This window comes from Kogia breviceps, chromosome 7 (genome assembly GCF_026419965.1).
Source record: "Kogia breviceps isolate mKogBre1 chromosome 7, mKogBre1 haplotype 1, whole genome shotgun sequence".
NCBI lineage: Eukaryota > Metazoa > Chordata > Mammalia > Artiodactyla > Physeteridae > Kogia > Kogia breviceps.
Genome location: NC_081316.1, coordinates 38,165,327 through 38,645,122, shown reverse-complemented (window position 1 = coordinate 38,645,122; position 479,796 = coordinate 38,165,327). Strand labels below are relative to the sequence as shown.

Here is a 479,796-nt window from a genome sequence, read left to right as displayed (position 1 = left end):
TGGACCCTCCTCAGTGAGGGTCCGACTCATCCCCAGGTGGGTGGACAGCCCACCCCTCTGAGGGCCCTAGGGTGTTTAATGATACCTTCAGCTTGCAAGGGCAGACCCTGGCTTTACAATGTGCCTCTTCTCCACGAACATAGCAGAGTTGGTCTCTGGAGGGGCCTGAGTGTGAGTTTTGTGGCTCAGCCAGTTCCCAGCTTTCTACTTCATGGGACTGTCCAGCAAGAGAGCAAGAGTCAGTGGAAAATGCAGGCCCTGTGCGTGTGCAGCCGCCTCTGAGCATTTCTCAGAGCCTTGTCTCTGAACCAGAGTATCCTTCCTAAAGCCAGCCCAGGGCCCCCTCCACACCCCACCCTGTAGCCCTCCGACCCTACATACCACTTTGTGCTGCTGGGTCCAAAGGGCATGAACATGAGGTTGTTCAGACGCCAGCACTGCCCCGTATGTCTGGAGATGTGTGGCTGCCCTGGTACCCCTAGGATTGGGGTTGGGGCCCTGTGCCAGGATGGCCCCCAGCTGTTCTTGCAGCCTCTTTGTTCCTGTATCTGTGTTCTGTTTATATATCCAATAAACCACAGGAAGACATCAGACCTCTGAGCATCTCTGCAGGTGTCAGGTTTGCTTTGAATCTGAAGGAATTTCAGCTGAGAAGACAAAATCCTATTTTATGTCCGTGGAGGTCACCCTGACTTCTCTTGCCTCACCCGTGCCCAGCACTGTGCACCGTTCAGAAAAGGTCCTCTACGGGCATCTGCTGGTTGGAATTGAACTGATAGGAGGCTGGCTCCTGTAGGAGGGGTGGGGAGAAGGGAGAGGACTGTGGGAGCTGGAAAGCTGGCACCCAGGTGAGGGGCCTGAGGAGTGGTCTGAGCTCTCTGGGGCCAGGGACAGATGCCTCTCACACAAGATGTGGATGGGTCAGGCCCTGAGAGTACACTTCATGTTGGCCTCTCAACATTTCTGTATTTATTTCCCTGTTCTCTCATAGAGCTCCGTAAGCTTTGCAGCTACTGTTGACTATATTAAGGTTAGGGAGAATCCAGGGATTGGGTTGTTAGTGATGCTTCAACTTTAGAGTACTGTTGGCACATCTAAGGGGCAAATGGGAGAATGCTTTCCTGGGTTGTCCCATTTGGGAAGGAATAGGAGAGGGGCAGCCTGAGGAAGCACCCGCCAATAAGAGGGGGATACTCCGAGGGCCTGGTTCAATGTTTGGATGCAAGGGCTCCACTCACCCTGGAGGGGTAGAGTATTTCCCATGAAGCTAACATTTGGAAAGCTTAGTTTTTATTTCACAAATATGTGTCTCCCCTCATGGTATATCTGTCTGCTAACATGAGCCCTGGGACTTTTCCTAATGAAAAGAAAGCTTTATAGCCTCTTAAGAAACACAGTTCTAGGGCTTCCCTGGTGGCGCAGTGGTTGAGAGTCCGCCTGCCGATGCAGGGGACGCGGGTTCGTGCCCCGGTCCGGGAAGATCCCACATGCCGCGGAGCGGCTGGGCCCGTGAGCCATGGCCACTGAGCCTGCGCATCCGGAGCCTGTGCTCCGCAACGGGAGAGGCCACAGCAGTGAGAGGCCCGCGTACCACAAAAAAAAAAAAAAAAAAAAAAAGAAACACAGTTCTAGATAAGCAGTGGATCAAACAATAAATCAGAGTAGAAATTAGATAATATTATGATCCTCACAATTATGAAATTACAACACATTAAACTTGTGAGATGTAGCTAAAGAAGTACTTAGAGGGACACTTATAGCCTTAAATGCATACTTTATACTTCTTGGTTTCCTATCATTATAGCCAGAGATGGGGTGGGGCAAAGCTTCTCCATCACTGAGGATAATTAAAGGCTTGTAATCAGTCACTTTCTCAGCACAACACACTCCCTAAGTCACCTATCAATAGCTTTCAGAGAGAGTTTTGAACCCTGAGTTCAACAGAACATGACTTTAAACCAGCATTTAAAACCAGCCTGATTTAAAATACTAATTCTATCATACAGCAAGATGTTTAGATTAAGACAAAGGTGGCTCTTTAGTCATTGCTGAAACCCCAGTGTTCCTGGCTGTTCATCCCTCACCTCACTACTACTCCCATCTCTTTACATTCACGTATAAGCAGGCAGACTTTGAACAGGACCACTCCTTGTTAGCTGTTGTGTAAACAGGCAGAGGGCACCAGCTCAAGCCAGCCAGTCTCAGCCTAAATATCTTCCTGCTGCCTTAGTTGGAAAGGTGGCCTCAGACTTTCAGAGGCCTGTTCTTCATAGCCTATCTATAACTGGTGACCCAGCTTTGCTGACTTGGCCCTCTTGGCTCCAGTTGGCAGCAGTTTCCAGGCTTCCTGCTCCACCCTCACTATATACTCACAGGTGGCCACAGATTCTGATGATCACACCAACTGCTGGAATCACAGTGTTTGTAGGTTTCCAACCCCCACCCAGGAACCCCCTCCTGCCTGCTTCTCCTGGAAGTCAACCTCACACATCAACCCTTTGGCTAAAACTCCCAGTCCTGTTCCCCTAGCTTCCTCCTGAGGAACCACATCTTATGGGCTAAGACACTAGTGAAAGAGTAACAAAAAGCAAATCACCAACCAGCATGCTACCCTGCTCTGCACTGATGGAAAATAGGAGAGGATGAGGATTTTAAACCTAAATCAGTGTTGCCCAATTGCCCTCAAAAAGCCAGTACCCATAGTGTTGATATGAGTGTTCATTGATACAGTGTTGATTTACATTAAAAATACATACACCCTTTGACTAAGCCATCCTGTTTCTAGGCAGCTGTGGTAGGCTGAACTACAGACCTCCAAAAATGTCCACATATTCGTACCAGGAACCTCTGAATATGTCCCTTACATGGTAAAAGGGACTTTGCAGATGTGATTAAGTTCAGGATCTTGCGGTGGGAAGATGATCCTGGATTATCCAGGTGGGCCCAATGTAATCACAGGAGTATTTGTGAGAGTGAGGCAGGAGGATCAGCATCAGTGAGAGGAAATGTGATGACAGAAGCTGAGGCTGAAGTTTGTGGTAATTTGTTACAGCAACAGGAAGCTAATAGGGCATCTAAAGAAATAATTCGTACAGAGGCATGTGCCGGGATGTTTATTGCAGCATTGTCTTAAGTTAAAAAATATTGGTGGGACTTTCCTCGTGGCGCAGTGGTTAAGACTCCATGCTCCCAATGCAGAGGACCCGGGTTCGATCCCTGGTCAGGGAACTAGGTCCCACATGCATACCACAACTAAGAGTTTGCATGCCACAACTAAGGAGCCTGCCTGCCACAACTAAGACCTGGTGCAACCAAATAAAAGTAAATAAATAAATATTTTTTAAAAAAATATATATATATATAGGTAACAACTTTAAATGCCTATCAGTAGGGAATGATTAAATAACCTGGTACAGCCACATCATAGACTATTATATAGCCCTTTTGTAAACTGATACAGTGGGCTCTCCAGGATATGTTATATGAAGAAAGGAAATTGTGGGTCAGTTCCCATAGAATGACCTGCTTCCTTTATGCTTCTATGTGGGGACACACACACACACACACACACACACACACACCCATTATATCCCTCTCATTCTGTTGAATGGTTTTCAGGACTGAGGAGGCCCTTCTTCCTGGCTGTTTGGGCTGGCTGGTTCAATGGCAGCATTGGTCTTGGAACAGCCTGTTTGGTTATGAGGGTCCCAAAAGCTGTCGCTGTGTACAGAAGGATGAAGTGACCACCCCAGAATAGACTCAAGGCATATCTATAGCATCTTCCCCATCCTTTGTTTCCTACCCACTCTCTGCACATGACTTAAAGCTTGAGGGAACCTGGAGGCCACACACCAGACAGGTAAGGAAACAGAAGCCTAGGACCCAGCCGCCCAGAAAGCTGGTAGCCGAGCTGGGCGGCTGCCCAGTCTGCAGCCCCCTGTGACGTATTTGCCAACACGAGGGGTTTTGAGCCCCAGAACTATCCCATTTTCCTTGCTTCAGGCTCAAGTTCCCGCCCTGATTTTCTGGGCTTAATCCTCTTCCTGTGGAAATCAATAAGGACATTGTGATGGAATGATTCACGTTCAAGGTCAGGCCGGAGCAAATTGGAGGCGACATGCTGATTTTACTGCCCTCACTTAGAGGAGAGCCAATCCTGCTCACAGACCCCTTAACCCTTTCTTCGCCACTCCCATCACCGTGTCAGCGCCTGCCCCGCCCCAGCTTCAGCCTTCTCCTCCAGGCCTAGGTCTTCGGGGTCTGTTTGTCCATGTGTGGCCCTGCATTTTACATCTCCCCAAGGCTCTGACCCCACAGGCCTTGGAGCATCACGCACTTGTGGTGGTTTGGGGAAGGCAGATGGCAATCACAGTACTGAATCAAACAGGAACAACTTCAAGGTGAAGGTTAAATGCTGCCTGTGTAAGTTCACTGGCCATGTCCTGCCCCAGGAAATCTCCTCAAAGCAGAGTGTCTCCTCCTTCCAATCTTCTTTTCAGAGTTCCAGTTCCCCTGTTCCCTGATTTCTTGGGTTGTTCAACGTGGGGTGATGGAGGAGCAGGAGGACCAAATTCCTTCTTTCTTTCTTTTCTTTTCTTTTTTTTTTTTTTTTTAATGCACAGCAACTCAGATCTTTTCTGTGGCTGAAACATGATAATTTATTTCTCCCGCCTATTATTAAAAAAGAAAAGTAGGCGTTCCTGAGTAGCTGGAACCTTGCATCCAAAATGATTCAGACACCCTGGCTCCTCTGTCTGGAGGGTCCATCATCTTCAGCACCAGCCTTCCAAAAGTGCCATGCTCCTCTGCAGCGAGCCAGCTCCTGAGAAGTGCAGGAAGCATGCACTGCAGGTTTGGGGGAGCAGGACTGAAAGTGGCCGGCTCTCTTCCACTTGCATCCCACTGGCCAGAACTCATGTACATGGCCACACCTAACTGCAAGGGACGCTGGGAAATGTAGTCCAGCTGTGTGCCTGGGAAGAAGAGGAGATGGTTCTGGTGGACAACGTCTTCTCGGTGAGGATGCAGAGATAGTGTGGACAAAGCTAAGGAGTTTGGCTGAGAAAACAGAAGAGAGATAGGGCATGAGGTCAAGGGAAGGTTTGTTTGTTTGCTGGTTTGAGGAAGGCAGTGACTTGACCATATGTCCTGGGAGGAGCCAGTGGAGAGAGAAGTAGAGTTTTGCTAGGAGAGAGATCAAGGGTCTCAGAGATCCCATGGCTGGCATGAGGAGGGACAGTGATGGATAAAGGTGCCTCTGGCTGGATAGACCCTGCCCTAGATCTCTATTTATCTCTGTCTCCCCAGTGTCTAACACAGGGCACTGAAAACTGAGAATGAACATGCCTTTATTTTTTTTAACTAAAAAAAAATTTTTAGAACATGCCTTTAAGCGTGAAAGCGAGGGGGCCCGGGAAGCAAGCAGTTAAAGGGTATGGGGTGGGCAGAGTGGGGGGCCAGGTGCCCCCCACATACCGTGGCAGTGCCAGTTAATCCCCTGCAGCAGGCAGGAAGCCTGCACAGCTGACTTTCCCAAGCTGGAACTGTACCCCAACCCGGCCCTTTGCCCAGAGGTCCTGGCAACCCAGTGACTGGGGTGGGGTTGTGGGGGAAGATGGGTGGGCAACATGGAGGGTAACTGGTCCAGCCCCTGCACCCCTGGAGAACTTGTTCTCCAGAGCCGAGCATTCTCTAGGCTTGCTGCTCAGCCCTCACTCACCATGAAGCCCCATCTCCCTCTGGGCCAGTGTCGTCCCCAGGCAGCTCAAACCCAAACTCAGTCCCTGTTCCTCCTGCACTGTGTCTGTTCCTGCCTCTGCATGGCCTGTGGCCTGTGCCTCAGCTGGAATGTCCTTTTCCTCCCTCTCCCTAGGCAGTTCTTGCCTACATTGGCAAATTTCAAGCTTCAGTCCCTCATTGTGAAGAGGGGTGACAGGTTCTGCATCTTAGGGTTGGCATGAGGGTAAAATGAGATCATGGGTGGGAATGGGCTGGCCAACTGCAGAGGCTGTGGCTGTGTGTGAGGCTGCCTGGCTGAGCCAGCTGTGCCCAGGACAGGAGAAAAGAAGGGGCCAAGAGTCCAACCCAACCCCAACCTACCCTTCATGCAGGGGCTCTGGGGTTCACTGCTAAGCCTTTGCCTCTGCTGGGCCCCAGACCACTGTGCATCCAGCCTCCATTCTACCTGAACCCGACCACCATTTCCAGATTGTTGGAGCTGAAGACAGAGCAGGATGCAGTGAAGAGCCTGGATTATGGGCTCAGGCTCTGTCTCTGAACAGCTGTGTGATTTATTCTCTCCAAATCTCAGTTTCCTCGTCACTAAAATGGGAGACTCTGGCAAAGTGATGGTGAAAATGTTTATCGATAAAGCCCCTGGCCTATAGTAGATGTTTAATGAGTGGAGCTACTATTACCACTATGGACAGAACCTTAAAGATGATCTTCAAATTCCACATTTTCAGGAGCAGGAAATAGATCCTAGAGAGACAGTGACCTACCCAAGCACTCACTGCAAAGTGAACAACAGTGGAGGAAGCACCAGACTCCAAACCCAGTGCTCCTTTCATTGCATCCTCCAGGGAATCTTCCCTGAGCTCCAATCCAGGCTGGGCCTCACTACCCTGAATTCATGGTCTCCACTGTCTGAATCACCTGCTGGGCCTTCCACAAGATTTGTCTCCTTCTGAGACAGGACCTGAGCCTCTTACCCCTGCTCTAGCCTCCCCAGCAGTATCTGTCACAAGGCTGGGTCCTCTGCGAGGTGTTCAGGTCCAACCAGGGACATTCCTGGGACTTGGCTGAGCTGGGTGACATCAATTCCCAGGATGGAGGAGAGAGAGAAGTAAGAGAGGGAAGGGTTAAAGGCTTGGCAGCTGGGGAGGGCAGCCTGCAGACGGCCCAGCCCAGCACTGGGAGGCCTGCACCATTCCATTCCTTTGCAGATCAGTTACACCCAGCTGTCTCCCTCCCCACCGCCAGTGCCCCTCGGATTAGGCGGGAAAGGATCCCCGGCCTGCAGCCTGCACACGGCCCATGGGGAACAGCGCCTGCAGCCCACGCCTCTGCGACAGCTGCTGAGTGTCAGGCAAGAACATAGATCAGCAGGATCCTGGCCGAGGTGCACCCAGCCCGGGCCCTGCCCCCAACATGTGCAGGAGGGGCCGCCTGAGGAGGAAGGGGGTCTGTAAGGGATTTGGGAGGTACAGGGAAGGGACTGCTCCCAAAAATATCTCCTCTAACCATATGTCACTGTGCCTCAAATTCCACCATTAGACATCTTAGAAACTTTGGGTCTTCCAAAGACACCAGTTAAAAATTACATTCCATGGAGTAGCTGGCATTCTTATGCACTGCTTGATGGAAATATCTTGATAAATTTTATGAAAATTTTATCAGACAAAGTATGAAGTCCTTCAAACATGTCTATTCCTTTGTCTCAGTGTTTCCACTGAGGACTTTATCTTAAAGAAGAATTTAACTTAAATAGTTTATAATGTGGAAAAAATATTGTGGGCTATAGTTTCGAGATTTTAAAAGCCATATGAAATGTCAAAGAAAAGTTTTAAACTAGAAAATTCTGTACCTGTATTGAAAAACAGGAAACAATTCCATCGATAGTCCAGATATATGAAATTTCTGGAAGCTATGAAGCAAATGGGGGAGAGCACAGTGTATAGGTTGGACAGACTGTCTGGGTTCCAATCATGGTTGCTTCACTTACTAGTTCTGTGACTTTGGCAAGTTACTGAACCTCTCTGAACTTCAGTTTCCTCAACTGTAAAATTGGAATAATAATTATAATAGTTGTGAGGATTATGCAAAGTTTAAAAGAGTTCATATGTAGGGGACATCTTTGTGATCCTTTCATAAGAAGAACCAGCATCACCCAATGAATGAATGGTTGTGGTATGACTCTCCCCACCTCCCACCTACATGGTTGCTGAGGAACCCCACAGGGTACCAAATCTAATTAATCTTGACTTTTATTATAAATATTATCAGTCAATTAAAACTCAATGGCTATTTGAAAATGATGGATGACCCCCAAATAGTGTCCAAGTTGAGATGGCAGTGGAAATTTCCCTCAATGAAATACCATTAATTCGAGAAACAGGAAGAACATGAATATTATTCTCATTAACATTCCCAGGATGATTCATATCAGGATATTTAAGTGTCCATAAAATAGGAGGTTTATATGTAAAAGCATAGTCAAAAAACGAAAGAGAGTTTTTAGAAATTGAAAACGTACATGACCTCATAACAGAGTACTCTGTAAATTGCAGACTTACCCTGCAATTAAAAGCAACTAGAAAATTGGACAAAATACATGAAATATGTGTCTTCAGACATCAGACAACAGGCAGTGCAGGGCTGGGACCCCCAAAGCAAGGGAAACAAATTAAGTGAGTCTTACTAAAAATCTCCAGCTATCTGCCTGAAGGCATTTTCTGGAACAAAGTGCAGATAGGCGGAAGCCCAGAAGAGCATGGTGGTCTCACTGAGTTGAGGAGACAGAGATCAAATTCAGAAAGTCTGAAGCAACTGGAATTTGTGCGGCAGACTACCAAAGCAGAGGGAACTATGTAGAGAAAGAGCTCCAGAAAACTGCATAGATTACATCTGTTGCCGAATACTAAGTGCACAGGTGTAGGGTGGACATTCATGATGCTGGGCAAAGAGCTAATGAGTAATTGTCAACTGAGCAGTTCCTGGAGCTTACACAGGTCTGGGAGACATTCAAGTGCTTACCAGTCAGAGCGGAGAGACCTCACTGAACATCAGCACAGTTAATTGAGTCTCCAGAAAAGGTCATACCTTAGAAATAGGACTGGATAAATAGAAATAGGAGGGCTTCCCTGGTGGCGCAGTGGTTGAGAATCCGCCTGCCGATGCAGGAGACACGGGTTCGTGCCCTGGTCCAGGAAGATCCCACATGCCGCGGAGCGGCTGGGCCCGTGAGCCATGGCCGCTGAGCCTGTGCGTCCGGAGCCTGTGCTCCGCAACGGGAGAGGCCACAACAGTGAGAGGCCCGCGTACCGCAAAAAAAAAAAAAAAAAAAAAAAAAAAAAAAAAAAAAATAGAAATAGGAATAGGTAAACACTAACCCTAGGATAAATCCTATCCTAAACCTACCCTAATTAAGCTTTGAAACAAACCTCAAATTGACCATGCTGTTATACAACTAACTTAACTATAAGACCCAACATTACGATAGCCAGGACATGGAAGCAACCTAAGTGTCCATCAACAGATGAATGGTAAAAGAAGATGTGGCACATATATACAATGGAATATTACTCAGCCATAAAAAGAAATGAAACTGAGTTATTTGTAATGAGGTGGATAGACCTGGAGTCTGTCATACAGAGTGAAGTAAGTCAGAAGGATAAAAACAAATACCGTATGCTAACACATATATATGGAATCTAAGAAAAAAATGTCATGAAGAGATTAGTGGTAGGATGGGAATAAAACACAGACCTACTAGAGCATGGACTTGAGGATATGGGGAGGGGGAAGGGTATGCTGTGACTAAGTGAGAGAGTGGCAGGGACATATACACACTACCAAATGTAAATTAGATAGCTAGTGGGAAGCTGCAGCATAGCACAGGGAGTTCACCTCTGTGCTTTGTGACCACCTAGAGGGGTGGGATAGGGAGGGTGGGAGGGAGGGTGACACAAGAGGGAAGAGTTATGGGAACATATGTATATGTATAACTGATTCACTTTGTTGTAAAGGAGAAACTAACACACTATTGTAAAACAGTTATACTCAAATAAAGATGTTAAAAAAAAAAGAATATAACTTAAAACCTTAAAAAAAAAAAAAGACCCAACAAAGTCTAAGTATTCTTTAGAATACTGGGGTTTTTTTTAGAAAAAACCCAGATACTCAACAACATAATAATGTCTAGAATTCAATAAAAAAATTACTAGGCATGCAAAGAGGCTGGAAAAATTTGACTCATGACAATGAGAACAATCAGTCCAATGGAAACAGACATAGAAATGACAAAGATGATGATAATAGCAGAAAAGGACTTAAAAATAGCTATTATAAATATGCTCAAGAAGCAGAGAAAAATATGAACATAGTGAGGAAAGAAATGGAAGATATAAATAAAGAAAATGGAACTTCTAGAGGTGAAAACACAAAATTTTTAATGAAAATGGGATTACGAATAGATTAGAGACTTCAGAAGAAAAGATCAGTGAATTTGAAGACATAATAAGAGAAACTAACCTAGCCTGAATTACAGGCTGAAAAAAATGAATAGCACCTCAGTGACCTATAAAATAATATGAAGAGATTTTTAAAATCCATGTAATTTAAGGCCCAGAAGGAGAGAAGAAGGGAAAGAAAAAAGTTATCTTAAGAAATTGGGCTTCCCTGGTGGTGCAGTGGTTGAGAGTCCGCCTGCTGATGCAGGGGACACGTGTTCGTGCCCCGGTTCAGGAAGAATCCCACACGCCGCGGAGCAGTTGGGCCTGTGAGCCATGGCCGCTGAGCCTACGTGTCCAGAGCCTGTGCTCCGCAACGGGAGAGGCCACAACAGTGAGAGGCCCGCGTACCACAAAAAAAAAAAAAAGAAATAATGGCTGAGTCCAGAGTATATAGAGAACTCCTACAACTCAACAGCTAAAAAGCAAACAACACAATTTTTAAAAGGACAAAGGACTTGAACAGACATTTCTCCAAAGACTATATCCAAGTGTCTAATTAGCACAAGAGAAGATGCTCACCATCAATAATCATTAGGGAAATGAGACTCAAAAGCACAATGAGACACAACGTCACACTCATCAGTGTAGCTACTATTCAAAAAAAGTAACAAGTGTTGGTGAGGATGCAGAGAAACTTGAACACTTGTGCACTACTGGTGGGCATGTAAAATTGTACAGCCACTATGGAAAACAAAGTTTTCCCTTAAAATTGAAAATGGAATTAACATATGATCCAGAAGTTCCACTTCTGGGTACATATTTAAAAGATTTGATAGTAGGGACACAAACAGATATTTGTACACTCATATTTACAGCAGTTTTATTCACAATAACCAAAACACAGAATCAACCCAATTGTCCATTGATGGATGAATGGATAAACACTCAATGTTCATACATACAATGGAATATTATTCAGCCTCAAAAGGGAAGAAAAGTCTAACACTTGCTAAGGATGAGCCTTGAAGGCATTATGCTAAATGAAATAAGCCAGTCACAAAAGGACAAATACTGTATGATTCCACTTACATGGTATTTAGAGTAGCTTAGCTTTGTGGTTAGGCAATGAATTGGACAGAAGTTATGCTTAAACACCTAAAAATCAGGACTTCTCTGGTGGCACAATGGTTAAGAATCTGCCTGCCAATGCAGGGGACATGGGTTTAAGCCCTCCCCAGGAAGATTTCACATGCCGTGGAGCAACTAAGCCTGTGCCCCACAACTACTGAAGTCTGTGCGCCTAGAGCCCATGCTCCACAACAAAAGAAGCCACTGCAATGACTAGCCCGCGCACTGCAACAAAGAGTAGCCCCCACTCGCCACAACTAGAGAAAGCCCACACGCAGCAATGAAGATGCCACGCAGCCAAAAATAAATAAATAAATTTATATAAAAACAAATAAACAAACAAAAATACCTCAAAATCCACAAGGCCCTGTACTCTGCTTATCAACCTATGTGTGGATTGACAAGTGCACTCAAATTTTCAGTCATGGTACTGACATAAGGATAACACATAGATCAATGGAATAGAATTGAAAGCCCAGAAATAAACCCATACATTTATGGTCATTTAATTTTTGACAAGGGTGCCAAGACAATTCAACGAAGAAAGAATAATCTTTTCAACAAATGGTGCTGGAACAACTCATGCAAAGAGTGAAGTTGGACTCATTCCTTACACTATACACAAAGATTAACTCCAAATGGATTATAGAACTAAATTTAAGAGGTAAAACAATAAAACTCTTAGAAGAAAATATAGGAGTAAATTTCCATGACCTTGGGTTAAATAAAGCATTCTTAGATGTGACATAAAAAGCTCAAGAGACAAAAGAAAAACAGATACTTTGAATTTCATCAAAATGAAAATTTTATGCTTCAAAAGACAACATCAAAAAAGTAAACAAACAAACAAAACTTCACAGATGGGAGAAAATATTTGCCAACTTTTTGTCTGATAAGGGACTTGTATCCATAATAAATAAAGAACTCTTACAAATCAACAGTAAACAACATAAACAGCAACAACAAAATCCAGAAAATGCAGTTTTTAAAATGGGCAGAAAATTTGAATAGACGTTTCTCCGAAGAATATGTATAAATGTTCAATAAGCACATGAAAACTTGGTCATTAGCCATCAGGGAAATGCAAATAAAATGCATAATGAGATACCACTTTGCATCCACTAGAAAAGCTATGATCAAAAAGTCTTATTGCTCTTATAACAGGTGTTGGAGAGGATGTGAACAAACTGAAATCCTCATACATTGCTAGCAGGAATGTAAAATGATGCAGCCATCTTGAAAAACAGTCTAGTAGTTTCTCAAAATTTTAATCATATGGTTTCTATATGACCCAGCAATTCCACACCTAGGTATAAACCCAAATGAACTGAAAATATACGTCACGCAGAAAATGTTCAACAGTGTTCACGGCAGCATTATACTTAATAGTGAAAAAGTGGAAGCAACCCAAATGTCCATCATCTGATGAATGAATAAATATAATTTTGCACAGCGGAATATTATTCAGTCATAAAAATAAATGCCATACCGATAAATGCTACAACATGGATGAACTTTGAAAATAGTATGCTAAGTGAAAGAAGTCAGTCACAGAAGACCATGTACTGTAATTCTATTTATATGACTTGTCCATATACACAAATCTATAGAAAGTAGATTTGAGGTTTCTTAGGGCTGGAGGGTGTTGAGGGACATGAAGAGTGACTGCTAATGTATACAAGGCTTTTTGGGGGGTGATGAAAATGTTCTACAATTGATTATGGTGATCGTTGCACAACTCTGTGAAGGAAATAAAAGAACATTTATTGATACACTTTAAAGGGGTGAATTGTATGGTATGTGAATTATATCTAGATAAAGCTGATATATATATATTCAGATACATAAGCAATGATTGTCAGACCAGATAAGAAAAGCAAGAACTAATTATATGCTGACTCCAAGAGGCAACTTTTAGATTCAAAAAGGCAAATAATTTGAAAGAAAAGAATGGAAATTTGTATATTCTGCAAATGGTAACCATGATAGAGTTGGAAAGGCTATATTAACATCAGACAAAATAGACTTTAAGAAAATAAATATTCTTGGAGAAAAGAAGAATGTTTCATAAAGATAAAATGCTGAATACATCAGGAAGATACAACAATTATACATGTAGAAGCATTTTACAACAGATGCCTAAAATACAGGAACAAAACCTGACATAACTGAAAGGAGAAATAGACAATTCAATAAATATAGTTTAAAATGTTAATATCCTTCCCTCAGAAATTGATAGAAAAATTAGACAGAAAATCAGCAATAAGAGCACTTGAACAACACTGTCAACCAACTTGACCTAAATGATGTATATAGATCATTCCATGAACAATGGTGAAATAAACAATTTTCAAGATCAAATGGGCCATTCCCCAGGAAAGACTATATGTTATATTATTAAATGAACCTCAATAAATTTAAAAGGAATGTAGTCATACAGATGATTTCCCCAGTCACCATGGAATCATGTCAGAAATAATCAAAGAAAAAAATCTGGGAAATCTCAAAACACATGGAAATTAAACAACGTACTTCTAAATAAACAAACGAAAAATCTCAAGTGAAACTGAAAATATCTTGAATAGAATGAAAATGAAAACAAAATATATTTTTAAATTATGGGATGCAATTAAAGTAATCCTTAGAGGAAAATGTATAGTTTTAAACATATATTAGAAAGAAAGCTTCAAAGTCAATAATCTGAGATTTTACCTCCAGAGGCCATAAAATGAAGCCTAAATCAAACTCCAAGTAAGCAGAAGGATATTAGTAATAAAAACCAGAGCAGAAACCAATGAAATAGAAAAAAGAAAAACAATGGCAAAAGCAAATAAAGCCAGAAATTAATTCTTTGATGAGATCAACAAAACTGATGAACTTTAGCCAAATTGACCAAGAACAGAAGAGAGGAGACACAAATTACCAAAATCAGGAATAAATGAAAGCAGGAACATCACAATAGATGCTACAGAATTATAAAGGAGTATTATGAATAACTTTATGCCAACAAATTAGAAAAGTTAAATAAAGTTTAAAAAATTCGGGACTTCCCTGGTGGCGCAGTGGTTGGGAGTCCACCTGCCAATGCAGGGGACACGGGTTTGAGCCCTGGTCCAGGAAGATCCCACATGCCGCGGAGCACCTAAGCCCCTGCACCACAACTACTGAGTTTGCACTCTAGAGCCTGTGAGCCACAACTACTGAGTCAGCATGCCACAGCTACTGAAGCCTGTGCACCTACAGCCCATGCTCCACAACAAAGAAAAGCCATCTCAATGAGAAGTCCACGCACCACAACGAAGAGTAGCCCCCACTCGCCGCAACTAGAGAAATCCCACATGCAACAACAAAGACCCAATGCAGCCAAAAATAAATAAATAAATTTACTGGGGAAAAAAAAAAAAGGTTAAGCACAGACGATCCTTGATCAGTTTGCTTGATCCAGAACATTTGTTCTTTCCCTTCCATCCAAACTCCCCAACCCACAGTTTATGCACATTTCAATGCCTCAGCGATCTACCAACACCCTTGACATACAGTCTACATCACTAGCCAGCACACGTGTGTACACCTACCCACATACACATGCAAAAAAAGCTGCCTCACACAACGCTACACTTCTTGCAGGCAACACCTTCTGGTATGTTAAAATCCATTAGATTTTGAAAAATTCTCATTGCATCCACTTGACAGACTTCTAATTGGTAGTAACTTGTAGTCTGAAAAACACCACCAGAGCCAGAATGAAAGCACGTCAATTTATCTGCACCAACTTTTTAAAGTTCAAGTTACCCTTCAGGAACTGACCTGGGTTTTCAGGTTGCTTTACATACTCAGGAGAAGGAAGAGGTTTTAGACAAACATACACAAGTTGAAAAAAGGCAGCCCTAATCCCTCAGAGTGGATTGACAGATTCCCGCCACTGTCCAGAGGCCTGAGGTTCAGGGCCAGAACGCTGAGCCATCCATGGAAGTTTGTAGCAGCTCCTGAGTTTTGATTTCAAAACCAACCATGTGTTTGATTCCAAAATAATTCACTCCAGGGAGATCAAATTCACTGAAAGTTGCCTTCCTGCAGGACTTGGTTTTAGACGTCATTTAGGGACAATGAGGAGGAAAAGGAAGTGTGTGGATCCAACTGCAGGAGCAAACATCAAAAAACAACAATTCTGTGAGTGGAAGGAGAAGGGATGCCTGAGTACAAGCCTCCATGTGAGAGGGTTTCAGATGAAGCCAGGGGTGTGGGGAACAGGGGCTGAGCACAAAGGTTAAGTAACCTAGACTAGGGGTGCAAAGAGCAGACCTGGATCTGAGGATGCACAGAGCCAGGGCATGTTATGACTTTAAGGGGAGATACTGTTCAACATATTAACTATTCTCCTTTCCGTCCATGGTCCTATCTTCCATCCTAAGGCTCCTCGGGGAATTTGATTAAATTAAACACACAGACAACATGATAACAGATGGTGACCAATAAGAAAAAAAATTAAGCATATACTTCCATAGGACCCAGAAATTCCACCTCTAGGTAGATACAGAAGAAAAATGGAAATTTGTGTACCCTAAAGACTTGTAGGTACAAGGTCATAGCAGCATTATGCATAATGACCCCACACTGGAAACAACACAAATGTCTATTAACAGGTGAATTAATAAACTAATGGCATGCACATACAATGGACTACTACTCAAGAATTAAAAAAAGAAATGAACTATTAATACATACAACAACACAGATGAACCTCAAAAACACAGTGCTAAGTGTGAAATGCCAACTACAAAGTACTACATATTGTGATTCCATTTATATGAAAAGACAAAAATATAGAGACAGAAATCAGATCAGTGTTACCTGATTCTTGGGACGAGAGTGGAATTGATCATAAATGGACAGGAGGAAACTTTTAAAGTAATGGAATTATTCTGAAACTGATTGTAGTGATGGTTACAGAACTGTATAAACTGCATCATACTTAATACTGAAAGACTAGATGCTTTCTTCCTAAATTTGAGAACAAAGGAAAGGTATCTGTTCTCACCACTTCTATTCAGACTTGCACTGGAAGTTCTATCCACTGAAGTAATGCAAGAAAAAGAAATAAAAGATAGAAACAAACTCACAGAGAGAACAAATTAGTGGTTAGCAGTGGGGAGAGAGATGGGAGGGAGAGGAAATACAGAGGTGAGTATAAAAGAAAAAAGGGTTATTATGGGATTATATTAAATCATGTGTGTGAAACTTTTGAAAATTGTAAAGCACTATAGAATTTAAAGAATCATTCAAAAAATTTTTTAAGATTAAAAATAAAAATATAGGGCTTCCCTGGTGGCGCAGTGGTTGAGAGTCCGCCTGCCGATGCAGGGGACACGGGTTCGTGCCCTGGTCTGGGAGGATCCCACATGCCGCGGAGCAACTGGGCCCGTGGGCCATGGCCGCTGGGCCTGCGCGTCCGGAGCCTGTGCTCCGCGACGGGAGAGGCCGCGACAGTGAGAGGCCCGCGTACCGCAAAAAAATAAAAAATAAAAAAATAAAAAATAAAAAAAAAATATAATTTAAGAAAATTTTAAAAGAAATAAAAGTTATACAGATTGGAAAGGAAAAAATAAAACTGTCTCTATTTAGAGATGACATAATTGTCTCCGCAGAGAATCCCAAAGAATCAACCAAGAAGTGATAGAACGAATAAGTGAGTTTAGCAAATTGTAGGATGCAAGGTCAACATATAAGGAATTTGAAATTACAATTTAAAACAAGTACTGCATCAGCTGGGACCAGCATAGACTGAGTGGCTTAAATAACAGAAATTTATTTTCTCATGGTTCTGGAAGTTGGGAAGCCCAAGATCAAGGTGCAGGATGATTTGGTTCTCGATTCTCCTGCATTGTTACTAATCTTTGTCCTGGGCAACCACTGAAGGTTGATGGAGAAGAGCCTGCCATTGAGTATGAACCACCCTTTTGTTTGCAGCTCCCACAATTTCTATACTTCCACATTAACCCACATTTGGCCTTTAACAGTTTTAAAATTTTATCTCCTGAAATAAGTCAGACAGAGAAGGCCAAATACTATATAATCTTACTTAGGTACATAGATGTAGAGAACATATGGGCAGTTGCCAGGGGTGGGGGGATGGGGATGGGGGAAATGAGTGAAGGGAGTGGAAAGGTACAAATTTTCCAGTTATAAAATAAAGGGCTTCCCTGGTGGCGCAGTGGTTGAGAATCCGCCTGCCGATGCAGGGGTCACGGGTTCGTGCCCCGGTCTGGGAAGATCCCACATGCTGCGGAGCGGCTGGGCCCGTGAGCCATGGCCGCTGAGCCTGCGCGTCCGGAGCCTGTGCTCTGCAATGGGAGAGGCCACAACAGTGAGAGGTCCGTGTACCACACACACACAAAAATAATAAAAATAAATATAATGGGGACTATAGTTAATAATACTGTATTATTTGAAAGTGGCTAAGAGTAAATCTTAAAAGTTCTCATCACAAGAAAAAAAATCTTTTGCAACTATATATGGTGACAGATATTAACAAGACCTACTATGGTGATCATTTCACAATATATACAAATATTGAATCGTTAGGTTGTACACCTGAAACTTATATAATGTTATATGTCAATCATACCTCAATAAAAAATAAAATCATTTCGGAGCTTCCCTGGTGGTGCAGTGGTTAAGAATCCGCCTGCCAGTGCTAGCGGACACAGGTTTGAGCCCTGGTCCGTGAAGATCCCACGCTCAGCGGAGTAACTAAGCCCGTGCGCCACAACTACTGAAGCCCACGCACCTAGAGCCCGTGCTCCACAAGAGAAGCCACTGCAATGAGAAGCGCCGCTCACCGCAACAAAGAGTAGCCCCGGCTCGCCGCAACCAGATAAAAGCCCACGCGCAGCAACGAAGACCCAATGCAGCCATAAATAAATAAATAAAATTTATTTAAAAAATTAAAAATAAAATTATTTGATGTATCAAAAAAATAAAAATTTATCTCTATTCTTTTTACCTCTTTCTCTGGCACCTAGATCTCTTATTCTCATACTCTACCATAGGTAAGCAAATGCTCACTACCTGCCTCTGCTTGGAGACCCCTGTCTTTCCTTAGATTTCAGACTTCTTCGTTACCCTGAAACTTCCACTCTGGATGGGTTATTAGTTATCTACTGCTACATAACAAATTATCCCCTAAATGAAGCAGCTTAAAGCAATGCACAATTATTATCTCATGTTTCCATGTCTCAGGAATATGAGAGTGGCTTAATGGGGTTGTTCTGGTTCAGGGTCTCTTGTGAGGTTGCCGTCAAGCTGTCAGCCAGGGCTATAGACAGCTCAAGACTTGAATAGAGCTGAAGAACTTTTCCCAGCTCATGCCTGCGGTTGTCAGCAGGCCTCAGTTCATTGCTGGCTGTTGGTCAGAGACTTCAGTCCCCTGCTACGTGGGTCTTTCCATAGGGCTGCTCACAGCATGGCAGCTCACTTCCTGCAGAGCAGGTGATGAGAGAGAAAGAGAGGGAATGAGAGGGAGAGAAAGAGAGAACCCAAGACAGAAAACTGTATTCTTTTATAACCTAGTCTTGGAAGTGTCATATCATCACTTCTGCAGCATTTTATGGCTTACACAGACTGACCCTGGTACAATATGGAAGGCAATTACTGTAAATACCAGGAGTAGGGGGTCACTGGGGGCCATCTCGAAAGGTGGCCACTACAGACAGGTTCAAGAAATATGGTTTTGTAGTTTATGCAGCTTTTTCTTTTTGTTGGTGCGGGAACAGTGAGTGCCTCTCTTTCCAGCTTTCTACATCCCAGGCAAAAGCAGAAGCCTTGAGTCTCTCTATATTTAAACTAATATCTTATGCTTTTCACCTCTTTGTCTTATTGCTCTGTATTTTGGGAGAATTCCTTGGCACTATTTTTCAGTTCACTGATTCTGTCTTGGGTATGTCCACCAGGCTTTCCATTATTTTTCTCCCACCAATCAGGTTGCTATTTCCAAGAAAAAAAATACCTGAGTGGTTTTTTAAAAAAATCTATTTGAATGTACTACATAGGCTCACTTATGCAGGTTCTTGGTAACTGCTGGTGGTCCAGGGATGGGCATATGACCCGAAGTTGCTCAATTAGACTTACAAAAAAGACTTACCTTCTACAGTTGAGGAGAGATTATTTTCCTCTTTCCCATTAAATTAAATAAAGGGGTAAAAATTCCTCTTTTCTGCTGGCAGCTACCTCATAACTAGGAGACAACCATCTCATGATATGGAGTAAAGCAAAGCTGAGAGTCAGAAAGACCCTGAGTCCTTGATGACATGGTTGAGCTGCTGAACCAACCAATCGTGAGGCCCACTTGATCTCTGAACTTCTTGTTAGTGAGTTACTAGATGCTCTTATTGTTTGATACAGTCTGAGCTGGGTTTTCCTGTAACCAGATCCATCCTGTACCCATATAATCAGTCTTCCATTACTGAGTGAATCCCTACTTCATGCAAACATAAAGAGACAGACTCACACACGCAAGAACCTAATAAGAATGGGCTCCCATTTATGTAACTTGGTGCTGCCACTGTGGAAAACGGTATGGAGTTTCCTTAAAAATCTAAAGATAGAGTTGCCATATCATCCAGCAATCCCACTCCTGGGCATATATCCAGAGAAAACTCTAATTTGAAAAGATACATGCACCCCAATGTTCATAGCAGGACTATTTACAATATCCAAGACACGGAAACAACCTAAATGTCCATCAACAGATGAATGGGTAAAGAAGATGTGGTACATATGTACAGTGGAATATTACTTGGCCATAAAAAAGAACGAAATAATGCCATTTGCAGCAACATGGACAGATCTAGAGATTACCATACTAAGTCAGAAATAAAAGACAAATATCATATGCTATCACTTATATGTGGAATCTAAAATATGATACAAATGAACTTATTTACAAAACAGAAACAGACTCACGGACATAGAAAACGAACTTATGGTTACCAAAGAGGAAAGTGGGGGGATAAATTAGGAGGTTGGGATTAGCAGATTCACACTACTATATATAAAATAAACAAGGTCCTACTGTATAGCACAGAGAACTATATTCAATATCCTGTAATAAACCATAATGGAAAAGAATATATCTATATATATCTATATATATATGAGTTACTTTGCTGTACACAAGAAACTAATACACCAGTGTTCATCAACTACACTTCAATTAAAAAAATAAAAAGAATAGACTCCCATTAACCTTGCCTTTTATCCTTAGTCAGTTATCCTCCCCTCACTCCCCACCCCTCCTTACAAACTGGTCCTTGTCTTTGTCTCTCACCCACTCCTCATCTCCAGTCTGTGGAACTCAGAGCTGTCATGAAACACCTTCAGGACCACACTGGCACCCACTGACTATGAAGCCAATTCAGCCCTTGACTTATGAAAGTAAAGCATCTTTGATGTCTGTTGTAGGGCTCCACACAAGGCAGACTCATAAGCGAGAGCTTCACTGCCTGTTCTCATCCTGGCCCTGTGTGATCTCTCTCCTCTCTCTGGGCCCTCGCATTCCTCTACATACAGCAATGGGGCTGGACCACATGTCTCAAGGTCTCTCCCAGCTCTGACATTCTAGGATTTCTGCGCTCTGAGATATGTTAAACTCTATCTATCCTGGTTAGCCCAGTACCCCATTTTGCATTTGGCACACAGCCATTCAGCGCTGGTCTTTTGCACTGTATGACAAACATGTAGGGAGGAAGAGAGAAGACCAGGTTCCCAAAGCCCCTGGCTCATGGTCCTGGAAGCCCCTGACTTCAGGCAGCTGATAACAGGGCAGACTCTGCCAGGATTCACTTCCTGACGTCAAGAGGGTTGTCCCTAGTCTATAGAGACACCCAGGAGAGGAATAGATGTGCCAGGAAATGATTTCCAGGGACGTGAGATGAGAAAAGGAAAGACTGTGGTGATGGATGGACACTTGGGAGATGGGAAGGAGGGGCTTAGAGATCGCAAGGGGTCAGAGCTGATCACTCAAGAGATCTCTGTTCTCTCCCCATCACCTGGGAGCTCTGTTGGCCCATTTCCTCCCCCAGCCCCTCCCCAGCAGCTACATCAGCATCCCCTCCCTCCCCGTACTGATCCTTGCTCCAATTTCAAAGCTTTCTCCAGCCCCAGCTGGGTTGGGAGACCGAGGAAGGGAGAAGGCATAATTTTTAGTCCTGTTTTGGGGAGGGGATATAAAGAAGGGGCTGGGTGGAAGAGGGAAAAGAAGTGGAGCCTTTTGAAGTGAAAGCCGGGCCAAGCTCATCAGAGATTAATGTAGGAAAAGCCCCGCTCATCTGATAGGGCCCAGATGGTGGGCAGACTTGCCGAGCTCGCTGACAGATCCTGATGGTCCACAGCCTGCCCCCTCCTTCTCACCCTCATCTTGGAGAAAGAGATGCAGGCTCACCCCCTCAGGAACCGTGGGGCTACCCCAGGGCTGGCTCCAGACCAACTGGGCAGCCAGAGCTCTACCTAGTGGCTCTTCATTCCAACTGCCCATACACAAGGGCACACGCATGACCACAGACACCTCGCACACAGAAAGGGGAAGAGAACAGACATCTGACCCAGGCTCTGTCCTCCATGGGAAGCCTGGCCCAGAGGAGAAAGGTCCCAAAGAAGACTCTGCCCTTGTTCTCTAGCTGGAAGTTGGTGGAAAGAAGGTTGTGACCACCATCCCAGCTTCAAACCCTCCCTCCATCTGCTCCCAGGCCCAGTCGCTGCCCTGCCTCTTTCCTTCTCTTTCTAGCCAAGCTCCTCTCCATTCTTGGTACCGCACTTCCTCACTCCCCACTAGCTCAGCTCCTTGCTGTCTGGATTCCACTCTCCCCATCCCATGGAAACTAGTCTGTTCTGACCACTTCACTGCTAAATTAAAGGGACACGTCACGTCTCAGTCCTCAACGGTCTGGACCTCTCAACATTGTAAGACAAATTGGCAGCTCCCTCCTTCTCAAGCTTCCCTCTCCTTCCAGAGGAGCTCTCTTAGTTTCCTGACTGTCCCTTGTCTGTCTTCTTCATTGACTTTTCTCCTTTTGCCTTTCCAGTGCCTTCCTTTCCCTTCCGTTAGATGTGGGGGCTCCTCCTGGCACTGTTCTCAGTTCCCTTCTCTCAAGACACTCTCTCTGACACGTCTTCTCCTCCAAAGCCGTTAAACAACTTTCTTGGCCTTCTCCAAACCCTCTTTCAAAAACGACACTGGATGGTCACTCTATTGCTATTGTATTGGACCCCTGCCCCTACCCCCATTCATGGGATGCAGCTGACACCACTTACCCTGGCATTCAAGGCCCTACATATTTGCCTCTAGTTTACTGTCCTGATTGATATCTTACCTCTCTTGCATACCTGTTATGCAATTCCCATGCACCCTACAATCCAGCCACAGGGATGTACTGCTCCCACGATGTGTTGGCTCACACTGCTTGAAATTACTTTCCAGCTTTTCATCTGGAAAACTCAGATGCCACCTCCTCCAGGAAGACTTCCCTATTTTCCCAAGAAAAATGACTCTCTGCTAGGAGCTCTCACGGCATCTTTCACATGCCCCTAATGCAATATTTACTTTAGTTTCTATTTCACCTCTTAGATTTCTCCTTCCTTGGCTAAACTGTTAGCTCCTTGAGAGCAGAAATAATGTTTGTGTCATCTTCATATAGCCATTCTGTAGCCCAGGGCTTAATGGGTGATGAAAAACTATTTGATATTTGACTAAATGATTCTATATCAGGTATTGTGGCTGCCTTCTTGAAACCAAGTCAACATTAGATTTCACTGTGCTGAATGTATGATCCTGAGGACCAGTATGGCTGCCCCCGGATAGAGCATAGGCAGAGCAATTATTTCCAAACTGGGTGTTTTCACTGGCATAAGCAATACTATGGTGAACATCTTGGTTCATAAAGCTATTTCTGTATTTTGGATTCTTTCCTTGGAACAACTAAGAACATCATTCAGACTACCCAAGTTTCTCTGGGAAAGGATAGGCCCCAAGAGTGGGGTAAGCCTTCTTTGCAGGTCCTCTGCAAAAATACCCTGGAATGTACCACCAGCCAGGAATCACTGGTATCATGCCTCATTAAAAAGTTACATTCCTGTCCTGCCCCTAGGTTCTTCAGAACCATTTTTTTTCTCTTTCTGACTTACTTCACTCTGTATGACAGTCTCTAGGTCCATCCACCTCATTACAAATAACTCAATTTCGTTTCTTTTTGTGGCTGAGTAATATTCCTTTGTATATATCTGCCACATCTTCTTTATCCATTCATCTGTTGATGGACACTTAGGTTGCTTCCATGTCCTGGCTATTGTAAATAGTGCTGCAATGAACATTGGGGTACATGACTCTTTTTGAATTATGGTTTTCTCAGGGTATATGCCCAGCAGTGGGATTACTGGGTCATATGGTAGTTCTAATTTTAGTTTTTAAAGGAACCTCCATACTTTTCTCTGTAGTGGCTGTACCAACTTACATTCCCACCAACAGTGCAAGAGGGTTCCCTTTTCTCCACACCCTCTCCAGCATTTATTGTTTGTAGATTTTTGATGCAGATGTAGAGAAGGGACTTGAGGACATGGGGAGGGGGAAGGGTAAGCTGGGACGAAGTGAGAGAGTGGCATGGACATATATACACTACCAAACGTAAAATAGCTAGCTAGTGGGAAGCAGTCACATAGCACAGGGAGATCAGCTCGGTGCTTTGTGTCCACCTAGAGGGGTGGGATAAGGAGGGTGGGTGGGAGGGAGACACAAGAGGGAGGAGATATGGGGATATATGTATATGTATAGCTGATTCACTTTGTCATACAGAAGAAACTAACACACAATTGTGAAGCAATTATACCCCAATAAAGATATATTTTTTTAAAGTTACAGAATATGAGTGCCAAGGAGACTTGGAGACATGATGGAATGATTCCATGGCACTGTGGGTGAGAATGTATGGCTCAGGGAAGAAGAGCAGCTCCTCCAAGATTGTTCAAGTGCTTGATAGACTGGGCCATGCCTGAGACCAAGGGTTTCCTGACTACCACACCTTGCTCTTGCATCTCATGCATTCTTTGGAATAGCAGGCCATTAACAAGTGCCCAAGGGAAGGTTAGAGATGGTCTCAAGAAAGAGTAGAGGCTCTGGGGAAAGCAGAAGCCTTGAGGATAGGAAGCAAGTGGCTCCCCCTAGGAGGCAGACCTCCAAAACCTTTTCCATTCCCCTGACCTCACAAGGATGTTAACTAGGGGCTTCCCCAGGGAGACAGGAATAGCAGAGGGGAAAGTGGTGGGAACTGAGACACTTCAAGGATGCAGTGGAATCACCCTGTCCTTCTGTTCATCATTCTTCAGATAATAGATAGTAATAATAACAACAATAATAAACATTGTCTAAGCCTCTTAATTCTGAGCCACGATGTTATTCTTATCTTCATTTCACACATTTGAAAACACAAAGAAGTCAGCCAGCTTGTTCTAAGCCACATGACAAGGACTCAAATGCAGATCTGCCAGACTACAAAGTCTACAGGATTAAGTCCAATGACAGAAGTTTCCCAACTTCCAGCCAGTCTCAAGCCAGGTATCTGCTGAGCAGCTCTGGAAGGCGGGAGTCCTGAGGGCAGACCCTCCACCTCACAAAGAGTTGTTGCGAATAATAAAATAGATATATATGAGCAGACACACATATATATGGAGAGCTGATTTATGACAAAGACGCCACTGCAGTGCAACAGGAAAATAATGATATTTTCAATAAATGGTGCTGGGTCATTTGGATCTCCACAGAGAAAAAAGAAAATAAAGTTGAATCCCTGCCCCCCACCTCATACTATACACAAAAATCAACTCTATTTGGATTACAAATCTGAATGTGAAATGTAAAACACCAAAGCTTTTAGAATAAAATATAGAACATTTTTGTGACTTTGGGATAGGCAAACGTTTCTCAAATAGAACATAAGGAGCACTGACCAAAAAGGGAAAATGTTTTGATAAATTAGACCCTATCAGGATTAAGAATGTCTGTTTATCAAAAGATGCTATTAAGAGAGTGAAAAAGTTACACATCAAGAGAATGAGAAGACAAGTCACAGACTGGGAGAAAATATTTGCAAAATACATATCTGATAAAGGACTGTTACCAAAATATACATAGAACGCTTGAAATTCAACAATAAGAAAATGAACAATTCAATTTAAAAATAGGTAAAAGTTCTGAACAGACACCTCACTAAAAAGATATAGAGATGGCAAATAAGCATATGAAAAGATGCTCAACATCATATGTCATTAGGGAATTGCAAATTATAACAACAGTGATATACCACTGTATAACATTAGAATGCCCATAGTCCGAAACACTGACAATACCAAATAATGGTGAGGATGTGGAACAACAGGAACTCTCATTCATTGCTGGTGGGAATGCAAAATGGTACAAACACTTCGGAAGACAGTTTGGCAGTTTCTTATAAAACTAAATGTATTCTTACTATACAATCCAGCAATCACACTTCTTGGTATTCCTCCAAATGTGTTGAAAACTTATGTCCACACCAAAAAACTGCACATGGATGTTTATAGCAACTTTATTCATTTGCCAAAACATGGAAGTAACCAAGACGTCTTTCAATAGGTGAGTGGATAAGTAAGCTATGGGATATCCAGATAATGGAATATTATTCAGCATTGAAAAAGAAATGAGCTACCAAGCCATGAAAAGACATGGAAGAAACTTAAATACATGTTACTAAGAGAAAGAAGCCAATCTCAAAAGGCCACATACAACATGGCATTCTGGAAAAGGCAAAACTATAGAGACAGTAAAAAGATCAGTGGTTGCCAGGGGTTGAGGGGAGGGAGAAATGCAGAGCACAGAGGATTTTTAGGGCTGTGAAACTATTCTGTATGATACTATGAATATATGTCATTATACATTTTTCCAAACCCATAGAATTTACAACACCAAGAGTGAACCCTAATGTAAACTATGGGTTTTAGATGATAATGATGTGCCAGTGTAGGTTCATTGATTACAACATATGTGCCACTATGGTGCAGGATGTTCATAGCGGGGAGTCTGCTCATGTGTGGGAGCAGAGGGTTTTAGGAACTTCCTGTACTTTCCACTCAATTTTGCTGAGAACCTAAAACTGCTCTAAAAAAAAAAAGTCTTAAAAAAAAAGGCAACACAGACTGAGAGAAGATATTGCAACACATATATCCAAGAAAGCACTCATGTACAAAATCTTACAAATCAGTAAGAGGAAAAAAAAGACAAAGTAATTTTTTTAAAAAGCACAAAAGACTTGAATAAGCACTTCTCAAAAAAATTACTTCCAAGTGGCCAATAAATGTATGAAATGGTGCTCAGCTCCACTAGTCATCAGGAAAATGCAAATTAAACCCATCACACAATACCACACTCATTCCATTGCATGGCTAAAAGGAAAAAGACAGAAAATAAGATTTGGTAAGGATGTGAAAGCCAGGACTCTGTGAACTGCTAATGGGAATGTAAATTGGTAGAATCGGTTTGGAAAATTGATTTGCAATATGTATCAAAGACAAACATATGCGTACCCTAAGACCCAGCAATCCCACTCCTTAGTATACACTTAGCAGAAATGCTTATGTATATTCACCCAAAGATAAAGCAGAATGTTCATAACGGCACCATTCATAACAGACAAAAATTGAAACCACCAAAAATGTCTACCAACAATAGAACAGGTAAATAAATTGTGAGATACGCACACCACGGAATACAGCAATGAGAATAAACAAATTAACCTACACACAGCAACAAAAATAAATCTTGCAAACATAATATTGAATGAAAGAAGCCAGAAATAAAAGTATACTGTATAGTACCATTCAGATCAAGTTCAAGTCCAGGCAAAACTCTTTGCAGTGATGGAACATTTCTGTATCCAGACTGTGGCGGTGATTACATATATGTGATAAAATTTTATAGAAGTATACACCAAAAAAATGTGTACATAAAAACTAGTGAAAGCTGAATAAGATCTGTAGCTAAGTTACCATTATTGTACTGATGTCAATTTCCTGGTTTTGTTAATGTGCTACGGTTCTGTGATATATTATTGGGGGAAGCTAAGTAAAGGGTATGCAGGAACTCTCTGCACTACTTTTGCAACTTCTTAGGAGTCTAAGATTATTTAAATTAATCAACTGTGCTAGAAGTCAGGATAGTAGTTCCCCTTGGGAGAGTCACAGTGACTGGGAGGGGACACTAGGAGGTTTCTGCAGTGTTGTGATTTCTCAATTTGTTTCTGTTTCTCAATTTGAGGACTAAGTATACAAGTGTGTTCATTTTGTGAAAGTTCATCAAGCTGTACACTTATGTGTATTTTTGTCTATGTATATTATACTTCAATAAAAATGGGTTTTTTAAAAGAAAAAGAAGTAACGATATGCTCATAAGAGCTTGGCCCAGTGCCCAATGTACTATAAAGGCTCAGGAATAGCATTTCTCTATGTCTGTGACTGTCTCCTGCCTTACTCTTCAGTCAGGTTCTATCCTGTGTTGTCCCCATGGCCCAGGTGAGCACATTTCATAAAGGAGGGGCCTTTACCCATAGACTCCAAGAGTAGGAATTCCAGGCAGATATTGGGGAATAACAAGACCTTCTGGCAGGAAAAATAGACCCCAGGGCAAAGTCTCATGTGCCTCCACGCAGGACTGAGCACAATAAAAAAGGTTTATTGTAAATACTAGGCACGTAACTTTACTAACGACCAATAATTGGTTAAAACAAAAATACGTCTTATGAAAAAAGAACCCTGAAAATGTAAAACAAATCTTGACAATATAACAATCAAACAATATTCTGTTGCTGTGAAGAACTTTATACAAATTACAAAGGGTATGCTCTGATTTTGCAGTGCCTCTGGGTGGGAGAGGGTTCAGCTATTTGAGCCTTTTTGATAAGCTGTGCTATACTCACAAATGATGCTGCTTCCCATAGTTGTTTAAAGGGTCTCAATTATTTTTAATTTGGAGAAGGAACATTCTGCCAAAGTGAAAAGGGATAGAAATTGTTCAAACTGCAGAATACATTTCAGAAAAGCAGGCACTTGGGCTATAGCATTTCATAGTTAACCGTCCCAGCAAATTCAGTCTTAATTTTTTGCTGGTTTAGCATTTAATGAAGCAGCATTGATAATACCTCTGAAGGATCACTTGAGAAGTCCTTTTACATTGTTAGTGTGTCTGCCACACTGGATTTTTCACCCATTTTTAGTGGGTTTGGAGTAAGACATGCAAACAAAGCTGTACTTTGCCTCTGAAATATTGGGTCTCGATAGGCAGTTAGTGTATCAATTACAGGATGAAAAATGATGAACTATAATCCTTTCCTCTAAAGAATGTGCAGATCAGAGAACCATCATATGCTCTGGAGCAGATGACACAAAAATGTTTAAAGTATTATCCTTTCAACCAAGAGAGTTTTACAATGTGGGAAACATGATTTAAAACAGTTGGGTTTTGCATAGGCTTTAAGACAATGCCTCTGGCCACTGTACACTTTGGTAACTGGATTACAGTTTATGCATTACAGTTCAGATATGCAAGAAAATATACTTTTCTTTATTGTTCTCTAAATATTTTTTTATCTTGCTTCAAAGTCTCCAAACAAAATGCTGGTGGGGGAAAAACTGTACTCCAACTCTTCAACAGGTACTCAACCGTTAAAATAGCCTGTACCTAAGTTCTCTCTGCAATAGTTTACTCAGTCCTTCAAGGCACTCCCCACTCACGCCTCCCTCTCTGCTCCCTGAGTGCTACAGGGACACCCAGAGGAAGAGAGATCTCTGGTCTGGCTTCTGCTCACTTGGGGAAACGGGAGCTCAATCCACCTGGTTTCTGGACATGAGCCTCATCCATAGGAGTCTAAAGCTGGAGATCTCGCAGTCTATGCTCTCAGCACAGGCAAATCACTCAGTGATTGTCTTCTGGGAGATGGTCCTCTCACCCTGCTCTTGGGGTCCTGCTCCAGCTGCTGCCTGGACCTCCAGCTTTCGGCTGCTACCTTCAGCCTCTTGTCGTGGGGGTCCTTGTGCCTCCACGCAATGGGGGCGTCCTTGTGTCTCCACGCCATGGCCGCCGACTTGCAATTCTCAGCCACCTTCTCTGTTTGCCATAGTCGTGCATAGGCTTTTGGATCTCTTCCATAGCACATAAAGACCCCTTCAGGCTACCAGTCTAGACACCTCTTGCAGCAAGAGGGTGAGGCTGGAAGAAAGTACAACAGTGGCATGAATGCCTGCAGCATTTCCTGAACTAGGTGGCAGATGAGTATTTCCTATGGGGTGTCTTTCATCTTCCCTCTCCTCTGTATCCCTGGGCTAAGGCAGCACCCTGATCTTATGGCATCTTTTTCTAGCAACTGAAGGGCTCTCAGCATCCCCTTCCTGTCTGACAGTGCTGCTCTTACGTCATCTTCTCCTTTCCCACTCCAGCCCCACAGCATGAAGGCTGATGGTGGAAATGCTGTAGAGCACAAGCCCAAACAACTTAGAATAGAAAAATATATCAGGAGGTGTTTTAAAATATGTATATATATGTATATATATCCCTGACAAATGATTCTGACAGATTTCCATATACTTTCAGCTAACAAGCAGCCAAGTCACAACAACTACTATCAGCAACTACTGACATAGCAGTCTATCCTTGTCGATGTTCACACAAGCTTCCAGATTTTTCTGGCAGATGGTAGGCGATGACCAGTTTACTTAGGGTCTCCCAATATCCTGACCAGATATATGTATGTTATTTTCTCATATGAAAATAATTGCATAGGACAACCTAATCCTAAGATTTTAGAGTAATAAATGTATGTGCAACATTCTTTGACTAAGTCTGAATTCCAAAAGCTGAATTTGACCAATACAGCAATTTCCTGTACCTTTATTTTTTTTAACTCATGGGTGTTTTTATTTTTATCAGTACTGTACAATGCATTTTTGTTCTTGTAACTGCTTAGCCAAGTAAAGACAAGGAGAATGGTTATTAAGTGTTAATGGGCAATTGGAAGAAAATCATGTTAATGGAAAAGTGCAAAGATACACTTTAAAACATCTTAGTGGGCTTCCCTGGTGGCGCAGTGGTTGAGAATCTGCCTGCCAATGCAGGGGACACAGGTTCGTACCCCGGTCCGGGAAGATCCCACATGCCGCGGAGCGGCTGGGCCCGTGAGCCATGGCCGCTGAGCCTGCGCGTCCGGAGCCTGTGCTCCGCAATGGCAGAGACCACAACAGTGAGAGGCCCGCGTGCCACAAAAAATAATAATAATTAAAAAAATAATAAAACACTTTAGATCTTTCTTCCTCTGTTGTTATAATTGTTGCACATCATGATACTGTAGTTGTGTGTTTGAATCCAGATCCTTTATCCTGTATTTGAATCCTATGTAAATATGCATTTCTTCCTTTGCTAATGCTTTTCTGTTATTTTAAAAATGCTTTAGCGTATTTAATAGCCACAATTAATATGCTTGCCACATCTGATTCACATGGTTCTCTCAGAGCACTGGTCTTAATGCAACGTTCTTCTACCTCCTCCTCTCCCTCCTGGACCTCTAGCTCACACATGAAGCCTCTGCCTGCTCCTCAGGAGGGACAGGCCCAGGTAAGACCAGCCACTGGGGTTGTCCTCACCCAGGAAGATAAGAACTGCATCCTTGAGATCACTGACCATCACCCGGTTCTGCACACTAGCTGATCTTTGGACTAAATCCTTAGCCACTCGAGGACAGGACTGGGTCTTTATTATTTTGCAAGTTCTGTTCCCTCTAAATACTCAATAGGAGAAGCTAAAACTTATTGGGAACTTATGTGCCAAATACTTTACATTCATTATTTCATTTAATCCTCACAGCATGTGGGTAGTATGTACTACAATTACCCCTATTTTATATGAGGAAAGTGAGGCTCAGGAAAGTTAAGTAACCCATTTGAAATCACACAGCCAGCAAAGAATAAAGCTGTATTTGAACCCATCTAACTGTAGTGCTCTTAGCTATTAAAGTTGGGGCATACAAAAGTTAAATAGCTGGTTTACAGTCATAAAGCTAATAAGTGTCTGGGCTGGGATTCAAATCCAGATCTCATCCATCTCCAACTTTTGTTCTTCACCCTACAGGACAGGGAGCAAGCATATTTAAGGTAGGCTTATTAGAGTAGCATAAATGCAGAAGGTCACAGAAGGAATTAGCCTTTAAGTAGAAACTGTTTCAGAAGGTGTGTGAGAGCAGAGTCATTTCCACTGACTGGATGGTGGGACTTACCAACCAGAGAAAGTGATCTTGGGTGAGCACATGGTGGACTCGACCAATGAAAGCTGCATATTGTGAGGAGTGGGCAGTGGATCTGGCCAATCAGTAACTTCGAAAAGGGCACTGGCTAGACCTACATCTCTGAGATGGGAACTCGCTCCTTGGAGAGGTAATTTGACTAACAAATGGCGAAAGGCCACTCTGGGCTCTGACTGGCGCCAGGGTTCCAGGAAACAGGTCTGAAGCCATTCCCATGCCAGCAGTAACTGCCAGCGCGCCTTTGCTCATAGATTAGCCATGAGGTCAACCATTTCAGTGACTCACCTCGTGAAAATGAGGGGGCAGTGTCAAGCCTTACTGTTTCTCTGTAAGCATTTAAATTGATTTTTACAGCTGGTTAAATTCTCCCCTTTGTTTCTATACAGAGACTTAGGATGTGGCTAGATATTAGCTCCAAAGATATTACCAGGTAAAAGAGTCCCCCACTCCATGCAAGATCCAGCCTCTGTGACCAGTGAAACTGGCTCACTGAAACTGTGGCCATGCAGTGACCCAGCTGAGACAGCCCCACTGGTGACAGTCTGGGGAAGCCACCACCAAAGACTGAGGTACAGTCCTAACTAGAGACAGGGACAGCCCCATCCTGAAACACGCTACTGAGTGAAGACCCCACCCATGGCCACAAATTCAAGAGATCACATGTCTCTGCCAGCTCCCATAAACCAGGTGATGCCTCCCATTTAGACAGAAACTTCAGGAGCGATGGTTTTTTACATATGCAGAATCTCCAGGGAAGTAAAGGAGATCCTGGCTGCTGTGTCCCTCAAAGTTTATTTTCTGTTCAAAGTTCTCTGTCACCATGTGTCCCCCCACCCCCCCACACACACACCCGCCGAGGTACTTCTCCCAATTCACAGCAGCCTTCCAGGCACCACACCTGGTTGGTCTGGGTCACCCTGAAAGCAGAGCAAACAAGGCAAGGATTTGATGGAGGTGGTCTACTCAGAAGGCGACCCCAGGAAGCAGACGTGTGGAGTAGGAAGAGTGAAACAGGGAAATAGGAAAAGCCAAGATGAGGGTGTGTTTCCTTGAGGTTTGTAGGCATAGAGGGCTCGAGTCCACTGGAACATCCCAGAAATGTGCAGATGCCTCCTGGAAGTGTCCACCAGATGGATAATAGCTGGAGTCTTTGTCTTCCCCCCTCACTGATTGGAAATTGTTCCTGGGGAAGTTAGCTCCCTTATCCTTCTGGGCAGCATTTGCAGGCTGTGAGCAAGCTTGTGTGGTGTAGGAGAAACCCTGAATCAGAATCGGAAAGACTCTGGCTCTGCTTGCGAGAGGACATTGAGAATGAGTCTGAGCTCGCATAGGTCTGTCCTCTTCGGCTGTGGCTGAAATCAGAGGTGGGCCCGGCGCTTGTGGTATGACTGCAGCCTTGCTGAGCGATTTCATGAACTGTGAGGGAGAGTGACAGGGAAATAAACTCAAAAGGAACAAGAAATGTGAACCAATTTACTTCATCCAAACTTCATAAGTATGTAGTATTTCACACTTCTACCCAAAAGGCATTGGAGAAAAACATACTTACTTCTGAATCCTACAAATTTGGGTTCAAATCCTGGTTCTGCCACTTAGTAAATTAGTGACCTTAGGCATGCCACCTGACTGCTCTGAGCCTCAGTTTTCTGCAAATGTATAATAGGGATAAAAATACTTACCTTATAAAACAGTAGTGTGCAAAGCCCTTGGGACATAGTAAGCCCTTTCTCAACATATGGCAACTCTCACCAAAGGGCTGGCATATTTTCCACACCCTCAGCCATCTCCGAGCCCCAGGCTGTCTCTGAGACAAGGTGGCTGTTTCACCTCCTCTAGGTAAGAGCTGCCTGATATCCTGGCGCTTTGAGGGCCAAGACCAGATAGCTATATGGCCTCTGCTGTCCCCACCCTCAGAACCTTAACAGAATCACTTCTTATCCTAGAGATTTGGTTCAAATCATTTAGGAAGTACAAGGGAAGCAGGTCTGAGTGAGATGTGTAAAATCTGGGTATTAAAAATTGGAAATTATGGGAAAGATCAGTCTGTAGAAAACTATCTTGACTTTTCTCTCAACTACTAAAGAAAAAGTGCAAGCTTTCCTTTATAAAATGTTCTGTTTCATAGTCTAGGTTTCCATACCTTTGGATGAACATAATAAGCAAACTCAGATTCCAGAGGTGAGTGTTCTTATGTGTCCAGTCCAGCCATCTGTGTTCCTCAATTGCGCTAAAAAGTGCTATGTCTATAAAATACATTTAAAAAATGTATTTATTGCCCTTGTTTCAATTATTCCCATATTTTTATTCCTGTTACTCCTCAAATTCCCAACTTCAAATGACCTGAAATTGGACTTCTTTAATCTGGATTTAAAGGATCATGTGCTTTGGTTCAAATGCTTCCGTCCCCTGATCTCCTCTACTTGTTGTCTGGTGTTGGACAGGAGCCCCCATATCAGACCCCATCACCCAGACAATAGGTCTGCAGAAGAACTTCTCCAGGAGGATCCGGGGAAAGAGCCTGGGCTAGGAGCAAAGAGATCAGAGGTCTAGTGCAAGCTCTGCTGTGAACAGGCTGTGTGACCTTGGGCAGGTGCCTCACATCTCTGGGTCCCCATTTTCCTGTTCTGTAAGGTTAGGTACTTAGACAGGAGGTGCTCTGAGAATCAGTGGATATGATCCTTGTGGGCCTAGGCAGAGGTCCCTGGATAGATGGGATTTTCTGAGCCCTGCCATGGCGTCCCTGGCTTGGCTAGGGGCTCCCGCAGGGCAGGATCACATTGCCCCAGATTCCAGGACTGGCTGCAGCACAGACCCAGGATCGGGTGACAGATCTATCCAGCCTGGACTGGTTCAATCTCTCAGCTACAGCTACAACCATGGGGGCTGGAAAACCAGAGCTAATGCAAGCCAGCTGGAGGCCAGGACAAGATTGATGAAGGACAGGGAGAGGATTTGGCCAGGGGGTTGGGGGACTAGAGCATAATTAGTCCTGCCTGCTTCCCAGAGGCCCTCAAGCCAAGTAAACCTCATTAACTGGGAACCCCCAGTGGGGAATTCCTGCTCATGATCCAGAGAAGGAAGGGCTTGTTAGGAGTTAATTAGTAGTAGAGTGCCAATCGGGAAAAGTGTTTAAACTATTAAATGACTAAGCACCTGTTTACTTACAAACAACTGATATGTCAATTATTCAACCATCAAAGCAGGTCCCCTAAGATAGTGATTACCAACCTCGGGTGATCCTCAAGGTCACCCAGGAACCTTGTTAAACATCCATCTCCAAAACAGTGATCCTGATTGGTCGGCCAAGGGTGAGAACCACTGCCCTAAGCTATCCAGTAGCCCAGGATCTCTTGGCCCAACCTCAGTGGCTACTTGTATCAGCAAGCAATAAGTGATACCAGAAACAACAACTACTACTGCTACTGCTCTTTCTGTAATTTATTTAACATTTACTAGACACCAAGAATAATGCTTGGCTTTTAGAATAGATGATCTCTTTCAATCCTGATAATAGCCATTTGTGGTAGGTGTTGTTTTCTCTTGACTACAGAAGAGAAGTAAATTGAATTCAAAGAGGGGGATACTTGGGACTTCCCTGGTGGTCCAGTGGCTAAGGCTCCACACTCCCAATGCAGGGGGCCCGGGTTCGATCCCTGGTCAGGGAACTAGACCCCACATGTGGCAACTAAGAGCCTGTGTTACACAACTAAAGAGTTTGCATGCCACAACTACAGATCCTGCATGCTGCAATGAATACCCTGTGTGCTTCAACTAAGACCTGGTGCAGCCAAATAAATATTTTTTTTATAAAAGAGGGGGAAACTTACTAGAAGTAATGTTAAGTGGCAGAAATTATATTTGATCCCAGATATTTTAATTCTAGACCCCAACTCTTTACTTCTTTAATGATCCCCAAAGCTTTTCCTGTCCTTTGGCTGACTAAGACAATACTCGGTTAGGCTTTTAAAAATAGTCATAGGGCTATTCCAGATATTGTACATTATACAGATGGGAAAACCAGGTCCCCAAAAGGAGACACTAACTGATTCTAAGAGTCCAGGTTTATGGCTTTCATGCCTGGGCCATTTTCCATTAGAAAGGGCTATCACCTGGAATTACAGACTAGAAGGAAGGAAAGAGGTCAGTCTTCAGTGCTAAATGTCAATATGTGTGCCCAGGTATTCAAGATGTAGACTGATTTAGTTAAGAGCACTGGATTCTAATCACAGGCACACCACTGACCCCAAGTGTGACCTGGATCAAGGCACTGAACTTCTGTGGGTCTCAGTTTCCCCAGCTGTCAAATGGGAATGCTGCTAACTGCTGTGCCTTCTGCCTTGTAAGGAACAAGTGAGTGGATGATGAGTGAGGGAAAAGAGACTTCTCTCTTTGTAAGGGATTGCTCCAACTGATGTGGGGGTGGTCTTAACTTTAGGGAGCTTCTCACACAATTATGTGGCAACTTAGGGCTTGATAAGATGGTCTTTTAGGCCCCAGAGCCAATCTTTCCCTTCCTGGGTTGCAGGAAGCTAAAGAAAACACTTCCTAATTTTCTCCAGAAAGCTGGCAAGATGGTTGACAAGATGGCCCCCTTCGACTTCCTGTGTAACTCCTAGATTTGACTTTATTGGTCAGGCCGACCTTGCAGCCCTACCCCTCACACCAAGGGCAGCTTCTTCCAGAGCCAACCTCACCTAGGGGCCCCATCCAGATGCCCGCCTAGTTCCCTTCCGGCCCTGGCGGAGACATGAGCCTCCCCCGCCTCCTGCTCACTCCTCGCTCCTCGGCCGCCAGCCCAGCAGCTGTTGCCTCAGATCAGTGTGGACCATCTAATCCCCTCTCCAGAGCCCTGGCCCCCTCCTCAGGCAGTAAATTAAGGAGGATGTAAGAACAGAGGGCACCAGCGTCAGCAGAGCGGCATCCGAAACATCCTCCACCACCCTGTGCCTGAGTCACAGGGCCCTGAACTGGCCCCCTCTCTGCCTGGCTTGAGGGCGGAGGTGGCAGGGAGAACCAGGCCTAAGGCAAGAGGGAAGCAGGAACCCAGAGCCAGGAAAGGGTGCGGGGCTCATAGAGAAGAACCAGGCTGGGCTCCTAGAGGTGTTCTAGCTCAACCACCTTCCCTGTCACCCTGTGTGAGACCCCAAATCCATACACCAGAGTGATAGGGCATGGAGCCCACACATCAGCTTCTCTGTAATGCCCTGACTCCCTAATCCCATCTCTTTCACATGCCACACTCATGACTGTCAGTGTCTCCTTCCCTAAAATGGACAGAGAATAGTCAGCTGACAAGAATAGGGAACACCTCACTCCGGGACCCGCCCCAAATCCATTTGTGGAGGGGCTGTGGAGGAAGTGGTATTTTGAGGAGCTATACTCGCCTCCTGCCCCTGAGAGTGTGATCTAGAGAACCAACCTTAAAATTCTATTACTCTCTGACTTAAAAACACCATCTAAGACTCTCTACGCATATGATGTATTGAAGTTCACAGCAAGACTTTCCTGGTCTGACCCTGATCTACCAAAAACTGAAAATGGAGGAAGAGGGAGAAAGATGGCCAGATAAAAACTGGTGTGGCATCTACTGGTACGACCTAGAAAGAAGAGCTACCCGGCTTTTCAGAGATGCATCGTGGGAGGAGGGGCTGGTGGATATCGCAATGGCTTTCAAAGTAGAGATCAGAGTTGGGCGATGAATCCCATGAGCTTGAGATTTTAAGTCAGCAAAGTCAATACCATCTTTTAGACTTCACGGAGGCATAGTGGGATGAGGACTCACCCCTCAGAAACCAGATGGAAATATTTCATGTGCACAAAGAAAATGGGTCTGTTCAGAGAGAAGGACAAACAATCCTATGTGTCAAAAGCATGAATGTTTGTGTTTCAGTCTCACTTTAAATACCATGCATATGCTGATGGCTATCAAATTTCTACCTTCAGACGAGATTTCTCAACTAAACTCTAAACTTCTATCAGCCTGCTTGATATCATCACTTGGATACCCAATAGAGCTCTCAAACTTAACCTATTCAAAACTGAACTCCTGATCTTCTCCCACAACCTTGCTCTACATATAACCTTTCCCATCTCAGCTTGTGGCAGCTCCATCATTCACGTTGCTCAGGCAAAACCCTGACACTATCTTTGAATCTTCTCTGTATCTCCTCTCCATTCCCACATCCAATCTGTTATGCGATCTTATTGGCTCTACTTTCAAATACTATATCAGAAGGCTGACTACTTCTTACTCTCTCCACTGCTACCACTGCACACCAAGCTACGATCATGTCTCACCACAGAAGTCTTATGCAAGACCTCTTGTTTCTAACCTCCACCCCCTCCCACTGCACCCCCCCATCTGTTCTGAGCACAACAGCTAGAGGAGTCCTTTGTAACATGCAAGTTAGTTCTTTATAATTCTTCATAATTCATAATTCTTCTGCTCAAAATTCTTCAAGGCTCCCCAATTCACTGAATCTAATATCCAAGGTCCTGGCAATGCCCACAAGGCTCTACATAAACTCGATCCATCAGCAGCACTTGGCCCTCATCTCCTGCTCCTCTTCCTCCTTCTCTGCTCCAGGTACACTGACCTCCTTGTTGTTTCTCAAACCTGATAGACATGCTTTTGCCCGCATGCTGTAACTAAGACCCGGCACAGCCAAATGTCTATAATCTAGCCAGAGAGCTTTAGGGGACATTCCTCTCCCCATTGATTTCATTGATTCATTCACGAATGGGCCAAGTTCTATTCTCGGCACTTGGGATACAGCAGTGAACAAAATACAGCTCTTGTGGGGGTTACCTTTTAGCTGTGAGAGATGGTCAACAAGCATAAAAGTAATAAATAGTGGATTATATACTCAAGTGTGTTACTGTTATACATATATATTTTTTTAAAGTTGATTGTGGTAAGGGAAATCAGGCAGCTGGAAGAGAGAAACTTCAATTGCAATTGAAAGATAATCATTGCAGACCTTGTTGAAAAGGTGAGATTTGAGCAAAGATTTGAAGGCAGTGAGGAGTGAGGAAGGTAGATACCTGGCCAGAGAATGTACCAAGCAGTGAGAAAAATTACGAAGATGGTTCTAAGGCAAAAGCATGTCTATCAGGTTTGAGAAACAACAAGGAGGTCAGTGTACCTGGAGCAGAGGAGGAGGAGGAGCAGGAGATGAGGGCCAAGTGCTGATGGATCGAGTTTATGTAGAGCCTTGTGGGCATTGCCAGGACCTTGGATATTAGTTTCAGTGAATTGGAGAGCCTTGAAGAATTTTGAGCAGAAGAATTATGAAGAATTATAAAGTACTAACTTGCATGTTATAAAGGCATATTCAAATGTGTCCCAGGGCTGGCCCAGAGGTCCATTTAAGCAGTGATGAGGTCTTCATTCATCTGGATGTCCTGCTACGAGGGACTTATGGCTAAAAGGCAGGCCTTGAGGAGCTTTCAACACAGCTATAATTATGGCTGATCCAACAGAAATGGGCAAAATCTGGAAATAACTTACTCCCAATATTCCTCAGGTTTACTCCATGTCTGCTGCCCTGTTGTAATGGGATAACTGTCTTGGTTCTTGATTTAGTCCCACCCCTTAACTTTGGATGTCTATCCTCCCACCCAGGGCAGTCCAGGCCCACCTTATAAGAACGCCATTTATTGACTCTTTTGCCACTCAACTCAAATGGCTTATTTTGTTTTCAACTTTTTCCCCATTTCCATTTTTGCCATCTGGGTTTGAGAAAGCACCTTTATTAGATTTCTACTGCTGTATAACAAATTACCCCAAACTCAGTGGCTTTAAACAATACTTACTCAAAATCAGTTGTCATTAGGGGAGTGCAAATTAAAACCAGAGTAAGACAACACTTCATCCCCACTAGGATGGTTTTAATAAAAATTAGATGTAACAGTCGTTGGTGGGGATGTGGAGAAACTGGAACCCTCATACACAGCTGGTGGGAGTATAAACATGTGCAGTTACTTTGGGAAACAGTCTGGCAGTTCCTCAGAAAGTTAAACATAGACTTATTATATGACCCAGCAATTCTGCTCCTAGGTATATACCCCAAGAGAAATGTAAACATAAATCCACATAAAAACCTGTTCACGAATGTTTGGAGCAGCTTTCTTCATAATAGCCAAAAAGTAGAAACAACCCAAATGTCCATCAACAGTTGAATGGAAAAATATAATGTGTTATATCTATACAATGGACTATTACTCATCCATAAAAAGGAGTGAATTGCTGATATATACTACAGTTTGGATGAACCTTGGAAATATTATGCTAAGCAAAAAGAGCCAGACACAAAAGGCTACATATTACATGATCCCATTTATATGAAATGTTCAGAATAGGCAAATGCATATATACAGAAAATGGATTAGTATTTTCCAGGGTCTGGAGGAAGTGAGGAACAGGGAATGACTCCTTAACAGGCTTTGTTTGGGGGAGGTGGTTAAAATCTTCTGGAATTAGATAGTGATGATGGTTGCACACTTTGTGAATATACTATAAACCACTGAATTGTATGCTTAAAAAATACCCATTAATTAGTTCACAGTTCTGTAGGTCAGATGTCTGGAGGGACTGAGCTGGGCTCTAAATCTCAAGGGCTTACAAGACTGAAATGAAGGTGTCAGTAGGAGGGTGGCATGAGACATATTCTAAGAACCTGAAACACATTCGATTGTTGGCAGAGTCTAGTCCTTGTGATTATAGGGCTGGAGTTCCCGTTCCCTGCTGTCTCTCAGCACGTGTAGGCCACCTGCATCCCTTCTCATGTGGCCTCATCTATCTCCAAACTAGCAAATCATATAAAATCAGTGCACCGAGTCCTTCTTATGCTTCAAATCTCTCTGATTTCCAAGGGTGTGAGAGTTCTTTGCTGTTAATGACTCATGTGAGTAGATTAGACCCCCTCAGATAATCACCCCGTTTTAAGGTCAACTGTGCCACATAGCATAATACAATCAGGGGAGTGGTATCACATTCACAGATTCCAGGGATTAAGATGTGGCATCTCGGGAGCCATTCCTAGAAATTCTGCCATGACAGCACCTGATAACTATTTGGGGTGGACTTGCTGACAGTTTGATCTCCCAGAGGAGCAAGCATTCCTGAGCACCTGTTCCATTCCGATGCTGAGAGTTCCATGAGTGACCCTCCTGTCTCCCTGGTCCCTAGCCCAGTCCTAGCACAGGATGTGTGCTCCACGGATACTCATCAAGTGTTTGCTGAACTGTCCCTACCCTATGGTAGGTCTCTGTTCAGTTGAGAAGACAGAATCATACACACACGGGAAAGTTTCAGGAGCTGATTGATCATTGTGACAGGAGAGTACGAGTGCTAGGAGCACACAGGAGGTCATTTCTTTGAAACTAGTTTTTGTGGGTTTTTTGTGGGTTTTTTTTTTTGAGGTACTTAGCCCTCTCACTGCTGTGGCCTCTCCCGTTGCGGAGCACAGGCTCCCGTGGCTCACAGACCCAGCCGCTCCGCGGCATGTGGGATCTTCCCGGACTGGGGCACGAACCCGTGTCCCCTGCATCGGCAGGTGGACTCCCAACCACTGAGCCACCAGGGAAGCCCTGAAACTAGTTTTGACCTGTTAGATGAATAAAAGAGATAGGAACCCTGAAAGAAGGTAACCAAGTCACCTTAGAACTTATGATAACCATAGAGATTAGCTGCATGAGATAAATGCCAAGCATATACCCCTTTTTGGAAGACAAATTATAGAAAGTGGGAGAGAAGACAGACTCCCAAGAGCAGATGTGTTATTCAAAGGTAACATTTTTTTTAAGTTTAATTGCAAATGACTCCCATGAAAAAGAAAAGTGTGGGAGGTGGGAGAGGGGGTAGGGTAGTATCCAAAGAGAACAATATAGAATAATAGTACCTCTGCAGAGCGTCTCCTGGTGACTGCACTCATTCTTTCAGCAAATATCTACTGAGGGCACAGTGATAGGTGGAATAATACAGGGAAAAACCATGCTGGGAAATGTGGTAGGCAGCCCTTAAGATGGCGCCCAATGATCCCTGCCTCCTGGTTTAATATAATCCCTTCCCTTTGAGTATGAATATCAGCAGAAGTAATGGTGGTTACTTCCCAGATCAGGTTATAAAAAGTTGCGTCTTTTTTGGCGGGTGCATTCTCTGTCTCTTTCTCTCTCTCGGCTCACTTGCTCTGAGAGAAGCCAGCTGCCAGTTGCAAGTTGCCCCATGGAGAGACCCTTGTGGCAAGGAACTGACATCTCCAGCCAACAGCTAGCCAAGGATCTGAGGTCTGCCAACAGCCACATGAGTGAGCTGGACACAGATCCTCCCCTAGTCTTGCTGCAAGATAACGGCAGCCCCAGCCAACACTTTAGTTACAGCCTGTGAGAAACCCTGAGCTAAGCTGCTGCTAGATTCCTGACACACAGAAACGGCAGGATAATAAAAGTTTATAGTTTTAAGCTGCTAAGTTTGGGGATACTTTGTTATGCAGCAATAAATAACTAATACAGGAAGGTTTATACCGTAGGTGACAGTACTTTATAATACTTATGATAAAGAATATAAATAAAGAATATACCCTGGGGGCTTCCCTGGTGGCACAGTGATTGAGAGTCCACCTGCCGATGCAGGGGACATGGGTTCGTGCCCCAGTCCGGGAGGATTCCACATGCCGCGGAGCGGCTAGGCCCGTGAGCCATGGCCGCTGAGCCTGCACGTCCGGAGCCTGTGATCTGCAATGGGAGAGGCCACAACAATGAGAGGCCCGCGTACCGCAAAAAAAAAAAAAAAAAAAAAAAAAAAAAAAAAAAAAAAAAAGAATATACCCTGAATCAGAGGCAGGACACACACCTGAGGATAAACCAAAGAGAGGGCTCCAGAAGAGGGAGTCAGGAAGGTAGAGGACCCATACAGAGTGAGACTTGGGAAAATGCTAAATGTAGAAAACAGGATTTCTAAGAGTTTTGTTTAGAAGCAGAACAAAGAAGGCTTCCTGTTGGGGCTGAGGGTGGTGGAAAAGCAGGAAAACCCCTCCACCTTCATCCTGTATCCGTTGCCTCCACTGGGGACATGAGCCTCATTCATTCATTGCTCAAATGTTGCCAAGGGCAGACTTAGGTCTGGCTGGAGCAGACTGAAGAAGGAGATGCTGAAGAGGTTTGTTCTAGAACTCAGAGCTCTGCCAAGGGCAGTCTTCTCTTTAGGCCCCCAAGAAATCCCACTCTGAGGGCCCAAGAGGGTGTGAAGTGAGATTGTTGAGGTGCTATTGGTGGCCCTCTGGGAGATCTGGAGGATGGAAGGGGTTGTATTGTTGGACGGGGCAGACATTGTCCTCATTTCCAGAAAGAAGGAGGAGGATGCATACATAGACACACAGACTAGGGATCCTGACCCAGAAAGAGGGTCTAGAATAGATTCTGAAGAGATGATGTATGAGCCCCAGTCCCCAGCCCAGCGTTTCCTAAACAACTTGGGTCTAGCCTCATGTGCTTTCTTAGTTTTTAAACAGCAAAGAATGAGCAATCATACCTGACCGGGATCGAGGGAAGGCTATGAAAATGACATATCCTGATTTCATCTGCCAGTTGACAGCTCCTCATAATGTGGAAAGTGGAATAAAAATACGTTTAGGGAGATTTTGAACAGTTATGGCCAGAAATTACTGATTAAAGGAAAATTATCAACTAGAGTGTCCCAGGAGCCTTTCAGCCCCCACTTTATATTAATATTAACAGTTAACATGTATTGTGGACTTACATTGTACTAGAAACCGTTCTAACTACTTTCCATGGATAGTTTCATCTGATTCTCAAAACAATCCTATAAGATGGATATTTATTATAATCAGTTCCATTGAACAGATGAGGAACCTGAGATCCAGGGAAGTTAAGTCAGTTGACAAAGTCACCCAGTTGGTACATCACAGGGCTGGCAACCCAGACTTAATGCCTTCGCCTTTATCACATGGCCCTATTGCCACAGAGAAGGCAATACATATTGTCCCACCTGGGGAGAAGCACCTTGGCTCAGCTTGCATGAGTATGAAGCAGGCTCAGACGGGCGCATGCATGCCTGCACCCCCCTGTGTGTCTGTGTGTGCAGTGTGAATCTGCATATGCCTGCTATTTGTGGGCCTGCTTGCTCTGGGCCAGTAGGTTGTTGGGAAAACCTGAAGGGAAGGGGGCAGGGCACTGCAGCCCTGATCGCACAGTGCCCAGGGTGCTGGGAAGCAGCGGGAAGTTGGTCAGTGGGTCAGGCAGCCGGTCACCCGAGCAGGAGGGTGACAGGTGGGCAGGGCTGTCAGGGGTGACCAGCCGGCTCTCACCTGCCCGGGCTGTCCGTCAGCATCAGTGCTGGCAGTGCCTGAAGCCAGGACCCCCAGCAGGCCAGTCCCAGATGCGCACCCTTCCAGGGGGCATCCCAAGGTGACAGAGACCCCCCACAGACAGTCTCAAGCCCTGGCCAAGACCTAGGCGCCCAGATTCCACCTTGTTCTTTCTTAACCACCTCCACACCAGAGGCTAAAAAGCTGCCTTGGCCGACTCAGACCCTGAGAGTTAAGTGATGGGATGAGACGTGGCGGGGACACATGGCCAGTGGGTGCCCTCCCACGTTCATCTGTCTTCAACATTCACACGATGGGAAGTCCATGACCTTGCTAATGTGATGGGAGAGGAAAAGACAAAAGGGTCCTCAGAGGTCATCTGAATCACACCTCTTTACTTTTCAGACGAGTAAAACTGAGGTGCAAAGAGGCCATGGAATCCCTCCAAAGGTCCTGGGATCCATCCCAGGGTTTAGCAAGAGTCAGAAGACTGGAACTGAAGTTTGGCTGCCCTGGGGGGAGATGACTTCTGCCTGGGAATAGTAGGAGCAGCTGGAGGCTGGAAATACGTGTGGTGGGGGAAGGGGGGACCCTGGAACTTTTCAAATCCTTGTAGGGGAGGGGGCCCGAGCTCTGGCCAGCAGAGAGACGGACAGAGCTAGTAAAGGCAAGAGGTGTAGATTGAAGAGGTTGGAGCCCAAGTCATGAGCCAGGCGGAGGGGTGGGCATGGCTGCCTCTGGGGCAGGGTGGGACACTGCAGGTCCTGCACTGGAGAGGCTGGGATGCGGGGTGGGCTCTAACCAGCCTGAGGACTCAGATGGAGGCTGATGGGCCAACCGCGGGAGGATCTGGGGGCGGGGCAGTGCGGGGCTAGGAGGTGCACGGAGTGGGAGCCCAAGGTCAGCGGCGGCGGAAGGCCTGCGAAGTTTGCGCAAGGCTGGGGAGGTGCGAAAGGGGTGGAGGGTGGGGAGGGGCCCCGAGGAGGGCCGGGGCTGCGGTGATGGGCGGCGCGTGGCCGGCCGCCCCCAGCTGTGGCGTTGCTCAGGCCCGGCTTAGCGGGCCAGGGCCAGGGATTAGGGGCAGTGGCCGCACCTGGCGGGGCGGCCGCAGGGCTAATGCTGTGTGACCGCGCGGCCCCGCCCGACAACTGGCTCCCTCCCGCCGAGAAGGGCTGTGGACTCTTTAGCCCGCGACGGCATGTGGGCATGTGCGAGGGGGTGTGCGGGCTGTGGGCGGAGTGCGCACGTGTGCCGCTGGGGGCCCTGGGCTGTCGCTGATGGCCACCGGCTGCGCGGGTCTGAGAGGGTCTCTGGAGTGAGGCTGCCGAGGGGCAGTGTCTTGAAGGTATCCCGCCGTGTGTCGGGGCTTTGAGGGTCAGGTGGGGGCCACTTGACTGTGTGCCACTGTGAGCAATTGCCACCTTGTGAGGGTGTCACTGGGGCTCTGACTGGGGGTGTCTCTCTGATATGACAGTCACTATTATCACCTTAGCTTGGCTGTGTGTCACTGTCCAGGACCTTAAGGCTACTGTGAGATTGAGAGTCTCTGAACAGACTCTATGGGATGCCTCCATTCTGACTGTGCCTTTAATATCAGGAAGAACGCCCACCTTCTCGGGAGCTGGCTGCCCAAGTCCCCTCTGCAGATGTAGACTATGGTGAACGACCCCCTCCCTCAAGCTGTCTATTTCCCCATAGCAGTGTCTCAGCCATGTATCCTGTACAGCCCCAAATCTCTGGTGCTGAGTGGGGCTCCCTAAACTCAGGTCTGCCCCCTCAAACCCATCCCGAACTCAGGCCTAGCTCAGGGCCCCCAGATTTGCTTTAACGTGCACATTTTCTACCCAAATAACCAGATCTGGACAAAGTTAGAATTGGAAATTCTTCTTATCTAATACCATAGATAAGCCTCTGGGCCCTTGCACCTGCGGTTCCCTCTGCCTGGAAGGAGGCCTCTCCCTTTCCTAAAGCTCAGGAGCCACCTCCACCGAGAAGCCTTCCCTGTAGAACCCCCAGCCCAGCCCACTCTTCTCTCTCCTTGCAGAACCTTGGGTCACACCTGGCTTAGGCTATTCCAATATCATCTGCATCTCCTGGAGTTAGGAGCTCCCTGAGAACAGGCAGGTCTGGACACATGGTAAGTGACAGAGAAGTGTCACTGGGCGGAGGCACTGGGCAGGCAGAGCCAGGGACCCTGCCCCTGCCCACCAACACCTAGACAGACCCTGCTAGGGACTCCATTTCTAACAGGCAGGAGAGTCTGGCTCACTCCTCCACATACACTCATGTCCTCTCTCTTTCCAGGGAGGCACCAAGCTGCCAGGAGCAGCCCTACTCCCACCCCAGCAGTCCTGGGCTGGGCTGAGCTGTCCTCATCTGCCCTCCTGGCCCTTCCCTGCCTAGGGAAGCCAGGACCCACAGCAGGTGCCTGGACAGACTTGGGCCTGGAGAGAAGGGCTGGGCGCAGCGGGCCAGCCTCTGGCCAAGAACAGACTCATAGAGAAACAAGTGCCACAATCTTCCTCTTCCTCCTTCTCCCTGCCCCCTCCTTAGTATTGTTAATAATAACAGTTACCATTTCCTGCTTATTGTCTGCTTTACACAGTGTCTGACGCTGTAGGTATACTATTTAATCCTAAATCAACCCCGAAAGGTGGGTGTTACCATCCCCATCTTTCTGACCACACAGTAGTGATTCGGAGAGGTCATATGCCCTTTCCAAATTCACCTCACTAGTCAGAGGCAGAGCCGGCATCCCCACCCAGATCTTTCCATGACCTTGACCCCCAGTGCTGACCCCGGCTGCTGCTCTCCTCACCGTGGGTGGTGACTATGTTAGACCTCTGCCCTTCCACAGTAGGGTGAGACCTGTGGGAGGGCTCCCTCTCGATTGCCCCGGTGGAGGTGTCAAGGAATGCTAGCGGGATGATGTTGCCTTGGCTGTTAGCACAGCAAGTGCTAGGCATCAAGTCCCAGCTCTATTTTACTTGCTCTATGACCTTGGGACACTAATCTTTCTGTTTCCTCAACTATAAAACGGGAGAGATAATCGTATGGTGGTGTTAGGAGATGGAGTTAATGCAGGAAAAGTTCCTGTCATATAGTAGGCAGTATATGTGTTAGATATTACCACTAGACTAGAATGAGCTCTCTCCCATTCTCTGCTGTACCCCCAGCACTTAGCCTGGCCTGTAGTAGGTCCTTCCATTTCCTCATCTGTAAAACATGGCTAAGATATCCAACTTCCAGGATTAAGGGGTTAAATGTAAAACACCTGGCCAGAGGCTGGCATTGGTAGTGGCACCAGCAGTGCTGTGGGTAAGTTGATGGGCCAGGGGGAGTTTTCCTGGACACCCCATCTTTGCTTTTTTTTTTTCACTGAAGTATAGTTGATTTAAAATGTTGTGTTAGTTTCTAGTGTACAGTAAAGTGATTCCTATATATATGTATTCTTTTTTAGATACTTTTCCGTTATAGGTTTACAAGCTATTGAATATAGGTCCCTGTGCTATACAGTAGGACCTTGTTGTTTACTATTTTATATGAAGTAGAGTAGACACCCCATCTTTGTATCCAGGGCAGGGGCTGCAACCAGCACAGTCCCCGGCCACATACTCTTCAGGTCCCAGTACAGAGGCCGACAGAGCTTCACTCTGACGGTGCCTCCAACACCATGTGGAGAAACCCCCATACCAATGGCTACCCTGGGGCCAAAATGCCCCTCCTCACCCCTTCCTGGGTCTTCCCCCAAGGAACTGGCAGCTTAGGGCTTTGGGAATGGAGTCAGGTGGATGGGAAGACACTCAGGAGATCATCCCAAACTTCTTTAGGAGCAGAATCCTACCTTCAGATATGTAAAGCAGATGGAAGTGCCATTTTGTGGTTATAAGTTAATTTTATTAGTTCAAATGCATAATTCTTAATACTATAAAGAACACTATTTTTCTCTATCAGCTACAACAGAGCCTGGTACGTAGTAGGCACTCAATAAATAATTGTTGACTGAATGGATAGTTAATTGGTGAAAAAAATGAGCTTATTTTGATGAGTACAAATATGTGAAATGGGGGGAAGGGTTATGAGGACAGTTGGAGAATCCTACTGGCCTGAAATGCTAATCCAGCATTTGTAGTAACTCTGTAGCACTGCTGAATGGCCCAGGACTCCACAGAGCACTGTTTGAAAACAACTTGTCTACACCAGCCCTCCTTTTGGCGAATGAGGACACTAAGGCCAGAGGGTCAGTAGCAGAGCTGGGCTAGAGCCCAGGTCTCCTGAATCCCCATCCCAGGGTTCCCTTTCAGCCTCTCAAGCCCTCGACATGATGCCTTCTGGGGCCATGATGCAACACGGTCCTTGCTGTTCATTTCGCCCTGTGTGCCAGTGGCCCACCATCCTTTTCCAGGCATTTCCCACCAGCCTCTGCCCGGGCCTGAGCCAGGAGGGAGCCAGGCCCTTCCCAATGACTTCAGTCCAGGCTCTCTTCCTAATGTGTGTCATCCGGGGAAGGAAGGCCCATTGCCCAAGACCCTTCTTGGAACCCTAAGTGGCAGGTATTCCCAATGGGTGCCAGATTAGGGTGGGTGAGGAGTGGGGGGGTGAGTACAGACACTGAGGGCCTGGGCAGGGGGAGCATCCAGAAGCGCCCCAGATCATGGGCCCCAAAGCAGTTGGGGGCATTTATGGGCCTTCCTCTAAACTTCTGAGAGGGTAACTTTATCTTGCTTCTTTCGGCCAAGTATCCTCCTCCAGCAGCTGGTCACAAAGCTGGTTAATCTCCCAGAGTGCTCAGCTTAAAACCCATGACTCACAGCACAGCCAGTTTGGGGGAGGGGGAAGCCGCCTCCAAAACGTGGCGCCCAGGGTCAGCTGTTCCGGGGGCCTTCTCGGGTTTCTCCAACTCAGGCCTGATATTTGGGGCCTTGTCTTCCCTCCCGGAGTCCTGTTCCTCACTGACCCCTCGATTCGAGCCATGAGAGGTTGGGGCCTTGGGAGGAGGGCCAGCCCCATGCCTTGGCTTTGGCCATGACCTCAGGCTGTCCCCAGGAATGACTAGCAAGCATTGGCCTCCAAGGGAAGGCCGAGGTTTCAAGTGTAACTCTGGGAGCGAGGAGAGGAAGCCGTACAATTGGGGGTATAGACCTGGAAAAATTCCCTTCAACCATGAAACCCTCGCTGCAGAGCTGCTGTTCCTTGTCAGAGTGTGACATGAAACCTGTGGGGAATGGCTGAAATGGGCTCGCAAAAAGTAACACAAATGTCAAATGGCCTCTAACTTGAGCAGAATAAATTCAAGATCTTTAAGGGAGAAAAAGTGAAGTAGTTAAGACTATTGGCCTCGGAGTTGTAAAGACTCGGCTTCAAGTCCCAATTCTGCTACTTGCTAGCTGAATGGCTGCTCTGAGCCTCAGTTCCCTCATCTATAAAATAGGCTGAGTGATAGCAACTAACTTTGGTGAGTTAATGTGAGAATCAGATGAGATTCTGTTTTGTCTACTTAGTAGGTGGGAGCTGTGAATATTATTATTGATATCATCATCATCATCATTATTGCTCAGAAGGCAGGAGAATCCATTTATATTTGTCAGGGACTTGTGTCCCTGGAGTACTAGGGAAGCTAACGGTTTGAAAGGCTTTCAGTGACTCCTCTCATTTGATGGGAGTCTATTCAGATGAACAGAATGCTGCAAATGATGAGCGAATGCCTGCCAACCAGTGACATTGCATAGTTACGACTGAAGACCAAACTTGATAACAGCCATAGCAGGTACATGATGGAGGGGCCCACTGGTAGCTCTACTGAGCAAAACATAAATCTTGTGTTACCCTTGCTGCTGTGTCTCCACAATCCTCCATATCTTCTAGTCTATCTGACAAGTCCCAGAAATAGCCTAAGATTCCGGGCTCTTATAAGTTCCAATCATGGGCCAGGCAGGCCTATAGTAAACACACGTATGACCACATCTGATCTTTGTGGGGAAGGCACACTATTGTCCCCAGGTGGTAGACTGATTACATTAATGGACCCAATTCTTCACTCCTCTTATGTCCATGCCCATGGTCATGTGACTTTGCAGCTCTTAACATCAAGAGGCATATTTCTCCATCCCTTAGTTCTTGGTTCAATCAGGTAATAACTTGTCATGGCCCCAAGGGATATTAAAGTACATGACTCAAGCAGAGGTTGGAAAACTTGCTGTGTGCTTCTGCTTGCACTTTTGTCCCACTTCTGTCACTGTGAAAACATGCCCAAGCTAGCCTGCTGGATGATGAGAGACCTGTGGAAGAACTGAGTTGCCCCAGTCACCCCAGTCAAGGCCGGCCTGGAACAGCTAAGATCCAGTCAGCCACAACAGGTGACTGACCCAGCTGAACCCAGAACAGCCCAATCTAAATAGCCAAACTGCAGATTCATAAACTAAATAGATGCTTATCATTTGAAGCCACTGAGCTGTGAGGTGAATCATTACATATAAGCATTATCATGGGAATAGGTAACAGATACACACCTTTTTCGAAAAATAGACTTTATTTTTTAAAGCAGTTTTAGGTTCACAGCAAAATTGAGTGGAAAGCACAGAGAGTTCCCGTCTGCACACTGTCCCCCCAACACATACAATCTCCCCCACTATCAACATCCTGCACAGAGTGGTACATTTGTTACCACCAATGAACCTACATTGACACATCATAATCACTCAAAGGCCATAGTTTACATTAGGGTTCACTCTTGGAGTCTTACATTCTATGGGTTTAGACAAATGTATAATGGCATGTATCTACCATTATAATTTCAAACAGAATGATCTTACTGCTTTAAAAACCCTGTTCTCTGCCTATTCATCTCTCCCTTCCCCATAACCCCTGGCAACCATTGATGTTTTTAGTGTCTCCATAATTTTGCCTCTTCTAGGATATCATACAGTTGGAATCACATAGTCTGTAGCTTTTTCAGATTGGCTTCTTTCCCTTAGCAATATGCACTTAAGTTTCCTCCATGTCTTTTCATGGCTTGATAGCTCATTTCTTCTTCGCGCTGAATAATAATACTTCATTGTCTGGATGTACCACAGTTTATCCATTCACCTGCTGAAGGACACCTTTGTTGCTTTCTAGTTTGGGTACACCATTTTTTAGGTGTGGAAACTGAAGCACAAAGTGGTTAAGTAGTCTGTCCAAAAACACACATTCATAAGTGGCAGGTCTGGGATTCAAATTTAGGTTTTTTTCCAGAAATCATAAGTTTTCTATTGTTCTGTCGGAGTGTCCCTTAATAACTTTGCCCTTTTAGAGCTCTCTGCCTTTGCCTATTCTGGTCCTTCAGCTTGGAATGCTCTTTCTTCCCTCTCTGTTCAGCTATGTTTAACTCAGAGTCCATCTCTCTGAGACCTTCCTCACACCCCTCCTCCCCAATCCAGCTGAAGTATTCATTAGTTCTTCTCTAGGTCTCCACTTTGGGTTGTTTGCAGTGAAAATGCTATGGAAGTTCTCACTGAGGCACATTCCAGAGTGAGATCCTAAACTAAGATGCAAGCATTTCTAACTAGGAGGCTGAGAACCAGTCATCTTAGGGCACTGAGGGTTTGAGGGAGGATTTCCTTTGGGGAGAGCTTTTGGGACCATGAAGATTCCCCCATGGGGTAGAATGGGGGTACACTTTCCTTTTTACCTCAAGTCAAGAAAGAGGGGCTTTAAGGAGACCACATGGGGATCTTAACATGTCTCCCCTGCAGTTGGGGGATATAGTAGGCTGACATCTGAGTCGTGCATACAAAGCCTAAAGAGGGATAAGATGGCTCAAATGGCCTGGACTTGCACAGTCAAAGGCTGCCTTCCCAGAAGTGTCTGGGCAAGGATTCCTGTGGACTATATGTGGGCCACATAAAAAAGAACCGTTATGGGGTGCCTTAGAACTTGCCCTAGAGACCACCTGGAGAGCAGTGGGGCCTCAGCAGAAGAAAACTGGAGTTAGACCACTGAGATCCTAGAGGAGCGAGAGATCGGTGGAACAGAAATGCAGGTGAGAGGTTCCCAGCAGTGAGGGTAGGAAGGGTCTCCAAAGGACTTGTGAAAGCATCCAAGATGGAAAGAGGGAGTTTTAAAAACATCTTTTAAGCCTGGAGAGCACTTCTACCGGAATATTGTAATAGTATGAGTGAAAGAAGAACAGCCCTGGGAATTCCCTGGCTGTCCAGCGGTTAGGACCCCACGCTTCCACTGCTGTGGGCCCGGGTTCCATTGCTGGTCAGGGACCTAAGATCCCACAAGCCATGTGGTGCGGCCAAAAAAAAAAAAACAACAAAAAACAAACAATGTCCCTGCCCCTCTTGTCTCCTCTTCCTCCAGTAGCTGGTCTCATTGACTGAGGATCTCCCACCCACAGGACACCCAAGCAGGAGGCCAGGGGAGAAAACCTCCACTTAAGTCACTTTTCAGAGTTTTGATCATTTCATGAGACTGGACATTGTAATCTCTGAATTGATATTGTATTTATGTTAGTTTTCTATTGATGCCTAACATAATTACCACACACTTAGCAGCTTAACACAATGCCACACAACATCCTGCAGGGAGTGGTACATTTATTATATCATTGAGCCTACATTGACACATCATAATTACCCAAAGGCCATAGTTTATGTTAGGGTTCACTCTTGGTGTCTTGGTGTCATTAGCTCAGAGTTCTACAGTCAGGGGTCTGGCGTGGCATGGCTGGGTTCTCTGTTCAGGGTCTCATGAGGTTGAAGTTAAAGTGTCAGCAGGCTGAGTTCTCATCTGGAGGCTGTGGGGGAAAATCCACGTCCAAGCTCACTCAAGTTGTTGGCAGAATCCAGTTTCTTATGGTTTTATGACTCGGGTCCCTGTGTGCTTGCTAGCTGTTGGCTGGGTGCGGGGAAGGGAGTCATTCTCAGCTCCTAAAATTCTCTCTTAGGTCCTTTCTACATGGCCAACTCCATCTTCAAGCCAACAACGGCCTGTCAAGTCCTCCTCATGCTTTGAATGCCTGACTTCTTCTTTTGCCAAAAGCTGGAGAAAACTCTGTGCATTTAAAGGGCTCGTGTGATTAGGTCAAGACTACCCAAATAATCTCCCAATCTTAAGGTCAACTGTGCCATGTAACATAACCTATTCATGAGGGTAAAATAATCAAATTCACAGATTAGTAAGCATGTGTTCGTGGCAGGGGAGCAGGGGGCGTCTTGAGGGACATCTTAGATTCTTCCACCGCATCGCAACCTAAAATGACAGTAGGACTTTTTATTACTTTAAACAGACCAGAGAAGTCACGAGACTGCCCCAGTTTTCATCCAGGAACAGGAAAAGAGCTATCATGCCAGAGAGCAGGTATAAAGGGATTGTGGAAGACCCTTCTCCCACAAAAAAATGTCTCCTGATGACCTGCCACCCATCATTCTCATTTAGTGTGAGGATTGCCGTTGTCCCCTCCAGCTGGCACTAATTTCATTCTGCCCTCGGGGATCAGGAAGTATTTCCCCATGGGCCTTCCTCCCTCGAACATTAAGAGACTTAAAGGAAAAGACCAAGACTTGTTCAATTTTACATCTTCCAGAGCTGGACACTGCATAAAAATGCATGGCTTGTTGAAAGAATGCATGAGTGAGCTAAGTACACAGGAACCATCTGCAACAAGTGATAAAACTGTCCCTCTTCCCGAGAGCCATTAGTGGTAAGTGTCATCAGAGAACTGCCCTTGGGAAACATTTTTAACAGAATTACAACTGGATCCTACACATTTGCTGAGAGTCCCTCCCTATTAGGCTATTAAGTCTCCATCCTCATGTAGGACAAAAAAGAAGGTGACAGAAGAGGGGGCAGGCAGGGCAGACCCCCTTCACTTCTTCCTCTCTTACTTGGGCATGGCTATTAAATGACAGCTATAACTCTTCTAGAAGTCTGTGTGTGAGAGACCCCAGCTTAAATACTGGCAATGCACAGAGACTGAGGGGTGTTGGATCTCTCTAACATTCAGTAGATGGGCCCCACCGCTGAGTTGTGGACAGATGAGACCTTAAACACAGCACTGTTTATTGAGCCCTTACTATGTTCCCAGCTTTGGATCCACTTTTCATGCAAGCTCTTAATATCCACACCAGCACTTTGACAAATGTAAGTTAACATCTCCACTTTTCATATGTGGAGAGTGAGGCTCAGAGAGATGAAGGAACTTGCCAAAGTCACACAGTCAGTGGCAGAGTCAAGAGTACAACCTAGGCAACTTGACTCCCAGAGCATACAGGCTTAACCATATCACTTTCAATGCTTCTCTTCCTGTGGCTCTTACTTTTCGTCTTCTCTAAAGGTTACCCCCAGAATCTCTGCCTCCCTCTCAGGGGCACACCATCTGTTAGCCTGGGGGAGAGTCACCAACCTCGTGGCCACCACTGCAGAATGAAGACAACTATCCTTGCTTACCTAGCAGCAGATACCTTAGTTCAACAAATATTTCTTATCTTCTTTGTTTATGTCCACATAATTTCCTGGGAGTATCTCAGCCACCACACTTACCATGTGCGTTATACATTTTATTTTTCACAACCCATGTCATTTCCAGATACGTATAGTAGATATGCATATTAATTAGGATGTAGGTTAAGCTGCAGTAACAATAAAGACACCTAAAAAGGCAGTTTATTTCTTTCTTACATAAAATTCCAGGGAGGTGGCCAAAGACTTGTATGGCAGCTTAACAATAGTAGGGACCCAAGTTCTTTGTATCTTGTTGCTCTGTGATCTTTAATAAACAATTTCCATCACATGATCTAAAATGGTTATATTAGTTTCCTATTGCTGCTGAAATAAATTACCACAAACTTTGTGGTTTAAAACAACATATTCTCATTATCTTACAAGAGCCCTGAGTCTTACAGGGCTAAGATCAAGATGTTGGCAGAGTGGCATTCTTTCTGAAGGCTCTAGAGGAGAATTCTTTCCTTGCTTTTTCAGATTCTAGAAGCTACCTGTATTCCTTGGCTCATGGCCACATCACTCTGACCTCTGCTTCTGTAATCACAATTTTCTTCTCTGACTCTGACTCTCATGCCTCCCTGTTTTCCTTTATGGACTCTTGTAATTACATTGGGCTCACCTAGGTAATCCAGGATAATCTCCCCATCAAGATCTTTAAATTAATCACATCTGCAAAGTCCTTTTTGCCATGTAATCCACAGGTTCTGGGGATTAGACCATGGACATCTTTGGCTGCCATTTATTCCGTCTAACACAGATGACTACTCCAGCTCCTGCTGTTCACACGTATTCCAACCAATGGGGAGGAGGAAAGGAGAAGACACATCATAAACAAGAAGTTGCTTGCAAATTACTTCCATTCATACCCCATGGGCCAGAACTTATTCACATGGACACAGATAGCTGCAAGGGAATCTGGAAAATGTAGTCTTCTGCTACTTGGTCATGTTTCAGGCTAAAAATTATATTAGTGTACAAAACCACAATGACAACAAAACAAAGAAACAAAACACACCATAGGGATGCAATCAGAAAACTCCAGACTGTAGAAAACTCTGCAGGACAAGCAACCCAGTTTGTTTTGTTGTTTGGTTGTTTTATTTTGCTTTTTTTGTGTTGTTTTGTTTTGGTTTGGTTTGGTTTTTGTGGGTGCACCGCACGGCTTGTGGGATCTTAGCTCCTGGACCAGGGATTAAACCCAGGCCATGGCAGTGAAAAGTGCCAAGTCCTAACCACTGGACCGCCAGGGAATTCCCTAAACAATCCAGTTTTTGTTTTTGTTTTTTAATAAATAAATTGCAGAGGAAAAAATATATGGAGGAGAAATGTTTAGACTTACAGGGGCTTAAAAGATTAACCAATCACAGGGCTTCCCTGGTGGAGCAGTGGTTAAGAATCTGCCTGCCAATGCAGGGTACACGGGTTCAAGCCCTGGTCTGGGAAGATCCCACATGGTGCAGAGCAACTAAGCCCGTGAGCCACAACTACTGAGCCTGTGTGTCTGGAGCCTGTGCTCCGCAACAGGAGAGGCCGTGACAGTGAGAGGCCTGCGCACTGCGATGAAGAGTGGCCTCTGCTCACCGCAACTGGAGAAAGCCCTCGCACAGAAACGAAGACCCAACACAGCCAAAAATAAATAAATAAAGTTATAAAATGAAAAGGCTTGCCACAGACGGAGAAAATATTTTGTAATAATATATCTGATAAAAGTCTTGTTATCCAGAACAGATAAATAACACTTTGAACTTAAAAAAAAAAGATTGACCAATCACACTGTGTAGGCCCAATTTGGGTCAAGATTCCAACAAACAAGCAAATAAAAACATATCTGAGATCATTGGAAGTTTGATTACTGTTTGGATATTTGATGGTAGAAAGGAATTACTATCAAATTTTTTTGGTAGGCTGTTGGTATTGTGCTTATGGCAACAAAAGTTCTGATCTTTTAGAAATATATAATCAAATATATACGAGTAAAATGATATGTCTGAAATTTATTCCAAGATAACAGAAGGGGAGGAAGGGGACAGTGTGTAAACAGGTCAGGTTCGGACATAGGTTAATTGTTGTTGGAGCTGGTAACCAGGCTCATTATGTTACTGTGTCTATTTCTCTGTTTGAAATTATTCATAATTTTAAAAAAATTGAAATAAAAGCTTTGGCTGGAAAGGAGAGAAGAGGCAGGGGAGGCGCCGAATGGACAGGGATCATATTTGATGGGCCCAGCAAGACCCCGAGACCAGATGTCTCTTTCTCTCCATGATCTCCCCACCTCCCCTGTCTCTCCCTAGTTCCGGGACAGCCACGCTGAGACCCCATTACCAAATAGCTAAGGAGGAACAGTGAGACCCAAGACTCCTGAGGCCGGTGGGTCGGAGGTCAGATGTCAGGGCAAAGGTGGCCACCTCTTGACCACAGAGAAAGCAAATCAGCGCCAGCCTCTGGTGACCCCGAGTGCCTGCGTCCACCACGTGGAGGTGTCCCTGCTTCAAGGGCATGAACAGGGACAGATTCATCCTTATCCATTCAGAGAATTCTGCATATAAAGGGGCCACGAGAAGCCATCAAATCCATTCCAAGAGCTTCCAAGAACTGGCCAGATATGCAGAGCTAAGAGACCAGAGTTCCCATCCCAGAACCTCCACAGCTAAGCATATGTGAGCCCTGGACAAGGTGCTTAGCACCCTGGGCTTTAGATTTCTACACTCTACGGCAGGGATGAGTGTGGTCGCTAGTGGTGGGGTGGGGCAGGACACTGGCCACTGAGATGGAAGCTCTGCTGGGCCGCAGCCTTCTCTGGGGATATGCCTTCCTCAGAGCTGCCTCCTCGGGCATCTCCCATTCCCCAACCCAGCCCGCACCAGCCTCTCTGCATCTGTCATCAGTCTGCTCTGCTCCCCCTGGACCAGGCTTTGTTTGGGGGCGACTGGCAGGCTGCCCGTGTGCGCAGGGGAGGCGGTGACGCCCACTGCCGCAGACAGTCCTTCACGGGCTGCACAGTTACCCACACTTCCAGCATCCCTGGACCGGCCGTGGCCCCCAGCTCCAGAAGGTTCAGAGCTCAGAATAACCAGGCCAGGCCCCACACTGCCCCATCCTCATCCTACCCACTGCTTACTCGTAGTTTCCATCCAAAAGGAGAGCACGCCAGGCAGGAATAATTCCGAAGCCCCTACCAAGCACCATGAGACAGGCACCGCTCAAGGACACCACGTACCTTGGCATATTGATCCCTTACAATCCTTTGCGATTGGCGCTCGGACTAGTCACATTTTACAGCTGGGATAGGTAAGACCCAGAGAGCGGAAGTGACTTACCCAAGGGAAGTGAGGGGCGGAGCCAGCATTTGAGTCCTGGTCAATCTGACCCCAAGTCCAGTGGAAACACTGGGAACACAGCCCTGGGCACCGGTGACCCAGTCTCCGTGTCAGACAAGAGCAGCACCATATTCCCCAAGGCCAAGTTCAGACCAGGCGTGACAGAGGTTGTGCCGCATCTTCAGGAGAAGCCGGAGACTGTGACATTCATGGTTCCCCAGCGCTCCTTGGAGTGCGGACCTCCAAGTTAACTGCCTTTCCAGCCTGAGGAACAGGCTTCTGCAACCATGCCGAGCCCCAGCCTCACCCAGGTTTCCCTTTCACTTACCCCGGCCCTGTGCTGGGCCAGGTGGACAGGTCAAAGGACAGGCCTCTGCCCTCCATGCCAAGAAGGGGGGACCAAGAGGGAGGCAGGGAGGCCAGGGACCCCCAGCAAGACCCCTTCCTGAATGGGAATAGAGCCAGGAGTACAATGCTTCTGTCCTTGTGTTCAGAAAGTGAGCCCCAGGAAGGGGCGTGGAAGGATTCCGGGCGGGCCGCACAGCAGTGGGCAGCCAGTGCGGTGAACACCCTGGTCTTTGGGCTCCAGTCCAGCCTCTCTCTGCTGTACAAGGTCACTGTCCTCCCCCTGTACTCCCTTCTCATACCACCTTCTAACCTTGACTTAATCCGATGTCTTGCCTGGGAAACTAGTGGGCTTCACCTCAGACCTCAGGGCCTGTTTACCCCTCTGGGAGGATCTGAGGCCACAGATCCCAAATGACCAGAGGAACCCCAGATAGTATCAGCTGCACGGGGACATCCTCTGGCATGTTGACACACTTCCGGGCCTTTGCTCGGGCTGTTCTCTAAGCCTGGAATGCCTTTCACTCCAGTTCTCCCACTGGGCAATTCTGCTCATCCTCCAACACCCCAAGAAGAAGGATCCCATCACATCCTCCTTGTGGAAGTCTTCACAGGTATCCACAGGAGAGTTTGCTGTTCCCTCTGGGTGTTTTGATGATTCATTCATGGGTTTTCCTCTCCCCACTAGATGGAACTCCCAGAGGCCAGACTCCCTGTCTGAATCTGCCTTAGATCCTTCTGCAGTGCCTAGCTTGGATGCTATGGAACACTTGAGGAATGGAGGGAGGGTAGGCCTGTTGGGGCACATGAGCCATAAATCACTTTCCCAAACCACAGGGGAAGCAGCAATCTAGGAGGGCTTCATGGAGGAGGCAGAACAGGAGGTAGGACAGAAGCAGATGACAGATGTCGTGAGCAGCCTGGCTACCAATCATGAGGCTCTTTGCCTTCTGTCTCTCTGCCAGAAAACCCCTGTCCTGGGTGCCACTGGCCAGGGGTGGGAAGGTTTTGGGGAGAGAAGCAGGCCTCCCTAAGGCATACAACCTCCCTTCAGAGGCGTGTGGATGGGGCAGCTGCCGGGGGGAGCAGCTGGTGTCTGTCCCTGGAGCCCAACGGCTGTGTGTGTCTTAATCCCAGTTCCTTGGAGCCCCCCAGGCTGGCAGGTGGGCTGATTAGGCAGAAAGGAGGCAACAGGAGAGGGGTGGGGAGCTGAGGCCCCTCCCCAGGCCCCACAGCTGCCCACTGGATCCTGCCACATGCGCCGTACCCATCACCATCACTAGCTCTCCCTCAGCCCAGAGCTGCTTCTCCTTCAGCCCTTACAGGGAGGCCTGACCTCTAGGCAGGAAGATTCAGCTTTCAAACTAGAAACTGTAAGAAAAAGATGGATGCCACAGCCAATATGCCCCCTTAGTATCTTTTTTCTGGGTGCAGCAGGGGACATCCAGGCACATACGTGGAGGCGAGTGCTCATACTGGGATGAAGGTATAGATGTACCTGACCCAGAATATGAGCAGTGTGGCACACAGGAGTGTCCCGTAAGGTTGGCGTGCATGGTGTGTAAGGTACACACGTGTGTGAGGTATACATGGAGCAGTGAGAAGTATCCATATACGAGGTACATGTACATCGTATATGATGTGTAATGGGTATGGGGAGGACATGTTGTGAGAAGCGTGCACAGTGTGGAAGATAGGTCCTGTGTATGAGGTATACAGATATGTGAGGTGTCCATGGAGTGTGAGGTGTCCATGGAGTGTGAGAGGTCCATGGGGTGTGAAGGACACACAGTGTGACAGAGGTCCTTGGTGTGTGAGGGGTACCCACAGGCACATGGAGGGATGGGAGTGAGGGCAAACGCTCCTTCCAAGGAGATGTGCCTTTCTGGCCCCGCACACTGGACCATTGGTACAAGCACCTGCAGGCTGTCATAGGCAGAGGAGACAGAGGACATCTGGATTTTCACAAATCCTTACGTGAACAGAGCGGAGGCCGACTTGGAGAGGCCCTCTCCTCCTGCTGCATCCATGCCATCTTAGCTCAAGGACAACATGCTCTTTGAGGAGGCACCACACTTTGGTAATATTATTTCTTGTGTCTGACTTAAATCCCTCATGCTGCAAGTTAAACTTGCGGTTTTTAAAAAAAAAATTTTTTTTAGAGTTTGTTCAGTGGAGGTGGTGAACTCTTCTTTCATGAAGTTCTCCTCCCCACAACAGCCTAATGCCCTTGGGCTGGAAGAATAATTGGCACCTTCCTGAACCCTGCCTTCCATAGCACCTCTAGTCATTAAGCTATTGGCACCTTATCTGTGCAGTTTAGTAAACCAGAGCGAGTTTGTACTTCAGACTCTAGGAATCTGGGTCCACAGAGACCTCTGAGGCAGAGAAAGGCTTTGATTACATAAAGGATAAGCTTGAAGGGGAGAGACTGGATGAATGAAGTCCTCAGGTCTTTCCAGAAGCCAGGCATCAGTGGTTTTTAAAGTGGGCCTCGGCCAAACAGTTTGGGGTACTGCTAATTTCCCTCGCCTGGCTTGTCAGGGCCTGGAGAGGAACCTGGAGGTGGGAGGTTTGCCTAGAGACCGAGGTGTGCGTGCAGTGAGGTGCACATGGCACCTGAGTGAGGGGCCGAGCAGGGGGAAAAGCTGTGCACCCTGTGAGGGTCTCCCTTCCCGTGATGCCGAGCTCCCCCCGGCACCTCCCATGCTCCCTGCCCGCCCCCTGAGCACACAATGTACTGTACACACGTTTCTGTGTGCATGAAGCATTGCATCCTTACCTCACCCTGTGCTCACAGGTCACCCATCCAAGCCATCCTCCAGCCCCGTCTCACGTCACCCCCATGCCCTCAGCCAGCCCACGCAGCGCTGGACATTCAGACCAAGGGCTCCTAGGACAGCAGGAGCCACACCCGTCTCATCCCCCTTAGGATCCTCTGGTCCTGGTGGAGGCTGTTGTCCCAGGCAAGGTGTTCAATGATGATCTGTCCTCTCTACCAGGAGCGTTCTTCCCCAGATGCGCACGTGACTGGCTCCCAAGCCTCTTTTACCTCTTTGCTCAAATGTCACTGTGTCAACCTGCCCACTCTCTTTAATTCTGCCCTGGTGCCCCAATTCCACTCACCCCGCTCTGCTTTTAATATCACGCTGCCTCCTAACGTACTCCATAATTTACTTGTTAGTATGTTTATTGTTTACTGTCAGTCTTACCTGTTAGAATGTCAGCTCCACAAGGGCAGGGAACGTTGACTGTTTTGTTTTCTGCGATATTTCCGGCACCTGGCGCAGAACATGAGCTGCATAAATATTTGCTGAATGAGTGAACGAATCATAGGACTGGGCACGCGTCCCCACAGCGCACACACCACCCCACGCAGCCCACAGGCGCAGGGGTACGTGTGCCATTTGTTGTCTCCCTGTCCCCTTCCTCCTCCACGTGGACCCCTTTTCTCCAGCTCCCAGATCATCCACTAGACTCCCAAGCCCTGCTTGTATGTGGGAGGCTGCGGAGTACCCCAAAGTGGGAAGTATGGCCACTGTGGAGAATCTCTGGGACCCTGGCCCTGAATCTAGGACCGCGTCAATTATCTTCCTGACCAACCCAGACTGGCCCCAGGGCAGGACCCATATCCAGCTGGCAGGCAGTTTCCCAAGGAGCAAGGGTGGTAGAGACAGAAGCGGGTGTTCGAGGTGGATCCAGAGGCAGGAAGGGAAAATCTGGAGACAGAGAGGGGACCCGGGGTTGGCCCTGCCCCACCTGGCCTGCTCCTGTTTTCACCCTCTGGCCCATCCCCAAGCTAGATATGTAGCCTGTGCCAACTGCGGGGGGAAGAGACCACAAGTCCAGCCTGGGCAAGGGCAGGGTGCTTGAAGACCGGGGCAGGTGCAGGCTGGATTGGGTTTCCAGAGGCTATGTATATATATATATATATATAAAGGCTGCCGGGAGCCCTGGGGCCGGCCGTTCCCCGAGGGTGCAAATCTGTGGGGCCCAAGCAGGCCTGCATTCCTGCCCAGAGGCCAGCTCTCCATTTATAGCCCCAGGCAGGCAGGCCAAGGGAACCGAGGAGGGAGGACTGGAAAGGGTGGAGAGAGAAGGGAGCCCTCCCTCCCTCCCTGCTGCCAGAGGAGCCCGTCATTGAGAAGATGAGAACCAAAGCCCGGGGTGAGGTGTGCCCTGCCCCAGATTACCCAGCCAGCCCCTCTTCTCAGCTTTGAGATGGAAGGAGAGGTGCTGGGGGACGCCCCACCGTAGGTCCTTCAGTCCATTGCCATTGGCCTTTCCCAAGACAGGTCCAACACCTGTGACTCTGAGGGACATCCTCGACTACACTCTGCAATATAAGAGCTTGGACTCTTTCTGCTTCCAAAATTCACGTCCTTTTCCCTCCCTGCCCCCAAGCCAGCGCTAGGACTAAATGGTCCCAGGTCCAGGGGTGGACACACTTCTCTCTGATCTTTTGGCAACAGGAATGGATGCTGGTGTTGGCCAATCTTTCCCAAAAGAGGTGGTGGCACGATCAAGAGAGTGACCCCAGGCAAGCATGGGGCCCAGCCCTGGCGAAGTCTGTAAAGGTCCCCGAGTTCAGTGATTCCCAAACTCTTCAAGCAGCAGAAGCCTTGCAGCAAACAAAATCTCACTTGGAAGCATAATATAAAAGTGGCCTCGTATGACCAGAGTGTGTATGTATTTTAAAATCATGCTTCCTAATTACCAAAGAAGATAAAGCTACAAATCAAGTTAAAGACTGTCAAAGCAGTTTAGATTTCTAAGCCACACGTGATAAAATATTAAATGTGTTTGGTAAGTTCGAACATATAACATTTACTTATTGTAAAGGCACCTTGATGAAAGCCCTGAGGTGGTTTTTATGAATGCAAAACACACAAAGCAAAGTTGTAATCATTTAAGTCTCAGAATCTGATATACTTCTGTGTTTTCTTTGCTTGCTCGGGTTTGAGAAGAATCCAGATTTGCATGGATAAGCGGCTTGAAAAGCTTACCTGGAAATCTCAGGGTACTCTTCAGTTAAAGAGTTTGATTGATTGATTCATCCAAGAAATATTTATTGAGTGCCTACTATGTGCCAGGCATTCTGCTGAGACTTGAACAAGGGGGAAGAAATATTTGTGTCAAACTGAATTAGTAATATAACAACTATTCACATTCCTCACTGTGAATGTAAGTCAAAGGAAAAGACTCAAGGTTATAATAAGCACCAAATCTTTCTATAGTATGCTATGACAATATTGCAGCAGGCCATGTGTATTTGATCAATATAAAAGATCATGCTCCAGGCAGATGGGCCTGAGTCTTGCCTGGGAAGAGCAAATGTGACCCAGCATGTATGTCTAATCATGTATGCGACTATCCAGTTTAGAAAAAATACAACCATCCTCATTAATGACACTTTTCAAGAAGTTCAAATATATACAAACTAATAAAGAAGATAATTAAGGAGTGATTGTGCTAAGAAGGAAATGAGCAGGGTGATGTGACCCAGCTACTGTAGAGAGGATGGTCAGAGTCATCTCAAGGAGGCAAGTTTGAGCTGAGACCTGATATATGAAAAGCAGCCAGTCTTGGGAAGAACCTGGCAGAAAGCAGCAAGTTAAAGGCACTGAGGCAGGATTGTACTCAGAGTGTCGGAAGACAGGAAAGGAAACCAGGCTAGCATGGAATGATCAAAGGGGACCTTGGTTCCAGAAGCAGTTGTAGAGATGGAAGCTGCTGTGTAGTGAATGGATTCTACTGGGACAAGAGTGAAAGTGAGGAGAGGAACTAGGAGGCTATGGTGGGCTTCCAGGCCAGCAATGCGGCAGTGTAGTCCAGGATGCTGACAGTGCAGATGGAGAGACTCGAGAGATGTCTTAGAGGCTGAGTGGTCAGGCCTTCCACGTGCGCAGACCTCCCCTTTGGAACTCCAGCCTCATAAATCCCCTGCCTACTTGACCTCTCCACCTGGATGTTGAAAATGCATTTCAACTTTTGTGCCAACGTGGACTCTGGGTCTGCCATCCACAAACCCGCTCTTCCCCAGCTCCATTCTTCGAGGAGTCATCCCTAATTCCTCTTTTGTCTCTTGCCTACATCCAATCACAAATAAATCTTGTGGGTTCCATTTTCAAAACATATCTGGAATCCAATCACTTTTCACCATGTCCACTGCTGCCGCCCAGATCTAAGCCACCATCACCACTCACTTGGATTATTTCAATAGCCTCCTAATTGGTCTCCCCACTGTGTCCTTGCTCTCCATAACCAGCATGTGCCTGTTAAAATGTAAGTCAGATGGTGACATTCTTCTCTTCTCTTCAGGCCCCCTGGTGGCTTTCCATCTCAGAATACAAATCCTTTGCTCCCTTTCTGACCTCATCTCTTACCACTCTCCCACTTAATCATTCTGCTCCAGACATACCAGCCTCCTTGCTGCACTTTAAAGCTGACAAACAGTCCTGCCCCAGGACCTTTGCATGTGCTCTTTCCTCTATCTGACTACAGATATCTGCTTCTGCCCTCCCTTCATTCTGGTCTCTGCTCAAATGGAATCAGGCTAGAGAGGTCTTCCCTGACCACTCCACATAATGGAATAATCTTCATCACTTTGTTTCCTTGCCTTACTTTCGTTTCCTTCATATAACTTATAAGCTCCTGACATCATATACTTCCTTGCTTATTTGTTTATTAGCTGTCACTTTACCCTACAAAGTAGGCACCATGAGAGCAGGGTCTTGGTGTTGTTCGCTGCTGTATCCCCAACACCTAGACCAGTATCTAGCACATAGTGGACACTCCATGATATGTGTTGATGAATAAATGAGGATGGTGTTATGGAGGGGTGAACACTTCCTAAAGGGAGACCTTCAGCACTACCACAAGTGGCAGAGAAGTGAAGATGACAGGGCTCCAAAAGAGAAGGGAAGGAATGACTCCACAGGGCCCAGAGAGCCAGTTAGGACAGCTTTCAGAAGTTAGTGGGAAAGGGACAAAGGTCATTCTTGCTTATACCTGTGGGCTCCAGGAGGAGAGACCCCAGTAGGGTTGTCTGGTCCAAGGGAAATCTCTAGCCTGAATGCTGAGAGGAAGGTGTAGACGGCAGTTTCAGGAAGAGGCTGAGCCACCCTATGGGAGTGGGGAGGGGGCCCACCCCAGGGCTTGTGGGGGAGCCAGAGTCCCATGGGTGGCTGCCTCCTCCTTCAATTCCCAGTCTCTCCAGTAGGTCTGCTGGGGAGAAATGCAGCTGTGGACTTCACAGGAGCCCAGCCCTAAGACTACACGGGCTCCTGTCAGGGCTCAGGGCCCCAGCCAACAGCTGAGAAGGCCGCAGCAACAGAAGCAAGCCCTCTTGTTGGAATAACTGTGCACCTCGGACTGAGGGCTTCCGCATCTTTGGTCTCTTTAGATTCTCACCACCACCGTAATCACTCACAGAAGTCCCTAACCCCCAGGCTGCGGATCGGCACCGGTTGGTGGCCTATTAGGACCGGGGCCACACAGCAGGAGATGAGTGGCCAGCTAGCGAGCCAAGCTTCATCTGCTGCTCCCCATCACTCCCTATCGCTCGAATTACTGCCTGACCCCGCCCACCCTGCCACTCCTTGGAAAAATTGTCTTCCACGAAACTGGTCCCTGGTGCCAAAAATGTTGGGGGACCTCTTCTCTAAGAGATCACTATGAATATCCTCAAATTTACCAAGTGGGAAAACTGAGGTTCAGAAGGAGATGTGACTTCCACAAAAACACACGGGAAACTGTGGGGTTAAACTCATTGGTCTGCAAACTCCACTATCAAAGACTCCACCCTGAAGTGGGGTTCTCAGGCCTTCTAGGCGTTGGAGGCTTTTGCGCAATGGACTTCCCCAGCGCAGCACTACGCGCCAGGTGGAGGCAAGCCCCAAGCAGACGGACTTTTCTTCCCAGCTGAAGAGACATCTCGGCCTAGACCCGCACTGGACACCCCGCTGAGGAAGCGCGCAGGTTGAATTGCGCAAGAGTTGGCTTCCCTCCCTCCAGGCTGGGACAGGACCTGAGTTTGGAGAGATTGGCACGAAGCTTTAGCAGCGATCATGGACTCCTATAAAGATGCAGCTGGGTTTCCAAGCTACCAGAGATGGGCTGGGCCCGCGACCCTCTGACTAACTCCGGGGGCAGAAACTGGCCAAGTGACACGACCGCCACGTTCAGTCTCAGGTTTCCCCACTTGGACTCTCTGAGTCTTGTTCCTCGCTTCTCTGCCTCTGACTTTCTAGCGTTCTGCTCTCTGAATGTCTCAGCCTCTTGGGTTTACCGCTCACCATCTCACTATCTCAGCTCTGAGTGTGTCTCTGCCTTACTGCCATGTGTCCCTTTGCAAATCTCTCCCGATCTGATTTCTTTCCCTATCCTGTTCCTTGGTCCCCCACAAATCAGCGGACTGAGGGGACCCCAAAGTCAGCTCAACGGTGAGCGCGCGGCCAGTGTTTCCCGCGGACACACGAGGAGGCCAGTGTTGGAGACATTTGGAGAGTGTGCCCGGGAGTCAAGTGCTGCCGAGTTGGGCTGCCAGTCTCTGCCTTCCTCTCCGCCTGGGGAGGGGCCGGAGTGCGCGCGCGGAAGCGTCAAGGGGTAGGGGGCTGGCCAGTCTCTGGCCCCTACTGCCACCCAGGGGATCCCAAGCTCCTCCCCGCTCTATTCCTATTGGCCTCGGGAGCCCCCGCCCCTAGCCGCCGGCTGGGGCTCGGGGGCCCTTAGGCTACTACGGGATAAATAGCCCCGGGAGCCTGGTTGAAGGTAGGGGTGGGGAAGTCCCAGGGCGCTGCGCCGCCCTCCTCGCCGTCTGTCGGTCAGGCGGGACAGGACAGGGCAGGGTGGGGGACAGCTGGGTGTGCATTCAGACCCTCAGTACTTTGCTATCGCACTGCCGGTGCTCCGGAGCCGCAGAAAGTTTCTGGCAACCCCTGCCTCCGGGATTGGGCAAAGCCAGGACTGCGCCGCCCCCCGCCGGGATATGGAGCTGCTTTCGCCTCCGATCCGCGACGTAGACTTGACGGGGCCCGACGGCTCTCTCTGCAACTTTGCAACAGCGGACGACTTCTATGATGACCCGTGTTTCGACTCCCCGGACCTGCGCTTCTTCGAGGACCTGGATCCGCGCCTCGTGCACGTGGGCGCGCTCCTGAAGCCCGAGGAACACTCGCACTTCCCTGCGGCAGCGCACCCGGTGCCGGGCGCGCGCGAGGATGAGCATGTGCGCGCGCCCAGTGGGCACCACCAGGCGGGCCGCTGCCTACTGTGGGCCTGCAAGGCGTGCAAACGCAAGACCACTAACGCGGACCGCCGCAAGGCCGCTACCATGCGCGAGCGGCGCCGCCTGAGCAAAGTCAACGAGGCCTTCGAGACGCTCAAGCGCTGCACGTCTAGCAACCCAAACCAGCGGCTGCCCAAGGTGGAGATCCTGCGCAACGCCATCCGCTACATCGAAGGTCTGCAGGCGCTGCTTCGCGACCAGGACGCCGCGCCCCCTGGTGCTGCCGCTGCCTTTTACGCGCCTGGCCCTTTGCCCCCAGGCCGCGGCGGCGAGCACTACAGCGGCGACTCGGACGCGTCCAGTCCGCGCTCCAATTGCTCCGACGGCATGGTAAGGCCAGGACGCTGGGCTAGAGAAGTGAGCGCGGCTCTTGGTATATCAGGAATGTGTATCCGAGGGCGGGGAGCGGACCCTCTGGTGTGATGGTTGGGCGGGGAACCTTCCCGGGAGTGGACCCCCGGTGCCCCAGGCAGCTGTCACTGGGGTGGCCTACTGCTTTGGGGGTGCACGGGACGGATGCGATCCACCGGATTGGGGGCGCTATTAGAACACTGCTGGGCCGACACGAAGATCGTGTCGTTTTCCCCGCTTATCCCATGCAGATTTGTGCTCCTAGGTGACTGTCTGCCCTCTATTTGGCCCGGCATGCTGCAGACAGCTCCTGCCCACCCTTACTCCCCAACCCGGCCAGATCCGGGCCCGGAACTCTCGTGGCTGAGACTTAGGGAGTTGGAGAGGGGGCGGCTGCAGGGTGTGAGGCTCCGGCCCCGCGCGATTCCGGGGACTGACTCGGTAGCCCTTGCCGTTTGCAGATGGACTACAGCGGCCCCCCGAGCGGTGCCCGGCGGCGGAACTGCTACGAAGGCACCTACTACAGCGAGGCGCCCAACGGTGCGTATTCGCGCCTCCTTCCCACATTCCCTTTTGAGCTGTCCTGGCTTCTCTTTACCTAGGACCTCCTCGCCTCCATCCTGGTAGATGGTACAGGGAATGAAATACTAAGCATGTACTTCCCTCCTTTGTCACCCTAAAATTTCGCGGGATCCTCCCGAATCTGGCCGGTCCTCAGTTTCCTGTCTGCCCAAAAGCACTGAGCCCAGAGGTGGGAGACTTGTCTGCGGCTCCACCTCTGCATACTAATCTACCCCTCCCCGCGCAGAACCCCGGCCCGGGAAGAGTGCTGCGGTGTCGAGCCTCGACTGCCTGTCCAGCATCGTGGAGCGCATCTCCACCGAGAGCCCCGCCGCGCCCGCTCTTCTGCTGGCCGACGCGCCGCCGGCGTCGTCTCCAGGCCCGCAAGAGGCGGCCGCCGGGAGCGAGGTCGAGCGCGGCAGCCCCACCCCTTCCCCCGACGCCGTCCCTCAGTGCCCAGCGGGCGCGAACCCCAACCCGATCTACCAGGTGCTCTGAGGGGTTGGGCGGCCACTTCGGGGGGTGCCGCTGCCCTCGGGCCCGAGGGATGGTGCCCTTAGGGTCCCTCGCGCCCAAAGGATTGAGCTTAAATGCCAACTCCCCTCCCAACAGCGCTTTAGAAGCGACCCCTCCGGAGGTATGAGAGGCGGGGGAACTGATGTGTGTTTCTGCACCCCAGGGCAAGGACATGGTCCTTTTTTGCCAGGCAGCACCCTTCCCTGAGACCCGCTGCGATGGCCTTTTGATGTTACTCCGTGGGCCAGAGCTGACCCCTGAAGGCCCAGGCCCTTCCTCTTCCTCGCCCCCTCCCCCATGGGGGGTGGGACCCACGCAGACCTAAGCCCCGCCCCCTGACACCCGGATGCTTAAAGGAGCGTAGCCTCTCTTTTCGGGAGCCCTTGGGACGTCGGTTCTTTCCCGTCGCTCCTTGCTGTAAAGGTAACCGCTCCCACCCCCTCCCCCGGTTCAGGACCACTTTTTGTAATACTTTTGTAATCTATTCCTGTAAATAAGAGTTGCTTTGCCAGAGCAGGAGCCCCTAGGGCTGTATTTATCTCTGAGGCATGGTGTGCGGTGCGACAGGGACTTTGTATGTTTATACGGCAGGCGGGCGAGCCGCGGGCGCTCGCTCAGGTGTTCGAAATAAAGACGCTAATTTATACCGCGGTGGCTCCGGCTTTCGCTAGGGTTGGGGGCAGGATTTTGAAGGGGGGTGAAATCCGCAAACTGGGCCACCTGTACCGCAGCGACCCCTGTAGGCCTCAGACGGATTGCAAGGAAGAAGTTGGGGGAGGGAGGGGTGCGTATGTTTCCGTTATGTGAAGAGGTTCTTCTGACCATGACGTACATCACCACACATAGGTCATCTCGTTGTCAGAATGGATATTAGAACGATCGGAGTAGTTAATAAAAGATCCATGCCTGTCCCACCACCCAGAAATTCTGATTTAAATTATCTGCCGCAGATACCCCCGGCCAGGAATTAGTATTTTCCAAAAGCTCCCCAGGTGATTCTGAAGTGCGTACATGGTTGAGAATCATGCCCCTGCATACACACAGAGTGAAGCCAGGTACGGTGTCCGGAAGGATCACTGGAAAGTCATGTCCCCCAGATGTGACTCGGAATCCTCATGGGTAGAGGATGTGATAAGGTGCTCACAACATTATGAGGAAAAACTGAATGAGTGTGAAGCAGCACTGTAAGCTGTATGGTACTTGCAGGCTCTCAGTGATAGGTGTAATCACAAGGGGATGCATAGAAGGCCAGACAGGCACAGACGTGACTACTGTAAGTAACCCAGCACTTAGAGCATCCTGGCATTGTCGGATCTCATAAGAAGACAGGAGCCCAGAGCCTGCAAGGAGAGGGGCACGTGCAAACCTGCATCATCACAGATGGCATCAGTGTTCTTATCAAGCGATAAACACTGAGGGGAGAGGAGGGGCCATTGATTTAGCCAGGGGGCTGGGGAAGGCTTCCTGGAAGAGGTGCCATTTGAACTGTGTCTTGAGAAACAAAAGAAGACAACACATCCACAATGCCCGTAGATCCCCCCCCCCACACACAGGGGACACACACACACACACACACACACACACACACACACACACACACACAGAGGTACCTCTGGGAGGGTACCCCTGGATGGACGGCCTGGCAAAAGTTCTGCCCAACCCCACCCCCTAATTCACATACACTTGTCACCAGGACCTCAATTCCCCTTACATCCCACTCCTACAGATCCTTTTCTTCCTGAAAACCCTAGAGGCCCACTTTCAAGGGCTCTTCTTAACAAGGAGGGGCGGGTGTGGAGAGGGCCTGGGGAATGCACGCAAGACATAATGGCAGAAGCCAGAGCAGAGGATCTGCTCTCTGCTCTGGGAGAGGCTTTGCTCTCCCCACTGCAGGGTCCCTGGGGAGCCACCCAGGGCTGCTCTGTTCCTAATGATCCTCTGCTTTTCTCCTAGCTGCTTCCCCAGATGTGCCTTGGGGTTCTTTACACTCCCTTGAGACCGTTTGGGGCTCATTCATGAATTCATTCATTCAACAGATGCCAGGTCCCATGCTGGGTGAAAACAGAGACCGGTGGACACAATTCCTGACCTTGGGAAGCACCTAGACATTTGGGGAGACTGGATCTTTCAGCAGCTGGTTACACCACGATGAATTAAGTGCTATAATGGGGATGTATGTGGCAGAGGAACGCGGTAGGAACAGAAGGTATAGACAGCAAGCAGCCCCTAATAAGAGTCTTGAAGGAATAGGTAAGGAAAGAGGAGCCAAATAAGGATGCTCCAAGCTGAGGAAATAGCAAAAGGGCAAAGACCCAGAGGTGACAGAAAGCAAACTGTGCTTCATGGGGCCAAAAATGCTCACAGGAAGGGGCCAGAGGTGAGATGGGGAAAAGGCAGAGGCAGGGCCACATTGGACCTTATTTGGGCTTTATCCCAAAGGCAGTAGGGAGCCATAGAGGACTCTAACCAAGGAAAGGGTACAAACGTATCTGTATTTTAGAAAGGCCAGTCTGGACTGGCAGAATGGATAGGAGGGAAGAAGACTTGAGACAGGAAGACTTGTCAGGAAGCCACCAGGGTTGCTCAGAGGAGACATGACATGGCCTGAACTGGAGTTGTGACTGGGGATGGGAGAGAAAGCACAGGAGTAGATACAGTTGTGCCAGATAAAGTGTAGGTGTTGACAGTTCAATGGAGAACCTTGAGGGCACAGTCCCTACCCACATACAGCTTAAAATCCACTGGGGAAATAGCCATTAGACAAAGAATCAAGTGAATAAATACATTTGTAGACGTTATACATGATGAGAAACTCCATAAGGAAAAGTAAATGGCGCAGTGAGAGATGATAATGACGTATGAGACGGTAGTCAGGCAAAGGGAGGAGGAGGCAGAGCTTCTGTACTGAGGGAACCAACCACATATAAGAAGGCCCCAGCAGCCCATAGGGTTACTATAGCCTATAGGGAGCTACTGTGCATTAGAAAAAGGTGTCCCTTCTTTCCCAAGGACACTGCTCTGCACCAGGGTTCATGGCTAGGCAAACAGAGAGCAGGCTGGACTTCAGCCTCCACCCACCTCCTTGGTCAGGTATGCTTTTTCAGTGAACAACCTCCAGAACTGTTCACAGAGTCTTGTGCATGGAGGCCCTAAGGAAGGGAGAGAAAAGGAGGGGCCAAGGATGACTTCAGGCTCTGGTTTACTTCAGAGTGGACGATGGTGCTGTTATAAAGATGGAGACCTCTGGAGAAGAAGAGGTCACGGGGACAGACTTAGTGCAGGACAGAAACCCAATTTTAAAAGGTTAAACCCCACAGGGGGTATGTTGGAAGGACACAGGGCAGTTCGCATAAGGGAGCAGCGCTGCAACACCACAGCACCCATGGGCCTCGAGAGCCGGGATTGGAGCCCCTCTTGCTGTTCGACACATCCCCCTTCTTGCCCCTTCTTGCCTTCCCTCCCTCCTAGTCCATATTGGTTTTCTCCAGCAACTCAGGGGATTACCTCAGATCTCACTGCTTAACTCCATTTAGAAAATTTCCAGGGAAGAGCTCTAACTGGACCAGCTTAGATCATGAGGCAGGATTTGAACCCAGGCAGTGAGGCTCCAGAGACTGCACTCTCAGCTGCCCGGCACTGTAGCTTCTGCAGCGGAAGGAAGGAGGGAGGAAGGAGAGAGTATCAGAAGGGAGGAGACCAGCTAGAGCTTGGATCACCCCATGGATGATGGGATTTGAGGTCCCCTCCTGGCTTGGGCAGGGGGAGGACATCTAGCTGAACCCCATTTGCAGTGTAGATGAAACATCCCTGCTCTTGGGGCCATTTTCACCTGGGCTGGGTCTGAGGAGACACCGGGCCATGCTCTCCATAGAGACATATGCACGTCTGTACACGCACATGCTCATACAACAGCACACATGTCCCCAGAGCATACCACCAGAGGCTGGTGTACCTTGATGCCCAGGAAGTTTAAGCTTCAAGTCCTTGTCCCTTGAATGAACTTCTTCTAAGGCACTGGGAAAAGCCCTAGAAATATGTTCACATGGTCTAGTTTCTTTTCAGATTTTCCAAAGTAAAATATTTTAGCCAACTGGTTATGACCATTGTCTCTATTCTGACCTCCCCCCTGTGTTGGGTAGCATATATGGGCATGTTGGGGTCCCGTCGAAAGGTATACATCTTGTTTGGGTTTAGTGTAATATATTTTAAATCAATGAAATATAAAACAGAAGTAATGACAATGAACAGTGAAATAAATTACAATGATTCTGACATTGAGAAGACAGTTGTACCCCCAACATCTATTTAGATCATACCAAAAAGCAGTTTATTAAAAGAAAGTGATAACTTTTTAATGGAATTATTGAAAAGCCTCTTGCGTTGTTTGATAATCTAATGAACAAAGAAGAGTGAATTATATGAACATATTGGAAAGCGATTTAAATTTTTTGCTGGTCTAACGCAAAATACTGACATCAACAAAGACAGAATAAAATTCATAATATGCTACTATAATAAGACCTTAGCATAACAATCTTTTTAAATGAACCCTGCCAATTTAAAAGCATTTAAATTTAGTCACCGCATAGGAAAACTCAGTATACCTTGAACTCTTACAGTCCACAGATGAAAGAAACTTGATGGAGTTTCTGCCAAATTTGACAATCCTAAAAGTGTACATTTTAGGCACAATTTCCAATAGACGTTTCCAATAGAGTGGTGAGCCCGAAAGAAAATCCCCTAACTTATCAGTGATATCAAACAAGTTTTGATCAACCATGTTGGAAGGAGAGACTGAACTAGCTCTCAATTCTCTGTACAGAGAATGATATTATAGAATCACATTGAAGAGGCACTTAAAGAATATACAGCCTGATGCAAGTGGAAAGGAGTAGGCAAGACTGAAAAAGGCAAGAAAAAAGAGCAAGATGCAATAATGCATACTATCAAGGCAGAAAGTATGAGGAAGAAGATAAAGACAAAAATGGTGATGGTGCTAATGATGGGAAGAACAATTTGGTTCTAGCTCAGTTTTTTCTCATCTATAAAACACTTAAATCCTCTGCACACAACTCACTAGTACTAAGGGGAAAAAATGTGCGGCTGTCTAATAGTCACTTTTATACAGTACAGGGTCATTTTTGTATAGTTAACTTTTAAATTTTTTTTAGACAACATTTAACAGTGAGTTTTAATTCATATAGAACTTTCCCAGTAACAGGGGGCAGTAAGTCCCCGATGATGTCAGTGGCCACATAACTCCTGGGATCTAGGCCTGGCTGTGCCCCTAACCAACTCTGAGACCTTGGGAATGTGATTTAACCCTTTTGGACTTGGGCTCTCTCTCTGTGTAATGAATTAGTGAATTTAAAAGGTATGTCCCAGTTCTAAAATTCTTTAGTAACTCAAAGCATTTCAAAGAAAAAGATAACAAAATAGGTCTTTTACAGATAAGGGAGCTGGAACCATGACAGATGTTTCTTAGCATAAGCAAATTATTTATAGCCCTCTGGTTTATTGATCCTTCTTTAACTTTTCCCAATTAAAAAAAATTGAGATATAATTTACATACCATAAAACTTACACTTTTAAAGTGTCCAATTCGGTGGTTTGTATTATATTCACAACTTTGTGCAACCATCACCACTATCAAATTCCAGAACATTACTCCCAAAAGAAATCCATACCCCTTAGCAGTCACTCCCCACTCTCTTTTCTCCCCCCAGCCCAAGGCAACAACTCAGCTATTTTCTGTCCCTATGGATTTGCCTATTCTGGACATTTCATATGAATGGAATCACACACTATGTGGCCTTTTGTGTATGGCCTCCTTCACTTAGCATGTTTTCAAGGTTCATCCATGCTGTAGCATGTATCAGTACTTCATTCCTTTTTATAGCTGAATTATATTCTACTGCATGGATACATTATATTTTGTTTATCCATTCACAGGTGATAGATATTTGGCTTGTCTCCATTTTCTTAGCTATTATGGATAATGCTGCTATGAACATTCACGTACAACTTTTCATGTAAATATATGGTTTTAATCCTCTTGGGTATATACCGAAAAGTGAAATTGTTGGGTATATCATAACTCTATGTTTAAATTTTTGAGGAACTGCCAAAGTCTTCCCCAAAGCAGCTGCACCATTTTACATTTCCATCAGCAATGTATGAGGGTTCCAATTTCTTTGCATCCTCAACAGCACTGTTGTTTGTCTTTTTAATCTAGCAATCCTAGTGGGTGTGAAGTGTACCTCATTGTGGTTTTCATTTGCATTTCCCTAACGACTAATGATGTTAGCATTTTTTCATGTGCTTATTGACCATTTGTACATCTTCTTTGGAGAAATTTCTATTCAAATCCTATGTCCATTTTATAATGAGGTTATTTGTCTTTTTATTGTTGAGTTATAAGAGTTCTTTATATATTCTAGATACTAGACAGATATATGGTCTGCAAATATTTTCTCTCATCCTGTGGGTTGTCTTTTTACTTTCTTGATATTGTCCTTTAAAGCACAGAAGTCTTTTGTGGTTGCTGTAGTCCAATTTATCTATATTTTTCTTTTGCTGCTTGTGTTTTTGGCATCATATCCAAGAAACCATGACCTAATCCAAGGAAGCATTTTATAGTTTTAGTGCCTACATTTGGGTATTTGACCCAGTTTTAGCTGATTTTTCTATATGGTGTGAAGAAGGGATCCAACTTCATTCTTTTGCATGTGGATATCCAGTTGTCCCAGCACTATTTGTTGAAAAGACTATTCTTTCCCTCATTGAACTGTCTTGGCACCCTTGGCAAAAACTAATTGACACTAAAGGTATGGGTTTATTTCTGGACTCTCAATTCTATTCCATTGATTTGTGTGTCTACCCTTATTCCAGTAGCACACAGTCTGTTTACTGTAGATTTGTAGTAAGTTTTGAATGGGGAAGTGTGAGTCCTCCAGCTTTGTTCTTCTTCAAGATTGTTTTGGCTACTCTGGGTCCTGTGCATTTCATGAATGTACCTTTAAGTGGCCCTGTCCCGGTGGTATTTTCAGTAGCCACAAACCTTGCCTGATATAACATGGGAGCTGTAAAGTGGCATGGAAATTTAATGCAGGTTCATGTTGGTGCACAGAAAAAACAGCTATAGGGGAAGATGATGGTTTTTTCATTTTCAGTCATATTCGATACAGCTTTAATAAAATGAATGTGGTTTTGTTAACTGAACATCATTCTGTAATTGCAAAAAAAAGTTGCAACTGTTTTTGTTGGCATTATGAATGCTTCCAAATAAATATAACTTATTTAAAAGTATTATGTAGGTGTGTCAAGCAGTTAATAACAATATTAAGCTATTTTTTCTGGATTTTTAAACATTTTTAGTATTTGTCAGCTTTCTAAAATTTACATTTGGTCCTGATTTCAAAGCCTAAATAAATATTCACTTTTGTACCCAACATTCTGTTCTTTTTTTTTTTTAATGTGACCCCTCCCCCAAATGTCTAAACTTCAGGCCTCATAGAACATGGACCGAGCACTGCACACTGCCAACCAGGCTCACCTACAGGCTGACTCAGGCACGAGGGCCCACCAGGAGCACACACAGGAGACCCCACAAGGCTCCTATAAAGGAGTCACAGAGGGAGGAAGACGCTTGGGGCAGCCACACATCTCCGGCTGCTTCCGGGAGAACTCAGTGTTCCCTACCTGGTCTTGCCAGGGACACTCGCAGTACTGCCCACGCCCACCTGTCCTTCTTACACATATGCACGCCTGACCATCCTTGTGCATCCGTCACCACAGCCATCATCGTTCCCTGCTCCCCACCTCCCTCCTACAGCCAGCAGCGAGAGGTGAGGTGTTGAGGCCCATTTTCCCCAAAGTCAAGCCCAGGGAGGGCTGACGCTTTGCCCCTGGGGCCGTACTGCCCCTCTGAGGGACCAACGCTGCTGGGAATGGCAGGAGCCCATGAGGGAGACATGGGGTGAAGGCTGGTCACAGAGGGTTTGGGGGCGGTGGGCAGTCCGAGGGGAGGGGGAAGAGAGAAGGAGAGGAAGTTAAATGAGAGACACTATCGCACTGAATCCTCACAAAATATTATTCCCTTTACATAGATGGGGGAACAGAAGCTTAAAGAGGGAAAGTGACAAGTTTACACAGCTAGTAAACAGCAAAATGAGATTTGCACCCAAATCTCTCAACCAGAGGACATTTTACTCCCCAGGCGACCTTTGGCAGTGTCCATAGACCCTTTTGATAGTCACGAATGGGGAAGGGGTGCTACTGACATCTAGTGGGCAATGGCCAGGGATGCTGGTAAACATCCTACAGTGCACAGGACAGCTCCACAACAAAGGATTATCTGGTCCAAAATGTGCAGAGATTGACAAACTCTGCACTTCCCCGGAGTATTCTTTACCTTGGCCCCTTTCTAGACTTCCCCTGGCCTAAGAGATCTGGGATCCACTTGCTCAGGGGTCACAGGAAGGAACAAAAGGAACAACTGTACACCCCATTCTCAGCTTAGGTACCAGGGTGAGTGCTCAAGCTATAGATCTGACAGCCACAGTCACCAGTTTCCCACTATGGCACTTCTAGTTTCACTCTCCCTTGTCCATTGGAGAGAGGAGCTCTGATCTGTGGAAAAGATAGCCTGCGGGTTGTACTGTTTATTATCACTCCAAAGCTGGCACTGTGCCCTGGTTAGGTTAGCTTCCAGATGTGGCCACAAGATGGCACCCTAACCCACCAGGAATGTGAAGGCTCTGGGCCTGGGAGAGAGCATATGGCATGGGCCAACCTGGACCAAGGCCTGGGGGTTGGACTTAAGCCAGTTCCAGAGCCTTGCAGGACCAGATCTAAGGCCTGCAAATGCCAGGGGAGAACATAGGCCAAACTTGGCTTCAGGACTCCCTTCACCTTTTTCTTGTCTACACCCAGCCCCAGCTCGTCCTCCAGCCCCTCTCATTAGCCCCCTCCTCTAGCCTGAACAAGAGAAATTACAGAGCTGAGGTGTTATGCTATAGGGCTTATTATTTTTCATATCCATCAATAAAGAAACTGACGTATAGAGAAATTGAATAACTTGTCCAAGGTCATAGCTTGTCAATGGTGGAGCTAGGATTTGAATACAGGTACCTTGGTTCCAGAGTTTTTGCTCTTGACCACTGAATAACACCACCCCACTGGTAGTTCACTGCACCCTGCACTGCTCCCTGGCCCTCAACAGCCAGTGATCCCAAAGAGTCTCTGGCACGGGACCACAGCTTTCCTCTGCAAGGGAGGGGGCAAATGGCTGTGAATAAGGAGGCCTGCTCACAAGTGGAAAGAGGTGAAGTTCTCAGCTGGGCTGAGGGTCTGTGGTTACTGGTTGTTGGTAAGAAGCTAAGGCTCAGTTCAGCGATTCTCCCTCCCTACCCCGTTTCTTTGGGGCTTTCCCCCCCTCTTTTTTTCTATGTTGCCTTCTTTATTTTTCTAGGCTTTCTGCAAATGCCAGCCTTCTTACGGTGTGAAGGGGAAGTGAGAGAAGGGACTTTTGTGTCCCTGCTTAGGATGGAGAAGGGGGAGATCCTTTGAGGCCTGGGGTGTCATCAAGGATGAAGGTGAGAATCCTAAAGTGGGACAGCATGGAGCACCTCATGGGCAGCTACCCTCTCCCACCTGGAAGGCTCCTCTCTCTGAGCCTTCTCTGCTTGCCTCATAGGGGATTTTAGGTGCGATAGATACACTTTCACACTCCCCCTCCCTCCAACCCTGGCCTGCCTCTTTTACTATCCCTTCAGGGCCAGGCCTGACCAAGGCTCCTAATAACCCAACTTTACCCCTTCTAGGAGCCCTTGGCCTCTCTCTGCCTCTTCCTCTGCTTCTCCCCACCATCTGGGGCATGCTTCAGTTCCCCATTATGGCTCACCATGGGGTAGTGGCCTGAGTGGGCCCTGCACTGACTCCCCGAGAAACCCTGGGTAAGTCTCTCTTTGACTCAGCCTGGGTTAAGGGCTCCAGACTCCTATGGCCTCTGACACTAGGATGCTAGGATCCTAGCCTCTCTCCTGGCCTTTCTCAAATCATCCAGCCCTTAATGAGGAGCTAGTGTACGCTGGGCACTCTGGAAGAAGCAAGCAAGAAGGAGCCTTGGAGGAGCTGATAGTCCTTTTTTACTGGGAAATGAAATAAGCTATAGTGAAGGTTAGGGAGCCATGCTCTGATCCATGTGGTCCTGCAGGAGAGGGAAGAGGTGGAACCCTGGGACCCTATGGTTGGCAGAATTGCAGAAGGCTTCCTGGGGGAGAAGAGGGACCAGACAACTGGCTGGAAGGAAGGGAAGGTTTGGCGAGGCCTCTGTCTTGTCTCTCCGCATCTTGATTTCTCCCAGCTCTGTGTGTGTGTGTGTGTGTGTGTGTGTGTGTGTGTGTGTGTGTGTCCATCTTTCTGTGTCCATCTTTTTCTGTCCCTTCTGGGGACTCTGTTTCTCTGTTTTATCACCTCCTTGGGTTGAGGCAGAACTTTCTGAGAGCACTGTGTCCTGGGAATCTGAATTTGAGCCAAGCTGAGCTGCACTGGGTCTGGCTTCGTCATGGATAGGGAACAGGGCTCACAGTGGTCAGGGTGAGAGGGACACTGAAATGCACTCTCATCCCTGTATTACTCTGAAATAATTGTATTGAAGGGGAAGAAGCTCCCATTTATAAGAACACAGATCAATCTCTGGAGTGAGGAGGTGCCATCCTGGCTCCAGACTCCAGCTCTCTCTGCCTCTGCCCATCTCTGCCCCTGTTTCTGCCATAACTCTACCTCTCTGTCTTTCCCCTTGTCCTTCTCCCACCCCTCATCTCTTGCTCTGCCCCTTGCCCCTCTCCAAACCTCTCCATTCCTCCAAACCTTTGCCCCAGCACACACAGACTTCGCTGGACCAAGTGAGGAGAGAGATGTCTGCCACACAGCTTCATCCCCAGGCCCACAACCAGGTCTGTGGGTCAGTGTCGAGGGACAGCTGTCCGCGCAGTTAGCAAGTGCCAACAGGTAAATAAGAGCCTCATGTCTTCTTAATTAAATAGCCCTTTGCACAGGCAGCCTTGTGTTCGATTGGGCTGGGCTGGATCAATAAGTCTCTTTCCAAGTGCAGCCACCCCTGGAGCTGGGCCTGACCTCCCCAGCCTTGCCCAGACCCACCTGCCACTTCCCTGACTGCCCGGAGCCCCTGGAGGGCAGGGTCTCTTGTGCCCCTGTGCCTGGGACAGAGCCTGGGACAAGTAAGGAGTGAAGGGATTGCTCGATTGAGTAAACTGAGGCACTGCCAGCAAACGTGGTCCAGGAAGCCTCGGAGGCCCAAACTGCAACTCTCACCCCAGGATCAACTGTGAAGCCAGGAATCACCCGCAGGGGGCTGCTCCTATCCAGCCCCCAGACACAGCATCAGCTTCCCATCCATGGCAGCTGAAGCCCTACGGAGAAAGGGGGGCTGTCAATGTTCCCGACCACTAGAGGCAGTTGCTTCTTCTGACCTCTAAGGACAGAGTGCCCTTTTCACAAGGGATCCTCACCTAAGGATCCTGGGTTAGTGTGGGAGGATCAGTGAGCTGGGGTCAGGATGGCAGAGCGTGTGGCACTCATGGGACATCAGGGTCAGCCTGGAGTTAAGAAGGGCCCAGGGTCAAAAAAGTGTCGAAAGGGGTTAATAGGGGTCCAAGATTATTGGGTTTTTAGTAGAAGGCTTAGAGGACAACACAACCTAGTACAGGTGTGTGCTGTGTATAGGGGAGCGCGGGGTGTGTTATTTTGGAATCCAAGCAAGAGGGTACCTATGGAAGCTCCGGGTTCCCTGCAAGGGTCGGTACTGAACAGCTGCTTGGAGCGGTCAATACTGGTCCGGGTCGAGGTTTCTCTGATAGCGGTCAGGGGTGTCTTGTTTCACTAGGGAATCAGACAGTCCCTAGTTTGGAAAGACAGGGGCGGGTACCGACGCCCTTCTCACCTCAGTCTGACCCTGGGGCGCGGGTTGAGACGTCTCCCGGAGCCCCCGCCCACTGAGTGGCGCTCCCCGGGGGCGGAGCGTTGGCGGGTCCCCCGGAGCCTCAGGATCGGTGCCGGGCTGGCGCCCCCAGTGCCGGGGTTGAGGGAGGCCGGGCTCCGCGCGGGGCTGGGAGGGGGGCGCGGAATCAGGGCTTTTTAGGACCCAGAGCGGCGCCTCCCTCCGGGGGCGAGTGCGGCTGCGCGCGCCGTGTGCCAGTGTCCGGAGAGCGGCGGGCTGGACGCGGACCGCGCGAGCGAGCAAGCGAGCCAGCTAGCCAAGCAGCAGCCCCGGCAGCAGCGGCGTCGCGGCGGCGGAGGCCGCTCCGCGCTTCGCCTCCCCGGCCTCACCAGCCTTGCCTCGCCGCGCCCGGACCCGCCACCCCCGCCTCCCCGGTCCGACCGCCGCGGCCCCCTCGCCTCGGCCGGCACAGCCAACAACCTGCCTCAAGCAGGGCGCAGAGGCACCGGGGTCAGTGCCCGTCGGCCCCGCAGACGGAGCCCAGCCCGGAGAACCCTTTCCGGCCCCGCGGAGCTCCGCAACAGTCTCGGAGCTGTCCCTTCAGCACCGCCGCCGGAGCCGAGGCGGAGCGCAGCCCAGCGGAGAGCCCCAGGTCCAGCCGGAGCGCACCGAGCGCAGCGCTCCGCAGCAGCAGCACGGAGCAGCAACCCTGGTGCCCCTGCCCAGGGGGCCCGCCATCTCCTCCGAGAGGCGGGGAGAAGGAGCGAGGAGGGCGGGCGGGCGGGCGCGCCCGCCGCCGGGGGGGAGCAGGCAGCCAGGCAAGGAGAGGGAGGGGGCCGGAGTCCGCCCTGCGCAGCCGGGCCACGCAGGGAGGAAGGCAGCGGGCATCCATCTCCCCAACGCCGAGAGCGCGCTGCGGCGACCACCTCACGGCAGAGCGCGAATTTCCAGATTCCCTCTCCTCCCCTCCCTTCCCCCTTCCAGGGGCTGGTCTTTGACCGGCCCTGGAAGCAGCTGACCTTCCCCCCAAAAGCTTTGTGTCGATTTCTCCATTTTCCCGCTGAGATGGGGACGGGAGCCCGGCCCCCCCACCCTCTTTTTCCTCCTCCTGGGGCTCGCCGCTGAGCGCCGCCGCCCCCTTCCTCCCTTCCTCCTCCCTCTCTCCCTCCCTTCTTTCCTCCTCTGCCTCCTCCGCAGCCGGACCAGCTCCCTCCCACATCTGGCGCCTAGAGACCCTGGGGATCCCGCGCACACGCCCTTGGACCAGCACCCGACAGAAAGCGCCCTGAGGGGCTTGAGTCGCTCTGGGGGTAGCCAGAGCCGCGGTCCTCTGTCCCCCCGACGGCTGGGGGGAGGGGGGAGGAGGTCGCGCGCCCCCCTCCCCGGCGCCAACTCCCCCTGGCGGCCGCTCCCATGGGTGTCGCTGGGCCGCGCCATGCCTAAGGAGGCGCCGCGATGGGCCAAGGGGACGAAAGCGAGCGCATCGTGATCAACGTGGGCGGCACGCGCCACCAGACGTACCGCTCGACGCTGCGCACGCTGCCCGGCACGCGGCTCGCCTGGCTGGCAGAGCCCGACGCCCACAGCCACTTCGACTATGACCCGCGCGCCGACGAGTTCTTTTTCGACCGCCACCCGGGCGTCTTCGCGCACATCCTGAACTACTACCGCACTGGCAAACTGCACTGCCCTGCCGACGTGTGCGGGCCACTCTACGAGGAGGAGCTGGCCTTCTGGGGCATCGACGAGACCGACGTGGAGCCCTGCTGCTGGATGACATACCGCCAGCACCGCGACGCCGAGGAGGCGCTGGACAGCTTCGGCGGCGCGCCCCTGGACAACAGCGCCGACGACGCGGACGCCGACGGCCCCGGCGACTCAGGCGACGGCGAGGACGAGTTGGAGATGACCAAGCGCCTGGCACTCAGCGACTCCCCGGACGGCCGGACCGGCGGCTTCTGGCGCCGCTGGCAGCCGCGCATCTGGGCGCTCTTCGAGGACCCCTACTCATCCCGCTACGCGCGGGTAAGTGACAACTTACCCATCTGAAGAGCCGGGTGGGGAAGTCAGGGTCCTCTGCCTCCCGAGGGCAGGGGGGATTCGAAAACTGGTGCCTAGGGAGTCAGAACTGAAAGGGGGGGTGTTTGTGCGTGTGTGTACGTGACAGAGTGACTCTCCTGAAGGGTGACTAGCTTTGTACATATGTAAAGTCTGTGCCTGTATTCCAAATTTAATGTGTATGGGTGAGTATGAATGGGTGTGTTTGTGTGTATGAGTAGATTGTGTGTGTATATTTATGTAAGTGTGGTGGTGTATATTTGGGTGGGTAAGGTATGTAGTGGGAATGAGTGAGCATGTGTGTATGTTTGAGTGTGCAGGAGTGCCTGTGTGTGCATATTTGCGTCTCTGCAGGTGTACAGGGTGAAAGTGTGAACTGTCCTTTAGATTTTGGTGTGGGGAGGGAAGATGGAGCCCTTCCTCTCTCCCAGGTAAGGGCCACCTGGAACCAGCCAGGGCCCACAGAAGAGGGCTTGAGACCTGGTCTGCTGCCTGAGAGAGACCACCCCTCCCCAGGGAGCAGCTTCAGGCCATGAGGAGATGGTCAAGGGGGAACCTTTATGGCTAATTAATTGGTAGATAGTTGAGGAGGGAGATGTGATTCCTTCTGAGACCTGCTTCTGGGAACAGAGCCTGCCCTTCTGCCTTGTCAAAAGGAGAGGATGCTTGAGGGGGCCACTGGGCTTCTGCCTATGCTTCCTCTCGGACGTGTCGGGGCAGAGAAGGGGTCTACAGGGGGGGGGATCTGCGAGGACAAGGTTTGTGAGAGGTGGGTGTGTCTTCATCAGCCACTCCCCTTTAGTGACAGCAGCTTGTTGCCAGGGAGAAAGGGCACCCTGCTGCCGACCTTGGCCCCTCAGATGGCCTCTCTGACCACTTTCCTCAACTATAAAATGGGAGAGGGGGTCTGGTAAATTCTAAGGGTCCTTGCTGCTTTAACTGAACCCCAAAGGGAGACACCAGTAGCAGCCACCTACCCTGGAAGACACGTCTTGCTTTTGCTGGGCTCTGTCCTCAGAGGCCTGAACCAACCCTGTGGCATGAGGGGAGGGGTCAGAGTTGGGAATTTAAAGCAGAGCCTCTCCCCCATGTGTGAGCTACCCACTAACCCCCTACCAGTCCAAACACTGCCTCTGCTGCCCCGCTCTCCTTTACTGCTCCACATCCCTTGCCTCCTGCCCTCTGGAGCCCAGGGATGGAGGTTCGGGCAGGGGAGGGGGCAGGAGTGTCTGCCCAACTGACTCCAGTGGGGAAAGGGGACTGGAGGGTGGGCGCTGAAGTGTCCATGGCAGAGAAAGGCTGTGTGTAGGCACAGGCCTGGTGGATGTGTTACTAAGATAAAACACTCAACGTTTTAGCACCTGAGGGAGGGGGCAGCAGGTCTTATATATTAAATCTTAGCTCAGATGTGCGTGTGTATGTGTGTTTGGGGGAGCACAGTAGTAGGGAGAGAGTTAAACCCCCTGTTTTGAGGACCCTGCCCAAGGTCACTCGGGGAGTTAGAGGCCAAGCAGTATTGGAACCCAAATCTCCTGGGACCCCATCCTCCACCGAGCTGGCCCCCACCTCCCTGCCATCTCCAGAGTGGACTGAGATGCTTGGAGGTCTCCCCTCCCCTCCCCTCTCCTGACAGAGGCCACCAGAGCCAGGGGATTATGTAACTGGAGGCTATGGCTGAGCTGTGGGGAGGGGCAGGAGGAAGGGGACTGGGAGGTTGAACTGGCACATGTGGGGCGGGGGGTATGCGGGGCAGCGGCCTGGGTTAGAGCAGCTGCCCATTCAGCCTGCATTTGACCTCGGACAGCATCTCACCACAACCACCACCCCTTTGGCCCCAGAAGCAGAGTAGGCCCAACTTCCATAGGGTCCTCTCAGCTTTCGGGTTCCCCAGCAAGAGGCTGGGTCCCCCAACCCCTCTCCTTGGGCTCAGCTTTAGGGCTCTGGCCTGTGCCCCTGAGCTTCAGGATAGGCAGGGGTCACGTGGGGCACGTTCCAGCCCTCTGCCCTGTCCATCTCCTCCCACTGGCCATTCCTCTGCTTTGGGGTGGCCATCACCCCATGCAGATAAATGGGTTGGATAAATGGGGTCTTGTTGGTGTACAAAACCTTACAGAATAGTCCTGGCTCTCTCCAGTGTCCACTGAAGAGCAGATTCTGAGGGAGAAGCTGGGCAGTAGGTAGGGGGGTGGAGGTGGGTTAGAAGGTAATCGTCCCACAGCCTATCTGTGGCACCTTCCTTCCCCCATAGGCACACAGGGTGGTTCTAGCTCCCTTAGGTGACAGACGAGGACACTGGGGCCTGCCCAAGGGCACGCAGGAACTGAGGGCAGAACCTGGATTAGAACCCAGGCTTCCCGCTGCACGCCTGGCTGGCCTAGCTGCATTGCGCTGCCTGTCTGCAGCGCATCTGCGCAGAGCCCAGCCGGCTGCCCGCCCGCCCTGCCCCCTCCATCTCTGCTCCACCACTGCTGTCACCTTTGTTTACCCCTCCCCACGCGGGCCCCAAGCCGCCTCAGATTTGTGGGTGGGGATTTAAATGTTTATTCTGGATTCAAGACCAGAATCCTGTGTGTGACACTGTAATGTGCATGAAAGAAAAGCTGTATCTGTGAGAATCTGTGTAAGAGAGATTCTGTGTGGGTGTGAGAGGTTCTTCATGCGTGTGAGAAAGACCATATGAGTGAGACTCTGGAAGTGTGTGTGTCTGTGTGTGTGTGTGTTGAGACTGTGAGAGAGATTCTGTGAGTCTCTGTATTAGAGAAATTCTATGTGAATGTGAGAGAGACACATTCCGTGTGTTTTGAGAGATGGACTTCGTGTGTGAGAATGAGACTGCGTGGGAGAGAGTGCGTATATGAGAGAGAGAGACTGTATGTGTAAGAGAGATGCTGTGTGTGTTTGTGTGAGAGGGAGAGGGGGAGATTCTTGGGGTGTGTAAGAGACTTGAGGTGAGTGTATTTCTGTGTGTGGCAGGCATGACACTGTGAGGCCTTGCGTGTGAGGCTGTGTGCACGAACCCATCTGTGTGTGAGCCTGTGTGGGGTGAGGGCCCGAAGTGTGACAGAGACCGTGTGTAGTGAGGGGTGTGTGAGACGGAAGCTGTGTGTGAGAACCTGGTGTCAGTGGGGCTGTGTGTGCTCGTATGTGAGAGAGGCCCTGCATCGCCTGGGTGTGTGTGCCTTGAGGAAGATGAAACTCCAGACCAGCCTCCTGCCCGCTGCCTCCATCTCCTGGGACCCCTTGAGCTGCCTTAGTGAGCGGTTTTGCCCCCCATTCCCCATCCTCAGTGGAAATACTCCTCTAGCTCAGGCCAGTTGTTGCTGCACAGGCCAGGCAGTGAGGCCACCCCTCTGCAGGCCTTAGCAGTGGCCCTGGGAGATAGGGGCTACTTGGCTGGGGTGGAAGGTCCCATCTGAGCTCTTTGGGAGTGACGGTACTAGCTGGAGCAGCGGGTTCCCTGGCCCCTCTCTCCTAGGGTTTCCTGGGCCCCCAGCCCAAGGGGGTAAGGGGTGAGGAGGTGAGCCGGGACAGGGTAGCCCAGCTTGTCTTCTGGGGTGAGGGGTGTTGTCCCAGACACAGAAGCAAAGGATGATGATGACACTTTGCAGTAAGGGCTGAAGGGACTTCCTGGGACTATGAGGGTGAGAACTACGCCAGGGGAGGTAGCACTGGGACAAGTTTTGAGGGGCAAGTAGGAATTAGCCAGGTGATGGTAGGGGAAGGCAGTGCTAGCATGCAAAGCTGTGGAGGTATGGGAGCAGGCAGGGCTGTGCTGGGGCAGCCCTGGCTTGAAACCTGCCCTCCTGTCTTCCCCGGGGACCAGCACAGGTCTGAGGCTCTTGGCTTTTATCTATGATTTTCATGTTGTCATCAGGAACATTGTTGTGTCAGGTCGCACATCACCAATGGCAGTCCCTGCGCTGCAGGCCAGAGAGTATCGTGTGTGTGTGTGTGTGTGTGTGTGTGTGTGTGTGTGTTGATATCTGTCCCCCAAAGTCCCTTGACTTTCTAATGACAAAGAAGAGCCAATGGCTGCACGCTTGGGAAGCCCCACCTCCATCTACCCCATTGCTCAGCTCTCCTCTGATGCCAGGTCTCTGTCTCTCTGCCTTGTCCTCACCTTTTGGGGACCTGATGTAGTCCTCTTCCTCCTCAAATCCCTGGGAAGGAATCTCACCTGGAAGCTGGGATGCAGAGCCCAGCCAGAGACTTCCGGTCCTCCCTTGGGTCCCAGCTGACACTGGGCTCTTGGCTTGGCTTGGCGTACAGAGGGAGTGGGGACAGAGATGCTATCAGGGACTTTCCTAAGCATCTTGTCCCCCACCTCAGAGCCCACTCCCCCAGGTCAGGGCCCCACTTTGAGTCATGGTAACATGTGAAGGAGACCCATGAGCAGTGGAGAAGGGCTGGGTGTGTCCCCTCCTGCCACCCCAAGTGCTCCTCACCACAGTGTGTCCCCCATTCAGTGTTTTTCTCCTTCCCACGATGCTTTTACAGGTGTCCTCGTGTCTTTGAATGGTACTCCAGCCCCCCACCAGCTCCCCTCCCAGTAATGAAAATCACAAACCAAGTGTCTTCTAGTCAGAATCTTTCAGCCTCTTCGCCTCTAAAATGGGCATAATTATAGAACCTGTTCCAGAGGGTTGATGGAAAGAGTAACTGAGTTATCTGCATCTTGGTGGAGAGCCCCAAGCCACAGGGCCTGGCATGCAGTAAGTGTTCAATAAATGTTGGCTGCTGTTATTACTCCTATTGGTTGGATTATCCTTTTACTTCATGACTCTCTCTAGACTCCATCCTTTGCCCTCTGTCTCCATGTCCACTATCCTGGTTCCAGCCTGTGGAACCTGGAACCTGGTTCTATCCTGTGTCCCTCAGTCCCACCTCTCCTGCAGCTTCCTGACTGCTATCCCACCTCCAGCCCCTGGCCCTTCCATTTCATCCTCCACTTGGCAACCTCAGAGGCCTCTTCAACTCACACTCTGTCAGCTCACCTCCTTGCCTGCTTAAAACCCTTTGGTACTTCCCCGGCCCATAATGTGGCCCTCAGGCCCTGCCTGCCTCTCTAGGCTCCTCTGGCCTGGCTCTCTCCATCACTCACTGAGCTTCAGTCATCCTGGCCTTAGTTCAGTTTCTTGCACATGCCAGGTCTCCCAGCCTCAGGGCCTTTGCATATGCTGTGCCCTTTGGAGCACTCTTTCCTCCTGATTTGCCACTCTTTATCCTTGACATCCCACCTCAAACATCAGTTCCCTGGCAATGCCTTCCTGGATCCCACAGGCTGGGTCCAGAACCAGAGTCCTTCCCTTCAGAGAAGCGATCTAGTTTGTAATAAAATGTTCATTAGCAGCCTTGCTTGATTCCAGTGTGTCTCCCACTCCAGAGTCTAAGCTTTTTACATACTCAGTATAATAGGAGGTATTATTATGACACATGAGGAAGTTGAGGCCCATCCACCTCAACTGGATGAGGAGTGCTTTATCCAAGGTCACATGTGAACACGATACTTGGGGACTGGTTCAGAAACCCATGTCTCTAACTCCTGGCTCCGTGGCTGGGAACCCCATCCACCTTATGAAACCTCAGGGAGTGTCTGGAGTGTGGCACTCCGGGGGCAGGAGTCTGTGCTCCCTAACTCTGGGCGTTCTGGCATCTGCCAGAGCTTTGGAGGAGATTGGCTTGAGCCTTCCAGGGAGGGAGGTGTGTTTCCTCAGAGGTGGGAGAGGGGGGCTGGTGGGGGCTCGTTCCAGGGCCCGCTGCCTGGACCAGGGATCTCGGGGCCTCCCAAGACAGCTGAATATAGTTATACGGCTATTCTGAGCAGTCTTATGACCAGTGTATTTGCTCTGGACCAAAAGGTCAAGCCGCTGTCTCCCATCAGCCCCCGGGCCAGCCTGGCCACACCCCTGGCCTGAGTGTCCCATCCCTGGGTGCAGGCTCCAGGGAAAGGGGGGCCTGAGAGGCTCCAGGGACAGTTAGATGCCTGGTCCTAGTTCAGGGGAACCACTTGTGTGGGAGGGACCACCTTTCACATGCATGGAACTGTTGGGTACTCCAGGCCACCTCTATCCACTGCCCTCATCTGGTGGCGGCAGAACAGCCTCAGAGTGGGGAAGACACTTGCCTAAGACCACATAGCCCATCGGCGAGGCTCGAGCTCACACCCCAAGCCTCTTGGCCCAGGGCCTGGCCGTTTGCATTTCTTTTGGCTCTCAGTTTTAAAAGAATATCACATCCTACCTGGGCACACTGTTCTCCTTACTTACACCTCTGATTTCGTACCCTGAGCGAGGGATACTCTGCAGTTACCCACCCTCCCACCTCCCTTCCCCACTCCCCTCCCAGGGCCCCCAGTACAGCTGGTCAAGACCTCCCTGAGCCAGTCAACCCGGACTTGGTCCAAATCCTGTTATCATCCCCAAAGCAGGATTTTCCAGAAGCCCCTTCCTTTCTTGAGTCACAATACTAATGGCCGCTGTTTACTAAAGCACTTACTATGTGTCAGACAGCCTTAAGGGTTTGATGTACCTGTTCTCATTTAATTCTCATACAAACTCCCATGAAACTGTATCATTATTATCACACCAGTGCCACAGATGAGGCTGCTGAGAGGCTCAGAGAGGTTAAGTAACGTTTCCAGGGTCACTTAGCTCACGAGTGGTGGAATAGCATTCAACTGTGGGTCTGCCTGACCCTGGAGTTCTGTCCATAACCACTAGTCAGTACTGCCTCCTGTCACTGTTCCAGGGATGCTGGGGTCTGTGGCTTCCTGTGGCTCAGACTCGGGTTTCCTTCTGGGTCCTGTCCTCCCTCACCAAACACTCTTTCCCAAAAACCTGTCTGGGAATCCTGCTCAGAGAGTTCTGGCCCCTGAACCATGGCAGGTGAGGGTCCAGCCTGGTGGGGTAAGAGGGTGATCCGGTAGCCCCCAAGCAGAGGGTTTTCAGAAGGGGCCTCTACTGCCCCCACCAGCTGTGCAGGCCTTGGGGCTCCATATGCCCTGCAGGCAAACAGCAGGGGGCTTGAGAGGATCAGAAGTCAGCATGCACGAGGTGGCTCCTCCTCGGCTCGGCATTCAAGGCCTTCTGCTCTGGAAGCTGGCCGTGCATCCCGCCGCTCCCTTCTGCCAGGCTGCCCCCCGGCCTCCTCATCTTCAGCCCTCAGTCCAACCCAGGTTTTTGCTCATCCATTCCCTCTCTCAGTGTCCTTTCTAGTTTTTGCCTAACATGAAAGCCCATCCCCCGAGGTCCCTAATGCTTAGCCTGGCTGCTTCTGCCCTCACTGACCTCCTTTGGGAGTGAGGGGTCTGGGTTGGACAGGAAGTCCCCAGGCTTGCATGATTCCAGCTGGAGGTCAGTGGGTCAGCTCTAGGGGCCTGTGGCTTGGGACAGGCAGGCCCACAGGCTTAGCACCCACCCAGGGACATGGAGAGATGAGGCCACAGACAAGACCCCAGTTGTAGGTATCAGGCAACTACACCAAAGCAAGATCTGTACCCAGGCCATTAAGACAACCAGGCTTCCGTAGGCAAGTTCCATCACCCCTTCAGGCTGCAGTTTCTCTCCCTGTGAAAGACAGAGGACCTTCTAAATGACCACCACGTCCCTTCTCCAGTCTGACACGCCAGGAGTTTAAGAATTCCAGGCTTCAGCTTCCTGGAGGCACTGTGGGAGCCAGGTTAGTCCTTCCCGATTTCTCCTTCCACATCCTCGGCCCAGCTCTCCTCTCCAGGGCACATGCGAGCTCTCCTGGTACTAAGCGGGCAGGCGCCCAGGGATGGGGGTCTCAAGCTTCCTCCTACATTCATTCAGGCTCCCTCAGCCTGCTCTCATTCCTTCATTTAAGGCATAGTAATCCCGTCCTGCCAGGGGTTGCCACGGACGCGGGGCCCCTGTGAGCCATCAGGCATGTAGACTCATCCAGCCCTCTCGTGGCACAGCCCTGGGGGTACCACCTCTTTACAGTGTGCTTGCTCAGGCCCAGAGGGTGGCACCTGCCGTGCTCTTCTCCAGTCCCTTCTCTTGGCTGACTGCCCTCCGGGAGCTGCAGAAAGGTGCACTCAGAGACGAGAGGCTATGCCAGGCGGTAGGGGCTGGAGCAGAGTGCAGGGTCTAACTCCACTGGTGTAGGGGCGCTGCAGTAGGGGGCCGGTGAGCTGCTGCTGTGCTGGATGGGCCAGGGCTGGGGTAGGGGTGTTCATAATAGTTGCTGTGGGGGCTGCAGGGGTGTTTGCTGGAGGACTCCCACCCATGGGTGACTTTCAGTTTACCTCGGATGCTTCAAAAGGTCAGGCTCCTGGGCTCTGTCCCTGGAGAATTTGACTCTTAGATCTGGGAGGAGGTGGTCAGGGTGCTTACTCCACTCTCCGGAGAAGCTGATACTCAGAGAGGGAAGACTTGCCGTGGGGTCTGGGACGTGGGGGCTTTTGCTACTCAGTGTGGTCCTCTGACCAACTGTATCCACATCACCTGGGCATTTGTTAGAAATGAAGAGTTTCAGGCTCCAGCCCCGCCCCGCCCGAGATCTACTGATTCAGAATCTGCATTTTAACAAGATCCCCAGATGAATCATATGCACATCAGATTCTGAGAAGTGCTGAGGCAGGAAACAGTTCCCAGTGGAGGGGAAGTGTCAGGACACAGAGAGGCCTGGATGGGCACGTGCGGGCTGACAGAGCTTCACGGGCGATTCTGATCTTTCCTCGTGCCCAAGACATTGACATCAGGGCGATGTGCCTGGGGGGTGAGGCCCCAGATCAGTAAACGACAGCCGCATCCGTCTGGGTGCTCAGACCAAAAACCTCGACACCATCCTTGATTCCGCTCTTTTTCTCACGCATCAGCAAATCCTGTAGTCTCTGTGTTGAAAGCCTAGCCAGAACCCGGCCTCATCACATCACCTCCACTGCTACCTTCCTGGCTGAAGCCACCATCTTCTCTCCCCTGGATTACTGTGAACTGTCCCCCGTGCTTCTGCCCTCGCCTACGCCTTCTGCACAGGGTAGCCAGGGCCCTCCTGGTAAAACACTCGTCAGATCTGGCCACTGCTGTGCTCTGCTCGTTCTGGCTTCTGGTCTCACTGGGGGAGAAGCCCCGGTCCCTACGAGGGTTATAAGGCTCCACATGAGCTGCCCGCACCCCACCTCCCCCTCTGCTCTCCTGCCGCTGTCCTACTCAGCTCGTTCTGGCCTCCTTGGTTTTCCGCCAGCACAGTGCTTATGCTTCTGCCTCAGGACCTGTCCTCTTGCCCTGCTTTCCACCTGGAGCCTCTCCCCTCACTATTTACTCCCTCGCCTCCTTCAGACCTGGACTCAGATGTCATCCTCTCGGATTGCACCCTTGCATTCCCTTCCCCCATTTTGTGCTTTCCCGTTTTCTCCTTGGCATTTAACACCATCGAACGATATTCCACTCATTTACCTTGCTTGTTGTCTATTTCCCTCACTAGAATATAAGCTCCAAGAGGGCAGGGATTTTTGTCTCTTTTACCCATTGTTCCGTGCTTGGCACCTAGAACAGGGCCTGGTACATAGTGGATGCTAAATATGTGATCATTGAGAGAATGGATAAGGAGGCCAGAGTTCAAGACCTAGGTCAGACATTGGCATTACGCCTTTGAGCCTATTACTGGCAGATCCTACCCTTCTTTGTCTCTCCTGGGAACACAGTTCCTCCATTCCCCCAAGCCTGGAGCAGTGATGGAGAGGCAGAGGCCGAGACAGTGATAGGAGAGCTGGAGTGCTCCAATCAGGACGTGGGGGGCAAACCGCAGTCAGGGCAGTGTCCCACTTGCCGCTGTCACCACCCAGGGCCAGGTGAGGCTCTTCACATCCTGGCCCTTCCATCTCTCCAAACTCCTGCTTCACTCTGCATCGGCCCAACCACTACCCACAACCAGAGCTCAGAGGCTGAGAGACTATTTTCGAAAACCAGGACGCACAGCTCCTAGGATGGTGACGTTGCAGGGACACCGAGTTCCCAGGTCCACTTGGTCCAGCCTAATGCCCACATCTGACTTCCCTTGGGACTCGGTTTCTCCTGAAGGCCAGCCAGGTTCTTTTCCTCCCTCTCCCTATCCCTCCCCAACTCCTTCTCCGTCCACCTCCTTCCCTCCCCTTTCCCCTCTCGTTATTCCCTTTCCTCTGTCAGCTGTGTTTGTGGGAAGTTCTAGGCGTTAGTTAGTGGTTTTCAATACAGACCCTTCCCCTCGAAGGCCTAGGATGCTTTTTGTCCCAAATCCCCCTGCTTAAAGCCTCAGTCATGTGCTCAGTAGAAAGTGCATGAGCTTCAGCTTCAGGGCTGGTCCCCACTTCCTGGCTACCTGATGTTGGCAACATGCCCTGGGGCCCCATTATCTCCTAAGAGTATGGCCTCGAGCCAGGAGGCCTGCATTCGAATCCCGGCCCCACTTCCACTTCCCAGCTGTGTGACCTTGGACAAGTTCCCTAACCTGTCTGTGCCTCAAGAGAGGGATATTAATAGCACCTGACTCACAGGGAAGTTGGGAGGATTGAATGTGTTAAGCACTTAGCCCAGAACCCGAAACATAATAAGTGCTTAATTATCGTGGGTTCCATTATTGTCTTTTTAACAGCGCTTGGCTTTAGAAGATCCAAACCCTCACCTGTTCACCACCTGCTTCCTTTTTTCAGCAACTGACTCTCCCTTCAAATACCTCTCTAGGGATCCCCTCACCTACTTGGCCCCGGGGGCCACTTCTTCCAGAATCTGTCTCCCAGGGACCAGATTTCAGTGGTCATCCTGGAAGGCAGGCCTGGATTCTCTCTTGGTCCTGCCATGAGCCTGCTGTGTGTCATGGGCGGGTCATAGCCCTCTTCAGAGGGCTCAGTCACCCCATCTGTTTTCTTGGGCCACTCGTCCCTGCTCTGCCTCCCTCCTCAGGTGTCGGGGGGAATGAGAGGGATGGATGATGGAACTTCCGCCTGTGGGGGGAGGGGGAGGGAGGGCCATTGACAGATGCTGACAAGTGTGCCAGTGTGGTGGGGCTGTGGGCAGGAGCCATGCATCACAGCTCAGGGCGTTGAAACGTCTCCTCTTTCTAGGGGATGCTCAGGCACAGGGAGAAGTGGCAGTGGGGGCCAGGCAGACCCCAGGAGCCTGGGGGCTAAGGCCTGGGGCTCCTCTTGGTGCCACTGGACAGTACCCGTTCTGAGGCTGGGCTGCCCCCAGGCCGACGCCAGGCTGGGTGGGGATAAGCTAATATTAGCTGGGGCAGCCCCACACAGCTGAGCTCAGGGGGCCTCAGGAGCCAGCCTCACTGGGCCCAGGCTCTGATGCTGCTTCGGACCAGGCCACAGCAGCCAGAGGAAGCTCACTCAAGCCTGTGCAGGGCTTCGGATGCCCCTTCCACCCTGGCTCAACCCAGACCCTTCCCCTGCCAGCCTGGCAATCCTATTCCTGCTCTACTTTGGCTCCTGCCTGTGAACCCCTGGCCCACTGCCTGTGATGCACCCTCCCACCACTTCCTTCCTTCCCCATCCAGAGTGCAGGAAGGGGCTGCTCTCCCTATACCCTTACTATACACATAAAGACAGTCTATGTAGTTCCCCTGTCAGGGGCTGCTGTTAGCACTCATTCATTCATTCCACAAATATTTATTGAGCACCTACTTACGAGGTTGCTGGCACTGCTCTAGAAGCTGGGAGTAGAGCAAAGAATGAAACAGTCAAAAATCCCTGCCCTCAAGAAACTTACATTCTCCCTGCGTGAGAATAAAAAGAAACAAACGGAGACATGGACTATATCCTGTGTCAGATGGTGAGGAGTGCTTTGGAGATATAAAATGGAGGGAAGACACAGGAAGTGCTGGAGGTGGCAACTTAACTCGTGTGGCAGGGAAAGCCTCCCTGAGCAGGTGACATTTCAGCAAAAACTCGCAGGCAGAGAGGGAAGGAGACATGTGACATCTGGGGAGCAGGGCGAAAGGGACACGCAAAAGTCCTGAGTGGGTGTGTGCCTGGGGCTCAAGTACAGAGGGAGGCCAGTGTCCTGGGCTGGGCTCAGAGAGCCAGGCGACAGTGGGAGGTCAGAAAGAGCAGAGCTCCCCACAGCCCCCCTGGGCCCCTGACAGTGGGTACCGCCTGTGTGTGCCCTCCCAGCGCGCAGCCACGCTCACGCCTGCACTGCCGTCCCCTCCCCTCTCATGGCCACAGGGGCTGCAGTCTGGACCTCCAGGGAGCCGGGCCTCAGGGAAGGGCTCCTGCCTCACCACAATCCAGGGCCTCCGTCCTCCTCTCCCTAAAGGCCGGCTGTGCCCAGGGGGAGACGCCGGGGCCACACAGGGCTGCCACCAGGCTGGGGTGAGCTGCTCTCTGATGGGGTGTGGGGCTGGAGGGAGACTGGTGAGGGAGCCAGCGGTGAGGGGCCCTTCCAGGCAAAGGTCCTGTCGGCAGTTTCCGGTGGCAGAGCCCTCGCTCTGGGTGCGTTGAGAGACATGCTTAGTGTGGTGGTGATGCGCCAGACTGGAGCCAGACTGCGGGGCTCTGACTGCCAGGGTCCAAACCTGGCTCCGCCGGCCGTGAGCTCTGTGACCTCGTAGGCCTCGGCCACCTCGGCTGTAAAGGGTGCTCTGCAGACGCTGGCCTCACCCGCCCAGGGGGTTCTGAGAACAGGGACCTGACGTCTCTCCGAAGAGGCCAGTTGTCGTAATGGTGGGTGGAGGCCTCGGTGGTCCCCCGGGGCCCTTCTCTGCCCACGCAGGTGGTAGAGCGGGGAAGTGGGACTCCCTTGGGCCTTGTCACCAGGGCAGGACTGAACGCATGTCAGACCAAGCCTCCCGCCAGGGCCACCATCTTAGCACTTAATGTTTCATGCTCAACCTCAGGGGCTCTCTGTGCAGCTGAGAGGAACACAGTCACCCGCTGGGTCACCTGGAGGCAGCCAGTGCCCTGGGCCGAGGGTGGGGCTCTTGGAAGCGCCTGTGGCTGCCATCTGCTAAGGGCCAGCCCTGGGGCAGTGTGTTTCTCCTCGTGTTGCCATGGATTCTCCTAACTGGGCCCCTGACCAGCCCACACCCCTGGAACACGGCCCTTGTCCTTCTGGGCCTTAGTCCCCTCATCTCCAACGTGTACATAAGGGCATCACCTGCTTCTGAAGGATCCTGGGAGAATCCACTCAGACCAGATGCAGAAGGGTAGTTTGTGAGAGAGAAAATATGGTTCAGCACAAGGCTGTATGTGGGAGAGGAGACCAGATCCCAAGGGCAGGGGGGAGCGTGAGGAGGGGACAGGGTAGAGGCGAGAGCACAGGCCTTGGCCAGGCCAGGGTTTTGGCGTCCCCTGCCTCAGGGTGGGCTCGGGCAGGTGGCATCTGGCTGAGCCATTTCCTCCTGTGAAATGGGGAAGAGTCCCAGAGGGGCAGAGCCCCCAGCCCAGAGCCTAGCACATGGGAGGCACTTACCAGGTGTTGGAGCTGACTGCCTGGGGCACACCGAACCTGGTCCTGGGTTCAGATTCCCCAGGGGAGCTGGTATAAGGAGGCCCTGGCTGAGCCACAGAGACAGGGAGGCAGGCCGTGGAAGCCTCGTCTGGTAGCCCCATAACGTCGGCGGCACGAGCTGCTGTCACCAGTGATATATTTAGTGGCACAAAGATCAGAAATGCCAGGTGCTGGCTTCCCTTCTAGGTGGCAGGAATCGTGTCTCCCGAGGCCTGGGGGTCACCAAGAAGATATATTTTCCCTGACTGGCCGTCTGGGGATGTGAGTAAACGCCTCGGAGTAAGAAATCGCTTGTGGTTTGTACTGACTTGATGAGTCTTTCCGCTTTCATGGCTCTTCGCAGACCCTGTTGTGCTAGCCTAGGAAATCCCATCCATCCTGTCTTTCCAGACCGCCCACGCTTGGCCTCCAGGCACACCACCCGTTCCCCCAGGACGCCCTAGTTCCCCTGCCTCCTGCCTTGGCTTATTCTGTTCGCTCTCCCAAGAATGCCCTTTCTTCCACCTCTGCATAGCTAAGATGGATGCATCCTTCAAGGTCAGCTTGGAAAAGGCTTCCTGTCTGGAGCCTTTCCTGATTCCCCTCCTGAACAGCCTGCTCTCCCAGAGAACTTTTCCTGCCCTTGACCCAGCTACCCTATTGGGGGGGTGACATGTCTCCCCAACTCAGCTGCAGCTTCTTAGAGGACAAGGACCACCTTAAGAAATGATAGCGCCTGTTACATAATATGGAATCAATAAAACTTTGCTAAAACAATGTACCTCACAACAGCCCTGTGAGGTAAAAGGATTAGATATTATCCCTGTTTTATTGAGGAAGGGAAACATGGCCAGGTCTTCTTGGGGAAATTAAGAAGGTAAACTAGAGCAGTGCTCGTGTTCCTTCCTGTGTTCTTATGTTTAGGTTCCATGGTCAAAGAAAGGTAGTTGGACGGACAGATGGGTGATGGACAAGTGGATGAAAGAGTGGATAAAAAGATGGGTGCGTGGATGGATACGGATGAATGGATCGGAGGAAGGAGGTATGGAGGGATACCCAGCTGGGTGGGTAGCTTGGCGGATGGGTGAACAAGTGGATGGATGTGAGGGTAGATGGATAAATTTCTAGTCTCTTGGCTTCAAGGCAGGAGAGGAAGTCCTACCTCTCACTAAATGAAAACATCCTAGAGGATGGGGTTTGGAAGCTGAGGACCTCAGGCTGGAAGGCAGGATGGAGCCACCCAGCCCATGTGTGGGTTTGCTGGATGTGAGGATGGTTTGTGGAGTGAGGGAGCTGAGAGCTGGGGGCAGGGGCTGACCTGAGGGACTGGCTCAATCTCAAAGGTGAGAGGCTCTGATGGAGCAGACCCAGGACAGGCTGGAAAGAAGTTACAGGCAGAGCCATGTGACAGGGAGGACCTCAGGGCCTGGAGTTTTCCAGACTCCCTGCGGCCACTGGAGGGCAGGCCGTGAGTGGGGGATTGGCCTCTGAACCCCAGGCCGCACTGAGCATAGCTGTGATTTCAGTCTGTTCTGGGGTGGGGAGGCCACCGTTCCTCCTCAGGTCCCCAGCCTTGGCAAGCGAGGCCCCCTGATGGCTCTGGCAGGACGTGCTCAGCCCCTTGGCTGAGGAGGGGCCCCTCCTGAGGCCCTGGATGGCCCTTGCTCAGGTATACTGAGGTCCACGATCACCCAACTGCTTTTTTGCATCAATTCCCAAACTCTAGACGTGAGCTCCAAGACTTTCATTCTAATTGCCTAGCAAGGGCCAGGCAAAGGCCCACAGACACAAGGGGCCAAGAGTTGAGCTTGGCAGCCTAGTGGCTTAGATGCAGCTAGCTGGGAGCAGACTCTTCCAGCCGGAGCTAAGGCTCTCCCTTTGCACAAGGCACAGTGCTGAGCGCTCCAGGACCCCTCCCCAAGCCCCGCTCTAGTGTTCCCCAGCACCTGGCTGCACCCCACCCCCACCCTCATGCACGTGTGTGTGCGCGCGCACACACACACACACACACACGCACGCGCACACACACACACACACTGGCCCCCGGCCACACACACACACAACACACACTGGCCCCCGGCCACACACACACACAACACACACACACACTGGCTCCCGGGCGCACACACACACACACACACACACACGCACACACACACACACACACTGGCCCCCGGCGATCTCCCTGGGAAACCAGGTCCTGATGAGAGTGCCTGGTGTGCTGCTAACGACTCATTACAGTCACAGCTGCAGCTAAGTATAGCTCCAATACACACAAGACCAAGACAACAATGGAGGGAGAGTCTATCCATAAAACAGCTCTGCATGCAAACACACAAACATCTGCACACGCATACTCCCCACACTTATGCACTTATGGCCTTGGACATTCATGAACCCAAAATTGCACCAACACAAAGTTTCATTCATTCACTCAGGCATTCATTCACTCAGCGTTTGTTGAGGGGCCAGGAGAGTGGTTAAGAGCGTATGTTCTGGAGTCACACAAAGCTGGGTTTCGATTTCTAACTCTGTCACCTCCCAAGTGTGTGAACATGGGCAACTTCCTAAGCCTCTGCGAGCCGCAGTTTCCTTCTTTGTGGCATTTGGATGGTAACCGCAGTAAGGACCCCAGAGGTGGTGCAGGAGTCAATGAGACAGAGTGTGTGAGAGTGCTTAGAATGAGTCTGGTTCAGGACGCGCACACAGTAGGTGTCTTTACCCTCACTATTGAATTCCTACTATGTGCCTAGCTCTGTGCTGGGAGCTTTATTTAAAGCTGTGATTTCCAGAGGTGGCTGTGAAAAGTGAAGCCTGGTGTATAATAGGCACGCAGTGAATGTTTGATGATTGAATGCATGAACGAATGAGTGAAAGCTGCGTCCAAGGCTGGCGTTGGAGCTTCCTTCCCTCAGGAGGAATCTACCCTCACTGGTCTCTTATCTAGGCTATGTCTCTGGTAGGATCGAGATGTTCTTGGGGGTAACACAGGGACCCTAGAAGAGGAGCTGGAGGGTGTCTGAGCCACCTCTCGCTTTGCAGATGGGGAAATGGCAGCACAGTGGGAGCAGGCAGCAGGCATCATCCAGGCCAAACATTCTGCAGTCAGTGGCCGGGGCCCAGAGCTGCCACCCTGAGCCAGCCTAGCACAGTAGCCCAGCACAGTGAATGGTACCTGGTCCAGCCACAGCCCCTGAGTCCCTGAGCCTGCTCAGGCCACAGGCCCCGTCCTGGCTTGGGCAGACACAGGAGTCACGCAGCCCCAGTCAGAACCCTGGCTGGGCTGTCGGGCAGGCTGGGGCTTCTGGGCTGGCACGAGACAGGGCTCCATCTGCCTGCCAGAGAAGGGGCTGGAATTCCATCCAGCCTGGGTAGGAAACAGGCTTCGGGACTTGAAGGCACTGTCACTGTTCCCGTCCTTTGAATAGGCCGGCAGCTAAACTGCCTGGGCCCTCTCCTCCCATCGCACTGCCTCAAAAAGAAAGTGACATTTCCTGGTGCTTTTTAAAGCCTGGGCTGGCTGGGCCAGGCCTGGGAGTAGGGTGGGGAGGGGGCGGGCAGCGCTGGGAGTCACACAGCCAGAGTGTCTCCTCACCTTGAGTGATCGCAAGGCGCTGGGAATAGACATGGCCTCATCTCCTCACCACGTGCCCCAGATTCCAGATTCTGCACTCCAGGGCCCGCATGCGGGTTTTGAATTCCACATTCCCACGCCAGTTCTGTCCCCTAGGCAGGACTCAGGCTGTTGAATTGCACAGCGAGAGCCTTCAGCTGGCAGCCTGCTGGGAGGGGAGCCTATGTCTGGCCCTCTCTGAAAAGGAACTTCGTGCCCTTGTGCCCACGGTCCTCATTCACATTCATGGCCGGGGGAGATGCAGCTTGTCAGTGGGGTGCCGACTGACAAGAGATGCACGTGATCGTGCCTGCTGCCTGTGTAGATATGAGTCTGCTGTCAATGTGTGTACCCACTGCCAGTGTAGACCTGGATCTGCGCTCAGTCATTGCCCATTGCCAGGGTAACACACCACCTCTGTGAGGAAGGAGCCGATGAGAACACAGCTGAATGCTTAGCGACTGCGTCTGTGGCCAGGTTAGTCATAGATGCATGGATAGAGATTATCCTTTTCCCAGGGTGGCCACAGATCTGCTGTAAGTGTGGCCAGTGCTGGTGTAAACACGGGTCTGAAATCCACAGTGGTGCGCGTCGCAGGGTAGAGGCAGATGCGGTATCAGTGAGTCAGTGCTTGTGTGTACTGCCCGAGCAGGCGAGGGAAAGTGGGCATCGGAGGAGGGGTCGCTTCCTAAGGAGGCTGCGCGAATAAACTTTGTGGTACCCATCATGTAGCTGGATGGGTGGAGACAAGCAGACACACAGGATGGACAGCTGTGCTCTTGCTTAGCTGAGCTCCTGGCTCCCGGGGAAGGGGCCCCTCTTCCCCTACTTGTGGTGGGGGGCGGGGTATGGCTGAGGGAGAAGGCGGGGCCGGTCCTGTTCCTCAGATCCAGCCACCTCATTGACCTTACGTGCTAAGGGCGGAGAGAGACGAACAACAGAGATGAAAATAAGCAAATTGGATGGTGTGACGTGCCAGCGTCGTCCAACTGGATACTTAGAATGGGTGAATGTTACTGTATAGATTGTATATAAAAGGTATATGTATATTGTATATAAGTTATACCTCCGTAAAGCTGGGGAAAAGTTAGTGTTCGAAGATGGTATGTGCCTAACGGGGGAAAGCAGAGGAAGGAAAATCCAGTTGGTGCGGGGCACTGGCTGAGATTTTAGAAGGGTCGGGGTGGGCCTCGTGAGACGGCGAGGGAATGAGCCATGAGGATGCGGGGAAGGGGGCTCTGAGCCGAGGGAACAGGCGGTGGGAGGGCCCTAAGGCGGGCGTGCGTCTGGCGTGTTTAAGGATCATGTCTGAGGAGGCGGTGTGGCTGGAACATGCGAAGGGGGACAGTGATAGGAGAGGAGCTAGGAGGGGAATGGAGGACCTGATCACGTGGGGACCTGCAGGGCGTTGCGAGGACCTTGGCTTTTCCTCTGAGAGAAATGGGGACCCAGTGCAGGGTTTGGAGGAGAGAAATGGCACGATCAGATTTACATTTTGAAAGGATCACCTGGCTGCTGTGTTGAAAACAGTCCTAGAGCACCAGGAATATTGGAAGCCGAGAGACCAGTTAAGATGCTCTTAGTGTAATCTAGGGGGAGCTGATGATGCCTGGGACGGGGTGGTAATAGTGGTGCTGGGAAGTGGTCAGATTCTGGATTTATTTCAATCTGAGCCAAGAGGATTTCCTTATAATTAACTGTGAGGTGTGACAGAAAGAGCAGTGTCAAGGATGACTCCAGAGTTTTTGGCAAGAATGTCTGGGAGGATAAGGTTGCCATCTCATGCGATGGAGAAAGCTGCCGGCGGTGGAGGTGACACAGGCGCTCAGTTGACGTGCTGACAGGCGGCTAGTAGACCTCCACCACAGAGATGCAAGGGAGCTGGATGCTGGAGTCCTGAGTTCAGGAGAAGTGCTGGGCTGCAGATAAATATTTGGGGGTGTACAGTCAATGGTGTTTCAATAGGCGATGGTATTTAAGCCTTCAGACTGGGTAAATCGATAAAGGAATGAGTATAGATGGAGAAGAGGTCCAAGGACTGCACTTTGGGGCACCCCAAGAGTTAGAGGCTGGGGACAAGATGGCACAGGACATCAAGAAGGAACAGCCAGTGAGGTAGGAGGAAAATCAAGAGACTGCAGAGCCCTAGAAAGTGTAACAAAAAGGAGGGAGTGATCAGCTGTCTCAGATACTGCTGATGGTCAAGGAACATGAGGACTGGGAATTTTTCCCATTCTTTCTGCCTAGAATGCTCTTCTTTGCACCCTGCATTTCCCTAGTGATTTTTACCCATCTTTCCAACCTCCGTACACTTGTCACTTCCTCGTGGGAGCCACTCCAAACCCAAGACTAGTTAAAGGCCCATCGAATGCTGTGTGCATTCCCCTCAAAGCCCTCGTCCCCTCATACAGGTACGTATTTGCTTATCTGGTTATCTGATAAATGTCACTCTCCCCTGCTAGGAGCTGTGGCTGTTTTTGCTCATTCTGTACCCAGTGCCCAGCACGGGCCTGGGAAAAGGCATAAATCTTTGTTGGAGGGAGCACAGGTGGGCAGTTAGCTGTGGTCCCACCTGGGTTGTATCCACTGCCCTCCCTGATCTCTTCTTCTTGGGGTCATATTTTTATTCCTCTCCCCCCAACACACACACACACACACACACACACACACACACACATACATATAAACACACACACACACACACACACACACCCTATGGGGAGTCGGGACCCTTGACTTGATGCTAAAACATAAGTGGACACTGGGGGGAAATTTCCCAGTGGATTCCTAGTGGACACTTCAAGGAGCTTGGAGCCTCAGTTTTCTCATCTGCCAAATGGGGGCAATCAAGGCTGTCTGGCCGATGGCGCAGCTGGTGTGTGTGTGTGTGTGTGTGTGTGTGTGTGTGTGTGTGTGTGTGTGTGTGTGGATATGAAAGAGATTTATAAGTGGAAGCCCTGGAGTGTGCTGGTTTTAGAGTCAGAGAGACCTGGTTTCAAATTCTGCTTATCACTTCTGAACAGTGTGGGGTTTGGTATTTTTTTGCACACGTCTTAACCACTCTGAACCTCAGTTTTCTCATCTGCAAAGTGGAGTTAATGACACTTCCCTTGGGGAGGTTTTAAAGATAAATGAGATCATGTTTGCAACAATCGTCATTAGTACTTTATAGCAGAGGTCAGTGAGGCTCAACAGAGCCAAATATTCCCACTACTGAGGTGGTTGTGAGCATTGAAAAGGTCAAATTGTGCCGTCCATGTGGCCACGCACAGTGAGTGCTTAAAAAAACCAGGCTCTGAAACAGCCGGGGGAGCTGGCCCAAGAAAAGGAGTGTGGATGGAAGCTGGCGGAAGCCTGGTGCACAGGAGGGATGGCTCAAGGTGGGTCCTGAGGCCCATTTGCAGGTGTGGGCAGGGCCATCAGAGGGAGAAAGGGGAGCAGGTGTGTCCTGGTGACCCCAGAACTCGGGTCACTGGGAGAAAGAGGCAGGGAGGTTGACTTAAACATGAAAGAAATGCATGTCTGGAGTGCTGTCCAAGGACAGAATGTGGCCTCGGGAGCTCCCCATCGCTGGTGGTCACCAGCAGAGACATCTGCTCAGGGTTACTCCAGAGGAGATGATTGAACTGCCCCTATAGGGAGTGCCTTCCTACTCACTTCCTCATCTGGGAGTCTCAGCTGCGTATTTCTTATTCCAATCTGTGGCACAAAGATGTTTGAGGCCCATGAGATACACATACAACAGAATCCTTAGAAATAAAGAAGAAAATAAAAGAAAAAATAAGACTCGTATAATGAAGAGAAGAAATAGTGATACCCCAAACCCAGGTAAAAAATTGGTCTGGAACTGAGCATTAAATTTAACTGAGCTCCCTAGCAGTCAGAGCAAAAGAGGAAATATGAAGCGTTCCATAAGCCATCATTTACCAATAGAAAAGTAGACAAGCATGTCAGGAAGCAGCTGACACAGTTCGAAGTCTAAACTAGAAGAGGAATTTCCTGTGTGGAATACTGGTATTTCTCCAAGTTTCAGATGCTAATGGGAGAGGGTGTTCACTATCTATTTTCCAGAAGGGACTCTCAGGTCACAGGAGTGGGTGGGAAGTTGGTTCCTGATGGCCCCTCCTGGGACCCTGACACCCAGCCTTCCTGGCCTGTGGGACCGCGGGGGGGTGCTGGGACAGCACAGCCCCACTCTCCACAAGGCACCCAGCCTCGTGGCTGGCTAAAGTCGAAACGAAGCTGGAGCAGCCGTGTCCATCGCACGGGGCACAGCCGAGCCGACTTGCACTGTGGACATCCTGCCTGGTTGCCTAAGGGGCCTGGGGGAGGCCTGAAATGCAGGGCTTTGAAGTAGGACCGATCCTGCCACTGAGAACCTCTGAGACCTTGGGCAAGACTCTTCTCTTCTCTAAACCTCAGACTCATTGTCTGAAAAGCAGTGGTAACAGCAGAACTTACCTCCCTGGGCTGCTGTGAAGTTTAAATGAGACGATGCACAGAGAGCCCAGGAAGCAGGGCTGCTCGAGACCAGGCAGCTGCTGTTATCAGCCTCCCTCTTGTCACCGGAGTTAGGCCGGAGAGCCCGGAGATCATCGCGTGACCTTGGGTGTCCTTTCCCGTCAAGCCTCATTTCCTCCCAGCCCGAAGGCTGGGGCTCACGTGGAACACCCCATGGAAGTGGGCATGTTACGTCACCCTTGCCCTGAGCAGCGTGGCCCTCACCAGCTGGAGGCCGCAGTGCGGGGTCTGGGACACAACCCCACCTTGGGCTGCGGCTCCAGGAAACAGGCTCTGCGGGCTGTGCTGTTGGCTCTCACGCGGCTGTCATTTGCTCCTGGTTTGCTGTTTGCAGGCAAGTGGAGCAAGTGGAGCAGCAACAGGAGCAGAAAAAATTAAGGGAAAACCCCCTAAAGTTAGACACATTTCTCCCTTTAGCTGTTGCTGCTGCCCCTGCAGTCACTCTCCCACCCCCAACGGTTTGGGTGGAAAAAAACCCAAAATGCTGTGTTTGGATTTTTGTGGAGGGAAGCCTTGGCCCAGCTCCTGGAATACCAGCGAGCAAAGGAGCTGGCAGTCTTGGGGTTTCCTCCTGCCCTAGACTTCCACCCTGGATCTGGGGAAGCCCTAGACACCTGGCCTTTTCCCTAGGCCCTTCAATAGTGCCTTACTTCCTGGAATGTGTTATTATTCTCATTATTGTCCACATTTTAAGAATGATGGGATTGAGTCTCCAGAAAGTGACTTGCCTGCAGTCACACCGCCAGTGGCAGAGCTGGGGTCTGAGCTCAGGTCTCTGAAGTCAAGCCCAGGACTCTTCTCCTTCTGCCTTGCCGCCCGCTTCCCAGCCCCTAAATGCAGTCTCAGGCTGATGAGGTCCGTTATGTGTCAGAGCTGCCAGGCAGTTGGGTCTTATCTGGCCTCATGGATCCCACGTGCCAGGATGGGGCTGGCGGCATCAGAACGACAGAGGACACAAATTAAAGGTAAATGTCTGGTCCCACCCACCACTCTGGGTGCGGCCAAGGGCTCTGCATCTGCATCTCCACTCCGCGGTGCTCCCCCAGCACACTGGCCTCTGCCTGTTCTTGCCTCCTTCGTGCCCCACCAAACTCCCCCAGGGACGGCCTCTTACTCCCTGCTTTCCCTTCCACCCTTCCAGGGCGTTGGATTAGGTCCCTGCCATGTTATCCTTGTTGTTAAATGCAGAGACTTCTCCTCTGACCCTATCGCACTGGGTCCCTCAGGGGCCATCCCTCGGGAAACAACCCTCCCCTTGTCCTCAGGGGCCAGGACTGGCCCTCGGAGGGGCAGACTGGTCACCGTGCTGCTCGGCTAGGCCTGCACAGAAGCGTGGGCTCAGCCTCACTCGTGCCACATGGCTGAGCATGGGCATGGTTGCTCTGTGAAGGACAGTCGTGTTCTTTTGTGACGCAGGGGCACGTCCGCCTCAGTCTCCCGGGTGCCTCCAGCTCAGTGGTTCCGTGACTATAAGATTCTTGGCTTTTTTACATCTGAGGTGCTCTGATGTGGAAGGTGCTGTTGTGACGGGAGAGGGCCGGGTGGGAGGGCCCACTGAGGAGAGAGGTGGCCACTTTGTAGGGACGGAAGCAACGCGTTCAAGCCCCTCCTTCTTACTTTCTGTGTGTTGTTTCATCCCATCATCACAACCAGCCAGGAGGCAGGGAATGTGATCCACCCCTTCCCTGTCCAGGAATGAAGGCTCAGAAAGGGGAGATGTCCAAGGTCACCAGCTGAGCTGGGCCCCAAACTCAGGCTGGTCTGACCTCAAGGTCCAGCCATTTCTGCTCCAGCTGCTGCCTCCTTTGACAGACGGACTTGTGCTGCTTTTGACCCAGGATCTAGAAGGCAGGAGGGACCTGGAGAGCAGAGAGGCCTGGGAGCGCGTGTTAAATGAGCAAAGGCTCAGAGGCCATGGTGATGAAAGCCCAGAACTGACGTTTCAGGAGAACCTGACTCTCACCCCTGCTCCACCCTGCGAGCTCCATGACCTTGGGCGGGAGGCTCTGCCTCCATTTCCCCATTCCGGCCACAAGGGGCGGCTTTTGGATAAAAAACCTCTGAGGGCCCCTCTGTCTTGCTGCTCTGGGTTTCTAATGACTGTTTTCCTAAGTCCAAAGTACCATTGATTCAACTATGCCATGAGCTAAATAACAGCATGTTGGGGATATGAGAAGATGTACTATTTTAAGGATGTGTATATTTTATGACATTTTCATTTCCAAAATGTGCCTCTTGGAATGAAAGCAACACAGAACCTCTGCCACCTCAAAAGTTGCCAGCCTAGCTGTTGAGGCAGCCCTTTTTGGATATGACCTGGGTCTGGAATCCAGAGAATGAATTCAGTGAAGTGGGTGGTTGTCCCACTGGAAAAGTCTGGGCTCCCTGAGGCCTGGGCATGGCCTTTCCTGCCCTTGGTTCCCCAACTACCCAGGCTATAGCACCCGGGACTGAGGGGGGTAGGGCAGTGGGATGAGGGGATTCCCATCTGGGCACAGCCCTGCCTCTCTGTGGCCTTCCCTGGGCTGGTGCAGCGGCCTTTAGCCCACCTCCACCCTGTCTACCCTTTTTCTCTCAGTCAGAGACAGTCCCAGGGAAGGGGCACCACCCCCCTCAGCTAGTGTGTGAGGGACCATCTCTGGCAGGGAGAAGGGTCATGGTCTCAACTCAGAGAACACATGTCCAGAGTGCTCAGCCAGACCCTGATTCTCCTAGGAGATGCCCATACACACACGCACACACGCACACGCAGACACACACACACACCCCACCCCATACATGTCCCTATACACACACACATCACACCCAGGCATGTCCTTATACACACACATCACACCCCACGCATGTCCTTATGCACACACACCACACCCCACGCATGTCCTTATGCACACACACCACACCCCACGCATGTCCTTATGCACACACAAACACACTTCTACCACCTATATGAACCACATACATCACACACAGTGACCACATACGTGAGCCTCTGGCACATGCCTAGAGTCAGGAGACATAAACAGGTGACACACCTTCACCATGTACACAGCTACTCCACGTTTACACACCACCTCTCCCCTCCCCCACACTCCCCTCCCAGCACACAGACCTTCTACACGGCATGTTCTCTGCACACACTTTCACACACTCCCGCTCACACCCTCCATACCATGGGAAGCACCTCCCACCTGCTGCTCCCTGAGCTGGGTGCCAAAAGGGGAGGATTAGTGAGAAGGGGAATGGGGTGGAGACCCGGATGCGAGACAGAGTGCTCAGGACCCAGCCAGGACTCTGGGGGTTCATGCGGAGGCATTTATTAACAGACCAAACTGGGACTGGACCCCAAAGACCCCTCCTGCCCCTCCATAAGCAATGATGTGCTCAGCCAGCACAGCATACTCTGGGCATGCCCAGCCCAAGGAAGTCCAGACGAGCCTAATTCAGTTTCCAAACTCAACTCGACTGACAATTTATTTAGGCCAATTGGCCATCCCTCCTGCTCTGCATCACTGACTCTGCATGGATTAACTCAAATGCTGTACACCCCCCGCTGGGCAGACTTAATTAGGCAGAAAAACTGACCTGAAGCCTCTAGGGGCTTGGGGCCTGGACATGAGCCAGGGCTCCCCTGATTAGCCCCATTGCCTACAGCCTCAGCCAGTCTCAGAATCCTCAGAAGGGACCAAGTCCAGCCCTCACTGTACCAATGATGAAACTGAGGCCCAGAGAGGGGAGGTGGCCTGCCAAGGTCACGCAGCGAGTAAGCCACCAGACCAGAACGTTGGTCCCTACACCACATTACAGCCATCGCCTTGCTCCTGGGACGTCAAACTGCAAGAACACAGATCCCCACTGTGAGCCCCTGAACAGTTCCAAAAGACAAGCACAATTTTCTAAAGATGACTGTGGCATAAATAATTTATAATGAAAGTCATAGCACATATTGGTCATTTTAATAGATAGTAAATTGCCTTTCTGATTTATAGTTTCAGGGGTGGGGTTATGACAAAAATAACTTGGTGATTTATAAAATATCTTCTTAAGTCAACAGATCGTTAGTAGGTTTGTCTGACTTTCCAGCCAACAGTCTCACCACCCCGGTTACCATAGAAATGGGATGCTTTGCTCTGTTGCCATGGCCACCTCTTTCTAGAACACAATTGGTGGGTCTCTCACAGTTTGTGATTCAGAAAAAAAAAAAAAAGAAGAAAGAAAGAAAGAAAATCCAGAACTACCAGTTTGGGTTTATGCTGTTTATTATCAGGCTATGTTGCCTGTGTTGTCTTGAAATTTCACAGGGTGGCCTCTGAGGTGTGGCCAGGCTGGCTGACAGTTGGCCTTGGGCTGCTGGGCAAATCTCCCTTTGTGTCCCCCATTAGACTAGAAGCCCAGGAGGGCTGGCCTCCCAGCTGGCCTGGGTCCTGGGTGTGGGTCGCTGCTGCTGTGGTGTGCTGAGGGAAGGGGACGGTGTCCGGCAGGTGGCAGGAAATCAGGAAGCCGGTGGGTGACAGGCAGGTGTAGAGACGGGAGATCCAGGAGCTGGCACTGTCTGGGCAAGGAGACAGGTGAGGGCATCAGGGAAGGCTGAGGCGAGATGGGCTGGGGCTGCCGTCCTGCGGGAGAGACAGACACCGAGTCAGTCCCACCCAGCGGGGGCGAGGTGGGCAGGGGAGGGGCCAGCTGTGTGGCAATGCCTGGAGTCTGGGGTGTTTGTAGGAGGCGCGCGGTGTGGTGACCGTCCGTGTGCTCCGAGTGCATATGCACAGGCTGCGAGGGGGAGGTATGGGGCTGCGTGCCTCGCGGTACAGCGCCTGGGTGCTCACGCTTGGTGGGCAGTGATGTGTTTCAGTACAATCCAGGCGTCCTTGTGTCTTCTGTGCATGTGCGGTCATGTACCACAGGGTAGGTACTTAGGTAACAGGTGAGGCGCGTGCTCCGGGTAGCTGTGCATGTCTGTGGGTGACTGTCCTCAGGGTGACTGGGGTTTGAAGGCAGACAGCTCACAGGGGGTGCAGCCCCCGGCCCTTGACTACAGCCCCTACAGTCCTGAGAGTGACAGCCCAGGGTGACTGCAGAAGCGGCTTCCAAGCCTTGCTACCTGGGCCTGCCAGGCAGAGGTTCCCTCCCTGTCAGGATCAGCTGATCCCAGGAACTCCCCATCCCCGAGCACCCACCCCCTCCCTCTGGCTGAGCTCCCTGAACAAGTTGTGGTCATCTCTCAGCCTGCCCTCTCTAGGTCTTGACAAGAGGTGGGCTAGGTAGGCATGCAGGCTGAGCCATCCAGGGCTGCTGTCGGCATCACCTCCGTGAGCAGAACGGGGCAGCCTCCCCGCCCCTAGGGCTGCCGTTGCCCCAGGTGCTAGCAAGCCCTGGGCGATGAGGCCCAAGACCATTTCAGGTGTGCCTGGGCTCCAGCCCGTGGATCCAAGTACCCTGGCTCTCTCCCTCACTGGGGACAGACATAACCTGCCCTCAGGGAGTTCAGGCTGTGGGTGCCAACCTCCAAGATGGAGCCATCCACATATAATCAGGGCTGGCTCCCCATTGCTCAGAGCTGTGTTGTTAGCCCCCGAGAGCTTTGGTACCTCTGGTGGTGGACAGAGCTTAGATTATGGAGCCAGATCCACTTGCGTTCAAGCCTCAGCTTCATCACTAGCCTTAAACCTTGGTTTAGTCCCTGAACCTCTCTGTATTGGGTTTCCTTTTTGGCACAATGGGGTATGAACACCTGTCTCACCAGATCTGTGGGAGGATTAAAGGCGCACAGTAGGTCCTCAGCCCTGACAGTTTCTCCTCTCTCCTTCCTGGCTCAGCTTCCCTGAGGATGGACAGGTGGGCGCTGGGGACTCACCTGGCTGCGGGCTCTTGCTTTGGCTTTGATGCGCTGGGGCTGACTTGCTAGTCGCTAGGCTTAGGAGATTGTGGCGGTCTGAGCAAGCCGGGGGCACCTTCCTCCACAGCCCTCCTAAGGGCCCACTTGGACCCGGATGTTGCTGGGGCCCTGCCTGTGACAAAGGACCAGGTTCATGGGTTGCAGAGTCCAGGAAGGCACCCAGGAGGCCCAGGCAGGGTAGGAGGCCTGGCTACCACCTCCCCGGCTCCCCTGAGGAAGAAGTCCTGGTGTTTGGCTCTAGGCCTGGCTGCTGCTGCCCACCTCCCCGGCCCCACTCCTTGGTCACTGGGGCCCAGAGAGGAAAGAATCTAGACGGGATGGCCATTGCTGGCTGAGAACCAAGGATTTTGTCTACCCTAATTTTAGGAGACCTGACCTCTTTCTGGGCCTCAGTTTTCCCATCAGAACCTGTCCTGTGAGAGGAGCAAATGGGACGAGAGCTCTGAGGGCCTTTGGGGGCACCTGGGAGGGAGGGAGGGAGAAGGCTCCGGGGACATCAGTGCCCTCTCTGAGCTGTTCCCGTGAGACTCCACAAGCACTAATGAGTACGAGTCAGAGACAGGCTCACTGCCTCCCTGGAGGGGGATTTAGACATTCCTTGTTGGGGGGGGGGTCCCTGCATTTGCTGCCTCCTAAGGGCCCCAGCTGCCAAGAGGGAGTCTCACCGGGAAAGGTGTCCCGGGAGAAGGGCCACTTAGTGGGGCACCGATGGACGGATGGGTTTTTCCACACGGAGATCAGCAGGAACACCCTGGAGGCAGGAACAGCAATGCAAAGACATGGAGATGGGTGTGGGGGGTCAGATATAGCAGACAGGTGCATGTGGCAAGAATGTTGGGTGCAGCAGGGAGGGGACCCTGGGAAGTCGATGAGGCCAGGGCACAGGGAGCCTCATGTGCCAGGCTGAGGAGTCAGGGCTTTTCTCTGTGGGCAGCATGGCCAGGTGGTGGGCAGAGAGCTGGGATTCCAATGGTTGCCCCCTCTGGTAGCTGGGTGGAGGCTGTACTTTACTGGGTGTGGCCGAGATTGAAGCCTACAACATGCTGGCTTTGATGGCAGTGGCCCCATTGAGACAGAGGAGGATAGCTGTGGGATGGTTGGGGAAGCGGATGCCATGGCTGATGGGGCCGGGGGAGGGGCAGTGCCTCCTGCCTTCCACCACTGGCCAGGATCAGGAGCCCAGGGGCACAGCAGACCCTGCCTCTTGGCATCCCGTAGACACTCACAGTGTGTGTCTTCCTCCCCTCTCTCAAAAAGGCCAGAGGAGCAATGTGACCTGCCCCTTGGGAACCTAGGCTGTGAATTCCAAGCTCTAAGATGGGGCCCTCCAGAGGGAATCTAGGGCCAAATACCCAGCCTTTGGGGATGTGTTCTTAGCTCCAAGAGCTTTGACAACTGGTGATGGAAAGAGCGCTGGAGCTGGATAAACCTGGATCAGAGCTGGTGACCTCTTCCAGTTGCTTCCACTTTGCTTTCCTGGTCTACCTCTGTGGTGTCCCAGGTCAGCACTATCTGGATCCTTAAAGAGCTGTTTCTGGAGTCAGAAGACCTGGCTTAAGTCCCTGCCTCACCTTGTCCAAACCCCACCTGCATCACAGGGCTGAGGGGGCTCACCTTTTCAGTCCACTGCATTGTACTTGTCTGTCTGTGTCCTTTACCTTCAGCTGTGCAGGGGCCTCCCTGGGGGTTGGGCTGAGGTCTTAGTCCACTCTCTGTTGGGCATAACCTGGTGCCTGGTGAGGAATGGAAGGGAGAAAGGATGGATGGATGGATGGATGGATGCATAGCGGTCACACTTGATAGTAGTCTAGGACAAAGGTTTTGAAAACTGCACGATGCTTTAAACCAGCAGGAGTATTAGCATGCCATAATGAGTGGCTTGGGCAGATCACTTCCTGTTTCTGGGCCCCAGACTTCCCATCTGTAGCATGTAGTGTCTTGGACCAGATAATCTCTAAAGGCTGCTCTTACTCTGACATTCTAAAATGCTGACTTTGTCTCTTCCCCTTTTCTCTCCCCTTCCCCTAACCCAAAATGTGTCTTGGAAGGTCTACGTAGTTCTTAGTTTCTGGATCTGTGCCAGGTTGGGTGCCAGGTCCCATGGCCATGGTCAGCCCAGACAGGGCCAGCACCAGGTGGGGAGGTGCATCAGTACAAACTAAAGAAATTTCTAGAAGCAGCATGGCTGCCTCTTGTGGCAGATACAGGGTGGGGCCTTGGCACTCCTTGAAGTTTTCTATGAAGGCAGCTCTGGAGAGTGAACTTGCCACCCATTCTAGACTATAGCCCAGAGCTGCCTCCAGGGAGAGGGCCTTGCACTGGCCATGGTCTGTCTTGACAGGCTGGGCGAAGGGGGGCCCAGAGGAGAGGGGAGCAGTGGGCACATGACCGGCTGGGCCCCTGGAGGAGAACCCCTGGCCAGGGAAGTGTTAGTGTTCCAGGGACCTCGACTGGAGGCTGTAAGAAGCGCCCTTGCCTGGAATTCAGTCTCAGCAGGAGGGTTTGAAACTCAGATAGCTGCTTGACTCTCTTTCCTTGGGTACCCATGTCTGCTGGGGGCCAGAGAAGCCCAGGGGGTCATCAGCTGGGGCCACCAAACCAAACCAAAGAGTCTCCTGAACCTTTCTCAAGGGGCTCAGGGCCAGAGCAGGTGCTTCTGGACAGGCTGGGTTATACTGGCCATTTCCTTCTCACCGGGGAGGGGGTCTGAAAGGAGCAAGCGCCCACATATGTTTGGAAAGGCTAGAGCCCCAGCAGCTTCTTCCTCCCTCCCACCCACATCCCTACCCTGGGGTTGGCAGGCAGCGGTAGGAGAGAAGCAGACCCTATGGTTTATGGTGCCTTTGAGGACCCCTGGTCCAATTCTCCTCCTGATACCTGAACCTGCAACACACTATCTCTGACAAATGACCACTTAGCCTCTATTTCAATATCTCCAAGATGGGGAACTCACTTCCAAGATGGTGGTGTGAGTTCCTGGGATGATAGAGAGAAGTGGGTAAAAGAGGTGTCCAAGGCCCTGGGGCAGATATATCTTTTGCAATTCCACATAAGATAGAACATGAAGAGACCCCATGAATGAGGTACAGATCCATGAAAAAGAGAGTGAGTAGGTGAGTAGACTAGCACAGGGACGAAAGAAAGATGGGAGATGTGGCCTCTGAGGGGCCTGCCTCCACCATAGCTCCCCCTTCTCCTTTCTTTGCCAACCTCTGCCTCCGCCACCTAGGTCAGTTTTATTAGTCGGGGTGGGGGGGGGAGCTAAATGCTTTAATAAATCACCTCCAGATCACAGTGTCTTAAGACAGTAGAAGTTTATTTCCCACCCATGTATTTAGTGGATGTCTTTCCCTTCAGGGACCCAGGCTGCTTCCTTCTGGTGGCCCTGCTGGCTTCCTAGGGCTTCAGCATTTGACTGGCAGTTGGGGGAAGAAAGAAGGCATGGAAGGTTGAGCAGGAAGGTTTTGTGAGCCAGGCCTGGCCTTAGTGCACACCCTTTTGTGCACTGTCCGCTGGCCTGAGCGCAGTCACGTGACCCCACCCAGCCCCGAGGGAGGCTGGGAGATATGGTCTAGCCGTGCATCCAGGAGGAAAGGAAAGGCATTTGTGAAAACAGAGCAATCTCTGCCACAACCTCTTAACCCCCGAGCCTCCTAACCCCGTGCTCCGTGCTCTGAAGAGGGAAAGGTGGCCTGTCAGCCTGGCCTATGTCAGGAGGGGCATCCTGCAGGCATCTTCCGCAGCCCAGCCCCTGACTGGACCCAGCCCAGAGGCACCCCGGGTCTCTTTGCTCTGGGGGGAGGGCCTCCCCTCTGACACTGTGTGTTTCTCCTCCACAGTATGTGGCCTTTGCCTCCCTCTTCTTCATCCTGGTCTCCATCACCACCTTCTGCCTGGAGACCCACGAGCGCTTCAACCCCATCGTGAACAAGACAGAGATCGAGAACTTTCGGAATGGCACGCAAGTGCGCTACTACCGGGAAGCGGAGACGGAGGCCTTCCTCACCTACATCGAGGGCGTCTGTGTGGTCTGGTTCACCTTCGAGTTCCTCATGCGTGTGGTCTTCTGCCCCAACAAGGTGGAGTTCATCAAGAACTCGCTCAACATCATTGACTTTGTGGCCATCCTGCCCTTCTACCTGGAGGTGGGCCTGAGCGGCCTGTCCTCTAAAGCGGCCAAGGACGTGCTGGGCTTCCTGCGTGTCGTCCGCTTCGTGCGTATCCTGCGCATCTTCAAGCTGACCCGCCACTTCGTGGGCCTGCGCGTCCTGGGCCACACTCTCCGCGCCAGCACCAATGAGTTCTTACTGCTCATCATCTTCCTGGCTCTGGGCGTCCTGATTTTCGCCACCATGATCTACTATGCCGAGAGGATAGGGGCGCAGCCCAATGACCCCAGTGCCAGTGAGCACACCCACTTTAAGAACATCCCCATTGGCTTCTGGTGGGCTGTGGTCACCATGACGACGCTGGGCTACGGAGACATGTACCCGCAGACGTGGTCCGGCATGTTGGTGGGAGCTCTGTGTGCGCTGGCGGGTGTGCTGACCATCGCCATGCCCGTGCCCGTCATTGTGAACAATTTCGGGATGTATTACTCCTTAGCCATGGCTAAGCAGAAACTACCAAAGAAAAAAAAGAAGCATATTCCGCGGCCACCGCAGCTGGGATCTCCCAATTATTGTAAATCTGTCGTAAACTCTCCACACCACAGTACTCAGAGTGACACATGCCCGCTGGCCCAGGAAGAAATTTTAGAAATTAACAGAGCAGGTAGGAAACCTCTTAGAGGCATGTCGATCTGACCTTTCACCTCCGCCCCCTGTAGCGATGATTCCAGATTCAGTCAGACTGCTTCCTTAGTTCCATGGGTGACCCTGGACCCTGCGCTCAGTCTCAAGGTGTGGAGTCTGGGGGCCCAGGGAGATGCTGGGCAGCCGAATTCACGAGGCAAGAGCCTGCTAGAACCTCACTGGTGGCCCCCGGTAAGGAGGTTAACATGCTGGTCTCGTGGGGTTCTGAAGAGATGACATGGCCCGCGAGGTTGCTGAGGACTCTCTTGGCAGGAGCCCCGGGGGCACTGCTGCTTGGTGGGCAGGAGTGGGGCATGAGTCGCTGACTCAGGCCACTGACCCAGTGTCGGGGCAGGGCGGGGGCGGGTGTGATTCGGAAATGCCAGACAGCTGCTGATTTGGTCTTTACACGGCTCCCTTCAGGCCGTGCGTGTGGCACAGATGGTGCATGGGACCTGGCAGGAGGGTCCCTGCAAAGGCAGCAGCAAGGATTCTCACCCCCACCAGAGCCTGTCTCCATAGCTGAGTAGCATTCCTGTTCTGATGCCGGCTGCCTAGCTCCAGGCGCGTCCTGGGAGACGCCTCTTGCCCTCCGTACGTAACAAGCTTACTTACCCCACAGCATGCGGAACCAACTCATCTTCCACCACCACTCTAGAGTTTAGCGTTTATCTTTAGGAACCTGTTGGAGTGACTCTAGCTTTCACGTTGTCTGTTTGGGTTGATGGTCTAGTGGGAGTTTCCGGTGGCCTTCTGATGGGAGCAGCTGGTGAGCGAAGGACTAGAGGGGGCCACCACCCGGCAGCTTACATGAAAGCGCTACAGACCAGCAAACAACCTCCCACCCAGAGTTCTCCCCGTTTCCGGCGGTAGGGACTGCAGCAGCAATACACGACATCCCAACCAGTGTACGACCACTTTCCCGTGAATTCAGTGGGGGTCAGGGAGGGGGGGAGGGGGGCCATGAAACAATACTAGTCACCGTGGGATATATTCTAATATTCCATGGCTAGTGGTTCGTTATGGGACTATCTCAGTTTTATGAGAACCTGCACATAGCACATAAAGTTGATCATGGGGCTCTGGTCCGAAGATATAAAGCCCATAGTCTACCTCTACCCATGGAATACCATCAACTTATTCTGTGGACACAGGGATTTGAAGGCAATGAACGACCCAGAGAAGAATGACAACACTGAGCTAAGAAGGAGCGCCGGGGCGAGGAGGGCTGAGTCAGTGACAGGTGGCGTTTAGTCTACAGAGGACACCCCTGTGCCCAGGGCAGGCAGGGGGGCTGTAGGCTAGCTCAGCCCTAGAGGAGCAAGTGGCCCCTGGCCTGGGTGGCCTCCCCCAGTGGGTGATTGACTCTTTCTTCCTCGATGGCCCCCACCCCCATCCTACCCCTGATCTGGCTTTCATCCCACAGCTACGCTGCCCAGAGCAGTACCCCCAAGGCCCACTTCTCTGTCTGTGGGAACTTTCCAGCCCCTTCTCCTGGCCCCATATCCCTCCCCACTCCCTGAGATTGCTGTAGGCACCTGAGAGGAACGTGGCTAGTGTTCTGGGCTGGGCCAGGGACTGGGCAGGGGTCTCAGAGGCTGGAACAGGGGGACCTGGCGGGGGTGGGGGGCTGGACTCCCCAGCCAAGGTGTGGCTCCTGCTTAGCAAGCCAGGCATGGGCCGTGGAAGGCTCCTGCCCCACCCTCCTGCTTTGGATTCGCTAGCCCTTCTGTTTGACCTCAGGAGCCACCATCATGGCAAGGAAAATTCCTGGGGCCCTAGGGAAGGGTCTGGGCGGGCCTAGCCCCCCAGCTTCACTCTAGGCCCCAACAGGAAGAGCTGAGCCTGAGTGGTATCACCATGGCGCTCCTTGGCCCTCTGTCACATCCTCCCAACGCTGAATCTTTCAGGATCAGTGCCTCAAATAAGGGTGCCCCAGGCCCACCTGTCAAGGATCCCTCATTCACTCCAGTCAGGCACAAATTCTTCAGTACTCCCAGACAATGCCAGTATTCTCCATGTGCTGAGGGCATGCATGCACGCACACACGTACATACATACGTGCACACACGCCTACACATGCATGCACGTGCACACTCACGTGGAGTGCAGATGTGTGTGTGCTGGCAGGTACACCAGCTAGTCACAGGACACAAGCCCTCTTGCCATGCTGCAGCAGGCCTGTAAAGCCTGGGCACTCCTGTTGGAGGCCCTGGGCCCCATAGCCATGGCAGCCCTGCTCCTGGGAACCTCCTCGCTGTAGCCCCAGGTCTCAGGGATCCAGAGTGTCCTGGCTTGCATGGTCTCTGTGGCTGAGGGGGTACTTGGGGCCCTTCCGAGCTTGCCCTCTGGAGCCCAGATGCACAACTCCACCTACCTTTCTCCCTTCCATCCCCAAACTCTGTCCCGCCCCCTTTCCAAGTTCTCACACTCCTGAGGGTGCTGTCTTGAGATCCCAGACCCCTCTGAGCCTCATCGCTCACCAGAACACTCCTCCCTCTGAAAGCTGGTGTGTGAGACCCAGGTTATCTATCACCAAGAGGGTGTGGGGTTCTTAGGAGGTGTCTCCTCATCCCGGCACCCCTGAGTCCCTTCCCATTTGCCTCCTTTCCTGCTTGCAGCTATGGTCCTAGATGGGCGTGGGGTTTGGATGAGTCGGTGAGTGAGTGTGGGGGAGGCCAGAGGTGAGGAAGGCAAATGGCGGGGGGAGACTGGACCCTACAGCAATGGAGAGGTGAGATGCAGCCCCCCGGGCCTTTCCAATCTCATTCCACACCCAAGGGCAGCCAAGTGGCCTAAGCGAGGGCTGGGCTTCTCCAATTCCACTTTTAGAACCTGGGTTGGGGCCAAGTGCAGCGTGCTGGGCTCTAAGGGCACCCCCTACCTCCAGGGCTAGACCCCTGGGATTCAGGCAAGCCATCCCAGTCATGTCAGCAGCACCCTCCCCTCACCTCCACCTCTTGGTCTCTCCTGAAACCTCAGGTCTGTGTGTCTGTGAGGGATGATCTGGTCTCCTCTGTACCATGGCTGGCATGGCATCAGTGTTCTGGGGATTCGTCTTGGCAGGGGTGTAGGGCCTCACTGGGGGATGCCAGGAGGGCGCCCCTATGGTCAGGGACTGCTTGGGACTGCCAGCCCAGGAGAAGCTGCTCCTCTCCGGGGGGGGTCCCCCCTCCCCCATCTGCAGTCGGAGACCCAGACCACCTCCTCTGGGCAGTTCGGAGTGCTTCCTCTGTCCTGGCATGTGCATTCACGTGTGTCTCGTCCATCCCTGCTCCTGTGATGTGGGTTGGTCCTCTGGGGTGCTGTGTCAGGGGCCGCAGGGTCCCACCATAGGTGAGCAGGGAGGGGGCTGGCACGGGGGATGGGTGGTGGCCAGACCCCCCCTTCCTGTCCATGAGCACATAGAGCAGCAGTGAGGTCCCGAAAAGCCCCTGCCTGGGCCCCCTGGGAGCTACCACTGCAGCCTCTGGGTTCTGCCCTGAGCTGCCGAGTGCAAAGCACCCTGGCCCCAGCCCTCCCCCACTCCCCTCCTGAGCCAGGAGTGGTGTAGCCCCCAGGTCAGGGGAGGTGGCGGGGATTGGGACAACAGTGACCAGGAGGGGTGTGGGCAGGGCCCCTCCAAGCGGGCTGACCGGGTTCCTGCTCAGAGGCAGGGCCAGGGTGGGGCAGCAGGAGCCCTGAGCTGGGTCGGTGTGGCCCCCCCCCGGCGGGCGAAGGGGGAAGGAGCGGAGAAATGAGGGGCTCTGAGGGCCAGGCCTGGGTGTTCTGTTCTTTTCTGTGTTGTTCACGTGCTCTCTCTTTCTCTCTCTCCACTAATCATGTTTCTCTCTCTCTCTCTCCTCGTTTTGTTGCATGACTTGTGCCGGTTCTCGTGATTGTACTCTGCTCGTGTCTCTCACAGACTGTCCCCAGTTAGCCTGGGACTTTTTCCCTGAGCCCCGGGCTGGGCAGTCCCCTCGGGGCTAAACCCGAGGAAATTCCCAGCCACCCCTCCCGCCCCGCCCCAGCCCTGCGTGCGCCCCCCGCGCGCCCGCTGCTGGTGTGAACAGTAAGTACCTCGGCGGTGCCTGGAGACCAGGGCACAGAAGCCAGCGTGCTGGCTCAGGGCCGGACATCGGGTTCTCCTTGCTCCAAAGTTTAAAAAAAAATGACCCTCTCGCGGACGCTCATCTCTCTCAGCCCATTTCAAAGCCTGGAAACCATCTTCGTGAGACGCTGCCCATGCTGCCATTTCATCATCACAGGCCCTCGGGTCTAGTGGGGCCGAGGGGCCCTGGGCCGGGGGAGGCAGGACTCCCAGCCTCTTGGGAGCTGAGGGGCCTGGTGGCCATCTCATCTAAAGGAGGGGGTGGGGGCAGGAGGGTGGGGAGTCTTGGGTGGGCTGGCACCTCTGGCCTTTTCCATGGCTTTCCCAGGTTTGGAGAGCTGGCCCCCGTTGGGTGGTCTCTCTTCCAGCGCCCCTCTGGAGTTGGGAAGGGAGAATGTTCCCAGTTTCTGAGAGCACACCAAACTGCAGATTAGCCAGCAGCCCAGGGAAACTGGCTCCTTCACAGAGAGGGACATAAACACTCCCCCTGCCACCAGCCCCCAGGCTCAGCCCCTTCTCCAAGGCCATGGTTGGGAGAAGAAGCAGGCTCCTCAGGGAGGGAAGTGTGTCCAATTCACATCCACCCAGGGGTCCCTGATGGCTGCCCCCTGGCCGGACCCCTGCAGGAAACCAGCCTCAGCTTTGGGTCCTCTAAATGCTGTGGGAGCCGGCTGCTCCAGGGGCACAGTGCTGTGGGGCAGAGTCAGATGAGGGGTCTCAGGCTCCACCACCTACCTCTGACCCACCCCTGGGCAAGCCCTGCAGGCTGTAGATACCTCCACTGACAGACGACGGCCAGCAGAGAGACAGCAAGTCCTGGCTCCCCTCCCAGACGGAGACACTGCCTGGTAGGACTCGCTGTTTTCCCTTTGAGGAAACTGTGTGCAGGGTACTGTGGGCCCCAACTTCTGCCCCCTCATCTACAACCTCCTCCCTTAAACTTCCCTGCCCTCTCCCCGGAGACCCTTGGGAGGGAACACGGGACCAGCCAGACTGGGAGGCAGAACCGGGCTTGTCTGTGAGCTCACGTGTGTGTCCTCAGACACACCCCAAGTGCTAGGCAGCCCCCAGACCCCAGAGAGGCCCCAGCCCCAGTCACGTGGTATCAGAGTTACCTTGGTAACTGGCCTTTCTGGTTCAGAGTAAATTGGGGAGTGAAGCCCCTGGGATTTGTCAAGAAACGCACTGTACGTGAAATGCTTTGCCATCTTGTACGACAGACTTTTTTTTTAAGTTCCAAAATTATGATGGGATTTTTTTTTTTTTTTTTTTTGGATTTGCTTTACGAATAAACCTGATTGGTCCATTTCTCTTTTGACTGCCTGCCTCTTTGTAGTGACATGATATGTACACGGGCTGTGATCCCGCCCGCGGGCACGCTGAGTGTGTGCACACGGAGAAGGATCACTTCTGCGTGTAGTTATATGATGTGAACAGGGTCATGGAAGAGGGTCAAATCGGGTGGAGACTGTCTCCAGCTTTTTGCCCCTCTTTAGTCTTTCAGGGGGCCTCCCCATGTGGTCACGCCCCCGTGGGGTCTGTCTTCCCTTGAGGCTGTCACCCTAGAGGAAGCATTTGAGGAAACCACAGTGCCCACCCTGGGGACCGAGTCGGCGCCACCTTGGCCAGGAAGAGTCTGCTTTGAGGGCAGAGAGCGTGGGGCAGGCTCAGTCCCCGAGAGTGATGGGCGGGGACAGAGGCCGACGGAGCTCCCTCTGCCAGCTCCAGAGGCTATCACGGTGCTGCTCCTGGACTTGGGAGAGGGAGAGCTCCCTGCTCTGGCCATGCTTCGCCCTCACCAAATGTGCCCCAGACTTCCTCCCAGGTTCCTTCTCAGGCTACCACAGAGGCCAAGACGCGTCTTTCCCACCCAAGTCCATCAGCCACTGTTGTCTTTACACATCCATTTGCTCTGCTTTGTGGGGGATGCTGCCGAAAGGAGACAGAGGAATGGGAGCCCCTCCCAAGTCCTGGCCGCTGTCACTGCCTCATGCCTACATTCCTGTTGCGCCTGTGCAAGCTGACGAGGACTGCCTGGGGCAGGGCGGGGTGGAAGACACTGGCTTGGTCTGTGTGGCAGTCAGAGTGGACTGAGTGACCAGCTTAAGTCTGTGTGGGGATGGAGCAGATTGAGTGGTCATATGGGGTCTGCATGGGGGACCAGGAGACTGTGTGACCGGGCCTAGTCCGTATGGGGGATGGAGCATACAGAGTAACCAGATTGGGTCCATATGGGGGGACTGAGTGATCAGATAGGGTGTGGAGGGGGACAGCGTGAAGCGAGTGACCAGAGGGGATCCAAATGGGGCCTGGAGTAGAGCCGATCGATGGGGTCTGGATGGGGCCAGGGATGCCTGAGCAGCCAGCTTGGATGTGGATGGGAGGCAGCAGGGCTCTGGTTGGCAGCGGAGGGGTCAGAAAAGGCTGCCTCTCTGAATAGGAGTGTTTCTGCGTGTCTGTCTGTCTTCTCCCTGAGCTCTGTGTCTGGCCCTCTACCCATGACCGCATCCACACCATCCTGTCTCATCGGCCCCTCCTTGGACCTGGGGCCCGGCCCCCAGCACTGCGCTTGCTGGACCCATCACCAACTCATCTTTTTGCAAACTTTGAGCAAACCCAGGAACCCTCCTCCCCAGCACTGTGGGCAGCCCAAGGGCTGCCTGAATGAGCCGGGGACCCCCAGCCTTATGCCTCCCTCCATGGCCTGCTTGCTTTTCCATCCTCAGTTACGGGCTGCCCTTTGCCGATGCCCTACTTCTGGCCTGTCCCGCCCCCCCTCCCCCCCAACTAAACAGTTTTCAGTGTCTCAATAGCTTCTGCTTATATGTTTGAAGATTCCAAACTGAATGGGGAGGTGGCGAAGGCCGCGCTGGCGAACGAAGACTGCCCCCACATAGACCAGGCCCTCACTCCCGATGAGGGCCTGCCCTTTACGCGCTCGGGCACCCGCGAGAGATACGGACCCTGCTTCCTCTTATCAACCGGGGAGTACGCGTGCCCACCTGGTGGAGGAGTGAGAAAGGGTATGTAGAGGAGGCTGCCTGGCACCCCTGCAGATGGGTGGGCGGGGCGGCGGGCAAGGGGCGCTGAGGGGCAGGCAGGCACACTGAGGGGGGCAAGGAGCCCCAGGGTCGGCCCCCGGAGCTCTGAGTCCCAATGTTGCAAGTGGCATGGCAGGCTGGTGGAGAGAACCGGAGGTCCAGGCAGCTGTGGGTTGGAATTGAGCTGAGGGGTAGGAAGGGACTTGGGGACAGGCTGGACGACTACAGCCCCCAAGGCAGAGGGATACCCGGGGATGTGGGAAGAGCCTCGACTCCCCCAGGCTGCTCTGGCAGATGGCAGGTCAGACCCCAAAGGCAAAGTGATCTCCCCTGTCCCTTGGTTGAGGAGGGCGACGGGGTGGGCCTGGTCTGACCAGGACCCTGTGGGCTTAGCCAACCAAGATCCATGTTCTGAAAGTGGCATCCTTTAAAGAGAACCCACAGACCAGCGGGAGGGGAGGCATGAAGAGAAAGCTAGCTTCAGGGCTTGGAGGTGAGACCAGTGTCCTTGCAGAGGTAAGGTATGTGCCAGTCAGAATACTGCTAGTGGCAGATAGAGAACTTGCCAAGAGAAGGTGGTTACGGAGGACTCTATGCAACCCCTTCTGTCCCCGGCGCCCGTCAGCCATGGCCCTGGGTGTGGTCAGCGCCCCCTTGTGGTTGGTGAAGGCTGAGTCCCGTGGCGGTCTGCTCAAAGTCTCCTTGGATCGGACCCTTATCTTAGGCTGACCCCCTGGGGAAAAGGCTTCCACTAGAGCTTGAGCATGGGCTGCGGAGAGGCTTGGGGTGGGGGCTCAGTGCACCTTAGCTCCAGGCTCCAGGCATCGGCCAGGGCCTGGAAGGCAGAGGAAGCCATCCTCGGCACGGCAGACTGACTGGGTGGCTCATGCATGTTGGGAAGCAGCTCACAGGCTCACACGGGGTGCATGCTGACCGGGGTGAGCAGTTTGGGCCAGATAGTTGGTTTTTTAGAGCAACAGTTGGTGTAGCCAGTGGCCGTTCACAACTGTTCCAGTATTTGAAATGGTTCAACAATATGCAAGGAGAAAGCATAGAACTCAAAATAAAGGGCAAACCCAGAAGAGGAGAGGCAGCCCACAGGGAGACAGGGGACGTCCTTCTGGTCACTGGTGCTTAGTGTGTTCACCTGACCCAGTCTGGTACCTGCTTCCTTGCCCGGCCTGGAGGTCCCTTGGACCCCAGCGTGGCATACTACCCCCCGCATGGTGCTGCATGGCAGGGGGGCTGCTGGCCCCGGGGGCGGGCCCCATCCTTGGCCTTCCACGGATAGGTCTGATGATCCCCTTCACAACTGGCTTTTTCCCAAGTGCAGGCTCTAGAAAGCCAGGAACTGGGCAGCCCAGGGGGTTGCAGGGGATAGCAGGTAGACCATTCCCAGTGGCTGTGCTCTGCCTGGTAAGGTCTCGTGGGCTGCCTGTCTCCTTCATCTTGAATGTTGGATCAATCTGTGTGGCCTAAAAGAGCAGACAGGAGAGTCTCTTTACTGGGCTTCCAGAAGCCCAGGCTGTGTGGGACAGAAGCAGCCTGTAGTGGCCAGGGAGTCCGGTGGCAACCACTGTCCACAGGTGGTACCCACTCCACAGTCCCACAGAGGCACCAAGGGTGAAGTGCCCCCACCGGCATCCACCCGGCCCCGCTCTCATGGAGTCATGACAGCCGCCGAGGACTTGCTTTTCTCAGGATGATTCCAGGCTGTAAGCCATGTGCAGGATAGAGAAGAGTTAGGAGCTTAACCTGTTCCCCCAGGAGGTAGAGAAAGAGGCGTGCTAGGCTGGCTCACTGCATGGGAGAACCAAGCCAGCTGGAGAAGAATCTGCCTGCCTCTGCATGCGGCTGTTCTGTCTGTCCTCCTCCTTCCGTAAAAACTAAGTACCAAGCGGGATGGGAAAGCCAAGAAGAGAAGCTCAAGTGTTAATTGTATTCTTTACATACAGATCTTTGCAAAGAAAGCCCTGTCATTGCTAAGTATATGCCGACAGAGGCTGTGAGAGTGACTTGACCAGGCGGCTTGGCCCAGGACACTGGTGGCTATTAAGCATCTGGGTGGACCTGCAGCCCCTCCTCACCCTCGGACAGAGTAAATTCACGCCATGCAGGTTTGCCGGACGAGTCCGAGTGGCCCAGGCCTTGTACTAGGACGGACGTAGCTTTTCTACGGCCAAATGGTAACTGACTGTAGAGGATTTGTTTTCCTTCTTTTCATTTTTTAAAAATTTTATTTTATTCGGGGAAGGGGTGGGATGGAAGGGTTCCTTAGCATGACTTGCATGAAGTTCAACAGAAAAACCCAGCAATCCAAACCCACCAATCCCCTGCAACTGTATGATTACCCTAAACCACGACAACAATGAAGAGAAACAAGCAGGAGTCCTCTATTTTCTTTCAAAGCGCTTTCCTTTTATACATGTTGTTGGAGCCAAACTGTAAATGGCATTTGGTAGAATCCTGTACGTTTTTGGGGGGAATGGAGCGGGGGGGCGGGGAGGGGTGGGGATGGGGAACGGATTGCTTCCCTTTTTGTACACGAGATCGAGATGGAGAGTAAAGGTTCCCAAAAGGGCAGTCGGTCAGTCATCGGTCATATTGACCTCACCTTCATAGTTCATGTCTCACGCGGAAACTGAGAACTTGGCTCCAGACAGAATTGTGGAAACACACTGCTGCCTTCTTCCCTCTGTTTGGCATGCTTGCGACCCAGCGGACGTCTCCCCAAGACCCCTGACAGCGGCTAGTCTAGGTTGATTCGATCATCTTAGCGGTGTGTAGATTCAGTGCAACCAACTTTCATAACAAATTGTTCATAGTAGATAATCAACACCTTATGGATTTTCCAAGTGTTCCTTCAGAGCACCAAAAAGATGAGGACCGCGGGAGGGCTGGTCCTCCTCCACCTTTATTAAGGCACAACCCGGCATTGTATGCAATTTAGTACTTCAGAGTAAAAAAAAAACTGCATGCCCAATGTTATGCAAAGCGATTCTAGCATGAAATAAATTTTGTATCATGGTTTCTGTATAGTCTAAAGCAGATTTGTTTTCCTGAAGCAATCGGAGGTTTGCAGAGACACACTGCTGCATCTCGAATAAATATAGTATTTCCCCAACAGAAACAGAGGACAGTAGCTTGGCTTTGGTCTGATTCTAAAATTAGTGGTGGGGTAAGGGGTGGGGAAGGATGATATTTTTGAAAAACACATGCTTGAGTTGAAAAAAAAAAATGCAACATCTCAAGCTCTCACTGCAGCTCGCAACATTTCCTGGAAAGAGAGCAATGCTGCTTTAGTTCAACACCCTCCCCTCCCTGGCCCTGGCCCTCAATAATAAACAGCTGACATTGGAGATGAAGCATGGATTTGGGTTTTTATTGTCTTTGGCAGTGTCGCGATTCAGTTCTGGGCCCCTGGTCAGGCCCTCTGTGGCTGGGCTGGGGTGAGCCTGAGCTCCGGCTCCTCTGATCTCAGGGACCCATCCAAGGTGCTGGCTGTCCTCTCACTGGGGGAAAGCCAGAACCGCCCCCTGCCCCCCAACCTGCAGATCCTGTTGGGTGGGGAGAGGGAGGCAGCTCTCAGAAGGAATCGGTCAAAAAAAGGCCCTAAGACGAGCCCATCCTCTAGGGGGTTCACCAATACGGAAACTTCTCCGTGGATCCATGCCATATTCATGCCTCCTTGAAACTGGTTTTGTTAGAGCTCCCGGCTCCGGCCCCCACCGCTGCCCCTCATGCAGACCATGGTCACCTCCCTCCTAGGGCCATTCTTGAATCTGATGGAGCCAGAGGCAGGGGTCTGACTGGTCCGGGTGCCCTATCCAGCTGAACCCTTGCTGGGCCCAGTCTGGTGGTCACCTCCTCACATACCCCTCCCTCAGCCTGAGGCATCTTGGAAGGGGTGGAGCCCTCTCCTAGGGATGCTGATTTGCTTGGGTTGTTCACTTGGCTTTGGTTCGGGGTAGAGTGGGGGATTGGAGCTCCAATCCTTTCCTATCCATTCGAGAATCTCCGGTGGAAAGTCCCTAATGGTCATGGCACTCCACCTCTGAGAATTTTACAGATAAGGAACTGAGGCCCAGAGGGGAGTGATTTGACCAGGGCCACAAATAAGTGGGGCTCAGTTTCCCCTGGATTTCTGTTCCCTGATGCCTCCCAGTATGGCCAAGACAACGATCATATGGGTGGGTGGGAGGCTGAAGGTGGGTGTCGAATTCTCACCCAATAGTTTCTCACTCCTCTAAGCATTTACCTCGCCAACGTGGGGCGGGGATCAGTGGAGCGGTGAGCATGGCAAGGCCTCTGCCCAGGGGTTCTGCAGCCGAAGAGCTGCCAGATCCACACCATGTATATAACAGCCATTCATAAGCATCAGGATGTAGAAGCCAAGTAGCCTCCGTGGCTGCAGGGAGGGCAGAGTTCCCTCTATTTGAGGTCCACCCTGGAAGAAGTGCCTCTGGTGTACTCAAGTGGCACTTGACACGTGGCCGTTTGGAATACGGGTTTTCAGGGACACAGTAGCTAACGGGGAACAGGGATTAACATACACTGAGCGTCTGCCATGTGCAGGGCCTCTGAGACAAGTGCTCTGATGATGACCCACAGTAATTCAACATGCTCATTTTAGAGGCAAGAGAACAGGCGCAGAGAAGTAAAGTAACTGGATCAAGGCCACACAGCCAATGAATGATGAAGCCAAGATTTTAACCCAGGTGGTCTGACTCCAGAGCTCAGGTGAAGCTGTCTCAAGCTAATTGAGGCCTTGCTGGGGCTGGAGATGGAATTGATTGGAACACCGGTCCTGAATCCCAGGGCCCTCAGGCCATGGGTATGACCGAAGGCCCACTGACACACTGCTCTGAGCCTTCCACGCACACATCTGACCACCTCAATTTTCTGCATAAACACCTGTTGCCCTAAGAATGAAGTCAGAGCTCCTTAAATTGGCTAGCAAGGTCCCCTGGCTCTCCTCTCTCAACTCCCACGTCTCCGTGCTCTGGTCGCTGGGAAATTCGAACGCTGCTGCAGTTATACGTGTGCCCCTTAGGACCTGGAATCCCATCCCATTTCCTGACTCATTCCCTACCTCCCAATTTCGATTTCTCACTAAGTCACTTCACTCAGAAGTGGTGGATGGTGATGGAGGGCTTTACTCTGAGCCCCAGGCCTGGATTCACCGTTCTCAAGCACAGCCTCATCTAATTTTGGCCTGATGGCCCACTGGGACCGAAGGTGGTAGGGTGTCAAGGGAAGCCGGGGTGCCTGCAAGGGGAGACTGTGTGTGGTAGGTTAGGATATAAACATCCTGCTCACACCTGGTACCTGGCCGCCCTTCGACAATCACTGCAGGGGCTGCGGGCCCAAGACCTATGAGCACAGGATGGGGGTCTCACTCCCCTCTCCTTTTTCCTTCCCTTGTTCTCATGGGGTGCGGCAGGGGTGGGGTGAGGGGTATGAAGGCCAATCAACTTAGTCTATAGGGAAAAAAAGTCAGTCTTAGAAATGAGTGGGCATTTTCTCATTAGCTAATCACTGTCAAATGGTTGTACTATCCACAGCATAGTTATCAAACATCTGTAAGAGATGAAAGCAGGGGATGGGTGGGGGTGAGGGGATCACAGAACCCACTCGTTTAGCTTCCTCACCCATGGTGACCCTAATACGCTTATTGGGTACTTTCTCTGTCCCAGGACCTGTCCTTAATGAAGGGATTCCAGAATTGACCAAGACCTGGTCCCTTGCTCTTGAAGAGCTCAGTATCCAGTAGAAATGAGGGGCTTGGACATCTACAAGTCTGAGAATAACGAGTAGGGTTCAAAGGGTCCAGAAAAAAGCCTGGGAGACACTGTCAACAGACCCTCTCCCCGCTGGCGCTTTCAGTTACTCATCAATCTGGCCAGTGAACTGATGCAGAGAAGCCCGTCCGCCACTGTTAGGGAGGGAGAAATGGAGGAACTGGAGGGGACTGGACAGTCTGTGGTGTCATCCAGTGCCAAGAGCCGTTCACTCTTGCATGCATGGATTAGCTGGGTTCCGCAGGCTTCTAAGAAGGGTCTGGCTCAGGTTCCAAGCAAGGCTCCGAGATTTAGGGCTGAGGCACCACCTCACCCTGTTTCAGGCTGGGAAGGAGCCCCGAGACACTTTCTTGTGCCTACAGGGAAGCCTTGCGGGGGGGCATTAGAGTTCAGCAGCAGAGGACTTGGGATTTGGGTTTCTTCCAGCAAGTGGTGAAAGAGGTAGGGGGAGCTCTGCATGGCCGTGCAGTGAGAGTGTGTGCTCCTTGGGAGTGGAAACCCTGTCTGGGAGGTATGGGCCTGAGGACTTACCCACGTGGGGTGGCCTTCCAGTGCAGACCACCCGGTCTGTAGGACAGTGGGTGGTGCCAGTAATGGTGGACTTGCTCCACTCTGGGTCATCTCTGGGCCATCCAATTACTCCATCTCTGAAGGCTTGGTCACCTTCGCAAGACCAGCTCAGAGTGCACAGAGATGTCCTTCCATTCTGGAAGTGCTTTAGAGGCTGTACTGGCCTCTGCTGTTTCTGGGAGGTGGGGGGGACAAAGGGCTTTGCTGGCCAAGGCAGCGATGTTTCTAGGGTACAATACTGGGAGCAGGACTCCACGTACTGGTGTTCAAGGTCAGCCAATGGCCGTGGGTGGTTTCTAGGTGCAGGCCTGGGGAGCTCAGGATGGCCCTAATCCCTAGTCTGCTGAGTCGAACCCCCACTGGTCCCAGGGCCACCCCTTGTCTGCCCCCCTTGTCTGGCTCGAGGTCCTGGATGGGTCACCTCCCAATCAGGACCCTGGGCCAGGAGTGAGGTGTATGGCCTTGAGATGGTCCCTTCCCCTTTTTAGGCCTCTGTTTTCCCACAGGAACAATGAAAACATTGGATAAGATCAGTGGTTTTAAAACTTTCTCAAGGACCCCTTTGTCAAGTGAAATCTTACGTGAAGCCTGATATACAGTGTAGATTGAAATGAGGCTGCTCTGAATAAGGTGGAGGGTGGGGACCCAGACCTCTGTCTACTTGGCCTTCCTTTACCCACAGCCCACAAGGTGGCCACTGAGTTCTCAGGAGAATGCTGTCAGTCTCAGGAGACTGCTAGGGTTCTAGAATGCAGTTTGAAGGCTGCTAGGCTAGAAGGTCATTACAGGTCCTCCAGCTGTGGTGTCCTGGGGTTTCCTAACATCCTCAAGCCCTTGGAGCCTAGTGCTCCCAGATCCAAACGCTCTCCTGAGTCAGAGGGAGGTGGTGTGGGACACGCCACAACCCTGGCTGGCTAGCTGGAGACACTGCCACTCAGTCCTTTGGGGAAAGCCACTTTCTGACGCCCTCTGGCCAAAGGCCTGCCTCCAGTCACAGCAGAGAAAAAGCTGCTATGTCCCCCAGAGCCATAGCTGCCACCCGGGGAAGCCTGAGGCTTGGGGTCTGGCCTGCTCCCCATTTCACGTGAGGGCCCTCCTCCTGCAGAGGCCAGGGCCTGGGGGCAGATGTCAGGGTCTTTCCCTGCAGAACCCCATTCCCATGCTGTGTCTGTCCCTCACCCGAAACTACAGCTTGGCAATTACAGTCACACAGACTAGCTCCAGAGTCCTTCCTGGCTCAGATGAAGACATTGATCTTGGGAGTTTCATTGGTTCTAGATTCCTTTGTTTGTCCGAGGGGTCTCCTCTGCCCGGTCTTTCCAGAAGTTTTATCTCTTCCTCCATTTACTCATCTATACTTCCTCCACCCCCCACCCCCTGTCCAGAGCCTTCTCCCTTGGTCCTAGTCACCAAGACAAGAACTCCTTCCTGTCCAAGTAACCAGCCACCTGATCAGGGTACCTCGATATCTCGGAACCAGCAAACTACATGCTCTGGGTGCTGAGAATGAAACCCCAGGAGAGGCTTGTGGCTGCCCTAAGCATGGCCTCTAGGAACATTTGTGTTGCTGAATCAAAGCCTGCTGGGGCAAAACAACCACTGGGGACAGAGCTGGGCTTTCTGTCCTCACGAGCTAGGGACAGGCTGGAGCCTTCCTCTGCTTCCCATGTCCTTGGGTGAGGACTGAACCCTCATTCTCACATGCTGGGCAGAAAGGATGTCCATTCCTTGAGCCCAGACACTGGGCTCCCATCGTTCCCGTCTGGTCAGCCCACCCAGAGTGCCTCCTGAATCCTTCGCAGGCCAACACCGCAACCTGACAAAGCATTTCTCTGGGGACACTTTGGATGGGTAAAGTTGCTTTATTAAAGGGTCTCTGCCACAAGCCCCCCATTTCTGAACCTGTCAGATTGGCTTTGGGGAGAAGCTTCTGCATGTCTGTCTTTCCAGTTTCTCTCTTGGTCCATGGCTTCTTGAGATCCGGCTTCCTTGGTGACATCTGGGAAAGGATCAGTGACCCTGGGGCACTGGCCCAGGGCAGGGAGGGCTGGCCGCTGGCAGTGGGCCAGGGAGTGGCCGGCTCCGCAGCCCACGCGGAGTCCCAACAATGACCGCAGAGCAGGCACAGGCTTTGGGGCCCAGACGTTGGCTTCGGTGCCGTCCCCGCACATGCCGTGCTCGTTCCAGCCCCAAGAGTAACACGTCCCGCCTGCGAGGGAGAGACGAGACTGCTGTAGACGTGGTTCTGGGGAACAGGGCTGAAATACTCACCCTGGGGGCGCAGGTATCACCGCAAACCCCCAGTTTATGCAGGAAGAAACCAAAGCTCAGTCACACCATCAGCGAGATGGCCCGCTCGCCATCTCTGCTTCCTCCCCTGCCCTCCTAAGTCTGCTCATTTCTTCACTCCCACCAGCCCACAGCGGTTCAGGTCCCAAACCTGGCTCTCCTCCGTGGCCCCTCCCTCAGTGCCACCTCCCACCCCCACACCTGCATCTCTGCCCCCAGCCACACACACACAATCCTAGACCTGCCAATTCTGCCTCCGAAAGTCTCTCAAATCCTTCCACACCTCTCCATCTCCACTGCCATCACCCTGATCCCAAACCCATTTTCTCTCATCTGGGCCACACCAGTAGCCAACTAACTAACTGGGATGCTCACCAGCAACTCTGATCTTCAAAGAGCATCAAAACAATCTCTGAGGATGCAGATCTCACCAGGTCACTCCCCTGCTTCAACCCTTCACTGACTTCCCTCCACCCTTAAAGGCCTTTCCTTGCCTGTGAGGCCCTGAGTGATCTGGCTCCAGACCAGCCTTCTGGGGTCCCCCTGACCAACTCTCCCCACCCCACTGCATGCCAGAACCCCTGCCTTCCTTCAGTCCCTGAAATATGCCCTGTTGGGCCGGCCTTTCTCTCCAAGTCTTGGCTTTGCTGGGCTCCACAACCCCCATCCTCCAGAATCTGTTTAAATCATGCTCAGAGGCCAGATTCCTCGGCACCCGATCAACTTGGATTCTTGTCATTATTGCTCTTGTACTTTCCCTCATAGGCAGCGGAAAGATGGTCTGGGTGGTGATGTGTTTACTATCCCCTCCTCACTAGACTGTCTGCTCTACAGTGAGAGAAGGAACACATATGTTCTGTTCACTGCCCTGTCTCTAGCACAGCGCCTGGTCCCCAGCTGCGGCTCAACAGGGGTTTGCTGACTAGATCAAAGATTGAAGAACTCAGAGTCCTAGGGCCAATCTCCAAGCCAGCATTCGAGCACAGGTCTCTCTGACAGCCTGTGATGCTCCCACCCCATCACAGAACCTCTTCCTAGGTTTTGGACCCTTTCCTGGAGTCTAACTAAACTCGCTCACACTTTTCTGTAGTTGTTTAAAAAAAATTTTTTTTCTGGATATAAAAGTAATAAATCTTCATGGTAAAAAGGGGGGAAAAAAGAAAAATATGGATAGGTGTAAAGAAAAGCAGACTTCTAGAATCTTGCCCACTGCTATGAATATTTTAGGTATCTCTTTCAAACCTTCAATTTGTGAAACTTGTAAATATTTGTGTATATATTGTGTTGTTTTTATGCCTTAATAACACAAGCATTTCTCCATATAACTGGGAATTGTTCAAAAAGTAAATTAAAAATAATTTGTTTGAAATTTTGAAAAAGCTCAATATGCAGAAAAGTACAAAAAATAATTTAACAAAAAGACATATTCTTCAATCACATTCAGAATATTAGTTACCATTTTGCCATATTTGCTTCAACCTTTAAAAAAATAAATCAATTATAAAGATACAGTTTAAGATCCACCTCCCGGGCTTCCCTGGTGGCGCAGTGGTTGAGAGTCCGCCTGCCGATGCAGGGGACATGGGTTCGTGCCCTGGTCCGGGAAGATCCCACATGCCGCAGAGCGGCTAGTCCCGTGAGCCACGGCCGCTGAACCTGCGCGTCCGGAGCCTGTGCTCCGCGACGGGAGAGGCCACAACAGTGAGAGGCCCGCGTACCAGGAAAAAAAAAAAAAAAAAAAAAAGACCCACCTCCCAACCTTGGCCCTTCATCCATTCTATCCTTCCTGGAAGTAACCACTATTTGAAGTTGGTGTACGTTACTTGCATGCTTGTTTTATACTTTCCTACATGTATGTGTCCTTAAATATTATATTAAAATTTTAGTTTGTTTTAAAGATTTACATAAGTAGTGCCATTCAAATATGTATCTTCTGTTATGACTTGCTCTTTATACCATTGTTTTTTAAATCTCTGAGCTGATAGTTACAGATTTCGTTCATTTAACTGTGCATAGTACATATCCCATTATGCATAAATCATATTTTACTCATCCATTTCCCTTCTGATGGACAGTTCTTTAATGATAATAATTGTTGCTACTTTATTACACATTTTATATTACAATATATAATATACCATAATACTTTACAACAATACTATTACTACTGTTGCTACTATAAACAACACTGCAGTGAATATCCCGGAACACGTATCCTTGTACAAATTGGTGTTTGTGCACATTGATCCCTAGAAGTGTGACTGTGGTGGAATCACATGTTTACATTTACCAGGTGTGGCCAAACAGCTCTCCACCATGGCTGTAGTCCCATCATTTATGGTCCCATCAGCAATGGATATGAATTCGTTTCCCTCTATATTTGCCTTTAGACTCTTTCTATTCTGATTAAGTACATGTGATTAATTTGCATTTTCTTGACTACTAGTGAGATGGAGCATGTCTTTATGTTACTAGCCCTAAATTGTTTTTTCTATGAATTGCGTGTTTACATTCTTTGCCTGTTTTGCTCTTTGTTTGCCTTTTTCTTACTCATTTATAAGTGTTCTTTGTATATTCTTTTGTTTATATAATTGTTATAAGCATTGCAAGTGTCTTCTCCCAGGAGTCTGTGGTGTCTCTTCACTTTGTTTATGGTCTCTTTTGTTGTCCAGATTTATGTAAAATGACTGCCTAATTGCCCATTATGGAGATTAAACAATTTCCTTAACCTGTATCCTATTATCAGTTAGATAGGTTGTTTCTAATTTTTCATTATTTTGTGTAACATTTCTATGAACATCTTTGTGCATGAATCTTTGTCTACATCTCTATTTTCTCAAATTAGATTCTTAGAATGGGAATTCCTGGTCAAATGGCATGGACATTTTTGAGATTCCTGAGTATTGCTTGGAGTACTGCCAGAATACTTTTCAGAAAGGCCACTTGAATATAACTACAACAATCTGTGGGACTCTCTGTATCACTCCAGCATTACCAGTATTCATTAGTTATTATAGTATTTAAAAACCTTTTCTAATTGGAAGACAAAAACGGTATCTCATTATTTTTATTTGTACTTTTCTGATTCCCACAGAAATTGAAAAGTAATTCTTATTTTCCTCACATATTTGAATTTCCTCTTTTGTGTATTGTCTGCTTAATACATTTTTCCTGTTTCATATAGAAGAATTTAAGTGCTCAGACCCAAGAGCCAGATGGCCTGGGTTCAATCCCATCTTCTCCATTTATTAGTCGTGACCTTGGGCAAGTTACTTAGCTTCTCTGAGCCTCAGTCCCCTCATCTGTTAAATGGGGATAATAATAGTACCTTTATCATAAACGTTATAAATATTTATTCATTTACAAGGATTAAGTGAGCAAGTATATATAAAATACATAGTATAGTAGTCCACCCTTTTGTGCAGGGGCCATTTTCCAAGACTCCCAGTGGATGCCTGAAACCATGGAGAGTACCAAATTCGATGTATACTGTTTTTTCCTATACTCATGAGCATGTAGCATGTACAATGTGGATGGGCTGGACAAAGGGCTGATTTACATCCTGGGCTGGATGGAGCACAACTGAGCAAGATTTCATTACACTACTTGGAATGGCACACAATTTAAAAGAGTTGTTTATTGCTGGAATTTTCCACTTAATATTGTCTGACCGTGGTTGACAGTGGGGTAACTGAAACCACTGAAAGCAGCACTGCGGATAAGGGGGCACTACTGTACTAAATGAAAATTTGCTGTTGTTGTTCTCAAGAGCCTTATTGTTTTAAAGATTTTTATTTTAAGAATATTAATTCTATGCCATATCTGGCATAACTATTTTTTTCTGTTTGATTTAAAATTTTGTTTTAGGTCTTTTGATGTCAAACAAATTTTATGGTTCTAGGTAGTACAATTTCTTGTTTTTTTATCTTATCATTTCTTCCATAGTTTGTAAGAATTGAAAGCCTATCCCTATCCAGAACAGAAAATATTCTTTTGAGTTTTTTCAATGATCTGAGTTTCTTAAAAAATCTTTATATTTCACTCATTAACCACTGAAAATCTGTTTTGCAGACCACTCTTTCACAGAGGGAGGCTGGCTGGCCCGGGATTACCCTTCTCTTTCCTTTTCCCTGGTAGGAAGGCAATCATTAGCCAAAAGCTTGGGCTTGGGGAAACACAGATGTCTGCCTGTTTGGCCCATGAATGAGGAAATGCACACAGAGAGGATGAACCCCAGGCCACAAGTCCTGCAGTTAAGCAGGAGTTTCAGCCAGGTGGATCTGAGGCACAAGGTGGAGAATGGAACAGGCTCAGTACCTGCAGGCCTAGCTCGGCACCTGGCATGGGCTTTGCGCCCGGCCCTGGTGAGTGGCACCAGCTGACGGTCAGCAGGAATGGGGGTGGGAGGAAGGCAGCGCTGACCTACCAGCAGGACGTGGCACAACGGGCAGCTGGCAGGTCCCTCTCCTCCTGCCAAAGGAAACGCTCTAAGGAAGCCATGTTTGGGGCCGGGGTAGCCCACTGGGTTGAGAAGCCTGGCAAAGGCTCAGATACAGTTTCCCCCAATACTTCCAAAGAAGCTGACTCGAGGTTAGGTGCTTTATATTCTTTATCTCATTTAATTCTAACAACCTTGTGAGGCAGCCGTGTTTTATAGATTATTCTCTTTTTATTATAGTTAGTGAAACTGAGGCTCTAGAACCCTGACAGTGTGGCTCCAGAATCTGTGTTAAACTCTGCATATTCTATACCAGGGCTTGCCAGAGTTATTCTATAAAGGCAAACAGTAAATACTTTAGGTTCGATGGTCTCATTTGGTTTCTGTTGCATATTCTTATTCTTTATTACAAGTCTTTAAAAATCATTCTTAGCTCGCAAAGCCGTACACAGCAGGCCCATAGGTTGTACTCCGTCAGCCCCTGGTATATATATAATACATACTGTGGAATGTGCTACACTGTCCTGGGTCCCACATCACCAAACAGCTGTGTGACAATGGTACATCTGTCCCCAACTACCTCTCAGGGTTGCTAGGAGGAGGCCTGCATGTGCTGATATACATTTAATGCCCTGGCACAGTGCCTGACACATGGTGACAGCTCACACCCACGTATGAAGCAGACCACGGGGAAAGGAGGAAAAGGCAAGGAAGGCCATGCTGGTGGCAAACCTTCCCAGCAGATGGGAAGACCTAGGGTAGAATGACAAGTCAGGGGTTCCCCAACACTTTAAACAAACCTCCTATAGAAAGAAACCAGGCTGCTGAACTCAGAGAATGAAAGATGGGCCATCCTAGTAACAGAAGGACTCACACAGGACATTTTTCAGTTCTGAGCTCCTCCAGATTTTAGAATATCTTTCAAGCACACCCCCTGTCCCCTACCCTCACTTAGGGCCACCTATTCAGGGGCACAGTGAAGATGGAAAGGCCGTCTGCACTCAGCAAGATGCTACTATGCAGGCTGTTCTCATGTTGAGGTGAGAGGAAGGACAGCCCATGATAAGCCTCTTCCTAAGCTAACTGGAATACAGGACACCCAGTTTTCAAAACAGGTGAGTTCATGATGATTCCTGGCATTATAGAGGACTCTCTGCAGTGTGCCTGGCACTAGCCAGGTTCTTGAGGACACTGAGATCCCACCTGATTGATCTAGATCTGTTTTACTGGCCCCGGGGCACATGGCTGAGCCTTGGGTGGAGAGCTCATAGTTACAGAGGGATTCCCTAGCTTCTTCAGAGTTCGGGCCCTTGCTCACGGGGCTCAGTGGAGTGGATGCAGGCTGTGACAAGTGACAAAGCTCCCTTGCTTAAACACAGCCCACCACACTTGCGTCAGCCTAAGAGCCCTGCAGGCAGCGGAACCTCGGGGCTGGCAGGGTCCCCAGCACAGGCTGGACACAGTACCCAAATCTGTTCAGGTCTTGTGGCACCTGCTTGAGCTTCTTGGCAACCTGGGTCCTCACAGGGCCTTATGGTGCTGGGACTGCAGCCCAACTCTAGGAAGGGGGCAGCGTTTCTGCTGGAGGGTCTTGCCTAGGAGGGGCAAACACCTGAGCACGTGTGGCAGAAATTCCTGGTTGTCCCTGAACCACAGAATGGAGACTACATTTCCCAACCTCTGTTGCAGCTGGGCGTGGCCAATGAGATTCGAGCTGAAATGTTCTGTAGTAGCTTATGGGATCCTTCCTTCAAAGACAGATGGCATGTGCCCTTTGCCCCTTCCTCCATCCTGTCACTAGAAATGTGGATGTGATGGCTGGAGCTCTAGCTGCCATTTCTGACCATGAAAATGAGGGCTACAACCTAGGGATGGTGCTTCTCAGTTTCACATAAAAGTTACCTTAATTCTCACAGCAACTCTCTGAGGTGTTCTTAACTCCATTTTACAGATGAGGAAACTAGGCTCAGAGAGGTAAAAGAACTTGTCCATGGTCACATGGCCATCCTAGTCAGGACTAGGATCCAGGACTCCTGAGTCTCAGGCTCCTTCACAAGTTCCAAAATGGTAATAAAGTCACCGAATACTTAGTGTATGCCAGGCCCTGTGATAAGCACTTTATACATATTAATTCACTGAATCCTCACAACAAGACTGTGAGGTGCAGCCTAACACACCAGGGAGGTGGTATGAACTGTGCAAGGTCACATAGCTGGTGAGAAGCAGAGCTGAACTCAAACTCAGGCAGTAGGACTCCAGAACCTCTTCCGTTAATATATACTGTCCTCTCTAGCAAAACCTCTGTTCCTCAGATAATGAAGGAAAGGTAGAGAGTCATGGCGCACCTGTACAGGAACAAGGTCAGTGATGGAAGGCCAGAGCTGTAGCTGGTGAGAGGAGAAGCACTCTGCGGAGGAGCAGAAACCCCTCCGAGCCCCTGTGAGCGCTGGGGCTGAGGCAGAGGCAGCTGCAGCAGACCCTGCCGCACCCCACCCCCGTCCGCATCTGCTGGGGTGGGGAGAGGAGGGTGGGATGGTGCGAAAAGTTAGGCAGCCAATGGTTCACCTTGTCTCTTGCCTGTCAAGGACCTAGGCCTCACAAGGCCTCACAAGGACCTAGGGCATCAGGCAGGGCTGCTCTTCTGCAACACCAAGCAGAGAGAGAGAGAGACAGGAGGGGTGAGGTCTGAGCGTCTCACACAGAGGTAGTCGCTGGATTCGGGCAGGTGGTCAATGCCAGTGTGGACAGAGCTGGCCTTGGAGCTGGGCAAATTTGGAAGAAACTTCTGAGTGTCTAGCTGCCCAAGCTCATGAGTATCCCACCCTTTGGGCAGTAATTGGTGGTCCCTAGGTCCTGCTGTGAGCAAGGAATTCAGGCCTCCTGAAGTGTTTTGGGTCTAGGTGGCAACCTCAGGACAGAAAGAAGAGGTTCAGGTCCTGATCTTCTCTTGCTTGGACAATTACAACAGCTAGTTTCTCCTGAGGTAGCTGGCCTGGTGGGGGAAACCAGGCTGAAACACAGCATGAACTAGGTCTTCCCAGGAACAATTTCCTGTCTCCCCACTACCTACAATGGGCCTCTTATCTGGCTCTCAGGGCAGCCTGTCCCTCTTGGCTGCATCACCCCTCTTTCCTCTGTTCCACCCCCATGGGCTTATTGCTGCTGCTCCCTGAGTTCACCCAGGCCTTTCACACAGTCGTCATTTGGCTCAGATGAGTCCATTTATCTCATCATGTGGACGCCTCTTCTGGCTTGGGTCCTGTATGGACAAAACACCCCGAAGAGGAAAATCTAGTTTCTGCCCTGGGGCTCCCAGGCCACTAGGGTAGACAGCCATGGGAAATGACGATTACAGGGCCCAATGGCATGTGTACGCAAGGAGGCCGGCACAATGGTGTTTACTGTAGCATTGTTTGTAATTGTGAAAGACTGGGGGGAAACCCCTAAATACCCATTAACAGAGGAGTGTGTAAAGAAACTACAGTTTGACCCTACTGTTGAATAATATACAGCTATTGAAAATAATGAGGTAGCACTCTGTGGCCTGACATGGCAAGATATCGCAGACATTTTTAAGAGAAAATAGGCTGCAGAACAATATAGAGAGTATGATTCAATTTATGCAAAGCCCCTATATATTTCTGTATGTATAGATCCTGAAGAATACATCCCAAATGGAGAACAGTCTCTGAGGAAGAGAGGGAGAAATGGGGGAAAGGCAACTGAGATTTTCTTTGTTGTGTGTTCATATATTTAAAAAAGCAATAACACAGGATGATGATCAAAAAAATAACAGTATTTCTAAGGGACAGAGGTAGCATAGAGGAGAGGATGATACACTCTATTGCGGAGAGGAGGCAGGTGTCACTGAAAGTTCCAGGGGTTAATTCTTAGCTGGGTTTTGAAGGATGAATAAGAGTTTACCAGTCTTAAATAGAGGGTACCCACTGACATTTGCCCACTCTGAGCTGCCTTCATTGATCCTGATGGCATCCTGTTTGCTGCAGGAGTGAACTGTGGGCAGGTGTAGGGCTGGGTCCTCCTGGGCTGTTGGAAGGCTATTAATTTCACTTACTCTGAGCTCTTAAGATACTCAGAGCTCCCTTAGCACACACACCACACTCCTCCTGGATCTTGAGGTGTTTCTATTTGTAACTGTGAGCTCGGGGTGGGAGCCAGGTGCTGTGAGCAGGACACGCTCACCAATCAGCCCTCAGGCACATGGTACAGGCAACTCAGGATAGAGCTACTGAGTGGAAGTGAATACATCTGGGCTGTTCCCCTGCCCACAGTCTTTCTGAGCCCCCTGCTCTGTCTGGAGAGCAGCAGGGGAGGAGTCTACACACACGTAATGCTAAGACCAACTCCAGTCCTGTGCCTGGCTGCTTGTCTTTATTCCCTGATTGGTGGCCAGAGCTGCCTCCTGGCCACCAGCCTCAAGAACAGAGAGCTGTGAGTCTCCGTCCCTGGTTACACTGCCCAGAAGAGGGGCAGCTCCTACAACAGAACAGCCTAGAGAATGGCTGTGAGGACAACAGTCCCTTTGGGCCAGTCTGAGGGAAGAGGCACTGTCAGTGCAGGACCCTTTCAATTAGTAGACCATCCATCACTCTCCAGGGCCAATAATGTCCTCAAGGCAGGATCTGAAGTAGCAGGAAGAAGCCATTCCAGAATCAGGAAGTGGGGCTGTTAGCCCCCAGTGTTACTCTGGAGATATTTTGGTATTGCAGCCCAAGTTGCCTCAGGGAAGGCTAAGTAGAAGATGGCTGGCCTGGGGTCCTTTCCAGACAAGGATCCATGATAGCACTGAGAATGAGGTGAGAGGAAGAGATGGAGGATGAGGGCTAAAGGCAAGGAGGCCAGAGAGGAGGTTGTGGCCATCCATTGGGTAAGAAAAGATGAGGGGTTTAGGAAGGTAATGTTTTAAACACAGCCAGAATCTGGCCACTTCTCACCAGCCCATCACCTCACACTGGCACTCCTGCAAGGGCTTCCTACCTGCCCCCTCTGCTGCTTCTGTTGTATTCTCTACACAAAACCTGAGGGATCCTGTTAAAACCTGGCACTAAGTTAACATGGCACTGCTCTGCTCAGAATCCTCCAATGGCTTCTCCTCTGACTCAGATAAACAACAGCCAGCTTCCTCCTGGACCTCATGTCCCATCAAGTTCCACCTTGCTGACATCACCATAGCTACACTGACTTCCTTCCTGTTCTTCAAACAGTACTGGCCTTAGGGCCTTTGCATTTGCTGCTCCTGCAGTCGGAATGCTCTTGCCCTGATATCCACAGGTTCACTCCCTCATGTTGTCACGTATTTGTTCAAATGTCACTTGTCTGAGAGGCCTTCCCTGACAACTCTATATGAAGTAGCAATCTACGCCCCATCCCATCTCTGTCTCCTCACTTGCTTTATTTTTCTTTATATTTTTAAGTGGTTATTTACTATCTCTCTCCTGACCAGAACACAAGCTCTTTGAAAGCAGGACTCTTTGTTTGCTGCTATTTCTCAGCACCTGAAACTGTACTATCAGTTCATTAGTACTAATACCTGGTTTGAATGAATGAACACACAAATGAATGAATGGCTACCAAGAGCACAGAGCTGTCTTGTTCTCTCCCAGAGGCTACAAGAGAGTCCACAGATGTGGGGAGGAGATGCCACGGGCAGGCTGATTTCTGCTCACCATCAGGAAGAACGCCGTAAGGACTGGAAGGCCACCCTGGAGAGTGGCAGGTGGCCTGCGCCAGAGATCCTGAGCCCCCAGCTGGCAAGGGCATTCCTAACAGTTGGCAGATTCTGGGATGAGACAGAGCAAATGTTCTTCTGAGCCTGGCGAATTTGTGCGGCGGTGTGGTGGGTATGGATGTGTATGAGGGAGAGAGAGAGAAGGAAGGTGTAGGCAGAAGAGCAGAAGAGGGGCCCACACACCCAGGTCCTCAGGCTGGCTCCCTCGGACCTGACAGAGGAGCGGCCCGGGTTCAGAGGATTAAAAAAAAAATGGGTTGAATTGATGGGTTTGCCCTCAGAGGTCTCGTTCTGAGGCTGCAAGGCTGGGACTGATCTAGAACTTCTTGTAGCTTAAAAGGTTGTTCAGTTTTCTCAGTAGTTCTCTATCCCTTTACATAAGAGGAAACTGAGGCCCAGACGTGGGGCAGCATCTCACCAAAGGTCCCCCCCCCCACACCTTCCCACTGCTATCTCCCCCTTTGTATCACTGAGGTTTGATGGTTACAACAGCCCAGTGAGGAAGGATCTGGAAGGGAAAGAAAGCTGAGTCTGAGACAGGTTCAGAAACAGCCAAGCTGGGAGAGGCGGAGGCCAGCCCTCCCCACTCCCACCGCAGGAGGAGGAGGCGCTGAGGCTGCTGTGGCTGCGCGGCCGCGGTCACCTGCGGAGAGAGCGTGCTGCGGCACGTTGGCTCCATTGGGTGACTATTCTTAGATCTAGGGAGCTAGGGATGATGGATTTAGAACTTACGAGGTGGAAACGTGTTGGCCTGTTTTATAAACAACTGAACTCCTCCCCACAGACTGTCTTTCTGAATTCTGTGTTCTCTGTCAGAACTGCTAGCTTTCTGGGCTTCTTGGCTGCACTGGGAGAAGGAACAGAAAAGGCAACTCAGACTCTCGAGGGCCTACTATGACCATGTATTGTGCTAAGGGCTCGGCGTGACCCATCTCATTTAACAGAGCAGCCCTGGGAAGGAGGTGTTTTGATCACACTCTATTCATGAAAAAACAGACTCTGGGAGAGGTCCCAGAGGAGGAGCATGACCTGGGATGTGGCTCCAGGGCGAGGCTGTGAACAAGCAGCCCCGAGGTGGAATCTGGTGCAGCCAGCAGGGGTCTGGCTCTGGCGATGGAGCAGTAAGGGCACAGCATGGTGCCTGTGGAGTTTAATCCCTTTAAGTGTTTTGCACATGGTTCTCCTATCCTCTTAGACTTCTTAACTTGGGTGATATATCATCCCTCTGTATAACCTGGTGGCCTGTCTCCATGGCCAGTCAGTGCCCCCTCCTCTTGGTAGGTTCCAAGTTGGCATCATCCCTCTAGAAGTACGTTGCCCAAACTGGCCAAGGGCTCTATCTAGATGCACACCTGGTCCCAGAGGCTGCCTGTATCAGTTTAGCCTGGAGCCACGTTAGCCGTGTTGGAGTCCAAGTCTGCTGACTCTCCCCATAGCCCACGTCCAGCACTAAACTGTTTCTGCAGGAGCTGCTGTACTACATTTCCTTGCAGCCTGGCCTGGGTGCTGGTGTTTGGACCTGACCGGAAATTTCAAGATGCCTGCAACAAATATCTCTGAGGGGCACCAGCAGAGGGGCAAGGGCACAATGCAGCTCTGGGGCCTGGAGCAGCTGGCCTGCTGCCGTTCCTGGAGCCTGGTCACAGCAGAGTCTCTCGACACTGTTCTCCCCACACCTGTTTGGGAACAACCCGTGTGCAAGAGAGGAGGCTGAGAGCTAAAGCAGTAATGGGGGTGGGTGTAAGGAGGTCTGTTCTGGAACCCAGCAGCAGGTCCAGAAGAAACCACATGCAGATTAGGAAGTTAGAGCACGAGTCCACTGAGAAGCCACTGGATGACACAAACCTGAGAAGGAATTCTTCCTGTGCTTTCCAATCACTTCATAAATACCTTCTGAGTGTATGCTCTGGGTTGGCTGCTGTGCCCAATTCAGCCCAATCCACTTGCTACACAGATCCTACACAGTACAAATGCGAGGTTAGGAGGCGGCCACCCATCACACCATGATAGCGCAGGGAGACGAGTGCCCTGGAAAAGGTACGCCCAGAAAGGCAGCGGCTGATTTTTCAAAAGGACCAAACCCCTTTGGGAATACAGTCTGTCTCTTATCTTTTTTTTTTTTTTTTTCTAGACAGTCAACTTTTATTGAACTTCATGCCATTAAAAAAAATTATAGCACAAAATAGGCAAAAAACAAACAAAAAAAAAGGGCTTCCCTGGTGGTGCAGTGGCTGAGAGTCTGCCTGCCGATGCAGGGGACACGGGTTCGTGCCCCGGTCCAGGAAGATCCCACATGCCGCGGAGCGGCTGGGCCCGTGAGCCATGGCCGCTGAGCCTGCGCATCCGGAGCCTGTGCTCCGCGACGGGAGAGGCCACAACAGTGAGAGGCCCGCGTACCGCAAAAAAAAAGGAAACAACTAAGGGATTAATACTTTCAATTTATATTAATGCATTTTTTTTCTTTTAAAAAATGTTACTTTTGAGAGCAGTTTTAGGTTCGCAGAAAAATTAAGCAGAAAGTACAGAAAGTTCCCTGCCCCCACTCATTCACAGCCTCCCCGCTATCAACATCTTCTACTTGAGCAGTACATTTGTAACAATCAGTGAACCTACAGTGACACATCATTATGACCCAAAGCCCATGGTGTACGTTAGGGGTCACTCTTGGTGTTGTACATTCTATGCGTTTGAACAAATGTATAAAGACATGTTATCCATCATAGTTTAATTGCCCTAAAATTCTTCTGTACTCCACCTATTTATCTCTGGTTTTACGTACCAGAGATGAATGAATAAGTGAGTGGATGAACAGTTACAGAGTGCCCGTAAGGTTCAAGCACGGCTCTAGTGGGAGGGGTATAGCAGAGACCAAGGCCCAAGGCTCCTGTCCTCAAGGGGTTTACGTTCTAACGAGGGACCAACAAGCAAGCAGACATACACATCAGCATGTGGCTAGCGATAAGAGTTATGAAGAAACCAAAACAGAGTGATATGATTAGAAGGACAGGTGGTAGGAAGTCCTCTACGGTAAGGTGGCCTCTGAACTGTGACCTGAAAGATGAGGAGGAGCCAGCCATACAATCACCTGGAGGAAGGGCTTTCCAGGCAGAGGAAACGACAAACAGAAAGGCCCGAAGTGGGAAGTTTTGCCGGTTCTAGGAACAGGCAGGAGGCCAGTGGGGTCTGGGGCCAAGAGCCAGGGGAGAGGCAGGCCTCCGCGTGAAGGGAAGGCAGGGCCTTGGGAAGGCTGGAGAGAGGCCAGGAGTGTTTTGTGGGGAGGCTGAGGAGCCACTGGAGGGTTTTAAGCTGTGGGTGATCAGGTCTGACTTACATTTGAAAAGGCCACTTGGTGAAGGACAGAATAGGGGGAGATGGTTCAGGAGGCCTTTGCACTGCAAACGACCAGGCCGGGCAGGACTGGGTGGTGCTTGGAGTGGGCTGGTAGCAGTGGGGACAGAGAAACAACTGGATTTACAATCTATTTTGGAAGTAGGGCATGTAGGACCTGCTAATGGAATTTCACAGGGAGTGAGTGAAAGAAGGGTTCAAGATGGATTCCCTGAGCGATGGGTGGAGAGTTGGCCTGTTTATCAAGGTGAGGAAGCCTGTGGGGGAGGGGTCGGCTTGGGGAGAAAATCAAGAGTTCTGTGTTGGACATTTTAAGATGGAAGTACTCATTAGAGATGAATGAATGACCTGAGTGAGAAGCGGGAAACCGTGGAAATAACAAATGCCAGGAGCTACCAGGTGAGCCGTGGGCAGCTCGGTGCGCTTATGATTCGATGGGGTCAATATATGGTGTCTTTATCATTCTGAATTCCAGTTTGTTTTTGTTTTTGTGCTACGCGGGCCTCTCTCTGTTGTGGCCTCTCCCGTTGCGGAGCACAGGCTGCGGACGCGCAGGCTCAGCGGCCATGGCTCACAGGTCCAGCCGCTCCGCGGCATGTGGTATCTTCCCGGACCGGGGCACGAACCTGTGTCCCCTGCAACGGCAGGCGGACTCTCAACCACTGCGCCACCAGGGAAGCCCTGAATTCCAGTTTCTTGAATGAAGTGCATGACTGGGACGAATGCATACTACATGGGCTAATATATAAATTTCTTTCGTGAATGTCCCTACTTCATAAAAAACACATAACATTTGAAACAAAATTAGCACTTTGGATAATTATAACCCACTGGCCCGAGTTCTCCCACTGGTCCTGTGGGAAGCAGCACTCTTCTCTCAGGCTGGTGAGCGGCCAGGCTGCTGGGCTGGGATACACAGGCGCAGGGCTCCTCCCCTGGGCCGGGGTGTCAGCGGGAGAAGCGGCACTCCCAGAGGATGGAGTGCAGGCACCGGGAATGCTGCAGCCCTGCCACCAGACTCTCTTTGGGATGCCTTCTAACTCCGAGGAGTGTAAGGCCACCCAGACATGGGGGCCTGGAGGTAGCCAGCTCCGACAGATCCTGGCCTGAAAGAAACAAATGCAGCTGGGGAGGCCTGGCAAGCGTCGCTGGGCTCCTTGCCTGTGTGACTGTTCACATCCCCAGCAGGGGCTACTCAGCCTCCTGTGGGCTCGGTCCCAGGTGACAGATTCCCCTCCCAGACAAGGGGGCTGGAGGCTCTAAGGCTGAAGCCAGGAGTGTGTCCCCAGGGTGCAAATCCTCCAGTGGCACCCTAGCTCAGAAGGAAATCCAAAGCTTGGCTCTCAGTCTCTAAAGTTCCACGCCATCTGGTCCCCAGCTCCCTCCCTCCACTGCTGCCACTCTCATCCTCACTCCCTCCTCTCCAGCCACAGCGGCCTCCTTGCTGTTCCTCCAACTGGCCAGGCACGCTTCCAGCATTAGCTTTCACACTGGCCGTTCACTGTGCCTGCAATGCTCCTCCCTAGATATCCACACGGTTCTTTCTCTCCCTCCTTTCATTTGGGTCTTAGTTCAAATGTCACCTTCTCAGAGGGCCTTCCCTGACCACTCAACCCCATCCTTCTACCCCCACACTGCTTTATTTTCCTTCCTAGCATGTCACGTCCCATCATATACCTATTTGTCTGTCTCCCCACTAGAATGGGCAACTCCAAGAGAGCAAAAATTTCATTTTGATCAACGGCCGCATCCCCAGCACTTAGAACAGTTAGAGGAACATAAAAGATGCTCAATGAACATCTGTTCTAGAAATGAATGGATGTCACTTGCCCCGGGAGGAGCTCATTTCCTTGAGGCGAAGCCAAGTCAGAGAGCTGGGTAGCCTGTCCACAGGGGCCACCAATCCAAAGGACCTGCAGTGGGTGAGTTTGGAGGGGGCAGTCGGGACAGCCCATGTTGAAGGCACCTGCGGTGTGCAGGGCACCGGAACCCTAACTGTGGGGGAAGGGAGACATTACAGCTAAAGACTGGACAGACTCCACCTCCAGCTCTAGGGCCAACCATGTCCTCGCACCGTCCATTTCAGCTCTTCGCATGAGCACCAGCACCTACTAGCTGCCTGTGGGCTGACCCTCCCCTTCCTGAGACAAGGAGGAGCCAGCTGGGCAGTATTTACCCCAAGTCCTCACTCACTAGCCAGAGAATTTGAAAGCAACTGCTGCTCAGTAGCTATGGAGCCTGACAGACTTGGACTTGATCTTGCCTCTGTCACGAGAGGTGTGTGTCTGAGCTTTGGTTTCTTCATCTGTAAACAAGGACGATCCTATGTCCTTTACTTTTTCTTTTTTTGAATGAATAGGTAACGTGCATCACATGATACCTGCCCATCACATGATACATGCCCAGATGGCCCTTGCTCCTGTCCACATCTCCGCATCCGCTGCTGGGACGGCCCCATGCCTCTTGCCCAGAATCCATTCCTAGCCCTCCTTGGTCTGCTCTATCTTGCTGCCAGCTGTTGGTAAATTGGGGAGAATCCCCAGTATAGGGGCACATGACAAAAGCATGCCATCCATCCCTCTTCTTTCCTCCCATCCCCCAGACCCCTTGCGTGGAACAAGTAGATAAGATTCACATAAGTTCTAGCTGAGGGTTCAGAGGAGTGTTTGTCTGAGGTGTCCTGACAGGCACAAACCATGAAGCATTGCTATGGAAACTGTTCTGTTATTCTCTGCTATGTGATTTGTTTGCTGGCTCAGCTGCAATTGTGGTACAGGGGGAAGGGCAGCAGATGAGGTACTGAGTATTACTCTCTGCTTCTCTGTGGGTTTTACCTTCCTCAACTCCAAGAAGTAGGCCACTGTTTCTCAACCATGGCCTGATGACCATCTGTACTTGTTAACAGTCAGAGTCCCGGCACCCACCTCAGGCCAACTGTGAGAATCTCCCAGGGAGACTGTGATACACACCAGCGTTTGAGAACCACTGGTGTAGGAGTTCGATTAGCTAAGTTGTTTTCAATTTACCCAGTAGGTAAAATGGATAACACTGGCTGGAGCAGGGGTGAGGGGCTCAGAGCCCCATCAACTCTACCTCCCACTACCCCTAACTGGTTCCATGGAATTCTAGGGCTTCCCAGAGCACAGTTTGAAAACCACCGGGCCAGATGATTTCTAGTGCCTTCCCATACATTCATTCATTCATTCACTCACCAATATTTATTAGGTGCCTTCTGCTGTCTTTATGCCAAGTAGTAGTTTGAAGTATATAGGTCTTCTACTTACTAGATGTGTAATCTTGAGCAAATTACTTAATCTCCCTGGGGCTCAAATTGTTCATTTGCATTGGGAAAATAATACTTGTTTTCCCTACCTCACAGGATTCTTATAATGATCAAATAATCAAATGAGAACATCTATGAAGAAGTGGCTTGTTACCTGGGAGAGACTCTACAGATGTCAACCACTAGCATTAGCAGTACATCTACCTACCTGAAGTCTATAGAACTAAATGAAGTCCTTAGAGGTCTCTATGGATTGTTACTCTCCTACTCTCTGTAGCTAAACTTCCAGAAAATGTTACAGGGTGTAGGGGACCACAGGTCTAAAAGCTCCATTGAAAAAAACAGCAACCTGCCTACAGGGTGATTCTGAGATTTACTAATATCACTCAGTTTGTTATCTTCTAAATAGAACTTTTCTGTATTACCCAAATTTTCTTCAATGAAATTACTTTTATAATAAACAATTAAAAAAACTAACACTATAGGAAATATTGTCTGATATATACAGTTCTTTCAAAAAAACTCTTAAAAAAAAATCTGATGCTTTACAATGAATTCAAATGAGGCACTCAGAGTAAGGGCAAATACCAGGCCGGGTAGGGCTGCAGCGTGGCCCTTTCAGAGGAGCATGGGGCGGCTCTGCCAACAACTCAGCACATGGTCTTGGGTGACTCACCACCTCTCGCAGGGCCTCCGTTTCCACACCTATGAACCGAAGGCAGCAGCTTTACTGATCTCCAAGGACCCTTCCAGCTCTGATGCTTAGTGTTCTAGGACAATGGCACGTACTTTCTGATATACCCAGGCTGTCATTCACAGCACATCTGGACCTGCTGGGGCTGCAGCCTTGCTGAGCTCGAGGTGGCTCAGGGATACCTCACTGGCTGAAAACAACGTTTCTCTCCCCAGTCACTATATTGGAATCTCAGACTTTCCAAAGCACTCTTAGTCCCACTACAAACCTAAAGCAGGAAGTTCAGGGAGTGAGCACGTTGAGGAGAGAGGTGGCTCACATAAGAGCTGCACCCCTTAAGGTGATGGGGCTGTGACCAAAATCAAGGCATTTGAGCCCAAGCCCAGTGTGCCTCACCTTACTGGGATCATCTCCCAGGAAGAACTACAGACCCAGCAAGACTTCATCTGGTGGGAAGACCACCAGAGTTAGGGTCAGAAGATGGGACCATGCCCCTCCTCCAGCCCCTCCTGCCATGTGCTTTCGGACCAGCCACTCCCTGCTACCGATCCTTGGGGTCTCCATCCACAACCTGGGATATTACACCTGACAAACCCAGTGCTATGGTGAGACTCGTGTGAGTGTGAATGGAAACTTATATATTATAAAGCTATACATTAGTTACCAGTAATACCATATATTGTGTCCAAAGATTAAGAGGAAACGACTCCACCTGTCCTTAAAGAAACCCACAGCTCTGGGGAGTATAAGCCCTAGACCACAGGTCTGGTGGGTATGGGACCTGAACAGCAAGTCACTTTACTGTGCGGCTGAGCTACACAGGACAGACTCTCGGCTTGGCCTGGTTCCAGTCCGATGGAGACCAAACATCACCGAAGCTGAAAACATTCAACAGGAGCATACAGCCCATCAAAGTGAACAGTTCTTTATTTTGAGCATTCATGCATTCATCCAGTTAACAAACATCCTTCTAGTATCAATTCCAGAGAGAGTAGTATTTGGGTGCCTCAGCTGTGCAAGGAAGTAAGAGGAGGAATGAGCAAAGATGAATAAGATAGTCCCCATTTTAAGGAATTCCAAGTCTCTTAATTACCAACATTTCCTGAGTTCTTACTATATACCAAGAACTCTGCTGTACTACTTCCATGGTCTCATTTCACACCCATAATACCCCAACAGGGTAGGAACGTTCAAGATTCCTATTTCACCCCTAAAGAAGCTGAGGCTCAGGCTCACTGGAAAACTAAGTGATGCAGCCAGGACTCGAACCAAAGTCAGTCTGTCTCAGATCCTAAGCTCTAACCCCTATGTTCCATGGCCTCCGTATTGCTGGGGAACCTTAGGCAGACACTTTCCTCTCTGGGTTTCAGCTCCCTCTATGGAATGTAGAGGGTCAATGATTCTAGTGGGCATACTGCAAACAACTACAAACCAAGACAGAAAGCAAGAAATGTCCACCTGACGTGAAGTGTGAGGTGTGGAGATCAGTTCCCATACCTCAGGAGAGGAAGCCACAGGACATAATCTGGGTAGAATGAGCCCAAAGGTAGGACTTTTGCCAAATAGGGTTCAAACCAGCAGGTTTCAGAGAGGCATAGCTGACACCTGCCCACCTCCACCAATGTCCATTCTCCCACCAAACTGAACTGCCCATGCGATCTCCACACTCCAGCTACCTCCCCAGTGAGGCCTTTGTCACACTGTCCCCTTATGTTCCCCCATCTCCCCTTATTTTTCTCCTCCAGAACCCCTCCAGGGGTTCTCTTCTGATCCTGTAGCTCTCCCCAGGAGACTATAACAGACATTCAAATTCTATTTCATCAAGAAGCCCTCATATCAATGGAACAGCATTTTCCTGGTCCTTGGTACATGGCTCCCTCTCTTCCCAATTTGCTCCGTCTCTAATGGAGAAAGAGCAGTGGCCCTTCTCCATCTGAATCTTTCACAGCAGCAGATGCCAGTAAGGTTGCCTGGAGAGTCTGGAAATGCCATGTTGCCATGGTAACAGCAGACCAAGGTTTGGGATGCTTTATCCCCAATGAGCTGCCCTGGCAGTGCCACGCCAGGTTGCTGGTGGAATCTTCCTTGAGGAACAACAATAACAACAAAACACCATTAATGGACCGAAAACTGCTCCGCTGGTGCTGAGGTTCAGCTCCTGCAAACACACTTGTGGGCCTCTCCCCCAGGTCCTTAGTTGAGAAGGGGGCCAGGCTCTGGCTCTCTGCACTGTGCCTCGCTCAAGGGGTAATACGGTTTTAACTGGCTCAGCCAACAAAGCAGGCCCTCCCCAACTCCAGCCCCCAAATTACCACTTCTCTTGTTTGATGTCACCAACCAGGGATCTGCTGGCATGGACCCTGGCAATTAGCACAGCATCTACATTTGTTGGAGAATTAAGAGCCACTGATTAGCCTAATTCCACACCATTTACAGGCAGCAAGTGTCAGCCTGAGATTGGCTTTTCCAAATGGTGGCCCAGAGGGAGGCATGATCATGGCTTGAGTTTGAAATGGAGGCAAGGGCCTGGTGGGCCAGACTGTGACCCAGGAGGGGAGGCAGGACCCACTTCTGGGCCAGAGGACATGTCAGCCACTGCTTCCCCTAGACCTGATCGCCTAAGGGACCTGAAGCCCAGCAGAAGGTGTTTCCAAATTGAGGTCATGTCTATTTCCAAGTCAATCCTGACTGGAAAGGGAGCTCCTTTCCCTTTAATAGCATCCCTGCTGACTCCCACTGGGAATGCCCAGCCATAGGACTAGTGAGCCCTAAACTAGGGGCTTCTGGGGCTAGAGGCCTGAGTCAAACTCTAGCTGGCTGGGCAGAACCCTGACATCCTGCCTAGACTCTCCTGCCATCCCACCACCTGAACCTTTATCTGACCCTTTCATCTATCCTCCAAGTTGCTCTCTGGCTGGACACTTGGAATTTGAATGCCTGATAATTACCTTATGATTCCTCTGTCAGACCCCTGGCCCACCTGTTGGAGGACCCCAAATGGGCCCTCCAGGATACTGACATCCCCAGGATCATACAGGTCCCTACACGTTGGATGGCTGATCTCTATCCCCACCTAGCAGGAGCTAACTCCACAGCTGATATGGTTCCCCTGGGTTTCTACCTTCTCCTGCCAGTTTGCTTGTACACAGAATAAAGGGATCCTGAGCACATGGAACTAGCTAACTGAATATGTGCCCAGACTCCATGGAACTTCCAGAACCTCTAAGGAAATATACAGGCATAGAGGCCTGGCTGGACAGGCCTTGGCGACTGAGCTTGCCTCATGCAAACTCTAGCCTGCTTGAAAACAGGGGCTGAACCAGGTCTTTCCAGCCATTCATAAAACATTTATTGAGTTTTATTTGGTAGATGCCATCAGGGGTATAGGATGAACTGTTCGTGGCATCTGCCATCAAGTCTAGGGGATCTGCAGACTTCCTAGCAGAAAAAGAAAGTTAGGGGAGAGAGGAAGAAGGGCATTCCAAGTAGGGAGCACAGTGGGAACAAAGGCCTAGCAGAGGAGGTAGGTGGAGCTTGTAGAGTTAATGATGCTAGTTCAGTTTGCAAGAAGTGTAGAAAGTAGTAGAAGGAAATAAATTTGGAATGATAGGTAGGGTGTGCATCATTGCCAGTGGCTCAGGAAATATAATCCTCAAAATGCCTGACTAAAGACTTGGACTTTATTCAGGAGCCACGCAGAAGCCACTAAAACTTTTGGGCAAGAAAGAAGCAGAATCAGAGCTGTGCTTCAGAAGCAAAATCTGGATAATAATGATCATCACTGTCATTGTCGTCCTGAAAGATAACATTTATGGAGCCCTTAGGCTGTGCCAGGCACTTTTCTGAATGCTTTAGACTGACGGTGGAGGAGGGACTAGGGAGACCTGTTTGGAGACAGGAGGATGCAGAAGAGGGATGGCTGGAGAGAAACAAGGAGGCAGGATCTGTGAAGCTGTGGTTAGGGGCGGGTGCTGAGAGGATCAGACAGCCTTAGCCAGAAGACTGGGAGGATGGAGGTCACCTCTAGGTCTAGGGCGTGTGATTCCTTGAGTCATGTGTCCTGGTAGATTGAGTCTAGAATCTAACCCAAAGACACAGTTGAAATATTCCTCTTGTCACCCTGAGTTCAGAAAAACATTTGGAGAGGAACAGATCATGAACGAAGGGTAGCTTTCCCAGGAAAGCTGGGGACCACACTCTGCCCTGGTCCTGCTGACTGAGACCTGCTGATAGGAGTGAGAAGGAAAAGACCTGGAGAGGGGTGGCCTCTCCTGGCTTTGACCCCATGTCTTCCTGGTGGAGGTCCTTCTGCCACGATATACATCAGACTGGGAAGTCCAGGTAGCGGGGGAGCCCTGGTTTCCGCCTGCCTCATTTGCTTCTCTGTCCTGCAGGTACCACCAGTGCCCCAAGCTCCTGGGGACGAGGGTCCTCAGGTGGAAGGCAAGAGCCGCCTGCTCAGAGATTTCTCTAGTGAGCAGGGCCTCCCGCCTTGCTCTCCAGTCTGCCTGTGTTCATACACCACCCTCCCTTATCTCTCCTGGGCCAGGCCAAATCCTAGCCTAGCCTTCAAGGCTCAGCTCAAGTCCTCCTTCCTCTAGAAAGTCTACAACAATCACTCCTTCACTGAGCACTTAGAATGGAAGTTTCAGAGCTGGAAGGGAATGTAGCGATCATTGGCCCAACCCTCCCAACTGTGCAGAAGAGGAAACTTGGGTCTGGAGAGGGAAGAACTTGCCCAAGAGAAGAGCTACAACTAGATTCCCTGGACAGCCTCCTGTGACCTTCACAGCTCTGGTTTGGTTCACCCGTCCACGTCACAGATTGTGAGATTGTCTGTGGGGACAATGACTTCTGTATCTCTGCCTACTTCTCAGTGCTTAGAACAGAGCCCTGGATTGCAGGGAGCTTGGGAAATAGGATCCTCAGTTAGCCAAAGACTCCTGAAGGCATCAGGTCCAAAGGAGAAGCAAGACACAGGTGAAGAAGGGAAAAAACCCTCCTTCCAGCAATTCTCCACTGTTCTGGGATGCAAGCCAAGCCCAGCCACTGGACTGGGGGTGGGAATAGAGATGATGCATTCAATGGGACTTTTACATCTGAAAGAGATTTCTGCATCCAGTGCCAGTATTCTAGCCCAGAGCTTCCTGGGAAAGCAGCTTCCAGAGGCTGGCAGAAGGGTTCATGCTGAGGTCAGCCTCCAGCCTGGGGCATTGGTGATGGTGGTAGCAGCCAGCAGCTGAGGGAAGATTTTTCCTTTAAAGCCGAGTCTTCAGACTTTTAGAGCAAAAAGAACCCTTCAAGATCACCCAATCCAATACCTGAATTTTTCGAATAGGGAAACTGAGGTCTTGGTAAGGAAAGGGATTTGATCAGGTCATACAATTCATTAGGGTCACAGTCATAGTCCAGGTCTCTTGATCCCAACCCAGGACTCTCTGCAGGGTACCTTTTCTCAGCTGGGTCCTATACAGGTGTAGAAGGAGAGCACCTGATGGAGTTAATGGCCACCAGTAAGTTATATGTTGTTTTTTAAAATGTCAAAACTCAATTACTGAATTACTGACAGACTGGCGATGTGGAGTTTAAAGGAATGTATTGGGTTTGATTAAGCCTCCAGGTGAAAAAGCCGCTTGCTTGAGATTACAGAGCTAGGAAAAAGTGGAACCAAAACTCAAGCACAGAGGTATCTGGTCCCAAAGTCCTTCCTTTTTCCACTGGCTGACGCTGCCACACATGCTGTCTCTGTGCTCGGGACTGAGGAGGAAAGACAGGACAGACGGACAGGTCTGAGGAAGGATTCCATTAGACGGACACTTCCTGGGTGAGCCCCTCTTTGTCCCAGGCCCTGTGCTGGGCACTGGGGACACAGAGAAGAAACGAGATCTAGGAGTGCAGAGACTAGGAGGTGACTTCCAGGGAGATTCTAAACAAGCAGCGACCAAGACTGAAAGAGAAACAAACCCGGTCCTTTAAATTCTGAAGTAAGAATGAGGCTGCTGAACAGGATGGTGTGACAGCATGCTGGCGGGTCCTGCCTGAAGATGCATGTGTCCTCAGCCACAGTCACTGTCATCCTTGCAGTGCCCAGCACGGTGCCTGGCACATGAAGGCACTCAAGGCAGAGTTGCTGAGTCGATGTGTGGATAAAGGAGGCTCCTCCCTGACAGGGAGTCACGAAGCAGCTCCAGGCCTTGCAGAGGGAGGGTCTGTGCTCCCTCCATTTGTAGAAGGGGCAGGAGGCAGCTGGCAGGTCCAGAAATGCTGACACAGAGAGGGACAGAGCTTTCAGCCGCAACCGATTTCTCCATGGCAACAAGCTGACAGAAAACTGCACAGGAGACTGAGAAACCAGTTTTAAAATAAAGACACGAAACACCCTCAGTCTAACATCACACATGCAAAGCAATAGCTCCTGCCTCTCAGCCCCTTAGGAGGGGCAGGCATAATCACTAGAAAAGGTAGCTCCTTCCGACATGCCATCCCCTGCCAAGGGCCCCATGTGTCTCCCCTCCTACTGTAAACCTTCCCAGAGCCGCCAGGCAGAATCTCTCTCACTTTGCAGTACATGGTTCAGGGCATTGCACCAAATCTGACAAGCAAGGGAGGAGGCTCCACCAGGGTCACAGCTGGCCAGGTCCTGCAGCAAACAGGCCATGGCAGCCGGCGTCCTGTGACACCAGAGCAGTGGTGGCTGCAGCCTGGGCGGGGCGTAGGGTGTAGGAGGAAGAGCAGGGCAGAGACCCCCTTTCCTCTTCTGTCTCCTGATGGTCAAATCCTGCTTCATCCTTCAGGGCTCAGCTGTATTTGCCTTCTTCTCCCAGGATGACTTAATCACACACACCTTCTACTGTAAATCCAAAGCCCTCTGTTTACATTTCAAATATAACACTTTTCATTATACTTCTGCTTACAGAAGCAGACAGACAATCTGCTCTGCATTACACTTCTACTTACTTATTCAGCCCCCCAGTAGAGAACCTGGTCCATGATAAAGCCTCAATAAATGTTTTCCAAACTGAATTAACAGCATGAGAAAACATTTTAATTTGAGTAGCTAGAGATCAGCCCTCCTTCAGTTTATGGGAGTCCGCTCAGACTACCATTTCCCTCCAAAGCCTTGGTGCTTTGGGGGCATGAAGGCAGTGTCACCCCCTTTCCTGTGCTGCTGTCCTTCCTGCTGGGCCCCCCCATTAGCTTTCTGCCAACTCCACTGTGTTCCTTCCCTTACAGTTTCATAGACATTACCATATTCAAAAGGGGACCCCAGAACAAGTTGGACTAAGGATCCTGGGTTCATTGCTAGCTTTATGACCTCCTGTCTGTGTGAACTTAGGCAAGTCATTTAACCTCTCTGAACCTTGTCTGCAAAATGGGAACAATCCATTTCCATACCTATGTCCTGCCTACCTTATGAGGCTGGTGTGAGGAACAGAGATTATGAAACGTGAAGATGCTCTGAAAGCCGTAAAGTGGTCTCTGTGCAAAGGTAAGGTGAAGTGTTGCTTCCAACATCTTATGAAAGAGGTAGCTGAGGCCTACACTCAGGAAGTGACTTCCCCACGATTGTACAGAGAGACTGTGGAGGAGCAGAGTCCAGGTCTTCTAATTCTTGGTCCAGAGCTCTTTCCCAACCTTATGCTGCCTTAGAGATCCCACCCAGGCATTCTTCAACTTTGGCAAAAGCAATTCTACATTCCATTAAAATGAGAAGCATTCTGGATTACCTGCGGAGGATAAATCTCTGAAATGGAACAGAGTCCAGCTCTCTACTTCTAGGCAGAATGCCACCTGAAACATTCTAGGCAGGGAGTTAACTCTTAATCCCCCATCAAGCCTTTCTTTCCAGTTTCTCAGTCACTGCTAACTAACCCATGCCAAAAAAGGTCATCATGGCAGCTAACACAGTCTCGCTGTGGCAGAGTCCATGTCTTCTGATGTAACCTCAGAAACTGCAACACTGCACAGATCAGAGAAGCAGATCGGGAACAATTTGGACTGGATACAGAGGAAAACTGGTATGGCTTGGAGTACAGACTTCAGTGGAAAACCACTAAGGTTACAGTAGGGCTTGACTTGAGATGTAAGGTTACTGATTCCCTGGAGTGTGAAGTCAGCAGAAACAGACCTGAGAGAGACAGGAGGGACACACAGGTCCCACTGCTCAGAGTCTAACAGCTTCCAGGCCCACACACCAGAGATGTCACTGAGTGAAGCCTCTTCAGACCTCAGCAATGACTTTGAAAAGGAGGAAGTGTGGGAGAGAAGGAAGGAAATGTCTTTGTCTAGAACCCTAACCCTTTCATGGTGTGATGGTTAATTCTGTGTCACCTTGGCTAGCCCATGGTGACCAGCTGTTTTGTTAAATGCTAGTCTAGATGTTGCTGTAAAGGTATTTTTAAGATGTAATTAACATTCACGATCAGTTGTGGTGGGCTTTGTCCAATCAGTTGAAGGCCTTAAAAGCAGAGACTGAAGTGTCCTGAAGAAGAAAGGATTCTGCCTCAAGGCTGCAACACAGAAACCCTGCCTGTGTTTCCAGCCTTTGAACTCAAGACTGAAGCATCAACTCTTACCTGCATCTCCAGCCTGCTGGTTTGCCCTGAGGATTTCAGATTTGCCAGTCCCCACAATAGAGTGAGACAATTCTTTAAAATATTGCTAACCTTAGACAGACAGGCAGATCGACAGGAAGGTAGACAGATGATAGATATAGTATATCCTATTGGCTCTGTTTCTTTTGAGAACCCTAATACAGGTGGGGTTGGGTATTTTCATCTAATTTACCTTATGTAATCCTCCAAGTGACCCTGAGAGGCAGGTTTTGCTATTCTGAGGTTTGTTCACAGATGAGGAAACCGAGGTTTAGAAAGTCAAGTCACTTGGTAAGGAAGACACCAAAGCCCATGCTTTATCAGTTTTACCATAGGGCCATGAAGAAGTAGAATTTCTCTGAGGAACGCTGGGACAAGAATTCCTCACCAAACAGTGTTGCTGATTTCCTCTGAGTTCTCCTTTTTGGGGGGGGAGGCAGTTAATGACAACAGGAACCAGGGTTATGAACAGGTTTGCTAATCAAGCAGGAAGACTTGCTTTTGCAAAACACTGTGTTAAGGATTTCCATTCTTTCTGGGATCTGTATCTGGACCCAGGACTTGGGTCTGCATGAACATTTGGGGGTCTTATCACTTTTAAACCTGAGCCCCGAGTGTCAGTCCATGAGTGAGTGGTCTTTGCAAGAGATTGCTTCATATGGCTCCTGCAGGGAAGCGGGAAGACTGCTCTCCACTCAAGTGATGAGCTCTAATGGGGCTGCTTTCTCTAACAAAGCACGCAGTCTTCCTCTGCCTCTCGATCTGCCCTTTCTCCCACCCCCAAAAGGTTTCTCACCACCACCGTGTCCCCAGGGAAGGGGGAGCATTCTTCCCCTGAACAACTTTAGCCTGAGGATGGATGAGCCCTCTTTCCTCCATTCCCCTTAATGCAGCTGAGACAGGGTGGGATTTGCAGGAGGAAGTTTACTAAATGCTAGGGGCCCCTGAAAAGGAAATCATCACAGCAATCCAAACACATCTACAGGCAGGCAGGGCTGCCAAGATGAGCCTTATGACTCTTTAATAACTCTCCCCTCTCTCCAAAGGGCTGGGACATATAACTGCTGAAGCCTCTGCTCAGCTTCCAGTCAACTGAACGTGCAGCGGTTTCCACTTGGTCACTATCTGGCTTATTGCCTCAAAGGCGCGGCCTCGCAGGGCAGTACCTCCCAACATGTTAAGGCCCACATCAAAAATGATACTGTTTGACACACTGGATAAATGCAGAAGTGGATGTGCAGTCCGAGGACTGCCTCCTGCTAGCCCAGGCCACCACCCTTAAGTGCTGAGGGCATCGCTGTCCTGACACCCTGGTTGGGAAATCTGTCCTACAGAGTCTTGTCCCACTCGTGGCCTAAGTCAAGAGATCCAGATTCAACTCCACCTCCTGCCTGGGCCAAGCCCTTCATTCCTGGGTCTGGTCTAAGGGTCATGCTTCCTCTTCAGGTAATGAAATGGGCTGGAACGTGGTGACAGGCAAATGATATCACCTTTCAGATGAAATCTCACCCCCCTCAACAGGGAAGTAGCTTTGCACATTATAGACCAAAGAGTCCTTCAAGGACCAGGAAAAGTGCTACTTCCTCCAGGAAGCCTGCCTGGCAGGCACACTGTCTCCTGTGTCTACTGAGGGATCCCTCATTTCCTCTGCTGCTGGAGTTACTGCATCAAAAAAAAAAAAAAAAAAAGAGTTGCCTGCATGTCTACACAGCTGCTAGAGCTTGGGATCACCAACAGCCAGCACTCCAGGGAGATGCAAAAGCTAGTGATGATAGTAACGATAATAACTAACATTTACTGAGACTCTACAAGGTACTAGGCACTGCTCTTAGCACTTTACATGTATTTATTCATTCACCATAGCCCTTAGAGTTAGGTCTTATCATTACACTCATTTATAGACAAGAAAATCAAGGCACAGAGACATTAAATTATTTGCCCCATATTACACAGCCAGTAAGTAGCAGACCTAGGATTCAAACCCAGGCAGTCTGGCTCCATATCACGTAATTCAAACAATAACTCTGTCAGGTTAGTTTTATTAAACCTGCTTTAAAGGTTGAGGAAACCGAGGCTTGAACACTGTGAGCTAAGACCACATAGCTAAAAAGAGGCAAATCAAGTATTCAACCCAAAGGTTGTATCCTTTCTCAAGCCCTTCCTGGTAGGAATTGTGTTACAACCACTCCAGGCTGAATTCAGGGAGGCCAGCTGACCTCATTTGTCCTCTGGGATGAGAACCAGCAATGGATGTCCACTGCCATCAGAAAGGCTCTGCCAGCAGGTCATTTTGAATGGGTGCAGTTTCCAAAGTACTTTTAATATATAATTATGTACATAACCCATATCCCATTAGAGAGACAGAAGGCCGAGGAGAGCCAGCCTCCTGGGACTGTGGGCACACTTTTCTGTTACAGTGCATGGACACTGTGTGGTTGCAGCTTTCTGGGTGTCCACTCAGCCCAGGTGCTGTTCTAGAAATGGTCTCATACGTGAACCCTCTTGTACCCAGGATCGAGTGAGACACAGGAAGCAGTGTCTCCCAGCAGAAGGGCAAAGGCTTAGAGGGTCTCGGAGCTACCATCCCTCTCCTGTGGGGATTTAAGCAAGTTTCTTAATCTCTACGAGTTCCAATTTCCTTATCTGAAACAAAAAAGGAAACAAGAAAAGTCTTCCTTTCAGGGTGGTTACAAGAAAAAAAAATGAAGTATGAAATTTTATAGCAGAGAAAGAAAATATGTTTACTAAGCACCTATAATGTGCTAGGCTCTATATGTATGCATCTCATTTATATTTCATATAAATCCCATAAGAGAAGTATCTCCACTTTACAGACAAGGCAACCGGAACTCAGGGAGGTTAATGCTTGTTCACAGCCACATTGCTAGTAAGTGGCACAGAGGAGCTGTGAATCCAGACTCCCTGGTGTGAGCTTGGAGACTTTATCACTTCACCAAACTCCTCTCCAAAAAGGCACAACAGGCTCCCCAATTCCACCAGGGGAATTGAGCCTTTCCCTGCCAGCCTGGCCCTCTCCTGTAGAGCCAAAGCTGCACAAACCTCCCCAGACTTTGTTTCTGTGAAGTTTCCATAAAATGTATGAACAGAAATTCCATGCTTGGACTTGAGTGATCAAAGAGAAGGCAAAGGGCCCCCCATCTCTTCTCTTAGGTTTCTGGTGGGATTCCTCTCTAGCTCTCAGATCTCATGGGAAGGGGGCAAGGCCATCATGGTAAGGTTCCTGTGGATTGATTCTGGGGAGATGGAGGCTGTTGCTTTGCAGACCCTTAAGTCACCCGTGTCTGGGATGCAGCAGCTGCTGTCATCTGGGAGATGGGTACAGAGATGGTCCCTTGGCAGCACTAGGCCCAGTGGGTTACTCAGCACCATCTGGCCCTGGCCCTCTGCCCCTGCAGGACATACTTCAAAAATTCATGGGTCTGAGAAGTCACAGCTTGGTCCTCGGAGTGACTCTGATGGAGGTGTGTGACCTGGGCCTGGCTCTGTGGAGTCCCAGTAAAACTGCTGTGGTTCTGCCTTGTTCCCTTAGTGCTCTGTCACCCAGCCCTATGGGCTCTGCCTAAAAAGATCCAGATGATGTTTCCTCTTCTCCACCATCATTTTTCCTGTCCTAGGTTAGGCCTGCATCATCACTTACCTGGCATGATAATATTAACTAACAATAATCACTAAGTGCTTCCTATGTGCAGACACCAAACTATGCAGCACTTGAAATATATTTTAAAATTTTTATTATTTTTAAAAAATTATGGTAAAATATGCATGACACAAAGTTTACCATTTTAAACATTTTAAAGTGCACAGTTCAGGGACTTCCCTGGTGGTGCAATGGTTAAGAACCCGCCTGCCAATGCAGGGGACATGGGTTTGATCCCTGGTCCAGGAAGATTCCACGTGCCACAGAGCAACTAAGCCCATGCACCACAACTACTGAGCCTGCATGTTGTAGCTACTGAAGCCCGCGCGCCTAGAGCCCGTGCTCCGCAACAAGAGAAGCCACCGCAATGAGAAGCCCGTGCACCATAACGAAGAGTAGCCCCCGCTCGCACAACCAGAGAAAGCCCACGCACAGCAACGAAGACCCAACACAGCCAAAATAAATACATAAATTTAAAAAATAAAATAAAATAAAGTGCACAGTTCAGTGATATTAAGTACATTCACACTGTTGTGTAACCATCACTGCCATCCATCTTCAGAATGCTTATCTTTTTGTAATGAAACTCTGTACCCATTAAACAATAATTTCCCATTCTTCCTCCTCCTCCTCAGCCCCTGCCAACCACTATTCTACTTTCTGTCTCTATGAGTTTGACTATTCTCAGTACCTCATAAGAATGGAATCATACAGCATTTGTCCTTTTATGTCTGACTTCTTTCACTTAGCATAATGTCTTCAAGGTTCACCCATGTTTTAATATGTATCAGAATTTCCTTTCTTTTTAAAGGCTGAATAATATTCCATGAAATACATTTTCTTATTTAATCCTCCTAATAGTTTCTATGAGGTAGATACTTTTTTTTTTGCGGTACGCGGGCCTCTCACTGCTGTGGTCTCTCCCGTTGCAGAGCACAGGCTCTGGACGCACAGGCTCAGCGGCCATGGCTCACGGGCCCAGCCGCTCTGCAGCACGTGGGATCCTCCCGGACCGGGACACGAACCTGCATCCCCTGCATCAGCAGGAGGACTCTCAACCACTGTGCCACCAGGGAAGCCCATGGTAGATACATTTTTATGTCCATTTTACAGAAAGGAAATTGAGGAACAGTGAGACTAATTAAATGGATCATTCATCTGGTAGCTAGCAGAGCTGGGATTTAGACCCAGGCTGTGTCGCTCCTGAAACCTGTGCTTTCCCACTCTGCTGTGAGCCCCACATCTTCTCCCCAACAGCCCTCTTACTTACAAGCCTCCCAAGCTCCATCCTCCATCAAGGCAGTGATCTAAAAGGCCGATTTAATACTGTTATTCTTTACTTCAAACCCTTCCCTCGTTACCCCTACTTACGGTCATCTTAAACTCTTCGGCATAGCATTCAGGCCTGTCCCTGACCCAGCTCCTTTCTGCTTTTCTGGCCTTTCCCCTCCCCTAATCCCCACCAAAACCAAAGTCCTCACCACCTGGACTCTGTGCCTTTTAACCTGCTGTTCTCTATAACTGTAATGTCCGCTCGTCAAATGAGGCAAACTCCTATTCATCTTTGAAGGCCTAGCCTAAATGTCACCTCCTCCTTCCCAGATTTCTCCAGGCAGTTTGTAGAGCTTTTCTCTCTGCTTCTGTAGAATCTGAACGTAGCTCTGTAATAGCACTAATCACACCTAATCTGATTTGTCAGTTTATAAATCTGTCTCCCACAACTATACCTGTGGTTGCCAACATATTTGAGCATAAGGACTCCTTTTTAATATCAGAGAATTTCAGGATCTTTCCATACACACTGATCAAGACAACATTTAATGACAAAGTCACCATGAATTCAGTAAAGCTTTTTTTTTTTTCACATCTTCATTGGAGTATAATTGCTTTACATGTAACTGCATTTGAGTCACCATGATACCATCTATATATTTGAAAACGATGCTGCATGTAGGTGTAGAGAGGAATCTGGGGACCTTGTTGTATACTCCGGATTCTAAGGTGCCAGAGCCTACAGTTTGGGAACCACTGCTCTGGCCTGGAGAGTGGGTTTTTTTATGAAATGGAAATAACATCCATCAACCCTATTATATTCCAGAGCTGTGCCAGTCACTTTGCATTTTTATCTCCATTAAATCTCAAAAAAAGTCTGTATTTTCCAGATAAGAAAACAGAGGTTGGAAAGGTAAAGGACCTTGTCTGAGGTTACACAGTGAGAGAGGCAGAGTGGGATTTGGTTCTCGATCTTTTTCTACTTTGTCACTGCCTTGGGGCAAGTACCACAGGTATTCATCTCTGAGTGTCCGGTGCCTCACTCATGGACTTGCTTGGAAATGTCTGAGGAACAGATGACTCAAACCCAGAGAGCTCTTCCCTATGTGTTCTCAGGCCCTCCAGCTTGTACCAGAGAGTCTTTGGCCAGACGACCCCAGCCCCCACCGCTGCAGGCAAGCAGAGATGTCCTTCACGCAGGAGAGAACCAGAGAAGGTGCAGGGCAAACTCTAAGATGGAACAGCATGGCCCGCTTCTCCTTTAGGTGCTATTTCCCTTATGTAGTAGGTACCCCTGCCCTGACTCTGGGCTCTGAGTCACTCCCTTCACTACCAGCCCTCTGTCCTCACTCCCCTCCATCCCACACACTACCTGCCCGGCTCCACAGCAACTGCTGTCAGCTAACAGTACCCTCGGACTAGTCCCACTAGATCTTAATGCCTGGTAAAGCTAGGTGTGGTCTTCCTAATGGCCACCTGTGTTTGAAACCAAAGGAGAGATTTCTCAAGACTTCTGGCCAGTCAGGAGGCCATGGGAGGAAAGGAATGGGCTTCAATGTCAGACAACTCCAGGTTTCCATCCCTGGCTCTGCTACCTCCTTTTTGAATGAACTTGGGTAAATCACTTAATTTCTCTGAGCCTTAGTGTCCTCGTGTGGAAAATGAGAATAAAATCTACCCCACAGGGTGAATATACACAGGGCTTACACTGTTGGACTGTGTGGTGGGATGAACAGTGGCCCTCCAAAAGATACGTCCACATCTTAACCCCCAGAACCCCTGAATGTGACTTTATTTGGAAAAAGAGTCTTTACAGGTGTGATTAAGTTAAGGATTTTGCGATGAGAAGACTGTCCTAGATTACAGGCATGGGCCCTAAGTGCCATCCCAAGTGTTCTTTTAAGAGAAAGGCAAAGGGAGGTTTAACACACAGAGAGAAGGGGAGGAAGCAATGTGACCATGGAGACAGAGACTGGAGTGAAGTCAGGGAATGCCAACAGCCACCAGAAGCTGGAGGAAGCAAAGAATGCATTTTTCCCTAGAGTCTTTGCAGATGTACCTAGATTAAGGACCCTGAGGGGAGATCATCCTGGATTACCCAGGTGGGCCCTAAATTCAAAGACAAGTGTCCTTGTAAGGGACAGACGAGGAGACACAGGCACACAGAGAGGGCCATGTGAAGAAGGAGGCAGAGACTGAAGTCTGCATCCACAAGACAAGGAATTCCTGGAGCCACTAGAAGACCGAAGAGGCAAAGGAAGATTCTTTCCTAAAGTCTCCAAACGGAGCCTGGCCCTGCCAATACCTTGTTTTCAGACTTCTGGCCTCCAGACCTGTGAGAGAATACATTTCTGTTGTTGTAAGCCATTCAGACCATGGTACTTTATTACTGCAGCCCTGGTAAATGAATACACATTGCCTATCTCCCTAACATCACATATCATCCCTCGTCTCCTGCTTTCTGTCAGAGCCATACAGACCATGTGCGTGAGAAAGCAAGCTTCAGGGGAGTGAAACTTTGATTTGGTCACTGTTACAACCTTAATGATTAGCATGGTGTCAGGTCCATGGTAGATGCTTAATGCATTTTTTGAATAAATGAATGAATTGCAGTTTTCAGAGGGCAGGAGCTGTCTGTGATTTACTTCTATATCCTCAGCACCCAAAGTCCAGGCCACATGCTCCATATATGTGGAACTTCCTCCCCTCCCATCCATTCCAGCACTAAAGGGGCAACTCTGAAAAAATGGCCGGCAAATCTTACCGGCCTAGAGCCCAGAGATAAGCTTCCAGCCTCCAAAGAGCCCAAGAGCCCTTTCTAGACCTTGTTTCCAAACTACCTCTAAACAGAAGGCTTGGAGAGAACCCATGACTGCAGAATCCTGGGGATGATATTGTTTAAATAAACCGAGACTCAAGTCACCAGCGTCTGGCCTGGGCTGGGCCTCTGGGACCTGAGCCAGCAACATTTCATCATTAGGAGGAAAGGAGATGACAAACTCTTTCCTGAAAGAACCCAGCAGGCAGTCAGAATTACGGGATGTGGTAAATAAAACCATTATTTCCAAATACATATCCTAGGCAGCACTAAATGCATTCTGCATATCACAGGCAAAACTAAATTTAGAACTGGCAGTTTGAGTCATATGCTGATTCCTGAAGAGAAAAACTAAATTCAAGGGGGGAAAAAATGAAGTGAAATATGAAAATAAAAATGCAATCTTAGTCCCTCAGAGCAACCTGTCAAGAGAGGTGAGGGAGAAGTTTCCTGCAGAGAATTGTGACTATAAAGGAAGTTCAGTCGGGTCAGGGCTGGGCCCTGCTGGGTGCCACAGCAGCACCGGCCTCTGAGGAAACCTCTGGAAGACACCCCTGTGTGGACCTGCAGAGGCAGGAGGGGACGCTGCATGCTGAGCCACAAGGTGGGGACACTGTCTCCAAAGCACCGTCACACATTGTCTCACTGAAGCCTTTTCTCAATCCTGCAGTGAAGGCGCTGTCACCCCATCGCACAGTTGAGGAACTGAGCCCAGTGGGGTGAAGTGACTTGCCCAAGTCATACAATGAGTGAGCAGGAAAGCAGGGATTCATTTCAATAACCTTTTAATTTTAGAAGAGTGTTAGATTTACAGAAAAGTTGAAAAAACAGGTAGCTTACAAATACCCCTCCCCCCAGTTGCCCCTATTGTTAACATCTTACATCACTATAGTATATTTGTCATAACTAAGGGACCAGCATTGGTACATTACTATCAACTAAATACTACACTCTGTTTAGATTTCACAAGTTTTTCCCTAATGTCCTTTTTCTGCTCCAGGATACAGATACCACATTACATTTAGTTGTCATGTCTCATTAAGCTCCTCTGGTCTGTTATAGTTCCTCTTGCTTTCCTTGTTTTTGATGATCTTGACAATTTTGAAAAGTACTAGTCAGGTAGTTTGTAGGATGCCCTTCAATTTGGCTTTTTCTGATGTTTTACTCATGGTTAGGCTGGGATTATGGGTTTGGCGGAGGAAGACCACAGAGATGAAGTGCCCTTCTCATCACATCATATCAAAGGTACATAAAATATCAACACAATTTATCACTGATGATGTTAACCTTGATCACCCAGCCAAGGTAACGTTTGCCAGCTTTCTTCACTGTAGTTTCCCTCCTTTCCACCACTCCCCCTTCCATGGTCCAGTCTTTGGAAGCATGTTACTGAGCAGAGCCCAACTGAGGGAATGGGAAGTTAAGTTCCCACTCCTGAAGGGGGGAGCCTCTATATAAATGATTTGGAATTCTTCTGTATGGGAGAGCAGGGATTTAGATCCCAGTGGTAGCTCATAGGCTCTGAGAAGTGGGACTGTTCTTGTGAGTGAGAATCTCATTTCCAGCTTCCTTGTTTCCCAAAGTACTCATGTTTCTCACGCATAGACTACTGGTTATCTACTCAAGACTCATTCTCTCCAAATTTTATTCAGGGCAGCCATGTGCCCGGCTAAAAGACTAATTTCCTAGACTTCATTAGGTTAGGTGTGGCTATGTAACTAGGTTCTGGTCACTGAGTTGCAAGCAGACATGGTTGGGTACCACTTCAGGAAAAGTGTCTTAGTAGGTCCTCTTTTTGTCTTTTTCCCTTCTATGTGTTTCATGCCTGAATGTGGATGTGGCAGCTAGAACTCTAGCAGCCATCTTGAACCATGAGAAAATCTTGATGATGAAAGCCTACACTAAGGAGAGTAAAATAGAGAGAAGGAGATTACTGGAAATAATCCGTGCTACCCATAGAGCTACTATACCAGCCCTGGGCTGAATATCACCAGACTTTTCATACGTGAGTGTGTTAGGCTCCCCGGGCTGCCATAACAAAATACCACAGACTGGGTGGCTTAAAGAACAGAAATTGATTTTCTCACAGTCCTGGAGGATAGAAGTCCAAGATCCAGATCAGGGTTGGGGAGTTACCTGGTGGCCCAGTGGTTAGGATTCTGGGCTTCCACTGCTGTGGCCTGGGTTCAATCCCTGGTCCAGGAACTGAGATCCTGCAAGCCGTGCAGTGTGGCCAAAAAAAGATCAGGGTTGGTTTCTGGTGAGGCCTGTCTTCCTGGCTTGCAGATGGCCTTTCCTCTGTGCCCACATGAAGGGAGAGTGATCTCTGGTGTCTCTTCCTCTTCTATAAGGACACCAGCCCTATCAGATTAAGACTCCAGCCTTATGACTCAATCTTTGTTATCTCCTTTTAGGCCCTATCTCCAAATACAGTCAGATTGGGGGTAAGGGCTTCAACCTATGAATCTTGGGCAGACACAATTAGCTAATAGTGAGAGAAAACTGACTTCTCTTTTTTTAAGCCATTATTATTTCTGGTGTCCCTTGCTAGCATGCACACAAAATTCCTTACTGATAGACCTCCAAAGTCCAAGGAACATTTTCTGAAGCTTCCACCTTGATGACCTTGTGAGCTGAGAGTCCACAGGAGAGTACCAAAGACACCACCCTTTAAGTCATTTTGAATGCTGATTCATTAACATCTTTCATTCATTCAACTGATGAACATTTATTCAGCACCTACCACATGCCAGACACTAGGCTATGTGCTGGGGACACTGCCATAACCAAACATGGTCCTTGACTTCTATGCACTTATAGTCTTTACTGATTTACTTAACCTAAGCTCATCTCTTTCCAAAGGGAATTCCTATAATATAGTGAGTAAAACAGAAATGGAGATTCAAAACCATGAAAAGGAGGAGGATCAAACATGCCAGCCTTGGGAATTTATGTACATGCTGTGTGTGACTCAAGCATTCAAGTTGGCTTTGAGCTTCCTAGGAGCCACGACAAAGTACAGAGTGTCTTGGTCCTGTTTTCTGAAAGGAGAATGAATCCTAGTCATTGATGGAAGTCAGGTGTGTTTTCTTTTCTGCAAAAATTCCAGCCAGGTGACTTGAATGTCCTGGAAAGTACTATTTCCTGACCAAAACCCCAATGACTGCTCTAAATTCCATGAACAATGCATTAGCTCTTAGACACTCATCCAATAAAGCCAGAGAGTTCCATGGTTTACATACATGGTTTCAGTTTCCTATTCTAGAGCAGAGACCTTACTGAAGACCATGAGTGATCACTTTCAGACAGTGCAGAGAACAGGGGTTGGTAAATCCAGAAAGCTCTGAGGCTTGGACATTAGGTGTATGATTTTAATAAGAAGAAATAGCAAGAAGATAGGACCTCATAAAAAGGCCAAGGTAGATGGAAAGATGAAATACCAAAAATGAAGTCAATATGACTCACCCACCCATAGAGTTTCCTTCTTGGTATATCACAACAGGTGGCATCTTACAAGAGAAAGAGTATGGGTTTGAATCCCAGCTCTGTAACTCACTAGCTCTGTAATTTCAGGGGTGTTAACAGCTCAGAGCCTTGGTTTCCTCACATAAAATGAAGCTGACATCTACCTACCGTGGGGATTAAATACCAAAACATACATAATGACTCTGCTACAGTTCAATCATAGTAACAACAGCCTACATATAAAGGCCTTATCTGTGCCAGGCACTGTATTATACACTTGACATGAATAAGCTCATTTAATTTTCACCATGAGGTACATGCTATTGAAGAATTCAAAAACTGTTGGTTTCTCCCTAAAGTTGTGCCAAACCACATCCTTGGATATTTTTGGAAGGAATGTACCAGTCCTTGGAAGGCTTTTTGCAGATCCATTCCATGCAAAGCAGCTGTATTGACATCCATTTTGTAACTATCTGTAATCCCCAAAGTTTGCTGCAACTGACACAGAGCTTTAACTCTTGGGCTCCCCAGTGGGAGTTTGCAAACTCAAAGAAGCCCTTACAGGGACTTCCCTGGTGGCACAGTGGTTAAGAATCCGCCTGCCAGTGCAGGGGACACGGGTTCAAGCCCTGGTCCGGGAGGATCCCACATGCCGCGGAGCAACTAAGCCTGTGCGCCACAACTACTGAGCCTGCGCTCTAGAGCCCGCGAGCCACAACTACTGAGCCCGAGTGCCACAACTACTGAGGCCCACGCACCTAGAGCCCGTGCTCTGCAACAAGAGAAGCCACCCAATGAGAAGCCCGCGAACCACAACGAAGAGTAGCCCCTGCTCACCGCAACTAGAGAAAAGCCCACGCGCAGCAACAAAGACCCAAGGCAGCCAAAAATAAAAATAAATTAATTTAAAAAAAAAAAGAAGCCCTTACCAAACGGCTCTTTCCAAGCCCCATTTATGGTAGGAAGAAAGACACTGAAGAACGTGGAGCATGCTATTAAAAGAAAGTGACCAGGCTGGGAGGATGGGGGAATGGGGAGTTAGTGTTTAATGGGTACAGAGTTTCAGTTTGGGAAGATGAAAAAGTCCTGGAGATGGATGGAGGTGATGGTTGCACAACAACGTGAATCTACTTAATGCCACTGAATTGTACACTTAAAACGGTAAATTTTATTAGGTATATTTTACCACAATAAAAATCGTAATAGTAATACTAATACTACTAAAGTAACCAGAGTGGTAAGGAGTCTAAAAACCATATATGATGGAAAGCACCTGAAAGAACTCGGGTATTCTGCAGGCAAAAGTTTTTGAAAGCCCCTGGTTTTCAGGATAATGATAATATTATCCACTACTTATCAAGCACATCATATATGTAGGCACTTCAGCTATATCATCCTTTATTCTCCAGGCTGGCTCTATAAGGCATTTCTTGCTTAGAGGTATCAAGTGACCAGCCCAGGATCACACAGCTAGAAAGTGGTAGAGATGAGATTTGAACCCAACCAGTTCAATATACCATGTCCTTCTATACAATGCTGCCTCATTCAAATATTGAATAGATACTTGGATCTTAAAATGCTGAGATTTCTTTTAGTCTTAAGATTTTATTATTCTGAATTGGGGTGTGGGGGGTAGGAAGGTCAGATATCCATTTTCTTGAAGGCTCCGTGCACTGTCAGGGCACATAGGTAAACCTGAGCTTACTGATAGGTACCCTACACTCCAGGGATAACCATTCTGATGAGAGGAAACTGGAAGACCTTTGAGATTAGAACCTAAGGCAATACCAGTTGATGCTGCCATGGGCTGCATTGGCCCCATGGATCACAACAAGCTCCCATGGCTGGGGAGGAGACCATCAATCAACAGAACACACAGCAAGCTCCAAATACAGCAAGAGCTACTGAAAGCACTTCTCCCCCACAGTGTAGTCACCAAAGCCCAGAAGAGAAATTTTGAAGAGTAAGAGGAAGGAAAAGGATGACAGAGGAAAGATAAGAGACAGGTGAGAGGGCTCTGAAGGCTACAGCCTCTGTTTAAATCCCAGCCTATTGTTCTACTGGTAAGAGCAGACTTGCATTCACTCTGAAGCTGGAGCACAGTCTCATGACAGCCTGCGATGTCTTCAGGAGTCTCTTGGCATCCCTTCTATTTTTCAGTGACCTCCTTCCTGTCATTTAATCGTCCTTTCTATGGACAAATGGACTTGGGAAATGGTCCTCAAGTATAAGTCAGTATCACAAGCACCCAGTTAACAAAGGTATTATGGCAGAGGCAAAGGAAATGGGTTTTCTATAATGCTGGCTATCGCTCTGAGGCCCCTGGACACTGACTCTGCCTCTTCCCCACTGGACAAAATGTAGACTTGCTGATCCTGAGTTTCTTTCAAAAAGCAGGAGAGCCTTTTGTAGGAGAGATGTTTGTAAACATTCTCTTAAAAGAAAACAGAGAAATTGTTTGAAGTTCTTCAAGAATGATGAGCCAAGCCTTGAGTAAAAAAAAAAGACTTGTTATGCCACAAGAAGTGGCTATTACCTGGATGCAGCAGGACCTACTGCATGGCCAGTGCCATCAGCAGCTACACGCTCCGTTACAGACCCAGGAGCCAGCGAAGGAGTGTTGAGACACCCTGCATCTACTCCTGTCCTCCTCACTCCCAACACATACCTGTATCCTTGAGTTATTAAGTTGGGAACTCAAAATAATCTTACAGATGTGTGTGTGTTCCCACCAACCCACAGACTCTCGTTGCATTTCCACATTCTCCTTCAAGAATTACCTTGTTTCACTGATCCTATTGTACTCACTTGTAAGGTGGGACGCGTCCATACGAGCTACACGGGCTGCCCTGTGTTGGCAGGGGGACCACCTCCTGAGAAGGACTCTTAGCATCATCCTGTGCAGAGCTGTGGCTGACCAGCCTGCCACACGGATCTAGTTGGAGTCGGCTGGGCTCCACTCCACACAGTGCTTGGCTGTCGCCTGCTCACTTTGAGTGGAGGATCCGGCACTTATTTTAGGCCCTTATAAATAATACATTTTGTCATCTTGATTCTTCAAGGCCTTCTTTTAAGCTATTTTTTCCCTCTTTGGGAAAACCACTTTTACACTACGAGACAGAGCTGTTCATAAATCAAGAGGAACTCCAAGTGACCAAAGATTGAATTCCTGAATTCCTGATTTTGGAAGGAGTAAGCAGCCACCAAACCTGATTAGTCAAGGAAGAAGCTGGCCTCGTACAGGAAGAGGATCTTACTTCAAGTATGAAAAAAAATGTTCACAATCTCTCTGATTCCCGTCCTCTGATCCAGGAAGTCCTAGTATCAGATCTTTAAATACCACCTTCAACCCCTACCTTCCTGAGTCCCTACAGGTTGGTATGCTCAGTAAAATGCTAAAGAGTCTCACCATCTGTAAAGTGGAGACAAGGCTACATGCCTGGCATAAAGTTAAAGCTCAGTGTGTGAGCTCTCTGACTCTCCTTGTCTCCTGCAGCTCTCAAGAAGACACACTTGTACCTTGAAAAAATATCATTATTTCCCCTCTTCATTGGTCATGAACTACTCAAGAAGTGTTCTTAATTAATATGGTACAAAGAAGCCCAGCTGTACAGTGGACAGAGCGCTGAACTTGGAATTGGAGAGACCAGGGCTTGAATCCTGGCTTATTATGTGATACTTGTTATGTGATCTTGGGCAAGTTCCTTAATCTCTCTGGACATTAGTATCTTAATCAATAAATGGGGATTACTCACTAACTTCAGAGTATCTTTCAAACTTTAATGTACATATGAGTTGCCAGGGAATCCTGTTAAAATACAGATTCTGATTTAGCAGGCCTCAGGTAGGGCTTGAGGTTCTGCATTTCTTTCTTTTGTTTTTTTTTTTTTAAGTTTTTTATTGGAGCATAGTTGATTTACAATGTTGCGTTAGTTTCAGGTGTACAGCAAAGTGAATTGGTTATACATATACATATATCCACTCTTGTTTAGATTCCTTTCCCACATATGCCATTACAGTGTATTGAGTAGAGTTCCCTGTGCTATACATAGGTCCTTATTAATTACCTATTTTATATATAGTAGTGTGTACATGTCAATCCCAATCTCCCAATTTGTCCCTCCCCGCCCTAACCCCCTGGCAACCATAAGTTTGTTTGAGGTTCTGCTTTTCTACTCAGAGCGGGCCAAGGTCGAGGTTGAGAACTTGGGGATCACCTTTGGAGTAGGAAGGACATGCCTGGTCAGGACACTATAAATTTTGAAGGGCTATCTCAGTCTAGGGTCTGATTCACTACCTATTGTTTTTCTACCTTAAAACACTAAGAAGGCCATTATACAACTCAACTTTGACTATGTATTAATCCTTAATTCTTTACAGATAAGCAAAATAGTAATAATTTATGTAAAATAACAAGGGCTGGGGAAAACCACTTGTCACCAATCCTCTTCCCCCGAAAAAACAGCTAACCAACCAAGCACAACACCTCTCCTATCAGCTAGCTGATGTAAAAGGCAAACAAACAGGGACTTTCCTGGTGGTGCAGTGGATAAGACTCTGCACTCCCAATACAGGGGCCCTGGGTTTGATCCCTCGTCAGGGAACTAGATCCCACATGCATGCCGCAACTTAGAGTTCGCATGCCACAACTAAGGAGCCTGTGTGCTGCAACTAAGGAGCCGGTGAGCTGCAACTAAGGAGCCCGCTTGCCACAACTAAGACCTGGTGCAATCAAAGAAGTAATTTTTTTTTTTAAAGACAAACAGAAGCAAACAAATCTCCAATAGAGCTTTGTTTGGGGGTAACATTTGGCAGTAACAATGTAAACTGCACCCTCTCCAAAAAAAAAGCATTGTTTTAAACCCCAGTGTTTATGACTAAACCTAAGAATTGACTTAGAGTGAAAGCAGGCTTTGGTACAGTGAAGGTGGAAACAACTGGGTCCCTGAGACTGGTTTGATGGGGGAGGAGGGGAGGAAACTGATGAGAGAATTTGATGGAATGAAACAAGGCAGCCAGTGAGTGACAAGGACTATGAAAGGGGCTCTCCTTGGAACAACTGTACCTGTGTTCAAGACAGAGCTTTAGGGGCACCTCACTGGTGACACCGTCCCTGACAGCTGGTTCCTGCTCTTGTCGCCAGAGCAGTAATACCCACCCCTCTACCCACCCTGAAGCCAGTGCTTATCACATCGTATTGAACATTCATTTCCGTATTGATTTCCAACCCCTCGAGGTCAGGGACCATGTCTTATTTATCTCTATACTCTTAGCCTGGCACAGTGCCCTGACACATATTAGGCACTCAGTGAATAATGCTGACTGAATGCATGAAGTGGAGGATATTGAAGAGAAAGCTTAATGACCTTGCTTCAGGTTTTATCTTGCCTGGAAGTATTCATTCATATATTCTCTTGTTTCGTAAGCAGACATGCTCCAGGTGGGAGCACTCAGACCTTTTACCAGTTTTCAGTGTATTTCAGTCTGAGAAATGTTTCAAACTTTCTTGATCCCAAGATTGTAAACTTAGTAATACATGTAATAATTTTATATATATATATATATATAGTAGTTTTATAAATATATGTAAAACTTTTAGCATTTTTCCCCAAGTGTTTTTCTTTTTTCCAAGTAAACTGAATACATAATTTTCCCGTTTTCAAACAAGGAAACTGATGCCCAGAAAAATAATTAAGTGACCTAAGGCAGAGTCTCAATCTTTAAGGTACATAAAAATCACTTGGGACACTTGTCCAAAATACAGATTCCTGGCCCCCACTGAAATTCTGATTCAGTAGGTGTAAGGGGGAGCCCAGGAATCTGCATTTTCATGCTCCCAGGTTCTGAGGCAGGTGGTCTTGGCCCAGGTCCTTCCTCAGGTCAACAGTCAGGAGCTCGGTGTCTGCTGGAGGTCATCTCAGGGCTTTGGTTCTAAACCTAGAGTCATGGGATGGGAGGCAAGTCACATGCACAGCACCTTCACAGGGCCTGGCAGGAAACCTAAAACCGGAGACGCTCAGACGATGATGGCAGCTCCAGTGTCCCATGCGTAAAACCACGAAGCCAGAGTGCTGGCTGGTAAATGGATAACATTGCTGAGGACTCACGACCTGGAAGGCCAAGCTCTGGAAAAGGACCAGGTCCTCTAGGCAAGAGGGACCAAAAAAAAAAAAAAAAAAAAAAAAAAAATTACAAAGAGGGTTAACTTAGAAAATATTGAAGGTGTTTGGTGCATTTATTTTGGATTTATTTCCCTCCCTGTCCACTTTGAGGTAGTTTACCAAATGGAACCAATGGGACAACTCAGTAAAGAACAGCAGCCGAAGCAAGTACAAGTGGACTTCTCCCTTCCATCTGTCTTCCTCACCCTAGCTCCACTGGCTGGATTTTTGTGTTTCTCCCCCATCAGCTCCTTCCTTGTCAGCCCACTAACAAGGCCCTAAAGACCTCAGGTGTTGCCTTTCATCCAAACTTTATACAAAAGTCTCCCAAAGCTCTGCCTGATGCTTGCCTCTCCTTTCCCAGTCTACCTCCAGTAGAAAGCCTCATTATCTTCTCAAGGTGCAGATCTCATCACAGAGGGCAAGACCACTGTATATGAAGCCAGAAGATCTGGATCTGGTGCTGGCCCTGGCTCCAGCTCCATCATTAACTAGTTGTCTGACTTTGGGTTAGTAACTTCCCCTTTGGGGATTCAGTCTTCATGTGTGTGATGGAGGGCTGGACTGGGTCATCTCCAAAGTCCTTTCCAACCCTAGGATTTTATGCACACTTCTGCTTAAAAACTATTAGTGACATCTGATTGCCTACAGAATTAAATATATAATTACCTTACCCTGGAACATCTAAGGAGGCCCTCTATATTCTGGCCCTACTATGGACTAAATGTTTGTGTCCCCCCAAAATTCATTATGTTGAAACTCTAATCCCTGATGTGATGATGTTTGGAGATGGGGTCTTTGGGAGGTGATTAGGTGATGAGGGTAGGGCCCTCATGATGGGATTAGTGCCCTGATAAAAAGAAAGAGAGCTTTCTCTCTCTCTCTGCTCTCTACCATGTGAGGACACAGCAAGAAGGCCATTTGTGAACAAGAAGGAGGGTTTTCACCAAGAACCTGACCATGCTGTCACCCTGATCTTGAACTTCCAGCCTCCAGAACTGTAAGAAATAAATGTTTGTTGTCTAAGTCACTCAGTCTACAGTACCCTGTTATAGCAGCCTAAACTGACTCAGGCCCCAACTTCTTTTTTTTTAAAGCATTATTCTCCTTTATGTTCCTTTTGTTATAGTCAAACTGAAGTATTCCCAGTTTCCTAAACATGCCTGGAAATTTTTTGCTCCCTCAATGCTTTTGTCATTATTTTATCTTAGAAAACCTACTACATCTATTTCAATGTATATGATCCCTACATTTTTTGAGGTCCAAATCCCATGGATCTCTTTTAGGTTTTGCCTTTTTAAAGCCTAAAAGCAAACTCTTTCCCCTCTGACTGAGAGCACTTCATCTGCCCCCTCTCTCAGCTGGTATCACAGTTCCCCCTGGGCCTGGCCCTTGCAGCCTTCTGTCAGCTCCCTGAGGGCAGGGCCTGCATGAGTCTCCTACCACTTAGCACAGGGCCCTGCCCAGAGAAGGTTTTGACAAATGATTGTTGAATGAATGTCAGAAAGCACATGCTCCCATTTTAGTTAGATTTTGAACTTCAGTGGGAGCCAAGGCAGAAAGGGTAACATGGGCAAAAGAAAAAATATGAATTCCTGTTGCAGTGAACAACTTTTTCTTTGAATTGGCCCCAAGGATGTGAGTCATAAAAAGGGGCCACTGAGCTTGGCGGTGCAGTGTACCCATTGCTCATAAAGGCCAATGGCTGAATGCCTGAGGTGATTTTCCCTGCCAACAACAGCTTGTGCTGAGCAGCTTGACTTGGTGGCTGTATGCTAATAACCAGGAGCTCTGGGCAGCCCCTGAGCACATCCTCATGGCCACGGTGGCTCGGTGAATTCTGAGCCCTACGTGGTGTGTTAAGAGGTAGACTTCCTGCCTGTATGATGTACTTGAAGGGGTCTCCTCTTCTGACCTCCCCTAGTCCGGTCCCCGTTGATTCTCAGTCTACCTGGGGTCACAGTCAAGTGTGTATATGTTTTATCTTAATGACTAGACTGTCAGTTTCTGCCTAGAAGGCTCTTGTACATCTTGTGTCTTGTTCATCTTCCTCTCTCCCACACGCCTAGCACAAAGCCCTGCTCATAGCAGATGTCAATAAATGTTTTCTGGATGGATGCTCAAATTTGGATCAAATTGACTCAAATCCCAATTAAAATCCCCAGTCAGGAAGACAAGATTTAATTCATTTTCTTTCCTACAAAAAGGACAATCTTGCTGTTTAATATAACCTAATACATTTTCTTCACAACTCAGAGACAGACGCAGGTTCTGTTTTTAGAAGGCATATCTGAGATGTTGTAAAGTATTGCTTCATTTTGATGCTTTATTCTGATTAAATTTGAAGCATATCAGAAATATGAGTGATGACTTGGCTTGCTCTGAACCATTCTATTCATCATCCTCGAATCGTAGGACAGCAGAATGTGAAGGGCCGTAGGGACCAACCAGGTCATTGTATAGTTAAGAGAAATGAAATTCAAGAGCTGGGATTAGAACCCAGGTTGGATGTTTGGTTGGTTGGTTGGTTGGTTATTTTCTTCTCCTAGTTAATTTACTCAACAAACATCACCAAGCACACACCGTGTGCCAGGTCCTGTGCTGGGTGTCAGGAATATGGAACTGGCAAGGACAATCACAGCCATCATTGAACTCTTAGACTAATGGTTATTTCCTGGTTCCTCAGCCCAGGATATTTTACCTTCTTCAAAGGAGCTACATGGCCTTTTCAAAAGAGCTTCCTGGGGAAAAAGACCAATGTCAGTTGGACAAGGAGGCCTTGCATTTATTAAAATACTGACTGCACTTCCCTACAGGTCAAGTGCATCCATTCAAGGGCTAGTGGACCAGAGTTCCTTGAAAGCCTGGTAATTTGTGCCTCAGCACTGCCCTCTTGGAGTTCATACAACCATGGCCACACTCAGAAATATGTTACTTCAGGCTAGATTGTTATTTCTTCTGTTGGCCCAATAGCCACTCTTCCGTCAACAGCAGGGACGCTGGGTTCTCTCGGACTGTCCTCCAGGTCTTACACAATGTAGGCAATTTATACTTGTGGCTGATGAGATAACTATAAAAGGTAGTTTTTGGTCCTAGAACACTTCTCTTTTTAAACTCCTCCACAGACTCATCTTCTTTCGGGAATGGCAAATAGGCCTCATCCTCTGCCAATTCTGGTTGACTGGAAGTGACTGCCTGGAGAGCTGTGATAAGAACGTTCCTGAGGCTGCATCCAGACGCAGCAGGTATGGGGCAGCTATGTGCTTTCCATTATCTAGACCCCGGTTTTAAGACCTCCATTGGTCCCTGGATGTGTAAAGAATTAAGTCCGATACACTCAATATGGCACACAAGGCACTTTGCAGAGCAGTCAGCAACCTTAAATACCAGCCTGTTCCTCCCCACCATACACTCTAAACCCCAGCCACACTCAGCTGTTTTCTGTTTCTTGAATATACCGCCGTCTTTCAGGATTCTGGCCTTTGCAAATGCTATTCCCTTTTCTGGAATGTTCTTTCTCCTAACCCCTTTGATGCCGGATTTCTCTGTGAGGCCTTCCCTTACTTCCCCTATGAAAAGTCCTCTCCTTCATGTTCCCACATCCCCTTGTTCATCCCTTTGTCATTATCCCGACTCACTGAGATTTGTCTGTTTACATTTCTACCTCCCCCAAGAGAAGGGAGGTGCTAAAGAGCAGAGCCCTATCTTACCACCGGCAGAACACCAGCCACAGATAAGGCACTTGCTATAGGACTGCTGAACGAATGAATTCTTTGAAAAATCTCCCCTTTTCACTCCTCCAAGCTGTCTTTCAGAGATGCAAGGACTAGCCTCTATCTATGGTCTCTCAAACTTGCAGAGGTACATCCTGGTAGTCAGGTCTGTCACCTCTCCAGTCTACCCACTGCCAGATGTCTGTCGTTCCCCTCAACCCCCAGTTTAGGAACTGAAACTAGGGATCACTTTGATTTATGCTAAATAGGTACTGAATAGATTGAGCAGAATGGATTATTTCATCTAATCCTTCACCAAGCCCTGCTGTCCTAACTGCTACATAATCACAAACTGATGTGCTTCTGTCTCCACTGTCATAACCCAGTCCAGGCCACTGTCAACTCTCCTGGGCTATTGTAACAGCCTGCTAACTGGTATCTCTGCTTCCTTGTTCACATTTTACAATCCATTCTCCACTTAGCCACCTCAGCTTTCTTTCAAATCACATCACTCCTCTGCTTAAAACCCTTCAGTGGCTTCCCAAGGATCTAGAAACGCAAACTCTCTGGCCTCCGGGGCCCAACATCCTCCAGCTCCCGACCTTCTCCCTCCTCCCTCCTCCCTCTGGCATGCTGTGTCCCAGTCATCCAGATCTCCATTTCACTCCTAGAACAGCCAAGCCCTTTCCACCCCTGGGTCTTTGTTCTCGCTGCTCCCTCAGCCTGGAATCCTCCTGCCCCAGCTTTTCCTTGAAGATCTCAGCTCAAAATGGCACCTCTTCAAGGAGTCCTTCCCTGACCACCCTACCGAATCACAGTGCACAAAACACCTGCCAGGTACTCTCTGTCCTGCAGCCCAATTAATTTCTTTCATGAAACTTAAAATCTCAAATTATCTTTGCAACTTACTTCACGTTTTTATTCTCTACCTCCTACCCTAGAATGTGAGCTCTGGGAAAGCTGCACGAAGGACAGACCCGCCTGCTTCCTTCACTGCCACACCCAGGGCCTGGCTGAGAGCAGGTGCTAAATAAACATTTATTGAGAGCCAAATAAATACATTTCTGAGGATCCCCAAAGACAGGGCTCCTATTTTTGCCCATGACCTACTGTATATGCTTCTTAAACATTAAATAATAAGCTGTAGAACATGACGCTGGAAGTCAGGAGACCTGGGTTCCAGGTCACTGCCTTGTGCCAGCCCTCATGAAACACAACATAACAACATGAAGGTTTCAGGCAAGATGCCAAAATAAAGAAAATAACCTGTATTTGCCTTAGAGAAAGTCGGGAAAGGGGAGCGTCCTGCGGCTGGAGAGGCCAGGGCAGGCTTTAGGGTTCCAGCACATAGCCCTGGGGCAAATGTCATGGGTGTAGAGCAGCATGCCAGGAAAAGATGGTGTTTCCTGAACTGGCAGAAGACTAAAGAGGCAGTATCTGACAGACAGCTCAGATCAGAGACTTGAAGTGGCCTCTGGGGGGTGGGAAGAGAGTGAGAAAGCTATGAAAGGACTTCAGCATGACCTCAGCTTCTAAATGGATTAAATGGGATGCAATGGAAAGGCCACTAGATTAGGAGTCAGAGGGGGAACTAGAGAAAGGAAGGAAGCATTGATTGAGTTGCCTCATCCATTGAAGGCCCTGTGCTATGCAGTTTACAGACATTCATTCAGTCCTCGTAATCACCCTCCCAGGGAGGTATTAATATCCTTATTTTATAGAGAAACTGAGCCTCAGACAAGTTACTCTAGCTCTCTGAATTTCAGGATGCTTATCTGTAAAACAGATAAGAATAAAACACATCCCTCATGTCTAGTGTGAGAATGCAATGAGGTAAGGTGTAGAGCACCTATCACCATGCTAGATGCTTTGGAAACTTCACTGTTACCACTAATGTTGATAACCATTTATAATACTAATGACTAGTATGTGCAAGGTCACACAGCTCATGAATGTCATAGATGAGGTGCAAATGCTGGATGGTGTTTCACTCTGTCAGGCTGCCCCTTAAAAAGACCAGGATTTGCAAAACAGCTCTGCCAATAATCAGCTGCGTTACGTCAGACAAATTACGGCAAGAGCCATATTCTCTTACTCTGAATAAAGGGGCCAAGAACTCTACCCTACAGAGCCTGCAGGGATGTTGGAGGAGAAAAAAAACCAATGAATATAAATCTGCATTGTATGTGCAGATGGAAACTGTGATGGGCACCCTGAACCGGGACAAGTGTCTTCGGGTTGGCATGATTCACATGTGCTAGATGGTGACAATGAAGCCAGAGCCATGCCTGGGGTACCAAGGATTTTGCAGGCAGCAAATGCCCTTGAGTTGACAGTGACTGTGCTAGCTCCATCCAAAGGCTAGTCCATATCTCGTTAATGCTCCCCTGGAAAATAAAAACAGTGTGAACCTCCTAAGACACCATCAGAAACATGCATCAGGATTTTATCTAACACATTAGGAAAATAACTCCTCACAAAATCAGCTTTAGGAAAGAGCTGGCATGAGAAGGGGACATAGCCAGAATTCTCACAGGGGTCAGATTGCAGCAACATGCCACCCTTGGAAGCTGAAAGGATTTCTCTGTAATGAGGACTGAGTTCTCTGGGGAGACTTAAGCCAGGTGGGCTAACTGCTTGCTAAGCCCATGTCTCCTCAGGCAGAAATAGGACAGTGTGTCCCAGCCCCAGGCTGCCAGAGAGCTGGCACGTGCCCTGCATTGTGCTCTGGGGAGCAACGAATGTTCTCTCTGACCAGAGCGTGCAGACCCAGGCCGTGCGCACACACCAGCGCTGACAGCTGATCCGCTGATTAGGGTCTTCGCAAAGCTTCTCGCTGTCTTATATCCTGGGGTGCTGGCTGCTAGGCTTAACTCATTTGACCCTTGTACACACACTTTGCGAAGTATTATGGACCTCGTTTTGCAGACCAGGAGAAGGAGGTTCAGGCAGCAACTCGCCCAAGTCACACAGTTAGGAGAGGTGGAGCTGGGATTTAGCCAACGGCCTTCTGACTTCAAGGACACTTCCATCCTTGGCCGACTTGCCTAAGGCAGACTTACTTTTCAAGATGAAAAGCAAAGCCAAGAATCAGAGAATCTTAGAGATGCAATTCTCAGTCTACCATCCCACCCTGGGAAGGAGTCTCTCTGTCCCTCCTGACATACGGTCACCCTCTGCAGGAACATCTCCCCTAAACAGGGACTCACCAGCCACTCCAGCTGTACAAAGTTCTTTGTTCCACTGACATAGGGAATGTCAACTTCCCCCAAGTGCCTAAATTGGCATAGTTTTTCCCCTCCTTCGCTGCACTGCATGTTAAATATACTAGAGGATTTTTTTTTAGAGGATTTTTGAAAGGACACTATGCTCCATTTCATGATGGTAATCACTGTCCTGAATTCATGTGGCTCGTGAGTTTAGATTTTCACAAGGCAAATGTTCTTACAGCATGTATCTGTTGCACATGGGTATTCGCAGATCCTATCACATGGTGCCAGGGCTGAATGAGTCACTCCTCCGCTCTCCCCCCTCTGCCCCCCAGTCCCACTTCCTCGGCCATTTCAGATGAAGACACAAAGCCTGCACTGCCACTTCTCACACCGTCACCGGGACACAGAAAGATGCTCTCGGACAACAAATAGGAACACGTGGCCCAGGCGTGGGCGTCGGGGGTTGGAGCTCAGGCTACCCAGCTGTGCACCTTTCAAAGTAAAGAACTGGCATTGATGCAGATCCTGTCTAAGGAGACTCTGCGAAAGAGAGGAAGCCCAGAGACAGATCTGGGAGTCTCAGCTGCCGAGGGAGCCCCTGACAAACCAACTCTCTAAAGTCAAGGACATGGCCCCTTGATAAAAGTCAGCAGTCAGCATCCTGGAGATTTAGCATTCAGAAAAAGGGCAGCATCCTATGTGGTTTCTTTCTGATCACAAGAACAGCAATGCCAGAAAGGTTCTGGGGATGACACTTCCCAAAGAACTAGGGGTCCTTTCTGACTTGGCATTGTGCCTGCCATATTGTAGATAGATATTAATAGAAAACATTTTAATTAATAAATGAATAAAGAAATGAACACACATCAAACACAAATATCTCAATCACAGATTTGGGGAAATAAATGCCTAAGACAGTATGTATCAATATCTGAATTGTTTCCCCTGGGGAAGCTGACTCTCTCCCCAGACTGTTTGTATACCCCTCCCTTGGGCTGAATTCTCTCTTGACACCCCTTTTCAGGATATTCTGGTAAGGAAACAGAACCACGAAGGGTGAGAAGCAAATCATGAGTCCTCAGACCAACTGGACTAAACAAGCCTGACCCCCAGAGAGCCTGGATCTGGGTCAGAGTGCCCAAAGGGATTCCAAGGTTATTGTGTCCTACCATTGGTAGCCCCAGGCATGGATCATCTACATCTGGATGTCTAAAAGGCACCTCAAACAGCAATGTGTTCAAAAGCAGATCAAGATCTTTCTACCCAAATCTGGTCTTATCTTTTTCAGCTTTATTGTTTGTTTGTTTGGTTAAGCTTAGAATGGCAAGGCCATAATTCATTTGTATATCCAGAAACCTGGGAGCTGTCCTTCATACTTCCTCTTTCTTCATAGGTCCATCATCAAGTCCTGCCAATTTTACCTCCTAAATATCTCAAACCCCTTCTCCCTCCTCACCTCTGATGTCACTACTCAGCCCAATCCAGCATTATTTTGGCAGGGGACTAATGCAAAGCTTCCTCTTACCTGGTTTCCCAACAGTGACTTTTGTACCCTCCCACTCATTCTCAACACCACTGCCAAAAAGATCTCTTATAAATACCAAGTTGGTCATATCACTCCCCACATGTGCAACACTCATGTATAATAACCTCTGTTCCAAATCCTTCAATGGTCCCCATGATCATAGAATAAGGAGAAAAAAAATCCTCAGCAAGGCCCTGATCTCGCTCTCCAGTCTCACACTCCTCCCCACTCTCTGTACTAAAGTCACACTGACCTTCTTCACTTCTCTGAAAGCACTAAGCTACCTCTCACCTTAGGGGCCATTACTGGTCCATATGCTTAGGAAGCTTTTCTCTACTTCACTCAGTCGCTCACCTAATAAACTCCTAATGATCCTTCAAATCTCAGCTCAGTGTTACTTCCTCAGTAAAACTATCCCTGATCACCTGAAGTAGGTCAGGACCCCTGTTATATATTTTCATGGCAACCTGTCCCTTTATCTCATAGCATTTATCCTAGTTTGTAATTTTATAATTATTTTAACAATTATCCTAGTGAAAATATTTTAATAGTGTCTGATTCCCTCATGAGACTGTAAGCTCCTTGAAGGCAGAGATCATATCTGTTGTATCATTATTGTATCTCCAGCTTTTAGCACAAGGCCGGACACATAGTAGGTAGTCAATAAAAATACACTAAATGAATAAGTAAAACATAGCTCTTCCCTGAATTTATTCCAACCAATAACACCATGTTCCTTTCCAACACCATTCCTGAGGTTCTCTTGAGTTTGTCTTAGGAATTACTGGGGTTTTTTTTGCCATCTCTCCTCATCCCTCTAGTATCTACTATGATGGCCTACCTTCTACAGATCAAGAGATCATGGCATTGTCACCATCACTGTAATGGGTCATCATCACCACAGTTAACATTGATGGAGGATTTCCTTACCATGTGTTAGGCACTATGTCAAGTACCACACATGTGGTATTCACAAAGTCCTTACAGTACTATGAGGTATACATTACTAATCTTATTTTGCTGATAAAGAAACTGAGACTCAGAGAGGGTTGGCTAGAACATGGTAGGGCCAGGACTTGAACCTCAGTCTAACTCTGAAGTCTACAGTCTTAATGGCAACCTGCTCTCCTGTAAAATGCAGCTAATAATACCTACTCACAGTGATGTCAGCACAGGGAAGATTCAGCACAGGAGGCACTTGATAAAGGGTGGCTGTTGTTGTTACTGTGGTGCTGGAGGCATTGTGGGGAGGGATAACCATTTACCATTTTTCCCAGAGGACAGTGAATCTGGCTGCCCTTTGGGGGATAAAACAGCTGGACTTGGTTTGAAAAAGAGTTTTAAGGGGAGTTCCCTGGAGGTCCAGTGGTTAGGACTTTGCACTTTCACTGCTGAGGGCACGGGTTCAATCCCTAGTCGGGGAACTAACATCCTGCAAGCCGAGGGGCATGGCCAAAAAAAAGACTTTTATGGAAAGCAGCACGCTGTGGCAGTTCCAGCCCAGAGTGTGTGGACAGGGGAGCTGATGTGCTACCAAAACCAACCCAAAGATCTTCAGCCCTGGAAACTAACCCCTCTAAATGAACCTGGGTTTCTCACTGCAAGCCCAGACATCAGGCCTGCATGGGGAACCCAAACCTATAATAGTTCCTTGAATTTCTTTTGCTACTTCTTTTTCTACTTCCCTGTAGCACAGCAATAGAGAGAATACACTGCATTTGGAGTCAGGAGATTCTAAGTCTGAATTCTGATGTGCTCAGGACTGAGCAAGGCCTGGACCTCAGTCAGAGCCTCAGGGTCCCGGGAAGCCAGGGGATGATAAAAGACCATATTTCATCCTCAGTGGCTGGCTTGGGGATGATCCATTCTTCTGAGTCTTCTGAGTTTCTTCCATGTAAAGGAAAAAAGCAACTAAAGTATTTGAGCTCCTACTTAATGTCAAGCATTTTTACATGCATATGCTCATGTAGTAAGTTAATCCTTACAACAATCTTGAGCAACAGGTGCTATTATCCTTATTATACAATCAAGGAATCTGCAGTTTAAAGAGATTAAATGACTTGGAATAAATTACTATACAAGAAGAGGTAGAACTAAGATTCACATCCATTTTTTGTTAGTTTCCAGAATCTGTTTTTTTCATTTTATCATATCAGAAGATATATAATGACTTAGTTTAAAGGAAAAATTATGGAAACTACTTGGATGTGCACAAATGGTAGCGAAGCCACGAAAGCCCATTCGTTCCCTCCTTCTGCTTACTAAGCACTTCCTGTGTGCCAGGCTTTGCACTGGATTCCAGGGATACAGAGGTGGGCAAGATGTGGCCCTGCTCCTGAGAAGTTCACAGTCTAGTGAGGGGAGCTCTCTAGGGAAAAAAAGGATTAGAGAAAATCAGGAAAACTGAGCAAGAAAGAGAAGGCAGAGGATTCTAAAACAGAACCAGTGGGGTTCTTGGAAGATAACTATTCCAAACCTGGCTGCATGACCTGGAGTCACCTGGAGGATTGTTAGAACTAAAAATGTGCAAGTACTCAATTCCCAATTCTACAGATCTGCAATTGGACCCAGTAATCTGTACATTTAACAATCATCTCAAGTGATTCGATAGAACTGGCTCACAGGCCAGGTGAGCAAAACCACACTGATCCAACCCTTTCACTCTGTAGGTATGAGGGCAGAGGGGCAGAAAGGGAAAGTGAGCAGCCCAATGACACACAAGAGTCAATGCTTCAGACTTATGTTGCCACCTCACAGCCAAGTGACTTGAAGTCATCTTTCAAAAATTCAGAATGATTTATTTTAAAGCATGATTTATCCATTTATAAGTGCACATATGGCATATTTTATGTACATGGATTAGGTAATTCTTTGAGGATGATGTTACATGCCTACTGGAAAATTATATTCTACAAAAGTACAGTGTGGAAAATAATACAGATCAATTTAGGAGACTAAAATTATACGTGGATACACAAAATGGATATAGGTTTTCACAATCAAGAACAGTATTCTCATCCTCTGCTCACCTCTGACCTACATTTGACCTACCCTCCTACCTCTGAGCACCTCCAAACTAGGGGATCATTATAGTGCAGAAAACTTTATTAATTAATCAAGTGTTTCAAGGTACTGGTTCCCAGGCTGTAATGGAGAGAAGGGGAAAGCCACAGACAAACAGGCACTTTAGGAGCTGGCTACAGCCTGTTTACCCACAGCATCTTCCCCACCCGGAGTGATGTTCTGGTCACTGAAAAAGCACTGCGCCTCCCACTGCTGACTTCTCTGCTGTGAACACAATCCCCTCGCCCCACTAGATCATCAGAAAGATCCTCTCTTCCTCCCCACTTGAGATTCTTTCCACGGGCTGAATGGAGGACACAGGCAAAGGGCAGAGGTACAGAGGGGCTTTGTGGCACGAGGGGAGGCCGGCCCCTCTGAGGGGCTTCTGTGAGCTCACGGAGCAACTGTTCCCTGGCCACTGCCACCAGCTCCCCTTCCCTTCCAGGTTCACTGTGGTTTACCTGTATCTGCTTGTCTGAGAACTCAGAGCAAACTCTACCTGCTCTGTTTCCACTCCTTCTCGGCCATCTATCTGGAGGTCTTGGTAGAATGAATCCAATTCTGTTCACCTTCTGAGGCTCAGCTACCAGGTTAGCTACCTCTGAGGCAGAGCTAATCCTTCCTCTTCCACTTGCAGGCCGCAGGCTCTGAGGCTGGTAAGGGAGCCCAGAAGCAGGGGTTGGCGATGTAGGTAGGAGGGACTCAGAAAAGCTCAGCATTAGAGAAGCCAGATGTAGAAAGGGTTCCGGGAGGGGGTCATCAGTGTGCTGAGAGAGGAGGCAGCCTCTGGAAGCCTGGAGGTGAGGCTTGGGCTCAGCGGGCACCGGCCACCCTAGTCTGGCTCTGTCACTGGGTAAGTCACGCTCTTCTTTTAGCCTCATTTTTCTCATCTGTAAGTGAAGAAATTGAACTAGCTTATGTCCATGGTTCCCATCTGCTTCTGAAATTCTAGATTTTCTTTTTTTTTCCTTTGGCATTGGCTACAAATGACTAAGATTGACACTATGAGTCAATAATAAATGTTTATAATCCAGAATCATAGATTCTGAAATCTTAGAGCTAGAAGAGATTGAGCAATCCACTTTTCTCTTCCCTACCCATTTGATGATAAGTAAACCGAGGCCCAGAGAGGGACTGTAAGTTCTGTGAGGGCAGGAACTGTCTGTCTTATTCTCTGTGACATGCCCGGCACATTTTTTAAATTATATGTTGAATAAGTGAGTGAACAAATAACCTCCCTCGGAGATTATGCAGCCTGGGGACAGGGGAAATATCCTCACCCCTTGCCAGGAGGGAGGGAGGAGGATAAGGCAGGAGCCTCAGACTGCTTCTGGCCCTGAAGGTATGGTGCTTTCCAGCTGGAGAGCCAGAACAGAGCCAGGAACAAATTCTCAAGGCTGGTGGTGCCAGCAGCCATTGGCCACAAAGTGGGCTTCTGCTAGAGTCCTCCGTGCTGTGCATAATGAATCACGATGTGTCAGTTACTGCATTCTGTTAACAAGCTTGTGTCCGCCTGTGCATCGCCAATGAGTGCCCTGCAATTTGCTACAGGTCTGCAGTTAATATGTGGCAGAGCCAGTGGGACAGAGCATTTTGAGACACTCCAGGCCCAGGGAAATCAGGTGGTTGGTTTGTTTTGGGCAACTACTGTCTTCAATGATTGGGCAGCAGTATGTAGAAACGTACTTTCTCCTCTCTGGGGAAGATGTCTGCGTACCCTTTCCTGTCCTGGAAGGAGTAGGTTGTCTGACTCAGATAAGTCCAGCTGGAGAAAGCCATCTCTACTGCTTTCTCTGAAGTACCAAGCAAAATGGGGCAGAGGTAGAGTGGTAATTAAAAAAAATCACCTCCAGCATGGTTTGATGAACTGGTCATTTGGTCATCAGCTTTGAAGTCTCACACAGGATTCAAAATCCGGCTCCACTACACATGAGCTGTGTGCTCCTGCATAAGCCTCAATTTCCCTGTGACTCAGTTTCCAGATCTGCAAAATGGGGATAATAATATCTACTTTGCAGAGGTATTTGCAAGGATTAAATGAGATAATGCATACCAAACCCAAAATCGTAGCAGGAGCACAATACATGAGCCTCTTATCATGTTTGAGATGTTCCCTGAAGGGATTCTAATTTCTTGAAGAAGACTGGGGCCAGGACCTAGGCAAACCCAGACAAGAACCTCTGTGTCTTTGATGTATGTGTGTTTCCCCCAAGTGGCTCCGCAGTGACAATTATGACTGCAGTCATGTGAGGATGTCGGGTCTGCCTTCTGCACCTCCACACCGGCTGTGTGAGAAGAAGTGAACAAGCCTCCCGGTGAGAGGGGAGGCTGCTCATTTCTCAGGCAGCACCGCTGCAGCCCCTGACCTACTTTCTTACTAAAAATAGCCCCTCTTAGGTCACTGCCGCAAATTGAATTCCACTGCTTCACTGCATCCAGTAAACAGGTGGGTGGGTGTCAGAGCACATTTGGTGAGCAGGAGTCCCCACTTCTGTGGCGCACGGCTGCCCAAGCATGCGAATCCCACACGTCTGCACAGAGGGCAGGGGCTCCAGGGCCCACCCACCCCACCTGGCATATCTGCACACAGCAGGGCTGCACCTGGCCCTGCCGGGATGCCTTCAGTGGGAGGCAGAGAAGGGGCAGTAAGGCAGGTTCTGGTTCCTGCGCTTTGAAGCCTGACAGAACTGAATTCAAATATGAGCTCCACTGCATTCTTGTTACTTGACCTTGGGCAAGACACAACTTTTCTTTGCCTCTGTTTCCTCATCTGTAAAATGGAGATAATGAAACTGATCTTAGAGTATTGTTGTACAGATAAAACAAGCAGTCCTTGGCACAGAACAGATGCTCAATAAATGCAGCTATTACAGCTATTCTCTGTTGTCTGGCCTGTTGCTCCACAATGCCCTCATGGTGAAGCCTCTCATGGTGGGGGTAGCATGGGACAGGAGGCCGCTCCGAGAAGGTGAAAGACTAAGCTGAAAGCACCTTAGAGGTACTTAGGTCAAGGAGTCCCACACATGGCTAAGCATCACAATAACCAAGTGGCTTGTTAACAATACTGATTCAGGTCCTTGCCCTAGACACTGGGATTCGGGAAGCCTGTCTAGGGATGTGGGAATTTGCATTTTAATAAGCTTTCCTGGTGATTCTGATGCACTGCCAGGTTTGAGAACCTTTGAATTAGGCCAGTTACCTCCTTAAAAATAAATGGATGAATGAATTACTGGTGTTTTCTTCCATTATGAGCATAAGCAGGGTCATTACAAAATATGCAGAAAACATGGAAAAACAAAAAGTAAAAGTAAAAAGTGAAAAATAATTCAATCAACACGTACTGAATGCCAATTAAATGCCAGGCCCTCTGCTAAGTACTGGGGATATGGCCCTCAAGAGATGTCCATTTCATGTGTGGAGACAGAAAGACAGAAACAGACACAGAAGACTAACATGATACACAGGTGTTAGAGGCCCCTTATGAAATGTACAGGAACAGAGATGAGGGAACAATTGATTCTTTCTAAGAAGTTGGGGAAATCTATAGTTGGACCAGAGGAGAACATGTGTTCACTTGCTGGACAAGGGAGGGAAGGGCATTTCAGGAGGGATGAACAGGACATATAAAAGCATACAAAGAGAAAGGCATTTGTTAGGAAAATGTCCTAAGGTCACCATAGTAAGGTCATCATATATGGTAAATAGCAGTGGCACAGGGATGCTGGTGTGAATGGCTAGAGCCAGATTGTGAAGAATCCCAGAGGACATCAAGAATGTTGCCTACATTGGGAAGTATGATTTTCCCAGTATTTTTTTTTTTTTTTTTTGCGGTACGCAGGCCTCTCACTGTTGTGGCCTCTCCCGTTGCGGAGCACAGGCTCCGGACATGCAGGCTCAGCGGCCATGGCTTACGGGCTCAGCCGCTCCGCGGCATGTGGGAATCCTCCCGGACCGGGGCACAAACCCGCGTCCCCTGCATTGGCAGGCGGACTCTCAACCACTGCGCCACCAGGGAAGCTCCCCCAGTATTTTTTTTAACATATGCCTTTTTGTTTTCATTTTTATGTGACCAATTTAGTCAAGCAGATGGGCCATAAATTTATCTAATCCCAACTGTTGGACATTTAGGCAACTTCTAATTGTAATAATTATAAAAGACTATGATTGACATCTTTAACCATAAAGCTCTTTCCATATATAAGATCTTTCCTAAGGAGACAGTTTCAGAATATGAATTAAGAAATGAAAGTGAATGGACATCTTCAAGGCTCTTGATAAATAGTTCCAAAGGATTTTCTGAAAGTGGCCCATTTTTACAAACGAGGAGTAAGGCCCAGGGAGCTTACATGTCTCATCCAAGTCACACTGTTGGATGGGGGCAGAACCAAAAGCAATCCTGGAATCTCCTAACTCCTGGTCCAGGGCTCTTTCTTCTACATCATATTGCCTTCCTACAGATCAAGGCTGAGTGCAGTAAGATCTATTTGGCCAATGCCTCTGATCACTTCCAACTAAGGACTTTAGGTTAGCAATGTACATGGGTAAGAGATGAGAGTAATATGTGTATGTTTAATGCACATGTGAAGCTCTATATATGAGCCTTTTTTCCCAATTGTATCATGTATGCTCCCCTTATATTACAGTTTCTGTTCTAGTCAAGCATATCTTACACTGTCTTACCTTCATATCTTTGACCCTACATGAAATGTCTCCTGTTCTCCTATTCAAATTCTATGCATATTTTTATATTTATTTTATATTTATTTATTATTATTATTTTATATTTATTTTTTATTTTTAAAGATAGACCTACATGATCCAAAAAGCATTTCCAAACTATGAGCATTCACTATCAGTAACATCCATTTATGATACTTACTTTATTGCTTTGCAGCACCTCTTGTATTGATGTAAAATTATTTAAGTTTACCTATGAATAAAAATCTGTCTCAGGTTCTGTTACTAGAAAGAGATAAAACAAAAAAACCCCACCCTCCTTAAGCTAATGAGAATATATTTACTTCAGAAAGGTACTTCTAGAGTTTGATGGGCTCAAGACAGGTCAGTCCATTCCCCTGAACCTTCCACATCACAGTAGTGGACATCTTGGTAAAATAGAAAGAGTGCTGGACTAAGAGGAGGAGACAGAATAATAACACTTTCCACATGCTAAGGGCCTATTCTGACCAGGCACAATGCTAGCTGCTTTACGTGCATTATATACTTGGAATAACCTTAAAATAATTTCAGCAAGGGAACTATTATTCTCCCTGTTTTTTTTGTTTTTTTGGTGGTACGTGGGCCTCTCGCTGTTGTGGCCTCTCCCGTTGCGGAGCACAGGCTCCGGACGCACAGGCTCAGGGGTCATGGCTCACGGGCCCAGTCGCTCGGCGGCATGTGGGATCTTCCCGGACCAGGGCACGAACCCGTGTCCCCTGCATTGGCAGGCGGATTCTCAACCACTGTGCCACCAGGGAAGCCCTCCCTGTTTTTACAGACGAGAGATGTTGGGACCTGAGAGATTGAGTAATTTGCTCAAGGTCAATACCATTAGTAAATGTCAAAACTGAGATCTAAACCCAGGTATGTCTGAGTCAAAAACCATTTTTTTTCTGCTTTACTGCCCTACCTTGGCAAATGTCATTTCAGTTCTAGCTCTGCTACTCTTAAGCTATATGATCCCCAATAAGGCATTCATGCTGAGTCCTGTTTCTTACATGTGAGATGGGGATAATTATGTCCCCATCCTGCTCCTCACTCCCAACATACACAAAGGGCTGTTGTCATGATTAAATGATACAATGAGTGTAAGAGACCCAGACAGATGTACAGATTGTTATTAGAGCCCTGAACATCACGACTGGTCATTCTAATGATGACTGGAGACTCTGCCAAGATTCTCTGTCATTTAAGGAGGATTTAATTATGCTCACTAGACAGCCCCTTCTAGCATCAGAAAGTGAATGGCTGCAATGCATTTCAAAATGACCCTCAACAACAACTGAGGCCAAGGGGTTAATACTCTGAGAAAATCCATTAACCAAAACACTGTATCCCTTGAGCACTCTGGGGAATCATGGTCTCCCAGGACATTTTCCTGCTCCATCATTTAGATGTATGTATTTGTATACAAACGTGTGTGTGCACGCACACACGTTTCACCAGCACCCATGTCTAGAGAGAGGGATTCAACAGAAGGGAGGCTGGGCTGGAGCTCTACCACCAGGGGGCCAGTTATAAACTGATTTGGGGTATCTATTCCAGTTTTCCAGAGGCTTCTGGTAAAACATCAGGAGACCTGGTTTAAAGTTCAGATTCTGCTGCTTACTCATTGTATAACCTTGGGCAAGATCCTTGACCTCTCAGCCTCAGTTTCCTTTTACATAAAATAGGGATAATGCCTATCTTAGACAAATGAGTTAACCTCCCTAGGCTGCTGTTTCCTCTGCTGTAAAACTGATGCCACAGTTACTTTGTGTTTTGTGCTTACTGTGTACCTGGCCATGTGCAGAAGCTCTACATGCATTCTTTCACTCATCCTCACAGCCCTGTGGGATGAGTACTATTATCTCCAGTTGACAGATAAGGAGACCTACACTCAGAGGAGTTCAGTAATTTGCCCCAGGCCACACAGTGTTAAGTTGCAGAGTTAGGATTCAAACCCTGTTCTCTTTGCTTTGCTTTGAAACCCTGTGCTCTTAACCACTTACTCCAGCCTACCAGAGGGGTGCTGCAAGGAAGACATGAAATAACATTTGCTATTATTATTATTCTTATGTGCCTCCTGGGTGCCCAGTAGTCTGCATTCCTCTTCTACGTCGCATGAGCGACAGGAGGCTCTCCAGAGCTCTGAGGCTGGCGGGCTCTGTGGGGCATGTGTGCCTCTGGAGAACAAGACCTGCTGGAAAAATATTTACTGCCGCGCTCTAAATTCATGAAGTCAGCCACACTGTGAACACGGGCAGGGGTGATGGATGAAATTCCTCCAAAGTTTTAAGTTGAAGGCCAGTTTGGCGGTGAGAGAACCTAGAGTAAAGATTAGAAGACTGAAGACTAGAGTAAAACACTCGTGTTCAAGCATTTGCACGGATTCCCTTGAAGCTGATGGTAACCAAGGCGACCGTGCTGGATTCCGAGGAGAAAGACAGGATTGCCAAGGCAGGAGAAGCTGGGCAATCCCCTCCTCACCCCGACCCTCCACTGCTTACACAGAAAGGAGGAAGGGACACATGAGGAAGACACCACATTTAAAAAAAATTTTTTTTGTTAGTTATCTATTTATACATATTAGTGTATATGTGTCAATCCCAATCTCCCAATTCATCCCACCACCTCCCCACCACCTTCCCCCCTTGGTGAAGACACCACATTTTTAAACCTTAGGCTGGATGGAACTAAAAATAGAACTGTGATTCAAATGTCTATTACTGAGTCCTCTGCCTTTGCACTCTGGAAACCAGATTGTTTCACCCCTCATTAAATCGACCTCCCCAAGGTGCTCATTCCCACAGCTCAGAGACTCGGGGCAGCAAGAATTACTGAGAGTCTAATGAGCACTTGGTACACACTGGGCCCTTTACACCCATGGTCTCATCTGAGCTGCACAATGACCCTGTGAGGCAGGTATTATCAATCTCATTTTACAGATGTGGAAATTGAGGCCCAGTTGGGCAGTATGACTTGCCCAAGGTCACTTAGCTAGTAGGTGGCAATGCTGGCTCCAGAACCCATGCTCTTTCAAATACATATGCCTGCTATGTTTCAAAGTAAGAAGCTGAGCTTCATTTTAGGCTTAGTGAGTGATGAAAGCAACAATGCTATCCATTTTGCCTTATGGCTCTGGGAAGGACTCAGCAAAGCAGCCATTTGAATGATTCACTCCTGTGACTGACAAGAAGACTTCTCTTGGTTATAGCTTCAACAGCTGCTAAATCTGCTACACCTCCCCGCTCCCTCCAGCTGGCCCAGGGAGGTGAAATTATTTATATAAGAATTTTAGTGGCCTCCTGCCTCAAGGCATGATTATCAGAGACTTATAAATCATAATAAAGGATAAGAGGAGTCAGGGTTAGGGAAGATAACAGGAAAGAGGATATTCTGAAAAGCAAGGCAGTAGGTACCCATGCAACAGAATAACCCCCAAAGTTTACAAAAACACTTTCCGAGCAATTTCTTCATCTGATCCTCAGATGTTAGTACGTCTATTTTATAGATGATGAACCTTAACAAAAGGTTATGGTCTAAGGTCCAAAGTCAGACAGAGGCTGGGACAGGAACCTAAGTGTGTCCTAATCCCCACCCAGTGCTTCCTCCAACCCGCCTGCTCCTTAAAGTTGTGAAGACAGAAATCTGTAAGAACTATTGGAGAAGGAACCCTGTAGTCTTGCTCCCTGAATGACAGGACCAGGGAGGGGAGAGTGGCTGTGTCAGGATCAGAGAGAGGCAGCACAGAATCAGAACATTTTTTCAAATCCCACCTTAGATATCTACCAATTGTATGACCCTGGGCAAGTCACTTCATCTCTCTGCCTTGATTTCCTCATTTCTAAAATGTGGTTCATAATGGTACCCATCTTATATGGTTGTTGTGACAATTAAATAGAAGAAAATAAACCATACATGCCATTGGCACCATACAAGCCATTTGCACCAAGGCAAATCTTGGTGAGCGTTAATTGTCACCATTTTAATCAAAGGTGCCCAGCATACTGCATGGCACATAGAAGGTGCTCAGTGAATGTTCATTCCTTCTTCTTCCTCATGTTCCCATACCTCCCAGTGCACAAAACCCCCATCCATTATCTGCAGACCTGCTCAGAGGAGGTCTCGGATTGGAAATTGGGAAAGCAGAGGGTGCTTCTTCCCAGACAGCATGCCTGGGCTGGACTTATTTTAGGGGGCTGTGAGCTGGCACGTAGTCATTAATCATGCTTTGTATACGTGCTTTCAGATCACTCCCCAGAAATTAGTGACTCCAGCCTGGATTTTCCTCAGGAGACAGAGCTTTCATAGGTATGGGCTCCTCCTGAGGACCTAACCCTCACATAGCATCTTGACCTCTAGGGAGAAAGTCTTGTAAGACAGGCAGGTCCCTGCAAAAGTTGACCAGGAAAGCAGTCTCTGCTCTGGGCTAAGTTACTGCAGCAGCAGGAATAATCACAGAGTGGTTACATTGATGTTACATTATCAAAGGCATCACAACAGCACACCCTATACCAAAGCCACTTAGCAGAAACACTATCCATATATATACATGAAGAAAAAACTACTTAAGTAGATCTGCTTCACTAACCTCTCTTTACAGAAACTCTCTGACCTCTCTAAAGAGCTAAAAGTCTTCATGCTAATCTCCTACCAGGTCGTCCTATTTGGGTGTTCCACAGGCATCTCACACTTGGTTATGTTAAAAAATAAATCCATCACCTTCCCTAAAGCCTACTCATTCCTCTCCACGTATGTCCTGTCTTGGTCAATGGCAACACATCTACCCAGTCTACCAAGCAGAAAACTCGGTACCACCCCGATCCTGCCCGTTCTTCTCCTTCTCTTCTCAACCCTGTTCACCAGGTCACTTAGTCCCAACAAGCTGAGCGTGGCCTTTTAAGTTGCTTCTGACTTTCTACCTCAGCTGCCACTACTTAATTCAGGTCTTCATCACCCTTCCCTTAAGGTAATGTTCTGGTTTCTCTTTGTCTCTCTGCTTCCAGGTTCTCTCTCCTTCAACTTAGCCTTCCTCCCATCCCCAGAATGATTTTCTTAAAATACAAGTTGGACTATGTGATGGTCAGTTTTATATGTCAATCTGTACCGTTATTCAATCAAACACTAATCTAAGTGTTGCTGTGAAGGTATTTTGTAGCTGTGATTAACCTCTATAATCAGTTGATTTTATGGATACGTAAAGGAGACTAATTCTAGGCAATCTGGGTGAGCCTGAGCCAGTCAGTTGAAAGTCCTTAAGAAGAGAACCGGGGTGTCCCTGAGGAAGAAGTTCTGCCTATTGACTGGAGCATCAGCCTGCCCTTCCTGAAGATCTGCCCTGTGGATTTCAGACTTGCCATCTTCCACAGTTGTATATGCAGATTCTGTGCATTAAGTCTCTTAATATATGTCTCCTACTGGGTCTGTTTCTCTGGTTGAACCTGGGCAGAGTGTTTCTGTCTCTGAAACAAAATCTTTATTTTTTTTTTTTTTGCGGTATGCGGGCCTCTCACTGTTGTGGCCTCTCCCATTGCGGAGCACAGGCTCCGGACGCACAGGCCCAGCGGCCATGGCTCACGGGCCCAGCCGCTCCGCGGCATGTGGGATCTTCCCGGACCAGGGCACGAACCCGTGTCTCCTGCATCGGCAGGCGGATTCCCAACCACTGCGCCACCAGGGAAGCCCCAAAATCTTTATTTTGATAGAACCTATTAGACTAGTAAAAATTAGTAGCTGGATCAGCCCGGTTTTGGCAAGGATGTGGAGTTATAGAAATCTTCAAAACTAACAAACCATTGTAAATCAACTATACTCCAATAAAAATTAATTTTTAAAAAAGGGATAATATTTAGCATTGATTAAAAAAAGAAATCTTTATGTACTGCTGGTGTCATGTATCATGTCCTTTACATATATTATCCTACTTAATTGTCATAATAACGCTGCTTTAAGTATTCTCATTCTCTTTATCCACATAGGAAAACTGAGGCTCAGGAAGGTTGTAATCCACTCAAAGTAACACAGCTAGAAAATGCCAGGGCTGAGATCTGAAACCTAGTCAGGCAACTGTCATGGACTTAGTGTCCCCACTAAATCACATTGAATTCATTTGAGAATTATAATAAAACAATATTTATTAAAACTATGATATTCTATCTTGCTTTTTATGCAAAATGATTACTTTTCCTCTCTAATCAGTTATACATTTTACAACATCAGGAAGCCTTTATGAAGCAAGAAGCGGGTGACCAGATTATTATCTTTTTTTATAGTTGTTCAATTAAAGCCCTTGAAGGGCAAGCATATCATTTACTTAAAGTCACACAAAAACCCCAGAAGATTAATAAAAGCATTTGAATAGTCTAAAGGGCCAGATTAAAAAGAAATCTTCCTCAGGGTATGGGAAGTCCTGCATTTAGAAGGTATCACAGTTTCAAATACTCCCTTCTGAGAACACGGCCACAGCCACCTTCCCCGCCACCCCCCACCCCCTCGTCTCACTAGCGCCAGCTGAGCAGGAATCATCGAGGCAGTCAACACCCTCTCTTACATTTATGCCCAATTAAGTGTTACTCTGTTGACTTCAGCTCACATTTCCACCCCTGTTTAGCTCCTGATCTTATCATCCTCTGTGTATAGAAACCCTCCCAGTTTTCTTTATCATAGAAAGTGGAACACTCCTTCTTTGCTTTCACGGGGACAGGCTGAGGCTGGAGCTTTTTGGCAGCCATAAGAGATCCCTTTGCATCTCTTATCAATTTATGGATAATTTGGGAGAATATCACTAATTCTGAATCCACCACTTTGGATACCCAGACCCTTACACTGTAGAGCACCCAGGACAATGTTCTTCTCCTTGAGTTATTTAACCTCTCTGTGCCTTAGTTTCTCTATCTGTGCAACAGGTATAATAACAGTACCTATTTTATGGTTGATGTAAAGAATAAATTAATATTGTGTAAATCTGCATATGGTTCATGGTAAGGACCAATAATGTCAATTATTACTGTTATCATGGTCCCTAAAGATTATTTGAGAGTTGATAATCTCCTCTGTTGGCTTCCTAGGCCCTTATTTCTCCTTACCTTCCCCCCCAAAGCTGAATTATTGAAATCTTTACCTTTTTTTTTTTCTAAGTACAACTGAGTTCATGTAGCATCCCCTGGGAGAGGCTCAAAAGTTAAGAAATGAAAGGAAACAGGTCTAATTTCTGTCTATTACCAGGCTGCATTTGCTAAAAACCTGTGAGCTCCTGCAATAGAGGGAAATGGAGGATATGGTACCTCCCGTGTGGATGTGTAGCAGAAACTACCCAGAAGTGAGCCCAATTAAGGGCTCCTGAGGCTATGGCTGCCAGGTCAGCGTGACAAGGGTGGGGGCCCTGGAGCTCACCTCAGAAGTTGCTGATGCTCTGTCTCCAAAGAGGTGTGGTGGTGCCAGCTAGAGTCAGGACCTGGGGGCTGGCATCCTGGGCTCAGCCTCTAACTTGCTGTGTGACTCTGGGCAAATCATTTCTTCACTTAGGCCTTCAATTCCTCTTCTGTGGGGATTAGGTCATTTTTGAAGTCCCCTCCACCTTCAAATTCTGTGATTCTAGGACCCTATTCCTCTTCTTACACTAGATCAGCTAAAATTCTGCTCCCCTGCCTCAGAAAGGCAGTCCCATAGTAGAAGTCTATAAGCCTTTGGCCATCCATTCCATTTGGCAAAATTAAATTTTTAAAAAGCATCTGTCCAAGAGTCCCTATCATTTTACTTGTGGTTTTTTTTTTTTTTGTCTTCTTGCTATATAATGCCATTTGCTGAAAATTTCTGCAAGTCAGTTTCCAACTGATCACAGTAAATTCTGTTCATATGCAGAATTTATTTAAGAAGCACTGCCTGAATAAAGTGAACAGGTTCAAAAAACTGACAAAACAGAAAGGCCACATAACAGGCTACTGGCATATGCATGCATGCCACACTAGGGCCATACTGCACAGCTTCCTGAGTAAGTCAGCATCTTGGCTGCCACGGGAAGAGGGAGGGACTGGCCTTGGGGTGGAAATGGAGTTGCAACTAGTATGGGGCAGAGTCCGAGCCAAGAAGTCTGATGGGCATTCAGGAGCCACAATGCCTAGTCGTAACAACCAGACATCCAGTGTGCTGAGCCCAAAAGGGCAGCAGCATCTTCCTTGCCTCAAGCTGAAAACCACAAACTTACCAAATGAGTTATCTTACAAAGCCACAAAATCAAACCCACCGCCATCCCTCCAAGATTCCTTTGTTGACCAGCTATTTGCTTCTGAAAACAGATCAGATCAAGTCATTCCTCTGCTTTAAGACCTTTCCTGCTCCTTGTTACCACAGAGGATGAAGTCTTATCTCCTCAGGCTTCAGGCATCCCCACAGCCGTGTTTTGCACTGCTTTGTTCCCCTCCCAATCCCCTCCTTTCCCCCAATTTGCCGTGTCTTCTGCATGCTTTTGTTCACGTTGATCCCATTCCCTGGAATGTCTTTCTCTTCCTCTTGTTCAATCTTTAAGACCCACCTCAAACATCATGTCTTCTCTTAGTATTCCCTAACCCCATGTTAGGGTGAAGGTGTGAGTTTATGAATTTTATGAACAAGACACAGTCTCAGAAAGTGTCAGAGCTGGAAGAGACCTTGAAGATTATCTTACAGATTTCTTTTATTTTATCCATAAAGAAAAGCACGCCCAGAGAAGGAAAGGGCCTGCCCAAGGTGACAGCAGCTAATCTGGTACTCAGGTCCCTTGGCCCAGGACTCTTTCTACTACATGGTGCACCTTCTTAATGAATGACTAAATCTGTGAATAGTCAAATGGGCAAACAGAATGCTGCTGAAGCCTTGCCTAGGGAGAGCATTTTGGAATGAATATCACAGCTGTTCTGCATTTAAGGGCTTAGGTGCACCCGGGAGGAATACGGGATTCCACAGAGACGAGAGGCAACAGGGACAGCCACCGGGTAGGTGGTATTTACGGGTCCTGGTGCAAGCTGAGGCCTGTGGGTGCTAAACTGAGGCAACACTGAGAGTCTGGGCGTTCATAGGGAGATAGCAGGGTGCCACTCAGACTCAGGAAGCTTGCTCCTGTCTAAGGAAGGACAGAGCAGGCTCGTGGGCCTGACTGCTTGGCCATTGTTAAAGCTGCCCCACACTGCACATGGTCCCCTAAGTGCTAGACTCTGAGGATAGACTGGGATACAGGCTGGCCTCTGCCCCTCCAGACAAGTATTGTACTATCAGTTGCTATTGCTTTTTCCTGTCTTCTGAAGAAGTCACGTGCATGCTATAAGCTTAGTATAATAGATGCTGCTTGATATGCTAATTAAGCCAAAGCCTGACCTCTGCAGGGAGCACTTGAAGGGGAAAATGCAGACCTCAGAGCCAGCAGATGTCAGTCTGAATCCAGGGCTTCACCTCTTTGAGTCTCCATTTTCCCATCTAGAAAACCCATCTACTTTCTACCTTGCATGGTGATGACCTAATGAAATGATATATGCAAAATGCTCAGAGTGGCACCCATACTTAGTAGGTACCTACTACTGTCAGTTCTCTTTTACTCTGTAAAAAGGTATTATATTAAAAAAAAAAATCCACTGCTGCAGTCGTCAACTTTTGAGTGTATTCCTAAATAACCCTTAATGGCACCACACTGTCTATATAGTAAAGTCAATGCTACCGGAGACGCTCTTAGCTGACCCTCCGCTGTCTTGCTGGCTGACCACTTGTCTCTCAACCATGATTCACACTTTAAAGCCTTCCTTACCTTTGCTCATGTTGATCTCTCAGCACAGAACGCTCTTTCCCCTTCCTCCGCTCAGAAACCCCCTCTGCCATGAGGATTTCCAAAATTAATCATTCCTTCCTCTTCACTCTTTCTTCTAATTCTTGTCACCCTCTGCTTTGCACTCACTCATCTGTTCATTCAGTATTTATTAAGCACATATCACGTGCCAGGCTTAAGTCTCTTTCCCATTAAATGGGAGTTCCATAAGGTAAGACCATTTGCTGTATTCCTTCTCAGCACCCAGAATGCTACAGGGCACATTATCAGTTACTAGCAAGCTGAAGGGAGGGAATAAGGAAAATACTGTATATAACATTCATTCAGCTTTTAACAAACATACAAAGCACCTACTGCATGCAAGGCAAGTGTAGACAGTGCAGGTCTATTAAGATGTACAACAGAGTTTGTGCACATGAGGACAGTCTTGAGTGATGGAGCAGACTTTAGAACTATTTCCCACATGGGGATTCTAAGGCCTGGAGAGGGAGGGGGCCTGCCCAGGATCATACAGAGAGTTAGTGGCAGACACAGCTGGGAGCAGAGCTCAGCCCTTCCACTGCAGAAGGCTGTCTCTTTCTTGCTCTAACTCTTCGTACTTTTTTACTTTCAGCTCACCTTAGTTAGATTTACCTTTGCAAGGCCCCAAGCTTCTTAAGTATTTGTAAACCGGTGCAGTGGGTCACAATTACAGTTTTTGCTACTGTAAGTAACTCCAAAAGGACGAGAGCATTATACCAAAACATGGTGGTTAATCTCGTGCCCAAAAAGGGTGGCATGAGAGAGTGAGTAATTTAGCAAGTTATGCGAGCCTCCTTGACGGCCTGGCACCCTCACCTGTGGTCTCATGTAGAATGACTACTGTGGAGTGACACAAACATTGCTTCTTTAGGATTAATACTGAAAAACTTTACTGAGAGCTAAGAATGCACTTTTTGTGATGTGAGGCTATGCCCTGAAAACAAATGACTCAATAGAAATGGGACTCAAATGATAACCAATGGTCTGTAAAAATATCTCTGTATTAATGGTGAAACATCTCTCCTGAATGTGAAAGATCTGATCATATTCTGGCCTGGCAAAGAAGAAAATACGGTGTCTCAAGCGGTGTGATAATGGCAACAAGTATATCACCTCCACAGTTGAGAGAAGCAGGACCTGGGACAGAGCACTCAGAACCTAGGGAATGACTTAAAAGATGCTGCTCTGCCTTAGCAGTCCCTCTCCACGTGGCAAACAGCCCGGGAGATCACAACCACTTAGGAAAGCTCATTGAGAACCATCCACAAGCCCTGTCTAAGCAACATGAGCTGGTCGCAAGTGCTGGCCCCAACTCTGCCACTGACTAGCTGGGCAATCTTGGGTTAAGTCATTGCTTCTCTTTATGCCTTAGGGCTACTCTGGTAGTGACAGGACTCAGGAAGGCAGCCAAAAAAAGTGAATTCAATAAATAGTGTTGAGACTTTGAATAGCTATCTGGAAAAATAATGAAGCTGAATCCATACCTGACATTGTATATCAGGATAAATTCCAAATGGATCAAAGATTTACTTGTACAATATAAAATCATAATGTATTAGAAAAAAATATGAGGAAAGTCCTTTATACCCTGGAGTGAGGAGGGATCCTCTAACTCAAAATGCAGAAGCTGGGCTTCCCTGGTGGCGTAGTGGTTGACAGTCCGCCTGCCAATGCAGGGGATGTGGGTTCGTGCCCCGGTCTGGGAGGATCCCGCATGCCACAGAGTGGCTGGGCCTGTGGGCCGTGGCCGCTGAGCCTGCACATCCGGAGCCTGTGCTCCACGGAGGAAGAGGCCACAGCAGTGAGAGGCCTGTGTACTGCAAAAAAAAAAAAAAAATGCAGAAGCCATAAAGGAAAAGACTGGTAAATTTCATCTACGGTGAAAGAAAAAGTTGCATGGTAAAAATAGGACAAAATAAAAACATCAAAAGCAAAAACAAAAAGCAAAAATCTAGGACTAGGAACCAAGATGGTGGAGTAGAAGGATGTGTTCTCACTCCCTCTTGTGAGAACACCAGAATCACAACTAGCTGCTGGACAATCATTGACAGGAAGACACTGGAACTCACCAAAAAAAATACCCCACATCCAAAGACAAGGGAGAAGCCACAATGAGACGGAAGGAGGGGCACAATCACAGTAAAATCAAATCCCATAACTGCTGGGTGGGTGACTCACAGACTGGAGAACACTTATACCACAGAAGTCCACCCAATGGAGTGAAGGTTCTGAGCCCCACGGCAGGCTTCCCAACCTGGGGGCCTGGCAATGGGAGGAGGAATTCCTAGAGAATCAAACCTTGAAGACTACTGGGATTTGATTGCAGGACTTTGACAGGACTGGGGGAAACAGAGGCCCCACTCTTGGAGGGCACACACAAAGTAGCATGTGCATCGGGACCCAGGGGAAGGAGCAGTGACCCCAGAGGAGACTGAACCAGACCTACCTGCTAGTGTTGGAGGGTCTCCTGCAGAGGTGGGGGGTGGCAGTGGCTCACCGTGGGGACAAGGACACTGGCAGCAGAAGTTCTGGGAAGTACTCCTTGGCGTGAGCCCTCCCAGAGTCTGTCATTAGCCCCACCAAAGAGCCCTGGTAGGATCCAGTGTTGGGTTGCCTCAGGCCAAACAACCAACAGGGAGGGAACCCAGCCCCATACATCAGCAGTCAAGCAGATTAAAGTTTTACTGAGCTCTGCCCACCAGAGCAACAGTCAGCTCTACCCACCACCAGTCCCTCCCATCAGGACACTTACACAAGCCTCTTAGACAGCCTCATCCACCAGAGGGAAGACAGCAGAAGCAAGAAGAACTATAATCCTGCAGCCTGTGGAACAATAACCACATTCACAGAAAGACGGACAAGATGAAAAGGCAGAGGGCTATGTATCAGATGAAGGAACAAAATAAAACCCCAGTAAAACAACTAAATGAAGTGGAGATAGGCAACCTTCCAGAAAAAGAATTCAGAATAATGATAGTGAAGATGATCCAGGACCTCAGAAAAAGAATGGAGGCAAAGATCAAGAAGATGCAAGAAATGTTTAACAAAGACCTGGAAGAATTAAAGAACAAATAGAGATGAACAATACAATAACTGAAATGAAAACTATACTACAAGGAGTCAATAGCAGAATAACCGAGGCAGAAGAATGGATAAGTGACCTGGAAGACAGAATGGTGGAGTTCACTGCTGTGGAACAGAATAAAGAAAAAAGAATGAAAAGAAATGAAGACAGCCTAAGAGACCTCTGGGACAACATTAAACACAACAACATTTGCATTATAGGGGTCCCTGAAGGAGAAAAGACAGAAAAAGAACCCGAGAAAATACTTGAAGATATTATATTTGAAAACTTCCCTAACATGGGAAAGGAAATAGCCACCTAAGTCCAGGAAGCACAGTGAGTCCCATACAGAATAAACTCAAGGAGAAACACGCCAAGACACATAGTAATCAAATTGGCAAAAATTAAAGACAAAGAAAAATTATTGAAAGCAGCAAGAGAAAAAGGATGAATAACATACAAGGGAACTCCCATAAGGTTAACAGCTGATTTCTCAGCAGAAACTCTATAATAAGTCAGAAGGGAGTGGCATGATATACTTAAAGTGATGAAAGGGAAGAACCTACAACCAAGATTACTCTACCCAGAAAGGATCTCATTCAGATAGGATGGAGAAATCAAAAGCTTTACAGACAAGCAAAAACTAAGAGAATTCAGCACCACCAAACCAGCTCTACAACAAATGCTAAAGGTACTTCTGTAAGCGGGAAACACAAGAGAAGAAAAGGACCTACAAAAACAAACCCAAAACAATTAAGAAAATGGTAATAGGAACATACATATCGATAATTACCTTAAACGTGAATGGATTAAATGCTCCAACCAAAAGACACAAGCTTCCTGAATGGATACAAAAACAAGACCCATATATATGCTGTCTACAAGAGACCTACCCACTTCAGACCTAGGGACACATAGAGACTGAAAGTGAAGGGATGGAAAAAGATATTCCATGCAATTGGAAATCAAAAGAAAGCTGGAGTAGCAATACTCATATCAGATAAACTAGACTTTAAAATAAAGAATGTTACAAGAGACAAGGAAGGACACTACATAACGATCAAGGGATCAATCCAAGAAGAAGATATAACAATTATAAATATATATGCACCCAACATAGGAGCACCTCAATACATAAGGCAACTGCTAACAGCTATAAAAGAGGAAATCAACAGTAACACAATAATAGTGGGGGACTTTAACACCTCACTAACACCAATGGACAGATCATCCAAATGAAAATAAATAAGGAAACAGAAGTTTTAAATGACACAATAGACCAGATAGATTTAATTGATATTTATAGGACATTCCATCCCAAAACAGCAGATTACACTTTCTTCTCAAGTGTGCATGGAACATTCTCCAGGATAGATCACATCTTGGGTCACAAATCAAGCCTCAGTAAATTTAAGAAAATTGAAATCATATCAGGCATCTTTTCTGACCACAACGCTATGAGATTAGAAATGAATTACAGGGGAAAAAACGTAAAAAACACAAACACATGGAGGCTAAACACTACATTACTAAATAACTAAGAGATCACTGAGGAAATCAAAGAGGAAATCAAAAAATACGTAGGGGCAAGTGGCAATGAAAACAGGACCATCCAAAACCTACGGGATGCAGCAAAAGCAGTTCTAAGAGGGAAGTTTATAGCTATACAAGCCTACCTCAAGAAACAAGAAAAATCTCAAATAAACAATCTAAACTTATACCTAAAGGAACTAGAGAAAGAAGAACAAACAAAACCCAAAGTTAGCAGAAGGAAAGAAATCATAAAGATCAGAGCAGAAATAAATGAAATAGAAACAAAGAAAACAATAGCAAAGATCAATAAAACTAAAAGCTGGTTCTTTGAGAAGATAAACAAAATTGATAAACCATTAGCCAGACTCATCAAGAAAAAGAGGGAGGACTCAAATCAATAAAATTAGAAATGAAAAAGGACAAGTTACAACTGACACCGCAGAAATACAAAGCATCCTAAGAGACTACTACAAGCAACTCTATGCCAACAAAATGGACAACCTGGAAGAAATGGACAAATTCTTAGAAAGGTATAACCTTCCAAGACTGAACCAGGAAGAAATAGAAAATATGAACAGACCAATCACAAGTAATGAAATTGAAACTGTGATGAAAAATCTTCCAACAAACAAAAGTCCAGGACCAGATGGCTTCACATGTGAATTCTATCAAACATTTAGAGAAGAGCTGACACCCATTCTTCTCAAACTCTTCCAAAAAATTGCAGAGGAAGGAACACTCCCAAAGTCATTCTGTGAGGCCACCATCACCCTGATACCAAAACCAGACAAAGATACTACAAAAAAAGAAAACTACAGACCAATATCACTGCTGAATATAGATGCAAAAATCCTCAACAAAATACTAGCAAACAGAATCCAACAGCACATTAAAAGGATCATACACCATGATCAAGTGGGATTTATCCCAGGGATGCAAGGATTCTTCAATATACGCAAATCAATCAATGTGATACAGCATATTAACAAATTGAAGAATAAAAACCATATGATCATCTCAATAGATGCAGAAAAAGCTTTTGACAAAATTCAACACCCATTTATGATAAAAACTCTCTGGAAAGTGGGCACAGAGGGAACCTACCTCAACATAATAAAGGCCATATATGACAAACACACAGCAAACATCATTCTCAATGGTGAAAAACTGAAAGCATTTCCTCTAAGATCAGGAACAAGACAAGGATGTCCACTCTCACCACTATAATTCAACATAGTTTTGGAAGTCCTAGCCACGGGTATCAGAGAAGAAAAAGAAATAAAAGGAATACAAATTGGAAAAGAAGTAGTAAAACTGTCACTGTTTGCAGATGACATGATACTATACATAGAGAATCCTAAAGATGCCACCAGAAAACTACTAGAGCTCATCAATGAAGTTGGTAAAGTTGCAGGATACAAAATTAATGCACAGAAATCTCTTGCATTCCTATACACTAATGATGAAAAATCTGAAAGATAAATTAAGGAAACACTCCTATTTACCATCGCAACAAAAAGAATAAAATACCTAGGAATAAACCTACCTAGGGAGACAAAAGAATTGTATGCAGAAAACTATAAGACACTGATGAAACAAATTAAAGAGGATACCAACAGATGGAGAGATATACCATGTTCTTGGATTGGAAGAATCAATATTGTGAAAATGACTATACTACCCAAAGCAATCTACAGATTCAATGCAATTCCTATCAAATTACCAATGGCATTTTTTACGGAACTAGAACAAAAAAATCTTAAAATTTGTATGGAGACACAAAAGACACCAAATAGCCAAAGCAGTCTTGAGGGAAAAAAAAACGGAGCTGGAGGAATCAGACTCCCTGACTTCAGACTATACTACAAAGCTACAGTAATCAAGACAATATGGTACTGGCACAAAAACAGAAACATAGATCAATGGAACAAAATAGAAAGCCCAGAGATAAACCCACGCACCTATGGTCAACTAATCTATGACAAAGGAGGCAAGGATATACAATGGAGAAAAGACAGCCTCTTCAATAAGTGGTGCTGGGAAAACTGGACAGCTATATGTAAAAGAATGAAATTAGAACAGTCTCTAACACCATACACAAAAATAAACTCAAAATGGATTCCAGACCTAAATTTAAGACCGGACACTATAAAACTTTTAGAGGAAAACATAGGAAGAACACTCTTTGACATAAATCACAGCAAGATCTTTTTTGATCCACCTCCTAGAGTAATGGAAATAAAAACAAAAATAAACAAATGGGACCTAATGAAACTTCAAAGCTTTTGCACAGCAAAGGAAACCATAAACAAGACGAAAAGACAACCCTCAGAATGGGAGAAAATATTTGCAAACGAGTCAACGGACAAAGGATTAATCTCCAAAATATATAAACAGCTCATGCAGCTCAATATTAAAGAAACAAACAAACCAATCCCAAAATGGGCACAAGACCTAAATAGACATTTCTCCAAAGAAGACATAAAGATGGTCAAGAAGCACATGAAAAGCTACTCAACATCACTAATTATTAGAGAAATGCAAATCAAAACTACAATGAGGTATCACCTCACACCAGTTAGAATGGACATCATCAGAAAATCTACAAACAACAAATGCTGGAGACGGTGTGGAGAAAGGGGAACCCTCTTGCACTGTTGGTGGGAATGTAAATTGATACAGCCATTATGGAGAACAGTATGGAGGTTCCTTAGAAAACTAAAAATAGAATTACCGTCTGACCCAGCCATCCCACTACTGGACATATACCCAGAGAAAACCATAATTCAAAAAGACACATGCACCCCAATGTTCATTGAAGCACTATTTATAATAGCCAGGTCATGCAAGCAACCTAAATGCCCATCGACAGATGAATGGATAAAGAAGTTGTGGGATGTATACACAATGGAATATTACTCAGCCATAAAAAGGAACGAAATTGGGTCATTTGTTGAGATGTGGATGGATCTAGAGACTGTCATACAGAGTGAAGTAAGTCAGAAAGAGAAAAACAAATATCATATATTAACATATGTATGTGGAACCTAGAAAAATGGTACAGATGAATTGGTTTGCAGGGCAGAATTTGAGACACAGATACGGGGAACAAATATATGGACACCAAGGGGGGAAAGCTGCGGGTGGTGGTGGTGGTGTGATGAATTTGGAGATTGGGATTGACATGTATACACTGATGTGTATAAAATTGATGACTAATAAGAACCTGTTGTATAAAAAAATAAATAAAATTAAATTTAAAAAATTTAAAAAAACTAATACTAAATTTTCTTTGGGTTATTTGTATGGAAGTATGTTAATATAAATGTTTCAGACATTACATGAAATTCCTAAAAATCTTATATGTTCTGGTATAATGTTGTAAGTCAAAATTCTAGTTATTATTTTAAAATGTATATCTCAGAAGTAACTAAATTTCCTTGTCAATTGCATTATTATGAACTTTCATCAAATCTTTAACCATGGTCATTTTTAAGTCTTTTGTCATTTACAGGCAGTTCTGTGTGTACTCTGATGCTTTTGCAAAAATGTTCCTATAAAAGGGTTTCATCTTCAAGGAATTCATGGAAAAGACTGACAAGTACAGGTTTCTGGTAACTGACTATACTGCTGAACTGAATGAATAAGCATTTTCAGAACTCTAATGGAAAACTGATGAATTCATAAAAGTGCTAACACAATATCAAGATACAAAAATTAATTACATGGGACTGAGTGAACTGATGAGGATGATTATAATTTTTGTGACTTTCTATTTGAATAATTTACAAAAAAGCCAAAATCTAGGCAAATATATGAGCAATTCAAATCACAAACTAAGGCCTAATCTCCCTAATATGTAAAGAGCTCCTAGCAATTTATCAGAAAAAGACCAACACTTCACTTGCATAAAAGGACAAAGAATATTGTGGTAGGCAGAATAATAAGCTCCCAAAGTCCTAATTCTTGGAATCTGTGAATGTAATGTTACATGGTAAAGGAGAACTGAAGTTGCAGATGAAATTAAGTTTGCTAATTAGCTAATCTTAAAATAGGGAGAATATGCTGGGTTATCTGAGTGGGCCCAGTGTGATCTCTAGTGGAAGAGGGAAGCAGGGAAGTCAGGGTCAGAGCGATGTGATGTGAGAAAGACTCGCCAAGCCATTGACACTTTGAAGATGAAAGGGGCCACAAGTCAAGGAATGCAGGTAGCCTCTGGAAGCTGGAAAAGGCAAGAAAATAGACTCTCCCTTTGGCCTCCAGAGAGGAGCACTGCCTGCTCACACCTTGATTTTAGCCCAGTTAAGACCCATTTCAGACTTCTGACCTCAAACTCTAGAATACATTTGTGTTCTTTCAAGCTACTAATTTTGTGGTAATTTGTTACAGTAACAGTGAAGAACAATATAGGTATGGAAAAAGCCTTCATAAAGAAGAAATTACAAATGGCTCTTGAACATATGAAAAAATGCTCAACCTTCATTCATAGTAACTAAAACTAGATAGAGATTAAAAAGGCCACAGTAAAAAGAAGAACAAAGTTGTAGGGCTTACAAGACCAGATATCGGGGTTTATTATGAAGCTACAATAATCAAGATGGTGTGGTATAGCACCCAAATGGAAAAATAAACTAATGGAATAAAAAAGTCCAAAACCAGACTCGACATATAATATAGACTCTTGATTTACAACAAAAGAGCCTTCAAAATTCAATGGGGAAAGGATAAACTTTTCAATAAGTGGTTCTGAAGCAATTTTTTAAAAACTAATTTGAGATGGATTTTAGGTCTAACTGTAAAAATCAAAGAATAAAGCTTTAAGAAGAAAACATAGGGGAATATTTTCACAACCTTGGAATAGGAAAAATGTTTTCAGTAGGGCACAAATACCTCAAACCATTAAAAAAAAAGACTGAGTAACTAGACTTCATTAAAATTAAGAATATCTATCAAAAGATATAATTAAAAGAGCAAAAGAGGGGCTTCCCTGGTGGCGCAGTGGTTGAGAGTCCACCTGCCGATGCAGGGGACACGGGTTCGTGCCCCGGTCTGGGAAGATCCCACATGCCGCGGAGCGGCTGGGCCCGTGAGCCATGGCCGCTGAGCCTGTGCGTCCGGAGCCTGTGCTCCGCAACGGGAGAGGCCACAACAGTGAGAGGCCCGCGTACCACAAAAAAAAAAAAAAAAAAAAAAAAAAAAAAGAGTAAGCGACTGCCTAGGAGGTGTTCACAATACATATAATCCAACAAAGAACTTGAATCCATAAGATAAAGGATCTCTACAAATGCTTTGTGACCACCTAGAGGGGTGGGATAGGGAGGGTGGGAAAGAGGGTGACACAAGAGGGAAGAGATATGGGAACATATGTATATGTATAACTGATTCACTTTGTTGTAAAGGAAAAACTAACACTATTGTAAAACAGTTATACTCCAATAAAGATGTTAAAAAAAAAAAGAAAAACAGACAAAACCCACTTTAAAACAATGGGCAAAGTCTTTGCACTAGACAAAAGAAGCTACCCAAGTGGCCTATAAGCATATGAAAAGGTGCTCCACATCACTGGTTACCGGAGAAATGCAAGTTAAAATCACAGTGAGACTCCATACTACACACTCAGCAGAATGGCCTAAATCAGTAAGATTAGAAATACCTAGCAAGGATATGGCACAATTAGAACTCTCATGTTTCTGGTAAGAGTATAAATTGGTACAACTACTCTGTAAAACTGTTGAGCAGAATCTGTTAATGCTATACATATGACCTAGTAATATAGAAATCCTACTCTTAGTTAGGTACTCAAGAGAAATAAATGTATATGTTCACCAAAAGGCATGTATAAGAATGTTCATAGCAGCTTTATTCACAATCTTCAAACCGGAAACAACTCAAATGCTCCAACAGTTAAATGGATAAATAAGGGGCTTCCCTGGTAGTACAGTGGTTGAGAGTCTGCCTGCCGATGCAGGGGATACGGGTTCGTGCCCCGGTCCGGGAAGATCCCACATGCCGTGGAGCAGCTAGGCCTGCACGTCCGGAGTCTGTGCTCCGCAACGGGAGAGGCCACAACAGTGGCCCGCGTACCACAAAAAAAAAAAAAAAAAAAAAAAAGGATAAATAAGTTGTAGTATATTCATAAGATGAATATTACTGATCAATAAAAAAGAACTACTGCTACATAGAGAATGGATGATTCTTATGGATACAATGTGTTGAACAAAAAAAGCCACACAAAAGAGTTCACACTGTATGACATCGTTTATATGAAGTTCAAGAACAGGCAAGAACTCATCTCTGGAGACAGAAGTCAAAATAGTGGTTACCTCTGGGGATGGGGTACTGACTGAAAAGGAGTATGAGGTAGGCTTCTGGGGTGGGTGCTGGAAATGGTCTGTATCTTGTGCTGGGTGGTGGTTTCTTAAGTATATACATACATAAAAACTCATCAGACTGAACCCTTAAGATTTGTGCACTTGACTCTCTCCCTCTCTCTGTCTCTATCTCTGTCTCTCTCTGTCTCTCTGTCTCTGTCTCTGTCTCTCTCTGTCTCTGTCTCTGTCTCTCTCTCTATATATATATATATATAAATATATATACTGTACTTCAATTTAAAAAGTAAAATAAACCAAAACCACCCTGAGTAGTTTTTCACCTATTAAATTGACAAAAATCCAAAAGTTTCCTAACACACTATTAGGGAGGCTGCAGAAACAGGCACTCTTATACACTGCTGGTGGGAGTGGAAAATGGCATAATTCCTATGGAAGCCAATTTTTGCAGTATCTTGCAAAATAACAAATACACCTGCTCTTTGATACAGTAATTTTATTTCTAGGAATTTATCCTACAGCTACACTCACCCACATATGAAATAACATATATACAAGGTAATTCACTACATCATTACTTGTAATAAGCAAAAGACAGGAAATCACCTCAATGTCCATTAACAGGGCACTGATTAAATAAATCACAGTATATAGGTACACTGGAACATTATGTAGTTGTAACAACAAACTAGAAAGGCTTTTATACTGGTATGGAAAGATCTCCCACATCAATTATTGAAAGGAAAAAAATCAGACACTAAAAAGCATGTAAAGTATACTACAATTTACGTAAAAAGGGGGATAAAAATATTTCTTAGTATTCACTTATATTGCAAAAAGAAACTAAAAAGATACAAAAGAAACTAATAATAGGCATTAGCTGCACATGTGGTAGAAGGGTTTTGGCACTCTGGATAGATGGAAGATAAAGCAGGAGGGAAATTTTTCATTTTAAATCTTTTTGTGCTTTTTAAGTTTTAAATAATGTACATTTATTAATTACTCAAAAATTAAATAAGTAAAAACTTTTTTAAAGAGAAGGGACAACGGAAGGGGAGAGAAGAATCCTAAAAGGGGTGGGAATCTCAGAAGGTAGAGAGGGAAGTGTGATGACAACACAATGTCATCAATGTCACAATTTTATCTGGTTATTATGCCAAGAACTGCTTCATCTGAACCAGATTACATATAATCTACATATACAGAAGAACTTGCCAATATGAAGGGGAACTAAATATTGAAATGAAGAGATGAAATAATCTTATCTGGTGGCCTTAAAAACAGGTCAGACAGGCACAGTCTGTAGGAAGGCAGCAGCAGGCAGAAGACCACACAGGCTCTGGAGATAGAGGCCTGGTTTAAAGACCCGACACACAGGTTCCTCCTGATCAGATGACCTGGCGGGGCAAACTGCTCAGCCTAAGCTTTGGCTTCCCCCATCTAGAAAATGGGGTTAACAACAGTGCATCAGTGTGGTATGAGGATTAAATGGGACAATATAAGTAAAGCATTTACACTCTTCCCATCCTACTGTGCATAGGACCGCAAGTCTGTCCTTGCCTCTAAGCTCTCTACAAGGCCCTGGGTTTGGAGGTATTGCCTCTCAGGGCTATAGCCAGTGTCAGAATGAGTTAGTTCTCGCTATTAAATCCTCACATGACCCCACTTGATGGGTCTCAGGCCATGCAAGGTCAGTTGTTCCGCCACACATATTACAACGGTACAAAGGTTCAACAATTGGAAGTCATCAGTGAAATGAAAAAAAGTAAAAATAAAAGATCCTTGCATAGATTATAGCTCCAATTTGGTAAAAGAGATGCTTCTGCTTGGAGGAGGACACTCAACACTTTGCTGTCAAATATCTAACCCATTAACAATGCCTGTTTAGCAAGCGTGAGTGCTCCAGGAAAAGGCCACCAATAAAATCCCTTCCATGGGTCTGTGTGGAGCGGAAGAAAGGAAATGTGGTCAGCTCTTTTTTCTCTGCAGGAAGGGAAGGCTGAACAACCAACCGCACATCAGGAGAGAAGGCAAACAAATCGCCCATTCAAGCCAAAATAAGCTGCTCCTGGGGGGGAAGCAAAACAGCTGGAGCCAATTCAAGCAGACATGGAAGTGAGGGCCCCGAAGACAGAGCTGGGCCTGGGGAGCCTGCCCCTGGCAGGCAGGGATCTTCTGAGCAAGTGGTGGCCACATGTCCTCATCTCACCTCTGCTGACTTCGCCTATGCCCACGAATGGGAGCCAGCCAGCTTCATCAGATGTGGAGGGAAATCCTGGGTGAAAAGGAAGGAAGGAAGCAAGCAAGCAAATGAACTCATGAACCTGCCAAGTTCACCTGCTGAGCACCTATTCTGTAGCAGGCACTGCGCAGGAAACCGACATACCTATGCCATTTGGAAAAACAATTTTTAGGGGTGGGTACTGTGCTGTTGGTTGTACAGACGAGGAATCAGGTTCACTGAGGAAGAGTGACCTGGCAGCAAACACAGAACAGGTCAAGAGAAACTTCATTGGAAAACTAAGAAAAGAAGCAAACCAAATTGCAAAAGAAGGGGGGAAAAAGAAACCTGGAAGCAATGAAGTATCAAAGTCAAATTATTTTGATTTCCTAAGAAGCCTGAAATGTGGCTGCTGAGGTGCTTCCCTCAGGCTGGAACATGCAGGTCCCGAGTCCCTGCCTGGAACAGCGGATAGCAGAATCCTGACCTGGAGCAAATCTGGGCTGGTACTGTTTGCAGGGCTGTTGGGATTTCCAGATCCCCCAGATCGGGGTACCCAGGCTCCAGTTTACAAATCCGTCTGCAGCTATGCTGAGGTCCTGCCCTGGACCCTGACATTCTAGGTGGGGGAGACACTTCTCTCTCCAGCTTCTGAGACTCCCACCCTGAGCCTCAGCCTTCTTATAGTCATCTTACAATTACTTCCTTAAATTATAGTCTTGACATATAACAACGACACCAACACCAGCTAACATTCACCGAGCCTACTTTTGTGTCAGGCACTGTTAGCACTTTATATAACAACCCTATGAGGTCAATAATATGATCTTCCAGATGAGGCAATCAAGACAGAGAGGTTAAGCCATTTATACAGGGTTACATGGCTCATAAGCGGAGGAGCCAGGATTTGAATCCACGCGATATGATCCCAGTGCCTGTGCTCTTCTTAACCACTCTGCATCCTGCCTTGGCCCCGAGGATATGAGAGAGTCACAGGAGCATTCTTAGAAGTCAGGCACACAGCTCTACCATTTACTGGTACTTATCCCTGGGCAACTTGTTTAACCTCTGAGTCTCAGTTTTCTTCTCTATGAAGTGGGTACAACAAAAACCCTTCGTGGAGTTGTGTCCAGTCTTAGATAGAGTAGGTCCTGAATTATATCCTTTCGCCCATCTCTTTCCCCTCCCTTCCAGTTTGATCTGTCTGCTGTTTATTCATTAGATATTAAGGCCACCTCTACTTTTGAGCAGTTTGGCTTCTCTATATTCTTTTCTAGTCTATTCTACAATCATTTCGTGCCTGTCATGTGTGTGACCCAGCACCAGGCACTGAGGGCCTGCATCTCGGGGATGAGACTGAAGGCAGGGAAATCCACCTAAAGTAGGCAAGGGCAGGAGGGGGAGGGGGGAGCTGGCTGTGAGAGCCAGGCTTTCAGCTGGTAGGAACTCTCTTCCTCCAGCTTGTCCCCCTCTTGCTGGCCTCCTGCCAGGGCTAACAGGAGGCTTCTCATTGCTTCCTGCTACATAGCTTGCACCCTGCAGGGCACCCACTGAGGGCCCCCTCCCCCAGGTATCAGGGAGCCTCTGATCCTGGCTCACATGCAGGCAAGTGGACATGTCCAGAGTCCCGTGACTGGGCCCACCTTTCCTGGCTCTGGAACCATTCATTCAGCAGCTTGTGAGCCAGGCCCCAGGCACTGGGGACAAAACAGAAAATAAGAGGTCTGCCCTCGAGGAGTTCATCAGCATGCCATGCCCTGCTCTCCTACCGCCTCTGCTGCCTTCCTCACTTGGGCAGTAACGCTAGACACACCTTTCCAGAATGTTATCATTTCTCTCTCCCAACCAAGGATTACTTCACTGGAACACTTACACTAACAAGTGATTCTCCCTTCTCCCCACCCAGACCAAGAGAAATGAAAAAGAAACGGAATTATGAATTAATTTCTGACACATCCCCTATACAGTACCAGGTGTTTCACACGCATTATCACCTCTAATCCTCACAACAACAATCCTGCAAGGTGGAATTATCCCCATTACATAGATAAGGGGAAAAAACGGAAGCTCACACAGAGATGGAGCTGGTTTAAACCAAGGCTGTCTGCCTGCAGAGTCTATGCTCTTTCTACAGCCCTAGGCTGCCTGTCGGCTCAGCCTGCCACCCTGCAGGCTCTGGCCTCCTCCTTCAACTGGATTTTGTTCTTTCATGTATTTAGATTCCCTGCAATCTTATTGTTTGTGCCAACCTCTCTCCTAATCCAGTGAAAGCAGCAGCAACATCCTAGGCACCGCCTCTGATTCTTTGATTAGCTTGTCTTAATTACACCCAGGCTGGAGTAGTTCCGGTATAACGTATCTGGTGTTGCAAAGCATGCCGCTTTGCTGTTACATTTTCTCACTCCCTCTCTGACTCCAGAGCTTTTTACTCCCCACCCCCTCTGCTGGCTGTCAGCCTACCTCCTCTGCTGTCCTTGGTTCCGCCTCCTTGCACATCACATTCGGGCCTGCAAAGTAGTGCTTCAAACTGCTGCCACCCCAGGCAGCTGAGTGAGCCAGTCTAGCTTAATTCAGAAAACAGTGCTTGAGTCTCCGCTGAGGGCCAGGCACTGCTCTGGGTGCTGCAAATAAGCAGGAAACAAAAGGAAAACACAGGGGCCTTGCCCCTCAGAAGCTGAGAGAGGCTGGGAGAGGGAAGTACACAGGACAGACATCACCTACTCAAGGCAGATAGTGATGGGGTCTAACAGAGTCCTAAAATGTCGGGACTGGAGAGAACCTTGGTTTCCTGTTTTTACCCCTCCCTATCACAGATGGGAGACCTAAAGCCCCAAGGAGGGGCTTTTTATTTGAACTTTTTATTTGGCAATTATTTGAACTAATGATATCAGAACATAGCAATGAACACTTCTAAAACCCTTACCAGGAGCTAAGTGCTCTTCTAAGCGCTTTACATGTATCAACTCCTTTAACCCTCACAACAACTGCAACAACCCTATGAGGAAGATGCCACTGCCCTCCCCATTTTAAAAATGAGAAAAATGAGGCATGGAGGGCTAAGCACCTTGTCTGTGTGGGGCCCGACTACCTGAGTTCATACAGCTAGTAAGCAGAAGCCTGCACTGGACTCAGGTAGTCGGGCCTACACTGTCTCTTTATTGTACCGACTGAGTCTATGTGTGGAAGTAATAAGAAGGCTTCTTGAAGGAACTACGCACAGGCCTGATTATAAAAACAGTGAACCTTGGTTATTCAGAGTCAATAAGAGGAAGCCTCAATTTATCAGAGGCTTGGGAGTTCCAGAGTGACATGAAACACATGGCAGCGAGGGCAGTGAGCAGAACCCCCCATCTCCAAAGAAAGAGCCAAGCAAGAGGAAAGAACTCGGTGCAAAGGATTTATTCAAGAACCAGGAGCAGCCCAATCCTCTTCCCCTTTTATGTCTGGCTTTCTACACAGGATGCCCCCAGCCTGTAAGATCTTTAATATTCCCAAATGCCACTTCCTGAGGCAGGGAGGCCAGCTCAGGCACCTTTCTGAATATAAATTTTTAGAAAAAGGGCTTCTGGCAAAGCCTTGGTCAACAAAGGCTTCCATTTCCCAGACTCTTCCCCAACATACACACACGCATGCACCCTGGCCTTTGGTTAACCAAGAGTCCTCCAATTCTGCCCATAAGTTTCAGAATAAACACAGTTATGAGTATATTAATTACTTACCAATCACTGCCAGATTATGCTCGGAGCCACAGGAGACCTGTAAAGAGAAAGAAAATAAATTACATTAAACAAAAAATATATTTCAGCCATTATATTTTATGATCAGTTATATTTTAATGATAATAACATCTATTTTTTGGCAAATTTTAGGAAGTAAGTAGAAAGGGGCATCATGTAGAAAAGACTATAGTTACAATACACTCATGACTACATAAAAAGAAAAAGTGAAAAAACAAAAAACCATTGAATGGAAATACACCAAGGTGTTAAAGTATTTGTTTTTAGGCAGAGACCATGAGCGGTATTTTTTAATCCTTTCTTCTTTCTACGTTTTTGTATTTTTCAAACTTTCTATAATGAACATGTGTTACTATAAAAATGGAAATATAAGGGAATACAAATGACAGTTTTGGAAAACTGAGCTAAAAGTCCATCACTCTCATCTGGACTGATAAAATGAGCAAAGAATTCAGTGGAAACAGACTTGCCTGAGGAAAAGTGCTTGACTTTTCCTCATCTGCTCACTCTCCCTTTCACCTTCCAGCCACACAAACCACCTGCCGTTCTCTGAACACAACATGTTCTCCCAACACCTCCAGGCCTTTGCACATGCTGTTTCTATGCCGGGAATGCCCTCTCCTCAACTGCCTACCTAGAAAACTTCTACTCGTCCTTTAAAATTTCAAAGCGTCCAGAGACTCTCTTGCTGTTGCTTCTAGGCAGACTCGAGCACTCCTTGCATTATGTAACTTGTATGTACCCCCACTGCAGCAATCATCTTGTTGTCTTTTACATTTTTTCCTGTCTCCTCACTAGACTGTGTGTGTCTTGAGAACAACGCTGAGACTCGTTCCCCTCTGTATTACACAGATGGACTGTACAAAACTTGGGGCTCAGTTAATACCTGTTAAATGAGAGAATGAATGAAAGAACAAAGTACATAAAGAACAAATACCTAATACATAAAATACCTAATACATAAAAATACCTAATACATAAAAGACAATCTGAATCCTGTGTCTGCACCCAGTGAGAGAGACTTCTTGCCTTTCAGTCTCCGCATGTCCCAAATGCTACCAGAAGGAAGTGATTGGGAATATGAGTATAAATGGCTCCTCAGGTGCTAATTAAAAGGAACTCGAGACTCTGGAGAAGCATCCTGTGACCTCTATCAGGATGCTCACTTTAGTGCCTGGCAACAAAAAGGCTTCAGGTACACATGGACTGTCAATTGGAAGAGCCCTGGAGGTCATCTAGTCCAATCTTTAACACTACAAGGAGAAAACACACTTGGGAAGAGAAAATAACTTGCCTCAGGTGCCAGAAGAAGTGTGTGTCAAAACTAAGACTAGGGTCTCTCTGATTCCCTGATTCTCACACAAGTTCCTTTCTTGGTGCTATAGCTTCTCACTCTTTCCCAGTGAAAAACCACTTGGAAGTGATATTCAAAGGTAATTAGCACAGGCCCCCGACAGTCAAGGTAACAGGCTCAAAAGGCATTTGAGCATTGGAGGCCAAATAACCACTGGTAGGTGAGAAGGGGCAGCAAGGCTTCTGAGGCTTTCTTCTTTGTAAAAGTTATGCGTCCAGGATCTCAGCTTCCACAGGGAAGAGGGTTATCCACATTTAGGTGGATTCCCTGACACTGTCTGGCAAAGAAGTACCTGTATATTTTAACCCCAGTAAATAATTCCAGGGTGACTAGTCTCTGAGCTCCTTTGAGGCAGGCTCTGTATCTATCTGTGGGGTCCCCCCAGGCCTCACCCAGGCCATACACACAGCACAAGTTCATCATATGCTTCCTGGTTATACTGAGGCTGGTTCCCTAGGTTCTGTCATAGGAAGCTACTTAGATTGAAGAACTGGGAAAAAACTCAGATGTCTAACAATAGGAGAGTTCTATGTAAATTATGGTAGAGCCATCTGATGACTTGGAAATTATTATGCAGCCTTGGAAAATGATGTTTACAACAAAGGAAAATACTCGTGATATCCTATGAACTGGAAAACCACATAAAAACTGTATATGTAATATGATCTCAACTCTATAATAAAATATGAATAAAAGACTGGAAGGGGCTATTCCAAAAAGTTAATAGTGATAGTCTCTGGGCTAAGCATAAAGGAGGCATTATGAGTATGGTTTTCCCTTTGACTTTTTCTATGCTCTCTAAATTTTACACACTATTTTTATAATCATAAAAATTATCCATTAAAAATAAGAAAAATAAATATAATGCAGTTCCCATCATAGAGGGGAAAAATACTCTTCCTGGCTATAAAATAAATATACTGTAAAATCTGATATACTCTGAAGTAGTGGGGAAAAAAGATTTGAAGGAAACAAATTATAAGGGTAGCTGCATCATGGTGATGAGATTATAAGATTTTTTTCTTCTATTTTCTATTTTCCAAACATTCTTTAACTGGTGGTAGCAGTAGGGTGGCTGGTGGTGGTGGTGGGAACAATAAGAGCAGGAATTAAAGCCACCATATTGAGGACTCATATGTGCCAGGTGTCATGCCAAGGCTCTTTATAAACACTATCTCATCTTCCTCATCAGGATCATCTTCTCAGGTAGGTTTGACTTTGCTCATTTTAGAGAGAAGAGAACTGAGGTTCATATACATTACATAACTTTCCTAGCTTGCTAAGTGGCACAGCCATAGAACTAAAACCCAGGTTTGCCTATCTCCAAGCTCATGTTCTGTACTGCTAGGTCACGCTACCTTTGTGTTTTAAAAAATAAAGTTATTTCATTTTACAAAATGTAGGCGGAAAGGACCTGCTTCTGACTGCCTGGGCTCACCCTGGGGCTGCGGGCTGCAGAGCTGACCAGCCTTGAAGACCAGGGGCTTCCAGAAACAAGCCACTGACAAACGCCCGCGTCAGGCAGCGTCAGACGCTGCTGTGAATTAATGAGCGAGACAGTGATGAATGGATTTTGTCAAGGCAATGTTGCACTTGAAGCTCAAAGCTCCCCGCTGTTTCTTGCTGTCTGTGCACTGGCACAGAGGTCAGGAGACTGAACACCACAGGCCACAAAATCCCAGCACTACACTCCTTCAACAAGATTGTATCAATGACCATTTGCTGCACATTGCTTCCGTCAGCATCTACTCACTGCTCAGCTTTCTAGAAGACTCTGTTAACAATGGCAGTGTGCCCATGAGAAAGGGATTCAGATCCAGGAAGCCAGGTGAATCCTAGGTCCTCTGCTTTCGGGTTCTGAGACCTTTGGCAAGGTATTTAACCTCTGGAGCCTTCAGCGTTCTCAGGCGTAAAAAGTAGAAAACAGTATTTTCCCATCTGCCTTACAGAATTGCTAGAGGACAAATGAGACAACCCATCCCCTCACAGCCATGGGTCTCACCTTCCTTACATACAACTCTGCACATGTCATGTCCCTATAGAAAACCCTCCACAGGATCCCAGCATTGGAAGGGCAAAGTCTAAAGTACACAGTATGGCTCACAAGGCCCTCAAGTGTAGGCCCCTGTTTACCGCTCTGGCCTCACTTCTTCCCCCTGCTACTCATGAACTCTCAACCCCAAAGAACATATTCCCTTTTTTCTATTCACACTACATTTTCTGTTAGAATATCATGTGATTTCAGGCTTTTATGCATGTTATTCTCCTTGATGTGACTTCCCTTTCTCCCACTGTCCATCTACCAAAATCCTCTAAGATTGCTTAGGTCACCTCCTGGCAACGCCTTCCCTGACTTCTCAAAGCGGAGCCAGCTGTTCCACCGTGGCTTCTCCCACAGTGCCACGCATCATGGCCCTTAGCACACATGAGATGTCTGCTTATGAACTGTGTGTGTTAAGCACCTCTGTCTCTCAGAGATCCAGCAGGGTGCCTGCCCAGTAACATCTCTGCCACACAGCCCAAGTACAGGGCATGAAGAGGCCCAAAGACAACGGCCCAGAGAAGTTAGATGGTCACAAAACAAGTGTGAGTTGTGGTATGGAGACTCCAGGCAAATGGAGACAGGCACTGAGATGCATGGTGAGTGCCGGAAGGGAAGGGCACTAAAAGAATAGAGTGTAGGGATGATGGGGTATCAAAAGTACAGGATTGTTCCAGGAATCCTAGGACAGCAAAGCACAGTGGGCCACCAACAGAGGTCAGTCCTAGGTGACAGTCCCACAGTAGAGAAAGTGTGTTCCGGCTTGCTGGTTGGGGCCTTCAAGATTCAGGGGGCATACCTCCCCAAGGGTGAGGGATGGGGGACAGAGGAGCCTGTGGAAAGTTGTCCTGTCTCAGTGCTGCTCAAATACTAGAGAGGTCTGCTCTGTTCAGGCAACTGAGCCCGAGGAGGCAGAGCTGCAAAAAACAACTTCCAAAGCCCCAATTGCCACAGGGACAAGATCTCCCAGCACCCCTCCTGCTCAGCTAGACTCCATCAGATCTTGTGAAGGGAGCCGCAGCTCCCCTTGGGGCTGGAACCCACTAAATACAGTTGGACAGGGATGAACTGGGGTAAGAATTGACTGGTAGTAGATGCCCAGTAAATATATGCTGAATACATTAATGGGTTAAATGAATGAATAACTAAATGAATAAGCAAAAAGTAGATTAATGTAAAAATATTTGCCAAATGTTAAATGTGAGCACTTCAGTTTCCATCTGTATACTTGTACCATTTCTAAAAACAGCTGACAGGCCCTTATTGAGAGATTATGGCCAGGTACCTGGCTAACTGCTTTGCTTGTATTATTTCATTTAAACTTATACTAAATCTAAATTTCTTTGTTACAACCGCTTTACAAATGAGGCAATTGGGGTTCAGAGAGGTAAGTTAAAATTACCAGTGTGTTACAGCTGGTGGAGGTGCAGAATTCTGTGACCATTCTCATTCAAACTTTGTCCTGTTAACTGTCTAAACCCTTCCTATTCCCATTCAGCATGGAAATACACCGCCACCCAGTTCTTACATCTGGCAACCCCGTGCCAATTATCGAGGGATCTTATGCTGGGAGAGCCCCAGGTTTACTAGGCTCAAACATCTTCCTGGGGCTAGGAGTACCCACCTCTGGATCTATCAAGGGCTGTTCCAGCGCTTTTTCTTGGGGGAAATGGCTGTAAAACGGCAACAAACATCTGTCCTGTGCCTTCGCTGTGGAAGCTATCACCTCTCGGGGAACTCCACCAGGTTGTTCAATTCTGCACACTTTGAACCGGGAAATCAGAGTGGGGCGGGGTGCGACCATGATTCAGGGGAAGAAGCACTGAGATTCCAAGGAGAGGAACCAGGCAGAAGCCAGGACCCGAGGCTTGTCCCCATCACCAACTAGGGACCATCCTCAGCTTCGCCCCAGCGGCGGGGTGGCAGCTCAGGAACCCCCCCACCCCCACCATGGCGCGCAGCAGCCTGAGGAGCCTACTGATTGGTTCCGCCTCACGCCAATGGGCCTGGGCGCCGGCCGATGCTATGGCAACGACGCCCACGTGTGGAGACACGTGACGGTGGAGTGGGGCGTCCATTCTGTTGGGGATTCTGCCGGGTTGCGGGGGCTTCGGCTGCTCAGCTCAGGCTCCCATCCTCACGGCTAGTCTTTGGCAGGCGCCGCCCAGCCCGGGGGGAAAAAGCAGGCTGCGAAGCAGCTCCAGAACGGCAGCCTCTCATCGGCCGGGATTAACAGGGAAGGGAATGGGCTCTTCAGTGCAGCCTTTGCTAAACTCTTCCCTAACCCTGTTGCCATCTGCTTAGAACTCTGGGGAGACAAACCAGAATTTCCAAACCTGTTAGAAAAGCAGGCTGGGAGTCTGGGCATGTTTTACAGCAAAGTGCAGTCCTGTCAGCCAACGGAGCTTTACCCCTAGACTCAGAAATAGCCTCAAAGGAGGTCCTGGTGACAGCAGAGAGGCAGCACAGTTGCTTGCTTCTGGAAGCACCTAGCCTTACAAAGACACCTTTTAACTCCCTTTGTGAGGGCTTCAGCTTTTGACTGAAGCCTAGATGTCAACGGAGGCCAAAGAATGAGACTTCTGGGCCCAGAGGCTCCATCTTGTCCTCCACCTCAAAGTCCAGGGGCAAAGAATCCATTCTCCCTGCAAAGCAATTTTTTTTTTTTGCACATTCTATACGAATATAAGTCTTAAACTAGGTAAGTCACACCGGCTATACACCCAGGTCAGCCTTGATCCAAAGCCTGTGAGCTTAACCACTACAGATACTGCCCCTCTTCTTCTGATACTGGTTCCAGGCTGCCCCAGTCACTAAGGCTAAAACTTTCAAGTGACTAACAGATCTCTGACTCTTTTATCTCCCTCCTACTCTGTCTCAAGATCCTGTTAATTCTGCCTTCTCAATATCTTGATTTTTCAGTTGCTCCCATCTTAGTTCAGTCCTTTTCACTCCAACCTGGATGCTTTTAAGAGCTACCTAAAAGCATAGTTTTTGCATGGTTATTTGCACCATTCTCCCTTTTCCATACCATTCTGAACCTTACCAACTTTACAAGACCCAGTTCAAAACCCACTGCCTTGAGGAAGTCTCCCAGATCATCTCAGCCCCTAAAAGATCTGCCTTCTCTCAAATCGTACCACTTGCCTTGGCTAAAGTTTGCTTTTGTCAGACCTCCTTTGTACTGTTAATAATTTGAGTGTGGCAGTAGGGTATGTCTCCCCAGGCAGTGTTGGGTAGTGGGAAGAGCTCTAAGTATGGAACCAGAAGACCTGGACTTGAGTCCTTGCCCTGCCACTTCCTAGTCATATGACCTTGGGCAAATGTCTTCACCTCTCTGGACTTCAGTTCCCTCATCTTTAAAATGGGATATTAACAAACAAGTGAATCTCATACATCCTAAACCCCTTTAACACCACCCCCCAACTTCCACAGAATAAAATTCACTTTGAGTTTGACCCTGTTCTGCAGATACATTTCTAGAACATATAAAATATATAATTTGGGAACATGTAAAAGGAAACCGTAAGTGTTAGGAACTGGCATAGGTTCACTATGAACAGTTCATTTCCTTTTTCAACAGAGTTACTCTACTGGCTGATAAGGAGAGGACTTGAGAAATGTCTACTGAATTTGAATTTAGTATACACAAACTAAACAGGCACTCCAAATGCTTGCTTTTCCCATAGTGCACTTCTAAGAAAATTCCTTTCCCCTAAGTTGTTATGTTGATACTATGTGCACCTATGGCCTAATTGGTGTGGATGGGCTATGGGTAGATACCTGCGTAAAGCAGGTTAATGCATAGATTGGCCACAGCCTGTGAAGTGGCTTAATGTGGAAATTCTGCCTGAAAAAGGTTGTAGGGTGTGAGTCCTCTAGGTGGTAGCTGGAGCCATAGCTGGAAAATATAGACCCAAGAAATGTTAATAGACAGAGGAGCTACTGGCCGAAGAGTCAGAAGCAGCAAGAACAAACTAAAGAAGAGTAGCTAGGTCACTGGAATGTGAGTTTTCTAGATCCTATTGCTGATGGTGCAAGAAAGTCTAGATTTTTGAGCTGCCTTGTGTTCTAAGTGACCTTCCAGCTGTTCTTTTATAAGGCGTTTGCTTCACCTGTTTCCAGTACTTATGACCATCCTTACAATACTAAAGTAACCTGAGAGTATCTCTGATCCTTACAGACTAAAAGCGTCTAACACAACAACGCATCTGAATTTCAGTAAAGGCAACACCAGTAAGTTACTTATGCCCTTGAGAACAGGATACAACCATGAGAGCTGAACAGCCAACCTCAAAACGGGCAATTAACAGATTCAGGCCAGCCAAACATCCTACAGCATGCTTCTCAAAAAAACTGAACCCTAAAGTATGGAGGTTCCTTAAAAAACTAAAAATAGAACTACCATATGACCCAGCAATCCCACTACTGGGCATATACCCTGAGAAAACCATAATTCAAAAAGAGACATGTACCACAACATTCATTGCAGCACTATTTACAAAAGCCAGGACATGGAAGCAACCTAAATATCCATCGACAGATGAATGGATAAAGAAGATGTGGCACATATATACTATGGAATATTACTCACCCATAAAAAGAAACGAAATTGAGTTATTTGTAGTGAGGAGGATGGACCTAGAGTCTGTCATACAGAGTGAAGTAAGAAAGAGAAAAACAAATACCACATGCTAATGCATATAAATGGAATCTGAAAAAAAAAAATGGTTCTGATGAACCTAGTGGCAGGACAGGAATAAAGAGCAGACGTAGAGAATGGACTTGAGGACACAGTGGGGGGTGAGGGGAGAGGGGAAGCTGGGACGAAGTGAGAGTTGCATGGACATATGTACACTACCAAATGTAAAATAGATAGCTAGTGGGAAGCAGCTGCATAGCACAGGGAGATCAGCTGGGTGCTTTGTGACCATCTAGAGGGGTGGGATAGGGAGGGGGTATGGGGATATATGTATACATACAGCTGATTCACTTTGTTATACAGCAGAAACTAACACACCATTGTAAAGCAATTATGCTCCAATAAAGATGTAAAAAACAAACAACAAAAAAAAAACTCAACCCTTTCCCTAATAGCCAATACAGGCTGAAATTTAAAAAGACTGCCAATACCAAGTGCTGGTGAGGATGTGGAATAACTGGAAATCTCTTACATTGCTGGCAGGAATATAAATTCAACAACTGCACTGAAAAATTGTTTGGCAGTATCTACTATAGGTAAATACATACATATACATATACATACACACACACACCCAAAACAAATGATACTTACTTCCCAAGTACCCATGTACCCAAAATAAACACTTACTTCCATCAAAAGACATGTACAAGAATGTTCACAGCTGCTTTATTCATAATAAATAAAAACATAAAATTACCCAAATACCGATCATCAGTTGAATGAATAAAGTGTAGTATAATCAGAATACTTTACAACAATGGGGAAAAAACCCTACTGCTATTCAAAACATGGATAAATCTTCAAGAAAGTTGTGAACAAAAGAAACCAGACACAGAAGAGTAAATATTGTATGACACTATCTACATGAAGCTCAAAAATAGGCAAACTTATTTCAAATAAATAATATAACTGCTCTGAAGGAGGAGAAAAAAGAACCAATCCTAGTAAATTTTTTTAATAGATCTTTATTGGAGTATAATTGCTTCACAATACTGTGTTAGTTTCTGTTGCACAACAAAGCAAATCAGCCATATGCATACACATATCCCCATATCCCCTCCCTCTTGCGCCTCCCTCTCATCCTCCCTATCCCACCCCTCAAGGTCATCGCAAGGTCACCGAGCCAATCTCCCTGTGCTATGCTGCTGCTTCCCACCAGCCAACTCTTTTATATTCGGTAGTATATAGATGTCGATGCTACTCTCTTGCCCCAGCTTCGCCCTCCCACCCATGTCATCAAGTCCATTCTCTATGTCTACCTCTTTATTCCTGCCCTGCAACTAGGTTCATCAGTACCACTTTTTTTGTTATTTTTTAGATTCCACATATATGCGTTAGCATACGGTATTTGTTTTTCTCTTTCTCACTTCACTCTGTATGACAGACTCTAGGTCCATCCACCTCACTACAAATAACTCAATTTCGTTTCTTTATACAGCTGAGTAATATCCCATTGTATATATGTGCCACATCTTCTTCATCCATTCATCTGTTGATGGACATCTAGGTTGGTTCCATGTCCTGGCTATTATAAATAGTGCTGCAATGAACATTGTGGTACATGTCTCTTTTTGAATTATGGTTTTCTCAGGGTATATACCCAGCAGTGGGATTGCTGGGTCATATGGTAGTTTTATTTTTACTTTTTTAAGAAACCTCCATACTGTTTTCCATAGTGGTTGTATCAGTTTACATTCCCACCAACAGTGTAGGAGGGTTCCCTTTTCACCACACCCTTGCAAGCATTTATTGTTTCTAGCTTTTTTGATAATGGCCATCTGACTGGCGTGAGGTGATACCTCATTGTAGTTTTGATGTGCCTTTCTCTAATAATTAGTGATGTTGAGCATCTTTTCATGTGCCTCTTGGCCATCTGTATGTCTTCCTTGGTTAAATGTCTATTTAGGTCTTCTGCCCATTTTTTAACTGGATTGTTTGTTTTTTTGATATTGAACTCTATGAGCTGTTTGTATATTTTGGAGATTAATCCTTTGTCTGTTGTCCCATTTGCAAATATTTTCTCCCATTCTGAGGGTTGTCTTTTTGTCTTGTTTATGGTTTCCTTTGCTGTGAAAAAACTTTTAAGTTTAACTAAGTCCCATTTGTTTATTTTTGTTTTTATTTCTGTTACTCTAGGAAGTGGGTCAAAAAAGATCTTGCTGTGGTTTATGTCAAAGAGTATTTTTCGTATGTTTTCCTCTAAAAGTTTTATAGTGTCTGGTCTTATACTAAAGATTTAAGTCTTTAATCCATTTGGAGTTTATTTTTGTGTATGGTGTTAGGTAGTGTTCTAATTTCATTCTTTTACATGAACAGCTGTACAGTTTTCCCAGCACCACTTATTGAAGAGGCTGTCTTTTCTCCATTGTATGTTCTTGCCTCCTTTGTCATAAATTAGGTTCCCATACGTGTGTGGGTTTATCTCTGGGCATTCTATCCTGTACCACTGATGTATATTTCTATTTTTGTGCCAGTACCATACTGTCTTGATTACTGTAGCTTTGTGGTATAGTTTGAAGTTGGGGAGCCTGATTCCTCCAACTCCGTTTTTCTTTCTCAAGATTGCTTTGGCTATTCGGGGTCTTTTGTGTCTTCATACAAATTTTAAGATTTTTTGTTCTAGTTCCGTAAAAAATGCCATTGGTAATTTGATAGGAATTGCATTGAATCTGTAGATTGCTTTGGGTAGTATAGTCATTTTCACAATATTGATTCTTCCAATCCAAGAACATGATATATTTCTCCATCTGTTTATGTCATCTTTGATTTCTTTCATCAGTGTTTTATAGTTTTCTGAGTACAAGTCTTTTGCCTCCTTAGGCAGGTTTATTCCTAGGTATCTTACTCGTTTTGTTGCAGTGGTAAATGGGAGTGTTTCCTTAATTTCTCTTTCTGATTTTTCGTTGTTGGTGTATAGGAATGCAGGAGATTTCTGTGCATTAATTTTGTATCCTGCAACCTTACCAAATTCATTGATTAGTTCTAGTAGTTTTCTGGTGGCATCTTTAGGATTTTCTAGTATAGTATCATGTCATCTGCAAAGAGTGCCAATTTTACTTCTTCTTTTCCAATTTGTATTCCTTTTATTTCTTTTTCTTCTCTGATTGCCAAGGCTAGGACTTCCAAAACTATGTTGAATAAGAGTGGCGAGAGTGGACATCCTTGTCATGTTCCTGATCCTAGTGGAAATGCTTTCAGTTTTTCACCATTAAGTATGATGTTCACTGTGGGTTTGTGATATATGGCCTTTATTATGTTGAGATAGGTTCCCTCTATGCCCATTTTCTGGAGAGTTTTTATCATAAATGGGTGTTGAATTTTGTCAAAAGCTTTTTCTGCATCTACTGAGGTGATCATATGGTTTTTATTCCTTGATTTGTTAATGTGGTATATCACACTGATTGATTTGTGTATATTGAAGAATCTTTGCATCCCTGGGATAAATCTCACTTGATCATGGTGTATGATCCTTTTAATGTGCTGTTGCATTTTGTTTGCTAGTATTTTGTTCAGGATTTTTGCATCAATGTTCATCAGTGATATTGGTCTATAATTTTCTTTTTTTATGATGCCTTTTTCTGGTTTTGGTATCAGGGTAATGGTGGCTTCGTAGAATGAATTTGAGAGTGTTTATCCCTCTGCAATTTTTTGGAAGAGTTTGAGAAGGACAGGTGTTAGCTCTTCTTTAAATGTTTGATAGAATTCACCCGTGAAGCCATCTGGTCCTGGACTTTTGTTTGTTGGAAGATTTGTAATTACAGTTTCAATTTCATACTTGTGATACGTCTGTTTATATTTTCTAATTCTCCCTGGTTCAGTCTTGGAAAATTGTACCTTTCCAAGAATTTGTCCATTTCTTCATGGTTGTCCATTTTATTGGCATATAGTTGTTTATACTAGTCTCTTATAATCCTTTGTATTTCTACAGTGTAAGTTGTGATTTCTCCTTTTTCATTTCTAATTTTATTGATTTGCATCCTCTCCCTTTTTTTCTTGATGAGTCTGGCTAAGGGTTTATCAATTGTTGTTTATCTTCTCAAAGAACCAGCTTCTAGTTTTACTGATCTTTGCTATTGTTTTCTTTGTTTCTATTTCATTTATTTCTGCTCTGATCTTTATGATTTCTTTCCTTCTACTGACTTTGGGTTTTCTTTGTTCTTCTTTCTCTAGTTGTTTTAAGTATAGGGTTAGATTGTTTATTTGAGATTTTTCTTGTTTCCTGAGGTGAGGTTGAATTGCTATAAACTTCCCTCTTAAAACTGCTTTTGCTACGTCCCATAGGTTTTGGGTTGTTGTGTTTTTGTTGTCATTTGTTTCTATGTATTTTTAAATCTTCTCCTTTGATTTCTTCAGTGCCCTCTTGGTTATTTAGTAGCGCACTGTTTAGCCTCCATGTATTTGTGTTTTTTACAGTTTTCTTCCTGTAATTGATTTCCAATCTCATAGTGTTGTGGTCAGAAAAGATGCTTGATACAATTTCAGTTTTCTTAAATTTTCCAAGGCTTGATTTCTGACCCAAGATGTGATCTATCATAGAGAATATTCCATGTGCACCTGAGAAGAAAGTGTATTCTGCCACTTTTGCGTGGAATGTTCTATAAATATCTATTAGATCTATCTGGTCAGTTGTGTCATTTAAAGCTTGTGTTTCCTTATTTATTTTCTGTTTGGATGATCTGTTCATTGGTGTAAATGGGGTGTTAAAGTCCCCTACTATTATTGTGTTACTGTCGATTTATCCTTTCATGGTTGTTAGCATTTGCCTTATGTATTGGGGTGCTCCTGTGTTGGGTGCATCAACATTTATAATTGTTATATCTTCCTTTTGGATTGATCCTTTGATCATTATATAGTGTCCCTCCTTATCTCTTGTAAGAGTCTTTATTTTAAAGTCTAGTTTATCTGATATGAGTATTGCTACTCCAGCTTTCTTTTGATTTCCAATTGCATGGAATATCTTTTCCATCCCTTCACTTTCAGTCTGTATGTGTCCCTAGGTCTGAAGTGGGTCTCTTGTAGACAGCATATATATGGGTCTTGTTTTTGTATCCATTCAGCCAGTCTGTGTCTTTTGGTTGGGGCATTTAATCCATTTACATTCAAGGTTATTATTGATATGTATGTTCCTATTACCATTTTCTTAATTGTTTTTGTGGGTCTTTTTCTTCTCTTGTGTTTCCCGCTTAGAGAAGTTTCTTTAGCATTTGTTTTAAAGCTGGTTTGGTGGTGCTGAATTCTCTTAGATTTGTTTGTCTGAAAAGCTTTTGACTTCTCCATCAAATCTGAATGAGATCCTTGCTGGGTAGAGTAATCTTGGTTGTAGATTTTTCTCTTTCATCACTTTAAGTATATCCTGCCACTCCCTTCTGGCCTGCAGAGTTTCCTCTGAAAAATCAGCTGATAACCTTATGGGGAGTCCTTTGTATGTTATTTTTTGTTTTTCCCTTGCTGCTTTTAATATTTTTTCTTTGAATTTAATTTTTGTTAGTTTGATTAATATGTGTCTTGGTGCGTTTTTCCTAGGGTTTATCCTGTATGGGACTCTGTGCTACCTGGACTTGGGTGCCTATTTCCTTTCCCATGTTAGGGAAGTTTTCCAATATAATCTCTTCAAATATTTTCTCAGACCCTTTCTTATTCTCTTCTTCTTCTGGGACCCCTATAATTCGAATGTTGGTGCATTTAGTGTTTTCCCAGAGGTCTCTGAGATTGCCTTGAATTCTTTTCATTCTTTTTTCTTTATTCTGCTCCTTGGCAGTTATTTCCACCATTTTGTCTTCCAGCTCACTTATTCGTTCTTCTGCCTCCATTATTCTGTTATTGATTCCTTCTAGTGTATTTTTCATTTCAGTTATTGTGTTGTTCATCTCTGTTTGTTTGTTCTTTAGTTCTTCTAGATCTTTGTTAAACATTTCTTGTATTTTCTCAATCCGTGCTTCCATTCTATTTCCGGGATTCTGGATCATCTTTACTATCATTACTCTGAATTCTTTTTCAGGCAGATTGCCTATTTCCTCTTCATTTATTTGGTCTTGTAGGTTTTTACCTTGCTCCTTCATCTGTGAGATATTTTTTTGCCTTCTCATTTTTTTTTTTTTTTTGAGTGGGATTGTGTTCCTGTTTTACTGGTTGTTTGGCCTGAGGCTTCCAACACTGGAGTTTATAGGCTATTGGATAGAGCTGGGTCTTGGTGCTGAGATGAGGAACTCTGTGTGACCTCACTCTGATGAATATTCCCTGGGTTCTGAGGTTCTCTGTTAGTCCAGAGGTTTGGACTCAGAGCTCCCACTGCAGGAGCCTCCCCCCGATCCCTGGCTCATGAATCAAGATCCCACAAGCCGTGTGGGGTGGCAAAAAAAAAAAAGGGGGAGAAAAATAACAAAGTAAAAAATAAAATTAGACTGGGAAATGAACAGATATATTAGAAAGAATGTAAAAATAAAAACATAGATGAATCAACAACCGGAAGGTACATCAGTACCAGGATAGTAAAAAAAGAGGAGGGAAAGGAAAAAAAGAAAGAAAAAAAAATGGCAGGGGTTGCGGGGAAGGCCTTGGGCATGGAGAGTAGGGCCTAAGCAAGGGCGAGATTTGGGCGGTGGGCAGGGCCAATGCTCAGGACCCACAGGGCTGGAAAAGGCCCTGGGGGCTGTGGGTGTGTGTGGCTTAGGCTCAAGGAACAAAAGGGGCCCAGGCGTGCCCCCAACCCTGGTCTCAGAGGGCAGGGGATCTCACCTGGGAGCCTAGCAGGCTTCCTGGGCTCAAGTAGGCAGGGCAAATGCTACTTTGCCCCGCAGTCTGGGCAAACGCCAGACTGCTCCTCTGGTCTGGGGTCTGGGAGGGCCCCTCCCACCTGCTTCTCCTATGTCCCTGCCTCCCTCCTATGCCCCCAGGACCAATGATGCTGGTGGGGGAAAGGGCAGGGGAAGGCGGGGCCTTGGAGGGCAGGGGAACAGCCACGGAGTTCAGCAGGCTCCTCGTGCCCAGGTGGGCAGGGCAATCGCCCTCCCCTCCTCTCTCACTCCTCCTACAGGGCCCCTCCCACCTGCCTCTCCTGATCTCCCTGGCCTCAGGGGCACTGATCTTGTCTGGCCTCCACTGCTCCTCCCCCCTCGGTTCCCCTATGTCCTACTGGTTCACTTTGGCGTTCCTCCTGTTTCCTTGGGGGTCAGAGTTCCCCACCAGGGGCCGGCAGACACCCTAGTTGTGGGGAGACGCTAACTCCCCTCTTGCCACACCCCCTAGTAACTTTTAAACACGGTACTTTGACTAAATAAGGTCTGTTTGAAAACAAAAAGAGCTGTTAAAAACATCCTTAACTCTACTTAGTGGATTCATTTTTTTTTCCATAGCAGTATGCATGTATTAATTCTGGAAGTATTTTGTATATATTTTAGGACTGTGCAAATGTGGAAATACATTAATGTTCTTGGGAGCTAGAGTTTTCATTGCAGACAAAGAAAACACAAATATGTAATGAGAGAGGGCAAAGAGGAACCCTGTGGACACAAGAGTTACAATTAAAGGTATCAGTATGAACTCACAGTTTTATACATGCACACACACACAGGCTGAGTTAAATCAGTATGAAATTGCCTAGAAGCAATGACATCCCAGCAGCAATGAGGTCACTTGGTGCACTGATCTTGGCTTTTAAATACTGTTTAACCAAGAAGAATCAGAGCTCCTTGAAGGAATGGCTGATTCCAGGGTTGAGACAGGGAAAGAACAATTTGAGCCTGGAACATCTATTTGGGCCAGGAAGAAAGGAAGTGATTAAAGAATAACAGGGACATGTCAAAAGGACACAGAAGCTTGAAGGATCTCCCACTGGCTAAATCAGGGAAAATTTGGGCATCAAAATGAATAATGACAACAGATTATAACTCACTGAATAAAATTAAAATTCATAAGTACATACTATACTTATGAATAACAGGGGAGCAGGGAAAGCTCTTCATTATAGTACAATGTAAAAAATTATAAATGTAAAAGGAATAATTGGGCAAGAAAATAATTTTGCAATAGTAATAGTGAATTCAGGCAAGAATCATTAATGGATGTTAAAACTACTGGGCAAAAGTATGAAGAGGAACAAGGTATTTACATAGTCACACAGTATCTCTTCACAGATTACTTAATTACAAAGAAAGGAGAAATGGTAGCATTATGGTAGAGAAAGGAGGCAGACACCACCTTAGCCAAGTGATCTAATAGCATCACTGACAATGGGATAAATCGACATCAGTTGCCTGTTCATGTGATGCATTAAAGAAACATCACTTATTTAGTATTTCTGCTGAAAGTGCCTAGGGAAATCTAATCATGAGGAAAAATCAGATAGAACCAAATTGAGGGCCATTATACAAAACAACTGTCCTATTCTCTTAAAAATATCAATGTCATAAGAGATAAGGAAAAGCTCTTCCAAATTAAAGGAACCAAAACGACATGACAATGAAATGCAATATATGATCCTGGATTGAATCCTGGCCTGGATTGAATCAAAGTGAAAAATTGTCATAAAATATATCATTGAGACAACTGGAGAAATTTGAAGATGCTCTGTAGATTAGATAACAGTGTTCTACTAATGTCAAATTTTTAGAAAAGAGAGACAGAGACGCACACAAATGCACACAAATGTGGTAAAACGTTAAAACATGCTGTGTCTGACAGACCTACTAGAGAATGGACTTGAGGATATGGGGAGGGAGAAGGGTAAACTGTGACAAAGTGAGAGAGTGGCATGGACATATATACACTACCAAACGTAAAATAGATAGCTAGTGGGAAGCAGCCGCATAGCACAGGGAGATCAGCTAGGTGGTTTGTGACCACCTAGAGGGGTGGGATAGGGAGGGTGGGAGGGAGGGAGACGCAAGAGGGAAGAGATATGGGAACATATGTATATGTATAACGGATTCACTTTGTTATAAAGCAGAAACTAACACACCATTGTAAAGCAATTATACTCCAATAAAGATGTTAAAAAAACAAATAAACAAAAAAAACATGCTGTGTCTGGGTGAAGGATTTGGAGAGTTCTTTATGTTATTCTTGCAACTTTTCTATAAATTTGAAATTATTTCAAAATAAAAAGTTAAAAAATTTAAATATTCACTTTGTTATACAGAGCAACTAACACAACAATGTAAGGCAATTATACTCCAATAAAGGTGTTTAAAATTTTTTAAATAAACAAAACTAATCTACAGTGAAAGTGTGGAACAGTGGTAATCTTGGGGTGGATGTATCTGAGAAGAGGCATGAGGGAGGCTTGCTGAGGTGCCTAATTTGGGTGATTGCACAGGTATATACAAATGTAAAAGTTCATTGAGTTGAATACTTAAGATCTGCACATATTACTGTGTTTATGTTTTATTTCAACCAAAACAAACAAAAAAGAAAAAGAGAAAAGTAAAGTAAAAAGTATAGCCTTCCTTCCTGAATAATTCAGTCCAAAAGGAAGGAAGGTGACCAAGTAGGGGAGTGGACGATGGGGACCCATGTGAGGCAAGTGGCTCAGCAGGGGTGGCAGCAGCCCAGTGGGGGCTCAGAGCCTGGCTGGACAGCAGTGGTCTGGTGGGGAATGGGATCCTGGGCAAGGAAAGTAGCAGCTGGACTGTGTGTGGGACAGTGGACTGGTCTTATACAGGGGAACTGAGCAAAGAAGTAAAGGTATTGAAGGTAGATGAGAAAATTGAGGCTCATGGAGATTAAGAGCCTGGTCCCAAGTCTGACACTTGTTAAGTCACCTGACCTTGGGCATAAAGACTGCACCTCTGAGCCTTCATTTCTTCACTGTATAACAGGTACACTAATACTTGCATCACAGGATTGCAAAGATTCAGTGAGATCAAGTATGCCAAAGAACCCACCCCAGCTCCTGATACTTAGATGTAGTTCAATAAATGTTCCTTCCATCTCCTGTGATATCCAACTCTTTTTATATTATAAGGCCTCTGGAAAATATGTCTTTATATGAATTTTCATTGTTGTGATTTTAAATATTACGCTTCTCTTCATAAAAGCTCCCCTGCCATTAATGAGGCTATTTGAGATTTCAGCAGGTTCCACAGCTGCCCGGCTCTGTGCAAGCCACTGGTGTCCAAGCACAGGAAGTCTCATATATATGCTCACCTCACATACAATGCAACGAATGCAGCTAAGTGGGCAGGAATGTATGGGTGGATCAGCCTTGAGGTCAGAGACTGAACATAATCTCAGAATACTAAAATTTACAGGCTACATGGGACAAACTGTCACTCAAACCAACGTTCCTTCAGCAAGAAACCCACAGGCAGGCACACAGAAAGAGAACTAAATCTCTTCCTCAGCCCCTACCACACTAAGGGAATCAAAAGTGTCTTACTTCTGGCCTTCACTCTCGCCTGGAATTCTGCAGCAGCTTCGGTGGTTCCCCTCTCTTCCCCAACCTCTCCTTGCTCTGCCAAGATGCTCTTCTGAAAGTACACATGGATTAGTTTGCTCTCTGTCGCCCAAACCCACATTCCTTGTCTGGTATTGGAGATCCTCCATGGTCTGGACCTAGTGTAGTTCTCTAGTCTCTTTCCCCAGTAGAATTATCCACAAATACTTGCATGCCAGACTCATCAGACCACATACACCCATTCTGCCACCCTGCTCCTCATCACACCTCACTCATGCTGTCCCCTCGGTTCAGGGAAACCTTCACCATTCATCCTTGGGAAGGAGGGAGGTGAAGAGAAGGGAAAGGATTTTTAACATCTATGACTGCTAAATCCCATTCTAGGCACTTTATGGGAATTAACTCATCATATCTTTATTTGACACATTCACTGATGAATAGCATGGTTAAATACCTTGACTAAAGGCACATAGCCAGTAAGTAGCCAGGCCACTTCAGAAGTAACTACTCTCTCCTCTGGGCCCTGCTATAGAAATAGTACTTATACCACTTATTATTAAGTGGTTCCTGCGTCTCTCTCTTCCCAGATTACATAGGTCGTAACTTCCTTAAGCATGAAGACTGTGTCTCATTAATCTACTTCCCTAGTGCCTGGCACAATGCCCTGAACATAGTAGGTCCTAATCAGATGTTTGTTGAATTAAAGTCACTCACATCTGTGTACCTCCCACAGTTCATGGCTCAGAATCTGACACACAGAGTAGATACTCAGGAAATGCTAGATGAATGCCACTGGATTTATCTGAATTTCCTCAACTCCTTACCAGGGTCTCGTAAATGCTTTGAGCTCTGTAAGTAATGGTTGAATTCAGAGACTAGATGATTCTTCAGATGTCCAGAATTTGAGTCACTGGATAAACAGAATGGCCTCCCACAACAAGACAGGTAGATCCCACAAGGCCTGAGGAAAAGCCCCTGGGTGATGCCCCAGGGTGGGAACAGTTAGAAAGTGGACCCCTAGTCTGTGGATGGAGACAACACAGCTCCTTCCCCTCTCAGTTCTATCCCCAGCAACAGTAGCAACAAAAACAAGCCTACAGGCTGACTCTGAGCCATTGTGCACAGGTTGCAAGAATCTTTACCTTTGCTTCAGCAGCTACACAGTAGAGCTTGGCTGGGCCATTGCCAGGCGTAGGGCAGGACCACCTGAACGTGGCCCCTCACCAAGAGGCCCTCTGGTGCCCTGGAGCCCCTCACACTAAGAATCAATTTTGCTTTTTTGATTAGAACAAAACAAAACAAAGTCTAGAGGTCCAGATCCTAAGGCTTTATTCTTTCTGGGATTAAAAAGCCAAGGATGCAGATAAGATGTGACAGAGACATCAAAGCTTATCGTAACAAGCGTGTGTAGTATAACAATGAATATGGCACTAAGAGTAACTTGTATCTGCTGCAACTGACTGTGCCATGTGACCCAGCCAGACAGACTTCCTTCCTAGGGGCAGCCCCACTAGTTAAGAGTCTAATGAGTGCTGCCATCCTGTCCCCAGGGGCAGCTTCCTAGAATCTCACTGCCTTCAATCCAGTTCCCAGCTGAGTGACCATCAGAGGTACTCTCTTGATCTACTGATGTGACTCTGCAACTTTTCTGGCTCAAGACAAAGTTGTGGACTGTCAGGTTCTATTCTAGGCTCCATACATAAAATAATTTAAAAATAAAATTTATTAATTTTTTTCAGATTATAAAAGTAGTTCATAGTTATTACGAAAAAAATATAGTAATATAGAGGAAATATATAGAAGAAATATAGAGGAAAATAAAGAACACCTATAATCTCACCACTCACTATTAACACATGGCATGTTTCCTTTCAATCCTTTCCCTAACAATATTTGTCTGTGTGTGAATAAAATATACATAATTTCAGAAACACAGTTAGGGTCATGCTATATATTCTGTTTTATATTATGATTTTGGCACTTAACAAAATGTTATGTTTCCCATGTCATCACTTTCATTAAAAATGTGATTTTTATGGCTTTATAGCATCACAGGAATGTGCCATAATTTCATTATTTCCCTATCCTTAGTTACCTAGATTGCTTTCAGTATTTTGCCATTATAAACTGTGTTGTGACAAACACTGTTGACCAAAAATTTTTGCTTATTTCTGATTATTTCCTTGGGATAAATTTTATAAAAAGTAGAATTATTGGATAAAGGACTTTGAACTTTTTAAATACACTTGTGTAATTCGAGCAGCATATTTTATTAAGGTCATTGCCAAAATAAATCACATCCAGAAAAAAAAAAGAACAAAATTGGAAAAGGGTAACAATATGGAAATAATAATAGTGGCTACCATGTATTGGGTGTATATAATGTGACATGGGAAAGTGATTAAGAGCTTTGCATGCAATAGCTCATTTAATCTCTGAATTAATTCTATAACGTATGCATAGATAAGGAAACCAAGGTTCAGAGAAGTTAACTTGTCCAATATCTCAGTTAGTAGGTGGCATAGGTGAATTTAAATCCAATTATGTGTGATTCCAGAGAGTACACTTACTGCTATACTACAACATGTCATGTAAAAAATAAAAGGAAAAAAAATAAGGGTTTTCAATCTGCGGAAGAGAAAACTTGAATGGTACAAGGGCCATAGGACAGGGAGAAAAGGAATCAGGTTGCAGAATGAGATGGCAAAATGAGGATCAATGGATAGAAATGCTTAAAATGTCAAAGTACAGCTTAAAATCAAAAAGGTCATTCTAAAAATGAAAGTCTACCAAAAGTGGAAGGGCTGTCTCCAGCTGGGCCTAATTGTTTTTTGTTTCTTTTTTTTACTTTATTTACTTATTTTTTTAACATCTTTATTGGAGTATAATTGCTCTATAATGGTGTGTTAGTTTTTGCTGCATAACAAAGTGAATCAGTTATACATATACATATATCCCCATATCTCCTCCCTCTTGTGTCTCCCTCCCACCCTCCTATCCCACCCCTCTAGGTGGTGACAAAGCACCAAGCTGATCTCCCTGTGCTATGTGGCTGCTTCTCACTAGCTATCAATTTTACATTTGGTAGTGTATATATGTCCATGCCACTCTCTCACTTCGTCCCACCTTACCCTTCCCCACGCCCCATGCCCTCAACTCTATTCTCTATGTCTGCGTCTTTATTCCTGTCCTGCCCCTAGGTTCTTCAGAACCTTTTTTTTTTAGATTCCATATATATGTGTTACCATATGGTATTTGTTTTTCTCTTTCTGACTTATTTCACTCTGTATGACAGACTCTAGGTCCCTCCACCTCACTACAAATAACTCAATTTTGTTTCTTTTTATGGCTGAGTAATATTCCATTGTATATATGTGCCACATCTTCTTTATCCATTCATCAGCCGATGGACACTTAGGTTACTTCCATGTCCTGGCTACTGTAAATAGAGCTGCAATGAACATTGTGGTACATGACAGTTTTTGAATTATGGTTTTCTCAGGGTATACACCCAGTAGTGGGATTGCTAGGTTGTATGGTAGTTCTATTTTTAGTTTTTTAAGGAACCTCCATACTGTTCTCCAAAGTGGCTGTATCAATTTACATTCCCACCAACAGTGCAAGAGGGTTCCCTTTTCTCCACACCCTCTCCAGCATTTATTGTTGATAGATTTTTTGATGATGGCCATTCTGACCGGTGTGAGGTGAAACCTCATTGTAGTTTTGATTTGCATTTCTCTAATGATTAGTGATGTTGAGCATCCTTTCATGTGTTTGTTAGCAATCTGTATATCTTCTTTGGAGAAATGTCTACTTAGGTTTTCTGCGCATTTTTGGATTGGGTTGTTTGGTTTTTTGTTATTGACTGCATGAGCTGCTTCTAAATTTTGGAGATTAATCCTCTGTCAGTTGCTTCATTTGCAAATATTTTCTCCCATTCTGAGGGCTGTCTTTTCGTCTTGTTTATGGTTTCCTTTGCTGTGCAAAAGCTTTTAAGTTTCATTAGGTCCCATTTGTTTATTTTTGTTTTTATTTCCATTTCTCTAGGAGGTGGGTCAGAAAGGATCTTGCTGTGATTTATGCCATAGAGTGTTCTGCCTATGTTTTCCTCTAAAAGTTTTACAGTGTCTGACCTTACATCTAGGTCTTTAATCCATTTTTGAGTTTATTTTTGTGTATGGTGTTAGGGAGTGTTCTAATTTCATTCTTTTACATGTAATTAAAGATGATACAAACAGATGAAGAGATATACCATGTTCTTGGATTGGAAGAATCAACATTGTGAAAATGACTATACTACCCAAAGCAATTTACAGATTCAATGCAATCCCTATCAAACTACCACTGGCATTTTTCACAGAACTAGAACAAAAAATTTCACAATTTGTATGGAAACACAAAAGACCCCGAATAGCCAAAGCGATCTTGAGAAAGAAAAACGGAGCTGGAGGAATCAGACTCCCTGACTTCAGACTATACTACAAAGCTACAGTAATCAAGACTGTATGGTACTGGCACAAAAACAGAAATATAGATCAATGGAATAGGATAGAAAGCCCAGAGATAAACCCACACACATATGGTCACCTTATTTTTGATAAAGGAGGCAAGAATATACAATGGAGAAAAGACAGCCTCTTCAATGTGTGGTGCTGGGAAAACTGGACAGCTACATGGGCCTAATTTAATCACACCCTTTGGAAGCAGAGAGTTTTCTCTGGCTGATGGCAGGAGGAGAATTCAGAAAGATTTGAAGCACAAGAAGGACCTGAGGCACCATTGCTGGCTTTGATGGTGGAGAGGTAAGGACAGTAGGGCAGCGACTAATTGCTGAGAACAACCTCAGGCCAACAACCAGTAAGGAAATGGGACCTCAGCCCTGTAGCCACAAAGAACTGATATCTGCCAACAAGCTGAATGAGCTTAGAAGCAGATTTTTCCCTAGAGTCTCTAGATAAGAATCCAGCCCAGCTGATACCTGGATTTTGTGAAATACTGAGAGAAAACCCAGCGGAGCCCACCCAGACTTCTGACTGATAGAACTACGAGCTAATAAAGAGGTGCTGTTTTAAGCCACTAAGTTTGTGGTAATTTGTTACTCAGCAAGAGAAAACTAATACACCAGGTAAATGGATAAAGAAACTGTGGTACAAATGGAATACTATCCATCAATTAAAAAAGGTAAATACATTGATAAACATAACATGGACGAATACCAAAAACATTGTGCTCAATGAAAGAAGCCAGACACAAAAAGTACATACTGTATGATTCCATTAATATGATTCTAGAAAAAACAAATCTAATTTATAATGATAGAAAGGCTGGGGTTTGTGTGGGTGGGTTGACTGGCCCCATCCCCTCCTGTCTGACTTTTCTGCCTCCACCTGTGCCCTCAGCCCAGCACAGAACACACCACTGCACATTCCTTTCTTTCTCTGCCACTTGAACAGGACTGAGAGCCTCATTAATCTCTAATGTGGGTAAACATTCGATCAAAAGCACAATGTGAAACCTTAAAACACACATTCCAAAGGCGAGAAACCAAGTTTTCAAAAAGCTACGCTACATAGATTTCTCTTGTCAAGTTTCTTCTTTCAATATGCCGCACTTATAGAGGGGCCATAGTGGGAGGGCTGAGTATTCACAGTAACTTAACACTACTTTTAAACGTATTTAAAATGAGTAGCAGGCATCAACGGTGACTGAGGAACTCAAGAATCTGGCCCTGCCTTCAAACAAACCAGAGGTCAAATATTTTTGAATGAGTTACTTGTTCTGGCAGCTCTAACATGAAGCTGAAACCCTAACAACCCTCTGCCTCACACAGCAGGAAGGTTGCATGGCAGCGGGGAAAGAGTATGAACTCCTCCATCACAGACTGTCAGGAAGCTACTGCAATAGCCTAGGTGAGAGAGGTCTCACTTCTGGTTCTAGCACCTGTTAGTTCTGTGAACTTGGCCAAGCTTTTAAGACTTTCTAAGCCTCAATTTCCTCATCTGCATAGCTGGAATTATAGCAATAATCTCACAGGATTATCACAAGGATTGAATTCAATTACATGTATTTAGTACCCTGGACAAAGTAGATACACATGCTAGCTCCCTTTCTGCTTTGTGCATTGAAGATCTGATGGCCCAGAGAAACAAAGGGGGAAATGGGAAATTGTTGAAAGATGGGGAAGTACTCTTTTTTTCCCCAGACCACTTTTATCTTTCACTAAATATTTAGGAGAGAAAAACAACTCTTCCAAATTTCCTGAATTTGATGCTCTCCAAATGTGTCAGCCAGGATAATTTTAGGAGCAAACAAAACATTTTTATATTCGTCAACTAACAATGATTTTAGACCTCTAAATGGCGCTTTAAAAACATTGTATATATTTCCATATTAATCAAAATGTTGGTCCTATACTAAAAAATGGCTTTTTCTCCATTTTACAGTTTCATATTTTCCATCAGTAATAATATAATCCAGCTTTATTGAGTGCTATATGCAAAGTACAATGCTAAGAGTCTTTGTTCTTAACACACGCAAAACATCAATCTCAGCATGGATATCACCTGATATATATTTTTTAATTTGACCATTATTTCTGACAAAGTCTACCTACTTATAGCAGCATCCCAACTTTCCCATTTGATATGTGCTAATGTCTTCAACTGTGTTTATTATTAAACTAAAATTTACCATTTATTCCCTAAAAACCTTTTCAGTTTATTGAGTCAATGGTTCAGTGACCCCACCAGGGGGACTGACAGGAAATAACACTTCTGAGCATTCAATGTGTTTCTATAAACTTTCATACAAACATGAACTACAGCTGTGATAATGTCAGTTATAACCACCAGACATTCATCCCACATATATCAGGTATACGTATGTATATGGCGGCACAGGCTGGAGAGATTGGACTTGGGAAATATCCAGTGGCATGGACAGTACATCAGTGATCCAAAGATAAACAGGGTTCACCAGAGGGCTTTATTCATCTGGACTATAAAAGGCAGCCAAAAGTTTGCTTAGTAAAGAGGAAGGACAGAGGGGATGCCGGCAGTAGTGGTGAAGAGCACCGAACACAGATGTGAAACAGGCAACTCACCAGCACCTAAAATTCCATCTGCACAAAACAGAACAAATCCTCTACCACCACCTCAGCCCTTCCCACCCCCAAATCTGCTTTCCCTTCTGACCCTCCTCTATCCTCACAGTCACCTCAGAATCATCTCTGAGTCCTCCTCTCATGCCCCAAGTCCAGCCAATCACCAAGTTCTGTAATTCTGTCTCCAGGTTCTGCTCTCATGTTGCCTCTTTTCTCCATCCCCATTGTCACTGTGCTATTTCAGGCCCTCAGAACAGCTGTACTGGACAATTGCAATAGCTTCTAATTATTTCCTCTCTTTGTTGTTTCCTCTTCTCTCCAATTTATTGGGTGCCCAAGGTAAGCTTTCTAAATCTCAGCTTTGACTAGCAACTCACCAGCTCGAAATGTGCTAATAGCTCCCCTGTGCGTATAGAACAGACCATGAATCTTTTTTTTTTTTTTTTTTTGGTCACGCCGCATGGCTTGTGGGATCTTAGTTCCCTGACCAGGGATTGAACCGGGCCACAGCAGTGAAAGCTCCGAGTCTTAACCACTGGACCGCCAGGGAATTCCCCAGACCATGAATCTTTTAACCAGATATTTAAGTCCATCTATGAACAGGCTACAGTTCAAGTTTGTAGCCTCACATCCCACCATATTGTCCCCTACAAGAACTCTGTGTTCCAACCAAAGTGGACCATTCACTGATGATCTCTGTTGACACCAAGGGCATTTCCCTCTCTGTGCCTCTGTCTACACTGGTCCCTCCTTTCCTGGCCTGGCTTCCTACATCCTTCTGTCAAATACTGCCCATCCTTCACACTCAGTGGAACTCTACCTCCTCCATGAAGTCTCCACTAATCCTCCAGCTAGGAGAAATTTCACCATCCTCAGAATTTCCATAGCACCGTATCTGTAGTTCTCAGGACAACGGGCATCTTTTTCCATGACAGCTGTTTGAGTGCATGCCTTACCCCTCCTGCCAGCCTAGAGACCTTTTAGTTCCTACCTACCACTCCACCTCTAGCACCAGGTCCATGGCATGGCAGAAGAGAACGTGGTTTTTTCCTTGGGGCCTCAGTTTCCACATCTATAAAACGAACATAACCCAACCTAACTCACAGGAATATCAAGAAGATTAAAAAAGGTAATATATGCAAACTATCAACACACAGTAGGTAAATCACCAAATCCCAAACCCCATTCCTCCCTTTCACACAGCAGTACTTGTTGAACCGATAAAACTTTGCATGCTTTATAGTTATTATATTTTTTTCAATGGAGGGATAGAGAGATGGAATACATGAGCAGAGATTCACTAAATATGTAGGAGACGTGAGTAGCCCAGTATGACAGTATGAACAACTCATACTAGAGATGGAAGGTTAGATTATGAAAGAGCTGGAATGTTTGATCTGATAGCTTCAGGGAGTTTTAAATTCAAAAATGGGGCAGTGTTTAGAGTCTACCAGTCTGCATGATGGATGAAGGACAAAGGACCAGGAAATCACTAAGAGGCTGGTATAGTGATCCAGGAAAGAGAGCACAGCTACCTGGCCATGGTAGATGGCAGCCACAAGGGAGCAGACAGGAACAGCTGGCTTTGCAAGGCATGTCCAAGGGAAAAAATGACAGGGTTGGTGAGCACTGACAGACTAAATGACTGGAAAATGCTTATCAAGCCGAGTCACAGAGGACTCCAGGCTCAGGTAATTAGGAGAACAGAAGAACACCCAGAGAACTGAGAGATAGCTGGGAGTTGGGGAGGGCATAAGGTACATGCAGAAAGAACACTAGTTTACTCTTTTGGCTTTAGGTGGAACACAGGCAGAAATGAGGAAGTAGTGCTTGGTGATCCTGGGGGACTGAGAAACCACCTTAGAAACAAACAAAACCCTCCTTTTGTACATGAGGGCCTACAGGGATTCACTGAACAAGAATCATGTGGGACAAAGTGTCCCACAGGCCTACCCCTTGAGCTCTCCGGGGAACAAGGGACAGGGAATGTCTGCCTATCCACCAGACATCACCCGTCTGGGAGGAGGCCACTTCTAGGCTGCCTTTCTTTCCTTACACTGACAAGGCACAGGACTACAAAAAGGGGGTCCCATATTGTTTTACTTGCAAAGAGAAATTCAGAGAGTTGGTGCCTTCTACAAATAGAGAGCTGCCTTACCCAGAGAGGATAAAGTACATTTACAGCCTAAAGTCTAGTCTGGTATTAGGGTCCAGAATTTATGAGCTGGGTGACCATGGCTTAGTCACTTAAACCCTCTTAGTCTCAGGTGATTTATTTGTTAAGTGTAATGACAGTATCTCATGTGACAGAAAGGACCAGAAGATTTCAGGAGGTCTCTCAGGTCTAAGATCTATGATCTAGTACCTAATCTAAATCCTGCAGGTCAGACTCCAATCTCTCTGAACCCCTGGGCTGTGACTCACTGCAGAAGCCCACATTGTACAGAGATGCTGAGAAACCTGGCAAAAGCACAGGTTTAGAGTGGCGGCATAAGTTCCAGCTGTCAGGTCCCAGTCACAAGAAGATACAGTGAGAATATTAAAGCTGGCCCAGGGACAAAAGATAATTAATCTTCAAGGCAATAAAAATATTTAATTCATTCATCTGAGAGAAATGACAAGAAAGAAGATAGATATTTGCTTTTCCCCCTCTCTGTTCTGACAAGGTTGCTCTGGATGGATCATAGAACGTTTAACGAACATTTAATATAAGAGCCTGAGATGCAAACAAGTAAATGATGAGGGGCCTTGGCAGCAAGCAGTGGAAGCTGACATTGCGAAGGCTGCAACCAGGGCAGATGTTTCCAGAGAAGAGGTTTGAGAAGAGAAGCTTATTTGCAGTTGTTCACATGACAAGAGAAGTGAGAAGATGGGGATAGATTTGAGGGACATTGCAGGGGTGAAATCACAGGATTTGATAATTGAATGGATATATAGGAAAGTGAGGAAGAGACACACTGAAGCTGCCTGAGCTTTCTAACCGGCCCCAGAATCAGGGAGTCACCAAAGTAGGCAAGAGGACAGCCATGGAGAGAGAAGAAAAGGGGAATCTCTATGCCCTGTGGATGGTCTTAAAGGACAAAACAACAGCCATCAGCATCGAACAATCCCTCCTCCACCTCATCTTTACAAGCGTTGAAGGCATGACCATAAAGCACCAGAGCAGCCAGCCCATATCTGCTCTATGCCCAGAACAGAGGGGTGGGCATCTAGGGCCAGGGGAGTCCATTCAGGGAAGTGTCAGAGGGAAGAAGAGAAAATGTGAGAAACCCACTGCATTAGACCTTATCCTGGTTGTGTCTCATATCCTTTCTTCCTTAAAGAGGGCTAATGAGGGCTCCAAGAAACAGAAAAGCACTGCTAAGGCTGGAAATGGGAGCACAGGCCACAGCCTACACCAGTGGAGCAGAGAGGGGTCCTCAAGAAGAAGAGCATGGGTTCTCCAAGTTGCCCTCGGCAGCAGCTAACATGAATGGTTGAGAACTAAGGACCACTTTTAAGTGTCCATGACTAAAGAGGCCGTGGCCAGGGGTGGACAAACTCAGGAAAGACCATCCAGAGGGCGGCCCCCCGTCAGGCCAGACTGAGCCTGCCCAGGCATTTCACTGTGACTGCAGCCCTGCCTTTCACTTCCTTTATGTAACCCTGTTGAGGAAGACAGGTGGTTCTTGGCAAACTTCGAATTACAGTCTCTCTCCAGCTTTTCTGTCTCTTCCAACCACTTCTATGAACATTCAGATGATGTTCACTCTAGCGACAAGTCCTAGTATGACCCCAAAATGAGAATATATGGAAATTTCTATGAATGTGTCAGCCTCAGGGTGGAAACCTGCCAAGTATCAAGAAGCATTTCTTCTTTCCTTCCCTCCCTTCCCTCTCTCCCTTTCTTTCAGCAAATACCAATTAGATGTAAGGCCTACTCATTTGCAAATGAATATAACCTTCCAAAGCCAGGAAATTTATTTAGAGGCATTTAAAACCACCTGCTCTGACCTAAAATAAAATAAGATAAAGTAAAATAAAATAAAGGAACCTCTGATGTGAGGAGGACTGGATCTGTTCTGGCCAGCCAACTACCAGGGCCACCAAGGCTGATCTTCGCAGCCAGAATGTCTGATGACTATTCTAATGGGCTTGTTCTTCTGTTCACTCCACTTAGCTCATGTCAGAGACTACTTGACATTTGAATTATCAACTGTCTTCCAAAAAACGTTGGCCTTGAAGTTGGCTTTGAAAGATCCTGCACAAATTATTCATTTGATCAGCAAACTTTGGTGGATTTATGCAAAATTGGTATACATTTCTGCATTTCAATTGTGACATCAGTACTTGATCCAAAGACAGAATTTCTCGTATTGAATTGAGACCATCCAAAACATCCAGGGAAAATTACTAGGGGGACTGTTTTATTCCCACCCTCTGATTTCGCCTCCAAAGGGAAAAGAGATGCTGTACAGAATTCAAATGGTCTAGCAAAAGTTGTCTTTAAAGCAAATTTCAGCAAATTTAAGTATAGTTTATTGAAAACAGTTTTCAGCCAAAATAAGCCGAATTTTCTCACAAAATAACATAAAAGTACAATGGCCTGGATTCCTGCCATGCTCAGCTTTTCTGACTGTGAGAATTTGAGCCCTTGCTCTGAGGCAAGACCCATTCCTACCAAGCATTCTTGGGGAGGCACCAGCACTTCTGAAAAAGCAGTCCTGGCCTGATCTGGCTTGGCCTGAGGAAGCAAAGGAATACGACTATCCAGCAAGGCTCCGAGTGACCTAGAAATCCAATGCCAGCAGGACCCAGGTTCCTTGCCTAATGGGTAATTTACAGGTGGAGATCACTGGGCATCTATGAGTTCACATGATGGGAGTCAAAAGACAATGACAGGAGTGAAACCCAGAAGAAGTAGTGGATGTTCTCAGAGTTCTGTTAGAAATGAGGACAAGTGCATGACTGGGCATAGTGTGGTTTTAAAAGCACTGGGTTGGTCTATCTTCCAGCCCCATCCTCTTGTGCCTTCATTTGCCCATCTACAAAATAAGAAGTCTAGAAGAACAAATCCTTAGGGACCCAGTGAGCTCCTACATGCTGAGATAGATTCTAGCCCCAGATGAGTGGGGAGGTCTCCAGCCTTCACAAGCCAGTTCTGAGGCCAGCATGGCAGAACCCCAGCATTCTCTCCTCAGTTCTTCCTGTGCTGATCCAATTCACTACTCAAAGCCTAGCTCGAATGTAATTGCCTTCAAGAAGTTTCCCCTGAACCTACTAGCGTAATCACTCACTCTTCCCTCTAGGAGACCCAGATTTGTCTTGCTGCTCAGCACTGAGAATTTCAGAGATGAATTCAATAATCTCTGGGCGGGAAAAAGGAAGGGGAAACGGGAGAGAGACAAATGGAAATATTACCAATCCTTTCCTCAGCACTGTGCAGGACTCTCAAACCCAGTCGCAGCCCCCTGACAAAGGAAAGCCAAAAGATTTGTTCCATGGTTTGGAATACCAGTGGCTAATGAAGATTCCATCTGAACCAATCTTTGGCTTTTTTTATTGAGGAAAAGCCATTCCTGAGCTGCCAGGTATAATAGCTTTGCGGTCTGTAGAGTAACAGAAGGCAAAATGGCCAGAGGAGTGATCACCTGCGAAGGAAAGGGTGGGCCTGGGCTGCAGTACAGAGCTTGGGGGGCGGGGTGCTCGGTGGTGCAGGCCCTGGGAGACAGTGCCATGCTGTGGCCACCTGCCGCCTCTGCGTCGCCTTCCGCAGCCGCTGCAGGTACGGGAGGCCTGCTTCCTGACCCAGTTTTCTCCCCAGTCTCTAGCTGTTCGCTAGTGATGCTCCTGGCATGCCAATCAGATACTGCAGCCTGCAATGCAGTTTGCTACAACAAATTCACAGTTCCTAGTAAACTCAGTGGAAAAGTACTGTGTCAAGCAGCCTAATTAAACTGACGTAATTTCCGCAGCCACACACTTTTATCAAATAAGAAAAAAAAAGAAACACTCAAGGAAGAAAGAGGAAAGAAGGAAATAGTGTCTTTCGGATCTTACGAAATCTACTGTGGTTGCGATGCATTTGAAGAATGATTCTGTTCAGTGTCCGTGGAGCCAAGCTGTCCAAGTCTTGGGCCCTGGGTGAGACCTCGGGCTGTGCTGGAAAGAGCACTAGAGCACAAGTCTGGAGGCCCCTCTGCCCCTCACTCACCCTGCGACCTTGGACAAGCTATTGCCAGTCCATTGGGGGTGGGGGGGTACTATCAAACTAGATTTACCATTAAAACAGCCTGTAAGTCTGATTCTCCAGACTGTCAAACTTATGGAAAAAAAGAATCCTGTACTTTTATGGAGCGAGTGAAACAAGAACTGATTCTGGTCCCAGTTCAGCTTCTAGCTAATAGTGACCTTGGGCAAACCACACCACCCCTAGAAACTTCAAAGTCCTCTTCTGCAAAATGAGGATGATCTCCAAGGCCCCTTCTGATGCTAATGCTGTATTCTATTCCATAAAAGATTAAACCCACCGGTACAGCCACCGAAAGGACAGTTTCGAATGTCACCAACCTGGAGCATTTCAATCTGCCCACACTGAGCTTCCTCTTCTCTTAACGGGAATTAGTTACATGTTCTTTCCCATGTTTAAAGATTTTTTTCTTTCTTTCTTTCTTTCTTTTTTTTTTTTTTTTTTTTTTTTGGCTGCACCGCATGGCTTGTGGGATCTTGGTTCCCTGACCGGGGATAGAACCCGGGCCCTCAGCAGTGAAAGCGTGGAGTCCTAACCTCTGGACCTCCAGGGAATTCCCCTAAAGATTTTTCTATTCTAAAAATGCAAGACGGAATCTTGCCTTTTCCTCCTTTAGAGGTAATTCAGCAAATAAAGTTACCTTATATCTCACTCCTCCCCAGGTACACTCTTAGAAGAGACTGGCACTGTCCAGGCAGAGGGGGAATGAAGGTTACCCAGACAGAAACCTGAGGGACACCTCTTGGTTGACCTGAAGTGTCACTCAGGTTTCCAAATGCAAACAGAAGGAATGCCCTGGACATTGACCAGACAGATGATAAAGGCAGGATTAGCCAGAAGGAGAAGGATCTTGCAGGGAGAATGGGGTAATGGAAGGGGGATGTGTAAACAGAGCCAGCTAGGAAACAAACGTCCGGTTTCTCTTCTGACAGCCACAGGGACTGCATGAAGGGGAAGGCAAGACAGACACAGGAAAGGATAAGACAAAAGAGCATGCATCCTCTCAACTGCATGGACAGCTAATCAGCTAGTAGCCCCAGAAATTCTACCTCTTGTATATTCTGAATCCATTTACTTCCCTCCATTATAACCTTAGTTCAAGTTCTCATCAACTCAGGCCTCAATCACTGCCACAGTCTTCTGACTCACCTCTTCTCTCTCTCTCTCCAATCAATCCTTCCCCTGCCACCATAGCGATCTTTCTAAAATAATATGCTAAACAAGTCATTCCTCTACTTAAGAGCTTTCTATGACCCCTCATCACCTCAGGACAAAATAAGAGCCCTGTACAATCTGGTTCCAGGTTACCTCTCTTGCCTCATCCTCACGACCCCTACAATCTCTGCTCCAATGAGGCCAAAGTGCTTTCAGTTCCCTGAACACGAAGCTCTGGGTCTTTACTTAAGTAGGTCTTTCTGGCTGGCACACTGCCCTCCCCACAACTCCCCCAACAACCACCACCACTTGCTCTAAGCCGACTCCAACCCATTCCTTAGGACTCAGCTCCGAATGATCTCTTCCAAGAAAACTTCTCCAACCGCCCCTGCCCCACCCCCGATCTGGATCACATGTCCCTTCTCCTATGCTCCCACAAAAATATTTGTTTATGCCCTTACAAGCATTACCATATTGAAGTGTAAACGCTCCTGACTCCTCATGGTCTCCTCAAGCATGTTTTAACATCTTGGAATCCCCAGTGCCTAAATACAGTGCTTAACATCGGCATTCAGGAAACGGTTGATGAGTGAATGAAAGAATAAGTAAATAAATGCAGGAAACTGAGCCTACCTGATAGGAGGGGGAGCCTTAGTCTATCACGGAAGTAAGACTGACAGGAAGAACCTTGCGAAACATGGGACAAATTAGGAGAAAAAAAAAACCAAGGGTCTAAGGTTCAGACCAAGGGTAAACTTGACAGTGGGAAAAATAAAGGCAGAGACCAGTGGGAGCTCTAGCTAAGGGAGATAGATGGAGTTCCAGAGTCAGCATGGGAAGTCACAGAAGAATCTCAGGGTCTAATAGCAATAAACTTCTTCCTGCTGGATTCTATGGAATTCTTCTAAGACTAAAAAGATAGAGAAGCTGCAGAGAAAGTAATAAATAGTTTAGCTTAGAATCACAGAAAAAGCCTGGAGCTTAAGCCAGAACAAGCCTAAGAGATCAAAGAGAAGATACTGGTAGGAGAAGCCAGGGGGTACAATGGAAAGAGAATAGGGTTTGGAGTTAGGTGGCTCTACCACCTACTAGCTCTGTGACCTTGGGCAAGCCAAGCCTTTTATTTTCTCTAGGAATCTTAGATTTTTCATTGTTAAATGGGAACATAATCCCGATTTCATAGAATTCTTTAAAGGAACATATGAGATATAAGACGCTTTGTAAGTGAAGACAACAATGTAATTGGTCATCTATTATTATCAATGTTGACCACAGCTGAGCTTCTTCTGTCCCAAGGCATCTGGTGCTTATAAGTTGTTCCACATTCCTTGTGAAGGGGAGGAACATGGTGTTGATAAAAAAAAGAATGTACTTCAAGATATGAGGGGCCTAATATGTTACCGTTTCCAGTGGGAGATGCTGCTGGAAAAGGCAATGCTTAATCCAAAAGAATGGTGCTAATGAGGGTGACCCTGTAAGCTAGATAGAGCCCAGCAGGGATGGCACAGAATAATGTGTTATTTTGTGCGAGTAACTGTCACAGTATGGATGTCTTACTGATGATATGGCTACGGCATCATCACACTATGAGACTTACATAAAGGACAAGCCAGTACTACATCTGTAAGCAATGGAGTGTCAGGAGTGAAGGAGCCCAAACCTTAACTTCTTCTGCAATGTGCATAAATGCCATCTAAAGCAGCCCTGACCAGTGGCCTCTTAGCTCCTGCATGAACAAGTCCTAGCCTTTATACTTTACATCTACATGACTTTAGAATAAACTACCTAACCCCATTCTAGGCCCAGTTTTATCAGTAAAATGGATCAACAACTCCTGTCCTAATTAAGTCACAGAACTGTTGTGACATTCCATTGAGATAAAGGGTATGAAAGCTGCTTGCAAACTGTAAAGTCTGTGCATTTCTGAGGGACTGACATTCTGAAACTGACTGTGAATAAGGTCAGCCCTGGCAAAACAGATACAGAGGAGGAAAAAAATATCTGTACTAGCAACTCTTGCTTGCCTGTCCTTTTGAGTAGTATATGACCTTGGGGATGCACCAGCTACTGGCAGCATCTGGCCAAGGGCAGGCAGTACTCTCGGCACAAGCCTGTATCAGCAAACTAGATCCAATCACTGTTCTCTCTCCACCAACCCTGCTTTCCCCAGCCCCCCACACATATGGTGTCCCTGCTTATGCAGATGTCCTGTGCCCCCAGAAACTTCAGTTCTTTGTAGATGAACATTCTGCTATGAGGCTACTGGATATATACCCCCTGGCCCATGGCTCTCAGCCCTTGCTCAAAGCTGTCTCTGGAAGCAGGCTCTCCTCAGTACACCCAGGGCTTAGGAAATTAGCAATTCCAGATACTGTTAGTCATACCCCATGGTGTCCATGGTGCTGGAATTAGAGATGAAGCAAAGACACACACTGCCCCTCAGAAACCAGAAACCTCTGCCTCAAAGGTAGCCCAGCATGGTACTGAGTTCCACATGTAGACCTGCTTCTCTAGATAAAATGGCCTATCATTTCAGGAAGGAGGCCTATCTGCATTATCAATTCATCAGTCATGCATAGGAAAAAACTGGGCTAGGGATGCCAGTGGAGCCTGACTCCCCTGGCTTTATCAAAAGGTACTGATCACTGCAATGCCAGTGATTCCACCAAGAGCCCTCAAAGAAGACCCGCAGTTGGAGGGTGGGCAGGCTTTGCAGCCTAGCTCTACCTCAGCCCTTCTCTCCAACACCAGTGATGCAACCTTAGGCTGAGCCCACATTACATGGACCACGGTACCACCTCCTAACTGGTCTCCCTGTCTGCTTCCAAGCCATCCTCCAAGGGCAGCCAGGGAGAGGTCTGATGACATCACTTCTGTTTAAAAACCATTCACAGGGCTTCCCTGGTAGCGCAGTGGTTGAGAGTCCGCCTGCCAATGCAAGGGACGCGGGTTCATCCCCCGGTCCGGGAAGATCCCACATGCCGCGGAGCAGCTGGGCCCGTGAGCCACGGCCGCTGGGCCTGCGCGTCTGGAGCCTGTGCTCCGCAATGCAAGAGGCCACAACAGTGAGAGGCCCACTACCGCAAAAAAATAAAATAAAAATAAAAAAATAAAAACTATTCACAATTCTCACTGGCTATAAAACCGAATAAAGTTGAAATCTCAAGGCCTAGCATTCAAAGACCTTCTCAAACTGGCCCCAGCCAACCTTTATAATGTTGCTTCAATTATTCCCCTTCATGCTCTTTAGGCTCCAGCCCAAATGAACTACTTCTAATTCCTGAACTCTGCCTGTAATTCTTGTCTCTGCACTTTGTTTATGCTATGTACTCCATCTGGAATGCTTCCTTCTTATCAAAATCCTACCAGATTTTCAAGCCATCTCAAACCCTACCTCCTCCATGAAGCTTTCCCTGATTACACTAGTTCACATTATTTTAGCTACCATTATCTTTACCTAGGGAGCTCTTATAAAATACTGATGCCCAATCATCACTCAGAGATGCCGATTTAATCAGTATGGAGTAGGACCTGGGCAACTGATTTTTTTTTTTTTTTAAGTTCACAAGGTGCTTCTAATGTGCAGGATTTAAAGACCATTGTCCTAGTTAGAAGTGATCTTTCCCTTCACTGAACTGAAGGGAAGTTTTATACAAACATAAATAGCCATAATTTTATATAAATATAAACAGACATAGAATTTTATATAAATATAGACATAATTTCTAGCTTCTTGTGTAGATTTTTTTTTTTTTTTTTTTTTTTGCGGTATGCGGGCCTCTCACTGTTGTGGCCTCTCCCATTGCGGAGCACAGGCTCCGGACGCGCAGGCTCAGCGGCCATGGCTCACGGGCTTAGTTGCTCCGCGGCATGTGGGATCTTCCCGGACCAGGGCACGAACCCGTGTCTCCTGCATCGGCAGGCGGATTCTCAACCACTGCGCCACCAGGGAAGCCCTAGATATTTTATTTTTAAAAGATTTTATTGAGTGTTTATTCTGAGCATGCACTATTCTAGGTACTAGAATATAGCAGTGATCAAAACAAAGCCCCTGCTCTCACGGAGCTTACATTCTTGTAGAGAGACAGATAGGAAACAGATAATATAAGGTCAGGTGATAGATGCTATTAAAAGTAGGGTAAGGGTTTCCCTGGTGGCGCAGTGGTTGAGAGTCCGCCTGCCGATGCAGGGGATACGGGTTTGTGCTCCGGTCTGGGAAGATCCCACATGTCGTGGAGCGGCTGGGCCCGTGAGCCATGGCCGCTGAGCCTGCGCCTCCGGAGCCTGTGCTCCGCGACGGGAGAGGCCACAACAGTGAGAGGCCCGCGTAACACAAAAAAAAAAAGTAGGGTAAGCGGATGGAGAACAAAAGGAGAGGGCCTCTTTTAGAGAGAGTATTTACAGTTTTATTTATGTATATCTTATCTACCTTCAAGACAGCATGTTACCTGACAATGAAACCTGCATCTAATTCATCTTTGTAACACAGCTTTTTGCACAGTGCTTGGCATATAATAGACGCTCAATAAATAAATGATTGTGTGTGCATGAATGAAAGAATGAATGAGTGAATGAGTGAATGGATTTGTGTGGCTTATCTACAGCTACATCACCTGTAGTGTCCAGGGCAGTACTTGAAATACACTAGATGCTCAACAGATATTGGTTGAGTGGGTGATCTGACTGTATTTTGGGACAAGTTATTGTGATGGCACATGTTCCTGGGAATAAGTCATAAGAAGATCACAGAATACCAAGCTGATCCTGAGATCCCTGTGCTAGATTTCCAAATTTTAAAGATAAAGGTGATATCCAGAGAGGTGATTATCTAAATGACCTAAGAACACAGAAGTCAGAGGGAGAGCTGACCTGAGTCCCCACCTCTTCTGACTCTGGGTCCAGTGCTCATTCCATCAAACTGAAACACTTTTCCAGTTAGCATCAGAAAGTTATTCTGAGGGTTGTTACCTCAACTGGCCCAAGAAGTAACTCAGATTAGCATCAAGAGCATTAAAGAAAGTCTCAATTTTCTTTGGTTTCAGAAAAGTCTCTCCTGATTGCTAAAACATGGTGCATTTAACACACAACTTCACCCTTGCTACACCTCACTGCCCCACTCCACCACCCCCATCAAGGCAGACAGACAAGACCCCCCCCAGAGCAGGCAAGGGGTTGGTGAATTTCCAACTATAAATACAACCCTGAACATTTCCCATTTTCCATCCTTAGCTATAGTTCCAATGAAACATGGAACACACAACCCCCGGCTAAATGGGAAAGCCTATGCAAAGAAGCCAGTGGCTGGAAAACCAGAGAAGAGCTTAAGGCCCTGGAGAGGTGAGGGAGACCAGCAGGTGCTAGGGCTGTTGATGCAGTGATGGGGTATGCATGCTCCAAGCAAGTGGTTGGCCAGTTGGCCTTGGTGTGGGCAAGCAAGATCTGGCCTGTAGAGAAGCAAGAACAGTATTTTCTTTTCATCTTTCTTAAAATCCTGTGGAATCACAGAATCCATCTGGATGCAATAGAGACCGATTTTCTAGAAAAACATTCCAAACAAAATGCTTTTCTTCAAGAAAGCCAAATATTATTCAATTGGCATGGGTTTCCTTAGTCTTCTAGTAAATAGAATGCTCTATCACCTGGTCTTTCTGCAACTTTACAGTCCAGGGAGGGTCAAAATGAGGGCTCCCAGGCATCTAGGACTCCCAAAGCGTTTTCTGAAACATCAAACTATTTTTTGACTTAGTGTAACTTTTAGTGTCAAATATATTGTGTTATATTGCTAGAGTATTTCTTTAAAATTGGCAATTTTAATATTGGACATAGATGAAAGAAAAGTAGAGAGCTGATTAACTAGAGAGATTTCCAGGCTTACCTGATTGTAAGAATCACCGGGGGCACTGGGCCTCACCAAATTAAATCACCAGGGTAGAGACCTAGAAATGTGTAATTTTAGCAATCACACCAGATGACTCTTACGAATTGGTTAACATGGAAAACGCCAAGCTAGAATATCACAGTATCCATTTCAGTAGGATTTTTATCAGAATTAAATGGAACTATAAAGTTCTTGGCACAGTGCCTGGCACATAATAAGTGCTCAGAAAGTGCTGCTTGTTGTTGTTATTTAATTATTAATAAGACATTCCAGAGCCTGGTCAGATAATATTGATAGTTACCATATGGACTTCTACAACCAAAAGAGCAGAGAGCACAAGTATCCTGGAGTTCAAAAACTACCATTACTTTCCTCTTTTTTCTTATTAACTTCATCCCTATTATCTCACTAGCACAGTGGTTCTCAGAGCGTGGTAGCTGACCAGCAGTATCAGCAGCACCTTGGAAATTATTAGAAATGAAAATTCTCAGACCCCACCCCAGACCTACTAAATGAATACATCATTAGAGGTGGGGCCCAGAATTCCACTTTAACAAGCTTTCCAGGTGACTTGGAGGCAGGCCATAGCTTGAGAGCCATCACCCTAACCTCCTGCTACTCCAGGCATGGTCCCTGGATCAGCAGCATGGCATATTAGAAACACAGAATCTCAGGCCCCATCCCAGACCTACTAAATCAGATTATGCATTTTAATGAAGTGATTCACATGCACCATACCATCTGAGCAACACTGTCCTACACCACAGGAACTTCAGAGATGCACAAAATAAAAGAGAAATAAATGTACTGTTGTTTTGAGTGTTGTTAAATGGCATTTATAAGTACTTACCAGGCACTGTCCTTTATACAGGTTACCTTGTTCATCCTCATTAAGCCTAGTGGTAGGTATTTTCATTCCTATTTTACAGATTGGAAAATTGAGGCTCAAATCAGTAAAGTAACTTGCTGAAAGTCACATAGCTAAGAAGTGGTAGAGCTGGTCATCTCTGAGTGACCTAAGACTGTGTCCCTTTCTTCACCTCCTGGTGCCTGTGGAAAGTGGTTGACAGTCTGGCTAAGCAGACACTGCTTGCCTGCCAGTACAAATGGAGCATCTTCAAAAAAAGAGGCCGTCCCCAACATAAGAACAAGCAAGCTGCCAAAAGCGTGTGTTTCTAAGTCAGATATTTGGAACTACTGATGGGATTACTCACAGAAACTATTTACGTCACGGCTTCTTCAAGAAAATGCATTCTGAGTTATAGCACCAGATGATAGCAGCTCCCTGAAGGGTCAATACACCTGGGCTCCAGAAACTTGTTAGTACTTCATTCATATCAGCATAAGAGAAAGAACTGCCAAGGCAAATCCCTCCCCAGATGTTATGGCTTGGGAAACATCCATTGACTCTCTTACTCAAAGATTCACTGAGTGCCTCCTCTGGAAAAGATGCTGTGCCAGGTGCTATGGGTGGTAAAAGATGAAAATGATCCATGCCTCAGTGAACTCACAGTCCAGTAAGGAAAATAAGGTACACACACACACACACACACACACACACACACACACACACACGTCCCTACCTATAATCCAAGGTGGAAAGTGGCGAGTGACAAGAGAAGTGCTGTGGAAGGTCAGAGAAGGGAGAGATCACTTAGGACATAAGGATCGGGGAAGACTTCCCAAGGAGGTGCCATGTAAAGCTGAGTCCAAAAGGGTAGGCAGAACATGGATTAAGCAAAACTGCCACTCCTGGCAGATGGAAGAGTGTGAACAAAGGCATGGCGGTGTGAAGGAGAAGGCCGTGTTGTAGAACTACAAGTTATCCTTCGTTGAAGCAATAGGCTCACTTACCTTGGATGTGGAAGATGACGGCACAGAAAGGCAGGTCTGCACCAAAGCAGGGGAGATTTTCAATGCCAGGTTGAGAACTTTACTTTGTACCTATAGAGAGAGGTGCTTCACATTGTTCATCATATTACATAATAAATCGCTTAACTCCAAGTCCTTTATGAAACAAGCTAGGGTAAAAACCAAACATTTCTGAATAGGTATTGTACTTTATTTTCTAGTCTGCTTCCTCTGTTAGACTTTACTCAAATGACTTTGAGTGTAGGTAGATGCTCAAAAGATGCTGAATGTATGAACAAAGGAATGAACAAGTGAGAGCACTACTGAGCAGCTGAGGGGTCATGAGCAGGAGAGAGATGGCTCCATACTGCCTCATGGCCTGGAAAAATTGGGGGTCAGAAGAGGCATGGTGGTGGAGAATCCGAGGCAGCAGATCTAATGGCCAGGAGACTGCTGTGATTGGACAGGTGAGAGGTCACCAGCTAAGTTAAGGACAATGTGAATGAGGAAGTAAGGTATGCAAGAGAAAGACACAGCTACAGGACATAGCAAGTGATTGACAATGGGGGCAAAGAGAAGGCATGTGTCAAAGTCTCACTGAAGTTTGGATCCTGGGTGGCTGGGAGAGTGACAATGCCATTGGGAAAATGGGAAGTCTGATGGAAGAGCAAGGTACTTTACAGACACCTCTTCATTTAATCCTCACAACCCGAGGGAAATTAATGCCATGACTTCTGTCCTCAGCTTCCCTTATTCTCGCCCATACTCTCTCTCTCTGCTTGAGCCACGTTGCTGTTTCTCAAACATGCCAGGCCTGCCCCCACTTGAGAGCCTTTGCACTGGGACATTCTTCACCAGATACCTGCACAGCCACCCCCTCACCAGCTCCACATCTTTGCTCAAATGTCACCACTTCAATGAGGCCTACTGAAGACTGCAACCCACACTTGTCCCTCCAGAATCCCCATTGTCCCCTACCCTCCTCTCTCTCTCTCTCTTTTCTTCTTTTTATTGTACTCATTACCTTCTAAAATATGATCTAATTTTCTTATTCACTATGTCTACAGGTTAATCCCTGACTCCCCTCACTAAAATGTAAATTCCACCAAGACAAGGATTTCTATTTCCCAAATGCCTTGAACAATGGCTGGCACATAACAAGCACTCAATAAATAATTGTTCAATGAATTACCTCCTTTTATAGATGAGGAAACTGAGGCTCAGAGAGGTCATGCAACTCCCCCTAAATAACAGATTTCATTCAGTAGTGGAAGCCTGAATTCAAACACAAATCTAACTCCAACTTCCACTCTGCCAGGCTGAGTCTTGCTTTAGACACAGCTTGGAGGGGGCAATGGTCCATCTGGGAGGCAATAATGAGCAGGCAGTGAGAAATGTGAGATTAGAGCCAATAGCAACCAGGCCCACAAGACAGCAGAGTTGGCCTGGCTGGGGCAAGTCCATGTATGCAGATCCTGAACTGCCTACAGCCTGAGAAACAAGCACTCTGACCAGAGAATCACCAAGAGAACCAATGGCTTCATTTACCAAGTGCAAATTCGAAGAATCAGGCCAGCTTCTCCAGCAAAGCAGCTCCTAATTTTTCCAGCTGTTTAACTTGTCAAATTATAAACTCAGCTTCAGGAGAATGTATTTAACAAAGGGACGTGTTCTGTTTCCCTTTTACCACCCATCTAGTGGATCTGCCCTTGGTTTCATTGCCACTCCGATCCTCCTGCATAATCCATACATCACAGGCTCAATTTACAGCACAGTACATTAACACACTGGAGCTGCTCAAAATAAACGGGGTTGGCAAAGTGTAATTATTTCTGGCAAAAGAGCTGGTTCTGCATTTTGACAATCATCTGATACATTATTGTACTCAATGCTAAACTGTGAAACTGAAAAATTAAAAGAAAGCATTTTTTTTAAAGTTTCAAATGTACTCATTATTAAATTATGAAGCAGGTCATTTATGATGAGTCAGTCCAAAATCAGAAGGATCACAATGAAAGACTGTAGGAAGCTTGATGTCTTCATGTAACCTCTAGCATCCACCATCCAAGGCCACTGTGAAAATTAAATGAGATAGCACAGCTAGCCCAGTGCCTGGGCCAAAACAGGTCCTCAATAAACATCAATTTTCCTCTGTAATTGTTATTGTGATTTTTCCAGCAGCAGAATTTACAAATTACCTCAATATGTTCATTTGTTCATGACTCCATCATCTCCAAAGAGCTCTCAGTCCACTGGGGAAAGGCAAGTAAACAGGTAACTCCCACACAAGGGGATGAGTGCTGAGAAAGAGGGAGGCACAGAGGGCCGCAGAGATGCAGAGAGATACCCCTCACTCCAGACCCCAGGGAGAGCCAAACCTGACTGAGCCAGAAAGAGAACAGAGGTCAGCAGTGTGGGGAAAGGTGAGGAAGGCGGGGAGGTCTGGAAGCAAGAACAAGTACATGACTCGGAGAAACTGCAATTAGAACCAGCCAAGAATGACCAGTAAACAGATGGTATTTAGACCTGCAATGGCCTCTCTTTTTGTGTTAAAGTGACAAAAGGCACTGACTCCTCTGAACAATGGGAAGTGGCTGAGCATGTCTGCCGTAGCCCACCTTCCTTAGTCCAAATTCCCAGTAAAGAGATCTCCAGCCCCAGCCATTGAGCCTCCCATGCTTGCTTGCAAAGGTAAAACATGAGAGATCGCTCCTGAAAAGAGGACTTGACGAAATCTAAGTGACCCAGTGGCCACGTCTGAGAGAGCTGAATCAGCTACACTTGAGGAAACGCAGCGTCCTTGAGAAACAGGGCATATCACTTACACACAGAAAACCACTCCCGTCAGCGAAGGACAAACTGTGAAACATTTAACGTTGGCCTTCAATTATTAAACGAGCCCAAATGAGCTCTGGCAGTTAAGACAGATCACACACACTCACAGAAAGGGCTCTGGCAGGCCAGCCTAAATTGTCTTGGGGTTATTCATCAAGATGCCAACAGAACAGGGTGAGATAGAGGGCTCCCTCAGAGACTGCAGTATCATACCCAGAGCTTTTGGAGAACCCTAGGAAGAGACAGTCATGCCCAGAGCAGGAAGAGAAAGTAAAAAGAACCTGACTCTTTGCGGAAAACGTAGGGGTTTTTTTCCTAGCCCATGCTGACAAAGATCATATTAACAACTTTTTGCTCCTTGGTTGGCACTTTCATACTGGCTAGTTTGGGGCTTCCTGTGTGGTACTTCAAGTTTACTCAATTGTCTCCCCTGGGGGTATTTTTCAGTCCTCTGGGAACAAGCAGCAAGCTGAGGTGAAGCTCAGGACTGACCTGGCTTCAAAGGCTACTCTCTGTTTACCAGCTGCACGACTTCAGTCTCAGTTTCCGCATCGATAAATGTAGACTCAGGTGGTTGTTATGAACTTAACTAACACACATGTTATTACATAATAACCTGGCACAATGCACACAGGAGGGGCTCCTATTTTGCTCCCCACTCTTTTATTCCTTTTCTTTGTGTCCCTAAAAAATTGAATGTTTTCCTCTCTAGACACTGGGTTCACCTCTTTTGTTTTGCATCAAAACAGTTATCCTTTGGAGCCTCTGCTTGATTTGACACTACCTTCCAGTTGGGGGTTACTCTAACAGGGAGAAAGGTGGGTAATGATCCTGGCCGGAGCTAGAGCTCTCACATGTCTCCTTACTCTGACCTCGGACGGTCCACTGCACCTCCAACTGCAGCCGACTCATCTATGAGGTCAGCTTATTTCCCTGCCCATGCAACCTTCTCCCCTCACGTCTGATTCCTGTCTGTTGGTTCAGCTCTGCCACAGGCCCAGGGATCACCCTCCAGACCTAGACAGGCTTCTGCCCCTCACCTGGTTTGGGCTACTGGATCCCAAGCCCCTGGAGAACAGGGGTCACATCTCAGAGCTCTGTGATCTGCAAGAATCCAACACATGGCAGAGGCTAGCCAGAGCTGGTGGGGTGAGAAGGACATGGTGCCAGAGGGCCCAATCCTGGGACATGTTCTTAGAAGTTCTGTCTTGAGGCCAAGAAAAATTTTCCTAGCATGGAAATGCTCCAGGAAGCCTAGGCAATGACAAATGAGCTGAGCACAGGCAATCTCCAGAGACTCCTGGTACTCCAGAAACCATCCCACTCTCACACACATCCTCACACACTTGGATCGGTTTATATGAATGGGGCCTGGACCAGGATGTAGGCAGCACACATTCCAGACTTGATGGAGAGGAAGGCGCTGCGGAAGGACTGATGAGATATAGAAAGTGGAACAAAAGATGACTGAGATGTGGAGTCCTAGTCACAGAGGGAAACAGCTGAACACAGTGCTGGGTGCTGGGGACTCAGAGGTGAGTGTGCACAGTCCCAGTCTGCCCCCCCACCCCCCAAAGCACCCCAAACGCCCTCATCACTGGACTCAGCATCCTGGACTGACAATGACTTACCTGTCTCACCAACTAGACCACAAGTTCCTTGAGGGACGAGATGATGTCATATTGAATGCTGTATCTATGGCATCTAGCATAGTGCCTGGCATGAGCGCCAGGTTTACTAATTACTAGCTCTGGGATCTTGCCAAGTCACTGAAACTCTCTAAGTCGCAATTTCCTAGTCTGTAGAGTGGAGATAATAATAAGCTCTATGCCCAAAGAGGAGGAAAGGAGTGAATGTAAAGCCCTTACTTTAGCCCAATGCCTGATTTATTGGAGTCAGAACCCAACAATGGTTGGGTAGTAACAGTAGCACAAAGCAGACCTTTATATTTATATATTTATTTTATAAAGAGACCCAAGGGTTCAGCCCGATTTGGTAAAACTGCACACAGAGAGGCACATTTCCTTAAAAAAAAAAAAAAAAAGTTTTACATTTAAAAAATGCTACCTGTCGGGAATTCCCTGGCAGTCCAGTGGTTAGGACTCCACACTTCCACTGCAGGGGGCCTGGGTTTGATCCCTGGTGGCGTAACTAACATCCTGCAAGTAGTGCGGCCAAAATAATAAATAAATAAATATGCTACCTGTTTAAGAAGTACCAAAAATCAAATGTACAAGCAAATGCTTGATGAATTTGGGGTAAAAAAAGAGGGGTAGACATTCAAACAAGTGATTACAAAATTATGTCATTAAAAAATATAGCAAGAATACATCTGAATTACTAAGAGGAGAAAGGAGAGAGAAAATTTTGCCTGGGCATATATAGAAAATTTCAGAGAGTAGTAGGTAACACTTGAATTAAAAGCTAAAGAACTGGGACTTTACTGGTGTTGCAGTGGTTAAGAATCCTCCTGCCAATGCAGGGGACATGGGTTCGATGCCTGGTCTGGAAAGATCCCACATGCCACAGAGCAACTAAGCCCGTGAGCCACAACTATTGAGCCTGTGCTCTAGAGCCTGCGAGCCATGGCTCCTGAGCCTGAGCGCCACAACTACTGAAGCCCATGCACCTAGAGCCTGTGCTCCGCAACAAGTGAAGCCACCGCAGTGAGAAGTCCGCACACCACAATGAAGAGTAGCCCCCGCTCGCCGCAACTAGAGAAAGCCTGCGCGCAGCAACAAAGACCCAATGCAGCCAAAAATAAATAAATAAAATAAAATAAATTAATTTTTTTAAAAAAAGCTAAAGAACTAAAATCTGGTGAAAGTACTGGCAGGTGCAAAGGCACAGAGTCAGGAGAGAGAATTTGGTGTGTCCAGGAACTGCTACAAGTCTGGCTACAAGCAGGGTCTGTGTGAAGAAGCAGTGGTAACATACAGGTTGAAGAGATCAGGAAGAGCCAGCAATTCCCTACATGCTCTGCCAAGGAGAACAGACTTCTCCCTGGAGACAGTGAAGAGCCACTGTGGTGTTCTGAGCAGGGAAGGAAGGGCACAGACACTTCCTGTGTGGAAGGTGGGAAAAGGGGGCAAGACTGGGGGTGAACATAGGGCAGTGGGGGGGGCGCTGATATGGGTTGGGGGCAAGGGAACAGATCCAGGTAAAGGGAGGGGGAAATGAAGCAAGCCAGCTCAAGGAGCTAGGTAGAAACTAGTCTCAGAAAAACCGCAACTGGCCCTTGGCAGTCCCCAAGGCTCCTTCATATAACGTGTGGGCCTAGGAGTCCAATCAATCACCTTCTCTCCTCATTTGCTGCCTTACGTTTGTGCAACAACAGAGGAGCATAAATATGGAAAATTCCAGCTGAAAGCTTTGACTCAAGTAAGCAGGCCCAGAGGTCAGAGTCACCACTGAGGACTGGACAAAACCACCTACAACAGGCCTGGGATCAGGGCCAGCACTTTTCTACTCACTTGCAAACTTGGGGCCCAAGTTTCAGGGACAAAACCTTTCAGGTGTACTTTTTTTTTTAAAAAAAAATCTATTTACAGGAACCCAAGGTCCTCCAAGTACTTCAGAGAAATGGCTTGTATCTAGTTTGCTCTTAAAGAAAAAACAATAGCCTCTTTGTCCTACATGTCTGGACGCCAACAGAAAGATGCACTGCAATGACTCACCAAATCTCTAGGGTTCCAGAAATCAGTCTGTCTGTCTGTCTGTCTGTCTCTCAATCTCTCTCTCTCTCTCTGTGATGGAAGTATACTATCGTCCTGTGAAAGGAGCTACATCCTAACGGCCATCTGGAGGGGAGAGGATGGGAGGGAGGGCTCAAGGCCATACACGACCATTCCTGCCACAACAAAATGGTTGCCTGTGCCACTTCCATCCTTGGTTTCAATCTAATTAGACAGAGCTAATGAGTAGGCAGCAATGGTGCTTGGTTCAGCTGTTCCAGACCCAAGTATTTCTTCCTTATTAAAAATAAAGACACCCAAGGGCTCAATTTGGTAAAAATGCATGCAGAGACGCATATTTCCTTGGAATAAAAATGTTTTGCATTAAAAAATGATACCTTTTTAATAAGTACCAAAAATCAAATGTGCAACAGCCAGATCCCTGGCAGTACCTGTGTACATTTTCAGACGTGTCTTCAAAGACAAAACATTAGAAAGAGACTCAGAAGAGCTGAGTTCTAGTGTCAGCTTGGCCATTTACCAGCTGTGTGATCTTGGGCAAAATACGTTAACACCCTGAGCCTCGGCTTCCTCAGTATCAAATGGTATAGTATAATGCTCTGCCTATCTCACAGAGTCTGGGGGAAGAATGTATTTGGAAGTGTTTTGCATACTGTAAAGCACTTTGTCAATACCTACTCAGTCAACACATATTTACTGAGGGCCTAGCAGGCGCCATACATTGCTCCCCCTCGACTGTCACCACCACTACCAACACGGCACCTCTTCCAGCTTAGTCACTGGATGTCAATTTCAAATGCAGCCTGGTCTGTGGCCTCAAGCCATGTACCCGTTCATCCAGCTTTTTCCCCAGTGAAGCATTAGTCACTTGCCTCTATCAGGAGACACCTAATGCCATCTCAACCCTAGGAGATGTTAGTATAGTGATGATGGGGATGGGGGCCTCCTGGCACCTCTGTTACCCCAGAGGGCCTGATCATGAGAAGCTTCCAGCACCTTACTCTCCATAAGCACAGAATGATTCTTACAACCAAAGTAGCCAAAGGTAGGAAGGGTGAGCAAGTAAACAGATGGTAAGCCTCCATGGTTATGTCCTTCTGGTCTCAGAATGCCTGGCTCTGTGTCCTCACCAGGTGACTTTACCTGCAGGCTCAGTCCCAGCCCAACCCTGAGCAGTCAGTTCTGTCCTCAGTAAGGAAAGGTTTTAAGCATCTGAGGTTAGCAGATCTGAAGCAAGCTCAGGGTGCTGCCATTCCTGTTCTGAACTTTTCCTTGGTTTTCAGCACTGGGCATTTTTCCAGAAACCATGCCCTCTCTGCTTTGTACTAGAGGTCCAGCAAGTATGACCCTGAATTGTTTCCTCTATCTGAATCCCCACCTAGTAAACCATTCCACCAACACCAGAGTCCCACCTTGCTATTACTCCAAGAGATTGTTATAATCCAGAATCTACCTGGGAGCCTCCTGAAACCAGAGCTCCTAGGAATTCATCTCCACATCCACCAGTGCACAGCTCAGCATCTGGCATGTTGTAGGCATGCAATAAATACTGAATGAAAAGTTTGCCCACTTGCCTAGATGACTGCAAACTGCCTGTGCCTATGTCCCCTCCCCACTCCCAGGACCTTCTTGATGGACAGAAGTGTGGTTGTTATTGCTATGTTCTCTGGCTGCCATGCTCTTCCCACAGCCCCAGACCCCTGGTGGCATCTCTGGGTCAAACCTACCTACCCCATTCCCAGTATGTCTCCTTTGCCACTGGTTTCTACAAGCCAAAGTTCTAAGCAAGTTCTGAAGCCTGATGGCTGGCTCAGTGTCCTATACCACACTTTTGCTCCTGGAATCTGAGAGTTACCTCAGTCTAAACACTCAGTTTGGGCCATATGGCACCTTCTGGCTCCTGTGTGGAAGGGACTCAAGTTCTGTTCAACAAGCACTGCTGACACCAAGAGTGATGTGAGGGAGGCTCTGTTTAAAATCCTGAGGTTAACACAGAAAATGTCTTACCAATTCCTTCTTTCACTGAGAAAGAAGGAAGGCAGGTGGGTCTAGACTATAACATATTAGATTTTGGCTCTATGAGGTTGCTCTAAACCTGATAATGCAAACAGGAAACATTAATTCTACTTCTTTAATTCTTTATTTCTAGTTCTTTCCAAGTCAGCAGATAAAAAAGTATATACAACACAAAGGGAAAGTGATGACCAGATTTAGTCCTGGTCTCTGCTACTAATTTGCTGTGTGACCTCAGGCAAGCCACTCTCCTTATCTGGGCCTCTACATCCTCCACTTATATGCCTGACTTTCAGCAATTTCCTTAGAGTAAAGGGTAGTTCTCAGCCCACAGCATCAGCATCACCTGGGAGCTTGTTAGAGCTGCAGAGCAGACCTACAGAATCAGAATCTGCATTTAAACAAGATCCCTAAGTGATTTGCATGCACACTGCAGTTTGAGAAACACTGTTCTACAGCTCCTCAGAAAGACCCAGGCTGACCTGGAGCATGACATCTGCAAGAAGCTGGAAGAAGAATGAGTCTGTCACAGGACTTTGCTGAATGTGATTAGAAGCAGCTGGCCAGGAGTAAGGGCTGGGAAGAGATGCTGCAAGATCCTTTTACACTCAGCTGTGATCCATAAAATATCTCTCAAGTACTTAGAGTCTCTAAATTTGAAGTCTTTAGATAAAATGACTTAAAAATAATAATTATGCACAGAAGTCTAACCATGAACCAAGCATAAGTGAATCCAGAGTTCCTTCTGTACTGGCAGGTGGCCAGCAAGCACTGAACAGAGCTCTAAAATCAGCAAAGAGGTCACCTCTGAAACCACAGCACTCCTTCCAGCTCCAACTGTCTCCTGACTTGTCCTCACCTACTGGCAGACTTTAGTCTCAGTTGGAATTCCACAGGTAAGACCATACTCAAAGGAACACTGCCCGAGCCTATAAGCAGGACAGAGGTGGGAGACGGCCACAACCTTTGGGGTCATAGACCCACATGGAGTCAGTCCCATGGAGCAGAAAGAGGAGAGAAGCAAAAACTGGAAGCAGCATAGACTAAACAAACCTTGTTCTTGCTTCCAGATCCAGGCAGAAGACCAACTTCAGGCTTGGTGACCATCCAGCTGAGAAAGTCTCATTCAGCCAACAAGGCTTTGAGACAAGCAGAGAAAACATCCTAAGCCCTAAGTTGTATGTGTCCCTGGGAGGCAGCCTCCCTGTCCATCCCCCATTCCTGCTCCTCTGACATGGGATTCTACTCCACGCTGTAGAATTATTCATCTCTGTTTGCAGAGCTACATCACCCACTATGCAAAGGCTATATCTCAATTGCCTGTTTCCCCAGCAATGGAGGGGACAGGAGGAGGAAGGATGGGAGGGGAGGGGAGGGGAGGGGAGAGGAGGGGAGGCTCAGACTTGATGACTGTACAGGTCATCAGCAAGTTATAAAGGGACTCCTTTCTTGAGGCACCCTCAATGTCACAGTGCCCATTTTTCATCCTAAGTACACGGAAAACATAACTTATAACCCTCAGAGCCCAGCTCCAAAACTCCTCATTGCACCTGCCAAAGGGCCCTCTTCTACCTTATGGTTTCAGGATCACACAATAACTATATACATTGTCCAGGAGGATTTCTGACCACCTGATTTCCCCAATTCTGATAGAAATCTCAAGTGGAGATCTGACTATAAAATTCTCCATAAGCCATTAGCTACAGTTATACTCTGCCTCCAAAAATCAATCTCCAAGACCTCCAAACCCCACACAGAACCTAAAGGAGCAAGGCAATATGACTCCTGATTACCTCCTGATTATCCTTCTTAAATAATCCTACTCTTACTGTGGTGGGGAATGTGGACAAGATTACTCTGTGTACTTACTGAATGGACTCCAGCCAGCCCCATCCTCACTTAGTGAATCATCATTGAGAGCAGACCCCTGGTGGACCTCTAGGAGTCACCTTCTCCTAGGATGCCTTCTCTGACTAGCAATGTTGCATTAAATGCCACCCCAACACTCCCCCCTCATCTTGTATGGCATACTCCTATCTGTCTTACCCAGGCACTGCAAGCTTTGTGAGGACAGGACTGTAAAACTTGTCTCTACATCCATGGTGGTCTAGACATAGGAGTGATTCAACAAATGTTTTATGAGTGAATGAATGAATGGACCAACCAGTGAAAAACAAACAAACAAGGACCAAAGATCATTTCCTCATTTTTGTCATTGTCAGTCAAGACTGTCCTTCAAATTCACTGAGTTAGGCCTACTCCTCAGCCCAAAAGCTAGAACAGAAAGAGAAGACCCAGGAGGTTAAATCTGGAAAAAATTGGGATTCAAATTGGCTTGGAATTTTTTCTGGACCAAGGTATACTAACAAGTAGGCTATTCTCACCTATTTCAGGTTCTGCAATGTTGTGCTACTCCTGCCAGAATTGTTAAGTTGAAATTTTATTCTTTAGAAACAGGATACTGTTTATATTTTAGATATTAAATGCAATGTGAAAGTACCCAGCACACATTCATTGTTTAAATTAACATTTGTTGAACCTCAATCTACAGATTTCTATTTCTCTATGCCATGAACGAGGAATTTGCAAACAGAGTTACAGAACCACTCTGGGCCACCCACTTTTGTGAATATAAAAGCACTTAAGTAAGGCAAGCTGACTTTGGTGGAATAGCCTCTATTTTTCATCCACTTACATAACTCTGCATTGTCAAAGTGCACCAATAACTGGTGCTGTCATCTCTCATGCCCCCAAGAAAAACCTCCTTTGGGGCTCCTTCTACATTTATTTTCAATTGCCAGATCCCCAGAGGAAAAAATCAAATCACTGACGCTATTTCAAACTTCATGCTCAAGGCAGCCACTAAGAGGATAATAGGGCAGCTAGCTTTTGCTCTCTTTGAGGCAGGAAGACACCCCATGGCTGTGAGAGAAAGGCAGAACACGTGTGAGGACATTCAAAATATAGCGAGGAAACCCAAAACAACAGAAAGAGGAGTTGGAGGAACCATTCCACCAAGGTAACTTATCATATAAGAAACAAAATGAGCTTTCAGAACTGCCATTCATTTATTGTTTCATCCATCATGCTTTCACTCAGCAAACATTCACTGGGCACCCATTATATGCTAGGCACTGTGCTAGGCAGGGAGGCAGCATAAGCGGATTTCTTTTTAAAAAACAAATTTATTTATTTGTTTGTTTATTTATTCTTGGCTGCACTGGGTCTTCATTGTGGCACGCAGGCTTTCTCTAGTCGCTGTAAGCGGGGGTTACTCTTCGTTGTGGTGTGCGGGCTTCTCATTACAGTGGCTTCTCTTGTTGCAGAGCACGGGCTCTAGGCGCTCAGGCTTCAGTAATTGTGGCTCGCAGGCCCTAGAGGGCAGGCTCAGCAGTTGCGGCTCAAGGGCTTAGTTGCTCCGCGGCATGTGGGATCTTCCCGGACCAGGGCTCGAACCCGTGTCCCCTGCACTCTGGCAGGAGGATTCTTACCCACTGTGCCACCAGGGAAGTCCCCATAAGCGGATTTCTAGTAAGTAGCAGAATATCAGTCCACAACTGCTCACTATGTTCCTGCCTCACTAACTTTCCTTCAGGTCACTGTGCAAGGTCCTTTCATGCTTCAGCACAGGCCTCAGCTTAAACGTTTCTCCTCCAGGAGGTCTTGCTTGATTTGTACCCTCACCCCACCCAGGACTAGATTAGGCATGTCATAGCATCTCCTTTCTAACATGCTATCTACTCATCATTACTTGGTCTTCCCCAATAGATGGTAAGCTCCACGTGGGCAAGGATTGCCCCTCAAGTGTCTAGCATAGGGGCTGAAATACAACAGAACTCCATAAATATTCCCTAAACAAATAAATGAACTGGGAGTTATGGGTGAACCATTGGCCCTGACAGGGATATTGGGAAAAGTATGCGATTTGGAGCTCAAAAGACTCAAACTTGAACCCCAGTTCCAGCACTCATTAGCTGTGTCACCCTAAGCGAGTCCCATGATCTCTCTGTACCTCAGTTTCCTCATCTATAAAATGAAATAAAACTTCATGAAGATACAGTTAAGATTAAATAATATGTGAGTAAAGTCATTGGCACAAAATAGATGCTTAACAAATAATACTTCCCTACCCCCACCTCCACCTCAACTCTTCTATAGTGAAAAAAGATTTCATAACAGCAAGGCAGAGCCCCAATCCTACAGGAACTTATCCACTTATCGAGACAGGAATCAGGCACAGAGTGACAAGATTGGAACTGGGCAAGTCAGGACAGGGGTAGCAGCAGCCCAGATGACATCTTACTGACTCCCAGGCTGTGAACTTGAGCTTCTTAAATCTACCTGATCAACGTACAACACTGGGCCCAGGACCAAGCCTGCAATTGGAGATCAAATGGCTGTGGCTTTGGGAGAAGGTAGCAGAGACTGAGCTCATTTCTCAGGCCAGGAAATGGCCTTTGAAGCATTCGGAAAAAAGCACACATAACTCTCTTCCCCAAACCTGTTGTCTGTTGGTAATTGGAGGGAACCCAAAAGTCTACAATGGGCTACAGTTACTTTGTTAGACCAGTGAGGGGAAAGCAGTGCAGTGCAATCGGAAGAGCGCTAGTAGGCATAGACTCCGGGCAGGATTCAAGTCCAGACTCTGCCATCTACCAGATGTGTGCTTTGGGGCAAGTCTTTCCCTTATCTAGGCCTCATTTCACCATCTGTAAATGGACAGGACTGGACTAGGGTGATTTCTAAGGGCCCTTTCAGCACTAAAGAGTGAGATTCCAGATGCATGTCTACCATCTGTGACCAGTGGGCAGACGGGGGCTCCTCAATCGCTCACACCACTGACCTGACGTTCTGCTGCACCTTCAATTGCACAGCAGATGAAATGGTCAGAAGGAAAAGCTAATATACTATTTCCTGAGCCTATTTAGTCTCCCGATTCAGCCCTGCATCTGTTCCTTCTGTGCTTGCAATTTACTAGACAGTATCATCACAGGCACTCCCCGTAACAGCTACCATTTGCCACTTGCCTGGGTATTTCAGGTCATTTTTTTTAAAGACTAACGAGTATTATAAAGACTAATCAATAAAATTGCTAAATAAAATTGACCCAGAAAACAATCTTCTCCTTACTTTGTTTCCATCACAAAAGCAATACCTTTAATGAGTTGTTGACCTGCACTGGAAATCAGACTACTATCAGAAGAGACATGGGAGCAAATATATAATGTCTACTTCAAAACAAGTAATGCTGCACAGCATAATGTAATCCATTCATAACCCAGAGCCTTTCTCTTATGGAAACAATACTATAAATGTTGCTCAATACCCCAGACCTGCTGCCTTTCAACAATATCCACCCTCACCCCCAAACACATACCCAACTAAGTACCTTTTTTTTTTTTTTTTTTTTTTTTTTGTGGTATGCGGGCCTCTCACTGCTGTGGCCTCTCCCGTTGCGGAGCACAGGCTCTGGACGCGCAGGCTCAGCGGCCATGGCTCACGGGCCCCGCCGCTCCGCGGCATGTGGGATCCTCCCGGACCGGGGCATGAACCCGTGTCCCCTGCATCGGCAGGCGGATTCTCAATCACTGCGCCACCAGGGAAGCCCCTAAGTACCTTTTAATATATACTAGCCATTCTTCTTAGGGCTGAAGAAACAGTGGTAGAACACAAATTCTGTCCTTGAACAGTCTGAGGCTACAAGTTAAGTGGCCCCAGCTGTGGAGGAAAAAGGGGCAGACAGGAACCAGGTCTATATGCAGGAAAATGATCTCTGCAGGCACTCAGGCCAAAGAATGGATTGCAAAACACTGCCCGATATCCACACCAGAGAGGCCACATAACGTTGGGGCAGTGAGTTTTCAAAGTGTGGTCCCAGGCCAGCAGCATCAATATCACCTGAGGACTTGTTAGAAATCAAATTCTCAGGCTCCATCCCAGACCTACTCAATCAGAAACTCTTGAGTTGGGCCTGGCAGTCTGTTTTAACAAGTCCTCCAGGTGATTACAATGCATGCTTAAATTTGAGAATCACTGCCTTAGAGCATCCCAAATGCTGAATATTGGCAGTAAAAAAAAAATGGTAGAAAACTAAGTTGTCCATTAAACCTAAGAGAAAAACAAGGAAACCAGGTAAGAAATAGGTTTTAAAAAGTATCTTAAGGGTTCGTATTTTGGAAAAAGCATGTTTATTAGAAAAGGAAGGAAGAGACAGAAATGCTGGTTCTGATACAGAAGGGAATGTCTTCGCATATTCAGGAGCTTCTGAGGCATAAGGCCCCAGGCCTTTTCCTGTGCGGTACTTCATTTCCAAATATAAGCCTTTTCTGTCCCTTCAGCTGAGAACTCCTCACTTTAGAGGATGTTCCCATACATTCACTAGCAGGGCTCTCAGCAACCACAAATAAGGTCACTTTTTTTTTTTCTGGACTCATAAGTAGAATGATGAAAAGTAAAAAAGGAAGGAGCAATGAATGTTGTGACGTCACTAAATTTAAAAAAATGAAGGGGGAATTAAAAGAGGGAGAAAGAAATATGTGAGTACGTATGAGAAGGAAATTGTTTAAGGTAGGATTTGCTGAGCTCTGAATAACAAACAAAAGAGGGGCCTAGGACCAGCCCAAGAAGGAGAAAAGAAGTAATGAAAGAATGTTGAGATATATATTTTTTAATTGGAGTATAGTTGATATACAATGTTGTGTTGGTTTTGGGTGTATAGCAAAGTGGTTCAGCTATACAGACATATATATCTATATTTTTAAGATTCTTTTCCCTTATAGGTTATTACAAAATATTGAGTAGAGTTCCCTGTGCTAGGTCCATGTTGGTTATCTATTTTATATATAGCAGTGTGTATATGTTAATCCCAAAGTCGTAATGTGTCCCTTCCCCCTCCACTTCCCCTTTGGTAACCATAAGTTCATTTTCTATGTTTGTGGGCCTACTTCTGTTTTGTGTATAAGTTCATTTGTATCATTTTTTTAGATTCCACATATAAGCAATATCATATAATAATTTGTCTTTGTCTGCCTTACTTCACTTAGTACGATAATCTCTAGGTCTATCCATGTTGCTGCAAACGGCGTTATTTCATTCTTCTTTATGGACGAGTAATAATCCATTGTATAAATATACCATATCTTCTTTATCCATTCATCTGTTGATGGACACTTAGGTTGCTTGCATGTCTTGGCTATCGTAAATAGTGCTGCAATGAACATTGGGGTGCACGTATCTTTTTGAATTATTGTTTTCTCTGGATATATGCCCAGAAGTGGGATTGTAGGATCGTATGGTAAGCCATATTTTTAGTTTTTTAAGGAACCTCCATACTGTTCTCCATAGTGGTTGTACCAATTTACATTCCAACAATGTAAGACAGTTCCTTTTTTCTCCACACCCTCTCCAGCATTTATTATTTGTAGACTTTTTGATGATGGCCATTCTGACTGGTGTGAGGTGATACCTCACTGTACTTTTGATTTGCATTTCTCTAATAATTAGCTATACTAAGCATCTTTTCATGTGCCTTCTTTGGAGAACTGTTCTTGGTCTCTGCCACCAGGTGGTGAAATAAACCCAGCACAGTTTAGTTGTGGTCCAAAAGCTTTTATTTTGATTTGTCTTTTCTTATTTTTATTGCTTTGTGGTGGGAATGGTGATGCAGAGCAACTTGCAGTTGGGTCACTGGGGGAAGGGAGAGCATTATGAGCAATGGATTGCTTTTATGCATGTTAATTCAGTCAGTGAATTAACTCTTAATTAAAGAGTATCATAACATTTTAAAATGTGGAGCAACAATGTAATAAAAAGTGGCCATGATGATAAAGGCTATACTGAGTTATACATTAATATTTTACTGCAACTAAATTTTAAGATAGTATATTTGATTTTAAAATATCTATTTTCCTGGAATGAAACTCAATGTCAAGTTAGATCTAATTTTATGATCCAAACACAATTTTCCTCCAGCACACCACAGAATGTTAAATACTGAGGAAGACAATAATAATGAAAAGTCAGCTGTACTGTAACAGCAAATTTCCTACAGAAATGATCTGAGTTTCTACAGGTCACAAAGGAAAACATATACATGGTTAATCATAAATCCATCTAAAGATAGTTTATTTCTAACATCTTTCATTTTAAATGGAAGCTTAAACAACTCTCTGGGCTTGGAGGGTTGTAAATTTAATGATGTTGTTCCAATTCACTACTAGCTCCCATTGATTTTCTCATTTTAATCTGTATTGATTGATTAATGTCATTTTGTGACATCCAAATGGCAGACTGAGGAACAAAGATGATGTGCATTGAGTTGCACCTCTTATTAGAAAAAGCGCTAAACTGGGAATCAAGAGACCTGGGTTCTGGTATTTGCTTGCTTATACTGGCTGTCACCCGGGGAAAGCCACTTCATCTCTCTGGGCTTCAGCTTCCTCGTATATTAAAGGAAACAATAATCTTTGCCAAAATTCACCAAATTTTTGTGATGAGCAGCTGAGAAAACAAGGAGTTGTTATAGTGAGATAGTACCTAGATTCCCCTAAATTCAAACCAAACAAGCAAACAAACCATCCACTGAAGAATAAACTACTTGGAAAACATTTCAAAATTAGACAAAGAAAAATATGCTGCTTTAAGGATCACAGATATCAAGATAGGCAGGTAGGAAAACTGGAAAATGGTTTTCAGTGTTGTTAGATACTCAGATTTTGGATCATCAAAATAAGTGTCTTTGGAAAAACTGAGTTTGAATAATCCCAAATATGATGTTAGAGTTACCATAGCAACATATGGGACCATTCGGTTGGGGCAATCAATAAGAGGCTCTGCTTTTCCTATGATGACAGCTACAAGAAAGTTTCTACTAAAGGTGGTACCTCTATGCTTATACATACAGTTTCAAAATGCTCACAGAATTAACAAGACTCAAGTGATTTTTAGAATAAATTGAATAATGAAATACACTAGGATTTTTTAAAAGTGTTGAGATCCTTGAATGAAAGGTATTATCTGGGTATTTTTATCACTACTATTCTCCAGCAAGGAATACCAACCAATGAGTCCATATAGACAATTTACTCTGAATGTTTCTTGAGCTGCCATATTAATAAAAGGTAATATAATACATGGTAAATATGTACTCAACAAAACAAGAGCTTTCAACCTCTCTTAATTATTAGTGGATACTCAAACAAGCCAAACCATCCTTCAAACAATTCAGATCACAGAGCTAGACAAATATTAGCTTAGTTGCCTCCCAGCTGGTGCCCAGACAGAGTTCAATCAAGTTACAGAAACAAGAAACCGCCTGTTCCTTGCCCTGTTAAACCCGTATGTCTGATAGCTCTCCTCCAGGTAAGACCCATGGCTTAGACATTAGCTCTACTATTAACTATAAAAATGGTCCACTTCGTCTTGATGGGACTAGTGGTAGGGGAATCTTAATGTAAAAACTCCATAAAGACACTTAATCCTTTGGCAATTCCAAAACAAACAGATCTCTAGGCCTCAGGCTATATGAGATTTGTAGCCCTGGAAGAAAAAGGAACTAGAGACTAAGATGTATTAAGAAACCTCAACCAAATGAGTTTCTAATAAAATCACAGAACCAAAAAAAGTTTATCCTAATTTTATTTTTGTATAACAATAAATAAAATTATTTGCAGAAAGAAAACTCCATCTACAATTCCACCATCTAAACCACACCTTTTTTCATTTATTCAACATCTCCTTCAAATCCATATCTGAGCACAAACAGAATTTTACTCAGATGTATGACTACTTCCCATTTCTCACTTAATCTAGAGAAAGGGTTTTCAAACTGTGTCCTAGAGAGACCTTGTGTTTCTTAGACACACCTCTGGAGCTCCCATGAAGAGCAGGCCTGCTAGCAGGCAGCCAAGTTGTAAGGCCTCTCTTCTCCCGCTCCCCACATTCCTACCCCTATGCCCAATTCATTCAGAATAGTTCCATTTTTATCTGTTTTAGGTTTTGAGATTCTGTATAAAATTTTACTTGAAAATAAAACAAAAAATTGTTCTATTACTACTAAGCATTTAAAAACTAAGGATGCATAGAGTCATGAAATGTTAGAGCTAGAAAGAACCTTACAGATCCACTGATTGTATATAAAGATGCTAAAAGGAGACCCAAAAAGAAGAAAGACTTGCCCAAGCGCAAACAGATGATTAGGAACTAGAATTAGATCCCCGGTCTCCACCCCAAACTAATTTGGGAACTATTCATTCACTCCTACAATAAATATTTATCAAATGTTACTGTGGGCCAGGCACTGATTTAAGCATTGAGAAGTTAAAAGGTACAAAAAAAAAAATCCTGCCCTCAAGGCACTTATAATTTAGTAGAGGAACACAGAAGATAAACAAAACAAATGAGTACAGTATATAGTATATTAGAAGGCAATAAAGTAAAGAAGGAGGAGGCAGGCACCAGGGTGGGAGGTTAGAGGTTGCAACTGGTGCATTTCCTCAGAGACTAGTCATTAGGTCTTTATGTACCTGATAAGAATATGTATGTATGTGCTATAATTCTCGCTAATTCAGGCTCACTAACTCGGAAGAAGAAATAATCTAATGGTAAGTCTATCTGAAATTTTCCAGGACTCTATCTACTTTTTAAAATGGCATACAAAGCAAATAAGTATAATATAACAAGCAGAGTGTTAAAACTCTTTGGTAAAAATGTTAAACAGGAAGATGACGATGTAGGAAGATCCCGAACTCAAATCCTCCCATTGACACACTGAATCCACAGCGATATATGGAACAACTTCCTCTGAAGAAAACCTAAATACTGGCAGAACAACCCCTTCACATTGAGCAAATGAGAGGGAAGATTCATCAAAACAGGTAGGAAAGGCTGAGACACAACCTTGCCATAATTTTCATGCCTGGCACAGCAACCCACAATCAGGAGGGAACTCAAAACCCAGAGCTTCTCCCAGAGGAGCAAAGGGTTTGTGCCCCACATCAAACACCCCAAATTTTAAAACTGGCACCTGAGAGAAGAGCCCCCAAAACATCTAGCTTTGAAGACCAACAAGGATTGCATGGGGCTGTGGTAAATTGAGGAAGGTCTCCTAAAGGGCCTGGGTACAGACTCACCTGCCCCAGGGACTAATGCAGAAGCAGCAATCTGACAAATGCCCACTTTATGTGAATGAGACTCATTCCCTAATTTTAAATGTTGGTCTGAGGGGCAGAGGCCTGCTGGGATACTCTCCAGGGACTGAGGCTATTGGGAGCTCTCTCTCTGCCTTGCTAAAGCCAGTAGGTGCCATCTTTTTTTTTTTTTTTCTTTTTCTTTTTTTTTCCTCAAAATTTTCTTTTTCTCTTTTCCTTTTCTTTTCTTTTTTTTTTCTTTTTTTCTTCGGTGAGTGCCATCTTCACACTCTCCCTCTGCCTTGCCCCAGAGCACCAGTGTCTTAGAGAGGGGAGATTTAACACACCTCTGGTGATGCGGTTTTTATGTTTGGTGACCCAGTTTTTGTGGGGCTTCCCACCCAGGGGAAGCCCTCTGATCACCTGGCTCTGGAGGCTGGGGGTCTTGTGTTCCTGGGTCCCATGGGACTAACAATTGGAGAGACAGTCCTTGGCAGACTACCACTCCCAGGGCACTGCACAGACAGCAAACTGAAACATACCCCCAGACTTTCTGAGAAAGAGGCCTATATGCTTGTCCAGGAACTCTGGTCTGAGGGGCAGGTTTCTGGTTTGGCACCCTTATAGGGGACAACAGAGGGGCTCTCAGGGAATGGAAGCTGAAGAATGCAATTTTTTTTCTTTTTTTTTTTGAGTCCAGTTGCTGTACAATATTATATAAGTTATGGGTATACAATATAATGATTCACAATTTTTAAAGGTTTAACTCCATTTATAGTTATTATAGAATATTGGTGATATTCCCTCTGTTGTACAATATATCACTGTAGCTTAATTTATACCTAATGGTTTGCACCCCTTCATCCTCTACCCCTGTATTTCCCCTCCCTCCTTCCCTCTTCCCACTGGTAACCATTAGTTTGCTGGAGAATGTAGTTTTTTACATTCTCCCTCTGCCTTACCCCAGCTCACCAGCATCTTACAGAAAGGAGCTTATGCCCTTCTCTGGTGCTCTGATTTTTGCAGCTGCTGCCAGGGGACACCTCTATATCACCTGGCTCTGATGACCAGTGAAGCTTATGCTCATGGGCCTCACAAGACTATGACCAATGGAGAAAGAGTTCTGAAATAGCTACCACCCTCAGGGCACTGCAAGAGGCAATGGACCCAGGAGCTCAATCCTTCTGGAAAGAGGCCTATTAGCTTATCAACATAGCTGCAGCCTGAGGGGCAGGCTTCTAAGTAAACACACATCCAAGGCTGACTGTAAAGCTTTCCTGAGAGCTCATAGGATGGGCACTATATCTGCGTTCCCCCTCTGCCTCACTCCACAGTGTCAGCATCTCTCAGAGGGAAGCTCTTAAACATAACTGGTACACCAGGTTTTATGACTGGTGCCCTGATTTTTGCAGCTGCCGCCCAAGGGATACCCTTTAATCGACTTCCTCTGGTGACCAGGTGAGCTTGTGTTCCTGGGTCCCATGGGACTATATCAGAGAGACAGTTCTAGGCAGGCTACCACAGCCAGGGCATTGCACCGACAGCAGATTGAAACACACTCCCAACCTTTCCACTTGCTAGTCCTGGAGCTTCAGCTGCAGAAGCACGTTTCAGGTTTGGCATACATCTAGAGGCTACAGAGGTGCTCTCAGGGAATGTAGGCCAGGGGATACCATCTTTGCACTCACCCTCTGCGTCACTACAGCTCACTGGTATCTCCCAGAAAGGAGCTTGTACACTCATCTGGAACGCCAATTTTTGCAGCTGCTTCCCAGGAGACACCTCCAGATCACTTGCCTCTAGGGGCCAGAGGGGCTTATGTTTGCAGTCCCATGGGACTGTATATATTTGTATTCTTTTTTTTTTTTTTTTTTTGCGGTACATGTGCCTCTCACTGTTGTGGCCTCTCCTGTTGCGGAGCACAGGCTCTGGACGCACAGGCTCAGCGGCTGTGGCTCACGGGCCTAGCCACTCTGCAGCATGTGGGATCTTCCCGGACTGGGGCATGAACCTGTGTCTCCTGAATCAGCAGGCAGATTCTCAACCACTGCGCCACCAGGGAAGCCCTATATTTGTATTCTTTAAAAGCTGTTGCCTGAGGGTCTGATTCAGGTCAATCAGCCTGAATCTAGGTGCTGACTGAGATCCTCCTGTTTGGGACACTGACTGGTCTTGGCACATCCTCAACTACTGGAAACTATTAAAAATAAAATAGGCTGCTTGGAAAATCACAAAGGTTTGATAGACAACCAAGAACTAGGGTAGCATTGAATGATAAGGTTCATCTCCTATACAAGGCCAATCCTTCAAGACTGGGAGAAGTAGCTGTTTCATCTAATGCATAGAAAACAACAAAGACAGTCAAGCAAAATTAGGGAATAGAGGAATATGTTTCAAATACATTATATCTTCACCTCTCTTTTCCTTCTGGGACTCCTATCATGTGAATATTAGTCTTCTTGATGTTGTACTATAAATCCCTTGAGGTATCTTCACTTTTTTTCATTCTTTTTTTTTTCTTGCTGCTCTTACTGGATGAGTTCCTTTGCCCTGTCTCTGAGCTTACTGAAACTTTCTTCTGCTTCATCTAGTTTGCTGCTTAACTACTCCAGTGTATTTTTCATTTCATTTATTGTATCCTTCAGTTCTGTAATTTCTGTTTGAAATTTTCTTATATTTTCTGTCTCTTTGCTGAAGTTCTCACTGTGTTCATTATTCTTCTCCCAAGTTCAGTGAGTGTCTTTATGACCATTACTTTGAGCTCTGTATCAGGTAAGTTACTTATTTCAATGTTATTAAGGTTTTTTTCCCCCTGAGGTTTTATCTTGTTTGTTTGGTTGAAACATATTCCTCTATTCCTCTATACACAGACTGAAAGTGAAGGGATGGAGAAAGATATTCGATGTAAATGGAAACCAAAAGAAAGCTGGGTTAGCTATACTTATATCAGACAAAATAGACTTTAAAACAAAGACTGTAATAAAAGACAAATAAGGGCATTACAGATTGATAAAGGGGTCAATCCAAGAAGAAGATATAACATTTGTAAATATGCATCCAACAAAGGAGCACCCAAATATATAAAGCAAATATTAACAGACCTAAAGGTAGAAATAGATAGCAATACAATAATAGTAGGAAACTTCAATACCTCATTTACAATCAATGGAGAGATCATCCATACAGAAAATCAATAAGCTTTAAATGACACATTAGACCAGATAAACTTAGATATATACAGAACATGCCATCCAAAACCAAAAGAACACACATTCTTCTCAAGTGCACATGGAACATTCTCCAAGACAGATTATATGATAGGCCACAAAACAAGTCTTAACAAATTTAAGAAGACTGAAATCATATCAAACATCTCTTCTGATCACAATGGTATGAAACTAGAAATCAAATACAAGAAGAAAAGTGGAAAAGTCATAAATATGTGGAGACTAAACATGCTACTGAACAACCAATGGGTCAATGAAGAAATCAAATGTGAAATCAAAATCTACCTTGAAACAAACGAAATGAAAATACAACACACCAAAACTTATAGGGAAGCTCATAGCAATTAATGCCTATCTCAAGAAAGAAGAAAAATCTCAAATAAACAATCTAACTTTACACCTCAAGGAACTAGAAAAAGAAGAACAAAGCCCAAAGTTAGCAGAAGGAAGGGAATAACAAAGATCAGAGCAGAAATGAATGAAATAGAGACTTAAAAGACAAAAGAAAAGATCAATGAAACTAAGAACTGGTTCTTTGAAAAGATAAACAAAATTGACAAGCCCTTAGATAGACTCACCAAGAAAAAGAGAGGCCTCAGATAAATAAATCAGAAATGAAAGAGGAGACATTACATCTGATATCACAGAAATATAAAGGATCATAAGAGACTACTACAAATAATTATATGCCAACAAATTGGACAGCCTAGAAGAAATGGATAAATTCCTACATACAACCTTCAAGGACTGAATCATGAAGAAACAGAAAATCTGAACAGACCAATTGTTAGTAAGGAGATTGAACCAGTAATTTTAAAACTCTCTACAAACAGAAGTGCAGCACCAGACACCTTCACTAGTGAATTCTACCAAACATTCTAAGAAGAATTACTCTCAATCCTTCTCAAACGCTTCCAAAAATGGAAAAAGAGGGAACACTTTTCAAACTCATTTTACAAGGCCAGCATTACGCTGATATCAAAATAATACAAGGATACCACAAGAAGAAGAAATTACAAGACAATATCCCTGATGAACATAGATTCAAAAATATACAACAAAATATTAGCAAACTAAATTCAACAATACATTAAAAGGCTCATACACCATGATCAAGTAGGATTTAGTCCAGGGATGCAAGAATCAACATTATACACTATGTTAACAAAATAAAGAATAAAAACCATATAATCATATCAATAGATACAGAAAAAGCATTTGACAAAATTCAACATCCATTTGTGATTAAAAACAAAGTGGGTATGGAGGGAACATACCTCAACATAATAAAGGCAGTATATGACAAGCCCACAGCTAACATCATACTCAACGTTCCTCTAAGATCAGGAACAAAACAAAGATGCCTACTTTCACCACTTTTATTCAACATACTATTGGAAGATTGCCAGAGCAATTAGGCAAGGAAAAGAAATAAATTGCAAAGGAAAAAGTAAAACTATCTGCAGATGACTTGATATAGAAAACCCTAAAGATTCCATCAAAAAAAAAAACCTGTTAGAATAAAATGAATTCAGTAAAGTTGCAGGATACAAAATAAATAGACAAAAATTCACTAATAACAAATTATCAGAAAACAAAATTAAGAAAACAATCTCATTTATGATTGCATCAAAAAGAATAAAATATCTAGGAATAAATTTAGCCAAGGAGGTGAAAGACGTGTACACTGAAAACTGTAAGACACTGACCAAAGAAAACGAAGAAGACACAAATAAATGGAAAGATATTCCTTGCCCATAAACTGAAAGAATAAATATTGTTAAAATGCCTATATTACCCAAAGCAATCTACAGATCCAATGCTATCCCTATGAAAATTCCAAAGGCATTTTTCACAGAAATAGAACAAACAATTCTAAAATTTGTTTGGAAGCACAAAAGACCCCAAATAGCCAAAGCAATCTTGAGAAAGAATAACAAAGCTGGAAGCATCATGTGCCCCGACTTCAAACTATATTACAAAGCTATCATAATTAAATCAGTATGGTATTGGCATAAAAACAGACCTAAATCAATGGAACAGAATAGAGAGCCCGGAAATAAACCCAAACATATATGGTCAATTAATTTATGACAAAGGAGCCAAGAATATACAATGGGGAAAGAACAGTCTTTTCAATATATGGTACTGGGAAAACCAGACAGCCACAAGAAAAAGAATGAAACTGGACCACTATCTTACACTGTACACAAAAACTCCTCAAAATGGATTAAAGACTTGAATGTAAGACCTGAAAACCATATAACTCCTACAGAAAAAAATAGGTGGTAAGCTCCTTGACACTGATCTTGGTGATGATTTTTTGGATTTGACCCCAAAAGCAAAGGTGACAAAAGTGAAAGCATACAAGTGGGACTACATCAAACTAAAAAGCTCTGCACAGCAAAGGACACCATCAACAAAATGAAGAGGCAACCTACTGAATGGGAGAAAATATTTACAAATCATATATTTGATAAGCAGTTAATATCCAGGGGGTTAGGGGAGCCAACTCTCTGCACAGTCAAAAATCTACATATAACTTATAGTTGGCCCTCTATATGTGCGGTTCCTACTTATCTGTGGTTCTGCAGCCATGAATTCAACCAACTGTGTATCATGTAGTACTGTAGTATTAACTGTTGAAAAAAATCCACATATAAGTTGTTCAAGGGTCAACTGTATAAAGAACTTACATAACTTAATATTAAAAATTCAATTAAAAATGGGCAGAGGATCTGAATAGAATTCTTTCTAAAGAAGACAAATGGCCAACAGGTACATAAAAAAGATGCTCAACATCACTAACCATAGGGAAATGCAAATCAGAACTACAATGAAATATCAAAACCACACCTGTTAGAATTTTCAAAAAGACAAAAAATAACAAGTGTTGGAAAGGATGTAGAGGAAAGGGAACCCTTGTGCATTGTTGGTAGGAATGTCATTTGGTACAGCCACTGTGTAAAACAATATGAAGGTTCCTTGAAAATTTTTAAAAATAGAACTACCATATGATCCAGCAATTCCACTTCTGGGTATCCTCCTGAAGAAAAAGTAAACACTAACTCAAAAAGATATATGCATCCCTATGTTCATTGTAGCATTACTTAAAATCACCAACATATGGAAATAACCTAAGTATCTATCAACAGATAAATGGATAAAGAAGATGTGATATATAGACACACACACATGAATATTATTCAGTCTTAAAAAAGAAAGAAATCTTGCCATTTGTGACAACACAGATGCATGGATAAACCTTGAGGGCATTATGATAATTGAAATGTATCAGAGAAAGACAAATACCATATGATCTCATCTATATGTGGAATCTTAAAATTAAACAAATTTTTAAATAATAAAAAAATAACAAACATATATGCAGAGAACAAATTGGTGGCTGCCAAAGGAGAGGGTTAGGGGGGTGGGCAAAATGGGTGAAGGTATACTAACTTCCAGTTATAAAATAAGTAAGTCATGGGGATGTAGTGTCTAGCATGGCAACTACAGTTAATAATACTGTATGGCATATTTGAAAGTTGCTAAGAGAGTAAAACTTAAAAGTTCTCATCACAAGAAAAAAACATTCTGTAACTATGTGTGGTGACAGATGTTAACTAAACTAATTATAATGATGATTTCACAATATATACAAATATCAAATCATTATGTTGTACACCTGAAACTAATATAATGTTGTATGTCAATTATACCTCATTTAAAAATAATAAAAAGTAAAATTAAAATGTTAAATGGTACTTTAGAAGCACACATGAGCAAGATAATAATTGTTGCACTTGGCTCTAGAAGTCAAGAATGTTGCCAAAAAAAGAAAAGAGAGAGAGAGAAGTAAGACCTGGCTGCCAGGCTTATTCTGCTATGTGACATGGGATAAGATGATTAAGTTCTCTGAACCTCAGTTGCCTTACAGTTGCCTTATCTATAAAATAAGGGGGTCAGAGTAAATATTCTCTGAAGTTCCATGCTATCATTCAAATCTCAACACCCTTTAATATGCCAAAAGCATTATATATCTCAGTAATCATATTAGCATTATTATTTGAATCCAAAATAACCCTGATAATAACACATCACATTTATAGAGTTCTTTGCAGGTTTCAGTGTGTTTTCACATGCATTATTCTCATCTGACAAGTAACAGAACAGCATTTTTTTCATGTTCTAATAGGGAAGTCTGGCCCCTCATTCAATCCAAGGTAAAAAAGAGGCTTCCTGCTCTCCAGGGCCTGCACTCTGGTATGGGTGTGGCTCTGAACAAGGAAACAAGCGAGCCCATCACAGAGAGACTTGCAAGTTAGGGGTGTCATTCAATAGGGTTGGGGATGGGAAGAGCATTTTAAAGTCCCTTTAAAATCCTTTCCCCATTTGAGGGGTACAGGAAATTTTCAAAGGAGATGCTTTAGACACTCAGGCATCTACCACTAGAGCAGTGATCAGCATAGGGATCAAGGAATGAAATGCAAACTTTAACAACTCTTGCCTTACTAAATATGTGTCAAGATTGTTGGTGGGAATGTAAATTGGTACAGCTACTATGGAGAACAGGATAGAGGTTCCTTAAAGAACTAAAAACAGAGCTACCATACAATCCAGCAATCCCACTCCTGGGTATATATCCAGAAAAGATGAAAACTCTAACTTGAAAAGATATACGCACCCCAATGTTCATAGTAGCACTATTTACAATAGCCAAGACATGGAAGCCAGCTAAATGTCCATTAACAGATGAATGGATAAAGAAGACGTGGTGTGTGTGTGTGTGTACACACACACACAAACACACACACACACACACACACACACACTGGAATATTACTCAGCCATAGAAAAAGCATGAAATAACGTCATTTGCAGCAACATGGATAGACCTAAAGATTATCATAGTAAGTGAAGTAAGTCAGAAAGAGAAAGACAAATATCACATGATATCACTTATATGTGGAATATTTTTTAAATGATACAAATTAACTTATTTACAAAACAGAAACAGACTCACAGACACAGAAAACAAATTTATGGTTACCAAAGGGGAAAGGTGGCGGGGGGGATAAATTAGGAGCTTGGGATTAACAGATACACAATACTATATATAAAACAGATAAACAACAATTTCCTATTTATAGCACCTTGTAGTATATATTCTACCTTGTAGTAACCTATATTCTACCTTGTAGTAACCTATAAATGGAAAAGAATCTTAAAAATAGTATATATTTATATATAACTGAATCACTCTGCTGTACACCAGAAACTAATACAACTTGTAAATCAACTATACTTCAATTAAAAATAAATAAATAAATAAATTTTTAAAAAATTAAAAGTTCTTTAAAATATCTGTCAAAGAAAACACTCAAGGGCTCCTTCTGTGTGTGTTTTGTGTTTTGCAAAATAACAGTTTTATTGGCAATAAATCTGAGAAATGCTAAATATGTGCGTGTGTGTGTGTGTTCAGAGTCCTTAAAGGACTTCCCTGTGGTGCAGCGGTTAAGAATCCGCCTGCCAGCATAGCACAGGGAGTTCACCTCTGTGCTTTGGACCACCTAGAGGGGTGGGATAGGGAGGGTGGGAGGGAGGGTGACAAAAGAGGGAAGAGTTATGGGAACATATGTATATGTATAACTGATTCACTTTGTTGTAAAGGAGAAACTAACACACTATTGTAAAACAGTTATACTCAAATAAAGATGTTAAAAAAAAAATTAAAAAAAAAAAAAAAAAGAATCCGCCTGCCAATGCAGGGCTCGACACGAGTTCGAGCCCTGGTCTGGGAAGATCCCATATACTGCGGAGCAACTAAGCCCACGAGCCACAACTACTGAGCCCGCATGCCAAAACTACTGAAGCCCATGTGCCTAGAGCCCATGCTCTACAGCAAGAGAAGCCACCGCAATGAGAAGCCCGCACACCACAACAAAGAGTAGCCCCCTCTCGCCACAACTAGAGAAGCCTGCACACAGCAACGAAGACCCAACGCAGCCTAAATAAATAAATAAATAAAAGCACATGTTGTTTAAAAAAAAAGAGTCCTTAAAAATTCTATATCCTTTGTTCAAGAAATCCTATTCCTAGAAATCCTTCTTGAGAAAATAATCAGAGATTTGACCAAATTTTTCAGTTCAAAGCTGTTGATCATAGCATAATTTTCAGTAGCAAAAAACTGGAAACAATCTACACTTCCATAAATAACCACATAAATTGTGGCATATCGAAATAATAAAATGTTATTTTTAATGTTAAATAATTTTTTTAAGAATATTTAACGATATGGGGTAAATGTTCCCAATATAATTGCAGGTGGAAAATCTGTATATAAAGCAAACATAAAATATGCATATCTTGTAGTGTTTTTTGTGGTTTTTTAATACATGTAGAAAAAATGGAAAAATGCATTAGAATGTTACAAGTCATTTTTGCTAAATTTTGAAATTATGGATGATCTCGGTGTTCTATAATTCTGTAATGAGCACACACTATTTTTACAACAAGAAATTTAAAATTACTTAAAAAAAATCCTTGTCCTACCTACCTCCCAGAGTAGTGATAAACACAAATATGAAGGCTGAGCTTTCCAACAGTAAGAACTATCCTAAAATGGAATAGCCAGGGAGAGGGTTCAAGCATTGCCGTGTGACCATACGGCACTTGATTAGGTCAGACTTTCAGAACTTGCGATTCTGGAGCCTTCTGTGAAATCCCTCCACCTTCAGCATGTGTCTTGCATTGTTGGCAGGGCAGAGCTGGGTTGGATTGGTCCCATCCTTCCTGCCTAGTAGTACCCTGATGCTTAGCTGTGCTAAGCATGTGCTTGTATGTGCTATGAGGAGTAAAGCAAGCAGTCAGTGGCCAAGAAAGAGAGACCCTCTAGGGGACCAATCTTAGCAGCCAGTGGCCACTGTGCCCTTACCAGCTTCCAACACCCCAAGTGGTAAAGGTCCTTCTGCCCAGCAAACATGTCGCTAGGACCCCTGTTACTGACTCTCAGATACAGTCCTCATGCTAACTTCCCTGAGGATCTAAACTGGTCCTAAGGCTTTGCTCTGCAGCTGTGGTCCAGATGTGGCATGGAGAAAAGGACAAGTGAGAGTGTCAAATACAACCCTCAGATGTTTTTCGTTTGTCCCACCATTTGTTTGGTCCACCAAGTGTTTTAAAAAACAATATACCTGAGTACTTGTATGGCTTGGTCAAAATACAGAATGCCTCTGCAGGCACCAAAGCTTGTGAAAAATGAGAAAACTAAGACTCAAAGAAGGACAGTGATTTGTTGAAGTCCACGCAGCAAGTTACTGGCTAGAATACCGGGTTACAGGGTCTAAGCCTGGGTGTTCTGACTTCCAGTTCAATGTGTGACATTATAGAATCCCTGACTCTCCAGGGACTCTAGGACCCCTGATACCATGAGGAGCCCCAGACCCTCCCACCTCCTGTGGGTTCAGGATTGCAGGAGACTTTAGTCATTATTTTAAGTTGTCAGTGACTACAACATGGGGATATATGAAGTTCACACTTGGGACTCAGGAGTAATTGACAGTGGGCAAACAGGAAATGACAGCACATGCTAGGAAGGAGGGTATGAGGAGACAGGAGAGGCCTTGCTCCCCCAGGATGGCTGATACAGAACCAAGTTAAACAAAGTGAACAAATAGCATCTTAATGCTAAGGAGATGCATAAACAAAGCTACAATCATCCATACTGCTCCCAGAGGAGACAGGCAGGGATACTCGTGGCTATCAAAAGAGGCTGAATTGATGAAACAGATGAGTGTGAGGGAAAGATGCTCCATTTCACCTTGGTTCCCTGGTCCTCCTTGGCTTGGCTGTAGCCTTGCTCTCATCAGACAGTTAGTTCACTGTGTGGGACAAATGTGATAAACTCTGAATGAGGGAACGTCACATTCTTGACTCCCTCTTTAAGATGGTGCCTCTATTACCTGGGGAAGGGGCAGGAATTTGGTTATGTGCTGTATTCCCCCTACCATTCCATATTTTCATATTCTCAGAAAATAAATGATACAAGAGTAGAAGGTGGGGCAGGGCCTAGAGGAAGAGAGAGTGGCAGGATAAGAAGAAAGAGGAAGGAAGATTAGGGTAGAGGAAAGAAGTGAGGGTAGAAAAGTATATATTCATAGTAAACAAGTTGGATGACAAGGCAGGAAACATAAGGGTTTTTTCTTTCTAACATAAAAGGGACGGTGGACTTCATTACTCTGATTTTTATCCACCCACTGACCTGTCTCCACCTCCCTCCCTAGCCTGTCGGCTTCTAGGGTAATGAAGTATCAAGGTAAATCAGGCAAGAGCATTTGAGTGTGGACAGAAAAATCCACCTCAGCCCCACCTCTTGCACCAGAACACTCTGAACTGCCATGAGTCTCCTCAGCTGGGAGGACTGCTAACAACGGTGAATTAATCTGGGCGTTTCACTGCAGAGAGGCAGAGGTGCTGCCTCCCTACGTGAATACAGCGTGCTGCTGCTGGCTTCCGCTGGATCATCCGGGTTTGCCCAGACATCACAGGCAGCAGGACTCCTGAGGGCCCGGAAAGCCTGGGTGGGGGAGGGGGAGTCAATGAGCCAGCAGGAAGCAAAGACACAAGGTGCATCCCCAAAGTGCAAACACAAGGAAAAGGCCAGCCCCTGGGTCAAATTCATAGCTCAGTGGCGCCCTGTCCATCTGGCAGCAGATGGCTGTTCTATTCTAGACTCAGTCATTCCCCTTGAGAAAACCTCTTTGGTAATGATGTTCTCAGTCCCTTTCTCAATTTGCACTTAGTGCTTAGACATCATCAGGACATGCGACCAAGAACAATGCCACAAAGATTCTCAGCAATATTTGGAAAGGAGAAGGAACACAGTTGTTTGCTCATTTTATTTTTAATTAAAGGTGTTAACTGCAGAGGAAAGAGACCTAGGAAAACCTTTCTAATAACGCAGACAGTACACCCTCCAGCCGGGCCGCTCCTTCCCTCTTCCAGTCTAGCAAAGAAGAGGAAAGCAGAATGGGGTCTAGCAAATCAACTGAGTCCATTCTAGTAGGCTCCACACTGAAGCTGGAAGACTTTTCAGACCAAAAAGAGGAGTCAGAGGAAAACTGAGCCACCTCGCACCCTTGGCACTCTTCTCAATGTACTAATATCCCAGAAAGCTAACAAGGCCACCTGGGATAGTGGAAGAGACTGGGAATCTGGGTGGCAGGCCCAGCTCTGCCACTGACCTGTTGTGCAGCCTTGAGCCAGGTGCTTATCTTCTCTGAGTTCTAGTGTCCCCATCTGTAAGACAGAGACAACAATATGTACCTAATTGAATATATATTATTGATTTTAGTTTTGTCTGTTAGAATTTCATATTTATGGAATCATGCAGGATGTAGTCGTTGGATAAGGCTTCTTTCACTCAGAACATTTTTGAGATTTCATCCATGTTGTTGGATGTATCACTTTGCTCCTTCTGAATTGCATGAATATACTACATTTCTTTATCCATTCTCCTACTGTTGGATGCTTGGACTGGTCCCAGTTTGGGGACATAGTGAATAAAGATTCTACTTTCAGTCTATTATTCTAACTACTCTAGATACCTCATATAAGTGGAATCGCACACTATTTACCTTTTTGTGATTGGCTTATTTCACTTAGCATAATATCCTCAAGGTTCATCCTTGCTGTAGCACGTGTCAAGATTTCCTTTCTTCTTCAGGCTCAGTAATAATTCCATTGTATGGATATACCACATTTTGCTCATCCACTCATCTGTCAATGAACACTTGGGTGGCTTCCACCTTTTGGCTATTGTAAATAATGCTGCTATGAACATTCTTCAAGATCCCGCTTCCAATTCTTTTGACTACATATCCATACGTGGAATTGATGGATTATATAGCAGTTTTATTTTTCATATTTTGAGGAACCACCATACTGTTTTCCTCAGCAGCTGCACCATTTTACATTTCCATGAACCATGCCCGAGGGTTCCAATTTCTCTACATCCTAGCCAACACTTGTTATTTTCCTTTTCTTTTTTTTTTTTTTTCCATAGTAGCTATCCTAATGGGTATGAGGTAGTATCTCATTGTGGTTTTAATTTCCATTTCCCTAATGATTAGTGACGTTGAGCATCTTTTCATATGCTATTGGCCATTTGTATATCATCTTTGAAGACATGCCTATTCAAGTTCTTTTGTTCATTTCTAAATCAAGTTATTTTTATTTTTGTTGTTGACATACTGCTGTTTTATAGCAAATCTTCAAGTTAGGTGTGTGAATCCTCCAACTTTTCTTCCTTTTCAAGACTACTTTGGACATTCAAGGTCCTTTACATTTCCATATAAATGTTAGAATTAGCTTGTCGATGTCTACCAGAAGAAAAGCCTCTCAGGATTTTGATTGGGATTGCTTTAAATCTATAAGTCAACTTGGGGAGGACTGACAACACTGAGTCTTTCAATCCATGAATGTGATTTATCTTTCCATCTATTTGGGTCTTCTTTAACTTCTCACAGCACTGTTTTACAGTTTTTATGTACAGTCTTCAGATTTTTTTGTTAAGTTTATACCTAAATATTTTATTATGCTTTGTAACATAATTGTAAGATAATTTTTTAAGATCTTCCAATTTTTTGTTGTTGCTGTATAAAAAATATAATCAATTTCTGACTGTTAACTGTACTCTGTTAAATTCACTTCTTGGTTCTATCTACAGTTACCTTATAGATTCCTTAAGATTTTCTATGTCAACAATTATGTCATCTGTGAATAAAAACAGGTTTATTCCTTTCTCATTTTTAAGCCTATTATTGCTTTTTCTTACTTTATGGAACTCACTAGGAACCTCCTTCCAGTATAATGTTGAATAAAAACGGTGACAGAGGGCACACTTGCCTTAGTCTGATCTTAAAAGGAACACTTTCAATTTTTCACTATTAATTATGACATTTGCTTTCTATAAATGCCCTTTATTAGATTGCAGAAGTTCCCTTCTATTTCTAATTTGCCAGAATTAGAGTTATTTTCACAAATGGATGTTAACATTTTTTCCAACTTTATTGAGGTATAATTGAAAAATAAAAATTGTATGTATTTAAGATGTGCAATGGAATTTGATCTACGTATACACTGTAAACGATTACTACAATCAAGCTAATTAGCACATCTATCACTTCACATAATTACTGTGTGTGTGTGTTAAGAGCACTTAAGATATACTACTCTCTTAGCAAATCGCAAGTATACAATATGGTATTATTAACTATACTTACCATACTATACGTTAATCTCCAGAACTTATTCATCCCATATAACTGAACCCTTTGACCAACATCTTCCCATTTCTCCCACCCAGCAACTACCATTCTACTCTGGGTTTTTTTTTGGATGCCATCTATATCTATCTATCTATCTATCTATCTATCTATTTATATATATATATATACACCTACTTTCACTTCTGATACTGGTATTTTGTGATCTCTTTCTCTTTTTTCTTGATCAGTCCAGCTAGATACTTGTTGATATTTTCAAAGAATTGTTTTGAGTTTATTATTTTTCTCTATTTTTTGTGTTTCCTATTTCATTAATTCCTGCTCCTATCTTTATTGTTTCCTTCATTCAACTTATTTGGGGCTTACTTTTCTTTTTCCACCTTCTAAAGGTGGAATCTTAAGTCACTGAATCTAGTGCTTTCAAATATATGCACTTAAGTGTGTAAATTTCCCTAAAAGCACTGCTTTATCTGCATCCCACAAATTTTCATCATTATTCAGCCAATAAAATGGACAACCTAGAAGAAATGGACAAATTCTTAGAAATATACAATCTCCCAAGACTGAATCAGGAAGAAATAGAAAATATGAGCAGGTCAATTACCAGTAATAAAATCGAATCAGGAATAAAAAACCTCCCAACAAGCAAAAGTCCAGGACCAGACAACTTCACAGGTGAATTCTACCAAACCTATCTTCTTAAACTATTCCCCAAAATTGCAGAAGAAGGAACACTTCCAAACTCATTCTACAAGGCCATCATCACCCTGATACCAAAACCAGACAAAGACACCACACAAAAAAGAAAATTACAGGCCAGTATCACTGATGAACACAGATGCAAAATCCTCAACAAAATATTAACAAACTGAATTCAACAACACATTAAAAGGATCATACATCATGATCAAGTGGGGTCACAAGGATGGTTCAATATCTGCAAATCAATGTGATATATACTATTAACACATTGAAGAATAAAAATCATAAGATCATCTCAATAGATGCAGAAAAAGCTTTTGACGAAATTCAGCATGAAGTCTTAAAATCTTTTTATTTTGAAATGAATTCAAGCAGAGAAAAGTTGCAATACTATATAAAGAAAACTCATATTCCCAAATATTAACATTTTACCATCTTTGCTCTATATTTCCTTTCCTCTCTTTCTCCATTTTTTTTTCTGAACTATCTCTGAGCCAGTTACCAAACTGATGCCCTACCACTCCAAAATGTGTTAGTGTATTTGTCACCAAAACCATCAACACTCTCTACATAACAATTCAACCATCAAAACTAAAAAATTGGGACTTCCCTGGCGGTCCAGTGGTTGGGACTCCAAGCTTCCAATGCAGCGGGAGCAGGTTCGATCCCTGGTCAGGGAACGAAGATCCCACAAACCATGTGGCATGGCCAAAACCAAAAAACAAAAACAAACTAAAAAATTAACACTGGTATGTGAGTACCAACACAACTTCAGACTCCATTGAGATTTCACCAATTGTTCCATTACTGTCCTGTGCAACAAAAGGATCCAGTTCACAATTGTATGTCTCATTTAGTTGCCACACCTCTTTAGAATCTTTCAATTTGGAACAGTTCCTCAGTCTGTCTCTGACTTTCAGGACCTTGACACTTGGGAAGAATGGGTCTGCTTTGGGTCACTCTCCACTTCCTTCAGGTGGTTATTTTTTTACATTTTATCTGAATTTACAGTTGCTTTCTGTGGGGTTTGGTCCAAAAGAATTACTCCACCATTACCAGAAATGGAATCAAGATGGGATTCAATCCTCTTCTGACCACAGATGACACATGGAAAAGCTGACTCTCTGTTTGACTAGCATGACAGTTCTCACATCTACAAAATAGGAACAGCTCCAATATGCAGCCTCATAGCATTTCATATAATTTTTCCAAATACCTATTTTATTATTATAAATAAGATGATGCCTATATGGAGTTAAAAATCAAATAGTACAGAAAAATAGCAAATGAAAAGAAAAAGTCCCCCACCTAACATTAAAAGAATTATCTCTAATGAGCAGAATCTCTCCATACTTGGCCCACCAGTGATACAAAAACTAAAGAAAACTCTGACTGAGAATCAGAAGACCTAAGTTTCCAATTCTGGTTCTACTGCTCCAAAACTGGCTTTAGGTAAGTCACCTATTCATGCAAAAAGTGTTTACTTAGCTCCTGGTAGCATATTTAACCCTCTGTACCTCAGTTTCCTTATTTGTGAAATGCATATAACACTATCCATTTTTTCCATGTCTCACAGGCAAGAAAAAAATGATGTAATATTGTATGTTTGGGTATGCTGAAAGTTGAAAGCATAATACAAATGTAATAATATATCAAGTGTTAGACCTCTGGAAAAATCAACATGAAAATCATAAGACTTAGTTGGAATATAGGAGACAATTAAAGATGAGATGTGAATGGAAGAATCTATATTCTATTTGGTTTTATATTATTATACTATCTATATCTACACTGTCCAATACAGTAGCTACTAGCCACATGTGGGTATTTAAAGTTGAATTCATTAAAATAAAATAAAATTAAAAATCAATTCCTCTGTCACAGTAACCACATTTCAAGTGCAGGTCAGCTGTGGTTACCAGCTACTGTATTGGACCAAAACAGACCATTTCTATCATCATATAAAGTTTTACTGGAGAGTACCGATCCATACTATTTTATATAATGTTTACTCTTAACTGCCTGATATTAATGTTGTTACTGCATTAATTAATTAATTAATTAATGCATAGCAACTAGCCTGCCACTATGAAACAAAACAAACAAAAAAATCTTAAAGCTAAAAAGAAATCCAGATAGGGAAGAGTTCTAACTAAACCAGAATGTTAGTGGCCTTAGAGCTTTGGAAGAACACTTGGAATTGCTTGTCATTACACAGATTAGAAAGCTGAGGCCCAGGAAGCAGTCTCTGACCCCAGGTCCCACAGAGAGTTAACATTCGAGTTTGAAATGGAATCTTGGTATTTCACAGCATAGGCTTTGCAGTAGGATCTGGATTTTAATCACAACTCTGTCACTTACTAGCCATGTGGCCTTGGACAAGTGACCACCCCCAAGCCTCACTCTCCTCATCTAAAAACTGAGGAATAATAATCCCAATGCTGCTCGGTTGTCACAAGGATTAAAGGGACGATGTCTAGAGACATCGTCTAGCAGAGACCCTGGCACGCCACTGGGACTTGGTGGATGCTACCCGCTATCATTATTAGCTAAGACACTGCTCTTTCCACTACACCGCAAACTCTGATCGGGAAGGCTTCGGCCACCACACGCATCATCATCATGGAGCTGGTGAGTAAAGGAAAGAACGGGGAAATTATGCAGCTTGGCAAAATGTGCCAGGGGAGCAGAATGATAAATGCATTGTACAGCAGTAACTATGGAACTGCTCCCACAAGTCCCCAAGCAGTAGCAGAAATTTCACCTTGAGGGGTACAAAGGGAAATCTACCATTTTCTTGCCTCTGTGCTCTTCCCCTTAAATAGGCATCTGAGGAATGGAGCACTGCAGACTGAGAAATATGTTTATATTTCTATGACCCTCAAGCTGAGACAACTGGAGGAGTCAGCGTTCTGTTTCCATTCCTCTCCTTCCAGAACGAATATATCACAACTCTGTCAGCAACCTACAGCTATCCCCACCGCCGGCAGACCTCTCCAAGCCTGCTTCTGAGTAGGTGGAGCTCAAATCCCCGAGGCTTCTTCAAGCGCCTGCTGTGTGACCTAGTCCCTTGCCTCCTGCCCTTCAGGGTATGACATTCCACCCAAATCCTAAAATACAGTGCCCACTCTCCAGCACCATATGCTATCCTCTGGAAGACCACCACACACAAGGTGCTCAGATGCTAGAGCAAAATCAAATAGTAACAGGTAAGGAGAGGTTTCCATTCAATTCTGCAACAAATCTCAACCACCTGCTTTCTGACAGGCACTGTGCCATGCACAAAAGATACAACCGCAACCAAGACATGGTACCTTTCCTCAAGTAGTTTATATTTGAAATGGCAACTGGAGTTGTCCAAAGTAGAATCAACTAGGTAAGCTCTAATCTGAGCCTTGTAAAGTGGTACAACTTGGATTTGCAGGTAAGGGGGCTGGGACTGAGATACTATGAAACACATCCTTGTTGCCACTATGAATGGAAACAGAAGCCCAAGAAAGGACCATGAGGAACTAAAATATCATTTCTCAACTCTTCAAAGGCATACTTCACTATCCGAGCTTTAAAGTGGGAGTTTCTGGGGAAGGAAAGCCATTCACCTCCCCTAGTCTGTGCCCAGACACCAAAGAGGGGAGAAGGAACTGTTATAGGCTCTACCTCTTCGGGCACCATCTGGATGTCTAGGAGGGGGTGGTGAGCACCATTCTCAGTCACCTCTTTGCCCTCCAGCCTGAACAACCACCATCCAGTCACCTGGATGTCCATTAGTCCAGGACACTGCCACTGTGTTAGCTCTGCCACTCCCTAGTTGTGTCCTCAGACAAGTTACTTCCCCAAGTTTTGGTTTCCTCGTCTACAAAATGGGGATGTGCACTGCTTCATGGAAATGAGGTAAGAATTGAAAGTAATGTTTATACAGTGCACAATGTGTGGTACATAGTCAATGTTCAACAAATAGGAGCTATCATTATTATTATTTCTTAAAAATCCTAATGTTCCCCATCAGGTCTTTCTTAATTGCCAACCTCTGTGCTCACACCCAAGCCTGCCAATACCATCACCAGGTTTATCATCTCAGAAGGAACCAGCCTCTTCCCATAGATCCTTCAGAAGACTGAAAAGCCTTGATCTTCTCACCCACCAAACTCAGTCTCCCCCAGCCTTTAAATTTCAGCTCCTCTAAGAAGCTCTGCCAAAGACTCAAGAAACCTGGCCAACAACTCTTTTCCCTGACACTGCCCCAAGATCTCTCTGCTCCCAAGTCCTCAGCTCTTACCTGTAGGAGATTTATACCATCAGTCACATCCCATTCAGAAAGCTGTAGGACTCTAGATGTCCTCCCTGTTGTCACTTTCCAAGTCCACAGCTCAAATGCACTGACAGGTAATAATGGATAAAGAGGAACACAAGAATCATGGAAATGATTCATACCAAACTCCAGCTCTTTAATAACTGACAACAATTTGCAAAGAGCTACAAGAAATGGAAGTTTCCTGAAAACCCACAGAAGACTGGATATGACAGAGAAGTCAACCAACTTAACTTACATTTGTTTGTTGCTTCATGGTTATAAAATGTGTTCGTATTCATAATCATTTTGACAACAACTTGCAGAGGCAGGCCTAGTAAGCAGTATCATATCTGACAGTTGTAAAATCAGAGGTTCAGAGAAGTAAAGCAGTTTGTACAAGAATCAAACGACAATGTAAAGTCACTTGATTCTCCCAAGTCCTTCTTCTATTGGTTGCTCCTTCACACAGACTCTATCATCAAATGATGTGCATGCTCCAGGTTAGTAAAAAAAAAAAAAAAAAAACTTACACAAAAAGGATCACATGGAAATAAAACTACAGAGGAGATACTCAAGAATGACTAAATTATTGTTCTAAAGTGAGGAACTTTCCTCACTCAATCCTGGTAGTGCTGGCTACAACAACACATACATTTTGTTCAGCAACCATGAGCAGCTGCCCCCAGCCAGTTCAGTCTCCTCAAGTGGCCCATGGAAGGTCCTCATGGCAGCTACAAGCAGCCTCCCAGCACCTATTAGTGGCTCCCACTCTGCCTCCTGCTTTCCTTTCTCCTTACATTTCTGGCCCCTCTGAAAAGCCAGAAGCTTTACTGTTGATTGATTGTTGTAGCAGCTGCTATTTTCACACCTCTGATTCCTTCCATTTCTGCTACCCACAGCCAGTACCCCCCCATCTTGGATGACACCAGGCATCCAGTAAAAACAGCTCTCATCCAATGAGCAATCTGCAGATGCAGGCAGTGGCCACCAGCACTGACAGTGTTCCCACAGAGAGAACCACTACATCACAGAAGGGAATTACACAATCATACAAAGACCAACTTCTTCCTTCTAGTCATAATTTGGTGGTCCCACTACCAAACGGCCTGAGGTCTTCGGGTTCTGAAGGCTACATGCCAAAAGCATGGCCTGGTTTGCTTCCTCGGAAGTGACAAGAGCAATGTTTTCTCTTTATCTACCTCGTGGGGCACCTACCAGCCAAGGCCTCAGCGGCTCAGGACACTGTAGGCCAAGAATAGGCTGGAACTAGATGGGATTAACTTTGGGGAAGAGGGGTGACTACAGGCTTGGTTCCTAAGGCAGCCATTCAATATAACGTACCCAAAGGGCTCTGGCAGAGAGAGGCTTGATTCAGGCCCTTGCCAATATCAAAGAAGGCCTCCAAGCAGGAAGCTCTGAGCAGCAATAACCCTTGGAATCAAACGCTTGGTACTCTACTGGGAATTCAGAACAAGGTCCTGAACAGTGACCAGGGGTCCAGAACACAGAGTCCAGGCCCCGGGCAATGAGACTGGCAAAATCCAGGCTCTGCTCAGGGTAGGGTTCCTGTGCTAGTGGAACTGGCAGAGAAGTCCAGCTGTCTGGACGGGGTCAGTGTGGGAGGGAGAAGGCATTTAAGAAAGGCAAAAGGAAGGCCAGGGATCATCACAGCCAAGGAGCCAGGCCTCCAGCAGCCCACCAAATGCCAGATCTGGAATCTCAAGAGGTCTCAGGGACAAGGGAGGTTGAGGAAAGGTGGAAAAGGGCTTCAGGGACAGCAGTCCAACAAGAGTCAAGGAAGGTGGGTAAAAGCACCAAGAAAAGAAAAGAAAAGAAAAACTGAGAAAAGAAAGAAGAGGCAGGTCTGTTAGACTGAATGGCAGGAATACTGAGATGAATATAAGACATCGTCCTTGTAATCCATTGTTGGGGGAGGGGGAGAAGTAGTTGTCCAAGCAGCCAAGGGCAAAGGAAAGCAGAAGAACCAGAAGAATCAAAGACCCAGAAGTATCAAACAACATGATGATTTTGTTGGTTTGACACAGATGTATTGCAAGGTGCAAGGGAGAGACTGGTAGAAGGGGAGGCTGGATATTGACAGGGGAGGTATCAAGAAGAGCTTTTTATGACAAACCAGAGATTATAGACATCATCCTAGATGGGAGGCCCAAAAGTAAAGGTATACATTCAGCCCTATAATAATTATTTGCTGAGCACCTACTGTGCGCTGGGCACTAATTAAGGTGGTGGAGACAGTGGTGAACAAGGCCTACAGTCACACTCTAATAACTGCATTCTTTGCACAACTAGCTGTGGAGATTAGGGATTGTATGTTTCTCCTACCTCTTGAGGGCAGAGGTTGGGTCTTATTCTCCTCTATTTCCAGAAGGCTCAGCTAAGTTTCTTCCATATAGCACATTTCCAATAAGTGTTTATTGTGGGAATAAATGCTTCCTGTATTTTTCTTTTTTTTAAATTGAAGTATAGTTGATTTACAATGTTGTTAATTACTGCTTACAGCAAAGTGACTCAGTTATACATATATACATTCTCTTTCATATTCTTTTCCATTATGGTTTATCATAGGGTATTGAATATAGTTCCTTTGCTATACAGTAGGACCTTGTTGTTTATCAATCCTATACATTCCAGTTTGCATCTGCTAATCCCAAACTCCCAATCCATCCCTCTCCCACCTCCCTCCATATTTTCTTAAAATCTTTTTTTAAAAATAAGAGCATAACATGATCAGATTTATATTTTAGTACATCATTTTGGCAGCTGGGTGGGGGCAGCTAGAAGGTGCACAAACTAGAGACAAAGGGGTTCTCAAGTAAGGGGTGGTCACTGTCACTAGGCAATAGATAATGGGGGTCCAAGCTAGAGGAACAGTGGTGGAGATGGAGGTAGTTTTAGGGCCCTGGCCAATCAATTCACTTACAGCTCACTCAGCCTTCACAGACCTCGTATTTCTCTCATCAAACCACTGCAGCCTCCTCTGAAGCCTCGTTGGCTTCTGTTTTCACTCTAAACCTTGGCATGATTTACTTTCACCCTGGGACAGCCCTGTTTTCAAGGTCAAAGCCAACAAAAGACAGCTGGTCAGCTCCAGGGTGACCCCGGGCACGGCCTGGGGCAGTCGTAATGCTGCAGAGCATGGTGGTGACACACGAGGTCACTGGAGTTTAAATCAGCGCTGATGAATTTCCTCTGCGGCTGAGAGGAAGCACCAGAAACATCCTTGCTGTTGATGCTGATGGCTACCTCAAAAGACAGGAATTCACCCTCCCCGGCCCTGCATGGAGATTGGCTATGGGTTACCAAGCAGCTGGCCTCCGATATTTTCACTGGTTCCAATTCTAAGAAGTATTTACCACAAAATCCAGGACAGTTCTTTGTAGCTCCTAAGATCTCAAGTGATTAAGACAGAAGAGCAGCTCTGATTCAGACTTATAATAAAACCTGTGTCTGAAGCATAGAGTGGCTCACTTGTTATGAACCCAACAGTAACTCTTCTGTACAGCACTTTAGAGTTTATAAAAGCCCTTATGTAGCTTATTTGCATCTTTCAATAGCTCTGTGGGCAACGTAAAGCAGATATTATTACTCCCATTTTGTAGATGAGAAAACTAAGGCTTGGAGAGGTTTTGACTGGCCCAAAGTCATATGAGTTGTCGGTGACAGAGCAGAAATTCCAACCCTGGTCTCACTCCACATTCAAGCCTCTGTCCATCACACCTCCAACTCCAGCAAGTGCTAGGGTTTACCACAGTCATGAGTTAATGTCTCTGTCCCAGTCCTCATTGATGCCAGTCCTTTCCTTGCTGCTTTTCCTCATAAGACAATGACCCAGAATATGAATCTGGAGAGTGCTACCAGGTCTCCGTCAGACCCAACTACCACGCAGTGATAGCCAAAGCCAGGGCCCAGGGCCACATTCTGATCAGAACTGTCCAGAGAGGAAGCTGTTGGTGCACAGGGCTAGCTATGAGAGGAAGGAGGGCTCTGAGAGCCAGATTCAAGTCCCTGTTCTGCCATGTAGTGTATAACCTTAAGCTCATGACAGCTTTCTCTTTGAACCTCCATAGAATAAGGGCAGCAACATCTGCTCTACCCACCACTCAGGGATTAGAGTCAGTAATGGAATATTTCTTCTCCCGTTTCCAGGCAGTTACCAGACTGTGCTAGATGCACCCACTACAGAGTAAAGCAAACTAGTCCCTCCACGGAGGCCTCCCTGCACTAACCTCAACACGCAGGCAGACAATTTGTCTTTCAATCTAAGCAGGACGACTTAAGCCACCCAACAGGAGCTCTCACACTGTTTCAGCACACTTCTACTGATCATTTACTTTGTACCAAGACTGGCCCTAATTATACGAAGAAAAATAAGACAGTGTGGGCCTTCAAAAGACTCTAGGTTTGATTTAGAGATGGACCTGTTAATAAGTACTGTATTACTAATAAACACGGTATTTCAGCATCGGGCAGCAACTTTGTCTTTTCGTTGTGAATTCCTGGCACACTGTACAGTGCTGCCCACAGTAGGATGCAGTAAACATTTACTGAATAAATAAATAAAACTAACATAAAACATGACGACAAAGGGTACACACACTTCAGTGAAAGAATTGCTCTTCTCCATCTGGAAACTTCCATCTTCCCATATCCCCTTTTCTCTTTACTCCTGTCCTGAAAGAAAAAGTAGTCTTCCTTCTTGTCAGAACTAACCCCTTCACGGTGATTTCCCTCCTCTCCCTCATCTCCTTGGAGGTCTTGCTCCAGCCATCCTGCCTCCCTCTTGTATCTGTCCTCAGAAGCTTTCTCTCTCTCTTTCCCTCTCTCTAATCCTTGCTTTCAGCCTTCTGACCCACCTCAGGTTCCCTGAGCTTACAAAACTAACTTCAACCAAACTCTCCTTTCGGGTTCCTGAGCTCGTCCTCATCCTCCTTTGACCATCAAATCTCTCGATTCTGTTGTTTGCACCTGCAGCCTGTATTTCTCCTCACCCTTTCACTGGCCCCATGTCCTTCGAAGCTGCTCTCAGAAGTGTCACCACCCCTCCCTATCACCAAGGCCAGTGGTCTTGTCTCCGTCTCCAAGCTCTCTGACAGATTTCACTCCCTGCTGAAATCCCCTTGGCTTCTGTGACACTGCAGTTCCTGGCTTGCTTTCTCCCTCTCTTGTCAATACTCAGTCTCTATCTGGCTGCTCTTCCTCTGCTTTCCTCTCAATGCAAGCTCTTGCCAAGGCTGCCTTGTTACTTCACATTAGCTCCCTTGAGAACTAATTTAACGTCAAAGCTTCCAACTCAGGAAAGCTTTCCAGTCACCACCTCCACCCCAACCCCCCTGAGCCCAACCCTGCAGAGTCCAACAGAACCATAGGGACTAAAACTGCAAGAAAGAAAAGGTCCCCAAGGATAGGGGAAGGGATGGGATCAACATAGTTTCAATGTCAGACTCTCTCACAGCCTCTGTCACATTCTGCTTGTCCTGCAATGAACTTATCTTAGTTCTGCCACCAGCTCACAAGCTCCTAAGACAGGATCTGTCCCACTCTTCTCTGCTCCCCCCATTCGGCGAATGTAGTGCTCGGACAGACGGGCACACATAAGCATTTACCAGACAAAAGAAGAAAAAGCAAAGATGAATATGCGTGAAAGCACTTGGTAAATTGGAAAGCACTAAAGGACTAGAAGCCTCACCATCAACAGACTTCGTAAGAAACTTCCGGGTTGTTCGAGCACATTACAGGGTCGGTGCCTATCCTCTGGCTCTGCATGACATTTGATGCCCAAATGCCTGAGAACATGGAAATGCCTATTCCGGAACTGGCCTGGGATTGAGAGGCACAGACTGCAGCGACAGAGAGAGAGAAGAGGAGCTGTAAAGGGCCTCACCCTCTGAGACCACCTCCTTCTCATGTGCTCAGTCAGTAAACATCCACTAAGCACCTATGAGGTGCCGGGAGCTATTCCAGACACTGGGAGCACAGCTTTGAACAAGATGACAAGGGCCCGTGCCCTCCTGGATATTATATTTCAGTGAGAAGAGATGATAAATACAAATAAAAGAAAACAGCAGGTAGTAAATAAATGCTTCTGTATCAGATGCTTTACCATCTCTTTCAAACAAAACAGTCCTGGCTGGTAGCTCTTTCTCTCTCCTGAGGGTTCACACGGACAAATCCAGTCCCCTGCTTTGAGGTTTGTTTTGTGTTTTTCTCCCCGTAAGGTCAGCAGCTACAGCACAGATGTGTTAGCTTCTCTAATCTCCAGCAAAACCGTGTTTGGATGAACACTGCCACCCCATTTGGGGAGGCCTTTGAAACCGCTACACCTGGAAGGTTTGGGCAACCTGGCCGCCATGGTCTCAGAGACCTCCTGCCCCTCTGAGAAGAGCGATGATGCTGCGGATTACTTACCAGAGAGCTACTTGGGGATGCTTTTTCAGGTTGTGTTCAATTCTGACAGAGCCCTCCGGACTCAGCTGATTGCTGGTGGTAGATTTCTGTGTTATTTAGGGCACCGAAGTCCCACAGTCTTGACACAAACTTAAAATTAGAAATGCATTAAATATAGGAAAGGAGGAAGGTCATTCAGGAAAGGCAGCCTTCCGAGGAAGCTGCAGGACAAAGACACCCTGGAAACTTCCAGGTTCATTAATGTGTTTTACACAGCATTCCAGTGGTATTTCTCCTTCAGAAATAACACTGTGGAAAGCGTAGGGGACTGGCTCAAACCTCAGCTAACACAGCCGAGTGAGTGACTCTGCAAACTAAAAATAGCTTCTTTCCCACTCATTCTGACAGATTTCACTTAGACCCTGTGCACAGGCTGATTCTCCAACAAACAGTTTTAGTCCTGCAGCAAAATGAGGGCTGGTGGCATTTGGGCTTGACAATTACCCAATCCCTGGTTCGACTCTTGTTTATTTCCACGTTTCCTGCTGCTGCTCCAATGGCTGTGTGTGTGCACACGTGCACCTGTGCACTGAGCTCCCTGGATGGGATTTGGTGCTCCTCAACCAAACGTGGGCAGAATTCAAACCAGTAACATGACTCAGGACCATGGCTTCAGACTGAGCCCAGAGCAAGGTTCTCAGAAACACCGGGAAGGCTCTTTGTCTCAGGTCTTCTCCTAATTCCCAGCTAGCCTCTCTGGGCCTCAGTTTCCTCAATTATAAAATGAGGGTAATCATTCCTATTCTGGCCTATTTCACAGCATCACACTGGGATCAAAAGAGATAACGTATGCAAGAGTTATTTTCCTTTAGACATACTCCTATCAGAAAGATGGATGGCAGTGATGGGGCAGGTGAAACAGGTAGCCAGACTACAAAACTAGGCTGGACCACTGGAAGGGACAGGCATCCCGACTGTACCAGGAGCTAAAAGCAGATCCAGATTCACAGTCTTAGTTCGTGTTGTCCCCTCTGCCTGGAATGTCCTTCTCCCTTTGCTAAACTCCTACTCATTTTTAAGAACCCAGTCCAAACACTTCTTTTTGTTAGTGTCTTCAGAATAAATTGTTCCACCTTCACTGCTCCCTTAGCCTTTCATACACATCTCTAACATCACTTTTCACTCTACAGGGTAAGGAATTTATTTACGGACATGGAAGTTCTTTGAGGGCAAAGACTATTCTTTATCTTTGTATCCACTTCCCCACCCACCGCCACTGTGTGGTCAAAGCAAGTATATGGTAAGTGTCAACCAATGATCACTTGGGTTGACAAGGAATGGACAAGAGCCCAAAGCCAAGAAGGGGTAAACCCAGGAGACACGCACACAGGTGGGACAGCACGCACAGAGCCAGTGGAGGGGGTGGCGGGTGGGGAATCCAGGAAGGTAGAGTCACCAAGGTCTGCCTGTTCCCGGCAATAAGGTCACAACCACAGGGACAGGAGTCAAAGCCAAACTGCAAGTCCTGGGAGGGCCAGGTGGGAGCATCATACTAAGTCCCAGTGACCTAAGATGGAACAGGAAGCCCAGGGGACAAGGAACAAGGGCAGAGAACAGAGCCAAGGCCAAGAGGCAGAGCAAGTCTCAAGCAGTACTGAAGTCTGGAACTTCTAGATTAGTTAACATTCCCAGGTCTGCCAAAGTTGAGCCAGCAGCTTGGGGTTGAGTGATCTTGGCTATGACACCAAGGGACTCTAGAGGCAGGAGTCATTACAAATTTAAGTAGTGATCGTTTCCATAAAATGAGAATCAGAGATGGAAGGGACTCTTAGATCTATGAGAAATTTTAAAGGAATCGCCTGGTCTAACAACCTCAACCTATGTATCGGGGAGCTAAGGGTAAGGAGGAAAGGGGCTTGCCCAAGTTCACCCAGTCAGGGCAGAACCATGGCTAGAAGCCAGGCCTTCTGACCCCCAATCCAGACCTTGTCCCCCAGAGGCTGTTGACCTTCAGTCGAGCAGGCCTCCTGATGGTCCCACTAACACACCAGATACCCTGCTGTAGCTGCTTCAGAATCTTGGGGGAGCCCCACTGTACCCACTAAGTGAGTACAGGCACTTCTTCCTGTGAAGTGCAGGCTTCCACCTTTGAGTGGACTTCAGAGCCAATGTTCCACAGGAAATAGGCAGGGAGCAGCCCCACCAGGAGCTTGGAAAGCAAAAAGCTGCTGGTGTGTATGTTTGCTGTCAGGGAGCAAACAAACAGTGCGTTCACACGCACCCTGCCCTGACATGCACATGGGGCTAATCTGAACCACGGTGCTCTCCCTGGAATTTTCCAAGAGGGGCTAGAGAGGGCCAGTACCTAAGGCAAAGCTGACAGTGCATGAAACACACAATCTTCAGTCTTCAGCATTCTAAGAACATTGAACAAAGGCCCGTCTGGTTTAAAATCTCAGTCTTTCTCAGGCTAGAGATGAGACATGGCTCAGAAGAAAAGAACTGAGACTCTCAGGGAATCAGAGACCCTGACTCCCAGAACTTTCCTGCAGGTGAGGGTACATATGCACTGTTACTTCATCCACACAGAAAGTATGTGAGCTTCAAGTTCCTCAAGTCCAAGCCCCAGCCCCCTGTTTACCTACTATGTGATCCAAGGCCAGTGACTTACCCATTAGTCTCCTTATTCTTAAAGCAGTGATTATAACACCTGTGCCCAAGTTTATTGTGAAAAGGAAAGGATATATGTAAAGCATTTAGCATGCTGCCTGGACCATAATAACCACCAAATAACATTGTGTTTATCTGCTTTCTTTTGTTCATGGGAAGGGTTGGTCATACCACAGTCCTGCTCTGTCTACCTGTGCTTTCCCCTCCCACTTGGCTGTCTTTCTGGACCCTTCTGGGAAGACATCCTACCTGAGGCCTCAGCCCAGACAGCTCACTCCTCCCTCTACTTATCCCTAGATATAGAAGAAGGTAACTGGCCAGCTATGGGACACTCAGGTCCTTGAAGGTCAGGAATTATCAGTTTAGTCCAAGGCTGTTCCTGTCTCCGCAGGTGTCTGTGCACCTCCCTGGCCAAGCCCCTGCCAGGGTATCACCCAGTTTGGCACAGCTCTTGTCTTTCCCAAGGTGAACCCACCCTTAGCAGCTTATAGCTCTGGTCCTCCAGCAAATAGATGCCTGACAGGCCAGACTGGGACATGAACAGCAGAGAGAATTCCCAGACCCAATTTACCAGCAGGAAACAGCCTGGGGTCTGAACCTGCAGTGAGACCAGTGAGAATACACACGAGCACCAGCTCCCCAGAGACCAGAGCACAGATGGCAGGGGAGCCCCTGCCATCGGGCTCGGGGCTCAAGCCGACTCCTCACATTGCCCTGCCAAGAAGCTAAATAATTTTAGTCACATCAATGTGAGGCTCTTTGGCTATATGCTTACACTGGCCATGTCTGTTACAGTGCTGCACAGCATGGCCACCACACAGCATTCAAAGGTTCCAAAGGGAAGAAGAGAAAGGACCCAACAGTTAATGAGTGCCTGGAGAGTGCCAAGAACTTGGCATGTAATCCTCATCGATGACCTTCTGTGGTAGGAGTTATTACCCTCATCTTACCAATAAAACCAGAGACTCAGAAAAACCCATGAAGCCTCTATGCCTCTGCTGTGCTACCTGAGCACTAAGACTTAAGTGTTCTGGGATGGTAAAGAAAAGGAAAGAAAAGGAAAGCTAAAGAGTCTAAAGCACCATATATCAAGCTCTCAGCACCTTCCCTCACTAAGCAGACAGTACTAGCTTAAGTACTGCATTCCCTCTTTCGCTGGAGTCAACTTTCAAACAGAATCTAGAGAAATACAGCAAAAGCCATGAAGATGCTCATGGCCTTTGCCCCTGCAATTTCATTCCCCAGATTTTGCCTTGAAGAAACAGTTCAACAGGGTATTCACTGCAGAGTTCACTATAGTGACCAAAAAAAAAGGGAAATGATCTAAATGTCCAACATTCACAGAATGATTTGGAAAATCCCAGAATCTTCAAATCATATAATATTATACAGCCATTTTAAATCATCTTTAAAGACCAAGACAAAAAAAGAGCAAAGTATTTGTGATAAAATAAATTACCACTGAATAGAAAACATTATAAATGCCATCACTATAACTTTGCAAAGTATGTACATGTGTATATGCAGAAATGGAACGTAGTTGTGTTAGTGTAGTAAGATTATGGGTGGTTTTATTACTAGTATTACCATGTATAAATTGTCCTTGTGGTGTTGTTCAGCGCCTTTACAATTAAAGAAAAAGAGACAGACAGACTGACAGACTCAACCCAGCACCAAGGAAAGGCCCAGGAGGACCAGGGCTGGGCTGTAAGGCAGAAATTGAGAACCGTCCTACATACCCGGAAGGAGGAGGCCAGGCAGGCCCCAGGGGAAGGGAAGCCCTCTAGGTATGGAGAGGGTTGTAATTAGTCTGATGCTAATTACAGAAGTCTCACTAGTTTATTAATTTTTTTTGACAGACTGAATGAAGACTGAATTCCTTCATTAAGCCAACTTGGGTTCAGAGGCACATTTCCTGAGTGGCCATCCCCATTCTTCTCAAAAACCTAGCCCTTTCTTTTTCCTTTTTTTTTTTTTTTTTTTTTAAGGACAGCAGTAAAGTAAAATTTAGTAACAGAAACACATACCCTGGAGAAATTAAGACTCCTGCCTTAAATGCAGAAATTCAAGACATTTCAGGGAACTAAAGGGGCTTGAATAAACAACTGAACTACCATGTTTTCTACACTGGGAAATATAAACAGAAGACCAAAATACTCAGCTTAGTATTAACAGCCCCTCTGATCAGGTTCCAACCTTCTGATATACTTCATATTCAGCCCCACAGACACACCATGCTCCAGCCAGACAGAACTACCAATGCTCCCCAAACACTTTCTTCACTTTCCCACCCCCGTGACTTTGCTCCAGCTGCTGTGCCCACTGGGAAGTCCTCCTCTCTCTCACAGTGCCTGCTCAAGTCTCCCCATACTCCAAGGCACAGCTCAAAGCCGTGTTCTCCACAAAGCCGAACCCAATCCTGTACCCTGAACTCATCTCTCACTCTCTGAAGTGGATCCAGAGCCCCTGGAACCTTTGAAGGAGTCACACACAGTCTGCCCTGCGGCACAGGTATCCAGGTAACTAACTGCCTTTTCTACCATATTAAACCCGAGCAACTTGAAGCAAGGACCCCTTCAGGCTTCTGCATGGAACCCACCATAAGGCCTAAACTATAAGCACACAGTAGGCTCTCAGTGAATGCTCCCCTGAAAGATAAGGAAAAGAAACGCGTCACCTCTGCGGAAAGATGTCACTTCCTACCTCAGTTGCTCCCATTAAGCAATGCAGAGAGGAAGGTGTGCTCTTTGATGGCCTGGAGCAGCGGAGGGATGGATCCTGCTTCTTTGGTTTGCAGTCTTCATGAGACTCCAGTGTCCTCCCCAGTTGACCGTAGTCTGCTCGGCCCCAGGTAAACACCTTGCCAGTTTCTAAAACAAGAAAAAAAAATTATTTGAATTAAGGCTATATTCCACAGCTGTGCTCTCATGGGTAAGTGAAGAATTACAAGAGAAAGTATGATCATTAATTTTGGTACCAACTACTATGTAGCAGGAGCCTTCCTATCTTCCTGTAAAGAAAGTGTGCATATTCACATGTTTATAGATGTGGGAACTGAAGTTCAGAGAGGTGAGATGTATGACTTAACCAAGATCAAACAAGGGCTGAGTGCCAAAGTTGGATTCCACCAGAGGCTACTTCTACAGGTTGGGATCCTGCATTTTAACAGATATGGACATGGCCACAGAGAACACCTCAATGGCACTGTATGGCCTACGTGCCCTCTCCCCTCCCCCACACACTCCTTGTACTTTGCAGGGACAGATTATGTCTGTTCTCAGGCTCCCCTCCCTCTCACCCAATCCAGAGCCCTCTGTCAGCCACCTTGAGGTTCCCCAGGCTCCGGACTTGCCCCAGGACACAGTCTCTCAGGGTCTTACTCTGAGCTCAATTAACGGCCAGTTTCATGTGTTTTTCCCTCCATGTAACATCGAGGACCTTTCAGAGTCTATGCTCTTACGCACAGGAGCAATTCTAACAGTCCCAAGGTGAGTGCCTATGTGTGCTAGAGGGAAGGGAGTGAGAGAAGGAAAAAAAAGACAAAATCATTTACAGTCAGAAAAGCATTTAGTCCCCCAGATGCACCATCTGGGAAGCTGGCCAGTGCTAAAGACGAATGAAGAAAATGAAGTTTGGAAAAAAGAAATGGCCTTTTTTCTCCCAGATAAGAGAGAATTCACCAAACTTATTCAGTTGTATCAAGTGCCACATTTGTTATTTCAACAGAAATGCAAACTCTGATGAGGCATAGATTATTAACAGATTCTCTGCAATAAATATGCATAACCATGTACACTGTATAAATTCTTTATACATGTTTATCTTAACAAAGAGAAACTTTGCTTAAGAGACAAAACACCAAGTAATGCATATTAAATTCTAGACAAATCTACTACATACTCTGTGTTTAGTATCAAAGCTTCATCTGGTCCCACATTCAACATATGGTTTATAGTGTTAGTTAAAAAACAACCAGAGACTCATAGGGGAAATGTCAGAATTTTGAAGGGGTACAGGGCTCTGCAGGGATACAGTTCTCAGGATGAATCTGCTCACGGACACCAAAATAGATACCAAGAAGTTCTTCCAGGCTTCCTCGAAGAGGGAACAAAGTCTGTGCAACCCATGGGTTACCAGATATATTACAAGAGGGTCCATTCAGATGTGTTATTTCATGGCCTCACAAGTGCTGTTCCTTTTGCCATGGATGCCCTTTCCTTACATCATTCATTTGATAAACTATGGCTTAACCTTCAGAGTTCAGCTCATGGACCACCAGTTCTGCAAAACCTTTCTTGACTTCTTAATTCTCCACAGAACGGGTGAAACCCTCCCTCCTCTGAGCCACCTTTACTACTCATCAACTACTAGGATCCCATTTAACAGGTGGGAAAATTAAGGTTCAAAGGAGTGACCAGCCCAGGGTCACACAGTTAAGCCACACTCCTTCTACTAGCCCATGGTACCACTCTGTATTGGTTAATCACATTGGCCCAAATCACTGCATAAACACACTTCCTTCACTTCTGTAGGATTAGCCCAAAAAAAGCTCATGTGCCCAGGACCCACAAAGCATCCCAAACTGGCAAACTGTCCCTCTGCTTGAGCTGGCTGGGATTTACAACCAGACTGCCTTAGCAGGGAGATTCCCAAGAAGCCAGAGGATGAGACTGTTACTTCTTAAAGGATCCTAGCATTCCTCTGCTGAGAAGAACTGGCAAGTTACTAACTGAAAGACTACAGAAAGAATTATGTTATCACAAACCCCACCATGAATCCTTTCTTATCAAGTAAAACATCTTAGAACCTCCTCTGCTATTGATTATTGATGTCCAAGACAGGCAAGACTGCCAGAATATGGTGCTACCATGATTACATTTCCAATAACAATTCAACCATTCCACTTATGAAGCACTTTTCACCTTCAAAGCACTTTACAAAGATGAACTATTTAATCTTCATGCTCCCTGGGGAGGCCACAGACATTTTATTAGAGACAACCAGGCTGACTGGATGGCCAGCCTTTGGGTTCCGACCTAAGTTTGTGCCGTCAGGTAGGTACGCTCCCTGAAGCTGTCTGTCTGCTTCTCCCCAAAATATACTCTGCATCAGAAGGCTCACAGGGGACAGAGGAGGCTCTTTTCTTTTTCCTTTAAACAGACGTTTAGTGAACATCTCCCAGGAGCTCAGCACATTAACAGACAATATCTCAATTAATCCTCAGAAAAATTCTGTGAAGTATAGATTATTAAGCTTATTTTACAGAGGAGATTAGATGACTTGAGAGGTTAAGTGACTTGATCAAGTCCAAAAAATCCCAGCCAGTGGTAAAAGCAAATTATAAACCTTTGTCTTCTGATTCCAAGACCAATGGCAGATCCAATGACTGCACAGCTGCTGTCACAAACTGATGAAACCTGGCTGATGAAACAGCCATTCTGACAGTGTTTGAGGAGGGCAGGGGGGAAACCTCAGATTAAATGGATATGTTCTGTGTACCATCCAGCTTTCCTCACTAGAATGGCCTCCTTCCCAAGAGACCATGCAGACCTCAGAACTATAAGCAGTGAAATAAAGGCATTAAACACAGGGATTACGATTTTTAGGTCACCTGGAGTAAAAGAAAACAATGAATCCACATACAAAAGATGTTCATTAATGCACTGTAGATAAATGTCTGCCTCGAGCTGAAGCAAGCTGGCAAATCCAAGGACATTCAGATCCCAAATGTATGACAAATGAATCTACCTTAGATTAAATAATTATATATTACTGTGACAAAAAAATAGATACATTAATGCCATCCAACGAGTATAGGTATGTGTCTCCAGATAAATGGGAGAAATGACAAACAGCTCAAAATAAAGTCAGCAAGTAAAATATAATTTAAAGGAACACGCATGCTAAAATTAACAGAATAACTAGGGAGCTAAGAAATATACATGACCAAGGGTGCCAACGCAATGGAGAAAACAACGGGGCCAGATGAGCAGTACTGACAAAGACTGTCTAGGGAGCTTGGAGGGAGCATTCCAAGCTGGAATTGCCCCCGCAGGCTTGATGGAACAAGTGGTGTTAAGGTGAACTTCTGGAAAGGAAAAGAAAATGGGAAGATCAGGGAGAACATTCCAGGAGTGGGGAGAGGGGATAAGCATCGACAGAAATCCAAAGGCACAAGGTGGGGCAGGTGGAGAGAGGGAGGGTCGTGAGGCAGGGCGGCGGAGGTGAGTCGGGGCTGCCGGGCTGGGGCCACCTCAGGGCAACGCCAGGCTCATGGTCCGGACCTGACCTTCCAGACTCGTTTGCTTGCACTCCCTTATCAGCAAAATATTTTTAACATACCTCTAATACATGTATATTCATTTATTTATTAAAGTATACACTTAACATTATACACATATGTGAATTATAAAGGTACCTTTATTCAAAACTATATAGTGAAAACACACTCCAAAAGCAGAAAATTTAAAACAATGAGATAAAAACATAAAAGAAGTCAGAATTTTCCCTTCCCACACCCTGGCAGTTCATCTTGCATGCTCACTTTAGGAACTACTGCTACATAGACCATGGGGAGACTGCAGACTTTTGAGCAGGGGTGGGGCCTGATGAAATGAGTGTTTGGGGGATGGTACATTTGGCAAAGGATTGCAGGGGGCCAGTAATAATAATACTCATACCTAACACTTCCCTCCCCAGCACCACTATGTGCCTAAGCACTCTGTTCTAGGAATTCTCTATATACTGTTCTAAGCTTTCTCTATGCAGTATTCTGTTTACCCCTCCCAACAACCCCGTGAGACAGGTATTCTTACCAGCCCCATCTTACTGACAGGGAGAAGGTTCTAGGAGTGGGAGAGGGGACAAGCAAAATCACAGTAGGAGTAAGTGAAAAGGGAAGGAAGGCAGGAAGCCACTACAGTGACACAAGCCTAAGAGGCATCAGCTAAAGCCAAGGTTGAAGTTGTTGCAGGGGGGTAAGAATTTGCAAGGCTTGGCACCCCATTTGACGTAAGAGAAAGGGAATAGGAGGAGATACACAGCACACTGAGATTTCTGGATTTCAAGGTTAGTGGGAAGGTGGGGGTGGGCCCTTAAAATATAAAAAGGCGCAGAGGGTGCTAGATCAGGGGTTCCATTGACAGGAGTCATGCAATATTATTTCATTACCAAATGATTTAAATCTTCTGGGGCCTTGTGCAAACATCTTATCAAACAGTCAAATACAAATAAAGGGGGAGTGAATGAGGAGCAAGAAAACGAGGTGCAAAGCCCTGGGTGCTCTGGGATCAGAGAAGACGCAAAAGGGGGGTGGATGGGGAATGGTCACGGAGCCAGCTTCCTTCACCAGCCAGAGGGCTGCCCAGGATTCTGGTAGGGGCAGGTGCTGTAGCCACAGCAACGGGCACAGTGAGAAGCTGCTCCAGCAGTATCTGGGTCCTCAGGGGAAGAGGTATTTCTACCCTGTTCTGGGAAAAGGGGTCTTGAAGGTGATAAGAAGATAGATTACAGTGTGATATAAGGAACATCCATATTTTCTTAACATAATCTGTCCCAGAAGGAAACAGAACGCCATTGAAGATATCAAAATGGAGTTATAGCAAATAGAGGTAGATGTTGTAAAAAGAATCCCATGGGTCAGGCAGAAAAAAGTCCACACAACCTCTTTAGTCCCTCCCACCTCAAGTGCTACAATGCCCTCTGGAGTACACACACACACACACACACACACACACACACACACACACACACACGATGAGGCCTCTCTGCACCTATGAGTTATTTTTATTATATAATTTATCCGTTTACAAACACTTGTTACTCTCGGTTATTAATTCTAAGTCCTTAGAGTGTAAGAACCTCATTTTTATAACCCATCCTTTGTTCTGCCATGTGGACAGAGACTTTATAAAAAGGCACTTGATGATAAAAACCAAGAACTTCAAACACCGAACTAACTGTCCGAGAGTCACCAAGCTTAGTCTTCCCGTGCAAGGAGGAGGAGAGGGGAGAGCTCAGAGGACAGGGGCCAGACACAGGCACACCAGGCTGCTTCCCCCCCACACACAGTGCCATCCTGCTCTTTCTCAAGGCTTCCACACCCCTTCCCTCCGCCCCCACTGTCTCCTCTACCCCTGAGCCCATTCACCTAGTCAACTTGCATTCACTCTTCAACTCTGCTCAGTCCTCAACCCAGATCAGACTCTTCTGTGCAACAATCTCAGAGAACCATGTTCCTCATCTTGGGAGAACTTGTCTCAGTTTATAAATGTATGCTCATTAGGAGGACTGTTGATTAAAGTCTGTCTCGTCCTCCAGAGAATCGGCTCTGTGATAGCAGGGACTGTTTCTGCCCGTCCCTGTATCCTAGAAAAATGCCCAACACAGAGTAGATGCTCAATAAAGTATTTGTTGCTTGAATGAACAAATGAACAATCTAACCATCTCTTCCTACCTACTTCTTGCTCCCAACTACTAAACTTTATCATTTGCTGGCTCCATAATCTTAAGCAAATTACTCAACATCTGAAAAATGGAAAAATAACACCTTCCTTGTAGGGCTGCTGCAAGGATCCTTTTTCATATAGTGCATGACACATAATAGTAAATGTTAGCCACTATTACTACTATCCTCCCAAACTGAACACCATAGCCTTAGCAAGGATTTCCATCATTCCATCCCCAATTTCTACCAATTTGTCAAATCTTCTCTGCCAGCTGCCAACTACCGACATCTTAGGTAAGTCTTAGGTAAGTCATCATCTTTATCTTACTGATAAAGAAGAGGAAGAGCACTGAAGGCTTCACCATTGGATTTGGGGATTTTTGTAAGATACAAGCATAGTATATGGCATATCGCATCACACAACACAAATAAATTTAAACCAGGGGGTAAAAAGGAAGAGAGTGGAAGAGAGCAACGGAAAAGAGATGAAGCAAGGTGAGTTGGAGAAGATAAGAAGCTTTAACCAGAGACTCAGAAGACCTGGATCCTAATCCTGGCTTCTCTCCAAGGCTATGTGATCTTGAACACATCCCTTCCCTCCAGAGGCCCTATTTTTCCCATCCATACAATAAGAGGACTGGGATAGATGACCTCTGAGACACCTTCTTGGTCTAAACTTTAATAATGATGACTAAAAATCCTCAGGGTCAAAATGAGTGGTGTACAATCTAATTTTCTTGGCACCTTTTGAATATTTAGTCTGACCAGTGTCCTTGAATAAAACATCCACTCTAACATCAAAGACCACTAATTAATAATTTTTATTGAAGTCTAGTTGATTTACAATGCTGTGCCAAACTCTGCTGTACAGCACAGTGACTCAGTTTTACATATATAGGCATTCTTTCTTTTTAAATTGAAGTACAGTTGATTTACAATGTTATGGTTACCAATTTTAAAATTTGGGAACTTGGCTGTATATCTTGTTTGTTTGTTTATTTTTGTAAAATTTCCCAAGTCTCCAAAGTTGTATCATGAATAATATCACATAACAAAAGGTCTGGAATTTTTTTTAAGTTAATACAGGAATAAAATTTCCAAACATGAGCTGTCCAACTAAAAAGAAGAGAAGAAGCAGCCAGCAAAGAGATTGAATAAAAACATAAGGGCCTGGGGAGAATTATTTATTGAGAGCTGACTCTGTGTAAAACTCTATTTTAGGCACTGCCATGAAGTTATATAATTTTATCAACACTGAATGATTGGTGTGAATCCCATTTTACAGAAAAAGAAACAGGTCACAGAGGTTAAATGACTTGCTCAAGATCACACAGCTTGGAAGTGGCAAAGCTGCAATAATGATGATGGTAATAACAATAACTAACGTTTTGAGAGCACTTACTTCATGCCAAACTCTTTACATGGATTGTCCCATTTAGTCCACAAAAACACCCCGTGAGAAGGCGTTATTATAATCCTCAAATTACAGGGGAGGAAACTGAAGCATAGGGAAGTGAAGTCTCAAGCTCAGAGCCTCCAGCTGCCCCCAGTCGGTGCCCCCACTCACTGCCCTGCAGGGGACCCACCAGTCCGTGTGACCCCAGCTCCACTTTTCATTGGCCCACACTGCCTCTTTAAAAGTGGACAGTCCCAAGGACTTTTGGAGGTTGTTCAGAGTCACAGGGCCACCTGTGTGGGCTAGGGGCACAAAGACAGCCCGGCCAGATCACTAAGGGAGCATCACCCTCAGCCTATACGACAAAGATCAGAGTCATAAGACGTGCCAGGCACTCCACACGGCTGCTCCATTTTCACCACTCACTTTATTAGCTGTCAAATCAGGGGGCACTGGTGAGAGAAGTCCAGACAGACTGCACCTGAGGAGCCCCTGGACCAGCTGTAGGACTGTCTGCACCACGCAGGATGGGGGCTTCCCAGACAAAAGCAGGGAGGACTGGTTTCTTCTCCAAACCTGGTGAGGGCATCTCAGGAAGCCCTGGTCCTAGACTGTTTGTGTATGTGGCTCCATCGCCCTCCACAAGCCCCTCCCTCCAAGCACCTCTGTTCTCTTAGTGCTGGGTGACTGCCCCTTTGCCAAGGGCCTGCTCCACTTCCTACCTCCCAGGCCTCAGGGTTGTACTGTGCCCCAGCCTGCACTGCTGGTCGGCCTGCTTGTTCCTCCCACAGAATTCCTTCTCATCCTCAGGGCCTGGCTCAAAAGCCACTGCCTCCCTAAAGTATTCCATTATCCCCTAGTCAGAATAGGCCATCCATTCCTTAGGAGCCACTGGCATGGTGCTTGTACCCCTGTTCTAACTACTATTCTACGTCACCAAATATAAGCTCATTTGATGACATGTCTTACATTGCCCACTGTCTTAGTCAAGGTTCTCCAGAGAAACAGAACCAGTAGGTTCTATAGAGCAAGATTTATTATAAGGAATTGGCTCACATGATTATGGAGGCTGCCAAGTCCAAAACCCGCAGAGCCGATGTCCAAGTTCAAATGCTGTCAGGCAGGAGAATCCTCTCTTACTCAGAGAAGGGTCAGCCTTTTGTTCTATTCAGGTCTTCAACTGATTGGATGGGGCGTACCCACATTAGGAAAGGCAATCTGCTTTACTCAGTCTACTGATGTAAATGTTAATCTCCAAAAACACCCTCACAGAAACATGCGGAACAACATTTACTAAATATCTGGGCACCCATGGCCCAGTCAAGGTGACACATAAAATTAACCATCATATCCACTGAAGGGTGGAGAACAGCGATCCTTCCTTATGCTGTCTGTATTCCTCACAGCACCTAGCATAGGACCTGACCCAGAGCAGGTGCTCAGTGTTTGCTGGAAAGAAAAAGAGTCACAGGCATTGCTCTTACCACAAGCTTTTATGTGCCACCAAGGATGTCAGACACCATTCCCTCCAACTACCCAAAGAGAATACAAAACAAAGGAAAACAAATGACTCTTCACACAGATGACTTGGAAACAGAGCTGCGCACTCTCAATATTCAACAAATAGTTACTGAGTACATTCTATAGGCCAGGTGCTGTCCCAGGTGCCAGGGGCCACAGCAGTGAACGAAAGAGACAAAACTCCCTTCCTTGGCGAAGCTTACATTCTAGTAGGGGGAAGACAGACAATGGACAAAAATCACATAAAACATATCTCCTGGCAAACGACTTTAAGTGCTATAAATACAAAGGAGGAAAAGGAGACAGGAAGAGCTGGGGAGGGAGGTGGAGGCCCAGGACAGGTGCCCAGCTCCCCACTTCCTGTCCAGGGCCTTTCGTCTATAGCATACCACCTTTCTTAAAGGAAGAAACTTAAATTGAAGAGCCCTCACCTAACTCCTGAAGGGACAGTGAGACTTGTTCTAACTACCTCTCAGGACTGTGATGAAAAGAGAGACAATAAACATGAAAGCACTTTATAAACTCTAAATAGAGGTGCTGGGAATATCATGACTATCACTCTTTCTCTAAAGCCAGTTTGCAAAGAACCATCATGAGTGGCTGGGCCGTGAGCCCCTGACCTGAGGGGCTCCGGACCCTGCTCTGGCCGAGTGCTTGGGCTACCTGGTCCTCCAGGAGCCCAGCGGCACATCAGGCTGCCAGTCACACCTAGCAGTCACTTGGCACCCAGAGAAAAAACATCCCTGATTGAGGCCGGTGCCTCTGCAGATGTTTCCCAACTCATTTCACATTCCAACTCCCAAGCTTCTTCGCACACTTTTAGACTCTTATTAATAACACTTTAAAATGTAGATTGCTGCCTAATCTTAGCTGCGTAATTAAAAAAATAATCTTGCTTCTCTCCCTCCCGGCAAGAAAGGAAACCATACCCCAGGGCTTCTGCAGCTAAGAATCACACCCTGCAGAAAAGCTAGCAGGAGGCTGCAGGTGGGGGTGGGGAGGACGGCGGGAGGGAGTAGGGGGAGTTGAAGCCAAGAAGCAAGTCTAATCCTTGATTTTGGAGAAAATGAAAATGAGGCTGAAGGAGGCCAGGGATTTGCCCAAGGACACACAATGTATTTTGGCAAAGCCAGAACCCGAATCCCAGTTTCCTGCTTCCCAGGAACCTCTGTCCACTGCTTCGTGGAGAGAGGAGAGGAAGAAGGCAGATGTGAAGTCCTTGGAGAGTAGGAACCTGTACTTGTGTCATTCTCCATGAGCATTGCTCACTGCATAAGGAGAAACAGCTACAGGTCTCAGATGTTCAAGATGATTATGGGAACAATGCTCAAAATTCTTTACATTCAGTTCAGACTCACAGACCACCAGATCAGGAAGGGACCTCAGAGTACTCTAACCCTACCGTCTGCTTTAGCTGGGAAAAGTACAGCCCAATAAGGAACGTAACTGACTTACCCAAGGTAAGGTAACAGTGGGTTAGAAGCAAAGCAAGACTAGAACCCAGGTCACCCTGACTTCTAGCACATTCTACTCACAGCTTCTTAGAAAAATACGTCAACCTCTCAAAGCTTCAACTGCCATCTGCATTAGCTAATTACCAAAGGCCTCCCGGGCTCCTTGGCATAAAAGAGCAGAGACAGGCAAGGTCCACACGGCTCCTCACTGCCTGCTTCTCTAGCATGGCTTCCTGGAAGGCCCAAGAGCAGGGTAATGGAAAGAAGACACACATCTCTACCCCCATTGCCTCAGGGTTCTCCTCTCCCCACCTAGCCCTGGACTTTGCCTTCAATTGCTGTCTCTTGCAAAAGATCATCAGCAGTTTCCATCTCTGTGAAGTTACAAAAAAAGAAGAAAGGCCAAGCACTAAGCCCAGCTGTTGGTGAAGCTGCGTTTTCCACTGATGACTATGACTCACAGTGCCCGAGCTGGAGGCTGGAGCTGGGAATGAGACTTGGGCACAGTCAAGGGAAAGCCGCAGTTCCCAAGCACGCCTGGGACTGCAGAGACGCGCTGCCTGAGTCCCTTGGGTAAGTCCCAGCACCTGGCTGTGGGCACACAGCACCCCCTGCAGACCATCCTGAGGTCCAGCAGGACCAGGAGAGGGACAAACCCTTACCTGGGGCCACTGCATCTGCAAAGCTCACCATGGTATCCAAGCTGTTATGTTAGGAAACCAGGGTACCACCTCCAAAAACCCAAGAGATCCCCCAATACTCTTTGCATCCTTGGCTTCCAAAGAGAAACTGGCTGTTAGTTAACGGGAGGCCCAGATTAAGATCTTCAAGCAGGGAGACAGAGGTTGCCCCCGATCCTTGGGTGGGCAAATAATTCACCCAGGGGTAGGAGCAAGGAGGGGAGGGAGCCTGCTCCTGATGCCAGTTTGTGGTCAACCAGTGAGAACGTCTTGGGACATGACTCTGGATGGTGCCTCTCAAATTTCTCCTAACCCCACCCCTAGGAACTGTCCCAAGTTCTTCAGGAGAGTTGAGTATAAAAGACCTACTGGGGCCTTAAGAGAGCTGCACTCAAAGATGGGGGGGGACTCTCCCTCCCCCACACGCAAGGACCCTGCAAGAGTGAGAACAGAGCAGCAGGACAAGGTCAGGAGGAGTCTGTGGAAGTGACGCCCACCGTCAGTGGTCTGGGGACTTGCCACTTGCCTCAAGCGGTGGCAATAAAGAGCACCACTAGAAGAGGTCATAAGGAGAACCTGTTATGATCAAGCACCCATCAGGAAAGGGAAGATAATCAGACTTGGAGTCCCAGTAATTTCAATGAAAGGGGCCCTTTCAAATTGCTCACCTGGAGGTCCAAGGCCTCGTGGTGTGAAGGGCCATCAGGCCAGATCCATGGTGAGACAGCCTGTATTTCCTTCCCTTCCACACGTGATCTCTCTCTCACTCTGCTCCCTGATCCCATCTGTCCCTCAGACCCCAGAAAAAGACACACTTTACCAGCACCCCACCCACCAAGAAATTCCACCAATGTGACCTGTAAAAACCTGACTGGGTTTAACATGACCTCTGAGGCGTTCACATTGAGTCCCACTAGAGACGGTGAGCACCGAAGCTATAGTGCCTTCCCTGGAGAGCCTGACTTTTCCATGGCCAGGGACTGGGAAAGGCATCTGCTACACAGGATTTTTCATTTCATAGGATCAGCTCCAACCAAATCAGCAAAGCACTGTTACTATGGACCATCTGCCAGGACCCGGAAACAGCCTTGTTACATAAAGGGGCTGGTGTAATGAAATTTATTAAACTGGATTCTTCCTTCCTCCATAAAGGAGACGAAGCAATTACAGTCTCTCTTAGGAGAGGCGCTGCAGGGCAGTGGACCCCTGGGTTCTAATCCTGGCCCCGTGTCCATTAGCTATGGGACCGTCTCCCTGGGCTTCTGGTTCCTTAAATTTCAAATAAGGATGAGACGGTCCCTTCCAGCATTAAAAGTCCATGACTTCTTATTGTTTTCACCAAAATGGCAAGAAAAGTAAGCATACTTTGATATTAATTTTGTACTGTAGAGTTAATTTTCTGAAGAAGAGCAGTGCCTTCATACTTGCAGGCTAAATGAGAAAAGTGCTGAGCGGAGCCCCTGACCCAGGGGCTGGCTGCAGGAAGATACACAGAGGAGAAACCAGAGGTTAGTACCTTCTATCACCCAGGCAGGAAAGGCCCAAGCGAATCACAGAGAGTTCTCTGGGAAGCAGTACAGTATTGTCAACGATCCCATCTGTGCACACAGTACTTTGCATGCACAAAGTGCTTTCACATCCAGGATCTTACTTGATCCTCACAATGTCCTCCGGTAGACAAGGTGACATTGCTGACCCCATTTCACTCTGAGCAAGGTAAGGCCAAGTAACTAGGTGGGCTGAGACCACGTCTCTTAACCTCTCTTCAGTTTCCTCACACGTAAAATCGGGAGGGAGCCTTGCTCGGCAAACTTTGTGTAAGGATTAAATAGATGACTTTGCAAAGCCCTGGCAGAACACCTGGCACACAAGTGCGTCCTTGGTAAACATGAATAACCCTTCCCCACACCCTCCATCTCCTCGGGGAGGTGTGGGAGAAACCCCGAAGCTGCTCATCTTCAGGCCCTTATGAAACGCTTCAAGACGGAAGGAAACGCAACCTTCCCTGTGGCCTGAGACAGCTCCCCAGGGGGTGGACCAGTGAGCCAGGTAACTCCAGTCCCTACCAGTCTCGGCCTTTCTAACGGTTGCCCAGGTCATGGGGGAGAGGGTCCTCCTGGGAATCCAGAGTACCTCAAAATCAGCCACAGAGAGACCTGAGCAGAAAGCAGCCTGTAAGAGCTGCCCCGAGGCAGGGCCCTCCCTCTCTTGTTCATAAATATCGCTTCCACCCCGAAACCTTCAGCTGCTACTCCCACTGTTCACAGAATAAAGCCTGAATAAGGACCCATGCCTCTTATTCTTGAGGGATTCCAGTCCCTTCTGATCCTCTCTGGCTCCACGTTAAGCAAACCACGCCAGGGTTTGCTGGCACTTCCCACTTCTATACCTTTGTTTCCAGGATTCCTTCTGCCTGGAATGCCCTGCCCTCACCTCAGCTATTCAATAAATATTTGCTGAATAAAAGAGTGAAGGCATGAAAGAAGGAATGTGTGAATGAGTGAATGACATGATATATACCCCCACTGAGGCAGCCAAATGAGGGATTATGATTCTCATTTAACAGATGAGGAAATTCAGGCCCAGAGAGGTTACTGACTTGCCTAAGATCACACAGCCAACAAGCAGCCAAACTAGAACTTGAACCTGGCTCTTCAGGGCTCTTTTGGCTACCTCAGGCTTCCTCCTAAGGTAAAAAGTCACTCTTAGATTAGGAAAAGACTGATCCAAGATTCCTCAAAATGGGCCGCTTTCATCTTGGCACACGTCCGAGAGCACTTTAAGGCACTGGCTGTCACTATGATTACTGAGAGTTCCCGTGAGACAGGCAAGGTCCCCTGAGAAAGGGCAAGCACAGTGTCATCTGTCAAGAACCTAAAAATGATGGCGCAATTACAGGCCGGTCACTTAATGCTCACTTTTAGAGAGCTCCTGGAACAAATCAATCCCTACCAGGAAAGAGGAGGAGGGTTCTTTGAATGGAAACTCAGCCCTCTTGCCAGGGACCTCCGAGCCCTTACCAGAACCACCCTGTGAACTCGCGGCATGGCCAGTGTGCCAACCCCCTGCCCCAGGGACAGATGGGGCAGCCGAGACCCCCCAACCCTAGGGCACCAGGCATCACTGTCAGCCTCAGGGAGCTGAAGCTCTCTCTGCCCTGGGCCTCTCCAAGAAGGTAGGAAGAGGGCAGGGCCACAGGCCGGTCTCCTGAGCACAGCCACTGAAAATGGCATGGCTCCCACATCCGAAGACACAGCCACTCCATGCAACTAACCCTCATGGAGCCCTTCTTCTACGCCAGGGGAGATCCAGGGGGAATGAAACAGACCAAGTCCCTAACCCCGTGGGGCTCACACCTGGTGAGGGGAGAACGACAACAAAAGAGTAAACCAACAATGATACTGTAGTTTCAGGCAGTGAAAACTGCTCTGGTGGAAAATAAAGCTGCGCTCGGAGCCAAGTGGGTCTGAGACAGGTGGAGGTAGCCACTTTCAGTGGGGTGCACAGCGAGGGCCTCTATGGGAGCTGACAGTGGGCAGAGTGATGGGAATGTGGCAGTCGCTACATGGGTGGGGCTCAGGGAGACCAGCACTCCTGGCAGAGGGAACTGCTGGGGTCCAGATGCAGAGAGGAAAGGTACTTGACCTCTTCTCAGAAGGCCTTCTACCGCCAGACACCACCCCCGAACCTGCTCCACAAATACCTGCCCTTTACTGCTTCACAGGCCTCCTCCCCGCAGCAGCCCACCACAAGCTTCCTCCACAGAAGAGAGAAACATATGTGCTCCTCCCTGCCCTCCAGCCTGGGAATCACTTGCTACATTTCCAGTGCAGTTGCTTTGAGGGGAGGTGACATGAGGAAGTGAAGTGAGTCTGACCTTTGACATCAAACAGAGCATGGTTCCAGTGTCTGCTTGGTTAACTAGCTGTGTTACTTTAGACAAGCCACTCAGCCTCTCTGAGCCTCAATTTCCTCACCTGGACTGCAGGGGAAATGAACCCGACCTCAGAGTTATGAGAGTACGTAAGTGGCAGCACCTGGCAGAGCACCCGGTACATGGTAAGTGCTTGGCAAAGATTGGTTCCCTGCCCTACTCTGACCACCTTGGAAATTTTAAAAAATATATTTTTTTTGTTCAACCAACTGTGCTAACTTACTGCAATGTACCTCTAGCGAGGCCCATCTGTTGGGTGTGGGGACTCCGAGATGACCCTTGACGAAGAGGAGGGCCCTGAACCAGAGGACAACTGGGCACACGGGAGGGGAGCAGAAAAGACAAAGGACACTGCCCTTACTGCAGGTGGGAGGGTGGAGATCATTAGGACCAGATGCTCAAAGAAACCACAATCAAGGCAGACAGTTAACTGCTGTCCCCTTCCCTTCCCACCTCCAGCTCACTGGCCCAGGGCCCAGGCTCTTGTCTCCTGACTCTTCCTGTGGGGCAGCCAGCTAGAGGCCAAACGCATCTCAGTTCTTCTAACAAGCGAGGAGATTAACTCACAGGGAGACCTTAGGTAACCCCCTTCTTTCTCTGGGCCTGGTAGTGACCTCTGGGGTCCTTTCAGCTCTGACCTTGCCAATTCTGACTCTGGATGCTGGCCATACCGGCCTCACCCTCAAGGCTAGCTGCCTGCCCACTGCTGCCATCTGGTGGCTCTCCAGGCCCAGCTGCACTTGGCTTTGGCCAGGCTCTCTGCAAGCCCCTTCCTTATTCGAGCAACTACTTCAAAGGGTGAGTCTTGCTTCTGCTGCAGCTGAACACACACTGCACTCCTCTGGACCACAGATCAATGGGTATTTGATGCCAAACACAACAACCAAAAATAACACCAGAACTTCATCTCTCTAGCAGAGATGACACAGCTGCAGCTGAGAGCCTGACCTCCCTACCCAAAGAGAGGAAGTAACCTGCCCAAGGTCGCACAGCTGCCTGGCTCCCAGACCAGCGCCCAATTCTGCTTTACCACAATGCTTAGGGCTGGTGGGCACCCTGGAAACCAAAAGTAGAGTCAGCCCAGGGTCAAGTAAACAAAACCTTTGGAAGGTGGGAAACAAACTGTCAGAATTCCTTGCAAACCTCAAGAAATGGTAAGATAGGACATGTGAATATGTGAGCAGTGCCTGCAGAAATTCAATGGAAATAACAAACTGGAGGTGGCCAGGGTACCTCCTGACCTTGGAGGGCATCATTCACGAGGACGCCTGCAGGTCTTCTGTAAACCAGTCTCCAAGCACCACCACAGCCTGGATCCTAGGCTAGGCAGACCGCCAGAGGGCGACAGAGGGTGAGGAAAACACACAGGTAGCATCAATGTGTTTGCATAGGCTTCCCCCACCAGACACTGCTCCTCAGGGTCAAGCTCTTCTATCTTTTCTCTCTATCTTCAGGCCTCTTGACACCTGGCCAGAGGAGCTGGGTAAACATGTATACAGGTATATCCCTCAGATTCCTGTACAACCATGGGAACTGTCCACGCTCTGTGGACTCAACTGATCACACTCTTGGCTCTGTCTGCAGCCTTCTTCTAAACCCTATAGTACAGACCCTGAAAAAAATACTGTGTGACTTCAAGGAGGTCACTTGCCTTTTCTGGCCTCTATTATCTCACATCTGCATAACTGAGTTCTGCCGTATGATCTTCAAAGTCCTTTTAAATCTAAAATTCTAGGATTTGAAACCAAATTGAGGCAAATCAAGGCCACTCTTCACCTGCTGAGCAAATAGGACAGTGAGAAAGGGGGAAGTAGTCAAACAATGCTTCCCTCTAGTGGTGTAACCCTGTCACTACACCCTCTCAGCTCGGCCCTATAACTATTCCACTCCATCCTACCCTGAACTCTGAACAGGAGAAATCATCTTACAGCTAGGCAGCCTAGCGCAGGTACAGCGGAGCGAGACAGAAAGAAAGGACGCCAGGCTCAAGGAACCAATGAGGCCTCTGAGCTGGTTCCACACAGTGGAGAAATTATCCATCTTTAGGAATGAGTGTATCTTGGAGCTCAAAGCACGTTTTGTGACCTCCAATTCCCCACTCCAGATGAGGAAACCAAGGCTCAGGGATGTTCAGAAGGGACTTGCCTGAGGTCACAAGCTGACTCATGACTGAGCCAAAAATAGATCCCTGCTTTCCTGCCTCCTTCAGCCTCTTGCCTTTTTTCCATGCAAACTCCCAGATGAGGTCCATGGAAGTGATGTGTCAAGGGCATATACATACACAGGAATACACCAGCAAAGAGGCCAGTTCCCTGCACTGAGAAGGTTTATTCATTAACACTTAGGGGGATATAATCAGACTGCAAATTACATATTCAGCATAGAAAATATAGAAGAAAATAAAATTCACTCCTAATCCCACCAATCAGAGATAATACTCTGCCATGTTTCCTCCTGGTCTTTCTATGCAAACATTCTTCTTGGAAGAAAAAAAAATTAGAAGTTGTAGTGTAGTACCTTATTGTAACCTACTCTTTTCACTTACCTTATCATGAGCATATTCCTCTGTCATTAAATATCCTTCTAAAACATTCTATTTAGGGGCTATATATTCCAACATACCACATATTCCAAATTTGTACCATAATTTATTTAACCAGTTCCCCCTACAATTTCATTTGTTTCCATGTATTTGTTTTTGTCATTATAAATTAGGCTGCAATGAATGGTATTATACTTAATCTCCCAATGTACCCATAATAATTTCCTTAGGTCCATTTTACTTTTTTTTAAAGGATAGAATTTCAGAGCTGGAATGGTCCTTGGATATCATTATGTCCACAACCTCCTATTGTCCAGATGGGAAGAAGGGGACCAGAGTTCTGTGTCTTGCCAGAGGACAAAGAAAGCAACAGAACCAAGTCCCAAACACTCCACCCATTAAAATGGGACCTTCCCAAAGGATTTCACACCCTTTCCTGACTACCCTCTCCCACAATGACTTCCCCTTCCCCTGAAACCCTAGAGCCTCCAGTGTCTAGGCCACTCCTCTGGCTTTCTGCCATACTTTTTCATTCTTTGACTAAATATTTCATTTGTTCATCCAACTATAAACTTCCCGAAGGTAGTTCTAGATTTTATGTTTCCTTGTAGTCTGTAGCATAGTGCTATATATATCTAGGTAAGCATTCCACAGATACCTGCTGAAGGATCAAGGATAACTACGAATTTTCTTCCTTACTGCTTGGGAGAATCACTGGCAAAAGCTGGAAAAAAATGTTTCTTTGAAAAGTAAAAGAAGTTTAGTTCATGGGTGAGAGCATTCTGAGATACATACTACTTGGAGTTAGAGTAGCAGGCTTGGGGACAAAAGACTAGGTTCAAGTTTTAACGCTGCCCAACTATGTGAACCAAGGCAGTGCAGTTAACCAATTAGGGACTTGTCTGGAAAGCAAGGATAATAACACCCATCTTGCCACCTTCAGATGAGAAAATGGAGATGAAAGCACTTTACAGTGATAAAAGTGGTCCACAAGAGCTATGACTGCTATTGTATTATCATAAATGGAAATGTGGCTGCCTCTGTGAATCCTGGGTTGGCCTACAGACCCACGCTCCTGGAGCACCATCTCCTAATTTCTACTCCACACACAACTCTATTAAGGGAATCTCTGGCTACACATTTCAGGTAAGAATTAGTGTTTTCTTGAAGCAGAATTTCACGTACAGAAGGAACTATTATTCCTGGTTCAAGTCACTGGGTGTGAGTAGTTAAGCCATCCACATTTCCTCCTTATCTCTGGAGAGAAAATGACAAGGTGGAAAGAGCACTAGACTGAGGCCATGAGACCCGAGTTTGGTCTTCCCTCACGCTGTGTGCTTCCCCCTCTTCAGTCCTCAGTTTCTCCATCTCTAAGCTGAGGGGGTCAGGCCAGACGAGCTCTAAGTTCTCATCCATTCCTGACATTCTAAGGATTCTAGTATAAAAATTAATGGCTTAATAAAAAGAAATGAAATTGAGTTATTTATAGTGAGGTGGATGGACCCAGAGTCTGTCATACAGAGTGAAGTAAGTCAGAAAGAGAAAAACAAATACCGTATGCTAACACATATACATGGAATCTAAAAAAAAAGGTTCCACATAGCCCAGGGAGATCTCAATGCTGACATAAAGGCACTGTCTTGCCTCTTTGCTTCAGTCTTCTCATTTGCCAAGTGAGGAAGTTTCTCTTTACATTTCTGATTCTCTAAAACTTATAAGACTTTAGGACTTTTTAAGGTGACACTGAAGAGAGTGAAGAATGTCAGGAACTCTGTATTGGGGCCCACTTTTTCAATCCATAGCCTCTGGGAGACCACAAGGCTGCTTTGTGATACTGTGTGGCCCAGGGAAAGCATCCAGCATCCCCAAGGCAACCAGGCTCTAAACATTCTGATCAACCCCATGTTAAGGATTGGATCATGTGTAAATCATTCCCCTTGATATTCTAATAAATCACCAGCAACCAGCACTTAGCATTTGTAAGCATTGATCTTTCTGCACTCGCCAGGAGAGTCCTGAATCAACCTGTTACTGATCCAGAGACATTCAGATCCAGCCCTACGGAGACCTCTGCTGGAAAGAGAAGATATGGAACATCTGACCTCCTGATCACTCCAGAGTTTCAAAGGGCAGAGGAAGTCACCGTATACTGAACTGACATGAGCCCTGTCCTGTGCTGGATGCTGGAAGCTTTGATACACCATCTCATTTAATCCTCATCCAAGGTCAGCAATATTTCCCCATTTTCCTAATGAAGAAATAAGTTCAGAAAAATGAGGCTTATTCATTTATCCAGCATGCACTGAGTACCTACCTCGGTTGTGCCAAGTAGTTTGCTAAGCACAGAGGACACGATGCTGAGCAAAACAGACATGGCTCCTTCCCAGATGGAGCTTACAGTCTAGTGGGATGGGAATTAGTTAAAGAATCCTATAGAAAATAGCACAGGACTTCCCTGGTGGTGCAGTGGTTAAGAATCCACCTGTTGAGACTTCCCTGGTGGCGCCATGGTTAGGAATCCACCTGCCAGTGAGGGGGACACGGGTTCGATCCCTGGTCCGGGAATATCCCATGTGCCGCGGAGCAGCTAGGTCCGTATGCCACAACTACTGAGCCTGCACGCCACAACTACTGAAGCCTGTGAGCCCGCCTGCCGCAACTACTGAGCCTGAGTACCTAGAGCCTGTGCTCGGCAAAAACAGAAGCCACCACAATGAGAAGGCTGTGCGCCGCAATGAAAAGTAGCCCCCGCTCGCTGCAACTAGAGAAAGCCCGAACGCAGCAACAAAGACCCAAGGCAGCCAAAAATTAATTAATTAATTTTTTTAAAAAAGAAAATAGCGCAAAGGAGAGGCTGTAGTGCCCTGAGAAGAGATAAAAGGGAAAAGTGATGAGTCAGGGATGTCAAGGAAAGGGCTCCCTGAGGAGGTGATGACTAAGTTGAGGTCTGGGGGGAAAAAAAAAGGATGTAACTAAGTCAAAATGAAGAAGGAGAGCAGGGTAAGTGTGGCAAATAGAGGGAACATCAGCTGCAAAAGCACTATGGTGGGAAATCCAGGATCCATTCCAGGTACCAAGGCCAGAGTAGAGGTCAGCCAGGGATCAAGAGCTAGCTCAGTTAGAAACAGGGCTGGAAAGGCAGGCAGAGGGCAGACCACGCAGGGCCTGGTGACCACTAAGGACTATGTCTTTATCGTAAGAGCAATGGGAAGCCACTGGAATGTGACACATGGGTTGGAAAAGATCTTCCAACTGAGGCATGGAGAACAGACTCGGGGGAGAGGGAGCGATGTGGGAAGATGAGGACACCAGGCAGAGGCCGCTGCAGGATCCAGCAAGAAGGTGACAGTGGCCTGCACCACGGTGGTAATGAAGGGGAACTGGCACAATCAGGAGGCTGGCGGAGCTGAGTTGCACCTCGGCCTGTCTGACTTCAAAGCCACGCTTCTCTCTACCTTGCCGTCTATTCATTCGTTCAGCAATTAGTTACTCATCATCTACTATGTGCCGGGCCTGTGCCAGGTGCTGGGGATATAGCCGTGAACAAAACAGATACTGCTCTCATGGAATTTACAGTCTAGACATTAAACAAATAAGAATGCAAATGGATGTATACAATCCATTTTGTAGGAAGAATACAGTTTCATAGTATGTATACAATCCATTGAAGGAAGAATAGTGTGATCAGAGATTTTAACAGGAAAAATTACCTGTAAGGCCATGATGATCTTACATTGATAATATAAAAGAGCTACGTGCTGGCTGCATGTAAGTGAAAGACCTCAGAAAACTTTGCCTGTCAGACCTGGCCAGTTCATGAGCCCTGAGGGGAGAAGCTGGTGTGTCTCAAGCCCTGCACAGACCCTGCCGAAATAGAAGTCTTTCTAAAGGCAACTGCTAACTCCTTAATGTACTCACACATCCCAAGCACAGGCACCCCCTGTACAGGTATGTACAGCATTTTACAGTTAGTTAGGATCTTTCACACAGATTCATTCATTTGAAACTCACAGCAGCTGTCTGTAGAATGGAGGTAGGTTTTAATACCCTGCATGAGAGAGGAGGAAATTGAGGCCTAGACAGGTGAAGTGACTCAACTAAGGTCACCCAACTAGGAAGGCACACAGATCCACCACCCAGTTCTCACTAGAAGCACTTCGGGCCAGGAACTCATGAATCTCAGAGGAGACAGCTGCAGGTCACCGAGCCTGGAGAAAGTCACACAGGAGTCCCACGAAGTTCCTGAGAACAATGACTGGGGACATTAAGCAGCTTGGGAAAGGTTTCTAGAATGCAGCTCCACCAGTCTGAGACACAGGTACGTTGCCAGCTTTCCCAGATTAGAACAGGTTCTCTTGGACTCTTTCCAAGTGCCTCTAATGGAGAAAAGTATTTTTCCATCGCAAGCACTGCAGGTAGGCACCAGACTCCTGAAGAGGGAGGACAGAGACTACATCCCAGATTCCCACAAAGACCAACTAAAGTAAAGTAATCTTGATATCATGTGAACTGCCCTCGCTAAGCACCTACCACTAGGGATGGCAGTCTTGGGCATCATTTCTCGATCATGGTACCACTAACATTTGGGGCTGGGTATTTCTGTGTCGGGGGGCGGAGGCTGCCCTTGCATTGTAGGACATTTAGCAGCATCCTGGGCCTCTACCAACTAGATGCCAGTAGCACGCCCACCCCCAGTTGTGAAACCAAATATGGCTCCAGACACTGCAAACGTCCCCCAAGTGACAAAGTTGGTGTAGGGACTATGAGAAGGGAGAAAGCACAGTCTATTCCCCGTCTCCATCCTAACCCAGCCCAGCCCAGCCCACCTTACTGGACAGATCTATGGTCACTGCACATAAGCTGTTTTTAATCAATAACACACCCCTAATGTCTTCCAGAACGAGACTGGGGGCAGCCTCTGTACTGATGTGGCTGCAGGTAGGTCCCAGGAACAATTCTCCACTGGAGCTTGTGAAAACAACTACAGTCAAATAACTCCTTGGCCCAATAATGAGCTGCTTTTGATCCTGTGAGTAAATCTTGTTCCCATTAAAATGAGCAGCTGGGTCTGATTAAACTGGAAGCCCTGGCTGTTTCTTCTCAATGACACCGTGCCAGGGCAAAGGCTTCCACGGATGCTAGGAGGAGGGCAAAACTGGTGAACCAAACAGCAGGAGACTCTCATTGACCCAAAACTCAGTGCAACAACCAGGATGCTCAAACATCCCAGCTTTTAACCACTCTGGACTCAGGAGAAGGGGGAAAATAACAAAGTGCAAAAACAAGAGATCTGAATTAACAAGTTAATTAAACAGCTGAAACATTACCCAAAGATCACGCTCTCAAGTGGAGGTGGAGACCTGAAGCTGAGCCCCAGAGCAGCTGGGATGACTCAGGCAGTGTCAGGGACATAGGTTCCAACCTCCCACCCTGAGTGCTGGGCTGTTGGCCCAGACGTGGAAATCAGCATGAGTTACAGTGCTGCAAAGCTAGAATCAAAGCAGCAACATCTTTATGTCTTTCATTAGTCAGCTGCCTAACCAGTTAATGGATTTACTGACAGACTCAACTAAACTCACTATGGTTTGGTAGTAAGTGTATTTTCCTGCACTGCAATTCTTTGAAGACTGACTAAGCATGAAACGCCTACCTGTTAACACCCAGTGACTCAGACTACTGCTAGTGTCTGTGCCATTCCTGCACACTGACTTAGCTCCACTGCTGCACTGAAATCTGATAACAGGTCTGTCTCCCCTAGTGACAGTGGGCTCCTTGAGGGCAGGATTAGGATCTAGTACAAGGCATGGTACATAAACAGATCCTCACCATCTGTATGATGGACAGATGGATGATGAAGTCTTCTGTTTCTGTACTCTTAGACTTAAGCCTGTCCACACACTGCAGTGGGAGGGCACGGCCCACATCTTTTCTGTTTCTTCAAGGCTTAGCACACTGCTCAAAAGATTCACAATAAACAAGAGCCGATTTGGTTGGACTCTTGAATCCAAAGAGACAAACTGAAGCCTTCTGATCATGGACCAGCAAGTCCAAGGAAAGAGGTCAGAAATCCTCGCAATCTACCCTGCCTCCTATGCATTTGAATATGTTTAGTCTCTTTTAACTAGAAACAGTTTAATGTAGGCAATGAATACTTTCTCTGCTAGACACTGGAGATAGACGTGAGCAAGATGAATATGGTGCCTCCTATCACAGAGCTCACTGTCTGGAGGAGAAGAGAGAGAGTAACAATTATACAAATAAGCGGCTACTATGCTCAGGGTCTCTTTAAGAAAAATTTCTGTCGATGGTCCCAATCTTCAAGCAGTCTGGACTTCTTTGAGGGAAGTCATGATTTTCCTCCAGATGAATGACATCATTAGAGCATCCTCTGAAGCGGCAAATATGGAAAGTTTATTATACACCTTTGTTATATAGGCCTCTGTACCAAAACAATCTTAAAAAAAATTTTAAGAACCAATTAAAAGCACCATGGATATAAATACTCATAAGTCTACGTCTGTGTGTTCAAACGTGTAGTATGTGTGACTTACCCAGGATAACTGAAGCTGACCTGAAAACCTACAAAAGTACTGGATTAAGTCACCAGGTATTTGAGAGTCTACAGATCTGTGTGTCACTAATGAGCAGGCCAAGAGCAGGCAAGGGGACTCCTGAGAACCTCTGAGGTTCAGAAGGCCTTGACACAATAATGGTTCTTAAGAATTACAAACTGCTGGTCTGGGAAACTGTGTCAGTCAGCAAGAGCTCTAAGAAGGCTGGGAAGAAGGGAGGCCATGAAAAAACAAACCCCGAGAACAGTGTCAGGAATATGAAGACCAGGCAAGGAGAACTGCCCTAAGATGAGAAATCAACGAAGATATTATCAAGAAAAGATAAAGATGCCAAAAGCTGGATGGCATGGCCTGGTAAGGTAACATCTGAAGGAATATGTGGGATGTTTGAATCAACGTACAAAGTTTGTTAGGGTTAATAAAAATTTAAATCAAAATACCATGCCAGCTATGACTCAAAGTAATGCTTTTGCCTCAACCTTGAAATATTTAACTTAATAGTTTCTGACACCTTTAATTTAGACTCAAGTGAAAATGCAAAAACAGTCACCCCTTTAGCTAAGACAAGGCAAAGACTCCCCAACAACCTGGACAAATTTCTAGGTGATGTTTGTTGCAGTGGGTTCCTTCGCAAAACCTCATGGACTCTTAGGGCCAGAAGGAGTTAACCTAAGCCAGCCTTGCCTTTTTGGGTGTAAACCTGTGATCCAGAGAGGAAAACCCACATATCTGGTTGATTGTAGAACTAGATCCCAGGTCCTCCCCTTCCCAACCCTTAAAGCTCTTCATCAGTAAAAACCAAACCACCTAATCCTGAGCATTCATAGCTACTCAGACAGCTGTCCCCCAGCTGCTCTTACCAACCACAAACTCTGCCACTCTCACCTGTCTGAGCAACCAGGTGTGTCCACCCATTCCAGACAGCAGCAACCTTTTCATTCTGAAAACAATGTGCTTCTATTTTCTGGGGCACAGGAAGGAAAGCAGCCTGGGAAGCCAGTTGCCCATGCTTGTTGCTTCCCCAAACAAACAGCTCTCCTGCATCTTAAACAAACAAAAGGGGGACAAAGAGGTGAAGGAACATTAGTCCAAGATGATGGAAAATAACCCAAGTTTGAAAAAAAAAAAAAAAGTGGTTAAAAGAAGTTGTATTACTCTTAATCCTACAATGTTGAATAGAGCAAAACAAGATACCAAATTCATGTATAGCATAATTATACACAAGATTTTAAAAAATTCTTTAAATAGGAAAAAAGGCCAAATGTTCTTAGCAGTTTGTGAAGGAATAGGAATGTGAGTTTTTTTTTTATTAATTCATTCAGCAAATATTTGTTCAACATCTACCGTGTGCAAGACATATGTTTCTCTATTTTTCTACATTTTTAAAATAAACACTTGCATTACCTTTTGTTAGGAAAAATATATATTAGCTTTTTAAAATAACAGGTTAAAAGATAAATTGTTTAAAAAAAAATGGTTTAAAGCTTAAACTTTATAAATATAAGATGATTTCACTACATGCCCTGTCCAGAAGAAAATACAATGTTATCATATCACATCCACATAGCACTTAAGCTCATTCGAACCTCACAACAATCCTGTGATATAAGCAGGAATGTGACTGACTGACACTGTGATTTAATAGAAAGAGAGCAATTTCAGAGTCAAGTGACTCTGGCTTCTATTCTTGGATCTGCTAACTAGCTACTGACCTTGGGCAAACCACTTCCTCTCCAAGCCTTAGTTTCACCAGCTGAAGACTGGAGGGGAGGGCGGTTGGTCAAGAAGGGCAGACGATATAACTGATGACACTGTTAACAGGAGAGACTTGTAGGGGGTGGCAGCAAACCAGAGGGCACATGCTTGTCCAAAAGGCATTCACATTCAACAAATCTTTAACTGGAAGTCAAACAAAATGGGGCCATAGACCATAATTTGGCTTATAAATCTACAGTTTGTGATGCCTTGGATGATTTCTAAGTGCTTTCCCAACCCTAACATTCCAAGGTTCTACACTGCACAGTAAGCACATGGTACACACATGTGCCTACTGAACACTTGAAATGTGGCTAGTCCAAACGAGATATGTTGAAGACAAACAAAGCACAATGGATTGTAAAGACATAGTGCAAAAAAAAAACCCAAAAGGAGTGTGCCTCATTAATAAGTTTCGTACTGATTACACGTTGAAATAAGATTTTGGATATACTGGGTTAAGTAAAATAAATTACTAAAATTAATTCACCTGTTTCTTTTTACTCTTTGCAATACGGCTCACATTATATTTCTCCTAGACAGCACTCTTCTAGAAGATAAGTTAACCAAGGCTCAGAGATGTTAAGTGACTTTCAAGATCACATAGCTAATAAGGGATCAAGTGGTACCAGAAGCCAGGTTTTTTGCTTCCACGGCATTCTGTGACCTCCCAGTAAAGGTTTACAGTATTGCTTGCCCTGAGACAGTCTGGTCTATTCTCCCAAACTGATCAGAAGCCAAACAGTATCATTAAAGGATATTAGACCAAGATTCAGGCTTCAAGTCCCAGATCTGCTACTGGATCACTCTGTGACACAGGGCACATCACTTCACATTCTGGGTCTCTGTTTCATAGAGTCTGAGGGTTTATAAATCAGTGGAGCCTTTTTGTCACCCAGGTGACCTTGCAGCACTGACATTCTGCAGTGCTATACAACGAATTTGGTATATTTCATGCCTAGAGAGAGGGCAAACTCCCTGGACCTCACCAGGGTATATGAAGTATGAGGATCCTTTACAAGAGGGCAGCGGACCCCTCAGCAAAGCTTCAACCCATTAAATGGAGTGCTTAGCTACCAAGGTACGACTGACAATGAGCCTGCGTCTGTAATAAGGCTTCATTTATCTTAGTAAGTCTAAACCATCTTTTTGCAAAGACGAACTGTCTTCCACATGCAGATCATTACACTGTTGCATCAGCAGGCAAAACTAAATTCTACTGCAATGTCAAATAGTTACATAATCTACAACTCCAGAGAGAAGGTCTAAAGAACACTTAACAAAATCCAATGTGTAACAGCTTGAACTAGACCAGGAAAGACGGATATTAATCTTGACCCTGTTAAATTCACTTTCACAATATCCAAAACCAATTCATTTTGTGAATATACTTTAAAAATCACTAAACTGCACAATTTAAAGGAGTGAATTTCATATATGAATTGTATCGCAATAAAAAATCCAACATCTATGTTTTAAAAACACCATAGTAAAAATGCTCCACATATGAAATAAAAAACAGCTTTACTAATTACAAGAGTTTTTAAGAAATCAATGTTAGCAAGCATCTAGAAGAATCTCTAGGTTTACAAAATACCAGCCATTTCAAATGAATTAGAACAGAGTAGAAATCTCTCAGGACTTTGCTGGTGGTCCAGTGGTTAAGACTCCATGCTCCCAACGCAGGGTTTGATCCCTGGTCAGAGAAGATCCCACATGCCGCATGGCATGGCCGAAAAAAAACCACCCAAAAAACCTCTCTTAGTCTGTTCTTATTCTCAGAAAAGAATGCCTTCCTCCAGTGCTAGTGAGGACTGTGGGGGATGAACTAGTCACTTCTTGTCCTGGGGCCTTGTGCCCCGCTCCCCATAAAAGGGGAGGTGGGACCACATGCCGAGAGGAGTCCCTTAGAGCTGGCATTCATTTTAACTCATCTCTTAACGTATCTATAAATCTACCTAACATGAGACACATGCTAAAAGCAGCTAGTTCTTTCGTTAGTTAGTTGTTTTTAATTCATTAAATATCAAATTATCTGTAGTTCAGAATCTGTTAAGTATTTAAAATCTCACATTACGGCTCTTGTGCTTTGGAAACTAACAGCTCCTCAGTTGGACTGCATTACAAATTTGATGTTGAAGAATGCATGCCCCCATTAATTTACAGATACTGTGTACACATCTTAATTTCCACATGAAACACTGGAAACACTGTGTATGAAAGTCATTTCCCTTTGCTTAAAAAATGTAATGCATTCAACTCTGGGTGAGAGGTCTTACCAACATAAATCTCTCGGAGCTAGAGTATCCAGTCTACCAGCAGGGGTCAGGGCAATCTGGGCTTTGAAAAAAACCTTCAGGAGAGATGGATAACCTTCACTTTCAAGAAAATGCTGTATTATCACTAGAAAGTTTATACTATATTGGCTGGGTGTGTCAAATGGATGGATGGACAGATACATGGCCAAGACAGAGAGATATACACACTGTGTGAGAGAAAAAAGACTAGATAGATAGACAGATTAAAGAGATGGAATAGAGAGATCAACTAGAGAAAAACATAAAAATATAAAATAGATTACAGAAACATACACAACTAGACTTAGAGATTATGGAGACTTAGGTTAGATGGGAAGACACAAAGATGGAAGATAAATAAAAACAGAGATATATAGTTAAATAAAATAGAGTAGATAAATAGAGAGAGCAGACAGGGTGACAGATAAATGGAGAAGAAAGATATAGGTGGATAAAATAGGTTAGTCTGAGATTAAACAGCTAGAGAAAATAGACAGCTAGAGAGCTTAGATAGCTATATTAGACATCAAAATAGATTAGGTGGATAAGATAACAACATATTATACATAAATTTACTGTTGGTTATATGATGTGACAATCACAATTACCCTAAAGGAAGACATTTTTATCCCTATTGTACAGCTAAGAAAACAAACTCAGAGGAAAGGAAGTGAGCCTCTGTTTCACGTGAGTGTTTTATATGTATTATCATATGTAATTCTCAAAACTATCCACAAAGTACTTTATAGAAGAGGAAATGGTCTCAGGAAGGTAAAATGACTTGCCTAAGATCATACCAGTGGTGGCATCAGAATTCTGACTCCAAAGTCTATGCTTTTCCCTCTGTATCCCAATAGCATCACTTGAGGCAGAAACACCCAGAATTCTGAATGGCACGTTACCTACCTGTCAGTGAAGCTGAGTGGTCTGAGCCAGCAAGAACACATATTGCTTGAGAATTCTCTAGGCCTACCAAAAAAAAAAGAATTCTTTTGAAATCACATTTGTAACAGAACAAATTGGGCACAGGAGGCCCAAAGGCAATGACCACAGCACCTGGAGAGAAACTCTCAGCCAGTGCAGGAAGGTCTGAGTCAGCGGCACTGGCCAAGAAGATGGCTGGCATGGTAGGGAGACTGCTTATACCCAGGAGGTTGAATAAATAAATATTTTGAGGATAAAGGAGTTAGATTTCTCACTATCAGAAAGGAGAAGAAAGGTACAGATATGAAAAGGTTAAAGGCTAGAACTGACTATGTGATACTGCATTGTAATTGAAGTCAGTGTAGACTTGTGGTTTCTACTCGAGATAAACAGACATAGGTGTATATATGTATAAACGTGTGTGTACGTGTATATTTTCTAGCTCTGTCCACGGAGCAGGCCAAAAGCAGTGACATCTCATACAGTCAGCTGCTATCACATGCAGACACTGAGACACAAGCCCAGGCCTCCTAACAACACACAGGCAGAGCTAGAATTTGAACTTGCCTCCTATATCCAAATCCAGCACTTTCCCACCCTTAACTACACTGCCTTCAACAACAGTGTAAACCCTAATCAACTCTGCTCGATGCTGTGGTCACCTGGTCTGGCATGCAGAGAAATGGGAGTCTTAGTCTGTAACTCTTTCTTCTTACACTTCTGTTCAATTTACTAGTATCTTAATAAAATGCCCCTCATGCCTTCAAGTATCCTGTGGAACAAGAAAGTGACAAAGATGTTTCTGCCACTTTCACCAGAGAGGAAGCACCGGTCCCCTAGTGGCTGGGTCGGGAGAGGACATCCAGGGTTCCAGCTCCAGAACAGATGGCAATGAGGTGAAGAGGGGACAACGAAAAGTGAAAGACTTTGAGGGCAGAAAGCTGATATCTTCTCATCATATACCTATCATCAGAAAATTCCCCCAAATTAACTCTGAATCTAAGCTGTGCCCCAAGCAGATCCCAACCAGGTCATTTAAATCAAATCAAATAAAAACACTTCTGATTCCTTTTAGATACAAAACCTGTGCTAAAACAGACAGTAGACATAATCCCTACCCTTAAAAAGCTCATCATCTTTGGCATTTGGGAAAACATGTAAACAACTCATAACAATACAATATGTTGTGCTATCCATGCACATAAAGAAAATGTGGACTTCCCTGGTAGCACAGTGGTTAAGAATCTGCCTGCCAAGGCAGGGGACACGGGTTCAAGCCCTGGTCCGGGAAGATCCCACATGCTGCGGAGCAACTAAGCCCGTTTGCCACAACTACTGAGCCTGCGCTCTAGAGCCCATGAGCCACAACTACTGAGCCCATGTGCCACAACTACTGAAGCTAGCATGCCTAGAGCCCGTACTCCACAACAAGAGGGGCCACTGCAATGAGAAGTCTGTGCACCACAACGAAGAGTAGCCCCCGCTCACTGCAACTAGAGAAAGCCTGTGTGCAGCAACAAAGACCCAACACAGCCATAAATAAATAAATTTATTTTAAAAAAAAAGAAAGAAAATGTAATGTAGGTGAGAAGAAGGAAGAGTCTTTCCTGAGAAAGCAGTAGCTGAACTAGGACCTGAAAAATGATCAGGATTTTCCTGAGGGGAACAGGAAGGAAAAGGCATCCTGGGAAGAGGTAATAGTCTGCCCACAGGCACAGAGGAATAAGAACACAGAGCATGCCCAGGGAGGAGTGAATACCTTGGTGAGGCAGAAAAGATGTTTGGGAAGTATGAGTTTATATTACAAATGCTTTCAATGTGAAGTAGACTGTCCTGTGTTCAGTGGCCCCTTCTCCTTCTCTAAGAGAACCCTCCCCAACTCAACACGTGGGCTTCAGGGCGCTAACCTCACCCCCGCAACAGGGGAGAGCCTCAAGGACTTAAGAGAATCAGAACGATCCCAACAACTTGTACGACACTCCCACTGTGGCTCGCCCTTCCCTTTTCTCTCCCCACTTCCTACTGCCCTCAAAAATCCCTCCTTTATTCTGAGCTAGAGGAGAGTAGAGGTTTCCTGTCAGGTTTTTCCTACAGCTAACCCTCAGTAAACTGGGTCACAAAGTCAGAGCGAGAGAAGAAGAGGAGGAGGTGGAGACATGGTGCTACAAACAGAGAGATAAAGGCCCACGAAGAGAGTGTAGAGCAGACAGAGAGAGAGAGACAGAGAAAGAAAGTCCTAGAGACCAAGAGTCCTGTAGGCAGCACCTTTCCTACCTACTCCTCGTGTGCCCATGAAGACAGATTTCCCTCGGGGAATGCTCCTAGCCCCTCTCTCCACATCCTCACTCGCTCCTGCTTTCCTTCAGGGAGAAGGAGCTGGGCAGGCAGGCACATTCCTTGTGGGTTCTCCCTCTGGGATGTGCCTGCCTGCAGAGGGCACCTCCTCCGTGGTCTCAGCTGCACCATGAGCTTAGCAGGACTGAATGCATACAGCTGCTCCAGTGCCTGGTGGGTAAATTCAATCTGGGTTTCAGAACCTGGAGGCTCACTATTGCTACACATTATTTCCAAACACCTAAGCCATGTCTTCCAACCTAACCTATAACAGCTCTAGAGCTACCATTTTGATTTCCACCCACCTGACTCACATCTACTTCTCAATGGGTTCCAAACTCTGGCAGCAATGAGGGGTACTTTTACTGGGCCCACAAAAATCCCAGCAAATTAATAGACCAACCAACGGAGAGAGTTAAGACAAAGAGACCAAGAAATAGCAAAAGCAAAATTCCATTTACCCATTTTCTGCATGTCTGTGTCTCCATTTCCAAACAAAGAATAAATACAGGATTCAGAAGAAGTAAGGACCTTACCTGTCACTCTGCTTGGTTCCTTTGCTGTCAAAAACAGTGGGAGAGTCTGCCCAGGGCACAACCGCCGTCCAGATGATGCCAAACCAGTTCCCCACTGGAACACCGTGCCACTAGCTTCCCAGCGGAGCAGGAGAGAAAAAAGAAAATCTTTATCTGGATTAAGACCAGATTGCTCTTTGAACCTCAATGCCATGAGAGATTCCCAATTCACACTCAGTTAACATGCATATTATGGAAAAGCTTATTGCTTCAAGAGGCCCTATGGCTGGTTATAGGGATTACCACCAAGTCAATCACAAACCCAATCTTCAGGGCAATCTAAGACCATCAAAGGAAATTCCAACATAGTAAAACTCCCTCCAGAAATTTCTAGGACACTCCTCCAGAGTCAAATTACTGGAATGACATTTTTTTCATGATTAACCTGAAAGGACAACTGAGACTCCAGATGGAGCAGGAAAGAACTTTGAAGCTTACCACGTCCATTCTTCACATTTACTGCATGAGAAACTGAGGCCCTGTAGAGGAGATGTGATTTGTCCAAGGTCATACAGGGAGCTAGTAGCAGAGAAAACACCAGGACTTAACTCCCCTACACCTAACGCAGTGCCTTTTCTACTACACCAAGATGAATTCAAAGATTCCTAATCACCAAATAAATACATATTTATGACTGCAAGATAGCTTCTTAATAGCCACTACTTCAATGGAATGGCCTTTTATTTCCATATTCACTGACTTAATTCATGTACCCATGTTCTTAACCTCATAAATATGCATAGATGAAATATTGTATATTTTGTCTACAGTCAGATGTATGCAACTAGGATTCACTATCCAACAGCAACATTAAGGTACTGCTCCTCCAGAAGTATCCTATGGTCCTTTAGGCTGTAAACAGACAAGTGTGCTTTGTGAAATATAAGTGATGATGATTGAGCACAATGTGAGCAAAACACAGTATTGAAATAAAACAAAACTTACCATCTCTTCAACAAATAAATTGCAAGAGGATAAAAAGAGAGGAAAAGGTACATAAAGATTAAAAGAGACTGGAGATGCCTGATAAAGGATTAATATTTAAAATATACAGTGATCTCCTAAAACTCAACAACAACAACAAAACCTGATTCAAAAATGAGCAAAGGACTTGAAAAGACTTTTCTCCAAAGAAAATATACAAATGGCCAATAAGCACATAAAAAGATGCTAAACATCACTAGTCATTAGGGAAATATAAATCAAAACTACAATGAGATGCCACTTTACACTCATTAGGATGACTACTATTAAAAAAAGAAAAAAGAAGAAAATAACATGGGTTGGCAAGGATGTGAAGAAATCTTAAACCTTGTGACTACTGGTGAGAATGTAAAATGGTACAGCCACTATGGAAAACAGTATGGCAATTCCCCCAAAAATTAAAAATAGAATTACTATATGATCCAGCAATCCTACTTTGGGGTACATATCCTAAAGAACTGAAAGCAAGATCTCAAAGTGATATTTGTATACCCATGTTCATAGCAGTATTATTCACAATAACTAAAATGTGGTCACAACCCAAGTGTCTATCAATAGAAGAATGGATAAGCAAAATGTGGCATATACATACAGTGGAATATCATTAAGTCTTAAAAAGGAAGGAAATTCTGACATTTGCTACAACATGAACAGACCTTGAGGATATTATGTTGAGTGAAATAAGACACAAAAAGACAAAGACTGTATGATTCCACTTATATGAGATACCTGTATGAGTGGCCAAAATCATGGAAATAGACAGTAGAATGGTGGTTGCCAGGGACTGGGAGAAGGGGGAATGGGGAGTTATTGTTTAATGGATATAGAGCTTCAGTTTTGCAAGATGAGAAAAGTTCTGGAGACAGATTTTGGTAATAGTTGCACAATAATGTGAATGTACTTAATCCCACTCAACTGTACATTTAAAAATGGGTAAGATGATAAATTTTATGTATATTTTATCACAGTAAAAAACTAAAAGGAATAAATAAAATTAAAAAGAGAGAGAAAGAGACTTGAGATACATAATCAACCAATTACAATGATAAACCTAATTTGGATCCTGATTCAAACAAATCATAAAAAAAATATTTTTGAGATAATCAGGGAAATTTAAATACTGACTAGATGCTTGATAAAATTACAGAATTACTGATAATTTTTTGTAGGCATTATGATGGTATTTTTTGGTAATGTTTTCAGAAAAATTCCTTATCTTTTAGAGATGTGGGCAGAAATATTTACAGATTAAATGGGGAAGGGGAGGACTTACAATTAAATTAATCAAACACATAATGGGAACTGTGCTGCTTTGTTAACTGGGCAAAAATGTACACATAAGACTAGCAATCACAAAATGTTGGTAGGAAAGGGGCAAGGAAACCAATGACAAGCAATTCTTTGGTCCTTCTAATTTCTAAGAGAAGAAGCTGCCTATAAAAGTGTAATCACTACCACACAACTCAGTAATCACACTCCTGGGCATTTATCCCAGAGAAATGAAAATTTATGTTCACATAAAAACTTGTCCACAAATGATTATAGCTTTACTCTTTTTTTTAATTTTTTTTTAATTTTTTTATTTTTTTAACATCTTTATTGGAGTATAATTGTTTTACAATAGTGTGTTAGTTTTTCCTTTACAACAAACTGAATCAGTTATACATATACATATGTTCCCATATCTCTTCCCTCTTGCATCACCCTCTCTCCCACCCTCCCTATCCCACCCCTCTAGGTGGTCACAAAGCACAGAGGTGATCTCCCTGTGTATAGCTTTACTCTTAATAGCTAAAAACCAGAAACAACCAAATGTCCTTCAATGGGTGACTGGTTAAACAAACCGTGGTTGTTCTAGACTGAATTGTGTTCCCCGTAAATTCATATATTGAAGTCTTAAACTCCAATGTAACTGTATTAGGAGATAGGGCCTACAGGAGGTGATAAAAGTTAAATGGGTCATAATAGTGAGGACTTAATCTGACAGAACTGGTGTCCTTTTAAAAAGAGGAAGAGACACTGGAGATCTCTCTCTCTTTCCATGCATGCATAGAGGAAAAACCATGTGAAAAGACAGCAAGAAGGCAGCATCTACAAGCCAGGAAGAGAAGCCTCACTAGAAACCAACCCTCTTGGTACCTTGGTCTTGGATTTCTAGCCTCCTGAACTGTGAGAAAATAAATTCCTGCTGTTTAAGCCACCCACTCTGTGGTATTTTGTTACGGCAGCCCTAGCAAACTAATACAGTGGTACCTCTATACCATGGAATATTACTTAGTAATAAAAAGGAACAAATTACTCATACTCCCAACGTGGATGAATCTCCAGGGAATCATGCTGAGCAAAAAAGCCAACCCCAAAAGGCTATATACTGCAGGATACCATTTATATAACATTCTTAAAATGACAACATTACTGTGGGAGAACCAAAGAACTAAGGGGTGAGAGTAGGTAGGAAGTGGGTGTGGCCATAAGAGGGATCCTTGTGATGGAACTGTTCTGTACCTTGACTGTGTCAAGACATCCTGGTTGTGCTATTACACTATAGTTTCATAAGATGTTACCACTGAGAGAAACTGGGCAAAGAGTGAGTGTGATCTATTTCATTTCTTACAACTGCACGTGAATCTACAATTACCTTAAAATTAAAAGTTTAGTTTTTCAAAAAGTATAACCACACTAAGCCCCAAGTAACCACCAGCACCATGATGCACCAGATTCTTCCTTGCCTCCACTCTTCTCCCCATTCCCCAACTGGACTCACCAACGCTTGAGCCTTGGCTGCCATAGCCAGTCCGGGCTGTCCTTCAGCCCAAAGAAGTGTAAACGGAAAGCAGAAAAATGAGCAAGAGAGAAAAAAGGGTCACTGCCTCCTCCGCTTTCCACCCTCAACCTCACACACGCCATCAGCCCTATGTGCATCACCCTCTCACGGTACAGCAGACAAGCTCACTTGAAGCATTTAAATTAATAAACATTTACATCCACTAGGAAAGCAATGCATTTCATGGCAAAGAATGTGGGTCCTGGAATCCAGCCCGTCCTAGACTCTGATCCCAGCTCACCTTTTATTTCCTAACTCCCTGTGTAACTGTAGACAAACACTTTAGCCTCTCTGGACCTCAGTTTCTTCATATGTAAGAGGTACAAACTACTATGTATAAAATAAATAAGCTATAAGAACATATTGTACAGGGAATATGGCCAATATTTTCTAACAACTATACATGGAGTATAATCTTTAAAAATTGTGAATCACTATGTTGTACACCTAAAACTTAATATTGTAAATTGACTGTACCTCAATACAAAAAATTTTTAACTCACATCACTGTGTGCCTGTGAGGATTAAATGAGGTACTAACTAAATCAAGAGAACCTAGCACCATGCCTAAGAACATACAAAGAGCTAGAAAACTTCATTTCCTTCCTCCTTACCTGCTAAAGGCTTTCCCACATGACTTCTGCCTTATGTCCCCTCCTTTTAATCAGACTGCAGCACAGCAGGACACTCTGAATTACTCCTTAAAGTTTATTTCTTCCAAAGCTCCGTGTCTCCTTATTACATGCTTATCAAGAAAATAAAAGCAAAATGATCACCTGTTGCAGCTAAAGCATGCCTCAGTCCAGCAGCAATACTAACAACCTTCTCTCTCAGGAGCTGTCAAAACAAAGCAAAGGATGGCAATCTCAGAATTATCCATCTACAAAATGTTATGTAATTTATGCCCAAACACAACACAGCATGATACTCATTATGTGTCTGATTGGTTTGGAGCTCCCAATTCCCAACATTTCCACTATAAATGCCTCTGTATGTATCCCTAAAAGGCAAAATCTTTTAAAATACCATATTACAATGCCACTTAGGGCTAGGAGGCACCTGCAAGGTCATCCGGTCCAGGGGTTGGCAAACATTTTCTGTAAAGGGCCTGACAGTAAATATTTTAGATTTTGCAGGCCACATGGTTTCTGTCACACTACTCAACTCTGCCATTGTAACATAAAAGCAACATACACAATAAATATATGAATGCGCATGGCTGTGTTCCAATAAAACTTTATTTACCAAGGGTTCAAGTGTGCTGACCTCTGATCTAGTTCAATCCCCATTCAATGCTAGAAACCTATCTACAACACCCCACCAAGTGGTCATATAACCCCTGTCAAATACCTACTTCCAGTGACATGGGTTCACCACCTCCCCAGGTGCCTGCTCATCTTTTCACGGTTCCATCTGTCTCCTTAGGTGGAACCAAACCTATCTGCCTACTGCTTCTGACAAGGCTTCCCAAACATTTGAAGACAGTTGTCATGTCCTAAGACACCTTGTGGTCCCCAAATTTTTTAAGACTCTGCCCTTCAAGACGTGCAGCTTAATTCCCCTCCCTTTCACTGTGGGCTGGACTTAGTGACTTGCTTCTAATGAATAGGATAAGGAAGTGATAAATGGCTCCGAGACTAGCTGATGAAAGGCACTGAAGCTTCTTGTTTGACCAGCCTGCCTCCCTCCTTCTCCCTCTCCCTCCCTCTCTCCTCTCTCCTCTCTCCTCTCTCCTCTCTCCTCTCTCTCTCTCTCTCTCTCTCTCTCTCTCTCTCTCTCTCTCTCTCTCTCTCTCTCCCTCCTCTCTCTCTCTCTCTCTCTCTCTCTCTCTCTCTCTCTCTCTCTCCTCTCTCTCTCTCTCTCTCTCTCTCTCTCTCTCTCTCTCTCTCTCTCTCTCTCTCTCTCTCTCTCTCTCTCATCACTCTTCAAGGAAGTCAGACACCATGTCTAAACAGTCTTATAGAGAGCCCCGTATGGCAAGGAACTAAAGCCTCCTGTCCATGAGAGAGCGTGGAAGTGGAACCATCCCAGCTGAGCCTCCAGCAGACCTCGTGCAGCCTGGCTGACATCTCGACTGCAAAGTCATGAGACAAGCTAAGCTGTTCCCAGATTCCTGACCCTCCAAAACTGTGAGATAATAAATGCTTGTTGCTTTAAGCTGCTGAATTTGGGGGTAACTTATTACACAGCTATAGATAACTAATACACATCTCTTCTTTAGGAAAAACATCCCCAGTTCCATCAGCCATCACCTAGTTTCAAATTCTCTCCCCCTCTTGGTTTCTCTCCTCTATGCTCTGGTTACTCAGTCTCTCTCTCTCTCTTAAGGGGCTGTATATGCACCAATCACAGCCCCTATGGGACTTTACCATATTTGCTTATTTACAGATCCACAGTGTCTTTCTAAACTTTAGAGTCCTCAAGGGCAGGGTCTGAGTCTTATTCACCTCAGTGCCCAGGGCCTAAGAACCAAACCCACACCAGGACACAACATCCTAGATGCAGTGTGACCAGCACAAAGAAGGACAGAGCTCTGGCCTCCCTTCTTCTGGAGACTCAGCCCACAATCACATTAGCTTTGGGGAAGATCAAATCTTACTGCTCATACAATTTGAATAAACCACCCTTAAATTTTTTTCTTTTAATTTTTTTTTTTTCTTTTCAAAGCTAACTGAAGGGCTTTATATGTGGAGTCACTCTCTTCAAACCAACTTACCTCAATTCCTTCTTCTCCATCCCCACTACTGCTGCTTTCGTTTGGGGCAGGATCATCTCTCATCTGGATTATTATCAAGAGTTTTCTGAGTAATCTTCCTTCAATCCACCCCCCACACTACCCCATGTGGCCCCTCTCTAACTCACTGTTCTTACCATTTATCAGACACTACCTCCCTGCCTGCCCGATCCCTACTGGCACTTCTACCACTTCCTTATACTCCAATCATACTAAACTGCTTGCAGTATCCCAAGCCCTCCTGTTTTATGCTCTATACCCTAGTTCACATAAGTTCCTTCTATTTGTAATGTGCTTCTTTTGTACCTACTCTGCACATCCTCCTATCCCAAGCCAGGGAAATTTCTATTCAACTTTCAAGATTCAGCATAAGTCTGTTCTCACCCCACCTTCCCCTAGAAAGAGTTCAGTACTCCCTTTCGAGGCTATACATGCATCTATCATAGTTCTAACATGGTAATGCATCTAAGTATTTCTGTATCTAACATGTACTACTAAACTACAGGCCCTCGAATACTAGAATTGGGTCTTACTCACCTTTGTCCCCCCTGCCTAAACACAGCACCTACACACAATAGTTGCTTTTAAATAAATGAATGAATTTGTCTTATACTTCACTTTGGCACATTCCTCCCATTGTTCTGTAAGATACACTGTGTCACAGACCTACTAGAGCATGGACTTGAGGATATGGGGAAGGGGAAGGGTAAGCTGTGACGATGTGAGAGAGAGTGGCAGGGACATATACACACTACCAAATGTAAATTAGATAGCTAGTGGGAAGCTGCAGCATAGCACAGGGAGTTCACCTCTGTGCTTTGTGACCACCTAGAGGGGTGGGATAGGGAGGGTGGGAGGGAGGGTGACACAAGAGGGAAGAGTTATGGGAACATATGTATATGTATAACTGATTCACTTTGTTGTAAAGGAGAAACTAACACACTATTGTAAAACAGTTATACTCAAATAAAGATGTTAAAAAAAAAAAAAAGATACAGTGTGTCAAAATGTTTTTATCATCCAACATATTTTAACCATTGCTCCTCTCTGTCTTCTTTAACCATGTGACTTAAGCTAAATTAATTATAACTTATACATATGTTCTTAAAAAGGTACGTATTTACAACTAGAAGCTGTAGCACTTCTTGCAACAGGGACTAGAGTCTAGACTTCCATGCATACCATGTGCTACAGACTCAGTGTCTGTGTTCTTAGGAAATTCATGTTGAGACCTAATCCCCAACACATAATAGTATTTGGAGGTGGGGCCTTTGGAAGGTGAGTAGGTCATGAGAGCAGAGCTCTTATGAATGGGATTAATGCCCTTATAAAAGAGACCCCAGACAGCGCCTTTCCCCTTCTGGTGGCGTGTAAGGACACAGCAAAAAGATGGCTGTCTATGAACCAGAAAGTGAGCCCTCACCAAATATCAAATATGCCGGTGCCTTGATTTTGGATTTCCCACCCTCTGGAGCTGTGAAAATTAAATGTTTGCTGTTTAAGCCACCCAGTCTATAATATTTTTGTTAGAACAGCCCAAACCATGACCCCAAATAATACCCCACAAAACCAGCAATTAGAATTCAGCAAAGTAGGAGCAGACCTAAGCTCTCTCCAGTGAAAACAGATCTCCCACTCTTAGTCACTGTTTAAGTAAATTAGATATGAGTGGAGCAGCTGAGGTGGTGAAACTCATTTTAGATTCCAGCATAATTCCTCTAAAAGTTCGCTTACAATATAATTTTCACAAAAATGTGTACATTTTAAGTATGATGCAGTGAAAAGAGCTCTGAACTAAAACCAGGAGTCCTATCTAACACTTGTGCTGTCCAATATGGTAGTCTCTAACTACACATGGCTGTTGAACACTTGAAATGTGATTAGACTGAATTGAGATATACTCTAAGTAAAACATGTACACCAGAAAAAGTCTTCATATAAATGAAAGAATATAAAATATCTCATTAATAAAGTTTTATATTGGTGACATATAAAATGAAATAAGAATAGTTTGGCTACATTAGAGTAGTCTAAAAGTTGTTAAAATTAATTTTACCATGTCATAACATGACTTGAGTGAAACTTAGAAACATCATGTGAAGTAAAAGAAGCCATCCACAAAAGGCTACATATTGTATGATTCCATTTATGTCAAATGCCCAGAATAGGCAAATCCACAGATACAGATTAGCAGTCATCAGGGGCTGGTGGGAGGGGAAAATGGGAGTTAACTGTTATTGGGTACGCAGTTTCTTTTGTGATAATGAAAATGGTCTAAAATTAGATGATGGTGGTAGCTGCACATCTCTGTGAGTATACTAAAAACCACTGAAAATACATTTTTAAAGGGTAAATTTTATGGTATACAACTTATATCTCAATAAAGCTGTTATTTAAAAAATTAATTTCACCTTTTTTTTTAAACTTTTTTAAATAGCACTGCTAGACACTTTTAAATTACATATGTGGCTCACATGACGTTCCCAATGGACAGTGCAGGCCTATCATCTGCCTCACTTAGTGTCTTTAGGTGAGTCAATTCCCACTGGACCTGTTTCTAACACAGTTTCCACTATGACGACTTTTAGAACTGTAAAATGTCATTAATGTCATTATAAGATATATTACTTTTATTGTTTTATTTCACAAAAAATTATAACACGTATGAGAGCTAACAGAGGCTTTTCACTCACAACATCCATCCTTCCAACCTAATTTTTCCCAGGAGAACCTGAGTTTTTCAACTTAAATTCTAACTACCCCATGGGTTTTCAGGGACTCAGACAGTCTTTTAGTCCAGGGAGGGATAACTGTGATATCTGGAGACACTTTCACAGTACACAGGCAAGCTCAATATTAGGGGCTGTTGTTACCTCAATGGCCTGGGGGACCACACATCTTCGAGGTCCAAGAGGAATTCCTAATTGGCCAAAGGAATTGGATCCACATGATAGAACTTGACCATTTTCTGCAAAATACAAATACTTGAATTGCAAATCTAAGAAGTAAGACATCTGTGACCAATGGGTAAATGCTGAAGGATGAGAAGAGCAAAAGGAATGAGAGGCGTGAGTGGGGCCCTGTGCTCCAGCACATTCAGTCCATAATCCCTGCTCTATCCCCTAGGAACAAAAACAGTGGGCACTGGGCTAAGCGTTCTACACAGACTAACCACTATACCACCTAATTAATGACAAGTTAGCTGTGGAGAATGCTTAGCCATGTGCCTAGTGTTGGGATGGAGGATACTTATCTCCCACTTTTCATATTTCCATGAGATGGAATTTCCATAATTTTAATATACTCCAGGCCTTTCTCCCTGCCCCTCCCCATTCTCACTGCTTTCTAGGGGAGGATGGGTAACCTAGCCAGTTGGTAAATTTGGGAGAAGGAACAGGACAGTATGGCTTGGCACCTTCCTCTCAGGCACTCTGGGCTGACACATAGTAAAGGGTTTCCCCTACGGGGGAGGCCTAGAGTTTGGGGAGTGGGTTTGGATCAGAGGAGTATTAGCAGAATCTCTTGGCCTGACAATTAACCTTGCCCTTCAATTTAGCCTTTGTCAGTAAAAGCTGATAATTTGATCTCTACCTGTCTGACTGCTCTGTGCTTGTCTCACAATTGATCCCAAATGTGATCAAGAAACAAGAGTGTTACCTACTGACTCCCTACAACTCTGACACAGGCCCACACTAAGTACTTCATAAATGAGAGCTATTGTTTAGATTCTAATAATAACAGTCCAGATTTTCCAGCCCTACCTCCTTTACTGTTAAAACCCTCCTTGCAAAATGCACCCTACAACTTTCCTTGACAACCAGAGAGAACATTTGTGTGTGTTTTTAAATACAAAGAGGATTTCATTTAACCAGGGCCCACATCATGCTCTTCTCACCCAAAGCCTTTGTGGTGATAAAGATTTACCTAGGAGCACACTCACCTGTAAGTATAATGGTAAAATCCCAGCCACAGGCCACCTGTTGGATGGGACATCCAAGGAGGGATTTGCAGGGGGTAAAGTACAGGACATCCTTGGTGTGACCAAGCCCCAGTTGCCCATCTTTGTTCAGGCCACAGACAAAAAGGCTCCCTTCATCTGCAAAATATAAAGGTTTTAGTGGTAGTGTGCACAGGGGAAATTACAACTGCTAAGATGAGCAAAAGGATTTCATTAATTATTTGGAGTCATGGATCCACTAACTTTTTTCCCACCCAAGTTAATAAGCCATTCATTTTAATGTGCTCTGGACCAAATGGCACAAGGCCAAGGGGCGCCAATCTAACATCTAAATGGAAACTCCAAGTCCTACAGCAGTGGCCAATCAATTGCCAAATTGAACATCTACTGTAACAATAAACGCCAACGTTTATTCAGGACGCAGAATGTGCCAAGTACTCTTCTGAGGGCCTCAGGCGTGGGGCTGACTTATCCTTTAGGCACAGTGCCTGGGGCCCACCATACTTGTAGAAGCCCACAAAAATGTTTTAATATAATTTTTTAATAAAAAAATATATGTAATAGGAATATATAATACTAAATCTAGCCTGGATTATGTTAACCTTTATGTCAGTGCAGCTGTAAACATAATTTTAAATATTTCTTTATGGAAGGAGGTGTCCACAAAGGCAAAAGTGTCAAGGACTCATGAAAGTCATAATGCAGCCCTGTTAACTCATTGGTTCTCATCATTATTATCCCCGTGTAACAGAGGCAACTGTGGCACAGAGAAATTAAGTAATTTGCCTAAGGCCACACAGCTAACAATTAAGAGAACCAGGATTTAAACCCACACGGTTTGATTCCAGAGTTCATGTTCTTAACCAGGATGCAATATGGCCTCCTTTGCAATATTATAGCACTTGTAGTACTTATTAAGTACTATCCTAGGTATGCTGGAGGAAGATTACAGAAAATATAAAATTCTTGCTCTCAAGGAATATTCAACTTAACTGCCAAGACTTCTAACTCATATATGAAAGTTAAATATCAATCTATGGTATAAAATGTAATATATGTTGCAACTCAGCCACTACTTGTCTTGTAACCTTAAGCAGTTTTCCTCTCTGAGCCTCATTTGGAGAGCGGGCGAGGGGAAAAGAGGGGTGGCCTTGATCTCTGAAATCCTTTCAACTCTGACAATCTGCCATTCTCTGATGGTAATGTGATTCCTTCACAAAAATGTTGTCCTCTGCAAAATACAAAAGGCTGAAAGATAGTAATATAACACCCTAGGGGAGAATGTCTAAATAAGAAAATGAGAGGCGATATATTCTTGAAGGAAGTTACCTGTGACAACAGCAGAGTGGGCCCCTCCTCCCGTGATCCTCTTGACACATCCAGGATTACAGAAGTCACTCAGCTGCTGGGGCAAAAGCACATCTTCCTTGTGGCCAAGGCCAAGTTGCCCATAGCTATTTGCACCCTAGGGATAAAATAAGCCAAGGACAAAAAACTATGGGAACCCCAACTGTCAATTTGAATTTACCTGTCCATATCTTTCTCACCCTCGCACTCCTCTCAGAGCCTATAACAGATGAGATTTCATAGACTCATTCTTAAGAAGTTGTTATACGCAACCCACAATTGGACAGTGGCCCCATCCCCAGAAGACCACAATTTCCATGTAAGAGGAGCTCTCAGCATCCACAACTCATCCAGTGATACTCTTCACCTTCCCCTTCCAATGCCCCAGCCCACATGTGTTGCCTTTAGGGGACAGCATAGGAGTTCCTTCTCATAAAAGGTAATTATCTAGGGAAGCTACGGAAAGAAATAATCAAGAAAAATAGAAACGAAGTGGGTGGGAAACACGCCAGGACTAGTTCTTGTCCCTTCTCCCCACACCCTCACTGGGAAAACTGGCAATGACTTTCTGGAATCAAAGTTAGCTGAGGATTTTGTGCCCTCAAGCAGGGCACACCATTGTTATTTCATTTGAAAGAGGTGAAAGAGGTTGGCAACGATCTCTAAGGGCCTTTCCAAGTACAACGTTTTGTTACTGTAAGATTCACGTGGTCAGATTCCTCTAAGGAAACAGATTTCCCCTTGATGGGCAATATGTCTGTTGTCGTTATTATATGATAAAAGTCCAGAATTCCTAATCTGGAACCCTTGCAGCCAGATGTACTTCAGACTCAGAATTTTATAGACTTTAGAAAAGTAATACAGTATATAAATCATATACACTGCTGCAAGGTCTGGGAGCAGCACCCCATAAGTAAAACAGTATTATTTCTGCAGTAAATGGCACAATACTCAGTTAGTGGGCAGACTATAAACAGCCTCATGCATGTCAGGTCAGTTCTGGGTTTACAGAGCTTTTTGTATTCAAAATTGAAGATAAGGGATTATGGACCCGCAGGGAAAACCTTATTAAGATTTTGGAAATCCTTATAATTTCTCCAACTACCGACTGCTGGTTGGTTCTTGAGTAGTAAAACTTTTAAAATGTGTTTGTTTTTGAAGACACCTGAATGAAAAAATAGTGATTTAAAATAACCACCAAAAAATGCATACATATACACAAACTCCTGCCCCTTGTGGTCTATTCCACAGCCACCCTGGGCTGCAAGGACTCCATGCTGGATGAGGGAGCCATGCAGGGACACAGGTCCCAGAGGCCCTCAGGGCAATATTAGCTACCAACTACTGCGTGCTTCTCTGCGTGCTGGGCATTCCCCTTTAATTCTCACGGGGTGGGGGGCATTATCATTCATTTCACAGATGAAGAAACTAAGGCTCAGAGTTAAGTAACTCCATGATGGCAGGAGCTTCGTTCTGCTCACTGCTGTTTCCCCCACATCTGAAATGGTGCTGGCCCAAAGAAGGTGCATATATTTTACAGTGAATTAATGTAAGACCCTATGAGTCCCTCAGGAAAGAATTAATGAAAGACTTGCACGGTGTGAAGTGGAAAGCATGTGCGGAGGATTTCTCTGTTAGCCATGAGATCTCCATGGCTGCCCCATTACCAGGGCTACAGGTTGCTGAGCCAGCATTATGAGATTCAAACAATGGCACCAAATTTTTGTAATGCAGCAAGAGGACCTAAATTCATGATAAAGCAAAACAAAAGGAAATTTTAATACAATCTATTACAGCTGTATTTGCCTTCCTTACAAACACTCCAGACATAACACACACACACACACACACACACACACACACACACACACACACACACACAAAGGTAAATCCCCTTGTTATGAACTGAATTGTGTTCCGCTGAAATTCATTTGTTGAAACCCTAACGTACAGTACCTCAGACTGTGACTGTTTTTGGAGGTAGGGCCTTTAAAAAGGTAGTTAAGCTTCCATGAGGTCATCAGGATGGGACCCTAATCCAATATGACTGGTATCCTTATAAGAAGAAACACATGAATGCTCCCACCCACAGAAAAAGCCACGTGAGGACACAGCAAGAAAGAGGCCATCTATAAGCCAAAGAGGCCCCAGATGAAACTAAACCTGCTGACACCTTGATCTTGGACTTCTACCCTCCAGAACTGTGAGAAAATAAATTTCCATTGTTTGAGCCTCCCAGTCTGTGGTATTTTGTTATGGCAGCCCTAGCAAACTAATACACCCCTCCACACAGATAATGCAGCAGGAAGAAAACACCAGCAAGCCTCCAGGCACAGCAACGAGGTTAGGTTCAACAGTATTTTTGCTTCAGTACTGACAAGGCCATATCTGAAAGGCTTTTTCTGTCAGACCCCAGTCCCTGGCCTGGGATAAACACCCACCCAGGCACACATTCAATCCCTAATTCCACCCCCCAGCTCCAGTGCCACACCAAAGACACAGCCAGACCACCTCAGGCCACAGCACGCTCTCCCTTCTGCCGGTCTGCGGCAGTCTTGCACTCAATAAATGCTGCCTGGTACTGATAATTGCCATTCTGTAAATTAGTCTATACATACTGGTTTTAACAGCAGTAAAGGTCTTATTCTCTTCCCTCCACCTCCCCCAACACGAGAGCTGAAAGTCTTTCACTCTTTTGTTGTTCCCAAAAGACCAGCACATAGCTCGGCACACAACAGGTACTCATTCATCCATTAGTCAACAAATATGTACTGAGCACCTTACAATGTGCCAGGCACAAGCCAGGCACCATACAAGACATGCACAGCACCCACCCTCATGACACCTACATTCTGGCCAAGGAGACCGACATTAACAAGTTATACGTTTCATTACAAGCATGTGCTATGAAGAACTACAAGACACTATGTCTGCTTGTTCCCGTGCATCTGGTTGGCTGCCTGCCACACACTCCTGTGCACAGACTCTCCTCTCTTCCAGCCACGACACATAAAGATGACCCTGTCTCTCAGTGCTCCCGTCAAACCAACACCAGCACAGACTCCCACACCCGCCCCGTGCAGGCAAGACCCAGTCACAGCCGAGTATCAGTAACTATGCAGAGTCTCCGCCTTGTGCACGGCCCAACGCCGCCGGCCTCACACCAAAGGCTGCTCCGGCCAGGCTGGGATGGGGCTAGGGAAAGGCCTTCATCCTCCTGGCAATAAGAGGGTGAAGGGCACAGGTGGCCCCAAGGGGCTCTGGGACGGGGAGATCCTTTCTCCACAGAGCCCTCCGCTCCGCCTCTCCCGGCGCTATCCGGGCCTGAAGTCTGTCGCGGACCCAGACGCTCTGTCCTGGAGGCAGGTTCTTCCCACTGCGCCGCAGCCCCTCCGGTCTGGACCCCACCAGCCAGAAGCCCCTAAGTCACACCATGAAGACCCTTCCCTCCCCGCCCTCTCCACCTCAGCCCCCAGCCCAGGATCCTCCAACCCGGAGCGCCTCTCGGACCTCGGCTGCCTGGCCCCAGGACCGCCCACGCCGAGGCCGGGCGCTCCCAGCGTCTGTGCGCCCCTCAGCCCCAGCGGCCACGGACCGGAGGCGGAGTCACGTACCCAGGCGAACAGCGCGGCTGCAGCAGGGGCGGCTGCCGAGGCGCTCGGCTCGCGCTCCATACTGGAACGCTCCGACGGCACTTCCGGGGATGGGGGGGCGGCTGGCGCGGGGGCGGGCTCTCAGGGGGAGGGATTGGTGACTGAGGTGTGGGGCCAGCGCGGGGGCGGGGCGGGGGCGGGGCGGGGGCGGGGCCCGCCGGGGGAGAGGCCGGCCTGGGGAGGGATTGGTGACTGGGGTGTGGGGCCGGCACTGGAAAGGGTCTGTGGTTGGAAGGGGGCCGCACAGTGGGCGGGGCCTCGGACCGCTCCCGCTTGCTGCTGCTAACCTGGGGCCCGCGGGAAAGAATAAGCACCTCACGGAGCCGCGTTCAAGTCACCCAGTCCTGGCGCGCTCTGAGCGTCTCCGCCAACGGCCTCTGCCTCTCTTTCCCTCCTCTCCTCGCACTCCTTATTTTGAGTAAAAATTCTATACGAGTGCACTATGCTCAACAGTTCACAAAGCTCCCTCAGGTTAGAGTCCCACGACAGCCCAGAATGGCTGACAGGACGGGGATTGCATCACCCTTTGATGGGGAAGAACTTGAGCCTGGGAGGGTGTGGAAAGGGTCCTGACCCAGTGTCTTAGGGCGAACTGTCTTTGGGCCCGCTGTGGTGTGAAGTTGCAAAACCGGAGGGAGCTTCCTGGTGGGCGAGTGTAGTGTCTTGCATCGTTGCCGTCGCCCTCAGCGCCTGGCACGGAGCGAGAACACACACCCCGACACAACTAAGGAGGCTGGTTCTCACTGATTCCTGCCGGGGCGGCCTTCTGACCCTCAGCGCTCCCAGCATGGCGCTGGCCCGGATTCCGATCATCAAGGTAATAACTTGGATAATAACTGGATAATTTTCACCCACCAAAAATTTTCATATAAAATGGCTTTTATCAGACACCCTCATACACTACCGGTAGGAGCTAAATAAGCACAATTTTTCTGAAGGAATATGTGGCAAAGCATATTAGGAATATGAAGATAGATACTTAGATATTTAACTAGTAATTCCACTTCTATTCCTCTATCACAAGAAAAAAAAATGGAACCATGCACAAACCCTTAGACTGCAACTTATTCATTATGGGGTTACATATAATAGTAAAGAACTTAGAAACTACCTTAAAATCCAAAATCAGATTGATTAAATTATATAGCCATGCAATTGAATATTAGGCTGCCATTAAAAACATGTTCTGGAAGATAGTAAATAAGGGAAATATTCATGATATGTCATTAAAGTAAATATTATACCAATTTTACACACACGCACACGCTGGGTGGTGGATTACAGGTCATTTTTATTTTTATTTTTTGTACTTTTTGTACATAACCCACATTTTCCAAGCCACACATTATCTTGTGGGTACAAATGGGGTCACATTAAAGAAGATAATCCATATTCAGTAGTTCTTGACCCTTCTACTGACACAAGCCTCCAGTACTCATCACCGTTTATGCCTGGAGGACCTGAGAAGTGTCTGCCTGAGCTCTTACAGTCCTTCCCATTCTTTCACTCCACCCACTCCTTGGTGTTTCTGCCTTAAGACCACTTAAGGGCAGCACCTCACCTTTACCTCTCCAGCCTGTGGCATCTTGAGAACAGGGAGGACCATGCTAATAAACATGCAAACTTTAGAAAGGCAAAGCAGCTCTTCGTTCTCAAGAGAACTTGATGTGCAAAAACTATACTGTTTGCTGTTTTATGAGTGGCCTTTTTTATTCTGACCATTCCTTTTAAGCATGTGTGATAGTGTAAAAGTGGGACCCTTCCCATCTCCATTTTGGCTAAGACCCTAAGGTATTAAGTGCCAATACCTCCCACATAATAAAGTGAGGTACAAAACCACCAAAGCAGAACTTGTGAACGAGGTGTCTAGAAACCAGTGTATGACTTCCAGGCTATGAAAGAGGTTGGAGAGGCTGTGAGAGAATTCTGATAGCGGTAGTTATCAATGTGCTGTGAGTCTTGCCCATCTCGTGTCTAAGGAAAGGCATGCGTCAGCAGGGCCACTAAGAGAGCTTGGCATGTATCCCTCCAGATTGGGGCCGGGCAGGTTGCTGTCCAGTTCGTGCTGAGAAATGTTCAATGGCTTGTGGCCAGATAACTGCTCTGAGAGTTCAGCAAAGAGATTGATGCTTTGGAGAGGTCTTTCATGCCCAGAGGTCTTTTATGTCTTTTTTAAGACAAAGAATGTCTGAGTATCTCCCATGTGAGTGTTTCCCAAGCATGAGCAAATTGGCCAGGGAATGGTTTTAGACCCAGTCCAAGGGAATTTCTGGAGAGCTTAAGGGACACCCACAGGAGAGTTGACTACTAGACTCCTAGAGGCTGAGCAAGATGAATTCAACAGCCCAGTCAGAGAGGTATGTTTACCCACACCAAGAGATCCCAAGAAATAAGAAGAGGGAAGGTGTTTCAAAACACCCACAGAGAATGAGTCAGCATTAAATACTTACCAAGTACAGAAAGCACATAACCCTATCAGACCAAAAAGAACTTCCTACTCCTTACCTCTCCTCACCGCCATTCCCAAACCCTGGAGAAGCCAGAGGCATCCTTGTGAGTAAGAAAAAAGGAGCAAGAAAATAAAAACACAAAGCACATCTCTTCCTTTCTCAGTTGTAGAGAAGAAGAAAAACTTTAACCTTAAAATCTAACGTTTTGAACTTTTACAGAACACTGGAATTTTAAAACACTGAAATGGGGGGTGGGTAGAGAGGGAGATTAGAAGCTAAGGACTTAGAGTGAGCAGAAAATTCAAGACAAGGACCTGAGATTTCATGCAAAGGGGCAAGAAGGAACTACCCAGAGTCAGTTTTCATAGAGAGAGGGCCTGGAAGGATACGGTTTTTTCCCAATTTCATCCCTTGAATATACATGCATCAATTTATATTAACTGTAACTTTAACTTACAATTATATTATTATGTTATATCCCAGAATACAATTTCTTGGAAGTGTTGAGATGTGTTGAAATGCAGCTATGGTTTCACCTATGTACGTACCACTGACTAGCTCTTCCCATTAGCAGCTTGGTTGAGTTGCAGTTCTTGAATGGAGCTAGATTTAAATTGGTATCACTTTCAGGTAATTTGTCTCCCCATAAGAGGAAAATATAACGTATTTCAAGTATACAGAGTATCTCTCTATACTATACAGGTTAGGAAATTTTTTCTTTTAGATGATCTTATTTGATCCTCTCAATATTACTGGTATGATAAGTATTGTTGGAATCGTTATTTTATAGATGAGAAAACTGAGGCTCAAAGAAGTTAAATGAGTTACTCCAAGGTCAGATTTCCACTTTAAATAAAGGCAGATTAGCTAGCTACAGACCAGTTCTCTCACCAAAAACAATTAGAAAAACTGGGGGAAAATATTTTTTAAATCTGTTTCAAGTCATTGGAGAGCTATCAAAGCAGCCAGAACTTGGAGGGCCAAGATCTAAAAGCTGAGAGATTATATTTGGCACTACTTTTCTGCTTGAAGCATTTGCTAATTAGCAAGCAGTGACTTGGAGGCTAAGAAACTGGGCTGAAAGCAGCAGCTGAGAAGCTGAGAAACTGAACAGTACTTTTAGCACTTTTATGGTGTCGGGAGGTGGGGGGGAATGAGAGTAAAGGAGGGGAGAAAAGTAGGAGTCCAAGGTCCCCAAGGAGAAGCCCTGGTACACACACATAGCTTTCTTTTGAGATCCCTAAAGGGCTGCACCCTAAGAGTAGAGGTGAACTGGAAATAAACCAGCCCTCACAAAGACTGAAATGCAGCTTCAAGTTGGCTTAATCCCTGCTAGGACTAAGACGAGCTTCCCCTGCCATTATATGCTATCTGCTCGATGCAGAAGTTAATTCCCTCTGAAGGAAGATAAAAATCATCCAGAAACTATGGGGATCTCTGATTAGGAGATTAATGATTCTTTACATATGGCTAATGTTTCTTTTTACAAGTCCTCTCACAACATAATTCTTACAATAACCCAGTAAAGTCGATTTAGCTCACTTTATAGATGAGGAACATGAGACTGAGACTTTATCAAGAATTCCAAAAAGTGGTTTCTAGGTTCCAGGTGTGTTTGGCTCCCCTTACATCACATATTTGTAGGCTTTTTAAGAAGTATATGGATCTTACAGATTTCTGAAACTAATGAAATTGTTAATATACATTTAAATCAGTTTTTAACATACATTTGACAAAAAAAATGCTTAGTGAGAACATGAATTTTGTGTCCTTTTATTATCCAGTTGAATAACAAACTTGCAAGTCATAAATGTATATCATATAGTAAAATAAAGACTAGACTGAAATAAAACCACAATATCTTTATACATTTCCTAGAAATTAACATATGAACTCTATTATGTATTCCTTTAGACAATTCCAGGCTTTTTTATTTCTTCAGTTTGGAAGGCAATTTAAAAATGAACTATAATTCTGTACACTTTGGTGTGTCATAACCACAGTATAACTCCAAATGACAAAATAGGCAGATTAAGAAATGCAGGCAACTGACAACCAGATTTTGGAGCATTCTTCAAAAAGTTAGGAAAATACTATGTATGTCTCTGAGTAATAACTCACTGATTAAGAATTATGAACCACACTTTTGGTTCAATTCTGTTCTCATATATTTGAAGAAATATATTTAAAATGCATGAAAACTCTAAGACTCTCAGAACTCCTCATTTACCAAATATCATAAATTCAAGGTTAGAAGAAAGAACTGAAACCAATCATTAAATATTTCCATTATTCTCAAGATGTAAATTATAATCGTTGTGTCTTTAACATTTACTTTAGTATGCTTTTGTCATAGAGTGATTTGAAATACCATCATTTAAAAATTCAATAACTACGATTCTTTGCAATGATCAAAATTGTATGAAAATAACCAAACCAGATACAGTATGCATGATTTGTTGTTATTTGCTGTCTATCATAGTTTGCTTCATAGATTTCCTTGCAACCAAATACACTAATTATAAACTACCTAACCAATATTTCAAAAGGTTTTAGATTAGCTGATTTAGATCTAGTACCATCAAAGGTATACTTAACAGTTGATCAGCTATTAAAATTTATAAGTAATGTAAAAATCTGAAGTAGCATGAATTATTCTTCCTAATTCTATTTCCTCATATAACATAAAATGAAATAAATTTTTAAGAGTTTTTAAAATAATTTCCTTTGAGGCCTAAAAAGGATTAAAATATCTAGTTGTCTGTTGAAATAAAACATGTTAAATGGTATTCAATTTGACTATTAATGTGAAAAAATTAAGGACACGGTCTTTAAATAGCTGATTAAGAATGGGAAATTAGCTGAAAATATGACCCTTAATACAATTAATAGAAATGAGATCACTGGGAGAGGAAACTGATGGGGCACAATATTCTGGTGATTCTGAGTTTCTTTTCGGACCTATAGAGTTTAAGATAATTGACAGGGCTGCCATGTTGCACAACCCCATTTCATTCTAATGAATGGTGCCACAAGAAGTTACACAACATTAGCCTAATTCATGGGACATCTAGACGGAAATATCTGGCAGGCAGCTGGATGTAAGAGGCAAAAACTCAAGACATGTCAGGGTTAGAATTGCAAATATGGGAGACATACGAAATAAGAAAGTCATGGACACGGATGACATCTCCAGTGAACAGAGAGCAGAGAGAGAAGAGGGCTAAAGACAGAAACTTGAGGAAAGTCTTCCTTTAGTGGGTGGGGGGAGGAAAGGAGCAAACTGAAGAGACACAAGCCTATCTTGGGGATTCCAGCTTTACCGCTTTATACCAAGCCTGCTCCCTGTACTACACCGCTGACACCACATAAAAGCCAGTGCTTGTAGCCTTCATTATTAATTACAGTGTCAGTCCTAAAATGCTCTTCTTGACTTCTCTTACACCATCTCCTCCCCATTTCCCCACACTCGACTGTCACGCCTGGCCTTCCTATTTATGGTCTCACCTTATACCTTGGAAATAAAGTGCTTGGCACTGCTTTTCCAACTTAAAATTTGCACGCCTCTCATCTGTCTCAGTTTGAACTCTCCCTCTGACAACACTGTCTCCTGCTAACCTGAGGATATTCTCTGGGGCTGCATGTCAGAGTTCAGGGCCTTGCAAGTTCCCTTTGGCCTCTTGAGTAGTACAGATAATGTAAAACATATGCAATGCCACAGAAAGAAAAGAGTTTCAAGGAGGATGGTCACTCGGGCAGGGGCTCCCTAGTGCCTTCAAAATAAAGTCACAAATTCTTCACCTGGACTTAAGGATTATACTCCAATCAACCTTTCTAGACTTAGATACTCCTTTTTCCCTACAAGACACTACACTTAAAAATAGACTATTTGCTCTTTACCAGGTATGTTTCATATGCAAAGGCCTCTCTGCTTTTGCTCAGGCTAGCAGCAGAGACAGCTGATCCCCTATTAAATTTGGGCATGTGAATGTGACCAAGCTTGGCACAAATTCAGTTATAAGTAAGCTATTGTAGAAATAAGAGAATCTTAAGTAACAATATGGATCAGCTCCATAATAACCACCAAGGTATTTTAAGTGATCATCAAAGTCATTTTACTCAAGAAGAACTGGGGAAAATAAAATTAGGCTATACTTCACTAAAGCTGTTACCAAAAGAAAAAAAAAAAAGTAGTGGCTAGAGTATCCAGGTACACATTTTCAAAGACTAATGGTCCATTAAGGAATGGGAATGGAGAATATTGTTTGGCTGCTGTTCCTCCACAACCAGGTCATCAAGCAAAGCAACAGTTGGCCCACAGGCCTCTGAATGCTCAGATGCTTTCGGGATTAGGACTGGCAACTGTCAGATGCTCAGCTGCCTGCTGACTTTAGCAAGGGCATCACTGACAACATCAAGCTCATGCTTCAGCTCATTCATGGCACTGGTTATGCTCTTGGCGTCCTTCAAGATCTGAATACTCCGTGTATAAGGATTATACTTCACTCCAAATGGACGCCTGATTGTTTTGGTAAATTCTCTATTTAAGAAAACAAATATGAGGCAATCAATTTCTAGGGAGAAAATGATAAAAACCAAATACTGTCCGTTAGTCTAAAAATTAACATATCTAAATCTTGTGTATACTTCAAGTCCTTTCTCAAATGCCATTAAGCTTTCCCTGTTCCCCTAGCTGGAATGAATTGCTCCTGAATAAAATGCAGAACAGTGTTTCATCTGTATCTCTTTAAGGCTTCCTAGTTGTTATATAGTAATTTGCATACAGTTTATTTTTCCTATTAGATTATAAACTAGGAAGGAATAGGAAGTAACCAACTTCTCAGTGTATCTGATTCATATTTGCAACACTGAACATCATTATAAACAACACACCCTAAATATTTACTGTGAAAGAGAGGTGTGTTACAGGTAAAAGGTGCCTAGTGGGCTTCTAATTATCCAGCTGCTTATTTCTGTGACTTGTTACCATTATTGGACCTATCTTTTGCCGAGGAAAATTAAGGCATGAGGAAGATATACTTTACCTCATCTTCTCCTTTGCATCTTCAAAGCTTTCAGATACAAAGTAGACATCCTGAAAAGTTGTGATGAGACACTCCTGTTTGCAGGTAATCTTAGGATCAAAGGGCTTTACTTTGGCATGTCCAGAAAGTGCGTGCTAGAGGATGAAGAGTCAGTGAATCAAAGAATACTATCTATTTTCATGATCACATTCTACACACAACTGCCAGAGCCAGCAAAACAAATGGCTTGCTAGTCCCTATAAATGCCTCAAGACCACTCCATTGTTCTAACACTCTTCTCCATGTAAGAGATACCCAAGGATCTTTATTTATTTATTCATGCATTATGGCATCTGCTTTCTACCCTGCACTAGTTATTCCTATACATGACTTGTACCCACCAGGAGGTGGTAGGCTCCTTGAGAGAAAGACTGTACCTTGGACAATATTTCATGCACATCCACCACTCAACAAACATAAGTTCATTCCTTTATTGGATAAATAATACATCTCAAAGAATTCCCTAGAAATTACTGAAGTTGTTGCTAGCACACCAAAAATGGTGAGGAAACAGCAAGACTTTGTTTTAAAATACTTTTTTATTTAAAAGATATAACTACATTCTGAATAGTTATCTATATCTATTCAGAAAACTTAGGAAATATAGAAAAATGCCTCTTAGGTGATGTTTACTGCCACCCCAAGTATTTTCCACAGTAAGCTCTTATTGAGATCCAGAAACTAGGGCTTCCCTGTTAGCACAGTGGTTAAGAATCCGCCTGCCAATTCAGGGGACATGGGTTCAAGCCCTGGTCTGGGAATATCCCACATGCCGCAGAGCAACTAAGCCCGTACGCCACAACTACTGAGTCTGCACTCTAGAGCCCGCGTGCCACAACTACTAAAGCCCACGCACCTAGAGCCTGTGCTCCACAACAAGGGAAGCCACCACAATGAGAAGCCTGCGTACCACAACAAAGAGTAGCCCCCGCTCTCCACAACTAGAGAAAGCCCGTGCGCAGCAACAGACCCAAGGCAGCCAAAAATAATTAATTAATAAATAATAAAAATAAATAAATTAAAATCCAGAAACTATTTCAGGTCGTATCAATTACATAAAGTGAATATGGTTATGTGCAAAGATTTACAGCTCTTACTTTGAGTTCACTGATGGAAGAAAGTAAGCCGGCACCGAAGACTCTTAGCTGCCCCTCTTGTTTACATAGACCAAACTCCACAGTGAAGAAGTAGCACTGCAAAAGGACATCAGTATTACTTTCACATCCTGAAGGATTCAACTTAAAACAAATTACAACTCTTAGTCACTGACCCAAAGTACCCTGGAATAAAATCCAAGACCCCCAGGATAGCTCACAAGTATTTCTACAATCTGGCCTCATTCCAAACCAGACTTCTCAAACTTTTGTTCCCAGAACTCTTATTACTCTTAAAAATTACTAAGGAGGGACTTCCCTGGTGGTCCAGTGGGTAAGACTCCACACTCTCAATGCAGGGGCCCAGGTTTGATCCCTGGTTGGGGAACTAGATCCTGCATGCATGCCTCAACTAAGAAGTCTGCATGCCGCAACTAAAGACCCCACATGACGAAACGAAGATCCTGTGTGTGGCAACTAAGACCCGACACCGCCAAAATAAATAAGTAAATAAATAAATAAATATTTTAAAAAAATTACTGAGGACCCCAAAGACCTTTTGTTTACGTGGGATAGAGCTAGCTATATTTACCATATTAAAAATGTAAACTGAGAAAAAATTTAAATGTTTACTAATTAATGTTAAAATTATAATAAACCATTTTATAGTAACACAAATAACATTTTAAACAAAAGTAACTATATTGTACAAAAAAACGGTGAGAAAAGTTTCATTGTTTTATATTGTCACGAATCTTTTTAGTGTCCGGATTGATATTATTTAATGTCTGGCTGGAAAACAGATGGATTCTCACATCTGCTTCTGTATTAAACCTGTCACAATAAGTTGTTCTGGTTCAAGTATGTGGAGAGAAGTCAGCCTCACACAGATAAGTAGTTGGAAGAGGGTTGAATATTGTAATAGCCTTCTCAGATAATTGTGGCTATTCTTCTTTGATACAACATCAAAACTCAACAAGTGGCAGTTTCTTAAAGTACAGCTGTAATGTGGAATCTGAAACCATATCAATGAACTCTGTCTCTCACATTAAAATCCACTCTGCATTTTGAACGGATCTTTTACTCAAGGACCCTGTGGGGTCCCCAAACCACAATTTGAGAGCACTGTTCTAACCATCTAGCCTATTTCACACCACCTCCCTGACCCTCACACACTCTGCTCCAGCTCCTTATCATTTCTTCAGATACACCAAGCACCTCCTGTCTTTCCTTGTGTGCCCTCATCGTGAGATGCTCTTCCTTCCTTTCCTGGCAGGTGAAAACATTACTCATCTTCTCAGGGCTGGTCCAGATGTTCATCTTCCATGAAACCCTCCCCAGGCAGTTCTCTGCACTCCCAGAGCACCCTGCCTGAGCTTCTCTACAGACCTCCTCTCATTCTAACGTAAGTGTCTAAGTTCCTTGAAGGTGGGAACCAGGCCTTATTCATCTTTATGTTTCCAGCATGTTTTGTACCTAGTGCTCAAAAATATTTTTAGCATAATTTTTAGGGAACCTATCATTTTTACTAAAAAAAGAAGGTATACCAACTGTTAACATTATTGTATTCTAGTGTTCTCTGTCTCTCTGCCTTTTTTTTTTTTTTTAAAGCTCAGGTCTTCTTTGGATAAGCCTTAAATTTTTACATCTTCCTGTAATGTTTTAAATTATTTAAATTAAATTAAATATGAGCAAAGACAAATTTTCTAATGCTAAAAGTAGGTACTTTTAAACTACACAAATACCCACATCCCACCCCAGTTAAAGATTACTGATCTATACAGCTATTTCCAGATTTATACCGTTGCCAGTTTTTGAACAGCCTCTTCTGAAGCTCCAAGAGAAGCCAGGCCAATTTCTTGGGAGAACTGAGCAAAACTAGGTTCAGCCAAAAGGGGAACATGACCCAAGAGTTCATGACAGGTATCTCTGAAAAAGAGGTACAAGTTGTCACACTGTGACATTTAACATAAATGCATAATCAACCATTCAATCAAATCAAAACCTGATCTTACTTTTATTCAAATTGATCAGGTAGTATTACTTTGGAAATGGACCACAAAGGACATTATTACAGTAAAGAAACTATTTTGGTTCAAAACCTTGGCCACTCACAAACACACATACGTAAGTTCATACAAATACGCACAGACATCCACATGTCAACCGCCCCAACCCCTAAACCAGGTCTCTGCTCAAATGTGACCTTCTCAGTCAGTCCTTCTCTGATCACCCTTTTCAAAATAGAAACACCCACACACACACAACTCTGTCCCCTTTCCCTACTTTATTTTTCTCCATGGCGCTTATAACCATCTGAATTTTATATATATATATATATATATATATATATATATATATATATATATATATATATATTTACTTGTTTGTTTATTATCTATATCTCCCATTGGAATATAAGCTCTATGAAGGCAGGAAACCTTGATTTTTTTCCAGTCTTACATCTCCTATGCTTAGGACAGCACTTTGCACCTAATAGGTTGTCAATTAACAATGCTAATAATAATGGTTAACATGTAGAGAGCGTGGAACATGTATTACATGCCAGGCACCATTCAAAATGCTTTACATGTGCTAATTTGCTTGATCCTCACAAAAAATCATGACGTAGGTACCATATTGATGGATGGATGATGCAGTGGAAGTACTTACGGCTCTGGAGTATAGAGGGGATCTGAACTGTGTCTCACATACTGTGTGCAGTGAAAAACTCGAAAGGCTAAACCTGATAAGAAATCTCTTGGTGATAAGTAACCAGCCACAGGACGGATGGAAAAACCTGTACGCTCTGCAAAGCAAAGGAGAAAATCTTCACTAGAATAGACTATTTACTGCAACATTTTAATTCTGCCAGTGGCACGAGGTAACACTTTGAGGGAGAACATGAAACTAAAATGTATCATACATGCACTTCAGGGAAGTCATAATTATTAAGCACTTACCATGGCCAGGCAATGGGTTGGATTTTTTACACATCACATCTCCTTTCATATTTACAATATGAGTTAAAGTTTAGTCTCCTCATGTGACAACTATAAAACTAAGGCTCAGAGTGGGCACATTACTGAGTCTCACTCAAGGCCACACAGTAGATGATAAAGGTAGGATGAGAACCCAAGCCTTACACTATACCTTGCTGTCTCCCTGAAGGGCTTAGACTATCCCCTAGGCAATCTTACTTTTCTTTTTTAAAAAAACTCACTAATAAGATCTATTAATTTAGATCAGAACCATTTTTGAAACTACATCATTTTTAGCCAGTACTACCTCTTGTAGTTTCCTTATGTTATCTAAACTGGATGGTGCTCTTTCATTCCCCAATACCTGAGTCTGCATGCCCACTGTAAAAGTCACCTTCCACTAGGCTGCAGTGGCTTTGGGGACCTCTATAAGCTCTGATCTTGTCCTTCATTTCAAACTCTCACACTCTGGTAATTCCAGTTCCACCCCAATGCTTTGTACTTGGATTCTCCCACTCCAATGGGCAAAAGAATTTTTCACAAAGATGGAAATGTTCAACATCTAACCTATTGCTAGCCACTAGCCACATGTGGCTATTGAGCACTTGAAATGTGGCCAGTGTGGCTGGGGAACTAACATTTTGATTTACATTCATTTTATTTTTTTTAACTTTTATTTATTTATTTATTTTTGGCCGCACCATGCAGCATGTGTGATCTCAGTTCCCCAACCAGGGATGGAACCCATGCCCCCTGCATTGGAAGGCAGAGTCTTAACCACTGGACCACCGGGAAGTCCCTACATTCATTTTAATTATTTAAACAACCACGGTTGTCTAGTGGCCACCATATTTGCCAGGGCAGGTAGTCCCTTCCAACTCATGTTTTGTTTGAACTGTCTTTTAATATTGGTTTCTCTCTTTGACACTTTGCCTTGAAACACCTTTAGCAACAAGCTCTGCAGCTTGCTCAAGCTCCAGACTCCAAGTGATCAGCTTTCAGTTTCGCATCTATAACAAAATATTTCCTCCAGATCTCATGCAAGTGTGATTTGATAACAACTTCTGTAGCATATGCTAGTCCATCTTTGCTAAGTCACACAAGGTCGTGTGCTTTGGTTCTCTGCCATTCTTAATCACTATTTTTCTTAAATCTAGCTTTGGGGGTTTCCCTGGTTGTGCAGTGGTTGAGAGTCCGCCTGCCGATGCAGGGGACACGGGTTCGTGCCCCGGTCCGGGAAGATCCCACATGCCGCGGAGCGGCTGGGCCCGTGAGCCATGGCCGCTGAGCCTGTGCGTCCGGAGCCTGTGCTCCGCAACGGGAGAGGCCACAACAGTTAGAGGCCCACGTACCACAAAAAATAAATAATTAATTAATTAATTTTAAAAATCTAGTTTTTGTAGGAACCACTTATATGAGTTCTTCCCTTGTAAAAACTATATTGCCCTCTCCTGTTTAGTTCTTAGTTTTGTGTATAGTGGTTGAGGAATGAGAATTATGGAGTTGAATAAATATGTATATTTTTATAAGTCTATATAATAAATTCAAAGATAGTAATTTCAGATCATGATGGAAATAAGATAAACTCCCTTTGAGTCAAAAATATAATGCCTATTTTTTTCCCTAAGGTTTTAATCTGCTGAGATCAAAGGGGGATATTTATTTTTCTTACATATTGTAGATCCTAGAGATCACTGATCCTTTTACTTTCTATACTAGTGAGAAAAAATAAGGAAGCCTGGACCAAGTAAGCATGATGAACTAAAAGGAGCAAAATTGCCCTTAGTCTTTGTTTATGCTTCTACTAACACATCTTCTTCTTTGGGAAAACGATAGAATCTTAGTGTGGAAAGAGGTTTCAGCGATCATTTACTCCAACCTTCCCGAAGGTGCTTGAATCTCCTCTATCACAGCCTTCTAGTGGGTGTGGAACTTTTGCATGAACATCTCTATGGATGTGGAACTAACCATCTCATGAGCCTGTCCCATTTTCAAATGGCTCTTTTAACAGGATCTTCTCCGTTTCGAACTAAAAGTTTGCTGTTACTATTCGACTGTCCTTTACTTCAGAGCCACATAGGAATCCCTCTATAACATAAGATGACCTTCAAATATTTAAATAAATCTAAAAGTCCCCTAAATTTCCAGGTTAAACACTCTGAGAATCCTTCAAATTTTATTTATATTATACGTTTTCCAATCCTCTTACAATTCTGCTCACTTTCCTCTACATTTGCTCCAGGTTATGAATGTCCCTCTTCAAATGTGGTGCCTGGAGAATTGCCAGGACAGAATACAGAAAAATTCTGACCTCCCAAATAACTAGACTTTAGTCCTCTATTAAAAATTCTATTGTGATTGAAATGGAGTTCAATATTCCCCTTACAAAAAATTAATCAGTTCATTACCTTTTAAAAAGTTTGAGACATCTTCCAATTGTGGGATATTATCTTCCCGGTATCCACAGTATTTAGAAAGCAAAGGTAAGTTTTTGAGATACTCTCTGCAGGCATGGGTTGGGTAAAGTTTGTTGAGCTCTCGGAACACAGTTCCCCAGGTCTTAATCTCCTCTTCAGTGAATTCAACGTTAGGAATGGGGTCTCCACTAATGAGATAAAGAGAAGTTATCTTGAATTAGCATCCAATAAACAGTAGCACGTATCTTGTTTTCTATTTATTATATAGGAATAATTTACTCCATTTATTTCATTAGTTCAAAGTTGAATAAGTTATTTTTATAGTACACTTACTGTTTATAGTTCATAGCCAACTCTGCAAAATACTTTCGTCTTTTACGATAGACATTGTCTTTGAAGCCCTGATAATTAAAGAAAAGTTTTTAAATATGCATACTAAAAAATACTTAACAAATGATTTAGAAAACATTTCATTATTATTCAAGTGACTATATTGAAGGGCTATATAACTGTTATTTTGAGCAAGTACTGTTTAGAAATTTATGATCATTTTTATTTTAAAGTCAACATTATATGACAGATTCATACGATAGTGGCTGCAAAGATAAAAGATACTATAGATACAAAAATACTACAGTAGCTACAAAAATAAAATAGTTTGAGGAAAAAGAAAAGCACCACCCTAGTTAAAATACATGGCTCTTTTCCAAGGGTGAGTTTTTTCTTAATCATTTGACTACATCTTCAGTTATATTTTCCTGTAATTAATAACAAAGTAGTAATTACTAATATTTGAAATCACGGCAACTGAATCTCAGATTTTATTGCAAAATGCAGACATATTAATCATTTGCAGAAGCAAATAATGATGAAAAGATAGACAAAATAGTAACATTAGAATTTATACCTATGAAAAATATTTAAGAAAAAAATTGACAAGATAAGGCATCAAAAAGCAAATCTTAGGAGGAAATAGCCAATAATACAAAGTAGGAAAGAAGGGGAGGACACTTGAAAGGAAAGAATGAGACTTGTGTGTTTAACACAGATTTACAAGTCTCTACTATGCATCTGGCCTTGTGCTGAAATTCAGAGAAACACAGCACAATCTGGGTCTTCAAGGAGTTTACTTTAACCAATTATTTTGAAACAATATGGTTAAGTGCCTTATTACAGACAGGCACAAAATATCACTTGAACTCAAAAAGAAACTCATAATCCAGAGTATGCGAAGAGGGTAGTGGGGGGTCAGGAAAGGGTCCCTAGCAATGACTCCTAAGCTAAAGGAGGAGTGGAGAGAGCCAAGTGGAGGAGGACAGAAAGCACAGCACCAAGGACAGCCCAGAAATGAAAAACAGCATGTTACACCTAAGAAAATACAGGTAATCCAATGTTGCTGGAGCCTGGAGAGTGAGGTGGAGCGTGGTGAAGACTAGTTACGGGTCTGCTAGTAAAGGTCTGTTTGAGAGCTTGGATTTGGTCTTGGGGTAATTGGAAGCCATTGGGTTTTTTTAAAAAAAAAATAACAGCTTTATCAAGATATAACTCACATACCTTAAAACTGACATTTTAAAGTGTACAATTTAGGGGGGTTTAGGATGTTCACAGTGTTCTGCAACCACCTCCACCATAATTTCAGAACATTTTATCACACTGAAAAAAAACACCCTACTCATTCGCAGTCTATCCTCATTTTCCCTCATCCCCAGCCCTGGCAACCAGTAATCTACTCCCTGTTGCTATGAATTTGCCAGTTCTGGATATTTCATGTAAAAGAAATCACACAATGTATGGCCTTTGTGACTGGCTTCTTTCACTATCACAGTGTTTTCAAGGTTCACCCCTGTTGTAGCATGTTGAGTAATTCATGTTTTTTTATGGCCATTAATATTCCATGTTGGGGACATACCATGCTTTACTTATCCATTCACCAGTGGATGGATATGTGGGTTGTTTCCGCTTTTTCTTTTTCTTTTTATTTTTTTTGCGGTACGCGGGGCTCTCACTGTTGTGGCCTCTCCCGTTGCGGAGCACAGGCTCTGGACACGCAGGCTCAGCGGCCATGGCTCACGGGCCCAGCCGCTCCGTGGCATGTGGGATCTTCCCAGGCCGGGACACGAAGCCATGTCCCCTGCATCGGCAGGCGGACTCTCAGCCACTGCGCCACCAGGGGAGCCCTGTTTCCACTTTTTTGCTACTATGAATAATGCTTCTGTGGTCACACTGAGGCTTTAGATCGTTCTAGTGACTATGAGGACAGTTTTGAGGTGGCAAGGCTGGAGGCAGGAGGACCAGTTAAGGGATGTGGTAGTAAGAATAAACAAGGAACAAATTAAAGAAATATTTTGGAGGTGAAAATCAGCAGGACTTGGTAGTAGGTCAGTAAAACTGATTTACACACCTTTCCATAAACATGCCCCAGAGATTTTCTTGCCTCTGAACCTTTGCTCATTTTGCAATGAACTGTCCTTCCTCTCCATCTCTTTCCTGCCAAAATTCTTTAAGGCCAAGTTAACAAGGTTGCCTTTCTCTGACCTCTTTAGCTAGAAGTGTTGACTCTCTTGTGTTTAATCTCAAAGCAGTCTGTTCATGCCACTTAGCACACTTTTCATATTTAAATCTTGTATGTGTGTTTATATATGTGTGTGTGTGTGTGTGTGTGTGTGTGTGTGTGTGTGTTTGTGCTTTACTTTTTCAACTTGACTGGAAGCTCCCAGAGGGCAGGTACAGCAAATTATTAATTCCAATACTTACTCAATAAGATCTTATAGAATAAATGGATGGATCGGCTGGGGGTTGTCTAAGGCAGTATATGGTCACATTCACACAGCTAATAAGTGGTGGAAGCTAGATTAAATCCCTGGTCTGTGCGACTCTGCACTGACTCTCTTCTCTCCTCCCCTCCTAGGATCCTAGAGCTCCATAAGAAGTCCTAATGCTCTAGACTTACTAATTCTCCAACTCATGCCTGTACTGTATCCCATATGATTTTCCAAGGAAACAGCTTCCTGATTCATCAACTGCATAATAAACCAATTATGCTGGGCAGTGTGGGTGATGATTTTCCCCTTCCTATCTTTACTCCCCTCTCCAATAGCCCATGCCCATTTTGATAGAAACCGACTGCAGATACGGTGTTCATTGTAGTGTAATTCTTGGAATAGCTCTTAGTGATAAGAATTCCAGGCATGACACAGATGTTTTGGAGCCAATGAAATTGGATGCTCTTCAGTCACTTGGTTTCAAGTCCACCAACATGAAGGGCTAATAACACTTCCTGAAACCCAGATTAATCAAGATCCTATTTAGTCTAGAATAAGCACTTTCTCCAGAAAAGAAAAATAATACCCTTAATTTTTTAGTTTGCTTTAAATTATTTTCATGAAAATATTTAGTTAAAATATTTACAGGATGGTCAGCATCCAGTTCGGATCCATACATCAGAACTCTGTTAGCACAATGGTCCAGGTCAGAAATCTTCTTTGGAAACCAAGGAACAGTTTCCATACCTGAAAAATACAAAGAACACTAATAATTGAAGAGACCATCTTAAATTAGGTAATAAAGAAGAAATTAAGAAAGTCATAAATGCATTTGGATGAGATTTTTAATTTTAGCTTGTACGTTGAGGCACAATGTATACAAGTAAATTGGTCTAGTTTTAATAAATAAATCTTATTCAAAGTTTTTGAGTTTAAAAATATTTTAAGCCTTAATTTCCTAAGCATTGCAGAAATGATGTACTTTAGTAATAGACCAAAAGTTCAAAAAAATTAAGCTACATACTTAGCTAGCCTTAAAAAGTAAGGCTAATTTTTAATTAGCAAATTTAATTAAAACTCTGAATGTTTATTTTTGTTGATTAAAAGGATATTAGAGATCATTTATGTCTTTGCCACTTTGATCTTCTCACTATCCCTCACACATACACGCTCTCCTAAAACTCTTGAGTTTTTGTGAACGCTCATCTTCTCCCTGGAATACCTATCCCATCCCACATCCTGCTGCACCTCATCCTTCTGTTTTCTTGAGAATATCCTTCTCCTCCTTCAGGACCCAAATCAAATGAGCCTTCCCTGACCCTGTAGGTGGCGCTAATTCTCTATCATCTGGGTTCCCATAACTATGACTCCAATTATCTGAAAGCTTTTACTATGTTTTACTACAATGTATCTGCATATGGCTGTCTTACAGAAAAGAATGGGAAGGACTCCCGGGTAGGACTATTTCTTTTTGTATCCCCATTTCTTAGTAGAAATATCTGATACAAGTTGGTGTTCCCTAAAAATCAGCTGAACCATTGAGACTATAAAACTCTTCATTTTATAGATGGGGTAACCAAAATCCAGAGAGGTGAAGTAACTTATCCAAGATCATTCATCTCTAATGGAACAGAGAGGACTAGAACTCCATTCTTCTTGCTCCAGTTTAATGCTCTAACATACCCAGAAGTGATAGTCAAGAGATTTAGCAACAAAACAACAGGGGCACCAATCACTCAAAATAGACACAAGCAGAGTGCCAAGCTCCGGCTCTACCAGGTGTTAATCTTCTAGTTGTTTGTGGTGGGCATAGGACTCCTAGGGGAAAACTGGGGGCACGTGGGCTTCAGGCATGGTGAGGAGCACTTAAGGGACTCAGGGGAAAAGCTATCTGCCAGCCAGACATGGATGTAGAATCTTGATATTTTAATAATTTATACAGCCATATGAATATATAACAGATGAATATCAGCCCTGATTATACCCAAATATTGTGACATAATCTGAAGGGATTATTTTAAATTGAGTACCATATATAAAATGTGACTGATTTATCCATTTGTCTCTTGCCCCAAGTAAACTGCAAGGATTTTTTCACAGTAGAAGATTTTAGATTATCTCTGTGCTACCTGAGTATCTGAAAACTTAGAAGCTTTCCATTTGGTTTTGGTGGAAGTGAGGACAAGGAAGAATACTGTATTTCATATATAGAGTATTTCACACCATAGTTGTCAGTAATTGTCAACATTCTCAACAAATTCAAATATTCACTTAATATCTGCTAGGTATCTGCGCTGTAAGAGTTACTAAGTGTTCAGGGATTGTGAATTGGAGGTTTGTGAAATCAAGAAATGCCTGCTGATTTGGAAACTGAGATAACAATGGATTTCTAACTATTCTAAATTCTTTCTTGTACTCAAGTTTTCCTTTTCACTTCTCTCGCCCTTGATAAAATGTTGCTTTATAATTTTTCTTTAGCTTTTGAACAATTACATTTTGTATCTTCTTCATCATCAGATTGTAAGCAATTTGAATAGACAGTGTTTTATTTTTACTTTCATGCCTTCAAGCTAAACATAAGATAGGACACACATTATGCACTTAATCTTCTGAGTAGTATTTTCACTTTTCAAACTTACCATCTTCCTTCACAGTAAAATTATCTGGTAGAGTCACAGAGAGAACATTAGTATGAGACTTCAACAGATGAAAAATATCATTCAATTGTTCTCTACTGATATCACAATCAACAAAAATCTCAAACTCTGAGTTTCTTCTCTTTGATTTTCGGGACTCAATATGTAATAGGTTCACATGCTTCTCCTGTGGAAAGCAGAGGATGAAGATTATACATGACTGCCTCAAATAGTTATAGTCTCTGAGCAGATTACTTCCATTACCACTAAAAATCAGTCTCATCACTTGTCATAATAGCCAAAGGGAAAAAAGGCTGGTTTTAGTGCCATCAACAGCAAAATAATTTCCCCTAAATATTAGGTACTATTCAAAAACAGTTTGAAAAATTCATCACACCCTCCAGAATCTAATTAAATTAACACCCAGTAGAAAGTCCCTCAGATTGCCAGAACTGATTGGCCTTCAAATCAAAAGACTTAGTCTCCTAGATAAAAAGAACCCTTTGAAAATTCTCACAAATAAAGGCTAGGTGTTTTTTTAAGTGATCTAGTGTTAGTCCTTTAAAAAGAAAAGTTTCCTTTGCAATAATGCATTTAATACAATTATATGAACAGTTTGAACATGGGATATTTAATACCTCCAATATCTTAAGCTACAAACTCAGTAACCAACTGAATAAGATTGCTGCTTCTGATCTCTTCGCGTGCCAGCCTGAGCTATGGGGTGCCATATGTGTAAACCTGTGGGGGGAAGGTATCTTCTCTTACCAATCTGGGTGCTAAGGAAAAGCCCTGGTGACATAATCATGAAACATAAGAACCAGTCACCAACAGTTTTATTCATCTAAAAAAATGAGAAAGTTAGAGTAGATGATCTCCAGTACTAACCAGCTGAATCTAAATTAACTTAATGAACACCTGTGTAGCCAAGTAATGGCTGTGAAGCATACAAAGAAGGGCAAGACGTACAAGGAGTTTACAATTTAGTTGACTAACACATGAAAGACTGAGAGAAAATACAAATAGTGAGTGTTCAGGTGCAGAAGATGTTCAGAAACGGAAAAAAACATCAGGAGTTTGAGAAGGTAGAAGGTTCAACGGAGCAGATAGGAACTGAGATGAGTCTTAAAAAATAGATAGAATAGGAAGACAGAAAGGAAGAAGTAAGATTCCAAACAGGAGGAACTTGTATAAGCAAATGTAGGGATGAGATACTTATCAGGGAACATTAACTTGATAAATAAGAAAGGAGAGTGAATGTCAGGGATGTTGGGAAATTGGAATAGGCAGGGTTTATCCTGGAACGTAGAATCTATCATGGAATCAATACAAGAGAGCCAGTTACAAAATATATTGGAATTGATCAGGAGTAAAGGAAAGTTTTATTGAATCTATTTCTTATGACTTTTTAGAATAAGAGTACATTCATAAATATTTTCTGAATGATGACTTGAATAAATATAAAGCTATAAATTATGTTTTTAGAGAAAAAGACACAAAATTTCAATTCTTCCTAAAGTAATCTAAAATTGAGTGCTATCAAAATGAAAAACTTGATGGAATTTGGTGAGGAAATGTAACTAAATAACTTAAAAGTTATTTAGTTTCTTTTCTTCTTACCTGGAAGAAAAGTTTATTCAAGAAGGTCTAGGAAAATTCAGGTAGAGTTAAAGTAATAAGTGAGACATTCCTTATCAGATATTTCAATTACAGCAACACACTGGCACAGAGAGGTTAAGCAGTTTGCCCAAATGCACACAGCTAATCAGTGTAAGAGCTGGAATTCAAACTCAGGCTGTCTAGCTCCATACTCTATGCCCTTAAAAACTATGTTGTAATCCTGTTGTACAAGAAAAGAAGAGTCAGAATAATGGATAATATGGCTCTTCTTTGAACAAGATTTACATCATCTTCATAATGAAAACACTGAAGACTGATATAGCCAAAAATTGGGGCATAACTATGTTGTGAAGATGGGGGGAAGGGAAGTTGAGGGGCCTCTGGAAAGGGAGCTGTGCCAAGGAAGCTAACCTTCACTTCCGCTGGGGAAAATCAATAGGTAATATCTACAAACGGAAAAACCAAGGAATAGCAGTAGAATAAGCATATTGTTTATAAATATGGACGCTACTATGAGAAAATATAGTTAAAAGCATTGAAGATGGTTGCGCCCTATAGGCAGAGGATAAGTAAAAATAGGTGGATTCACGCCCACAGCACCATTGCAGCAGTCAGAAGAACAAATGAGATGGATATGTAGCAGCACGGGTAGGTCTTCAAAACACAGTGCTGAGCAAAAGAAAAAGTGTATGTACAATAACATTTATATAAATTACCAGTCCATGCACATGCAAAAACTCAACATAGATTGTAAGTAACATAAAAAACAATTCAGCGTGTAGATCAAACGTATCAGAGCAATTGTCTATCAGAAGAGAGAAATGGAGATGGAATACAACAGGAGGAGGCTGTAAACATCAGTGATGACAGTGTCCATGTGATTTAAAGAGTGTGATTAGCTCAACCCTCTGCACCTAGGTCAACATAAAAATTAAATGGAATTTAGGAATGAAGAGAGATGAAGCAGAAGACTGCTATTTTCTTTATAAGCTTTATAGTGTGGGGTTGACTTTTAAAACCATGCACAAGTATTATTTGATTAAAGACAAAATAAAAAAGAAAGTTGATGGAAGAAATATAGGTATACTATTTAAAGACTCCAAGGTAATCAAAAGAAGAGCTTGCAGTAATCATGTAATTATCAAATATGGGGAGGAGAAGGAGGAAGAAGGGACGGAAGTATCAGTATCAGTATCATTCACAATAGAGAGTAAATAAATATCATGTAAATTGATAACTCAGAGAGAGATCAGGACAATATTTAGACATTATGAATTCACCACTAAAAGAACTAAAGAACAGAAATAGTTAAAAGAGATTGCCTCTAGGGAGTGGAACTGAGCTGCTGGGTAAAAAACTGGTGCTTTTAATCACAAACTCTTCTAGACTATTTGTTATATTTAGAATTTTAAATTCTTTGAAATATTATTTTCAAACTGCTATTTAATAGTATATCATATGGATATAAATCTGATTTCTAAATAGCTAACATTTATTGATAATTTACTTTGAACTATCCTAAGCACTTGAAATATATTAATTTTATTAGTTCTCACAGTGACCCTGTGAGGTAGGTAGGGTTCTCATTTTATAGATGCTAAGATGAAATGCAGAGAGACTAATTAATTTGCCCACCATCACATAGCCAATAAGTGACAGAGCAAGGATCTGAATTCAGGTGGCCTGCCTTCAGAGCCTACAAGCTTAATACCAGTGATGTTCTAGTAGTATAATTTAACCTGTCCCATACCTTAGGACAAGTAGTTTGTTTATAATTTTTAAATTCCTATAAATAAATCTTTGTATCTCTTAAACTGGGTTAGGTCTCCCAGTTCAATGCTATCATAGTACCTGGTACTTCCCTTTCAGGTCAGTTTACACACATGTAATCATTTGTTTACTGAAATTATTTGTTTAGTGTCTGTCTTCTCCACTAGATTATACAGAACTGTGAGGGCTGGAGCTGTGTCTGCTTTGTTAGGGTACTCACCTTCATATCTAGCAGGACACGCTGCACTTAGTAAGTACTCAGTAAAAATTCCTGTTCTAACTGACTGACCCTGATTTCCTTAGGATAGATTTATGGAAGTAAAATTACTGGGTCAAAATATGTGAACATTTTAAGACTCACAATACATATTACCAGGTTGTTTCCCTACACATCACATCACTTTTCCCTCACACGAAAGGTGTATTTAAGTGCCAAATAAATGCATTGAAGCTTTGAGAGTAGGGAGTAGTATGATTGTAGAATCTTTGTTATTTTGCTATATAAAAAAATAGCATTTAATATATTATCAATGTATCATTAAATAATATCATTAAAATTTCAATATTTCATTTAATTAAAATAAAATTAGCTTCTTCAAAATCTGTAAAGTGAATCTTTCCTCCCCCATTTCTTTATTAGTTATTTGCACCTCCTCTTCTATAAATTGTTTGTATCCTTTGCCCATTTGATAGAATCGAGCAGTATTTTAGAAATTTAAGTGTTTAAAACATTTCTGTAGTCCACCTCTGAAGACTTTACAAATAATCTTACAGACCCATTTTATAAGAGTTTTATGCAGAAATACAGAGACTGCTTACCTGGAAGATTTTCAGTGCTTTTATAAGTCCTCCAACTTCATTCTTTAAGGAAAAAATGAGAGTTGCTCTTCCCTTTTCTAAGGAATGATCTTTGTTTTCCTTATTGTCTTCAATCATGATGAATTTGGTGTACGTCTCTAAAAATAAAGTAAGAAAATAGAGAAAAAGTTCCAAAAATAAGTTGTACAATGTAGACAATATTTGGTAGCATAGATAACATTTGAAACTCAGACAATATCTGATAACATTAACCAAGTTTTAGTTTCCACACCTGTAAAACATGGATGTACATATATACTTTGCAAAACTGTAATGAGACCACGATAAGATAAAACATTGCCTAGCATAGTGCCTAGAATATAAAAGGCATACAATACATGTTAGTAATTTTCTTTTTTTTCTAATCCAATCGTTTCAGGGCATGACTCAAGCCCATGGGTTTCTTGCAGTCTTTCCTGACTGTTGTGGCCTGAACTGGGCACTCTTTCTCTATGAAAGCCTACCTCCTCTCCACTTACAATTTTAGCACTTTATACCGGATCTTTTTTTTTTTTAGAAGATGTTGGGGGTAGGAGTTTATTAATTATTTATTTATTTTTGCTGTGTTGGATCTTCGTTTCTGTACGAGGGCTTTCTCTAGTTGTGGCAAGCAGGGGCCACTCTTCATCGCGGTGCGCGGGCCTCTCACTATCGCGGCCTCTCTTGTTGTGGAGCACAGGCTCCAGACGCGCAGGCTCAGTAGTTGTGGCTCATGGGCCTAGTTGCTCCGCGGCATGTGGCATCCTCCCAGACCTGAGCTCGAACCCGTGTCCCCTGCATTAGCAGGCAGATTCTCAGCGACTGCACCACCAGGGAAGCCCCTGGGTCTTATTTTTAGTTTCATTTGTACAACATAGTGATTCAATATTTTTATAGATTATATTCCATTTAAAGTTATTATAAAATATTGGCTATATGCCCTGTGCTGTACAATATAATCCTTGTAGCTTATCCATTTTATACATAGTAATTTGTACCTCTTAATCTCCTACCCCTATTTTGCCTCTTCATCCTCCTCTCTCCCCACGGGTAACCACCAGTTTGTTTTCTATATCTGTAAGTCTGATTCTTCTTGTTATATTCATTTATTTGTTTCATTTTTTAGATTCCACATATAAATGATAACATACAGCATTTGTCTTTCTCTGTCTGACTTATTTCACTAAGCATAATACCCTCTGGGTCCATCCATGTTGTTACAAATGACAGAATTTCATTCTTTTTTATGGCTGTGTGATATTCCATTGTGTGTGTGTGTGTGTGTGTGTGTGTGTGTGTGTGTATATATATGTATGCATATATATGCATGTATACATACACACCACATTTTCTTTATCCATTCATCTATTGATGGACACTTAGGTTGCTTCCATATCTTGGCTATTATAAATAATGCTGCTATGAACATTGGGATGCATGTATATTTTTGAATTAGTGTTTTCACTTTCTTTGGGTACAAACCTAAGAGGAATTTCTGGATCATATGGTAAGTCTATTTTTAGTTTTTTGAGGAACATCCATACTGTTTTCCATAATGGCTGCACCATTTTACATTCCCACCAACAGTGCAGAAGGGTTACCTTTTCTCCACATCCTTGCCATTTGTTCATTGTGTTTATACTGGGTCTTGAATGGCTTCCTCAAATGTGTCACTCATATATGTGACATGTCTTCTAACAAGACAGCAAGCTTCTTCAGAACAGGGACAAGGCCTCCTATTTCATTTGTAAATTTAAGAGCCTAGACAGCTCTGGACACAGGTGGACTAGAAGAATAGCTGCTAGCCCAGAGAATTCTGGTTCCATATAAGTATCTACTTTCTCTCTGACTGTGGAATTCCCTAGGCCATTGGCCCTGAAGCCTTTTTAGTATTGGTCTACAAGTGCCAAGTGTGTGTGTGTGTGTGTGTGTGTGTGTGTGTGTGTGTGTTGGGGGAAGTGAGGATTTTTTTTTCTTTTTAAAATTATTTTTTTATTGGAGTATAATTGCTTTACAGTGTCATGTTAGTTTCTGCTGTACAGTGAAGTGAATCAGCTATATGTATACATCTATCCCCTCCCTCTTGGACCTCCCTCCCCACCCCCATCCCACCCATCTAGGTGCTCACAGAGCACCGAGCTGAGCTCCCTGTGCTATACAGCAGGTTCCCACTAGCTATCTATTTTACACATGGTAGTGTATTTATGTCAAACCTAATCTCCCAATTCATCCCACCCTTCCCTTCCCCCCATGTCCACACATCCATTCTCTATGTCTGCATTTCTATTCCTGCCCTGCAAATAGATTAATCTGTACCATTTTTCTAGATTCCACATATATGCATTAATATATGATATTTGTTTTTCTCTTTCTGACTTACTTTACTCTATATGACAGACTCTAGGTCCATCCACATCTTTACAAATGACCCAGTTTTGTTCCTCTTTACGGCTGGGTAATATTCCATTATACATATGTACCACATCTTCTTTATAGGGGAGGTGAGGATATTGTGGGGGATAGATGTAGGGTACAGTAACTTTGTACTGGTGACTCTCAATTGAGAAATAGACACTTGAGAAGTAAGATTTGGATTAATAAATGGAAACAGCATATTGAAGATTGATGGTTATTAGTTTTCTTTGGGTTATTAATTCTCCCTAATAGCCCAGTTTCATGTTGTTGTTCTAGTGGAGTTAACCTTTAACAACTTAAACTGACATAACCAATCTCACTGCCTTTCACCTGCTCTCATGCGTTGATCCAAGCCTGTAGAGCAGGTATAGTAGGATGGCGAGGGCTTGAAGCCAGATAGACTGTGTTCCAGTCCCCGCAGTTCAAATTTCCCTTACTCGTGGAGGCCTTCCTTGATCCCCCACCAAGTCAACCCCTAGCGTTGGTTCTCATGGCACCGGATACTTCCCATTCATAACAACAGTCGCAGGTGCAGCTGTAGCTCTGTATATGGTTGTGTCTGTCTCTTCAACTAGCCTGTGTGCTCTGTGGGGGCAGAGATCACATATGCTTTTATTCACCATTGTGAGTACCTAGCACAGTCTCTGCACATAACAGGGACTGGATAGATGTCACTGAATGAATAAATGAAGGAAAGATTGATTACAGACATGGTCCCTACCCTCAGGGAACTAAAAGTCTCATAGAAAGAGAATGAAGGATAAGCACTGTAACAGGGAACACAGATGGTGGCATGATGGCAGTGGCTAGATTAATTATTCTGGTACGTGTTCAGAGGTGCTTCACTGATGATGTGTTTGAATTAGGTCTTAAAGAAAAAGAGAGGAAAGGGTCCATGAGGAGGTGAAAGACAAAGGATGAGGAGGTGACCAACCACAGACCAATGAGGGATCATGTAGGCAAGATAAGTGGGGCCAGATCCTTCAAAAGGCTCTGCGGTTAATGCAGAGGAGTTTGGACTTGATCTTCTATGCACATCCAAATACCCATCTCAGGACCATGGCAAGTCTGATCAAAGGCTAAATGAGAAAAGTTAGGACAAGGTAGTTTTCCATTAAGCTAAATTCCTGGCTTTGAAATGCTTTTCTATTATAGGATGATCAAAATGAGGAGCTTCATGAATTTCTGTCCTTCTGACCGGAGAACTATTGTGAGTTTTCTCTTTCTGCCATAAAGCCTTTTTCTTAACCCATACTGTATAGCATTTGGGGTACCTTATAAGAGGCATCCCCAAGAGCCCTATCTGGCTTGATAGAGGGTATAAAGTACCAAATGGCTCAGAAATTTTCAACTGTATGGTAATAAACAATAGTCGGCTACTAAATTTGCCAATGGAATACAATTTTCTGTTTCAGAATTCGGTCTTTCTGATAGCTTTGGAATTTAGTTTAACAAATATTTATCAGGCACATACTAAGTTGAAGGACTTCTACATATAAGTTCAGAGAGTATGGAGATAAGAAAGAAATTCCCACTCTATGATAACAAGATTCCATCCATTCTTAGCAACCCAAGAGGTGGGTAAGGGAACTGATATTTGTCAAATGTCTATATATATCATGCACTAATATTATCCCATATAATTCTCATAAAATCTTGGTGGAGAGGGATAGGAATTATATTCATTTTATAAATGAGAAAACTGAGGCTCAGAGAAACTAACTAACCTGTCCATGGTCACACAGCTAGAGAATGTGAGAACACATATTTAAAACTGTGTCCTTCGGGGGTGGGGGAAGGGTAAGCTGGGACAAAGTGAGAGAGTGGCATTGACATATACACACTACCAAATGTAAGACAGATAGCTAGTGGGAAGCATCAGCATAGCACAGGGAGATCAGCTCACTGCTTTGCCACAACCTAGAGGGGTGGGATAGAGATAGTGGGAGGGAGGCTTAAGAGGAAGGGGATTTGGGGATATATGCATGCATATGGCTGATTCACTTTGTTGTACAACAGAAAATAACACAGAATTGTGAAGCAATTATACTCCAATAAAGATGTATTAAAAAATAAATAATAAATAAATAAATAAAACTGTGTCCTTGGAAATATGAATGTTAACATATGGATCTAATTTCACAAGAATTACCCTAAAAATGTTCAGAAAGGCAGAAAGAAAGTAGAACAAAATTCCTGGGATCTAGTTGAAAGCTGACTTCTCAGATGAACTAGATGTCTACTTTGGCATCTCTCAACCACTTATTTACACTGCAAAACAGTGTAAGGAAATATCTAATCACTGTCTAACGTTTGTCAGTGTATGACCTTGCGCACACTACCTAACTTTTCTAATATAGCAAAGTAACCAAACAGTTAACCAAAACTCATGGCATCCAAAAACTCCCTTATACATTTTGAAACACATAATGTGACTTGGTATTCTGGTGTTTTCCCCACAGAGGAAACTAGGCTATTTCAGGTACCAAGAAGAGACTGAGATATATAATTCAAAATTTAACAAATACTTATTGATTCATTGAGTTTAAAATCAAAACTACTTAGATATTTCTAATTGTGTCAATTTATTCTCTACAACTAAACCCATCTCTATGTCAAATGCTTTAAAACCAAATGACCAGTTAAACTTAATAATAATGTGGATTTTTCTGTGATTCAAATGATTACTAATGGTAAAACAAATGAAATTTCAACCCAAGCACATTTACATACCATAGTCAGTGTTAGGGCAGTAAAGATTTAAAAACAAAGAAGACTGTTTGCCTCCAAGGAATTCACAGATTTATTATGAGGGAAGGGGAGGAGGAGAGACTGACTTTCCAGCAAGGCCAAATAAGGACAAGAGAAGGTATCCTGAGATCCCGGCTATGATATCTGAGGAGCATATGAAACCCCACCTACTTCCCAGCCCCGTGACCAATATCCCATGAGATTCTGAAGATGACTGGAGATGACTTCTGGCCCATCCCTAAGTCTCTGAGCAGAAAAGACTTATGGATGGAAGCAAGACATCCTAAGAGAGATTTTCAGCTTCAAAGGAATTGACCAAACGTTTCTTAAGGTAAACTTAATTATACACAGGAAATTCCGAATTGGTGGCTCTGGGGCTAAAAATTCAGGGATGGTCTCAGATACGCATTCTTAAAATGCTTTTGGAGATCTGAAAACCTTTGGAAACATTTCTTACGTGTCTAACCGTCACTCAAAGACCATGCACATTTTTTTCTTCCAGAGTATGGGTGACTTTGTCCTATAGTATACAGTTGCCAACAATAAGAGAGATGTAAAATAATAAAGCAAATTGCCAGTAATAAATCCAACTACAAATCCATGTAGGCAAGCTATAATTTCTATGTGCATTAATTTCCTTATTTGCAAAATTGGATGGAGGCTAATTAGCACCAATTTCATGGCTATAAGGAGGAGGAGTATAATATATGAAACCCTTAGAACAGATGCTGACCTACACTAAGTACTCAATAACTATTAGCTCTAATAATGGGAAGTGCATCCCAAATTTCCCAATCTTCAAAAAAAGAAAATGTTAAATGTAATAAAGTGGACATTCTAAACTTTCCTGGCTAAAAATTTTTCTTACCCTGGGAATTAAGCATTCACAAGATAGTTATAAACCATTTCTTATAGTAACAAGCACATGGAAAGGTTGTGTTATGACATAACATTTAAGTATTCTTTTGTCTTAAGGTGATTTTCAGTTTCATTAGTTTATTTATTATGAAACCCAAGTGTATTAAGTTCCAAATCTCAAGTGAATAATTTAGCAATTCTTTTGCAAACAAAAGAGAAGAAGACTCCAAAGTACAATTTACTGAATCAGCCTATATTTACTGAGTCCCCATTTTCCCTCATATTGTCACCATAACACTCTGAAGTAAAAGGATTCTGCAAATATAATCTATTTCCTGGTCTACCACTATTTTCATAATGTAAGCAAACTTTAACAACTGGGAGCAAGGATCAGAGAACAGGAAAGAAAAGTGATTTTTGCCAGTCAGTGGTAACATCAACAGAATTTCAGATCTCCTGTTAGTTCATCCTTCAATGATCCCTCAGAGCTTAGAATGCTCTTCATATAAAACTATATCAGGATTTTCTTTCACATTTCAAAACTGACCCTTAAGCTCCCCTGGCAGGAGCCATTATAAGAAGGTACTAATAGTCATGGCTAATCGAGCTCCAACCTTTTGGGGTTCATAATTCTCTTTTTTCCCTGGTTCTAAAATGGATCTGGTTTTGCCACCAACATTTCCCTAATGGGTGGGGGCAAAGGACGGTGAACATGAACGGAATATTTATGATGAGTAAGGCATTTTACATTGAGATTTGGAAATATTCCTTTCCCTCTTGTTAAGTCAATGTAAGAATGAAGTTTCTCAAAAGGAACTTCTGCTTAGAAACTAGAACAAAAGAATTATCACCCCTCCCCCACACCCACCCCAAAATAAGCTTAAGAGCACAAGGCTTTGACCTTTACTAAAATTTGGCCACAGCTTGGCCTGATAGACAGAACTTATGAAGCATCTTTATTCTGTCTTTATTGTTACTCCCAAACACCTTTCAGAACCTCAGCATTTCCTCCATCACTTTTTTTCCTTTCCCTCTTCCGGCTACCTACCCACCCCCCTCCCCCACTCCTTCAGGGGCAAAACCCACAGTACTAGCCTGATAAGATAAAAGGCTATGAAGTGTCCAGTGGGTCACACTTGTTTGGATCCATGTCTCATGAAGAAGTATATATTTTACTTTTAAAGCAATACTCTAATAGGCCAATGCCAACTGGTACTTCCCCTTTTCCTGTGAGAGGACAGGAGTCAGTCTCCTATCGAATTTTCTGACCTGACTAAAGATGCACTGGTGTGCAGGACCTGCCACTGGAAATAAGGAACACATACCAAGAAGTCAGTCAGAAGATCAACAGCCCCTTAGTATAGTAGAGGTCAATTGACTAACTCTTTTCTCCCCTTAGTTTAATCAGTAAGAGTATAATTTAAATTTCTATGATCTAGGAAGCATAAAGCACTATTGAATTAAAGTATTTTGAAAGCATGGATGCTGTTTGAAGACAGAACTAAAAGCTTTGGGAAAGACTGGTGTGAAAGAAGAGAATCCTCCAGAGAATCTTGATTTTCTTTTCTGAATGGGGGAAGGGAAAGAGGATGAAAGTAAAGATGAAATATAAAAGAAAACATGAAAAGCATTATTCCAGGAAATAATGGCACCAGCAAAGAAAATGGAAATAGAAGATACATCCCTGCCTGAAGATAATCTAATATGATAATAATACGTGTACAAATGAACTCCAGTGATCAGATTCATAGGCCACAGATTGTAGCTTTACAGAACCATTTATAGTTAATTTAAGCTGTGCTCACTTCTACTTTTAAACCAAATAAGTGAATTCCATCATTCTTTCAGAACTGACAGGCACAAACTTTCACTGGCCTAGAAAGTTCGACTCTAGTCTTCCTCCCCCAAGTCAACTAGAGTAGAGCATCACTGGGGAGTTAATTTTAAACTCCTGAAAACCAAATGGTCAGAGCCAAGGTTAAACTTACCTGGACTATTAACAGGATCTGAACTACTAGGTCCTATGCCTCCTTGTCAATTGTAACCTTGCACCCAGCTCTTAGTCCCATGTTGGGGTGGAGGTGAGGAGATGTGATGCTGAAAGGCTTTGCCTCAGAGACTCCCTTTTCTTTGGGGGTGTCTAAGGGAAGGTTCCCTTTATAGGAGGAGAAGGAAAAAAGAGATGTTGCCATTTGACGGAGAAGAGAAGGAAGAATGTGTCTGTTTCTGCTAGCACAGAGGAATCACACTGACTTGGCTTCAACTCTGAACCTCAGTTTCCTCATCTGTAAAATTCAAGAACTATCTACCTCACAGAGTTTGCTGGGGAGGTGAAATCAAATGACATGTAAAGAGCCTGTTTCTGGCACACGGGAGGACCTCAAAAATAGTGTCTTTTCTCACCAAAGAGGGTAGGAGGAAAGGAGAAGAGTGAGTGACCACAGGAGTACGACTTTGATTTCCCAGGCCCAGCTCCCCACGGGCATTTACCTCCTGGAGGATGACCCTGCCTCTTCCTCGAGCCAGCCCAGTGCTCCCAAATCCGCGACGGTGGTCCCTGGTCTCGGTGGGAAGGGGCCACCCCACTCACCTCAGGCGCCGCTAGCAGTGAGCTGGGTCAGCCCACAGCCTCGCGCTGCCCGCCTCTTATAGAAGCAGGCGTCGGGGCCGGCCAATGGGCGCCCGAGGCGGCCAGGCAGTGGCCAATAAGAAAGGGGTTCGCCTGCCGGGTGGGGGGAGCGCCCAGGGAGCTGACCTCCTCTGGGCGCTGACGGTCCCCGCCAGCCTGAGCCGAAACTCGCACGCCTTTGCCTTCACGTGTATCTGACTGGTGTTTTAATTAAGCTAGTGTTAGGCCGTCCTTAACTACAGAAGTCTAATATTAAACGATGGAGTTGGAAATTCCCTCCAAACCAAGATAACATCCGTATTGACATATGACATCTCGTAGGCTTGTACTGCTTCTCCCGTTTGGCGACCAAAGCAGGAATCCCCCCACCCCCCCTCCACTTCCCAGATTATCTCTGTGCTTCTAGGTTATTTGATAGTCCAGCCCTGCCTCATCATTCTCTTGGACTTCCCTTGTTCCTTAAGGCAAAGCAATACTTGACCTTTTTAGAAGGGAAGTGCTCAGTACCTTTCCAATTAAAGAAACTTTAAAGCTGCAAATGGATGAGCATGCTATATTAGCAGAAAATCATATGTGAACAACATGGCACTGAAGCCAAAAATTTGGACTAGCTTATTGATTGAGTGCTCAGTCCTTAAGATCCTGTCCTAAAGGACTATATATGTAACATATTGTAGAACATTTTTTGCTTCGAGTTTTTAAAAGTCAACTTTGTTGATGTATAATTTACTCACAGTAAAATTCACCCTTTTGAGATGTACATTTCTGTGAGTTTTGACAAACATATACAGTTGTGTAACCATCAAACAATCAGAATATAGAACATTTCCATCATCTCAAAAAAGCTCCCTTGTTTCAATTCTCTCCCCCAACATCCAACCCCTGGCAACCACTGATGTTATGTCCCTCTAGTTTTTCCTCTTCTGAAATGTCATATAAATGGAATCATATGGTATGTGGTTTTTGACTCCTGGCACTTAACATGATGCTTTTGAACATCATCCATCTTGTTGCACGTCTATAAGTAATTTGTTCTTTTTCACTGCTGAATATGCATATATTTTAAAATGCAGGGGCTTCCCTGGTGGCACAGTGGTTAAGAAGCCACCTGCCAATGCAGGGGACATGGGTTCGAGCCCTGGTCCGGGACGATCCCACATGCTGCGGAGCAACTAAGCCCATGTGCTACAACTACTGGACCTGCGCTCTAGAGCCTGCAAGCCACAACTACTGAAGCCCACATGCCACAACTACTGAAGCCTGCGCACCTAGAACCCATGTTCCACAACAAAAGATGCCACTGCAATGAGAAGCCCACTCACTGCAACAAAGACCCAACACAGCCAAAAATAAAATAAATACATTTATAAATAAATAAAATGCAGGACATCTACTGCTTTCAAACGCATTTTTCTTTTTATCTGCATAATAATTCTATGACATAAATATTATCCTCATTTTACAGATAAGGAAACTCAGGCTCAGGGAGGCTCTATGGCCCTTTTCTGGCACAGACTAGTAAATAGAATCAAGAATCAAGCAGAAGCATGCTGATTTTAAATCTGGTGTTCTTGCTACAATACCATGAAAATCACTGGCCAGGTAGAGAGACCTTTCAGAACCAAGCTGGGGTGAAATATGGCTTCCTAAAGTTCGGTCTATGAGAGGGCTTGAACCACCTCTGTTAAAGAAGAGAGATTGGGCCAAGTCATTCAGTGAATCCATCACCAGGAAATCAGGAGAATAGGTTGGGCACTGGCCCTGAGGTGGAGACGCTTGAGTAGTTGATATAAATGAAGCCCATCTAAGGTCACCTTGAAGGACTGAGCAAAGCAGGAATCTTTTCTAAGCCTCTCTGAGCATACTCAACTCCCACAACCCTGGAGAGACTCCAGGCATCTGCGTGTGCTTTCCCACTTCTCTGACAGAATTCTAACATGACCCTGACCCTTCCCAAAACATCCCCAGCATGATGCCTGGAATTCCACCAATTAAGAATTTTCACTGGACTCAATGATACTATTTAAATTAAATTCACATACTCTGACAAGGCACAGAGAAAGAACTATCGGTGGAGAAATATATATATTTGCCTAATTAGAAGCATTTCATTATTTCGTAATGCCAAACCGATACCACAGAGTGAAAAAATGACATTTCCATGGAAATTTAGAAAGAGGTAAATTAATCAAGACACTTGAAGAAAAGAAGCAGTCTTAGTGAATGTATTCATTTTCCATTGTTGCTGTAACAAATTGCCATAAATTTAGTGGTTTAAAACAACACAACTTTATTATCTTACAGTTCTGGAGGTCAGAAATCCAAAATGGATTTTACTGATCTAAAATCAAGGTGTCGAAGAAAAAGAAATAAAAGGAATCCAAATAGGAAAAGAAGAAGTAAAGCTGTCACTGTTTGCAGATGACATGATACTATACATAGAGAATCCTAAGGATGCTACCAGAAAACTACTAGAGCTAATCAATGAATTTGGTAAAGTTGCAGGATACAAAATTAATGCACAGAAATCTCTGGCATTCTTATACACTAATGATGAAAAATCTGAGAGTGAAATTAAGAAAACACTCCCATTTACCATTGCAACAAAAAGAATAAAATATCTAGGAATAAACCTACCTAAGGAGACAAAAGACTTGTATGCAGAAAACTATAAGACACTGATGAAAGAAATTAAAGATGATACAAATAGGTGGAGAAATATACCATGTTCTTGGATTGGAAGAATCAACATTGTGAAAATGACTATACTACCCAAAGCAATCTACCGATTCAATGCAATCCCTATCAAATTACCACTGGCATTTTTTACAGAACTAGAACAAAAAATTTCACAATTTGTATGGAAACACAAAAGACCCCGAATAGCCAAAGCAATCTTGAGAACGAGAAATGGAGCTGGAGGAATTAGGCTCCCTGACTTCAGACTCTACTACAAGGCTACAGTAATCAAGACAATATGGTACTGGCACAAAAACAGAAATATAGATCAATGGAACAGGATAGAGAGCCCAGAGATAAACCCACACACATATGGTCACCTTATCTTTGATAAAGGAGGGAAGGATATACAGTGGAGAAAAGACAGCCTCTTCAATAAGTGGTGCTGGGAAAACTGGACAGCTACATGTAAAAGTATGAAATTAGAACAATCCCTAACACCACACACAAAAATAAACTCAAAATGGGTTAAAGACCTAAATGTAAGGCCAGACACTATCAAACTCTTAGAGGAAAAGATAGGCAGAACACTATACGACATAAATCACAGCAAGATCCTTTTTGACCCATCTCCTAGAGAAATGGAAATAAAAACTCAAATAAACAAATGGGACCTAATGAAACTTAAAAGCTTTTGCACAGCAAAGGATACCATAAACAAGACCAAAAGACAACCCTCAGAATGGGAGAAAATATTTGCAAATGAAGCAACTGACAAAGGATTAATTTCCAAAATTTATAAGCAACTCATGCAGCTCAATAACAAAAAAACAAACAACCCAATCCAAAAATGGGCAGAAGAACTAAATAGACATTTCTCCAAAGAAGATATACAGATTGCTAACAAACACATGAAAGAATGCTCAACCTCATTAATCATTAGAGAAATGCAAATCAAAACTACAATGAGATATCATCTCACACCGGTCAGATTGGCCATCATCAAAAACTCTACAAACAATAAATGCTGGAGAGGGTGTGGAGAAAAGGGAACCCTCTTGCACTGCTGGTGGGAATGTAAATTGATACAGCCGCTATGGAGAACAGTATGGAGGTTCCTTAAAAAACTACAAATAGAACTACCATACGACCCAGCAATCCCACTACTGGGCATATACCCTGAGAAAACCATAATTCAGAAAGACTCATGTACCAAAATATTCATTGCAGCTCTATTTACAATAGCCAGGACATGGAAGCAACCTAAGTGTCCATCAACAGATGAATGGATAAAGAAGATATGGCACATATATACAATGGAATATTACTCAGCCATAAAAAGAAATGAAACTGAGTTATTTATAATGAGGTGGATGGACCTGGAGTCTGTCATACAGAGTGAAGTAAGTCAGAAGGAGAAAAACAAATACCGTATGCTAACACATATATATGGACTCTAAGGGAAAAAAATGTCATGAAGAGATTAGTGGTAGGACGGGAATAAAACACAGACTTACTAGAGCATGGACTGGAGGATATGGGGAGGGGGAAGGGTGGGCTGAGACGAAGTGAGAGAGTGGCAGGGACATATACACACTGTCAAATGTAAATTAGATAGCTAATGGGAAGCTGCTTCATAGCACAGGGAGATCACCTCTGTGCTTTGTGACCACCTAGAGGGGTGGGATAGGGAGGGTGGGAGAGAGGGTGATGCAAGAGGGAAGAGATATGGGAACATATGTATATGTATAACTGATTCAGTTTGTTGTAAAGGAAAAACTAACACTATTGTAAAACAATTATACTCCAATAAAGATGTTAAAAAAATAAATAAATAAAAAAATAAATAAATAAAATCAAGGTGTCAATTTGGATTTTATATTCAAGTGCATGCTAATTACTTGAGTCATGAGAAGACTGAGAGAGGTCCAAGTGTCCTATTAATTCCTTTGAGTCCGAAAATTTCTCATAATTGGTTTGGCAAGAAGAGTGAGATTAGTTGCTAATGAGGAGATACGTATGTAATTTTAGCATGATATAAAGCTGTGATTGTCAGTAAGTGGTATTAGGAATCTAGATTATTTTTATTAGACCTTGTTTCTCTCTACAAAATCATTATCATCTCCTGATATTGTAAATTGGGTTACTTCACACTTATTTTTAATATGTGTTAATCCTCAAACTACAGGTACTTAAAGCCTTGCTAATTAAGGAGTCATTAATAAAGTTAACAATATAAGCAGTCAATTTAGATTCTCCAACTAATTCAGATTAAATTCAATTTTACATATTCACACTTTGTTTTCAATTTGCCTGAAATGTTTGAAGTAAGTCAAGAATAAGAAATGTTGTCAACTTACTTACATAGACCAATTTAGTTTGTGTTCAAGTGAAGGACTGGTAACATTGTTAAGAATCAGATAAAATACTACTGTTAGTAACCAAGAATAAAATGAGTGTTGTGTGGTTTTACTTTTTATAGTCCATTTGGCTTTGTTTTTAATATAAAACTTCCTGATTATATTATACTAGTTTGCAACACTCTGGAACTTTAAACTTCAATTATAACGTGAAATTTCTCTGAAACAAACACTGAAGTGTTTTGCATTTGATTTGTGAAAAAGGCTTTTTTTCCTCTTTAAAAATAATCAAGCTCTTCAAATTATTCATAACCACAATCACTTTTACTTGAAGCATGTGTTGTAGTCTTGAGCATTTTTTCAGTTTTTCACTTTTGTAATCTTTATATCCTTCTTTTGCATTTCAGCTTATGTAAAAGTAGTGCTACAGTGAACGTGTTTTCTTATCCTTTATCCATGTCTCCTCCGTGTTTTGAGTTAGTAAATTCATACTTCCCTCCACTACTTTTTGTTGGCAAAAAGGATTGTAAAAATATTTTCATCTTTTGTTTTTTAGATATCCACAAAATTCCATTTTTAGCTATTGTGTTTTCACAATTTTGAAACACCTTTTGCTGAGGGAGGAAGGATTGTAAAGAACAGTTGAGTTTCTACACATTACATTTTGCGTAAATTTTACTGAGTGTCTGGCATCTGCCCAGTTTGTTGCTAGGTACTGTGAAGCAAATGAGGAGAATTAATAATCTTTCTTGCCTGAAGAGCTTTTCATTATGTAATTAGAGGGACAAGGCTAATAAATTAGAAAACAATACAAGCTAAAGATAATATATAAGTATGTTTTGAAAGAACAAATAAATAAGATTATCATTTTTATATCTTAGCAGAATAAAAAAAAACAAAAATAAAATCAAGGTGTCAGCTAGGCTATGTTCCTTTTGGAGGCTCCAGGATTGAATCTGTTCTCTTGCCTTTCCTAGCTTCTAGAGGTCACCTGCATTCCTTGGCTCATGACCCCTTCAGCCATTTTCAAAGCAAGGAATGTAGCATCTTTGAATCTCTCTCTGGCTCTCCTGCCTTCCTCTATCACATGTGACTTTTGTGAATACTTTGTGGTTACCCAGATAATCCAGGAAAATCTCCCCACCTCCAAGTCCTTAATTTAATTACATCAGCAAAGTCCATTTTGCCATGTAAGATAATAGTCACAGGTTCCAGAAATTAGGACATGAATATCTTTGTACCAAAATGAGAAGCTTTGGGTGGTACCCAGATGGGATACTGTGTATCTCCTTATGTTGGTCCTATCATCTTGATCTGTAGAATCTATGGTAAAAGTTTTTTGACCCTGAGATGTGGCTTTTGAGATATTAGAAGTACTGACTCCATGGATGGTAAAAAAAAAAAAAAAACAAAACAAGACAAAAATAAACCTCACTACACTGCCTGGATCTTCAGCAGAACATGTTTGACAGGTGATGCATCCTAATCTCCAGTTTCTCATGTGCTAAACTGGCTTGATGGTACCTTTAAATTGGTCCTTCTATCTTCTTTTCCAGCTCCTCCTTTCTTCCCTCCAGATATTCAGGGTTCCTCCAGGCAAGGATCTAGGCCCTCTTCTCCTTTCAGTCCATACCCTTTTCCTTGTCAGTGTCATCCCCTCTCATGTCTTTAAGCATCCTTGATATGATAACAACATCAAAATGTATATTTCAAGCCCAAATCTCCCTTCTAAACTCCAGACCTTTATATCCAATAACTTATTTTATATCTCCACTTCCATGACACACTGTCATCTTAACATATTCAAAAGTGAACTTGGGAAAATGACAAGTGTTGGTGAGGACGTGGGGAAATTTGAACCCTTGTACATTGCTGGTAGAAATGAAAAATTGTTCAGCCACTATGGAAAGCAGTTTGGTGGTTCCTCAAAAAGTGAAACAGAATTGACATATGACCCAGCAATTCCCCTTGTAGGTATATGCCCAAAAGAATTGAAAGCAGGCACTCAAACAAGTCCTTATACACAAATGTTCACAGCAGCAATAATCACAATAGTAAAAAAAAAAAAAAATGGAAACAATCCAAATGTCCAAAAATGGATGAATGGATAAAAAAGCTAGTAGATACATACAATGGAATACTATTCAGCCATAAAAAAGAATTAAGTACTGACACATGCTACAGCTTCGATGAACCCGGAAAATGTTATGCTATGTGAAAGAAACCAGACACAAAAGGTCATATGTTATATAACTCAATTTATATGAAATATCCATAATAGGTAAATCCATACAAACAGAATACAGTGTGGTGGTTGCCAAGGGCAGAGTGTTGGGTGGGTGGGTGGAGCTGGCAGGGGAAAATTAGAAGTAGCTGCTTAATGGGTATAGGGTTTTATTTTGAAGATGTGGTATGTAAATACAATGGAATACTACTCAGCCATAAAAAAGAATGAAATAATGCCATTTGCAGCAACATGGGTGAACCTAGAGATTATCATACTAAGTGAAGTAAGTTAGAAAGAGAAATACAGGGCTTCCCTGGTGGCACAATGGTTGAGAATCCGCCTGCCGATGCAGGGGACACGGGTTCGTGCCCCGGTCCGGGAAGATCCCACATGTTGCGGAGCGGCTTGGCCTGTGAGCCATGGCCACTGAGCCTGCGCGTCCGGAGCCTGTACTCCGCAACGGGAGAGGCCACAACAGTGAGAGGCCCGCATACCACAAAAAAAAAAAAAAAAAAGAAAGAGAAAGACAAATACCATATGACATCACTTATATGTGGAATCTAAAATATGATACAAATGAATGGGTTTTTTTTTGGCTGCACCGCAGGGCTTGCAGGATCTTAGTTCCCCAACCAGGGATTGAACCCAGGTCACCACAGTGAAAGTTCCAAGTCCTAACCACTGGACCGCCAGGGAACTCCCCAATACAAATGAACTTATTTACAAAACAGAAATAGACTCACAGACAAAGAAAACAAACTTATGGCTACCAAAGAGGAAGGGCAGGTGGAGGGATAAATTAGGAGTTTGGGATTAGCAGATACAAACTACTATATATAAAATAAACAACAAGGTCCTACTGTATAGCACAGGGACCTATATTCAGTATCCTGTAATAAACCGTAATGGAAAAGAATATGAAAAAGAATATAACTGAGGGGCTTCCCTGGTGGCATAGTGGTTAAGAATCCACCTGCCAATGCAGGCCCTGGTCCAGGAAGATCCCAAATGCTGCGGAGCAACTAAGCCCATGCACCACAACTACTGAGCCTGCGCTCTTGAGCCCACAAGCCACAACTACTGTGCCCACGTGCTGCAACTACTGAAGCCTGCATGTCTAGAGCCCGTGCTCCGCAACAAGAGAAGCCACCACAATGAGAAGCCCGCGCACTGCAATGAAGAGTGGCACCCACTCGCCACAACTAGAGAAAGCCCATGCACAGCAACCAAGACCCAAATCAGCCAAAAATAAATAATTTTTTTAAAAAAGAATATAACTGAATCACTTTACTGTACATTGGAAACTAACACAACATTGTAAATCAACTCTACTTCAATCAAAATTAAAATTTTTTTTAAAAGAAGAGAACTTTCATATGGGAAAAGAATCTAAAAAAAAAAAGAGTGGGGCCTCCCTGGTGGCGCAGTGGTTAAGAATCTGCCTGCTAATACAGGGGACACAGGTTCGAGCCCTGGCCCGGGAAGATCCCACATGCCGCAAGGCAACTAAGCCCGTGAGCCACAACTACTGAGGCTGTGTTCTAGAGCCCGTGAGCCACAACTACTGAGCCCGAGTGCCACAATTACTGAAGCCCACGCGCCTAGAGCCCATGCTCTGCAACAAGAGAAGCCACCGCAATGAGAAGCCCACGCACCCCCGCCTCGCTGCAACTAGAGTAAGCCTGCGCACAGCAACGAAGACACAACACAGCCCAAAATTTTTTTAAAAAATAATATATATATATTTTTTTTAAAAAGAAAGAAAAAAAGAAAGCATATGGTGCAAGTTCTGGGTCACTCCTTTGAAAAAAAAAGAGTGGATATATGTCTATGTATAACTGATTCACTTTGCTGTACACCCAAAACTAACACAACATTGTAAATCAACTATACTCCAATAGAAATGTTTTTTAAAAAGACCTTCAATTGCCTTTAATGCTACTCCAAGTTGAGGACAGAAGTGTCACCACTGGATTCAGCAATAGGGAAGTCATTGGGATCCTTGACAAGAGTAATGTCAGTGATGTGGGGCAGAGGAAATCCAGTTTACATGTGCAGAGGTGATATTAGGCCACAGAAATGATGTCAGCTCTTTCAGGAGTTTTGTTGTAGAGAGGAGCATAAAAATGTGGTAGCAGCTGGAGGGGAATGTGAGGTAAAGGGAGGGATTATTTTTGTTTTTTAAACAGGAGATACTAGAGAAAGAATGATCCAACAGGGCAGAAGAAATGGATGACTGAGGAAACTGAGAAGGTAATTGTAGGAGCAAAGTCCATCCCGCTGATCTCATTAGTTCTAATAGGTCAGTCAGGTGAGTCTCTTGACTTCTTAGGTATATAATCATATCCATTGAAAGGGAACCTGAAAAAAATTATAGCACTTTTTAAGTAAGTGATCGTCATAAAAGTCAGTACAGTGGTTTGGAGGGCATATAGAGGGGCAACTGGTCGACTGACAAAAGTTCTACTTCTTGAGCTGGGTGATGGAAACAGGATTATTTGCTTTTTTTTTTTTGCGGTACACGGACCTCTCACTGCTGCGGCCTCTCCCGTTGCGGAGCACACGCGCAGGCCCATCGGCCACAGCTCACGGGCCCAGCCGCACCACGGCACGTGGGATCCTCCTGGACCAGGGCACGAACCCGCGCCCCCTGCACCGGCAGGCGGACTCCCACCACTGCGCCACCAGGGAAGCCCTATTTGCTTTTTAATAATTCAATAAGATTCAGTTTTCTGCTTCTGTGAGCTACTTGACAAGAAAAAGACTGATGAAAAACAAATTATGAAAAAATAACATTTTGAGACTTTCTTTTTAATATTTAAACCTTATACCTATTTGTTTTTCATCCCATTCTATTAGTAGAGCTGTCAGAACAATTTTCAATAATAACATCCTGTTTTGTTCCAGACTTTAATGGGAATGTTTCTAATGTTTCAATTAAGAATCGTATCTGCTATAGGTATTACATTAATGAAATTTTCTTTTATTTCAGACTATAAAGGGGTTTTTCTTAGAAACAGATGTAAAATTTTATCAAGTGAATTGTTGGCATTTACTGAAATGATCACAGCTCTTCTTTTTTTTTGGTGCATTAATGTAATGAATTACATGAAAATATTTCCTAATGTTAAATTATCCTTGCATCCATTAGATAAACTCACCTTGATCATGATAGGTTTTTTAAATATATATTTTTATGTATCTTTTAATATGGTGCTGAATTTTATTTGCTGGCATTTTGTTTAGAATTTTTGCATCCATATTAATAAATAAGATTGGCCTATAGTTTCTTTTTGTGTGTGACTGTCCTTATCCAGTTTTGCTATCTCTGTAGAAATAATTCAGAAATTTCCCACCATTTTCTGTTGCCTTGAGATAGAGATGGCGTAGTTCTTTCATTACCTCTTAATGTGAATATTAGTCTTTTCTGCCTCTTTCTGGGTTTAGTTTTGAGTCTTTTCCTAGAAAAAATTTTTTTCAGTTTCCATGTGGTTATGTTCTTCTGGTTTTCCTCCATTCTAAATTCTTTTCTTTACTGCTCCTGAGTCAAAAACTGTGTATGTATGATTTCTACTTATGGAAATTTATTAGGATGTCTGTGGCTCATCGTATTATCTATTGTTATGGATGTTATATTAAATTTGAAGAGAATGTGAATTCTTCATATGGGGGTATGTAATAATCAGGGCAGAGTAAGCAATCCTATGGTAAAGAATCCCTTTATTATGTTAACACAATAAAAGTTTACGTCTCTCTCATTCTAAGTCCAACATGTATTGGGTGACTCCAGGGAAGCTCCTCTGCATGTGGTTCTCTGTGTGGTTACTCAGGGATTTGAGCAACTTTATCCTGTGGCTCTGCCACCTCAAGCTATGGCTGTCACACAAAGAGAAGGCAGAGTGTCATAGTGGTATGTCAGCTCTTAAATGCTTTGGCCCAGAATTGATACTTGTCATCGCTGTTCTCATTTCATTGGCTATAACTAATCACATTGCTCTTCCTTACAACAAGAGAGCTTTGGAGTCTAGTCTTCTGTTAAGTCCAGGAAGAAGATAAGAATGAAATATGGAGAGCCTATTCTTTTTTTAAATTTATCTTGATTTATCAAGACAAAACTTGATTTTGTCTCTGAGAAAAATCTTTATCTTTTAATAATGGGATTTAACTCATTCATATCATGGGTATATTTAGTCCTAAAATGTATATCTATTTTTCTTTCCTAACCTGATTTTGCTGGATAGATCACATTTTCTTTGATCCTTTTTTTTTAAACTAGTGGTTTAGCAATTCCACATCTTTTTTATTTCGATAGTAACCACCTTTGAATGCTTGACATACTTAAATGTATATAATCCTAACAACACCAAGATTAGTATCTATAACCTTTCTCCTTAATAAAACAAGGCACTTGGAATGCTCTTTTTTTTTTTTTTTTTTTTTTTAGATGTTGGAGGTAGGAGTTTATTAATTTATTTATTTATTTTTGTTGTGTTGGGTCTTCGTTGCTGTGCGCGGGCTTTCTCTAGTTGCGGCGAGCAGGGGCTACTCTTCCTTGAGGTGTGTGGGCTTCTTACTGTGGTGGCTTCTCTTGTTGCAGAGCACGGACTCTAGGCGTGCGGGCTTCAGTAGTTGTGGCTCCTGGGCTCTAGAACGGAGGCTCAGTAGTTGTGGCACATGGGCTTAGTTGCTCCGCAGCATGTGGGATCTTCCAGGACCAGGGCTCGAACCCGTGACCCGAGTTGGCAGGCGGATTCTTAACCACTGCACCACCAGGGAAGTCCCCCAAATATTCTTTACTGTAGAGTACAAAGGTCTATATGTGTGTGCATTCAGAGCATAGAAATTAAAAGCTGGACTGTTGAGCCATACACAGTCTTGCTATTTACTCAGCTGTGTGACCCGAGGCAAGTTACTTACATTTTCCATGACTTGGTTTTCCCTTCTGTAAAATGAAGATAGTAACATGCCTGTCCCAGAGGACTGTTACAAGGATTAAATGAGTTCATACTTATAAAGTATTTAGAATAATGCCTGGCACATAGATTTGATAATTAAAATATATAAAATCAACATTAAAAATATTGTTATTCACATTCTCTATGTCTTTATTTTTAATTTACTTTGATTTTTTAACGTGGTTTGTCCATTTGTGAGAGGTAAGTTTAAGTTTCCTACAATAAAAAAATTCTCCTTGTATTTCTAATAAAATTTGCATTATATTTGTTCCCTCTACTATTTGGTATTCTAAAGTTTATGATTGTTACATCTTATTAATTGTATCACTTATAGTTTATAAAATAGCCCAAGTATCTTTTTTTTCTGCTGTTAATTTTATTCTTAGTTTTTCAATTCCTGCTTTCTATTTTATCACTTACCTAGTTTATCTTTATCCACCCCTTTATTGAGTGTTGTTTTAGGTTTGTCTCTCATAAACAACATAAAACTTGATTTTGTCTCTGAGAAAAATCTTTATCTTTTAATAATGGGATTTAACTCATTCATATCATGGGTATATTTAGTCCTAAAATGTATATCTATTTTTCTTTCCTAACCTGATTTTGCTGGATAGATCACATTTTCTTTGATCCTTTTTTTTAAACTAGTGGTTTAGCAATTCCACATCTTTTTTTTTTTTTTTTTTTTTTTTTTTTTTTTTTTTGTGGTATGCGGGCCTCACTGTTGTGGCCTCTCCCGTTGTGGAGCACAGGCTCCGGACGCTCAGGCTCAGCGGCCATGGCTCACGGGCCCAGCCGCTCCGCGGCATGTGGGATCTTCCCAGACCGGGGCACGAACCCGTGTCCCCTGCATCGGCAGGCGGACTCCCAACCACTGCGCCACCAGGGAAGCCCTCACATCTTTTTTTTATTTCGATAGTAACCACCTTTGAATGCTTGACATACTTAAATGTATATAATCCTAACAACACCAAGATTAGTATCTATAACCTTTCTCCTTAATAAAACAAGGCACTTGGAATGCTCTTACTTTTTTTTTTTTTTTTTAGATGTTGGAGGTAGGAGTTTATTAATTTATTTATTTATTTTTGTTGTGTTGGGTCTTCGTTTCTGTATGAGGGCTTTCTCTAGTTGTGGCAAGCAGGGGCCACTCTTCATTGCGGTTCGTGGGCCTCTCACTATCGCGGCCTCTCTTGTTGTGGAGCACAGGCTCCAGACGCGCAGGATCAGTAGTTGTGGCTCACGGGCCTAGTTGCTCCGCGGCATGTGGGATCCTCCCAGACCAGGGCTTGAACCTGTGTCCCCTGTATTAGCAGGCAGATTCTCAACCACTGCACAACCAGGGAAGCCCCTCTTACTTCTGTTTTACTCTGCCCACTCCACCCTGAACCTCCTAATGTCTTATTCATTCGTTCAACAATTCTTTACTGAGCTTCAACTATGTGTTGCAATCATCTGGAATTTTATTCACAAGTTGTTAGTACATTAACATTTAACAATTGCATCAAATGCCCCATTAACTTCATCACTGATTATTTGAGATTTTTTTTTTTATTTTTTTTTTATTTTTTGCTGTACCATGCAGCACACTGCAGGATCCTAGTTTCCCAACCAGGGATCAAACCTGTGCCCCTGCAGTGGAAGAACAGAGTTCCAACCACTGGACCACCAGAGAAGTCCCAGTGATTATCTGATCTTAACTGACACATTTCCTGATTTATTGGTTCATTGCTTGGAGAGGATATTACTGTTTTTTTTTTTTTTTTTTTTTTTTTTTGTGGTACGCGGGCCTCTCACTGTTGTGGCCTCTCCCGTCGCGGGGCACAGGCTCCGGACGCGCAGGCTCAGCGGCCATGGCTCACGGGCCCAGCCGCTCCGCGGCATGTGGGATCTTCCCGGACCGGGGCACGAACCCGTATCCCCTGCATCGGCAGGCGGATTCTCAACCACTGCGCCACCAGGGAAGCCCGGATATTACTGTTTTTATGCTTTGCATCTATTTCTTCTTCCATTAACTGAACCCTGGTTTTCCTCTGGAGACCCACAGCCCTCCCAGTCTCAGTCTATTTGCTTTGGGTGGACCTCATTCTACCTGCTCCCTCACCAGTTCTAGGGTAGCCACATGACTCTAAACAGCTGATCAGAGTACTGTAAGCCGTTAGCCAGGTTAATCGGTTCAGTGATGGTCAATATGAGCCAATGAGAATCAGGCCTAAGACTTGTTTCTAATTTAGAAGAATATTCTATTTCTTATCTTTAATCTTGGAGGATAAAAGCCTGGAGTTAATGGAAGTTAGCCAGTGGAGAATGACACCAACATGAAGAAGAGTACTACTGAAACATGAAGAGAAACTAGGACTAATGACTTTGTTTGAATGTCTGGAACCAGCCATACCCGAAGCTTGCCCCTTTTTAAAAATTAAACCAAAGGCTATGTTACCATGAATTTATTTTTTATCTTCTTGAAGTAAATCCTTGCCTTTTTTTTTTTTTCCAGAAAGACTGCATGGGTATTATACTTTCAGGATACTCACACAAGGGAAAGTGTTCCAATTCTGGAGACTTGCTGTCTTTGTCATTTCATGTGTCTCCTTGTGAAAAATAAGTAAAACTGATACAGCATTTCACATGATGGCAGTTCAATGTTCAATATGATAGATGTAGGAAAGGAAGAATTTTTAGGTAAGAAAATGGGCTTTATAGTCAGACAAATTTCAATTCAAATTCCAGTTCTTCCACTTACTATCTCTGTGATCATCAAAAAATTTCTCAACCTCTCTGAACCTTTACAGAGATGATATTATCTCCCTTGTGAGACTGTTGTATTAATAAGACTATGTATGTAAATTCCCCAGATCAGGTCCTAGCGTACACTAAGCACTCAATAATTGGAAGTTTCCTTCTTCTTCCCTTCCTTATGGCTCTTCAATATAAACTAGAATATCACCACAGACAGGAACATTTATTTTAATACATGTCTTAACCCTAAAACCTTAATACAAATACCTTATCAAAGTTTGAAAAGTAACAATAGCATTTGTGATCTGCACAATTATTTTTAAAAGTTGTAGTCCCAAGATGCCACACTTCTAAGATAGCCAAAGTCATGTTGAATTTTTAGTTTTGAGTCATTAAATAATATATCAAAGGTGGGTGTATACTGTATGGAATGTACAGAGGACTTTCTTTTTTTGTGTGCAGTTGTTAGAAGCCATATGGGGTTCTATCCATTTTCAAATGGAATTAATTTGATGATGCAAAGGGATGAGGAGAGAGATCAGGTCACACATAATCTCCTGAGTCCTCAAGATCTAAATCCACAATCTCCCTCCAAAAACACATTAATTTTTACAACATGGTGCCTTCAGTGATCACTCATCTCTGATAACATCTAAATGACTCACATGTAAGAGTCTGTTTACACGCAGCTTTACACAAGTTTCATTCCAAATCTGCTTCAATTCTCAATTCCACTTTTAAAAATTACAATTGGGGCTTCCCTGGTGGAGCAAAGGTTAAGAATCCATCTGCCAATGCAAGGGACACAGGTTCATGCCCTGAGCCGGGAAGATCCCACATGCCGCTGAGCAACTAAGCCCGTGCACCACAACTACTGAGCCTGAGCTCTAGAGCCCGCGAGCCACAACTACTGAAGCCCTGAAGCACGCATGCCAGAGCCCGAGCTCCGCAACAAGAGAAGCCACCGCAGTGAAAAGCCTGCACACCACAACAAAGAGTAGCCCCCGCTCGCTGCAACTAGAGAAAGCCCATGTGCAGCAATGAAGACCCAACGCAGCCATAAATAAATAAATAAAAATTAAAAAGAAAAAACTTACAATTGGAAACTCTGTTTATCATTTGAACATCTTTGCTTCAACACATTACTCCAAAAAAATGCTGGCTTGTGATCATTTCAAACACATTGAGCAAAACAAGCCCAGTTAGTATCAGTCATGACAAAGCCTTCTACTTGCTGTGCATTATAACTTGCCTGAAGTCACACAGGCAGTGACAGAGGGGGGCCAGAATCCAAGACCTCACTTAACCCAGAGAATTTTTCACCTCCATGTACCACAAAATTTCAAAAAAAAAAAGAACTAAGGAACCCAAAGGATTTATTCCTTATTTTAGTTTCTTCAGGTTTCTAGACTTCTTTGACTTTGGCTCTGAGTCATATGGAAGCCTCCTAGTCCATTACTGAGAAGTAATTATGAAAGCACCCAATACCATCTGAAGGACCCAAGACATTCTAAATCCAGGGAGCATGATTTACAAAAGACAACGCGAATAGTGCTCCCTGGAGTTGTGCAATATAGCATTCCTGCTCAAGTTAATAAAGCAAACAGTGTGAGAAAATGCCACTATTAGGAAGTGCTGGCTATTCAGATTTTTAGGACGAGAGAGACTATCTTACAGCATGAGAAACAACTGTGCTTGAAGAAACAGGGCCCATTGCCTGGGCACACTTGGTTTCCCCCAGCGTCTGCTGTCTTAATGTTTGCTTTGTACTGTTTAAACAGGCGTTATCACCCCTCTCATTCAATGCAACTAGTCATTCCTCCTACAAGTCAAATAGCATTTGCTGGGCCTGCAGAAAGCAAAGCCAGTACCACTTGTCTAATTAATGATCTCTGAAGCTTCTATGAAAGGTTATCACTGAGGCTGCATCAGGGAAAACGAGCAAACTTGATGATTAACGTCCCTTCTCCTTTGTTTCTCCAAATGAGCTCAAGGTAGTGTGGCCAAGCTTTCACAATCATCAGGAAGATTCTGAAAGACTCTAAAAGTGACCACTTGGAAGAGTCAAGAGAGGAAGATATACCATTCAGACAGACAAGGAATGCCACTCCTGGAGTTCCACAGGGTCAGAAAGGAGAGATAGAAAAATCCTATCTACATGGCATTAATACCCCAGACCCCACCCCGGAAGAGGTTAGTTGGGGGCACATTTTCTTAGGTGCCAGATATTAGAAGACTTTATAGACTCTATTACGGCAGAAGTTAATCCAAAAAGTCCCAGTCCTTCCCTAGAGAGAGAGGAGCAGCCATGCCCTTAATCTGCCTTTAGTCATCACGGGAGTCTCTGGTTTTTGTGTTACATTAACATTCTCCTCAGAGGGCAACAAAGCCACTGATAATCAGATGCATTAATAACTTGGATGTGACCTGCTAAGTAGGTGTTTGATACACAGAAGCGTCCAAGAGGACTCACAACAAAGCATGCCAGGAAAAGGAAGCCTCAGAAAACCCCGAGCAGCCTTTGTACTCCGTGGATGATATGGGTAAATACAGGTCACACAGCCACTTAGCAAGTTCAAAGCCACTTCAAAACACCACTGAGAGCCTCTCATCAGCTCCTGCACAGCGAGCTGCTCCACTCCTTCCTCTACAGACTGTGGTCGTGCTCACCGTATTGAGTCATGGAGATACACTCCCAGGTTTGCACCTGGACAAAGGCAAAGAAGAGGAAGTTCCACACGTGGCCCTCCTCTCTGCCAACTGGCCCACATGTGCAGCAGACATGGTTATTGTTTGCCTCTGTAATAAAGTCATTGAATAAAGTTTGTAGAGCTTTAAATCAGCTTCATAAGTGTCAACAGGCAACTCCTCCAAGAAAGGTAGGGGGGATGGTGACATACAGAATTCCAGGCACACAGTAAAAAGACCAGTGTGTTGCTTGAAAAGGTCTTACACTGGAAATGCTATGAAGTCACAAACTTTGTGCTAACCTTGAAATCCAATCAATACAACAGTCTTGGAAGAGACCTAATCAAGTGAGGTGTCCTTAAACCAGTGGTCCCCAAACTTTGCTGTTCATGAGAAGCACTTGGGGAGCTTTAAAAATCCTGATGCCCAGTTTGCACCCCATACCAATCAGAATGTCTGGAGGTGAGAGCCGGGCATCAGTATTTGTTTAAAGATCCCTAGGTGATTCCTATGTGCATCAGAGTTTGGGAACCACTGCTTTAAGTTTAAGTTTAAGCTCTATTAGCTTCAGGTAAGGCTGCCTCTGGAAACGGAGCATAGTTTTCAGTCATTTATTTAACATTTGTGGAACAACTGCCACATTCCAAGCACTGTATCCCCAGCACTTGGCATTGTGCCTGACATGTAGCTGGCAATCACTAAATGCTTGCTGAATGTATCAATGAACACTATTTAGGCAATCTCTCCTGTTTCACAGAGGAGACTGGTTGTACACTAGATCTGGAATTCTCCAGTTTTTCTTTTCCTTTAGATGTGTCAGCTTTTAAAGGGACACTGGTTTTAACCCCAAGATAAAGATCCTTCATGGCTCCACCATACATATTAGGTGGTCCCTATGGATTCTAGACACAAAAGATGTCAGCCAGCAAGCCCCCTGAAATATTTTTTTCATCTATTGTCCTCCTCTTTGTTTTCTTGGAAATGAATCTATGTGGAGAAATACTGAGTATATCTGACTATAGAAATTCCAAAAGGAATCTGTAAGGATTCTCACTTATCTGCTAAAACTTTGGCAACTTCATCTCCTCTGACTCTTTCCCCATGTTACAGGGTCTCAAAATTCAACTCACACTGTGGGATGAATTGGGAGATTAGGATTGACATATACACACTAATATGTATAAAATAGATAACTAATAAGAACCTACTGTATAAAAAAAATAAAATTCAAAAAAAGAGAAGGGGGGCTTCCCTGGTGGCGCAGTGGTTGAGAGTCCGCCTGCCGATGCAGAGGACACGGGTTCGTGCCCCGGTCCGGGAGGATCCCACATGCCGCGGAGCGGCTGGGTCCGTGAGCCATGGCCGCTGAGCCTGCGCTCCGCAACAGGAGAGGCCACAGCAGTGAGAGGCCCGCGTACCAAAAAAAAAAAAAAAAAAAAAGAGAAGGTATTATAATAAATTCAGGTTTAACTAAAATTATATTTGACCTTAAAAAAAATTCAACTCACACTGTTACTCAGGTGTGGAGAGAAAAAGTAACAACTTCATTTTGTTACCATAAGAAATCTGTTATTTCTCTGGATCCCCATCTGTTAGTAGCAGGAAAATTAAAAAAACCAAAGATCCAATTCCATTTAAATTCACTCTGGTCCAATAATAGGTCCAATAATAGGCCCTTCAAGACTGTGCAATCTTTCACTAAAAAAAAATTTTAAAGGCTGGGTGTCTTACAAGCTGCCTCCTAAGATGTTGTCCAGGTGTGGAGAGGAGGGGTATAGCTGAGACCTCATGGTGGATGTGAAGGTTATGTTCTTTCCAACTCTGACCTCTTAGCTTCCAGAGTGCTTGTGCTTCACCATCATTTGAGGTTGTGTCCTACAGCTTCTGTAAATTCAGGATTTTGTCTCTTTGGGCTTGGGTCAGGCTCCATAGTGCTCCCTGAGTGACTAGGCCTTATCTTAGCTCCCACTGGCAACAAACCCTGAGTCTCCTACATACACATCATTCCTCCAGCCTCCTGGACCAGGGCCTCCCCTCCCTCCAGCCTCTGCTGTGGCATCACCATGTTCTGCTACAGCAGGCCTGTTGGCATCTCCACTTGCTCTCAGAGCCTCCCTCTGCAGGTGGGATGTATCCAAGCCCTCGGCTGGAGGTGCTTTCCTTACAAGGTCCCATAAGAAGAGTGGGGGCAAGCATTTCTCTGATGTCCTTAATTGTCATGGAGGATGGGCAACAGTAGAACGGAGCTTGCTGTTGGGCCTGCATTTAACTGCAAGGAGCTATCTACCCACAAAGGGACCTATATACCTCTTATAGTTATGTAAGTCTCAAGAGAGCCCCAAATCTCTGACTAGCATGTAACTTGGAGAAGTGAAAGTATATAATTTCAGGAGAAGTGACATGGACTCTTACTTTTGGAAATTAATGGAATAAACGTCTATTAACTAGCTCTGTTTTCCTCATGTCTTGAATTGTCAACTTCTTAGTCCCACTGAGCACAGTGCTTAACACATGGCAAGTTCAACACATTACAACATAACAGGGCATGAATGAATGAGAAGTGTTCATCCACAATTCAGTTCCTCTTACTGGTTCAGTAAACTCCAACAAAGCACTTACTGATCATATACTGGACGTTTATCCCTGATTAAAGATGTGACAAGAGACCTGTGTTTTTTTTGTTTTTTGTTTAAATAAATTTATTTATTTTATTTTTTGCTGCATTGGGTTTTTGTTGCTGCACGCAGGCTTTCTCTAGTTGCGGTGAGCTGGGACTACTCTTCGTTGCAGTGCGTGGGCTTCTCATTGCGGTGGCTTCTCTTGTTGCGGAGCACGGGCTCTAGGTGCACGGGCTTGAGTAGTTGTGGCACACCGGCTCAGTAGTTGTGGCTCATAGGCTCTAGAGCACAGGCTCAGTAGTTGTGGTGGATAGGCTTAGTTGCCTCGAGCCATGTGGGATCTTCCCGGACCAGGGCTTCAACCTGTGTCCCCTGCATTGGCAGGCAGATTCTTAACCACTGCGCCACAAGGGAAGCCGAGACCTGTGTTTTATGAACATCCATTTTCTCTCACAGAAGACTAAATCCTCTGCCACTAAAATACTTCAAGGCTCAACAGCAATGTTAACAGAAATCAACATGAGCACGTAGGGTGAGAGAACTGGTCCAGAGTGATGGTACAGGCTAAAAAGAATTGAGCTCAAATTTCAGAGCCAGGAAAGAAATAGATTTTAACCAAAGATAAGTATTTCCCAAACTCAGGATGTGGCAAATAAACTCATGGCAGCTCCTCTGTGGTACAAGTAGACACAGATAAAAATCACTAGACCAGGGCTTCCCTGGTGGCGCAGTGGTTAAGAATCCACCTGCCACTACAGGGGACACGGGTTTGAGCCCTGGTCTGGGAAGATCCCACATGCCACGGAGCAACTGAGCCCGTGCGCCAAAACTACTGAGCCTGCGCTCTAGAGCCTGTGAGTCACAACTACTGAGCCCACGTGCCACAACTACTGAAGCCCGGACACCTAGAGCCCATGCTCTGCAACGAGAGAAGCCACCGCAATGAGTAGCCACTGCTCGCCGCAACCAGAGAAAAGCCCGCGCGCAACAACAAAGACCCAACGCAGCAAAAAATAAAATTAATAAAATTTTTAAAAGAATCACTAGACCAACCCAATTCATCTGATGACAATCACAGCAGCTAAAAAAACCCTTTCTGCTCCCTCTGCATTTATTTCCACGAGCAGATGCTCATGGCTTCACAGACAACCCTCTGTGTGTATCCTGCTTCCAATGCCCAGTGTTTCTGTTCTGTTTGGAATTATTTACACCTTTAGGCATTAGACTCTCTTCCCATACCTACCTCCCCCACACCGTCCAATTGCTTTCTTCTGGTCCTTTATATCCACAATTGCAAAAGAAAATAAATATCTCAGCTCCCACTGGCTACAAACCCTTGAATCTCTTTCTCATCACTTTTCCAGATGAGAGGTTTGGAGGGGAGGCAAGAGAGGAAGAATTTTTTTTTTTCCTTTTCAATTAATTTCCATTTCTTTCAAGTCTGAGTAAACTCTGGGCACAGAGCAACCAGGATGATATGATTATGGAAACTATTAATCTCTCCATCAAAGGAGAGCCAACTCATGGTTACGGAGCAGCTGGCACGTTCCTCCAAAGGGCTTCTGCAGCATGATCCTCCTGGTTTCCTTTGGGCTGTAAGTGCTCAGGGCACAACCTGTGGCAACTTCCTAAAAAGATAAAATAATCCTTGAGTGCTTTGTGAGTTCTGAAAAACTGTGTTTTCCAGCAATTGCCCTAAAGAAATTGCCAAACCACATTAAAACATGTCCAAATAGAAAAGAGAAAAATCTACTAAGATTTTCAGATCACTCAAGACTCATCCAAAAATGTGAAATTTGGATTTTTAAAGACCATTCAGATATCACTTGACGTGCGTAACAAGCAAAGGGGTGCATTTGGAGCAGAAGTCTCCAAACTGCTTTAAATATTGAATACTATAATCATAAAAATTAAAGTAACTTCTATAAGTTACTTAGGACACACAGGACAGGTACCTGCTTTGTCCAAATGTAAAAAGAAATTAGAGAATACAATTTGGGGACTTTGTTCCAGGGTCCACAACATCAGCAGATTCTTTTTTTTCCCTACCAGTGGTGACAGAATAAAGGCTTCTCTGTGATAGAGAAGTTAAAGGATGTAAGTTTGCTCCTGTAGAAGTGCTTGCTGCCTGGCCACGTGACTGCCTGTTCCTGGGTAACACCAGTTGCATTGTGAAAAAAGCACACTCATAGGTTTACAAATGCCACCAGCCTTCCCAAATACAGCTCCTAGAAGAGTTAATTTCCAAAGATGACAAATTCCTCAAATGGTATGGGGTCAGTAGGAGCCATTCAAAACAAAATTACATGATCCTACATCGATTGAGTGACTTTTATATGCACTCTCTTGAACTGTGGACTATGATAAACGTAAGTTCCCCACCAACCCACACACCTTGCTTTCAACATACACTCCTTCGCAGAAGCAAGCCCATACTTCAGGAAGTCAAACTTCTCCGGAATACAGAAAGCCTCCTTGTCCTTTCTTCTCACTATCTCGTTGTTGGAGTTTGCATGCACAATGGGCCTGAGCAGGAAATTGTCAGTTCTATGAAGGGACTGTTCCCCAAAATGCTTCAATTTCTCATGTAATCATATAAACCCTGAATGGTAAGAGGGAAAACCCATAAAAGTAATTATAAACAGATCCCGTGATGTCAAAGGAAAAGCAGCTACAGTTTAATAAGGCTTTCTTTTATTACAATAGACTTGACGTCATTATTTATTATTTCCAATACTAAAACACAAAGACACTTGCTACATTGTGGACTAGGATGAAAAGGACATGTGGACTTTCCTGAGTATTTTAATATCCTCTTATTGACAATAGATAGAAGATCTGAACAAGGACTGGAAACAGGAAATGATTTTAGTGATTTCATTACAGTCATAGAGAAAAGCACTTCCAATGGCAGAGATTGGCAGATGGTCTCCTAAGGCTCCAACTTCTAAACAGCCTGCAGGTCAACAAGCCCAGTATTGATACAAGCTCAGTATGTAATTAACTAGGCGTCCTAGTGAGCAGAAATGTTTTTATAAATATATGCTGTAGACTTAGCAGTGGAACACAGGAAGCTGGTGTTTAAAAGTTAATTTAAAACCATTGCACAGGAAAGGTATTTAGAGGTAGCAAGAGGCATACAGTAAGACTGCAGCTAGAGATGTTGATATGATTTGTACTTGATATTCTAGTACAAATCACATTTGCAATGAAGTAGCAAATATGGTGTATTTCACTTAATTTATCTCTAGTGAAAAATAAATGTGGTTGTAGAATTCTCAGATTTTTGAGACTTTTCAGATCTCATTCAAGAAAACCTAAAAAGTTTTGTAATATATTTTGAAATCATGAAGTGCGATGCCTCCAGCTTTGTTCTTTTTGCTCAAAATTGCTTTGGCTGGAGTCTTTTATGGTTTCATAAAAATTTTAGCATTTTTTTTCTATTTCTGTAAAAAAATATCTTTGGGATTTTGACAGGGATTGCACTGAATCTGTAGATTACTTTGGGTAGTATGGCCAATTTAACAATTTTTTAAAATTAATTAATTTTTATTTTTGGCTGGTTGGGTCTTCCTTGCTGCACGCGAGCTTTTTCTCTAGTTGGAGTGAGTGGGGGTTACTATTCATTGCAGTGCGCAGGCTTCTCATTGCGGTGGCTTCTCTTGTTGAGGAGCACAGCCTCTAGGTGTGCGGGCTTCAGCAGTTGTGGCACACAGGCTCAGTAGTTGTGGCTTGCGGGCTCTAGAGTGCAGGCTTGGTAGTTGTGGCACACGGGCTTAGCTGCTCCGCGGCATGTGGGATCTTCCCAGACCAGGGCTTGAACCCGTGTCCTCTGCATTGGCAGGCAGATTCTTAACCACTGCACCACCAGGGAAGTCCCCTAACAATATTAATTCTTACAATTCATGATCATGGATGTCTTTCCATTTGTGTCTGCCTCAATTTCTTTCATCAGTGTTTTACAAGTTTTTAGTGTACAAGTCTTTCACCTCCTTAGTTAAGCTTATTCTTAAGTATTTTTTTCTTTTTGATGCTATTATAAGTGGGATTGTTTTAAAAACAGACATATAGACCAATGGAACAGAATAGAGAGCCCAGAAATAAACCCATACACATACAACCAGTCTTTGACAAAGGTGTCAAGAATATACCATGGGGGAAGGACAGTCTCTTCAGTGAGTGGTATTGGGGAAAACTGGATATCCATGTGTATAAGAATGAAAATGAACCTTTCTCTTACATCATACACAAAAATTAACTCAAAATGGATAAAAACATAAATGTAAAACCTAGACTGTAAAAACTCTGAGAAGAAAACATGGAGGAAAGCTTCTTGACAGTGGTCTTAGCAATCATTTCTTAGATATGACACCAAGAGCACAGGCAAAAATAGTCAAGTGGGACTACATCAAACTAAAAATCTTCTGCACAGCAAAGGAAACAAACAAAATGAAAAGGCAACCTACAGAATGGGAAAAAAATATTTCCAAACCATATATCTGAGAAAGAGTTAATATTCAAATAGGGAAATCCTGCAACTCACTAGCAAAAAACACCCCACAAATAACCTGATTAAAAATTTGACAAAGGAATTGAATAGACATTTCTCCAAAGAAGATGTACAAATGGCCGACAGGAATATGAAAAGGTACTCAACATCATTAATCATCAGGGAAATGCAAATCAAAACCAAAATGAGATATCACTTCACACTAGTTAGGGTGGCTATTTTACATATACAAGTGTTGGTAACAAAAGATAAGGGTTAGTGAGGATGTGGAGAAAAACGAACGCTTGTACACTGTTGGTGAGAATGTAAACTGGTGCAGCCACTGTGGAAAACAGTATGGAGGTTCCTCAAAAATTTAAAAATAAAACCTAGTCATACCTAGTCAGAATGCTGCACAAATGGAGAGTTTACACTGTTTGCAAACAGAAAGTGACATCTCAGTAATATTGGGACAAGTCAATCAGGGTTACTGTGCTCCAGATCAGTCTTATCCTGACAAAAATGGAAAAATATCATTATTTTATGAGAAGAGTTGGGGGGTGGGGGATGAATAAACTATTCTCTTAGCTAAGTTACTTATGCTTCAGCAATCTCACTTCTGGGTATCTAACCAAAGGAATTGAAATCAGGATCTCAAAGAGGTATCTTCACTCTCATGTTAATTGCAGCATTCTTCACAAAGCCAAGACATGGAGGCAACCTAAATGCCCACTGACAGATGAAGAAAATGTGGCATGGGGCTTCCCTGGTGGCGCAGTGGTTGAGAGTCCGCCTGCCGATGCAGGGGACACGGGTTCGTGCCCCGGTCCGGGAGGATCCCGCATGCCGCGGAGCGGCTGGGCCCGTGAGCCGTGGCCGCGGAGCCTGTGCGTCCGGGGCCTGTGCTCCGCAGCGGGAGAGGCCACAACAGTGAGGCCCGCATACCACAAAAAAAAAAAAAAAAAAAAAAAAAGAAAATGTGGCATATACATACAGTGGAATACTATTCAGCCTCTAAAAAGACTGGCATACTGAGACACTGCTTACATCAACTTCATTAACATTCCATTATCCAAAGCAAAATGACTTTGCCAAGCTCAAAATCAAGGGACAGAGAAGTATACTCCATTCACCAAGAAGCCATGGCAAGAGAATGGATACACAGAGGTGAAGAACTGAGAACAATGATCTAATCTGCTATAAGCTGCATGACCTCCTCTGTTCTATGCAGACCAGCTTCTTCCCCTGTTACTCTGCAGAAGACTCTAGAATGCAAGCTCCATTTGGCAAGATTCTTGTCTTTGTCCACTACAATATTTCCAGTATGCAAATCCTGTCTATTTAGTTCGCTGCTGTCTTCCTAGTATTTAGAACAATACTTGGCACACAGTAGAATCAGGACTGGCTGCCCCCAAATAGGGTCTTCAGCCTTGCAAGTCACATGATCTTTAGAGTCCAATGTTCCTGAACCAGTGTGATTTGCCCAGCTTGGATCAGGAATCAACCATACAATGTAACCAGACAAAAAATGTAGGCAGGTCAGAGACAATTTTCAGAGAAGGGGACATGGATAAGCAGATATCCCAGATGTCTACCCCACAGGATACATATGATGTCCCTTCATGATCTGGTCCGTGTCTACCTACAGGATGCAAGTATAATACAGTGGTTAAAAGAAAATGCTTTAGGGTCAGGTAGCCTGGATTCAAACCCTGGGTCAACTACTTACTGTCTATATAACTTTGGCCAAGTTACTTAGTCACTCTGAGTCTTCATTTCCCCATCTGTAAAATGGAAACAATTACCTTTTGAGATCGTTTCAGAGTTAAATAAGAAAATATATGTAAAGATCTTTATAGAGTGCCTGGCACACAGTAAACTCTCAATAAATGGTGGCTACTTCTACCAAGCATGTAGGTCTGGTGTCTACTAAATCGTTCTGTATCCTCATACAAACTCTGTATCACATTCATTTTAATTTCCACTTTAGTTGACTGTATTAGGAGTGCACACTTAGCACAAAATAGACAATCCACAGGCTGGTCAGTGACCCGTAACTACCTGATGTACAGATCCTCTCCCTTGCAGGTCTGGTTTCAGTGTGGCATGGCCCCTTCCCAGAACTTTGCTTCTTGCCAGGGCCCTGAAGCATGAAAAATTAGAGTAAAATGAGAATGGCCTACTCCATGATGCTGCTAAATTATGTTAAGTCTTTTTTTTGGCTGTGCTGTGCGGATTGCAGGATCTTCTTTCCCCGACCAGGGATCTGGGCCACAGCAGTGAAAGCACCAAGTCCTGACCACTGGACCACCAGGGAATTCCCAAAATTAGGTTAAGTCTTGCAGGCCTAGACTTCTAAGGAAAACACAGCTGTTAATAAAGGGCAATCACATGGGCACAATAATTATGATATTAGGAGTAGCCTAATAATATCTTTGGATTTGAAAACTAACTAGAAACCCATGGAGGCTCTTCAGCTTTTATATTATAGATGCTCCCTGAGTTGCACAAAATTTGATTTATGCAAGTTTGATTTTATGCATATTAACCTAGAGTACATCATAATATTTTAGCAACACAGGCTTTGAATTCTACACAGAGATACAGAGCAGTCTGGCTGACAAACAAAAACCATGAGGTAGAATGGAAAGCTGGAAGCATCCACCACAACGTCTCCTCTTGCTTCTAGTCTTAATCTGATATCTTGGGTTGCTACTTTAGGTCTGGCCTGGCCCTCAGGACTACACTGACCCAGTCTCTTGTAGGCTTGACTAGCCCAATGAATAAGCGCTTGACATAGGGAGTGTCTAATAATCTGTCCATCTCTAAAATTCTATGATGCTGCTTCTCTCTCTTAGTCTCCTCTACCCACAAAATATACCATTAAAGATCACCAATAAGAACTTTTGTTAGTGGAATTTCCCTGGTGGTGCAGTGGTTAAGAATCCGCCTGCCGGGCTTCCCTGGTGGCACAGTGGTTGAGAGTCCGCCTGCCAATGCGGGGGACACGGGTTCGTGCCCCGGTCCGGGAAGATCCCACATGCCACGGAGCGGCTGGGCCCGTGAGCCATGGCCGCTGAGCCTGCACGTCCGGAGCCTGTGCTCCGCAACGGGAGAGGCCACAGCAGTGAGAGGCCCACGTACCGCAAAAAAAAAAAAAAAAAAAAGAATCCACCTGCCAATGGAGGGGACACAGGTTCAAGCCCTGGTCCGGGAAGATCACACATGCCACGGAGCTACTAAGCCCGTGCACCACAACGACTGAGCCTGCACTCTAGAGCCCATTTCCACAATGAGAGAAGCCACCATAATGAGAGTACCTCGCACAGCAACACAAAGTAGCCCCCACTCAACACAAAGAGAGGGCTAGACTAGAGAAAGCCCGTGCACAGTAAGGAAGACCTAACACAGCCATAAATAAATAAATAAATAAATATTTTTTAAAAAGAACTTTTATTAGTAAAAGTACCCCACTGTGGTGCTAAAACGTATATGACCTCAGTTCCTAACTGGTTAATAGTCACTCACATTCCTCATGATAAAAGTCTCACTGTCAGGGCTTCCCTGGTGGCGCAGTGGTTGAGAGTCTGCCTGCCGGTGCAGGGGACATGGGTTCGAGCCCTGGTCTGGGAGGATCCCACATGCTGCGGAGCAACTGGGCCCATGAGCCACAACTACTGAGCCTGTACATCTGGAGCCTGTGCTCCGCAACGAGAGGCCGCGACAGTGAGAGGCCCGTGTACCACAATGAAGAGTGGCCCCCTCTCGCCCCAACTAGAGAAAGCCCTTGCACGGAAACAAAGACCCAACACAGCCAAAAATAAATAAATTAACTAAAAAAAAAAAAAACTCACTCACTTAAAATAAAAAGTCTCATTGTCAAGTCAGTTAAAACAGTGAAGATAATAATTTTTACATAATTGGTTATGTACTGATGATAATCTTGTCTATCAAGTATTTGTGTTGGTTTCAACTGTGCTGAATTCAATAGTATTTAATGCTAATACAATAGTGTGAGTTTTATTTAGACATAAAAGAAACAAGAATCATTTGTAATTAAATTCAGGTTTAAAATTATGTGTATGATTTACCTGCTTTTAAAAAACATTAATAGGAAACCTCAAACACATACAAACATAGAGAGAATAGTATAATGAATCCCCATGCCATCATAACCCAGCTTCAGCAATTCCAATTCATGGCCAATCTTGTTTCATCTACTCCCTTAACCCACTTCCTTCCCCTTGTCCCAGACTACTCTGAAGAAAATTCAAGACATCATACCACTTCACTATAAATATATAACTTTTAATAATGGTTCTCAGATTAAATCTCATCCTGGCAATAAAAAGAAAAATACTGATATGGACTAATTCAAGAGAGGTGTTTACCTATGTTTTCCTTCTTAAAACTTTTGCCAGGAGCAGAGAAGAGGAGTTGCAAAGTGGTAAAACGACAACATATTCTCAAGGAGAATACAGAGATGAGTTCTAAATTAATATAGATCTATTTTTTTCTAAAAAAGACTATTGATGAGCTTTAAAAAAATACTATTTAAAACAGGCAAGATAATCTATAACCCCAATATTCCTTTTCTTCTATTTATTCAAATTCACAGTTAACTGTCAGAACCAGCATCACTATAGCCCAGTCCTGCAGAATAGAAAATGCTGTTCAACAGTTCATGCACTTAAGATTTTCTGAACCCTAAACAGAGGTTGCTTCTTAATGTCTATGGTTGGTTTCTACGTATGCTTCATTTAAGAAGTATACAAGAGAGATGGTTTTCAAACTTTTTTCCACTTACATACTGAAGTTATTCAGGGGAACTAATTCAAAGCAAGGCAAGAGAAATGTTCGAGAGAGAGTGGAAAAAGTCTTTTGATCTTGAAAGTTGGATCAGCCAAGAGAACAATTTAGCTATATCCCATTAACTGCAGGGAATTTAAAAAAAGGCGGAGAGAAAACATATCTTCTGTGTCTGCCTTAAGTGGTTTAAATACCTCAAAAATCAAACTCAAATTTAATTAGAAATAGAATGACACATTTAACAAATGCTCATTGAAGTTCCTCTTGTAATTTCTTCCTTCCTCTGCAAAAAAGTATGGGGGAAGAATGAGTTTCAATTTCATTTGTACATAAAATTCCAAATTTCATATTTATGCTTCTGGAGAAAGCACCATTTTAAAATATCACTGTAACTGATGCAAGCACTAAAATTTTTTGGTAAATTCTTCAAACTGTGTAACATTAAAAAAATTTTAACACTGCTCACTTTAAAAAAAAACTATTTATTATAATTCATAGATTTAGGAAATTTTCAAACATATCAAAGTACTATGAAAATATGTACCACCTCATAATGTTACAATAGCAAGAAGTAACAAGTAAATAAGGCAGGTTCAAGACAGAAATGGGAAGTAGAAAATAACCTGGACATCCCTAGACTCCCATGATGTACCCTTTTTCTCGCTCTGTCACTTACCCACTCTGCAGGCACTCTTGCTCAGAAACTCAAGATCCTTGTGCTCCCCCTTTTAAAATGTGCTCTCAGGAAAACAGAATGTGAAGTTATGCACTGAGGTAAACATGACAATAACTTCGAGTGTTACTCTTATGGGGTTATTTGCATCTTAACCTTAAGCTTCAAGAGATAACAAGAGTGGAATTTTTAGCACTGGCTAGCAGGTAGGAGTGATTTCATCAGTGCCTTTGAAAGCTCACATTAAAGTCACGTTCAACCTGTGGATAAGGTCATCACCAAAGACATACAAATACACGTAAAGTAAACCTACCAATCAGAGTTAAATCAGTACGATTTTAATTTTATAATTCAATTCTTTTCAGCAGGGATACTTTCAACAATAAAACTATCCCCAAACTGGAAATTATATTGATATATCTCTTATAAATAACACAGGACACCCCTGTGTTTTATCAGCAAAAGTCACTCAAGGAAAGAATACAAAGTGTGAGGCAAGACCAATGCTTTGAAGCCTAAAAGATTCTGCAATAAACTGAAAAGAGGCTATACCAGAAGAGAGGTTTAAAAAGCTAGCCTTTTCATTCATAACTGATATTTTCTGAAAATCTATTAAAAGTCCACTTTCAGTAACTGAAAAAATACAAACTGGGTGCTTCCTATAAGTGTACCTGGTTGATTCTCTGAATATATTTCATTAAGAAGCACTATAAAGAATGATAAAGTATGAGAGGGAAATCACATATAGCACAGTTTATAAACAATCAGAAGTTATGAAACTCCCTCAATCTTAATTTTAAAAATCTGAAGTCACTCAAGCAAATCACTTTCTGAAATTAAACCACTGTTATTCTATCTTCTCTGAAGATAGAGAATTTTGCTAACGTGCTTTTATCATAATGTTAGCATTTCCATCTTCATGCATAAAACATTGGAAAAAAAAACACTGAACTATAACAAAGCTAAACTAGTAATTGCTTTTAATTGTTACTAACAACCTAGCATGGAGTCAAATCAAGTAAAATGGATAGACAGGTTTGCATATTGTGGCAAACACCATGGACTGGGTACACTCAAAAGCCATTCATATCTCCCTTCTCTCTTGCCTTTCTCTCCTGTAGAGACTAGAAAGAAAAAAGTACTTGATTTCAAATACCTGCAGTTAGGAATAGCTATGCAACATGGTTCTGGCCAGGGAGGGCTGTCCTTTCCAAATAAAAAGGTAAAGACTTGCTAGAAGAAAGCCCCTTTGCCTCTTTCTCCCTTTTCCTCCCTGAATATGGAAGAAAGGACCAGAGATATTATAGTCCCCTTAACCACAAGACAATAAAAATGAACACAAAGGTCTACCTGGCAGACCACAGAAGTGAAAGGAGTCAGGGTCCCTGAGCCACCTTATCAGGGCTGGACTGCCCACCTCTGGACTTCTAATTGCATAAAATACATACAAGTTATCAGATTAAGCTACGACTATAGTAGGGTTTTCTACTACTGCAGGTGAATGTACTTGTAGTGGATATGAATACAAAATTCTGAGTAAAAATCAAATTAAGAGTTACAAAGAAAATCCTCACCAATCCCTCAAATATTCAAAAAAGAACCTCAATGATAAGCTTGTATTTTGTCTTCTTTACGTGAAGAAGACAAAACACTGCACAACCAATACAAAAAAGAAGGGGAGGGGGGAGATGATGTTTGATGGTAATGAAACTAGATTCCAATGCCAAACAAAAATGAGATAAGGCTGGAGGAGAAGGGCATGAGTATAATACCAAACAATTATGGTCTAATATTTCCTGTTTGTCAATTTCAACTGTCAGCAAGGAAAATAGAGTTCATTTCTTCAGCAGAGGAATTCCAATAGTTTTTAAGTCTGAACCTTCAAACTTGGGAAGCTTTCCTCCAGGTTACCAGCAAGGGTCTTATCAACTTCATGTAGGATTTTGAGGAAGTCTTCTACCTGTCAGTCAAACAAAAGAACCAAATAAACCTAAGTAGAGGAAAAGATGTTTTAAGATACTGCCTATTGTCTGTAAAAATGTTCTACCTATGTTTTCTAAACAGTCCAATGTAAAAGAAATGTTGACAGCTTGTCAGATGATAATAATAGTACTTCCTGGATGGTCCTCTGAAACCTCAAGGAAATGACTAGCCCTTTCCATTTCGTTTTCTTTTAAACTAGTGTTTATTCTCCTACTGATTCCCCTTGAGGGTCCATTACCCGGGTTGTATTATCATTCTCCTTGCTGACCCATCCCCTCACTCCCATTCATTTTCCTAAAAAAAGTTATTCTGAAATTGCCTCTAATGGTAGCAAATGCAATGTATTGAAGGACCATAAAAACCTACTGACTGTACCTACTTAAGAATCTTATTTTTGGTTAATATATATGTTATAACAGAAAGGGGTACTATAAATTCAGTGTTGATTCCTTTCTCTTAAAATTTAAACTGTTACTCAGGCTACTGCCATAAATTATCCAACAGTCATCTATCTGACAAAGGCATCAAGTCATGCGCATTATATGCACTATCTTTTATGACAAAGGCCTCAAAGATCAAGTGCTTACGTAAAACATTTTACTCAGTAATCCCCTGAAACTCAGCCACCTATACACTTACTCATACTCACCACAGGGTTATAGAGAGGAAGAAGGTTTTCAAATGCACAGGAACACTTCTGTTTGCTTAATTGGCCCTCCTTTAGTCCCTGAGCTACAGTCTCCTAAGACAAACAAACAAAATGGTCTGATGTCAAAAAAGGAAAATTTCTAAAGCTATATCTGGTGAGTAAATACAAACCAGTATTTACAATTCCCTACTGATGCTACATGCGTTTCAAATGTCCCAAACTAAACCCACCATCATACCTCCTTGTGTAACCCCAACATGTGCCCCACTGCAGCCCTTATTTTAGTGAAGGCACCACCAGCCACCCAGCCTGTTGCACAAACCAAAAATGTGGGGTACAGCCAAGACTTCTTCCTCCTCTGCTGCTAGCCACTCCCCCTACATGTTTAATTCTACTCTACTAAATCTCTCTCATCCCACTCCTCCTCTCCGTCCACTCTTCCACTGTGTAAGCTTTCATTATTTTTCAGATTATTCTTGAAGATTAGCAGCCACAAGAGCCTGTTGGTTGGTCTCCTGACTTCTAGCCTCAACTCGCTCTAATCTTCTCTCTCCATTGCTTTGGGAGTAATCTTTCTAAACAGATCACATCACTTGATGCTTAAAAAAAATCTCTAGTAGCTCCTCAGTTTCCTCAAGATTAAGGCCAAATTCCATTAAGTGGCATATCAGAATTTTCAAGACATATCTCTGGTTTATTCTCAGCCCTCTTTCCACCTATATTCCTACCACATAAATATTAAGAAACATCTACATCCCTCCCTCCAAAACAACAAAAGCAACAACAAGCAATGGGAAAAATACTTGCAACGAATATGCAAAAGATATAGATATAGAATTACCCAAGGAATTCATATAAACAATCAAAATGGGTAAGTTTATAAAGCAGGAAACACAAATAATACACAAATATATGGAAAGATATTCAATCTCACTAATAATAAAAATACAAATCAAAATAAGGTACAATTTGGGGCTTCCCTGGTGGCACAGTGGCTAAGAATCCACCTGCCAATGCAGGGGACACGGATTCGAGCCCTGGTCCAGAAGATCCCACATGCTGTGAAGCAACTAAGCCCGTGTGCCACAACTACTAAACCTGCACTCTAGAACCAGTGGGCAACTACTGAGCCCGCATGCCACAACTACTGAAGCCCACACACCTAGAGCCCGTGCTCCTCAACAAGAAAAGCCACCACAATGAGAAGCCCACGCACCTCAACGAAGAGTAGCCCCCACTTGCTGAAGCTAGAGAAAGCCCACACGCAGCAACGAAGACCCAACACAGCCAAAAATAAATAAATTAAATAAATAAAACATTAAAAAATTAAATTTAATTTAAAAAAACAAAAGGCACAATTTATCACCTGTTGAATTTTACTTGATATAAAAATTATAATACACAATAATAAGGATCAAGTAAAACCAACATTTTCACATGTCAAAAGCATTTTGGCAATATGTAGCCATTTATGCCTCAGTCTGCTTCACATTTATCATGTCGAAACCAACAATCTAACTTCTGAAAACCTCTGCTAAGGTAATAATCCCAACAAGATAATTCACCAAAAATATAAATCACCAGAATAACTGAAGCTTGTTTTAAGGAATATTCTTCTTTAAAAAGTCAATGGGGGCTTCCCTGGTGGCGCAGTGGTTGAGAGTCTGCCTGCCGATGCAGGGGACACAGGTTCGTGCCCCGGTCCGGGAAGATCCCACATGCCGCGGAGTGGCTAGGCCCGTGAGCCATGGCCGCTGGGCCTGCGCGTCCGGAGCCTGTGCTCCGCAATGGGAGAGGCCACAACAGTGAGAGGCCACAACAGTGAGAGGCCCGTGTACCGCAAAAAAAAAAAAAAAGTCAATGAATATGAACATATTCTTCATAGTTATATTCATAAATATATTTTTCCTAAAATATATGGATAGAAAGAACATGCTCAAACAAAGAATATGTTAATAATCCTGCACATATTCAGGAAGAATACTCCTTATAACAATTTTACAGTAAATTTTGAAAATTGATTTTTTGGCAAATTGGGTATTAAACAAACTGGCTCTCAGTGAAAAATCTTTCAGTGTATTGATCAGGAGTCAGGAAAAGTGCTTGTAATGTTATGTGAAAAAAGCAGCCTCCAAAAATTGTATATACTGGTGATAAGTATGTGAAAAACACATAAATAAATATACCAAACTACATCAGCTGTTAGTTTAAGAGTATAAACTTATGATAAGTTTTTTCTTTCTCTATTTTCCCAAATTGTAAAATTAAAAAATAAAAACACTAATAATAAAATTTGGAGCAGTAAGCAATCCATACTTTCTTTCACTGAAAAAAGCATTAATACTTCTTTCCTACCTTTGTTAAAACTTGGAAAATATTAGAAAGAAATTCACATGAAATATCCTTCAAGATTTTCAAGTGGAAGTCATCCTGGGTTAAATCAGACTTTTTAGTTTCTTCTGTGTTAGACTCTGCTGAGTTTTCTGGTTTCTTTTGACAATGTTTCATATTTTGTAAGACACGAATCAGGCTGTCAATTAGAGGAAGATCTACTGTACAAACAAATCAAGAGGCATGGCATTAGCCAGTTAAATTTGGTTACCATTCATTCATTCATTCCTGCACATGTACTGAACACCTATTATTGCTAGACACTGTATTTTAGGTACTGCAGATATGGTGGTAAACAAGATCATCAAGGCCTCAGACTTCAAGAGGCTTACATTTTTATACTCTCAAATAAGCAAATAAATAACACAGATTGAAGAAGAAACCCAAAATGATGAAAAAGAATAGATATCTGAAAATAAATTCTGGAACAGCCCCTCATCCCCCAAGACTTAAATTTGAAAGTACCAGGGAACATTGATAAGGAATAGTCAACATTGAGATATATGTTTTATCAGATATTAAGGATTAAAAAAATGGGGGAGGGGCAGTTATAATTATATTTTGAGCCAGTTATAAAGGTAATCACTAGACCCAAAATACCCCTTACTAAATGCCAGAAATACAAAAACAAAGCAAATAAATTATATATTGAAGTATTTCAATATAAATATACATAATGAAAAATGTAATACGACAGCATTCAGATCAAACATAACTATAACTACATTTAAATGAGTTTAACTCATCTATTAAAAAGAAATCAAAACACCTAAAACAAAGTATTTAGAAAGGTTGAAAAGAGTAAGATAGACAAAGGTATTAGGGGCAAATGCAAACAAAAGGAAAACAGGGCATGTGACCTTTGTATCTGATATAAAAAGGATTTAAGCCAAAAAAAAAGCATTATGGGCAATCTACAATGAATGTCTATATACCAAATAACATGCCATCAACATTCATTAAGAACTACAAATGATAAAAAGAAAAGGACAAAATACTGGCAGTAAAAAATATTAATTTTCCTCTTTCCACATCAAATCAAATCGATAGAAATAACTAAGGTTATGGAAGAAGTAATCAGCATAACAACTGACAACTCCAACATTTAGTCTAGCTCAGGCCCCTCTCCTCAGCTCCAGACTCAAGACTAAGCTCAACAGCTCCAGCTGAACACGAAGTAGACATCTCAAACTTATCATGTTTAAAACCAGTCTTTCCTATCTTAGTAAATGGCAACTCTTCCGGACAAAAATGCCAGACATAGCTTGACTTTTCTTACCCTCCTCATCCTATCAGTCAGCAAATCCTGTTGGCACTACTTAAAAGTGATAAGAATCTGATTATTTTTCCCCACCACGGCCCCTGTTACCACCTTAATCCAAGTTATACCATCTCTTGCCTCAAGGTCACAGCAGCCTCCTAACTAGCCTCCCTTTTGTACCCTTGCCCTCCCCCTGCATTTCTCTTCAACACGTCTGCCAAAGAGAGCCTATTAAAGTTGGCTCCTGTCTGTCCATCCTCTGCTTAAAACCCTCCACAGCTCCCTAACTCATTGCAAGTAAAAGGCAAAACCAGGCCCTCTACACTCTAGCCCCTGTTGCCTCTCGGGCCCCAGGTTCCATTCCTCTTACCCAGGCTGAAACCGCCCAGCCATACAGGGCTTCACTGCTCTTCCTCAAATATACCAAGCACACTTCTAATTCAGGGCTTTTACACTCTTCGTTCTCTCTGTCTGGAATGCTTTTCTCCCCAAGTATTCACATGACTCACTCCATTACTTCCCTCAGGTTTGTACTCAATGTCACCTTCTCAGTGAGGTAACTTATCCATAAATGCAGAAAAGACACTTGAAAATAGTCATTTTTTTTAATTAAAAAACTCTTTATAAAATAGAAACAGATTAATATCTCCTCAAATGGTACAACATAAATAGCTTAAGCCCCAAATAGTATCATGATTAATGATGAACCTCTAGAATCATGGCCAATAAAGTCAGGAAAAAGGCAAGGATCACCATTATTACTTAACCCCAGAGGTCCAAGGCAACCCATTAAATAAAAGAAAGAAGAGGTAGAAAAGTGATAAGACATATCTAAGTTAAACCCAAAGTAGTATTAGATAAAGTCCAAAATTACCACTGGAACAACCACTAAAAACAGTAAGAGAATTCAGTAAGGTTACTAGACACAACATTAATATAATATACAGAAACCAACAGTCTTCATATATTCCAACAAGAATAATCAACGGAAAAAAAGATACCATAGACAACAGCAATCCATAAGATAAAATATCTAGCAATAAACGTAACAAGAAATATGCAAGACCTGTATGAAGAAAATCATAAAACACTGCTGAGAGACATAAAATAAGACTTGAACAAATGGAAAAGCACATGTTCTTGGATACTCTATAAATTTAACATGACCTCAATTTAAAAAATCAGGAAGATTATTTTGGTTTTGTTTTTGGAACTTGTCAATCTAATTCAGTGTTAAAAAAAATAACAGTCAAAAACATTCTGCAAAAGTAGAATGCAGGAGTACTAGCCCTACTAGGTATCAAAATATAAAGCTTTAATAATTAAAACACTGTGGCTACTGATACATGAATAGAGCGATGGAACTGAATAAAATATATAGGGAAATATAAAACACAGTAATGCTGAAATTTCAAATCTGTGTCGGTAAACTGGTTTACTTACTCAATAACGTTGAGACAGCTGGGTATCTGGAAAAAACTTGAAACCATACCTCACATGTAACACCAGAATAAATTCTAGATGGTTCATGGATTTAATTGTATTAGTCATAAAAATCATTCTGTGAAAGACCATTTGGTTTACATAGGAAAATATTCATTTATATTTCTAAATGAAAAAAGTTGCCGAAAAAACAGGCAAAAAATACATATGGATGTGAGTGTATAGTAGTTATCTCTGAATGATCAGATTATAAGCACTAGGCTTCCTTTTATAAATTTTATAATTTTTTTTGTACTGGGCATGTGGTGTTTTGTATTCAAGGGGCTAAAAGCACTAAAAAAATGGGAGAAAGAAAGAAAATGAACAGCAAACACATCTGATAGACTAGAATTTAATATAGTGAACTAAAATTATACTTGCCTTTTCCTATCTTTAGATACTCCTGTTCAGCCTGTGAGGCATAGATGGTGGACAACACTGAAAAAGCAGAGGCTAACACTGTTTTCTGTTCTTGAAGTATGATGGGTGGATCATCAGACTGGCAGAATTCATGGCACACCAGGTCAAAAAGTAAATTCCAAGTGTCTTTTCCAGTATCAGGACACTGTACTTAATAAAAATGATGAAGGAAGTAGTAATTCAAAAACAGAAAACAATTAAATGAGTAACTATCATGCGTCCCCATATAACATCTTACCAATTGCTTGAATTCCATCATCCACTGTAGTCAGCAGCTGTAAGATATGCATGTAAACATCAAGCCCTTCTGGATTTTCAGAACTAAATACAAAAAGCAAAAACTCAATCAACTTTACTGTCTGTGGGACTGTAATCAATCACTTACTCAACAAATATTTATCACTCTGTACTAGGCACTGCCCTATATGCTAATGATAAAACAGGGAACAGAACAAAGTCTCTGTTCACCAGAGCTTACATTCTGATGGGGAAATCAGTCAAAAAACAAATATTATGGAGGACAATCAACACACACAGGACAAGAAGTAAAAATTCTTTTTGGCCCTGTCCCATGAAAGCAACCATGCAGAAACCTATCAAGTGATACTTCACCATTCTGGTTTACTTGAATAATCAGGACAAAAAATGACTGAGACTTTTATAGAATGAATGTAAGGCCCACTGCACCAAGCACTGACAATAATGATGTTCTTAAAACTTCACAGGATCATCTTAGCTCCCGAGTTGAGAATACTAAAACCAGGTAAGTATAATTTTTGTGATCAACAGTTTGGATTCCTAGAAACTCACAATCTTAGTTTTTCAACCACATAATTAAGTGAAAAAGATAGTGAACAATTAAAAGATGGTTCAGCAAATATTTAAGTGCCTATAGTTTGCAGGCACTATGTTCGGGGCTGGGAAAACAGAGATGTATAGAACGTTGTCCTTACCTTCATGAAATTTACTGTCTAAAATGAAAGACAATAATTAAAGTGGTAATAACAATAAAGTAATATGAATGTAACACTAGCAGAAGTCCAAGGTGCTAGAGTACCACACAGCAAGTGGATTTAATTTAGTTTGGAGAATCAGGGAATGTATCATAAGAGAAATGGTTATGCAGAAACCCAAAGGGGCAAAGAAATGCTGGAGGCAGAGACAACATGGTGTGCAATGGCTTGGTGTCGAGAGTGCTTGGTTCAGTTGAAGAAATGAAGGAAATTTCATACAGTTGAAAGAGAAGACAAGGAATAAGGATGGAGAAGCACAGTATAGGGCCTTATAAGCCATAAAAATCTGGACCTCATCCTAAGGAAGGCAACTGAAGGGTTTGAAGCATGAAAGTGAGATGACCAGCGTATGTTCTGGAAAAACAGCTCTACAGTCTAGGCTGGGAAGGAGCTAGTCTTGAGGCTGGGAATTCAGAGAATGTTGTAGCCGTCCAGGTAAGAGACAGTGGCCTGGTGGTGGCACAGATGGAGTCCCAGAAAAAGTCAGGAAGAAGGATTGGAGGTTGACTGGCCATGGGAAAAGACTGGGATGGGGAAGTATCGGTAATGGCTTCCACGTTTCTCCCACATTATCCAAATGGAATAATGATTACATCATTTACTGAGATTGAGAATATGGAAGAAGCAGGTTTGGGGGAAAGATGATGAGTTTAATGCTCACTTGGATAAAGGACATAAAATTAAAAGGTTTTAATGTGAGTTATAGGGAATTCTCTGGTGGTCCAGTGGTTAGGACTCCATGCTTCCACTGCTGAGGGCCCAGGTTCAATCCGTGGTTGGGGAACTAAGATCCCACAAGCCATGCACCACAGCCAAAAATAAAAAAAAAAAAAAATGTGGATTATAAAGCACTAAGAATGCACAGTTGACCAATAAGCAGATCAGTTCATAAATTAATGTTCTAGTGACTAGCAATAAACAGTTTCAATGACCTACAACACCTAGTAATCACTCTTGGGAAGACATCAGAGCCCAAAAGCCAGTCACTTATCTAAGACTGGCACATACACACAAGGAACAGGAAGACAAGTGATGTCTGACATTAACTGAAGAAGTTGTCACATGACCAGTAGAAAATAAAGCACAAAGAAAATCTTTTCCATTTGATATAAATTATACAAAACTGCAGAAGATTTTAAAACAGTAACCATAATTAATGCTGAGCAATAGCCTACTGCTAAGTAATATTAGAACAAGTACTTTGCAACCATTATGATTCTTGCAAAGAGCAAGTATATTGTTACCAATATCAGTAGTGAATCAAACCTGACACAGATCAGCTATGTGCTACTCATCCTATTGAAAGAAAACTAAAAAGACATATCTAAAGATACTTCTAGCAACTGGATTTTCCCAGAACATTTTTGCACAAAAGAGCTCACCTACCGTACTTGTTTGGCAGCTTCAAGTACACAGGGCACAATTTGAAACACTGGCTGTTGTTCAGAATCTTCCTGGGGTTGGTCCAGAGGCTGAACAGCCCCATTTCTAATCCATTCCAACATTAGCTTCTCATCCAAATCAAAGAGCTTGTCCACAACCTCCCCGACCTTCACCAGCAAGTCAACTGCAGAGAATAAAAGAGATACTGAAATAAGAAACAAAATTTTTAAAGTAGTAAGTCTAATCAAAATTCTTAAAACTATTCCAAGAAAGCCAAATCTTGCCAAAGCATTACTTATTCCAAGGGCAATTTGTTTACCTTCTTTTGTTTAAATTTGCTTGGCTTCCATCATTTTTAAGTGGGGGATTTATCAGTATCCTGAGAGTTTAAGAAACTTCATATCTTGAATTGAAATACTTTCTCACCTAACACATCATCTTTAATTGACCTCCAGAAATAGTTACCTGGATTCCTAACAATTACATATAATTAAAAATATATTTTTTTCTACATTACATGGTGACTTACCATTTGTTGAACTTGACATGATGAAGCAAATGCTATCATAAATAGCTGGATGTTCTCGGATTCTTTCAACCCAGACAATGGCCACTTCTGTCTGGGAAAGGCAAGTAAGCAACAACCTACGTGATAAATGTGAGCTTAGTATCTATCTTTCAAAAACAGTAAAGGAAATTCAAGAGTGAAAGAGCAACTTTATTTTCCTAGTTTCCCTTTGGTGTAAGTACATAGAATCCATAAAAAGAAGAAAGCATACCTGCTTGTTTCCAGCAGAGTAGGAGGGTCTGAATCACACAAACAGTACAATAATACCTGGCTACAAAAACAAAACAGTTAACCCAATATGCCTCACTTCTCTCATTTCAAATATCAAAGCCATAAAATCTGGACCTCATCCTTAACTTTTATTTTATCCTTAACTTTTATTTATAAAAACTTAACCACAATAGGTTAAGAAAACTCTTCTAGGTGGTTATTTTCAACAAGGGCTATAGGGTTTAACACAGGATTCAAGTACCTGGGGCTACAAAATAGAGGTTATTACCTCTTCTAGGTGTGGAAGGACTTTAAGATCCTAGTTTAAAGTATTTATTCTTTTGAGATTCTGATTAAGAGCCATAAACCCTCTGCCTAGAAAATGAATATACTCATAAAATGTAGCATATAAATTCCAGGGTGTTCTCAGACCTCTTAAACTAACCACCAGGGTTTCCACCATTAAAAATCCTCTGCCCAAAACTTCCTACATGTAGAAGAGAACTGGCCTCCAAGCAGAAGTATGAGAGCGTTTGAATCACAGGGGCCGCGCTGTATCCTCTAGTCTGTTGGCAAGTCCCCCAACAGCACCATCTAAGTCAGAACTGACTTGCTTACCAATGTCAAGGTGACACTGGTCAACAAGTCTAGTTTTTCCAGTCTCTAGCTCTGAGCCTTTGGATTCCCTGAGCCTAAACTTTTTTGGACTCTGGTCAGGTGCCTCCATCTCCAAGCTCTGCCCCACTGGTTCTTACCCCATGTGGCTTACCACCTGCTGACGATTCAGGCCCCTTTGCAACCAATACAGAAAACAGGCCTAAATCCTGAATCCTGTCCATAAATAGTGCGCAAGTCCCCAGCCATCATCAACAGACAACGAAGTTCCTGGAGACTGCTCATCAAGAGAAAGGAAGTACTACATTTCATAATGTTTCCCTATCTGTCCTATGTATTAGGATTTCCTTAGGGATATGAAATATGAACCTATTTTTTAAAAACATAATTATTATGTAATAAAACTTACCCAAGATTTTTATCACTGCTGATGGACACACATATCTCCTGGAAACAGGCCATATTACCTAAAATTCCCACACAGATTTCCTGCCAAATCAAATTTCACAGGTCACAGTCGCTCTGAGGTAAAAGACACATATACAAAAATAACAACTTGGGAAAAAAAAAAAACTTTCACTGAGCCAAGTTTGGGGAGAGAAAAGAAGGAGAGGCAGCACACAGAAATATATTGCCTGCACCCTAATTTGACAAGTTTCCAGTAGTATTTGAGAGGAGATGAAAGACATAAGAAAAAGATCCAAGGCAGGCAGGAGTTATGGAAGAAGAAATCTTACGGATGAACTGAGTCATAAATGATTGGTAGGATTTAGGTATACAAACAAGAAGACAGACATTCAAACACAGGGGTAAGTATCAGCAAAGGAAGGAAGGGACTAATGTAGAGTGGACAAAGGCTAATACAGAAAGCTGCCTGTATCAATACACAGTTATTAGTAGCACACAGTGGAAGGAGAGCATGAGGTAAATACAGCAGATAATAAGGATCAGGATTAAGGGCCCTAAAAGCCTACTTAATTTAGTAGGTTATTTGGAGACATGAAGGTCCTCAAGGAAGGGGTCAACATACTGCAATGTTATTTTAGGTAGATTATTCTGGAAGGAAAATGATAGTGAAAAAACTTTAAAAGAAGTTCATAACCTCAGTAGTAACAGCTAAGGTTTATTTAGCACTTACTACACCCAGGCACTACCCTAAGCACTTTCCATGTAACATTTCATACAATAATTTATGAGGTATGTACAATTATTATCCCCATTTTTCAGATGAGGAAACCAAATCACAGAGAGGTTAAACAACTTGCTGAAGATCTCCAACTAGGAAATAACACAGCTCCAGAGCCTGAGCATTTCACTGTAGCATACTGCATCTCTGAAATCAAGTGAAGGAAGATGAGGGTGGTGATGGCAGGCATGGAAAGGAATGAAGCTGAGAAAGACTCAAGGTGAAAGAAGAATAATTTGATGGGAGTAAAGGGAGAAAGCAGTTGAACATAACTCCTAGGTTACAAGTTGTTTCTCCAGTAGGAGAGATTGGTTCCATTGACAAAAAAATTAGAAAAGAAAGCATAGGAAAGAACACAATGAGTTCAGTTAGGATAGTGTTTCCAAACTTGCTCGAACACAAAAATCACTCAGGGAGTGTGTTAAAAATACCAATTTCTAAGTCCCATCTCAGAGCTACTGAATCAGAATCTCCAGGGTACGGTCCAGGAAGTTGTTTACCAAGCACATCATATGATTTATATGATTGGATAAGTGCAAGAAACAATGAGTTAGGACATATGGACTTTTGGATTGGAAAATGCAACATGCAAATAAAGAATGCCTGAAGAAAGTTAGAGATATATCACCTGAAATCAGAAGGGAGGTCGTAGCTTTGATCCCACAGGGAAAATTTACTCCCAAAGGTGTAAAGAGTGGATGAACTCACCAAGGAAGTGAATATAGAGGACAAGGGATCTGAGTCTACACCTTAAAAGGAGTCCACACTCAGCATAGGAAGGAAGTATCGATAAAACGTCAAAAAAAAAGTAACAGAGAAGTGACTGGAGAGGTTAGAGACCAGGAGAGTGAGGTGGCACCAAAGCTATAGGAGTAAAGACTGTCAATAAAATGTGGGTGGTCAAATGTTGGGAAAAGAGTAAAAGAGAATAGGACCAGAAGAGATACACATACATTTCCCCTAAAAACTAAAGAGGGAATAATTGAACTTCCAATCAAAGATCAAGTTTTTCAGTCTCAGCTACTCACTGAAATAACCTGGGGGGACTTTAAAAGCTGTCTGGAGTCCCACACTTGGAGAGACTATTTTAATAGATCTGAGAATGGCCTGACTTGGGATTTATAAAAGTTCCCTAGGGCAAAGCTTCTCAAAATTTGGGCCTTGGTGCTGGTCAAAACCTGACTAACATCACCCGCAAACTTGTTAGAACTCCTCAATCCTACCCCAAAACTACCCAATCAGAAACTCTGGGGGTGGACTCAGTAATCAGTGATTCTGGGACATACTGAGGTTGGAAAGCCCACATCCTAGGTGATTCTAACTTGTGGCCATGGCTGAGAATCGTTGTCATAGACAGGCTATGATTCACAGACATATATAATAATAGGACTAACTCCTGAAAGGAGCAACTCTTATTTTCTTAAAATTAGCTTATTTTCTTTAAGTACTAATCGTGAGTCAGTGTACCTAAGTTAGAAAACTCCAGGAGAAAATCATATAACTGTCAAATCTTTATATTAACATAACAACTCAAGGAAAAAGTGGTTCATTGGTTCATGAGGCCCCAACTCAGATGGAGCACTGTACTTAAATAAAATTTTAATTCAACATTCAATTTGTAAAAATATACTACAGAATTCTTCACTTCATAATTTCAAAAAAAGAGAGACAATACAGTAGAGTGGTTACACTGAAGTCAGGAAGGCTAGGCTCAAATCCCAGCTCAATTCTTTCCTAGTTGCATGACCCCGGACAAATTTCTTAACCTGAGACTTAGTTAGTTTACTTACAAAGTAGAGATAAATGCTTACCTCATAGAGTAGTAAAATGAAATACTAAGTAAATAGCAGTGATTCATGATTATAATTACTTAATAAACATTTGCTAATCACTCACAATATACCTAGCAGATGGCAACCTAAATGGCACTAAAGCACAGAAGACTTAATGAGAAGTACAGAATTGTTTTGGTGCATTCACTATCATCACTGGCCACTGAGAGCTTACTTATTTGGGAAGGCTTGGAAGTAAAGTACCATATTGGGGAAATAGATGTGAATATTGAGAGGGGATGGAAGGCATACAAAGGAAGGCACAGAGATGGCAACGATCATAGTAAGTTCCTGAGGTGAGGAGTAGACAGGCCATACCAAATTAGAAGACTATCTGGAGGGTATATTTTATGCTAGAAAGACGAATTGGATTCAGATTGTGGAGAGTCTTGAGAAACAGGCTGAGCTGAAGCAATAGAGGATTTTATGACTTAAAAAAAAAAAAGCAATAAACTGAGAAATGGGTGCTCCGGGCACTGTTCCCTGTTCAGCCACATATTAGTGGCATAATGATGATTAGGACTATCTAGTGTCCACAGCTGTTAAATTAAAGTATTGATCTCCCTGGTCCAGCCCAAATCTAAAATTCTATGACTGTAATAATTTTAAATAGCATATTACTTAGTACCTGGTAATGTTCAATAAACATCTGCAGACTCATTTGTAGCCATTAAGAACATTAAAGTGAGAAAAATGAAAGACTATCCAGCACTATCTGCTGTTATTGCTCCAAAGAGGCAGCTTTAGAAATGCACATACTTACTCTTAATCGAGGACATTTGGATTTGGCCAATACTCCCATAAATATGTCAGGAGCATTAAATTCTTGGAGAAACAAAGCCACATCCTGAAAATAAAAATGATTATTAACTTGGATGCTGAATATTCCTCCTTAAACACCATAGCTCAGGCAACCATAAAAAATAATAATAATTCCATATATACCTACTTTCATGCACAAGGAAAAAAACCCACAAGGTTAGGAATTGTGTCAATAGACAAAAGTAATGTTAGTGTTGTGGTATCTGGTCTCAAGGCAATGGAACAATTCCATAAACAAAGCTGAACTAATTGTGATATTCCAAAGGACTGTCCTCCTTTTACTGCCTTGTATGTATTTATCTTAATGATCTTTCTACCCACCAGGAATTCTCTTTAACTCATTCAAGCACATTTGCTGATTACCAGGTATCATGCTAGAAGATAGGTTAAGGGAAAAAAGTAAAAGTCATAATTTCTGTCTTCTAAGAGCTTAAAACTTGATAGAGAAAACAGATTAAAAACTCCTACTGGGTTATGTCCAAAACCAGAACTTTTGTTTTCAAAATCCTCAACAGAAAAAAATTCTGATCACAATGTAACTATGACAGCTTCACATCTTCCTAGAGAGTTTGCCCGGTGCACAGTGCCTAAAGGGACACATCACACAGGTGAATGAACCTGGAGTGGACATGTGGCCCAATCTCGCTAGAAATATGGGCCCCAAAACTAAATCAATTAGCTGTAGAGATTTGCATTGTAAAATATTTAGATAAAATTAAGTTTCTGGCCGTCTATTGCCTAGTATTTTCACCAAACTTGAGGTGTGTATTCGCAATACCTTAACTTAGAACACAGGCTATATGTCTCATGTGAAAAATGCCCTTCGAAGGGCTCTCCAAGAGAGAGGGAGTAATCCTTCAGAGCAGCTGAAATTGGGGTAACCTGCATGACTGTTGACTGGAAGAGATATACTGCACTTATTAAGAGATCATGGTCAGAGAGAATATTTCAAAGACATACTCCAAATTGAAAGTCAAGGCAGCAGATGCTCTCCACTCTAAGTGATCAAGCTGTCTGTCATGTGGGCAACTGTTTGTAGCATGCAGCGATTTATTTATTTAATGACAGTTAATAATTCCTGGAGTAGCAGGAATAATATCAATAATTAGGCAGCCTAATAATACCAATGCCAATAATAACAATAATGGCAATTAACATTTATTGAACAAGTATTAAATGCCAGGCCCAGTGAAGTGGTTTGCATGCTATCTGACTTAATTCTCAACAACCCTATGAAGTAATTATTATTAACCCCATTACACTGCAGTTTTAAAAGGTTAAGCAACCTGCCCAAGACTGTACAATCAGTAGGAGAACAGAGCCAGAACTTGAACCCAGATGAGTCTGATCAAGTCCACACTCTTAACCAGCACACCACAGTAACTGTCAAGTATTCATCCATTGATTACCTCTTCATAAAACATTTACTGAAAAACCTGAGTAATAAGCACTGTTTCAGGCTCTGGGGACACATAAGTGAATAAGATAGATAAAGTCTCAGTGGAGTTTTCATTCTAGAGGGATGAACAAACAATAAACATATAAACAACTAAACTACATAAATCCTAAGTGCTACAAAGAAGATAAACAAGATGGTGTGTGCTAGAAATGAAGACTGGGGGGCTATTCTAGATATATCAGAGAAAGTATCTCTGAAGAGGTGACATTAAGCTTTTAAGAGGAGGAACTTAAATCCATTAGAGGACACAGGCCCAAAACAATCACTGAATAACAGGATAAGTGTTATGTAATAGAATGAACAGGTTCCATAAGAGCACAGAAATGAGAGGAATCCTGCCTGAAGTGTCTGGGGTGGCATCACAGGGGAGTTGACATTTGAGGTGGGCCATAAAAAGTGGGAAAGATCTTGCAGGTGGAGGACATTCCATGCAGAGTGGCATGAACAGAGCATGAGTACATGAAAATGCAGGAAGCATCTGGAAGTCTCTGGTCCTGCTCAAGCACTGAGTGGCAGGCGATGTGTGAGATGTAGTCTCACTGGAGGGAATTTATGCCAGTGAATCAGTGGGCAGCTCAGTTCTATAGAGGTGCTTCAAGAGCTACCATAAGAGGACAAAGAGAAGGCCAAGAGCATGACCCTGCCTCCACGGACAATCTCATTCAAACAGCAGCTCTAGTTTACCTATCTGATATTTGAGGATTTCACATTAAGATTTCATTTGAAAAACAGATTGTTTCTTTTAAAAAATGTTTTAAAAACATAGCTTCTTAATAATTGTAGAAAAAGTAGACAGAAGATGAACAATACTCTCAACTAACTTGATCAAATTGACATTTACAGGACACTCCCGCCAGCAGCAGGAGCACACACATTCTTTTTAAGTGAACATGGAACATTTACCAAGACAGACCAAGGTCTATAAAATCAATTGTATATCTATATACTACCTATATACTATCAATGTATATCTATATACTGAAATCTTTAAAAATACTATTTACAATAGCTCCCCAAAATATGAAATACTGACAAAAGATGTGGAAGACCTAAATACTAAAAACTACATAACTTTGCTGAAGAAATTAGAGAAGACCTAAACAAATGGAGGGATAGAACTTGTTCATGGGTCAAAAGACTCATTATTGTTAATTTATCAGTTCTTTTCCTATATGATCAATAAATTGAACTCAATCTCAGTCAAAATCCTAGAAGGCTTTTTGTAGAAATTGACAAATTGATTCTAAAATTAATTTGGAAATACAAAGGACATAGGACAACCAAAACAACTTTGAAAAAGAACAGAGTTGGAGATTAACACTACCTAATTTAAGATTTATTACAAAGCTACAGTAATCAAAACAATGTGGTATTGGCAAAAAGACACAAATAGATCAATGGAACAGAATAGAGTCCAGAAATAGACTCATGTGTATAAGTATAAATAACTGATTTTTGACAAAGGTGCAAAGGGAATTCAGTGGAGAAAGAATAGTCTTTTAAACACACTAACTAAAACTGGTTATCTGTAGGCAAAAAAAAGTGAAATTCAGTTCATACCTTGCATCAAACACAAAAATTAAGTCAAAATGGATCACAGACCTATAAGTAAAACCTAAAATCATAAAACTTACAGGAAAAAAAAAAAAATTAAAAAGTGGGCAAAAGATTTAAACAGCCCCTTGCACTAAAGAAAATACACAGATTGCAAATAAGCATATGAAAATATACTCACCGTTATTAGTAATTAGGGAAATCTAAATCATAATTACAGTGAGAATCACAACACACTTATTAGAATGGCTAAAAATAAAAAGACTAACCATACCAAGTGTTGGTAAGGATGAGAAGAAATTGGAACTGGACTGTATCTCATACACCGCTGGTGGCAACGTGAAGTGTAAAAAACACTTTGGAAAATAATTTGATCTTTTCTTTATAAGTTAAACATACACCTACCATATAATCCAGCCACACTACTCTAGGTACTCACCCAAGAGAAAGGAAAACATCTATCCATACATACTTATACAAAGACATTCACAGAAGCTTTATTTGTAATAAACTGTAAACAACTCAAATATCCATCAAAGAATCAATCATGGTATACACATATAATGGAATACCATTCAGCAATAAAAAATAATAAACTATAGATATACATAACAACATGGATGAATCTAAAATACTGATGCTGAGTGAAAGAGCCAGACTCATCCGAAAAAAGAATGCAATCCCATTTATACAAAACTCTAGAAAATGCAAACTACTCTGAAGTGACAAAAAGCCCATCAGTAGTTGCCTGGAGAGGGTAGAAGCAGGGAGGGGTAAGATACTGGGATTACCCTTAAGGGGCATAAAGAAACTTTTTGGGGCTGACAGACATGCTCTCTGTCTTAATTATGGTGATGGTTTCATGCGCAAATACATACATTAAAATTTTTCTAATTGTACACTTTAAATATGTGCAGTTTTTATACTTCAATTATACCTCAAAATATATGCAGGGTTGTTGTGTCAATAATATCTCAATAAACCTGTTTTTAAAAATGGTTGAAGACAACGAGTAGCCATTGACAAATTTTAAGAGAGAATTTTAATACAAGTAAATCTGTGTTTTAGGAAAAAGATAACTTGGGTAGCAATGTGGAGGACAGAGGGAGGTGAAAGAGACTAACACAAGGATTTTAATCAGAAATCTACTGCAAAAGTCCAAGTAATGAAATGAGAGATTATGTAAGTCAACCTCTTTTTTTGCCTCTTTTCTTACCTGTAAAATAAGGATACTACCTATATAACAGGGTTACTGTGAAGAGCAGATAGAATGCTTTCAAGCTACAGAGTACGATACAAATGTTAAAATATTATTGCAATTATATACATGTAATTCCTTCTTGTCCCTTTCTTCTAGTTGAATTGTGGTACCTCAGTGGTCTCCTAACTCCTAACCTGCTCTCAAATACAGGGCCAGTGTTCTTTTTAGGTAGATAAGTATCAGAACTTTCCTGGGCTACAAGCGTTCCAGCATTCATGAGAACTATCTACATAGCCCAAATCTAATGACCCTCAGATTTTCTGCCTTCAAAGACAAAAGTTGAGCATTTACACCTCCTGGGACCTCATCCCTGTACCATAAATAGGAATGACTACAGACATTAAAGTTTTTCCCCAGAGACTTAAGGACTGAACCTAAAAAAAAAAAAAAAAAATCCATTCACTACCTCCTTACCCAACAGTCTTTTCAGTTCCATTTCCAACCCCATACCTCATCCATTGACATATCCCACACTCTGCAAATTTCATTCTCCATTTCTTCATCAAGCTCCATATGCTGTTCCTCATCATCTGAGCTGGATTTGGAGTTTTCAGGGCTAACAATCTTCAGAAACACAAAGGAAGGAGATGAATAAAGGCTGTCCACAGTACTCCTCAAGTAGTATTACCCCATAATCATTTAGAGGTCACACACACACACACATACACACACACACACACACACACACACACACACAAGGGGGAATTCCCTGGTGGTCCAGTGGTTAGGATTCTGAGTTTCCACTGCAGCAGACGGGTTCGTTCCCTGGTTGGGGAACTAAGACCCCGCATGCCACCCAGTGCCACCAAAAAAAAAAAAAGGAAATTACTACCTTGGGTACCTTGGGTAAACACTGTTGCTAGGCACTGGGTAGAAACACAAAGATAAACAAGATTTAATCCCTTACTTCCAAGTAGTTTAGGATCCAGTGGGGAAAAGACATATAAACTGATAATCACAACAGAAAAAGCTAAGTGATCCAACTGAATTGTGGACAATGAGCCGTGAGAACAAAAATGATGGACCAATGACCTACGTCTGGGAGAAGTTTTCCCAAACTTCTCTTAGGAGGTGATACTGAAGCTAAATCTTTGAGGGGTAATCGAAGTCTGTCATGTGAAGAAGGGAGAAGAGCATACAGAAGAAAGTACAAGAGTTCAGAGTTAAGAAAGGGCCTAGCATGTGTGCAGAATGGTAAGCAGTTTAGTGTGTCATGGGCAGATGAAGCTGGAAAAGTTGCAGAGTCCTGGATTCCAAGCTAAGAAATATGTATTTTTCTCCTGTAGGCAAAGGTAACTCTGAGGAGTTGCCATAGACGGCTTTTTTTTTTTTAAGATTATTCTCGCAGCTGTGTAGAAGATAGAGTGGAGAGAACAGTGACTGGAAGTAGGAAAAAAATTAGGGAAACATAAGAACGTTCATATTTACTGAGAGGCTCCTATGAGGAAAACACTATAGTAAGCACTCTGTGGCTATTATAATCTTATCTAATCTACGCAATAACTCTATATACAATAATATAAACATTATCCCACTTTATAGAAACTGAGAAAGAAATCCGTTAGGCGACTTGCCCAAAGTCACGCTGGGCAAGCCGCGCTGCTGACGACAGGGCTGTTTGACTGCAAAATCACCATTTATTCTACTACAACGGAAGTCCTCGAAACAGATCAATTAGGACCTGGGCTTTAAAAACGAGACTGGGAATGAGGAGCAAAAACCCTAGCAATGAATTTACATGGTCACGTATTTTTGGAAAAAGTAAAACATTTTAATTAGAAGCATTCCAGCTTCCCTGCCATTACACTTCCCTTTGTGTTGAGGGACACAGTGAGTGGCGCCCGACAGTTTTAGGGTCCGGGAGACGGCGAGGACGAAAAGGGTGAGGCCCAGCCGCTGGGGCCTGGGGAAGGGGTCGCGGTTGGGACGGCGGCTCCCCCGGCAGTAGGGGGCTGCCAGAGGCGGGGTGGGGGTCTGGGGGAACGTACAGGGAGCCCACGCGAGGGGCGAGTTTCCGCACCTGGATGAGCCCGCTGAGGACGCCGAAGAGCCAGTGCTTGCTGTAGACCGTACTGCCTATGCAGTCCCCCCCGGCCGCCTCCTCCTCCTCGCCCCCGTCCCGACTCCGCGGCGGCGGAGAAGGATTGCGGTCCATGACTTGGCCTCCTCCGGCGCGCGAGAGCAGCTCCGGAAGCCGCCGGAGGAGGAGAGAGGCCTCCAGGCGCCAAGAGGGCACGGCGCGGCTCCCGCCACAGCGCCCCCTGCTGCCCGGAGCCCTGCCAGCCCGAGTGCCCGAGCAATATGCCCATCAGACTGGGGAGCCCAGTTGTCTTGACTTACCCGACTCTCTACACAGGACCGCAGCGCGGTTATATTCATAACTGTTATTTGTCACCCTCACTGAACCAGATATTCCATCTCTCCAAGAGCCCTTAGTCTGATTAGAAGGGACGGGGGGTGCAGGCACGGAACAGGACAATGTCTCTAGTACAGACGTGAAGCTATCGGACCTGTGACCTCTGGGCACACTTGCCAATTTTAAAGACATCATTCTTCTCCCAGGTGTGGTCGGAATCCTGGAAAAGACGAAAGTCACCAGGAAGAACGTCAGTATTACAACTCCCTGTGTTTTCAGTTCCTGCTTCTGTTTAGTTTGATGGTACTCAACATCAGATCCAACGCTCCACCAAACCCCACAGCAAAAATTTTAGAACACCACTTTAATGAAATGAAATTTATAGATGATATAACCTACCTCAACATGTAATTCCGATAATACCAATATGATTACCTTACAGAAAGGAAAAATAAAATAAATTTTAAATAAAATATGTATTTTAATGTTTTAAATGCTCCAGCACAACTATACTAGAAGATATAACAAAGATCTCCGATTTTGGCACATACACATCAAATTACTGTGAGCCCCACATTTACAAATGCAGAATGACATAGGTATGGTTCCTCAGGGACCCTGATTCTCAAAATCATGAAGATGATGGTAAAATTTCTAACAAAATAAAGTTCCAATTTACACAGCAATTGCACTTATGGAAAATTTTAAGGTATATTAAAACAGGACAAAAAATACTCTGTGTTAATACATAAAATACAACTAGATCCTAGGCTCAAATAATTATAAACATTTTTTCACCTTCTGTGCAGGGGCAGACCCAGGTTTTGTGAGGCCTGAATTATGCAATTTCAGAAGCCCCTTTTACGGTAAGCACTACAAAATTACAAATATTAAATTTGTTACAATAGGAAATATTTATTTAGAATGGGAAAAAAGAAATCACAGTAAATCACCAATTTTAAGAAACCAACAAATACCTTAAAATGAAATCCAGAAAAATATACAATTGTTTTTATTAGTAAGTAGCCTGACACACTTCTACAATCCTTTTTCTTTTTTTAGTAGACTTTATTTTTGGAGCAGTTTTAGCCACAGCAGTACTAAGTACAGAGATTTCCCTTAGAACCCTTGCTCCCATTCATACATAGCCTCTGCCATTATCAACATTCCCCACCAGATACAATGTACAACATTTGATGCAATTGATAAACCTACATTGGTGAATCATTATCACCCAGAGTCCATAGTTTACATTAGGGTTACTCTTGGTGTTGTACATTCTATGGCTCTGGAAATTTATAATGGCAGATATCTACCATTATAGTATCATACAGAGTAGTTAGTTTCACTGCCCTAAAAATCCTCTGTGCTCTGCCTATTTACAATCCTTTTTAAATATACTTTTTGCTGAGGTTCCTTTGATCATTTTTTTATATAACAGTGACCTTGTAAGATCATTTTCTGTAACAAAAAAATAGGTAATTCTGTCTTTAGCATAGTTTAAATTTTTTAAAATTATTATTGGTAGTTTAGGAAATTATCGGTGGCTGAAAGTTTCTTTCAGCTTCACAACTTGTTATTGGTAATATTCTGTAAAGTTATTTTTTTTAGCTACCTACTTTAAAAAATTAATTTATTTAGTTTTGGCTGCGTTGGGTCTTCATTGCTGTGCGCGGGCTTTCTCTAGTTGCGGTGAGTGGGGGCTACTCTGTTGCAGCGCGTGGGCCTCTCATTGCGGTGGCTTCTCTTGTTGCAGAGCACGGGCTCTAGGCATGCGGGCTTCAATAGTTCTGGCATGTGGGCTCAGTAGTTGTGGCACACGGGCTTAATTGCTCCAGGGCATGTGAGATCTTCGAGACCAGGGCTTGAACCCGTGTCCCCTGCATTGGCAGGCAGATTCTTAACCACTGTACCACCAGGCAAGTCTTGTAAAGTTCTGACTGCTTGAATTTTCCTTCGATTTTCATGGTGTCAAATTTTCCTACCCTCACAGAAAGGATGGGGATATTTTCTACTGGGCAGAATTGTGTGTACAAAAAAACAATCATTTGTTTTTTTGAAGGGTTAAATTGTCTACAGAACCATCCGGGACTGCTGTTTTCTCTGGGGGAAGATTTGATCTTTTACAATAATTATAGAATAATCCAAGTTTTCATTTCTTCTTCTGTCAAGTCAGTTTTTGTAAGTTGTATTTTTCTAAGAATTTGTTAATTTTTATCAAGTTTTAAGCTTTATTGCCAAAATTGTTCATGGTATTCTTATTATCTTTTCTATGATTTGGAACAGAGAGTTATGGACTGATAATTGGTCCATATAATGGTCCATATATGGTTTATATAGTATAGTCTGTGTTCTGGACATACAGCTGGCCTGCTCTCCACATGGGTGGGGGGTTCCACTCAGCAGATGTGGAGAGTCAACTATATTATGGCATTTCATATGAGGCACTTAGTATTTGCGGATTTTGGTATCCGCAGGGGTCCTGAAGCCAATCCCCTGCAGATACCAGTGGATGACTGTGAAGTTTTACCCCAAATTATTACTCTTGTTTATTAGTGCGTTATCTCCTTTTTAAAAACTATGATGTTTATTTATCATCCCCATGGTATTAAATAGGCTCATGTTAGCAAGAAGACTGTCATATGCTGTTTCCAAATGCCAAGGACAAATTGGATTTCACAAGCATTTGTTAAACATTTTTATGTGCTCTTTATCAACTATCAAGAACTACAGATACAGAATACAGCAACCTAGCTCAGCACTGTCCCCACTCCCTTGAGCCCTGTCTCCTGAGCAGAGGGAGAGGCGGCTCAGTACTTTTCGGGCAGGCCGCGAGGTCTGAAGTGATTGGGGTCTTTGCCGCTCCGGCCCCACCTATTGGCATCCTGGTCGGCCTTCGAGTCCTCCAGTCCGTGGCCACTGTCTCCATGCTTAAAAAGGTCTGTGACTCTCTGAACATTCTCTCTGGCATCGCTGGAATGGAGGAGGGCAGGTAGGGGATTACTCCAGCGCTGACGAGCAACAGCCCGCCCTCCCCATCTCTCCTCTTTCCAAGGAATCAAGGACTGTGACAGGAGCTAGGAAAGAGCAGCCTGAGGCTGCCCGGGCTCAGCACACCTCAGCCCTGCGGGTCCCCTTAGGCTGGGTGAACAGCACCCATGGGGGCGGCTGGGGAATCTTCTGTCTCACCAGCCTTGCTCTGCTCTTCAGCCACTCAGACCCCACACAGGACACAGCGGGTGAGGGTGGGTAAGAGGAGGAGAGGCCACAGCCCTACAGGAAGTTCTCCAGGGCTTGGCCCCTCCTGGCTGTCCGAGGCTCTCACACCCATCCCTGCATGCTCAGAGCCCCTGGTACCTGATCACTTCAGCAGCCCAGGCGCCCCCAGGTCCCCTTCGGGCAGCTTCATAGTTGCCCCGGGCGTGGAAGTACTTGTCTGAATCTTTGTAATTGGCTTCTCTCATGTCAGAGTAGGCTCTCCACATGTCTTTAGCCCCTGGGAGGAAAAGAAAGTGATGATATGAACATGATCACGTCTCAGCAAAATAGAGAAAGAAAACATTTTCCTCCCACTGGGTCCAGATTTCAGCTTTTGACTAAGCCCTTGGAGATTATTATATTGGCTTGAAATGAATATTCCTTTACTTTTCACTTCCCTGGGTTAACGTTATAAGAATCATATGTGGTGCAAGTTTTACTCTGTTTGATTCCATCCTAAGTCTGTTGGTACTTCGTTTTTGGTTGTGTGTGATGCGTGTGAAGAGGAGGTCGGATGCTCTTTAAAGGATGTTTGGTTGTACAATGGACCTCTACCTGGAAAGATACAGGAAACCCTCTGACCAGAGCTTGAGAACAAAGGCGATTCTGAGGGAGGTTGCAGACATAGGATGCTCCCAACCTAGTCAAGGGGAGAAATCCATCCCTGTGGACAAAGTAAGGACAACTTGGTCATGAGTACATCTGAATGTCCGGGGCATATTTGGACCTGGCCAACTGTCAAACTTCAATCAGCAGGTGATAAAAGTGAGTTCCCTAAGAGAGTTTTGAAGAAACAGGGTAATCAGATGCAGAAAAAGAGCAACTGACGCACCAGCTCTAAAGTTCAGTGTCCTCTCCAATAAAATGGAGGAGTATTGCCTCCCTCAGAATGGTTACACAGAAGAACTGAGGAAATACAAGTTTAACGGCTAAAACGTTGTAGGTGCTCAGTATACTATGACCTCTCTAGTCCTTAGGAAGAGTGGGACAAAAAAAAAGAATGAAGATGAGGAGCAGGGAGTTATGGACAGAAGCACTCTGATCAGCTAGAATTAAATGGCAAAGTTAAAAACAAAAACTTCTCAGGACAAAGAGAAAAATCCAATGTAGAGTTATAATCAGGGTTTACATAATGACTCTATGAGATAACTTATCTTCATATTATATATTTGTCATGTCTGGCATTTGCAAAGATAGTTTTGTTGAGAGTTATGACATTCCTACTATACTTATTCCCCCTGAGTTACTGATTTAAATAGATCCTTGAAGTCCAGACTTTCTTAAAAAGTATTTCCAAAATGCCTGGCATATCTTCTCACCTAAGGTCAGCAAAACCAGAGGTACTGTGCACACTTCAACGTGCATAAAAATCAACTGGGGAGCTTAATAAAGGCCATATTTCCAGTCTCAACCCAGGGATTGTGTTTCAGGGGAAGGGTTGTGTGTGACCCCAGGCACCTGCATTCCACAAAGCACCCCAGACCACGGGTGATTCTCATGGAAGTGGCCCTAGAACAACCCTTTGTAAAACACTGACCTAAGAGATGAAAAAATATTTTTAGCTGGGTCTGTGAGAATTCAGATAGAATGGCCAGCAAACTCTTAAAACAATTATTCAGTAACTATCACAGAAAAATAATAACACAAAATAATTTTGTGAAATAAACACATTTTTGCTACTTCACTCTGGCTAGTGAGGTACATATCTCTTGCTATCAGTTTCCGGCCAGGTCTCAGCCTCAGTAGAACCATTGTCAAGGTAATTCATTGTGCCATTTATGGTGGGGAGAGGTACTCTATCAAGTTGCCTTCTAAAGGCACCACATCCCCACTGTTTGCCATTTGCTCAGATACAGAGCAGGACATGTGTTCACAAATCCCTCACTCTCCCAAGTGTACTCTTGTCTGGGAGGCATATAGTCCGTCGGTTAATAGCAAGGTCTGGGGGAGCTTGGGTTAAATCCCGCTCTGCTGGAGGACTTTGTTAAGTGTCTTAATCTCTTGGTGCCTCAGTTTCTCTGGTAAGGGATAATGGTAACAACATTGCAGGACTAAAGGATTAAAACCTGAGGATGACAAGGAGTTCACTCATGCATGCGAAGCTCTTAGAACAGTGCCTAGCAAGTACTATTTTAGTTATAATTATTAAGTGGATGGGGAGGGTGAACATTCCCCACCCATTTAATGCACCCACTTCATGGTACCTGAGACTTGGAAATGAGCCATCCCTAGTTGCCCACGAGGGGGCAGCAGAGCCCCACTTGTATTTAGGGAACATGCACCTCCCGAACCCAGATCTCTTCCTCACTCCTGCTGAAAGTTGGGGCCCAAACTCTATGTGACCTCGGGCTTGGGAATCCCAAGGGTGCAAAGCTGGCCAGAAAAACCTGGGGAAGTGCTACTACGGAAACCAAGCTCCTTTTTTTCCCTCTTATGGCCTTTGCCCTGTGGGGACGTGACCTCTGCTCAGGTGAATCCTGGGAGCTGCAGATGCATCCTTCCCCTGACCCATCCGTTGATCCTTACCTTCACCAGCTTCCCTGAGGAATGTAGCCCATCTCTGGCTGCTGACGCCCAGGATCAGTAAGCAGAAAATGATGCCCGTGGAAAGCTTCATCCTGCTGCAGGGAAATGAGCAGACACAAACAAGGATGACGGGTCTGGGTTTTTGTTCTTGTTTTTGTTTTGTAATGTGGATACACTCTTGCATTCCAAAACTAAATTCCACTGAATTTTATCTCAATATATAGACGATAGATAGATAGCATTACAGAGGATCCAGTTCTCATTTCCGCGTGTCTCATTGGAATCCCAATGATTTCCTGTGTGAGGGATTGCAACGGGCTTTTAGTATAAACCATTTTCAGTCCAGTCATCCACTATCAGCCCTGAAACCCAACTGCAAAGCAAGTTTCCCAAAGGCATTAGGAGTTTGGGCACTATACCTCTCTGCAGTATGAGATGAAGTAAACAATGCACAAGCATTTGTAGACTGCCTGCTCTACCTATCACTGTCTTCACACAGAAGATGCATATGGAACCCCTACCCCTCAAAGTATTCACAGCTGGTGAATTCTGATTGTCAGAACAGTAGATTCAGGAAGGAAGCAGAGGGCTGGGCTGCAGCACAAGAATGTTGGTGAAGAGAGAGAATCTCCAAAGAGGAAAAGTTTGGAAAGTTCTAGCACCTCACGTTTGGCTGTGCCTTCTTGCTGAGGCTCCCGGCGAAGCTGAGCTTCCTGTGCTGCCTGCCTGGGAGACGGAGCTGGTGCTTTATATACTGACACTTGGCTAGTGGAGCAAATGAGAAGACAGGTTTGAACCAAAAGAAAAAAATAAACAAACAGGAAAGAAAGAAATTTGGGAAATTCCTCTTGACAGCATTTCAAAACCACAGGGTTATTCTTCACACACATCTAATTTTCCTAGATTGTGCAATCTGGCAGTTTTCAAGAGTGTAGCAAGTTGGGCTGCTTCTGTCTGTTTCCAGTCTCACTCCTGGTGGGGAAAGGTGTTTTTCCCCACACAATAATGTACTGACATTTGCTGTGAAGGGTAATCAATAGTAGAAAAAGAGAGTTGATTGCCTAAAGAATGTGAGGATACAGGGCAAAAGGAAGAACAGTACGGGGCCATTGCAAGGGACAGCTCAGGATGAAGCTGGGACCCCAGGGTACAGGAGTCAGAAAGGAAGGAGATAGAAACCCAGGAAACCCGCGGGTGTAAGTCATCAGGAGGCGGAAGCGCAGCCGGGGCGGAAAGGTGGTAGAACGCCGCATTGAGCTCGGTTTGCCGGTCTTTAAGTGGTCGCCCCCCCTTGGAGAAAGCGATCAGAAGGCAAGGTGGTCCCGGGCTCTCTAGCCTCACAGTGATTGTAAAGTGCAGACCACTTGCCACAGAACATAGTTGAAACAGAAAATAGGAAGATGGCAGCAAACCCTCAGGACAAGAGCATTAAAAATTCACCCCAGAGGGCTTCCCTGGTGGCGCCGTGGTTGAGAGTCCGCCTGCCGATGCAGGGGACACGGGTTCGTGCCCAGGTCCCGGAGGATCCCAAATGCCGCGGGAGTGGCTGGGCCCGTGAGCCATGTCCGCTGAGCCTGCGTGTCTGGAGCCTGTGCTCCGCAACGGGAGAGGCCACAACAGTGAGAGGCCTGCGTACCGCAAAAAAATAATAATAAATAAATAAAAATAAAGTGTCCATACTACCCAAAGCAATCTACTGAATCAGTACAATCCCTATCAAAATTCCAATGCCATTTTTCACAGAAATAGAACAAACAATCCTAAAATTCATATGAAACCACAAAAGACCCCAAATAGCCAAAGCAATGTTGAGAATAAAGAATAAAGTTGAAGGCGTTACATGTGCTCATTTCAAACTATATGACAAAGCTATAGTAACTAAAACAGTATGGTGTAGACATTTTAAAAAGATACATAGATCAATGGACCAGGATAGAGAGTCCAGATATAAACCTACGCATGTTTGGTCAATTATTTATGACAAAGGAGCCAAGAATATATAATGGGGAAAGGATAAATGGTGTTTGAAAACTGGGCAGACTTTCTTCCAAAAGAATGAAACTGGATCACTATCTTATACCATTAACTTAATTTGACTCAAATGGATTAAAGACGTGAATGTAAGACCCAAAGCCATAAAACTCCTGGAAATAAACATAGGTAGTAAGCTCCTTTTGGTCTTGGAAAGATTTTTTTGAATTTAACACCAAAAAGCAACAAAAGCAAAAAAAAACAAGTGGGACTACATCAAACTAAGTAGCTTCCACACAGCAAAGGAAACCATCAACAAAATGAAAAAGTAGCTACCAAATGAGAGGAAATATTTGCAAATCCTATATCTGATAAGTGGTTAATATCCAAAATATATAAAGAACTCATTCAATTCAATAGCAAAATAACAATCTGACTTTAAAATGGGCAGAGGATCTGACTAGACACTTTTTCTAAAGAAGACATATGAATGACCAACAAACACATGTGAAGGTGCTCCAACATCACTAATCATCAGGGAAATACAAATAAAAATCACAGTGAGATATCATTTCACACCTGTTAGAATGGCTCTTATAAAAAAGATAAGAAATAGCAAGTATTGGCAAAGATGTGGAGAAAAGGAAACCCTTGTGCACTGTTGATAGGAATATAAACTGGAAAAGCCACTATGGAAAACAGTATGGAGGATCTTTTAAAAATTAAAAATAGAACTACCAAAAATATTAGTTCTAAAAATAGAACTAAATGATCTAGCAATTCCACTTCTGGGTATTTATCTGAAGGAAATGAAAACATTAACTTGAAAAGATATATGCAGCCCCATGTTCACTGCAGCATTATTTACAACAGTCAAGACATAGAGGGCTTCCCTGGTGGCGCAGTGGTTGAGAGTCCGCCTGCCGATGCAGGGGACGCGGGTTCGTGCCCTGGTCTGGGAGGATCCCACATGCCGCAGAGCGGCTGGGCCCGTGGGCCGTGGCCGCTGAGCCTGCGCGTCCGGAGCCTGTGCTTCGCAACGGGAGAGGCCACAACAGTGAGAGGCCCACATATCAAAAAAAAAAAAAAGACATAGAATCAACCTAGGTGTCCCTTGATGAATGAATGGATAAAGAAAATGTTATTTATATACAACATACATATATGTGTGTGTATGTATACACACAAATACACACAGTAGAATATTATTTAGCCATAAAAAAGAAGGAAATTTTGTCATTTGCAACAACATGGACAGAACTTAAGAGCATTTTGCTAAGTAAAATAAGTCAGATGGGGCTTCCCTGGTGGCGGAGTGGTTGAGAGTCTGCCTGCCGATGCAGGGGACATGGGTTCGTGCCCTGATCCGGGAGGATCCCACATGCCGCGGAGCGGCTGGGCCCATGAGCCATGGCTGCTGAGCCTGCGCGTCCGGAGCCTGTGCTCTGCAACAGGAGAGGCCACAACAGTGAAAGGCCCACCAAAAAAAAGTCAGACGGAAAAAAACAAATACCACATGATCTCACCTATATGCTGAATCTAAAAAAAATCAAAAGCTGAACTCATAGATACAGAGAACAGATTAATGGTTGCCAGAGGCAGGGAGTGGGAGATGAGTAAAAGGAGTGAAGGGCATCAAAAGGTACACACTTCCAGTTATAAAATAATTAAGTTCTGGGGAGGTAATGTACAGCATGGCGACTGTAGTTAATAATACTGTATTGTGTATTTGAAAGTTGCTAAGAGACTAAATCTTAAAAGTTCTCACCACAAGAAAATAAATTGTAACTATGTGTGGTGATGGATGTTTTCTATACTTCTTGTGGTGATCATTTCACAATACAGTTGTCCCACAGTGTCTGCAGAGGATCCATTCCAAGACCCCTGTGAATACCAAAATGCTCAGATGCTGAAGTCCCTTATATAAAATGGTGTAGTATTTGCACATAACCTAAGCACTTCCTCCCAAGTACTTTAAATCATCTCTAGTTTACTTATAATACCTAATACAATGTAAATGCTATGTAAATAGTTGCCAGAGCACAACAAATTCAAGTTCTGCTTTATTGGAACTTTCTGGAAATTTTGGTTTTCAAATATTTTAGATCCAAGTTTGGTTAAGTCCTCGGATATGAAACTTGTGGATATGGAGGGCCGACTCTATATACAAATATCGAATCATTATGTTGTACATGAAACTAATATAATGTTCTATGTCAATTATATCCCAGCATTAATTAATTGAACATGTTACCTTAGAGGGTATAGAAAGAATTCAGCACCATGGACCCTTTCTTTCTCCACTTATTGAGACTACACATCATACAACAACTTCAATTTGATGGGCAAGTATTGAAGAGTACACGGCTACCCCATGTCAAATCATGGCACAGAAAGGGCACCACTTGACTAGTCTCAGCTGTGTCAGACAATACACACACCAACTAAAAAATCAACAAATTATTTGGAAATTATTAGAATGATTTAAGAAACAATGTGTGTATAAGCAATTCACTTTGCTGTACACCTGAAACTAACACCACATTGTAAATCAACTATACTTTAATAAAAGTTTTTTAAAAAGAAACAATGTGTGCTATGACCATATCTTTTGTTGAGCAGTTTTAGAATTTATGTAATTTTGTTCATTTGAAGGATCAGTGGCAGAATAATTAAACTTAATATATTACTTTACCATCTAAAACTTTTAAAGTATCCCCCCTCTGGAAGCCCCCCAAGCAACCCAGGAAATAGGATATTACTAACACCGCAGAGGCCCCTTTGGTCCCTCTCTCTGCTGCATGCTTCTCCCTGCTCTTTCTCCAAAGGTAAACTCCTTCCCAAACTTTGTGCTATCATTCCCTTGCTTTTTTAAAAATTGTTTTTTAATCACATATGCATATCCATAAACAGTATATTTTTAAGATTTTTCCAGTTTTTGAACTTTCTGTAAATAGATTTCTATTGTATGGATTCACTAGTCATTTGCTTATTTTGGTCAACAATATGTTCTTTAGACATAGGCATGTTGATGACTGTTGCAGTAGTTCTTTCATTTTCAATGCTGAAGACTATTGCCAAGCATGAATGTATCACAGCTCATTTCAACATTTGGGTTTTTTCTGTTTTTCTGTTTTGCTATTACAGTGTTGCTTCTGGCAATCTTGTGCAAATATCCTAGTACAAGAGTTCAAATGGTACAGACCTAGAAGTGAAATAGAATATGATTATGTTGAGCTTTAGTTGGTAATACCAAATTATCTTTCCAAAATGGTTATATATATATATATTTACAATACATATTTATATTTTTTATATATTTATATTCCCACAAGTAGTGGTTACATGGCCCACTTGCTCCACATCCTAGGCCATATTTGTTTTTTTTTTTTTTTTTTTTGCGTTACGCGGGCCTCTCACTGTTGTGGCCTCCCCCGTTGCGGGGCACAGGCTCCGGACGCGCAGGCTCGGCAGCCATGGCTCACGGGCCCAGCCGCTCCGCGGCATGTGGGATCCTCCCAGACCGGGGCACGAACCCGTGTCCCCTGCTTCCGCAGGCGGACTCTCAACCACTGCGCCACCAGGGAAGCCCCCATATTTGTTTTTTATGTCAAGTTGGTGAGTGATAAATGGTATCACATTGTACTTTAAATTTCTGTTTTCCTGATTGTCAATGAGATTCCCCATTTTTACATATTGATGAGCCATTTGTACTTCCTCTTCTGTGAAATTTATATTTATTTCTTTTTCCTTTTTTATTGATTAGTAGGAGTTCTTTATATACTTCATATAAAGCCTTTTTGATTATGTATGTTACAAATATCTTCCCCCAGTTTGTGGCTTTTATTTTCATTTTTTCAGTCATTTTTATGGGAGTAATGTATTTGGTTTTATACTTAATGAACATGATTCAACAAAATTGTAATGTACAGGTATGCACTAATTCTTTTTTTTTTTTTTTTGTGGTACGCGGGCCTCTCACTGTTGTGGCCTCTCCCGTTGCGGAGCACAGGCTCCGGACGCGCAGGCTCAGCAGCCACGGCTCACAGGCCCAGCCGCTCTGCGGAATGTGGGATCTTCCCGGACCAGGGCACGAACCCGTGTCCCCTGCATCGGCAGGCAGATTCTCAACCACTGCGCCACCAGGGAAGCCCTGCACTAATTCTTTTAAAATGCTTTATTTCCCTTTATCAGTTTTTAGAGTAATAAGTTGAATCCTAGCAACTGCAAAGTTGTCTAATAAATTTGCTTTTAAAAAAGTTTCTTTATGGTATCTTTTGATGAACACTAATGCTTACCTTTGTTGTAGCTTTTTTTGAATTAAGAACCATCTTTTAAAGAGGAAAATTATCTCATTCATTCTATTACAACCAACTTCTATAACTTATTAATGTATTTGCTCAAGTTACAGAATATATATAACCTATGACGTAGCTATCTTTGCAAGCACTGTGGGAAGTAAGCTTTAATTTTTCTCTCAAGAGAGTTTTCTTTAAAAGCCAGTACTTTTTATTATTTATTTATTTATTTTTAGGCCATGCTGTGCGTCATGCGGGATCCTAGTTCCCCAACCAGGGATCAGACCCGTGCTCCCTGCACTGGGAGCTGAGAATCTTAACCACTGGACTGCCAGGGAAGTCCCAAGCCAGTGTTTTTTAAAAGAGTTTGGTTTGCTTCATAAAGAAATGACTGACTCCTTAGAATCACACACAAGTCTAACACAACTCACTATCAAACCTAGAAACAGCCATTTAAGAGAACAGATCTACCATGTTTCTCCTCTCAGTCAACCACTGCTGGCTCACAGGTAAGACTGCACCTGCATTCTTCTGGCAGAAGCCACAAGACAGCAATCAACAACAACATGACTGTACTTCCCTGGTGGTCCAGTGGTTCGGAGTCCATTTTTCCGATGCAGGGGACGTGGGTTTGATCCCTGGTTGGGGAGCTGGGATCCTACATGCCACAGGGCGTGGCCAAGAAAAGCCAACAACAATAACTGCAACACAACCAAACCCAATAATTATCCTACCTTTAAACGACTATAGCATTTCTCAGCATAAAAGCTCTTCAGCAGCATTATTCTGAGCTGGTTAGAACCAGTTCACAGAGACAGAGAGATTCCCTATATAGACCCAAATGAGATTAATCTGAGTTCCCCTTTCCTTGTTCAAATTTGGGTTTAATACAGAGTCACTGTTCTCAGATCTTCATATAATCAACTTACCGGTGACACGCCATTTGTTAATTTAGATGAACTAACACCCTCAAGGTTATTTGTTTAAGTAAGCATCCTTTTGACGCAAAGAGACATAGACATCTTTAGGAAAACAAATAAGTATTAGATAAGTTGAAGTGGTTGTCAAAGATCTCTCCTCCCAGTATCCTCCACTAAGGCCAGATGGTTTTTCAAGACAGTCTGCTAAAATCTCAGGGGACAGTTAATTCTAAGTTACACAGATTGTTGTAGAAAACAGATAAAGAATGAAGTTGGACAGCCATTTTAAAGAAGCTAGAGTAACTTGGTTCTAAAACAAGAGATGGGCAATACAAGAAAACAATAGTCCCATTTCAATTCCAAAGGTGTAAAAAATTCAAAACACAGCATAGTGTTACCAAACCAAATATGAGCATTAAAAGTGCCTCATAATTGAGTGTGGTTTATTCTTGGAATGCCAACATTACAGAATCAATGTAATTCACCACAATGATAGTTTAAAGGAGAAAATAATATTATCTCAACTGATTTTTTTTAAAGCATTTTATAAAGCTGAAGGCATACTTATGGTTTCTTTTTAAAAATCCTTTAGAAAACCACATATCAAAGTGAAATTTCTTAGTTTTATAAGGTTATTTGCCAAAAAGCTACAGCACATATTTTATTTAATGGAAAAACCTTTAATTCATTGCTGTTCAGGATCTGGAATGAGAAAAGGAATGCTACTATCATCACTGTTGTGTAACACAGCTCTGGAAGCCCTGGCCAATGCCACAGAAAATTTTGAAAGTAAGAAATACAAGGATTGGAAAGGCAGAGATGAAACTGTCATATTTGCAGATAGTATAATCTTCAACCTCAAAAAGCTCACAAAATCAACAAACTATAGAATTACTAAGGAAATTTATTAAGGTTGCCCAACACTTGATCCAAAAACTGAAAGCATTTCTCCATAACAGAAATAACAAAATGGAAAATATGATTAATAATAATAAACAATTCATGGCAACAACATAACTACAAAATTCCTAAGGACTGGTTTCAGCAGTAATACACAGTACCACAATGGAGATTTCAAACCTCTAATAAACACCCTAAAAGATGATTCAAACAAATGGAGAGAAGTTCCTGGCTCACTGATGGAATGACTTAATATTGTAGATATGTTGATTCTACCCCTAATTAATCCACAAATTTAATGCAATTCTAATGAAAATTCCAGTTGAATTTTCCCAGAACTGAAGAAAATTACCCCAAAATTCATATCAAGAAATAAAGGTTCATGCATACAAAAGTCAATCCTAAAAAAGGAGAATATTAAGAAGCGGCACTTACCATACGAGGTGTTAAGATGTACAGAAGAGCACAGTAAAAAACAGTAGTATTTGCTCAACAAAAGATATATTGACCAATGGGATAGAATAGAGAGTACAGAGCTAGGGTCACACATATAGGACATTAGTATACGATCAAGGAGACATCACAAATCATTGAAGACAGGATGGGTTACTTAATAGTTTTGGAAAGAGAAAAATAAAACTGGATCCTTACCTAATATATATACAAATGTTGACTCCAGAAGTATTAAATACATAAACATGAAGGTAAAACTATAAAGTTAATAGAAAAGAATATCAAATAATATATTTGTGATGTAAAGATGAGGAAAAAATTCTTAAACAAAACTTCAAAAGCACAAAACATAAGACATAAAATGGTGAATTTCATTACATGAAAATTAAGAATTTATTTTCAGATAGAGAATGGGAAAAGACAACGTCTAAATTACGGCAAGGGATTAATATTTCAAATATACAAGGAACTTCTGTGAATCATTAAGAAAAAGACGGTAACCCCAATAGAAAAATGGGTGAAAGGTACACGAAAAATAGTTTACAGACAACACACAATAAGTAATAAGCTCACAGAGGGATGCACATATCATTAGTAACCAGAAAAATGCAAATGAAACAAGCAGACGTTACATGCATTGGACCAGAAAAAAGATGACATCCGCAATGTGCCATGTATATCAAAGGAGTGATATTGCTGGCGCGCATATCCTTGTTTTCACTGTGAAGTGTCACTCTGCTGTCCAGGAGGGCAGCCCTGCCCACATGCCCTCCAACAGTTTTGAGGATTTCTATAGCTCAGTGCCATTGGCTTGGCATGACTCAGTATCCGCTTTTCCAGTCTAAAAGCTTCCATCAAAAAAGAATTTTGCTTCAAATACACAGATTAATGTCTAAATAATAAATAAAGTATTACAGTGTTGCTCTCACAGGACACAATGACAATCTCTGATGTCTCTTCTGTTGTTGTTTTTTAAAAAACCTCCTCTGTTAGAAATAACTTTTCTGGATACAGTTTTTGTGATCCCATCTGCTATTCTTGCAGTTCCAGGAGAGAAGGAACATTTTCTATTCTTTATCTTGAGGATACTTCTTTCGCCAGAGAGGAGTAGGGCCTGTAGTTTTCAAGGTCAAGTGCTGGAAACACATTGTTTAACACTGAAAGAGATGCAGTCCTGAGAGAAAAAGAAATCATATGGAAAAGAAAAGGTCAGAATAGAATTATTAACAGATGGAATATGGCACATGAAGATTAGGGACATCTTTTTTCCTCTTATCTTCCGTTATAAATTTTTTATGTGACTCTGACACGTTTATCGATTCTTATCTTATAATTGTTGTTAATTTGGGTGCATTATTTTTGTGTATGTATGTGTTTGTACATTTAGTCTTGTTGTGGGGAGGTGTGTGTGTAAAGAGAGAGAGGCATATACAGGTCAACTATATTATAAATGGACATTTGCTGTTTTTCCTGATCTCATCCTTGGAATCCCAATCAGGACAGGAACTGGGTTGTTGGTTTTCTTCATCATCATACTCAGTACCTAGGAAAATGCCTAGACACAGGCAGACTTAATGAATCTTATTGGACAAACATGTTCACTGAAGAAAATCTAAAAATTTTAAATAAGTATAAAGATGAAAATAAAAGCATTACTAATTTCATCAGCCTAGACGGGGCAGGGGTGGGGGAGGGGGTGGGGGGGCCGGTGTGCAGGAAGAACTTCTGTAGAAACATCATGTTTCCAATCTATTGTCTCAGTGCATGTAGACATATGAACCCATAAACAAAAACAGGGTGATATAATAATGTCGTTTTATGTTCTGCTTTTTCACTCCACAGCTTATCATAATCATTTTTGCATGTTACTACCCTTACCTACCACAAAGTCAGTGGCAAAGCCGAAATTCAAATCCAGCCTGTGAGGACTGAGCATTTGGATTCTTAGCCATAGGTTATAGAGTTGACACCTGAACTTGGCAGCCGGTATAGCACATAAACAAATAACTGGACAATGTATTTTAATTCAATTTCATTAAATACTGATTAGCTTAATAATACCTCTCCAGTGGAATGTTACCCGCATGAGAGCACCAGTCTTGTCTATCTCAGATTCCCAGGGCCCAGCACAATTCCTGCCACATACTGGGGGGATCATTAAATGGGTTTTGAATAGTGAATAAAAGGACGAAGGAGTTCTGTAGGCATCTTTACCGGAAGGATAAATTGAGGTTTCTAGAGACTCTTTGTTAGACTATTTTGGACAGTCCCAAGTCCACCCTGCAGAGAATAAAGGATGATCTCAGTGCACTGGCTCCTTCCCAGGTCAGATCGTTCAGGAACTAGGTACGTTGGCCAGCCTGAGTTATTGTCCATTTGCCCAACTCTTTCAGGAAACGTATCAGTGGGTCACTGACGGGAGATTTTGCAAATATGGTTTAAACAGAGTGGTTTGACAGGACTCCACAGGTAATAAATGTGTGTGTAAACCAAGCACAGTATTCTCAGAGAGGACCTGGGTCTTCTTTCCCATAATTACAGATTTCGAAAAGCAAACCTGGGAAACCAGAGAATAGTGAAAGGGCTCCCTATGCACCCAAGAGTGAAAAACAGGCTGTCGAGTGATGCTTCTTTTCCATCACCCACAGCTGAGGACACAGTGGCTCCAAGTACCCCACATCCTAGAGAGGGCGTCCAGGAAGCATGGCCAGACCTCAGTAAACTCCCAAGGCTGACAAACAGGCAGCAGTGCCGCCTCTGCAATCAACACCTCCCCAACCCATTCCACCTCTGGTCCACTTAGGAAACGCCAGAGGAAAGGGAGGGAGAGACGGCGAGGTTGTCGGTCTCGTGGGGAGTGCGGTATTTGTGGAGATAGGTGATTTCCTCAAATGGGTTCAGGGTGCCAAGAAGAAAAGAAGAATGCCTGTTCAGTTCTCAGCTGGGTGCATGCTCACTGCAAACACTCCCAGCTCATTCTGGTGCCCCTATCAAAGCAGAAGGGAGTGTGGTGAGGGAGTTCTTGAGAGAGTTGACATGTGTAGGAGCCGGTGACTGTTCTGGGGATGTCTAAAGGATGGAACACCCATGCCAGCAGAGTTTAAAGAGGCAGTGGTGGAGTGTGACTAGGAAGGAGATGGGGTGAGCTCTTTCCCATCTGCCATCTCTGCAGGAAGAGAAGAGGCCCTCAGTCATTCTGGGGGCTCCACTGGAATCCATTGGAAAGACACCTGAGGTTAGAGTAAAGGCAGTGCTGTGCCAGGTGAGGAGACACCTCAGCTAGGGAGGGAGCTTGGAACATGGACCATCAACAGGACCAGTTGTGGATAACCTGCTCCTCTCTGGGGAGGTCCTCCATAGCTGAGGGGCTGGTGTGAAGCTGAACCTCACCTCAGGAGCACGCCCATCACATCTGATGATTAATAATAGCTCAAAGCTTATTATTATTTCTTCTCGGTAAATATACTGAGAGAGAGAGAACTTGCATATGTTTATATTTAAATCTCATATTTCATCATTTCTAAGACACACATTTCTTGATTATACATTTCTGAAATTAGGATGTGTCTTACATTCACTAATGACCAGGCAGCACTCAGGAAATTGTTGTCATTGCTTTAGGATTAATTTTGTGTATGCTTTCCTTTTTGTTTATACACGAGTGGTGTAAGATTAAAATCTATGCCTAAGTTTAAAAGAACTCTCTCAGTAAGTGTAAAATAAAAATTCAGAGTGATAAGAAAACATTATGTCTGAATCTAAATGGTAGCATCTTTTTTCTTGGTGGTGTATAAATAGTAACACATCTTTCAGTCTAGGGGTCTTAGACTCAGAGAAATACAGTGTGTCCTTTTCCCCTCCGCTAGTCTCACAGAGTGTTCTCTGCTAACTTCCTCCTCTGATAATCAGCACAGTACTTTGAAAATTCAAAATATTCATTTATTTCTCCCAAGGCTTCTCATCAGCTACCACAATGACAGTTTATTTACACATGGTGTTCCTAATTTTCATTTCTATGAGAGAGTGTGCACAGAATTGTTGGAGAAAACTAAATATTTTCTATGACGAAGTAAAATTATACCATTTTGGCTGGTGTCAGTATGATATTTGTACAGATTTAGTAGTCACCTCAAAGTGACTCATTACCACATTCTGCAGATCCAAACCACATCATACTTTCTACAACTCCCAAACCCTCCTCCCAGTTCTGTCCACTTCTGAACAATACTCTTCTCAGACTTTATTCATTCATTTCAACAAATATTTATAAAGCAACTACTATTTGTGGGGCCCTATGACAGGTATTGTGGATACAATGACAACATACAATAAAAGAGACAGGACTTTGCTCTTGGGTTCCCTACCTACTGGCTCTAAAGACAGACAAGAAAACGGGCAAACACACTGGCGTGTGATGAGTCCCGGGGAAAGTCACCTACAGCAAGAGCAGGTACAACCAGATTCCTGCAGGTCCCTGTCGTCCATCTCAAATGTGTTGCATCCCCTGACCCCACTCTCTTCACCCTCGTTCCTTTCTCAGAGCCAGAGACGTTTCTGCTCCCCATGGGGTTAACCATCCTTTGTGGGCTTCGGCCCTCTGCCTCTTCCTTCCCCTTGACTCTGCTCTTATTCCTTCTTCTTTATCTTTATTATCTCCCTCTTCCTTAGCTCCTTCCTGTTCCTTATAACTAGTCTGACCGTCTTTGAAAGAAAACCTTTCTTGTATTAGTAAAATAAAAAATTAGGTCAATTATTCATTTATTTGTTTTCAATAAGCATTTGTTGAGATGCCATTATATGCCAGGTACTGGATATCAGGGGTGAACAAGAGAGAAATGGTCACTTCTCTCACTGATTTTATCATACAAGGGAGGAAGATGGACCAAAAGAAAATCCAAACAAAAATCAGAAGAATAAACCAAAAATTTAGTAAAAGAACCCCACATGTTAAAAATTGGTAAAATGTAAAGAACCAGAGTAGGTCAACCAGGATGATCAGGAAGGCCTCTCTCAAGAAAGTGAATTCGGGAGAGTCCCACAGGTGAGACATTCCCATCCATGTGAAAAGCAAGCAGAGGAGTGTGTGGGCAGAGCAAACGTCACCTGCAAACGTCCTGTGCCAAATAACATCTTGGTTTGTTGGTGATACTGGAGAGTGGGGAGCTTGGGAGGGGGTGGCATGAGATGCTGCTGGAGGGTAGCCAGGGACAGATCACACTGGGCTTTGTAAACCATGATAAGCACCTGGATTATATTCTAAGGGACATGGGAACCCATTGAAGGATTTTAAGCAGGGAAGAGACACGATCTGATTATAGATTGTATGCCAGACTGAGAGGGAGGGTAACTTCATGCTCTGTTTTGCCCAGGACATGTCCAGTTTATTCCTGTCATCCAGGTATAATTATCAATAATGTCCCTCTCACAATGGAAAGTGACTTGGCTTAGATGATAAACTATACAGTCACACTTAAGCAGAGGCGGAAGCCGTGAAGATGGGGAGACCACTGAGACAGCTGCTGCAGGAACCCAGGTGAGAGCAGGTGTGGCCAGGAGCGTGGAGGTGCACGTGAGACCAAGCTGACGGGCTAGAGATGAAATTTGGACGTAGAATCACAGGGCTTGCTAGTGGACTGGATGCGGAGGTAAAGGCAGGGGAAGCATCAGGCACATTTCCCAACATCTGGGGTGAGCCACAGAGGGAAGAGTCGTGTCATTTGCTGAGTTGGAGGGGCCTGGGGGTGAAGAGTTCTGCAGGGAGATGAGCGTTCCCTTTGGACCTGCAGAGTGTGAGATCTCTGGAAGCCATCCAATCAGCGGTTTCAGGAGGCCAATCAGATAAACAAGCACGGAGCTTGGAAACCAGGTTCTGAGGGGGAGATATAAGTTTCAGAGCCGTCAGCACGTAGATACTATTTGTTGCGCTTGTTGGGGAGAATACAGAGAAGTAAAAAGTGCGAGCCCTGAAGCAAGTCTGAGGGACACTTAGAGTCTGGGGAGATGAAAAGACCCAGCTAAGGAGATAAAGGAAAACTGAAGGGAAGCAGAAGGAGAGTGTGGTACTATGAAGCCAAGAGAGAACCTTCCAGGAAGGAGGGAGAGGACAACTGTTCTGAGCATGGCTCAGAGGCCTCCTGATACGAGGAGAGAAACATGTCAATTGTTCTGGCAACACGGAGGTCAGTGGTGACCAGAGCTGTTTTGCTGAGCGGTGGGGACAAAAGTCAGGCTGGTGTGGGTTCAAGTGTGAGTCAGGAGTGAGGAATCAGCAAGTGCAGATGGGCAGGTTTTCAACAAGTCTGACTATGAAGAGGAAGAGGAAAACGTGCAAGAGTGAAGAGTGATGTGGATTGAAGTCAGGCTTTTCAATGTGGTGCTTTACTGGGAAAGCTGTTACTGACCGTCTGGACTCTGCAAGGTTTTGCCCATGTGAGGAACAAGCACATTTTCCCCCCTGGCATGAGTGTCACTGGGTGTCCTGTGCAAGAGAAGAGCAACCACAGGGGCTGTTTGGAAGGAAAGCACAAACCAGGAAGTGTCCGTGTCCTGCAACGTCCCTCCTGCGCCCTGAAAGGACAGAGATTAACGCCGTGCCCAGCTGGCATAGGAGACATGTTCACAGGGTCCAGTTCCAGTATCACAAGCGGGGCAAAGAAGGGTGGATGTGGAGCCCAGAGTAAAGAAACTCATAGCCGGCACACACTTCTACTCTGAAAGTGGGACTGAGGAGCACTCCTAAGGGGAGACGATTCGTGATGAAATGATCTCTATCGGGGAAAGACAAGTTTAATTTCCTTGTCAAGGAGGAAGAAAAAGTGTGTCTATACGGTAGTTAGTCACAGGAGAACTTTCTCATACAGTTCCCATCCGAAGGCACTGTCAGAGGTGTACGTACAAGAGGTTTAAGGAGGATTAAGGCTGTGTCTCAGAAAAGTGAGTCTGACAGAATAAGGCAGGATCAGGATAACTGGGATTAGGGCGAGTGTGGTAGCAGATGGGCTGGCAAGAACAGGCTCAAAGCACTGCTGAGCTTAGGGCTCTAGTGGTAAAGTCTCAACGGACCCCAGGTTGTCAGGAGACTCCTGTTATGAGAATGTTCACTATTATATTTCTATCCCAGGTGCTGAAGGTATAGATTTTTGCAAAATGAGGGGAAAGAAAGGAAAAGTAGGAGAAAGGATGACTTGAAAGTTTGCATAAAGCAAGTTCTCCAAATTATTGTAAATAGGAAAAATTTAATAATCAGCCTTTTTATTACTTGAAATAAAAGTTGGATACAGAAGTCTATTCACCATTCTTTTTTTTTGGCTGCATTGGGTCTTCATTGCTGCGCGCGGGCTTTCTCTAGATGTGGTGAGCGGGGGCTACTCTTTGTAGCGGTGCGTGGGCTTCTCATTGCAGTGGCTTCTCTTGTTGCGGAGCACGGGCGCTAGGAGCGCGGGCATCAGTAATTGTGGCGTGTGGGCTCAGTGGTTGTAACTGGCGGGCTCTAGAGCGCAGGCTCGGTAGTTGTGGTGCACGGGCTTAGTTGCTCTGCGGCATGTGGGATCTTCCTGGACCAGGGCTCGAACCCGTGTGCCCTGCATTGGCAGGCGGATTCTTAACCACTGTGCCACCGCGGAAGCCCCTATTTACCACTCTTTAAAGTGTTAGATCATTTTACTTCTTGGGATCTGTAATCTGAAAAAACCAAACACCAAAACCAAAGTTTTTATCCAAGGAAGAACATTGTTGGTTTATCTAGGAATTTGTGATTTATAGAGTCACTCATAATTCCTGTGCTCTTGTAGGCCCAAACCCCTTTTATTAGGCACTGTTTTCCTCAGTAAGAAGTAACACACTGGGACTTCCGTGGCAGTCCAGTGGTTAAGACTTGGAGCTTTCACTGCCGTGGGCCTGGGTTCATACCCTGGGGGGAGAACTAAGATCTCACAAGCCATGCGGCATGACCGGAATAAAAAGTAACATGCTGCTGGCTTTCCCCTCTTGGGAAGGGTCCAGGGAGGGAAAATGACTTCTTCTCAAAGACCTGACACATATCCAATGCAATACAAAACCTCCCGATGCTTAATCTTGATGTTGTCCCTATGCCTCCGTTTCTTGACATGTTTGTTGCTGGACACTTGCATAAGGCAAGGAATATAGAGTGAAGGGAAAGTGCTTTGGAGGCACTTCTGGACGGCACAGACAGAAATTGGTTCATAGATGGATTTGTAGGTGTTGCTGAGAAATGAACGGAAGATCAAGGTGCAGTTGCTGGAGCAGGATTCCACGCTGCAGTCCTCCCGAGGCTGTGTCCCCTGCCCGCACACAGACACCACTGAGGACGAACTAAGGGGACTAGACCCCAGGGCAGAGAAGCTGACGGGACACAACTGCCAGGGAGTGAAGAGGCCTGAATACAGAAGGGCCTAGAAAGAGCACCACTGTAACCAGAGGGGCCTGCAGGGGAGCGGGTCTGATTCGGGGAAGGGGTGCAGCAGGGCGTCTGCCCTGTATGATACTGAGATTGTGTCCCCGACACCCAAGACACAGGCACAGGCTCGGCCTTCACGTGGGTGTCCAGCCACCCCCCCTTGGGAACAAACAGGCTGTCCTTATTTCAAAGAGTAACACACGGTTTTCAACATTCAATCTCTTAAGCATTTATTAGATCTGCTGGCTTCTGTGGGCAGAGAACCCACTGGCTCAGCGTCCCTGCCCTTGGGGGCTCACAGCCCCGTCGTCTCCTGAGCAGAGGGAGAGGCGGCTCAGTACTTGTCGGGCAGGCCGCGAGGTCTGAAGTGATTGGGGTCTTTGCCGCTCCGGCCCCACCTATTGGCATCCTGGTCGGCCTTCGAGTCCTCCAGTCCGTGGCCACTGTCTCCATGCTTAAAAAGGTCTGTGACTCTCTGAACATTCTCTCTGGCATCGCTGGAATGGAGGAGGGCAGGTAGGGGATTACTCCAGCGCTGACGAGCAACAACCCGCCCTCCCCATCTCTCCTCTTTCCAAGGAATCAAGGACTGTGACAGGAGCTAGGAAAGAGCAGCCTGAGGCTGCCCGGGCTCAGCACACCTCAGCCCTGCGGGTCCCCTTAGGCTGGGTGAACAGCACCCATGGGGGCGGCTGGGGAATCTTCTGTCCCACCAGCCTTGCTCTGCTCTTCAGCCACTCAGACCCCACACAGGACACAGCGGGTGAGGGTGGGTAAGAGGAGGAGAGGCCACAGCCCTACAGGAAGTTCTCCAGGGCTTGGCCCCTCCTGGCTGTCCGAGGCTCTCACACCCATCCCTGCATGCTCAGAGCCCCTGGTACCTGATCACTTCAGCAGCCCAGACGCCCCCAGGTCCCCTTCGGGCAGCTTCATAGTTGCCCCGGGCGTGGAAGTACTTGTCTGAATCTTTGTAATTGGCTTCTCTCATGTCAGAGTAGGCTCTCCACATGTCTTTAGCCCCTGGGAGGAAAGCACATAGAGAAAGGATTAGCAGGTGGACAGAAAACTGTGACACACCTTAGAGAAGAATCAAGGAATGAAAAATCTTCCACTGACTCAGTTTCATCCTGTGGCTATAGCACCATGAGTGCCATAGGTTGAGAAGAGCATTCTTTGTGCCTAGTTTCCTGCTCCTGGTAACTCGAATGAGAGTCGTTATGGGGGGAGGGGCACAGCCGTGTTGGACCTGGTTGTCTGGCCCCTATGATGCTGTCTCTGGACTGCGTCTCACTTAGGGCTCTATGTGATATGTTTAAAGGAGAGAAGGGAGCTATCGTCATAGGGCAGGATTCCTCAGCTTCACACTATTGACATTTTAAGCCAGATAGTTGTTGTTCAGGGCTGTCCTGGGTATTGCAACACGCTTAACAGCATCCCTGACTTCTGCCCACTAATGCACAATCTATTGCCCAAGTGTGATGACCAAAAATGTTTCCAAACGTTGCCAGATATCTCCGGGACACAAAATTGCCTTGGCCCCGAACCACTGTTATAAAAGGAAGCTGCATAGGATAAGATCCAGGGGACTTGGGGGAGTGAGGAGATGACATGGAGGACAGATTCTGAGAAAGGGGCAGACATGCAGCACCTCTGCCCTGACGCCTAAAAAATGTATTCCTGCTGCGCAAACGCGCTAATTGTGACTTGATTCCTCTGCCTGTTAGGCACGTGAATGGCATCTTGAGAACTTTCTAGTGGACGTTATTGATGATGTGGGCTGCTTGAGGAAGCAAGCCCGTGATCAGTGGGTCTTTTCCTCAGCCTGGTTACACCTTCTAGTCAGCTGGGGAGATACTGAAAGTCCCACGAGACCTACCTCACACCCCAGGCCAATTACCTGACACGCTCTCGGGTGGGTCTCAGGCATCAATAGTTTTCATTGCTCCCCAGGTGAATCCAACGTGCAGCTGAGATTGATAAGCCCCCTGCTTGAGGAAGTGGTACTGGGACAAGTCTACCCAGCAAGAGCTTTGGCCTCATGCACAGCTGGGTTCAAACTTCTGTCCTGCCACCTGCTGACTGGCACTTAGTCCCTGGGCAATGGACTCGGCTGCTCTAAGCCTCGGTTTACTCCCCTTCAGATGGCGGAAGATGCCTCCCTCACGGAGGTATTCTGCAGGTAAGTAGGTGACCAACTGTCCCAGCCTAACCAGAACTGCCCCTGTTTTCCTGGAACTGCGCCAGTTAGCATTGAACGCGTCCTGGAAAACTCCTCAGACCTGGGCAAAGCAGGAGAGCTGCTCACCCTGAAGTGCATGTAAGGGCTGAGTTCCTACTGGAAGCTTGACAATACATGTTATTAGGTTCCCCCACCCCCGGTTGCACACGGGGTTTTTTTGTCAGTTAAAAGGCTAGAAAAGGGTAGGAAACAGACTAAACCAGGGACAGTGTCACTGAGTATAGAAGCAGGAGCAAGAGCTAAGCTGAAGGTCCCTAGGAAATGGAAGGTAAGAAGGAAGAGAAGAGGAAGAGTGGAAGGAAGGAAGGAAGGAAGAGAGAAAGGGAGGGAGGAATGGAGAAATGAATGGAAGGAGAGAAGAGAAGGGAAATAGATGGATAGCTTTCATCCTACTTCATGCAATTGGTCTGAGGGAAATGCTGTACCATTTCAAGACTTATTTTGTGTCTTCCATTCAAACTTCCATTTCAGCTGGGAATGATGATTGTTCTTTCTCTAGTAACTGATTGACATAAATCCTGTGGTTTTCAATCTGTCTGAAAAAAAGCTCCCCAAACACCTGGCACGTCCTACCACATAGGGCAGCACTGCCTAAGACAGTAGCTCCAACCCTTAAGAGTGCTCAGGGTGAATCCCAGAGGCCCATGGGTGCCATCTCCCCTCCACCAGCCTTACCTTCATAAGCCTCACCAAGGAAGGAAAGCCAATAGCTGTGGACTCCCAGCACCAAGGAGCAGAGAATGAGGCCTGTGAAAAGCTTCATTGTGCTGAAATGAAAGGAGAGCGTCAGGGAGACACGGACGAGCCTTGTACACCCACTTGGGGATGTGTATGTCAAGCAGAGCCTGGCTGTTCTTTCCCCTTGTTCTCATTAGACTCTCAGTGGTCCACCTAGGGAACATTGCAGTAGGACCTCACTCGGAGCCACTAGCCCTCAGCTCTGAACCCACCAACCCTGAACCCAAGACTGTCTGAGAGGTCACCAAGGTGTCCATGGGGGAGAAGAGGGCAGCTGGGTCCTAGCTGTGTCTTGCTAAAGCAGCCTGTAATTAATCAGAAAGCATTTCCCATGCTCCACTATGCCAGCACTTCCCTCATACAGGACAAATACAAAACAGAAGAATTAAAGGAAGTGTTTTCAAAGAAATCACTCCTTGGAGAAGTTTCTCACCTGAACCCGGTGGAGCACACCTACTGGGGCCAGGTAACTGTATTTATATTGAGCCATCCCTGCTGGGGTCATGGGGTGAGAAGGAAAGCTGGACTGGTGCCTGGGGGAGAGTCCCTGCAGGTCATTTCTCCTACAAAACTGCAAAGGGTAACTTACTGGAGACCAGTGGCTGTCCTCATCCACAGGTCATATTCCTCATTGTGCAATCCTGAGAAAATAGGAAGGCCTGTTCTGCCTGGTGGCCACTGTCAGGTGTGGAGGGGCTGAGGCACGGGTCGCCTGGGCTGTGGAGAAGAGGGCGTGGAGCTCCAGGAAGGAGGCCCTCAGGCTGCTGGAAGGTGTGTGGTTAGAGGATACTCCTCCAGCCTGGACCTTGCTTTCCTGGTCGTTTCTTCAAGGTGGTCCCTTCTGGACCAGACAAACAGATGTGCCAGAAATTAAATCCTTTGAACTCATGTGTAAAGCCCTTGAGCTTCAAAACTGACAAGCCACCCCACCGAATGTCATGGGTGCCCTGAGCACCTTCCACCACTCTGTGTACCTGTGCTGAGCCCTCTCAGCCTCTCAGCCATGCATTTCATAACAGTCAACACCTATTATGACAAAAAAAAAGAGACGTATTATAAAATAATGAGAAGCTTTTTCCCTTGATAAAGGTTAAATACCAATAATCTATAGCAGCAGTTCTCACAGTGTGTTCTAGGGAAACCTGAGGGTCTCTTAAGACCCTTTCAGGGGAGTCTGTGAGATCAAAACTATTTTCACAGTAACACTAAGATATTCTTTTCCTTTTTCATTCTCATATTTTTCATGAGTGTACTGGGTATGAAATGTTCATTGATATGGTTTTAGATTTCTGCATTGCAACTGACCTTTAAGAAACTACCAGTTGTCAAGTTTTGGTATCATATCAAAGAATTGCCAGAATTATCTTAAAATGCTATTAAAATGCTCTCCTGTTTTCTACCTATATGTTATATCTGTGTGATGTTGAATTTTTTTGTATACTTCAACCCAAATAATGTATTGTGACAGATTGAGTGCAGGATCAGACATGAGAATCCAGCTATCTTCTATTAAGCTAGATATTTAAAATTTTTCAAAAATGTAGGGGCTTCCCTGGTGGCGCAGTGGTTGAGAGTCCGCCTGCCGATGCACGGGATACGGGTTCGTGCCCCGGTCTGGGAGGATCCCACATGCCGCGGAGCGGCTGGGCCCATGAGCCATGGCCGCTGAGCCTGCGCGTCCGGAGCCTGTGCTCCGCAATGGGAGAGGCCACGGCGGTGAGAGGCCCGCGTATCACAAAAAAAAAAAAAAAAAAAAAAAAAAAAAGTAAAGCTACTATTTTTGTCATTAATTTTTTTGCTTTGGAAAAAGCTTATTTTCATTAAAATATATTATTTATGTTAACATAATGGATTTATTATTGTGTTTTTATTTATTTGACCATTTTTCAGATACTCTGCAAAGGGTTTTTCATAAATTAACTCAATCCTCATAAAACTTCATAACAGCACAATATATTATTGTGTTTTTAAATGCTTAAACATTTTTTCTTTCCAGTGTGTTAAATCCTGATAGAGTCAGGATAAATAAAAGTTCTTTGAGGTTCTCAATAATTTTTAAGAGCATAATGGGACCCTGAGACAAAAAAGTTTGAGAATCATTGCTCTACAGCAAATATTATGTGTAAAGAAGAAACTTTAGGTGCATTCTCGAGAAGGCCAAGAATGAGACATGGATGTCCTATTCTGATCACCTCAGTTTCACATTCTCCTGGAGGACCTGCCCATTGCTAAGACAAGAAATATGAGGAGGATAAGAAACGGAAGAGAAGAAATGAAACTATCATTATTTCTAAATGATGAAACCTTTTACATAGAAAACTCATCAGAATCAAATGGCACACTAATGAAGCCATTAAGAGAATTCAGTGACAGATTGCCATGTTTCACATAAAAAATCAATTGTGTTTCTCTACACCAGTTTTTTTTTTTTTTTTTTTTGGCTGCGTTGGGTTTTCGTTGCTGCCCGCAGGCTTTCTCTAGTTGCAGTGAGCAGGGGCTACTCTTCAATGCAGTGCACAGGCTTCTCATTGACGTGGCTTCTCTTGTTGCAGAGCACAGGCTCTAGGTGTGCAGTCGTCAGTAGTTGTGGCTCACGAGCTCAGTAGTTGGAGCTCGCGGGCTCTAGAGCACAGGCTCAGTAGTTGTGGCGCACGGGCTTAGTTGCTCCACGGCATGTGGGATCTTCCCAAACCAGAGCTCAAACCCATGTCTCCTGCATTCACAGGCGGATTATTGACCACTGCACCACCAGGGAAGTGCCAACAGCAATTCTTTTTTTTTTTTAAACATCTTTATTGGAGTATAATTGCTTTACAGTGGTGTGTTAGTTTCTGCTTTACAACAAAGTGAATCAGTTATACATATACATATGTTCCCATATCTCTTCCCTCTTGCATCTCCCTCCCTAAACCCTCACTATCCAACCCTTCTAGGTAGTCACAAACCACCTAGCTGATCTCCCTGTGCCATGCGGCTGCTTCCCACTAGCTATACACCCTGCGTTTGGTAGTGTATATATGTCCATGCCACTATCTAACTTTGTCACAGCTTACCCTTCCCCCTCCCCATATCCTCAAGTCCATGCTCTAGTAGGTCTGTGTTTTATTCCTGTCCTACCCCTAGTCTCTTCATGACATTTTTTTTCTTAGATTCCATATATATGTGTTAGCATACGGTATTTGTTTTTCTCCTTCTGTCTTACTTCACTCTGTGTGACAGACTCCAGGTCCATCCACCTCACTGCAAAAAAACTCACTTTCATTTCTTTTTATGGCTGAGTAATATTCCATTGTATATATGTGCCACATCTTCTTTATCCATTCATCTGTTGATGGACACTTAGGTTGCTTCCATGTCCTGGCTATTGTAAATAGAGCTGCAATGAACATTTTGATACATGACTCTTTTTGAATTATGGTTTTCTCAGGGTATATGCCCAGTAGTGGGATTGCTGGGTCATATGGTAGGTCTATTTGTAGTTTTTTAAGGAACCTCCATACTGTTCTCCATAGTGGCTGTATCAATTTACATTCCCACCAGCAGTGCAAGAGGGTTCCCTTTTCTCCACACCCTCTCCAGCATTTATTGTTTGTAGATTTTTTGATAATGGCCATTCTGACCGTTGTGAGATGATATCTCATTGTAGTTTTGATTTGCATTTCTCTAATGATTAATGATGTTGAGCATTCTTTCATGTGTTTGTTGGCAATCTGTATATCTTCTTTGGAGAAATGTCTATTTCTGTCTTCTGCCCATTTTTGTATTGGGTTGTTTGGTTTTTGTTATTGAGCTGCATGAGTTGCTTATAAATTTTGGAGATTAATCCTTTGTCAGTTGCTTCATTTGCAACTATTTTCTCCCATTCTGAGGGTTGTCTTTTCGTCTTGTTTATGATATCCTTTGCTGTGCAAAAGCTTTTAAGTTTCATTAGGCCCCATTTTTAAAATTTTTGGTTTTATTTCCATTTCTCTAGGATGTGGGTCGAAAAGGATCTTGCTGTGATTTATGTCATAGAGTGTTCTGCCTATGTTTTCCTCTAAGAGTTTGATAGTGTCTGGCCTTACATGTAGGTCTTTAACCCATTTTGGATTTATTTTTGTGTATGGTGTTAGGGAATGTTCTAATTTCATACTTTTACATGTACCTGTCCAGTTTTCCCAGCACCACTTATTGAAAAGGCTGTCTTTTCTCCACTGTATATTCTTGCCTCCTTTATCAAAGATAAGGTGACCATATGTGTGTGGGTTTATCTCTGGGCTTTCTATCCTGTTCCATTGATCTATATTTCTGTTTTTGTGCCAGTACCATACTGTCCTGATTACTGTAGCTTTGTAGTATAGTCTGAAGTCAGGGAGCCTGATTCCTCCAGCTCCATTTTTCGTTCTCAAGATTGCTTTGGCTATTGGGGGTCTTTTGTGTTTCTATACAAATTGTGAAATTTTTTGTTCTAGCTCTGTAAAAAATGTCAGTGGTAGTTTGATAGGGATTGCATTGAATCTGTAGATTGCTTTGGGTAGTAGAGTCATTTTCACAATGTTGATTCTTCTAATCCAAGAACATGGTATATCTCTCCATCTATTTGTATCATCTTTAATTTCTTTCATCAGTGTCTTATAATTTTCTGCATACAGGTCTCTTGTCACCTTAGGTAGGTTTATTCCTAGATATTTTATTCTTTTTGTTGCAATGGTAAATGGGAGTGTTTTCTTAATTTCACTCTCAGATTTTTCATCATTAGTGTATAAGAATGCCAGCGATTTCTGTGCATTAATTTTGTATCCTGCTACTTTACCAAATTCACTGATTAGCTCTAGTAGTTTTCTGGTAGCATCCTTAGGATTCTCTATGTATCGTATCATGTCATTTGCAAAAAGTGACAGCTTTACTTCTTCTTTTCTGATTTGGATTCCTGTTATTTCTTTTTCTTCTCTGATTGCTGTGGCTAGAACTTCCAAAACTAGGTTGAATAAGAGTGGTGAGAGTGGGCAACCTTGTCTTGTTCCTGATCTTAGTGGAAATGATTTCAGTTTTTCACCATTGAGACTGATGCTGGCTGTGGGTTTGTCATATATGGCCTTTATTATGTTGAGGAAATTTCCCTCTATGCCTGCTTTCTGCAGGGTTTTTATCATAAATGGGTGTTGAATTTTGTCAAAAGCTTTCTCTGCATCTATTGAGATGATCATATGGTTTTTCTCCTTCAGTTTGTTGATATGGTGTATCACATTGATTGATTTGCATATATTGAAGAATCCTTGCATTCCTGGAATAAACCCCACTTGATCATGGTGTATGATCCTTTTAATATGCTGTTGGATTCTGTTTGCTAGTATTTTGTTGAGGATTTTTGCATCTATGTTAATCAGTGATATTGGCCTGTAGTTTTCTTTCTTTGTGACGTCTTTGTCTGGTTTTGGTATCAGGGTTATGATGGCCTCATAGAATGAGTTTGAGAGTGTTCCTCCCTCTGCTATCTTTTGGAAGAGTTTGAGAAGGATAGGTGTTAACTCTTCTCTAAATGTTTGATAGAATTAGCCTGTTGAAGCCATCTGGCCCTGGGCTTTTGTTTGTTGGAAGATTTTTAATCACAGTTTCAATTTCAGTGCTTGTGATCGATCTGTTCATATTTTCTATTTCTTCCTGGTTCAGTATCGGCAGGTTGTGCATTTCTAAGAATTTGTCCATTTCTTCCAGGTTATCCATTTTATTGGCATACAGATGCTTGTAGTAATCTCTAATAATCTTTTGTATTTCTGCAGTGTCCATTGTTACTTCTTTTTCATTTCTAATTCTATTGATTTGAGTCTTCTCCCTTTTTTTCTTGATGAGTCTGGCTAATGGTTTATCAATTTTGTTTATCTTCTCAAAGAAGCAGCTTTTATTTTTATTGATCTTTGTTATCATTTCCTTCAATTCTTTTTCATTTATTTCTGATCTGATCTTTATGATTTCTTTCCTTCTGCTAAATTTGGGGGGTTTTTTGTTCTTCTTTCTCTAATTGCTTTAGGTGCAAGGTTAGGTTGTTTATTCGAGATGTTTCCTGTTTCTTAAGGTAGGATTGTATTGCTCTAAACTTCCCTCTTAGAACTGCTTTTGCTGCATCCCATAGGTTTTGGGTCATCGTGTCTCCATTGCCATTTGTTTCTAAGTATTTTTTGATTTCCTCTTTGATTTCTTCAGTGATCACTTCGTTATTAAGTAGTGTACTGTTTAGCCTCCATGTGTTTGTATTTTTTACAGATCTTTTCCTGTAATTGATATCTAGTCTCATAGCATTGTGGTCGGAAAAGATACTTGATACGATTTCAATTTTCTTAAATTTACCAAGGCTAGATTTGTGACCCAAGATATGATCTATCCTGGAGAATGTTCCTTGAGCTCTTGAGAAAAATGTGTATTCTATTGTTTTTGGATGGAATGTCCTATAAATATCAATTAAGTCCATCTTGTTTAATGTATCATTTAAAACTTGTGTTTTCTTATTTATTTGCATTTTGGATGATCTGTCCATTGGTGAGAGTGGGGTGTTAAAGTCCCCTACTATGATTGTGTTACTGTCAATTTCCCCTTTTATGGCTGTTAGCATTTGCCTTATGTATTGAGGTGCTCCTATGTTGGGTGCATAAATATTTACAATTGTTATATCTTCTTCATGGATCAATTCCTTGATCATTATGTAGAGTCCTTCTTTGTCTCTTGTAATAGTCTTTATTTTAAAGTCTATTTTGTCTGATATGAGAATTGCTACTCCAGCTTTCTTCTGATTTCCATTTGCATGGAATATCTTTTTCCATCCCCTCACTTTCAGTCTGTATGCGTCCCTAGGTCTGAAGTGGGTCTCTTGTAGACAGCATATATATGGGTCTTGTTTTTGTATCCATTCATCCAGTTTGTGTCTTTTGGTGGGAGCATTTAATCCATTTACATTTAAGGTAATTATCGATATGTATGTTCCTATTACCATTTACTTAATTGTTTCGAGTTTGTTCTTGTAGGTCTTTTCCTTCTCTTGGGTTTCTTGCCTAGAGAAGTTCCTTTAGCATTTGTTGTAAAGCTGGCTTGGTGGTGCTGAACTCTCTCAGCTTTTGCTTGTCTATAAAGGTTTTAATTTCTCCATCCAATCTGAATGAGATCCTTGCTGGGTAGAGTAATCTTGGTTGTAGGTTTTTCTCCTTCATCACTTTAAATATGTCCTGCCACTCCCTTCTGGCTTATAGAGTTTCTGCTGAAATATCAGCTGTTAACCTTATGGGGATTCCCTTGTGTGTTATTTGTTGTTTTTCCCTTGCTGCTTTTAATATGTTTTCTTTGTATTTAATTTTTGATAGTTTGATTAATATGTGTCTTGGCGTGTTTCTCCTTGGATTTATCCTTTAAGCGGCACGCTTAATCCCCTCTCCTCGCACACCAGGAAGCAAAGAGGGAAGAAAAAGTCTCTTGCCTCTTCGGCAGCTCCAGACTTTTTCCCGGACTCCCTCCCGGCTAGCCGTGGCGCACTAGCCCCTTCAGGCTGTGTTCACGCAGCCAACCCCAGTCCTCTCCCTGGGATCCGACAGAAAACCAAGGCTCAGCTCCCAGCCTCTTCCCATCCCGGCGGGGGAGCAGATAAGCCTCTCGGGCTGGTGAGTGCCGGTCGGCACCGATCCTCTGCGGGAACCTCTCCGCTTTGCCCTCCGCACCCTGTTGCTGCGCTCTCCTCCGCGGCTCTGAAGCTTCCCCCTCCGCCACCCGCAGTCTCCGCCCGCAAAGGGGCTTCCTGGTGTGTGGAAGCCTTTTCTCCTTCACAGCTCCCTCCCACTGGTGCAGGTCCCATCCCTATTCTTTTGTCTCTGTTTATTCTTTTTTCTTTTGCCCTACCCAGGTTCCTGGGGAGTTTCTTGCCTTTTGAGAGGTCTGAGGTCTTCTGCCAGTGTTCGGTGGGTGTTCTATAGGAGAAGTTCCACGTGTAGATGTATTTCTGATGTATCTGTGGGGAGGAAGGTGATCTCCGCGTCTTACTCTTCTGCCACCTTGAAGCTCCTCCACCAATTCTTAACAGTTAAAAAAATACAATACAAAATAGTACCAAAAATATTAACTATCTGGGGAAAACTTTAAAAATACACAAATATTTACAGACAAAATTTAAGTTTGTTAAGGGATAAAAAGTGGGGGATGTATGTCATGTTCATGGAGAGGATGTTTTAACTTAGTAAAGATATCAGTTCTCCTTGGATTAATTTATAAATTCAGTGCAATGCTAATCAAAAATTCCCAGTGGAATTTTTTTAGGGACACAACAGACTTATTTTTTATGGATGAATAAAGGTCCATGAATAAGTAAATAAAAAAAAAAATAAGGGCCAAGAGGGGACATGCACTGGTCTCTGAGATGTGTGATCTTGGGATTTACCCCAAAGGTGGAGACAACTGTGACTGCTGTCTCCGTCTTTGGGCCAGAGGGCATCCCCGGGGACCAAGAGAACTGAGAGATATTGCAGCACCCGTTATGTCCATAATAGGCACCAGAGAAGTAGAGCCACACAGCTTTGAAGATCGTCCTTAACCCAGGTCTGGATGAAACCATTTCACATCAAGCAGTGGGGACCCATGGAGAAGTGTGTCTACCACCCTCCATCTCACCATTCTACAGGCAATGTTAAAATGGTGTTGGACTGCACTTGGGGACAGTTCATGAGAGATGTGCCAGAGATGGTGAGGACCCAATGGGCATCTGATCTCATCCTCCCTGCACAGGCACAAGTAGTGCAGCCAGTGCTCTGTGGCATCAAGGTGACCGGATTGTTACTTGAGGTGTGCTGCAGACCGGGGAAAGAAAAGTGTGAACAGTGGATGGAAAACACTGGGGATGTAGGAGTGGAAGCTTCCACGGGATGGATGCAGGCAGGTGGCGGAGGACATAGTGCACTTTTTGGGTTGTGATTGTGGAGTGGCAGGCTGGCGACAAAACTGTGTAAAAGCTGAGAAAAGAGGAGGCACTTGCACTTTGACTGACAAGAACTCTAGAACAGTTGAACCTGCCATTGAGGAGTTCACTAGGTCCTTGACCATTCTGCAGAGGAGGAAGAGTGGACCGCTGGGTGTGGATTGAGACTGGAGACGTTTAGGTAGAGGAGTAGAGATTACAGGGATTTACAACAAGATAAAGCAAGCCAGGCAAGGATCCAACATCCACTGACAAGAGCCTCATACAGCCTGGCTCATCTGACAGCTGCAGGATGCCTGAGCCACTCCAAGGATGCCTCAGAAGTTGTGTTAAACATGTTTTTCCATTCTGTATCTGTGTTTTTAATGCTTTCAGATCCTGGGGCCTCCCTGCCCCTGGAGGGACTGCTTCTCCCAGAGGTAGCCAATTCTTACAGGTTAGTAAACTAACCTGTGAGTGAGCCTTTCAAATACAAACCAACCAATCCAGAGCTCACACTTCAACCACCTCCTTTATTGCGCCCTCACACTCTGGGCCATTATCCACCTGCCCTGATCACATCAGGGCCAGGTACCAGACAACTAGGAACCAGCCCCTATGCCAAGCGAGAGCTGAAAGTATTCAAAGGAGCCAGTCCTAAACCCACTCACCCTGCCTCACTGGTCCTCCCACAGAAACCACAATAAAGGCGTTTGTCACGTTTTCTCCCACTCTCTCTGTCCCCTGGCCCACCCTGGGTGCTTCCTCGTGTGGCCACCCCGTCCCCCTTGGTGTGATGTGCCCCCTTCTTTGGGGATCTGTGAGTAACAAACTGTCTTTTTAATGGCAGTTGTCTCCTGATCTGTTGGCCTTGCCATCCATACCTGAATAATAATAAAACCTATATTTTAAACAGAAATCGTCTTATTGTTACAAGTATTTCAAGACGAAAAGAAAGCCAAAATGTTGAAAATAGGAAAAACAGAAACAACAACCAAACCCCCACACACACATCATCAGAGGGACAGGAAGCATTTTGAGTCAGGCAGGCGGGAATACTGGTTGAGAGGCAGGGTGAGGTGTTACCTTGACGCATTACAAAAAGTCAGGATTTTTTTTAACTTTTTATTTTATATCGGAGTATAACTGATTAACAATGTTGTGATAGTTTCAGGTGTACAGCAAAGTGATTCAGTTATGCATAAACATGTATCTATTCTTTTTCAAATTCTTAGAGCTTATAAATCTCATTGGAGTTGGGATGGGATTGGGGTGAAGGTCTGAGGAAGCACAAAGTATTTCCTTCCCCAATTGATGACTCCCCATCTGTCTGAGGGACCCCACAGGATTAGAGTTGGGGAAAAGGGAAGTCCTGGTGGAAGTTGGGAAGCACATTTAGGACATGCTGTAGCCAGCTGGACCACAGGAAGCCATGGCTGTTTTTCCTTGACCCTAAAACCTTCTCACTGGTCCAAATGACAGTAATTCCAGGCCTTTCTCAAGTGTACAGGTCCTGGAGGTGGGCAGGTCTGTGCGCCAGGAAGGGCGGGTATGCCAAGCAGGGGCTCACGTCATTATCCCCAGTCTTTCTCTGAGTGGCACCTGCCCCAACTTCCCTTCTGACCTGGGGTCAGGTCTCCATGCTGTGAGTTCCCCATCCCTGGAAGCAACTGGTGAGCCTGGAGCTCCTGAATCAGACTGGGGGCTTCGGAGAAGTGGGGTCTCTGCTTCTGGGCAGTATGCTCATCCGGCAAGTCTGACCGGAGGATACACTGCTGGGAGTATGGAAAGATGCAGTGTATCAAGAGAGACGTGAGTCTCCATTTAGGCAGAGAATCAAGTTAGTTCAAAGAAAATTGGAAGGCAAATCATTTGGATCTGGACATACTTTGTTTATTGAACCACCGTGTTGTAAGTCACGTTTCTCAGAAGAAAGACTAAGAGAAACCAGGGAGTTCCAGGATGTTTAGGACACAGAGAGCTAAACAAACACTGCTTGTTTCGTTCATCAGGATGAGACAGACTCTCCCGTAAATCTAAATGTTTGACTTTGCTCAATCATAAGCAGTAAATTTCCCAAGTTGGATTTTCCTGCCAATGAATGTAGAAGGAAAAGGACTCTCTTTTTGACATAACATTTTATTGTTCATCTAAAATGAAAACCTTTTCTATTTTATAAAATTGAAAAACATCCTTAACAATTTGAAGAGCCTAGCAAGTACAGAAGGTTTAATATATTCATAAGATATACTTATTGTTAATCACTTGAAATTTAAACTAAAGAAGAATTATTGGGACTTTAAAAATTTCCCCTCCCACATGATATCACGTATGTGGAATCTAAAATATGATACAAATGAACTTATTTACAAAATAGAAACAGACTCACAGACATAGAAATCAAACTCATGGTTACTGAAGGGGAAAGGGGGTGGGGGGAATGGATAAATTAGGAGTTTGGGATTAGCAGATACACATTACTATACATAACATAGATAAACAACAATGTCCTACTGTATAGCACAGGGAACCATATTCAATATCCTGTAATAAACCATAATGGAAAAGAATATGAAAAAGAATATATGTATATATACAAATATATATGTGTATAACTGAATCACTTTGCCATATATCAGAAACTAACACAATGTTGTAAATCAACTCTACTTCAGTAAAAACAACAACAAAATTATCCCCTTCCCAAATGAGTTCTTAGTTTCACCAATATTACACAATTCCATAAGAGATTTGGAGCTTTGCATTGTCTATAATTCAGTACTCCCTTTTGCAAGTGTTTAAAAAGGAAGAAAATAAAATATTTTAAAACACAGTGCAGAGCTTTTTGGTATATTGACAACACCAGTTGCCGGCTCTGAGGGTGGCCTTGCTGTTGCTAACGGGGGGCTGGTGACATAACCCCACCATGCTCCCCTGCACGTCCATTATCTTGATCCATTCCATCAGTTAGAATCCAGGAGGCTTCAGAGGAGCAATACAACAGCCTTTGGAGGAAAAGACTCAGAACTAAGTACAGACAGGTTCATACCCAGATTTCCTGGTGCCTGGAGGATGCAGACTGGAAACTCTATGCTAGTAGGAGAGTGTTCTCTCTCATGAGGCGGTGTGGGCTTTGCAAGAAGGGACACACACCAAACAGAATTAGGAGTCCATATCCTTAATTAAATTGTTGGTCCTAGACTTCCCTGGTGGCGCAGTGGTTAAGAATCTGCCTGCCAACTCAGGGGTCACGGGTTCGAGCCCTGGTCTGGGCAGATCCCACATGCCACGGAGTAACTAAACCCGTGCACCACAACTACTGAGCCTGCGCTCTAGAGCCCTCAAGCCACAACTACTGAAGCCAGAACGCCTAGAGCCCATGCTCCGCAACAAGAGAAGCCACTGCAGTGAGAAGCCCATGCACCGCAACGAAGAGTAGCCCCCGCTCGGCGCAACTAAAGAAAGCCTGTGTGCAGCAACGAAGACCCAATGCAGCCAAAAATAAATAAATAAATTTATTTTAAAAAACTTGTTGGTCCTTTTACGTGTTTAATGATGAGCATGTTAAGTAGAAGAAACAGGAGGAAAATCATTTCCCCTGTCCTCCCTACTGCAGTAATGGAGAGCCTACTGGCTGGAGGAAGTAAAGGGGCAGGAAACCTTTGACAGCTGAGCCATTTCTGATTTTATTAATTTTAAGGAGGACAGGATGGGAATGAGTCATGAAGTTAATATCTGAGGATTGTTGTTCTTTGGGGGAGATAACAATCTTAGGGGGATGAGTGACACCTTGCCTTCTCTTTTCTTTCACTATACTTTTTGTACATAGTCTTTCCATTTTATTTATTGGAATCTTACCGATTTTATCATAAAATAAGTATGAGCTTTCTCTCTATGCATGTATAATCATTTTTCTCCCCAATTACAAGTCTCATTTTCATGAAGGCATAGCCTGGACCTGGTTATTTCTTGTCCGCTCTCCCTGCA

At 44.7% G+C, this 479,796-nt stretch overlaps 7 protein-coding genes and 1 long non-coding RNA gene across 24 annotated transcripts; 2 read left to right on the top strand and 6 right to left on the bottom strand.

The window, feature by feature from the left end:
• The first annotated feature begins 66,741 nt into the window (after positions 1-66,741).
• Positions 66,742-76,305, top strand: MYOD1 (myogenic differentiation 1). 2 transcript variants are annotated; one of them, XM_059068889.2, is made up of 3 exons: positions 66,742-67,758; positions 68,241-68,319; positions 68,588-69,502. In XM_059068889.2, the coding sequence occupies exons 1-3, from the start codon at positions 67,129-67,131 to the stop codon at positions 68,836-68,838; spliced, it is 960 nt and encodes a 319-aa protein (XP_058924872.1). In that variant the 5' UTR covers positions 66,742-67,128; the 3' UTR covers positions 68,839-69,502. The 2 variants fall into 2 exon arrangements, with proteins under 2 accessions (XP_058924872.1, XP_058924873.1); XM_059068890.2 differs by lacking the exon at positions 68,588-69,502 and adding an exon at positions 70,893-76,305 and having other exon boundaries at positions 66,904-67,758.
• Positions 76,306-81,623: 5,318 nt separating this feature from the next.
• Positions 81,624-125,628, top strand: KCNC1 (potassium voltage-gated channel subfamily C member 1). Its single transcript, XM_059068857.2, has 4 exons — positions 81,624-82,843; positions 114,179-115,112; positions 122,057-122,245; positions 124,219-125,628. Exons 1-4 carry the CDS (start codon positions 82,274-82,276, stop codon positions 124,281-124,283), a joined length of 1,758 nt encoding a protein of 585 aa, XP_058924840.1. The 5' UTR covers positions 81,624-82,273; the 3' UTR covers positions 124,284-125,628.
• SERGEF (secretion regulating guanine nucleotide exchange factor) lies at positions 108,685-356,252 on the bottom strand. 8 transcript variants are annotated; one of them, XM_059068840.2, is made up of 13 exons: positions 356,161-356,252; positions 352,529-352,664; positions 351,182-351,337; positions 350,115-350,209; positions 345,284-345,344; positions 340,661-340,774; positions 337,773-337,835; positions 333,700-333,858; positions 308,973-309,139; positions 217,295-217,331; positions 111,954-112,072; positions 110,298-110,451; positions 108,685-109,059 (listed from the first exon to the last, which is right to left on the bottom strand). In XM_059068840.2, the coding sequence occupies exons 1-13, from the start codon at positions 356,218-356,220 to the stop codon at positions 108,827-108,829; spliced, it is 1,554 nt and encodes a 517-aa protein (XP_058924823.1). In that variant the 5' UTR covers positions 356,221-356,252; the 3' UTR covers positions 108,685-108,826. The 8 variants fall into 8 exon arrangements, 6 of the variants coding, with proteins under 6 accessions (XP_058924823.1, XP_058924827.1, XP_066894224.1 ...); XM_059068844.2 differs by lacking the exon at positions 110,298-110,451 and having other exon boundaries at positions 356,161-356,238; XM_067038123.1 differs by lacking the exon at positions 337,773-337,835 and having other exon boundaries at positions 356,161-356,238.
• Positions 356,253-360,407: 4,155 nt separating this feature from the next.
• TPH1 (tryptophan hydroxylase 1) lies at positions 360,408-388,493 on the bottom strand. Of its 2 annotated transcripts, none has more exons than XM_067039447.1 (11): positions 388,465-388,493; positions 379,833-379,969; positions 375,627-375,810; positions 373,634-373,734; positions 370,559-370,626; positions 370,217-370,413; positions 367,501-367,636; positions 366,630-366,756; positions 364,831-364,926; positions 363,695-363,828; positions 360,408-363,189 (listed from the first exon to the last, which is right to left on the bottom strand). In XM_067039447.1, the coding sequence occupies exons 2-11, from the start codon at positions 379,947-379,949 to the stop codon at positions 363,015-363,017; spliced, it is 1,335 nt and encodes a 444-aa protein (XP_066895548.1). In that variant the 5' UTR covers positions 379,950-379,969; positions 388,465-388,493; the 3' UTR covers positions 360,408-363,014. The 2 variants fall into 2 exon arrangements, with proteins under 2 accessions (XP_066895548.1, XP_058924884.1); XM_059068901.2 differs by having other exon boundaries at positions 388,365-388,490.
• Positions 388,494-410,339: 21,846 nt separating this feature from the next.
• LOC131759574 (uncharacterized) lies at positions 410,340-415,606 on the bottom strand. 2 transcript variants are annotated; one of them, XR_010841352.1, is made up of 4 exons: positions 415,320-415,606; positions 414,988-415,042; positions 411,164-411,371; positions 410,340-410,397 (listed from the first exon to the last, which is right to left on the bottom strand). It is a non-coding gene; the product is annotated as an uncharacterized lncRNA (long non-coding RNA). The 2 variants fall into 2 exon arrangements; XR_009336515.2 differs by lacking the exons at positions 410,340-410,397; positions 411,164-411,371 and adding an exon at positions 414,246-414,900.
• Positions 415,607-418,529: 2,923 nt separating this feature from the next.
• SAAL1 (serum amyloid A like 1) lies at positions 418,530-441,064 on the bottom strand. Of its 2 annotated transcripts, none has more exons than XM_059068861.2 (12): positions 440,850-441,064; positions 439,280-439,393; positions 434,497-434,580; positions 431,125-431,204; positions 430,102-430,161; positions 429,852-429,967; positions 429,326-429,506; positions 427,165-427,247; positions 426,888-427,076; positions 423,728-423,924; positions 421,373-421,465; positions 418,530-420,700 (listed from the first exon to the last, which is right to left on the bottom strand). In XM_059068861.2, the coding sequence occupies exons 1-12, from the start codon at positions 440,982-440,984 to the stop codon at positions 420,608-420,610; spliced, it is 1,425 nt and encodes a 474-aa protein (XP_058924844.1). In that variant the 5' UTR covers positions 440,985-441,064; the 3' UTR covers positions 418,530-420,607. The 2 variants fall into 2 exon arrangements, with proteins under 2 accessions (XP_058924844.1, XP_058924846.1); XM_059068863.2 differs by having other exon boundaries at positions 423,728-423,921; positions 440,850-441,048.
• Positions 441,065-443,870: 2,806 nt separating this feature from the next.
• LOC131759565 (serum amyloid A-3 protein-like) lies at positions 443,871-447,748 on the bottom strand. 5 transcript variants are annotated; one of them, XM_067038118.1, is made up of 4 exons: positions 447,632-447,748; positions 446,970-447,061; positions 444,543-444,681; positions 443,871-444,158 (listed from the first exon to the last, which is right to left on the bottom strand). In XM_067038118.1, the coding sequence occupies exons 2-4, from the start codon at positions 447,058-447,060 to the stop codon at positions 443,996-443,998; spliced, it is 393 nt and encodes a 130-aa protein (XP_066894219.1). In that variant the 5' UTR covers position 447,061; positions 447,632-447,748; the 3' UTR covers positions 443,871-443,995. The 5 variants fall into 5 exon arrangements, with proteins under 5 accessions (XP_066894219.1, XP_066894218.1, XP_058924877.1 ...); XM_067038117.1 differs by having other exon boundaries at positions 446,970-447,064; positions 447,632-447,742; XM_059068894.2 differs by having other exon boundaries at positions 446,970-447,064; positions 447,637-447,739.
• Positions 447,749-464,131: 16,383 nt separating this feature from the next.
• Positions 464,132-466,932, bottom strand: LOC131759566 (serum amyloid A-2 protein-like). 2 transcript variants are annotated; one of them, XM_059068897.2, is made up of 3 exons: positions 466,842-466,932; positions 464,809-464,947; positions 464,132-464,424 (listed from the first exon to the last, which is right to left on the bottom strand). In XM_059068897.2, the coding sequence occupies exons 1-3, from the start codon at positions 466,927-466,929 to the stop codon at positions 464,262-464,264; spliced, it is 390 nt and encodes a 129-aa protein (XP_058924880.1). In that variant the 5' UTR covers positions 466,930-466,932; the 3' UTR covers positions 464,132-464,261. The 2 variants fall into 2 exon arrangements, with proteins under 2 accessions (XP_058924880.1, XP_066894222.1); XM_067038121.1 differs by lacking the exon at positions 466,842-466,932 and adding an exon at positions 465,044-465,126.
• Positions 466,933-479,796: the final 12,864 nt, after the last annotated feature.

Coding starts and splice junctions, on each gene's coding strand:
- MYOD1 (XM_059068889.2), top strand. CDS start 67,129: ATGGAGCTGCTTTCGCCTCCGATCCGCGACGTAGACTTGACGGGGCCC. Junction 67,759..68,240: donor CCAATTGCTCCGACGGCATG/GTAAGGCCAGGA, acceptor TGCCGTTTGCAG/ATGGACTACAGCGGCCCCCC. Junction 68,320..68,587: donor CTACAGCGAGGCGCCCAACG/GTGCGTATTCGC, acceptor CTCCCCGCGCAG/AACCCCGGCCCGGGAAGAGT.
- KCNC1 (XM_059068857.2), top strand. CDS start 82,274: ATGGGCCAAGGGGACGAAAGCGAGCGCATCGTGATCAACGTGGGCGGC. Junction 82,844..114,178: donor ACTCATCCCGCTACGCGCGG/GTAAGTGACAAC, acceptor TCTCCTCCACAG/TATGTGGCCTTTGCCTCCCT. Junction 115,113..122,056: donor TTTAGAAATTAACAGAGCAG/GTAGGAAACCTC, acceptor ATATGTTTGAAG/ATTCCAAACTGAATGGGGAG.
- SERGEF (XM_059068840.2), bottom strand. CDS start 356,220: ATGGAGCGCGAGCCGAGCGCCTCGGCAGCCGCCCCTGCTGCAGCCGCG. Junction 350,210..351,181: donor TTTTACCATTATACTTACAG/GTGAGTGTGCTC, acceptor TGTATTTTGCAG/AAAATGGTCAAGTTCTATCA. Junction 110,452..111,953: donor CAATGCAGTGGACTGAAAAG/GTGAGCCCCCTC, acceptor CCTTTGTCACAG/GCAGGGCCCCAGCAACATCC.
- TPH1 (XM_067039447.1), bottom strand. CDS start 379,949: ATGATTGAAGACAATAAGGAAAACAAAGATCATTCCTTAGAAAAGGGA. Junction 370,627..373,633: donor AACTGGATGCTGACCATCCT/GTAAATATTTTA, acceptor TTTAATTATCAG/GGCTTCAAAGACAATGTCTA. Junction 363,190..363,694: donor GATGCAAAGGAGAAGATGAG/GTAAAGTATATC, acceptor TTTCTTAAATAG/AGAATTTACCAAAACAATCA.
- SAAL1 (XM_059068861.2), bottom strand. CDS start 440,984: ATGGACCGCAATCCTTCTCCGCCGCCGCGGAGTCGGGACGGGGGCGAG. Junction 429,968..430,101: donor ACTCTGCTGGAAACAAGCAG/GTATGCTTTCTT, acceptor TTTATCACGTAG/GTTGTTGCTTACTTGCCTTT. Junction 421,466..423,727: donor TTTTCCAAGTTTTAACAAAG/GTAGGAAAGAAG, acceptor TGTTTGTCTTAG/GAGACTGTAGCTCAGGGACT.
- LOC131759565 (XM_067038118.1), bottom strand. CDS start 447,060: ATGAAGCTTTCCACGGGCATCATTTTCTGCTTACTGATCCTGGGCGTC. Junction 444,682..446,969: donor CCTCAGGGAAGCTGGTGAAG/GTAAGGATCAAC, acceptor TTTTCCTCCCAG/GGGCTAAAGACATGTGGAGA. Junction 444,159..444,542: donor TGGGCTGCTGAAGTGATCAG/GTACCAGGGGCT, acceptor CCTCCATTCCAG/CGATGCCAGAGAGAATGTTC.
- LOC131759566 (XM_059068897.2), bottom strand. CDS start 466,929: ATGAAGCTTTTCACAGGCCTCATTCTCTGCTCCTTGGTGCTGGGAGTC. Junction 464,948..466,841: donor CCTTGGTGAGGCTTATGAAG/GTAAGGCTGGTG, acceptor CTTTCCTCCCAG/GGGCTAAAGACATGTGGAGA. Junction 464,425..464,808: donor TGGGCTGCTGAAGTGATCAG/GTACCAGGGGCT, acceptor CCTCCATTCCAG/CGATGCCAGAGAGAATGTTC.